The sequence below is a fragment of the Lagopus muta genome, chromosome 3 (genome assembly GCF_023343835.1).
Source record: "Lagopus muta isolate bLagMut1 chromosome 3, bLagMut1 primary, whole genome shotgun sequence".
In the NCBI taxonomy this organism is placed as follows: domain Eukaryota; kingdom Metazoa; phylum Chordata; class Aves; order Galliformes; family Phasianidae; genus Lagopus; species Lagopus muta.
The window spans coordinates 1-441026 of record NC_064435.1 but is presented as its reverse complement, the minus strand read 5'-3'; the positions used below and the strand labels follow the sequence as shown (position 1 = coordinate 441026).

The following is a 441026-nucleotide window of genomic DNA, read 5'->3' as shown; positions in this document are numbered from 1 at the left end:
AGCCCCCCCCCCAAGCTGCTCAGTGAGGGCTGCAGCGGCTCCCTGCAGGCAGCAGGCGTTGGAGCAGAACCTGCTGCTGTCGGGGCGGCTGTCGGACGCGCTGCAGGCGCTGCTGGACTGGCTGTACCGCATGGAGCCACAGCTGTGCGACGAGGCGCCCGTGGGGGGGGACAGGGAGCTGGTCAGCAACCTGATGGACAAACATAAGGTTTGGGGGGGGTGTGGGGGGTGCAGCCAAGGGCACCCTGACCCATAGCACCCATAGGGCGTCCTGAGCCAAGTACCCATAGGGCACCCTGACCCCAGCACCCATAGAGCACCCTGACCCCACCATCCTGACCCCAGCACCCATAGATCACCTGACCCCCAGCACCCATAGGGCACCCTGACCCCATCACCCACAGCAGCCTGACCCACAGCAGCCTGACCCACAGCACCCATAGATCACCCTGACCCCAGCAGCCATAGGGCATCCTGACCCATAGCACCCTTAGGGCACCCTGACCCCAGCACCCATAGGGCATCCTGACCCCAGCACCCATAGGGCATCCTGACCCCCAGCACCCATAGGGCACCCTAACTCGAGGCACCCATAGGGCACCCTGACCCCCAAGAACCCCCAGCACCCTGATCCCCAGCACCCATAGGTCACCTGACCCCCAGCACCCATAGGGCACCCTGACCCCAGCACCCATAGGGCACCCTGACCCATAGCACCCATAGGGCACCCTGACCCCAGCATCCATAGGGCACCCTGACCCCAGCACCCACAGCACCCTGACCCCAGCACCCATGGGGCACCCTGACCCCCAGCACCCATAGGGCACCCTGACCCCCATCACCCATAGGGCACCCTGACCCCAGCATCCTGACCCCAGCACCCACAGGTCACCCTGACCCCCAGCACCCATAGGGCACCCTGACCCCAGCACCCATAGGGCACCCTGACCCATAGCAACCCATAGGGCACCCTGACCCCCAGCCCCATAGGTCACCCTGACCCCCAGCACCCATAGGTCACCCTGACCCCAGCACCCACAGCACCCTGACCCCAGCACCCATGGGGCACCCTGACCCCCAGCACCCATAGGGCACCCTGACCCCAGCATCCATAGGGCACCCTGACCCCAGCACCCACAGCACCCTGACCCCAGCACCCATGGGGCACCCTGACCCCCAGCACCCATAGGGCACCCTGACCCCCATCACCCATAGGGCACCCTGACCCCAGCATCCTGACCCCAGCACCCACAGGTCACCCTGACCCCCAGCACCCATAGGGCACCCTGACCCCAGCACCCATAGGGCACCCTGACCCATAGCACCCATAGGGCACCCTGACCCCAGCATCCATAGGGCACCCTGACCCCAGCACCCACAGCACCCTGACCCCAGCACCCAATGGGGCACCCTGACCCCCAGCACCCATAGGGCACCCTGACCCCCATCACCCATAGAAGGCACCTGACCCCAGCATCCTGACACCCAGCACCCACTGGTCACCCTGACCCCCAGCACCCATAGGGCACCCTGACCCCAGCACCCATAGGGCACCCTGACCCATAGCACCCATAGGGCACCCTGACCCCCAGCACCCATAGGGCACCCTGACCCCAGCACCCATAGGGCACCCTGACCCATAGCACCCATAGGGCACCCTGACCCCCAGCACCCATAGGGCACCCTGACCCCAGCACCCATAGGGCACCCTGACCCATAGCACCCTTAGGGCACCCTGACCCCAGCACCCATAGGGCACCCTGACCCCAGCACCCATAGGGCTCCCTGACCCCAGCACCCACAGCACCCTGACCCAGCACCCATAGGGCACCCTGACCCCAGCACCCATAGGGCACCCCCAGCACCCCCAGCACCCCAGCACCCTGACCCCCATCACCCATAGGGCACCCTGCCCCCCAGCACCCATAGAGCACCCTGACCCCAGCACCCTGCCCCCCAGCACCCATAGGGCACCCTGACCCCCATCACCCATAGGGCACCCTGCCCCCCAGCACCCATAGATCACCCTGACCCAGCACCCACAGAGCACCCTGACCCCACCATCCTGACCCCAGCACCCATAGATCACCCTGACCCCCAGCACCCATAGGGCACCCTGACCCCATCACCCACAGCAGTGTGACCCACAGCAGCCTGACCCACAGCACCCATAGATCACCCTGACCCCAGCATCCATAGGGCACCCTGACCCCAGCATCCATAGGGCACCCTGACCCCCAGCACCCATAGGGCACCCTGACCCAGCACCTCTGACCCCAGCACCCATAGATCACTCTGACCCCAGTACCCATAGGGCACCCTAACTCGAGGCACCCATAGGGCACCCTGACTCCAGCACCCATAGGGCACCCTGACCCATAGCACCCATAAGGCACCCTGACCCCAGCATCCATAGGGCACCCTGACCCCCAGCACCCATAGGGCACCCTGACCCCCATCACTCACAGGTCACCCTGACCCCCAGCACCCCCAGCACCCATAGGGCACACTGACCCCCAGCACCCCCAGCACCCTGACCCAGCACCCATAGAGAATCCTGACCCCCAGCACCCCCAGCACCCTGACCCCAGCACCCATAGGGCACCCAGACCCCAGCATCCATAGGGCACCCTGACCCCAGCACCCATAGGGCACCCTCACCACCAGCACCCATAGGGCACCCTGACCCCAGTACCCCCAGCACCCTGACCCCAGCACCCATAGGGCTCCCTGGCCCCCAGCACCCATAGGGCACCCTGACCCCCAGCACCCATAGGGCACCCTGACCCCCAGCACCCATAGGGCACCCGATCCCCAGCACCCTGTCCCCCAGCACCCACAGCTCACCCTGACCCCAGGCACCCCCAGCACCCCCAGCACCCTGACCCCCAGCACCCATAGAGCACCCTGACCCCCATCACTCACAGGTCACCCTGACCCCCAGCACCCATAGATCACCCTGACCCCAGCACCCATAGGGCACCCTGACCCCCAGCACCCCCCAGCACCCTGACCCCCAGCATCCTGACCCCCAGCACCCCATAGGGCACCCTGACCCCAGCACCATGGGGCACCCTGACCCCAGCATCCATAGGGCACCCCGACCCCAGTACCCCCCAGCACCCTGACCCCAGCACCCATAGGGCACCCTGACCCCAGCACCCATAGGGCACCCTGACCCCCAGCACCCATAGGGCACCCTGTCCCACAGCACCCTGTCCCCCAGCACCCACAGCTCACCCTGACCCAGGCACCCCCAGCACCCCCAGCACCCTGACCCCCCCAGCACCCATAGAGCACCCTGACCCCCATCACTCACAGGTCACCCTGACCCCCAGCACCCATAGATCACCCTGACTCCAGCACCCATAGGGCACCCTGACCCCCAGGCACCCCCAGCACCCTGACCCCAGCATCCTGACCCCCAGCACCTATGGATCACCCTGACCCCCAGCACTCACAGGCCACCCTGACCCCCAGCACCCATAGGGCACCCTGACCCCCAGCACCCATAGGGCACCCTGATCCCCAGCACCCATAGGGCACCCTGACCCCAGCACCCCCAGCACCCTGCCCCCCAGCACCCACAGCACTCTGCCCCCCAGCACCCATAGATCACCCTGACCCCAGGCACCAAAAGGGCACCCTGACCCCATCAGCCCCAGCACCCTGACCCCAGCATCCTGACCCCCAGCACCCATAGGGCACCCTGACCCCAGCACCCATAGGGCACCCTGACCCCCAGCACCCATAGGGCACCCTGACCCCAGCACCCACAGGGCTCCCTGAACCCCAGCACCCATAGGGCACCCTGACCCCCATCACCCACAGCATCCTGACCCCCAGCACCCATTGGTCACCCTGACCCCCAGAACCCATAGATCACCCTGACCCCAGCACCCACAGCACCCTGACCCCATTACCCCCAGCACCCTGACCCCAGCACCCACTGGTCACCCTGCCCCCCATCACCCCCAGCACCCTGCCCCCCAGCACCCACAGCACTCTGCCCCCCAGCACCCATAGATCACCCTGACCCCAGCACCCACAGCACCCTGACCCCAGCACCCACAGCACCCTGACCCCATCAGCCCCAGCACCCTGACCCCATCACTCACAGGTCACCCTGACCCCCAGCACCCATAGGGCACCCTGACCCCATCACCCCCAGCACCCTGACCCCAGGCACCCAAAGGGCACCCTGACCCCCCATCAGCCCCAGCACCCTGACCCACAGCACCTATGGATCACCCTGCCCCCCCAGCACCCATCGGGCACCCTGATCCCAGGCACCCATAGGGCACCCTGACCCCATCACCCCCAGCACCCTGCCCCCCAGCACCCTGACCCCCAGCACCCATAGGGCACCCTGCCCCCCAGCACCCCCAGCACCCATAGATCACCCTGACCCCAGCACCCACAGCACCCTGACCCCCAGCACCCATAGATCTCCCTGACCCCCAGCACCCATAGGGCACCCTGCCCCCCAGCACCCATAGGGCACCCTGCCCCCCAGCACCCCCAGCACCCATAGGGCACCCTGACCCCAGCACCCATAGGACACCCTGACCCCCAGCACCCCCAGCACCCATAGGGCACCCTGACCCCCCCCCCCCCCCTGCAGGTGTTCCAGAAGGAGCTGGGGAAGCGCGCCAGCTGCATGAAGATGCTGAAGCGCTCCGTGCGCGAGCTGACGCGCGGCTGCAGCGGCGCTGGGGATGCGCAGTGGCTGCAGCAGCAGATGGAGGAGCTGAGCGCGCGCTGGGACGCCGTGTGCAGGATGTCGGTGTGCAAGCAGGGCAGGCTGGAGGCGGCGCTGCGGCAGGTGGGGAAGGAAATGGGGGGGGGGGTGCAGGAATGGGGCTGCAGGGATGGGGGCTGCAGTAATAGGGCTGCAGGGTTGGGGGATGCAGGAGTGGGGGATGCAGGAGTGGGGGATGCAGGAGTGGGGGATGCAGGAATGGGGCAGCAGGGTTGGAACTGCAGGGTTGGAGCTGCACGGATGAGGGCTGCAGGAGCAGGGGATGCAGGAATGGGGGATGCAGGGTTGGAGCTGCAGGGGCTGCAGGAGTGGGGGATGCAGGAATAGAGCTGCAGGGATGGGGGATGCAGGAATGGGGCTGCAGGGATGGGGGATGCAGGAATGGGGCTGCAGGGATGGGGGATGCAGGAATGGGGGATGCAGGAGTGGGGGATGCAGGGTTGGAGCTGCAGGAAGGGGGCTGCAGGAGTGGGGGATGCAGGAATGGGGCTGCAGGGTTGGAGCTGCAGGGTTGGAGCCGCGGGGTTGGAGCTGCAGGGATGGGGGCAGCAAGGATGGGGCTGCAGGGATGGGAGGTGGAGGAGTGGGAGATGCAGTAATAGGGCTGCAGGAATGGGGGCTGCAGGAGCAGGGGATGCAGGAACAGAGCTGCAGGAATGGGGGCTGCAGGGTTGGAGCTGCAAGGATGGGGCTGCAGGGATGGGGGCTGAAGGGTTGGAGCTTCAAGGATGGGGGCTGCAGGAGTGGGGGAAGCAGGAATAGAACTGCAGGGATGGGGCTGCAGGGATGGGAGATGGAGTGGGGGGCTGCAGGGATGGGGCTGCAGGGTTGGAGCTGCAGGGATGGGGCTGCAGGAGCGGGGGATGCAGGAATGGGGCTGCAGGGATGGAGCTGCAGGGTTGGAGCTGCAGGGATGGGGCTGCAGGGATGGGAGGTGAAGGAGTGGGGGATGCAGGCATAGAGCTGCAGGAATGGGGGCTGCAGGGATGAGGGCTGCAGGAGCGGGGGATGCAGGAAGGGGGGCTGCAGGGTTGGAGCTGCAGGAGTGGGGGAAGCAGGAATAGAGCTGCAGGGATGGGGCTGCAGGGATGGGAGATGGAGTGGGGGGCTGCAGGAAGGGGGCTGCAGCGTTGGAGCTGCAGGGATGGGACTGCAGGGATGGGAGGTGAAGGAGTGGGGGATGCAGGAATAGAGCTGCAGGAATGAGGGCTGCAGGAATGAGGGGTGCAGGGTTGGAGCTGCAGGGTTGGAGCTGCAGGGATGGGAGGTGGAGGAGTGGGGGATGCAGTAATAGGGCTGCAGGGTTGGAGCTGCAGGGATGGGGCTGCAGGGATGGGGCTGCAGGGATGGGGCTGCAGGGATGGGGCTGCAGGAATGGGGGCTGCAGGAATGAGGGCTGCAGGAGCAGGGGATGCAGGAATAGAGCTGCGGGAATGGGGGCTGCAGGGTTGGAGCTGCAGGAAGGGGGCTGCAGAGTTGGAGCTGCAGGGGCTGCAGGAGCGGGGGATGCAGGAATAGAGCTGCAGGGATGGGGGCTGCAGGGATGGGAGATGGAGTGGGGGGCTGCAGGGATGGAGCTGCAGGAAGGGGGCTGCAGGAGTGGAGCTGCAGGGATGGGGGCTGCAGGGATGGGGCTGCAGGGATGGGGCTGCAGGGATGGGGGATGCAGGAGTGGGGGATGCAGGAGTGGGGGATGCAGGAATGGGGCTGCAGGGATGAGGGATGCAGGGATGGGGCTGCAGGGACGACGGATGCAGGAATGGGGCTGCAGGGATGAGGGATGCAGGGATGGGGCTGCAGGAATGGGGGATGCAGGAATGGGGGATGCAGGAATGGGGGATGCAGGGATGAGGGATGCAGGAGTGGGGGATGCAGGGTTGGAGCTGCGGGATTGGAGCTGCAGGGATGGGGCTGCAGGAAGGGGGGCTGCAGGATTGGAGCTGCAGGGATGAGGGCTGCAGGAGTGGGGGATGCAGGGATGGGGCTGCAGGATTGGAGCTGCAAGGATGGGGGCTGCAGGGATGGGGCTGCAGGAATGGGGGATGCAGGGTTGGAGCTGCAGGGGCTGCAGGAGTGGGGGCTGCAGGGATGGAGCTGCAGTGATGGGGCTGCAGGAAGGGGGCTGCAGGAATGGGGGATGCAAGAATGGGGGCTGCAGGGTTGGGGCTGCAGGAATGGGGCTGCAGGGTTGGGGCTGCAGGGATGGGGCTGAAGGGATGGGAGGTGAAGGAGTGGGGGATGCAGTAATAGGGCTGCAGGAATGAGGGATGCAGGAGTGGGGCTGCAGGGTTGGAGCTGCAGGGATGGGGGCTGCAGGGATGGGAGATGGAGTGGGGGGCTGCAGGGATGGGGCTGCAGGGATGGGGCTGCAGGGATGGGGGCTGCAGGGATGGGGCTGCAGGGATGGGGCTGCAGGAAGGGGGCTGCAGGAAGGGGGCTGCAGGAGTGGGGGATGCAAGAATGGGGGCTGCAGGCTTGGATCTGCAGGGATGGGGGCTGCAGTTACGGGCAATGGGGCTGTGGGGCTTTGGGTTATGGAGCTGTGGGTTATGGGGTTGTGGGCCTATAGGGCTGTGGGTTATGGGGCTGTGGGACTATAGGGCTGTAAGTTATGGGGCTAAGGGCTTATAGGGCTGTGGGTTATGGGGTTGTAGGGCTATGGGTTATGGCGCTGCGGCTTATGGGGCTGTAGGGCTATGGGGCTGTGGGTTATGGGACTGTGGGCCTATAGGGCTGTGGGTTATGGGGTTAAGGGCTTATAGGGCTGTGGGTTATGGGGCCGTAGGTCTATGGGTTATGGGGTTATGGGGCTGTGGGTTATGGGGCTGTGGGCCTATAGGGGTGTAAGGGATGGGTCTAAGGGCCTATAGGACTGTGGGTTATGGGGATGCAGGGCTATGGGTTATGGGGTTATGGGGCTGTGGGTTATGGGGCTGTGGGGTTATGGGTTATGGGGTTATGGGGCTGTGGCTTATGGGGCTGTGAGGCTATAGGGCTGTGGGTTATGGGGCTGTGGGCCTATAGGGCTGTAAGTTATGGGTCTAAGGGCTTATAGGGCTGTGGGTTATAGGGTTGTAGGGCTATGGGTTATGGGGTTATGGAGCTGTGGCTTATGGGGCTGTGGGTTATGGGGCTGTAGGGCTATGGGTTATGGGGTTATGGGGCTGTGGGTTACGGGGCTGTGGGGCTGTAGGGCTGTGGGTTATGGGGTTGTAGGGCTATGGGTTATGGGGTTATGGCGCTATGGCTTATGGGGCTGTGAGGCTATAGGGCTGTGGGTTATGGGGCTGTGAGGCTGTAGGGCTGTGGGTTATGGGGTTGTAGGGCTATGGGTTATGGGGTTATGGCGCTGTGGCTTATGGGGCTGTGAGGCTATGGGGCTGTGGGACTATAGGGCTGTAAGTTATGGGTCTAAGGGCTTATAGGGCTGTGGGTTATGGGGTTGTAGGGCTATGGGATATGGGGTTATGGGGCTGTGGGTTATGGGACTGTGGGGCTATGGGACTGTGGGTTATGGGGCTGTGGGACTATAGGGCTGTAAGTTATGGGGCTAAGGGCTTATAGGGCTGTGGGTTATGGGGCTGTAGGTCTATGGGTTATGGGGTTATGGGGCTGTGACTTATGGGGCTGTGGGTTATGGGGCCATAGGGCTATGGGTTGTGGGCTTATGGCGCTGCGACTTATGGGGCTGTAGGGCTATGGGGCTGTGGGTTATGGGGCTGTGGGCCTATCGGGCTGTGGGTTATGGGGTTGTAGGGTTATGGGTTATGGGGTTATGGTGCTGTGGCTTATGGGGCTGTGAGGTTATGGGGCTGTGGGGCTGTAGGGCTGTGAGTTAGGGGGCTAAGGGCCTATAGGGCTGTGCGTTATGGGGTTGTAGGGCCTATAGGGCTGTGGGTTGTGGGGTTGTAGGGCTATGGGTTGTGGGGTTATGGGGCTGTGGCTTATGGGGCTGTGGGTTATGGGGCTGTGGGGCTGTAGGGCTGTAAGTTATGGGGCTAAGGGCTTATAGGGCTGTGGGTTATGGGGCCATAGGTCTACGGGTTATGGAGTTATGGGGCTGTGGGTTATGGGGCTGTGGGACTATAGGGCTGTAAGGGATGGGTCTAAGGGCTTATAGGGCTGTGGGTTATGGGGCCATAGGGCTATGGGTTATGGGGTTATGGGGCTGTGGGTTATGGGGCTGTGGGATTATGGGTTATGGGGTTATGGTGCTGCGGCTTATGGGGCTGTGAGGCTATGGGGCTGTGGGTTATGGGGCTGTGGGCCTATAGGGCTGTAAGTTATGGGTCTAAGGGCTTATAGGGCTGTGGGTTATGGGGTTGTAAGGCTATGGGTTATGGGGTTATGGAGCTGTGGCTTATGGGGCTGTGGGCCTATGGGGCTGTGGGTTATGGGGCTGTAGGGCTATGGGTCATGGGGTTATGGGGCTGTGGGTTACGGGGCTGTGGGGCTGTACGGCTGTGGGCTATGGGGTTGTAGGGCTATGGGTTATGGGGTTATGGGGCTGCGGCTTATGGAGCTGTGAGGTTATGGGGCCATAGGGCTATGGGTTGTGGGCTTATGGCGCTGTGACTTATGGGGCTGTAGGGCTATGGGGCTGTGGGTTATGGGGCTGTGGGCCTATAGGGCTGTGGGTTATGGGGCTGTGGGGCTGTAGGGCTGTGAGTTAGGGGGCTAAGGGCCTATAGGGCTGTGCGTTATGGGGTTGTAGGGCCTATAGGGCTGTGGGGTTGTGGGGTTGTAGGGCTATGGGTTGTGGGGTTATGGGGCTGTGGCTTATGGGGCTGTAGGGCTATGGGGCTGTGGGTTATGGGACTGTGGGACTATAGGGCTGTGGGTTATGGGGTTGTAGGGCTATGGGTTGTGGGGTTATGGGGCTGTGGCTTATGGGGCTGTGGGTTATGGGGCTGTAGGTTACGGGGCTGTGGGGCTGTAGGGCTGTGGGTTATGGGGCCATAGGGCTATGGGTTATGGGGCTGTGGGTTATGGGGCTGTGGGGTTATGGGTTATGGGGTTATGGTGCTGTGGCTTATGGGGCTGTGAGGTTATGGGGCTGTGGGACTCTAGAGCTGTGGGTTATGGGGCCGTAGGTCTATGGGTTATGGGGTTATGGGGCTGTGGGTTATGGGGCTGTGGCTTATGGGGCTGTGGGTTATGGGGCTGTGGGCCTATAGGGCTGTAATGGATGGGTCTAAGGGCTTATAGGGCTGTGGGTTATGGGGTTGTAGGGCTATGGGTTGTGGGGTTATGGGGCTGTGGCTTATGGGGCTGTAGGGCTATGGGGCTGAGGGCCTATATGGCTGTGGGTTATGGGGCCGTAGGTCTATGGGTTATGGGGTTATGGGGCTGTGACTTATGGGGCTGTGGGTCATGGGGCCATAGGGCTATGGGTTATGGGGCTGTGGGGCTGTGTGCTGTGGGGCTGTGGGTGGTGGATGGGTTGTGAGCGCTCCCTGCTCTGCGGCAGGCGGAGGAGTTCCACACTTTGGTGCAGTCCTTCCTGGGGCGCCTCTCAGAGTCGGAGAAGAGCCTGAAATACGGCGTCAGCATCGAGGAGGAGAGCGATGAGCAGCAGGGGCAGCAGCTGCAGGTCAGTGACAGCAGGAACTGCAAGGCAGTGAGAGCAGGAGATGGAGGGCAGGGACAGCAGGAGATGGAGGGCAGTGAGAGCAGGAGATGGAGGGCAGTGAGAGCAGGAGATGGAGGGCAGTGAGAGCAGGAGATGGAGGGCAGTGAGAGCAGGAGATGGAGGGCAGTGAGAGCAGGAGATGGAGGGCAGTGAGAGCAGGAGATGGAGGGCAGTGAGAGCAGGAGATGGAGGGCAGTGAGAGCAGGAGATGGAGGGCAGTGAGAGCATGAGATGGAGGGCAGTGAGAGCAGGAGATGGAGGGCAGTGACAGCATGAGATGGAGGGCAGTGAGAGCAGGAGATGGAGGGCAGTGAGAGCAGGAGATGGAGGGCAGTGAGAGCAGGAGATGGAGGGCAGTGAGAGCAGGAGATGGAGGGCAGTGAGAGCAGGAGATGGAGGGCAGTGAGAGCAGGAGATGGAGGGCAGTGAGAGCAGGAGATGGAGGGCAGTGAGAGCAGGAGATGGAGGGCAGTGAGAGCAGGAGATGGAGGGCAGTGAGAGCATGAGATGGAGGGCAGTGAGAGCAGGAGATGGAGGGCAGTGACAGCATGAGATGGAGGGCAGTGAGAGCAGGAGATGGAGGGCAGTGAGAGCAGGAGATGGAGGGCAGTGAGAGCAGGAGATGGAGGGCAGTGAGAGCAGGAGATGGAGGGCAGTGAGAGCATGAGATGGAGGGCAGTGAGAGCAGGAGATGGAGGGCAGTGACAGCAGGAGATGGAGGGCAGTGAGAGCAGGAGATGGAGGGCAGTGAGAGCAGGAGATGGAGGGCAGTGAGAGCAGGAGATGGAGGGCAGTGAGAGCAGGAGATGGAGGGCAGTGAGAGCAGGAGATGGAGGGCAGTGAGAGCATGAGATGGAGGGCAGTGAGAGCAGGAGATGGAGGGCAGTGACAGCAGGAGATGGAGGGCAGTGACAGCAGGAGATGGAGGGCAGTGACAGCATGAGATGGAGGGCAGTGAGAGCAGGAGATGGAGGGCAGTGAGAGCAGGAGATGGAGGGCAGTGAGAGCAGGAGATGGAGGGCAGTGACAGCATGAGATGGAGGGCAGTGAGAGCAGATGGAGGGCAGTGAGAGCAGGAGATGGAGGGCAGTGAGAGCAGGAGATGGAGGGCAGTGAGAGCAGGAGATGGAGGGCAGTGAGAGCAGGAGATGGAGGGCAGTGAGAGCAGGAGATGGAGGGCAGTGAGAGCATGAGATGGAGGGCAGTGAGAGCAGGAGATGGAGGGCAGTGAGAGCAGGAGATGGAGGGCAGTGAGAGCAGGAGATGGAGGGCAGTGACAGCAGGAGATGGAGGGCAGTGAGAGCAGGAGATGGGGGGCAGTGAGAGCAGGAGATGGAGGGCAGTGACAGCAGGAGATGGAGGGCAGTGAGAGCAGGAGATGGAGGGCAGTGAGAGCAGGAGATGCAGGGCAGTGACAGCATGAGATGGAGGGCAGTGAGAGCATGAGATGGAGGGCAGTGACAGCATGAGATGGAGGGCAGTGAGAGCATGAGATGGAGGGCAGTGAGAGCAGGAGATGGAGGGCAGTGAGAGCAGGAGATGGAGGGCAGTGAGAGCAGGAGATGGAGGGCAGTGAGAGCAGGAGATGGAGGGCAGTGAGAGCATGAGATGGAGGGCAGTGAGAGCAGGAGATGGAGGGCAGTGAGAGCAGGAGATGGAGGGCAGTGAGAGCAGGAGATGGAGGGCAGTGACAGCAGGAGATGGAGGGCAGTGAGAGCAGGAGATGGAGGGCAGTGAGAGCATGAGATGGAGGGCAGTGAGAGCAGGAGATGGAGGGCAGTGACAGCAGGAGATGGAGGGCAGTGAGAGCAGGAGATGGAGGGCAGTGAGAGCAGGAGATGCAGGGCAGTGACAGCATGAGATGGAGGGCAGTGAGAGCATGAGATGGAGGGCAGTGACAGCATGAGATGGAGGGCAGTGAGAGCATGAGATGGAGGGCAGTGAGAGCAGGAGATGGAGGGCAGTGAGAGCAGGAGATGGAGGGCAGTGAGAGCAGGAGATGGAGGGCAGTGAGAGCAGGAGATGGAGGGCAGTGAGAGCATGAGATGGAGGGCAGTGAGAGCAGGAGATGGAGGGCAGTGAGAGCAGGAGATGGAGGGCAGTGAGAGCAGGAGATGGAGGGCAGTGACAGCAGGAGATGGAGGGCAGTGAGAGCAGGAGATGCAGGGCAGTGAGAGCATGAGATGGAGGGCAGTGAGAGCAGGAGATGGAGGGCAGTGACAGCAGGAGATGGAGGGCAGTGAGAGCAGGAGATGGAGGGCAGTGACAGCAGGAGATGGAGGGCAGTGAGAGCAGGAGATGCAGGGCAGTGAGAGCATGAGATGGAGGGCAGTGAGAGCATGAGATGGAGGGCAGTGACAGCAGGAGATGGAGGGCAGTGAGAGCAGGAGATGGAGGGCAGTGACAGCAGGAGATGGAGGGCAGTGAGAGCAGGAGATGGAGGGCAGTGACAGCAGGAGATGGAGGGCAGTGAGAGCAGGAGATGGAGGGCAGTGAGAGCAGGAGATGGAGGGCAGTGACAGCAGGAGATGGAGGGCAGTGAGAGCAGGAGATGGAGGGCAGTGAGAGCAGGAGATGCAGGGCAGTGACAGCATGAGATGGAGGGCAGTGAGAGCATGAGATGGAGGGCAGTGACAGCATGAGATGGAGGGCAGTGAGAGCATGAGATGGAGGGCAGTGAGAGCAGGAGATGGAGGGCAGTGAGAGCAGGAGATGGAGGGCAGTGAGAGCAGGAGATGGAGGGCAGTGAGAGCAGGAGATGGAGGGCAGTGAGAGCATGAGATGGAGGGCAGTGAGAGCAGGAGATGGAGGGCAGTGAGAGCAGGAGATGGAGGGCAGTGAGAGCAGGAGATGGAGGGCAGTGACAGCAGGAGATGGAGGGCAGTGAGAGCAGGAGATGGAGGGCAGTGAGAGCATGAGATGGAGGGCAGTGAGAGCAGGAGATGGAGGGCAGTGACAGCAGGAGATGGAGGGCAGTGAGAGCAGGAGATGGAGGGCAGTGAGAGCAGGAGATGCAGGGCAGTGACAGCATGAGATGGAGGGCAGTGAGAGCATGAGATGGAGGGCAGTGACAGCATGAGATGGAGGGCAGTGAGAGCATGAGATGGAGGGCAGTGAGAGCAGGAGATGGAGGGCAGTGAGAGCAGGAGATGGAGGGCAGTGAGAGCAGGAGATGGAGGGCAGTGAGAGCAGGAGATGGAGGGCAGTGAGAGCATGAGATGGAGGGCAGTGAGAGCAGGAGATGGAGGGCAGTGAGAGCAGGAGATGGAGGGCAGTGAGAGCAGGAGATGGAGGGCAGTGAGAGCAGGAGATGGAGGGCAGTGACAGCAGGAGATGGAGGGCAGTGAGAGCAGGAGATGGAGGGCAGTGAGAGCATGAGATGGAGGGCAGTGAGAGCAGGAGATGGAGGGCAGTGAGAGCAGGAGATGGAGGGCAGTGAGAGCAGGAGATGGAGGGCAGTGACAGCAGGAGATGGAGGGCAGTGAGAGCAGGAGATGCAGGGCAGTGAGAGCATGAGATGGAGGGCAGTGAGAGCAGGAGATGGAGGGCAGTGACAGCAGGAGATGGAGGGCAGTGAGAGCAGGAGATGGAGGGCAGTGACAGCAGGAGATGGAGGGCAGTGAGAGCAGGAGATGCAGGGCAGTGAGAGCAGGAGATGGAGGGCAGTGAGAGCAGGAGATGGAGGGCAGTGAGAGCAGGAGATGGAGGGCAGTGACAGCAGGAGATGGAGGGCAGTGAGAGCAGGAGATGGAGGGCAGTGAGAGCAGGAGATGGAGGGCAGTGAGAGCATGAGATGGAGGGCAGTGAGAGCAGGAGATGGAGGGCAGTGAGAGCAGGAGATGGAGGGCAGTGAGAGCAGGAGATGGAGGGCAGTGACAGCAGGAGATGGAGGGCAGTGAGAGCAGGAGATGGAGGGCAGTGAGAGCATGAGATGGAGGGCAGTGAGAGCAGGAGATGGAGGGCAGTGACAGCAGGAGATGGAGGGCAGTGAGAGCAGGAGATGGAGGGCAGTGAGAGCAGGAGATGCAGGGCAGTGACAGCATGAGATGGAGGGCAGTGAGAGCATGAGATGGAGGGCAGTGACAGCATGAGATGGAGGGCAGTGAGAGCATGAGATGGAGGGCAGTGAGAGCAGGAGATGGAGGGCAGTGAGAGCAGGAGATGGAGGGCAGTGAGAGCAGGAGATGGAGGGCAGTGAGAGCAGGAGATGGAGGGCAGTGAGAGCATGAGATGGAGGGCAGTGAGAGCAGGAGATGGAGGGCAGTGAGAGCAGGAGATGGAGGGCAGTGAGAGCAGGAGATGGAGGGCAGTGACAGCAGGAGATGGAGGGCAGTGAGAGCAGGAGATGCAGGGCAGTGAGAGCATGAGATGGAGGGCAGTGAGAGCAGGAGATGGAGGGCAGTGACAGCAGGAGATGGAGGGCAGTGAGAGCAGGAGATGGAGGGCAGTGACAGCAGGAGATGGAGGGCAGTGAGAGCAGGAGATGCAGGGCAGTGAGAGCATGAGATGGAGGGCAGTGAGAGCATGAGATGGAGGGCAGTGACAGCAGGAGATGGAGGGCAGTGAGAGCAGGAGATGGAGGGCAGTGACAGCAGGAGATGGAGGGCAGTGAGAGCAGGAGATGGAGGGCAGTGACAGCAGGAGATGGAGGGCAGTGAGAGCAGGAGATGGAGGGCAGTGAGAGCAGGAGATGGAGGGCAGTGACAGCAGGAGATGGAGGGCAGTGAGAGCAGGAGATGGAGGGCAGTGAGAGCAGGAGATGCAGGGCAGTGACAGCATGAGATGGAGGGCAGTGAGAGCATGAGATGGAGGGCAGTGACAGCATGAGATGGAGGGCAGTGAGAGCATGAGATGGAGGGCAGTGAGAGCAGGAGATGGAGGGCAGTGAGAGCAGGAGATGGAGGGCAGTGAGAGCAGGAGATGGAGGGCAGTGAGAGCAGGAGATGGAGGGCAGTGAGAGCATGAGATGGAGGGCAGTGAGAGCAGGAGATGGAGGGCAGTGAGAGCAGGAGATGGAGGGCAGTGAGAGCAGGAGATGGAGGGCAGTGACAGCAGGAGATGGAGGGCAGTGAGAGCAGGAGATGGAGGGCAGTGAGAGCATGAGATGGAGGGCAGTGAGAGCAGGAGATGGAGGGCAGTGACAGCAGGAGATGGAGGGCAGTGAGAGCAGGAGATGGAGGGCAGTGAGAGCAGGAGATGCAGGGCAGTGACAGCATGAGATGGAGGGCAGTGAGAGCATGAGATGGAGGGCAGTGACAGCATGAGATGGAGGGCAGTGAGAGCATGAGATGGAGGGCAGTGAGAGCAGGAGATGGAGGGCAGTGAGAGCAGGAGATGGAGGGCAGTGAGAGCAGGAGATGGAGGGCAGTGAGAGCAGGAGATGGAGGGCAGTGAGAGCATGAGATGGAGGGCAGTGAGAGCAGGAGATGGAGGGCAGTGAGAGCAGGAGATGGAGGGCAGTGAGAGCAGGAGATGGAGGGCAGTGAGAGCAGGAGATGGAGGGCAGTGACAGCAGGAGATGGAGGGCAGTGAGAGCAGGAGATGGAGGGCAGTGAGAGCATGAGATGGAGGGCAGTGAGAGCAGGAGATGGAGGGCAGTGAGAGCAGGAGATGGAGGGCAGTGAGAGCAGGAGATGGAGGGCAGTGACAGCAGGAGATGGAGGGCAGTGAGAGCAGGAGATGCAGGGCAGTGAGAGCATGAGATGGAGGGCAGTGAGAGCAGGAGATGGAGGGCAGTGACAGCAGGAGATGGAGGGCAGTGAGAGCAGGAGATGGAGGGCAGTGACAGCAGGAGATGGAGGGCAGTGAGAGCAGGAGATGCAGGGCAGTGAGAGCATGAGATGGAGGGCAGTGAGAGCATGAGATGGAGGGCAGTGACAGCAGGAGATGGAGGGCAGTGAGAGCAGGAGATGGAGGGCAGTGACAGCAGGAGATGGAGGGCAGTGAGAGCAGGAGATGGAGGGCAGTGACAGCAGGAGATGGAGGGCAGTGAGAGCAGGAGATGGAGGGCAGTGAGAGCAGGAGATGGAGGGCAGTGACAGCAGGAGATGGAGGGCAGTGAGAGCAGGAGATGGAGGGCAGTGAGAGCAGGAGATGCAGGGCAGTGACAGCATGAGATGGAGGGCAGTGAGAGCATGAGATGGAGGGCAGTGACAGCATGAGATGGAGGGCAGTGAGAGCATGAGATGGAGGGCAGTGAGAGCAGGAGATGGAGGGCAGTGAGAGCAGGAGATGGAGGGCAGTGAGAGCAGGAGATGGAGGGCAGTGAGAGCAGGAGATGGAGGGCAGTGAGAGCATGAGATGGAGGGCAGTGAGAGCAGGAGATGGAGGGCAGTGAGAGCAGGAGATGGAGGGCAGTGAGAGCAGGAGATGGAGGGCAGTGAGAGCATGAGATGGAGGGCAGTGACAGCAGGAGATGGAGGGCAGTGAGAGCAGGAGATGGAGGGCAGTGAGAGCATGAGATGGAGGGCAGTGAGAGCAGGAGATGGAGGGCAGTGACAGCAGGAGATGGAGGGCAGTGAGAGCAGGAGATGGAGGGCAGTGAGAGCAGGAGATGCAGGGCAGTGAGAGCATGAGATGGAGGGCAGTGAGAGCATGAGATGGAGGGCAGTGACAGCATGAGATGGAGGGCAGTGAGAGCATGAGATGGAGGGCAGTGAGAGCAGGAGATGGAGGGCAGTGAGAGCAGGAGATGGAGGGCAGTGAGAGCAGGAGATGGAGGGCAGTGAGAGCAGGAGATGGAGGGCAGTGAGAGCATGAGATGGAGGGCAGTGAGAGCAGGAGATGGAGGGCAGTGAGAGCAGGAGATGGAGGGCAGTGAGAGCAGGAGATGGAGGGCAGTGACAGCAGGAGATGGAGGGCAGTGAGAGCAGGAGATGCAGGGCAGTGAGAGCATGAGATGGAGGGCAGTGAGAGCAGGAGATGGAGGGCAGTGACAGCAGGAGATGGAGGGCAGTGAGAGCAGGAGATGGAGGGCAGTGACAGCAGGAGATGGAGGGCAGTGAGAGCAGGAGATGCAGGGCAGTGAGAGCATGAGATGGAGGGCAGTGAGAGCATGAGATGGAGGGCAGTGACAGCAGGAGATGGAGGGCAGTGAGAGCAGGAGATGGAGGGCAGTGACAGCAGGAGATGGAGGGCAGTGAGAGCAGGAGATGGAGGGCAGTGACAGCAGGAGATGGAGGGCAGTGAGAGCAGGAGATGGAGGGCAGTGAGAGCAGGAGATGGAGGGCAGTGAGAGCAGGAGATGGAGGGCAGTGAGAGCAGGAGATGGAGGGCAGTGAGAGCATGAGATGCAGGGCAGTGAGAGCAGGAGATGGAGGGCAGGGACAGCATGAGATGGAGGGCAGTGAGAGCATGAGATGGAGGGCAGTGAGAGCAGGAGATGGAGGGCAGTGAGAGCATGAGATGCAGGGCAGTGAGAGCAGGAGATGGAGGGCAGGGACAGCATGAGATGCAGGGCAGTGAGAGCATGAGATGGAGGGCAGTGAGAGCATGAGATGCAGGGCAGTGAGAGCAGGAGATGGAGGGCAGTGAGAGCAGGAGATGGAGGGCATGGACAGCAGGAGATGCATTGCAGTGACAGCATGAGATGGAGGGCAGTGAGAGCATGAGATGGAGGGCAGTGAGAGCAGGAGATGGAGGGCAGTGACAGCATGAGATGGAGGGCAGTGAGAGCAGGAGATGGAGGGCAGTGAGAGCATGATATGCATTGCAGTTACAGCATGAGATGCAGGGCAGTGACTGCAGGAGCTGCAGCTCAGAGCCAGCTGCATTGCATTGCCACCTGCAGTGCAGCACCAATGCTTGCTGCAGCTGAGTTCCAGCATCAGATGCAGCTCGGTGCCAACTGCAGCTTCATTGCAGATCCAGCTGCAGCTCGATGCAAGCTCCAGCCCATGTTTAGCATCAGCTGCAGCCCGTTGTCAGCTGCAAGGTGCCAACTGCAGTTCCATGCCAGCTGCAGCTGCATGCTGCCACCCCCCACCTGCAGCGCATCCCCCTTGTGGCTGTGGGGTTGCAAGCTGCATGGGATGCCCCACTGCCCATCCCACTGCCGGCCCTATAGGCAGCGCATGGGGCTGCATTGCTGCACTGATGGGGGTCCCAGCAAAGCCAGGCGTGCGCCTCGGAGCTGCAGGGCTATGGGGATCAATATGGGGTCCTCTATGGGGATCTCTATGGGGTCCTCTATGGGGTCCTCTATGGGGTCCTTTATGGGGTCCTCTATGGGGTCCTCTATGGGGTCCTCTATGGGGACCTCTATGGGGTCCTCTATGGGGTCTTCTATGGGGTCCTTTATGGGGTCCTCTATGAGGTTCTTTATGGGGTCCTCTATGGGGTCCTCTATGGGGTCCTCTATGGGGACCTCTATGGGGTCCTCTATGGGGTCCTCTATGAGGTTCTTTATGGGGTCCTCTATGGGGTCCTCTATGGGGTCTTCTATGGGGTCCTCTATGAGGTTCTTTATGGGGTCCTCTATGGGGTCTTCTATGGGGTCCTCTATGGGGTCCTTTATGGGGTACTTTATGGGGTCCTCTATGGGGTCCTTTATGGGGTCCTTTATGGGGTCCTCTATGGGGTCCTCTATGGGGTCCTCTATGGGGTCTTCTATGGGGTCCTCTATGGGGTCTTCTATGGGGTCCTTTATGGGGTCCTCTATGGGGTCCTTTATGGGGTCCTCTATGGGGTCCTCTATGGGGTCCTCTATGGGGACCTCTATGGGGTCCTCTATGGGGTCCTCTATGAGGTTCTTTATGGGGTCCTCTATGGGGTCCTCTATGGGGTCTTCTATGGGGTCCTCTATGAGGTTCTTTATGGGGTCCTCTATGGGGTCTTCTATGGGGTCCTCTATGGGGTCCTTTATGGGGTACTTTATGGGGTCCTCTATGGGGTCCTTTATGGGGTCCTTTATGGGGTCCTCTATGGGGTCCTCTATGGGGTCCTCTATGGGGTCTTCTATGGGGTCCTCTATGGGGTCTTCTATGGGGTCCTTTATGGGGTCCTCTATGGGGTCCTTTATGGGGTCCTCTATGGGGTCCTTTATGGGGTCCTCTATGGGGTCCTCTATGGGGTCCTCTATGGGGTCCTTTATGGGGTCCTCTATGGGGTCCTTTATGGGGTCCTTTATGGGGTCCTCTATGGGGATCTCTATGGGGTCCTTTATGGGGTCCTCTATGGGGTCCTCTATGGGGTCCTCTATGGGGTCCTCTATGAGGTTCTTTATGGGGTCCTCTATGGGGTCCTCTATGGGGTCACCTATGGGGTCCTCTATGGGGTCCTCTATGAGGTTCTTTATAGGGTCCTCTATGGGGTCCTCTATGGGGTCCTTTATGGGGTCCTCTATGGGGTCCTTTATGGAATCCTTTATGGGGTCCTCTATGGGGATCTCTATGGGGTCCTTTATGGGGTCCTCTATGGGGTCCTCTATGGGGTCCTCTATGGGGTCCTCTATGAGGTTCTTTATGGGGTCCTCTATGGGGTCCTCTATGGGGATCTCTATGGGGTCCTTTATGGGGTCCTCTATGGGGTCCTCTATGGGGTCCTCTATGGGGTCCTCTATGGGGTCCTCTATGAGGTTCTTTATGGGGTCCTCTATGGGGTCCTCTATGGGGTCCTTTATGGGGTCCTCTATGGGGATCTCTATGGGGTCCTTTATGGGGTCCTCTATGGGGTCCTCTATGGGGTCCTCTATGGGGTCCTCTATGGGGATCTCTATGGGGTCCTTTATGGGGTCCTCTATGGGGTCCTCTATGGGGTCCTTTATGGGGTCCTCTATGGGGTCCTCTATGGGGTCCTCTATGAGGTTCTTTATGGGGTCCTCTATGGGGTCCTCTATGGGGATCTCTATGGGGTCCTCTATGGGGTCCTCTATGGGGATCTCTATGGGGTCCTCTATGGGGTCCTCTATGGGGTCCTCTATGAGGTTCTTTATGGGGTCCTCTATGGGGTCCTCTATGAGGTCCTCTATGGGGTCCTCTATGGGGTCCTCTATGGGGTCCTCTATGAGGTTCTTTATGGGGTCCTCTATGGGGTCCTCTATGGGGTCCTCTATGGGGATCTCTATGGGGTCCTTTATGGGTCCTCTATGGGGTCCTCTATGAGGTTCTTTATGGGGTCCTCTATGGGGTCCTCTATGGGGTCCTCTATGGGGATCTCTATGGGGTCCTTTATGGGGTCCTCTATGGGGTCCTCTGTGAGGTTCTTTATGGGGTCCTCTATGGGGTCCTTTATGGGGTCCTCTATGGGGTCCTCTATGGGGATCTCTATGGGGTACTCTATGAGGTTCTTTATGGGGTCCTCTATGGGGTCCTTTATGGGGTCCTTTATGGGGTCTTCTATGGGGTCCTCTATGGGGTCCTCTATGGGGTCCTTTATGGGGTCCTCTATGGGGTCCTTTATGGGGTCCTCTATGGGGTCCTCTATGGGGTCCTCTATGGGGTCTTCTATGGGGTCCTTTATGGGGTCCTCTATGGGGTCCTCTATGGGGTCCTCTATGGGGTCCTTTATGGGGTCCTTTATGGGGTCCTCTATGGGGTCCTCTATGGGGTCCTCTATGAGGTTCTTTATGGGGTCCTCTATGGGGTCCTCTATGGGGTCCTCTATGGGGATCTCTATGGGGTCCTTTATGGGGTCCTCTATGGGGTCTTCTATGGGGCCCTCTATGGGGTCCTCTATGGGGTTCTTTATGGGGTCCTCTATGGGGTCCTCTATGGGGTCCTCTATGGGGTCCTTTATGGGGTCCTCTATGGGGTCCTCTATGGGGTCCTCTATGAGGTTCTTTATGGGGTCCTCTATGGGGTCCTCTATGGGGTCCTTTATGGGGTCCTCTATGGGGTCCTCTATGGGGTCCTCTATGGGGTCCTTTATGGGGTCCTTTATGGGGTCCTCTATGGGGTCCTCTATGAGGTTCTTTATGGGGTCCTCTATGGGGTCCTCTATGGGGATCTCTATGGGGTCCTCTATGGGGATCTCTATGGGGTCCTTTATGGGGTCCTCTATGGGGTCCTTTATGGGGTCCTCTATGGGGTCCTCTATGGGGTCCTCTATGGGGATCTCTATGGGGTCCTTTATGGGGTCCTTTATGGGGTCCTCTATGGGGTCTTCTATGGGGTCCTCTATGGGGTCCTCTATGGGGATCTCTATGGGGTCCTTTATGGGGTCCTCTATGGGGTCCTCTATGGGGTCCTTTATGGGGTCCTCCATTGGGTCTTCTATGGGGTCCTCTATGGGGTCCTCTATGGGGTCCTTTATGGGGTCCTCTATGGGGTCTTCTTTGGGGTCCTCTATGGGGTCCTCTATGAGGTTCTTTATGGGGTCCTCTATGGGGTCCTTTATGGGGTCCTCTATGGGGTCCTCTATGGTGTCCTCTATGGGGATCTCTATGGGGTCCTTTATGGGGTCCTCTATGGGGTCCTCTATGGGGTCCTCTATGGGGTCCTTTATGGGGTCCTCTATGGGGTCTTCTATGGGGTCCTCTATGGGGTCCTCTATGGGGATCTCTATGGGGTCCTTTATGGGGTCCTTTATGGGGTCCTCTATGGGGTCCTTTATGGGGTCCTTTATGGGGTCCTCTATGGGGTCTTCTATGGGGTCCTCTATGGGGTCCTCTATGAGGTTCTTTATGGGGTCCTCTATGGGGTCCTTTATGGGGTCCTCTATGGGGTCCTCTATGGGGTCCTTTATGGGGTCCTCTATGGGGTCCTCTATGGGGATCTCTATGGGGTCCTCTATGGGGTCTTCTATGGGGTCCTCTATGGGGTCTTCTATGGGGTCCTCTATGGGGTCCTCTATGAGGTTCTTTATGGGGTCCTCTATGGGGTCCTCTATGGGGTCCTCTATGGGGATCTCTATGGGGTCCTTTATGGGGTCCTTTATGGGGTCCTCTATGGGGATCTCTATGGGGTCCTTTATGGGGTCCTCTATGAGGTTCTTTATGGGGTCCTCTATGGGGTCCTCTATGGGGTCCTCTATGGGGTCTTCTATGGGGTCCTCTATGGGGTCCTCTATGAGGTTCTTTATGGGGTCCTCTATGGGGTCCTCTATGGGGTCCTCTATGGGGATCTCTATGGGGTCCTTTATGGGGTCCTTTATGGGGTCCTCTATGGGGATCTCTATGGGGTCCTTTATGGGGTCCTCTATGGGGTCTTCTATGGGGTCCTCTATGGGGTCCTCTATGGGGATCTCTATGGGGTCCTTTATGGGGTCCTTTATGGGGTCCTCTATGGGGTCCTTTATGGGGTCCTTTATGGGGTCCTCTATGGGGTCTTCTATGGGGTCCTCTATGGGGTCCTCTATGAGGTTCTTTATGGGGTCCTCTATGGGGTCCTTTATGGGGTCCTCTATGGGGTCCTCTATGGGGTCCTTTATGGGGTCCTCTATGGGGTCCTCTATGGGGATCTCTATGGGGTCCTCTATGGGGTCTTCTATGGGGTCCTCTATGGGGTCTTCTATGGGGTCCTCTATGGGGTCCTCTATGAGGTTCTCTATGGGGTCCTTTATGGGGTCCTCTATGGGGTCCTCTATGGGGATCTCTATGGGGTCTTCTATGGGGTCCTCTATGGGGTCCTCTATGAGGTTCTTTATGGGGTCCTCTATGAGGTTCTTTATGGGGTCCTCTATGGGGTCCTCTATGGGGTCCTCTATGGGGTCCTCTATGAGGTTCTTTATGGGGTCCTCTATGGGGTCCTCTATGGGGTCCTCTATGAGGTTCTTTATGGGGTCCTCTATGGGGTCCTCTATGAGGTTCTTTATGGGGTCCTTTATGGGGTCCTCTATGGGGTCCTCTATGGGGTCCTTTATGGGGTCCTCTATGGGGTCTTCTATGGGGTCCTTTATGGGGTCCTCTATGAGGTTCTTTATGGGGTCCTCTATGGGGTCCTTTATGGGGTCCTCTATGAGGTTCTTTATGGGGTCCTCTATGGGGTCCTTTATGGGGTCCTCTATGGGGTCCTCTATGGGGTCCTTTATGGGGTCCTCTATGGGGTCCTCTATGGGGTCCTCTATGGGGATCTCTATGGGGTCCTTTATGGGGTCCTCTATGGGGTCCTCTATGAGGTTCTTTATGGGGTCCTCTATGGGGTCCTCTATGGGGTCCTCTATGGGGTCCTCTATGAGGTTCTCTATGGGGTCCTCTATGGGGTCCTCTATGGGGTCCTCTATGGGGTCCTTTATGGGGTCCTCTATGGGGTCCTCTATGAGGTTCTTTATGGGGTCCTCTATGGGGTCCTCTATGAGGTTCTTTATGGGGTCCTCTATGGGGTCCTCTATGGGGTCCTTTATGGGGTCCTCTATGGGGTCCTCTATGAGGTTCTTTATGGGGTCCTCTATGGGGTCCTCTATGGGGTCCTTTATGGGGTCCTTTATGGGGATCTCTATGGGGTCCTTTATGGGGTCCTCTATGGGGTCCTCTATGAGGTTCTTTATGGGGTCCTTTATGGGGTCCTCTATGGGGTCTTCTATGGGGTCCTTTATGGGGTCCTCTATGGGGTCTTCTATGGGGTCCTCTATGGGGTCCTCTATGGGGTCCTTTATGGGGTCCTCTATGGGGTCCTCTATGGGGTCCTTTATGGGGTCCTCTATGGGGTCCTCTATGAGGTTCTTTATGGGGTCCTCTATGGGGTCCTCTATGAGGTTCTTTATGGGGTCCTCTATGGGGTCCTTTATGGGGTCCTTTATGGGGTCCTCTATGGGGTCCTCTATGAGGTTCTTTATGGGGTCCTCTATGGGGTCCTCTATGGGGTCCTTTATGGGGTCCTTTATGGGGATCTCTATGGGGTCCTTTATGGGGTCCTCTATGGGGTCCTCTATGAGGTTCTTTATGGGGTCCTCTATGGGGTCCTCTATGGGGTCCTCTATGGGGTCCTCTATGGGGTCCTTTATGGGGTCCTCTATGGGGTCCTCTATGGGGATCTCTATGGGGTCCTTTATGGGGTCCTTTATGGGGTCCTTTATGGGGTCCTCTATGGGGTCTTCTATGGGGATCTCTATGGGGTCCTCTATGGGGTCCTCTATGGGGATCTCTATGGGGTCCTCTATGGGGTCCTCTATGGGGTCTTCTATGGGGTCCTCTATGAGGTCCTTTATGGGGTCCTCTATGGGGTCCTCTATGGGGTCCTCTATGAGGTTCTTTATGGGGTCCTTTATGGGGTCCTTTATGGGGTCTTCTATGGGGTCCTCTATGGGGATCTCTATGGGGTCCTCTATGGGGATCTCTATGGGGTCCTTTATGGGGTCCTTTATGGGGTCCTCTATGGGGTCTTCTATGGGGTCCTCTATGGGGTCCTCTATGAGGTTCTTTATGGGGTCCTCTATGGGGTCCTCTATGGGGTCCTTTATGGGGTTCTTTATGGGGTCCTCTATGGGGTCCTCTATGGGGATCTCTATGGGGTACTCTATGAGGTTCTTTATGGGGTCCTCTATGGGGTCCTTTATGGGGTCCTTTATGGGGTCTTCTATGGGGTCCTCTATGGGGTCCTCTATGGGGTCCTTTATGGGGTCCTCTATGGGGTCCTTTATGGGGTCCTCTATGGGGATCTCTATGGGGTCCTTTATGGGGTCCTCTATGGGGTCCTCTATGAGGTTCTTTATGGGGTCCTCTATGGGGTCCTCTATGGGGCCACCCCCCCCCAACCCCTCCATGCCCTCCCGCAGGAGCTGCTGCAGTCGCTGCAGTGCCAGCAGTTGGAGCTGGAATGCATCACCTCTCTGGGGGAGGAGATCCTGACCTCGTGCCACCCCGACTCCGTCATCACCATCAAATCCTGGCTCACCGTGGCCAAGAGCCGCTTCCAGGAGGTGGGTGCCCATCTCACAGCCCCCCCCCTGACCCCCCCACCTTCTCCCTTGCTCCCACTGCAGTGCATTGCAGCACCCAAACCCCCTCCGGACCCCATAAGGAAGGAGAAGCATTCGGGCCCCATCCTGGATCGGCCCTGGAGCCGTGCTGCTCACAACCCCCCCATCTCTGGGAGCTCACAGCCCCCATATGGGTCGGTTCTGCCCAGCCCTGAGCTGTGTGATGCCAGCAGGGAGCAGAGATCAGGGGCTGCGGCCCCCCCAACACGCTGGGACACCCAAAAACAGCCCTCAGTGCCGTCCATCCGGCTGTGCAGCACGTGGGGCAGAGCTGTGGGGCAGAGCTGTGGGGCAGAGCTGTGGGGCAGATCCTGCAGCACCCCTCCATCCCTGCACTCTGTGAGGCAGCGGCTCCCCATGCAGCCTTTGCTGCAACTGCAGCCCGGTTCTGTGCAGCAGCCCGGTTCTGTGCAGCAGCCTGGTTCTGTGCAGCAGCTCAGTTCCATGCAGCAGCCTGGTTCTGTGCAGCAGCCTGGTTCTGTGCAGCAGCCTGGTTCTGTGCAGCAGCCTGGTTCTGTGCATCAGCCTGGTTCCATGCAGCAGCCCGGTTCTGTGCAGCAGCCTGGTTCTGTGCAGCAGCCCGGTTCTGTGCATCAGCCCGGTTCCATGCAGCAGCCCGGTTCTGTGCAGCAGCCCGGTTCTGTGCAGCAGCCTGGTTCTGTGCAGCAGCCTGGTTCTGTGCAGCAGCCTGGTTCTGTGCAGCAGCCCGGTTCTGTGCAGCAGCCTGGTTCTGTGCAGCAGCCTGGTTCTATGCTGCAGCCTGGTTCTGTGCAGCAGCCTGGTTCTGTGCAGCAGCTCAGTTCCATGCAGCAGCCTGGTTCTGTGCAGCAGCCCGGTTCTGTGCAGCAGCCTGGTTCTGTGCAGCAGCCTGGTTCTGTGCAGCAGCCTGGTTCTGTGCAGCAGCCTGGTTCTGTGCAGCAGCTCAGTTCCATGCAGCAGCCTGGTTCCGTGCAGCAGCCTGGTTCTGTGCAGCAGCCTGGTTCTGTGCAGCAGCCCGGTTCTGTGCAGCAGCTTGGTTCTGTGCAGCAACCCAGTTCTGTGCAGCAGCCTGGTTCTGTGCAGCAGCCTGGTTCTGTGCAGCAGCCCGGTTCTGTGCAGCAGCTTGGTTCCATGCAGCAGCCTGGTTCTGTGCAGCAGCCCGGTTCTGTGCAGCAGCCTGGTTCTGTGCAGCAGCCTGGTTCTGTGCAGCAGCCTGGTTCTGTGCAGCAGCCTGGTTCTGTGCAGCAGCTCAGTTCCATGCAGCAGCCTGGTTCCGTGCAGCAGCCTGGTTCTGTGCAGCAGCCTGGTTCTGTGCAGCAGCCCGGTTCTGTGCAGCAGCTTGGTTCTGTGCAGCAACCCAGTTCTGTGCAGCAGCCTGGTTCTGTGCAGCAGCCTGGTTCTGTGCAGCAGCCCGGTTCTGTGCAGCAGCCCGGTTCTGTGCAGCAGCCTGGTTCTGTGCAGCAGCCTGGTTCTGTGCAGCAGCCTGGTTCTGTGCAGCAGCCTGGTTCTGTGCAGCAGCCTGGTTCTGTGCAGCAGCTTGGTTCCATGCAGCAGCCCGGTTCCGTGCAGCAGCCCGGTTCCGTGCAGCAGCCTGGTTCTGTGCAGCAGCCTGGTTCTGTGCAGCAGCCCGGTTCTGTGCAGCAGCCTGGTTCTGTGCAGCAGCCTGGTTCTGTGCAGCAGCCTGGTTCCGTGCAGCAGCCCGGTTCTGTGCAGCAGCCCAGTTCTGTGCAGCAGCCTGGTTCTGTGCAGCAGCCTGGTTCTGTGCAGCAGCCTGGTTCTGTGCAGCAGCCTGGTTCTGTGCAGCAGCTCAGTTCCATGCAGCAGCCTGGTTCCGTGCAGCAGCCTGGTTCTGTGCAGCAGCCTGGTTCTGTGCAGCAGCCCGGTTCTGTGCAGCAGCCTGGTTCTGTGCAGCAACCCAGTTCTGTGCAGCAGCCTGGTTCTGTGCAGCAGCCTGGTTCTGTGCAGCAGCCCGGTTCTGTGCAGCAGCCCGGTTCTGTGCAGCAGCCTGGTTCTGTGCAGCAGCCCGGTTCTGTGCAGCAGCCTGGTTCTGTGCAGCAGCTTGGTTCCATGCAGCAGCCCGGTTCCGTGCAGCAGCCCGGTTCCGTGCAGCAGCCTGGTTCTGTGCAGCAGCCTGGTTCTGTGCAGCAGCCCGGTTCTGTGCAGCAGCCTGGTTCTGTGCAGCAGCCTGGTTCTGTGCAGCAGCCTGGTTCCGTGCAGCAGCCCGGTTCTGTGCAGCAGCCCAGTTCTGTGCAGCAGCCTGGTTCTGTGCAGCAGCCTGGTTCTGTGCAGCAGCCCGGTTCTGTGCAGCAGCCTGGTTCCGTGCAGCAGCCCGGTTCTGTGCAGCAGCCTGGTTCTGTGCAGCAGCCCGGTTCTGTGCAGCAGCCTGGTTCTGTGCAGCAGCCCGGTTCCATGCAGCAGCCCGGTTCTGTGCAGCAGCCCGGTTCTGTGCACCAGCCTGGTTCCGTGCAGCAGCCTGGTTCTATGCTGCAGCCTGGTTCTGTGCAGCAGCCTGGTTCTGTGCAGCAGCCTGGTTCCATGCAGCAGCCCAGTTCTGCCCATCAGCCCAGTTCTGCCCATCAGCCCAGTTCTGCCCATCAGCCCAGTTCTGCCCATCAGCCCAGTTCCTACCCAATATCCCAGTTCTGCCCATCATCCCGGTTCTGCCCATCGCCCTGGTTCCCTCCATCAGCCCAGTTTGACCCATCAGCCCAGTTCTGCCCTCAGCCCAGTTCTGCCCATCATTTCAGTTCTGCCCATCAGCCCGGTTCCTGCCCAATATCCTGGTTCCCTCCATCAGCCCAGTTTGACCCATCAGCCCGGTTCTGTGCATCAGCCCAGTTCCTGCCCAATATCCCAGTTCTGCCCATCAGCCCAGTCTGACCCATCACCCCGGTTCGGTCCATCAGCCCAGTTCTGCCCTCACCCCAGTTCTGCCCATCAGCCCGGTTCCGTGCATCATCCCAGTTCTGCCCATCACCCTGGTTCTGCCCATCGCCCTGGTTTGCTCCATCATCCTGGTTCTGCCCATCAGCCCAGTTCCTGCCCAATATCCCAGTTCTGCCCTCAGCCCAGTTCTGCCCTCAGCCCAGTTCTGCCCTCAGCCCAGTTCTGCCCATCACCCCGGTTCTGCCCAATATCCCAGTTCTGCCCATCAGCCCAGTTCTGTGCATCAGCCCAGTTCTGCCCATCATTCCAATTCTGCCCTCAGCCCAGTTGTGCCCATCACCCCGGTTCTGTGCATCAGCCCAGTTCCTGCCCATCATCCCAGTTCTGCCCATCACCCCAGTTCCTGCCCAATATCCCAGTTCTGCCCATCACCCCAGTTCTGCCCATCACCCCAGTTCTGCCCATCAGCCCAGTTCCTGCCCAATATCCCAGTTCTGCCCATCAGCCCAGTTCTGCCCTCACCCCAGTTCTGCCCATCACCCTGGTTCTGCCCATCAGCCCGGTTCCTGCCCAATATCCCAGTTCTGCCCTCACCCCGGTTCTTCCCATCACCCCGGTTCTGCCCATCACCCCAGTTCTTCCCATCACCCCAGTTCTGCCCTCAGCCCAGTTCTGCCCTCAGCCCAGTTCTTCCCATCACCCCAGTTCTGCCCATCATCCCAGTTCTGCCCATCACCCCAGTTCTCCCCATCACCCCAGTTCTTCCCATCACCCCAGTTCTGCCCAATATCCCAGTTCTTCCCATCACCCCAGTTCTTCCCATCACCCCAGTTCTGCCCATCATCCCAGTTCTGCCCATCACCCCAGTTCTGCCCATCACCCCAGTTCTCCCCATCACCCCAGTTCTGCCCATCACCCCAGTTCTCCCCATCACCCCAGTTCTCCCCATCACCCCAGTTCTGCCCCTCAGCCCGGTCCGGTCCTGCAGGTGCAGAGCTGTTTGCAGCAGCAGGAGCAGCGGCTGCAGGCGCAGCGGAGCGGGCTGGAGGCAGAGCGGGAGGAGCTGCAGCGGCTGCAGCTGTGGGTGGCGGCGGCCGAGGAGGCGCTGAGCGAGCGGGACGGCGAACCGCTGCCTGAGTGCAGCCAGCTGCTGCGGGAGCTCAGCAGGCAGCATGCGGTGCGGGGGGGAATGGGGGGGGATGGGGGGGGAGCAGTGCTGTGCTGCAGGAGTGCATTGGGGTGGGGGGCATTTAGGGGGGGGCTGAGCAGCAGTGCTGTGCTGCAGGAGTGCATGGGGGTGTGATGGGGTGGGGGGTATTTGGGGTGGGTGGGGGTTTAGATGCAATGCTGTGCTGCAGGAGTGCATGGGGTGGTATTTGGGGGGGGTGAGCAGCAGTGCTGTGCTGCAGGAGTGCATGGGGGGGTATTTAGATGGGGCTGAGCAGCAATGCTGTGCTGCAGGAGTGCATTGGGGTGGGGGGCATTTAGGGGGGGCTGAGCAGCAGTGCTGTGCTGCAGGAGTGCATGGGGTGGGGGGCATTTAGGGGGGGCTGCGCAGCAGTGCTGTGCTGCAGGAGTGCATTGGGGTGTGATGGGGTGGGGGGTGTTTGGGGTGGGTGGGGGTTTAGATGCAATACTGTCCTGCAGGAGTGCATGGGGTGGTATTTGGGGGGGGCTGAGCAGCAGTGCTGTGCTGCAGGAGTGCATGGGGGGGTATTTGGGGGGGGTGAGCAGCAGTGCTGTGCTGCAGGAGTGCATTGGGGTGTCATGGGGTGGGGGGTGTTTGGGGGGGGGCTGAGCAGCAGTGCTGTGCTGCAGGAGTGCATGGGGGGTATGGGGAAGCTGAGCAGCGTCTGGGGGTTGTATGGGGGAACTGAGCAGTAATGCTGTGCTGCAGGAGTGCATGGTGTGCAGGGTATTTGGGGGGGGGCTGAGCAGCAGTGCTGTGCTGCAGGAATGCATGGGGGGGTATGGGGAAGCAGAGCAGCAATGCTGTGCTGCAGGAGTGCATGGGGTGCGATGGGGTGGGGGGTATTTGGGGTGGGTGGGGGTTTAGCTGCAGTGCTGTGCTGCAGGAGTGCATGGGGTGGGGGGCATTTAGGGGGGGCTGAGCAGCAGTGCTGTGCTGCAGGAGTTCATGGAGGAGCTGAACCGCAAGCAGGACGACGTGGACAAGGCGACCAAAGGCTGCAGGGAGAAACTGAGCGTGGAGCTGAGCGCAGGCAGCGCGCGGAGGGGGGCTGCAAGTGAGTCATGTGGGCGGCCCCATAGCGTGACCCCATAAACTGCACTGCATGCACTGTGTGCCATTATGTGACCCCATAAACTGCACTGCATGCACTGTGTGCCTATAATGTGACCCCATGCCCTCCTGTGTCCCTATAATGTGACCCCATACCCTCCTGTGTCCCTATAATGTGACCCCATACCCTCCTGTGTCCCTATAACGTGACCCCATACCCTCCTGTGTCCCTATAATGTGACCCCCTGCCCTCCTGTGTCCCTATAACGTGACCCCATGCCCTCCTGTGCCCCATAATGTGACCCCATGCCCTCCTGTGTCCCTATAACGTGACCCCATACCCTCCTGTGTCCCTATAACGTGACCCCATACCCTCCTGTGTCCCTATAATGTGACCCCATACCCTCCTGTGTTCCTATAGCGTGACCCCATGCCCTCCTGTGTCCCTATGATGTGACCCCATGCCCTCCTGTGTCCCTATAACGTGACCCCATACCCTCCTGTGTCCCTATAACGTGACCCCATACCCTCCTGTGTCCCTATAACGTGACCCCATACCCTCCTATGTCCCTATAACGTGACCCCATACCCACCTGTGTCCCTATAACGTGACACCATGCCCTCCTGTGTCCCTATAATGTGACCCCATGCCCTCCTGTGTCCCTATAATGTGACCCCATGCCCTCCTGTGTCCCTATGATGTGACCCCATACCCTCCTGTGTCCCTACAATGTGACCCCATGCCCTCCTGTGTCCCTATAATGTGACCCCATACCCTCCTGTGTCCCTATAACGTGACCCCATACCCTCCTGTGTCCCTACAGTGTGACCCCATGCCCTCCTGTGTCCCTATAATGTGACCCCCTGCCCTCCTGTGTCCCTACAGTGTGACCCCATACCCTCCTGTGTCCCTATAATGTGACCCCATGCCTTCCTGTGTCCCTATAACGTGACCCCATACCCTCCTATGTCCCTATAATGTGACCCCATGCCTTCTTGTGTCCCTATGATGTGACCCCATGCCCTCCTGTGTCCCTATAACGCGACCCCATACCCTCCTGTGTCCCTATAATGTGACCCCATACCCTCCTGTGTCCCTATAATGTGACCCCATACCCTCCTGTGTCCAGATAACGTGACCCCATGCCCTCCTGTGTCCCTATAACGTGACCCCATACCCTCCTGTGTCCCTATAACGTGACCCCATGCCCTCCTGTGTCCCCATAACGTGACCCCATGCCCTGCTGTCTCCCTATAACGTGACCCCATACCCTCCTGTGTCCCTATAACGTGACCCCATGCCCTCCTGTGTCCCTATAACGTGACCCCATACCCTCCTGTGTCCCTATAACGTGACCCCATGCCCTCCTGTGTCCCTATAATGTGACCCCCTGCCCTCCTGTGTCCCTATAATGTGACCCCATACCCTCCTGTGTCCCTATAATGTGACCCCATGCCCTCCTGTGTCCCTATAACATGACCCCATGCCCTCCTGTGTCCCTATAACGTGACCCCATACCCTCCTATGTCCCTATAACGTGACCCCATACCCTCCTGTGTCCCTATAACGTGACCCCATACCCTCCTGGGTCCCTATAACGTGACCCCATGCCCTCCTGTGTCCCTATAATGTGACCCCATGCCCTCCTGTGTCCCTATAATGTGACCCCATACCCTCCTGTGTCCCTATGATGTGACCCCATACCCTCCTGTGTCCCTATAATGTGACCCCATACCCTCCTGTGTCCCTATAATGTGACCCCATACCCTCCTGTGTCCCTATAACGTGACCCCATGCCCTCCTGTGTCCCTATAACGTGACCCCATGCCCTCTTGTGTCCCTATAACGTGACCCCATACCCTCCTATGTCCCTATAACGTGACCCCCTGCCCTCCTGTGTCCCTATAACGTGACCCCATGCCCTCCTGTGTCCCTATAACGTGACCCCATACCCTCCTGTGTCCCTATAATGTGACCCCATGCCCTCCTGTGTCCCTATAATGTGACCCCATGCCCTCCTGTGTCCCTATAACGTGACCCCATACCCTCCTGTGTCCCTATAACGTGACCCCATGCCCTCCTGTGTCCCTATAACGTGACCCCATGCCCTCCTGTGTCCCTATAATGTGACCCCATACCCTCCTGTGTCCCTATAATGTGACCTCATGCCCTCCTGTGTCCCTATAATGTGACCCCATGCCCTCCTGTGTCCCTACAACGTGACCCCATACCCTCCTGTGTCCCTATAATGTGACCCCATACCCTCCTGTGTCCCTATAACGTGACCCCATGCCCTCCTGTGTCCCTATAACGTGACCCCATGCCCTCCTGTGTCCCTATAACGTGACCCCATGCCCTCCTATGTCCCTATAACGTGACCCCATACCCTCCTGTGTCCCTATAATGTGACCCCATGCCCTCTTGTGTCCCCCAATGTGACCCCATGCCCTCCTGTGTCCCTACAACGTGACCCCATACCCTCCTGTGTCCCTATAACGTGACCCCATACCCTCCTGTGTCCCTACAACGTGACCCCCTGCCCTCCTGTGTCCCTATAATGTGACCCCATGCCCTCCTATGTCCCTATAACGTGACCCCATACCCTCCTGTGTCCCTATAACGTGACCCCATACCCTCCTGTGTCCCTATAACTTGACCCCATGCCCTCCTGTGTCCCTATAATGTGACCCCATACCCCCCTATGTCCCTATAATGTGACCCCATACCCTCCTGTGTCCCTATAATGTGACCCCATGCCTTCCTGTGTCCCTATAACGTGACCCCATGCCCTCCTGTGTCCCAATAATGTGACCCCATACCCTCCTATGTCCCTATAACGTGACCCCATACCCTCCTGTGTCCCTATAATGTGACCCCATACCCTCCTGTGTCCCTATAACGTGACCCCATGCCCTCCTATGTCCCTATAATGTGACCCCATGCCCTCCTGTGTCCCTATAATGTGACCCCATACCCTCCTGTGTCCCTATAACGTGACCCCATACCCTCCTATGTCCCTATAACGTGACCCCATACCCTCCTGTGTCCCTATAACGTGACCCCATACCCTCCTATGTCCCTATAACGTGACCCCCTGCCCTCCTGTGTCCCTATAACGTGACCCCATACCCTCCTGTTTCCCTACAATGTGACCCCATACCCTCCTATGTCCCTATAATGTGACCCCATACCCTCCTGTGTCCCTATAACGTGACCCCATACCCTCCTGTGTCCCTATAACGTGACCCCATACCCTCCTGTGTCCCTATAACGTGACCCCCTGCCCTCCTGTGTCCCTATAACGTGACCCCATACCCTCCTGTCTCCCTATAATGTGACCCCATACCCTCCTGTGTCCCTATAACGTGACCCCATACCCTCCTGTCTCCCTATAATGTGACCCCATGCCCTCCTGTGTCCCTATAACGTGACCCCCTGCCCTCCTGTGTCCCTATAACGTGACCCCATACCCTCCTGTGTCCCTATAACGTGACCCCATACCCTCCTGTGTCCCTATAACATGACCCCATACCCTCCTGTGTCCCTATAATGTGACCTCATGCCCTCCTGTGTCCCTATAACGTGACCCCATACCCTCCTGTGTCCCTATAATGTGACCCCATACCCTCCTGTGTCCCTATAACGTGACCCCATGCCCTCCTGTGTCCCTATAATGTGACCCCATGCCCTCCTGTGTCCCTATAACGTGACCCCATGCCCTCCTGTGTCCCTATAACGTGACCCCATGCCCTCCTGTGTCCCTATAACGTGACCCCATACCCTCCTATGTCCCTATAATGTGACCCCATACCCTCCTGTGTCCCTATAACGTGACCCCATGCCCTCCTGTGTCCCTATAACGTGACCCCATACCCTCCTATGTCCCTATAACGTGACCCCATGCCTTCCTGTGTCCCTATAATGTGACCCCATGCCCTCCTATGTCCCTATAACGTGACCCCATACCCTCCTATGTCCCTATAACGTGACCCCATGCCTTCCTGTGTCCCTATAATGTGACCCCATACCCTCTTTTGTTCCTATAATGTGACCCCATACCTTCCTGTGTCCCTATGTGACCCCATGCCCTCCTGTGTCCCTATAATGTGACCCCATACCCTCCTATGTCCCCATAACGTGACCCCATACCCTCCTGTGTCCCTCTAACATGACCCCATGCCCTCCTGTGTCCCTATAACGTGACCCCATACCCTCCTGTGTCCCTACAATGTGACCCCATACCCTCCTGTGTCCCTATAACGTGACCCCATACCCTCCTGTGTCCCTATAACATGACCCCATACCCTCCTGTGTCCCTATAATGTGACCTCATGCCCTCCTGTGTCCCTATAACGTGACCCCATACCCTCCTGTGTCCCTATAACGTGACCCCATACCCTCCTGTGTCCCTGTAACGTGACCCCATGCCCTCCTATGTCCCTATAACGTGACCCCATACCCTCCTATGTCCCTATAATGTGACCCCCTGCCCTCCTGTGTCCCTATGATGTGACCCCATACCCTCCTCTGTCCCTACAACGTGACCCCATACCCTCCTGTGTCCCTATAACGTGACCCCATACCCTCCTGTGTCCCTACAACGTGACCCCATGCCCTCCTGTGTCCCTATAACGTGACCCCATACCCTCCTGTGTCCCTATAACGTGACCCCATACCCTCCTGTGTCCCTATAATGTGACCCCATGCCCTCCTGTGTCCCTATAACGTGACCCCATACCCTCCTATGTCCCCATAACGTGACCCCATACCCTCCTATGTCCCTACAACGTGACCCCATACCCTCCTGTGTCCCTATAACATGACCCCATGCCCTCCTGTGTCCCTATAATGTGACCCCATACCCTCCTGTGTCCCTATAATGTGACCCCATGCCCTCCTGTGTCCCTATAATGTGACCCCATACCCTCCTGTGTCCCCATAAGGTGACCCCATACCCTCCTATGTCCCTATAATGTGACCCCATACCCTCCTGTGTCCCTATAATGTGACCCCATACCCTCCTGTGTCCCTATAACGTGACCCCATACCCTCCTATGTCCCTATAATGTGACCCCATACCCTCCTGTGTCCCTATAATGTGACCCCATACCCTCCTGTGTCCCTATAACGTGACCCCATGCCCTCCTATGTCCCCATAACGTGACCCCATACCCTCCTGTGTCCCTATAATGTGACCCCATACCCTCCTGTGTCCCTATAACGTGACCCCATACCCTCCTGTGTCCCTACAACGTGACCCCCTGCCCTCCTGTGTCCCCATAACGTGACCCCATGCCCTCCTATGTCCCCATAACGTGACCCCATACCCTCCTATGTCCCTACAACGTGACCCCATACCCTCCTGTGTCCCTATAACATGACCCCATGCCCTCCTGTGTCCCTATAATGTGACCCCATACCCTCCTGTGTCCCTATAATGTGACCCCATGCCCTCCTGTGTCCCTATAATGTGACCCCATACCCTCCTGTGTCCCCATAAGGTGACCCCATACCCTCCTATGTCCCTATAATGTGACCCCATACCCTCCTGTGTCCCTATAACGTGACCCCATACCCTCCTGTGTCCCTACAACGTGACCCCATGCCCTCCTGTGTCCCCATAACGTGACCCCCTGCCCTGTCCCCCCCCAGGACGCCGCAGCAGCCCCAAAGCCGCCCTGCAGCCCCCATTGCCGCTGGTTGCAGCAGAGCCGCCTCCTCTTGTGGTGTCGCAGCTCCTGCAGCGCTGGCAGCAGCTGTGGCTGTCGGCGTTGCAGCGGCAGTACAGGCTGGAGACGGCCATGCAGCGCCTGCAGGAGGTACGGCTGCAGCTGCAGTGTGCGATGCGGGCTGCTGCTGGGGGCTGGGGGCTGGGTGTTGGGTGCTGGGTGCTGGGTGTGCTGGGTGCTGGGGGCTGGGTGCTGGGGGCTGGGTGTTGGGGGCTGGGGGCTGGGTGCTGGGTGTTGGGTGTTGGTTGCTGGATGCTGGGTGTGCTGGGTGCTGGGTGTGCTGGGGGTTGGGGGCTGGATGCTGGGTGTGCTGGGTGCTGGGTGATGGGTAATGGGTGCTGGGTGTTGGGTGCTGGGTGTTGGGTGCTGGGGGCTGGGGGGGCTGGGGGCTGGGTGTGTTGGGTGCTGGGTGTTGGGTTCTGGTTGTGCTGGGTGTTGGGTGCTGGGTGTTGGGTGTTGGAGGCTGGGTGTTGGGTGTTGGGTGCTGGGTGTTGGGTGCTGGGTGTTGGGTGTTGGGTGCTGGGTGTTGGGTGCTGAGTGTTGGGTGCTGGGTGCTGGGTGCTTGGTGTGCTGGGGGCTGGTTGCTGGGTGTTGGGTTTTGGGTGCTGGGTGCTGGGTGTTGGGTGTTGGGTGCTGGGTGTTGGGTGCTGGGGGCTGGGGGCTGGGTGCTGGGTGCTGGGTGTTGGGGGCTGGGTGTTGGGTGTTGGTGCTGGGGGCTGGGTGTTGGGTGCTGGGTGCTTGGTGTGCTGGGTGTTGGGTGCTGGGTGTGCTGTGGGCTGGGTATTCTGGGTGCTTGGTGCTGGCTGGTGTGTGTTCTGGGTGCTGGGGGCTGGGTGTGCTGGGTGCTGGGTGCTGGGTGTTGGGTGCTGAGTGTACTGGGTGTTGCGTGCTGGGTGTGTTAGGTGCTGGGTGTTGGATGCTGGGTGTGCTGGTTGCTGGGGGCTGGGTGCTGGGGGCTGGGTGTTGGGGGCTGGGGGCTGGGTGCTGGGTGTTGGGTGTTGGGTGTGCTGCGTGCTGGGTGTGCTGGGGGTTGGGGGCTGGATGCTGGGTGTGCTGGGTGCTGGGTGATGGGTGATGGGTGTTGGGTGTTGGGTGCTGGGTGTTGGGTGCTGGGTGCTGGGTGCTGGGTGTTGGGTGCTGGGTGCTGGGTGCTTGGTGTGCTGGGTGCTGGTTGCTGGGTGTTGGGTTTTGGGTGCTGGGTGCTGGGTGCTGGGGGCTGGGTGTTGGGTGCTGAGTGTACTGGGTGTTGGGTGCTGGGTGTGTTAGGTGCTGGGTGTTGGATGCTGGGTGTGCTGGTTGCTGGGGGCTGGGTGCTGGGGGCTGGGTGTTGGGGGCTGGGGGCTGCGTGCTGGGTGTGCTGGGTGCTGGGGGCTGGGTGTTGGGTGCTGGGGGCTGGGGGCTGGGGGCTGGGGGCTGGGGGCTGGGTGTTGGGTGCTGAGTGTATTGGGTGTTGGGTGCTGGGTGTTGGGTGTGCTGGGGGTTGGGGGCTGGGGGCTGGATCCTGGATGTGCTGGGTGCTGGGTGTTGGATGCTGGGTGTGCTGGGTGCTGGGGGCTGGGTGCTGGGGGCTGGGGGCTGGGGGCTGGGGGCTGGGGGCTGGGGGCTGGTTGTGCTGGGTGCTGGGTGCTGAGTTTACTGGGTGCTGGTTGCTGGGGGCTGGGTGTGCTGGGGGTTGGGTGCTGGATGCTGGGTGCTGGGGTTGGGTGTGCTGGGGGCTGGGTGCGGGGTGCTGAGGGCTGGGGGCTGGGTGTGCTGAGGGTTGGGGGCTGGGTGCTGGTTGTGCTGGGTGCTGGGTGTGCTGGGGCCTGGGTGTGCTAGGTGCTGGGGCCTGGGTGTGCTGGGTGTTGGGTGCTGGGTGTGCTGGGTGCTGGAGACTGGGGGCTGGGGGCTGGGTGTTTTGGGTGCTGGGTGTTGGGTTCTGGGTGTGCTGGGTGTTGGGTGCTGGGTGTTGGGTGTTGGGGGCTGGATGCTGGGTGTGCTGGGTGCTGGGTGCTGGGGGCTGGATTCTGGGTGTGCTGGGTGCTGGGGACTGGATGTTGGGTGTGTTGGGTGCTGGGTGCGTTGGGTGTTGGGTGTGTTGGGTGCGGGTGTGCTGGGTGCTGGGTGTTGGGGGCTGGGTGCTGGGTGTTTTGGGTGCTGGGTGTTCTGGGTGCTGGGTGCTGGGTGCTGGGGGCTGGGGGCTGGGGGCTGGGGGCTGGGTGTTGGGTGCTGAGTGTATTGGGTGTTGGGTGCTGGGTGTTGGGTGTGCTGGGGGTTGGGGGCTGGGGGCTGGATCCTGGATGTGCTGGGTGCTGGGTGTTGGATGCTGGGTGTGCTGGGTGCTGGGGGCTGGGTGTTGGGTGCTGAGTGTACTGGGTGTTGCGTGCTGGGTGTGTTAGGTGCTGGGTGTTGGATGCTGGGTGTGCTGGTTGCTGGGGGCTGGGTGCTGGGGGCTGGGTGTTGGGGGCTGGGGGCTGCGTGCTGGGTGTGCTGGGTGCTGGGGGCTGGGTGTTGGGTGCTGGGGGCTGGGGGCTGGGGGCTGGGGGCTGGGGGCTGGGTGTTGGGTGCTGAGTGTATTGGGTGTTGGGTGCTGGGTGTTGGGTGTGCTGGGGGTTGGGGGCTGGGGGCTGGATCCTGGATGTGCTGGGTGCTGGGTGTTGGATGCTGGGTGTGCTGGGTGCTGGGGGCTGGGTGCTGGGGGCTGGGGGCTGGGGGCTGGGGGCTGGGGGCTGGGGGCTGGTTGTGCTGGGTGCTGGGTGCTGAGTTTACTGGGTGCTGGTTGCTGGGGGCTGGGTGTGCTGGGGGTTGGGTGCTGGATGCTGGGTGCTGGGGTTGGGTGTGCTGGGGGCTGGGTGCGGGGTGCTGAGGGCTGGGGGCTGGGTGTGCTGGGGGTTGGGGGCTGGGTGCTGGTTGTGCTGGGTGCTGGGTGTGCTGGGGGCCTGGGTGTGCTAGGTGCTGGGGCCTGGGTGTGCTGGGTGTTGGGTGCTGGGTGTGCTGGGTGCTGGAGACTGGGGGCTGGGGGCTGGGTGTTTTGGGTGCTGGGTGTTGGGTTCTGGGTGTGCTGGGTGTTGGGTGCTGGGTGTTGGGTGTTGGGGGCTGGATGCTGGGTGTGCTGGGTGCTGGGTGCTGGGGGCTGGATTCTGGGTGTGCTGGGTGCTGGGGACTGGATGTTGGGTGTGTTGGGTGCTGGGTGCGTTGGGTGTTGGGTGTGTTGGGTGCGGGTGTGCTGGGTGCTGGGTGTTGGGGGCTGGGTGCTGGGTGTTTTGGGTGCTGGGTGTTCTGGGTGCTGGGTGCTGGGTGCTGGGGGCTGGGTGTTCTGGGTGCTGGGTGCTGGGGGCTGGGTGTTGGGTTTTGGGTGTGTAGGGTGCTGGGTGTGCTGGGTGTTCTGGGTGCTGGGTGTTGGGTGCTGGGTGCTGTGTGCTGGGTGCTGGGGGCTGGGGGCTGGGGGCTGGGGGCTGGGTGTTGGGTGCTGAGTGTATTGGGTGTTGGGTGCTGGGTGTTGGGTGTGCTGGGGGTTGGGGGCTGGGGGCTGGATCCTGGATGTGCTGGGTGCTGGGTGTTGGATGCTGGGTGTGCTGGGTGCTGGGGGCTGGGTGTTGGGTGCTGAGTGTACTGGGTGTTGCGTGCTGGGTGTGTTAGGTGCTGGGTGTTGGATGCTGGGTGTGCTGGTTGCTGGGGGCTGGGTGCTGGGGGCTGGGTGTTGGGGGCTGGGGGCTGGGTGCTGGGTGTTGGGTGTTGGGTGTGCTGCGTGCTGGGTGTGCTGGGGGTTGGGGGCTGGATGCTGGGTGTGCTGGGTGCTGGGTGATGGGTGATGGGTGTTGGGTGTTGGGTGCTGGGTGTTGGGTGCTGGGTGCTGGGTGCTGGGTGTTGGGTGCTGGGTGCTGGGTGCTTGGTGTGCTGGGTGCTGGTTGCTGGGTGTTGGGTTTTGGGTGCTGGGTGCTGGGTGCTGGGGGCTGGGTGTTGGGTGCTGAGTGTACTGGGTGTTGGGTGCTGGGTGTGTTAGGTGCTGGGTGTTGGATGCTGGGTGTGCTGGTTGCTGGGGGCTGGGTGCTGGGGGCTGGGTGTTGGGGGCTGGGGGCTGCGTGCTGGGTGTGCTGGGTGCTGGGGGCTGGGTGTTGGGTGCTGGGGGCTGGGGGCTGGGGGCTGGGGGCTGGGGGCTGGGTGTTGGGTGCTGAGTGTATTGGGTGTTGGGTGCTGGGTGTTGGGTGTGCTGGGGGTTGGGGGCTGGGGGCTGGATCCTGGATGTGCTGGGTGCTGGGTGTTGGATGCTGGGTGTGCTGGGTGCTGGGGGCTGGGTGCTGGGGGCTGGGGGCTGGGGGCTGGGGGCTGGGGGCTGGGGGCTGGTTGTGCTGGGTGCTGGGTGCTGAGTTTACTGGGTGCTGGTTGCTGGGGGCTGGGTGTGCTGGGGGTTGGGTGCTGGATGCTGGGTGCTGGGGTTGGGTGTGCTGGGGGCTGGGTGCGGGGTGCTGAGGGCTGGGGGCTGGATGTGCTGAGTGCTGGGGGCTGGGTGTGCTGGGGGTTGGGGGCTGGGTGCTGGTTGTGCTGGGTGCTGGGTGTGCTGGGGCCTGGGTGTGCTAGGTGCTGGGGCCTGGGTGTGCTGGGTGTTGGGTGCTGGGTGTGCTGGGTGCTGGAGACTGGGGGCTGGGGGCTGGGTGTTTTGGGTGCTGGGTGTTGGGTTCTGGGTGTGCTGGGTGTTGGGTGCTGGGTGTTGGGTGTTGGGGGCTGGATGCTGGGTGTGCTGGGTGCTGGGTGCTGGGGGCTGGATTCTGGGTGTGCTGGGTGCTGGGGACTGGATGTTGGGTGTGTTGGGTGCTGGGTGCGTTGGGTGTTGGGTGTGTTGGGTGCGGGTGTGCTGGGTGCTGGGTGTTGGGGGCTGGGTGCTGGGTGTGTTGGGTGCTGGGTGTTCTGGGTGCTGGGTGCTGGGTGCTGGGGGCTGGGTGTTCTGGGTGCTGGGTGCTGGGGGCTGGGTGTTGGGTTTTGGGTGTGTAGGGTGCTGGGTGTGCTGGGTGTTCTGGGTGCTGGGTGTTGGGTGCTGGGTGCTGTGTGCTGGGTGCTGGGGGCTGGGGGCTGGGGGCTGGGGGCTGGGTGTTGGGTGCTGAGTGTATTGGGTGTTGGGTGCTGGGTGTTGGGTGTGCTGGGGGTTGGGGGCTGGGGGCTGGATCCTGGATGTGCTGGGTGCTGGGTGTTGGATGCTGGGTGTGCTGGGTGCTGGGGGCTGGGTGTTGGGTGCTGAGTGTACTGGGTGTTGCGTGCTGGGTGTGTTAGGTGCTGGGTGTTGGATGCTGGGTGTGCTGGTTGCTGGGGGCTGGGTGCTGGGGGCTGGGTGTTGGGGGCTGGGGGCTGGGTGCTGGGTGTTGGGTGTTGGGTGTGCTGCGTGCTGGGTGTGCTGGGGGTTGGGGGCTGGATGCTGGGTGTGCTGGGTGCTGGGTGCTGGGTGATGGGTGATGGGTGTTGGGTGTTGGGTGCTGGGTGTTGGGTGCTGGGTGCTGGGTGCTGGGTGTTGGGTGCTGGGTGCTGGGTGCTTGGTGTGCTGGGTGCTGGCTGCTGGGTGTTGGGTTTTGGGTGCTGGGTGCTGGGTGTTGGGTGCTGGGGGCTGGGTGTTGGGTGCTGAGTGTACTGGGTGTTGGGTGCTGGGTGTGTTAGGTGCTGGGTGTTGGATGCTGGGTGTGCTGGTTGCTGGGGGCTGGGTGCTGGGGGCTGGGTGCTGGATGCTGGGGGCTGGGTGCTTGGTGTGCTGGGTGCTGAGTGCTGGGTGTTGGGGGCTGGGGGCTGGGGGCTGGGGGCTGGTTGTGCTGGGTGCTGGGTGCTGAGTTTACTGGGTGCTGGTTGCTGGGGGCTGGGTGTGCTGGGGGCTGGTTGTTGGGTGTTGGGTGCTGGGTGCTGGGTGTGCTGTGTGCTGGGTGCTGGGTGCTGGCTGCTGTGTGCTGCATGCTGTGTGCTGGGTGTTGGGTGCTGGTTGCTGGGTGTGCTGGGTGCTGGGTGCTTGGTGCTGGGTGCTTGGTGCTGGGTGTGCTAGGTGCTGGGTGCTGGGTGTGCTAGGTGCTGGGTGCTGGGTGTTGGGTGTTGGGTGTTGGGTGCTGGGTGCTGGGTGTTGGGTGCTGGGTGTGCTGTGTGCTGGGTGTGCTGAGGACTGGGTGTTGGGTATTGGGTGTGTTGGGTGCTGGGTGTGTTGGGTGCAGTGCGTGTTGGGTGCTGGGTGCTGGGTGCTGGGTGCTGGGTTCTGGGTGCTGGGTTCTGGGTGCTGGGTGTGCTGGGTGCTGAGTGCTGTGTGCTGCGTGCTGGCTGCTGGGTGCTGCATGCTGGGTGCTGGGTGTGCTTTGCAGTGTGTGCTGCTGCTGGGTGCTGTTTGCTGCATGCTGTTTGCTGCATGCTGGGTGCTGTGTGCACTGTGCAGCGCAGTGCTGTGCTGGCTGTGCTGGGTGCAGTGCAGCTGGGGATGGCAGCGCTGCACCTCGTGTGCTTCAAAGTCTTTACGAGAGGAGATGGCAGCAGGACGAGGGGGGATGGTTTGAATGGAGGGAGGGCAGCTGGAGGTTGGATGTCAGGGGAAGTTCTGTGCTGTGAGAGCGGTGAGGGGCTGCAACAGCTGCCCAGAGAGGCTGTGATGCCCCGTCCATCCCTGGAGGTGTCAAGGCCAGGTTGGATGGGGCCCTGGGTGTGCTGTGCAGTGTGTGCTGGTGCTGGGTGCTGGGTGCTGGTTGCTGTGTGTGCTGCATGCTGGGTGCTGAGTGCTGCATGCTGGGTGCTGGGTGTGCTGTGAAGTGTGTGCTGGTGCTGGGTGCTACATGCTGTGTGCTGGTGTTGGGTGCTGGGTGCTGGGTGTGCTGAGTGCTGGGGGCTGGGGGCTGGGTGTTGGGTGCTGGGTGTTGGGTGCTGGGGCTGGGATGTGCTGGGGGCTGGGTGCTTGGTGCTGGGTGTTGGGGGCTGGGTGTGCTAGGTGCTGGGTGGTGGGTGTGCTGGGTGCTGGGTGCTGGATGCTGGGTGTGCTGGGTGCTGTGTGCTGGGTGTTGGGTGCTGTGTGCTGGGTGTGTTGGGTGCTGCATGCTGAGTGCAGTGCGTGTTGGGTGCTGAGTGCTGGGTGCTGTGTGCTGCGTAGCTGGGTGCTGTGTGTGGCTGAGTGCTGGGTGCTGTTTGCTGGTGCTGAGTGCTGTGTGCTGCGTGCTGGGTGCTGTGTGTGCTCTGTGCTGGGTGCTGCATGCTGGGTGCTGAGTGCTATGTGCAGTGCGTGCTGGGTGCTGGGTGCTGCGTGCTGGTATTGCTGTGCAGTGTGTGCTGGTGCTGGGTGCTGTTTGCTGCACGTTGGGTGCTGTGTGCTGGGTGCTGCATGCTGGGTGCTGGGTGCTGGGTATGCTGTGCAGTGTGTGCTGGTGCTGAGTGCTGGGTTCTGGGTGCTGTGCAGTGCATGCTGTGTGCTGCGTGCTGGGTGTTGTGTGCTGGGGGCTGTGTGTGCTGTGCTGTGTGCTGTGCTGTGTGCTGTGCTGTGTGCTGTGCTGTGTGCTGTGCAGTGTGTGGTTGGAAATCCATCATCCTTGGCCTCGCTCCCAACCCAAGCATTGCATGATGCTCTGCATGGCCGTTCTGTTAGGGGTGCTGCCAGGGGTCCCGCACCCAAACCCCCCCCCTCACCACCCTTTGGCCGAGGGCTCAGTGCACGAATGGCTCCTCTGTGTGCCCCCAGCTGGAGGAGTTCTCCCACTTTGACTTCGGGCAGTGGCGGCAGCGCTTCCTGCAGTGGATCGCGCAGATGAAATCCCGCGCCCTCGACGTCTTCCGCAGCATCGACCGCGATCAGGACGGCCGCATCAGCCTCAGGGAGTTCATGGACAGCCTGCTCAGCTCCAGTGAGAGCGGGACGGGGGGGGGAAACGGGGTGGGGGTCCCTCGGATGAGGGGATGGGGGGCGGAGGGGTGCGTTGGGTGCCATGTCCCCATTGGGTGCCACGTCCCCATTGGGTGCCATGTCCCCATTGGGTGCCACGTCCCCATTGGGTGTCCCGTTCCTACTGGGTGTCCTGTCCCCATTGTGTGACCCGTCCCCTTTGCGTTACCCGTCCATCCCACTTGATGCCCCATCCCTATTGGTTCCCATCCCCATTGCTGCCCGTCCCCATTGGTGCCCCATCCTCATTGGTTCCCCTCCCTTTTGGTCCCCATCCCCATTGGTGTCCCATCCATCCCCATTTGTGCCCCATCTCCACTGGGTGCCCCATCCCTATTGGTCCCCATCCCTATTGGTCCCCATCCCCATTGGTGCCCCATCCCCATTGCTGCCCCATCCCTATTGGTCCCCCTCCCCATTGATGTCCCATCCCCATTGGTGCCCCATCCCCATTGGTGCCCATCTCCATTGGTGTCCCATCCTCATTGGTGTCCCATCCCCATTGGTGTCCCATCCATCCCCATTTGTGCCCCATCCCCATTGATGTCCCATCCCCACTGATGTCCCATCCCCATTGGTGTCCCATCCCCATTGCTGCCCCATCCCCATTGGTTCCCCTCCCTATTGATGTCCCATCCCCATTGGTGTCCCATCCCTATTGGTCCCCATCCCCATTGGTGCCCCATCCCCATTGGTGTCCCATCCATCCCCATTGGTGCCCCATCTCCATTGATGTCCCATCCCCACTGATGTCCCATCCCCATTGGTGTCCCATCCCCATTGATGCCCCATCCCCATTGGTTCCCCTCCCTATTGATGTCCCATCCCCATTGGTGTCCCATCCCTATTGGTCCCCATCCCCATTGGTGCCCCATCCCCATTGGTGTCCCATCCATCCCCATTGGTGCCCCATCTCCATTGATGTCCCATCCCCACTGATGTCCCATCCCCATTGGTGTCCCATCCCCATTGATGCCCCATCCCCATTGGTTCCCCTCCCTATTGATGTCCCATCCCCATTGGTGTCCCATCCCCATTGATGCCCCATCCCCATTGATGTCCCATCCCTATTGGTCCCCATCCCCATTGGTATCCCATCCCCATTGGTCCCCATCCTCATTGGTGTCCCATCCATCCCCATTGGTGTCCCATCCCCATTGGTGCCCCGTCCCCATTGGTGCCCTACCCCCATTAGATGCTTCGTCCCCATTTGTGCCCCATCCCCATTTGTGCCCGATCCCCATTGGGTGCCCCATCCTTATTGGTCCCCATCCCCATTTGTGCCCCATCCCCATTGATGCCCCATCCCCATTTGTGCCCCATCCCCATTGGTTCCCCTCCCCATTTGTGCCCCATCCCCATTGGTGCCCCATCCCCATTGGTCCCCATCCCTATTGATGCCCCATCTCCATTGGTTCCCATCCCCATTTGTGCCCCATCTCCATTGGTGTCCCATCCATCCCCATTGATGTCCCATCCCCATTTGTGCCCCATCCCCATTGCTGCCCCATCCCCATTGGTTCCCCTCCCCATTGATGTCCCATCCCCATTGGTGCCCCATCCCCATTGGTGTCCCATCCCCATTGGTGCCCTTCTTCATTGGTGTCCCATCCATCCCCATTGGTCCCCATCCCTATTGGTCCCCATCCCCATTAATGCCCCATCCCCATTGGTGTCCCATCCCCATTGGTGCCCCATCCATCCCCATTACTGTCCCATCCATCTCCATTGGTCTCCCATCCCCATTTGTGCCCCATCCCCAATGGTTCCCCTCCCTATTGATGCCCCATCCCTATTGGTCCCCATCCCCATTGGTGTCCCATCCCACTTGATGCCCCATCCCCATTGCTGCCCCGTCCCCATTGGTGCCCCTTCCTCATTGGTGCCCCATCCATCCCCATTGGTGTCCCATCCATCCCTATTTGTGCCCCATCCCCATTGGGTGCCCCATCCCTATTGGTCCCCATCCCCATTGATGACCCATCCCCATTGATGTCCCATCCCCATTGGTTCCCCTCCCCGTTGATGCCCCTGTTCCCATTGGTGTCCCATCCCCATTGCTGCCCCATCCCTATTGGTCCCCATCCCCATTTGTGCCCCATCCCCATTGGTCCCCATTACCATTTGTGCCCCATCCCCATTGGTTCCCCTCCCCATTGGTGCCCCATCCATCCCCATTGGTTCCTCTCCCTATTGATGTCCCATCCCCATTGGTGTCCCATCCCCATTGGTTCCCCTCCCTATTGATGTCCCATCCCCATTGGTGTCCCATCCCACTTGGTGCCCCATTCCCATTGGTGTCCCATCCATCCCCATTATTGTCCCATCCCCATTTGTGCCCCATCCCCACTGGTTCCCATCCCCATTGCTGACCCATCCCTATTGGTCCCCATCCCCATTTGTGCCCCATCCCTACTGGTCCCCATCCCCATTGGTGCCCATCCATCCCCATTTGTGCCCCATCCCCATTGGTTCCCATCCCCATTTGTGCCCCATCTCTATTGGTGTCCCATCCATCCCCATTGGTGTCCCATCCCCATTGCTGCCCCATCCCCATTGGTTCCCCTCCCCATTGATGTCCCATCCCCATTGGTGCCCTATCCCCATTGGTGTCCCATCCCCATTGGTGCCCATCTCCATTGGTGCCCCATCCATCCCCATTGGTCCCCATCCCTATTGGTCCCCATCCCCATTAATGCCCCATCCCCATTGGTGCCCCATCCATCCCCATTACTGTCCCATCCATCCCCATTACTGTCCCATCCATCTCCATTGGTCTCCCATCCCCATTTGTGCCCCATCCCCAATGGTTCCCCTCCCTATTGATGCCCCATCCCTATTGGTCCCCATCCCCATTGGTGTCCCATCCCACTTGATGCCCCATCCCCATTGCTGCCCCGTCCCCATTGGTGCCCCATCCTCATTGGTGCCCCATCCATCCCCATTGGTGTCCCATCCATCCCTATTTGTGCCCCATCCCCATTGGGTGCCCCATCCCTATTGGTCCCCATCCCCATTGATGACCCATCCCCATTGATGTCCCATCCCCATTGGTTCCCCTCCCCATTGATGCCCCTGTTCCCATTGGTGTCCCATCCCCATTGCTGCCCCATCCCTGTTGGTCCCCATCCCCATTGGTGTCCCATCCCCATTGGTGTCCCATCCCTATTGGCCCCCGTCCCCATTTGTGCCCCATCCCCATTTGTGCCCCATCCCCATTGCTGCCCCATCCCCATTGGTTCCCATCCCCATTGGTTCCCATCCCCATTGGTGTCCCATCCCCATTTGTGCCCCATACACATTGGTTCCCCTCCCTATTGATGCCCCATCTCCATTGGTGTCCCATCCATCCCCATTGGTGTCCCATCCCCATTGCTGACCCATCCCTATTGGTCCCCATCCCCATTTGTGCCCCATCCCCATTTGTGCCCCATCCCCATTGGTTCCCCTCCCCATTGGTGCCTCATCCATCCCCATTGGAGCCCCCTCCCAATTGGTGTCCCATCCCCATTGGTCCCCATCCCCATTGGTGCCCCATCCTCATTTGTGCCCCATCCCATTGATTCCCACCCCATTGCTGCCCCCACCCCACGCAGGGTTCCCCACCAACACGCTGGAGATGACGGCGGTTGCGAACATCTTCGACACCAACGGCGACGGCTTCATCGATTACTGCGAGTTCGTCAGCGCGCTGCACCCCAACCGCGACCCACAGCGCCGTGGCGCCGATGCTGATCGCATCCAGGCTGAGGTATGGGGAGCAGCTGTGGGTGCAGCAGGGAGCAGCTGTGGGTGCAGCAGGGAGCAGCTGTGGGTGCAGCAGGGAGCAGCTGTGGGTGCAGCAGGGAGCAGCTGTGGGTGCAGGAAACAGCTGTGGGTGCAGCAAGGAGCAGCTGTGGGTGCAGCTGGGAGCAGCTGTGGGTGCAGCAGGGAGCAGCTGTGGGTGCAGCAGGGAGCAGCTGTGGGTGCAGCAAGGAGCAGCTGTGGGTGCAGCAGGGAGAGCTGTGGGTGCAGCAGGGAGCAGCTGTGGGTGCAGCAAGGAGCAGCTGTGGATGCAGCAGGGAGCAGCTGTGGGTGCAGCAGGGAGCAGCTGTGGGTGCAGCAGGGAGCAGCTGTGGGTGCAGCAGGGAGCAGCTGTGGGTGCAGCAGGGAGCAGCTGTGGGTGCAGCTGGGAGCAGCTGTGGGTGCAGCAGGGAGCAGCTGTGGGTGCAGCAAGGAGCAGCTGTGGGTGCAGAAAGGAGCAGCTGTGGGTGCAGCAGGGAGAGCTGTGGGTGCAGCAGGGAGCAGCTGTGGGTGCAGCAAGGAGCAGCTGTGGGTGCAACAGGGAGCAGCTGTGGGTGCAGGAAGGAGCAGCTGTGGGTGCAGTAGGGAGCAGCTGTGGGTGCAGCGAGGAGCAGCTGTGGGTGCAGCAGGGAGCAGCTGTAGGTGCAGCAGGGAGCAGCTGTGGGTGCAGCAAGGAGCAGCTGTGGGTGCAGCAGGGAGCAGCTGTGGGTGCAGCAAGGAGCAGCTGTGGGTGCAGCAGGGAGCAGCTGTGGGTGCAGCAAGGAGCAGCTGTGGGTGCAGCAGGGAGCAGCTGTGGGTGCAGCAAGGAGCAGCTGTGGGTGCAGCTGGGAGCAGCTGTGGGTGCAGCAGGGAACAGCTGTGGGTGCAGCAAGGAGCAGCTGTGGGTGCAGCTGGGAGCAGCTGTGGGTGCAGCAGGGAGCAGCTGTGGGTGCAGAGGGAGCAGCTGTGGGTGCAGCAGGGAGAATCTGTGGGTGCAGGAAGGAGCAGCTGTGGGTGCATCAAGGAGCAGCTGTGGGTGCAGCAAGGAGCAGCTGTGGGTGCAGCAAGGAGCAGCTGTGGGTGCAGAGGGAGCAGCTGTGGGTGCAGCAGGGAGCAGCTGTGGGTGCAGCAGGGAGCAGCTGTGGGTGCAGCTGGGAGCAGCTGTGGGTGCAGCTGGGAGCAGCTGTGGGTGCAGCAGGGAGCAGCTGTGGGTGCAGCAAGGAGCAGCTGTGGGTGCAGCAGGGAGCAGCTGTGGGTGCAGAAGGGAGCAGCTGTGGGTGCAGCAGGGAGCAGCTGTGGGTGCAGAAGGGAGCAGCTGTGGGTGCAGCAGGGAGCAGCTGTGGGTGCAGCTGGGAGCAGCTGTGGGTGCAGCTGGGAGCAGCTGTGGGTGCAGCAAGGAGCAGCTGTGGGTGCAGCAGGGAGCAGCTGTGGGTGCAGCAAGGAGCAGCTGTGGGTGCAGCAGGGAGCAGCTGTGGGTGCAGCAGGGAGCAGCTGTGGGTGCAGCAGGGAGCAGCTGTGGGTGCAGCTGGGAGCAGCTGTGGGTGCAGCTGGGAGCAGCTGTGGGTGCAGCAAGGAGCAGCTGTGGGTGCAGCAGGGAGCAGCTGTGGGTGCAGCTGGGAGCAGCTGTGGGTGCAACAAGGAGCAGCTGTGGGTGCAGGAAGCAGCAGCTGTGGGTGCAGCAGGGAGCAGCTGTGGGTGCAGGATGGAGCAGCTGTGGGTGCAGCAAGGAGCAGCTGTGGGTGCAGCAAGGAGCAGCTGTGGGTGCAGCAGGGAGCAGCTGTGGGTGCAGAAAGGAGCAGCTGTGGGTGCAGCAAGGAGCAGCTGTGGGTGCAGCAGGGAGCAGCTGTGGGTGCAGAAAGGAGCAGCTGTGGGTGCAGCAGGGAGCAGCTGTGGGTGCAGGAAGGAGCAGCTGTGGGTGCAGCAAGGAGCAGCTGTGGGTGCAGGAGGGAGCAGCTGTGGGTGCAGCAAGGAGCAGCTGTGGGTGCAGCAGGGAGCAGCTGTGGGTGCAGCAAGGAGCAGCTGTGGGTGCAGCAGGGAGCAGCTGTGGGTGCAGCTGTGGGTGCAGCTGTGGGTGCAGCAAGGAGCAGCTGTGGGTGCAGCTGGGAGCAGCTGTGGGTGCAGCAAGGAGCAGCTGTGGGTGCAGAAAGGAGCAGCTGTGGGTGCAGAAAGGAGCAGCTGTGGGTGCAGCAGGGAGCAGCTGTGGGTGCAGCAGGGAGCAGCTGTGGGTGCAGCAGGGAGCAGCTGTGGGTGCAGCAGGGAGAAGCTGTGGGTGCAGGAAGCAGCAGCTGTGGGTGCAGCAGGGAGCAGCTGTGGGTGCAGCAGGGAGCAGCTGTGGGTGCAGCAGGGAGAAGCTGTGGGTGCAGCAGGGAGCAGCTGTGGGTGCAGCAAGGAGCAGCTGTGGGTGCAGCAAGGAGCAGCTGTGGGTGCAGCAAGGAGCAGCTTTGGGTGCAGCAGGGAGCAGCTGTGGGTGCAGCAGGGAGCAGCTGTGGGTGCAGCAAGGAGCAGCTGTGGGTGCAGCAAGGAGCAGCTGTGGGTGCAGCAGGGAGCAGCTGTGGGTGCAGCTGGGAGCAGCTGTGGGTGCAGCAAGGAGCAGCTGTGGGTGCAGAGGGAGCAGCTGTGGGTGCAGCAAGGAGCAGCTGTGGGTGCAGCAAGGAGCAGCTGTGGGTGCAGCAGGGAGCAGCTGTGGGTGCAGCAGGGAGCAGCTGTGGGTGCAGCAGGGAGCAGCTGTGGGTGCAGCAAGGAGCAGCTGTGGGTGCAGCTGGGAGCAGCTGTGGTTGCAGAGGGAGCAGCTGTGGGTGCAGCAGGGAGCAGCTGTGGGTGCAGCTGGGAGCAGCTGTGGGTGCAGCAAGGAGAAGCTGTGGGTGCAGCAGGGAGCAGCTGTGGGTGCAGCAAGGAGCAGCTGTGGGTGCAGCAGGGAGAAGCTGTGGGTGCAGCAGGGAGCAGCTGTGGGTGCAGGAAGGAGCAGCTGTGGGTGCAGCTGGGAGCAGCTGTGGGTGCAGCAGGGAGCAGCTGTGGGTGCAGCAAGGAGCAGCTGTGGGTGCAGCAGGGAGCAGCTGTGGGTGCAGCAGGGAGCAGCTGTGGGTGCAGCAAGGAGCAGCTGTGGGTGCTGCAGGGCTGTGCTGTGGGTCTGACCCTGATGGGACCCCCAGGTGAACAGGCAGGTGGCCCAATGCAACTGTGCCAAGCGATTCCAGGTGGAGCAGATCAGCGCCAACCGATACCGCGTGAGTGCCAGCCTGGGTTGGGGGCCTCTGTGGGATGCATCGTGTGGGGCACCGGGCACCAAAACCCCATAATAGGCCCCAAAATCCTCATCATGGGCACCAAATCCTCATCATGGGCACCAAAATCCTCATCATGGGCACCAAAATCCCCATAATGGGCACCAAATCCTCATCATGGGCTCCAAAATCCCCATAATGGGCACCAAAACCCCCATAATGGGCACCAAATCCTCATCATGGGCACCAAAACCCCCATAATAGGCACCAAATCCTCATCATGGGCACCAAAACCCCATAATAGGCCCCATAATCCTCATCATGGGCACCCAAACCCCCATAATGGGCACCAAAATCCTCAAAATGGGCACCAAAACCCCCATAATGGGCACCAAAATCCTCATCATGGGCACCAAAATCCTCAATGATGGGCACCAAATCCTCATCATGGGCACCAAAACCCCCATAATGGGCACCAAAACCCCCATAATGGGCATCAAAATCCTCATCATGGGCACCAAAACCCCAATAATGGTCACCAAAACCCCCATAATGGGCACCAAAATCCTCATCATGGGCATCAAAACCCTCATCATGGGCACCAAAACCCCCATAATGGGCACCAAATCCTCATAATGGGCTCCAAAATCCTCATCATGGGCACCAAAACCCCATAATGGGCACCAAAATCCCCATAATGGGCACCAAAACCCCCATAATTGGCACCAAATCCTCATCATGGGCTCCAAAATCCCCATAATAGGCACCAAAACCCCCATAATGGGCACCAAAATCCTCATAATGGGCACCAAAATCCTCATCATGGGCATCAAAACCCCCATAATGGGCACCAAATCCTCATCATGGGCACCAAAATCCTCATCATGGGCTCCAAAATCCCCATAATAGGCACTAAAACCCCCATAATGGGCACCAAAACCCCCATAATGGGCACCAAAACCCCCATAATGGGCACCAAAATCCTCAACATGGGCACCAAAACCCCCATAATGGGCACCAAATCCTCATAATGGGCACCAAAATCCTCATCATGGGCATCAAAACCCCCATAATGGGCACCAAATCCTCATCATGGGCACCAAAATCCTCATCATGGGCTCCAAAATCCCCATAATGGGCACCAAATCCTCATCATGGGCACCAAAATCCTCATCATGGGCACTAAAACCCCCATAATGGGCACCAAATCCTCATCATGGGCACCAAAATCCCCATAATGGGCACCAAAACCCCCATAATGGGCACCAAAACCCCCATAATGGGCCCCAAAATCCCCATAATGGGCACCAAAATCCCCATAATGGACACCAAAATCCCCATCATGGGCCCCAAAATCCTCATCATGGGCATCAAAACCCCATAATGGGCACCAAAACCCCCATAATGGGCACCAAAATCCTCATCATGGGCACCAAAACCCCATTAATGGGCACCAAAATCCTCATCATGGGCACCAAAACCCCCATAATGGGCACCAAAACCCCAATAATGGGCACCAAAATCCTCATCATGGGCACCAAAATCCTCATCATGGGCATCAAAACCACCATAATGGGCACCAAATCCTCATCATGGGCACCAAATCCTCATCATGGGCACCAAAACCCCATAATGGGCACCAAAATCCTCATCATGGGCACCAACACCCCATCATGGGCACCAAAACCCCCATCATGGGCACCAAAACCCCCATAATGGGCACCAAATCCTCATCATGGGCACCAAAATCCTCATCATGGGCACCAAAACCCCCATAATGGGCACCAAATCCTCATCATGGGCACCAAAATCCTCATCATGGGCACCAAAACCCCATAATGGGCACCAAAACCCCCATAATGGGCACCAAAATCCTCATCATGGGCACCAAAACCCCCATAATGGGCACCAAATCCTCATCATGGGCACCAAAACCCCTTTAATGGGCACCAAAATCCTCATCATGGGCACCAAAATCCTCATCATGGGCATCAAAATCCCCATAATGGGCACCAAATCCTCATCATGGGCTCCAAAATCCCCATAATGGGCATCAAAACCCCCATAATGGGTTCCAAATACTCTTCATGGGCACCAAAACCCCCATAATGGGCACCAAAATCCTCATCATGGGCTCCAAAATCCTCATCATGGGCACCAAAACCCCCATAATGGGCACCAAAATCCCCATAATGGGCACCAAAACCCCAATAATGGGCACCAAATCCTCATCATGGGCACCAAATCCTCATCATGGGCACCAAAACCCCCATAATAGGCCCCAAAATCCACATCATGGGCACCAAAATCCTCATCATGGGCACCAAAATCCTCATAATGGGCACCAAAATCCCCATAATGGGCACCAAAACCCCAATAATGGGCACCCAAACCCCCATAATGGGCACCAGGCACCAAAACCCCAATAATGGGCACTGGACACGGGGCACTGGGAGACCAAAATCCCCACTAATGGACATTGGGAGACCCAAACCCTCAATGATGGGCACTGGGAGACCAAAATCCTCAATAATGGGCACCACTGGGCACCCTGACATCATTGTCCCCAATGCTGGGCACCCTGACACTGAAATCCCCAATGCTGGGCACCCCAACATTGCCATCCCCAGTGCCAGGCACTGCTGGGCACCCTGACATCTCCATCCCTGGTGTTGGGCACCCCAGCACTGCCACCCCCATTGCTAGGCTCTGATGGGCACCCAGGACATCACCATCCCCAAAACTGGACACCCTGACACTGAAATCCCCACTGCTGGGCATCCTCTCATCACCATCCCCAATATTGAACACCCTGACATCACCATCCCCAAAACTGGGCACCCTGACATCACCATCCCCAGTGCCAGGCACTGCTGGGCACCCTGACATCACCATCCCCAATATTGGACACCCTGACATCACCATCCCTGGTGTTGGGCACCCTGACACTGAAATCCCCACTACTGGGCACCCTGACATCACCATCCCCAAAACTGGGCACCCTGACACTGCCATCCATGATGCTGGGCACCCTGACGTCTCCATCCCTGGTGTTGGGCAGCCCGGCACTGCCACCCCCATTGCTAGGCTCTGATGGGCACCCAGGGCATCACCATCCCCAATGCTGGGCACCCTGACATCTCCATCCCCAAAACTGGGCACCCTGACATCACCATCCCCAGTGCCAGGCACTGCTGGGCACCCTGACATCACCATCCCCAATATTGGACACCCTGACATCACCATCCCTGATGCTGGGCACCCTGACATTGCCATCCCCAAAACTGGGCACCCTGACACTGCCATCCATGATGCTGGGCACCCTGACATCTCCATCCCTGGTGTTGGGCACCCCAGCACTGCCACCCCCATTGCTGGGCTCTGATGGGCACCCAGGACATCACCATCCCCAATATTGGACACCCCGACATCACCATCCCCAAAACTGGGCACCCTGACACTGAAATCCCCAATGCTGGGCACCCTGACGTCTCCATCCCTGGTGTTGGGCACCCCGGCACTGCCACCCCCATTGCTAGGCTCTGATGGGCACCCAGGACATCACCATCCCCAAAACTGGGCACCCTGACATCACCATCCCCAGTGCCAGGCACTGCTGGGCACCCTGACATCACCATCCCTGGTGTTGGGCACCCTGACACTGAAATCCCCACTGCTGGGCACCCTGACATCACCATCCCCAATATTGGACACCCCGACATCACCATCCCTGATGCTGGGCACCCTGACATTGCCATCCCCAAAACTGGGCACCCTGACACTGCCATCCATGATGCTGGGCACCCTGACGTCTCCATCCCTGGTTTTGGGCACCCCAGCACTGCCACCCCCCATTGCTAGGCTCTGATGGGCACCCAGGCATCACCATCCCTGATGCTGGGCACCCTGACATCACCATCCCCAATATTGGACACCCTGACATCACCATCCCTGATGCTGGGCACCCTGACATCACCATCCCCAAAACTGGACACCCTGACACTGAAATCTCCACTGCTGGACACCCTGACATCTCCATCCCTGGTGTTGGGCACCCCAGCACTGCCACCCCCATTGCTAGGCTCTGATGGGCACCCAGGACATCACCATCCCCAAAACTGGGCACCCTGACATCACCATCCCCAGTGCCAGGCACTGCTGGGCACCCTGACATCACCATCCCCAATATTGGACACCCTGACATCACCACCCCCACTGCTGGGCACCCTGACACTGAAATCTCCAATGCTGGGCACCCTGACATCTCCATCCCCACTACTGGGCACCCTGACATCGTCACCTCAATGCTGGGCACCCTGACACTGCCATCCCTGATGCTGGGCATCCTCTCATCACCATCCCCAATATTGGACACCCCGACATCACCATCCCCAGTGCCAGGCACTGCTGGGTTCCCTGACATCACCATCCTCAATGCTGGGCACCCCAACACTGCCATCCCTGATGCTGGGCACCCTGACATCTCCATCCCTGGTGTTGGGCACCCCGGCACTGCCACCCCCATTGCTAGGCTCTTAATGGCACCCAGGACATCACCATCCCCAAAACTGGGCACCCTGACACTGAAATCCCCACTGCTGGACACCCCAACATTGCCATCCCCAGTGCCAGGCACTGCTGGGCACCCCGACGTCTCCATCCCTGGCATTGGGCAGCCCGGCGCTGCCACCCCCCATTGCTAGGCTCTGATGGGCACCCAGGACATCACCATCCCCAATATTGGACACCCTGACATCACCATCCCCAAAACTGGGCACCCTGACTTGAAATCCCCACTGCTGGGCACCCTGACATCACCATCCATGATGCTGGGCACCCTGACATTGCCATCCCCAAAACTGGACACCCTGACATCTCCATCCCTGGTGTTGGGCACCCCGGCTCTGCCACCCCCATTGCTAAGCTCTGATGGGCACCCAGGACATCACCATCCCCAATATTGGACACCCTGACATCACCATCCCCAAAACTGGGCACCCTGACACTGAAATCCCCACTACTGGGCACCCTGACATTGCCATCCCCAAAACTGGACACCCTGACATCACCTTCCCCAAAACTGGACACCCTGACATCTCCATCCCTGGTGTTGGGCACCCCAGCACTGCCACCCCCATTGCTAAGCTCTGATGGGCACCCTGACATCACCATCCCCAAAACTGGGCACCCTGACATCACCATCCCCAAAACTGGGCACCCTGACACTGAAATCCCCAATGCTGGGCACCCTGACACTGAAATCCCTGATACTGGGTACCCTGATATCACCATCCCCAATGCTGGACATCCTGACATCTCCATCCCTGGTGTTGGGCACCCCAGCACTGCCACCCCCATTGCTAGGCTCTGATGGGCACCCAGGACATCACCATCCCCAATATTGGACACCCTGACATCACCATCCCCAAAACTGGACACCCTGACATCACCATCCCCAATGCTGGGCACCCTGACACTGAAATCCCCAATGCTGGGCACCCCAACATCGCCATCCATGATGCTGGGCACCCTGACATCACCATCCCCAATATTGGACACCCTGACATCACCATCCCCAAAACTGGGCACCCTGACACTGAAATCCCCATTGCTGGGCACCCTGACGTCTCCATCCCTGGTGTTGGGCACCCCGGCACTGCCACCCCCATTGCTAGGCTCTGATGGGCACCCAGACATCACCATCCCCAAAACTTTGCACCCTGACATCACCATCCCCAGTGCCAGGCACTGCTGGACACCCTGACGTCTCCATCCCTGGTGTTGGGCACCCCAGCACTGCCAACCCCATTGCTAGGCTCTGATGGGCACCCAGGACATCACCATCCCCAAAACTGGGCACCCTGACATTGCCATCCCTGGTGTTGGGCACCCTGACACTGAAATCCCCAGTGCTGGACACCCTGACATCTCCATCCCTGGTGTTGGGCACCCCGGCTCTGCCACCCCCATTGCTAGGCTCTGATGGGCACCCAGGACATCACCATCCCCAATGCTGGGCACCCTGACACTGAAATCCCCACTGCTGGGCACCCCGACATCACCATCCCCAGTGCCAGGCACTGCTGGACGCCCCGACGTCTCCATCCCTGGCATTGGGCACCCCGGCACTGCCACCCCCCATTGCTAGGCTCTGATGGGCACCCAGACATCACCATCCCCAATACTGGGCACCCTGACATCACCATCCCCAAAACTGGGCACCCTGACACTGAAATCCCCAATGCTGGGCACCCCAACACTGCCATCCCTGATGCTGGGCACCCTGACATCTCCATCCCTGGTGTTGGGCACCCTGACATCTCCATCCCTGGTGTTGGGCACCCCAGCACTGCAACCCCCATTGCTAGGCTCTGATGGGCACCCAGGACATCACCATCCCCAAAACTGGGCACCCTGACATCACCATCCCCAGTGCCAGGCACTGCTGGGCACCCTGACATCACCATCCCCAATATTGGACACCCTGACATCACCACCCCCACTGCTGGGCACCCTGACACTGAAATCTCCAATGCTGGGCACCCTGACATCTCCATCCCCACTACTGGGCACCCTGACATCGTCACCTCAATGCTGGGCACCCTGACACTGCCATCCCTGATGCTGGGCATCCTCTCATCACCATCCCCAATATTGGACACCCCGACATCACCATCCCCAGTGCCAGGCACTGCTGGGTTCCCTGACATCACCATCCTCAATGCTGGGCACCCCAACACTGCCATCCCTGATGCTGGGCACCCTGACATCTCCATCCCTGGTGTTGGGCACCCCGGCACTGCCACCCCCCATTGCTAGGCTCTTAATGGCACCCAGGACATCACCATCCCCAAAACTGGGCACCCTGACACTGAAATCCCCACTGCTGGACACCCCAACATTGCCATCCCCAGTGCCAGGCACTGCTGGGCACCCCGACGTCTCCATCCCTGGCATTGGGCAGCCCGGCGCTGCCACCCCCATTGCTAGGCTCTGATGGGCACCCAGGACATCACCATCCCCAATATTGGACACCCTGACATCACCATCCCCAAAACTGGGCACCCTGACTTGAAATCCCCACTGCTGGGCACCCTGACATCACCATCCATGATGCTGGGCACCCTGACATTGCCATCCCCAAAACTGGACACCCTGACATCTCCATCCCTGGTGTTGGGCACCCCGGCTCTGCCACCCCCATTGCTAAGCTCTGATGGGCACCCAGGACATCACCATCCCCAATATTGGACACCCTGACATCACCATCCCCAAAACTGGGCACCCTGACACTGAAATCCCCACTACTGGGCACCCTGACATTGCCATCCCCAAAACTGGACACCCTGACATCACCTTCCCCAAAACTGGACACCCTGACATCTCCATCCCTGGTGTTGGGCACCCCAGCACTGCCACCCCCATTGCTAAGCTCTGATGGGCACCCTGACATCACCATCCCCAAAACTGGGCACCCTGACATCACCATCCCCAAAACTGGGCACCCTGACATCACCATCCCCAAAACTGGGCACCCTGACACTGAAATCCCCAATGCTGGGCACCCTGACACTGAAATCCCTGATACTGGGTACCCTGATATCACCATCCCCAATGCTGGACATCCTGACATCTCCATCCCTGGTGTTGGGCACCCCAGCACTGCCACCCCCATTGCTAGGCTCTGATGGGCACCCAGGACATCACCATCCCCAATATTGGACACCCTGACATCACCATCCCCAAAACTGGACACCCTGACATCACCATCCCCAATGCTGGGCACCCTGACACTGAAATCCCCAATGCTGGGCACCCCAACATCGCCATCCATGATGCTGGGCACCCTGACATCACCATCCCCAATATTGGACACCCTGACATCACCATCCCCAAAACTGGGCACCCTGACACTGAAATCCCCATTGCTGGGCACCCTGACGTCTCCATCCCTGGTGTTGGGCACCCCGGCACTGCCACCCCCATTGCTAGGCTCTGATGGGCACCCAGACATCACCATCCCCAAAACTTTGCACCCTGACATCACCATCCCCAGTGCCAGGCACTGCTGGACACCCTGACGTCTCCATCCCTGGTGTTGGGCACCCCAGCACTGCCAACCCCATTGCTAGGCTCTGATGGGCACCCAGGACATCACCATCCCCAAAACTGGGCACCCTGACATTGCCATCCCTGGTGTTGGGCACCCTGACACTGAAATCCCCAGTGCTGGACACCCTGACATCTCCATCCCTAGTGTTGGGCACCCCGGCTCTGCCACCCCCATTGCTAGGCTCTGATGGGCACCCAGGACATCACCATCCCCAATGCTGGGCACCCTGACACTGAAATCCCCACTGCTGGGCACCCCGACATCACCATCCCCAGTGCCAGGCACTGCTGGACGCCCCGACGTCTCCATCCCTGGCATTGGGCACCCCGGCACTGCCACCCCCATTGCTAGGCTCTGATGGGCACCCAGACATCACCATCCCCAATACTGGGCACCCTGACATCACCATCCCCAAAACTGGGCACCCTGACACTGAAATCCCCAATGCTGGGCACCCCAACACTGCCATCCCTGATGCTGGGCACCCTGACATCTCCATCCCTGGTGTTGGGCACCCTGACATCTCCATCCCTGGTGTTGGGCACCCCAGCACTGCAACCCCCATTGCTAGGCTCTGATGGGCACCCAGGACATCACCATCCCCAAAACTGGGCACCCTGACATCACCATCCCCAGTGCCAGGCACTGCTGGGCACCCTGACATCACCATCCCCAATATTGGACACCCTGACATCACCACCCCCACTGCTGGGCACCCTGACACTGAAATCTCCAATGCTGGGCACCCTGACATCTCCATCCCCACTACTGGGCACCCTGACATCGTCACCTCAATGCTGGGCACCCTGACACTGCCATCCCTGATGCTGGGCATCCTCTCATCACCATCCCCAATATTGGACACCCCGACATCACCATCCCCAGTGCCAGGCACTGCTGGGTTCCCTGACATCACCATCCTCAATGCTGGGCACCCCAACACTGCCATCCCTGATGCTGGGCACCCTGACATCTCCATCCCTGGTGTTGGGCACCCCGGCACTGCCACCCCCATTGCTAGGCTCTTAATGGCACCCAGGACATCACCATCCCCAAAACTGGGCACCCTGACACTGAAATCCCCACTGCTGGACACCCCAACATTGCCATCCCCAGTGCCAGGCACTGCTGGGCACCCCGACGTCTCCATCCCTGGCATTGGGCAGCCCGGCGCTGCCACCCCCATTGCTAGGCTCTGATGGGCACCCTGACATCACCATCCCCAAAACTGGGCACCCTGACATCACCATCCCCAAAACTGGGCACCCTGACACTGAAATCCCCAATGCTGGGCACCCTGACACTGAAATCCCTGATACTGGGTACCCTGATATCACCATCCCCAATGCTGGACATCCTGACATCTCCATCCCTGGTGTTGGGCACCCCAGCACTGCCACCCCCCATTGCTAGGCTCTGATGGGCACCCAGGACATCACCATCCCCAAAACTGGACACCCTGACATCACCATCCCCAATGCTGGGCACCCTGACACTGAAATCCCCAATGCTGGGCACCCCAACATCGCCATCCATGATGCTGGGCACCCTGACATCACCATCCCCAATATTGGACACCCTGACATCACCATCCCCAAAACTGGGCACCCTGACACTGAAATCCCCATTGCTGGGCACCCTGACGTCTCCATCCCTGGTGTTGGGCACCCCAGCACTGCAACCCCCATTGCTAGGCTCTGATGGGCACCCAGGACATCACCATCCCCAGTGCTGGACACCCTGACACTGAAATCCCCAATGCTGGGCACCCTGACACTGAAATCCCTGATACTGGGTACCCTGATATCACCATCCCCAATGCTGGACATCCTGACATCACCATCCCCAGTATTGGACACCCTGACATCACCATCCCCAAAACTGGGCACCCTGACACTGAAATCCCCACTGCTGGGCACCCCGACATCACCATCCCCACTGCTGGACACCCCGACGTCTCCATCCCTGGCGCTGGGCAGCCCGGCTCTGCCATCCATCCATCCATCCATCCCCGATGCCGGGCACTTTTGGGCACGCAGACCCGTGTGCACCCCGAGGTGCCCGCGGCGCTGACGCGGCCGTCCCCGCAGTTCGGGGAATCGCAGCAGCTGCGGATGGTTCGCATCCTGCGCAGCACCCTGATGGTGCGCGTCGGAGGCGGTTGGATCGCGCTGGACGAATTCCTGGTGAAGAACGATCCGTGTCGAGGTGGGCGCCGCACGGGACCGCAGCTCCCCCCTCCCCTCTCCCCGGCTCTCCGCAGCCGGGACCCCCCGACCCTCTCCCCCCCTCCACCGCCTCTCCCCCGCAGTGAAGGGCCGGACCAACGTGAAGATCAACGAGAAGTATCTGAGCCCCGACGCCTTCGGGGCCGCCGCCAAATGTTCGGGGATCCAATCGGCCCCCTCCTCCAAAGCGCTGTCCCCCAGCCGCTCCAATTCCAGCCTCAGCCTCTACAGCAGCGCCTCGGCCCCCAGCAGCCCCCTGGCCAGGAAGGTACGGCCGGGATCGCCCCGCACCCCCCGCATCCCCAACCCGACGCCGACCTTCTCCGTCCCGCAGTCGGTACAGCGAAGGACGCGTTCCGGTGACCGCTGCCCGCGCTCCCGAGGATCGCTGCCGCCCGACGGCGCGGAGCTGCGCTTCTCCGCGGCCGAGGAGAGCCCCGACGCGGCCCCCCCGGGTGAGCGCCGCGGGACGGGGGGGGGAGGTTTGGGGGCCGCTCCGCCGGAGGGCTCCGCTCATCCCCGCCGCTCCTTGCAGAGCCGCCCGACGGGTCGCCCCCGGAGCGCCGCAGCCCGTGCCGCTGAGCCTCGCCGCCCACCTTCGGCCGCCCCCACTCAGGACCGTCCCCCCGGAAGCCGCCCGTCCCGGGGCCGGAGAACGGTGACGCCGCGGGACCCTCCGGCACCGCGCCGGTGCGACCCCCAAAGCGGGGGAGCCCCTCGGTGAGGGCCGCGCTGTTCGTCCGGATCCGCCCGCGCGTGTGCGACCCCACGACCACCCCCTCCGCGGCAGCGGAGCTCCCCCGGATCCCGGTGCCTCCATCCCGGTGCCGCCGCAGCGCCGCGCTCCGCTGGGACCCCCCGGAAGCGTTCGGCTTCGGCCGAGGGCGGTTCCGTCCATCCGCTGCCGGTGGGCGCTGGGTCCCATTTCGGGCTCGGAGCCCCGGTTCTGGTGCTATCCCCGACCCCTCGGCACTCAGCTGCCCACCCCCCCGGCCTGGGGGTCCCCGCATGTTCACCGCTCCCCGCTAACCGGACAGCAGTAGAGCTGAATGTAACCCCGGCGGGGCGCAGCCCCACAGCCACAATAAAGAGTAGAGGTCTTTTTCTATACGAATCCAAGGGCGTGCCGTGCCGTGCCGTCTGTCTGTCTGTCTGTCTGTCTGTGTTTGCTGCTGGGCTCGCCGCCAACCCGGTGCCACCGGCACAGACGCGGCGCCGGCCGCAGTTGGCACCGAGCGCCGCTGGGCGCTGAGCCGCGTCAACTCCTCAGGCAGGAACGCGGCGCTGCCATTCCTGCTGTGCCGGCTGGGGGCTGAGCGGGAGCTGCAGCCAACGCCCGCACTGCAGTGTCATCATCCCATTTCCACCCCATCCCACCCCATCCCATCCCACCCCAATCCCATTTCCACCCCATCCCACCCCATCCCACCCCAATCCCATTTCCATCCCCATCCCACCCCATCCCACCCCAATCCCATTTCCATCCCCATCCCATCCCATCCCATCCCATCCCAATCCCATTTCCATCCCCATCCCATCCCAATCCCATTTTCATCCCAATCCCATTTTCATCCCAATCCCATCCCATCCCATCCCATCCCCATCCCATCCCAATCCCATCCCATCCCAAACCCATTTCTATCCCCATCACCATCCCATCCCACCCCATCCCATCCCATCCCATTCCAATCCTAATCCCATTTCCATCCCATCTCATCCCCATCCCAATCCCATCCCAATCCCATTTTCATCCCAATCCCATTTCCATCCCATCCCATCCCATCCCATCCCATCCCATTCCAATCCTAATCCCATTTCCATCCCACCCCATCCCATCCCACCCCATCTCATCCCATCCCAATCCCATTTCCATCCCCATCCCATCCCATCCCAAACCCATCCCACCCCATCCCATTTCCATCCCATCTCATCCCCATCCCAATCCCATCCCAATCCCATTTTCATCCCAATCCCATCCCATCCCATCCCATCCCATTCCAATCCTAATCCCATTTCCATCCCACCCCATCCCATCCCATCCCACCCCAATCCCGTTTTCATCCCAATCCCATCCCAATCCCATTCCCATCCCACCCCACCCCAATCCCATTTCCACCCCATCCCACCCCATCCCAAACCAATTTCCATCCCCATCCCACCCCATCCCACCCCAATCCCATTTCCATCCCAATCCCATCCCACCCCATCCCATCCCATCCCACCCCATTCCATCCCATCCCATCCCATTCCAATCCCATCCCCATCCCATCCCATCCCATCCCATCCCAACCCCATTTCCATCCCCATCCCATCCCATCCCATCCCATCCCATCCCAACCCCATTTCCACCCCATCCCACCCCATCCCCTCCCCCGGTTCCATTCCCTGTCCCCACAGGACGCCCCGCAGTTCTGGCGCTGCCGTTGCAGTTGGGACGAGGACTCCGGGGGGGGGGGGGGCGGAGAGAGGGGTCGGGGGGCTGCAGGATCCGAGTCCTCCGGCCGTGCCCTAAGGTGGCACCGCTCATTTGGGGTCGGTGCCCCCGTGTGGCCCCGCGCCGCCTCCCGGTGTCGTGGAGCGACTCCCGGTCCCCCCGTGCAGCGCCGCGCGGCTGCTTTCCCTCCCCCCCCCCCCCCCCCCCCCCCCCCCGGCCCCTTCGGTCCCGACCCCATCGCATCTCCGTCGTTCCTTTAAGCCGCCTCTGCTCTCATCGCTCCGCTTCGGCCGGCACCGAGAAGCGCCGGTGCCGCAGCGGGAGGGGAGGGGGGGGGGGGGGTCCGGAGCTCCCCGCTCCCTTTGGGGCGCAGCGCCCACCACGCCCGGCGTGGGTTGCGGCCGTCGGTTCCCATTGCGCAGCGCATTCCTGCGCCCTGGAAACGGAACCCGCCCCGCACCGCCCGCACCGGGACGCAAAACACGGGGGTCCCCGCGCCTCTCCGTGCCCCCCAAGTCCGCGCTTGACCCCCACCGCTCTGCCCCCTTCCAACCCCCCCCTCCTCGGGCTGCCCGTGGGGCGGGGGCAGCGGCTCAGCGGGGCAGAGCAACCCTGTGTCCCATTGCACCGCTGTCGGGCCACGTCTGCCGTGCCGTGCCGTGCTGTGCCGTGCCGTGCCGTGCCGTGCCGTGCTGCACAGTGCCGTTTCGTTGCAGCGCTCTGCTGCACGGTGCAATGCCGTGCCGTGCCGTGCCGTGCCGTGCCGTGCTGCACAGTGTTGTTTCGTTGCAGAGCTCTGCTGCACGGTGCAGTGCCATGCCGTGCCGTGCCGTGCCGTGCTGTGCCGTTTCGTTGCAGCGCTCTGCTGCACGGTGCAGTGCCGTGCCGTGCCGTGCCGTGCCGTGCCATGCAGTGCCGTGCCGTGCCGTGCTGCACAGTGCCGTTTCGTTGCAGCGCTCTGCTGCACGGTGCCGTGCCATGCCGTGCCATGCCGTGCCGTGCCGTGCCTTGCTGTGCTGCGCAGCGAAGGGCCATGCCGTGCCGCGCCGTGCAGCACGGTGCAGTGCTGTGCTGTTCTGTGCTTGCACCATGCCTTGCTGCACAATGGCATGGCATGCAACGCTCTGCCATGCCGTGCTGTGCCGTGCTGTGCCGTGCTGTGCCATGCAATGCCATGCAATGCTATGCAATGCCATGCAGTGCCATACACTGTCATAAAATGCCATGCCATGCCATGCAGTGCCACGCCATGACATGCAATGCCATACAATGCCACACCACGCCATGCAGTGCCATACAATGCCATGCAGTGCCACGCAGTGCCATCCAATGCCATCCAATACCTTCCAATGCCATCCAATACCACGCCGTGCCATGCAGTGCCACGCAGTGCCATCCAATACCATCCAATGCCACTCATTGCCATCCAATACCATCCAATGCCATCCAATACCACGCCGTGCCATGCAGTGCCACGCAGTGCCATCCAATACTATCCAATGCCACTCATTGCCATCCAATGCCATGCAATGCCACTCATTGCCATCCAATGCCACTCAGTGCCATCCAATACCATCTAATACCATCCAATACCATCCAATGCCATCCAATGCCACTCATTGCCATCCAATGCCATTCATTGCCATGCAGTGCCGCGCAGTGCCATCCAATACCATCCAATGCCATCCAATGCCATCCAATGCTACACATTGCCATCCAATGCCATGCAGTGCCATCCAATGCCACGCAGTGCCATCCAATGCCATCCAATGCCATCCAATACCATCCAATGCCATCCAATGCCATCCAATACCATCCAATGCCATCCAATGCCATCCAATACCAGGCAGTGCCATCCAAAACCATCCAATGCCATCCAATGCCACCCAATGCCACGCAGTGCCATCCAATGCCATGCAATGCCACGCCATGCCATGCACTGCCATCCAATGCCATCCAATGCCACTCATTGCCATTCAATACCATCCAATACCATCCAATGCCATCCAATGCCACTCATTGCCATGCAGTGCCGCGCAGTGCCATCCAATACCATCCAATGCCATCCAATGCCATGCACTGCCACTCACTGCCATGCAGTGCCGCGCAATGCCGCTCAGTGCCAAGCCCAGCCGTGCCACATTGCGCCACTCGGTGCCACCCTCCGGGCTTCACCCCGCACCTGGATACGGGCATCCCTCCAGACAACACAGCTCCCACGCACCACAAACATTGCGTCCAAACGCAGCTCTTCCTCCCCCCATTCCCTCCTCCCCCCCCCCCTCCTCCCCCCCTTCCCTCCCCGCACGGCGACCCGCATCGCCCGGCGGCCCCCGAAGCGCCCGCAGCGCCGCCCAGAGGCGAAGCGGCGGCTCAGGGTGCGGATGCAGCCCGGCTGGGGGGGGGGGGTGGGGGGGGGGGTCCCCGGTGTTTGGGGCACCTCCGGGTGGGGAAACAGCCGGGGGCCGGGCTGGGGGCACAGCGCTGCGGATGGGGTCCCTTCTTAACGCTGCTCGGCCTCGGGGGGGGGGGGAAGGGAGAGAGGATTCGGCACAGAGTGGGAGATGCAGAGCTGGGGGGGGGGGAGAGGGGGGGCGTGCAGGGATGTGGGGCTGCGGAGCTTCGGGGGTGGGGGGAGAGCTGCAGGGATTTGGGGGGGGGAGGTTAATGGGGGGGGGGGGGGGGCACGGAACCCACCATCAGCTCCACCACAGGCAGCACAATCCAGAAATGAGGGTGGGATTGGGGTTGGGGTCAGGGGTTGGGGGTCAGGGTTGGTTTTGGGGTTGGGGGGTTAGGATTGGAATTAAGGTTGGGGTTGGGATTGGGGTTGGGATTGGGATTGGGATTGGGGTTGGGGATGGGGATGGGGTTGGTGGTCCAGGTTAGGGTTGGGGTTGGGGGTTAGGATTGGAATTCAGATTGGGGTTGGGATTGGGGTTGGTGGTCAGGGTTGGGGTTGGGGGTGAGGTTAGTGTTAGGGTTGGGGTCAGGGGCTGGGGGTCAGGGTTGGTTTTGGGGTTGGGGGTTAGGATTGGAGTTGAGATTGGGGTTGGGATTGGGGTTGGGGCTGGGGATGGGGATGGGGTTGCTGGTCAGGGTTAAGGTTGGGGTTGGGGGTTAGGATTGGAATTAAGGTTGGGGTTGGGGTTGGGATTGGGATTGGGGTTGGTGGTCTGGGTTAGGGTTGGGATTGGGGGTTAGGATTGGAGTTAAGATTGGGGTTGGGGTTGGGGTTGGGGTTGGGGTTGGGTTTGGGGTTGGGGATGGGGATGGGGTTGGTGGTCTGGGTTAGGGTTGGGGTTGGGGGTTAGGATTGGAATTAAGGTTGGGGTTGGGTTGGGGTTGGGGATGGGGATGGGGTTGGTGGTCTGGGTTGGGTCTGGGGTTGGGGGTTAGGATTGGAATTAAGGTTGGGGTTGGGTTGGGGTTGGGGATGGGGATGGGGTTGGTGGTCTGGGTTGGGTCTGGGGTTGGGGGTTAGGATTGGAATTAAGGTTGGGGTTGGGGTTGGGATTGGGGATGGGGATGGGGTTGGGGATGGGGTTGGTGGTCTGGGTTAGGGTTGGAGTTGGGGGTTAGGATTGGAATTAAGGTTGGGGTTGGGATTGGGGTTGGGGTTGGGATTGGGGTTGGTGTTGGGGTTGGGGATGGGGTTGGTGGTCAGGGTTGGTTTTGGGGTTGGGGGTTAGGATTGGAGTTGAGATTGGGGTTGGGGTTGGGATTGGGGTTGGTGGTCAGGGTTAGGGTTGGGGTTGGGGGTTAGGATTGGAGTTAAGATTGGGTTAAGGTTGGGGTTGGGATTGGGGTTGGGGATAGGGATGGGGTTGGTGGTCTGGGTTGGGTCTGGGGTTTGGGGGTTAGGATTAGAATTAAGGTTGGGGTTGGGATTGGGATTGGGATTGGGGTTGGGGTTGGGGTTGGGTTTGGGGTTGGGGATGGGGTTGGGGATGGGGTGGTGGTCCGGGTTGGGGTTGGGGTTAGGATTGGAATTCAGATTGGGGTTGGGATTGGGGTTGGGTTTGGGGTTGGTGGTCCAGGTTAGGGTTGGGGTTGGGGGGTTAGGATTGGAATTAAGGTTGGGGTTGGGGTTGGGATTGGGGTTGGGATTGGGTTTGGGGTTGGGGATGGGGTTGGTGGTCAGGGTTGGTTTTGGGGTTGGGGGTTAGGATTGGAATTGAGATTGGGGTTGGGGTTGGGATTGGGGTTGGGTTTGGGGTTGGGGATGGGGTTGGGGATGGGGTGGTGGTCTGGGTTGGGGTTGGGGTTAGGATTGGAATTCAGATTGGGGTTGGGGTTGGGTTTGGGGTTGGTGGTCAGGATTAGGGCTGGGGTTGGGGGTTAGGATTGGAATTAAGGTTGGGGTTGGGATTGGGGTTGGGGTTGGGGATGGGGTTGGTGGTCCAGGTTAGGGTTGGGGTTGGGGGGTTAGGATTGGAATTCAGATTGGGGTTGGGGTTGGTGGTCTGGGTTGGGGTTGGGGGTTAGGATTGGAGTTGAGGTTGGGGTTGGGGTTGGGATTGGGGTTGGTTTTGGGGTTGGGGATGGGGTTGGGGAAGGGGTGGTGGTCTGGGTTAGGGTTGGGGTTAGGATTGGAATTGAGATTGGGGTTGGGGTTGGGTTTGGGGTTGGTGGTCCAGGTTAGGGTTGGGGTTGGGGGTTAGGATTGGAATTAAGGTTGGGGTTGGGGTTGGGATTGGGGTTGGGATTGGGTTTGGGGTTGGGGATGGGGTTCGTGGTCAGGGTTGGTTTTGGGGTTGGGGGTTAGGATTGGAGTTGAGATTGGGGTTGGGGTTGGGATTGGGGTTGGTTTTGGGGTTGGGGATGGGGTTGGGGAAGGGGTGGTGGTCTGGGTTAGGGTTGGGGTTAGGATTGGAATTCAGATTGAGGTTGGGATTGAGGTTGGGTTTGGGGTTGGTGGTCAGGGTTGGTTTGGGGGTTAGGATTGGAGTTGAGATTGGGGTTGGGATTGGGGTTGGGGATGGGGTTGGTGGTCTGGGTTGGGGTTGGGCGTTAGGATTGGAATTCAGGTTGGCTTTGGGGTTGGGTTTGGGGTTGAGGATGAGGTTAGTGCTAGGGTTGGGGTCAGGGTTAGGTTTGGGTTTAGGGTTGGAGATGGGGTTGGGTTTGTGGTTAGGATTGGGGTTGGGGTTGGTGGTCAGGTTTAGGGTTGGGGTTGGGGTTTGGGGTTGGGATCAGGGTTGGGGTTGGGGCTGGGTTTGGGATCAGGGTTGGGGTTGGGGTTTGGGTTTGGGATCAGGGTTGGGGTTGGGGTTTGGGTTTGGGATCAGGGTTGGGGTTGGGGTTTGGGTTTGGGATCAGGGTTGGGGTTGGGGTTAGGATTGGTGTTGGGGTTGGGGATGGGGTTGGTGGTCAGATTTAGGGTTGGGGTTGGGGCTGGGTTTGGGATCAGGGTTGGGGTTGGGGTTAGGATTGGGGTTGGGGCTCAGTTGTGCTTAGGGGTCAGGGTTAAGTTGGGAGTTGAAGTTGGTTTTAGTGTTGGGTTGTCATTGGGGTCAGGTGTGGGTTGGGCTTAGGGTTGGATTTAGGGTTTTGCTGAGGTCTGGGGTTAGGGTTGGGATTAGGCTCAGGATTGGGGTTGGGATTCAGTTGGGGTCAGGGTGGAGGTTGGGGTTGGGATTAAGTTTACCATTGGGGGTCAGGGTTGGGGTCAGGGTTGGGGATTTAGGATTTAGGGTCGGGGTTGGGTTTGGGTTCAGGATTGAGGTTTGGTTTAGGGTCAGGGTCGGGGTCAGCTGTGGGTTTAGGGTCAGGATTAGGATCGGGGTCGGGGTGAAGTGAACTGTTGGGCGCTCAGGGTTGGGCTCACGTCGGGCTTTCAGGGCGCCCCCCCGACCCCCTGCCGGTCCTCCCGAAGGTCGCGGGGCCCCGATGTGTTTGGGGACGGGGGACGGGGGACCGAGGAGGGGGGGGGGTTTGGGGAGTGCCGCCCTCGTGCCGAAGGTGCGGGGTTGGGCCGGCTGCGTCATCGGCGGAGGCGGGGAAAGGTAAGGTATTAAACTCGCCCCGATCCCGGGCACGAAAACGCGGCGGAGGCTTCGGGACCGCGGGCACCTGCAGGGCGCATCCGAACCGCGAGCGCCGCGGGCAGGTATGCGGGGATGGAACGGCGAGAGGCGGCGGCGGGGCTGAGCGGGGGCCGCGGGAGCGAAGCCAGGAACGCCAGGAATGCGGCTCCGCCCGCACCGGGCTGAAGACGGAGGCGGCGGACGCGGGGCGGCGGCGCGGGGAGGGGGAAGCGGGGGGGTCCCGCGTGGGGACGGAGCGAACCCCGCACCGCGCAGCCGAACCGAAGGCGGTCGGCACCGCTGGGCAGCGAGACGGGGGGGCTCCGTGTGTCCTCCGGTCACTCGGCGGCCCCCCCCCCCCCGCCCCAATTCTCGCCCTCCTGGGACGCCTCGCATCGGCTTCGACTCCCGGAGCTCCGCGGCGCTCAGCCCCGCTCCCCAGCCGCAGCTCCGCCGTTCCGTCCCCGAAGCGGCGCTCCTCGCACTCGGACGATCCCGGTCGCTCTTCCCTCCCACCCGCCGCTCCGGGGTCCCGAGCGCCGCAGCGACCGCAGCGGGGAGGGTTGGGAGGGTTGGGAGGGCTGTGAACGGAGCCGGGGGTGCGGGGGGGGGGTGCGGGTGTGTAGCTCGTAGCACCGGGGTGGTGCTGCGTGTGGAGCAGAGCGAGGAGCAGCGTGTGGAGCAATGCCTGGAGCAACGCGGCGAGCAGCGAGAGGAGCAATGAGCGGAGAAGTGCATGGAGCAATGCGTGGAGCAAATCCCGGAGCAATGCACAGAGCGATGCGTGGGGCGATGCACAGAGCAATGGCCAAAGTAAAGCCCAGAGCAATGCATGGAGCAATGGCCAAAGTAATGCCCAAAGCAATGCACAGTGCAGTGCAAACTGTCGCCAGGTTGTGCTGTGCAGTGCTGTGCAGTGCAGTGCTGTGCTGTGCAGTGCAGTGCTGTGCAGTGCTGTGCTGTGCTGTGCTGTGCAGTGCTGTGCTGTGCTGTGCTGTGCAGTGCTGTGCAGTGCAGTGCTGTGCAGTGCAGTGCTGTGCAGTGCTGTGCTGTGCAGTGCTGTGCTGTGCAGTGCAGTGCAGTGCAGTGCTGTGCAGTGCTGTGCTGTGCAGTGCTGTGCAGTGCTGTGCAGTGCAGTGCTGTGCAGTGCAGTGCTGTGCTGTGCTGTGCTGTGCAGTGCTGTGCTGTGCTGTGCAGTGCTGTGCTGTGCAGTGCTGTGCAGTGCTGTGCTGTGCTGTGCAGTGCTGTGCTGTGCTGTGCAGTGCTGTGCTGTGCAGTGCTGTGCTGTGCTGTGCAGTGCTGTGCTGTGCAGTGCAGTGCTGTGCAGTGCAGTGCTGTGCAGTGCTGTGCTGTGCTGTGCTGTGCAGTGCAGTGCAGTGCAGTGCTGTGCAGTGCAGTGCTGTGCTGTGCAGTGCAGTGCTGTGCAGTGCTGTGCAGTGCAGTGCTGTGCAGTGCAGTGCAGTGCTGTGCTGTGCTGTGCTGTGCAGTGCTGTGCAGTGCTGTGCTGTGCAGTGCAGTGCTGTGCTGTGCAGTGCAGTGCTGTGCAGTGCTGTGCAGTGCTGTGCTGTGCAGTGCTGTGCTGTGCTGTGCAGTGCAGTGCTGTGCAGTGCTGTGCAGTGCAGTGCTGTGCAGTGCTGTGCAGTGCTGTGCTGTGCAGTGCTGTGCTGTGCTGTGCAGTGCTGTGCAGTGCTGTGCTGTGCAGTGCTGTGCAGTGCTGTGCTGTGCTGTGCAGTGCTGTGCTGTGCAGTGCTGTGCAGTGCAGTGCTGTGCAGTGCTGTGCTGTGCAGTGCTGTGCAGTGCAGTGCAGTGCTGTGCAGTGCTGTGCTGTGCAGTGCAGTGCTGTGCAGTGCTGTGCAGTGCAGTGCTGTGCTGTGCAGTGCTGTGCTGTGCAGTGCTGTGCTGTGCTGTGCAGTGCTGTGCTGTGCAGTGCTGTGCTGTGCTGTGCAGTGCTGTGCTGTGCTGTGCAGTGCAGTGCTGTGCTGTGCAGTGCTGTGCTGTGCTGTGCTGTGCAGTGCTGTGCTGTGCTGTGCTGTGCTGTGCTGTGCAGTGCTGTGCAGTGCTGTGCTGTGCTGTGCAGTGCTGTGCAGTGCTGTGCTGTGCTGTGCTGTGCTGTGCTGTGCTGTGCAGTGCTGTGCTGTGCTGTGCTGTGCTGTGCAGTGCAGTGCTGTGCTGTGCAGTGCAGTGCTGTGCAGTGCTGTGCAGTGCTGTGTTGTGCTGTGCTGTGCAGTGCAGTGCTGTGCTGTGCTGTGCTGTGCAGTGCTGTGCAGTGCAGTGCTGTGCTGTGCTGTGCTGTGCAGTGCAGTGCTGTGCTGTGCTGTGCAGTGCTGTGCAGTGCTGTGCTGTGCTGTGCAGTGCTGTGCAGTGCTGTGCTGTGCTGTGCAGTGCAGTGCTGTGCTGTGCTGTGCAGTGCTGTGCAGTGCTGTGCAGTGCTGTGCAGTGCAGTGCTGTGCTGGGCTGTGCTGTGCTGTGCAGTGCTGTGCAGTGCTGTGCTGTGCTGTGCTGTGCAGTGCTGTGCTGTGCTGTGCAGTGCTGTGCAGTGCTGTGCTGTGCAGTGCTGTGCTGTGCAGTGCTGTGCTGTGCTGGGCTGTGCTGTGCTGTGCAGTGCTGTGCAGTGCTGTGCTGTGCTCTGCTGTGCAGTGCTGTGCTCTGCAGTGCAGTGCTGTGCTGTGCTGTGCAGTGCTGTGCTGTGCAGTGCTGTGCTGTGCTGTGCTGTGCAGTGCTGTGCTGTGCAGTGCTGTGCAGTGCTGTGCAGTGCAGTGCTGTGCAGTGCTGTGCCGTGCAGTGCTGTGCAGTGCTGTGCTGTGCAGTGCTGTGCTGTGCAGTGCTGTGCAGTGCAGTGCTGTGCTGTGCAGTGCTGTGCTGTGCAGTGCTGTGCTGAGAGGTGCTGAGGAGCACCTGGAGCGCAGCCAGTAGCTGCCCTGCTCCCAGCTCACCTTACTCACAGTTTCCGTGCTGCTGATGCCGTGCAATGAAAAGGAGCAGCCCTCCCCCCCCCCCACCGCCACCTCCTCCTCGTGCCCCCTCCCTTCCCCACCCCACTGCCTCCTCCCTGTGCCTCACAGTGCAGCTGAGCTGCGAGCCTCCTTTCCCCCAGGTCCCGCAGAGGCTTTGTGTCAAACCTGAGCGCTGCCCCGCTCCGGGCTGAAGGTTTGGAGCTACGGAAGCAGAATCAGAGCCAGTTTCCGTACCCGGGGTCCTGCAGGATGGGCTCGGGCCGTGCGCCCCCCCCCCCCCCCCCCCCCGGTGCCCGCTTTGCTCAGGTTGCACGTGGGGCTCGCCGAGCTTGCGTGCCCACAGCTGCACCGCCCGCACCGCCGATGTTTGCTTTGCTGGCGCCGGGCAGGGCTGTGAGCCGAGGGTGGAACCCGCAGCCGGTCCTCACCTCGGTGCAGCCGCAGCGGCGCAGCGTTCGGTTCCTCGCATCGCCGTTCCGCTGCTGCGGGGCTGCTCCCAACCCGGGTGGCTCTGAGGAGCCGTCCTGAGTCCCCGCCGCTCCTCACAGCCCCCACGGAGCCGTGGGACGCAGAACCGTGCGACGCTCGGGTTGGAAGCACCCTTCAGGATCACGCTGGGTTGGAAAGGAGCCCCCCGGAGCTCAGCCTCAGCCCTGCGGGGTGCTGGGTGACCCCCGCCAGCTCAGGGCCTCATCCACAGCCCCAGGCACCTCCAGGGGTGGCTCCGGGGAAGGGATTCACCCCCCCGATCTGCTCCCATCTGTGGTCGGTTTGAAGCCGTTCCCTCCGGTTTGCACGGCGCAGCGCTCGGCTGCCTCCTGTTGCTTTGGCAGCCCCTGCGCAGCCAGCAGCTCTCCGAACACACCTGAGGCCAGCAGTTCCCACTCCTCCACAAGGGTCTGCAGCGTTCACTCGCTTCTCCATGCCTTCTTGGGGCTTTGCCCACCTCACCCCGGTGCCCTCGGGTGCAGCCCTGAGCTCCTTGCACAGCATCACATCCTTGCGCATCCCGCACAGAGCCGGCGCTGCAGCTCAGGGAGCAGCAGAGGTGTGCCTGCAAGCGGGCCCAGCTCCGTGCACCGGGGAGACACACAGCGAATCATAGCATCACAGAACAGTTGGGTTGGAAGGGACCTCAAGGATGATGAAGCTCCAACCCCTCACCACAGGCAGGACCACCAACCTCCATGTTTCACAGCAGCCCAGGCTGCCCAGGGCCCCATCCAACCTGGCCTTGAACACCTCCAGGGATGGACGGGGCATCACAGCCTCTCTGGGCAGCTGTTGCAGCCCCTCACCGCTCTCACAGCACAGAACTTCCCCTGACATCCAACCTCCAGCTGCCCTCCCTCCATTCAAACCATCCCCCCTCGTCCTGCTGCCATCTCCTCTCGTAAAGACTTTGAAGCACACGAGGTGCAGCGCTGCCATCCCCAGCTGCACTGCACCCAGCACAGCCAGCACAGCACTGCACTGCACGGTACAACAGCAGCCAGCATGCAGCAAACAGCACCCAGCAGCAGCACACACTGCACAGCATACCCAGCACCCAGCACCCAGCACCCAGCACCCAGCACGCAATGCACCCAGCATGCACTGCACAGCACCCAGCACCCAGCATGCAGCACCCAGCACCCAGCACCCAGCACTCAGCACCCAGCACACAGCACCCAGCACCCAACACCCAGCACCCAGCCCCCAGCACTCAGCACCCAGCACTCAGCACCCAGCACTCAGCACTCAGCACCCAGCACTCAGCACCCAGCACCCAGCACCCAGCACACAGCACACAGCACCCAGCACTCAGCACCCAGCACCCAGCACGCAATGCACCCAGCATGCACTGCACAGCACCCAGCACTCAGCACCCAGCACCCAGCACACAGCATCCAGCACCCAGCACTCAGCACCCAGCACACAGCACCCAGCACTCAGCACCCAGCACCCAGCACTCAGCACCCAGCACCCAGCACTCAGCACTCAGCACCCAGCACCCAGCACTCAGCACCCAGCACCCAGCACCCAGCACCCAGCATCCAGCACCCAGCACTCAGCACCCAGCACCCAGCATGCAGCACCCAGCACCCAGCACACAGCACCCAGCACCCAGCACTCAGCACCCAGCACCCAGCCCCCAGCACCCAGCATGCAGCACCCAGCACCCAGCACCCAGCACTCAGCACCCAGCACCCAACACCCAGCACCCAGCTCCCAGCACTCAGCACACCCAGCACCCAGCACCCAACACCCAGCACACAGCACCCAGCACTCAGCACCCAACACCCAGCACCCAGCATGCAGCACCCAGCACCCAGCACTCAGCACCCAGCACCCAGCACCCAACACCGAGCACTCAGCCCCCAGCACTCAGCACCCAGCACCCAACACCCAGCACCCAGCACTCAGCACCCAGCACCCAGCACTCAGCACCCAGCACCCAGCACCCAGCATGCAGCACCCAGCACTCAGCACACCCAGCACCCAGCACCCAACACCCAGCACCCAACCCCCAGCACTCAGCACACCCAGCACCCAACACCCAGCATGCAGCACCCAGCACCCAGCACACAGCACTCAGCATGCAGCACCCAGCACCCAGCACACAGCACCCAGCACCCAACACCCAGCACCCAGCACCCAGCACTCAGCACCCAGCACCCAGCACCCAGCACCCAGCATGCAGCACCCAGCACACAGCACCCAGCACCCAGCACCCAGCACCCAGCACTCAGCACCCAGCACCCAGCACCCAGCATGCAGCACCCAGCACACAGCACCCAGCACCCAGCACCCAGCACCCAGCACCCAGCACTCAGCACCCAGCATGCAGCACCCAGCACCCAGCAGCCCGTGGCTGCTCACCCCCACTGCCCATGAGACACATTTCTTCTTCCCCACGTGTAGCTTGCAAAGCATAGAAAGGCAGATTTCTCACTGATTTTCCCCGTTCTCTCCCCTCTCAGCAGGCTGTGTGAAGGGGACGCGGCACGAAGGGAGCAGGAGGATGGCGAGCGAGGCAGCGCTGAACGGGGCGGTGGTGAATGGGGCAGCAGTGAACGGGGCGGCGATGAATGGTCACAGTGAGCACAGGGACGAGCCGGGAGCAAAGTGCCGGGATGCTCTGCCGGGTAAGCAGAAGGCAGCAGCTGGCAGGGATGCAGCAGCGATGCACCCTGTTGGTGCAGTCAGCAGGGATGCAGCAGCGATGCATCCTGGCGGATCAACCTTGGAGGCAGCTGGCAGGGATGCGGCGGCAGTGCAGAGCAGCGGCACGGCTGGCAGCATCGCCGGGGTGTACGTGGAGGCTATGAAGAAGACGATGAGCTTTTATGATGCCACCAGAGAGCACCTGCTGAGCCTGGAGCCGGCGCTGCTTCTCCTCGAGGCTCAGGCGGCCACGGGTGGCATTGCTGATGTGGGGCAGAAGTCACACGTGTCCGTGGCAGAGGCCGTGCAGAGGGGGCTGGTGGGGCTGGAGCTGAAGGAGAGGCTGCTGGCTGCCGAGAGAGCAGCCGTTGGCTTCAAGGACCCCTACACGGAGGAGCAGATCCCTCTGTTCCAGGCGCTGCAGAAGGAGCTGCTCGGGAGGGAGCAGGGCCTGCGGCTGCTGGAGGCCCAGCTGGCAACCGGGGGCCTCATCGACTTGGCCACGGGCAGGCGGCTCCGGGCAGAGGATGCCTGCGAGAAGGGGCTTCTGGATGAGGAGACGGGGCAGCTCCTGTCTGACGGCAGCGAGGAGAGCAAAGGGTTCCTCGACCCCAACAGCATGGAGAGGGTCAGCTACGCGGAGCTCAGGGGGCGATGCGTGGTGGATCCGGCCTCGGGGCTCCTCCTGCTGCCCCTGCAGCTCACATTTGCGGGGCTGGGGGGGCGAGTGAGCGGCACGGAGCTGCGGGACGCCGGCATCATCAGCCCCGACACGCTCAGGGCTCTGCAGGAGGGCAAGGTGTCAGCCGGGGAGGTGGCAGAGGACGATGCGGTGCAGCGGTTCCTGCGCGGCACAAGGAGCGTGGCCGGCGTGGTTCTGCCCTCCGGGGAGCGGAGGAGCCTCTACCAGGCACTGCAGGAGCACCTCCTGCTGCCCGGCGCTGCGTTGGCGCTGCTGCAGGTGCAAGCCTCCACCGGCAGCCTGATCGACCCCATCCAGAACAGGAGCTTCTCCGTGGATGAGGCCGTCAGGAGCGGCCTGGTCGGCCCCGAGCTGCATGAGAAACTGTCTTCAGCAGAGAGGTCCATCAGCGGCTACAGGGACCCCCGCACCGGGGAGATGCTGTCCCTGTTCCAAGCCGTGAGCAAGGGCTTCGTCCCCAGGGACCACGGCCTCCACCTCCTGGAGGCTCAGATGGCCACCGGCGGTGTCATCGCTCCAGGCCGGCATCTCCGTGTCCCCGCCGAGACCGCGTGCCGCTGGGGGTACCTGGATGAGAGCACCCTGCAGCTCCTCGCCAATCCCACCGAGGAATCCAAAGGGTTTTTCCACCCCGGCTCCCAGGAGAAGCTGAGCTACGCAGAGCTGCTGGCGCAGTGCGTCACCGACCCCAGCACCGGGCTCCTGCTGCTGCCGCTCGGTGACGGAAGCCAAGGAACGCGTCTCTTCCTCGACCGCGGCGCCCAAACGGCTCTGGAGAACACAAAGGTGCCCGTCGCTGTAGGCAAGTTCAAAGGGAAGTCGGTGTCTCTCTGGAAGCTCCTTTTCTCTGACTACATCCAGAGCGAGCAAAGAGCCGCCCTCACCCGGCAGCACCTGGAGGGAGCGCTTTCCATGCGGGAGATGGCCGAGGCCGTCCGTGCCGCTGTGGAGGAAATGGCTTCTGCAGCCAACATCACCTTTGAAGGGCTGAGGGGACGCGTGACCGCCGACCAGCTCCTGAGCTCCGAGATCATCAACCGGGATCTGTTCAAGAAACTGAAGGAAGGGGAAACGTCAGCCAAGGAAGTAGTGGGCATGGACACGGTCAGGAAGTACCTGGAAGGGACGGGGAGCATCGCTGGGCTGCTGCTTCCCGAATCCCAGGAGAAGATCAGCATCTACCAGGCCAAGAGGAAGGGGCTCCTGAGGCCAGGGACGTCGCTGATCCTCCTGGAGGCTCAGGCTGCCACCGGCTTCGTCATTGACCCGGCGGCCAACAAACGTTACTCTGTGGACGAGGCTTTAAGGGCAAACGTCATCGGCCCCGACGTCTACGACAAGCTGCTGTCAGCAGAGAAATGTGTCACCGGGTACCGAGACCCCTGCTCAGGGGACAAGATCTCGCTCTTCCAAGCCATGCAGAAGGAGCTGATTGTCAGGGAGCACGGCATCCGCCTGCTGGAGGCCCAGATCGCCACCGGCGGCATCATCGACCCGGTGCACAGCCACCGCATCCCCGTGGAGGTGGCCTACAAGCGCGGCTACCTGGATAAGAAGATGACCGTCATCCTGTCTGACCCCAGTGACGACACCAAGGGCTTCTTCGACCCCAACACGGAGGAGAACCTCACCTACCTGCAGCTGAAGGAGAAGTGCGTGACGGAGCCGGGCAGCGGTCTCTGCCTGCTCCCCCTGAACAGCAAGAGGCGGCAGTTTGTGGATGCTGCCACGCGTGAGCTGTTCTGCAGCTCCTGGATGCCCGTCCGCTTCGGGCGTCTGCGCGGAGAGAGGGTCTCTGTGTGGGAGCTGCTGACCTCCGAGTATTTCAGCGAGGGGCGGCGCCGTGAGATCTTCAACCACTACCGGCTGAAGAAGCTCAGCCTGGAGCAGATCCGGGCCATGCTGGAGGAGGAGATGAAGAAGTGGGCCCCCATCAAGTTCCCGGCCCTGAGGGGCAGCGTCAGCGCGTACCACCTGATGGAGACGGGCATCATTGACAGGACCCTGCTGGAGGAGGTGCTGGAGGGGTCCGTCAGCCCCGAGGAAGTCCTGCGCATGGACTCGGTCAGAAAGTACCTCTACGGCTCCGGCAGCATCGGAGGCATCGTGCTCCAGCCCTCGAACCAGAGGATGAGCATCTACGAGGCCATGAAACAGAACATTGTGGTACCCGGAGTGGCCCTACCGCTCCTGGAGGCGCAGGCTGCCACGGGTTTCATCATCGACCCCCGTGAACAACCAGAAGCTCCGCGTGGACGAGGCCGTCAAGGAGGGCGTCATCGGGCCGGAGGTGCATGAGAAGCTGCAGCAAGCAGAAGGGGCAGTGTCGGGCTACAAAGACCCCTTCACGGGCAGGAAGATTCCCCTCTTCCAGGCCATGAAGAAGGGTCTGATTGCGGACAAGCAGGCCATGCAGCTGATGGAGGTACAGATGGCGACCGGAGGCATCATCGACCCCGCGTGTGGCCACCACGTCCCCATCGAGGCCGCCCAGAAGCGCGGGTGCCTGGATGAGGACACAAGCAGAGCCCTTTCCGAGCCCAGCGACAGCAACAGAGCCTTCTGCGTCCCAGACAGCAAGGAGAACGTGAGCTACGCCGAGCTCATCCAGCGTTGCCAGAAGGACGAGGAGTCTGGCTTCCACCTGCTGCCTCTGCTGCAGACGGCCGCTCCTGCCTACACGGATGAGCAAATCCAGCAGCTCTTCCAGGAAACCATGGTGAAGGAGAAAGGAGTCTCCCTGTGGGCGCTCATCCACTCCGGGTACTTCACCGAAGAGCAGCGGAGGAGCTTCGTGGAGAGGTTCCGTGCAAAGGAAATGTCGTTGCAGCAGCTGATGGCGCTGGTGCTTGGGCTGGTGGGGGAGATGGAAATGAAAGCCCGCACCCACATCGTGCTGGGGGGTCTGCAGGGCAGCGTCCCTGCCGTCCGGCTGCTGGAGGCCGGCATCCTCACGGAGAAGATGTTTGAAGAGCTGGCTCAGGGCATCCGAACTCCTGAGGAGGTGGCTGAAGTGAGCGACGTGAAGAGGTACCTGCAGGGCACGGGCAGCATCGCTGGGGTGATCCTAGAGGAATCCAAACAGAAAATGAGTTTTTACGACGCTGTGAAGAATAACCTCCTCCTGCCCGGGGTTGCCCTGAAGCTGCTGGAAGCTCAGGCTGCCACAGGGTACCTCACTGACCCCGCCACCGGCCACAGGCTCAGCGTGAGGGATGCTGTGCGGGCCGGCATCGTTGGCGAAGAGCTGACCGAGACGCTGCTCCGTGCGGAGCGGGCGGTGGTGGGCTACACAGACCCCTACACCGGGAGCCCCATCTCCCTGTGCCAGGCGGTCCGGAAGGAGCTCGTTCCCATGGCTGATGCTCTGCCTTTGCTGGAGGCCCAGCTGGCCGCCGGAGGAGTCATCGATCCCATCCACCACCATCACCTCCCGCTCCAGGCTGCGTACAGGTACGGCTTCTTCGACGAGGACTTGAAGCGAAGCCTCGCGCAGCTGAATGACAGCACCCAGGTCTTCTTTGACCCGAACGCGAAGGAAAACGTGACCTACCAGCAGCTGAAGGACCGGTGCGTTTATGAGGCTGAGACGGGTCTCTGGCTCCTTCCTCTGTCCAAAAATGCAATGTTCTGCGTGGACGAACAAACCGTGGAGGTGCTGAAATCCGTGACCGTCTGCGTCAACGTAGGGCGCTTCAAAGGGCAGACGGTGTCCGTCTGGGACCTCCTCAACTCTGAGTACATCACAGATGGCAAAAGGAGAGAGCTGGTGCAGAAATACAAAGATGAGAATGCCGAAGCACTGCGAGAAATCGTAACGACCGTCACCACCATTATCGCAGAGACCGAGGCACAAGGCAGGAAGTTTGCCTTCAAAGGTCTGCGGAAAAAGGTGTCCGCCGGTGATCTGTTCCGGTCCCAGCTGATAGACAAAAAAAACCCTCGACGAGCTCAACCAGGGCAAGAAAACGGTCCAAGAAGTCACCAAAATGGACTCTGTCCGCATATACCTGGAGGGCAGCAATTTCATAGCGGGGGTCCTCATCCAGCCAAGCAACGAGAAGATGAGCATCTACCAGGCCATGAGGAAGGGCATCCTGAGGCCGGGCACGGCGCTGGTGCTGCTGGAGGCGCAGGCCGCCACTGGCTTCATCATCGACCCAGAGAAAAACAAGAAATTCTCCGTGGAGGAGGCGCTGGAAGCCGGACTGGTTGGCGTGGAGGTTTATGAAAAGCTGCTCTCTGCAGAAAGAGCTGTGACGGGCTACGTTGACCCCTACACAAAAGCACCCATGTCCCTCTTCGAAGCCATGAACCAAGGGCTGATCGTGAAGAGCCACGGCGTCCGCCTGCTGGAGGCCCAGATCGCCACCGGCGGCATCATCGACCCCGTGCACAGCCACCGCATCCCCGTGGAGGTGGCCTACAAGCGTGGGTACTTCAATGAGGAGATGAACCGCGTCCTGTCCGACCCCAGTGACGACACCAAGGGCTTCTTCGACCCCAACACGCACGAGAACCTCACCTACATGCAGCTCCTGGAGAGGTGCGTTCAGGACGCAGAGACGGGGTTGTACATGCTGCAGGTTGTGCAGGAAGGGGGGAAATACTTCTACGTCGATGAGTTGACGAGACAGGTTCTGCAGTCAAAGCCCCTTCAAGTGAAAGTTGGAAGATTCAAGGACCAAACGGTGTCCGTCTGGGACATCCTCTACTCTCACTACATCTCGGAGCAGAAAAGGAAAGAACTGTTAAAGCAATACAAAGGCAAGACTCTTACTCTGGAAGACCTTACAGCTCTCATCCTCAAAGTAATTGAGGATACAGAGCAAAAAGGAGAAGCCCTCAAGGTTAAAGGACTGCGGGGCGAGGTGTCGGTGTCAGAGCTGTTCAACTCGGAGATAATTGACAAGGGGACTCTGGAGCAGCTGCAGGATGGGAGCCTGATGCTTGACAGCCTCACCAAGCGGGACGCAGTCAGAAGGTACCTGGATGGCACCGGGAGCATCGCCGGAGTGCTCCTGCCATCAAGGAAAGAGAGGATGAGCATCTACCAGGCAATGGAGAGGGGGCTCCTCTCCGAGCAGTGTGCGCTGGGGCTGCTGGAGGCGCAGGCTGCCACCGGCTTCATCATCGACCCAGTAAAGAACCAGAAGCTCTCGGTGGACGAGGCCGTCTCCTGCGGGCTGGTGGGCAGCGAGCTGCACGAGAAGCTGCTGTCTGCAGAGAGAGCCGTGACAGGATACACGGATCCCCAGGTAGGCGCTAAGATCTCCCTCTTCCAGGCCATGAGGAGTAAGGTAGCAGCCAAGGAGCACGGCATCCGTCTGCTGGAGGCCCAGATGGCCACTGGTGGCATCGTCGACCCCGTGCACAGCCACCGCTTGCCTGTGGAGGTGGCCTACCGGCGCGGCCACCTGGACGGGGAAACGTTCCTCCTGCTTTCTGATCCCGACCACGGCAGCAAAGGATTTATAGACCCAAACATCCGCGAGAAAAGCAGCTACAGTCAGCTCCTGAAACGGTGCTCCAGAGACACAGAGACGGGGCTGTGCCTGCTGCCGCTCCTGGAGAAAGAGGAGGACTATTTCTACATCGACGAGCGCACAAAGAAAGCACTGATGGCAACAAGGGTGGAGGTGTCTGTCGGGAAATACAAAGGCAGTGAATTGTCGCTGTGGGAACTGCTGTGCTCCGAGTACATCACAGAAGAGAAGAGAAAAGAACTCGTGCAAAAATATAAAGAGGAATCCCACCACATCGTGCAGAGAATCATCGACGTAATATTAAACATCATCAGGGAGAAAGAGCAACACAGAAGCGACGTTTGGTTCCAAGGCATCAGGCAACAAATCACAGCGTCAGAGCTTCTCAGCGCACAGATAATAACAGAGGAAACCATGCGAAAACTCAAGGAAGGAAAAGAGACGGCAGAAGAAATAGCAAAGAAGGAGGATGTGAGACGATACCTCGAGGGGACGGGCAGCATCGCCGGTGTGCTGGTGCCCTCCAAGGCCGACCCCGCCAAGACGGAGAAGATGAGCATCTACCAGGCCATGTGGAAGGGCATCCTGAGGCCGGGGACAGCACTCGTGCTGCTGGAGGCGCAGGCTGCCACCGGCTTCATCATCGACCCAGTAAAGAACCAGAAGCTCTCGGTGGACGAGGCCGTCTCCTGCGGGCTGGTGGGCAGCGAGCTGCAGAAGAAACTGGTCTGTGCGGAAAAGGCGGTCACAGGATACAGCCACCCGTGCACGGGACAGAAGATGTCCCTCTTCCAGGCCATGCAGAAGGAGCTGATCGTCAGGGAGCACGGCATCCGCCTGCTGGAGGCCCAGATCGCCACCGGCGGCATCATCGACCCCGTGCACAGCCACCGCATCCCCGTGGAGGTGGCCTACAGGCGCGGGTACTTCAATGAGGAGATGAACCGCGTCCTGTCCGACCCCAGCGACGACACCAAGGGCTTCTTCGACCCCAACACGCACGAGAACCTCACCTACATGCAGCTCCTGCGCCGCTGCGTGCCCGACCCGGACACGGGGCTGCTCATGCTGCAGCTGATGGACAAGGGCTCGGCGCTCTACCAGCTGAGCGAGGACGCCCGCACAGCCCTGCAGACCGCCCGCACCAGCGTCAGCGCGGGGCTCTTCCAGGGCCAGAGCGTCACCCTCTGGGAGCTCCTCTTCTCTCGCTACGTCCCCGACCGCCGGCGCCAGCAGCTCCTGCGCGACTACAAGGCGGGCACGCTGAGCATCTCCGACATGACCGCCCTTCTCACCGCCGCCGTCACCGGGGCCGCGGGACGGGGCCGTGCCTCCTCCGGGCAGGAAACAACGCAGCAGGAGGTCCTGCCTCCAGCCCACAACGGCGATGGCAGCAGCTCCCAGCAGGACGGCGATCACCACAAGGACACGAAAGCAGACGCAGAGCTGGAGCTGGAGCTGGAGCTGGAGCTGGAGCTGGAGCAGGCCCTGTCGTCGCGCAGCATCGAGGTGTCGGGCGGCGACTTCCACGGCAGGAAGGTCTCCCTGTGGGAGCTCCTCTTCTCCAAGTACGTCTCCGAGGCCAAGAGGCGCGAGCTGCTGGGCAAGGCCCGCGCCGGCAGCCTGACGCTGGACCAGCTGGCCGCGCTGCTGGCCCTCCTGGTCCAGGAGGCGGTGGAGCGCAGCAGCACGGTGACGTTCCGCGGCCTCAGGCGGCAGGTGACCGCCTCGGACCTGCTGGACTCGGGCATCATCGACAAGGACACGCTGGCCGACCTGGTCCAGGGCTCCAAGACGGTGGAGCAGGTGACGCAGATGGCCTCCGTCAAGCGCTACCTGGACGGCACGGGCTGCATCGCCGGCGTGCTGGTGCCCTGCAAGGCCGACCCCGCCAAGACGGAGAAGATGAGCATCTACCAGGCCATGTGGAAGGGCATCCTGAGGCAGGGCACGGCCCTGGTGCTGCTGGAGGCGCAGGCTGCCACCGGCTTCATCGTCGACCCAGTAAAGAACCAGAAGCTCTCGGTGGACGAGGCCGTCTCCTGCGGGCTGGTGGGCAGCGAGCTGCACGAGAAGCTGCTGTCGGCCGAGAGGGCCGTCACGGGCTACACCGACCCATACAGCGGCGCCCAGATCTCCCTCTTCCAGGCCATGCAGAAGGAGCTGATCGTCAGGGAGCACGGCATCCGCCTGCTGGAGGCCCAGATCGCCACCGGCGGCATCATCGACCCCGTGCACAGCCACCGCCTGCCCGTCCAAGCCGCCTTCCAGCGCGGCTACTTTGACCACGAGATGAGCCGCGTCCTGTCCGACCCCAGCGACGACACCAAGGGCTTCTTCGACCCCAACACGCACGAGAACCTCACCTACATGCAGCTCCTGCGCCGCTGCGTGCCCGACCCGGACACGGGGCTGCTCATGCTGCAGCTGATGGACAAGGGCTCGGCGCTCTACCAGCTGAGCGAGGACGCCCGCACAGCCCTGCAGACCGCCCGCACCAGCGTCAGCGCGGGGCTCTTCCAGGGCCAGAGCGTCACCCTCTGGGAGCTCCTCTTCTCTCGCTACGTCCCCGACCGCCGGCGCCAGCAGCTCCTGCGCGACTACAAGGCGGGCACGCTGAGCATCTCCGACATGACCGCCCTTCTCACCACCGCCGTCACCGGGGCCGCGGGACGGGGCCGTGCCGCCTCCGGGCAGGAAACAACGCAGCAGGAGGTCCTGCCTCCAGCCCACAAAAACGATGGCAGCAGCTCCCAGCAGGATGGCGAGCACCACAAGGACGCGAAAGCAGACGCGGAGCTGGAGCTGGAGCTGGAGCTGGAGCTGGAGCAGGCCCTGTCGTCGCGCAGCATCGAGGTGTCGGGCGGCGACTTCCAAGGCAGGAAGGTCTCCCTGTGGGAGCTCCTCTTCTCCAAGTACGTCTCCGAGGCCAAGAGGCGCGAGCTGCTGGGCAAGGCCCGCGCCGGCAGCCTGACGCTGGACCAGCTGGCCGCGCTGCTGGCCCTCCTGGTCCAGGAGGCAGTGGAGCGCAGCAGCACGGTGACGTTCCGCGGCCTCAGGCGGCAGGTGACCGCCTCGGACCTGCTGGACTCGGGCATCATCGACAAGGACACGCTGGCCGACCTGGTCCAGGGCTCCAAGACGGTGGAGCAGGTGACGCAGATGGCCTCTGTCAAGCGCTACCTGGACGGCACGGGCTGCATCGCCGGCGTGCTGGTGCCCTGCAAGGCCGACCCCGCCAAGACGGAGAAGATGAGCATCTACCAGGCCATGTGGAAGGGCATCCTGAGGCAGGGCACGGCCCTGGTGCTGCTGGAGGCGCAGGCTGCCACCGGCTTCATCGTCGACCCAGTAAAGAACCAGAAGCTCTCGGTGGACGAGGCCGTCTCCTGCGGGCTGGTGGGCAGCGAGCTGCACGAGAAGCTGCTGTCGGCCGAGAGGGCCGTCACGGGCTACACCGACCCCTACAGCGGCGCCCAGATCTCCCTCTTCCAGGCCATGCAGAAGGAGCTGATCGTCAGGGAGCACGGCATCCGCCTGCTGGAGGCCCAGATCGCCACCGGCGGCATCATCGACCCCGTGCACAGCCACCGCCTGCCCGTCCAAGCCGCCTTCCAGCGCGGCTACTTTGACCACGAGATGAGCCGCGTCCTGTCCGACCCCAGCGACGACACCAAGGGCTTCTTCGACCCCAACACGCACGAGAACCTCACCTACATGCAGCTCCTGCGCCGCTGCGTGCCCGACCCGGACACGGGGCTGCTCATGCTGCAGCTGATGGACAAGGGCTCGGCGCTCTACCAGCTGAGCGAGGACGCCCGCACAGCCCTGCAGACCGCCCGCACCAGCGTCAGCGCGGGGCTCTTCCAGGGCCAGAGCGTCACCCTCTGGGAGCTCCTCTTCTCTCGCTACGTCCCCGACCGCCGGCGCCAGCAGCTCCTGCGCGACTACAAGGCGGGCACGCTGAGCATCTCCGACATGACCGCCCTTCTCACTGCCGCCGTCACCGGGGCCGCGGGACGGGGCCGTGCCGCCTCCGGGCAGGAAACAACGCAGCAGGAGGTCCTGCCTCCAGCCCACAACGGCGATGGCAGCAGCTCCCAGCAGGACGGCGAGCACCACAAGGACACAGACATGGAGCTGGAGCTGGAGCTGGAGCTGGAGCTGGAGCAGGCCCTGTCGTCGCGCAGCATCGAGGTGTCGGGCGGCGACTTCCAAGGCAGGAAGGTCTCCCTGTGGGAGCTCCTCTTCTCCAAGTACGTCTCCGAGGCCAAGAGGCGCGAGCTGCTGGGCAAGGCCCGCGCCGGCAGCCTGACGCTGGACCAGCTGGCCGCGCTGCTGGCCCTCCTGGTCCAGGAGGCCGTGGAGCGCAGCAGCACGGTGACATTCCGCGGCCTCAGGCGGCAGGTGACCGCCTCGGACCTGCTGGACTCGGGCATCATCGACAAGGACACGCTGGCCGACCTGGTCCAGGGCTCCAAGACGGTGGAGCAGGTGACGCAGATGGCCTCCGTCAAGCGCTACCTGGACGGCACGGGCTGCATCGCCGGCGTGCTGGTGCCCTGCAAGGCCGACCCCGCCAAGACGGAGAAGATGAGCATCTACCAGGCCATGTGGAAGGGCATCCTGAGGCAGGGCACGGCCCTGGTGCTGCTGGAGGCGCAGGCTGCCACCGGCTTCATCGTCGACCCAGTAAAGAACCAGAAGCTCTCCGTGGACGAGGCCGTCTCCTGCGGGCTGGTGGGCAGCGAGCTGCACGAGAAGCTTCTGTCGGCCGAGAGAGCCGTCACGGGCTACACCGACCCCTACAGCGGCGCCCAGATCTCCCTCTTCCAGGCCATGCAGAAGGGGCTGATCGTCAGGGAGCACGGCATCCGCCTGCTGGAGGCCCAGATCGCCACCGGCGGCATCATCGACCCCGTGCACAGCCACCGCCTGCCCGTCCAAGCCGCCTTCCAGCGCGGCTACTTTGACCACGAGATGAGCCGCGTCCTGTCCGACCCCAGCGACGACACCAAGGGCTTCTTCGACCCCAACACGCACGAGAACCTCACCTACATGCAGCTCCTGCGCCGCTGCGTGCCCGACCCGGACACGGGGCTGCTCATGCTGCAGCTGATGGACAAGGGCTCGGCGCTCTACCAGCTGAGCGAGGACGCCCGCACAGCCCTGCAGACCGCCCGCACCAGCGTCAGCGTGGGGCTCTTCCAGGGCCAGAGCGTCACCCTCTGGGAGCTCCTCTTCTCTCGCTACGTCCCCGACCGCCGGCGCCAGGAGATCCTGCGCGACTACAAGGCGGGCACGCTGAGCATCTCCGACATGACCGCCCTTCTCACCGCCGCCGTCACCGGGGCCGCGGGACGGGGCCGTGCCGCCTCCGGGCAGGAAACAACGCAGCAGGAGGTCCTGCCTCCAGCCCACAACGGCGATGGCAGCAGCTCCCAGCAGGACGGCGAGCGCCACAAGGACACGGACATGGAGCTGGAGCTGGAGCTGGAGCTGGAGCTGGAGCTGGAGCTGGAGCTGGAGCAGGCCCTGTCGTCGCGCAGCATCGAGGTGTCGGGCGGCGACTTCCAAGGCAGGAAGGTCTCCCTGTGGGAGCTCCTCTTCTCCAAGTACGTCTCTGAGGCCAAGAGGCGCGAGCTGCTGGGCAAGGCCCGCGCCGGAAGCCTGACGCTGGACCAGCTGGCCGCGCTGCTGGCCCTCCTGGTCCAGGAGGCGGTGGAGCGCAGCAGCACGGTGATGTTCCGCGGCCTCAGGCGGCAGGTGACCGCCTCGGACCTGCTGGACTCAGGCATCATCGACAAGGACACGCTGGCCGACCTGGTCCAGGGCTCCAAGACGGTGGAGCAGGTGACGCAGATGGCCTCCGTCAAGCGCTACCTGGACGGCACGGGCTGCATCGCCGGCGTGCTGGTGCCCTGCAAGGCCGACCCCGCCAAGACGGAGAAGATGAGCATCTACCAGGCCATGTGGAAGGGCATCCTGAGGCAGGGCACGGCCCTGGTGCTGCTGGAGGCGCAGGCTGCCACCGGCTTCATCGTCGACCCAGTAAAGAACCAGAAGCTCTCCGTGGACGAGGCCGTCTCCTGCGGGCTGGTGGGCAGCGAGCTGCACGAGAAGCTTCTGTCGGCCGAGAGAGCCGTCACGGGCTACACCGACCCCTACAGCGGCGCCCAGATCTCCCTCTTCCAGGCCATGCAGAAGGGGCTGATCGTCAGGGAGCACGGCATCCGCCTGCTGGAGGCCCAGATCGCCACCGGCGGCATCATCGACCCCGTGCACAGCCACCGCCTGCCCGTCCAAGCCGCCTTCCAGCGCGGCTACTTTGACCACGAGATGAGCCGCGTCCTGTCCGACCCCAGCGACGACACCAAGGGCTTCTTCGACCCCAACACGCACGAGAACCTCACCTACATGCAGCTCCTGCGCCGCTGCGTGCCCGACCCGGACACGGGGCTGCTCATGCTGCAGCTGATGGACAAGGGCTCGGCGCTCTACCAGCTGAGCGAGGACGCCCGCACAGCCCTGCAGACCGCCCGCACCAGCGTCAGCGTGGGGCTCTTCCAGGGCCAGAGCGTCACCCTCTGGGAGCTCCTCTTCTCTCGCTACGTCCCCGACCGCCGGCGCCAGGAGATCCTGCGCGACTACAAGGCGGGCACGCTGAGCATCTCCGACATGACCGCCCTTCTCACCGCCGCCGTCACCGGGGCCGCGGGACGGGGCCGTGCCGCCTCCGGGCAGGAAACAACGCAGCAGGAGGTCCTGCCTCCAGCCCACAACGGCGATGGCAGCAGCTCCCAGCAGGACGGCGAGCGCCACAAGGACACGGACATGGAGCTGGAGCTGGAGCTGGAGCTGGAGCTGGAGCTGGAGCTGGAGCTGGAGCAGGCCCTGTCGTCGCGCAGCATCGAGGTGTCGGGCGGCGACTTCCAAGGCAGGAAGGTCTCCCTGTGGGAGCTCCTCTTCTCCAAGTACGTCTCTGAGGCCAAGAGGCGCGAGCTGCTGGGCAAGGCCCGCGCCGGAAGCCTGACGCTGGACCAGCTGGCCGCGCTGCTGGCCCTCCTGGTCCAGGAGGCGGTGGAGCGCAGCAGCACGGTGATGTTCCGCGGCCTCAGGCGGCAGGTGACCGCCTCGGACCTGCTGGACTCAGGCATCATCGACAAGGACACGCTGGCCGACCTGGTCCAGGGCTCCAAGACGGTGGAGCAGGTGACGCAGATGGCCTCCGTCAAGCGCTACCTGGACGGCACGGGCTGCATCGCCGGCGTGCTGGTGCCCTGCAAGGCCGACCCCGCCAAGACGGAGAAGATGAGCATCTACCAGGCCATGTGGAAGGGCATCCTGAGGCAGGGCACGGCCCTGGTGCTGCTGGAGGCGCAGGCTGCCACCGGCTTCATCGTCGACCCAGTAAAGAACCAGAAGCTCTCGGTGGACGAGGCCGTCTCCTGCGGGCTGGTGGGCAGCGAGCTGCACGAGAAGCTGCTGTCGGCCGAGAGGGCCGTCACGGGCTACACCGACCCCTACAGCGGCGCCCAGATCTCCCTCTTCCAGGCCATGCAGAAGGAGCTGATCGTCAGGGAGCACGGCGTGCGCCTGCTGGAGGCCCAGATCGCCACCGGCGGCATCATTGACCCCGTGCACAGCCACCGCATCCCCGTGGAGGTGGCCTACAAGCGCGGGTACTTCAATGAGGAGATGAACCGCGTCCTGTCCGACCCCAGCGACGACACCAAGGGCTTCTTCGACCCCAACACGCACGAGAACCTCACCTACATGCAGCTCCTGCGCCGCTGCGTGCCCGACCCGGACACGGGGCTGCTCATGCTGCAGCTGATGGACAAGGGCTCGGCGCTCTACCAGCTGAGCAAGGACGCCCGCACAGCCCTGCAGACCGCCCGCACCAGCGTCAGCGCGGGGCTCTTCCAGGGCCAGAGCGTCACCCTCTGGGAGCTGCTCTTCTCTCGCTACGTCCCCGACCGCCGGCGCCAGCAGCTCCTGCGCGACTACAAGGCGGGCACGCTGAGCATCTCCGACATGACCGCCCTTCTCACCGCCGCCGTCACCGGGGCCGCGGGACGGGGCCGTGCCGCCTCCGGGCAGGAAACAACGCAGCAGGAGGTCCTGCCTCCAGCCCACAACGGCGATGGCAGCAGCTCCCAGCAGGACGGCGAGCGCCACAAGGACACGGACACGGAGCTGGAGCTGGAGCTGGAGCTGGAGCTGGAGCAGGCCCTGTCGTCGCGCAGCATCGAGGTGTCGGGCGGCGACTTCCACGGCAGGAAGGTCTCCCTGTGGGAGCTCCTCTTCTCCAAGTACGTCTCCGAGGCCAAGAGGCGCGAGCTGCTGGGCAAGGCCCGCGCCGGCAGCCTGACGCTGGACCAGCTGGCCGCGCTGCTGGCCCTCCTGGTCCAGGAGGCGGTGGAGCGCAGCAGCACGGTGACGTTCCGCGGCCTCAGGCGGCAGGTGACCGCCTCGGACCTGCTGGACTCGGGCATCATCGACAAGGACACGCTGGCCGACCTGGTCCAGGGCTCCAAGACGGTGGAGCAGGTGACGCAGATGGCCTCCGTCAAGCGTTACCTGGACGGCACGGGCTGCATCGCCGGCGTGCTGGTGCCCTGCAAGGCCGACCCCGCCAAGACGGAGAAGATGAGCATCTACCAGGCCATGTGGAAGGGCATCCTGAGGCAGGGCACGGCCCTGGTGCTGCTGGAGGCGCAGGCTGCCACCGGCTTCATCGTCGACCCAGTAAAGAACCAGAAGCTCTCGGTGGACGAGGCCGTCTCCTGCGGGCTGGTGGGCAGCGAGCTGCACGAGAAGCTGCTGTCGGCCGAGAGGGCCGTCACGGGCTACACCGACCCCTACAGCGGCGCCCAGATCTCCCTCTTCCAGGCCATGCAGAAGGAGCTGATCGTCAGGGAGCACGGCATCCGCCTGCTGGAGGCCCAGATCGCCACCGGCGGCATCATCGACCCCGTGCACAGCCACCGCCTGCCCGTCCAAGCCGCCTTCCAGCGCGGCTACTTTGACCACGAGATGAGCCGCGTCCTGTCCGACCCCAGCGACGACACCAAGGGCTTCTTCGACCCCAACACGCACGAGAACCTCACCTACATGCAGCTCCTGCGCCGCTGCGTGCCCGACCCGGACACGGGGCTGCTCATGCTGCAGCTGATGGACAAGGGCTCGGCGCTCTACCAGCTGAGCGAGGACGCCCGCACAGCCCTGCAGACCGCCCGCACCAGCGTCAGCGCGGGGCTCTTCCAGGGCCAGAGCGTCACCCTCTGGGAGCTCCTCTTCTCTCGCTACGTCCCTGACCGCCGGCGCCAGCAGCTCCTGCGCGACTACAAGGCGGGCACGCTGAGCATCTCCGACATGACCGCCCTTCTCACCGCCGCCGTCACCGGGGCCGCGGGACGGGGCCGTGCCGCCTCCGGGCAGGAAACAACGCAGCAGGAGGTCCTGCCTCCAGCCCACAAAAACGATGGCAGCAGCTCCCAGCAGGATAGCGAGCGACACAAGGACACGAAACCAGACACAGAGCTTGAGCTGGAGCTGGAGCTGGAGCTGGAGCTGGAGCAGGCCCTGTCGTCGCGCAGCATCGAGGTGTCGGGCGGCGACTTCCACGGCAGGAAGGTCTCCCTGTGGGAGCTCCTCTTCTCCAAGTATGTCTCCGAGGCCAAGAGGCGCGAGCTGCTGGGCAAGGCCCGCGCCGGCAGCCTGACGCTGGACCAGCTGGCCGCGCTGCTGGCCCTCCTGGTCCAGGAGGCGGTGGAGCGCAGCAGCACGGTGACGTTCCGCGGCCTCAGGCGGCAGGTGACCGCCTCGGACCTGCTGGACTCGGGCATCATCGACAAGGACACGCTGGCCGACCTGGTCCAGGGCTCCAAGACGGTGGAGCAGGTGACGCAGATGGCCTCCGTCAAGCGCTACCTGGACGGCACGGGCTGCATCGCCGGCGTGCTGGTGCCCTGCAAGGCCGACCCCGCCAAGACGGAGAAGATGAGCATCTACCAGGCCATGTGGAAGGGCATCCTGAGGCAGGGCACGGCCCTGGTGCTGCTGGAGGCGCAGGCTGCCACCGGCTTCATCGTCGACCCAGTAAAGAACCAGAAGCTCTCGGTGGACGAGGCCGTCTCCTGCGGGCTGGTGGGCAGCGAGCTGCACGAGAAGCTGCTGTCGGCCGAGAGGGCCGTCACGGGCTACACCGACCCCTACAGCGGCGCCCAGATCTCCCTCTTCCAGGCCATGCAGAAGGAGCTGATCGTCAGGGAGCACGGCATCCGCCTGCTGGAGGCCCAGATCGCCACCGGCGGCATCATCGACCCCGTGCACAGCCACCGCATCCCCGTGGAGGTGGCCTACAGGCGCGGGTACTTCAATGAGGAGATGAACCGCGTCCTGTCCGACCCCAGCGACGACACCAAGGGCTTCTTCGACCCCAACACGCACGAGAACCTCACCTACATGCAGCTCCTGCGCCGCTGCGTGCCCGACCCGGACACGGGGCTGTATTTCCTTAAGATTTTTGCTAAGTAATTGTAATTATTGTCTTTTCTTTTTCTCTGTTATTTCCATGGTGAACAATTTTCGGTCTGTTCCGACTTGTTTTGCCTCTCACACTTTTGTCTCCCTTTCTTTTCTCTCTGACTTGCCTTGTTTTCTTATCCTCCTTCGAGCTCTTTCAGTATTTCCTTCTTCGCTTTCATTTTGTCACAGGACTCACGCATGAAATATGGTTTTGAAGTGACTCAGTGATGCATTACGTTATAGCGTCTAATCCTGTTTCTTTTATTACCTTCCTGGAATTCATGAATCAGCCCGGCTTATCTCCGCTCATTTATGTGCAATATATTGTATGCTTTCTTCTTATATGGACAAAATCTCCTACAGTATTCGCTGACGTGAGAACGGAATTTCTCTTTCCCTTCTCACGCGTGTTCTTTACGCACTGAACATGTTTGCACCGATCTCCACGGCACTGACACGGTTTTCGGCTCGCACATCCGAAGCTTGCATGCAGGCACAGCACCCTGCTTACATTGGCTGCTCCTGGAGGGGCTTGCTGAGCTTGCTCTCACTGCTCCAGCCTGTTTCCCTAGGGGTCCCTGGGCTGCTTGCTCTCAGCTGAGTGCTGGTTGGTCTCTCACTGCAATCACTTGGTACTTACTCTCATAGCATCCTCCTCCCCATGTGTGCTTCCCCTCCCTGCAGTTCTCTTGTTCTACAGAGAGCCCCCATAGAGTTTTTCCATGAGATCCTCACGGGTGATTGGAGATAGCAGAGGGTGCCGTGCCGGACTGCTGGCCGGGGCCGTGATGGGAGCAGCAAGCAGCAGGGAGCTGCAGGAGGGAGCCGTGGCCCCGCTGCTTCCTTCCCTCATTTCTCAGCTCTGCAATCCCCTGTGTTTCCCTCAGCTGTCCTCCTCTGGGTGCAGCCCATGTGCGCGCTACACATAGCAGATGGCCCTGGGACCGCCGTGCTGCACAGCGCTGGGCTGAATAACTGAGCTGAATAACTCCGCTCCTGTTTAATAAAAGGAAACTTACAAGCCTCAGATGCATTGCCTGTGGATGTTCGTAATTAAGACAGTCGTGTTCTGGAAAAGCGAGTTTTCGCTGCTGTCTTTAGAGCTGACAGGAGGTGAGATGTGGAGATGAGCCACGAACCTCAGCAGCAGGGAGGTGCGGGACTCCCATCCCTGGGGGCGTCGCAGCGGTGAGCAGATGTGGCACAAAGGAACAGCGCTGGGGATGGACGGCTTGGGGTGGGACTTGTTGATCTTGGAGCTCTTATTCAACCTTTATGACTCTGAACACATGATTGCATGAGCGGGCATGGTGGGGACGGGTTGGGACCCGACCATCTCCACTTGGACCGCTGCGATCCTGCTCAACCACGCTCAGCTGAGAGCACACAACTAATTAATGTGAATAATTACACGCGACAGCCGCACGCTTTCCTGCCACGCGACGCTTTGGGGCCAAAGAGCCCTAAAAAGCCCCATTTGGAGCAGGATGGGAGATGTGTGACCACACGTTGCCTTTTTGGCCATCGCACCGGGCTTCTGGCGCTGGGGGTTCCTGATGGCAGAGCTGCGTGTTTGCGGTACGGCGCGCGTCCCAAAACGTTGAGGTGTTGGCATGGAGTTGATCAGATCAATTGATGTCCGTGACAGGGGGAACAGGCCTCTGCTCTTCCCCCCCACCCCCCAGTCCCACAAAAATGGGAAGGGAGGAAGGGAGGAAAAGAGCAGCAGCAATCTATGGAGGAAAACTTATTTTACTATAATACAAGATAACACAATAGGTACAATTGAATTGAAATTGAGATGGATAAATCAGACGAGATGAGAGAGAGAGAGTTCACAGGACCGAGTCAAACCTGAACAGCTTGGAACGGCCAGGAAAGCGCCTGCAGCACCCACTGCAAGGCAGCCAGAGAGTGGCCACCTGGAAGGGCCAGATCCCGGGACTGCTGTCATGTACAGGGATGGGAACCTGGGATTGGAGCAGGGACACTTTAATGCCCCGTACACTGCATGGTGTTTGGATGTGGAACACTGAAACCCAAAAACACACAAAAAAACATGGAACCATGACATTCCACCCCTTATTCTACATCGTTACGTCATGCTTAAAATACAGATACAAAAAATCACAGAATCACAGAATCACAGAATCACCCGGGTTGGAAGGGACCCCAAGGATCATGCAGTTCCAACCCCCCTGCCTGGCAGGGCCACCAAACATCCACATTCAGATCTATGTGTCCCTATGTGTCCCTACCTGTCCCTATGTGTCCCTACATGTCTCTATATGTCCCAATGTGTCCCTGTATGTCCCTAAGTGTCCCCATGTGTCTCTATGTGTCCCTATGTGTCCCTATGTGTCACTGTATGTCCCTATCTGTCCCTACATGTCCCTATGTGTCCCTATATGTCTGTGTATGTCCCTATGTCTCCCTATCTGTCCCTATCTGTCCCTATATGTCTCTGTATGTCCCTATGTGTCCCTACATGTCCCTACGTGTCCCTATGTGTCCCTATGTCTCCCTATCTGTCCCTATGTGTCCCTATGTGTCTCTGTATGTCCCTATGTGTCCCTACATGTCCCTATCACAGAATCACAGAATCACCCGGGTTGGAAGGGACCCCAAGGATCATGGAGTTCCAACCCCCCTGCCTGGCAGGGCCACCAAACATCCACATTCAGATCAGGTTGCCCAGGACCCCGTCCAACCTGGCCTTAAACACATCCAAGGACGGGGCATCCACAACCTCCCTGGGCAGAGGTCATGGGGGCATTGGATGCTATAGGATCCCATAGGTGACCCCCACTGCCATGGGGTCCCCAAACCCCACTGTGGATGGGTGCTCTAGGATCCCATGGGTGCCTCCCACTGCCATGGGGTGCCCTGTATCCCATGGGGTCCCCTGTATCCCACTGGGATGGATGCTCTAGGATCCCATAGGGGGCACTGGGTGCCATGGGGTCCCCTGTATCCCACAGAGATGGATGCTCTAGGATCCCATAGGGGGCACTGGGTGCCATAGGGTGCTATGGGGTCCTGCCTGGGGATGGGTGCTCTAGGATCCCATAGGTGCCCCCCACCACCATGGGGTGCCCTGTATCCCAACAGGATGGATCCTATAGCATCCCATAGGTGCCATTGGGTGCCATGGGGTCCCATGACATTAGGGTTAGAACTTCCCCCTAACATCCAACCGAAATCTTCCCTCCTTCAACTTGGATCCATTTCCCCTCGTCCTGCTGTTGTCGGCCCTTCTGAAGAGTTTACTCCCCTCCTGGGTGTAGGTTCCCTTCAGGTATTGATAGGCTGCAATGAGGTCACCCCGCAGCCTTCTCTTCTCCATGCTGAACAAGCCCAACTCCCTCAGCCTGTCCTCATAGGGGAGCTGCTCCAGCCCCCTGATCCTCTTAGTCGCCCTCCTCTGGACCCTTTCCAAAATCTCAATGTCTTGAGACAAAAAAATGATCAAAATGCATCACACGCACACGGCTGTATGCATAGACATAGAATTACTGACTGCACTCTGATGCCCTCGGGTCATGAAGGGACAGAATCAATCCATACTTATGGAGTGACCGGGGGCTCTCAAGAATTGACTGTGTTGGAGGCTGAGATAAGCCTCACTGGTAAAGACTGGCAGAAACACCCTGTTGTGATGGGCCCAGGGGCTCCATGTGTTCTAGGTATTGATTATCTCAGAAGGGGGCATTTCAAGGATGCCAAGGGGTATCGAAGGGCCTTTGGAATAGCTGCTGTGGACACAGAGGACATTGAGCAGCTGTCTGTTGTTCCTGGCCTGTCAGAAGATCCGTCTGTTGTGGGGCACTTTAACACTTCAATGCCCTGTACACTACGTGATGTTTCGATGTGGGTCTGGCCTCTTCACCCAGGCAAACCCGAGGAAATGGCCAGAAGTTGTAGCAGAGGAGGTTTAGGTTGGATATGAGGAGAAACTTTGTCTCTCAAAGGGTGGTCAGGCGCTGCAATGGCTGCACAGGGAGGTGGTGGAGGCGCCGTCCCTGGTTGTGTTCAAGAGGCGCCTGGATGAGGAGCTGCGAGATGTGGTTTAGTGCTGGTGGTACTGATAGCAATGGTTGGGAATGGGAATACAAGCAAAGGGGGGTTGGACTGGATGATCTTGGAGGTCTTTTCCAACGTCAGCCATTTTACGAGCGCGTGATCCCACGATTCTGGGGCTGCTGTATCACGAGCACGGAGCAAAGCCAACTGACCGCCCAGCAGGCGCGGAGCTGGGGGTGTCTGCGCCTTCGCAACCCACGGCCCTTCAGCACATTTGAGGACCGCAGAACCACAGAATGGTTTGGGTTGGAAGGGACCTTTAAGATGTTCTGTTCTGAATCCCCTGCTGTGGGCAGGGACGCCTTCCTCTCGCCCAGGCTGCTCACAGCCCCATGCAGCCTGCTCTCAAGTGCTTCCAGGGCAGGGGGCATCCATAACCTCGCTGGGCAACCTGCTCCAGTGCTTCACCACCCTCACAGTAAAGAATTTCTTCCCAAGATCTAGTATAAAACTCCTCTTCTGTTCCAGTTTAAAGCCATTTCTCCTTGTCTGGAGCACAAGTCTTATGAGGAGCAGCTGAGGGAGCTGGGAATGTTCAGCATGGAGAAGAGGAGCTCAGGGCAGAGCTCACTGCACTGTACAACTTCCTGCAGGGAGGCTGTGGTGCAAAAGGGCCTGGCCTCTTCTCCCAGGCAAATAGCAGGAGCCGAGGAAACGGCCACAAGTTGTAGCAGAGGAGGTTTAGGTTGGATATGAGGAGAAACTTCTTCTCTCAGTGGTCAGGCCCTGCAATGGCTGCACAGGGAGGTGGTGGAGGCGCCTGGATGAGGAGCTGTGAGATGTGGGTTGGTGCTGGTGGTACTGATAGCAACGGGAGGGGGGTTGGACTGGATGAGCTTGCAGGTCGTTTCCAACCTTGTGATTCTGTCCTGTCACTACGTGCCCTTATAAAAGTCCCTCCCCAGTTTTCCTTCAGGTCCTGGAAGGGCTGTAAGCTCTTTCCATTGCCGCCTTTTCCCCAGGCTGCAGAGCCCCAGCTCTCCCAGCCCATCCCTATAAGGGAAGTTCTCCAGCCCTCCGATCATCTTTGTGACCCTCCTCTGCACCCCCTCCAACAGCTCCACTTGTGTTGGGACCCCCAGAACTGGACGCAGTGCTCCAGGTGGGATCACACAACAGCAGAACAGGGGGCCTGCAAAGCAAGCAGCTCGTTCAGCCGCTTGCAAAGCTGAAAGAGGAGCAGACGTGAGTCGGGTCCGCGTCCCGGAGCACCGTGCAGATTTCCCAGGGCGCCACCAGTAGCTCCTGGCACAGCAACAACTGCTCTGGGTGGAGAGCAGCAGCACAAGGGGTAATCGAGCACCACGAGCACGCGTGCCCTCTGCTGTGCCTGGAGCTGCAGAGCAAACTCTCATGCCAGGGCTCGATGGGAAGCCGTGAGATAAGAGAGTTCTCTGGAAAGGCTGCAGGAAACCCCGGGCTCTTTGCACGGCCGCGGATCTGAAGCACTGGCATCGCACGGCTGGCTGAAAGATGCTCAGAGTTCAGTTCCCACAGAGCTCCCAGTTGTGCAATCGCTCAGAATAAAAAGGATTTTTGTCTCTTCTGTTTGCCCATAGCTGCTGCTCGCGCCCATCCCTCAAGTACTGGGCTCGGCCGGTTCAGCGTGCGTTCCAAAGAGCTTTAGAATTGCAAAACATCCTGAGCTGTCAGCAGAGACCCACGGGGACAGAATGGCTTCGGCCGGAGGGGGTCCCAACCCCACTGCAGGGTCACACAATCGTTAAAGTCGGAGAAGACGTCCAAAATCCCCCACCCCCAACCCATCCCACCGTGATCGCGTCCCCAAGCGCCGCGTCTCCAACGCTCAGGGATGGGGGCTCCGCCTCCTGCCTGGATCCCTGTGCGAGGCGCAGCAGGAGCGATGCGGGCACCCGCAGCCGAGGGGACGTTCCCCAAACCTCTCACTGCAGCTTCACGCGTCCTCACGGGCCCTGGAGCTGCGCCGTACGAGCGGCTCCAGGCACATCGGCTACAGGGAATCCCGGTGCAAGAGCTCCACCGTGCGCCGCCTTCTGCAGTGCGCAGGGCATCAGGGCAGGCTGGAGCCGAGCTGATGGAAAGAAGCTGCGCTAGAAGGGACCTGAGGCTCCTAGCGGCCAATGGCTGACTGACCACGAGCCAGCAGCGTGCCCTGATTGCCAAAAAGACTGATGGGACCTGAGGTGCCTTGAACAGAGCGCGGCCAGCAGGGCGCGGAGGTTCTCCTCCTCTCTGCTCTGCCGTGATGGGTCACTGCCAGAACCCTGCGCTGGGCTCCCAGTTCAGGGCAGACTGGGAACTGCTGGAGAGAACCCAGCAGAGGGTGCTGAGATGGTGGGAGCCTGGAGCACCTCGGGATGGGAACGGGCTGAGAGCCCCGGGGCTGTGCACCTGGAGGAGGCTGAGAGGGATGCGATCAGCGCTGATCGATATCTGAAAGGTGGGGTCGGGAGAATGGAGCCAGGTTGGACTGCAGGATCTCCTGAGATCCCCTCCAACCCCTGCAGTTCTGGGGTTCTGCGTCTGCTCTGAGCCCACAGCCGTCCATCCTGGGCTGCGCGGTTGCACGGGGCGGCTGCAGGGGGAGCCGTGTCAGCACCTCCAGCAGGGGACCTTTCCCAAATCAAACATCGCCAAAGCATCCTTGAGAAAGGATCTCATCTCTCTGATGTGGTTGGCAGCTGCTCCAGCCAAGGACACCCACAGCTTCCGGCAGGTGAGGCCATGCCACCGGGCTGCGATGCCCGTGCGTCCCTTCCAGGCTGCCCTGGAAGCTGCAGGACCGGCCGCTGCATCACCCAGCGCTGTGGGGCTGCGCTGCACAGCATCCCGTGTGTCTGGGCTTTGTGCCCTGCACCCTCACTGTTTTTACTCCTTACCATACGTACAACCAAACGAGGCAGGATGCGGCTGCATGGCAGCACGGCGCTCCAGCGCCTCATGCACGGACCCCAGAGCGATGCTGGACAGTGATGCTGCGCTTCTCTGCCTTCTCCTCCAGCATTCCTCCTTCAGACGTGGTGTCATCTGCATTCTCGCCAACCTTCCAGCTCCTGGCACAGCAAAACGTGAAGTCACTCTGTTTTGGTTGTAAACCAAAACGGGAACCGCAGCCCAACCCCAAACTCTCTGGTGTGCAAAGTACACGAGGCGTGGTGTCGGCTTGCAGGGGCAATTCAGCTGCCTTCCAGAAGAGGACAGAATGGGTGAAACTATCAGTGCTGCTCAGCAAGGACACTGCTTGCTAACTTAGCTGCAGGTTTTGTCCTCGTGACGTCCCTTGCCAAAGCAAGAGCACCACGTGTCTGCCACTGAGAGGGACCACACCACGAACACAGCGTGGCTGCTGCTGAGATCATATAGAATCACTGAACCCCAGCATGGCCTGGGTTGAAAAGACTCACAGTGCTCACCTGGTTCCAAGCCCTGCTGTGTGCAGGTCGCCAACCTGCAGCCCAGGCTGCCCAGAGCCACATCCAGCCTGGCCTCCAATGCCTGCAGGGATGGGGCATCCACAGCCTCCTTGGGCAACCTGTGCCAGTGCCTCACCGCCCTCTGGCTGAAAAACTTCCTCCTCATATCCAACCCAAACCTCCCCTGTCTCACTTTAAAGCCATTCCCCCTTGTCCCATCATTATCCACACTCAAGATGAGCCACACCGCTGCCTCTGCACCAACCCCAAGGAGCAGTGGTGGACCGGAAAGCATCCTCCAAGATACTCACAGGACGTGGTGCAGATGGAGGAGCAGCTGCAGGGAGCGAGGAGCCAGCCCCATTGTGCCAGCATCCCAAGGTGAGGGGCTGGTGCTGCTTCCCAGGATGGGATGGGAGTTCTCCTTTAAGCCTCAAGGCTAACGTGGAGCACCAGGAGCAGCAGAGAGGGACAGGCACAGCACAGGCTGTAGAGCTCCAGCTCAGCCACTTCCAAACAGCCACTGGAGTGCCTTAAGGCTCTGGAGAAAGCAAACTGCCCAGGGGCTGAAAAAGAAAAGGCAATGTCACATCTCAGAAATTGGCTGAGGAGCAGAGAGCAGGATGAAAGGCTCAGTCCTCATCAGTAAAGAGCGACCTAATTCTCTGCTAACGAGGGAATAGGATGCAGGTGAGGCAGCGTCGTTTCCAAGGGATGCAGCTCCTAGGATCCACGGCTGATTCACTGCAGGCAGTGTGGGCACCTGGCTGCCCCAGGCAGCTCTGCACACCCTGCAGGAGATGCGTGCTGTCAGAGCAGTCATGCTTTGCTCTCTGATCCGCTCTCCACAGCTGTAGTGGGAGCCTGGGCTGTGCTGCAGTGAAGCAAACCACAGCCTCTGCTCTGATGAGTGCAAAGTGATGCATCTTTGAGGGAAGCCGCCAACTGCAGCACTCAGAGCTGGGTGTCCAGGATCCAAGCTGGTGGCCCAAATGAGCTGGGTGGCTCTGGGTGGTGGTCTGGAGTCACTGGGAGCACTGCAGTCAGTGCACGGAGAGCACAGGGCAGTGGCACAGCGCCTGCTGCCGCCCTTGGCCAGGCTCGTGCTCAGGGCTGGGGCTGCTCAGAGCAGGGCATGGAAAGGATCCTCCTGCTGGCGCAGGCACCTTTGCAGCCCTTGTACCCGACTCCTGCCAAGGACCCGGCCCTGAGCGAGGCTCTGTGTGCAGCACAGCCCGAATATTGAACCTTCAAACCTACACTGAGGTGCATCGGGAGCTGGTAAGGAAGAGCTTCTGGGGAGGGAGGAAAGGCAGCAGAACCGGGTCCTGCGCATCCATCCCCTACACAAAGGGACCTCCTGCCCAGGTGCGCTCAGCAGAGCCAACCTCTGTGGTGACTCAGAGGGAAAACGCTCTGTGTGCTGCTCATCCAGTCCGTCCGGCGAGCACCCACGCAGGCAAGCAGGAATGTGCACCCACAGCAGAGCCCAGGGAGGGCAGGGCAGGGGCTGGGAACGCCTCTGAGTGGGGCACCACCTCACACGCACCCACACGGGGATGGACACACATACAAACACACACACATGTGCAGCTGCACACAGAGCCTCACACAGGCACATCCATGCACATGCACCATCGGATGCACGCATGCATTTGAGTTGCACACCTCAGACGTGCGGTCAGAGGTTTACCTGTGTGCACCGCCAGCCTCTGAGCACAATGCACAGCTGTGCAGTTACGCGCCGCAGCAATCCAGCCCAAACCACACTGCTGCTAGAAGAAAGCACCAGGAGAGCTGCGTTCATCAGAGCTGCGGCTGTGGGCTGACGGCAAGCGGCTCAAACATGGGGCAGAGCCTCAGCTGCATCCAGCGGAGCCCCTCTGCATCCAGTGGAGCCCCTCACTCCCTGCTCCTGCATATCCTGTGCCAGCAAGCGACCCGGCGAGTGCCCTGAGCCCCCAGGCCAGTGCTGGCTGCCCTGCTCTCCTGGAGCACAGTGGTAACAGAGACGTTGCCCACAAGCGTCCTGCTTGGAGACCTTCAACTGCTGCCTGGATCTGGCCTGGGCGCAGCCATTCTGGGCAGCCCTGCTGGGGTTCCTGCCGACCTCCGCTGCTCTGTCATTCCGTCATGGGAGAGATGTCCATCCCAGAGCAACTTCAGCCCCAATGACCGCCTGTCAAAAGTGCCTGCGTGGTCCCAGCCCCACCGGGGGGCAGGCTGGACCTCTGTCCCCCACGGGAAGCAGGGAGGGCTGCGGGAGGCGGCTGCAGCTCCTGCCCCAGCTGAGCTCAGACCCATAGAGGCCTCCAGAACATCGGGATCACGCATCAAGAGATGGTGGGAGCAGAGCTCAGAAGCAGCGCTGCGCCCCCGGTGCCTTCCATGGCCATCACTCACTCCACCTCCTGCCAGGGATGCCCCCCACATGTCGCAGCATCGGTCTCTGCCCCCCAGCCGGCTCTCGGGGCAGCTGCAGCGCTGCCGAGCCACAGCGGCCGGCTGTATTTTGGCTGGGTTGGTGGCACGGGGCAGGGCTCGCCTGTCAGCCCCCGGGGCGGGGAAGCGGAGGATTTAAATGGGGAGCCGGCCTCGGCTGCTCGTCCTGCCAGAGAGGCGGTGGGAGGAGGAGGAAAGCAGCCCGGTGGGGAGCAACGGCTCCGGATCGGTGTCCAGCAGGTAGGACACGGCCCATCTGGGGAGGTGGGGGTACCGGGACCACTGGGCAGCCTGGCACAGCTCTGGCGTTGGGCGCATCGGGGACACCGCATAGCTCAGCACAGCTCCAGAGTTGCACGCTCTGTGCAGACCCCAGGGGTTTGCAAGGGTTACAGAGTCCTCTCCTCTGCTGCTGCCATTTGGAGGGCAGCTGATGCCATGGGATCGGGTGAGCAGGAGGGCTACGGGTACGGAACAGCCCTTGCTAAAAAGAGATGAAGTGATGAAGTGGCTCCGGGGGCCGATGGAGTGGATGCTCCACGCGATGCGCTTCGTGTCAGGACAGCAGGATTTGGGGGGAAGCAGCCAGAGCTGTGGGACCCTCCTGAACCCGCAGGACAGAGGGCTGTGCTGAGGTCTCAGCTGGGAGCCTGGCAGTGGGGCTGTGAGCACCAGGCTGGGGTGCAGCGATGCTCACGCTGCCCGGGGTGCAGGCAGGGCGAGGGGCCACGACTCACCCCAGCCAGGAAACTGCTTCCATCAGGGCCTGGAGCTGCTGTGACAGCCAAAAAGGACGGCGGCCGCTGCCCCGGGAGCTGCGTCTGCAACCCAGCCCCAGCATCAGGAGCGTTGATTAGAGACGGCTAATGATAGCCTGCCATTGGGCAACGTCCTCCCGTGTGGGGTGTTCACACGACATCCGTGTCCTACATAGGTGTCTCCTGCTCCGGGGTGTGACAGTGACTCTGCTTTGCAGCGCTGAGGTGGCACAACCGGCCCCGCACCTCCAGGGGGGTTCAGCTGCAGGGAAGCGGCTCCGTGGGGCTGGGGGTGGGGGTGGGCTGCAGCCCCTCAGCCACAAGGAGCCCGGAGCCAGGGCAGGTGATGCAGGGATGCAGTGTTCCAGCACTGTGATCAATCTCCACCAGCATCGATGCAATATGTAAATGGATTGAAAGCAATGACTCAGAGACTTTTGGACCAGTTAGGTAAACATCAGGGAATTAAGCTGTGTCCTTGATAATTAAACTTATCATTAACGTCAGTCACTGCAGCTTTATGGGAGATGGGTGTTCCCAGATAAATGTGAGTTTTGTTGTTGCCGTGCTTACGAGATCCACGGCCTTATCACCAAATGATGCTGGGGATGCTGAGAGCTTGCAGAGCTTTCATAAGAGCCTGCTTGGGAGAGATCCCTTCAGCAATGCTAAACAGACCCCAAATGTGTTCAGCTCATGAAATCCACTGAGCCCAAAACAGAGACTGCCATAGGAAGCAGGGAAACGTTACACGTCACCTCATTCCCCATCCTTCCCATTGTCCACTTCCAGCTGAGGATGGAAAGGAGAGTTGGGCTGCAGGAGCCCTCGCTCTGACCCTGCGCAGCTCCGACAGCGCAGCAGCTACCTGGGTTGGGGGCTGCATTTCTGCATGAAGGGAACTGCAAGACTGTGACCTGTCGTGCTTATTGCAAAGCACCCGTGTGAAGGGGAAAGCCCCCTGCAAACAGCCCCCACTGCAGCGTCCCGAGCAGCTTTCTGTTCTTAGCCCTCCCTGATTCTGCCTTATACACGCATACAATGCTGCAGCTGCCATTTCATCCCCGTAACAATCAGCTAAAAACAAAGGGCGACCGCTCAGACCCCCCTACAGCCCCAGGGGCCGGGAGATATTTCCTACAGCTGTTTCCCCAAACATCTGCAGAGCATCCCTGCCACACTGCAGGGAGAGCACACGGCCAGACCAGCCCTCCCACTGACCCTGCCTTCGTCCCCAGGCTCTGGAACAGGTTGGAATGGTTGCAGGGTGGCACAGGACACCAACCCTCCCTCTGACCATCTCCAGGTGCACCTCAAAGTCAGTTCTGGCCACAGAGCCGTGTGAGCATTGCCTGTGGCACCAGGTTAAGGAGGTGAGGAGAGCGTAACGGACTCGAGATGGGGCTCCGCCAGCCCTGGGGCCTCAGAGCCAGCAGAAACCCAGGCACACCTCACCCCCAGCAAACCTCGGCCTTATAGATGGTCTCCGCTGGTTCAGATTCTCTCTGCTGCATTGGAGCTCAACAGCCCCCCGTACCCATCTGCCCAATTCCCATGGACCAATCCCACGGCCTGTGTCACACCAGGGTGCCTTGAGACCACGGGGCAGCAGGATCTGTACAGCACTGAGCTGGGCCGTGGCCACAGCCCACACTCACAGCCCACCAGTGCAAAGCCAGGCAGTGTGACGAGGACGAGGGGACGAGGGCAGGTGAGGCACAGCGCCGGCCAGCAGCTCTCTGCAGCAGGACGGTGGCCAGTGGCAGCAACATTGGGAAGTCAGCGCTGCTTCTTGGCATGGCTTCTGACAAGAGAGGCTGTGATGCCCCGTCCATCCCTGGAGGTGTTCAGGTTGGATGGGGCCCTGGGCAGCCTGGGCTGCTGTGAAACGTGGAGGTTGGTGGCCCTGCTGCCAGCAGAGGAGACCATCTAACCAGCGGAGACCATCTATAAGGCCGAGGTTTGCTGGGGGTGAGGTGTGCCTGGGTTTCTGCTGGCTCTGAGGCCCCAGGGCTGGCAGAGCCCCATCTCAAGTCCGTTACGCTCTCCTCACCTCCTTAACCTGGTGCCACAGGCAATGCTCACACGGCTCTGTGGCCAGGGGGGTCGGAGCTTCGTGATCCTTGGGGTCCCTTCCAACCCAGGCCATGCTATGATTCTGTGATGACTTCTGCTGGTCGGGTGATCACTGATTAAACCTGCCAAGCCCAGGGCAGCACAGCAGCCAGAGAGAGGTGAGCAGGGGCTGTGCTCACTTTGTGCCCTGTGCCCAAAGCAGGCAGCAGCGGCGTCGCTCAGGAAACAGGAGAGGAAGCTCTCAGAAGCCAAAGATCCCGGGTGTCCAGGAGGCCTAGCAGCTCCTCGGAGGACTCTGAGAGAGGCCAGGTTGTCCTTGCTGCTTCCTGCTTTCAGGCTTAGGGCTGCCACACGGCTTCTCTTTGCTCACACCATGAGAGCAGCTGAGGAACCCGTGTCTCACCAGGTCTTTTCTTTCTCTCTTGCCAGACAAACGCGGTGCTCCACGGCAGCAGGACTGTTGCCCAGAGACAGAAAATGAGTGGAGCCCTTCAGAACAACAAGCCAAGCAACACGGCAATGAACCCGACCGCAAGCAGGCGCACAGAGATGCGCGGGGATGGGAGTAACTTCATAGCTGGCGTCTTCATCCAGGCGAAGAACAAGAAGCTGAGCATCTACGAAGCCATGATCAGGGGGCTCCTGACGCCGGGCACAGCCCTGGTGCTGCTGGAGGCACAGGCTGCGTCGGGGCTCCTCACCGACCCCGTGAGCAACGCAAAGCTGTCAGTGAAAGAGGCGCTGAGCGTGGGACTCATCGGCAGGGATTTCTATGAGAAGCTGCTGTCAGCAGAGGGAGCCGTGACCGGGTACACGGAGCCGTACACGGGACACAAGATCTCCCTCTTCCAGGCCATGCAGAAGGAGTTCATCGTGAAGGAACACGCCATCCGCCTGCTGGAGGCCCAGATCGCCACCGGCGGCATCATCGACCCGTCCAACGGCGACCGCCTGCCCGTGGAGGCGGCCCACCAGCGCGGCTACTTTGACCACGAGATGTGCCAGTTCCTCCTGAACCCAAAGAACCAAACCAGAAGTTGTTTCGACCCCAACACGCACGAGAACCTCACTTACACGCAGCTCCTGCGCCGCTGCGTGCCCGACCCCGACACGGGGCTGCTCATGCTGCACGTGATGGACAAAGGATCCGTGCTCTTCCAGCTCAACAAGGACGCCCGCAAAGCCCTGCAGGCTGCCCGCACCACCGTCAGCGTGGGGCTCTTCCAGGGCTCTTCCAGCGTCACCGTCTGGGAGCTCCTCTTCTCTCGCTACATCTCTGATCACCAGAGAGAGGAGCTGCTGAGGAAATACAAAGCAGGGACGGTGACCGTCCCGGAGATGATCATCATTCTCACCGCCATCATCACTGGGGTGGAAACGGGAAACGGAGACCTGGGCTCATCCGCAGCAACAGCCGACGGTGAGATAGGAGAGTCACAGCCGGCGCAGGACGCGCGCTCCCAGGAGCAGCAGTTGAGAAAGTCTTTAAAGTCTGCGACCATCCATGTCGCCGCCGGTGAGTTGCAGGGACAAAACGTCTCCTTGTTGGATCTGCTCTTTTCCACCTACATCCCTCAGGAGAAGCGGCAGGAGCTGCTGGAGCTGTACAGGGCAGGGATACTGAGCACGGAACAGGTGGCTGCTGCTGTCAGCACCATCATCAACGGAACAGAAGCTGCGAATATCAGACCCACGGCGAATGCTGGGAATCCACGAAAAGCAGAGGAAAATGGGGATGGCTGTTCAGCACGAGACAACGCCTTGAAGTCTACCACCATTGACGTCCCAGCCGGTGAGTTCTCCTTGTGGGACCTGCTCTTCTCCGACTGCATCCCCGAGGACAAAAGGCAGGAGCTCCTGGAGCTGTACCGTGGAAGGGTGCTAACCCTGGAGCAGGTGATAACTGTGGTCACCACTCTCATTAAGAAGAAAGAATCTACAGGCCGGAAATTCCAAATTGCAGTGAAGCACTCCAGCAAGGACGCTGTGCCAGCAGCCGGAGAGAAGGACGATGAGTCCTCCAAAGAGGAGCCGTGGGAAACGGCCTTGAAAACCACCGTTGTCGACATGGAGGTTGGAGAGTTTCGTGGCCGCAAGGTCTCTGTGTGGGACCTGCTCCACTCCAAGTACATCCCTGAGGAGAACAGGAAGGAGCTGCTTGAGCTGTACCAGGCAGGAGAGTTAACCCTTGAGCAGGTGAAAACCGTTGTCAGCACCATTGTGGCCAAGGCAGAAGCAGCAGAGGCGGAGCAGTCAGCACACGTGAGCGGTCCGAGGGCAGAGATGGCCGCCACCGAAGCAGAGCACAGCCTTCACCTGCAGGACAGCACCTGGGAGGAAGCCTTGAAGGCCACCACAGTTGAGATGGCAGTGGATGAGCTCCAGGGGAGACGAGTCTCCTTGTGGGACCTGCTGTCCTCTGACTGCCTTCCTGAGGACAAAAGGCAGGAGCTCCTGGAGCTGTACCGCGATGGGACGCTGCCCTTGGAGCAGTTGACAACTGTTGTCACCACTCTCATTAAGAAGAAAGAATCTACAGGCCGGAAATTCCAAATTACAGTGAAGCACTCCAGCAAGGACGCTGTGCCAGCAGCCGGAGAGAAGGACGATGAGTCCTCCAAAGAGGAGCCATGGGAAACGGCCTTGAAAACCACCGTTGTCGACATGGAGGTCGGAGAGTTTCGCGGCCGCAAGGTCTCTGTGTGGGACCTGCTCCACTCCAAGTACATCCCTGTGGAGAACAGGAAGGAGCTGCTCGAGCTGTACCAGGCAGGAGAGTTAACCCTGGAGCAGGTGAAAACCGTTGTCAGCACCATTGTGGCCAAGGCAGAAGCAGCAGAGGCGGAGCAGTCAGCACACGTGAGCGGTCCGAGGGCAGAGATGGCCGCCACCGAAGCAGAGCACAGGCTTCACCTGCAGGACAGCACCTGGGAGGAAGCCTTGAAGTCCACCACAGTTGAGATGGCAGTGGATGAGCTCCAGGGGAGACAAGTCTCCGTGTGGGACCTGCTGTCCTCTGACTGCCTCCCTGAGGACAAGAGGCAGGAGCTCCTGGAGCTGTACCGTGACGGGACTCTCACCACTGAGCAACTCATCAGAGCTATCAGCAGCGCCGTGACACACAGCAAAGAAAGACATCTCGCAGCCCTTCCCCAGCAGACAGTGGATCTCCTTCAGTCTGAAGGCTCTTATATTACCTTTGGGCAGTTCCAGGAGCAGAGGGTGTCGGTGTGGGAGCTCCTCTCCACCAAGCAGGTCTCCGAGTACAAACGAGAAGCGTGCCTCGACATTTACGGCACGGGAGGGCTGACTGTGAACAAGATCACCATCACCACCACCGTTGTCACAGGCACACAGGGAAAGAAGAGGCAGCACCAGGGCCTCTAGCAGCACCAGTGCCTCTAGCACCACCCGCCCCAGAGGAGGAGCGAGCTCTGCCTCATGGGGAAAACACCACCGGGGGGCTGATGAGCGCTGGCTCTCCACCTAGCACAGTTATGGGGCAGGAAGCAGTGGTGTGGAAGCGGTGGAATGATGCTGCTGCCTGGTTAAATTCCTTCCTGTCACAACTGCTGCTTCGCTGAGATTTTTTTTTCCCAGTGAAGCATTGCTGGGGGGTTCTGGGGAGGGCGTGGGGAGGCTTGTGCCTGTGGACCCACACAGGCACTGACAAAAGACAGGGAAATGTGTGCCTGGTACCCACAGCAGATGGGTCAGAGATCACCACCAGTGGGAGCGGGCAGAGACCCCGAAGCAGGAGCTGTGGGCAGCACAACTATGAGCCATAGAAGAGTGCAGAGGGACAGACCACCTCTGGCCAGGATGGCTGAGGTCTGGCTGAGGGGAGAGTGGTTTAGGTAGCACACGTGGCTCTTGTCCTGTCACAACACACCTTGCTAAAGATCCTATCCCCTTCTTTCTTAGAATCATAGAACCATTAACAGTGGAAAATATCTCCAAGATCCCCACGTCCAACCCCAACCCATCCCACCGACCACCTCCCTCAGTGCCACATCTCCAAGGGATGGTAACTCCTCCACTTCCCTGGGCAGCCTGTGCTGGTGCATCACCACTCTTTCAGAGAAGAAATGTTCCTTAACACCCAACCTGAACCTCACCTGAAGCAACGTGAGGCCGTCGTCTCTCATCTTATCGCTGTTCACTGAGAGCAAAGGCCAATCCCCACCTGACTCAGACCTCCTCTCACGGGGGTGTAGAGAACAGGCAGGTCTCCCCTGAGCCTGAGGATGCCGCCAGGCAGGGCTACAAGTGCCAGGGCATCGGGGACGGGAAGCACGCATGTGGGAGCATCCCACACTGCCCAGCGCTGCAACCAGCAGCCGTGTGTGTGTGCCACACAGACCCCAGAGCATGGGCACTGGCACCACATGCAGGCTGTGCGCGTGCCTTTCACCATCACAGGTGTCTGTGGCTGTGTGTCCACGTCCCTGTAGCAGGGCAGTGAGTGACACAGAGCTCTCACCATGTCTGTGTGGATGTGACATTGAGTGTCACCCTGCTGCTGCCTCCGATGGCACAGCGGGTTCGGCTGGGCCTCAGTGGGGCCAATCCCTCCTCTAGGCCTCAGTGGGGCCAATCCTTTCTCTGGGCCTCAGTGGGGCCAATCCTTTTTCTGGGCTTCAGTGGGGCCAATCCTTTCTCTGGGCTTCAGTGGAGTCAATCCCTCAGCTGGGCCTCAGTGGGGCCAGTCCTTCCTCTAGGCCTGAGTGGGGCCAATTCTTTCTCTGGGCTTCACTGGGGCCAGTTCCTCCTCTGGGCCTCAGTGGGGCCAATTCCTCTTCTAGGCCTCAGTGGGGCCAATCCCTCCTCTAGGCCTCAGTGGGGCCAATTCTTTCTCTGGGCTTCACTGGGGCCAATCCCTCCTCTGGGCCACAGTGGGGCCAATCTCTCAGCTGGGCCTCAGTGGGGCCAATCTCAGCTGGTCCTCAGTGGGGCCAATCTCTCCTCTGGGCCTCAGTGGGGCCAATCCCTCCTCTGGGCCTCAGTGGGGCCAATCCCTCCTTTAGGCCTCAGTGGGGCCAATTCTTTCTCTCGGCTTCAGTGGAGCCAATCCCTCAGCTGGGCCTCAGTGGGGCCAGCCTTTCAACTGGGTCTCACTGGGGCCAATCCTCAGCTGGGCCGCAGCCAGGCCACAGCCAGGCCCACAGTGGGGGCCTCAATGAGGCCTCAGCAGGGTAAGCCCTCAGCAGGGGCCTCACCCAGCCCCTTTTCCAGCCCCTCACCCAGCCCCCCAGCTGGGTCAGGGTGAGGTCAGCCCTTCAGTCAGCCCCTCAGTGGCACCCTCAGAAGGACCAGGCCCTCCACCAGACACTCATCCTAGTCCTCTGCCAGCCCCACAGCAGGGACCCAGCTGGCACTCAGCCCCACACAGCCAGGCCTCAGCTGGCTGGGCTGGAGCCAGACCCTCAGACCTGCAGCTGCCCAATGCCCCGTGCTGGGCCAGAGCTGCTCTCCGTGTCCTCCCAACTTGGCTGTGTCAGCCCCTCTGCAAAGCCAGGCTGTTCCAGGTATGGCTGCCATCAGCCTCACCCCAGGGCGTGCTGCTCCTCCCAGCAACAGCAGACACAGGCTGGGCCCGCAGTGCTCAGCAGCCGAACCCATGCAGGCTCCAGGATGGGCTGCCCTCATCCCAAAGGATGCCCCGTTCCCACGGATGACGGTCCCTGCAGTGTGGGTCCCTGCAGCCTCCAGTGTCCCAGCCCTGACTGGGGCACCCAGGCCTTGGCCCATGGGGTCTCACTGCCACCTGGTGGGTCCCCATGGTTCCCTGCTCAGGGCATCCCTGGTGAAGCCTGCACCGACACCAGGAACTGCAGGAGCTGCCAGCAAGTCCAGCTGGCAGGTTCAGCCATCCGGCAGGCACAGTGCCTATGACACGGCTGGCACCTGCAGGGAGCACAGAGAGGCAAAGCAGAACGCACTGGATGTCCCAGTTGAGGGATTGGCCCCACTGAGGCCCAGAGGAGGAATTGGCCCCACTGAGGCCCAGCTGAGAGATTGGCCCCACTGAGGCCCAGAGGAGGGATTGGCTCCACTGAGGCCCAGAGGAAGGACTGGCCCCACTGAGGCCCAGCTGAGAGATTGGCCCCACTGAGGCCTAGAGGAGGGATTGGCCCCACTGAGGCCCAGCTGAGAGATTGGCCCCACTGAGGCCTAGAGGAAGGACTGTCCCGACTGAGGCCCAGAGGAGGGATTGGCCCCACTGAGGCCTAGAGGAAGGACTGGCCCCACTGAGGCCCAGAGGAGGGACTGGCCCCACTGAGGCCCAGCTGAGGGATTGGCTCCACTGAAGCCCAGAGAAAGGACTGGCCCCACTGAGGCCCAGAGGAGGGATTGGCCCCACTGAGGCCTAGAGGAGGGATTGGCCCTACTGAGGCCCAGAGGAGGGATTGGCCCTACTGAGGCCCAGCTGAGGGATTGGCCACACTGAGGCCCAGAGGAGGGATTGGCCCTACTGAGGCCCAGAGGAGGGATTGGCCCCACTGAGGCCTAGAGGAGGGATTGGCCACACTGAGACCCAGAGAAAGGATTGGCCCCACTGAGGCCTAGAGGATGGATTGGCCCCACTGAAGCCCAGAGGAGGGATTGGCCCCATTGAGGCCCAGCTGAGAGATTGGCCCCACTGAGGCCCAGAGGAGGGATTGGCCCCACTGAGGCCTAAAGGAGGGATTGGCCCCACTGAGGCCTAAAGGAGGGATTGGCCCCACTGAGGCCCAGAGGAGGGATTGGCCCCACTGAGGCCTAAAGGAGGGATTGGCCCCACTGAGGCCTAGAGGATGAATTGGCCCCACTGAGGCCCAGAAAAAGGATTGGCCCCACTGAGGCCCAGAGGAGGGATTGGCCCTATTGAAGCCCAGCTGAAGGATTGGCCCCACCGAGGCCCAGCCGAACCCGCTGTGCCATCGGAGGCAGCAGCAGGGTGACACTCAATGTCACATCCACACAGACATGGTGAGAGCTCTGTGTCACTCACTGCCCTGTTCCAGAGCTCTGCAGCCATGTGAAGGTGCTGGGAGAAGCCCACAGGCAATCCCCGGGGCTGACTGGCTGAACGGCCCCATCCCACACACCTTCATGCGCCACATGGGGACGGCAGTGCAAGCCCTGCGTGCTGCATGCAGCCTGCAGCCCAGGGACACGACCCATGGGCATCCATCCCTGCTGGGGAGGCACAGAGAGGTGCTGGCAGATACCTAAGAGTTACAGCACCTCAGTCTGAGCACCAGGAGAGCCCCTGCACAAGCGAGAGCTCGCTAGCAAACAGACCAACGAATAGAGATGTGCAGCAGCGTGGGTGCTTCAGGTTGAGCCACGCTGCTCCAGAGGGAACGGAGCTGCTGTGAATTACCGGGAAGGGAGCAGAGAACAGAACAGCACCTCCTGAGGAGTTCATTGTCACATCTTGTTGTCCCACGTCATGAGAGATCAGACAAGGACAAGAATGACGAAGCATGGGGAAGGACGGAGTGCGCTCCACATGCTGGAAGAGGCAACCAGGAGGTGGAGGACACAGTCTGGAAGAGGTGACCAAGAGAGGGAGGATGCAGTGGCGTTGGGGTCGCGTGTTCAACACAAGGACCAGGGCTATGGCAGAAAACATTGGGTTGACGGAAGTATTTTCTGGGCAGTGGAGCTGAGGGCTCCTTGCAGCAGGATGAAGGCCAGAAGTTTGCATTGGTTCAAAAAGCTGTCAGACCAAGCCATGGAGGAAAAGCCACCGAGGATTCCTGCGGAGCTACAAGGCAGAGCTATGTGCCAGGAGCCACAACTTGAGCTGGAGAGCAGATACCGACCTGCTGCTTTCTGCTGCTGTGCTCTCATGCAGCTCACTGCACACACAGTGCCCTTGGCTGGCATTGGGGCTGGATGGACCTCACAGATCCTCCTGCTAATGGCACCAGTCTGTGCCACGGGTTCTGGCAGGGCCATGGGACCGGTAAGGTGCCGGCTGTCAGAGGATGGTGGCAGGAGCTCCAAAAGGAGCCGGTGCCATTCCCTGCCCCAGCCCATTCAGCGAGCCAGGAGGCTCCAGATGGCTTCTCTGGGTTCCGACTGCGCTCCCATAGGAAGTGCTGGATTTCCAAAAAAGAAGCTGAATGAAAACAGGACGTTGTGTAAGGAGAGATCTGCATACATTTGCATAGTTATGAGCTAGTTGCATAACGGAATGCATCTGAGTAGCATCTGAACGCTCTTTGGAGGCACTGGGGCAGTAGGTGAAGGAAAGGGTCGGGTGGAAAGGAGCTGCTGCCCAGTCCCTTCGGGAGCATCACACCACAGTGGAGCACTGTAGAGGTTCTCTGTTTGATGGGAGAAGATTGGGTTGGGGAGCTGAAGCCCCCAGCACACCATTGCTGTGCCCCTGGGTCAGGCCAAGCCACAGCCACCAGCAGGAAGCAGCAACACACCCACAGCACGGGCAGCTTTCCCCACTGCGATGGCATTCCCTGCCATGGGGGCCGTAGACCCCCTGAGCGTGCCTCCAGGCGTGGGACATGGAGCCCACCCACCCCACTGCCTCCACCAGAACGCATCAACCCCCCCCAACAGCCAACACGGGCAGCATGCCTGCTCCCTGCCCCCAGCCGTCTGCCAAAGGGGCTGGGCATCCCCTGCCTCTGCTTCACGAGTCGTTCCAGCCTCCCTCCCCCCCCCACATTCAGCCATTCGGTACCGATGTCCTCTGCCCTCAAAGCCCATCCATCAGTTGGAGCAGATCTCCTGCTGCTCTGCTGTCGCGTGCTGATAAACCACCCCTAGCAATCTTATCGCCTGCTCCACGCGCTGCCACCCCGTGCTGCTCCCACCTCCTCCCTGCATTCTCTCCTCTGCTCCTCTCCCACGTCAGCGTTGTTCAGCACATCTGGCTGTGGGTCGTGCTCTGCTCCGTGGCGCTGCCTGTCCTGGACACGCGTCCCATCAGAGTCAACACACCGCATCTCTAGGGCTGCGGTCTGCATTCATCCCGGGGCTGCTGGTTGCCTTCAATCCTTCTCCTCTGCAACCGTTTCCCAACCCAGGCTCCTAATGCGTGGCACAAACGTTTCTTTGGCGAGTGCAGGGCATGACTTTGTGTTTTGTACCGTTCCTTTTCCTCCCGTGACTCTCAGGTCAATGCCAGCCATCGCTCTGAGAGCTGCTCCAGCCCTCACCCGTTGGCCGAGCTCACCGACGCACACCTGAGCTTGTGCCAAAGCCTTTGATGAAGACAGGCATAGGTTTGGCTTTCAGGGTCCATATTCCCCTTTCAGCACAAAGCAAGGAGGACCTTGGCTGTGCTTACCCTGCTGCAGCCTTGAGGCTGATCCAGGAGACCAAAGTTATCGTCTGCCTTTGCTGCTTACCAGCTTTGCTGCTGGGGGCAGCTGCTCTGGTTTGGTTTTAACATCACAAAACCGGGGCTCAGCAATAACATTCCAGGGTGTCTCTGCTTTTGTCTCCTCCTCCAGAGGGGAAGGTGGGATCGCCTTTAAGCTCAGCCTGTTACTTTCTCCTCCTGAAAGAAGTCAGACGGGGGAAAAGGAGCAGAAGATATCGTTATGATGAAATCCCAGCTTCATTTTCCACATAACTGGTTCTGCTTCTTTTTCTAGTCAGAATTAGTGTTTGAAAGCTGTCGGGACGGGGAGCTCACAGCTCTGATGTGCACTTAACTCCTTCCTGTGGTCACAGGATGGGGCCACGTCCCCCACGTCCCCCTGGGCTGAGCATCCCAGCTGCAGCCGGTGCCCACCCTGCTCTCCCCGTGCCCGCTGCAGGGTAGGGGTGCTCAGGCTCCGCTGCACCCACCGGCATTCCCCAGGGCCAGAATGTCCACGCAGGGCAGGGGCAGAGCCTCAGCCTCAGGACAGGAGGTTGTGGGGCGGCTGTGAGTGCTGGGGAGCTGCAGGGGGGGGGGATGATCCTGGAGGGATGGAAAGGAACCGGCTGAGATTTGCGAAAGGAAACCACGGGCTGACGGGCAGGAAATTCCCTGGCAGCTGAACACAGAGGTTGGAAAATGGGAACGGTGGGGTCCTGGGGCAGCTCAGCCCTGTGCTGCTCGTGTGCTGCTGCACCGAATGCGTTGCGCTCCGCTGGGCATCGCTACCCGCAGCCCTGCTCCGCACAGCAGGAAGGAGGCAGCAAACGGAAGGGGGCTCTGAGCAGCCCTGGGGCTGGGAATCATAGAGTCACACAATTCAGGTTGGAAAAGACCTCAAAGATCACCGAGTCCAACCCCAGCCCAACCATCTCACCCCAACTCTTACAGCCCTCTGCTAAATCGCGGCCCTGAGCACCACATCCAATGGCTGTTAAACACAGCCAGGGATGGGGACCCAACCGCCTCCCTGGGCAGCCATTGCAGTGCTGAACAGCCCTTCCTGTACAGAAGTTCCTCCTGAGATCCAAGCTAAACCTCCCCTGGCACAACTTGAGGCCATTTCCCCTCGTCCCGTCACCAGTGAGAAGAGAGCAGCCCCGCTCTGCTGCAATCCCCTTCCAGGTACTGGAAGAGAGCAATAATGTCTCCCCTCAGCCTCCTTTTCCCCAGACTTTTCCCTGCAGCCCTCCCAGCTCCATGGGGCACAGCTCAGAGACTGCAGCCCTCCCAGCTCCATGGGACACAGCCCAGCCCTCCCAGCTCCATGGGGCACAGCTTAGAGACTGCAGCCCTCCCAGCTCCATGGGACACAGCTCAGAGCCTGCAGCCCTCCCAGCTCCATGGGGCACAGCTCAGCCCTCCCAGCTCCATGGGACACAGCCCAGCCCTCCCATCTCCATGGGGCACAGCCCAGCCCTCCCAGCTCCATGGGGCACAGCTCAGCCCTCCCAGCTCCATGGGGCACAGCTCAGAGCCTGCAGCCCTCCCAGCTCCATGGAAGGAACAGCCCCAGTTCCTTCAGTCTCTCCCCATAGGCCACATTCTCCAAGCCCTTCCCCAGCCTTTCTCTGGCCCTGCTGCAGCACCTCCATGTCCCTTCTGTACTGAGGTGCCCAAAACCAAAACGCAGCACTCGAGGTGAGGCCTCAGCAGAGCTGAGCACAGGACGGGACGATTTCCAGTCCTGCTCACCATTCCTGCTCCAAGCTGTTGGCCTTCTTGGCCGCCGGCGCACGCTGCTGGCTCCCATTCAGCCCACCGTCCATCAGCACACCGGGAAACTGCACCCAAGTCTCTGCTGGGGCTCTGAGCACCCTGAGCCCTTTCAGCTGCTGCGAGGAGGGAAGGAAGGAGATCGGTCGGACAGAATCCAAGCAAACTTTGTGCTACAAGCAGAGAACAAAAGGCAGCAGCCCTCTGTTCCAGCAGCACCCTCACAACTCAGCAGCTGCCGATGGCTCAGAGTGCTCCTCCAGACCCCTGGGGTTTGGCCCCAACCTCCCTTGTGCCCCATAGCGCTGCTTTCACTCCTCTGTGTCGCTGCCCCTCTGCTCTCCCCACGGCCACCTGCACGCCCCGCTCACACGCAGGGCCTCAGCCGCTCCAATATTAGCTCACCGCGAGCAGAACAGCGTGTGCTCCATGTGGCTCACAGCCACACTGCGTGTCCAGCTCTGCCTGTCTGCATGGAGCGCTGCCACTTGTGCTGCTCGGCTTTCCTCTTATGGAAGCACATGTGGCGAGCTGGGGATGTGCAGGAGCTGCCAGGAACGTGCCACAGCCCACAACGGCAGCACTGAGACCTTACAGAGCATGCTTCCTTCCTTCCTTCCCAGCTCCATGGGGCACAGCTCAGAGCCTGCAGCCATCCCAGCTCCACGGGGCACAGCCCAGCCCTCCCAGCTCCATGGGGCACAGCCCAGCCCTCCCATCTCCATGGGGCACAGCCCAGCCCTCCCAGCTCCATGGGACACAGCCCAGCCCTCCCAGCTCCATGGGGCACAGCTCAGCCCTCCCAGCTCCATGGGGCACAGCTCAGAGCCTGCAACCCTCCCAGCTCCATGGGGCACAGCTCAGAGCCTGCAGCCCTCCCAGCTCCCTGGGGCACAGCTCAGACTTCCCAGCACCACGGGGCACAGCTCAGAGCCTGCAGCCCTCCCAGCTCCATGGGGCACAGCTCAGAGCCTGCAGCCCTCCCAGCTCCATGGGGCACAGCCCAGCCCTCCCAGCTCCATGGGGCACAGCTCAGAGCCTGCAACCCTCCCAGCTCCATGGGACACAGCACAGAGCCTGCAGCCCTCCCAGCTCCATGGGACACAGCCCAGCCCTCCCAGCTCAGTGGGGCACAGCTCAGCTCTCCCAGCTCCATGGGGCACAGCTCAGCCCTCCCAGCTCCATGGGGCACAGCTCAGCTCTCCCAGCTCCATGGGGCACAGCCCAGCCCTCCCAGCTCCATGGGACACAGCCCAGCCCTCCCAGCTCCATGGGGCACAGCTCAGCCCTCCCAGCTCCATGGGGCACAGCTCAGAGCCTGCAGCCCTCCCAGCTCCCTGGGGCACAGCTCAGAGCCTGCAGCCCTCCCAGCTCCATGGGGCACAGCTCAGCCCTCCCAGCTCCATGGGGCACAGCTCAGAGCCTGCAGCCCTCCCAGCTCCATGGGACACAGCCCAGCCCTCCCAGCTCCATGGGGCACAGCACAGAGCCTGCAGCCCTCCCAGCTCCATGGGGCACAGCCCAACTCTCCCAGCTCCATGGGACACAGCCTGCAGCCCTCCCAGCTCCATGGGGCACAGCCCAGCCCTCCCAGCTCAGTGGGGCACAGCTCAGAGCCTGCAGCCCTCCCAGCTCCATGGGGCACAGCTCAGCCCTCCCAGCTCCATGGGGCACAGCTCAGCCCTCCCAGCTCCATGGGGCACAGCTCAGAGCCTGCAGCCCTCCCAGCTCCATGGGGCACAGCCCAGCCCTCCCAGCTCCACGGGGCACAGCTCAGCCCTCCCAGCTCCATGGGGCACAGCTCAGAGCCTGCAGCCCTCCCAGCTCCATGGGACACAGCTCAGAGCCTGCAGCCCTCCCAGCTCCAAGGGGCACAGCTCAGAGCCTGCAGCCCTCCCAGCTGCATGGGGCACAGCTCAGCCCTCCCAGCTCCATGGGGCACAGCTCAGAGCCTGCAGCCCTCCCAGCTCCATGGGACACAGCCCAGCCCTCCCAGCTCCATGGGACACAGCTCAGAGCCTGCAGCCCTCCCAGCTCCATGGGGCACAGTTCAGCCCTCCCAGCTCAGTGGGGCACAGCTCAGAGCCTGCAGCCCTCCCAGCTCCATGGGACACAGCCCAGCCCTCCCAGCTCCATGGGGCACAGCTCAGAGCCTGCAGCCCTCCCAGCTCCATGGGGCACAGCTCAGAGCCTGCAGCCCTCCCAGCTCCACGGGGCACAGCCCAGCCCTCCCAGCTCCATGGGGCAGAGCTCAGCCCTCCCAGCTCCATGGGGCACAGCTCAACCCTCCCAGCTCCATGGGGCACAGCTCAGAGCCTGCAGCCCTCCCATCTCAGTGGGGCACAGCCCAGCCCTCCCAGCTCCAGGGGGCACAGCTCAGAGCCTGCAGCCCTCCCAGCTCCATGGGGCACAGTCCAGCCCTCCCAGCTCCATGGGACACAGCCCAGCCCTCCCAGCTCCATGGGGCACAGCTCAGAGCCTGCAACCCTCCCAGCTCCATGGGGCACAGCTCAGCCCTCCCAGCTCCACGGGGCACAGCTCAGCCCTCCCAGCTCCATGGGGCACAGCTCAGAGCCTGCAGCCCTCCCAGCTCCATGGGGCACAGCTCAGAGCCTGCAGCCCTCCCAGCTCCACGGGGCACAGCCCAGCCCTCCCAGCTCCATGGGGCAGAGCTCAGCTCTCCCAGCTCCATGGGGCACAGTTCAGCCCTCCCAGCTCAGTGGGGCACAGCTCAGCTCTCCCAGCTCCATGGGGCACAGCTCAACCCTCCCAGCTCCATGGGGCACAGCTCAGAGCCTGCAGCCCTCCCATCTCAGTGGGGCACAGCCCAGCCCTCCCAGCTCCAGGGGGCACAGCTCAGAGCCTGCAGCCCTCCCAGCTCCATGGGACACAGCCCAGCCCTCCCAGCTCCATGGGGCACAGCTCAGAGCCTGCAACCCTCCCAGCTCCATGGGGCACAGCTCAGCCCTCCCAGCTCCACGGGGCACAGCTCAGCCCTCCCAGCTCCATGGGGCACAGCTCAGAGCCTGCAGCCCTCCCAGCTCCATGGGGCACAGCTCAACCCTCCCAGCTCCATGGCACACAGCTCAGAGCCTGCAGCCTTCCCAGCTCCATGGGGCACAGCCCAACTCTCCCAGCTCCATGGGACACAGCCTGCAGCCCTCCCAGCTCCATGGGGCACAGCTCAGCCCTTCCAGCTCCATGGGGCACAGCCCAGCCCTCCCAGCTCAGTGGGGCACAGCTCAGAGCCTGCAGCCCTCCCAGCTCAGTGGGGTACAGCCCAGCCTTCCCAGCTCCATGGGACACAGCTCAGAGCCTGCAGCCTTCCCAGCTCCATGGGGCACAGCTCAGCTCTCCCAGCTCAGTGGGGCACAGCTCAGAGCCTGCAGCCCTCCCAGCTCCATGGGGCACAGCTCAGCTCTCCCAGCTCCATGGGGCACAGCTCAGCCCTCCCAGCTCCATGGGACACAGCCCAGCCCTCCCATCTCCATGGGGCACAGCTCAGCCCTCCCAGCTCCATGGGGCACAGCCTAGCCCTCTCAGCTCCATGGGGCACAGCTCAGCCCTCCCAGCTCCATGGGGCACAGCTCAGAGCCTGCAGCCCTCCCAGCTCCATGGGGCACAGTTCAGCCCTCCCAGCTCCATGGGGCACATCTCTGCCCTCCCAGCTCAGTGGGGCACAGCCCAGCCCTCCCAGCTCCCTGAACCCCTCCCCAGATGCCTGCAGAGGATGCACCTCTGGAGGGTGAGCAGGAGATGCTCTCAGCAGTGCCTGCTGTCAGAAGGGGTTTTCAGGAAACTGCCCCGTTTTGCTCCCAGGAGGGCTGTGGTCCTGCAGCGTTAATGCACGCGGTGTGCCCTGCTGTCAGCACAGCTCTGGGTTGGCTGCAGGTCGAGCACACGTGGGCTGTGCATTTGTGCAGAGGAGGTAGAGCTCGGCACACAGATCCTTCATTTGCTGCCTCATGTTTGCCCGGCAGGAGCTGCTGAGTGCTGAAAGGAGGCAGCGCAGAGGATGTTTGTCCACTCCCACAGGCTGTCTGCCACCGGACTGACCCTTACTCTGTGACAAAGTGCGACTTGTGCAAAGCCACACGGCGTCACCGCGTCCCAACCCCATCCATCACATGGACATAAACGCAAGGAAAGCAAAGGGCCTCGAGCAGCCAGGAGGGAGGGAAGGAGGGAGGGGGGCAGGGGATCCGGCCCCAACCTCGGCGCTGCCCACGTTGGCATTGCTGGAGCCCTGGAACAGAAGAGGGGGGGGATCCAGCTTCATCCCTGCATTTGGCTGCTGATCCAGAGGCGGTGGAGCGCTCTGCAGAGCACCGCGTGTGAACCAAGCCTGAAAGGGGCTCACGGATCCCCTCAAACTGGGTCAGCTGAAATGCAGGTTGAGCCCAAATGGTCCCGAATCACAGAATGGCAGAGGGAACTGCAGGGGTCACCTGCTCCAGACCCCAGCTGAAGGGTGAGCACAGTTCTTGCACGTGGAACAGCACCAGGAGCTCCTGCCCCACTGCTCCATATGGGGACCGCTCTGTGAAGCTGCTTTCAGATCCCCACTCTCCTCCATCCAAACCACGGCTGAAAGCACAGCGGTGCGGTTCCAATCCAAGCCCTTGGGGCAGCGGCGTCTGAAATGTCTGACCAACCCGGACCTGAGACAGGCAGGACAAGCAGGAGATGAAAAGCAGGCAGCTGATGCTTGAATGTGGACAGGCAAGGCAAAAGGAGGCTCCACTGTGTGTTTGAGTGGTGAGGGGCTGCAACAGCTGCCCAGAGAGGCTGTGGATGCCCAGTCCATCCCTGGAGGTGTTCAAGGCCAGGTTGGATGGGGCCCTGGGCAGCCTGGGCTGCTGTGAAACATGGAGGTTGGTGGCCCTGCCTGTGGTGGGGGGTTGGAGCTTCGTGATCCTTGGGGTCCCTTCCAACCTGAGCCATTCTGTGATGCTATGATTCTATGATTTTTCCAGTGAGGAGAAAGGATGTCATAGAAAGAAGATCAAAAGATACAGGAGTGCAGGAGGGAATTAAGGATAAAGGGGTGAAGAAAAGGCGATGGATGTGGGTGTGCTGTGCAGCGATGGGCATTGATGGCCCTGGGCAGGATCACTGCAGCGGCCCGGCATCACAGTGCCACGCTGGGAACGCTGCACTCAAAAAGCTGGGGTTGGAATGCAGGACCTCAGAAATCCGGTGCTGCCAGAGGGGATTTGCATTCCTCAAAGGATCTCCAGGATTTGTGCAGGAGCCACCTGTGCACGGGAAGCACTGCGGCTCCGGGACGCAGCCAGCGTGAGTGCAAACCACAGCCGAGCTCAACCAAGGCCTCGTGTGGATGGAAAGTGTTTCCTCCCCAGAAAACAGCAGGCAGCAGAGCGCAGCCCCCCTGGGCAGACCCACAGATCCCATCTGCGTCCCATTTCTGATGGCTCACCCCAAGGGGAAGAGTGGGGGCCATGCAGCGACTGCCCCATTGCAGGCCTGCAGCTTCTGGCACAGCGCAGCTCGGCACCAAAGGCTGCATCTGCATCCCGTCGTTTAATGGCCTTCAATCAATTTCCCTCCCGCAGATTTGCCTAATGGCTTTGAAAATCATTTTCTACTTTGGCTGCCGTGAACACCCGACGGCGATGAATTCCACAGCGCTGTCCCTAAGAAACGCCATCAAGAATTACTGCCCTCGCTGCTGCAAAGCCCTTCTGTTCTGCCATCGTTCTGCCCAGCCGCTCAGCTGCTTTCCCAGCTTTCAGCTCTGCTTTGTGCCCAGGTTCTGCTGCCCTTCCTGTGCCCTTTTGCAGCTTCAGAGCTGAGTGTGCCCACACTTGGTGGCACCTCCAAGTGCTTCCAGCTCCGCTCGTCTCCCTCTTGCACGATTTGTGAGCGCTGCACAGCGGTGCCAGCTGCCATCTGCACCGCAGCCAACGAGAACTTTGCTCTCCTCCAAACCCACCTGGCAAACGTTTCACCCTGGCAATTTGTCATCGTTTCTGTTATGGATTCGTTAGATAATTCTGATCGTTTGCTGCCACATTTGGAGGCTGCTCCTCCAATGTTCCCTGCACGACGACTCCGTCTGTGACCTCCCTGCAGTCAATGCCACGCTTCGCTGCCTTCTTACAGCAATATCTCCCCAGTGACCCCGCTGAGACCCCCTCAGCTCTTCACACCCTCTGTTCAGGTTCTTCCCTTCCACGTTTTGGAGCACTGCTTTTTATCTTCAGCCCACGCCTGGCCTGTGCTGGGATTGAGCTCCCACCTGCTGAGGGCAGCTCCTGGAGGCAGGAAGTGCTTCCCAGCACAGGGTTTGCACTGAGGCTGGGAATGGGGAATGGTGGCAGCAAGAAGGCAGCATCCAAGGCCAGGTTGGACGGGGTTCTGGGCTGTGAAATGTGGAGGTTGGTGGCCCTGCCTGTGGCGGGGGGTTGGAGCTTCGTCATCCTTGGGGTCCATTGCAGCCCAACCGTTCTGTGATGCTATGTGTGACCCACAGATAAGAGCATCCACCGGAGCACCGCAGGGATGCGTGGGGACGGATGCTGCAGGAAGGGCTCTGGGGCACAGCGTGTGCTGCTATCTGTCCCCAGCCCTTCTATTCCCCGTGCTTATTGCCAGCCAAACCTTTACACTCTGATAAGAAGCAGCGACTTCCTTAGCTTCCTTACCCACAGGGCCCATCTGGTGCACGATGGGGTCACCCAGGAGCTCACAGGCGCATCGATGGGCAGCAGTGGTGTAACTCTGGGGGATGCCCTGGAGGGAGGGTGTTACACAGGCAGGATGGAGTGGCACGAACTGCCATCAGGTGCTCTGTGGCACGGTGCCCCTGCAGGCACCGTATCATAGAACCACAGAACCCCAGCATGGCTTGGGTTGCACAGGAGCACAGCACTCACCTGGTTCCAAGCCCTGCTGTGTGCAGGTCGCCAACCAGCAGCCCAGGCTGCACAGAGAGCCCACAGTGATTGAGATTGGTCGGGTGCCATAGAGGTTGATAGGGTGCCATAGGGACCCATAGGGTGTCATAGGGACCCACAGGGTGCCATAGGGATCCACAGGCTGCTATAAGGATCCACAGGGTGCCATAGGGACCCATAGGGTGCCATAGGGATCCATAGGGTGTCATAGGGATCCACAGGGTGCCATAGGGACCCATAGGGATCCACAGGGTGCCATAGGGACCCCTAGGGTGCCATGAGGATCCATAGGGTACCATGAGGATCCACAGGGTGCCATAGGGATCTACGGGGAGCCATAAGGATCCACAGGCTGCTATAAGGATCCACAGGGTGTCATAAGGACCCATAGGGTGCCATAGGGATCCATAGGGTGCCATAAGGACCCACAGGGATCCACAGGGTGCCATAGGGACCCATAGGGACCCATAGGGATCCATAGGGTGCCATAAGAACCCAAAGGGTGCCATAGGGACCCACAGGGTGCCATAGGGATCCATAGGGTGCCACAGGGATCCATAGGGTGCTATAAGGACCCATAGGGTGCCATAGGGATCCATAGAGTGCTATAAGGACCCATAGGGTGCCATAGGGACCCATAGGGTGCCATAGGGTGCTATAAGGACCCATAGGGTGCCATAGGGATCCATAGCGAGCCACAGTGATCCATAGGGTGCCACAGAGATTGATAGGGTGTCATAGGGACCCATAGGGTGCCATGAGGATCCATAGGGTACCATGAGGATCCATAGGGTGCCATAGGGACCCATAGGGTGCCATAGGGATCCATAGAGTGCTATAGGGATCCATAGGGTGCCATAGGGTGCTATAAGGACCCATAGGGTGCCACAGGGACCCATAGGGATCCACAGAGTGCCATAGGGACTCATAGGGTGCCATACGTTGCTATAAGGACCCATAGGGTGCCATAGGGATCCATAGGGTGCTATAAGGACCCATAGGGTGCCATAGGGATCCACAGGGTGCCATAGGGACCCACAGGCATCCACAGGGACCCATAGGGATCCATAGGGTGCCATAAGAACTCACAGGGTGCTATAAGGACCCATAGGGACCCATAGGGTGCCACAGGGATCCATAAGGATCCACAGGGTGCCATAATCATAGAATCCCAGCATGGCCTGGGTTGCACAGGAGCACAGCGCTCACCTGGTTCCAACCCCTGCTGTGTGCAGGTCGCCAACCAGCAGCCCAGGCTGCCCAGAGCCACATCCAGCCTGGCCTCCAATGCCTGCAGGGATGGGGCATCCACAGCCTCCTTGGGCAACCTGTGCCAGTGCCTCACCGCCCTCTGGCTCAAAAACTTCCTCCTCATATCCAACCCAAACCTCCCCTGGCTCACTTTAAAGCCATTCCCCTTGTCCTGTCACCACCCACCCTCACACACAGCCGTTCCCCTCCTGTTTATCCGCTCCCTCCAAGCACTGAAGGCCACCATGAGGTCTCCCTGGATCCTTCTCTTCTCCAAGCCAAACCAGCCCAGTTCCCTCAGCCTTTCCTCATAGCAGAGCTGTTCCAGCCCCTCGGTGCCCTCCTCTGGACCCTCTCCAAGAGCTCCACGTCCTTCCTGTGCTGGGGGCTCCAGGCCTGTGTCCCTGTGGTGCTCGGTGAACCCACAAAGGAGGCTCCTGGCACCTGGAGATGCCACCGAGGGCCACAGCCCCACCTGAGAACCACAGGACGGGGCTGGGCTGCGGCGAGGGAACGTCTCCCAAAACAGCAACCAGGCAGCGGGGTGGAGCGAGCAGGGTGGGACAAATAATGAACGTGCTGAAAGGAACCAGAACGGCCAGAAAGGAAAGGAAAAACAGCAAACGAGCCAGGAACTGACAGAGGAATGAGCACAGCTGGGGAGTTCCTTGCTTCATGCAGCTGAATGGTTCCTGCTGCAGAGAGCGAGGCCCGGAGGGGGGCTGAAGCTCTGTGCCGGCTCTGCCCCCCAGCACAGCGCTGATGGGGCAGGAAGGTCCTGAGCTCCACTCTGCGCCTGGTGTCAGCAGGGAGACCCCACTGAGAGGGGATGGGGTGGGGAGAGGTGGAGGTGGGGGCAAGGAGAGGGCTGGAAGGGATGGGGACGGCATGCGGCATTGCTGCGGCTTGTGTCACGCACTGGGTATGAAGTCTTGGCCACGGAGCTCTGCTTGGGGCTTCTGTTGGGTTTTTGTTGCTGTTCCTTTATTTTTTCTCCTTTAAATTTGGAAATGGATGGGGTGGAGACCCCATTCCTGTAGGTGTTGGAGGCCGCGGATGGAGCCCTGGGCAGCCTGAGCTGGTGGGGAGCAGCCAACCCACGGCAGGGGTTGGAGCTCAGTGCTCTTCGAGGCTCCTTCTGACCCAACCATTCTGCATTTCTGTGCTTCTGTAAGTCCCAGCCCTGCCGCAGGCTGCACGGACACGGGGTGGGATGGAGGTCGGACATCCTCGAAGGGCAAACCGAAGCATTTGGCTTCATCAGACCGTCGGCTGCAGCACACCGCAGGCACGCCGTTGGTACGGTCCCACCCCGCACCCCTATCTCCACATCGGAGACAGATGGATTTGATTCCAGCTTGAGTACTGGGAAAAAGTTCCCGTCCAAAAGAGCGGTGATGCCACTGCACAGCTGCCCGGGGAGGGAGGAGGGGTGGGGGGGGGAGTCCCCATCTCTGGGGGTGTTTCAGAACAGGGGAGATGCAGCCCTTGGGGATGCGGTCAGCGAGAACGGGGGGCTGAGCTGCGGTTGATCCGCTCCAACCTCAGCGATTCCGAGGTTCTGAGCCCCGGGGCGGGCGCTGCGCGGGGCGGCCCCTCCTCTCCCCGCGGGGCGGTCCGGGGGCGGTCCGTGTGCGGCCTCGCGTCGGAGGGGGGGTGGCAGAGCCCGATCCGTCCAGCCCGGAGCGGAGAGGTGCGGGGATGGCGGTGCCGGAGCCCGACGCTCGTTTGGCGCAGGAGAAAGAGGAGGAGAGCGAGGAGGAGAGCGAGATCCTGGAGGAGAGCCCGTGCGGGAGGTGGCAGAAGCGCCGCGAGCAGGTGGGGGCCGGGAGCAGCCCCCCGGGTGCGGGCGGTGCCGCGGGATCCGCCGGAGGGCGGTGCGGGAACGGCCCGCGGGGTGCGGGAAGGGGGGGGGGCGGGAGGCAGCGGGAGAGGTGCGGAGAGAGCGCGGTGGGGAGCGGGGCTCGGCGTGCCCCGGTGCGGTGAGCGCCGCGCGGTGGCTCCGGTGCGGGTCGTCCCGGTGCGGGCCGTCCCGGAGAGCGGCGCTCCGCGTCCCGTGGCGGCGGCAGCGCGGTGTGTTCGCGGGTGAATCGCAGAGGAGCACCGCTGTGGCCGCCGCCTCCGGTGCGGAGGATCCGGTCCGTCCTCTCCGGAGGGTCCGTCCTCTCCGGAGGGGCCGCCGCAGCCCGTCTTCCCCTCCGGGGCCCCGCACGGCGCTTACGCGGTGCCCGTCCGCGTCCCGCGGAGCTCGGGGTCGCCTTCGGACCTCTTTCCCCCAGCCGCGTCCCCCCGTACCCGTGCGATGTGCCCTGGAAGCGGAGCCCGAATTCCCCCCCCCGCCCCCATCGGGGCGCCCGGAGACGGCGCCGGAGCCGGGGTAAATCCTCGCCCCGGGCGGAGGTGGGACGGCGATGGCAGAAAAGGGCCCGTCCCACAGTAATCCCCTCTGTATGTCCTGCTAACAGCCCGGTGCGGCTCCCTGCGCTCTGCCCTGCCTTTGGGCGCCCCTCGTTCAGAGTCAGACATCAGAGAACCGTGCGGGTTGGACGAGATCCCCAAATCCACCCTCCAACCCATCACCGCTGTGCCCATCAACCACGTCCCTAAACGAAAGCATCGACTTATTAAGGTTGGAGAAGACTTCCAAGATCCCCAATCATGCCCATCCCACCGTAGTTTCCGTGTCCCCATAGTCCCCATGTGCCACATCTCCACGGTTGTGGAACACCTCCAGGGGACTCCATCACTTTCCTGTCCTGGCCCAATCTGTGCTGAGATGTGGGTCACCTTCCTGTGGCCCATCCCGTGTCCCCCCCCCCTTCCCTGCAGCACCTCCGTGCCCGTGGATCACAGTTCCATCCCTCTCCCCGCCTCCCCTGCTCACAGTGGACTCACAGTGCCTTTGCCTGACGCAACATCCAGCATCCCACATCTGCACCCCCAGCTCGTCCTCCCAGACCAGCATCCAGCCCACGGCTCTTTTGGGATGGGTTCTGGAGGTGCCCACCACCATCACCTGAATGCTGCACCCAAATGGGTGCTGAGCTCCGGCTCCGGTGCTGCGTCGCGGTGTCCCTCATCCCCCAGGGCTCACGGTGTGCAGTGGCTGCTGCAGATCCTGGCTCTCTGTGGGACAGCCTGAAGGGTGGGGAGAGCTGTTGGGAAAGCAGATTTTCAGCTGAGAACAACCCATGTTGTCCGTGTTCCTCCTTGCCCAAGGAGGCTGTGGATGCCCCATCCCTGCAGGCATTGGAGGCCAGGCTGGATGTGGGTTCTCTGGGCAGCCTGGGCTGCTGGTTGGCGACCTGCACACAGCAGGGGTTGGAACCAGGTGAGCGCTGTGCTCCTGTGCAACCCAGGCCATGCTGGGATGATTCTATGATTATGGCACCCTGTGGATCCCTATGGATCCCTATGGCACCCTATGGATCCCTATGGCACCTTATGGATCCCTATGGTACCCTATGGGTCCCTATAGCATCCTATGGATCCTTATGGCACCCTGTGGATTCCTGTGGCACCCTATGGATCCATATAGCACCCTATGGATCCTTATGGCACCCTGTGGATTCCTGTGGCACCCTATGGATCCTTATGGCACCCTATGGATTCCTGTGGCACCCTATGGATCCTTATGGCACCCTGTGGGTTCTTATGGCACCCTATGGATTCCTGTGGCACCCTATGGATCCATATAGCACCCTATGGATCCATATAGCACCCTTTGGATCCTTATGGCACCCTATGGATCCATATAGCACCCTATGGATCCTCATGGCACCCTATAGATTCCTGTGGCATCCTGTGGATCCATATAGCATCCTATGGGTCCTTATGGCACCCTATGGATCCTTATGGCACCCTATGGATTCCTGTGGCACCCTATGGATCCATATAGCACCCTGTGGATTCCTGTGGCACCCTATGGATCCTTATGGCACCCTGTGGATTCCTGTAGCACCCTATGGATCCATATAACACCCTATAGATTCCTGTGGCACCCTATGGATCCATATAGCACCCTATGGATCCATATAGCACCCTATAGATTCCTGTGGCACCCTCTGGATCCATTTAGCACCCTATGGATCCATATAGCACCCTGTAGATTCCTGTGGCACCCTATGGATGCATATAGCACCCTATGGATCCTCATGGCACCCTATAGATTCCTGTGGCATCCTGTGGATCCATATAGCATCCTATGGGTCCTTATGGCACCCTATGGGTCCTTATGGCACCCTATAGATTCCTGTGGCACCCTCTGGATCCTTATGGCACCCTATGGATCCTCATGGCACCCTATGTGTTCTCTGGGCAGCCTGCTCTGGCCGTTGGTGACCCTGCACACAGCAGGGGGCTGAAACTCAATTCTCAGCACGGTCCTTTTCAACCCAGGCCATTCCAGGATTCGGTGATTCCCTGTGGATGCTGACCCAGTGGTGACACGTAATGATGTATATTTTAATGCCACGAGGGCCCTTTCAGCAGCAGTGCCGTGGGCCAGAACCGATCCCAGTCTTTTGTCCCCACGTCCTCTGCTGCAGCACGTGGCAGAGCTGCAAACAACCACGGCACCGTTGGCAGCACTGCCAGCAGAGCTGCATGGCAGCATCGCAGAGACAGCAAACGTGGGGGGAAGTTGAGTGTGAGACGTGGCTGCGTATTGCTGGTGCTTCGGTCGTGCTCCAGGAAGAAAACACGCCGATGTTTGTGGCTGCTAATGCACACACAGCCCTTCTGTTTCACAAACATTCTGATTTCCTCGAGCGCAACACGCCTCGCCGCCGCAGGGATTCCCTCTCGCTGCCCTGATGATTGGCTCTCGTTATTTATGCTCTTTCCTTTGCTTTTGCAGGACAGCCGTGGCCCTGCATGCGTCCTGCATTGCTGTTCTGGGTGCGTGGTGCTGCATGCTGGGTGTGCAGCGCTGTGCTGGCTGTGCAGTGATGTGCTGGTGCTGTGCTGGGTGTGCACTGCTGTGCTGGGTGCACAGTGCTGTGCTGGTGCCATGCTGGATGCATGGTGCTTTGTTGGGTGCACAGAGCTGTGCTGTGCTGGATGCGTGGCACTGTGCTGTGCTGTTCTGATGCCATGCTGGGTGCACAGTGCTGTGCTGGTGCCATGCTGGATGCACGGTGCTTTGTTGGGTGCACAGAGTTGTGCTGTGCTGGATGCGTGGCACTGTGCTGTGCTGGTCTGTTCTGATGCTATGCTGGGTGCACAGAGCTGTGCTGTGCTGGATGTCTGCTGCTGTGTTGTGCTGTACTGGTGCTGTGCTGGTCTGTTCTGATGCCATGCTGAGTGCTCAGTGCTGTGCTGGGTGCACAGTGCTGTGCTGGTGCCATGCTGGGTGCATGGTGCTTTGTTGGGTGCACAGAGCTGTGCTGTGCTGGATGCGTGGCGCTGTGCTGTGCTGGTCTGTTCTGGTGCCATGCTGGGTGCACTGTGCTGTGCTGGGTGCACAGTGCTGTGCTGGTGCTGTGCTTGATGCACGGTGCTTTGTTGGGTGTTGCTGTGCTGGATGCGTGGCGCTGTGCTGTGCTGTGCTGGTCTGTTCTGATGCCATGCTGGGTACACAGTGCTGTGCTGGTGCCATGCTGGATGCACGGTGCTTTGTTGGGTGCACAGAGCTGTGCTGTGCTGGTGCTGTGCTGGGTGCACAGTGCTGCGCTGGGTGTGCTGTGCTGTGCTGTGCTGGTGCTGTGCTGGTCTGTTCTGATGCCATGCTGGGTGCACAGTGCTGTGCATGGTGCTGAGTGCTGTGTGTGCTTTGCTAGGTGCTGGATGCAGCGTGCTGGGTGGCTGTGCAGTGCTTTGCTGGGTGCTGGTCCTGGGCTGGTTCTGTGCTGGATGCATGGTGCTGTGCTGGGTGCATGGTGCTGTTCTGGATGCGTGGTGCTGTGCTGGTTCTGTGCTGGATGCATGGTGCTGTGCTGGGTGCATGGTGCTGTGCTGGATTCATGGTACCATGCTGGTGCTGTTCTGGATGCATGGTGCTGTGCTGTGCTGTGCTGGATGCACAGTGCTGTGCTGTGCTGGATGCATGGTGCTGTGCTGGATGCGTGGTGCTGTGCTGTACTGGATGCATGGTGCTGTGCTGTGCTGGATGCATGGTGCTGTGCTGGATGCGTGGTGCTGTGCTGCACTGTGCTGGATGCATGGTGCTGTGCTGTGCTGGATGCATGGTGCTGGATGCATGGTGCTGTGATGGATGCGTGGTGCTGTGCTGCACTGTGCTGGATGCATGGTGCTGCACTGTGCTGGATGCATGGTGCTGTGCTGTGCTGGATGCATGGTGCTGGATGCATGGTGCTGGATGCATGGTGCTGTGCTGTGCTGGATGCATGGTGCTGTGATGGATGCGTGGTGCTGTGCTGCACTGTGCTGGATGCATGGTGCTGGATGCATGGTGCTGGATGCATGGTGCTGGATGCATGGTGCTGTGCTGGATGCGTGGTGCTGTGCTGCACTGTGCTGGATGCATGGTGCTGCGCTGTGCTGGATGCATGGTGCTGTGCTGTGCTGGATGCATGGTGCTGGATGCATGGTGCTGTGCTGTGCTGGATGCATGGTGCTGTGATGGATGCGTGGTGCTGTGCTGCACTGTGCTGGATGCATGGTGCTGTGCTGTGCTGGATGCATGGTGCTGGATGCATGGTGCTGTGCTGGATGCACGATGCTATGCTGTGCTGTTCTGGATGCACGATGCTATGCTGGATGCATGGCGCTCTGCTGGATACATGGCGCTGTGCTGGCTGCATGGTGCTTTGCTGTGCTGGATGCATGGTGCTGGATGCATGGTGCTGTGCTGGATGCACGGTGCTGTGCTGTGCTGGATGCATGCTGCTGTGCTGTGCTGGATGCGTGGTGCTGTGCTGCACTGTGCTGGATGCATGGTGCTGTGCTGGATGCACGATGCTATGCTGTGCTGTTCTGGATGCACGATACTATGCTGTGCTGGATTCATGGTGCTGTGCTGGATGCATGGCGCTGTGCTGGATGCATGGTGCTGGATGCATGGTGCTTTGCTGTGCTGGATGCATGGTGCTGGATGCATGGTGCTGGATGCATGGTGCTGGATGCACAGTGCTGTGCTGTTCTGGATGCATGGTGCTGTGCTGTACTGTGCTGGATGCATGGTGCTGTGCTGGATGCACGGTGCTGTGCTGTGCTGGATGCATGGTGCTGTGCTGTACTGTGCTGGATGCATGGTGCTGTGATGGATGCACGGTGCCGTGCTGGTGCTGCTGTTGTGTCCAGCAGGGTAGGAAGCCCCAGGCACCCACGCAGGGCTCTGCTGCTGTGGCGCGGATTCCAAGCGAGGAGTGCAGTGCTGATGAACGCAGCACGCGGCTCCGCGGAGATGCAAGCAGGTCTGACTTTGTTGCGCTGCTCTGCAGCTGTGCGAGCAGCAGTGAGGAACGTCACGGCTTCCTCTGCGTTCTCCTGTTGCATTTCGTTACGGTGCACGTGAAGTTGGGGATGAGGAAGCGGAAGCATTTCAAGTGCTCTGCAACTGAGGTGGAGATGCAGCCGCGAACCCTTCCGTGCCTTCGCGTCAGCGCAGCTCAGGTGGTGCCCCCTCACCTCCTCCCCCTCGCTGCTCTCACAGCAGCGCATTTGCACTTCAGAAGAGTTTGTTTTCACCATCGCTTTGGTGACTGCGTTTGCTTTTTTCCACCCCTCCTGAGCAGTCGGAGCAGCGGGGCCGGCAAAGCAGCGCTTTGTTTCTCTGGAAGTTAAGGAGGGCTTTGGCAAACTGATGCTGTGTTGCTCAAAATGAGTGTTTTCATATCAGCGTGGCTCTGCTTTTGCAAACACGTGTCCAATGGGAGGGGGCTGCTGCCCCTGGGGTATTTGCTGCTGCAGCTCTGCCCCTCATCTCCTCCTTCGGACACTTTGGTGCACTGTTGGTGCCCATCAGGAAAGGGTTAACGACTGCGTGGGCCCTGAACTCTGAGCTTTGGTTCACCTCTATGCCCCACGGGCGGGGAAAAAAAAGCAAAAGAAAGAGCAGAAGGAAGAGGAGAAATGCAAAAGCAGGTTTTAGGGAGAGTGGAGTGAGAAATGTGCCAGGTGGGGAGGCTCAGCAGCGTTCCCAAAGTAAAACAGAAGGCAGGGAAACAACCCGACGTCTGCACGCACGGCGGGGCTGCAGCTTCCCCATTTTTGAACGTTCCTGGAGGCTGCGGTGAGGCTCAGCAGCACTGCGATGTGTGCTGCTGGAAAGCCTCCAGCTATTTAAGTTTTGCCACCGGAGCTATTTCTGACAGCCGTGCTGCTGCCAGCCCTGTCAGGAGGGAGGGCTCCGGGCTGCCGGGCTCTGCTTTGTTTTTGCACAGCCGAGGAGCCTGGAGGACTTTGCTCCTTCTCCACACACCGTCTGTTTTCCTTCCCTCCGTTTTGGGGGCGTTTGTTTGTTTGCAGTCTGTTGACCTGCGGGGGTCCTGGCAGCCCACTGAGCGCAGCCAGCAGTCGGTTCTGTGGCAGCGCAGCTCTCCGTGCTCACATGGAGGCGAGGGCATCGCAGGGGAGATTTGCAGAGGGGGTTTGTTTGCAGGACGGCGCAGCTCACCGACGGGTGACCTTTGCTGGAAGGAGGCAGCGCAGCCTCTCCTCAGTTTGGCAGCGAAGCAGACGTTGAGCCGCTCTCGCCATCCTCCTCACACCCTTCCCAGTCTGTGTGGGTGATGCACAGAGGTGCTTCTGCTTTTGTTTCGGCTCAGCTTTCCCTGGGATCCCTCCATCCTCCCCAGCCACAGCAATCCCGCTCCTTGTTCTCAGCGCTGGGCAGGCACTGATGTTGGCTGCCTGAGGTGGGTTTCCTTCCTCCTGCAGCAAGCACTGCTTGATTTCCATCCGTTTTCCCCACCAGAACGGCATCAGTTTGCAGTTTGTGGCTGCGTGCTGCGCTCCTCGCTGCCCATCTGCTCCTGTCCTCACCGCGTCCCACATGCGCACAGCTGCTCCCTCTGTGCTCCTCGGCCCACATGCCAAGGAGGGCTGCTAAAATTACTCTCCGTGTTCTGTCCCTTCCTGTTTTCGCCGAGCTCGTTTCTGCCCTTCCGCTTGTTTTTGCCTGCAGGTATTTTTGTGTGCAGTGGCCAAGCGTGCAGGAGCCTCTCGGGCTGCGCACCTCGCGTGCCCCTCATCTCCTTCCTTGTTTTGCTCCGCTGCAACCAGGGAACACACACAGGGAGCGTCGGTGTTGCGCTGCTGGGACGAAGGAGGTGCCCACAGCCATGTCACAAAATGGTGCAAACACCGTTGGTTTGCTTTTCCATTCCACACGTTGGCACTGGGCAATAAGGATGCGAGAGGCGGTGCTGGAGCGTTCCGCAGTGTGGGAATGCGGGGATCAGATGTGAGGTCGTGGTGCTTTCAGGGAAGAAGAAGGGTGGCATCGTGCAGGTTGAGCTACGGTCTGTGCTGCACTCACAGCAAGAGGGCAGACAGACTGCCTGTGCACTTTATGGGGCTCTGTGATCTGTAAGGACCCTGCCAACCCAACCAACCCATGGCCCTGTGATCTGTAAGGGCCCTGCCAACCCAACCACCTCCTGGCTCTGTGATCTGTAAGGACCCTGCCAACCCAACCACCCCCTGGCTCTGTGATCTACAAGGACCCTGCCAACCCAACCACCCCCTGACTCTGTGATCTGTAAGGACCCTGCCAACCCAACCATCCCATGGCCCTGTGATCTATAAGGACCCTGCCAACCCAACCACCCCATGGCCCTGTGATCTGTAAGGACCCAGCCAACCCAACCATCCCATGGCTCTGTGATCTGTAAGGACCCTGCCAACCCAACCATCCCATGGCCCTGTGATCTGTAAGGACCCTGCCAACCCAACCATCCCATGGCTCTGTGATCTGTAAGGACCCTGCCAACACAACCATCCCACGGCTCTGTGATCTGTAAGGACCCAGCCAACCCAACCACCCCCTGGCTCTGTGATCTACAAGGACCCTGCCAACCCAACCACCCCATGGCCCTGTGATCTACAAGGACCCTGCCAACCCAACGTTCCCATGACTCTGTGATCTGTAAGGACCCTGCCAACCCAACCACCCCCTGGCTCTGTCATCTACAAGGACCCTGCCAACCCAACCACCCCATGGCTCTGTGATCTACAAGGACCCAGCCAACCCAACCATCCCCCGGCTCTGTGATCTATAAGGACCCTGCCAACTCAACCACCCCCTGGCTCTGTGATCTACAAGGACCCTGCCAACCCAACCACCCCATGGCCCTGTGATCTACAAGGACCCTGCCAACCAAACCAACCCATGGCCCTGTGATCTGTAAGGACCCTGCCAACCCAACCATCCCCTGGCTCTGTGATCTACAAGGACCCTGCCAACCCAACCACCCCCTGGCTCTGTGATCTACAAGGACGCTGCCAACCCAACCATCCCATGGCTCTGTGATCTGTAAGGACCCTGCCAACCCAACCACCCCCTGGCCCTGTGATCTGTAAGGACCCTGCCAACCCAACCATCCCATGGCTCTGTGATCTGTAAGGACCCTGCCAACCCAACCACCCCCTGGCTCTGTCATCTACAAGGACCCTGCCAACCCAACCACCCCATGGCTCTGTGATCTACAAGGACCCAGCCAACCCAACCATCCCCCGGCTCTGTGATCTATAAGGACCCTGCCAACTCAACCACCCCCTGGCTCTGTGATCTACAAGGACCCTGCCAACCCAACCACCCCATGGCCCTGTGATCTACAAGGACCCTGCCAACCAAACCAACCCATGGCCCTGTGATCTGTAAGGACCCAGCCAACCCAACCACCCCCTGGCTCTGTGATCTACAAGGACCCTGCCAACCCAACCACCCCCTGGCTCTGTGATCTGTAAGGACCCTGCCAACCCAACCACTCATGGCTCTGTGATCTGTAAGGACCCTGCCAACCCAACCACTCATGGCTCTGTGATCTACAAGGACCCTGCCAACCCAACCACCCCATGGCTCTGTGATGAATCTATGATTCCTTTGCCCTTCAGGAGGAAGTCCTCTGCCCTGGTACCAACCAGCCATTGCCTTCAGCCCGCAGCATTGTGCCTGGCTCTTATCTGAGCAGTGGAAAAATAGACTTCTGTGCCCGCACAGCAGTGAAACAGAGGTCAGGGATCCCAGGTTTGCTGCAGCAGGTACAGGGCAAGAAGGAAGGGCAGGCTTCAGCATGGAGAGAAAGGCACCTGGCCCCCTCCGCTCCTGCAGTGGTAGAGTTGATGGTTGGACTGGGTGATCTCAGAGGCCTTTTCCAACCTGAATGATTCTGTGATTCTTCTTCTGCCTGTAGATCTGCCACCTCTCTCCTCTCTGAGGTCCACCTGTGCAGGACAGGCGTTGTTCACCCCAGCATTTCTCTCCCTTGCAGCACGGCGTTGAGCTGCAGCAGCATGGCTCTCCTCCATCCCGGCTCAGCTAAGTCCTACAGCTGGCAGCCTGTTCACCCTCTGCCCACCCGGCTCTGAGCTTGTGCTGAGCGCTTGTTTTTGTGAGAGCGGGATCAAATGCTTCACTAGGATCAAAATATTTTCCATCTCATGTGTTCCCTTCACCTGCTCATTGTGTAACACAATCGTGCAGAGAAAACAGGTTTATCTGGCAGCTCAGATCCCTCGTCCTGCTGCTGCTCAGCGCTGTGGGCTCAGGCTGTTGCTCTGCTGCAAACCGCAGGTAGCAGAGGGTGGATGTCAGCCATCAGCTGCTGTCACCTGCTGCCAGCTGAGGTCTCACGGCAGCTGAGCACATCGCAACCTGGGGCAGGGGGGGGGGTTGGGGGAGACCTCACTGCTGTCTCCCACCCCCTGAAATGAGGTTGGAGCCAGGAGGGGATCGGCCCCTGCTCCCAGATGATGAGAGCTGATGGCCTCGCATCGCACGAGGGAGGGTCAGCTCGGATGTAAGGAACAGTTTCTCCCTGGGAAGAGTGGTGATGCAGTGGCACAGGCTGCAGTGGGGCAGTCACCGACCCTGCAGGTGTTCTGGCACTGTGTGCATTTGGCACTGAGGGAGGTGGGCACAGTGGGTTGGATTGGACCTGGGGATCTTGGAGGTCTTCTCCAGCTGCGCTCCGCATGCAGCCAGTGCTCTCTGTCACCCACAGCCCTCAGTGAGCAGCACAGCTGTCCGTGTGGCTTCAGCCCTCTGAGCTCCTTTTCCTTTTTACTTGGATGGAAGCATCATTCCCGTGTTGCAGCATTTCCTCCCCACCGCAGGACACAGCTCTGCGTCCCTGCATGCGCTGCTCAGAGAGCGCAGGCACTGCACTGAGGTGTCCCTGTGCAGCTCTGCGCCATCCGTAGCTCCAACAAAGTCTCTAAAGACCCACGTGCAGATTTTGCTTTTGCCTGCACTGATGAGATCCCAGAGCAGAGCAGCAGGTTGGGATTTGCTCTGCTCTCCCAGGCACAGCATTCCCTGCTCAGCCCCAGAAATCCCAACAGGGAGCCACGTGGGCTTTGCCCGCTGTGAGCATCGCCACCTCTGTGCCCTGCACGTCCTCAGCTGGGCTTCTGCTCCACACCACGGGGTTGGGACCTGTGGCACAGCAGATGCCCGTGGCCACCAAATCACCGAGGCATCGGCACCACTGCTGGGTGAGTTTTGTTCTGCCCAGGGAGCCCAGGATGCTGACGTGACCCCCGTGCTGCTCAAGCTGAGCGCTGAGGCTTTGCCCTGCTCAGTTGCCTTGGAGACAAAGCAGCAAAGCCGTGCCAAATTTTGGAAGTGCTTTGGGTAAAGCTCCTGCAGGCAGGAGGCGGCCTCCCCCCCTACCCGGGTTGGTGCTGTTCTGAGTGCACACAGGAGGGCAGATCTGGATGGGAAAGGGATTTAGGGGAGCTGGTGAGGGCCAGCTGACCCTGTGTCCATGGGGCCAAGAAGGCCAACGGCATCCGGGGTTGTATCAGAACCAGGGAGCCTCAGTGCTCAGCACTGGTGAGAGTGCATGGGCAGAGAATAGCAATACAGCTGGAGAAGGGAGCAGACAACGCAACAAGGGGAGCAGGGGAAGGAGCTGGGGCTGCCCGGGCTGCACAAGAGGAGGCTGAGGGCAGACCCCATCTGCAAGGACGTGAAGGGAGGTTGCGGCGAAGAGGGTCGGTCTTTTTTGCGGGTGGTGATGGATGTGAGGAAGCGGCCTCAGGTGGCAGCGGGGAGGTTTGGGTTGGTTCAGCATCTCTGCAACACAGAGGGGCGGCCGGGAGCTGCTGTGAGCATCCCCAGCCCCCCCTGATAGAACCGCTGCTCCCCCACGGCCCCGGCGCTCCATCACCAAACCTTTTTCTGTCTGCAGTTTCAGCCTCCGTAATGTGAGAAGCACAAAAGGAGCCATTTATTGTAAGATGCAATCTGATCCGTCCTAAGCTCCACTCACCCGTCCCCATGGTCTCCCCACGCAGCCTCAACTCCTGCCAGGGCCTTTCTGGAAGCAACCCGAGCACAGAATTTCCCAGTCCGGTGCAGGAGGAGCTTTGCCTCACAGAACTGATGGGAGAGAGCCCTGAGAGGTGCAGGGTGAGATGGCAGCAGTGGCTGTGGCCGCTGCTTTTGCCCTTTGTGATCACAGACAGCATTTATTTAGTGGTGCAGCTCGGAGCTCCGTGCGTGGGGCTGCTGCTCAGGGTGAGTTCTGTGTCCTTCGGCGCACAGCGGCTGCTCGCTGGTGTCAGCTTGGGGTTTTTCTCAGGACCATGAGATGTTTTTCCATTGGTGACTTTTGAGGTGGGCAGAAGAGCAGCTTGGACACTGAAGGAAGCGTAGGGGCCATCCCTATGGCATCCCTATGCCATCCAGCACTCATGCAATTGTAGGTCATAGAATGGATTGGTTGGAAGGGACTTTAAAGATCACCCAGAGGGCGGTGAGGCACTGGCACAGGTTGCCCAAGGAGGCTGTGGATGCCCCCATCCCTGCAGGCAATGGAGGCCAGGCTGGATGTGGCTCTGGGCAGCCTGGGCTGCTGGTTGGCGACCTGCACACAGCAGGGGGTTGGAACCAGGTGAGCGTTGTGCTCCTGTGCAACCCAGGCCGTTCTATAATGAGATCACAGAGCTGTGTAATGGGATGTGTTGGAAAGGTCCTTAAGGATCACAGAACCATGGACTGGTTGGGCTGGAAGGGACCCTCAGCCCCTGTGTGCCCCCCTGCTCAGCTGCCCATCCACAGCCCTGAGCACCTCCAGGAATGGGGCATCCATGCTTCTCAGGGCAGCAGAGCTGAGGCCTCATCACCTCTGGGGAAACGATTTCCCCTTCATATCCGACCCAAATCTCTCCTCCTTCACCTTAAAGCCATCCCCTTGTCCTGTCCCCACAGCTGACTGCATGGAGCCCAGGCAGGCTGAGCCCATGCAGGCTGAGCCCGGGCCAGCTGGCTCCATTGCTGAGCTCTGTGCGAGGCACGCGGAGCCTGCAGGCGGGGGAGAACAAGTAATAGAAGCTCTTTGTGCCCAGGCAGCAGGAACTGGGCCACGGGTGCCCATCTGTTCCCTGCCAATGAGCCGGGGTGCCGCACACCCCCCCAGCGCCGTGCCCACGAGCCGCCCCGTGCCACAGCGTCCGAGCCCCGAGCAGCAGCAGAACAATCCTGCATTCATCCGCACGCCGGCAGCTCCGCGCCATGCCGGAAGAGGCGGGGGGTCAAATCCACCAGGAGGGGGATGCAGGGCTGATGGTGTGCAGGGATGCTCTGCTCCTGGGAGGGGGGGAGAATCCCCCTCAGGGAATTGTAGGTGCTTTGAGTTGGAAGGGAGCTGTAGGATCCGTGTGGTCTGACTGCCCTGCACTGAACACAGACATCTTCTGATGCAGCCCAGGGTACGGCTGGCTCTCTGGGCTGTGAGGGCACAGTGCTGCCTCGAGCCCAGCTGCCAACCACCAGCACCCCAAATCCTTTTCGGAAGGGCTGTGCTCTGCCCTTCCATCTCCCAGCTCACACTGATAGCAGGGTTGCTGTGACCCAGGTGCTGACCTCGCACTTGGATTTATTGAACCTCCCTGGGTTCCCGTGGGCTCAGTCCTCCAGCCCACCCCGTTCCCTCTGGATGCCATCCCTTCCTTCTGTTGGGTCGGCCGCACCCCACAGCTTGGTGTCACCCACACTCTTGCTCAGGGTGCACTCCATCCCACCGCTGATGTTGCTGATGATGATGCTGGATGCAGTTTGCAGCCTGGCAGAGTTGCTGTGCGTGGGGTCGCAGCTCAGGGGATGGGAGCTCATCAGATGTACCCCTGGTTGTGGTGTGGCCGCAGTCACCCTGAGATCATGGAATCACAGAAACCCTAGAATGGCCTGGGTTGCACAGGAGCACAGCGCTCACCTGGCTCCAAGCCCTGCTGTGTGCAGGTCGCCAACCAGCAGCCCAGGCTGCCCAGAGCCACATCCAGCCTGGCCTCCAATGCCTGCAGGGATGGGGCATCCACAGCCTCCTTGATGTTGACAAGGCCTTTGGTTGGTCTGGACCTTCCAGTCTGCCCTGTCCACTGTGTCTGCAGCCATCAGCTGAGAGCGTGGGACGTTCCCCGATGTCTGCTGGGATGCAGGGTCCGCATGGGGTGTGAATTGGAGCTGGGTGGCTCTCGCGGTGACATCCTGCTGTGCTGGGAGCTGCTCCCAGTGTCTGGCTTTGCTCTGTGCCCTCGTGTCCCAGGGACCTGAGCCCCCAGGAATGGGAGTCCTGAGGGCCGGGCAGGGCAGGCAGTGGGCTCCCGTGTCCCAGCCTGAGCATCGTGTGGATGGGGATCGTGGAACAGGAGATCTGTGCACATCCATGTAGTGCTGGGCGTGAGTCTATCCGTGGGGTGGGAGCTGCGGGCAGGGCGCACTTATGGACGGCCTCACAGATTCTTGTGCCTTGCAGGTGAACCAGGGCAACATGCCGGGCATCCAGAGCACCTTCCTCGCCATGGACACGGAGGAAGGCGTGGAGGTGGTGTGGAATGAGCTGCTCTTCACTGACAAGAAGGCCTTCAAAGCACACGAGGTAATCGCCCCTGGCGGTGAGGAATGTGCCCACGGCTCCCTGTGTCTTCTGTACACCAAAAGCAGCTTTTCCCCTGACCTGGAGCCGCTCCCCACCTTCCTGTGCTCTCTGTGGTGTCCTGCTGTGCCCCCCAGAGCTGCCATCTCAGCTGTCTTTTCTCTGCATACAGGAGAAGATCAAGACCATGTTTGAGCAGCTGGTGCTGGTGGACCACCCCAACATCGTGAAGCTCCATAAATACTGGCTGGATGTGAAGGACTCGAAGGCACGGGTAGGGGATGCGGGGGTCGGATGCCAGGCTTGGAGGGATGGCGGTGGGATCCCGGGGTCCTCTGCTCACCCTGCTCCCAGGATTCCTCTTCTTCAGGTTGGAAATGAGGAGAGATTTCTTCTCTGAAACCGACCAGGCATTGCCATGGGCTGCCCAGGAGGAGTCTCCATCCCTGGAGGTTTCCAGAAGCGTGGAGATGTGGCACTCGAGGGCATAGTTTAGTGGGCAGGGTGGGGAAGGGTTGGCAGTCAGACTCGATGATCTTGGAGGTCTTTTCCAACCTTAACGATTCTGTGATTCCCTCAGGACACGTAGCAGGACGCTCAGCCTCACATGAGCTGGGCAGCAACCGACACCTCTGTCCCTCCTCAGGTCATTTTCATCACAGAATACGTGTCTTCGGGGAGCCTGAAACAGTTCCTGAAGAAAACCAAGAAAAACCACAAGGCCATGAATGCCAGGGTAGGGACCCTAGGAGCGCATCCATGGGAGGGAGCAGCTCTGTGCCCGCTGGGAGGGGTCTCGGGTCTCTTAGAAAGCAGTGATGGGATGAGAGGCGGTGGCCTCCCATTGCTCTGGTTCAGGTTGGATATTAGGAACAGTTTCTTTCCAGAAGAGTCAGGCGTTGGTACAGCTGCCCAGGGAGGTGGGGGGGTCATCTTCCCCCAAAGGTGTTCAGGAGCCATGGAGATGCCCTCTTGGGGACATGGTCAAGGTGGGGATGGGTTGAGATTGGACTGCATGATCTTGGGGGACTCCAACCTCCATGACTCTATGATCCCCTGGTGGCTTCCTGCATCACCCAGCTGTGATGCTGGGATCTGTGCTGGACTCCATTGCCCTCCCCCAAGTCTGAGCTCACTACCACAGCTGTGCAGCTGTAGAATTGGGATTCACTGTTGGTACAAACCGTGTGCACGGACCCCATGAGCACGGCGAGCTTTTGCCCCCCTCTGCAATGCATGTGTCCACACTGCCATGGCTTTTGGTGCCCTGCAGAGCTGCGTCTGCCACTGAGGATCGCAGCACTGAGGTTCTCAGCTTTGATGGTGTCTGCTGAACCAGGACTGGAAAGGAGGCTGCGGCTGGGACAGTGCGTGGCTCATCCTCGAGCTGTGGTCCCTGCAGGGCAGCGGGGGGGCCGGGTTCCCAGCTGTGGGGCGATAGGGGGGTCCTGGATTGTCTCACACAGCTCTGCTCTCTGCCGTAGGCCTGGAAGCGCTGGTGCACGCAGATCCTGTCGGCTCTCAGGTAAGTTCTCTGCCTCGCCGTCCTGCCGCGGGCTGCGTAGGGCAGAGTGCTCAGGGCAGCTCTGTGCCCCCCAGCTTCCTCCACTCCTGTGAGCCCCCCATCATCCACGGCAACCTCACCAGTGACACCATCTTCATCCAGCACAACGGGCTCATCAAGATCGGCTCCGGTAGGATGCGACCCTGCAGCTCTGGGGCTGGGAATGGGGAGGGGTAAGAGCTGAGAGTCCCCTGATGGATTACTGAGCATCACACGTGTGCAGTGCCCCTGTAGCAGAGAAGGAACTGGGGATGCTGACCGTGAGCCAGCAGCGTGCCCAGGTGGCCAAGGAGGCCGATGGCATCCCGGCTTGTGCCAGGAACAGTGCAGCCAGCAGAGCAGGAGGTGCTCATCCCTCTGTACTCAGCTGTGGTGAGGCTGCACCTCGGTGCTGTGCTCAGTGTTGTTCAGGTCCCCACTGCAGCGTGTCTAAAACGCTGGGTCAGAAATTGGCACGTCTGCCCTGGGAAGTGCTGGGGTCACCATCCCTGCAGGCGTTACAGAGCCATGGAGATGTGGCACTTGGGGACGTGCTCAGTGGGCATGGTGGGGATGGGGTGGGGTTGGACTCGATGATCTTAGTGGTTCATCCAACCTTAATGATTCTACGGCTCTGAGGTGTGGTGTGACCTTGTCTCCTGTTTGTGTCCCCTGCTCTACACTTCTCACTTGTCTCCTTTGGCATCGGCGCTGACCGGCAGTGTGGCACCGGGTGTTTGCCAACGGTGAGTGTCCCTCTGCTCCCCCTCCAGCACATCCATCTCATCACCGGGTGGGTTTTGTCCCCATTAGGCACCGAGAAGCGGTCCTGGGGCTGCAGGCAGGAAGGGAACCGCCGCTGCGGTGGCATCTCCTGGGGGAGTGGGTCCACACTGCTGTGTGCACGGGCAGGGACAAGCTCCAAAGTCCCATCTGTGCTCACTGCAGTGCCGTGCCTCAGATTATTTCTCGTCCCCCTGCAGCCCTTCCAGACGACCTGCGGAGCCCCATCCGGATCGAGAGGGAGGAGCTGCGCAATTTGCATTTCTTTCCCCCTGAATACGGCCGTGAGTGGGGGCTCAGTTTGGAGGGGGGGGAAGGGGGCTGTGGTTCAGTGTTTGGCCACTGCGGGTTTGCAGTTTGGTGCCTTTAGAACTAAAGCTCTCAGCCAAAAGAAGATCTTGTGACTGTGGATGGTCGTGCCAACACCGTAGGTGAAATGAGGCGCTGATCAGTGCTGTGGGGAATAGCTGTGCCCACAGGGAGAATAGCTGTGCCCACACGGCAATGGGCTGAGGTTTGGATGTTGGTGGTTCAGAACAAGGTCTCAGCACGACCTCAGATCGCTGTTCTGGCTCAGAAGCGCTCAGCAGCGTGTCAAGCGTTGCAGTGAGTGGGAAAGAGGAGCAAGGAGCCTTTGTGCCTTGTGCACACACAGCGTGAGCCCCGTCTCGGGTCTTTTGGGTTAATTGGGAAGGTTTGTGTAGAGCTCTGGGCGGCGGGATAGGGAAGCAGGCACAGATAGAAGTGTGTGGGGAGAGGGGTCCGTAGGTGGGGACGTCGGCTGCTCCCGGTGAGGGGGGAGAAATCCCACCACAGCTGGGCTGATGGGCTCCTGGTTTGGTTCTGCAGAGAAGGCCGACGGGACAGCCGTGGACATCTTCTCCTTTGGGATGTGCGCACTGGAGGTACGGGGCTGGGCTGCTGCAGAGCCTGGGAACCTGCGGGACCCCCACTTGTGGGGCAGGGTTGTGCCTCGTGGGGCCCGCTGGCTGCCTGGGAGCTCCCCACACCTGGCTGTGGGTCCCTGATGGAGGTGGAGGCTCAGCTGGGCTCAGCAGAACATCCACCGCTGCTTTGGCTCAGCTGTGGCACCCCCAGGGAAGAGGAGCACATGGGACAGGGACATTCAGCGCTGCTGTGAGGGGGCTGTGGGGCTGTTGGTGTCACCTGTGCAGCAGTGGGGTAGAGAAATGGGCCCTGAGGACCTGAGCCAGGGCTTGGCTGCCTGCAGACACAGCTGTGCTCCTCCTTCCCCAGATGGCAGTGCTGGAGATCCAGACCAACGGTGACACGCGGGTCTCGGAGGAGGCCATCATGCGGGCACGGCATTCTCTGGATGACCCCAACATGAGGGTGAGTACGGGCAGCTGAGCTGTGGGATGGAGCCACCGGGACACAGCCGGACCCATATGGTTCAGGTGGCCCTGAGCAGCCTCCTGGGAGCATGGGCAGCAGTCTGGCAGGCTGAAGGGCACCAGGATCCTTCGTGCTCGGCTGGTCATGATGCAATCTTGTCCCTACGGATGGTCATGATGAGATCTTGTCCCCACGTTGTCCCACTGGGAACAGCAGTGAGGCTGGGTGCCAGATCCCAGTTGGTGCACATGCAGACACGTGTGCATGCTCTGTAGAGAAGGACCTGGGGGTTCCAGTGACCAGCAGGCTGACTGTGAGCCAGCAGTGTGCCCTGATTGCCAAAAAGATAACGGACCCTGGGGTGCATTGCACAGAGCATGGCCAGCAGGGCAGGGAGATTCTCCCCACTCTGCTCTGCTCTGGGAGGGCACTGCTGGAGCGCTGTGCCCAATGCGGGGCTCCCAGTTCAGGGCTGACTGGGAACTGCTGGGAGAGCCCAGCAAAGGGTGCAGAGATGGAAGGGGGTTGGAACATCTCCTGATGGGGAGCGTGAGAGCCCTGGGGCTGTGCACCTGGGGGAGAGGAGGCCAAGAGGGGATCTGATAAACGCTTATCAATATCTGATGGACAGGTCTTGGTGAGAAGACAGGGCAGGCTGAAGTATGAGCCCAGGACGGGGCTCAGACAGCAGCACGCATCTTTTGTTTCCCTCCATTTCATCCCCAAAACATTCCACCATGTGTGCGTGCCTATTCCCCCCGTTCTCTTGTGTGATTCCACAGTTCTCCCAGGTAGGTAGGGTAGGGTAGGATGAGAGGTGACGGCCTGACGTTGCACCAGGGGAGGTTCAGGTTGGGTATTAGGAACGATTTCTTCTCCAGCAGTTACCAAGCACTGGAACAGACGTGGAACGGGGCTTTGCTCCCAGTTCATGCTTTGTGTTTGACCCTCAGGAGTTCATTCTGTCGTGCCTGACCCTCAACCCCGACAAGCGGCCGACGGCCAACAGCCTCCTCTTCCACCGCGTGCTCTTTGAGGTCCATTCCCTGAAGCTGCTGGCAGCACACTGCTTCATCAACAACCAGTGTGAGTAACAGGAGGCTGCCCTGCCCCACTGAGCTCGTGCTCCTGGTCCCTGCAGAGCTGGGGGGATGGAGGAGCCTTGGAGGATGGCAGCGAGCAGCGAGCCCAGCCTGCAGCACCTCCCATCTGATGCCCCTCTCTGGCTCTGCCCTAGATTTGATGCCAGAGAATGTGGTGGAGGAGAAGATAAAGGAGCTGGACCTGAACATGGTGATGGCAGAGATCCGGCGTGAGGGTCGGCCTGGGGCACAGTGGAGGTGAGGGTTTGGAGCACAAGCAGTGAGCCCAGGACCTGCTGTCAGCCCTTCGTGCTGCTCTGCTGCCCTGCTCTCGCAGTGACATTCCCATCCTTCCCTCCCAGGTACTCTGAGGTCTCGTTCCTTGAGCTCGACAAGTTCTTAGAAGACGTCAGGTGGGTTTTGGGATGTCCCCAGATCCCATCGCATGGAGCGTCCCGCTGGCAGGACTGCGCTTAGTCGCTCGTTTGAGCCCCTCTGTGGCTCTTCAGATGGACAAACAGACCTTCAGCGTGCGGCAGGAGGACGGGGCTCACTTGGTTGTCTCCTCTCTCTGTGTCTGTACCAGGAATGGGATTTACCCTCTGATGAATTTCGCTGTCTCCAGACCCCACGCCCTCCCACGGGCACTCTCTCAACCCCCAGAGGACCCTCAGAAAGCCAAAACCCCCACGCCAGAGCCCTTTGATGTGGAGACCAGGAAGGTAAGGTCAGGCCAGGTGCAATCACAGTGGGTGTCGGAACAGGAAAGCAGGGGGGGTCTGCATCACTGGAGGTGTTGCAGAGCTGTGGAGATGTGGCACCTGGGGATGCAGGCAGTGGGCATTGGGGGATGGCATGATGGGGTTGGACGTGGGGATCTTGGGGTTCTTTTCCAACCTCAGTGATTTGAGGATTCTATGAGTGGGCACGATGGGGTTGTGTTGACAGTTGGTCTTGATGTTCTTAGGGGTCTTTTCCAACCTTAATGATCCTATGATTCTCTGGGCTGGCGTCCTGAACCCTTTCAGCTCTTCTTTTCAGTGATCCTGTGGTGGCAGCTTAGTTTCAAAGTCTTCTTTCACCATTTCCTGTGTTGTTAGTGTCCTGGAGTCAGTTCCAGATGCCAGGAACAAACACTGTGAGATCATCTCTGTCTCCCAGGTTGTTGGATTTCACTCAGCATCTTCAATTCAAGGGCTTTGTGTGTGTTTGTCCCAGGGTTGTTTGCAGGAAGGGTGGGCGCCGTGGCTCTGACTGCATTTTGGAATGCTGAATCCACTTCTGGTCTCAGGAGTTGTTTCCTGGATTAATCACTGCTGCATGACCTAAATTGGTATCCAGTGCTGGGTCCCATTCTGCCATGCAGTTGCTCAGATGGGAAGGGACATCAGGAGTCCAAGTGGGTCCTGAAATCCTCAAGGGATGGCGATCCAATGGCCTCCGTGGGCCCCCTGGTCCACTTCTGAACACTGTCACCAAGAAAAAGGATTTCCTTGGCTCCATCCAGAACGTCCCTGGTTAGCTCTGTCTCTTATCTCCTTTCTCTCTGCAAACAGCCCGGTTCCTCCGTCCTCTCAGCACCTCACAGCTGTAGGTGGGCTGCCATCGGGTTCCCCAAAGCCATCAGGCAGAGCAAGTCCTGCTCCCTCTGCCTCCCCTCCCAGTGCTGCAGCCCTGCACGGTTTTGCCATCTCTCCATCGAACTCACTTCATTTCATCGCCGTCTTCTACGGGAAGCCCCAGATTGGAGGCAGTGCTGACAAGTGCAGGGGGAGAGGAGGGTGGGCTGCTGTCAGCAGGACGCAGCCCCGGCACGGCACGGCTCAGCTGGCTTCCCTCTGCTGAGCTGCAGGGCTTTGGGATCAGGCATAGCTCTGTGTGCACTTCTGTTCCTTACAACATTCTTGTCCTTATTCCCTGTGCGGGGTGTTTCCCTGCGCTGATGCTATCGTGCCATTCGTTGTCAATCACCTGCGGCACTCCGTGCTGCCGTGGATGTTAGGAGTGCAACTCCATGCTTGCATTGAATTAAGGTCAAAAATGGCTACGCAGGCCCCAAACTGGTTCTCGTTCCTGCAAGATGCTGTGAAACGCCTCCTACAAAGCATCTCTTCTGGGCTCCATCGCGGCCGTAAATCAGCTCTCAGAGCACTTAACTTATGGTTTATTCATAGCGCTCCGGGCTTATTTTTAGAGAGCGCCGCGGTGCTCAGTTGGATCGAGTGGAGGAACGTCAGCGTGAACCCAAGCATTTCTGCTGTCTCCCCCTCTGCGTTTGCCATATGCTGCATTTTCATCCAGTGCCCCAATTCTGCAGGTGCGTGGTCTGGCTTAACCAGAAGCAGCTGGTGAAAAAAACACGCATTGATTTTAGCGGGGTGGAGAGGGGAGCGGCCATCTGAGTTTCATTGCATGAAATCTTGCATCTGGACAAACCTGCAAGGGCCAAAGGAAGGTGACCGCAGCGCTGACTGCTCTGGGAGGAGCAGAGGGAAGCCCAGCGAGCCCATGGACGGACCTGAGGGCACCCATGCAGCCCTGAGCGGCATTTCTGAGCACAGGAGCTCAGCTGAGGGTGGGCTTGGAAATAGCTCTGCCCTTCAGCCACCTTTTCAGTGCCACGCAGAGGGTGCTGGTGCTGCTGGTTACAGGCATTGCCTGGGGTGATGTTTGTGAGGGTGGGTGGTGACAGGACAAGGGGAATGGCTTTAAAGTGAGCCAGGGGAGGTTTGGGTTGGATATGAGGAGGGAGTTTTTGAGCCAGAGGGCGGTGAGGCAGTGGCACAGGTTGCCCAAGGAGGCTGTGGATGCCCCATCCCTGCAGGCATTGGAGGCCAGGCTGGATGTGGCTCTGGGCAGCCTGGGCTGCTGGTTGGCGACCTGCACACAGAAGGGGTTGGAACCAGGTGAGCGCTGTGCTCCTGTGCAACCCAGGCCATTCTAGGATGATTCTATGATTATGGGTCCCTATGGCACCCTGTGGATCCTTATGGCACATTGTGGATCCCTATGGCACCCTATCAATCTCTATGGCACCCTATGGACCACTGTGGCTCACTATGGATCCTTATGGCACCCTGCAGATCCTTATGGCACCCTATGGATCCCTATGGCACCCTATCAATCCCTGTGGCACCCTATCAATCTCTATGGCACCTTATGGATCACTGTGGCTCATTATGGATCCTTATGGCACCCTGTGGATCTTTATGGCACATTGTGGATCCCTGTGGCACCCTATCAATCTCTACGGCACCCTGTGGACCACTGTGGCTCACTATGGATCCTTATGGCACCCTGTGGATCCCTATGGCACCCTATCAATCCCTGTGGCACCCTATGGATCACTGTGGCTCACTATGGATCCTTATGGCACCCTGTGGATCCCTATGGCACCCTGTGGATCCCTATGGCACCCTATGGATCACTGTGGCTCACTATGGATCCTTATGGCACCCTGTGGGTTCTCTGGGCAGCCTGGGCTGCTGGTTGGTGACCTGCACACAGCAGGGCTTGGAACCAGATGAGCGCTGTGCTCCTGTGCCATCCAGGCCATTCTAGGGCTACGTGATTCTATGATTGCCTCCATATCCAAAAGGTGTTGCAGCACAATCAAGAACCCATGTTGATGAGCTATCACTCACTACAATTAATCTAAGTGGAAGTGAAGTTTCCAGCCTCTTTAGGCATGCTAAATGCACTGCAGGGAGATGTTTCCTCACTCCATTATGAACCTGTGTGGAGCAGAGTGCTTCCTAGATTGAACTTTGGAGATAGCATCGCTGTCCTGTGCAGGTGACTCAGGCTGGACCTTAGGAAGCATTTCACCTGCAAAGAGCAGTGATGCAGTGGCACAGCTGCAAAGGGAGGCTGGGGAGTCACCGTCCCAGAATGGTGGAGACGTGGCACATGGGGACATGGTCAGTGGGCATGGTGGGGTGGGATGGGATGGGGTGGGGTGGGATGGGATGAGATGGGATGGGATTGGATGGGGTGGGATGGGATGGGGTGGGGTGGGATGGGATGGGATGGGATGGGATGGGGTTGGACATGGGGATCTTGGAGGTCTTTTCCAACCTCATTGTTTCCATGATTCAGTGGCTCAGCTTGGGCTGGCAAGAGGCTCCTTCATGGCCTCTGCACGACTCCGATGTATCCTAAGAGCTTTGAACAATTGGTTGTGTGTTTTCACATGGGATCACAGTTGAGATTCGGTGTCCAATCTCCCTCCTCAAGCTGTGCCACCCAGAGCAGTTTGCCTAGGACCGTGGCTATAGCATGGACATCAACCCATTGGATGTTCCTGTGGCCCACACACTTGTTTGTGGGCTCAGCTCTTTGGTATGAGATCAGAGAGCAGCCAGGCTGGGGAAGGTGGCAGAGGGCACTCAGGGGTGCATGGTGCGAGGTTCCAGTGCTGCAAGTGGAGGAGCCTGATGGAGGCCTCCATCTGTACCGCTCTGTTTAGCAAGCAGAAGAGATGTGGAAAGCAGAAAAAGAGTTGAGAAAGAGAAGTGAGAGTGAGAGGAGATGAGAGAGGCAGCGCTGACGTGTGGGTCCTGCACGGCTCACAGCTCAGCCTTCACCTCCTCTGCTCTGGAACCAAATATTTGAGCTGCATCAAGAGCGCAAAGTCAGCTACAGGAGGTGAGGACCGATGGAAATGTCCATCTCAGAGGGAGCACGGCTGCTTTCTGCTGTGCTGGAGCAGGTCAGGAGTTCAGGGTGAGAACTCCCTGTGCTTCCCCAGAGCACTGCTTTCTTCAGCAGCCAAATGCCTTCGTTCCCTCTGACTGCTAAGATCTGTCTGAATGCAGCAGACTGTGAATAGAACTGCATTGGCTGAGTGGGATCGTGCTCAGCAATGGAACATCCACGCTGCCGCTGTTCTGCATCTGGACAACACAGAAAGACACCGATAAATCGCAGCAAGCTCAAAGGAGGGCAGCAAAGTGATGCTGGGCAGCCTCCTCTGATCTCACTGCCTTCTTTTGGGCAAGGGGGGGGTCTAGAGAGCTCCTGATGTCCCTTCCCACAGGATGATGATCGTGGGCATTGGGGAGGGAGAGCTGGGAGCAGGTGGCAGCGATGCACTCAGTTACCATCGGTGTTCTCAGTGATGTGTGCAGGATGCGGGGCAGTTCTGCACACAAACAAAGCATCTCTGGAGTTACTCAGTGTGAGGAAGGGGCGTCGTTGCCGTGCTGGAGCTTGAAGCTGAGTTATTAAGGGAAAGCTGTACTGGTCTGTTTAATTTCAGTGTGCTGCAGTGCAATGCAGCGTTCCCAAAAGGAACTCCACACCATTTCAGTAGTATTTAACTGATTTAAGAAGCTGTCATCCCTCAGGGACGTGAACTAAAGCACAGCACTAACCAAGAGTTAGTAACCAAGAGTTTGGGCAGAGCCTCAAGGGGAAAACCCACCCAGACAAATAAAGCAGAGGAATTCATCCTGATGTAATGCTGCCCCTGAAATGCACCTCCTGCAGGGCTCCCACCCAACCCTTCATCAGCTGATGGCAGTTTGTGACCGGCTGTTGGGCTCAGTGAGCCCTCGGCTGTTCTGGGCAGCACCTGGAGATGCGGGCAGAGGAGAAGGTCAGGCTGGTAGCTGTGTTTTAAGTGGGATTTTGAGAGTTGTGCTTGGAAAACAGGAGCAAAGCAGACCTGGGGGAGTTCAAGGGGCTGTGCCCAGGCTGACGCTCACTTTGGCCTCTTCCAGGTGGTGCAGATGCAATGCAACATGGAGCTGAATGAGGACAAGACTCAGTGGCATGTGAGTGCACAGCCCCCCCAGGATGCGACGAGCAGCATCTGTTCTCTGCAGCACGGCACAGCTTGGTCTCAGTTCGCTGCAGGACCCACAGGTTTTGTGGGTCCCACCAACTTTCTGTCTGAGGCAAAAGAAGCCCAGAGAAGAGCAAAGCTACAGCAGTCCATGACGTCTTTGGACACCTCTTAGCTCTGCTTCTTTCCAGTTTAACAGAGAGAGCATCTCTCTGAGTCACCCAAACTGTGCCCCAAAGACACCCCACATGTTGGCATTGACCAGCATCCCCCTGCTCACCCTGCCAGCAGCTTCCAGCATTGCTGCTGTCTCTTACAATGAATGTACAGAGCTCTCTCTTCTCTCTGCAGCTCACGCTCCTGCTGATCCTGGAGGACAAGCTGCACCGACAGCTGAGCTACGACTTGCTGCCCAGTAGGTCTCCTTGCTTCTTGTGCATGAACTGGAAGCCCTGGTCAGGTTTGGGGTTAGGGCTAGGCACAGACTGTGCCTGCACTCAGCTCTTCTCCCCTCCTTGTGCTGGGAGAGCAGACCAAGCTTCATATCCCTGTGGCACCGTTCTTGTTCCCTTTGGCATGCGGTGCCAACCTGCAGCTGAAGTGAACTTTGTGAGTCCCGTGGCCATCAGGAGCGTGCACTGAACCCAGAGATGTGTGACTGGGGCAATCCCAGTGAATGAGTGCATTCTTTGCCTTTTCCCAGCTCTGGGGCAGTCTCCACAGCACCTTCCAAGGAGCTGCTGCGCTCTTCTCTTGGGGGAACCCCATGGCCATGGAGCAGGGCTCTTCTCCTGGGGTCGGTCTGACGCAGCAGCTCCTTCCTAAGGTGTGCAGGAGCCCTCTGCAGGCTGCACAGCTGGAGTCCCTTACAGGAAGAGCAAAAACACAAAGCTTGGAAACTGACGCTTGGGATTTGCTGCACCGCCTGCTCCTCCTTGTTCCTACCTGCAGGAAGCGGCCCGCTTCCTTTTCATGCTGAGCCCAACTCAAAGACCTGCCAGTGACACACTGCCAAGGCATTGTGCTGTGTGATGTGGGGCTGGAGCTCAGTCCTGCCTCTCACCCACTCCCCTCTCTGCTCTGTTGGGCCCCAGCGTTCTCAGAACTGTGAGCAGCAGCACGCAGTGCGCGCCCCTAATGCGCAACGGGGAGCAGCTGGGCTGGAGAGGTGTGCATTGTTGGGAGGGGACGAGCTGGGATGCACCAACGTTCTCACTGTTCCTTCTCTCTGCAGCTGATAACTCCAAGGACCTCGCCACAGAGCTGGTGCATTACGGGTTCATCCACGAGGTAAGGCTGCTCGTGCGCCGTGCCACTGTCAGCGCGCGCGCTGTGTGCCGCACAGCCTGATGCCTCCTGCCTTATTCCCCATCTGGGCCACAGGGCCCAGGCTGCAGCTCTGTGCTGCACTCGTGCCCTTGCTCAGTGCTTCTCTGCTTGATTTTTCTGGGCTCCACACTTTGCTCCTGCTGTTCTGAAGGGTCAGCCATCGAGCAGTGACAGCTCACCACATTCGCTGCATCAACTCGCTGCCTTTCTGAATGTGAAAGCCTGAGCCGTGCCAGGGAGAAGCAGCCAGGAGCCAGCAGCCCACGCTGCTCTCAGGTCACTTTGCAAACTTCTCCCTGTCACAAGTGCCCTACAGCAGCACTGCCCCTTCCAGGCTCTCCCTTGGTGTCTGCAGACGGACTCGAGGAGGAACGCAGAGCTGCGCAGTCATTTGGGCAGCGTGGCCTCAGGGCAAAGGAGTGTGGGGAAAATGAAAAATGCGTTTATTTTTCTGTTCTGTACAAGTTGGGGATTCTGGGGCTGTAGGCAAAGCTTTGAAGCGTTTCTCATTCTGGATGTTGACATCAGACAAGGCAGGGGGGGAAAAATAAATGTGAGTAGGCCTGGAAAAAAGAAGTGTATTCAGGCTTCCTTCTTCACCTGAGCACAGCAACTGCACAGCTTGGAACTGAAACAGCAGAGTGCTTTCTCCTGTGCGCTGGAAAAAGTGTGGCAAACTAATCTGTTGGCTTGCTTTTTCTTCTATATTTAGGATGACTGTGAGAAACTGGCTAACTTCCTGGAAAATGCCTTCCACAAGCACCGGTCTCCTCCCTTGTGAGTCACCCCTGGGGCAGTGGGGTCCCTGCGCTGTGGGGACGGGCACGTACCCAGCAAGGAGCAGCCATGGGCTCTGGAACCAACTCCTCCAGCGGGGCCACTCCAGACTGAATCTTTGCAGTCCGTGAGAGTCTGTATGCCTTTGCTGTGGCGTGGAAAGACAACAGCAAGCGGAATAGCAACCAGCTGTAACACAAGGAATGGCCTCTGCACCAGCATGTGCCCCGGCCCCTGCTCCTGGAGAGGCAATCCAGGGTAGCTGTGGGGCCTGGGGGAGCGCTGACGGTGTTTGTGAAGATGTGGAGCTGCTGCAAGAGTCCCACAGACTGATAATTTTGCCTCTGGGAGTGATAAGCTTTTCTCACTGCGGGTCCTAAAGCTCTTTCTTTTTTCCTCTTTGCCAGCCGGTGATGGGTGCGGAAGGGAGGAAAGCCCCAGTGCAGTTTGCCATCTGCCACGTTCCATCCTCTATCTCCTTTTCCTGCTGTTTTGTTAAGGTTTCCCACGCACAGCTGAACCGCTGTGATGCCTTTCAGTTAGAAGCTCGCATCTTGCTGTAAGCTGACAGGTGGACTTTGTGAGCTGGACTTGGCGCTGCAGGAGAAGAAACTGCAGCAACCCAAACCCAGCTGGATCCCAACACAGGGAACAGCAGAAACGTCACTGGTGCTGAACAGAACCATTTTCACTGCTGTTTGTCTCACGGCCTTCAAAAATCTTATGGTATCCTAAGGGGAAAAACCCCTATGTCTCTTCCTTCCCTGCGTGTCCTGGGGTGTTTGGAACTTCCATCGCTTGTGCGTAGAAAGGCGCGATCGTAGCTGCTGCCCATCGGGTTCCATTGGTAAAAATCACCAATAGAAGTTATTCGTGTAGTGAAAGCTGTGCTGTGAGCAGCCCTGCTGCCGTGCTGCGCTGTGCCAAGTCTTCCATCGCCCGCCTCGTGCCGCGTGGTGCTGCACCGGCTGTGTGGCTGGGGCCGCCGTGCTGCGCCGCTGCGCCGAGCTGCCACTTGTGCTGTGTTCCCCAGTCGTGCTGCACTGTGCCGGCCTGACAGAACTGACAAGTCAATAAAGCCATTGCAAGCAGCTTATCTCACGCCAGGAGCTGGTCTGCTGAGCGAGCACCCGGTGGTCTCTTGGTCACTCTTAGAGTTAAGAAGAGTGAAGCAGCTTCCTCGAGTTCAACGCTGACCCAGCAAAGTCGGGTAAATTGGATAGAGAAGGCATTTGCAGGAAAAGCAGCATTCAGCTGCGTGATGCAGGAATTGCTTTGTCCTGAACAAGCTTGCACTTGCCTTTGCAAACTAAGAATTGCCTTCATACACCAGCTGCTGCTTCCCTGCTCAGCCGGTGAGCTCTTCTTTAGCACACTTCACCCTCATTCTCAATTCTGAATGTCATTACAGCTCAGCTTGAGCGATGGATCTCCCTCCTGCTGGCTGCAGTCAGCAGTTATGTCTGTTAACTGGCAGCCACAGGGTGTTTCATGCACACGTCAGGCAGCAGTCACAGTGCCACAGGAGATCTGAGGTTGGTGAGGGCCGCCCTGTGTGGTCCTCCAGCCCAGTGCTGGGTGGCCCAGTGCCATGTCAGGTCTGAGAACCCCCACGGGTGGAGACATCCAGCCTGCCTGGATAACCCACGGGTAACCAGTGTTCAGCCAACCTCAGTGAAAAAAAGATTTCCCCGTTTTTCAATTTGGGCCCATTGCTCAGCCTCTTGCCCCGGTGCTGGGACCACCAAGAACAGCCTAGCTCCAGCTTCTTGGGTTGGAACTGGATGATCTTTAAGGTTCTTTCCCATACGAACCACTCGATCGTTCTGTGGACTTTAAAGGCCCTCCCAACCCAACCTGTTCTGTGATTCCACGAGTCTTCACCCACTGATCAGGCATCTGTTCACGCTGATGTGCAGCCATCCCAGCTCTCAGACTCTCCCACCGTGCTCCCTCCAGGCCCTTTGCCATCTAGGCTGTCTGCGCTGGGCTCGCTCCATTTCATGGGCTCTGTGCTTTTGAGGGAACCTCATCAGAGCAGAGCAGAGGAGGGTTCTTCCCTCAGCCAGTTAATGAGGCTTTCCCAGGGCAGCCCAGGTGGCCGTGGGCCTCCTTTGCTGCAGGAGTATTGCAGGCCCACAGCTCAGCATCCAGAGACATGCATGGCCGCCTCTGCAGAGCTGTCACCAGCACAAGAATGGAAATGCTGCCCTCGTGTTTGCAAGTCAGACAACAGTCCTGCCACACAAGGGAGGGATGTGTCCCTGGCACCGATGGTCAGGTCTGTCAGCTCACAATGCCTGAAATTCCTGTCCGTGTATCATAGCTGTGCTATGGCACATAGAATCATATAATCACAAAGGTTGGAAAAGACATCCGTATCACGCAGCCCAACCTCCCGCCTATCACTGCCCCCAGAACCACGTCCCCAGTACATCGAACCGTTCCTTCAACACCTCCAGGGTCAGTGACTCCACCGCCCCCCAGTGCAGCTTCCTGAGCAGGAGTTTTTCCATATCCAACCCGAATCTGCCCTGCCTCAGCCTGAGGCCATTCCCTCTCATCCTGTCGCTGCTACGCGGGAGCAAAGGCCGAGCCCAGCTCACCACAGCCTCCCTCTCTGAGTGCTCCGGGTCACTGCAGAGCAATAGGGGTCCCCTGAGCCTCCTCTTCTCCACGCTGCACAAATCCCATTCCCCCAGGCTGCTCCCCATAGCATTTGTGCTCCAGACCCTCCCAGCTCCGCTGCCCTTCTCTGCACGCTGCAGGGCCTCGCTGTCTCGCCTGCAGTGGGGGCCCAACTGAGCACAGCGCTGAGGTGCAGCCTCACCACAGCTGAGTACAGAGGGATGAGCACCTCCCGCTCTGCTGGCTGCACTGTTGCTGGCACAAGCCGGGATGCCATCGGCCTCCTTGGCCACCCGGCTGCCATGTGCTCTGCATCCTGCACAGTATCTGCTAGAAGATCTGTTAGATCTACTAGAAGGTGTTCTGGAAGATCTACAGTCATTAGCAATTGCACAGCGTAGGGATCCGCTGAGCCTCAGTAATGAATGCCTGCCAGCGGTTACCTGCTCTCAAATTCAGGCTAGAAAGAAGGCCGATTGGTTTTGTGTTCTGATTCAGACGTTGCACCTTTTCTGCTAGCTGACAAAAAGATGCTTTGCAGTGCAGAACTTCCTGACCATCAGCACTGAGATGTCAAGTCGTCGCACGGCTTTCGGGAAGCTTTATTGGCTTGAACTTTCTGAATCGTTGATCAGAACCTTAAGGATCCCTAAAACTCCTGTGGCATTTCCACCCTCTGTGGCAGAAACAGCATTTCCACTGGTCTGACTTCGCCTGTGCATTTAAATCTGTGCATAAAAGATTGGGCCACCCGAGAGGAAGAGCAGAACGGCACAGGTCACAGTGCTGCAGCTGCCCCATGTCGCGCATCAGCACCCATCGCACGCCCACAACACCCAGCGGGAGCTCATCGCTCCGCCCAACGCGTAGGGGGCGCTCTGCGACGGGTGGGTGGCAGCGGAAGCGGAAGCAGAGCGAGGCTGGCGCCAACTCCGTCGTCCCGCCCGCTCTCACCCGCATTCTCGCGAGATGTTCTCCCGAGTCTTTCTACAGGACCTCTCGCGAGAGTTACTCCTCTGCGCGCTCCTGAAGGTTCTCGCGAGAGTTTCGTGCCGATCGCCGACGGGGTGGACAAGATGGCGGCCACAACGACCATCTCCTTGGTGAGTCTCAGCCCGCGCCGGCTCTGCTCCGTGCGACCCGGGCCGGATCGCTCGGGCGGCTCTCCTCGCCTCGGCCCTTCTCGGCTCGGCTTCCTTCGGGCCGTCCTGCGGCTCTCCGAGGCCCGGCTGCTGCTCGGGGCTCTCTGCTCGCCTCGCGCTGGATCGGGCCGGGGCTGCGGCCTGTCCTGGCGCTGCCGGCCGGGGCTGCGGCTTTGCAGGCCGACACGTCGCTCCCGGTGCTCGAGGTTCGTTGGGGAATTAAGTTCTCGCCGTTGTCATGAGAGGATTTTAGCGTATTTTAGGATGTTTTCCGCCCTGAGGCCTCGTAGGGTACGGCCCCGGGGTTGGGCTGTTGGCTTTAGCTCTGATGGAGGGGCTCCGTGCGCTGAGGCGTCGGTGTTTTTGTGTTTGCTGCCAGGTTATCTGCTCGCGAAGGGATCCCAACCCCGCCGATCACTGTAGGAGTCCGTCGTGTTTTTGGAAGGTTCAGTAGATTTCTTCTCAAGGAAAGACCGCTGATGCGGTGTGGAACCAGAAGTCTCGTTTCAGAGGCTTGTTTGTTTCCTATGTGAGTGAAATCTCAAATTTTGGAAGTTAAATGCTTTGTTCAGGTGCCGTTCAGCCTTTCTTGCACTGATTTGTTTTTGTTTTTTGCAAAATACATGATTGTAAATGGAATTGTGTGAAATGGAAACATGAAAGCTCTGCTGTGTCGCACGGCTGGGGGAACCCGTGGTGTGAAAACTGGATGCTGGGGAGCTACCCAAGGGGTGGCCGTGGTGCTGTGCTCCCCAGACACCATCTGATGCTCACAGCTTTGCCTGGACCACTGGTGTGACACAGCAGGATGCTTCACAATGTCTTTGTGCTTTCTGCTTCCTGACCCCGCCGTCGTTTTCTTTAAAACGTTGGATTTTTGTTGTGAACAGAACTGATTCTAAAGCTGTTAACCTTGAGCCCACACAAGGGTCTGCCTTTGTACTATGAAGGAGGTGTTTCTTAGAGCCCTCCTTGTTTGACTTCATGAATGTTGGCGCTCAGAATCAGGAGTAAATACAAATAACTCACAGTTTGATTCCTGTCTTGTTTAATGAGGTCTTCGTTAGGTTAGGCAATTAGCCAAATTAATTCTGGGGACGAGCATTTAAGCTTTAAGCATGTAAAGCTACATTTGATTCCCAAGATGATGAAGAATGAAAGGAATGTTGCATTGCTCAGGAAACATGAGAGTAAAGCGTTAGTTCTCCCTCAGAGCTGAGGCAGTGACTGTCCTTTGTCTCCCAGCATGTTGTTTCAGCCAATTGCTCTGCTGTCCCTCCATGTTTTGGTCCCTGGATGTTTTAAAACAGCAACATACACCTTTTCAATGGGAAAGTAACGTGGCAGCTTTAAAACAGCAAGCCTCCATCTGGTTCTGCTGCATGCAGTGCAGTGGTGGGGTGGCTGCAGTCAGGCTATCTATATATCTATCTATATATCTATCTGTGGCTATCAGAACCACAGCTCCATTCTGGAAATTACCTTACAGCACAGACAGAAAAGTAAAGGAATTGTTTCAGAGATTCTATGTAGATATGCATTACCTATTTACCTACAATAGTAAGATTTCACACTGTGAAATCAACTCCTGGGTCGCTTGCCTACTGATTTGGTGTTTGGATTGAATCTTCTTGGGAGCAGCCTGCAGTAAGCATGAGGAGTTGGATTATTTCTGTTTCATTGCCTTGTAACCCTGAGCATTCAAGCTGAAGTCAGTCAGCTTGCAGCATCAGTTCCCACTCAGAGGGCTGTAATCCTGTCGCAGACAAAGCACTGCGTGGAGCCCAAGCTGGCCTTAATGATCCTGGTGTTACTCTTGTAACACTGAGAGTTAACTTTGGCTCTGTGGCATTCAATTCAATGTAGGTTCCTCTAATGGCTGTCCATGGCAGCAGCAGCTGGGAGGCAGCTTTGATGTGTGGGTGAATGCCAGAAATTGGCAGCAGCAGTCCTGGGACTGAAGGACACCTGAGCTTGTGATGGGGATGGGAGATGAGGAACGGCGCCCGTGCTTTGGGTTTGTGACTTCTTCACAAACAGAGCGCTTGTGAATTGCAGCAGGCTGCCAAGGGGGGCGATGGAGGCCCGTTTCCACACAGCTCTCAGAGGTGTGGATGTGGCATGAAGGGATTCTTAATGGTCTGTGTGGTTTTTGTGTGAGTTTTGTTCCGATCTTATTGGGAACCGGCCGGATCCGACCATCCAGCGCAGTGTTAATTCACTGGGCTTGGAGGCACTGCGTGTCTGTACTGACCCACACTTGTTTCTAGTCCTTAAGATCCAGACTGAGTTCAACATCCCAGCTGTCAGTCGTGCTGTGTGATCAGTGGCACCTTTCCTTCCGAGTTTGGTGCCTCTGGCTGCTTCAGGTCTCCCCTCTGTGCTGGCAGGGAGGCTGCTCTGATGTGCCTGAGGTCAGGCCAGTGCTGCTGCACAAACTGCTTCTCTCAGTGCAGCCGCGGTGCTTTTCTGCTCAGGGCCAATTGAGATTTGGTGGCTGGCTGGAAAGGCTGGAGAGTGAAGGACAAAATAAGTTCAGTGAAGACAAACAAACGGAGCTCTGGGGTTTTGCAAGCACAGCTTTTGTTCCCAGCTTACTTTCTGAGTGGGGACTTTCAGAGCATGGGCTCTGCTGTTGTACTGGAAGCAGTTACTTGGGAAAACAGTAAAAAATGGAAAGGAGAGGATGTTCCTTTGTCAAAAGCAATGCATCTTTTAAGGAGATTGAATTGGGTCCTATAAATCCTGTGAAAGCTGCACGATGTCGGATCGCTTTCGTGTTCATCGCGTGCTTATCTGGTGCCACAGATTTACCAGGCATTCAGTTCACATTGTTGAATGCTTTTTATGTAAGCATCATGCTGTGTTAGCAGACAAATCTCTCTTCATCTGGCTTCTTCCATCCCTCCTTCCCCAGCTTGCTCTGTCACTGAGAAAATGGACCCTCATTTCCCACACCTGAACTTCACGTAGACGCAGGCTTTGTACTGAGCTGATCTTCTAACCTTCTGATGCCACATGCAGTCAGTTGGCACCAAAGCTCTGTCAGGGCGTTTCCTTACCCATAGTGTTACTGTTGTTTACCTGGGGCAGCTCTGCTGTTTCTTCTCCTCCATCTCCATTTACTTCTCAGCACTTCTTTTGGATCCCTTCATCCCTGCTGTTACTGTAGGCCGTGTGACTCTGCTTGCAGGACAGGCAGACAGGTGACGCAGTGTTTCACGTGGCATGCTGTCTGTATTGGCATCTCTTCCTTTCTTGCCACGGCCCACGTGTCACTCAGGCTGAGCAGTGTCTGAGAGCCCAACGCTGAGCCCTTCTCAGCTGTTCTTTAGGGCCTGGACAGCAGCAGGTGCACCTGCACTATGCAGACCTTTGCTGTGAGAGCAGTGCTGTGGGAATGTCCCTGCACGTTGCAGCTTGGACTGTTGGCTCTTGATGTCGTTTCATTGCAAATGCTGCCTTAGTGCAGTTACCTCTGGGTGCCCCAGCATGCTGCCGTGCAGCCAGCCCTGGGCCTTGTCCTCCCAGCTGCTGTGCTTCGTGGCTGGCACACTGATGCTCCATTGGGCAGTCGCAGCCAAGGGGCTGAGATCACAGAACCACACAATGACTGGGTTGGAAGGGACCTCGAGGACCACAAAGCTCCAACCCCCCACCACAGGCAGGGCCACCAACCTCCCCATTTCACAGCAGCCCAGGCTGCCCAGGGCCCCATCCAACCTGGCCTTGAACACCTCCAGGGATGGACGGGGCATCACAGCCTCTCTGGGCAGCTGTTGCAGCCCCTCACCGCTCTCACAGCACAGAACTTCCCCTGACATCCAACCTCCATCTGCCCTGATGGTGGTCAGGAGGGCAGTGGGTGCTGCATGTGAAGGTGACACCCAGAACAGTGTTGGTTTTAATGGCTCAGTTCTGGTGCAGCTGGGAGTCGTTTACAAAGCATGGTGAGAGCTGTGTCAGGGGATCGTGGCTCCTTTGTGTGTTTTGAGGACTGTGTTTGCAGAAGTTGGACTTGTGTTGAGTTTGGAGCTCCAGGAGAATGCTGCCACATAGCATCACTGAAGCATGCTGTAGACTTTCCTTCTTTGCTTCAATGAAACAGATGTTGCTCACACAAACCTGTGGTTACTGAAGTGCTTTGGGCACAGGATGTCTGGGGAGGTTTAAATGCCTTCCTGCTCTGTGTGTAGCACACCTGGCAGTGCTGATGGAAGGACCTTGGATGTGCTGCACACTTTGTGTTTTGCAGCATGTTCATTGCACTGCCTGCTGTGGCGCCAACAGGCTGTGCTCCCATCCTGGTAGCAGCAATTTGGGGTGAGGAGCAGTGGAAGGGCGCCACGCACACAAGGGCTTGCAGAGTTCAAGTTGCAGCTGTGAGCCACAAGCTGAGGCGGTGGTTTTTGAGCCGAGGTGGTGGTTTTTGTGCACGTTGAGGTCTTTTCTGGGAGTTAAATCTGTCGTGCACATGAAAGCACTGCCTTTGTCACAGCCTTGGGCTGGTGGCTCTTCAGCCTCACTGCTGTGGGGCTGTGCGGTGTGAGCACACCGTGATGAGCACAGCCCTCCAGCCGCTGATGTGAGCAGAGCGAGGATTAACCACTTCTATAACAAAGTACTTTTAGTGAAGCTTCTTGTTGGCGAATTACTCCTCAAGTATCACAGAATCACAGAATTGTGGGGGTTGGAAGAGAGCTGCAGAGATCATCGAGTCCAACCCCCTGCCAAAGCAGGTTCCCTACAGCAGGTCGCACAGGTCGGCATCCAGGCAGGTCTGGAACATCTGCAGAGCTGGAGACTCCACCACCTCCCTGCAGCCTGTTCCAGTGCTCTGTCACCTCACCGTAAAGAAGTTCTTGCGCATGTTTGTGCAGAACTTCCTATGCTGCAGTTTCCAGCCGTTTCCCCTCCTCCTGTCTCCACTCCCCACTGAAAAGAGTCCAGCCTCGCCATTCTGCCCCCCACACCTCAGATATTGACAGACCTGGATCAGCTCCCCTCTCAGCCTTCTTTTCTCCATGCTGAACAGACCCAGCTCACTCAGCCTTTCCCCATAGCAGAGATGCTCCAGGCCCCTCACCATCTTGGTGGCCCTCCGCTGGACTCTTCCCAACAGATCCCTGTCTGTTTTGTGCTGGGCAGCCCAGAACTGGACGCCGTGCTCCAGGTGAGGCCTCAGCAGGGCAGAGCAGAGGGGGAGGATCGCCTCCCTCGCCCTGCTGGCCACGCTCTGTGCAATGCAGCCCAGGATGCCATTGGCCCTCTTGGCCACAAGGGCACACTGCTGGCTCATGGCAACCTGTCGTCCACCAGGACACCCAGGTCCCTCTCCGCAGAGCTCCCCTCCAGCAGCTCATCCCCCAACCTGTACTGCTGCATGCAATTCTTCCTCCCCAGATGCAAGACTCTACACTTGCTTTTGTTAAAGCTCATCCAGTTTTTTTTTTGCCCAGCTCTCTCTGAATGGCAGCACGGCCTTCAGCCAATCCTCCCAACTTGGTATCATCACAAACTTGCTGAGGGTGGCCACCATCCCCTCATCAAGGTCACTGATGAAGATGTTGAACAAGACCGGACCCAGCACAGACCCCTGAGGAACACCGCTGCTTACAGGCCTCCAACCGGACTCTGCACCACCAACAACGACCCTCTGTGCTCTGCCACTCAGCCAGTTCTCAACCCACCTCACTGTCCACTCATCTATCCCATCAGTCCTTTTTCCACTCCTACCTTATTTCATCTCCTGTGTCGCTCACTTGCTATGGTTCCTCAAATAAACGAGCCTCTGTATTTGTTTTCTCTTGTGTGTGTTTGTACTTCAGGGAGGTTCTGAGCCCTGGAGTAGATTTCCAGGAGGTTCGCCTGAACTCTTGGAGTTCAAACCAGGCAAAGGCCTCGCGGCGCTCAGAAGCAGCGTCCGTAGCACCAGGTATACTCTGTGTTTCTCTCCCTGTGAAGGCAGCTCACGTTCTCCCTCCTGCTGGCAGTGTGACACACGTTCCTGTTGCTCTCTGCTGCTGGATGAGGCAGTTTGCAAAGGGTGCAGTGTGAAGCACAGCCTGCTTTTCCAGAGCTGCTGTCCCACTGCTGCCTGACAGCTCCACCTGCATCGTGCTGAGGCTTTTCCTGGTGCTGTTGTTACCCTCGCACGCTTGGGAAGCACATTGGCTTTCTTTCAGTGTTCCGTGGTCGCAATGAATCCTGGAGATGGCGAAGCCTTCCTGCCCTGCACAGATGGCCGTTGCCGTATGGCTTTGCTGATTGCTTCCTGTTCTCAGTTGTAGTGTGGGCCCTGCAGTGCTTCCTTCTGATCAGCCGTGTGCTCCTGAGGCTGCAGTGGTTCCAACTGCCGCTGTTCTTATTTGTGTGTCAGCTTTTCTTTTTGCTCTTTTTAATTCACCCCAGATCTCTGTGTGTTATTTTATGGTGTTGTGAACTGCAGTCCACGGGGTCCAGCGAAGCAACTGCAACTCCAGATTGTTGTGCTCCAGCGTTCGCGCAGAGGGTTTTTACATTAGGAGAGTTTATTTCATGTCTGCTTGATGTCTGTTATACCAGAGAATGCTCACAGCTCCCTTAGAATGAGCTCGAGGCTGAGACATGGTCAGGATCTGCTGTGCAACAGGCTATGGATGACCTAGGGCATCTCTGGATGTCACTGAGCTCACCCTGCAGCTCCGTTGGCTGTCCTGGTGTGCAGCTCGCTGCCCTGCTGGGAGGCAGCATGCAGGCAGCCTTCAGTGGTACTCTGAGACTGGTGGCTGAACTGGGAGGAACCTTTCAGTGGGTGAAGTGGCTGCTCTGTGGGTGAATGGCTTACGTTCATGCTTTGTGTCCTTATCTGAGGTTTGCTCCATGGTAATTTTTACGCTGGTAGCGCTTTGCTTGCGGAGGGAGGTCCATTCAGCCTGGTACCTCTCTGCTGCCGGGCAGGTGGGGATATTTGTCCATTCTGGAATTCTCAGTTGGGTTGGGAGGGGAGCTGAGTTCTGCTTTAAGGAATGATGCAGGCGGAGCTGACAGGAGCAGCAGAGCAGGGCAGGTGTGTGGCTTCAGGCCCAGGGTGCAGTCCTGGTGTGGGATGGATGGCTGCAGCTGTGATGCTGCAATGCTGTGGTCCATTCTCACTCCTTCCTCTGAGTCTGCAGGAGAGCAGCTTCTGCCATGGTGCGGTGTGTCTGTGTGAATGGAAGTCAGAGCAGCTCTGCACAAGGAGTGAGCAGGATTCTGTTGGGAAGATGAGCACCGTTTACCTCGTGGGAAGGAATCCCCAGTCCAGCAGGGTGCTCTGGTGGCTGTCAGCTAGGCTGGAATGGTCCCCATAGTGAGGCCTACAGCAGGGGTGGGTCTGGCTGCGAGGCTGCCTCAGGACCAGCCTGAAGTCGGAGCATCACTGAGGGCATTATCCACATGTGTTCTAAACACCAACAGGCACAGGGCACAGGCACCTCTAGAAGTCTGTCTTAGAAGGAATGCCACCCCTCTTTATGCCCAGGTTAAGAAACAAGAAGTTGGTTAATGAGCTGGCTAAGCACTGATTAGCAGTGCTTTCCCCCAGGTCTGCCGGTGGGAGGACGGGTGGCATCGCTGCCTCCGGAGAAGGGAGCTGCAGTCCTGGGGCAGCCCCAGCTGTTGGTGCAGAGCTCTGTGCTGGCTGTGAATGGAGCAGCGGGCCTTGGGGTGCAGCCAGCCCTCAGGGGAGGCACTTGGTGGCACTGGTGTTAAGGATTGCTGCGTCTGAGCTGCTCTGGGCGCAGGTGGAGTTGGTGGTTCTGTAGGTGAGCAGCATGCAGAGGAGGCCCTGAGCTGAGGGGCCTTTCTTCCACCTTTCTCAGCGGAGGGCTCGAGGATGGCTGTGTTGGCTCTGTACCTCAGGGTGTCTGCTGAGAACACAGATATGTGGCATTTGCCTTCTCTCTGCTGTTCACCTCTTAAACTTGGCAACCTCTTGTTTCCATGGCAATTTAAAAATCAAATCATTAGCCTGTATTGAGAATAACACGAAGGTACTGGAGCTGCATTAGTGTTGAGGTGGTGTCCATCGCTGCTATGGAAGGAATTTGGCTGGTTAAAGTGTTGGAGCATTCTCACAGTGCCTGTGGCTCCTTAGGGGGGTGAGTGTGTGCTGTGCCTGAGCCCCAGTGCTGGTGCTGGCTGTAACGCAGCCCTGCATCTCACAGGGAGCTGCAGCAGCAGCCTGCTTGCACTGCTCTGCTCGTGGAGGCATAAAGAGAACGCAGTGAAGTGCAGAGTTTGTGTGCAGATGCGGCGTGGATCTTTTGCTTTTGGCAGAGCGAGGCGTTGGGCGATCCCAAGGAGCAGCTCTTAGCTGGTCTATGTTTTGGGATCAGGGCCGTGAGGCCTCGATGCATCAGTGAGATCCTTCCTGTGGGGAGGACCCCGGTGTGTCAGAAGTGTTTGTGCCTGCAGGGGAAAACACTGTCAGTCAGTACTGGGTTTGAATGGATGGGACCAGGTGAGCAGAAGGAACGGTACTGCTGCTAAGCTGCTGGTTACTTCCATCCAAACTGTTGTTTGTTCCCATGGGACGGCTTTGTTGTGGTGCCAGGAGAGCTGCTCTTGTTTTACTGAGTGAACCTGAGCGGGTCTGTTTCTTTTTCTTTTCCTTTTCCCCAGTACTGCTCTTGTTGGAGACCGCTGACACGTTCTTTATTTGTAACTGCAGAACTGAGGTACGCATCAGTAGGCTTTAATGATGAGCACAGCAGTGATGTGATGGGGACTGCGAGGGCAGGGGACGTGTTAAGAACACGAGTTGGTAGGTGCTGAGCAGGGAGGTGTGAGCCGTGCGTGCCTTAGGGAGACTTCTTGTTACCTGACGTGGTAAAACAGTGGGTTGGCTGTTTCACAGGAAGGAAGCTTGGTATAAAACACGGCATGAAGGCAGTAGGATGCCTTAAACCCAAAGAAGGATTTCATACATCAGTGATACCATGAGAAATTAGTGCAGGAGCCCAGCAGCTCCTTTTATTCCTGTGTTGGGTGAAGGACTTTGCATGTGCAGCTGATGTGCATCGTAGCAGGGATGAGAACAGTGGTGGTGTGACTCGGGACCTACAGCAGTGTTTTAATGTGGAGAACAGAGGGAACACTGAAAAAGAGAAACTGAGGGTAACAGAGCGGTGTGAGGAGTGATGGAGAGATGGTGATGATGTTTGGTGGAGCGGGGGGTGGGATGGAGGTGGTAGAAGTGAAGGGGGTGGGATGGAGGTGGTAGAAGTGAAGGGGGTGGGATGGAGGTGGTAGAAGTGAAGGGGGTGGGATGGAGGTGGTAGAAGTGAAGGCTGGGAGCTATTTCTTTTTTCTTTGTTGCGAATATGATGGTTGGGGAGCTGTTCAGATTGAGCTGCCAACCTGTTTGTCACCTTGGGGTTGGATGGTGCTCCGTGGGAAGGGGCCTCAGCATTCCTGTCGCAAAGCAGGTTTCCATGACGCACCAGCAGGTTTGGGAAGGCCTTTTAGCCAGCGCTGGCACGTCGGCATTCTGGAAATACAAAATCTGCATGGTTTTGTCAGAACAGCTTTTCCACGAGTGCTTTTCTGTTTCCTTAGGGTACAGAGTCCATTAAGATGGAAAATGGTCAAAGCACAGCAGCCAAACTGGGGCTCCCCCCCCTCACACCCGAGCAGCAGGAGGCCCTCCAGAAGGTGAGTTTACCCCACGTCGCTCTGTGTCTCGCACTCCATCACTCTTCTTCTTCTTCGGTTGGTTTCACGTGTTTGGTTTAGTTTTATTTGCTTGACGGTTGCTGTTTTTTGCTGTGTTTTGAAACACGCCTTTATTGTTACAAGAGCAGAGCTCACCTGCCAGCAGCGCGCAGGGGGAATGCGTGTGCTCCCTGTGCATTCACACCTTCAGCGTTGCGCCCAAGGATTGCTTGGGTTAGCTTGCAGTTTAAAGATGATTCTTGGAGAGCACATCCTGGAATTACCATCGGGGTAGGAGCTGTAATTTGTTTCTTTATAAACCCAAATCGTAACGCCTTCAGATCACACTGCAATTCTGAGACGATGTGCAACCGCCACAGAGTTCCCGTGAGGAGCAGCCTTGCACCACGAGCAGTGGGATTCTGATATGCTCCAGCTCTCTCATTTCATCCACACAAGGAGCATCACACGATATCTGTTGTCCCCTTATCCTCCTTTCCACGTGAGGACACCCAGCAGCACGCAGCAATTTGCAGTCCCACCCGAGCCCTAATGTAGATGAAACTTCAGTCCGGCTCTGTTCCTGGACCCGCTTTGTGCAGCTGGTGGGGAGCTTTACTGCTGACCTGCGGCCCACTTTGCTGCTGAGAGGAAAAGGGGAGAAAGAGAAGCAAAGCAGGGGGTGTGGGAGCTGTGGGGTAGGCGCCTTCCGCATCCTGGTGAGGTGAGCCTGGCGTTGCTGTGGGTAGGCTTCATGTGAATGTTCCCGTTGTGCTGAAGCTGCCTGTGTGTGTGTTTGGCTCACAGTGTGAGACGGCCTCGTTTCCTCTGGCTTCTCCGTAGCTGACAGATGTACATCCTCCCCTTGTCCATTTCCAGGTTACCGAAGCACGCGTCTCAAAGCCACGGTTTAGAGCCTACTGTTCCCTGGCACCTCCCAAACACGTGCAGCCATGGACAGCAGGTGCCTGAGGGGTTTTGGCTGAAAGTGTGTGGCCCGTGGGCACAGGCACGTCTGTGGGCGTTAGGTTTCCTTTGACAAAAAGCCACCATTCTGACACCGCTGGTGTAACGCTTGGGCCTTGTCAGAGTTCTAGAAGACTGAAAAAAAAAAGAGGAATCAGCTTTGTGTCCATAGGCTAGGAGCTGGAATGCTGGAGCATTTCAGTGAGCGTGAGCAATGGGTCCCTCGAGTCGGAAGAGGACAGATGCAATGAGGCGAGGGAGGGGTAGCGCATAGCCGAGAGCCTGGGCACGGGCGTTAGGAGCCCCTTTCCCTTCCGTAGAACCTCTTTGTCCAGATGTTCTGAGTGGAAAGGATTTGAAGGAGGCAATCTGTGCTGCCCTCATCCCAGCAGGTAAGGTGCTGCGGTGGGATCTGAGGGGCAGAGGGAGGAAGAGGGGAAATACTGAGTGTGTAGTGCATGCTGCTTTCCTAACATTGCGCCTGCTGCAGATTGAGTCCATCCAACCCTCTGCTCAAGCATTATGCTGTATTTCAGGGCTTGCAACTCCGAGATGCAGACCGAGACGTTAGCGAGCTGCTGGCTGCTGCCTAACGTACCGTGCCGTAGTGCTTAGGGCTGGAGCACCAAAAAGCACCATTGGCAGCCAGTTGTGTGGTTCTGGGGAGCGATGGTGTGAAGTCGGACGTCGTTCCGTGTTCTGTGGTATCACCTGGTGATTACAGAGCCTGTATTTCCTCGTAGGCAAAGAAGTATGCGATGGAGCAGAGCATCAAGAGTGTGCTGGTGAAGCAAACCATCGCCCACCAGCAACAACAGCTAACCAACCTGCAGGTGAGAGGCCTTCCCAGATGCTCTTTCTGTCTTACTCTCCCCAACAAGGTGGAGTTCTTTTTACACTTAGAAGCAGAGCACAGCCCTGAGGCATGCCCGGAGCCAGGTACAAGCACTTCTATTTCCACAGTGAAATCGAAGTATACTGCCTTCAGCCCTCTAAAGAAATGCCCTTTGCTCACCTGTACAAATTGCCCCCCCACTTTCACGTAGCCAAAGAGAAAATCGTTAAGAGTTTCTCTCCTGTTAGTTGGCCAAACACTTCTCAAAACGCCAGAAGCTAAAGAATTAGCTGTGGGTTTCCCCCTCAGCTTACACGTGAGGTGGTGTCTGGGGTTACTGAGATCAGTATCCTTTCACCATCTTTCCCTCTGCAGGGGAGGGTGCCCTCTCTCCTCTGTTGTTGACGTGCTGCCCCACTTCCTTCCCCTTCAGCCGGGTGCCCTGCCGGCCTCGCTGGGAAGTCATTGGCTGCTCCTGAAATTTAGGCTGCGATGCTTTCGTCCTGGGAAAGGATTGCAATTGAACTGCCATTTACATCTCCCTTCCGCTGGAGATCTCAACACGTCTCACTGCTTTCTATTCAGTTGGGAAGCCCAAAATGATGGTTCTGGGGTCCAGATGTGTTAATGAAGTGTCACTGTGGATGTGCTTGCCACGTTAGGCAGCTCCGGCCTGTCAGGGCCGTGCGTGTTTCTGAGTGGCCGCTCTAGTTCGAGGGGCTTCTTTTTAAATGCTGGGGGTGAGTCAACGACAGTGGTTGCAGAGGTTACTATTGCCTTGAGTCCCCCCTGGGAGAAGACCCTGCTTCCTGAGGCAGTGGCAGCAGCACAACTCCACCCTGACCTGGTGGCCTGGAATCTGCAGGGTCCCAGCGCTGGACAGTCCTTGGGACCAGGCAGTGAGGGGCGAGGAAGGAGAGGCCTCTCTCACAGGTTCCCTGTGCCGCCGCTCTGCTTGAGTTTGTACAAACAGCCGTAGTATGCTCAGCTCCAACAGACTGAACTCTGTCTTTACTGTCTTTCAGATGGCAGCAGTGACAATGGGCTTTGGAGATCCTCTCTCACCTTTACAATCGGTCAATAGACATATTCACTTCTTCTTGGGCACTTAGTCAGGGACTAGAATGGGGAAGTATGTAGCGGTGATACAATGCTCTTAATTCAACCCAGCACAACCCTCCCACTTACCCACCTGTTATGGACAAGCACAGCAAGCAGAGGCAAAGTGTAAACTCCCCAGAGGAAGACCCTGTGGGCTGAGTGCAGTCTGCTGGGACACGGGCAGTCGGGGCCCTGGAGTCAGTTGGCAAAGACAGCTTTAGATTTCGAACAGTACTGAACACACCTGTGAAATTGTGGGAGCTGCATTTCTAGGGACGCTGCAGTTCTGAGGTCCTGACCTAAAACTAACTGCCAAGGTAACTCAAAAAATGGGCAATTTCTTAACGAAGCAAACTGACGGCAGCAGAAACCTGGCAGCCGCAGTGCTGGGGAAGGCTGGGGCACTGCAGGCTTGCAAAACGTGCTGTAGCCAAGGTGTGAGAGTGTCCTCACTGTACGAATGTCCAGACTAGGTGAATACGGTATGTTTCAAGTCAAAGCGTGGTGGAAGTGGCAGAAGAGCAGAGCTGCTCAGCTCACCTGTGTCTCTTTAGTGCTGCCGTCCTTGATGAGCCATCACCGAGGACTCGGTGGCTCTGATTACCTGGCATTATCCACCCCCTCCTTTTTCCTAGACGTGTTGGACAGTGGCCGCTGCAGAAAGTGTCCCATAAGCTCCATTCTGCATGCAAAAGTTCATTTGCAAGTATTTGCCATCGTGTTGGAACGTAACGTTTCTGTTTGGAGTCAAATGCATCTGGTGGCCTGTCCTGCAAAGCGTAAACCAAAAGTAAAACTGCCCGTTTCCCCTCCTGTAATGCTGTCGTGGGAGGTAGCGTGTCAGCAGGGCAGCCTAGATGAAACTGATGGATGTGTGGAATGGAACAGGAGCAGGTATCTCAATGTGGATTCTGCACAGGTGGTTTCTGAGCCCCTGTGCCCAAGAAACCTTTACCAGTTAACGTAGATGCTTACTTACAGCTTGAAGCCCACCGATTTTTGCTTAAATTGTATAGCTCATTAACAGATGGGCAGCAGACGAAAAGTACGTAGCGATGGCGTGGCAGGAAATGACTGATTTCTCATGAGGGGCAGAGTTGGCATTAGGAATCCTTTCCCTCAGACTGCAGGCACTTCTGGGTTCTGGGGCAGAACCTGGAGGCAGGAGCCTGAATCGCTGCCTTTGGGCAGTGCTCTGCCCAGCAGCTGCCCCTCAGGAATGTAGGAAATGCAGACTGGCTGCGTCCAACACGTCCTGTGGGTGAGATTCCTCATTTCCTATGTGAAGGAAATACAGCCTGAGCTTCCTATTGGGATATCTTAGTGCCTGTCACTAAAGCTTCCTGTCTACTTAATCCTCCAAGCGTTACAGCTCGAGGTTTCAATTTTGCATCAGCAAGATGAGCACAATTTCCTGGCGTTGTTGTGTTAAAACTGAGGCTGGTGGTGATGGTTTTGCATCGCCTCCTGCCCTTAAAGGCAGCATTCCGAGGTGATGTTTTGGCTTCTCCTTAAAATCACCTTCATAAACACTTCCCAACATTACACTGATACAAAGATTAACCGGTGCCCGTGTGAGGAGGATTGCGGGTACCTGAAGCTCCGTTTGGAGATGGAGCAAGAGGATCAGTGGCCAGCAAAAACAACTTGATGTAGTCAGTGAAAGCCAATGCATTTCTGCCCGTGAGTTTCAGACACACAGGTGTACATTACGTCCTTCCCCCAAATTGGTGCTGCTGAACCGTGTCAGTGACCCACGTGTGCCTGCAGCCATCATATCTGTCTAAAATTCTGCCTTTGTCAGTCCGGTTTGCCAATGTGTTCCAGATGGAACAGCCCTGACGTGGCCCCACCTGTTTCAGAATCCGTGCAGCAGTGCAAGATGTGCATCCTCTCCTAAAGGTTGCTGCCGTGGGAGGGGGCAGAGGCCACATTTCTTGCCACTGTTGCATCGAGAACTGAAAAGAAGGGAGCCCGATGATTTTCAACCCAGTCTTCAGAAGGTGGCGTTTGCCTCTGCCTGGTGCAGGGCTGCAGTGTCTTGTCTGAGAGCACCCTGCATTTGTCTCACAGTCTGTGTCAGTGTGGTGAGGCACTTTGTTCAGGCACGGGGTCGCAATGGTGGTGGCTCTGAACTGATGAATGGATGCAGCACACGCACTGAGGGTCTGCTGGGCACTGGCTTTCATGCACCAAAGCTGGGTAGGTGGTGGAGAACCTGGGAGACAACACGTCCGCTGTCGTGCTCGTGCCCTGGTCCTCCCAGCCACAGCACTGCAGAGCTGCTGACAAACGGCTGGTTTTTAATTGTGTGAAATACTTAAACCCAACCAAGAGGCAAGTTTAATATCGCTTCAGGAGCGGCCGTATGGGGTGAGAACCGTTCCTGTTTATAGCATCCCTGTTTTGTGCAGCGGTAGGAGTTGAACCTTCACCGCTTGTTTCCTCCTATGGTCAGGGAGAAGAATTCCTTCAGGTACAGTTCATGTCTACAGTCCCACGATTGTCAAAGATGGAACACTGCCCTTGTGCTCTGCCATGCGAGCCGTGGCGTCCCCAGACACGTCAGAGCTCATTGTGCTCATGCTTGTTACAGCATTCTGAAAGAGGGTCGCTCATCCAGGCCTCGATTGCAGACCCCTTCACCACCAGTGGTGGGGGTGACGTGGATGTCCAGCACTGCCCGCCTTTGAGCCAGGAATCGTGGTGCTGGGAAGGGAGAGGCATCGAGCTTAACGCTGCCTGCTCTGCTCCAGCCTGTGGGCCTTCCTGCCCCTCGTTTGTCCCATGTGTTCCACATAGAACAGCAGCACGGCCCTGTGCACACCTCCAACACACGAACTCAGTCCTGCTGGTTGTAGGGAGCTGCCTCTCCAGAGACTGCCCTTCTGCCTTGGTCCCAAGACGTGCTCGTAGGACGTGCTGGCCAAAGCTGTGACTTTAGTAGGCAGCGTCTTCCTAAAATAATGTTAATTGGTATTAGCCATTCTAGCATTGCAATGTGGGTGAAAAATAATTGAAGGATACTGCTTGATTGGATACCTGCTTTAAGAAATGTCTGGATTTGTCTTGTAAACAGGTTTTCAGGCATACTTAGGAGAAAGTAGCACAGAGACCTTCTCTGCACCGAAACTGATAAGGGCGGAGCCTTGGGGGGCTGCACCACTATCTGAGCCAGTAACGACAGGCAGTGATAAGTACTAGCACCACACACTTAACTAAGAAGTTTCGTTTAACTTTTTTATTTTCTTTTGTTGTTTGTTTTTTTTTCTTCTTCTTTTTTTCCTTTAGCTTTTGTTTTGTTTTCCTTTTGCAATGTGCGGTGGAAGTGGTGCCTAGTACTGGATCTCATACTGCCTGGGGTGGGTGGAGGGGGAGGAGGAGGTGTGTGATGCTCGAGGGGGTGGGGAGGAGGTTCCCAATTCCAGGTCCTTTGCTGTCTGGGAGGATGGGGGGGGAGGGAATGACCAGGTGGTGCCCAGTGCTGGATCTCTTGCTGCCCCATGAGGGAGGGAGCGGGAGGGATCGCAGTAGTGCCTAGAGCTGAGACCTTTGCTGCCAGGAGGGGGTAGGCTGTCCTAAAATGAAGTCATTTCCTCCTCCTGCAAGCGTTGCTGGAGATGTGATCACGCTGGGGAGGGTCAGACCTTGTCACTGGGGTTGGAGTTAAGGCTCCTGCGGTGGCAGACCCCAGCAAAGATTTGACTGCCCCGGGAGTGAGCTGTACCGCTTATCCGCTCCAGCAGTCTGTGCATTGAGCAGGAAAATACTTCTTTATCACTGCGTGTGCCAGGCTGTGCTGCAGCCCAGTGAGGAGCTACTTGCTGTTGGGTCAGAGCTCCTGGGAGGGAAGGAGGAAGGGGAGGAGGTCCTGACGTCCGTGGCCACCCCCCAATCTAACCAGACAGTTCTTCTTTCCAATACAGATGGCAGCCCAGAGGCAGCGCGCCTTGGCCATCATGTGTCGTGTTTATGTGGGCTCCATATACTATGAGCTGGGAGAAGACACCATTCGCCAGGCCTTTGCCCCGTTTGGACCTATAAAAAGCATTGATATGTCCTGGGACTCTGTTACCATGAAGCACAAGGTTGGTCAGCAGCCCTTGAGACGCGTGTGTTTCTTTTCTCCAAGGCCTCATGGAATTGATCAAGGAGCAGAAGGAGCCTTTATTCTCATGGGTGGCTGCTTTAGTGCTCTGGCTTAAGATAAATGTTCGTAGCTGCCTGCTCTACCTGGTTTGCTCAGGACTCTGTAGATGTGCACAAAAGCTGCTGAACGGCTGGCAGCCCTGTGTGCAGCGTCTGTTAGGTCTGTAGGTCTGAGAGGCTCTGAAAACAGAACGAGTGGCCTTGGATCTGCACCTCAGCATGCAGTTTTCAGTTCTGATTCCTTTTCCTTGAAGTCCTGTCAGGCCACAACAGTCAGAATCGGGTAGATGGGAAGCCTTGGCTGTGTCAGCTGGCACCGGTGTCGAGACAAGGTGCAGCTGGCAGGGCTGAACACGAGCATCCTTCTGTCCTAGGGGTTTGCCTTTGTGGAATACGAGGTGCCTGAAGCTGCACAGCTGGCCTTGGAGCAGATGAATTCTGTCATGCTGGGAGGAAGGAATATAAAGGTGAGTAGCAGGCGTGCTCTGAAAGCTCTCAGCTCTCTTTACTGTGATTAAAGACTTTCTTGCCTAGAAGTGCTTCTTATCAAGCTGTCCTGTGGAAGATAATCTGAGATCTGTTCCCTGACAGATCTTCATTTTCAATGCAGAGTGGCTGTTGGTCCCTCACCAGACCCCTGTAGCATGCTGATAAATCAGGAAATGTGTTCTTGTGAGCTGGCAGCGTTACACACGCGCACAGCATGAGAATTTCTCGAGGACAAACCCAACGATGATCCCTGATGCTTCATGCATCTTTGTGTGCAGTGCAGCTGTGGGTGAGAGGTGGTAGCATCAGACTCCTGTTCCTCAACAGAGTGAGGACCTTCGAGTACCACTCCACCCTTCAGCACAGACTGAAAAGAGCAGTAGTTGTAGCTGCGTACGTTCAGGCAATAACAGATGATCTCTAAAAGGTGCAACTTTGGAGATTGAAATTTTGGGGTGAAAGTCAGTATTTTGTTGTGACTTGTTTTCTATCTTGCATTTCTCGGATGCGTTTTTGCAGTGTGCTGCTTCCAAGGGCTTTTAGGGCTCGTAAAGCGTCGCGTTTTGCTTCTGGGGTTGTTTTTGCATCCTGGAAGTTGCTCTTCTGCAGGTCAGGGAATGAAACTGCTTAGCTTGAGGGAAACCGTGGTGGGATGGAGGGCGCTCAGTGCAGGCTGTTCACACTTGAGGAATCGTGGTGCAGGTTGTGTCCCAGAGCTGAGAGCCAGCTGCTGCCCTTTGCTGGCACTGTGAGGGGTTGTGTGGTTTGAAGTGGTTGTTGCAGTGCTTGCCTGCTGTGTCTCAGCAAGTCGTGCTGCTGCCCTTCAGACTGCATCACAGCCTGCTGTGTTCTCTGCAGGTGGGGAGGCCGAGCAACATAGGACAGGCACAGCCCATCATAGACCAACTGGCAGAAGAGGCACGGGCTTTCAACCGCATCTACGTGGCTTCAGTACATCAGGACCTGTCAGATGATGACATCAAGAGTGTGTTTGAGGCCTTCGGAAAGATCAAATCCTGCACGCTAGCCAGGGATCCCACAACAGGGAAACACAAAGGCTATGGTTTCATTGGTAAAATGGCTCTCTGATATTTGCTCTGGGGTAAAGGAAGTTGCTGGGATCATCCTCACCGATCTTAATTCAGTGCAAGAATTACTTGAAGCAGTGGGACAGAGATAAATTTGGAGCAGATAAGCACCTGTATTTACAAATGTAATGAGTAGTCTCATGTTTTTACTCAGTATTTACGTGGATTAAGTGGTCTTACTGCATCTACTGTTCTCAACACCTCTGCAATCAGAGGGCTGAATTGAGCAGGCTAAGCCATGAGGGACTTCTTCTTCTCAAGTCATTTTTGCTTGTTTCCTGTTTTTCACAAATACGAATCACATCTGTGCAGTGAGAGTGTTGAATTCGGAAGTTAAATATTCCTCCTTCTCATTGCAGAATATGAGAAGGCGCAGTCTTCTCAAGATGCTGTTTCCTCCATGAACCTCTTTGACCTTGGGGGTCAATATCTCCGAGTTGGTAAAGCTGTGACTCCTCCGATGCCTCTCCTGACACCTGCCACACCAGGGGGATTGCCTCCAGCAGCAGCTGTTGCTGCTGCAGCTGCGACAGCAAAGATCACAGCACAGGTAAGACAGAGGCTGGAGCCACCGAGGGAGGTGGGTGGTTATTGCCCCTCTACTAGAAAGAAGCACGCGTGCTCTTCCAGCCAGTTGTCCTCGCTAGTTTGAGTGGAGGCTTTTGGCCTTGGTCAGTCTGATTCCGAGACTCCACATGTAAAACTTGCCCAGGACACTTGTGAGCATCTGAGGAGAAGGATTTGGATGCGTCGGTGGATGAAAGATTCAACGTGAACCAGCAGTGTGCACTTGCAGCCCTGAGGGTCATCTGTACCCTGAGCTGCACCAAGAGGAGTGTGACCAGCAGGGCAAAGGAGGTGATTCTGCCCCCCTGCTCAGCTCTTGTGAGACTGCACCTGGAGCACCGCATCCAGTTCTGGGGCCTCCAACAAAGAAGGAAATGCAGCTGTTGGGAGGGGGGGGGCCCAGAGGAGGGCTGCAGAGATGACCAGAGGGCTGGAGCCCCTCCCCTATGAGGACGTGCTGGGGCTCTTCAGCCTGGAGAAGGCTGCGAGGAGACCTTTATAGCACCTTCCAGTACCTGAATGGGCCTACAGAAAAGCTGGGGAGGGACTTTTTGTAAGGGCACGTAGTGACAGGATGAGGAGAAACGTAGATTTAGACAGACATTAGGAAGAAATTCTTTAAATTGTGGAATCACAGAATCCTGAGAGTTGGAAAGGACCTCTGAAGGCCGTCTAGTCCAATTCCCCTGCAGTGAACAGGGACGCCACAGCTAGATCAGATTGCTAGGGCCTGATCCAGCCTCACCTTGGAAGTCCCTGGGGATGGGGCATCAACCACATCCCTAGGCAGCCTGTTCCAGCACCTCACCACCATCATGGTAAACCCTCCAGCTGTGGGAGGCATCACAATTGCAAGCACTCATCCTGCTGGGGGGGTCTTGAATCACCCAGGCATCTGCTGGAAAAGCAGAGCAGCAGGCAATCCAGGATGCTCCTGGGGTGCACTGAGAACAGCCTCTCCCAACCAGGGGGGTGCAGAGCTGGACCAGTTGCTCACCATTGTAAATGGTGACATCAGGATTGGAGGCTGCCTGGGCTGCAGTGACTGTGCTTTGGTTGAGTTCATGCTCCAGAGGTTAAAATTGGGAAGCTAAACTTTAGGAAAGCTCAATTCCAGGTCCTCAAAGAGTGAGTCAACACAACACCCTGGGAAACTCTTTGTGGGCAAGGATGGTGGGTAAGGGCAAGAGCTGGCAGGTCTGTAAGGAGGCTTTCTTCAGGGCGCAGGAGCTCTCTGTCCCCAGGTGTAACAAGTCAGGAAAGGGAGGCAGGAGACCAGCATGGCTGAACTGGGACCTGCTGGTCGAAATGAAGAGCAGTAAGAAAACGTACAGGCAGTGGAAACAAGGACAGGTGTGGTGGAAAGAATATGAGGAAGCTGCTAGGCTGTGTAAGGGTGGAAAGCCAAGGCCCAGCTTGAACTGAACTTGGCAAGGGATGCCAAAAAGAGCAAGAGAAACTTCTACAGGTGCCTCAGCCGGAACAAGGAAGTCCAGGAAGGCGTCCTCTCCTATTGGGTGACACAGGCAGGCTGGTGACAGCAGACCAGGAAAAGGATGAGATCCAGCTCTTAAAGATTCTATGATTCTTTGTCTGGGTAGGCCTGTCAGCAGTTAGCAAAGTGGTTATAGCAGAGCTAAAAGAATGTATTGGTGTGAATGGGCAGGCAGTTCTGAAAGCAGTCATAGTTGAGAGCAGTGCTGTTGGAAAGGACCCTTGATTGCATAGCAAAGTGGCAATTGGCCAGCCATGGCTTCCAGCTGTTCAGAAAGCAGGAAATGCAGTGGATTCAGCAGGATTGGATGTCAGTGCAGCAGTCTGGCGAGTCTCAAAACTGACTTTCTTCAAACTGAAGCTTCTGACTGACTGATAGGTACTGATGGAACATCACCTTTCAGAGCAAGCCCTGTGCCTGTGTCTGTATTCCTTGCCTTGGGGGCACGATCTCCACCTGTGTTGCTACAGCCCAAGAAAGCAGGGAAGCTGATCAGTAAACTCAGCAGGGCAAAAGAAATGGCAAACGTGAGGGAAATTCTAAGTCAGAAATGCAGCTTTACTCTGGAATTCACAGGCAAGCCAAGGAAGAAGAAAGCACCTCCATACTTAAAAGGCATTAGGAATAGAGAGGTTCTGAGCAGCAAAGATGGCTGTGACAGTCAGGTGGAAATAGCCCGCCCTGAAGCAAAAGTCAAGAAACCTCTGTGACCATTTAAGAAGAAATGAGGCAGTTAATTACCGAGATGGCAGCATTGTGACAGTCTTTGTGCAGCGCTCAATGCTCACTGAAGGGTTCCTGCTCTTCATTAGGAGCATCCAGCAGAGTGGCTCAGGGTGCAAACAGGGTTATTGCATCCTCCCTTGGTGCGAGGTTGCCTCGTGCTGGTGCGTGCAGGTCCTCTGCAATTAGTCTCATCAAGTCAGGGCTGTTACTGAGTGATGAAGGATTGTGGCACTTCTGTGTGAGGTAGTGTGTGTCACGGAGTTGACCAGATCAATCTGTGTCCGTGACAGGGGCAGCAGGCCTCTGGCCTCCCCCCCACCCCAGTCCCACAAAAATGGGAAGGAAGCTGACACGCCTGAAGGCCGTGCTGCCATTCAGTGAGACCTGGACAGGCTGGAGAGCTGGGCAAAAAAAGAACAGGATGAGGTTTAACAACAGCAAGTGTAGAGTCTTGCATCTGGGGAGGAAGAATTGCATGCAGCAGTACAGGATGGGGGATGAGCTGCTGGAGGGGAGCTCTGCGGAGAGGGACCTGGGTGTCCTGGTGGACGACAGGTTGCCATGAGCCAGCAGTGTGCCCTTGTGGCCAAGAGGGCCAATGGCATCCTGGGCTGCATTGCACAGAGCGTGGCCAGCAGGTCGAGGGAGGCGATCCTCCCCCTCTGCTCTGCCCTGCTGAGGCCTCACCTGGAGCACGGCGTCCAGTTCTGGGCTGCCCAGCACAAAACAGACAGGGATCTGTTGGGAAGAGTCCAGCGGAGGGCCAGCAAGATGGTGAGGGGCCTGGAGCATCTCTGCTATGGAGAAAGGCTGAGTGAGCTGGGTCTGTTCAGCATGGAGGAAAGAAGGCTGAGAGGGGAGCTGATCCAGGTCTGTCAATATCTGAGGTGTGGGGGGCAGAATGGCGAGGCCGGACTGTTTTCAGTGGGGAGTGGAGACAGGACGAGGGGAAACGACCGGAAACTGCAGCATAGGAAGTTGTGCAGCAATGTGTGCAAGAACTTCTGTACAGTGAGGTGACGGAGCACTGGAACAGGCTGCCCAGGGAGGTGGTGGAGTCTCCTGCTCTGCAGATGTTCCAGACCTGCCTGGATGCCGACCTGTGCGACCTGCTGTAGGGAACCTGCTTTGGCAGGGGGTTGGACTCAATGAGCTCTGGAGGTCCCTTCCAACCCCTACAGTTCTGTGATTCTGTGAAGGAAGGGAGGAAAAGAACAGCGGCAGCAATCTATGGAGGAAAACTTATTTTACTATAATACAAGATAACACAATAGATACAATTTAATTGAAATTGAGATGAATAAATCAGACGAGATGAGAGAGAGAGAATTCCCGGGACCGAGTCAAACCTGAACAGCTTGGAACGGCCAGGAAAGCGCCTGCAGCACCCACTGCAAGGCAGCCAGAGAGCAGCCACCTGGAAGGGCCAGATCCCGGGACTGCTGTCATGTACAGGGATGGGAACCTGGGATTGGGGCAGGGACACTTTAATGCCCCGTACACTGCATGGTGTTTGGATGTGGAACACTGAAACCCAAAAACAAGAAGCCATAGAACCATGACAGCGTGGAAAACTAATTCTGTGATTAACCTGCAGTCTGCTCCGACCCTAGTGGTAGGGAAAGGGTGAAAACCAGCTTTCAAGGAATAAAAAACGTTGGAAGAAACAGCTGCCTCTTACATCTGCATGTTTTAGGACAATATCCCTGCCCAATGGACACAACTTCCTTTGATACAAGTGCTGTTACACTTGATAAGGAGGAATGCTTGCTGCACGTTCTGTCAGCAGTTAGGAGCTGGGGGAGACCTGTGAGCATGAGAGCAGCTGGCACTTAAGCAGTGGGGCTGCTGCAATGAGTTCTGAGGTGCACAGTTGTGTGAGGAGGGGTGGAAATGAGGCTGCCTGCGAGCTGCTCACCCTTCGCTCTCCTGGTGAAGCTGCTTCAAAGCTCTCCTTAATTGATCTCCATTCACAGAAGCGTTCCTGGTCTTACTGTGCACGCTGGGAGAAGAATGCTAATTAAATTAGCTGGTAACACCACAGATGAGAAGCATAATTAACGTGGAGTATAATTGTAATGGAAAGGAGAAATTAAATACTACATTTAAGGGCTAAAACCGCAGAATGTTTGCACTGATCTGTCAGAACTTGCAGGATCTCCATGAGGAAGAAAGAGAAGGATCTAGATCAGTAAATCATGGCTATGATAGCCTGGAAAGCAACAAAAAGTACTGGGACGTGCCTGGTATATCCCAGAACTCCTACAGTCTTATGGAAGAGTTCTCATGTAATCAGGTGTTCAACTGAAATGTTTCAGTTCTGGCCATCTACAGTCAGATGCTTTCATGGAATGTAGAAGATAGAAAGAAATCCCACGGTGCTTCAGGAGAATGGAAACTGATAGAGAAAATAGGAGAAAATAGGGAGAAAATAGGGAAGGGATCTGGAGTAGCTGTAGAAAAATACTGAGAAGTGCAGCAGACCACAGTTCATGTGGAGGCAAAGAAGGCGAGAAGGTGTAAGAGCTGTGGACACAAGGAGGTGCTTAAGAAACTCTTGAATTATCAAGGCTGGAAGCTGGAAGCAAGTTTCCAATCATCGGTAGGGATGAAATTCAATCAGACTTCACCAGTAAAAGTGGTGGTGGCAGAAGTTAACGATGCGATTTCTCCCATTCAGAAACTTCAGTTGGGATGTTGGTCTGCAGTCGCTGCGATTGCACTCGGCAGGGGGGGGCTGGAGAGGTGAGATGCTTGGTTTGAGCCAACCTGGAGGCGTGCAGCTTTTGTACAGAACACCGTGCTTGCTCTTGCCCTGCCCTTGTGCTTGCAGCAGTGCTTCTGGCTGCTCCATTCCTTGAATCAGACAAGTTACCTGGTGGAAGGTTAACTCTTAACTTCTAACTTCAGCAGCACGTGGAGCAAGCAGACGTTATTCCTCCTCTGAAATTGCCTGCACCTTGCAGAGCTTGTACCAGAACCCTTGGTGTCCTGGCAGCTTCCCAGGGGGGATGGATGAAAGTGAGCTGCAGGAGAAACATTCTTTTCCGCAGCCTGATGTCTTCCAGTTCCTGTATATGGCCTAAGTTCTTGCTTCTCTAGCAGCCCTGCAGAGCTGTGGTGCTCAGTATCTATAGGGCTGGTATCAAGTGTGACAAGGGCTCGGCCTCAGCTGGATCCCCCCTTTGCAAGTCTTAACGATGCAGAATTAACTCTTGCTTTTTCTTGCAGGAGGCAGTGGCAGGAGCTGCAGTTCTTGGCACTTTGGCCACCCCTGGGCTCGTGTCCCCTGCACTGACCCTTGCACAGCCACTGGGGGCGTTGCCACAGGCTGTGATGGCAGCACAGGCACCGGGAGTCATTACAGGTGCGTTTGCTGCTCCTTGTGCTACTTGTTGCAACTGTTACAAACACTTCTCCATAGCTGGAGTCGAGATTAAAGAGAATATAAAGCTGAAATCCTCTTCCCTGCCTGACCTTGGTGAGAACTGTAATTTGTGCAGCATGGCAGGAGTTGATGTTGGTGTGTAACAGATACAGCAGGGGCACGAGCTTCGCAGCAGGAGAGCATGAGCCCTGAGTGAAACTGGGGGAGTGAGATGGCACCTTGTGCAGAGTCCTGCACTCAGTCTCGCTCCATTGCAAGTGTATGTGAATGTGTTGAGTGCTTATTAAGGCTTGTTGTTGGTGTGGAGCAGATAAAGCTATCCAGATGGCTTTATGGTCCTCCTTATCACCAGTTGATGTGTGTCTGAATGTTGCCAGACATCAGTTCTTAGTGCTACAACGTTTGTTCCCTTGCAGGTGTTACTCCTGCCCGCCCTCCCATTCCCGTCACCATTCCCCAGGTGGGAGTTGTGAATCCCATCCTGGCCAGTCCTCCGGCTCTGGGCCTGATGGAGGTCAAGAAGGAGAAGGAAGAGGAGGAGGTGTTCCAGGAATCGGAGAGGCCGGAGATGCTGAGTGAGCAGGAGCACATGAGCATATCTGGCAGCAGTGCCCGTCACATGGTGATGCAGAAGCTGCTTCGCAAACAGGAGGTGAGTGCAGCACGGCTGCCCTGAGCTGCTGTCAGCAAGTTGGGCAGCTGGGTTTGTGCTAGAATATCCAAAGCTGGCTCTGCAGCTTTGTATGTGATACTGGCTTCCTGCAGCACTCGTACAGGTTGCTCCTCTTAGCTCGTGTGGGACCACAAAGGCTGTGTACTCATCTTCTCTTTCTGCCTTTGGGAAGTTCTTTGGGTTTCTCTGGGAGTGCTGGCCGCTCACCAGGCCAGGAGAGGCTTGGCTAGGAGGCCTTTCTGATTAAACCCTGTTTGCCCAGCATCATTACAAGGCCATCGGAGTTTGTTTTGGCTTGTAATTAAGGAAGTGAGACTGGCACGCTGTGACAGAGGCAAAATCTGTTCCAGGTTACTGAGTCCACCTTTTCCCTACAGTGTTCTACTTAGAATGAAACCATGAGGTGTTTGTAGAATGAAATTCCACCAAAGGTACAATGGGAAAGAACAAGTTTGAATGGCAGAAAAGGCCTGCAGAGGAGAAAAACAGCGTGTAGATTGTTGGGTCTGGAACACAGGCTGTGCTGGATCTCATCAGGTTTCTTGCTTGAGCGTGAGCACCACCTGGTTCCTGTGCATGACTGAGGCATGCAGGTTCCCCAGGCTTTGACACTGAACAGACAGTGCTTCTTCTCTGTATGCAGAACAGGGATGATGCTCTGGCTTCACGAGGGAGAACAGATGAGTTTGCTCGTGTGTGATCTTTATTTCTCAAAGACCAAATAATTAGAGATGTCCCGAACCTTCTGATTTAACAGGTAGCTTTTCTCTGGCAGGTGCCTTTCCCAAGTAATTCATTTGGCATACTTGAAAAAGCATTTAGTAGGATCAGAGAAGAGTCTTCAAACTGCCCCATTCTCAGAGATGTTTTGCGTTCTTCAACCCAAACATGCCCTCCAGATTTTGCTGTGTTGAGCACGCTTGAAGAGGCAGTTGGGCAGACGTGCATAGAAGAACTGCAGCCAGTGTTTCTTACTTACACTGATCCCAAAACACTGTGGCCACCAGGCTGTGACATCAGGCAGAGCAGGCGGTGGGAGGAAGGCATGTGGTGGAGTCGGGTCTGATGCACAGAGCCGTGCAGAGGCTGTTAGAGGTGTTGCAGTCTCCATCCTTGTGGATGCTCAGAAGCCACGTGGGCTCGGCCCTTCCTGAGGGCTGGGTTTGACTGGAGACCTCTGGTTTTCCCTCTTAACATCCACAGGGAGGAATTTTGTAGGAGAGGGGCTTAACGGAGGGATACCACAGCATCACAGAACAGTAAGGGTTGGAAGGGAGCTGCAGAGCTCATGGAGTCCAACCCCCTGCCAAAGCAGTTCCTACAGCAGGTCGCACAGGTCGGCATCCAGGCAGGTCTGGAACATCTGCAGAGCAGGAGACTCCACCACCTCCCTGGGCAGCAGTGAACAGTGGGACCATAGAGACACGTTGGGGCCCATAGAGACACGTTGTGACCCACAGAGACACATTGAGACCCATAGAGACACATTGGGACCCATAGAGACACATTGGGACCCATAGAGACGCATTGAGACCCATAGAGACACACTGGGACCCATAGAGACACTTTGGGACCCATAGAGACACGTTGGGACCCATAGAGACACGTTGGGACCCATAGAGACACATTGAGAGCCATAGAGACACGTTGGGACCCATAGTGACACATTTTGACCCATAGAGACACGTTGGGACCCATAGAGACACACTGGGACCCATAGAGACACGTTGGGACCCATAGAGACATGTTGGGACCCATAGAGACACATTGAGAGCCATAGAGACACGTTGGGGCCCATAGAGACACGTTGGGGCCCATAGAGACACGTTGGGGCCCATAGAGACACGTTGGGGCCCATAGAGACACATTGGGACCCACAGACTCCCCCACCTCCCTGCAGCCTGTTCCAGCGCTCCTCCCCTCACTGCACAGCCGTTCCTTCGCACATTGCTGCACAACTTCCTATGCTGCAGTTTCCGGCCCTTTCCCCTCCTCCTGTCTCCACTCCCCACTGAAAAGAGTCCGGCCTCGCCATGCTGCCCCCCACACCTCAGATATTGACAGACCTGGATCAGCTCCCCTCTCAGCCTTCTTTGCTCCATGCTGAACAGACCCAGCTCACTCAGCCTTTCTCCATAGGAGGATATGTACCAAAAGAATGTTGTGGGCACACTGAAAGGTTCATTTGTTGCCATGCCTGTAATCAAAGGCTTGGTCAGCTGATGAGTACTGCGCACTGAACAGGGGCTGCAGGCGTCAGCATTGTTGTGTGCTCTGTTTGCTGGGAGTTGGGGTGATGGAGCTTGATGATCTTGAAGGTTTTTTCCAACCTACATGATTCTTTTCGTTATCTGAAGTTTTTGGGGATAGAAAACAGTTGGTTAAACTTCCTGTGTTATTCTCACACAAGAGAAAGTCGAAATGCGTGACAGTGGTGAAGAAGGTATCAAAGCAAAACAAGTAACTGGATAGCAACAGCATAAGAAAAATGGGATCTTCAGGCTACCCACCCTTCAGAGGTGGGGCATTGGCTGATGCTCGGCTTGCCGTGAGCCAGCAGTGTGCTGGGTGGCCAAGGAGGCCGATGGCATCCCAGCTTGTGCCAGGAACAGTGGGTGTGCTATGGGTGCTGATGCGCGACATGGGGCAGCTGCAGCACTGTGACCTGTGCCGTTCTGCTCTTCCTCTCGGGTGCCCCAATCTTTTATGCACAGATTTAAATGCACGGGCGAAGTCAGACCAGTGGAAATGCTGTTTCTGCCACAGAGGGTGGAGATGCCACAGGAGTTTTAGGGATCCTTAAGGTTCTGATCAACGATTCAGAAAGTTCAAGCCAATAAAGCTTCCCGAAAGCTGTGCGACGACTTGACATCTCAGTGCTGATGGTCAGGAAGTTCTGCACTGCAAAGCATCTTTTTGTCAGCTAGCAGAAAAGGTGCAACGTCTGAATCAGAACACAAAACCAATCGGCCTTCTTTCTAGCCTGAATTTGAGAGCAGGTAACCACTGGCAGGCATTCATTACTGAGGCTCAGCGGATCCCTACGCTGTGCAATTGCTAATGACTGTAGATCTTCCAGAACACCTTCTAGTAGATCTAACAGATCTTCTAGCAGATACTGTGCAGGATGCAGAGCACATGGCAGCCGGGTGGCCAAGGAGGCCGATGGCATCCCGGCTTGTGCCAGGAACATTGCAGCCAGCAGAGCGGGAGGTGCTCATCCCTCTGTATTCAGCTGTGGTGAGGCTGCACCTCAGCGCTGTGCTCAGTTGGGCCCCCACTGCAGGCGAGACACCGAGGCCCTGCAGCGTGCAGAGAAGGGCAGCGGAGCTGGGAGGGTCTGGAGCACAAATGCTATGGGGAGCAGCCTGGGGGAATGGGATTTGTGCAGCGTGGAGAAGAGGAGGCTCAGGGGACCCCTATTGCTCTGCAGTGACCCGGAGCACTCAGAGAGGGAGGCTGTGGTGAGCTGGGCTCGGCCTTTGCTCCCGCGTAGCAGCGACAGGATGAGAGGGAATGGCCTCGGTTCAATGTACTGGGGACGTGGTTCTGGGGGCAGTGATAGGCGGGAGGTTGGGCTGCGTGATACGGATGTCTTTTCCAACCTTTGTGATTCTAAAAAGCACCCAGGATGGCTCAGCCTTTCTTAGCGAGACCAGCTGCAACACAGCTGGCAGTGACTGAGATTTGTTCATGTCTCTGACACCTGGGGAGAAAAGGTAGACATTTTTCCTTAAGAATTCCTTAAGGATTTGGGATGTTATTGACACTGTTGCCTTCGTGGAATACACTTATGAGGATGTAACACTGGGAAATCTGATGTACTAATTAATTTGTTCCCTTCCTTCTCTCTCCAGTCCACTGTGATGGTGCTTCGCAACATGGTGGATCCAAAGGACATTGATGATGACCTGGAGGGAGAAGTGACGGAAGAATGTGGCAAATTTGGGGCTGTAAACAGGGTCATCATCTACCAGGAGAAGCAGGGAGAAGAGGAGGATGCTGAGATCATCGTCAAGATCTTCGTGGAGTTCTCCATGGCCTCAGAGACTCACAAAGCCATTCAGGCTCTGAACGGGCGCTGGTTTGCTGGCAGAAAGGTGGTGGCAGAGGTGTACGACCAGGAGAGGTTTGATAACAGCGACCTGTCGGCATGAACTCTGCAGGAAGGACTCGGCCCCTGTCCCCTCTGCCTGTCTGTTTTTTTAGCCATGTGTAAAGAATGCTCCCACGTGGGCACAGATCTCTGTGATGTACTCGTAGTTTGGATAAAAGCACCAAGAAAGTTCACTTGTGTTTTTGTGTGTGTTCAAGGGACGAGCGCCCATCGGGTGCAGCCGCATCAGCCTGCAGGAGTGGAGCCAGAGCCTGAAGAGGGGCCCTGCGTGCACTTTGTGCTTCGTGCTGGGGTCGCTGTAGAAGCACTCAGGATCCCGCCGTGCCTCAAGGGCTGGAGTTTGTGTTTGCTTCAGAAACGGGCCGCGGATAGCTGGGCTGGAGGAGGGGGGGGTCTCAGTGATACAGCAGTGCTGCTGAAATACCATGAGCCAGATGGAGGAGAGCCGGGGCCGTGCCAGGAGGGCGCCTTCCTGCTGAGGACTTGCATGATGAGCTTCAGCTCCCGGGAGCCCCAGCGTGGAGCAGAGCCCAGAAGTGAAGCAGCTGCATCTTCTCGGTGTGTTGGCATCCTGTCTGCCCTGATGCACGGTTACAGCTCGCTTTTGTTGGTGTGTCAGTCACCCACACTGATTCTTCTTCCTTCCTGTGCCCAAACCGGTGTCAGGTCAGACCACCAGCATCACAGCTGGGGTGAAGGGGGGAGTAACTCTTCATTTCCACCACGTGAGGAGCTTTTACTCAATATCCTTGTGGTCCTTGTGTAAAGAGCAGTGAGAAGGAGCACAGCAGCATGCAACAGTGCCTTGCCTGAAAGACAAGTTGGGTTTTTTCGAGGGCCCAAAGTTTTGGTAGTATTATCAAAACCTGAATGCATGTATTTCGGTATCTTTCTGTCTAATTAGGAATAGAATTAGCTTGTGTTAACGATTCTAAACACTGTAAGCATATAAGGGGGTATTGTGTTCTTTACTATGCAAAACTGCAAAGACAGCACAGAGCTGAAGGAAAAAATAATGTAGGAATTCTAATAACAGAAGAAGGACCCCAAAGGAATTTCAGGAGTTGAGCTGCACGCTGCTTCTAAACTTAGAGGCACTAAAAATTACCTTGTTTTAAATACTCCAACTCCAGTTGTAGGTTAGAAATCTGTATTTGAAGCCTCATTTACAGCTAATTTATGGACTTATTTCTGTTCTCCCATTGCCCCAGCTCTCAGTCTGGCTTCTGAGCATCTCTATGGGCCGAGCCTGGCGCTGCTCCCGCAGCTCTGTGCCCTTCTCGTGCCTGTTTGCTTGGCAGTAGTTAATTAGACCTGATAAATGCATTCCACATGAGACCTTTGCAGGGCCTGGTGCTGGCACTCCTCTCAGTGTGCTGGAAGAGCCTCATCCCACACCACCTGTGATCCCATCCACCTCGTTCACAGCTCACAGCTGCCTTTCATTTGGCAGCGCATCGCTGCTTCCTCGCTGCTTTTGTCTGTAATATGGAGCAAAGCTTGCCGTTTGCAGCTTGTTTCTGTGTTACCCTCATCCTCTCTAGTTTCCATTTTCTGGTGCTCGTTGCTGTGGGCTGGATGTAGGAGCGTGAAGTGGCACCGGGTGCTTCCTTACCTTGGTGGTGGTTCTAAAACAGCGGGGAGGGGAAAGAAAGGGTAGAAGTTTGATGCAAGGAACCAGCGTGTGTTAAAGGATGACTGAGAGCTAACAGTTCTAACACAGTCAGTCTTAATCTGACAAGGAAGAGCGTGTTCAAAGGGCAACAAAGCTGGTGAGGGGTCTGGAACACAGGCCATAGGAGGAGAGGCTGAAGGAGCTGGGAATGTTCAGCCTGGAGAAGAGGAGGCTCAGGGGAGACCTCATTGCTCTCTATAACTTCCTGAAGGGAGGTTGTAGTGAGCTGGGGGTCGGCCTCTGCTCTCGTGTCATCAGTGATAGGAGCACTGCTGGAGGGGAGCTCTGCGGAGAGGGACCTGGGTGTCCTGGTGGACGACAGGTTGCCATGAGCCAGTAGTGTGCCCTTGTGGCCAAGAGGGCCAATGGCATCCTGGGCTGCATTGCACAGAGCGTGGCCAGCAGGGCGAGGGAGGCGATCCTCCCCCTCTGCTCTGCCCTGCTGAGGCCTCACCTGGAGCACGGCGTCCAGTTCTGGGCTGCCCAGCACAAAACAGACAGGGAGCTCTTGGGAAGAGTCCAGCGGAGGGCCAGCAAGATGGTGAGGGGCCTGGAGCATCTCTGCTATGGAGAAAGGCTGAGTGAGCTGGGTCTGTTCAGTATGGAGAAAAGAAGGCTGAGAGGGGAGCTGATCCAGGTCTGTCAATATCTGAGGTGTGGGGGGCAGCATGGCGAGGATGGACTCTTTTCAGTGGGGAGTGGAGACAGGAGGAGGGGAAAGGGCCGGAAACTGCAGCATAGGAAGTTGTGCAGCAATGTGCGAAGGAACGGCTGTGCAGTGAGGGGAGGAGCGCTGGAACAGGCTGCAGGGAGGTGGGGGAGTCTGTGGGTCCCACTGTGTCTCTATGGGTCCCAAGGTGTCTCTATGGCTCCCAACATGTCTCTATGGGTCACAATGTATTTCTATGGGTCCCAACGTGTCTCTATGGGTCTCATCGTGTTTCTATGGGTCCCATCGTGTCTCTATGGGTCACAATGTATTTCTATGGGTCCCAGTGTGTCTCTATGGGTCCCAGTGTGTCTCTATGGGTCCCAATGCGTCTCTATGTGTCCCAGTGTGTCTCTGTGGGTCCCAATGTGTCTCTATGGGTCCCATGCGTCTCTATGGGTCCCAGTGTGTCTCTATGGGTCCCAACGTGTCTCTATGGGTCCCATCGTGTCTCTATGGGTCCCAACGTGTCTCTATGGGTCCCAGCGTGTCTCTATGGGTCCCACTGTTCACTGCTGCCCATGGAGGTGGTGGAGTCTCCTGCTCTGGAGATGTTCCAGACCTGCCTGGATGCTGACCTGTGCGACCTGCTGTAGGGAACCTGCTTTGGCAGGGGGTTGGACTCTATGAGCTCTGCAGCTCCCTTCCAACCCCTACAGTTCTGTGATGCTGTGTGACGGAGGATCAGCGACGCCGGAGTGGGAAAGGCAGAGAAACATCTCAAACTAGCAAGGGAAGTAGGGAAAAAAGATCCCACACTGAGGAAGGGTTTTTTCCCCTGCATCCTAAAAAGATGTGAGGTAGGCCAGATGTATTCATCTTTCATGCCGTAGCATTTGGAAGTAGGTGTGTGTGTGACAGGTCACCAGGGTGTTAGGGATGGTGTGAGGGGCACAGTCTGCTCCATGCTGCGTTCTGTGCGTAAACTGGCCTATTCCTCCCCTAAGGAACAGGAGATTGTGATTTGGGAAGCGGTGCCACAGGAAAGAATGAGGTTATGGGGGTAATGCCTCGCCAATCCCTCATTTATTTATGTTTCTGAGAGGTCTGTGTGAGATTTCCCTGTTCTGGGTGACTGGAAGTCTTACCAGTATCTTGTGGAGAGCATCCGGTGCTTCCCCCCCCCCAGGAGGAGCTGAAGGCAATGATAGAAGTTGTTTTTAAAAGTGGATTATCAGAACTTGAACTCCGGCATTGTTGCCATTCACTCAGGTTTCAAACTGTGAGTCTGCTATGTAGTGAAACACAGCAAGTATGATTTTCCTGAGGGATCTGAAAGCTCTGGAACTGTAACATGCAGCAGATATTTGCTCAGCAGTCAGATCCAGAAGGACATTGGTTACTCTTTTTCCCTCAAGAGACCCGAGGGTGAAGTGAATTCTGTGGCCAGTTTCTTACCCTTGAATTTCCCTTCCAAGTGCATAAAGGATGTGGACAAAACTGAGCAGTGCCAATGAATGGGGCAGCTTCAGTCACACCTGCTGTGGATACAAGCAATATAGTCTTCAAATAAGATTCCTCCTTTCTCTCACTGAGGTTCAAGGAGGCTACTGTAGCAACGAGAAGTAACTTGGATTTATTAAATCTGTATTAAGCTCTGATTGTCTTTCAGCCATATGGACCTTAATGGACTTTTCTGTGTTCCCTGTTGGCAGAACGCCGCTGCAAAACAGGAGTTGTCTCTAGGGCTTCCTCAGTGCATCCTTTGGCAGCATCGGCCATCAGGGCGAGCTGGTTGGGAGATGTGAGCACAAGGGGCATTTTGCAGAAGCAACTTGCAAGTCTTGCCCCGTGGCTCCACTCCACTGGACTCACCTTCCTTTGCTCACCCAAGCTGGGAACAGCCCTCTCGTAAGGATCTGAGGTCGTTGCTTGGAAGACACGGAAAGTTGAGATGGGTCCAAAGCGTTCTTGTGTTCCTGGGCTCCAGTTGAGGTGTGCCAGTACCGAGTGGCAATCATAGGTTGGGAGGTTGGGGGGCCAGGGCTCATCCTTACCCAGAGCAAAGCCCAGCTGCTCCAACAGGGATGGAACTGGGATGCATTGTGCTTTACTTGCTGATGGCCTCGAGCTGTGGAGATGCAGCTGCACCAAGCACTGACCAGCTCTGCCTGGTGGCATCTGGCGGAGGAGGCTCTGCGTTCTGCTGAAAGCATCCCCAAAACGTTTGGGGTGAGAAGGAAACCCTTTTAACCAGAGTGCTGGAGCTCTCAGCCTGGACCTGATCATTAGTTTTTCTGACCCCCTACAGGAAAGAAACAGCACTGGTGCAAAGCAGAGCCAAGAGCTCAGGGCTGGGCCTGCAGGTGTTGGCTCCAGCTCTTCAGCTCTGTGATAGAATCACAGAATCGCTGAGGTTGGAGAAGAACCCCAAGATCCCCACGTCCAACCCCATCCCACCATGCCCACCAACCGCGTCCCCAGGTGCCACATCTCCACAGCTCTGGAGCACCTCCAGGGATGGAGAGCCCCCACTGCCCTGTGCAGCTGCCACTGAATCACAAGAATCCCAAGGTTGGAAACGACCTATAAGATCATCCAGTCCAAACCGTCTCCTCATCACCATTGCCACTACTAGTACTAAACCATATCACGCAGCACATCATCCAGACGCCTCTTGAACACTGCCAGGGACGGTGACTCCACCACCTCCCTGGGCAGCCATTCCAGTGCCTGACTACTCTCTGAGAGAAGAAGTTCTTCCTTATGTCCAACCTGAACCTCCTCTGATATAACTTGCGGCCATTGCCCCGTGTTCCGCTCGTTGCCTGGCAGAAGAGGCCAAATCCCTCTTCACCACAACCTCCCTTCATGCAGTTGTACAGTGCAATGAGGTCTCCCCTGAGCCTCCTCTTCTCCACACTGAACATTCCCAGCTCCCTCAGCCGCTCCTCATAAGGTTTGTGCTCCAGACCCCTCACCAGTTTTGTTGCCCTTCTCTGCACACGCTCCAGGATCTCAACATCTTTCCTGTAGTGAGGGGCCCAAAACTGAACACAATACTTGAGATGCGGCCTCACCAGTGCTGAGTACAGGGGAACAATCACCTCCCTGCTCTGCTGGCCACACTATTTCTAATGCAGGCCAGGATGCCGTTGGCCCTCTTGGCCACCTGGGCACACTGTGGGCTCATGTTCAGCCGAGCACCAACCAACACCCCCAGGTCCTTCTCTTCTTCACACTCATCCAGCCACTCATCCCCAAGCCTGTAACTGCATGGGGTTGTTATGGCCAAAATGGAGGACCCGACACTTGGCCTTGTTGAACCTCATCCCACTGCATTGCCACTCACCGAGAAGAAATAGTTCCTGATGTCCAACCTGAAGGAGGTCTGAGCCTTTCCTGGCGCCTCATCAGCACTGCCTCAACAGAATGCAGCTTAAAGAAAAACCTATCAGAGAAGCCTGGGACAATCTTTGAGCCTGGAGGAGTGGTTCTTAAGTTCTGAATTGGCTTGTTTCAGCACAGCAGGGAAAAGGAAGTTTGTCAGATTCTGCACCTCTGCTCAGACCTCTGCCAGTGCAGGATTGCTACCAAGGCTTGAGGTGTCACCGCAACGGATAAAGGTGCTCCAATGAGCTCTGTCTGGTGTTTAATAACTCCAGGAGACTCGGCCAAGTTTGGTCTGTGTATTCCTTGGGTTCCAGCCTGTTCCTCTTTCTGTTCCTCCTGTTTGTCCCTATCCAACCCCAGCAATGAAACACGTTTTTCTGAGTCTCCTGGCTGAGATTTCAATGCAATCAAAAGCGGCAACCAATCCCTGAGTGACACCGTGCACGGATGCACCTTATTATAGCTCTGCATTCCACCCCATGTTTTATTTGGCTTCGGACCTCAGATTTCAGGTCTTCAATGTATGGAATGCTGTTCTCTGTCCGGTTCCTGTTGGTGGTCTGTGAAAGTGCAGAGTGGGAGAATCCTGAGGATTGCTGATCCCAGGAGCAGGAAGAGATCGAGGCTGAAGTTTCTTTAGTATTTCAGTGTATTTGGGAAGACTCCATCCACATAACCTTTATTCCAGGTAAACGGTTCAACTTCCCCTATGAAAACTCCAATTTGACGGTGGTTTCCTACACACCCTCTTTATGTGGGTCCTCAGTTTTCCTGCTGTGGCAGTGACAGGGCTGTGTGCTGCTAACACAGCAGTGGGTGAAGCTGTGGCACTGCTGCCCAGAGAAGAGTGGATGCCCATCCCTGGAGGCGCCCAAGGATGGGACACAGGGCCCTGGGCTGAGCTGGTGGGGACACCCAGCCCACAGCAGGAGGTTGGCAGCCCGTGATCTTTAAGGTCCCTTTTCAACTTCAATCAATCAGCCATTCTCCTGGAAACTGCTGATGCATACAGAGAACAGAGGGGGTGGTTCTTAGAACAAATATTCCCACCTGGAAGGGATCCCCGAGAATCACTGAATCCAACTCCTGGCCTCACACAGCACCATCTAAACCCAATGTCTAAGAGAAGTGTCCCAATGCTCCTCGACCCCCAGCAGCTCGGGGCTGTGCCCACCGCCCTGAGGTGCTGCTCCATGCCCACTGCCCTCCAGGGAAGAACCTTTTCCTGATGTCCAACCTGACCCTCACCTGGTTGTTGACAGCACAGCTTCCCTAAGGACAGAATCACAGAATGGCCCGGGTTGGAAGGGACCCCAAGGATCACGAAGCTTCAACCCCCACCACAGCAGGGCCACCAACCTCCACATTTTGCAGCAGCCCAGGCTGCCCAGGGCCCCATCCAACCTGGCCTTGAACACCTCCAGGGATGGACGGGGGATGGATGGATGGAGATCCACAGCCTCTCCGGGCAGCTGGGGAAATGGTTTGAAGTTGAGGGAGGGCAGACTGAGGTTGGATGTCAGGGGAAGTTCTTTGCTGTAAGAGCGATGAGGTGCTGGAACAGCTGCCCACGAGAGGCAGCAGGTTGGCCCTGCTGTGGTGGGGGTTGGAGCTTCGTGATCCTTGGGGTCCCTTCCAACCCGGGCCATTCTGCGATTCCCCGAGCATCCTCTGCCAGCGCACGTTACCGCTCTTTCCAACAAGGAATCGTTCCCGTCTCCATTCTGAACGTTCCCAGCACCACTCGAGGCCGTCGCCAGCAGCTCCCGGGGCACAGCGCGGCTTCCCGTCGCTCCGCCGCCTTTCGGTGCCGCACCGACCGCTCCGCTCCTCTCCGCTCCGCACTCCGTTTCCCGACGCCGCCCGCGGGGGGCGGGCCGAGCCGCGTCCCGTCGGCGGCGGTGCTCTCGTACGGCGGTGCCGCGGTGCCGCCCGGCCCTTCCCCGCTCGGCGCCGCCCCCTCCGCACGGCACATCCGGGCCCTCCCCCCCCAACCCCGGGCGGCCCTTCCCGGCGCGGCTCTCCCGGTTTCTCCCCCCTCCCCTCTCCCCTCCCCGGACCGATCCGGGCCGCGATGCTGCGCTGCGTCCCGCCGCTCTGGCGCTGCAACCGGCACGTGGAGGCGCTGGACCGGCGGCACTGCTCGCTGCAGGCCGTGCCCGAGGAGATCTACCGCTACAGCCGCTCGCTGGAGGAGCTGCTGCTGGACGCCAACCAGCTTCGCGAGCTGCCCAAGGTGAGGCCTCGGCCCGGCCCCGCCTCGGCCCCAGGACCGCGGCCCGGCGTTCCGCTCCCTTCCCCCGCCCGTCGGCGCGGCCTTCGCGACGCTCCCGGCGGAGCTCCGGGCCTGGATCGCCCCGCGGGCTGCGGCCCCGAAGCCGCCCGGAGCCGCGAGCGGGGCCGGCTGCGAGCTCGGGAGCTTCGGCGCTTCGGCGCCGGGCGGGGGCGGCGCGAACGGAAGGGTTCGTTTCGGTCCGCGGGTCGTAGCGGGCAGGGAGGAAGTTTGTTGTTATTTATTGCCGTGTGAGCCGCTCGGCTTCGGAGTGCAGAAAACGCACCGGGAGCCCGCAGTGCGTCCGGAGAAAAGCGGCGGGGCTGAGCGGGGCCGGCGTGGGGCGGAGCGGGGCTCGGGGAGACCTCGGTGCTCCCTGCGTGCGGGCCGTGAGCGGGGCTGGAGCGAGGGGGGGGGGGGCGGCCGCCGCTCCCGGGGATCAGCGATAGGACAGGAGGTGATGGGCCCACGTTGGGAGTTCAGGTCGGATATTAGGGGGTGTTTCTTCTTAGTAGGGGTGGTGGTGCGGCGGCACAGCTGCACGGGGAGGTGGGGGAATCTCCGTCCCTGGAGGTGTTTGAGAGCTGTGGAGATGTGGCGTGTGGGGACGCGGTCAGCAGGTGCGGTGGGGTGGGTTGGGGTTGGACCGGTGATTCCCTGCATGTGGCAGGGGGTTGGAGATTAATGATCCTTAAGGTCCCTGCCAACCCTGGCCATTCTGTGATCTCGGTGGGGTGGGTTGGGGTTGGGCTGGTGATCTCGGAGGTCTTCTCCAGCCTTTGTGATTCTGTGGTCCTTCCCTAATTCCGATCCACCCCAGCACTCTGCACAGATGTCGCTGAGGTAAATTGTTTGTTGTGTCGGCACAAACGGTGCAGATCCGATGGCGGAGGTCTGTAGGTGTCTGTGGGCAGGACCCGGGTGTCTCCCGTTCCCATGGTTTCCTTCATAGAATCACAGAGCCACAGAATCCTTGGGCTGGAAGGGACCCCCCTGCCATGGCCTGGCTGCCCCCCAGCAGCTCGCCCCATCCGTGGCCTTGGGCAGCTCCAGGGATGGCACCCGTGTTTCTGGGCAGCGGTGCTGGGGCCTCACCGCCTCTCGGGAAAGGATTTCCCTCTCACATCTCACTCCAATCTCCCCTATTAACTTAAAAGCCTTTCCTATTGCTGTCAGTCCATGTAAAAGGTCAGTCCTGCTCCTGCTCAGAATCTCCCTTCAAGTACTGGGCGGCTGCACTGATGTCTCCCTGGAGCTTTCTGTTCTCCAGGCCAAACGAGCCTGACTCCCTCAGCCTTTCTCCATGCAGAGGTGCTCCGGTCCTCTGAGCATCGTTGTGGATCTTTGCAGTGATGGTTTTTGTGACCTTTCCCCAGGGAGAGCTCTGAACACAGCCGTGCTCCTTTGTGCTGAAGTGGTGGTGAGCAGAGTGGGACGCAGCGAGTCGAGCTGGACTGTGAGCCTGTGCTCTCAGGAGGGAGAGAACCTCGGGACAGGAGTGGAAGGAATTCTGGAAGGAATTCTTCACGCACCCTTGGTGATTGTACCTTTCTTCAAGAGGTGGTTAAGTGTGCTGGAGAGAGGGAGTGTGTCACTGCAGAGTGTTTGGATAGGAGCTCCTAGGAGTAAATGTGAGCCAAATTGCCTCTTTATTGGAATTATCGAGGGGAAAACGTAACGATGTTGTTGTTCTAAAGTGTCTCGTTGGGCTTCTCTTGTTTCCCCATCCCTGGAAGCACCCAGGGCCGTGGCTGGAGCCCTGGAAAGCCTAACGTGGTGGGGAGCACCCAGGCCGTGGTTGGAAATGGGTGATCTTTAAGGTCCTTTTCAACCCAACTTTTTCATGGTTCTGTGAGCTTTAAGCTCCTTTCCAAGCCAACCGTTCGATTCATTCTCTGAACTACTGGCGTGTTCTTATTGCCATCAAGACTGAAAGAAAAAAGGATCTGGGGGGAAAAAAAAAGCCCAAAGCCTTGCTTTTAATTCAGTCCGCAGCGATGTGTTTCATTTTTGCTCCACTGAACCATGAGCGCATCCCTGTCTGTATGGATTCTGCTGCAGTGGTGGCTCTTCTCTGTGCCTCCCTGCTTGTTCTTGTTGGAGGCACCCTGAGCCAGTCCAGGTCAGGGATGGAGCGGTGGCTCTTCCCCTGCTGGCTCTCTCCCATCGTGTCTGTAGGGATGAGCTCCGGGCAGAGATGTTTCTCAGGCTGCTGGTGTTGCAGGCAGGTTGGGGCTGATGATGAGCGTCCTCTTGCAGAGGAGGCCCATTGCAACACATCTCAATGAACCTGCTGATCCTCGCCGCTCCTCGCCCTGTGAGCAGTCGCAGCCTTAGCTGGGTTCACGTAGAGCTGTTTGGACTTCTGCCTGAGCTGCAGACACTGTTTTTTTCCTCAGCTTTCAAGAGCATCTTTTGGATGATAAATGGGAATTTTATGCCGACACTTGGCTTGTTCTGCAGTCAGGAGGGTCCGATCCTGCCCACTTTACATCTGTCCTCCCCTCTGTGCCTCCTTTCTGCTCTCACTCTGACTGTACTGCTGGATGCAGTTGCTGAACTCCGGGTTTTACATCTGCTCTGCTCTGCAGCATCAGCACTGGTGCTGTAACCTGTCCTAGCATCGTGGCTGCCTTGGTGGCAATGGAACGTCCTCAGTTTTTAGACTTCTCTGGTGAGGAGTTATCAGAAAAGCAATAGAAAAGAGGGGGGGGAAAAAAAAAAGAGGCTGTTGTCCTATAAATGGTGCTTGTAGCCCTGCAGTCCCAAAAGTGGTGGGAGAGTCAGAAGAGGTGCAGGGAGCAGAAAGGAGCTTGGTGGGAGGTGTGCAGCAGCTTTTGCACGAGGCAAATCAAGGTTTGCTCGAAATTTACGTAGGCTTAGAAGGGAAATAGGCCTGTTCATGAACGAGTGTGTGTAAAGGCACTGCCTGTGGCTGAGGTGAGGCTCTGCTGCCTATCCTGGCAGAGACCTGGAAGAGAAGTGCTGTGCTGGACTTTGTGTGGTCGCGCTCTTCTTTACGAGTAGAGGTGAGGGTCAGAGGTGCGCAGCTGGGAAACGGGCTTTGCACCTCCCATGCTGCCCAAGGAGCTGCTGGGGCTGCCGTGTGAGGAGGAGGGAGCAGAAATGGTGTTTCCCACTGCAGCCACCCCAGCAGATCTCCTGCCGTGGAGCCGCCGATGGCGCGTGGCGCAGATGGAGCTGCTGCGCTCCGGCAGAGCAGGGATGTGCTGGTACAGAACCACCCTTGGGCTGGCACAGGGGGTCGTGATGTGAGCAGGGAGAGCTGCTCTCCTGGGTGCCAGGCGGTGTTCCTACACACACATCTCGTGCAGGAGGACGTTGCTGCGGGATACGGCTGCTGTGTGGGCACAAACAGATCCTCCAGCAGCGTTACGCAGGGCGGTCAATTACTGAAGTGTGTGTGCAGGGGAGGGACAGGAGGGTAATAAATGGGGATCACGTAGAAAAACATAAATGAGAGTATGCAGTCATTGTTAGCACGCCCAGCCAGAGCAGGTTTGTTTTCAAGGGTGCAAAGCAGGATTCTGGGGGAAGGCAGCGGTGGTGGATTTGAAGTGAAGGAATAGAGGGGTGGCATGGTTTTCTTCTGGACCAGCACTTCCCACGTCCCCTTCTGATGCTGTTTAGCCCTGGATCCACTTCCCACATCCCCTTCTGATGCTGTTTAGCCCTGGATCCGATGAGAGGATGTGTCAGCCTCTGGCATTGCTGAGTGACACGGCTGTGCTTCCTTGGACTCTTTCTTCCTTGGCTGGAGAGGTGAATGCATGTTTCTCTCCTCCCAGCAGTGCTCAACTGCCTGCCGTCTGCTGCTGCTCCTCTTTATTTGTCCCACGTGGAATGTTGTCTGTGCCGAGTCTGGGTTTCACACCGTGGTGGCTGAACTCTGCTTGCTTGAAGTGATGGATGAATTCAGTGCTGGGAGCATCTGCTGCCTTGCAGTGGGGATTTGCTGCCAGGTGATATGGGTGCTTAAATGGAAGGTGGTCTTATTTGAGAAGTTCCCCCTGCTCTTCGCTGGGTGCCTGAGATCCAGAGATCTGCCTTGCTGGCCTAGTCTGCAACGTGGAGTTTGGAGGTGCTGATCTCACCAGAAAGGACTGAATCGTAGCATTCCAGTTGGAAGGGACCCATAGGGAGCACCCGACATGAAGGTGGTGTGGCATTTGGACCGCGGAGGTGGTGGATGGAGCAGAGTGTGGTCGGTGGGGATCTGCTCTCAGAGCCTGGATGTGGACTCGGGGATCCTTTGTGGGTCTGTGCCAACGGGTGACATTCTGTGATTCATTCCTTTCTGGTGGGGTTGGCATCTCAGAACTGCTCAGCGTGGGCTGTGTGGGTCCGGTGCCTTCTGCTGAGGAGCGCTCGGGTTTGGGGCATGGGGAGGCACCTGGGAGGAGCGGAAATTGGGACCTGGAGGAGGAGGAGGAGGAGGAGGTGGAGCTGAGCAGGGACTGCAGATAATGAGCTGGGTGGTGGGCTGGGAGGAGGCCTGGTGTCGGCAGCAGCATGCAGCGGGACGTGGGGACCGGGGCCTGCAGGGACACCTGGACAGCAAGAGCTGTGAGTTGGGGATGGGAAAGAGGACGAACGTGGCTGATTGGAGCCCAGGGCTGATGGGATCCTGAGGGTTCTGAGCAGTGGTGGATGTGGAAAGGTGCGTCTGTTTGAGGGGATGCAGTGAGGGGATGCAGTTTCCCCACTTTGCTCCGTCTTTAGCAAAAACTCCCTGGTCAGCTGTGCGGTGTTTTGTGTCCTGCTGCGTTGCGAGCTGCTTCCATCTCACGCTGAAGAGCAGAAGAGGTGCATGCCTGGCTGGAGCAGCCTGGAGGAGGGCAGCCCTGCAGACCCCGTCCTGTTGCTGTTTGCATGATCTCAGCCTCGGCTGGCAGAGGGCTCCGGGCTCCTCCTGCTGGGCTGCAGTTGGCCCTGGGTGAGAGCATCGCTGCCCTTTGTCCGGAGCAGGACAAAACCCAGAGCCGTGTTTGTCACTTTCCCAAGACGAGGTGGAGCCTCTGAGCCTAATTAAGCTTTTAATTTTCTGGCATCTGCGGCTTGCAAGCAGGGTGGCGTCTTTTATTTACTTGCATGGCGGAGTGGAGCTGCTCCTTTTAATCTGACCATGCTAATAGCCTTTCCCTGAGAAAGCTGGGAGCCGTGAATCACCCTTCGGTGCTGGCCCTGCCCAGCGAGACCCAGCGTGCTCCGTGCCCAGCAAGGGCTGCAGCAGGCACCGCTGTGTCATGGTTGTGTCAGATCTGCACGCTGCTTGCCTCGGTTAGCAGAACCAGCCAGCAAACTGGTTTGGCTTGATTGTTACCTGTGCACAGGGCTGGCACTGCTCCGTGCCTCTCAGGGGCTGTATAGTTAATGTGTACACATGGATGTGGGTTTGGTGCTCTGAAAGCCGACTTTCTGGGTGTGCTGCTACCCAGATGATAAACAGGGCAGGTTGTGTCACCCTTGTTCTCCTCTGTGCTGTAACTGCCTGTCTTATAAATGACAGAACCCCAGCATGGCCTGGGTTGCACAGGAGCACAGCGCTCACCTGGTTCCAATCCCTTGCTGTGTGCAGGGTCGCCAGCCAGCAGCCCAGGCTGCCCAGAGCCACATCCAGCCTGGGTGGTGAGGAGAGGAGATGTGCTGGAGTGGCAATAGCTGAGAATCGGCTCATTGACGGGGAAAAAAGAGCTCGTGCAACTCCAGGTGTTGAGGAGCAAGGAGGTGATTTTACATAGACTTCAATGGACTACCAACAAGAGCTGACCATGCACTTCTGTGTGAGCTCCAAGGTGTGTGGTTGCCTTCATGTTGGTGTGCCCTGCGTGCTGCTAGGAAGAAACTCGGGTCTTGGAGGAGGAGGAGGTTCAAGTGAGTGCAGCAGTGAGGCAGGAAGGCGGGCTGGGAGACGAGGCTCAGTGAAGCAGGAGGTTTTGGTGCTGTGGCTGAGATGATGCTACCTCTCACGCGTGCTCCCCTTTGCTGGTTCTGCACTACAAAGTGAGGTCATCAGCAGCAGCACCCACTCGGTCTTTCCTCTGGGTTCAGCAATCTCGTAACTGCAAACCTCCAGATACGGCTCTGTGATGTGGTTGACGGTGTCTCCTGTCTGTGGCTGCGTGGGATGAGTTTGCACCTTGGAGTTTTTCCTGTTCCTCGGTGATACCACTGGCAAAGGTTTACCTTCCGTTGCTCCTGATCGTGGGCACTGCCTCTAAATGAATAAATACGGTATCACCGTGGCCCCACAGCTCATTTGGGAATTATCTGCTCACATCTCTGAGATCCCTCCTTATTCCCTTTGGCTGTTCTCTGATTATCTGCTGGCAATGATTGGGGTGGTGTTTAATTGATGATTAGGGGTTAACCTCCTTAGGTCTCACCCGACCTGCTGTGCGTGTTCCCCTGAATATTCCTGGATTTCCTGGGACTGCAGAACAATTTGAGGCTGGCAGGGACCTCGGGCTCCATCAGGCCCACCCCAGGGATACCCAGAGCAGGTGCCCAGCAGCTGTTGAACATCTCCAAGGAGGAGACCCTGCAGCCCCTGGGCAGCCCATGCTGCTGCTCAGCCACCCGCACAGCAGAATGCTTCCTGATGGGCAGAGGAGCATCTCATGCCACAGCTGGTGAGGTTGCCTCTTGTCCTGGTACTGAGCAATGCTGAGCAGAGCCTCCTCCATCCTCTGTGCCCTCCTGGCAGCATCTGTGGGCACTGATGGAATCCCCCAAGCTGCTGTTTCTCCAGGCTGAGCAGCCCCAGCATTGACCCTTGGAGGCACGTTTGCTCGTTCCTGGCCTCCACCCAGACCTTGCACTGCTGGCCACCATCACTGGGCCTGTCCAGGTGGTTCTCAGTCCTCCTCTCCATCTCCCCCAACATCATTCTGTGAGTGTGTGATCTTTGCATCCAGCCCAATGCTCAGCAGCTTCTCTCTGAAGGCATGTGGAGGACTGAGTGTCAGAGGCAGTACCGAATTGCAGGAAGGTGACCGTACCTGCTGCTCCCCTCATCCATTCCTTACAGGACGTTACCACACTGGTTAGGCATGAGGAACCCATGCTGTTTGCTCTGGGTGGTTTTTACCCTCTCTCATGTCCAGCATTTGCTCTTGGTCACCTTCCCAGGCTCTGAGTTGAAGCTGCCCAACCTGGAGTCACCTGATCCTCCTTTTGCCCTTCTTGAAGATCAGAGTGGCATCACTTCTCTCCAGCCTCCAAACGCAGGGTTTGATGGCCTTGGGTTTGATGGCTTTACTTCCGTATCTCCTCAACAAACACAGATGAGGAAGAGCAGTGAAGGAGCACGGTGTGGCCTCAGATGCTCTGTGCATGGTTCATGGCCTGCACAGCTCTCAGCTGTGCTGTTCTCCAAGGTTCCCAACTCCTCCTCCTCCTCCTCCCATTTCCAGTTCTGGGCATTTCGTGGTGTCTGAGCTGCTCCCTGGAGAGCCCCTTTGACACCTTCCTATTTGTGTCCTTCCTGTCCACAGAAGCTGTTGGTGCCTTTTGTCTGAGGATCTCCTGCTCCCTCCTTCCACAAAGGGACGTTTCACTCCTAGAACCTTTTCCAGCCCCCAAATGCACTCCTCTGGACCCCCAGGATTGTGATTTGCAGTGCTGTGGTTGCCCTGCTCAAAATCAGCTCATCCTCCCGGCCATGCCTGCCCTGTCTGCTTCCCAGCTCCAGGATTAGAGCTGATTTGTGGTTTCATTTGGTTCGGGGCTTTTGTTTCTGTTGTGCCTCTCAAAGTCACTTGCAGTGCTGGAGATGCGTGCTGTATGAATGCATGGGGCGAGATGATTTCGGCTGCAAGAAAATGCACTCCTACTTGAAACAGTTGGGACAGGTTATTGTCTGACTCTTGGCATTACTCCCCATTGCTAACATTTGTGACATTACAGATAAGGAAATTGCCTTTGTAATTGCTGGCTGGCTCTTCTATGGTCAAAAAATGGCTGAGGAGGAGGAGGTGGTGAATCGGGTCTCTTTTTGACCCTGGTGTGGAGGTTGGAGGGGATCACAAGGAGAGGTGCTATGCTGGGGAGGGGGGGGGGGAAGGGTAGGATGGGCGAGAAAGGATGGGGCTGGAGAGCGAGGGGGTTTGTCTGCTGTTGCTTCTTCATTTGAGATGCACTCTGAGGCGATGAATTACTGCAGTTCTGTTAAAACAAAAACACGACAGAGCCCCAAACCCAGCTCTTTGCAAGAGTAGAGTGTTAACTGTGATGATCTGATTCTGACTTGGGGATTTCCTCTCTGCAGCTCTGACTTAGTTTTTGTTGTTTCGTTTGGACCAGAGATCCCACTTTGCTCCTGCATCAGATTCTGGGGCATTGTTGCTGTCTGCAACCCAGCAGTTGCTGCGTTCCCCCCCCCCGGGGGGCTGCATTCCTCTGTCCTGGTTAAATGCCTATAGGAAGAGGCAGCTGGCTGAGCGCTTGGCGTGGAGACAGCTCGCTTTGTCTCAGCTGGAATGCGCTGCCGATGGTGAAGCGCTTTTATAGATTTCAAGTGCATTCCTCAGGGCCTGATCCGTGGGGTTAAATAGTCGGAAATCCGGCTGGGCTGCATTACGGAGAGCTGCGTTACTGCAGCCGTGGGTCTGCAGCCCGGTGCTCAGCTATTGCAGAGCAGTTTCTCCTTGGGATTGCGGAGCTGCTGCCTTTCAGGTGCTGCCATGTGCGCCGGTGGTCAGAAGAGGCCAAAGCTGCAGTGGTGAAGGAGTGAAGGATGGAACGCTGCTGTAGTTGGATTTGCTATTTGGCAAGATCCCTTGTTTGGGATGGCGAATGGATGTGTGACTGCTGCATGTGGTCTTGTGCTTACTCAGGTGTGTCTGAGTGTCCTGGCAGCGTGCACCGACCTGGTGTAGGGAACCTGCTTTGGCAGAGGGTTGGTCTCGATGATCTCTGGAGGTCCCTTCCAACCCCTACAATTCTGTGATTCGGAGGGGTCTGTGCGGACCGTCCTGGTGTGAGGTGTATGAGTGGTGGGAGCAGAGCCTCAGTCATTAAGGTTGGAAAGCAGCACTAAGACCACCAAGACCAGCTGTTGGCCCATCTGTGCCATGCCCACTGGCCGTGTCCCCAAGTGCCACATCTCCACGGTCTCAAACACCTCCAGGAATGGTGATTCCCCCGCTTCCTTGGGCAGCCCATGCCGCTGCATCACCCCTCTTTGGAGAGGAAATTCTTCCTCATGTCCAACCTGTCTCGTGGTGCAACGTGAGGCCATCACCTCTTAGCCTGTTGCTGTTACCTGGGAGCAGAGGCCGACCCCCAACCACCTACAACCTTTCAGCGAGTGGTGGAGAGCACTGAGGTCTCCCATAGGGACCTCACTGAGGTCTCTTGGCATCAGGGCTTCCCTTCAAACCTGGGTGCTGCCCTTCAGCTGGAGCTCCGTGCTGTTCTGATCTCTTGGTTACGCTGGTCCTGCTCAAGTCCATTAATCTCACTGCATTTCAGGTGGAATAATTCCTTTTTCTTGCACTTTGTATTCTGGCCAGGGTGGGGGGAAAGGTGTGTGCCGAGTTCTGCTCTGGTGATGAAACGCAGCAGGCCGTGCTGTGCTGCAGCTGGCTGCTCCTGCTCTGCTGCAGGGCTGTGTTTCTGTCTGTGTGTCCAGCTGAGGGCTGGAAGTCTGTCTGGTTCTGTGGCCTCACCTGTAATGAGCTGGCTTTGAGCGCAGTGACTTGGAAGGACCGAGCTCAGCCTTAAAGGTGATCAGCTCCCGAGTGCTTTGCTTTGTAGTTCTGCTCCCAGCTCGGCGTGGATCTCTCCCATGCAGCTGCCTTTGCCCAGAGGCAATCCTGCTGGCGCTGCCATCAAAGCGTGGCTCTTCCTTTCGTCGCAGGTGGAGGAGGAGGAGCCCCGCTCTGTTCACACTTCTCATGGTGGGTTTGACACATGCAGGGCAGTCCCTCTTTGCTCCGAGGAGCCGCTCACGCTGCTCACAGCTCTGCCCACAGCAGCCGAGCGCTGTGCCTTGGCTCTGGTTGGGGACAGGTGGTGAGCTGTGCTGCGTGCTGCTGTGACCCCGCTTCTTGGAGCATGGGAACCAGGTGCTGGGCATGTGAATCACTGGGAGAGTTGTAATTACCCTCCTGCTCCAGAGTCTGGTTTGGCCTTTAATTAAACGTGTGCTGTCCTGCTAAAGGCAGTGGGGCTGTTCCAGCAGGGCCTGACAGCTGGACTTGAAATTCTCCTAAGAGTTATGAGGTGTAGGGAGGACCTGTCCTTATCGCTGCGCTGTGAGGGCTGGAAGGTGAGCAGGAGCTGTGCCTGGAGCCCCTCCAGCTTGGGCTGGAAGTGCAGAAGCACGCTGGCATCACAGAATCACCAAGGTTGGAAAGGACCTAAAAGATCATCCAGTCCAACCGTTCACCCATTCCCAACAGCTCCCACTAAACCACGTCCCTCAACACAACATCCAGCCTTTCCTTCAACACCCCCAGGCTCGGTGCCTCCACCACCTCCCAACCTGATCCATCCTCACCTGATCCAACGCCTGCAGCTCTGGGCCTTTGTCCTCAGGGCAGCCCTGGGCTCAGGTTGTTTTTGAGGAAACGAGGAGGGGTCCAAGCCTGGCATGTGGCCCTGGGAGCTTAGAACGCACTGCTGGTTCTGACTGCCAGGGCAGGAATGTTCTGTGCAGTTCTGGCAAAGGCTGTGTTTACATGGTGAAGGCAGTTCCTGCTCTCCAGATGGATAAGTTGTTGCTCCCTTATCTGAGTAGCATCGCAGGCAGGGTCATTGTGGCTTCTGACCTGGCTTTGTTCTGTGGCGCTGCAGCCTTGGGAAGCACTCTTCTCTGTTGGGTGTTCTTCTGCCTATAGCAGAGCGCTGCCCAGATGGTGGTGGTGGTCAGTGCCTTGATATCTGGATGGAGATGATGTGGTGACACCCCTGAGGGACAGGATGACGTCCTGAGAGACCAAAGCAGAGGGAATGCTTCACTGCGTCTCCTTGGAACGGGCTGGGGGAGCTCCTTGGCCATTAACCCTGTGGGAGCGTTGGCTCTCCAGGTCTGCCCTCGGGAGTCTGTTGTTTCTGGGAAATGGCATAGTCGAGTGGTATTTCAAAGGGTTCATTCTGATCCTTTTATCCATTGTCCTTTCTCCTTTTTGCATTTTCCACTTCTTGATTCCTCTGAATGAGTGAGCAGAGGGAGGAGGCAGGGCCCTGCCAGGCGTTGCCCTGCATTAGAAGGCAGCCTTTGGAGGTGCGTCCCATCCTGTGCTCTGAAAGCTGCTGTTCCTGACCAGTACTCTGTTATAACCCTTCATTCGCATCCTGGGGCCTTGTCACAGCCTCAGTGGTCATGCTGGCACCTTCACAGGTATGAGTTGGCAGCCCGTGGCTGGGGTGGGTGCACTCTTCGCTGGATGGCAAACCAGCTGATGGCCGGGACCTGAGAGGTGGTGAACAGAGTGCTGTCCTGCTGACGAATGGCCACAAGCAGTGTTAGGCAGGGGTCAGTACTGGGGGTGGCCCTGTTTGGTATCTTTATTGGCCATCTGGATGAAGGCGTTGAGTGCACCCTTAATAAGTTGGTGTGGGACACTGAGCTGGGATGAAGCACTGATCTGCCTGGTAAAGGAAGGCCCTACAGAGAGAGCTGGATGCGCTGCATTGATTACTGGGCTGAAGAAAATGGGATGAAATCCAACAAAAACAAATGCTGGGTCCTGCTCTTTGGTCACAACAGCCCCATGCATTGCTACAGGCATGAGATGGAGTGGTGGAAAGGGTGTGCGGAAGAAAAGGATCTGGGGGTATTGGCTGATGCTCGGCTCACTGTGAGCCAGCAGTGTGCCGGGTGGCCAAGGAGGCCAATGGCATCCCAGCTTGTGCCAGGAATAGTGCAGCCAGCAGAGCGGGAGGTGCTCATCCCTCTGTACTCAGCTGTGGTGAGGCTGCACCTCAGTGCTGTGCTCAGTGTTGGGTCCCCACTGCAAGCGAGACACCAGGACCCTGCAGCGTGCAGAGAGGGTGGAGCGAGATGTGCCCAGGCAGCAGTGATAGAACAAGGGCTGATGGCCTGACTTTGTGCCCAGGGAGGTTCAGGTTGCATATTAGAAACAATTCCTTCTTGGAAAGAGTGGTGATGCAGTGGCACAGCTGCACAGGGAGGTGAGGGAGTCAGCGCCCCTGGAGGTGCTCCAGAACCGTGGAGATGTGGCACCTGGGGATGTGCTCAGTTGCCATGGCTTGGGGTTGAACTTTGTGGTCCTTTCCAACCCTAATGATCGTGTGATTCTGTGACGTGTGCCTGGTGAAATTGCAGAGCACCCATCCCTGTTGCTGTTCAGAGCCTCCTCTCACAGCATTGAGCAGCCCTCTGGGGCTGACCTCAAGAGATCCCTCCCAGCCTCAGCTGTTCTGTATTTCTGCTGGACCCTCTGCAGCAAAGCTGTATTTGGGGATCTGTGGCCCTTGCTTGCAGCCCTCACTGTGTGCTCATAGAGCTGTGGGGTCACAGCTCAGGGGATGGGAGCTCGTCAGATTTACCCTGGGTTGTGGTGTGGCCACAGTCGCCCTGAGATCATGGAATCACAGAATGGCCTAGGATGAAAAGCCCCACAACACTCATCTTTTTCCAACCCCTGCTGTGTGCAGGTCGCCAACCAGCAGCCCAGGCTGCCCAGAGCCACATCCAGCCTGGCCTCCAATGCCTGCAGGGATGGGGGCATCCACAGCCTCCTTGGGCAACCTGTGCCAGTGCTCCACCACTCCTCTGTGCTTTTGTTGAATCTCAGTAGATTCACACAGCGCTTAATTTGTCATGGTTTCTGCCCACTGTGCGAAACAAGGTCAGCAGTGATTAGAAAAAGGGATAATTGCTGCCCTCCAAAGAGACGTTTGCTTGGGCTTTCACTCTTAGTCCCAGTGACGATTTTAAAACTAATTTGTTCTCTTTCTGCTGTCACAAATGGGTCTGCTGTGCAGCTGTGCTCCCTGGATGTGATGGTTGGAGTTTGGAGTTCCCAGGTCTCCGTGCAGAGCTGGGCGTTGCATCGTGCTGCATTTAGTGTGTGCAGTTCTGTCAGCTCTCCATTCCGTCCCAGTGTCATGGGTTGCTTCACGCTGACTTCAGCCCTGGTAGTGATGAAAAAGGGTCTTCTGGGCAGTGTAGACATGAGGGGTCGTTTTTGTTCTGCTTCATTTTCTCTTCTTGCAGGTATAAAATCTCAATTCTTGCACAGCAGCACTGCGCTCTGCTTGTGGTCTGGTGACCTCTGCCTGGTTTGAATTCTGGTCGCATCAAAGTGTGTTGTTCAGGTCCAGCTTTGCTTACACTCAGGACATGGGATGCGTACTGTTGTTGTGCTGTTTGCTGAATGGAAATTTGTGCACAGATCTGATGATACTCCGTCAGTATTCAGGATCACAGAATGGCCCAGGTTGGAAGGGACCTCAAGGATGATGAAGCTCCAACCCCCCACCACAGCAGAGCCACCAACCTCCACGTTTCACAGCAGCCCAGGCTGCCCAGGGCCCCATCCAACCTGGCCTTGAACACCTCCAGGGATGGACGGGGCATCACAGCCTCTCTGGGCAGCTGTTGCAGCCCCTCACCGCTCTCACAGCACAGAACTTCCCCTGACATCCAACCTCCATCTGCCTTCCCTCAGCTTCAAACCATCCCCCTTGTCCTGCAGTACTGGGTCAGGAAGAAGTGATAGGTGTGAGAAGGGAATGCACAGAATGGGGTATTTTGCAATATTGCATGCTGCTCCACGAGGTGAAGTGTGAAGAACTGAAGGTGTCACGGTAGCGCAGTGCTTGAGTTGGCCTGCAGTTGGTTCACAAGCATTTTCAGTAGTGTAGATGTGCTGGTACGAGGCGATACATAATTCCCACGTATCTTGCAATATAGCATGATTTCATTCCAGTAAATTCTATTGTATTTTATCCAGAAGTCTGCACAGGTGATGTGAGATGCTCACAGTTGGTACCAGAGGCACAGCAGTTGGGGCTGCGGCCTTGGATGAGCTCTTCCCTTTGTTGCTCTCCAGCAGCACACTCTTCCCCAGCCCAACACAATGTCTTGCCTGGAATTTCCTTGCATTCTAAAATTAGGAGAAGGATTCAAGGAACAATGGCAAATCAAGCTCTGCATCTCCTGCTCTGCTTGGGGCTTTGTTGTCATGTAGACTTTCACCTACTTCCTTTCTTCTTAAACTGATTTTGCCTTAGATAAACTGAATTAAAGAGAGCTTGTGCTGCTTGACGTCAGAAGGGCTTTGCTTTTCTGCTGCAAAGCTTTTGGTCCACGGCAGAGAAGGGTCTGCAGTCAGATGATGGACCTCATCGTGGTCCCTTCTGTGGGGAGAGCTGCTCTCCTCGTGGTCTGTGCATCTTTTTCCTGATACCTGGGGAGGGATAGGAATCAGGAAAAGGTTCTGCAGTGGATGTGGAGCAGCTGCTAAGGGCAGCAGGCACAGCGCTGAGCTGCCGGAGCTCAGGAGGTGTTGGGATGCTGCTCTCAGACCCGGGGTTTGCAGAGCTGCTGCGTGGGGCTGTGGGCTGGACCTGGTGGTCCTTATGGGTCCCTTCCAACGAGGGGCTTTCTGTGATCGTGTTTGTTGCTTCACAATCACCAGTTTGTTCCTTGTGCTTCGTTGGCATCGTGGGTTATTACCTGTAAAGGTTTGGTTGTCTGAATCCCTCTGAACTGGTGGGGACGACCCAGAGCACTTTGCAGAAGGCAAACGCGTACAGGCAAAGACTTCAGCACTATTGCAGATGTGTGGAATGGGCTCTGGATGTACCTGGGGGTTATAGGTGAGCTTTTTAAGCTGTCTGACTTTCTGCAGTGCCTTATGACTGTCTGTTATCCCAGCACAACCCATTCACAATGCAGCAAACACCACAGCTTGGTTTCCATCCTGTCCCGTACCCCATATCCAGCAGTAGGAGCAGCTGCAGGACTGTAGGAGCTGCTTATTGTGATAGAGTGTGCTTGGTGGTAAAAATACTGAGAGCTGTTAATGTCTGGAAAGAGGGTTTCTGATTGGATCTTCCAATTTACCACCAAATAATTAATTTCCAAAGTCAGGGGCGTGAAGAAGTCGGGTACTGTTGGACTAGCAGACCTCTAAGGGTCACTCTGAGTCCATGAGTTTCTATGAGAAATGTTTGCTTTCCTCCTCCAGTTCTTGGTTCTTGGGTCCTGCAGACAGTTTACTCTCTTTGTTTCCAGTCCATATGGTACAAACGTTTCCCTGCAGGTTGGGAGCATCTTTGATGTCCTGGCAAGACGAACTGCCATAAGCATCTGCTGTACAGTGAGGATGGGAGTTTGGTTGGGATGTCCCTTAGTTTTTCTCCTTCGTTGGTTTCTCTGAGCCATGAACATCACAGGTCTGCTGGCAGCTGCTGTGCAGTGACCCCTGCACTGTGCACTGCTTGAATGCCTGGGTGCTCTGTTTCATGGCACATCTTACAATGGAAGGAGAAGGGCAGCGGTGTGATGGAGATGTTACATCAGTCATTAAGTTAACCTCACTAATTGCTGACTTTCGCCCTCGTCTCTGCAGGCTGTAATTGGGGCTCCCATCTGTGCAGCAGTGCACTTCGAAGCCTCACCAGGGCGCTGAGAGGAGATGATGGGAGCTTGGGTTTGCCCTGAGGTGAGAATTGCTCACAGAGAGTCGCTGACCCGCTTCTGTTCTCTTTCTACCCCAGCCTTTCTTTAGGCTTTTGAACCTCCGTAAACTGGGCCTGAGTGACAATGAGATCCAGAGACTTCCCCCCGAGGTGGCCAACTTCATGCAGCTGGTGGAACTGGACATCTCCCGCAATGGTAAGGCCGGCTCCGTGCCCCTCAGCACCACATCTCTGCACTTCTGCTCTGAAAGAGGCATTTCCCTTTCGCAGCGCTGCAGAGTGGTCCATCGTGGGGCTGGAGCTGTGAACATATCAACATTCACTTGTCTTGCTGTGTCTCAGGCTGTCACTGGTACCAGGTGTCCTGTTTGCTACACAATAGACTCTTTCCGGGCCTCTGTTTCTTTCACGTCTTTTGTTTCCCCTAGACATCCCAGAAATTCCAGAAAGCATCAAATTCTGCAAATCCTTGGAGATCGCAGACTTCAGTGGGAATCCCCTTTCCAGGTAGGAGGGTGCATTGCAGCCCCTTTGTGCAGCTGGGAATGAGAGCTGAAGTTCTCCATCCTTTTTCTGGTCTGCGTCTCGCAGTCGTCTTCCCTTTGCCAAGACCTTTGTTTGTCTGCTCCATGACACATGGGACATTCAGCATAGGGAAGAGCCAGTTCCTTCTTCTGCAGGGCCTGTGGCTTGGTTTCTGAGGCTTTGTTCATGTCAATGCCACTGCTGTGGGTGGCAGGGACTTCTGTCCTCCTAGCATAGGTTGGTTCCTCTCTTCCTCCTTCGCTGTGCTGCACAAAGCAGAGTGGGTGAGGACTGATAGGATTACAGAGGACTGGTAGGAAGGCTGCATGTTGTCATTCGTTATCTCTTGGACCTTTTTGCTCTTGGCTTTGTTTATAGCTTAGGATGAAATTGTTGGGTTGTTTTGGTATTACAGTGGCCAGAACTATGCCCAAGAACTTTGCCTTCTCTACAGTATTCTGGCTCTACTTGCCTCTTTTCTGGCTGTCTTGTGAAGTTCTGGCTTTTCTGCCTTGAGGAGCCAAGCTTCCAGGTACTGAATGCCATGGCGTGTTGTCTGCTGGAGCCCCTGGAGATAAGTGCCAGTCTGTCTCCCCATGCCCACTGCTCTTCATACTGCTGGGCAGCTGCTTCCCGTTTCACGTTTGAATAGATTTAACTCTGCTTCCCTCTGGTGGTGCCAAACACTGGCAGAAGGGCAGAAGCTTTTCAGTGGCTGGGGATCTCCAAGCACAGGTGTGACATGTAGAACCACAGGCACTTCAAACCCTGCAATGATTTGTCAGTTTCTGTGGCTCAGAGTTGTAAGACATGTGTCGTTTGCTCCAGGAACAGCCTACGAACAGGAAAGGATTTCTGCTCTTTAGGGTCTTTCCTTCCTCTATGATACCTCAAAACTGTTTTGGTAATACTGCCTGATTCTGGGGAGTGCAGCAGTATCCATTGCTGAGTGTTTGGGTTGGTAGCTCACCCTCCCTCCTTTCAAGTTTTGGTGAATGACCTGGCACAGTTTGGGGTTCGTGCTTAAATACTTCAGAGACGTGTTTGTCACTTGGACATGCAGCAACTTTGGTGCAAGGGAGTGATGGCATCTTGGAAACGGAGCACGGCCTGGGTCAGGGCTGGTTCCTGCTTCTCCCTTTCACACCTGCTATACCAGTTGGGGTGGGACTGGCTGCCGGGAACGTGAGCAGAGAGCTCAGCACTGGGTTTGTGCTCAGCACTGATGGTGTTTTGTTCTGTTGTCTGTTCACAGGCTTCCTGAGGGTTTCACGCAGCTGCGCAGCCTGGGCCACTTGGCCCTGAACGATGTTTCACTTCAGAGCCTCCCCAACGACATCGGGAAGTGAGTGTGGCTCTGCTCCTCAGCAAGGAGGGGAAGGTGGGAGCGGGGCACCGTGCTCACTTGTGCCCTGCAGCTACAGAGTGCTGCTCTCCTGGATGTACTGCACCTCTGGGTATTCTCCTTGTTGTGAAAGGCAGCCTGTGAGAAGGTTCCTTTCCTGGATCCCAGCTGCTTATACTACCTACAGTCAATGGCAGAGGCAAGGAGTAAATCCTGGCCTCCCAAGTCCTCCCTCTCCCTTTATGCTGGCCCGTTTGCCCCTTTCCAAACAGATGTGCTCTGTCCTGTGATGATGAAATGATCCATGCACTTGTGCAAGCCACTGGGGGCTGTCTCAAGGGAAGGGATATGAGTATCTTCTTGTGTTTCTGTCCTTTCAGTGAATCTGGCCTTCTCATTTCCCTTTTCTCTTGCAGTCTGGCAAACCTGGTGACTTTGGAGCTACGGGAGAACCTGCTAAAGACTCTACCAACGTGAGTGTCACATGGCTTCAGAGCTCTCCTGCCCCATCACTCCTCCTGATCCGTTGTGGACTTGTAGTAAAGAATCTGTCATTTTGCTTGGGAGAGCTGGAAGCTTTGATTAGGTCAGCTGCATCTTGCTGCAAGTCTCTAAATTGCCGTGAGGAGGAAGAGAAATGGCACAGGGCTCTAGAGCAGGGGAAGATGCTGTGTCAGGTCTGATTTTTGAGCAGACAGGGTTCTGTGAGGATCCTTATTCCTCCTCAGGTAGAACAAAAGATGATTGTTTTGGAAAAAGAGGAGAAAAGTGTTCTGATGTGGGTGTTGGAAGAGCTCTGCTTTGAAGCCCCATACAAAGTGTCTGCTGCATCTCAGTCAGCTCTGTCAGCTTGTATTCTGCCTGCCTGTCCATCCAGCTAACTTCTGACTCCTGTATGTCAGAAGGGATTCCACCTGACTTTTTTTGAATAGCAGTGAGTTTTGTGGCCACGCTCTGTCTTCAGTGGCTGTACTGTCACCCTTCCTTAGCATCCTTATTGTTCGTGGCAAGTATTCAGTCTGGCTGCCTGTGTTTTCTTCTACATTCTCCTATTTTGTTTTGAGAGGGCAAAAGAAGCTTCCAATGAGACAAGTACTGCAAGTATTTGGAGTTTTAGTCTGCTGCTTCTGTGACAGCTGTGCCTCCCCCTCTGCAGGACGCTGCTGTGACTCACGCATGCTCTTCCTGGTAGTTGTTTTCCTGTGAGATCTGCAGGCACAGGGTTTGTATGGCATCAGTTATATCTACCTGTAGAATCAGCTGAGGCCGTTTAGACAGTGCTTTCCAAAACAGAGCTGATTCTGCACTGAGCAGCTCCCAGCCGTCGTGCCTGGTGAGCACACAGTGGTAGAAGCTTAGTTCAAATTAACTCTGTCATCTCATCCTGTGATCCCAAAGTCCCAAAGACCTTCTGTGCACAGAAGCTGGCGCTGAAGCCCTGCTGCAGGAAGGTCGTGTCCTCGTAATATCTCCAGCTGAGGTGAGCCTGTGTGGAATAGAGCCAGAACAGTGAAGGCAAGAGCTGAAGCTGGATGAGTTCGGATCTGGAGGTGATGCCCAGTGCTGTCTTTGGATGAGTTCAGTGTTCCTGCAGGCAGAGGCCACCATGTGATAAACTGCATGAGAAGAGAGGTCCAGTAGCTGCATCCAGAGCTGGGCTTCCAAGCTGCAATGAAGAATGATCCCAGTGCCTTTTCACTATCTAGGGACACCAGGAAGCGTGCAGATTATGAGAATTCAGTCTGTGACAAAAACCCAAATGTTTGCTGGGAAATCTCGAGTGCCCCCATGTTCCTTTGGTTCCTGAGTTCCCTTGTAACACACTCTGAGTTTGGGGATTTTCCTCTGAGCATTAAATACGGTCTGCGTGCTCATTCTGCAGCACAGTTCCATCTTCTTTGCATGTTCCACCATTGACAGGATCATGTCCAAAGCCAGTGTCCTAAAGGCCAAGGCAATTTGTGTCAGATCTATTTGTCAAATATGAGATCTGCCCTTAGTCTGGCTACAAACTGTGCCCAGGAATGACTTTAAACAAGTCCAGCACCCTTCTGGTTTTTATTGCTCTTCCAACATGCAGCGACCTTAACTTGTCCAAGTGTGAATTCATGGGCTGGCCTTCGGTCCATGCTGTACAGCTATTGCTGCTCCTCATCTCTCCCACGTGGTGGGGACGTCCTGCCAGTCACTTGGAAGCGTGGTTTGTGTTGGTGTGCTCTCATGGAATGGTGAGGGGGGCTCTGTACTGATGCATCTCATAGGACCTCACATCAGCTTGAATCCTGTGGTTCACCCAGCCCTGTTTTGGAAACCAAACTGTGAAGGTGCTGAGGTAGAGTCAGGGCTGCTTCATACTTAGAGAGGTCGAAGAGCAAATGTACAGCTATAGCAGGCACTGGATGTGATGATCCTTATGGGTCCCTTCCAGCTTGGGTTGCTCTGTGATTCTGTAATGAGATGCTGTTATCCAGCAGAATCCTTCTGGCAGTGTAACTGATAAACCTTTGCTTGAGTTAATATCTCCAAATCCACTGCTGCAAAATGCAAGAACTTGCTCTTCCCATGTAGTGCCCTTATTTTAGTGCCTGTGTCCAGCAGGCCAGACTTCTTACTGCCTCCAGTACCTCAGTGTGGGAGCTGCTGAGATGCAGAGCTGTGCTGACAGACTAATGCAGTGGCTTCCTTATGAGGACAGTCCCTTATAGAGATAATAAAGAGGTCTGAAGTCTCTCACTGTGGAGCGTAGGCAGGGTTTAAATGGGATTTGTGCCTCGCTGTAAAGCAAGAGCCAGCAAGCCCTGTTTAAGGGAGTAGTTGTTGGAGCTGATGGGTAGGACTGAACTGAGAGCACCTGGGCCACGTCAGAAGAACTGAGTGCTGTTGTGGGGTTGCCTTCGATACCAGCAGTGTGTTTTGGGTGCAGTCTGTGCATTCTTTGGGCCGCTGCTGTTGACTGACTGTGGTTCCTTGCAGGCTTCTTGCAGCATCTTGCCTGGTGATCTCCCTGTCTGTGTGTCTCAGCCTCTGCTGAGGCAGCGTGGCGTCCCATTGCGCAGTTCAGGGCTGCCCAGTTTTGCATTCTTGCCTCTCCCTGCAGCTCTGCTTCCCTTGTCTCCTGGATACGTGTGGTCCTCTGCTGTTTCCCATGGTTTGTTGCTCTGTGATCCCCTCCTTGCGACAAAATGGGCAGCAGTGTTGAGGTGTGGCCCGTGGACTATTTTTGGACTCATTTACCTGGACCTGAGCAAGGCCTTTGACATGGTCCCCCACCACATCCTCATCTCCAAATTGGAGGGAAGTGGATTTGATGGGTGGATGACCCGATGGATAAGCAATTGGTTGAAAGGCCGCAGACAGAGGGTGGTGGTCAATGGCTCTATGTCCAGGTGGAGGCCGGTAACAAGTGGTGTCCCCCAAGGGTCTGTCTTGGGACCGGTGCTCTTGAACATCTTTATTAATGACATCGATGAGGGAATTGAGTGCACCCTCAGCAAGTTTGCTGACGACACCAAGCTGAGTGGTGCGGTTGATACGGTGGAAGGAAGGGATGCCATTCAGAGGGACCTCGACAGGCTGGAGGGCTGGGCTCGGGTGAACCTGATGAGGTTCAACATGGCAAAGTGCAAGGTTTTGCATTTGGGCCGGAAGAACCCCAGGCACCTGTAGAGGCTGGGAGGAGCGGTACTTGAGAGCAGCTCGGCAGAGAAGGACCTGGGGGTCCTGATGGACGAGAGACTGAATATGAGCCAGCAGTGCGCTCTGGCAGCTCAAAAGGCAAATGGGATCCTGGGCTCCATCAGGAGAGGGGTGGCCAGCAGGGACAGGAAGGTGATTGTCCCTCTCTACTCGGCTCTTGTGAGGCCCCATCTGGAGTACTGTGTCCAGGTGTGGAGCCCTCAGTACAAGAAAGACATTGAGATTTTGGAAAGGGTCCAGAGGAGGGCGACTAAGATGATCAGGGGGCTGGAGCACCTCCCCTATGAGGACAGGCTGAGGGAGTTGGGCTTGTTCAGCCTGGAGAAGAGAAGGCTGCGGGGTGACCTCATGGCAGCCTATCAATACCTGAAGGGAACCTACACCCAGGAGGGGAGTAAACTCTTCAAAAGGGCTGACAACAGCAGGACTAGGGGAAATGGTTTTAAGTTGAAGGAGGGAAGATTTAGGTTAGATGTTAGGGGGAAGTTCTTTACTAGGAGAGTGGTTAGGCCCTGGAACGGGCTGCCCAGGGAGGTTGTGGATGCCCCGTCCTTGGACGTGTTTAAGGCCAGGTTGGATGGGGTCCTGGGCAACCTGATCTGAATGTGTATGTTTGGTGGCCCTGCCAGGCAGGGGGGTTGGAACTACATGATCCTTGGGGTCCCTTCCAACCCGGGTGATTCTGTGTGATTCTGTGATTCTGTGACTATCGTGTTTTTGCTCAGGTGATGCTTTGTGGTGGGAGGAGGAGAGGGCAGATGGGTGACAGTGGAAACTGCCTACTTTGGAGCTGCCGATGCTGCTGAATGCAGTTCCCTGTGCAGACTTTCTGATGGCAGGAAGGTGTCAGTGTCCCTAAATTGGTTGGCCCAGACTACGGAAGGGGTGGGATCAGTGCTCCATCAGGTTTAGGAATTATTCAGAATGGTGTGATTTTTTTTGAGATGATGCTTAACCCTCTGTCCTTTCTTCCTTTCCCTCCTCTCATTTCTACTCCCCGTGTTTTGCAGTTCACTCTCATTCCTTGTCAAGTTAGAGCAGTTGGATCTTGGTGGCAATGACCTGGAAGTCCTGGTAGGTGAGGGGTGGTGGGAAGGAGCATGGGTGGGAGGGGGCAGCACCTGTACCTTTGTGCATGTGAGTGGGCTTCTGTCTGAAGTGCACAGAAACGGACCCTCAGGCTGTATGGAAGGCTCTGCCCAATCGTTGCTCCCAGCTTAATTTTCCTTTGCTACGTTGGCCCTTCCTCCTGTTCTCATGCACACCTCGTTCTGCTTTTTCCAAGTCCTCCTGCTCTGAGATGTTCTCTCTTGCTATGCAGCTGCCAAAGGATTTTCCTTTCCAAGGAGGTTCTGCCTGATGCTTCCTTTCACTTCTGTGCTGCACTGTCGTTCCTTTTCATTGCTGCTGGGCCAACTTTATCTTTCCCCTTGCTGTTTTAATTTCTCAGCCAGAAGGACCATCCCACATTACTCCTGGCAGCAGTGTCAGCCCAGCACACGGTGTGTGCCCTCAGACAGGGGTGTCTCCATGGAGTGCTGAAAGCCTAGGCATGCTGCGAGCCAGTGCTCAGTCCTGAAACCCAGCTCTCCTTTGACTTTGGGGACAACCCAGTGATATTTTTTCATTGTGCAGCTGCAGATTAAGTTGTTCTTGAATTCTGCCTTTAATGCCTGGAAGGCTTTTTGGCAGAAAGCCCCTCCAGATTGCTGTTTGCCTCTTGTCTTGCCCGCTGCTGGGAGGTCTTTGCTGGTGTGTCCCGTGTTTCTTGCTGGAGCTTTGCAGCCAGTATGGCAGCCCAGACATTCCCAAACAGATTGCTGCGTGCTGACGCAAAGAGTTTGCACGCCTTTGGATAAATGGTTTAGGAGATGTGAAAACAGCAAGAGTGCCAAGCTTTGCAGAGGCTTGGTGGGATTTGGAGGATCATCATAGAGCAACTTCTCCTCCTGGGAGGACTGACGCCATACTGTCACGCTGTGTTACAGCCGGATACCCTGGGAGCGCTGCCAAACCTGCGTGAGCTGTGGTTGGACCGCAACCAGCTCTCTGCTCTGCCTCCGGTGAGTACCTGTTCACTGCCTCACCGCTCCGCTCCCTCCCTGTGCTGCTGCTTTGAGCCGCAGGGTCTCCTTTCCCATCCTAGGAGCTGGGCAATCTCCGCCGTTTGGTCTGCCTGGATGTGTCGGAGAACAAGCTGGAGCAGCTGCCTAACGAGGTCAGTGGGCTGGTAGCACTGACGGACCTGCTGCTGTCACAGAACCTGCTGGAGTGCATTCCAGATGGGATCGGTGAGTATTGGGATGGGAAGTGGGGCAGGACTCCTCCTCTGGGGAGGCTTCAGGCACGGCTGTGCCCATCGGAGCCTTTGGGCCTGATGGATGCGGTCGCTGGGAGAGTGCAGAAGCAGTAGATGGTGCTGCTGAGCAGAACTGTGCAGGCTGTGTTCGGGTTCTTGATCTGTGTTGTAGAATCACATCCTAGAATGGTTTAGGTTGAAGTAACCTCAGAGCTCATCAGTTCCCACCCTGTGCTGTGGGCTGGTTGTCCCCCACCAGGTCAGGCTGCCCAGGGCCCCATGCATGGCTTTGAGAAGCTGCAGGAATGGGGCACCTGCACCTCTCTGGGCAGCAGTGCCAGGGTCTCATCACTTTTAGGTAAAGGATTTCTTCCTAACACTGGTCTAAACTTCCCTTTTTTTAGTTTAAAGCGATTTCTTCTCTTTCTATCACACTCTGCATGCGTAGAAAGTCAGTTTCCCTCCTGCTTATCAGGTCCCTTCAAGTTCTGGAAGGATGCATGGGTGAAATCTGTGGAAAAAGTCCGGTTGGGAGGAAGAGCCTATGTTCTTGGGTTAGGAAATCCCTCTTGGGAGGTATTTAGGGCAGATGATCATAGGACAGCGTAGCTCTCTGTGGCTTAGTTCACATTTGCTTGTTGCTCCGAGCAGGTCAGCTGAAGCAGCTCTCCATCCTCAAGGTGGACCAGAATCGGCTGACAGAGGTGACGGAGTCAATTGGGGACTGTGAAAACCTATCAGAACTCATCCTGACGGAGAACATGCTGACAGTAAGTATACCAGCAGCCATCCTGGGATAAATAGTGGGCATGGAACAGGCTGTGAACCTGAGGGAGAACCTGTCCTGAGGCTGTAGTGGGAATTGCTGGAATCTCGTCTTGTTAGGACAGAAGGCAGTTCTCTTCCTTACCAAGAAGGCTCTATACCCGTTCTACCGTCCTTTATTAGCCACTGAATTGTGTCCCTCTTAGGCCTTACCCAAATCCCTTGGGAAGCTAACCAAGCTGACAAACCTGAACGTGGATCGGAACCGTTTGACGTCCCTTCCGGCTGAGATCGGGGGCTGTGCCAACCTGAACGTCCTGTCTCTGCGAGACAACCGCCTGGCCCTGCTGCCAGCAGAGCTCGCCAACACCACCGAGCTGCACGTCCTGGACGTGGCAGGAAACAGGTCAGCAGGAGGGTGAAAGGCTGCAGGTGTCTGAAGTGTCCGTGGGCACCTGTGGGCAAACAGTTGTTTGCAGTGCAGGCTTGCAGTTGATGCAGCAGTGTGGTTGTGGCAGAGCCACGTGCAGCATGAATCGCTGCTTCTGTGCATACAGAAGTGGTGGACCTGCAGTCCCTCTGTCCTTATCTGGTGCAGGCTGGAGCTGAGTGGAAGTGTCATCATTACCAGTATGTTCAACCACCCTTCTTTCTCTTGCAGGCTCCAGAATTTGCCCTTTGCTTTGACAAATCTTAACCTGAAAGCCTTGTGGCTGGCAGAAAACCAATCCCAGCCCATGCTGAAATTCCAGACAGAGGATGATGAAAAGACGGGAGAAAAAGTTCTCACGTGCTACCTGCTTCCCCAGCAGCCCTCTCCTAGCCTAGGTAAGAGACTGTGGGGTAAAAACTGAAGGAGCTGGGGCTGTTTGGTCTGGGGGGAAAGGAGGCTGAGGGGAGACCTTATTGCTCTCTTCCAGTACCTGGAAGGGGATTGCAGCAGAGCGGGGCTGCTCTCTTCTCACTGGTGACGGGACGAGGGGAAATGGCCTCAAGTTGTGCCAGGGGAGGTTTAGCTTGGATCTCAGGAGGAACTTCTGTACAGGAAGGGCTGTTCAGCACTGCAATGGCTGCCCAGGGAGGCGGTTGGGTCCCCATCCCTGGCTGTGTTTAACAGCCATTGGATGTGGTGCTCAGGGCCGCGATTTAGCAGAGGGCTGTAAGAGTTGGGGTGGGATGGTTGGGTTGGACTCAATGACCTTTAAGGTCTTTCCAACCTGAGCAATTCTATGATTCTGTGCTGTGAACGCTTCCAGCAGTGCTGTGTACATCAGTCCAGAAAGCGATGTAGAGGAGAGACCACAAACCTCTCTGCCTGGTTGCACCGTTCTTGGTTATTGCAGTGGCTGCAGCACGCTTTGACTCCTATGGGCTGATGCCAACTTTCCAAGGCAGAGGCTGCTAAAAGCATGAGAGTGCTGCAGCCTTGTCTGCAGATCATCTGCTGTATCTACTGACTGGGTAGTGCATTATCTGTGAGGTTTGCTTCCTGTTGTAGTAGTGTAACTGTGTTAATGCTTCTGATCTGTGCCTTTGTCCTTCGTGTGGTGGTGAATGGAGTCAAATCCAGCTGGCGACCGGTCGTGAGCGGTGTTCCCCAAGGGTCGGTGCTGGGGCCTGTCCTCTTCAATATCTTTATTGATGACCTGGATGAGGGCATCGAGTGCAGCCTCAGTACATTCGCAGATGACACCAAATGGGCTGGAAGTGTGGATCTGCCTGGGGGTAGCGAGGCCCTACAGAGGGATCTGGACAGGCTGGAGAGCTGGGCTGGAGCCAATGGGATGAGGTTCAACAAGGCCAAATGCCGGGTCCTGCACTTGGGCTACAACAACCCCAGGCGACGCTGCAGGCTTGGGGCGGTGTGGCTGGAGGACGGCGTAGAGGAAATGGAGCTGGGGGTATGGATGGATGCTGGGCTGAACAGGAGCCAGCAGTGTGCCCAGGTGGCCAGGAAGGGCAATGGCAGCCTGGCTTGCATCAGAAACAGTGCTGCCAGCAGGAGCAGAGAGATGATGGTTCCCCTGTATTCAGCACTGGTGAGGCTGCACCTCGAGTGCTGTGTCCAGTTTTGGGCCCCTCACTGCAGGAAAGACATGGAGGGCCTGGAACGTGTTCAAAGGAGGGCAATGAAATGGTGAGGGGTCTGGAACACAGGGCTGGTGAGGAGAGGCTGAAGGAGCTGGGAATGTTCAGCCTGGAGAAGAGGAGCTCAGGGGAGACCTCATTGCTCTCTATAACTTCCTGAAGGGAGGTTGTAGTGAGCTGGGGGTCGGCCTCTGCTCTCGTGTCATCAGTGATAGGAGCAGAGGGAATGGCTTCAAGCTACGGCAGGGGAGATTCAGGCTGGACATGAGGAAGAATGAGGTGTCAGAAAGGTGGGCAGCACTGCAATGGATGCCCAGGGAGGTGGTGGAGGCACCGAGCCTGGGGGTGTTGAAGGAAAGGCTGGATGCTGTGCTGAGGGACATGGTTCAGTGGGAGCTGTTGGGAATGGGTGAATGGTTGGACTGGATGAGCTTTGAGGTCTTTTCCAACCTTGGTGATTCTATGATTTTATGATTCTATGATTCGTCTGACCTTTTCCTCTAGTCCTTAAGATGTGAGCCTGAACCCTTCACTAGGGTTCTGTAGATGCTGCCACCTGCAGAGGTGAGAAGATCTGGAGGTGCATCTGATGCATCAGGGCCCTCTGCTGTGGGCTGATAGAAGTGTCCTGATAGGCTGAGAGCTGTCTTTCATCCAAGCATGCAACCCTACGTGTTCAGAGAGTAGCTCCCACTCTGTTGCCTTTCTCCCCAGAAAACCTTCTGCAGAACAGCGTGGATGAGAGCTGGACGGATACGAACTTAAACAGAGTCAGTGTGATTCAGTTCCTGGATGACCCCAAAGGAGACGACGAGGATGAATCTGGAGCTGAGAGGCGGGTAAGGAGTTCCTGCAGGGTTGTAACCTTCCTCTGGAAGCGTGGGCACAGCGTTTTCGTTGCAGACAGACTCAAAAAGGATGGCAGATCATTTTCCTTTAGCTACAAACGCAAAGGGAAGGATAGAAGTTTCAGCTTACAGCAAATATTTATTGGTTTAAATCTCTTGCAGAATATTTTCTCTTTTTTTTTTCTTTATCTTGTGAAGAGAGATTATCTTAATCTGGATCCTTCTTATAAAACATATTTGCACCTGTCCTTCCAGCACAGAGATGATTTTTCTGCTGCTGCTTGGAATGTCATCCCCCATTTCTTTCCTCTTCCCAGCTGTACAGGAATGGCAGAGAAATCAGGTCCTGCAGTGTGACCTTTGGGTCACATCCAGCCGGGGCTCCACTGGTCTGATAGAACATGTGGTTTGAACTGATGCGCTTTTAGGGCTGCTCTCACTGTGAAATCCCATGCTCTGTGTTCTCCTTCGGTAGGGCTTACAGCGCAGAGCAACCCCTCATCCCAGTGAACTGAAGGTGATGAAGAAAGTGATCGAAGTTCGGCGCAGTGAGGTCTGTGCTGCAAAGCCTGGCACAGACCTGAATTCATCCAGCTCAGAAGTGAGTGCTGTTTGCTGAGAAATGGAGACTGCAGAGAACACGCAGCAACCTGGGGAATGGGGAGGCTGTGTTTGTAAGCTGGGCGGAAAAAAAACCTTTGAGAGGTGTGGGAACAGCACTTGGGCTACAACAACCCCAGGCGACGCTGCAGGCTTGGGGCGGTGTGGCTGGAGGACGGCATAGAGGAAATGGAGCTGGGGATATGGATGGATGCTGGGCTGAACAGGAGCCAGCAGTGTGCCCAGGTGGCCAGGAAGGGCAATGGCAGCCTGGCCTGCATCAGAAATGGCCAGCAGGAGCAGGGAGGTGAGCATCCATCCCCTGTATTCAGCACTGGTGAGGCCGCACCTCGAGTGCTGTGTCCAGTTTTGGGCCCCTCTCTGCAAGAAAGACATGGAGGGCCTGGAACGTGTTCAAAGGAGGGCAATGAAATGGTGAGGGGTCTGGAGCACAGGGCTGGTGAGGAGAGGCTGAAGGAGCTGGGAATGTTCAGCATGGAGAAGAGGAGCTCAGGGGGGACCTCATTGCTCTCTATAACTTCCTGAAGGGAGGCTGCAGTGAGCTGGGGGTCGGCCTCTGCTCTCGTGCCATCAGTGATAGGAGCAGAGGGAACGGCTTCAAGCTGCGGCAGGGGAAATTCAGGCTGGACATGAGGAAGAATGAGGTGTCAGAAAGGTGGGCAGCACTGCAATGGATGCCCAGGGAGGTGGGGGAGTCACCGAGCCTGGGGGTGTTGAAGGAAAGGCTGGATGCTGTGTTGAGGGCCGTGGTTCAGTGGGAGCTGTTGGGAATGGGGGAACGGTTGGACTGGATGAGCTTTGAGGTCTTTTCCAACCTTGGTGATTCTATGATTCTATGATTCTAACAGGCTGAGGACAGACTGCCTGCATTCTATGGGTTCGAACCCACCTTGGCTCAGCTGGGGCCACTGAGATGGGGCAGGAGGCATAGCCAGGACGCAGAGAAGGGCATAGGGGGAGAACTGTGTGCTACTTCTGTCATAATGCAGGGAGAGGAAGTCACTGATTTTCTGAATGAAGACTGGACCCGAGTGCTGGGGGATGGTGCATTGCTGCACAGGTGTGATGCTGACCGTAGATGCCAGCATCAGTGGTGACACAGGTGGAGCTGGGTGAAACGGCAGCCTGAAGAAAAAGCCAGCTCTGTTGGCAGTGGAACATATTCCATTTTGCAGCAGTCTCATTGCAATGCACCACTTCCTGCCTGGGCTTCCGTCTTGACTTTTACAATCTGTCACCTTCTCAGGAAAAGAGACTGAGTGCCACCTCCAACCGCAGCGAGGACTCCCATCTGTCCAACAGCACCGTCTCTGCTGACTGCAGGGCAGAGGAGCAGGGAGAGGAGAGGCAGAGGAGCCGGCCGAATGGGCAGGTGCTGGAGATGCAGGAGCTGGAGAAGGAGGCCAAGCCAAGAGCTGAAGAAGAGCATAAGGAAGCGGTTGTCCAGGAGGATGAAGATGTGGAAGTGGAATACAATGAGGTAGGAATCTGGGAAGTGCAGTGGGATCCAGTTAAGGACTGGAAGGATGGAGAGTTTCTGGGGAAATGGTGAATGGATGTACAGAGTGTGATTTGGGCATTGCTGAAGGCAAATAAAGGGCATGGCATGTGACTGCAGGTAGAGATTTGGGGGCCCTGGTGTAGCTGGGTTCATTGAGGACTAGGAAGGATACGTGGGAGCCAGACAGCAGCTGTGGGAATATCAGGGGTGCCGTTTTGGGTGCCCATGGAACTGATAGATGTGTCCAGGTGAAGGTGCTGATATTGGGTGGGGGGGGAGCAGCAGTTAGAGGGAAGCTAAGATGTATTCCTGCATCTTCTGTGGTGTGAAAGCAGTGCGACCTGCTGTAGGGAACCTGCTTTGGCAGGGGGGTTGGACACGATGATCTCTGGAGGTCCCTTCCAACCCCTACAATTCTGTGAAGTGCTGGCTCTGCTTGTGTTGGTGTTGGAGGGAGAGCAGATGTCTGGCTGTTATCTGAGGCTCACAGCCTTTCTGGGCCTTTGCCATTGCAGCCCACTGTACACTTTGCTGAGGACACATTGATAAGGAGTGAGGATGAAGATGAAGATGAAGAGCGGCCGTTCCCAGTGGAGAAACAGAGGCTCATCCGCAAGGATACGCCCCACTATAAGAAACACTTCAAGATAACTAAGCTGCCCAAACCAGAGGCAGTGGTAGCACTCCTGCAGGGGCTGAACACTGATGGAGTCCCCAAAGAAGAGGAGGAACTGGGCGGCTGCAACAACAACGTGGAGCCTGAGGATGAGGAGGAAGCGTGGGATGAGGATGACAGGAAGAACGGATCTTTGTCTGCTCAGCCATCAGTGAAGGTAAGGTCTTGTGGGAGGAAAGGACCAGAGGGTGCCAGAGCTCCCTTCTGCTCCAAGCTGCCAAGCGGGTTGATGTGGCCCCAGTGAAAACACTGCGGGCTCCAGCAATTCAGTAGAGATGCGCTGAGGGTGGGAGAGCTGAAGCTCATTCTGGGGCTTTTGCAGTCAGTTGTCTGAACTGTGCCACGCTGTTGTGTCTGACTTCTGGTGCTGTGAGCACGCGCTGCCCGTGACGTGTGATGTTGGCGATCTGTGCTGCAAGAACAGTTCTCTTATTGCTGACAGTTCCTCCGTTCCTTTCCGTGCCCTCACCTGCTCTTGTTGCACCTTGTTTGCAATAGGATGATGAGCTGTGTCTCTGGATGGACCTAACCTCAAGCTTGGGTTCAGGCTGCTTGCCGCTGCCTTTACGCCACAGTTCTTCCTGTGCTGTGAGAGCAGGTTGCAGCATCTTCTCCTTAGTGCTCCCCTGTGCCTGCCCCAGCACGGGTGAGGGCTGATGAAGTGTGTGTGGCACTTGGGGGAGCTTCTGCTGTGGAGTTCCCCATTTACGTGGGATGGCAGTGGGCCTTTCTGGTCACGCTGGGGGCCGATGAGTTGAGAGGTGCTTGGCTCTGCTCAGATGAACCCCCACCATGGTTGTTTGGTTAGGGACACAGATTCTTGCTGGAGGGAGCTGCTCGCAGTGACAGAGGGATTTACTTCTAGGGGACACTGTGTGAGATCAGAGCGCTTCTTGCTGGAACGGATGATGGTTTTATGAGGTGTGCTTGGGAGGCAGAGGTTGGGATGCAGGTGGATCTCCATCACATTGTATGGCACCAGCAGGTCGTATGGGTGAGGTGTAGGTAGGATATGCTGGAGTAAAACCTGTTTTTGCTGTTACTGCGCGTGCTCCAGGGTGTTGGGATCATTTCATCCCCATTCTGGAGTTCAGACTGCACAGGGAAGGCTCCTGTGCTCAGGTTTGGGTCTGTGCTTAGGAATGTTTCTCTCAGTGCATTCTGCCTCGCTGCCTGAGTGATGTTTGCTCCTTAGGGATGAGGTGTGCAGCTTCCTTTACTGCCTCTGAAGTTCTTCAGAGTCAGAACTCACTGTGGCTGCTGCTGTCAAGAGCGTGTGAAGCTGAGTGCCGGAGTGCCCTGCATCCACACCTGCCACGGTGGGGAAATGCTCTGACCCAAAGGCTCATTTCAAGCTGGGACTCAAAGCTAAGGAAGCACTGAGCTGTTGGCAAAACCTCCATAGGCATTGAGGCCACAGGTTTGGTACCTGTCAGAAAAAGTCGTCTCTGTTACAAGCTCAGCCTTCTGTTGGGAATCACAGTTCTCATTTTCTTGGGCTGGACTGAATGCCCGCTCCAGATATGAGCTCTCCTCCTGAGCTGATAGAGAAATAGTAACGTAGGGAAGCAGTGTCCCAGTGGAGTTTCGTGCAGTGAGGAAGGAGGTAGACCAGGGCATGCAGGATGCAAGGTCCTTAAACCAGGACAGCATTCTTTCAGGGGACATTCCTGCCTTTGGGATTTGGGAGCACGTTTCCCATGTTTGGGAGTGGGATCCCTGGGTGCGTTGTCCCACCAGAAGCGTTTCCCTTATGGGTGAGAGCAGCGCAGTTGGGTTTGGGACAGCCTGGTTCCGTGGGCCACCAGGTGGCACCACGAGCCATTTCTCTTGGGTCGCTCCATCCTTCTCCTCCACCCTGCAGCTCTGTATGGGGGGGGGTGAAGGCAGCTAACGGTGCTCAGCTTTGAACTCGGTGGCCACAGCCTCAGCGCCTCGGCACGGACAAAGTGAGGCCTTTAGGAGGCAGCCTGCAGCCGGCCGTGCTGACGTGCTGCACGCTGTGAGCAGGGGAGCTGCCCTGTCCCCATCCTCGCTGGGAGGTGGCCCTGAGGAGCGGTGTGAGCAGGGTCTGCTCGGCAGGCAGCCCTGGCAGAGCGGTGTGCGTCTGTGTGTTGCGTTGTGTTGGGTGGTGGTGGTCGTGGTGGCGGGTTTGGTTGATGCTCCACTAATCCGCATGCCTCTTTGCTGGTTCCTGTCCTAACAGGGGGTGTCGTTTGATCAAGCCAATAATCTGCTGATTGAACCTGCTCGCATTGAGGAGGAAGAGGTCTGTACCACTCCCACTGTTCTCTCTCTGCCGAAAATCATTCCGTCTGCTTGATTTGCTTCCCAGGCTCACCCCTTGTCATAGGGGAACTCTGATCTATTGGGGTCAAGTGGCTTCTGGACCTGACCGATCACCAACACCATGATTGTTTCTTCCTCTGCTTTCCTTCTCCCTGCTCCTTTCCCTCCCTTTCCATCCCCGAGGTGAGAATGGCTGCTGCAGATCCAGACTGAGATGGGAGAAATGTGAAAAAACAGAGGGGTCACAGGTGGAAGGCTCAGTTCCTATTTGCTGTGCACTGAGGGAGGTGGAAGAGATGGTATACGTGCATTCAGGAGTTGATGGTAGCCCAGGCAGAGCAGAGGGCTCCAGGATCTTCTGGGCGCAGTGCGATGACTCTTTGGGGTCTGGCATAGAATGGATCTCAAGGCATTGTGCCATTGCATGAAGGAGGTGGACTGGAGTTAGTTAATGATGCTTGCATCTTTGGCAGCCCCTACGGACACCCCCACCAGGTGTTCTCATGCAGTGCTTTGGGACATCAGAAAGGTGTGGGTGGCACTGGAGGTGCTCTAAAGCCTCTGTCATGTGTCGTGTTCTGCACCCTGGTTTAAATGCTGTTTTGCTGTCTTAGCTCATCCTCTGACCAGGATTATTTTCCTGATTTTTTTTTTTTTTTATTATTATTTTTTATTTTAACACAAGTTTTCATCAGGTTTGCTTAATCCCTTTTATCAGTGGTTCTCTGCAGGCAGTATTCGCAGAGAGCTGTTGGAGGCAGAATGCTGCTGCCCCTGGCAGGAGGCAGGAGGCAAGCAGTAGAAACTGCTTGCGTGGAGGATGCTTCCCTTGGAGACAGCACAGTGGCACCAGACCTGTGTCTTCAGTTCTAGAGCTGCTGGCCTGTCTGACCATGAATGTGCCTCTCTGCTCCTCCCTCAGGTGTGAGACGGGGGTTCTTCCCTGGTTTTGGAAGAAGGCTTTGGAAGGGAGATGTCAGATACTTCATTTCTGCTTCGAGTGAAACGGGAGCTGCCTCGACCTGGTGCACTGTTTGTGTGTGCTAAAGGCTTTTTTATCTCCTTAGCTGTAGGTCAACCAAAAACGCATTTACATTTCTTGCAGTCACAGGTAAAGAGGCAGCAGCTCAGTGCAGGCACTTCTTGGTCCTCCCTTTGGGAACTGCTCTCGTTCATCGTTGAGCACTGCTAGACCTCAAGGTCCACATGTGGAGGTTACTGCATGTGCAACAGCCAGGAGCCCTCAGCCTCGTACCAGCAGGCGTGCTGCCTGCCCTTCCTTCTGTCTGCTGCCTGTGCTCTGCGTGCATCTGATGGAACTGCCCAGGATTTCTTGGAGAGCTCTGGGGAGGGCAGCTGATCAGAGGCCCCATGTTGCTCTGCTGTCCACGTAGTGCCATTCCTTCTTGGTGCAGATCTGCTGTGCAGTGCCACGTAGGGTGTGAGGTGGTGCTGCAGCTCGCAAGGACAAAATACTGGAGATTCTCCATGTGGGGGGGGGCTGAAGGTGCCCCACAGCAAATTAGCCCAGGGAGGTGGTGGAGTCTCCTGCTCTGCAGATGTTCCAGACCTGCCTGGATGCCAACCTGTGCAACCTGCTGTAGGGAACCTGCATTGGCAGGGGGGTTGGACACGATGATCTCTGGAGGTCCCTTCCAACCCCTACAATTCTGTGATTAGCTTTGGGGAGCAGATGGTTGTAAGCTTGCAGCGCTGCGATCCCAATCCTTGTCTATTTTTATGCAACTCTTACAAGAAAATACTGAGTTTTGATTATGGCTTGATACTGAACCCTAATACTGAGTCAAGATCTGACCTCATCAGAGCAGAGCTGGAGACATGAACCTGACTTCAGTCAGCAGTGCACCGCCAGGGATAGGGAGCACTGCGCTGTGCATGCAGCTGGCACCTCAGAGCTCCTTTGACTGTTAGGGCCAACGAGACTCTGCTACAGAGGAAAACATAATTTTGTAGAAGCACAGGAGTGGCTGATGCTTGGGTTCCACTGCTGCCTCGATTCCCAGTGTTTTGGTTCAGTCTGCAGCACAGATGGCAAAGGCCTTTTCTGAATCGTAGAGAGGCTGCTGGAGGTGTGAAGTAGTGTGTCAAACTGCTCTTTGAAGGCATGAGCTTGCAACTGAATTTTGCTTGATTTCAGAGAACTTTCTAAGAAATAGTCTCAAAAGAGCTGCTGTGAGAATGGAAGATTGCAGTGCAAAGGGAGTCCGGAGTTCTGCTTGGTGCTGCACTGTCTGCAGGAATAGCAGTGTTCTCCCTTGTGTTTGTCTGCTCCCTCCCCAGCTTTTCTATACGCTCCTTCAGGTACTGGAAGGCTGCTAGAAAATCCCTCTGGAGCTTTCTTTTCTCCAGGCTGTAGAGCCCCAGCTCTGTCCCCATATGGGAGGTGCTTCAGCCCTATCATCACCTTTTGGCCCTTCTCTGGACCTACCCCAGCAGCTCCATGTCCTTCTTGTGTTGGAAGGGTCCTAGGAGAAAGTTGGGCTGATCGTAGAGGTTTAGAGGCCTTTGGTGGAAGGTGGAAAAGATCCTGTCAGCTTCCTCTGCTCTTATGTCACTCTGGAGCCAGGAGCAAGTCAGGTCATCTCCTTGGAGCAGCCTTACCCTATGGGAACTGCTCAGGACAGCCCTCCTCTCCTGATACTGCTGCAGTGCTGCCTTTGCTACTTGGAGCTCTGTGTTGTAGCCTCTTGTTTGCTTGTACCTGTCAGGACACCATCATGCTTTAAGTTCTGATGTAGAAAATTCAATTCTCCCACCACGTGAACTGCAACTGGAAAAATGGAAACTGTTTTTTCACTCACCAGGGACTTCACCTGATTGCCACGAGTTTTGAAATGTCGTATAGAATGGCTTGGTAACTACGTTAGCCAATTCCCATAGGACTCTGGATCACCGTAGACTTGTGGATGCTCAGGTTCCTCAGGTGGTCACAAAGCTGATCCTTGCTTACAGAGAGACGCTGCTTCCCCAATCTCTTCCTACCCAACCAAATGTTTGAGGGCTGCATGGGGAGCAGTTATCAGGGAAGGCAGAGGCTAAAATTTGTGTAGTATCTCAGCCTTCTCCTCCTTGTCTGCTGTTACCAGCCTGTCCATGTCACTCACTGGGGGAGTATTCCCTCCTGGACTTTCCTTTTCTGGTTCTCTAATAAAGAACAAAACACAGCAAAGCCAAAAAGCAGTAGAACCATCTGATTTTCCTTTCTGAAACAGCAAAACAGAATGTATTTAACTGATAAAAGTCTCACTGTTTAGGCCCAGCAAAGCAACAAATGTCAATGACCTCTGTAGAAATAAGTAGCACGTTTGCACGTCTTTAAACATTGGTTCATATTTGCAAGCTGAACAGCATTTTCTGACTGTGTCAGTATCAGAAAAAGACAACTTGTAGTGTAGCTTTAGACCTGGAGATGGATGGATGGATGGATGGAGAATGTAATCTCTGCATGTGATCCAGGAACCCAAATGAAGCAGAACTGTGATGGGTTGGCACTTCTGGAAAATAGACTTCATCCCCAAAACCCCTCTGCGTTCAATTCAGGAGCAATTAGCTAAATTTAAGGATGAGGCGTGCAGGGTTTCTTCCACTCAGGTCTCCTGCAATCACACCACAGTCGCAGGTTGAGGATGGCAGGGACCTCAGGGTCCTTCAGGCCCAAGGTGTGCTGTGGTAGGGATACCCAGGTGCTGGGCACCGCGTCCATGCAGCTCCCTCAGCTTCGCTCCCAAGCAGAGCTACTTCAGGCCCTTCATCTTCTTTGCAGCCCTCTGTTGGACTCTCCCAGCCGTTTCCAGGTCTTTATTATTCCTGGGAGCCCACGCTGATCCCAGCACTGCTGAATGGAAGGGCAGGATCACGTCCTGCTGTACCATCGGCCTCTTTGGCAGTGGGATCTCAGCGCTGCCTCACGTCATGACTGGGACCTACCAGGATCCCATGTCCTTTTCCAACCGGGTCCCCCAGGCACATCCTTCTATTCCTCCTTGTTGGATCCTATCATTTTCTTTCAGCCCATTTCTCAGCCTGTCCAGAGCCCCAGGATGGCAGCAGGACACTGATGTACCCCTGCTCCCCCAGGCTGTTGGCTGTAAACTTGCTGAGGGTGCACTCTGCCCCATCTTTCAGATCAGTAACCGTATGCTGTACCCTCTTTCATCAACTTTTTATTAAATGCCAGTCATTTTCTCCTGCTCAGGTTTTGCCTCTGAAAAGCTTCTCCAGATTTCTTACTCTGGTATGATTAGAAAGCTTCGTTTCCCTCTAAACTTGCGTTTGTTTATTCATTGTTTTAATTAAATTTTATCCTGTAAAGCGTATTTTCTGCTTCCTGACCCTTTGTCCTTTTGGTATTTTTGTGGCCATCAGTCACAACTCCAGCTTTCGGTCCATGAGCTTGATGAAACCAGGTTCTGCTTTAAGATCAGTTCTCCCTTCGATGTCTTTCTCACTGCCCTTTCCTACACCTGTTCTTCTCTAACTTTGTTGGCTGTGGATGATACGGCATTGTGATCCAACTTCAGTACACCATATTCCATAGTTCTTCTTCCATTTCCCATCCATGAACCAAAGCTCTCTGCAGCCACCTCACTTCTGTTCCTGCATTCAGCATTGGGTCCTCAGGGAGTTTTGATCTTTGTGCCGCTCCTGTACTTCACAGTGAGTGAAGCAATAGTTTTCATAGCATCACAGAATGGCCCAGGTTGGAAGGGACCTCAAGGATGATGAAGCTCCAACCCCCCACCACAGCAGGGCCACCAACCTCCCCATTTCACAGCAGCCCAGGCTGCCCAGGGCCCCATCCAACCTGGCCTTGAACACCTCCAGGGATGGACGGGGCATCACAGCCTCTCTGGGCAGCTGTTGCAGCCCCTCACCGCTCTCACAGCACAGAACTTCCCCTGACATCCAACCTCCATCTGCCCTCCCTCAGCTTCAAACCATTTCCTCTTGTCTTGCTACTGTCTGTCCTTTCAAAGAGTCGATTCCCCTTTTCCATCTGTCCCCACGTGCTGTCTGTCCTCAGCAGCATGTAATGGAAATGCAGCACAGTTCTTGGTGTGAGGCAACCGGTGGAACACATGGTGGACAAGTCTCAAAGATTTTCCAGTACCTCATCTTTTAATTTGCTATTAAGCAATGGGCTGAAGTGGATGCTTAAAGCAATGAGAGGCTATTGGACTGAAAGGAGTTTCAAGGTGAGATTTTGCAGGCAGAATGAGACCAAATGAATGACTGTACCACGAAAGGAGTCCCTACATGTAGGAACAAAAATGCCTTACTGCTAAAGAGAGGAAAAAAGAGAATGCATTTCAACATCTCTCAGTCTACCTGCATCCCCAGCACATTTGTGTGTTGGGCGTTTGTTCTATTTCTAGTTCCAGAAACGCTTCAACGCTTTGTGTGTTTGTCCAATAAGGATTTGGTTTGTCCAGGAGGTGGAACTTTTTCATTTCCAGAAGGACTCTGCCTTGCTCTGTACCATGGTGCAGCCAGCCCAGTTCCATCTGGGATCCGTATTTTACTGCTGACATTCCCATTGCTGCGGCAAACCCCGGTGCCTGTTGTGATGAATCATAACATCATAGAATCACCAAGGTTGGAAAAGACCTCAAAGCTCATCCAGTCCAACCGCTCACCCATTCCCAACAGCTCCCACTGAACCACGGCCCTCAGCACAGCATCCAGCCTTTCCTTCAACACCCCCAGGCTCGGTGCCTCCCCCACCTCCCTGGGCATCCATTGCAGTGCTGCCCACCTTTCTGACACCTCATTCTTCCTCATGTCCAGCCTGAATCTCCCCTGCCGCAGCTTGAAGCCGTTCCCTCTGCTCCCATCACTGATGGCACGAGAGCAGAGGCCGACCCCCAGCTCCCTGCAGCCTGCCTTCAGCAGCCATAGAGAGCAGTGAGCTCTGCCCTGAGCTCCTCTTCTCCAGGCTGAACATTCCCAGCTCCTTCAGCCTCTCCTCACCAGCCCTGTGCTCCAGACCTTTCACCATTTCATTGCCCTCCTTTGAACACGTTCCAGGGCCTCAATATCTTTCTTGCAGTGAGGGGCCCAAAACTGGACACAGCACTCGAGGTGCGGCCTCACCAGTGCTGAATACAGGGGAACCATCACCTCTCTGCTCCTGCTGGCAGCACTGTTTCTGATGCAAGCCAGGATGAAGTTCCTTAAATCCTTATTTCTGGAATTGGTTAACGAAAGAACTGTGCATACCTGTATGTGCCTGGAGGGCTTTTTATGCATGGTTCCAAAACCACCGTCGATGTGGATGTTTAATAAATAGCATCCTTTCTGTCCTTTCACTTACTATTGAGATTTGGATCACTGTCCTGGGGCCTCCCCCAGGGGTGTGCAGGAGCACAGCTGAGCACGTAGCACTGCAGGGCACCTCTGCTGTCCGTAACCAAACCATCTTAAAGGGCAAATGAGCACCGTCGCAGCCAGAAAACCCTCAGCTCAGCTTCTTTGCCAGGGCAGGACCTTTCCTCCACGTTCCTTTTTCCATTGTTCATTTTTAGCTTGGTTTTTCTCACCAGCTCACGCAGCGCTCTCTCACCTTCCATTTGCTCATCGTTATTTTCAGCCTGGCCACGCGTTCTCACGAGTCACAAGGACGTATTTAGCTCTTCTAATCTCTCCTGGTGAGTCAGAGCCTTTGGCTCCCAGCGGGTCGCTTTGTGAGGACCTCTGTTTTGTAGAGGTGTTTGTGGAAAAAGACACGGAGTTGAGTGATGTCTGTGTCAAGAGGCCTCTGATGGTGAGCGTGCAGGTCTTCCTCTGGGGATGACATATTGCAGTCTTTAGCAAGGCGTGATGAGCCCTTACTTGTATTTCCCCAGGTCCTTGTAATCTGTGATTTAAGATTTCAGGACTGTTAATCCTGTTCATCTCTGAGTAATCATTTCCTCTGAAGTCATTAATGGCGTGAAAAAGGATCCAAAATTCTGACCTCTCCCATCCCCTGCTTTATCTGAAGCATCCTGGCCTCCGCTCAAACGCAACAGTTAATATTATGTTCTGTTGGGGAGTTGGAATAAGGTCAAGCCTGTTAAGATCTGCTGATCCCCACCTACCTCATGGTTCTTTGCTGGTGGCCGGTGCTTGTGTGACAAGAAGCACCAAGTTTTACCAGCGTCTGCTTATTAAATTTGTGCTGCTCTGTCAGCCAAGTTCAGTGGCTGGTCAAGGAATGGAATAACGGTGGTGGTGGGTTTTTTGTCTGTTATGGAAGTAAGATATTCCAAGTGTTGAACTGCTTGACATGAGCATTATTTCTGTCTGCCTGGATAGAGGCATGCGTACTGGTTCTTCAGTTACTCTTCTGGAAATGGTGCTGGGATGGCTGTCAGGTCATTGCAGGCATCATCCCAAGGAAGTTTCAATCCAGCAGCACAACAGAAATGCTATTTCAGCATTCCAGAGTTTTGTAACAACTCTGTGAGCATATTGGAGGTCTTGGCCACTTGCTGGGACTCTTGGGCACACGTTGTTTAGCCCTTCTGGCTTTTTAGATGGATTTCTCATACTGGTGATGTTTAATGGGTTCTTTAGCTCCTGTTAGGGCGTGATTCTTTGTGATACGCATGCATCACTGTGTTTCTATCCAAATACAAATGGGAAGCATTCGTTGTACATTTGCCTTTTCTGTGTCACAGTCCCATTTAAAGCTTCAAGGCATGCAGCTCTAGCGATCAGACACATACCTGCCTCCAAATGTATGTACCATAAAAAGATGTCTGTGCATGCAGAAAACTGCTGCCTTCTCAAAATACCATCCTTAAACCCAACTGCTTTGGTTATGCCTGGAGAAACAACTTGATCTGAAGATCAAATCTGGAGAAACAACAGCTCTGAAGTGCAGCAGCTCCATGCTGTGCCAGTGGAAACCTGTGAAAGTCAAGTTTGGTGCCTCTCCTGCCTGCTGTGCCCCTGCTCAGAGCAAGCTGTCAAAACCCTTAATGGACTGTCCCAGATCTTTTTGGCAGTGTTCAGATTAGGCTGGACGTTAGGAAATACTGCTTTTCTGAAAGAGTGGCCAGGCACTGCAGTGGGCTGCCCAGGGAGGTGGTGGAGTCACCGACCCTGGAGGTGTTCAAGGGACGTTTGGATTTTGTGTAGAGGGATGAGGTTTAGTGAGAACTATTGGTGATGGGTGGATGGTTGGACTGGATGATCTGGAAGGTCTGTTCCAACCTTGGTGTTTCTGTGATTCTGTGATATCCCTGGCAGCTACTGGAAGAGTAAGCCTGCCCACGAGTGCAGCATTTGTCTCTTTGCAATAGTTGGTGTTTATTCACTGCGATTTGGAAAAGCTAGCAGGATCTGGAGACTCTGTTAAAAGATAGCTTTATAGGGTCTATGGAAAATAGGTGGGAATGGAGCCAGTCCTTACTTGAGTGTATTCCTCAGAGATACATAGGTAGAAACACAGATGGGACCAAGGGTGGCAGAGGAGCACATTGGGACACGTATCTGCTTCCTTGGCTTACACTGCAATGCAGACAGAGAGTCATTAAGGTTGGAAAGGACCTCCAAGATCCCCACGTCCAACCCCAAGCCATCGCACCGTGCCCACTGACCACGTCCCCGTGTGCCCCATCTCCACTGTTCTTGAACACCTCCAGGGACGGTGACTCCTCTGCTTCCCTGGTCAGCTGTGCCACTGCACCACCACTCTTTTTGAGAAGAAATGTTCCAAATGTCCAACCTGAATTCCTGACGTGAGGCCATCACTTCCAATCCTATCGCTGATGCCTGTGAGCCGATCCCCGTCTCACTCTAACCTCCTTTCAGAGAGCTGCAGAGGGCCGTGAAATCTGCCCTGAGCTTTGTCTGCTCCAGGCTGAACCACCATCCTCCCCCTGCTGATTCCCATAGCACTGTGCTCCAGAGCCTTCACAGCTCTGCTGCCCTTCTCTGGACATGCTCCAGGGCCTTCATGTCTTCCCTGCAGTGAGGAGCTCAAAACTGAACGCAGCAGTCGAGGAGCAGCCTCACTGGGGTTGAGTACAATCATGATAAATGGATTTTGCCTGGTCTCAAGTGGCAGTTGAGGGAAATACCAGCTTCAGGCTGAAGTGGCAGCTGTTGCCATTTTGCCTTTCCTCCAGTCCCAGTATCGTGTGTCCGTGGAGAAGCTCGCATACGTAGGATGAAACCCTGGATTTGCTGTCATTCAGTGACAATTTGCCATTTCTGCTGCTGTAAGGAATCAGAATCAGATGAGCAGCATGCTTCTATGTGGTGAATATTGCAGACCTGTTGTGAACTGTGAGATGAACCGTTGCTGGATGGCTGGTGATGGATCTGAGGTGGTAAGGGCAAAGATGGAAGAAGAGAAAAAGTAGAGAGAAGTCAGTGAGAGAGTGATACAGAGATGGGACTGTGCTGCCCCTTGCAGCATGGGCAGCTGCTGCTGTGCTTCCAGCCGATGGATGTCAAAGCTCTGAAGCAGCCCTGTGGCTGTAGGCTGCTGTGGGGAAGGTGCAGCTCAACTTGAGGAGCTGCAGACCAACATGAGGAGCTGCAGGCCAGCATGAGGCCTCCCCTCAGTCTCCTGTTCTCTGGGCAGAACAGTCCAAGGGACCTCAGCTGCTTCTCCCTCCTTTTGCCCTCCAGACCCTTCACCACCTTCGTAGCCCTGGACTGAAAACTAAAGGGCACACGCAGGCTACTGGAGCCAGCTCCTTTTTTGTCAGCTATGTACTCATTTCGTATTATTCTCATAGATTTCAAACAAACGTTCACCAGTTTGGCTTCACAGAATTGCAGGGGTAGGAAAGGACCTCAGGAGATCATGGAATCCAAGCCCCTGCCCAAGCAGTTCCCTACAGCAGGTCTCTCAGGTGGGCGTCCAGTTGGTATTGAATATCTCCATGGTGGAGACTCCTCCACCTCTCTGGGCAGCCTGTTCCAGTGCTCTGCCACCCCTGCCATGAAGATGATCTTCTACATGTTAGTATGGAGCTTCCTCTGTTCAGATTTTAGGCCGCTGTTCCTTGCCCTATGACTGAGAAGGGCCTGTTTGGGCCTTGCCCCTACACTGAGAAGGGCCTGTTTGCCTCCCAACTCCCATTAGAAATTTATGAGCACTAATAAATCCCCTCTCAGTCTTCTTTTCCCCAGGCTGAACAGCCCCAGGTTACTCGGCCTTTCCTCATACAGGAGATGCTCCAGGCCCTTTATCATCTCTGTGCCCCTCTGCTGGGCTCCTTCTAGGAAATCCCTGTCTTTTTGAGCTGGGGAGCCCAGGGCTGGATACAGGGTTCTAAATGTGGCCTCACCAGGGCAGAGCAGAGGGCTGGGATCACCTCCCTCCACCTGCTGGCCACGCTCTTCTTCTTACATCACTGTTTTTTATGTGAGGACTCATTTGCTCTGGGAGTTTGAAATCCCCTTTCTAAATACACCCATATCCCATTTGAGCCCCTGTGGTGTTCTGGCAGTGTCTTTAAACCTGATTACACCTGGTTCCTCCTTGGTGTTCTGGTTTTTCCGTTCACACTGTTAGACATGTGGCGCAGGGAGGCTCTTCACCCTCAGCCCAGTTGTTTTTGTTCTGGCACATTTCCCCATGTTTTTAGACTGGTTTCAGTGGCTTTGTGAAACCCCTCATTCTGTGGTTTATCTTTCAGTTAGTTTCAATGACCAACACACCGTGCAACTGGAAGTGACTTCAACCAGTGACGTTGTATATTCCCTGTTCATTGTCAAAACCACGACAGAAGTAGTGATTTGGACATAATCATTCGGTCACTGATTGAAACCATCAACTATCTTACTTGAAACATCTCCATCTGTCGTCCATGTGTGGGAATCCAGTTCTGCACGATTGCAAGAGGTTTTTGTATCATTAGAAGCCTTGAGAGTATTGTCAGAACCTGCTGAGGCTGGAGGAAAGAAGGTGGATGTTTGTAGTTACAACCTAATAAAGGTTTTCACGCAAGCAGGGTGTATCTAATCTGTAACTGGTTTTAAAACGTGCTGTCGGTGATGTAGAATGCTATCTGATGACCACCCCCTTTTTTGTCTCACCTGAACAAATCCACGTCTTTCAGTATTTGGGTTTAACTCAGCCTCCAGGTCTTGCACAACAGGCATAATGAGGAAATGGCAAAGAACCTCGTTCTAATTCTGCATTTCTTGGGGTTTGTGATCTTGGTAGCATGTGAAGACCCCGCAGGATGTTGCTTTTGTCCCTGTGGAAAGTGAAGAAGGGTTTGGAGGAAGAGCATTAAGGAAGGTGTTTCCTGCTTCTTTGCCTGCCATGTTATCTGGCCAATCCAGATGCACCTGATGGTGAAGCTGGACCCCTCTGCAGCAGCCTCTCTCCATTCTGGACTTTGTTTCCAGGGAGCTGACATCTGGAGGACAGCAACTTCAGTTCTCTCCAGAAGTCTCTGTATATTTCTGTCTCTTAACCTCACCAACTCCTTGGCCCTGACAGATCCCAGAGTCTCCTGTCTGTCCTATTCCTTTCGCTTTCCCACTGCATGCTCCCTACCTTCCTTCTCATGTCTGGGGCAAGAAGAACAGTTTGTGTTGGTGGCCTGGATGTAGGCAACGTCTGTTAAAGTTTGAGGAGATTTTTGCTGTTGGAGGGGGCTATAATTTGGTGTGTGGAGGTGGGAAATGGGAAGAAGAGACTTCTGGATGGCACAGCCGCAGCTCAGACTTGTACATGCAGAGGGGAGGAGAGGAAGGAGCCACTGGACAAAACAGGTGGCTTTTCCAGAGTCACACCTTGATTTCCATCTACACACTAAAGCCAAGTGTCCCTCCAGGGCGTTGTAGGTGTGCCATTCTTGAGCCTGCATGCCTCATTGGGATAGCCCTCAACCTCCCAGCAGCTGTGCAGAACGCACCCCAAAGGGAGCTGTGCGGTAGAGCTGGGCTGTGATAGAACACCAGCCCCGTTTCCTTACCCAGTCCTATCCCACTTTATGGTGGACATCTCATTCCAGTGTGTTCATTACAGGCAAACTGACTCTTGGTCTTGAGATACAGTTCAGGACTCGGCTGTGAAAAATGGTTTAACTATATTGTGACATCGGTCCCGTCGAGACACGGATACCAAGCTTGCATAAACACTCAAGCAGAAGCATGCAGATAAAGTCTGTGCTCTCGTGCATGTTCTCTAAGTCGTTATCCTTTGCCCTTCAAGATGTCTGTGGCATTCTCTCTCCCTGTGCTGACGTGTAACTCGTGTCCATTCTGCTTCCAGCTGACACTGACTATCGTGCGGCAGACGGGGGGGCTGGGCATCAGCATCGCAGGGGGCAAGGGCTCCACCCCCTATAAGGGTGATGACGAGGTAAGGCTCTGGGCTGTGTCGTTATGGGAGTGCCTGCTTCTCTGTAGCTGTGTGTTGGATGTCCACATGTAGGAGCTTTGTGATCGGGGTGGGATTTCGCAGAGCGGTTGGGAGCAGCCCGGTAGCATGCTGTAAAGGACCAACTAAAAGCACTTTCTGGCATTCTGGGGTCTGCTCGATATGTTTCACCCCTGGGCTGGAGTGCAGAGGCACAGCCTTCACGCTGCTGCCCACCAGCAGCCATGAGAACAGCAGTTTCTCTCCCACTTGTCTTTGTATACAGGACTCCAAAGGAGAAAAGCACAGCGTTGGCTTAAGCATTTATGATTGCATCAGCTGTCCTGTTCTCCCCATAGTGGAAAAGGATTCGTGCTTCCCTTTTCCCTTTTGTCACCCGTGGGGCAACCATGGGATGGAATGCCTTTTTCCTTTCATATCATTTCCTAATTGGAGTGATGTGAATGTCTTGTCCCTCCTTCCAGGGTATGGGGCTGGCAAGAGATTTCCCCTTTCCCATAAGGTGGATGAGGTGGAATGTTTTCCTTCCATGCTTTACAGGGTTGAAGAATGGACTCCATCTCCTTTAACACACTTTTTTTTTCCCCCCAGGGCATCTTTATTTCCCGTGTCTCAGAGGAGGGACCTGCAGCTCGTGCAGGAGTTCGTGTTGGGGACAAGCTTCTGGAGGTAAGGGCCTGGCTGCTGTGAGTTCATAAATAATTTTAATGAGTGGAGAGGTGTGGGCTGGTGCTTATATCCATTACGCTGGTCTGGAGGCCATATCGAGTATCAGGAGCTGCAAGGAGAAAACAAAATCCTCCTGACTCCAAGCGTAGGTTGTTTAATTAACATTACCCTGAATCTTTTGCTTCTTTGTAAGGACAGAAATCGCTCCTAGGTTCACTCTCCCCAAATGAAGTGTTTCACAAGTGAGGGTAGTGAGGCACTGAACAGGTTCCCCAGAGGTGTGGTGGATGCCCCATCCCTGCAGACTTTCAAGGCAAGCCTGGACCAGGCTGGACCAACCTGATCGAGCTGTGCTTGTTCATTGCAGGGCAGTTGGACCTGATGACCTTTAAATGTTCCTTCCAAATCTAAGGATTCTATAGTTCTATAAATCAGAGAGGGAAAAATGCACGTGAGTGAGACCACAAACCCAGCAGGCTGAGCAGCCAGCCTCTATGTGCTGTTCCTTTCTACTTTCTTATAAAGGGTAAAAGCGAACCTTGTAATATAAATCTTAACCTCCAGCCAGCCAAATGCCTATCTCCAGATTGTTTGAGGCATGATTAATTGTACAAGATTGGGCTCCAATTGAGGAAGGATTGATTGCGTTACGCAGGGAATAGATGTCACTACAATGTTGGATAGAGACCAGAAGAATAAGTGGTCTGTATTTGGAGCACTGTGCTGTTTGTGGGAGCTGATGTGGTGTCTTATGCCCTTCTACTGCTGCAGTGTATATCTGGGCAGGGGAGATCTGGCATTTATGTGACTCCATGTTCCTTCTTTTTCACCACTCAACCTGGCACGGACTGTAGTAGAAGTCTATTCTGATTTCTTCTATGTTCCAGGGCTTTAAATGCCACCTTGCATCTTTGTGCTGCATGCGCTGAGTTGCATTTTGCTGCAGAAAAAGGAGAGTCAGCTCTTGAGGATTTTGAGAGATGAATGAATGTTCCTTTTTTCAACAGTTAAATTTTTGGCACCAGGTGATTTCATGGAAGATAGATAACTTTCCAGTTAAAGATTTGGGAAAAGATCCTTTGTCACTTCTAGTTTACCTTCCATGGTGTCCATTCGTCTGTGCCTCCTGTAAAATCAGAGGTGCTCTCTCAACATTACCCTTATTCTTTCTAAAATATGGTTACATCTGCGAGTCACTTGCAGCAGTTCTGTTCTCATTGGCTTTGAGTGGGATGGAATATTTCTTCCACTCTAGAATAAGGATAGTGTTGCTCACTAATAAAGGCCGTGATGGGATAAAGGATCTTAAATGCCCTGAAGTAGGAGAGATTAGATTTGAATTAGATTTGGGACCATAGAATCGTAGAATATCCTGAGTTGAAGGGATCTGTAAGGATTGTTGAGTCCAATTCCTTCAAGTCCTGTATTCAAGGCACTGATGAGGAGTTCAAAGAGAATGGGCCCTAAGGCAGAGCCCTGCAGAACCCCACCAGCCTGGTGGAACCCCACTGACCACCCCTCTTTGGGCCCAACTCATCGGTCGGTTGTTCACTCACTGTATTAGGATTTAGGCAGCACATGCACGAGGGAAGCTTCCTTGAAGGGCAGCAGGTGACGTCTGTCCCAGGGGGGACAGAGTGACAGCACAGAGCTTTGTAGGGAATCACAGATTCGTAGGATGGTCATGAGTCTGGGGTGCATTAAAAAGAGCGTGGCCAGCAGGTCGAGGGAGGCGATCCTCCCCCTCTGCTCTGCCCTGCTGAGGCCTCACCTGGAGCACGGCATCCAGTTCTGGGCTGCCCAGCACAAAACAGACAGGGATCTGTTGGGAAGAGTCCAGCGGAGGGCCAGCAAGATGGTGAGGGGCCTGGAGCATCTCTGCTATGGAGAAAGGCTGAGTGAGCTGGGTCTGTTCAGCATGGAGGAAAGAAGGCTGAGAGGGGAGCTGATCCAGGTCTGTCAATATCTGAGGTGTGGGGGGCAGAATGGCGAGGCCGGACTCTTTTCAGTGGTGAGTGGAGACAGGATGAGGGGAAACGGCTGGAAACTGCAGCATAGGAAGTTGTGCAGCAGTGTGCGAAGGAACGGCTGTGCAGTGAGGGGAGGAGCGCTGGAACAGGCTGCAGGGAGGTGGGGGAGTCTGTGGGTCCCAGCGTGTCTCTATGGGTCCCAACGTGTCTCTATGGGTCCCAGTGTGTCTCTATGGGTCCCAACGTGTCTCTATGTGTCCCACTGTGTCTCTATGGGTCCCAATGTGTCTCTAAGGGTCCCACTGTGTCTCTATGGGTCCCAATGTGTCTCTATGGGTCCCAGTGTGTCTCTATGGGTCCCAATGTGTCTCTATGGGTCCCAACGTGTCTCTACGGGTCCCAGTGTGTCTCTATGGGTCCCAATGTGTCTCTATGGGTCCCAACGTGTCTCTATGGGTCCCAACATGTCTCTATGGGACCCAACGTGTGTCTATGGTCCCACTGTTCACTGGAACAGGCTGCCCAGGGAGGTGGTGGAGTCTCCTTCTCTGGAGATGTTCAAGACCTGCCTGGATGCCGACCTGTGCGACCTGCTGTAGGGAACCTGCTTTGGCAGGGGGTTGGACTCGATGATCTCTGGAGCTCCCTTCCAACCCCTACAATTCTGTGATTCTGTGAGTTGGAAGGGACCTTTAAAGGCCATCTGGTTCAACTCCGCTGCAGAAAACAGGGGCACCCACAGCTAGATCAGAGCGCTCAAAGCCTGCTGCAGTGTGATGATGAACTGTGCTTGTGCTGGGGAGCAGCAGCGAAGGCCGGAGCAGTCCATGCCGTGCGTGCTGGTGGAAGCCGTGCAGGAAGAAGGGCAGGGTTGTGCCTGGCTCTCTCCATCCCCAGGTGAACGGAGTGTCCCTGCACTGCGCGGAGCACCACGTGGCGGTGGAAGCGCTGCGTGGCTCGGGGAGCTCCGTGTCCATGACGGTCCTGAGGGAGCGGATGGTGGAACCGGAGAACGCCATCACCGTCACCCCGCTGCGCCCTGAGGACGACTACAGCCCTCGAGAGAGGAGGGGTGGCCTCCGCTTCCCTGAGCGACCCGAGGGGGCACCTCCCACGGAGAGATACTCCACCTGCTTGATGCGCAATGAGAAGGGTCTGGGCTTCAGCATCGCTGGTGGCAAAGGCTCCACGCCGTACCGGGCTGGTGACACGGTCAGTGACGGCTCTTTGGGAGGAAAGGGGCTCCAATCTCTGCATTTTGGCACTGCTTGAGTGGGCAGCACGGGGTCTTTTCGTCACTGAGGGCAAGAGGCAGCAAGGCATGGCCCGGGGGCTGTCCTGCAGTGCTGAGAGAGACAGAATCTGCTCTTAACTCAGGGAAAGGGAGAAGTTCAGAAGGAGGTGGGGCAGAGGCTTGCAATCCCTGCCAGTGACATTTAATCCTGCTGCTGTCCTCTTGACATGTGTTCTGGGCTCTTGGCCACATGAAGGCTTTCCTGCAGGTGGCTCCGGAAGCAGAACGGGGTTTGCTGGAGTGAGGAAGAAGGGAAAATGCCAGGAGGGGGGGGTTCTGCAGAGGGAGTGGGCTGAGACCCGCCTGGTGTCGGGGAGCAAAGCCTTGGGGAGGCACGGAGTCTCTGACCCTTCTGATTGCATTTCAGGGGATTTTCATCTCACGGATTGCAGAGGGAGGTGCAGCCCATCGGGACGGGATCCTGCACGTAGGAGACCGGGTCATCTCGGTGAGTGTGGGTGGCTGGGGAACAGCAGGAGGGAATGGGAAGGGGCTGACTCTGCCCTTGGGGCAGCAGACACAAGTACAGTTCCCTGCCCTGCCTCAGCTGTTCTCCTATCTTTAATACTAGATTTTGGAGCCCTTTTTTTAAGCTCCTCAAAGGCAAGGGATGTGAAGGGGCAGCGCTGCGCCCTGTGGAGAGCAGGGCAGCAGTTGTCAGCACTGCCTGAAGGAGAAGGAGGGCAACATGGAGCCGGGCAGGGCACATGGAGTGTTTCCCCTGCTTTCATTTCAACCTCTGGCCCCAACTCCCCTCCTGTTTGTGCTGTGATACAGATCTCACTGCTGCCTCTAACCTCAGTCTTTCTGCCTAATGCGTCACTGGCTCTCCTCCTGTGGGGAGAGCCTGCTGAGCCTCCTGACCTTCCTCCCGAGCTCGCATGCTGCCTCCAGGTGAAAGCTCCTGCCTCTTGGTGCTGGTGGTGGGTTTCTGATCCAGCTGTTGTGGTAAGAGCACGTGTTACCACAGAGCTGGCGTGGGTAAACACTGATACAGCCTCGTCAGTGCTGGCTTCTGTCTGCTCTATCCCTAGGCTGGGGGCTGCGTTGTATTTGCTCTGGCACAAAGCTGTAGTGGAGCTTTGACCTAGGTCTGGCAGTCATATCCTGCCAGGACACCTAAACTGCTATGACATCTCTCCTTGTCTTCTAGTGCTCCTCTATCCTCCCACAACCCACCTTGGTTGTTGTCAGTCAGAACTGTGGAGTCATGGAATGGTTTGGGTTGGAAGGGTCATGACGACCACCCAGTTCCAACCCCTGTGCTGTGGGCAGGGATACAAGCCATCCAGCCTGGCCTTGAACACATCTAACATTCTCTGGACAACCTGCTCCAGTGCCTCACCACCCACATAGTGAAGAATTTCCTATTGTCTAATCTAAATCTCCCTTTTTTAATTCCAAGCCATTAGCCCTCGTCCTGCTATTACCCTTCCTGGTGAAGATTCCCTCCCCATAGCCCAAATTATTTTCGTTTTGCTCTTCTTTCGATGCTCCACTGCCATGGAAGCATGACTGAGAGGCATGATTGCATGGTGTTTGTTGGCTCTGCCTGTGGCAAGAAGGAATCGTGATATTTTGGAATGGAGTCAGAAGTCAAACCCTGTTGCATCTTTATGGTCTATGGGCATTTTCATTCACATCAAACTGTTCATATAACATCTGCACCTTCCAGCAAGTGTCTGACTGCAGCAGCCCCAGCAGGCATTCCTCCTGGTGGCAGCTGCTCTTCTGCCTTTCCTTCCTGTGGGGTGCGCTGCTAAATGTGAGATCCACATGGTGGTGGTGTTACATCCTGAGACCTCTTATCTCTCTTTGGTGATATTTGTTCCTTGAGAGTTTCTGCTCATTCTAAGAAATGCATGAGCAGCCCTGTGAGTTTTACCCCATCTCTGGACAAATCTGCAGCAAGGTCAGGCCCATGGAGCTGCCGTGGATGCTGAGAATACCTGTTCACCTCAACACCATGTCTGTGTGACAGAATTCCCTATTTGCCACAACTTTTCTGAAGCAGTGATTGCCCTTTTTTTAGTTTTTTTGTTTGTTTGGTTTGGTTTTTGGAAGACTTTTCAGGACATGGTGATTAACCAGATGTGTCCTGCAGGCTGCTTGTGTTTCTCTATGGGGAGAGCAGGAGGGCTCTGGTTGGGAAGCAGTCTGTAGGTCCAGCAGGCAGAAGCCTCCCACCAAAGTCATGGTTTCCTGGTCATGCCTCTGTTTCACTTTGCTGAAAGTGAACTTTTTGTTTTCTTGAGGAAAGAAATACAACAGAGCTTCATGGTCTTCCCCTGTGCTCTGTACCATCCTGGATTTCTCTGCAGAGAAAGGCCAGGAAAACTCCCTTTGTTTTCTTCAGGAGCTTTTTGTAAAAGAACTGAAGAGCCCAGCCTAGAGCTGTCTTCAAAGTTAACGCTCCACAAAGCTCACCAGTGACTGATCACTAACTCTCCAGCCTTCTCCGTGTTCTGATGTCTCTTATGAGTCAGAACCTGACCCAGTTTTGTGATGGACATCTTGAGAGTCACCTGGGTGGTGGAAGACATGGGGCAGGGAGGTAACGGAGACTTTGACCATAGTTTGAGATCATAGAATCATCAGGGTTGGAAAAGACCACGAAGATCATCCAAGTCCAACCGTCAGATCTAGCAGGGAGGTTCAGGACTGGGAGCAGTGGCCAAGGGCAGCTAGTTTTTGGGGATAGGTCTGGGATTAAACAAAGAGCCCTTAGCTGGGGGGGGCTGAGGGCAGTAGTGGCATCAGGTGGTGCATGAGAGGCCTAATGAGCCATTGATGCTGAAAATTCTGCCAAGGGCTGTTAGATGGGAGGTGCTATGAGTGAGGGACATCTTGTGTCCTCATCCATTGGCACCTGGGGCAATACCACTGTATGCCTGTGGTCCAACAACTATAATCAGAAAAGAAAAAGGCCGTAGGATATCCCCAGTTGGGATGTAATCCATGAGGATCACAGAGAACCTCCCAAAAATCAGGCCGTGATGTTACCTGATGAGCAGTTTGTTTAATGATCCATCTGTGAGTGCCCCGATCTCGTCTCTTATCTGCTCTTCATTAGGTTTGTGCATCTGCATGTTGTTTCTCTTTCCTGCTTATTGCCTTGTCTTCTATGCTGACGAGCCACTACCTGGGTGCTTCCTTCCTGGAGCCCCTTCCTGTGTGTGATAACGTGCAGGCTGACATCTTCACCTCCTTGTTGGTCCTCAGTGGTTGGTGCCAAAGGTGTACTTTGGGGACAGATGTCTCAGCATAAGAGCAAAGGCTGCAGGGCTGAGAGTTTCCCATCTGCATCACAACTGGGAGCTGCCTCACCTGGCTGTTTGTGGGGCTGCCAGGAGATGGGCAGCATTGCTGGGAGAGTGACAAAATCCCTGCTGTGGTCTGAACCCCCATTGCATTGGCAGAGGAGCACAGCTGGCTTGGATGGGACGGACAGGTAGGCTGAGTAGTGGTCGTGTTGGTCTTAGAGACCAACAGAGCTCTTAGCCAGCTCTTCAGAGCCTCTTCAACCAACTTGGCCCAGAAACTGTTAGTAGTTATAATAATTCTGGGGGTTAGATAGTGAGGAATCAGGCTGCACAATCCAGCTGCCGTGACTGTTGTGTGATTGTTTGTTGAGCAGCTGCTGTGTTCACGTCTTTGTTGTTCATTTTGGAAAGCGTTTTCAGAATTTAAGAACCTTTTAATTTGTCAAATTATTGTTTCCGTGGCACATTTGGTCCCTTTGGTCCCCTTCTAGCTTAGCTCTCCTCTCAATTTAATGTCCCTTGTGTTCTCATGGTGAATAGTCACATTCTTCCTGGTCTCTTCTAGTCAGGCTGCTTTATACCTTCTTTCTGTAGGCAGGGCTGTTCCTCTGCTTGTCCTGCAAGCTTTTCTTCATACGTTTTGTTCATGTTGTTAACTTGTATTAGATGTTCTTACTTCTTTAGTGTGAAGATTGACAACAGTGCACAGTTTTATAGCTGAAGTCTTTCCATTGCTCTGCAAGTGACATTGCTGCTTCCCTCTGCATTGCAGGTGCCTCTTTGTCCAAAGCATTTCTATCTTTCACTGATACCGTTGCAAGGCTGGAGAGTGTATTGCAGTATGCTTTCTAGTCAAAAAGAATTCTGCTTTTCCTTTTGTCCGCCAGACATTTGCTATTGACTGATTGAATCTCATTCTGAGTGCTTCCAAATGATTTTGTACCTGTGCTACACTTTTTGTGACTTAAAACAGGGGCCATCCTCCCATCATTGTGACACCATGTTGCCCAGTGCGGGCAGACAGCAGCCCAGTAGCTCACAGCAGGTCCCACTGCACATCAGATTGTGCCCTTCAGCTCTTCATCGCCTCTGTCCAAGCTTGGAGAGTGATTGATATGGGCAAATGCCCGAGTACAGAGGCAGCTGATGGCATGGTGCATTGGTGTGCCGTGACATCACTTCTGGGAATCGCTGCTTTGCCTTCTTCCCTTGTTAAGGTCGCTGGACCCGTTCCTCTAATGCAACCATTTGGGCTTTTTTTCCTTTGACCCAGTAGGCAAGCTGGAGCACAAAGCCAAAAAGGAGTGGAAGGGATTCTCTTGGTCATGAATATGCAAACAGTCTTAGCAATAGCTAAAGTGGCAATAGCTAGCTTTGTGGCATCCAGGAGGTGGTGCATCACCATTGATCCTTGGCATTTTCTGGAGCATCGCTGGTGCTGCTAGAGCTTGGAAGTGTGCAGGGAAGGTGAGAGGGGTGGGTGAGCTGTCTGCAGAGAGGATTGTGCTCAGCCAGGAATGGGAAGTTGCCCGGGTCCATTTGCAAGGCAGGAAGGAGTGTTCTGAGCCACACCGCGCTTTGGGAAGCGGACTTTGAGAGGGGCAGGGCGTCAGCGTGGGTCTCAGGGTGTTTGTTTGTGCTCAGGTGACGGTCTGACGCTGAGTTTGCGGGTTGTTCTAGATCAATGGGGTAGACATGACAGAAGCCAGGCATGATCAGGCCGTAGCGCTGCTTACCGCATCCTCCCCCACCATCGTCCTGCTGGTAGAGAGAGAGGCTGCAGAGCAGCCCGGCGAGGGAGACGCGCCTGGCGCGCCGTGGGTGCGCATGCACTCCCCACCGCCACCCCCCAGCCATGGGGAGAGCCCACCAGAGGAGATGCCTTCGCTGCAGAGGAGCCAGCTCTCTAAAGGCCTGGAGGATCAGTATCCCATCGAGGTGAGCCACCGGAATAGGGGATGGTGTTGGGTAATAGGTGTGTGGTGTTGAGCGCCCTTGGTTCGAAAATGTGGTCGCGTGATGAGGGCTGGGTGGGTTGCTGGGCTATGGAGAAGCAACGGGGGGCCCTCTTGTCCTGTGGGACCTTGTCTTGTGCTCACTCACACAGAGCATCCCTGATTCATAAGGTGACGTTCTCCGCTCTCCTTGACTCTGCTTCTTGTTCCTTCCAGGAAATTCACCTCGTAAAAGCAGGTGGTCCTCTGGGGCTCAGCATCGTGGGAGGCAGCGACCATTCGAGCCACCCGTTTGGGATTCATGAACCAGGGGTTTTCATTTCAAAGGTAATCCCGGCACTGAACATTCCTGAGCTGTTTTCACTATTGGGGTTAAGACGAAGGATTTTGATGCAAGAGTCTGAAAAGTGTAATATGGGTTAAAAAAAATGAATGGGATGAGGAGGAGAAATGCGTGCATATGTAAAAGAGTTAATTTCTGTTAAATATATCTCTGCTGTTTTAGACGTCTGAATGATTTAATAATAACCTGCAGGGTTCGTTCCTGCTGCACTGTTTGGGGAGAGTAAGCTTTTGAAATTGCTGAGCTTCTGTTTTAGTGAATGCTGGAAAGATGCAGGCATTCCAGGAAATTGGCCATTACTCAAAAGGTGCCAGGGATGGATATGTAGCTGTAAGGAAAAACAGAAGATTCTCCTGCATCCAGGCCAGTGTCCTTCAACCTCCCACTCTCTGTGCCGTGGTACCACTGACAGATTTTATTCAGGATCAGTGCACAAACCTCTCGCTTACTGCAGCCCTTTTCATAGAATCACAAAATCACAAGGTTGGAAACGACCTGCAAGCTCATCCAGTCCAACCCCCCTCCCATTGCTATCAGTGCCACAAGCACTAAACCACATCTCGTAGCTCCTCATCCAGGCGCCTCTTGAACGCTGCCAGGGATGGCGCCTCCACCACCTCCCTGTGCAGCCATTGCAGCGCCTGACCACTGAGAGAAGAAGTTTCTCCTAATATCCAACCTAAACCTCCTCTGCTACAACTTCTGGCCGTTTCCTCAGCTCCTGCTATTTGCCTGGGAGAAGAGGCCAGACCCTTTTGCACCACAGCCTCCCTTCATGCAGTTGTACAGTGCAGTGAGCTCTGCCCTGAGCTCCTCTTCTCCAGGCTGAACATTCCCAGCTCCTTCAGCCTCTCCTCATCAGCCCTGTGCTCCAGACCCCTCACCATTTCATTGCCCTTCTCTGCACACGCTCCAGGCCCTCCATGTCTTTCTTGCAGTGAGGGGCCCAAAACTGAACACAGCACTTGAGGTGCGGCCTCACCAGTGCTGAGTACAGGGGATGCTCACCTCCCTGCTCTGCTGGCCACACTGTTTCTGATGCAGGCCAGGATGCTGTTGGCCCTCTTGGCCACTTGGGCACACTGTGGGCTCATGTTCAGCCCAGCACCAACCAACACCCCCAGCTCCCTTTCCTCTTCACAGTCATCCAACCACTCATCCCCAAGCCTGTAACTGCATGGGGTTGTTGTGGCCAAAGTGCAGAACCCGACACTTGGCCTTGTTAAACCTCATCCCATTCATCTCAGCCCAGCGATCCAGCTTATCAGATCCCTCTGCAGGGCCTCCCTGCCCTCAGGCAGATCGACACCACCTCCCAACTTGGTGTCATCTGCACACTTACTCAGGGTGCACTCAATCCCTTCATCTAAGTCGTCAATGAAGATATTAAACAGGATGGGCCCCAGCACCGACCCCTGAGGGACACCACTTGTAACAGGTCTCCAGCTGGACTTCACTCCATTGACCACCACCCGTTGAGCACGGCCCTCCAGCCAGTTCCTTATCCAACGGAGGGTAAAACTGTCCAAGCCACGGGCAGCCAGTTTCTGCAGAAGGATACTGTGTGAGACCGTGTCAAAGGCTTTGCTGAAGTCTAGGTAGACGACATCAACTGCCTTTCCCTCATCGACCAGTCTGGTCACCCAGTCGTAGAAGGAGATGAGGTTGGTCAAACACGACCTGCCTTTCATGAACCCATGCTGGCTGGGCCTGATCCCGTGGACAAGCTGTGTGATCTCTGCCAGGAGGATTTGTTCCATGACCTTCCCTGGCACTGATGTCAGGCTGACAGGCCTGTAGTTCCCCGGATCCTCCTTTCCATGAAAGCCAGCCACACTCATTAGATGAGAGATGTTGGGGAGATACCCCTGCCCAGTCCTCTCTGCATCCATGCATCCCTCTTCCCTTGGAGGTGCTGATCCTGTCTCCTGCATGCCTGCAAGTCCCAGAACATCTTTACCTATCAGTGAGGAGGCACACTCAGATCTGCTCTTAGCCCATGTCTCAGTGGTTTCTCTGAGTGTCCCATTCTTACGCTGCTGATTTGGTGATCAGGCGTCCTGTATTTGGGCTGTTCACCACCTTCGTATTCCTTCTTCAGCTTTCTGCCCAAAATCAAGAGTTGTGGCTTTTGTTCCTCCTTGCAAGGTGCTGCTTCATGCTCTTGTTTTTTTTAGTTGCCTGTCTCTGAACCTTCTCTGCCTCCACTGTGGCCTTCTTAAAATGTGGGATAAGAGGATCATTTGAGTTGTAAGGAACCTGTAAGGAACCATTTGATCTCAGAACCAGCTTAGAGGAGCTCGCTGAGGTCCTTGTCAGGTTCTGAGTGCCACAACAATGGAGATGCTGCATTCTCTCTGGGCATCTGTTCTACTATTCAGCTACCATTACAAAGAATGTTTTATTCCTGACACTTAGTTTCCTTTGTTCCATCTCTTTTCCCTTGCCTCTCTCCCTTTGGACAGTCACGAACCCCAGAACCATAGGGGTTGGAAGGGAAGCTCACCCAGTCCAACCACCCCCTCTTGAAGTTCCCCAGAGCAGCTTGCACAGGAAGGCATCCCAGATGGGTTTGCCAGTGTCTTTCTTACACCCCAGATGCAAGTGCTGGTTAGTGGGGAATAATCACTGCTCTCAGCTCACAGTTTACTCCCTTGTAGTCCAGCCCAGTGTGTACCCTCTGCTATTTGCAGTGATAACATATATACTGCTGACTTAGCTTAGCTCTCTGCAAGGACCTGTTGATGTCCTGTTTGTTTTCCCTGACACCGTGCAGTGCATTCTTCTCCTTTTGTAGCTTCTTCACCTGGTAGCTCAGCACCGTGTCAGAGGCCTTACTGAATTACAGACAGATGGAATACAGCCATCTTCCCGTGTCCACTGGCAGTGAAGCCATCACAGAAGGCCACCAGGTTGGTCAGGCAGGACCTGCCTTTGGTGAAGCCACACTCGTTGTCCCATATTACCTTTCTCCCTCAGAAAACTGACAGAGGAATTAGATTCATAGAATAATATGAGAAATAAGAACGCACTCAATGGCATTTTAGAGCAAATCTTACTTCGTTCGTTGTTTTTTATGGATGAAGTAGCTTGGTATTTGTTGTGATCTTTCTGGTGATAGCATCTCAGTACTGCACAGTTTCTCTTTTGCTCCCTGTCCTACAGAGGATGGGGGGAAGAAAGTGAGATGGAAAAGAACTTGCGAGTTTTTGAGATAGAAGCAGTTTAATGAAGGAAAAGCAATAGCTGTGCACACAAGCAAAAGGAAAAAAAATACTCTCTACTTCCCATCAGCAAGCAATCTGCTGGGAAGCCAGGCCTCAGCACACACACACTGATTGCTGCAGAAAGTCAGGACCTTGTAATTACGGTGCAGAACGTCCTCAACAGGCTGAAAATGGGGTGACAGTTTTCAAGCAGCAGCCATCAGAGCCATCAATGGAGTGTCAGTGAGTTGGAAGGGTGTCCAGGCAGATTGCATAAGGATTTGTACCAGACCTGACACTGCTCAGCTTCAGCAACGTTATGGAAGCAAATCCAAAATTGCAACCAAGAAACCATATGTGGAAATATTAGAATTGTAATTTATAATGAGTAGAAAACAGCCATGTTGATCACTTTTTCCTCTTCAAAGAAATACACTTCAGGGTAACCGAGGGTGATGTTTTGCATCTCGAAATGAACAGTGTAGACCGGTTCCCCTTCTGCAGTGTTTCTTCTAAATTCTTCTAGAAAGCAGTGGCTTTGAAACTTGTTGAAGCATCACAGTGAATGAACTGCAGTGTTCAGTCACTCAGATAATGAGCAGTCATCCAGGCGACGAGCAGTTCTCCAAGCAATGCTTGGACATGTAATAAGGGACGATGAGGGTGGAATTTTCCTGTTTGTGGAGGCTCACTGAATGTCATCAACCCATCAGTGCACTGAGCTGCTTCTTCACAGATGAATTAATTGCCTCTCGGGGAGCTTCAGTTGCAGACAGGAGGTCAGAATGGCCTCAGAGGATGTTGGAGGATTGCCTTCAGACGCTGTAAAAATTGGCCCTTGAGCTCCCTGCCGCCGAAGCTGTAACACTCGCTCACTTGCTGTTGATCACAGGAGCGGCCGCAGGCTTTGTCAGCCCCTCTCCAAGGGCAGATTTCCTTCTCTGGTTGTAACACAAACTGTTTTCTGCAGGTCATTCCCCGTGGGCTGGCGTCTCGCAGTGGGCTGCGGGTAGGGGACAGGATCCTGGAGGTGAACAGCATTGACCTGCGCCATGCCACGCACCAGGAGGCCGTGAACGCTCTGCTCTCCAACACCCAGGAGCTGAGCGTGTTAGTAAGGCGAGATCCACCACCGCCTGGCATGCAGGTGGGTTCTGAGCAGGGATTGCACTTCCTTCTTCACAGATAGCTCAGCTCTGAAGGTGGTTTCTTACCTAGCTGGGGGTCTGAGTTTGTATGGGCAGCTGAACTTCTATCTGAACTTTCTGGATGCTGAGGAAGGCCGTGAAGATGGTCGGAGAGCTGGAGCACCTCTCCTGTGAAGAGAGGCTGAGAGTTGGGGTTGTTCAGTCTGGGGAGGAGAAGGCTCTGGGAAGACCTCATTGCAGACATCCTCAACCTAAAAGGGGCCTACAGGAAAACGGGGAGGGACTCTATTGTGGATGATAGTGATAAGACATGGGGTGATGACTTTAAAGCAAAAGAGGGGAGACTTGGCTGAGGCCACAGGCTGCCCAGAGAAGCTGTGGGTGGGTGCCCCATTCCTGGAGCCGTTCAAGACCAGGTTGGATGGGATTCTGGGCAGCCTGACGTAGGAGAAGGTGTCCCTGCCCACAGCAAGGGGAATTGGATGATCTTTAAGGTCTGTTCCAACCCAAACTATTCTGCAGTTGTCTTGTGGTGGAATCACAGAATCACAGGGGGTTGGAAGGGATCTCAAGAGATCATCAAGTCCAACCCCCTGCTAAAATAGGTCACAGAATCTGCTGTCCTGTGAGTTCATATCCAATTGAGGACTGTAGGGAGCCTCTTGCTGTACCAGTGATGATATTGTGATCAGAACTGATTGTTCTCGTGTTTCATGAATAGAGGTAGAAAGTAAACAAAAATACAAAGCCATATAAAGGAGAGAATCAACTGCCAAATATGTGAAACGTCCAAGTCAGGTCACTTCCAGGATTTTTAGAATATACCCATCCCCTAAAAGCTTTTCCTACACAATTCCAGTCTGATCTAAAGCCAGAAACAAGGAGATCTTTCTGTATTTTCAGGAAATATGCATTGAAAAGGCTCCAGGAGAAAAGCTGGGCATCAGCATCCGGGGTGGAGCAAAAGGTCATGCTGGAAATCCGTTTGATCCTACTGACGAAGGCATCTTCATTTCTAAGGTACCAGCCCACAAATTCTGCCCCTTGGTGATGTGCATGCCCTGCTAGGAGGCAAGATGATCCCTGAGAGAATTTGTTGTGTTTGGTGCTCTCTCCATTTTTCACTGGCTACGCTGATTCTCTTTTAGTTTTCTCCATCCACTGAAGCACGTGAACGTGTTTCATTTCATGTTTCCTCCTTTACAACAGCTGTAACATTCTTTCATTTCCTTTGTTTGCCTTGTTTTGTTTTTGCTATGCGAGTTTTGGTCCTTTTTCCATTACACAAACCTATGCTTTCTCCTTCTTCCCCTCAGTTCCTGTTGCTACCCCACTTGCTTACCTGCCCAGTCAGAGGTGCATTTGCCTTTGTCACTGAACACAGTATGAGTTCCTTGCTGTGCCTGCTGTGCCGTGCACTGTGTTCCCTTTCCTTTGTATGCATACTGATTTGTCATGTCACTTTTCCCCAGGCAGGAGCACACACTTTCCAACGCAGTGCTGTGTATAAGCTAATGCTTTTCTGACCCTTATCAAAAAGTATTGCAACTTCTTTGCTATCAATCAAGAGAGCATGGTGGTGAACAGTGCAGTTTCACATCTCTTGCTTGCTTTGAATGTTCGTATTGATATCACTGTTTCCTTCTCTAGCTGCTGTGCTAAGAGCAGAAACACTGTCCTTGCTCTAAAGAGTCTTAATCCTTGTTGCATGGTGGACTCTTCATATCCACCAGTTAATCACTTATAATAACGAGCCCAGGGAGGCGGTGGAGTCACCGACGCTGGGGGTGTTCAGGAACTGTGGAGATGTGGCACTCAGGAGCTTGTTTTAGTGGGCATGGTGGGGTGGGTTGGGGTTTGGACGTGGTGGTCGTAGTGATCCTTTCCAGCTTGAGTGATTCTATGCTTCTGTACTGGCACACTGCAAAGGAAAGGCAAGATCTTTAGGGATCCTTGGCGGTCTGAGGGCTGGTTGTGGTTGTAATTGGAGATTTGCTACGAATTAAACAAGGATTTAACAGCCAGCATAACTAGTTACCACCTTTTCTAGCACTTAGTGTGGCTTATAGTTGCACAGCATCATTAGAAGTCTCAGTAACACGGGCTCTCTGTCATCTGGGTGGACCCTGTGTAGATCAGGACTTATTCCTATCAGTCGTGCGATACAGTCATCACCTAGACTCAGATTTTAGGTAAAACCACACGAGAGGCACAACTCAGGACTCAGGAAGACTGTGCTGATGCATCCCAGGCCACGGGGAATCCAGCAACAGTTCTGTTCTGAGTCCCACTGAGGGCTTAATGCTGCTAGATTCTATAGGCCGTGCTCCCAGTGCTGTTACATTTCCCTATTCCAGGACATGGATGTCAGCACTGGTGAGACTGTACCTCGAGTGCTGCGTTCAGTTTTGGGCCTCTCAGTACAAGAAGGACATCGAGGCCCTGGAGTGTGGCCAGAGAAGGGCAATGGAGCTGTGAGGGGTCTGGAGCACAGTGCTATGGGGACCGATGGAATGGGACGGTTCAGTCTGGAAGAGAGAAGACTTGGGGAGACCTCACTGTTCTCTCCAGCTCCTGAAAGGAGGTTGGAGCGAGGTGCAGGTTGGCTTTTGCTCCCAGGAAACAGCAGTGGGATGAGAGGCGATGGCCTCACGTTGCACCAGGTGGGGTTGAGGTTGGATATTAGGACCAATTTCTTCTCTGAAGGAGTGGTGATGCAGTGGCACATCTGCACAGGGCAGTGGGGCAGTCACCATCCCCAGAGGTGTTCAAGAACCGTGGAGATGTGGCCCTGAGGGACGTGGCTTAATGGGCATCGTGGGGTGGGTTGGGGTCAGACGTGGTGATCTTCGAGGTCTGTTTCATCATGAATGATTCTGTGATCTCCTGACAGCCAGCCTGCAGGAATTGACGCTGCTGAGGGGTTTAACCCACCTGTCAGTGCTGTCGGTGGCTGCTCTCCATACCCCCATATGGACCCAGCCCTTGGGTCCTGAGAGCATCTCTGCCCCTTGGCACCCTGACAGTGGGGGTCCCCACAGCCTGGGCAGAGAGGGGGTGAGGGGAGGAGGCAGGGCTGTGTGTTAGCAGCCACTCAGGTGCTGTGGATGCTGACTTTATCACTGGTTGTGCTAACCGTGCTGCCAGGGGAAAGGAGCAGAGGGCACTGAGCACAGCTGCCTTGACTGTGTCATTTCAGCTTCACTCTCAGCTCCCCAACCCAGTGTGCTTTTCCTGCTTGGCTTATTCTGCCTCTCTATCTCTGCTAGCTGAGAGACGGAGCGTCGTTTTTCTTCTCTTTCCTCTTTTTTGGCTGCCTGATTACAGCATTCTTTCTTCTCAGTCTCCCTTAATTGTTTTCGTTGAGTCTCTTCATTATCATACATTTTTTTAACCTGTAACCTGGCTCTTCTTTGTTAAAACCTTACTGCTGAAGTGTTACGAGTTGAATACAATCAGAAGCCTTAAACATATCCACAGTTTGAAGTTCATGGTCTGTTACAATGGGAATAGCATAGTCTCCCCTGGTGAGATAAGAGTAATGCAGATGACTGTTAGCATTATGGGCATACTTTTCCATGTGCTCCTCTTCCTCCCATTATTTTGATGTGTTTTACTGCCATGCTTGTGCATTTGCTCTCCCTGGGAAAGAAAATGGGAGAGTTTGGTCGTCTTCCATTTAGCTTCATGGGAGATGTTCAAAACCTGCCTGGATGCCAACCTGTGCGACCTGCTGTAGGGAACCTGCTTTGGCAGGGGGGTTGGACTCCATGAGCTCTGAAGGTCCCTTCCAACCCCTACAATTCTGTGATTCATGTGACACCTTCTATACTTGCACGTCCCATTCACACATTTTCCTGTTTTCCTCCCTGTAGGAAATTGCATGCATGCCTATTTTCCCTCCCGAAAACCTACAAAAAGATCACGTGCAGCATTCCCATCTCTTTTTCCAAGTACTTTGATAAAAGAATGAACCAAATAGATACTCTACCTTTGCTGGTTGTTTTTTCTTCCCCCCCTCCTCCCCCCATCGCCGAGTTCTCTGCATTGTCTTTGTCTTAGAATAGAATCATTAAGGCTGGAAAGGACCTCAAAGATCTTCTCATGCTCTCTGTGCCTCCCTGCTGCTCTGACAACCAGCCCTGCACGCCCTTGCATTTCCCCCACCCCTCTGGTGCCCCTCTGCTCTCCTCATCCTCTTGGCATAAATCTGCAGGCTGTGCAGAAGATCCCCTGCATTTCCGCGCTCTTTTTGCAAAGCCTTTATGTAGCGCAGCTCGTAATTCATGTTGGTTCTTTGGTTTGAGTCTGGGCAGTTGAATTAAAGCCATTATTTGACTCGTGTTCCCAGCGACATCTGCTTGTACAGCCAGTGCACCAAGACCTTCATTTGAGCTTGGCCGTGCGTGCATCCCGTTTTGTTACAAGGTTTTGGTTTCCCATTAGAAGTAAGGGCCATTTAGGGTTCTGTTCCTTTCCCCAACTGTTTCTGTTCCTTTCAATTGAATCCTGCACAGTCCCTGACAGCGTCTTCTCCTAAATCCACCATTCAGTTTCTTTTTCACTTTCCCAGCTTGCATATTTCTCCTATACCAAACATCATACTTTGTTTTCCTCCTTTCCACATTGTGCCCACAGCAAATCCTGCAGTCTCTTTTCCTTGTCCTAAAGAGGAAAATGTTAATAACCTTCCCTTAACTTCCTTTGTTCTGGTGACAAAGCAGGCGCTTTCATTTTCTCCTCAAACACACATTGATATTTGCACTTTTTAAGACAAACTCTGGCATTTTCTATGCCTTACCAGTATGTGATGTGAAGTTGCTTCCCCTGATGGCGTTGGATACGTGAGGCAGGGAAAAGTTCTTGTCATTTGCTGGGAAAAAAAGCAGCAGTTCCGCGTGGTACCTCTCAGAGAAAGAGGAGGGAAAGTTCATAATCTCAGGTTGGATGTTAGGAGCAATTTCTTCTCAGGAAGAGCAGTCTGGGTGGACAGGGTGAGAGCAGTGGATGTAGTCTACCTTGATTTCAGCAAGGCATTTGATACTGTCCCCCACGACATCCTTATAACAAAGCTGAGGAAGTGTGGGATGGATGAGTGGACAGTGAGGTGGGTTGAGAACTGGCTGAGTGGCAGAGCACAGAGGGTCGTTGGTGGTGGTGCAGAGTCCGGTTGGAGGCCTGTAAGCAGCGGTGTTCCTCAGGGGTCTGTGCTGGGTCCGGTCTTGTTCAACATCTTCATCAGTGACCTTCATGAGGGGATAATGGCCACCCTCAGCAAGTTTGTGATGATACGAAGTTGGGAGGATTGGCTGAAGGCCGTGCTGCCATTCAGTGAGAGCTGGACAGGCTGAGAGCTGGGCAGGAAGAAACCAGATGGGGTTTAACAACAGCAAGTGTAGAGTCTTGCATCTGGGGAGGAATAATGGCATGCAGCAGTACAGGATGGGGGATGAGGTGCTGGAGGGGAGCTCTGCGGAGAGGGACCTGGGTGTCCTGGTGGACGACAGGTTGCCATGAGCCAGCAGTGTGCCCTTGTGGCCAAGAGGGCCAATGGCATCCTGGGCTGCATTGCACAGAGCGTGGCCAGCAGGGCGAGGGAGGCGATCCTCCCCCTCTGCTCTGCCCTGCTGAGGCCTCACCTGGAGCACGGCGTCCAGTTCTGGGCTGCCCAGCACAAAACAGACAGGGATCTCTTGGGAAGAGTCCAGCGGAGGGCCAGCAAGATGGTGAGGGGCCTGGAGCATCTCTGCTATGGAGAAAGGCTGAGTGAGCTGGGTCTGTTGAGCATGGAGAAAAGAAGGCTGAGAGGGGAGCTGATCCAGGTCTGTCAATATCTGAGGTGTGGGGGGCAGCATGGCGAGGCCGGACTCTTTTCAGTGGGGAGTGGAGACAGGACGAGGGGAAACGGCCGGAAACTGCAGCATAGGAAGTTCTGCACAAACATGCGCAAGAACTTCTTTACAGTGAGGTGACGGAGCACTGGAACAGGCTGCCCAGGGAGGTGGTGGAGTCTCCTGCTCTGGAGATGTTCCAGACCTGCCTGGATGCCTACCTGTGCGACCTGCTGTAGGGAACCTGCTTTGGCAGGTGGGTTGGACTCGATGATCTCTGGAGGTCCCTTCCAACCCCTACAATTCTGTGATTCTGTGATTCTGTGATTCAAGCATCAGAACGGGCTGCAGTAGGAAGTGATGGAGTTGCTGGCCCTGAAGGTTTTCAAGAGCCGTGGCAGTGAGGGCCGTGGTCAGTGGGAATGGTGGGGATGTGTTGTGACTCAGCTTGGTGATCTCAGAGGTCTTTTCCAGCCTTCATGATTCTCTGATTTGTTATGCCTTTGTCTTCCACAAAGAAGTGAAAAGTCTTTATGACTCATTTATCTTTATCCAGAAAATTTAGCCCCATGCTTGCGTTTTTCCACCTCTCTCCCAAGAACAGCAGCAAAAAATGGAATTTCCTTGCTCTGAGGGTAAATCATAGATGCATGAGGTTTCTTTCTCACCTGCTTCATCGGCAAACAAATAATTTATTCCCTTGGAACAAGATATTTCAAATACAGATTCTTTTCGTCTCTCGCAATGGGCTTCTTCTGCACTTCTCCTCTATTGAAACAAACCAGTTCTTCCCTTTTTTGCTCTCTGTCAATGTGTCTGTGTACTTTCAATCTCTTTCCCTGACGTGTAGCCTCAGCCTTTTTTCCGTGTCTCTTTTGTACTCCTTCTCCCTGATGTGGTCCTCGTGCTCCCCGACCTTCTCTTTGCTCCTTGAGTAAAGCCACCATTGCACCATGGATTACAGGTGAGCTCCTCTGGGGCCGCAGCGCGGGACGGCCGTCTCAAGGTGGGGATGCGAATCCTGGAGGTGAACCATCAGAGTTTGCTGGGGATGACGCACACAGAAGCAGTGCAGATACTCCGAAGTGTGGGCGATGCTCTGCTGGTGCTGGTGTGTGATGGCTTCGATCCCAAGGCTGCAGCTGCCATTGAGGTGAGAAGGGAGGCGCGAGGAGCCCCGCGGAGACCAAGGAAATAATGAGCCCATCTATTTCTGCACAGAAGTTTGCTGCATTTTCCAGCCTTTTGCTGTAGATTTTTTTGTCGGTTCGTTGGTTGGGTTTTTTTGAGGTGTCCGATTCCAAAGTTTTCTCTCTTGCTTTATGAACTAGAAGTGATCGCCAGTTCATAAAACAGAAGCTTCGCAAGGCTGATATCTTCTGCTGATTGCAGAGCTGTTTTCACCATATCACTGTGCTGCATAGAAATGTGGGTTTCAAACAGATTTTCTGCAGTGTTCTTTTAGTCATTTTTTCTTGTATTGACGTTATATTTAAAGTAAATTTTCTTTCTATCCGTTGGTGTTCACCTTTCACCCAGGGAAACACCCACAGCAGCCCCATGCCTTCTGAGTTTTCTTTTACTGAGGCTTAGAAAGCCTTTATTTATCCTTTGCTAGAACATATACTCAGTCCTTGGTAATCTTATGCCCTTTCTGTACCTGTTTTAATTGAAACTCCTCTTCCCTAGCCCTCAGTTTCTTTATGTAATTGACAGTTGCAACAAGGTTTTGAGTTGTGAAGCAGTTCTGTCTTGTCCAGGAGCATCTTGGTGCTCTATATCTGGTAGCCCAGGGTGTGGAATCTTGTATGGTGTACTATGGGCTTCTGCCATGTGTTATTGTGTTCTTGCTTTGTAGATGTCTCCAGGAATTATTGCAAACCCTTTTGCTGCTGGTATTGGACGCAAGAATAGCCTGGAAAGTATCTCATCTATTGACCGGGATCTCAGCCCTGAGGAACTGGAGGTGCTGCAGAAGGTGGGTGTTCTGGCTTTGGCTGGGAGAGTGGTGTGGAATGGAATACTTGTTAAATCTCAAGTATTTCCCTTGGTGTGTGGGACCTGCAGCATAACAAGTAGCAGACTTCATGTTTGTGGGATCAGCAGCTCCCAGCACATGGACCAGCACGAGGCTGAGACGTGGTCTGGCTTCTTCCCGAGGTTGCCATCCTCCATGCAGGGAGAAGAGCACGGGGTGAAGTGGCTCTAACTTTGGTCTCTCCTAGGAGATGGAAATGGTGAGAGAAGCGACTCAGTGGGAGAGAGAAGAAATGGAGAAAGTGGTGAGAGATGTTTCGTGTGGTGGAGTTTGTTCTTGACAGCAGTTCTGCCCAGGCTGCAGGCCCTGAGGAAAATGGCACAAATGGCCTCTACTCGACTGTGATCGCTGTGGGGGCTGTGGGCCTCATCTCTCCATAGTGCACCTCTCAGTTACTGTAGTTGCTTTTTGGCTTTGGCCTACCTTCCTGTGTGCCTCTTTGGTGGTACTTAGCTGTTATTTGTGCAGTTTGTTACCGCTGGGGCTTTCTGGCCAAGGTTTTCTTAAAGCTGCAACTTTGAGGAAAATGGCCCATTGGCTTGGGAGCCCCGCGTTTCATCACTTCTCTCCATGATCTGACAGCTTTCATGAGCGGAGATGAGAACACACAGCTCAAAGGTTGAGGAATCAGCCCCGTTCATCAGTCAGGAGTTTGTGCTCCTCAGTTTCCATGGCTGTTGTTCTGGCTGGGCACGAGAACTTTGTCCCTGAGGGGGTTGGATTTTCCAGTTCTCTCTGTTAAAACTGCAGTTTATTCAGTCAGATCCTGTTGGAAAATGAGGGAAAAATTGAATTCTTTAGCATTGTGCATTGTCAATCTGCTCTCCTGGCAAATAAGTTTGTGTACATTTTGCATTTCTTCAGGTTTCCAGATCTATTTATCTTGCTGGGTTCTCTCTGTTGTTCAGTCCCTGAGCTGAACGAGTTTTCAGGAGCCACCATTGCACTCTGCATACGTCTTCCAAGTTTGGTTCTTTGATCGTTCAGATTCTAAGAGCAATATCAGTGACTCCAAATCTCCATGGGCCGATCCTTGGCACGTTTCTCTGTCTCAGCTCTGCTGCCAGTTGTTTTTTGTAACCTTACCGCAGAGCTTTGGCTCAGATGTTGCAGGGATGGACTTCCGGCGTTGCCCAGCTCCATCAGCACTGCCTGGAGCTCCTGTTACTTTTCACTTTATGACCTCCAGTTTTGCAGATGATACTTATCCAAAGCATACACACCCAGCACCAACATACACTTCAGCTTAAATATCCCTGAATATCCCTTTGGGTCCTGCAGTTTTCTGGAGCGCTGGCGTCTTCTCATGTGGCTCATCACTGTCTGGAGATTGGGAGTGTGATATTGGGCACTGGTGGTAATGCACAGGATGGCTGGGTGCTGATAGAACTCTCTGCTCTGTCTGTTCCTCAGCTGCGTCCCATCCATCAGCCTTGTGCCCTCAGGACCCTCTGGGGGCTGCTGATGGAGAGAAGCAGTCAGAAGGGCTGAAATGTGCCATAGAGCAAAGCAATTCTGCTCCTTTTGTCCACAGCCCCCACTCTGCTGCAGAGGCACTGGGCAAAAAAGTCACAGAATATAAATGAACAGATGTAATTCCTCTTGAAATCAAGCAGTGGGTGTTATTTCTTTCCTTCTGCAGCTCTGTAGCTGCAGTGAGTTTGGTTACTGGCCACTTTCATGACACTGTGCTCACCCACCGGCTTTAAGCCCTCTGTACAATTGCCATCTCTGTAGCTTTGTGGCTGTGATGCTACTAACAAGCATGTGATTTTTTAGGACTTTTTCCTCGAAGACCACCAGCTCGTGCTCTGTTGATTTGTTTCTCTGTGCCCTTGCAGCTTCCCCACTCTGTGCTCTGCCAGGATCCCTCTTGTAGCTATAAGCAGCCTGTTCCCATCCCTCAGCGACGCTGCATAGGGTTCAGCTCCACTTCCTCTCCCTAGCAGTTGCCCTGCTGAGGATCTCAGAGCCACCTGCCCTCTTCCCTCCCCTGGTGACCCCCTGTCTTTACTTGTATGGGATGGCTGTTGCCATCACTTTGCTGGCAGTGCCCAGCAGAATGCCAGCTTCTCCTTCCCTGGGCCGAGCTCACGTGCTGATTTCTGCTCACCTCATCCTGACACCAGCCCCCTCCATACCCTTCTGTTCTCCCTCTGGAATGATTGCCCAGCATGCAGCTGACCTCTTTCCCTCTCTCTTTGCCTGCACTGCTTGGATGCTGGTCTGGCTCTGTCCTGTGGCATGGAAGGAGTGGATGCGTAGGGAGCGGGAGGCGGCCACGCGGCAGCTTGAGGAGGCGGCAGAGGTGAGGAGCGTGGTGGGAGGGATGGAGAGATGGAGAGAAGAGGCAGAGCTCAGCCTAAGGGCTGGAGGAGCCCCCGAAAAGTAGAAGCACTCACTGCCCTCTGCATGTGTTCTCCTCACCCCCCTGTACCCTGCAAAAAGCACAGCTTCAGCGTATGAGGAGATAGCAGAAATTGGGAACTCTTTAACGTGGTTGAGGAAGAGCTAGCGAAAAACAATGACTAAAATGTGAAAGCAAATTAAAATAGGAAGTGATGTCAGGCACAATTATGCAAACAGTGTGAGTTAATACTGAAAATAGATACCACAGAGGAATTGCAGATTGACTTTGTTAAGTGTAGAATCATGGAACATGCCGAGTTGGAAGGCACCCATAAGGGTCATTGAGTCCAACTCCTGTATCGCCAGCTCCAGACTGTAAAATCTTTCTGGATTTGGTGAAAACTGGTTATATATATTTAGTATTCTTTTCTCTTTCTGTAAGAGAGTGGATGTGTGCACTGCACAGGAGAAATGGTGAGGACCAGCATCCCAGTGTGGCTGTTCCCTGCAGTATTGCTGTCACTTTTCCCTGTGGCTGCGTTTGGAGCAGTCCCAGGTTCACATCCCAGCAGTGGGAGCTTCCTGCAGCGTTTGGAGACAAAGCCTTGGCTGTGACGAGGGGTGGTTTCCTTTGAATTGCTCTCTGCGATTGATGTAGCTGAATTCTGGCCTGATCTCTTCCTGGTGTTTCTGTTTTGTTTTTTGCTTCCCCCCTTTCCCCTCTCCAGAATGTCACGAGTGAACCTTTGCGAATGGACTATCGGACCCTGGCTGCTTTGCCCAGCAGTGGCTCACAGAGAGTCAATCGCACTGTAAGTGATGGGTGCTGAGTGCACATCCCTGCTCCCTTTCCTGCCCTCTCCTCTGCCTTTATGTGATGGTAGCGGTGCTCTGCAGAACTGCAGTGAGCTTCAGGTGTCTGAAACAGGAGGAGCTGCAGCGGAAAGATTTAGAAGGAGAAAATGGTGAGAGCAGAAAGCCAAGTTGCTTCCCATTGTGGAAAGGGAAGTGGCTTCTGTGGTTGCTTTGGTGCAGGAGATGATGTGAACAAGGCAGAAAGAAAGCCCAGCAGGAGGGAAGAATACATGTGAATGGAGTGTGGGGGCTTTGGTGGGGAAATAAGCAAGTACTGAAAGCTGCAGAAGCAGGAGGGGAAGATGATGCCAGGCACAGAAGACACCAATGCTGTGTGCAGAGAAAGCAAGGTTAGGATCCATCTAGGACTGCAAAAGGGGAAGCAGAAGTGATTGCATATCCCACCTAGCAGAGATAACAGTGATGCCTTTGGCACTACTGCTGCCCCTCTGCCCTCCTGTGTTGCCATCTCTGATACATGGTGGAAACTCAGCAAAGAGAAAATCCAGATTCCACAAATGTCACAGATTACAGAGCTGTCCGTCTTTCCTGGGTTGTTTAAAATGTCACATCTCCATCTCTGTTTTCTTTGTCCCCCCTGCATCACGCCTGTTCTGCTGAGTTGCTGCCTGCTCCCTTAGAGCTTCGCATCCTCAGGCTTGTCCCCAATCCCTTTCCTGCTGTTACAGGAAGGATCAACCTGATGTTGAGACAGAATATCTCTTTGTTCTCCCATTGTTTCAGATCATCTCTTCTACCCATCTCTGTTTCATTCCATTGAGACAGCTCTTCTCTCATATTTGTGTATCATCTCATGACTGTCACCAGTTCTGTCTTATTTTCTTCCTCCCCATCCTCTCAAGCTTTGCCTTTTCTTTCCTGGCTGTCAGTTGTTTCATCAGAAGAACATCTGAAGTATTTCCAGCATCTCTTCATTTAACTGAGTAGCTGGAAGCGAGGGGAGAGCCAACCCCATGCAAGCAGCTGTTCCTTTGTGAGCAGCCCAAGAGCTGAGCAGCATTTGGGAGCCTATGGCTGAGCCTGGGAGCGCCTGGCTCTGGAATGTGCGGCAGAGCACTGGAATGCTGCGTGTGGGGCAGCATCTATAAATGTCCCATCTCAAGGGAAGGGCCAATTAGTGCACATTTATCTTCTCCCAACTGTCTTTTGCTCAGCCCTACCATTGCTCTGCTTGAAAAAATCCCACCTGCTTTGATTGTGAGATACAAGCTCCCAATGACAGCAAAGTTCTGGCTGCAGCCAGCCCATGTGGTGACAGCCTGAAAGATTCAAGCAGTCCGACCAGCAGAAAAGCATGCAGCTCATAGGGCTGGAGCACCTTTGCAGAGAAGAGAGGCTGAGCATTGGGATTCTCTTATAGCAGCCTTTCAGTACCCAAAAGGGCCTACAAGAAGCTGGAGAGGGATTTTGTACGTGGGTGTGCAGTGATAGGGCAAGGGAGAATAAAAGAAGGCAGGTTTAGATTGGATATAAGGACAAATATCTTCACAGTGGAAGTGATGAGGCCCTGGCACAGACTGACCAGAGAAGTGTGAGTGGCCCACGTCTGGGGGTGCCCTGGGCAGGCTGGTCTGGTGCACGAGGGTTGGAAGTAGATGATCTTCAAGGACCCCTCCAACCCAAACCATTCTTGACTCAATCAGCAAGTGATCTTTAAGGACCCCTCCAACCCAAACCATTCTTGACTCAATCAGCAGGTGATCTTTAAGGACCCCTCCAACCCAAACCATTCTTGACTCAATCAGCAGGTGATCTTTAAGGACCCCTCCAACCCAAACCGTTCTTGTCTCAATCAGCAGGTGATCTTTAAGGACCCCTCCAACCCAAACCATTCTTATCTCAATCAGCAGGTGATCTTTAAGGACCCTTCCAACCCAAACCATTCTTGACTCAATCAGCAGGTGATCTTTCAGGACCCCTCCAACCCAAACCATTCTTGACTCAATCAGCAGGTGATCTTTAAGGACCCCTCCAACCCAAACCGTTCTTGACTCAATCAGCAGGTGATCTTTAAGGACCCCTCCAACCCAAACCATTCTTGACCCAATCAGCAGGTGATCTTTAAGGACCCCTCCAACCCAAACCATTCTTGTCTCAATCAGCAGGTGATCTTTAAGGACCCCTCCAACCCAAACCATTCTTGTCTCAATCAGCAGGTGATCTTTAAGGACCCCTCCAACCCAAACCATTCTTGACTCAATCAGCAGGTGATCTTTAAGGACCCCTCCAACCCAAACCATTCTTGACTCAATCAGCAGGTGATCTTTAAGGACCCCTCCAACCCAAACCATTCTTGTCTCAATCAGCAGGTGATCTTTAAGGACCCCTCCAATCCAAACCATTCTTGACTCAATCAGCAGGTGATCTTCAAGGACCCCTCCAACCCAAACCATTCTTGACTCAATCAGCAGGTGATCTTTAAGGACCCCTCCAACCCAAACCGTTCTTGACTCAATCAGTAGATGATCTTTAAGGACCCCTCCAACCCAAACCATTCTTGACTCAATCAGCAGGTGATCTTCAAGGACCCCTCCAACCCAAACCATTCTTGTCTCAATCAGCAGGTGATCTTTAAGGACCCCTCCAACCCAAACCGTTCTTGACTCAATCAGCAGGTGATCTTTAAGGACCCCTCCAACCCAAACCATTCTTATCTCAATCAGCAGGTGATCTTTAAGGACCCCTCCAACCCAAACCATTCTTGACGCAATCAGCAGGTGATCTTCAAGGACCCCTCCAACCCAAACCATTCTTGTCTCAATCAGCAGGTGATCTTTAAGGACCCCTCCAACCCAAACCGTTCTTGACTCAATCAGCAGGTGATCTTTAAGGACCCCTCCAACCCAAACCATTCTTATCTCAATCAGCAGGTGATCTTTAAGGACCCCTCCAACCCAAACCATTCTTGACTCAATCAGCAGGTGATCTTTAAGGACCCTTCCAACCCAAACCATTCTTGACTCAATCAGCAGGTGATCTTTAAGGACCCCTCCAACCCAAACCATTCTTGACTCAATCAGCAGGTGATCTTCAAGGACCCCTCCAACCCAAACCATTCTTGTCTCAATCAGCAGGTGATCTTTAAGGACCCCTCCAACCCAAACCATTCTTGTCTCAATCAGCAGGTGATCTTTAAGGACCCCTCCAACCCAAACCATTCTTGTCTCAATCAGCAGGTGATCTTTAAGGACCCCTCCAACCCAAACCATTCTTGACTCAATCAGCAGGTGATCTTTAAGGACCCCTCCAACCCAAACCGTTCTTATCTCAATCAGCAGGTGATCTTTAAGGACCCCTCCAACCCAAACCATTCTTGTCTCAATCAGCAGGTGATCTTTAAGGACCCTTCCAACCCAAACCATTCTTGACTCAATCAGCAGGTGATCTTTAAGGACCCCTCCAACCCAAACCATTCTTATCTCAATCAGCAGGTGATCTTTAAGGACCCTTCCAACCCAAACCATTCTTGACTCAATCAGCAGGTTGTCTCTCTGCAAACAGCATGCCTGAATTAAGATAACTGATGCTATTGCCCCATTCCTACAGTATTACCCTGTTTCTGTCTGTGCTTTGGCAGCTCTCACACCAAGCCCTTTCTCCTCTGAGCTGTCTTGCATATCTTCTGCTGCTGTGTAATGCCTTTCAAGGCCGTGCAGAGCCACTCTCCGCACTGCTGAGCAGAAGGATGTACGATAAAGGTCAATCTCTGTCATGACTCTGCTGTAGGTTGCAGTGGAATTTCTCCTGGGGATGCCCCAAGAGCAGTGTCCAGAGAAGGGACAGATGTTTGTCTGTCTTTGGGTTGATCTGTACTGCTGTGCTGGTTGTTCTATAAGTAGGAGTCCTGAAGGCTTTTGCCGTGCAAAACCATGTTTGTGCAGTTTGTGCAGCTGAAGAGCTTTTGTGGAAAGCTGCATGAAAGGGCTCCTCTCAGTGATGCCCTCTGCAGTGGCAGCTTCTCAGCACTGCAGTGTTTGCAGTACTGCATTCAGAAGTCAGGATAATGCCATCACAGTAGCAAAGGTGCTGTGTTATAGTCTATCATTTTTCTGGATATTACAGGCTTGGAAACCGTACCCATGAATGACTGTGCCAAGCCACAGCAAAACACTTAAAGTCTCATTTTGCTTTCTGGACCATAGAAAAGAAGACGACTTTACATCCGTCAGTAACGGGTCACCACTGTTGGTTAATTAATCTGTGCTTTCCAGTCTGAAGCTTTCAATTCCTGGCCCAATGGTTCTCTCTCTGTAGCTGATCACAGAATCACCAAGGTTGGAACAGACCTTCAGGATCATCCAGTCCAACCATCCCCCCATCACCAATAGTTCTCACTAAACCATGTCCCTCAACACAAAATCCAAACGTCCCTTGAACACCTCCAGGTTGGTGACTCCACCACTCCTTGGGACTCCCATTGCAGTGCCTGGCCACTCTTTCAGAAAAGCAGTATTTCCTAACATCCAGCCTGAATCTCCCCTGGCGCAGCTTGAAGCCATTCCCTCTAGTTCTCTCACTGTTACACAAGTTCATTTTCAGATTAGATTTGTGTTAGCATCTGAGGCAAAGCGATGGGTCAAAACTGCAAATGCATTTCCTTCTGTATTTGCTCAGAGTGAAATATTCCTGTTCTCTGTGCTGGAGTGTAGAGTGACAGAGCAAGGCTGAGAAAAGCACACTGCATTGCCAGAATTGTTGACTCCCCAAAATAGAAATTGTTGCTCGTCTGATAAAAATAATCCATGCCGAGCTGATGGAGCAGGGCATCCTGCACCGGGACACATGCAGCAGTGATGGAGATGAATGCGAGGAGTGGGTGAAGCTCAGCTCCAGTCATGTCCATCATCAGAACAGGACTTTGAGCTCCACCAGCCCTTGTGCAGCCTTGGGGAGATGCCCATCTCCACAGTGCCCTAAAAGCAGCATTTATTTTTTTACCGTCTGCGTGAGCAAAGTGAGCTTTGGTGCTGTGGGATCACTTGGAATGAGTGATAATCTCTGCTGTCTGCTTGGCAAGGAAAGGCAGTGTCAGGGTGACGTGGCTGCTGGGTGGCAAACCCACCTCATGCTGGAGGACTGCTGTCATTCTTTTAATGAGTGCATCCACAAATGGGCAACATTCCTGAAAGCACTTTTAGCCTAATGTAAGTTTGTATTAGGATACTTTATGGTACTCTGGGAAAAGGATGTTGGATTTTGGTGGGGAGGAGGGGGGTTTTTTTGATAGGAGCCTTTTGCATTGGGAAGGGATAGCAAAATTTATGGAGGTAGCACAGACTTCAGTGTCTGTAGAAATAGGATCTGAGCAGCAGCTCTGCCATCCGCTGCGTTGGGTTGGGGTGGGGGTGAAGGCTGGGGGAGGGCAGCAGGAATTCCTGAGCCTCTCAGCTGCCATTGTAAGCCAGCAGCCCACCCGGCCACCAGAGCTATTTTGGTGAGCGCTGCCGTGACACAGGAACTGGGGAATGTGCTCTGAGCTGAAAGGGTCTTTCTGCTGCGCCGCCGGCAGCTGGGAGGAGGAGGCTGCAGCATTGTTCTCCCATTATCCCCACTTCACTGCTGAAGGCTTCAGTGGGGTAACAAACACTCTTTTATGGTACTAAAGGAGAAAAGGTCAGTGCTTCGTCTGGGATGGGTTCCGTGCAGAACGAGCGTGTGAAGGGATCTGTGCTGTTACCCCCTGCTTAGCCGTTACTGCTGTGTGAGTGCATAGCGATGAAATGGGCCCGTAGAACAGCGAGCGTGTGCGTGCAGATGGGATGGATCTGCATGGAGAACAGTGATGTGGCGTGACTGTGTGGGAGCTCAGTGGAGCAAGAGGAGAGATTTATGTTACTGTGTGTGCTGGGGGTACGTGGAAGTAAGCTGGGGTGAGACAGATGGTGTTTGGCAGTGTGTGTGGTGGTGGAGCTGAGAATGCTGCGGGAGGGGGAAGGCCATGTGCTGCTCTTGGAGTTGCTTTTGTTGGAGAGCAGCAGAGTTGCTGAAATGCAAACAGGAGTGTAAATGAGAGCTGGAAAAATGCAGGGAGTGTGCGTGAGCCTGCTGATAACTCAGTGTGTGTATCGCGTGTGACAGCAAGGTCCTCTCTTACAAGTAGCACTAGGGCTCACAGGACTGGCGATGGAGTAGAAGGTGGAATGGTGCTGTGGGCATTACTACTGGAGTTCCTCTCTCCCCTGTCCTCCAGCTCTGTGTTTTCTCTTCCTCTCCTTTTCCCTGCTCTCTTCATGTCTTTCTGACACTTCTGTTTCCTCACAGCCCGTTCATTGTGATAGGGCCACCTCCGGCACGGGGACTGACCGCACTATGCTGTCCTTGCCGGTGGCACAGGATGGCCAGGACTGCTCCCCAGCAGCAGCAGCAGCAACAGCAGCAGCATCCCTGACCACCAGATGTGAGCCTGGCCCTCCCCAGGACCCCGTGTCGCCCTGCCGGCACACGTGCGGGGCAGAAAAGCCCCCTGTAGACGAACGGGATCCCAACCATTGCTCCCCTCCCCGGGAGCCGGAGGCACCAGAGCAAGAGTGCATGATCGACTCCCAGCCCATCCTCTTCAGCGAGAACCCCTTCGTGGTGGCCAACCGGAGGGGGAAGGCGGCGGGCAAGGCCTGCCTGGGGGGCCCCCCGCTGGGCTATGGCAGGGAGGGAGTGCTGAAGACCAACCTTTACTCCAAGGCAAGCGCTCTTACGGCGTGCAGCATGCGGTCACACAGGAGCCACGCAGCTCCTACTAAACCACGGGGCGTGCAAAGGCAGCACGAGGCCTGGGCTGCTCCCAACCTAACGCACGTGATGTGTGTGTGCTGTCTGACTGTGGTCGTCCTCCAGCACTAACATACCGGCTGTGCATGCGCCCTCCGCCAGGAGGCCGAGACGTGGGGCTGGGGAGGACCTCCTGTCGTCATGGGCAGCCTGCAGGAGCAGCAGTGTTGCTGTGTTCCAGTGTTCTGTGGGAGCAGAGAGCTGCGGGGAGATGGTGTCATGTGTGTCTGTGGGCTTCAGCAAGCTCGCACGTTTTAGACCTCTGCAAGCAAAGAGTGTAGCTGAGGTAGCTAACTTGCAGCACAAGGGCGTGCTGTTCCTTGAAGGACTGCTTGCAGTGTATCAGACTAGATTTCAGGAGAGAACATCCATTTTGCTGTGGGAAATCTGCTTGCATTTAAGTTCCTGTCACCCACAACGTTGCCAGGAGGACTCAGCCCAAAGGTGTTGCGGGTGAGCACTGCTCTCCTCTTCATCTTGGCCTTTTTGGGGATCTGGACAGCAAGAGAAGCCGAAGAACCGCATGCAGACAGCACCCCTCCTGCCACAGATACAGCGATAGGAGGAAACAAGGCTGATCAACCAGCTGTAGTTGTCTTAGGTGGTCGTAGCCCAGTTCTGTGGTGGCAGTTTGTCTTTTCCACATGTGTAGGCATTTGAAAATAGAGCAAGGCATCTGACAGAACGTCTGCAACCTCTCAGTGTATTAAAAGTCAAAGTTTGTGCTTTGAATTGATACGTATCTAGATTTATAGTTAGTGGACCAGAAAAGGTGGATTCATCCACATCCAGCGATCATCAGTCAGGAGGTGGCTGTCACAGTTAGCTTAAGCTAATCTGATTCCACAGCGCTGTCGTAAAAAGACTGCTCCCCATCATCTGTTCTCCTGTGCGCTGGCAGCAGAGCTGTGTCAGGTGGGCCGGGGAGCTGAAGGGTTTTCTTTGTAGGATGAGTTCTTTGCAGAGCAGCACCCTCCTCGGTGGGTGGATGAACAGCACTTGGAGGCTTTGGGCAGAGGATGACGGAGCCAAACGGAGCGGGAGCACTGCAGTGGTGCCATGGAAGTGATGGGTTTGAGACTGCCGTGTGCTGTCACTGTGGTGAGAGGAAGGATCAGATATTTTCTCCAGTGTAAGCTTTAGGTTCCATCCCCTGGCTTGGTATATGGAAATATATACCGTTGCCCACAGCTGACCCGAGTTTCATTAACAGGATTCACTACTGCATGAGTAACAATAATAATTGCAAAACCCAGAGATTTGCTTCAAGAACTGTTGAAATCTCAAAGGACCCATTTCCACTTTTAGGCATCTAAAATGGTTTTTAGTAGCGTTCCTTAACCAGCACGACAGCTACTGGGACTCTGCCCTTGTGATGCTGCTGTGGGGGCTCCTGCAGAAGGGGTGAGAGCTTTGTCCTTCCTGTGCTCTGCCCTGCTCTGCAGCTGCAGGCCAGCTGTGAAAGAGTCTCCTTTTGGTTACGAGTGGCTTTTGTTGCTTCAAGACATGAAGTTTCTCTCGATTTTTGGGAGAGGATTCCCAGAAATCCTTGCAAGGCAGAAGTCTTAACTCGGTGTTGTTGGCTGTGCAGGATGCTCAGATGCGATCTGAGCTCTGATGTTTCATACAGTTCTCTTGCTGTTCCCAGTGCTTTTTGCAATATGACGCCTGCCGTTAGGCCAACGCTAACTCTGCTTTCTTGTGGTGAAGTGGTCCATAGTTGCCCTCAGGCTGGATATCAGTGTGGAAGTTGCTGCTGCACAGTAATTCTCGAGCTTTGTCTCCTCTCTTGCAGGTTCCTGAGTCGGGGACAGGAAATTCGAGGCGAGAAACCCCTTATTCTCCCAGTAACCAGCAGGTGAGGCTGCATGTAAGGCAGGCAATGGGGAGAAGGCAAGTGTGCTTCCAGGGCAGAACTGGGCAGCAAGGCAGAGGGAGCTGAGGATAATTCCTTTATTTGAGAGCCATTCCTGTATTTGAGAGTGATACCTTTGTGGTGGAGGAATCCCTTCTAGGATGCAACTGGAGAACAAGGGAAGGAGCTCTTCTCTTTCAAAATGTTTCTGAGACCCAGAATTTAATTAGCTGGTCATAAACCCAGTGGAGAGCTACTGCTCTAAGGGTTAATTTAATTATCAGAGTGATTAACGAGCAGGGGAGTACCTAAGGTGACTACGAAGCGGCCGTTGCCTGTTTTGAGAATGGCTTCACCAGTGCCTCATGCAGACTGCATTGAATTTTGCACGTCAGAAGAAGTGGGGAAGTGAAGGTTTGCAGAAACCTCAGCTCTGTGAACCACTGCTGCTCGGCCTCCTGCTCTGACCCCTGTTCTGTTGCTGGCTGTGCCAGCAGCTCATATGGGCTCTTCAGAAGAGAACCAAAGGAGCTGTGCACACACTTACAGGCTCACCTCCCCCGAGGGACTGATTTTCTGGAAGACTTAAGCCGCCTTTCTCTCTGAATCTTTGATTTTTATCTTTCAATTTTCTTGTAACTTTTGGGTTATTTTCGTCAGCGTTCCCTATTCTCACTGGCTCTTCTTATTACATGTGCAAACTGTGATCCTTTATTTAAAATCTCGTGAAGTTTTAGATGTCAGTGTTCGTTCTATGGCAGCAGGTTTCACAAACCAGGTGAGCCATTTGAAATGAAATACTCTGAAGTGGACGTTGACATTTTCCCTTCGCGGTCATTATGGGATTGCATTGTGAGCTGTAATGAAGTGAAATTTGTGCTGTGTGCTCTGTCCTCAGTTATTTGCATCCATTGGGAGTGTGGCTGCTCTGCAGCTGTTGGGACCGAACAGCACTGGCAGTGACCTGGTTTTTGGTTGAGCCATTCCAGCAATCTGAGCTTGACAAAAGTGAGCTGCCTTTTTTGCTCAGTTAATTTGGAACCAGCTGGTTGAGGTGAATTGCATCATCTTGGGGTGAGGTGACCGTTAACACTGCCAGTAGTAAGAGTCAAGAACAAGAGTCAAAAGCATATGGCTGGGAGCAGTGGATAGAACGCTGGAGCTGTCGTGGGCAGTAGTTCAGTCCATCTTCTATTGCTTCCTTATGCTGTCTTGCATCTCCTTCAGTTCCTAGATCCTTAAAATCAAGTGAGCTCCAGGGGCACAGGAAGACTGAGGGAAGGTACTGTTCATTATGGTAATGCAGTGTCGGTGCATTCTCTTCCAGCTCCATCCGATTGCTTTTCTGGCAGCAGATATACGTTCAGAGGTGTATTTTGGGCTCTTTGCCTGTAAGTTTTCCTTTGACCACAAATGCCAGCTTTCTTTGAGTTTAGGATCCTTCCATCTAGAGGTATTCTTGGGGTGAGGATGGTACTCCTCGTTCTGCAATGGACAGAGATCTAGATATTCACTTACTTCACCCTTAAGCTCAGCTTTTGGATGAAAAAAGTGCACAGGTCAGGGGTCTGGTCACCAAATTCCAAACACCTCCAGGGAGGGAGAATCCACATCTTTCCAGCCAGCAGCTCCAATGTGTGGCGACCCTCACTGTGAGATTGCTGGTTTATTACAAAAGCAAGTGTAGAGTCTTGCATCTGGGGAGGAAGAATTGCATGCAGCAGTACAGGTTGGGGGATGAGGTGCTGGAGGGGAGCTCTGCGGAGAGGGACCTGGGTGTCCTGGTGGACGACAGGTTGCCATGAGCCAGCAGTGTGCCCTTGTGGCCAAAAAGGCCAATGGCTTACTGGGGTGCATTGCACAGAGCGTGGCCAGCAGGGCGAGGGAGGCGATCCTCCCCCTCTGCTCTGCCCTGCTGAGGCCTCACCTGGAGCACGGCGTCCAGTTCTGGGCTGCCCAGCACAAAACAGACAGGGATCTGTTGGGAAGAGTCCAGCGGAGGGCCAGCAAGATGGTGAGGGGCCTGGAGCATCTCTGCTATGGAGAAAGGCTGAGTGAGCTGGGTCTGTTGAGCATGGAGAAAAGAAGGCTGAGAGGGGAGCTGATCCAGGTCTGTCAATATCTGAGGTGTGGGGGGCAGCATGGCGAGGCCGGACTCTTTTCAGTGGGGAGTGGAGACAGGACGAGGGGAAACGGCCGGAAACTGCAGCATAGGAAGTTGTGCAGCAATGTGCGAAGGAACGGCTGTGCAGTGAGGGGAGGAGCGCTGGAACAGGCTGCAGGGAGGTGGTGGAGTCTATGGGTCCCAATGTGTCTCTATGGGTCCCAACGTGTCTCTATGGGTCCCAATGTGTCTCTATGGGTCCCAATGTGTCTCTATGGTCCCAACGTGTCTCTATGGGTCCCAACGTGTCTCTATGGGTCCCAGTGTGTCTCTATGGGTCCCAATGTGTCTCTATGGGTCCCAGTGTGTCTCTATGGGTCCCAACGTGTCTCTATGGGTCCCAATGTGTCTCTATGGGTCCCAACATGTCTCTATGGATCCCAATGTGTCTCTATGGCTCCCAACGTGTCTCTATGGGTCCCAATGTGTCTCTATGGGTCCCAACATGTCTCTATGGATCCCAATGTGTCTCTATGGCTCCCAACGTGTCTCTATGGGTCCCAATGTGTCTCTATGGGTCCCAACGTGTCTCTATGGGTCCCAACGTGTCTCTATGGGTCCCAACGTCTCTCTATGGGTCCCAATGTGTCTCTATGGGTCCCAACGTGTCTCTATGGGTCCCAATGTGTCTCTATGGGTCCCAACGTGTCTCTATGGGTCCCAGTGTGTCTCTATGGGTCCCAATGTGTCTCTATGGGTCCCAACGTGTCTCTATGGTCCCACTGTTCACTGGAACAGGCTGCCAGGGAGGTGGTGGAGTCTCCTGCTCTGCAGATGTTCCAGACCTGCCTGGATGCCGACCTGTGCGACCTGCTGTAGGGAACCTGCTTTGGCAGGGGGTTGGACTCCATGAGCTCTGCAGCTCCCTTCCAACCCCTACAATTCTGTGATTCTGTGATTATTATAATAATTGGTTGATTATTATTTTAAATTTAAGCAGGTATTTGGGTGGAGTGTTCCTGGTTCCAGCTTGTTGTAGTCAAGTGCTTTTTGTAGAAGTGTGTTGGCATTGGAGGCACAGTGACACGTCCTTGCCACCAGCCGCCCTGCAGCTAATGCCATCTGCATTCTTTACTCTGGATGGGCTTGCTCAATGATAAATCATTTGGCATCAGAGGACCCTGGTGGTTCATTGTTATTTGATTCCTTTGGCAATAGTGATCATCTGGCTTTTCCTAGCAGTGACTGTTTGATAGTGGAACCTTTCCAAGTAAAACCATTCACTCCTTCCTCCTTGAGTTCTGAGAAGAATAAAACAGATTTAATTTGTGTTCTGCAGAGTTCAGAGCATCCCAGGAGGGTTTCTGCAGGTGCAGGCCTTTCCCTTCCCAGTTTTAATAGGGATCTCTCTGTTACACAGCACTGGCTGTACTTTATATTCTGTCACTCCAAGCTTTTTGTGTCATCGGTTCCCTGTACCTTGAGTGAACCATTTTAATAATCTCTCCAGCTTCTCTCTTGCTTTTCTGTGTTCAGAGCTGAGTATGCCTTAAGAGATGCTGCTGATTTTTTACAACGTTTCTGACCTTCTCTTGAGTTTGTCATTCGTTTTAGTCTCTTAAGGTCCTTAGAAAACTTTTCCTCGCTGCTTTGATTTCTGAGATCCAATCTTTGTGTTGTTTTAACGGCCTTTTTTTCCTTATTTCTTCTGTGGCTGTTAGGACTCAGTAACTTGGGCACTTGTTTCCTAAGGTGCCATGTGTCGCAGTGCTGAGCCATTAGCCTTGCTAGTGACACTCTCCACCCATCTTCTATTCTATCCACGAGTTTTCTGGTGCACACACACGTGTGATTTAATGCCTCTGAGTCAGAGCCTTGTGCAACAGTCTCCTGCATATCAGGTGAGATGATATCAGGTGGAATTAGTTCTTGAACAGTGAATGTTATGCAGAATGTAAGAGGTCACCCAGATGTTACCAAAGCACATAAGACAATCGCTGTGCTGTCCTGCACGTGCCACGAGATTGCACTCAAGATGATTGCTCCACTGTTTGCAGCAGGTTTGCACATGCAGTGGGTCTTCTTCCATGGCTGACAGCAGAGGTGGGCAGTGAGCCTTCCTTTGGGGCAGGGAGCAGTGGGGCACTGATAGCACCGGGCGAGGGCGTTCTGTGTGCTGGGGGAGCTCTCAGCCTCACCGGGGCACGCGGGTCTCTCCGTTTTCTCTCCATTCTCTCCCCTGGTGTTTCCCCCCTGCAGATGCCCGCAGCTGCTCGGCCAGGCAGGGAGACACGCTTTGTAAGTTCCCTCTGGTGTGCAGTGTGTGCTGCTGCTCCGTGCTGCTCCATGCTGCTCCGTGCTGCTCCCACCTGGCCCTGCTGTTTTCGCTTCCTTTAGCTCCATGCTACCCGGCTCGTGGGCTTGGGGTGCCCCTCAGCTTGCTGCAGAGCAGTGCCCGGGCAGCTGCTGCTCTCAGGGCTGTTCCCTGCTCCTTCTGCTGAGATGGCCAAGAAGCTGCAGTGCTGATGACTTTGCTCGAGCGCAGGGGATGCAAAGAGGGGCCACCATCGGCTGAGCTGGAGGAGAAGTGGAGAGGTGGGGGGGTCAATGTGTGAAGTGCAGAGAACTGTGAGTGTCTTCTTGCAGAGGAACTCAGAGAAGCTGCTCTTTGAGCTGCTCCCCACGTGGAGAATGCATTGCAGGGGGTGATGTGGGACTTGAAAGCTTTGTGCTGTATGGGAAGAAGGGCAGGGGGAAAGAGTTGGGTAAGTCTGTTTTTGAATGGAGCAGGGTTAGCTGAAGGGTTCCGTTATGGACTCCGCATTGACTCTTCTATTTCTGCTTTCAGGCTTCCATTAACTTCATTGCATCGCAGGATGACAGCAGATCAGTAAGTACCTCTGCTCTGAGACCTTCCAGTAGTGTCCTCTGTGTATCCTCCAGCATGTAAAGCTTGCCTCTTCCTCCTGCATGTGCTTACTTCCAGCCTGCTTACTTCTCACTGTTGGTTCTTTTCTCAGTGTCCCTCCAAGTTTGCACAAATGCATTGTCTTCAATATTCCTACACTGAAAACTCAATGTTTATAGCTTTTATTCCTGCTTACATTAGCAGTTTGCTCTCGTGGTTTTTCTGGCCAATTGTGCTTCTGGTCCCTTTAAGTATTTGGAGTTTCGTTCACTTCCACACAATACCCAGCACTGATGACATCTTGGTCCCCTGTCTCCCCTCTCTGCTCCTATCTGTCTGCATTCCTAATTGCAGGCCTCGCTGGTGTTCTGTTCATTGCACCACAACTTCTGCCAGTGCCCATTCCCAGCTGTATCTCCCATTCATGATGCTTACACTCCCCAAGCTCTGACATATCTGTGCCGTTCCCCTCTGACTGCTGCAGCTGCCATTCCTATGGCAAGGCTCTCCCTCATCACTCAGACATCACTTAACTCATTGGCATTGCTTTGCCTGAACCTCTTTGCTTCTCCAGATGCTTGCACCAGAGACGTGGCTTTGTGCTTGGTGTTTGCTGCAGTAGCTCTCCTTCCCGAGGACTCACCTCGCTGCCCTGACCGCTCAACTCTTTTCTCTCCCTCTCTCTCTTCCTCTGCATTTTCCCCCCTCGTGTGGCACTGACACAAGCAGACCAAGCCAGGCGTCATTCAGCCTCTTTCTCGAGCGCGACAAAATGCTGCCTCGCATAACCCGGACGAGGGGGACAGCCCCAATCCCTTCCAGCAGCCCGAGCCGTGCTCCGCTGTCCACAGCTCTGTAAGTGGCCACACTTCCTTCTCACTCAGCTTGTCCTAGGCTGCTCCGCTGCCACTTAGAGTTACGCTGAGGCGTGAAACCTTGTCTGTCAGCGCCTTGCGTCTTGGGGCAAAAGCCAATGGCATCTGTAGTAAGTTTGGTGATGTGCAAAATGTGATGTGCAAAATGATGGGTTTTCCTTCAGAGATTCTCATTCTCAGGGCTTTATGTTGATGGGAGAGAAGGGTTTATGTATTTTGGTCTTCGCCTGGGTAAGAGTTGCTGCTGCGTACTTGCAGAATAGTCTTTTTATTGAAGCGTGTATGGATTTGTACCAAATCAGAAGCACAACAGCCACTGGAGAAGAAGGAAAAGACAAGAAAAAAGGAGTGACGCCGGTAGATCTCTTCCAATGAGGAAGGTTCTGTTAGTCAGAAATACTGGATAAGGCCAGAGCTTATCTCTCATTTCCCAGTGGACTGGATTTGTCTTTCTCAGTCCGAAGGAGCACTCAGTTAACTGTATGTCACTGTATTCCAGCTCCAAAAGCCCATTGATTGATGGGTGCGTGCTCATTGAGTTGGGTGGAAATCCTTTAGGACCGTGACATCAGTTTGGCCCCATGGCCAAGAGATCAGTCACGAAATGCTGGTGAAGTCGATGAGGATTGGTGCCACCAGAATTACCGTTCCTCCACCTGCCAAGAAGTAAAATGGGGCTATGGTACTTGTGCTGCTCTATAAAGCACATAGACAGTGCAGTGCTCACCCTTCTGCACAAGGCTGTAGCAGCCATCTCTTCCATATTCCAATGCTCAGGCTCTGCAGGATGAGCATTTCGAAGCGTTTCCCCCACGTTCTGTTTTTTTGTAACAACTGTGATTTTTTTTTATGTTCTGTTTTTGTCGCTGTAGCCAAAGCCACCATCACCACCCTCTCCTGATGAGATTCCCATCAACGTCAAGCAAGCATACAAGACTTTTGCAGCAGTGCCCTTGTCACACCCTCTGCTCGAGACACAGGTAACTGCTGCTGGTTGGGGGCAACGTCACCCAAACAGTGGAACACAGAGAAGAAGGAGCATCGCAAGTGAGGGTAGGAAGGAGACAGCAACTGGTTTATCGCAGACAGACCTGCTTTCAACATCTTCATCAGTGACCTTGATGAGGGGATAGCGGCCACCCTCAGCAAGTTTGTGATGATATGAAGTTGGGAGGATTGGCTGAAGGCCGTGCTGCCATTCAGCGAGAGCTGGACAGGCTGAGAGCTGGGCAAAAGAAAACCGGATGAGGTTTAACAAAAGCAAGTGTAGAGTCTTGCATCTGGGGAGGAATAATGGCATGCAGCAGTACAGGATGGGGGATGAGGTGCTGGAGGGGAGCTCTGCGGAGAGGGACCTGGGTGTCCTGGTGGACGACAGGTTGCCATGAGCCAGCAGTGTGCCCTTGTGGCCAAGAGGGCCAATGGCATCCTGGGCTGCATTGCACAGAGCGTGGCCAGCAGGGCGAGGGAGGCGATCCTCCCCCTCTGCTCTGCCCTGCTGAGGCCTCACCTGGAGCACGGCGTCCAGTTCTGGGCTGCCCAGCACAAAACAGACAGGGATCTGTTGGGAAGAGTCCAGCGGAGGGCCAGCAAGATGGTGAGGGGCCTGGAGCATCTCTGCTATGGAGAAAGGCTGAGTGAGCTGGGTCTGTTCAGCATGGAGAAAAGAAGGCTGAGAGGGGAGCTGATCCAGGTCTGTCAATATCTGAGGTGTGGGGGGCAGAATGGCGAGGCCGGACTCTTTTCAGTGGGGAGTGGAGACAGGACGAGGGGAAACGGCCGGAAACTGCAGCATAGGAAGTTGTGCAGCAATGTGCGAAGGAACGGCTGTGCAGTGAGGGGAGGAGCGCTGGAACAGGCTGCAGGGAGGTGAGGGAGTCTATGGGTCCCAACGTGTCTCTATGGGTCCCAACGTGTCTCTATGGGTCCCAACGTGTCTCTATGGGTCTCAGTGTGTCTCTGTGGGTCCCAATGTGTCTCTATGGCTCTCAGTGTGTCTCTGTGGGTCCCAATGTGTCTCTATGGGTCCCAACGTGTCTCTATGGGTCCCACTGTTCACTGGAACAGGCTGCCCAGGGAGGTGGTGGAGTCTCCTGCTCTGCAGATGTTCAAGACCTGCCTGGATGCCGACCTGTGCGACCTGCTGTAGGGAACCTGCTTTGGCAGGGGGTTGGACTCCATGAGCTCTGCAGCTCCCTTCCAACCCCTACAATTCTGTGATTCTGTGCTTTGAGGGAGGGATGTTTAGTTGTCTTGTTGGAATTTGGTGTCTGCTCGCACTGCAGGTGGTCACCCTTGCCCATGAAGCACTGAAAGCTTACTGGCTTTCATAGCTCTCTTCTCCCAGGGCATTAGGGTGATAAGTCTTAACCTTGCTGTTCTGATACAAAGAAGCCCACTGAGCTTCCAAGACATAGGGCTGGGCTAAATCTGCTCCAAGAACATTCTGGTTGGAGGTAAGGCTGAAGTTGAAGGTAGTCTATTTTCTCTCCTCCTGCGATTCATTTTCACTTATATAACTAAAAAACAGTCTTCTCTGTAATAATTCTTGGCAGTTCTCATGATACTCTTACAATTTCTAATTTCTGGTTCACAAATCGATTTTGTGGATCAATTTTTTTTACTCCCTATCGTTCTGTTCTTCTGATATGATGTTATTTACTCTGTTAAATAGGGATTTATTGTCTTGACAGCGAAGCTTCCACTTCTTAGAATTAAATTTGAAGTAGATTTACCATTCCACCAAGTGATGTCCCTGACTGTTGCTGTTGATGTGACATCGGTGACCCTTGGTTGTGGAGGAGGAGTGATGGCAGACCATCCTTTTAATGCCTGCTTGTTTCTCAGTGTCCTTGGGAACGGCTTGCTCAGACCAGCTCAGAGAATCGTAGAATCACAGAATCCCAGCATGGCCTGGGTTGCACAGGAGCACAGCGCTCACCTGGTTCCAACCCCTGCTGTGTGCAGGTCGCCAACCAGCAGCCCAGGCTGCCCAGAGAACCCACATTGATTAAGATCCATAGGGTGCCATAGAGATTGATGGGGTGCCATAGGGACCCATAGTGTGCCATAGGGATCCATAGGGTGCCATAAGAACCCACAGGGTGCCATAGGGATCCATAGGGTGCTATAAGGACCCATAGGGTGCCATAGGGACCCATAGAGTGCCATAGGGATCCATAGGGTGCCATAGGGACCCACAGAGTGCCATAGGGATCCATAGGGTGCTATAAGGACCCATAGGGTGCCATAGGGACCCATAGGGTGCCATAGGGTGCCATAGGGTACTATAAGGACCCTTAGGGTGCCATAGGGATCCACAGGGTGCCATAAGGATCCATAGGGTGCCATAAGAACCCACAGGGTGCCATAGGGATCCATAGGGTGCTATAAGGACCCATAGGGTGCCATAGGGATCCACAGGATGCCATAAGGATCCATAGGGTGCCATAAGAACCCACAGGGTGCCATAGGGATCCATAGGGTGCCATAGGTATCCATAGGGTGCCATAGGGACCCATAGAGTGCCATAGGGATCCATAGGGTGCCATAAGAACCCACAGGGTGCCATAGGGATCCATAGGGTGCTATAAGGACCCATAGGGTGCCATAGGGATCCATAGAGTGCCATAGGGATCCATAGGGTGCCATAGGGATCCATAGGGTGCTATAAGGACCCATAGGGTGCCATAGGGACCCATAGGGTGCCATAGGTATCCATAGGGTGCCATAGGGATCCATAGGGTGCCATAAGAACCCACAGGGTGCCATAGGGATCCATAGGGTGCCATAGGGGCCCACAGGTTGCCGTAAGAACCCATGGGGTGCCATAGGGATCCATAGGGTGCCATAGGGATCCATAGGGTGCTATAGGGACCCATGAGGAGCCATAATCATAGAATCCCAGCATGGCCTGGGTTGCACAGGAGCACAACGCTCACCTGGTTCCAAGCCCTGCTGTGTGCAGGTCGCCAACCAGCAGCCCAGGCTGCCCAGAGCCACATCCAGCCTGGCCTCCAATGCCTGCAGGGATGGGGCATCCATAGCCTCCTTGGGCAACCTGTGCCAGTGCCTCACCACCCTCTGGCTCAAAAACTTCCTGCTAAGGAAGAAACCCAAACCAGCCCCAGAGTTGAGGTCTGGTGGCTGGAGCAGGAGCTGGGCCAGCACCTCAGAGAGGATACAGGCTTTTGGGACTGTGGATATGGAGAAAGCATCCCAGTGCAGGCACAGGGGAAGGCTGGGGAAGGGGGAAGGGAGTGCTGTGGAGCACGGGGCTGAGGCTGGGGCTTGGCTTGGGCTCTCTGTGAGCAGTGCCTCTGTGGGTTTTCACAGGTGCCGACGCAGAGCCTGCACAGCCCTGAGCAGCGATCCTTCCGTGAGAGGCAGAAATACTTTGAAGTGGAGGTGAAGCAGCAGCAGGTGGACAAACCTCCCAAACGCGTCTCCTTGGTGGGAGAGGATGACCTGAAGAAGATGAAGGAAGAGGAAGGTACGCTTCGTTCTGTGAAGGGAGATTTGGCCTCTGAAGTGAAGCATCAGACTGCACACACTGGGAATGTAACACCTACAAAAGCTTGTAGGAGGTTATTTATAATTACAGGGTCGTTAAGATTGGAAAAGACCTTTAGGGTCACCAAGTCCAACCCCAACCCATCCCCACCATGCCCGTTAATCACGTCCCCAAGTGCCACATCTGCATGCTTTTGGAGCTCCTCCATTTCCCCACCTCCCTGGTCGGCTGTGTCAATGCCTGGTCGCTCTCTTATAAATAGAGAGAGAAAAGAGAATAAATTTTTCCTAATATCAAACCTGAACTTCTCCTGGCACAACTTGAGGCCACCTCTCATAACGGGGAATTGGAGCTTGATGATCTGTAGGGTCCCTTTCAACTGAAGTCCTGATGTGATTCTGTATTTTTTGATTGCTTGATGCATGTGAATATCAAGGATTTTACTGGCTGCTGCTCTGTGTGGACAAGTGGTGGTGCTGTAGGGTCAGGGTTTCCTGGAGTTCATAAAACACCTCAGAACAATTTTACAGAGCTACTGCAAATGTGTTTCTTTGTAAGATGCCAGAGTTGATTAGCAGGAGGTTATGACCTGGTGCAATCCTGCAGGGATGAAAACGGGATCGCCTGTGACATCTTTATGCAGGATCGTGTGACAGAAGAGCTTTCATTGCCTGGTGTGCTGCTGTGATTTTGTGCAGTACTTTCACAGGAGGGAAAATGACTGCTGTAGTCCTTGGTGTAATTTCTTCCTGTTTGGACAGTGCTTTAAATGTCAATCAGGAACAACAGTGATTGGATTGAAGGGGTTCTAGTGAAGTTTGGTCCCCCCCCATAAGAAAATACAGGTGGGATTAAATTCCTGGCTTTGGGAGCTGTGACTCGCTGCTGCTCACGAGAGTTATAGAAGAATTCCTTTTGCAAATTGACTCTTTCGTTCTGTACCTTGCTGTTCTTCCTGCCTTCCCTCCCATATGTCTGTTCAGAGGCTGTTTGTGGATTGGTGTGAAGCATCAGAAGCATTCTTAGTTTCAGGAACGTGAATACAAACTGAGACAAGAGTAAGCTCATAACAGATATCCTGACAGGTAGAAAGGAAGGTAAGAAAAAGAAATTGCAGCTGTCCTTTGGAGTTTCTTTGATGTGATGTGGCTGAAAGAATCACACATCCAGCCTGTAAAAATGTACTGGGTGCATCAGATTCTTTATGTACAAAGAACAGCATGGGAAGGAGAACTGCAGAGTTTCAGGTTTGAATTTGAGCTTGTTTTGAGAATTGCTGAGTGTGGGAGATGAGGAGAAACGTCGCCTCTCATCAGGAGCACTGGAATGTAAAAAGAAAATGCACCTAAGGGAGAGAGATCCCTTGTTGAGTAAGGGTGGGACTGACAGAATGGAGTGGAACTTAGAATCATAGAATCATAGAATCACCAAGGTTGGAAAAGACCTCAAAGCTCCCCCAGTCCAACCGCTCACCCATCACCAACAGCTCCCACTGAACCACGGCCCTCAACACAGCATCCAGCCTTTCCTTCAACACCCCCAGGCTCGGTGCCTCCCCCACCTCCCTGGGCATCCATTGCAGTGCTGCCCACCTTTCTGACACCTCATTCTTCCTCATGTCCAGCCTGAATCTCCCCTGCCGCAGCTTGAAGCCGTTCCCTCTGCTCCTATCACTGATGGCACGAGAGCAGAGGCCGACCCCCAGCTCCCTGCAGCCTGCCTTCAGCAGCCATAGAGAGCAGTGAGCTCTGCCCTGAGCTCCTCTTCTCCAGGCTGAACATTCCCAGCTCCTTCAGCCTCTCCTCATCAGCCCTGTGCTCCAGACCCCTCACCATTTCATTGCCCTCCTTTGAACACGTTCCAGGGCCTCAATATCTTTCTTGCAGTGAGGGGCCCAAAACTGGACACAGCCCTCGAGGTGCGGCCTCACCAGTGCTGAGCACAGGGGATGGATGCTCACCTCTCTGCTCCTGCTGGCAGCACTGTTTCTGATGCAGGCCAGGCTGCCATTGCCCTTCCTGGCCACCTGGGCACACTGCTGGCTCCTGTTCAGCCCAGCATCCATCCATACCCCCAGCTCCATTTCCTCTACGCCGTCCTCCAGCCACACCGCCCCAAGCCTGCAGCGTCGCCTGGGGTTGTTGTAGCCCAAGTGCAGGACCCGGCATTTGGCCTTGTTGAACCTCATCCCATTGGCTCCAGCCCAGCTCTCCAGCCTGTCCAGATCCCTCTGTAGGGCCTCGCTACCCCCAGGCAGATCCACACTTCCAGCCCATTTGGTGTCATCTGCGAATTTACTGAGGGTGCACTCGATGCCCTCATCGAGGCCATCAATAAAGATATTGAAGTGGACAGGCCCAGCACCGACCCCTGGGGAGGGTCTTCTACACCTGAAGCATTGGAGGAGTGGAGGAGAAACAAATGCTTGTCGAGAAGAGGGTAGACTTAAAGCAACACAAAGTTGCAGTGATGTTGAGTGCAAGGTCCTGCCCAGAGTCTGCATCCCTGTGGGATTTAGTGGAGTTCAATGTGGTGTAAGATGAGTCCGTCTTGTTTTGGCAGCTCGAAAACTGCAGCAGAAACGTAGCCTTCTGTTGGAGGAAGAAGTGGAAGAGGATGAGATGATAAAACAAGTGCCTGAGATGAGCATGCAGTCCACTGTCATCATTGAAGGAGTTGAGTACAAGATTGAGAGGCTGAATGGAAGGAGCAGCCAGGCTCCAGCAACTCGGTAAGACAGCAGCATCTCAGTGCCACCCCTGTGTGTCAGAGTGTCTCAGCGTCAGTGATTGTTGGGGAAGAAAGCTGAACATTACTTTCTCTTGGATGTAAAAGCATGCCATTTGCAGTCCTGTTTCCAAGTGTTCTTTTCAGAAGAACACCTCCTTCAGCTCCATGCTCGGGTGCATAAAGCCATTGAGTTTTGGGGACAGCCAGCTCAGGAACAGCCTAGCTTTGCTCTTGTAGTATTTTTTTCCTGAATTTGTTCACCAGAATGCTCTGGTGTTTTTCTCATTCTTGAGCACAGAGCTGGGGAATGAGAAAACATTTCTCATAAAACTTCAAATAAAAGTAAGGCTGCACTAGAATAAAACTGCAGCATCCACCTTTGGACTTAGCTGATTCTCCTCAGCCTTTGGTACTGTTTTTGTCAGGCTGAGACACTGAAAACATTCATGCTGTTGTTTTCAGTCTCGTTTCTCTCAATGATTTCTGGCCAGTTTCTATGGATGATGTGCTTACACAATGAATGCACAGAGACCTCCCACCTTCTGTGCTGACCTTGGCCCATCAGTGAGCAGCTCTGAGGAAGGGCAGCAAATGAGTGCAGACCAACTGTTAGGCTCGATGGGAAGCCCTGCTTATCCCCTCTTTTCATACTGAAATGTGGGAATTTATGGAACAGCAAGGCTGATTCCATCAGGTTACTTTGCTCAGCCTACGGCGAATGTAGCAATGGAAAGCTCTGAGGATGAGTCCAGCTTTCAGCTCCCAGTTCTTATCTGTGCAGGGACAGCTGCAGATAGAAGACTTCCAGTTACTTATTATTTATGCTTGGACAAAGGAGATGCAGTAGAATAGGCTGAATTTGTGCATTTTGGAATATTTTTTCATGCTGAGACTGGAATTTAAGCAAAGTAAACCTGAGTAGTAAAAAGGAAAGCTCAAATTCATGAGCTTTCTGACTGCCAGCTAAGGCACAGTGGCTGGGGACACCTTCATCTGTGGAAAGCAGGGTTGTTTGGCTTGATGTCAGCTGATGCGATGTGCAGTGGTTTGGTCATTGAGCACACGACTTCAGTTTGTCAAGCAGTTGCATGTAGAATGTCTGTGTAGAGAATCACTACTCTGAGGTGAGTCAGGATTTGTCCCTACCCCAAACATGCATTCATTTACAGCTCAGGAGGATCAGCCTTTGTTAATGTTCATGCATATCCAACATCAGCAGAGGAAAAGGCTGGGAGCAGCCAGGCTGTAAAGCATGTAAAAGGAGCTGGAGAGCATAAAGCATTATGAGATCAACAAGGAAATGCTTGCAGTAATGGAGAAAAAAAGATGTTGAGCAAAAACATTCTAGGTTGTGTCTTTGAACTGGTCTGTGTTGTGTTCTGGGGTGTGCATCTATTCTGAACCAGCCTGTGGCACTGCTGGCTGATGTGCTCGTCTGGTTTAGGACCTCAGAGGTGAATGAGAACAACAGCTCACAGAGGAATTCACTGGAAGAAGGAATGAAGCCTGAACAGAGAACGAACTCCATGTCTGGGTAAGGGGGTGAGCAATGTGCTTTGCCTTGAAACTGCCAGCTGATGGAACAAGGGACTCCTACTTTTTTAGCAAATACGGAGTGTAAAAGGAAAAATCTTGTGGAGAAGATGAAACTGTAATTGGGGAAAAAAAAAAAACCTTAGCAGAAACTTAGCTCTGTGTTTGTGTTATTCTTCTATCCTTCAAAATGGTGTCCTTGCATTTGGGGGTGGTGCAGAACAGCGTCTGAGGGTGTTGGTCATCACCTTACCATCACCTTGAGAAGAGCAGGCAGTATTGAAGCGGATGAGGGCTGCCTGTTTCTCACTGCTTCTCTCTCTGCCCAGGTTGAGTCCATTCAGTCTTGCAGCAGGGGATGCGTTGGCCCCCGTGCGCACAGCCAAAGCGGAGCGGCGGCACCAGGAGAGGTTGCGAATGCAGAGTCCTGAGCTCCTGAGCAGCCAAGAGAAGGAACTTTCTCCAGCAGAACGTCGTGCTCTGGAGGCAGAGAAGCGAGCGATGTGGAGGGCAGCACGGTGAGACAGAAGGAGCTTCATCGTTTTCTTTTCTAGGCCAGTTCAGGGAAGAACCCGGGGTGTTCAGATGGGGAACAGAAAAACTTCCCTTATGCCATATGTTTGCAGAGGTTGTAGTTGCACATTTCTTCCGTTCAAACAGTGCAGAGCATCCGCTGCTTGGCTGAACTCATCTGCTTCTGACCAGCCTTGTGAGTGAGAAGTCCCGTATTCCAACTGTGTCTGCACAGACCTGAAGATAGTGGAGTTTTAGTTAAAAAACCCAACAATTCTTATGTCTGTGTGTGTGACAGCGAATGCATCTCTTGCCTTGCAGCACACCATTCCCCATCCCTTTTGTAACACGAGAAAGATCACATCTCTCTGATGTGACCACATCTCTCTGACGTATCCAAAATGAAAAACAGCAAGAACGTTTCATAGAGTCAGTGTTGCTAAGCTGCTAGGTTTGCTGAAGTCAAAAAATGAGCAAGATGAGGGAATTTTTATCCACACAGGTTGTATCGTGAGCTACGACAGAGTCAGCATCTGCCTTGAAAGAAAGAGAGCTTCAGAGCTTTAGATTGGAAGTCGGTCCAGGCCCTTGCTGTGTAATGTAATTCCTTTAAAGAATTAGTCAAGCTGCTGCTATAACTGATTACAGCTTTCCTGTCTGCTACAAGAGCATTCCGGGACTCAAAATAAATCTGAAATGCTCTTACTGGGGAGCTTGAATGGGAGGCTTTAGAAGAGCAGCAAAGCTAATGACTCGCCTTTGCCAGACTGCTCAGTTGGGTGCTGGAGGGATTGGTGTGAGGTGATACAACCTAAAACCTTCATGTTTGAGGTGAGGTGTGGATCCTAATGGTGCCACATCCCTCTGGAGAGGCTGTGGGGATGAAGAAGTCTTTGGGTGGAGTTCACAGTGATGACGGCTCACCTGGAGCTTTGCAGAGGGCTCAGCTTTCCATTCTCACTTCATCATAGGACAGATCTGCTTGTGGCTTTGATTATGCTTATTTAGAGCTGCGCTGAGCTAACGTCTGCAGTTACTGAGGCTCTTCCCCTTTAGAAGAACACGTTCTTGGCATGCTCCAGCTCCATTGCTGTGGATGATCCCTTTACCTGGTCTTTCTCAGCTGTTGTTTTTTTTATGAAGCACTACCTTAATTCCAGTGCAGTGTCAGAAGGCTGATCAGCTCACTGAAAAGCTTGCCAGTTAGAATCACTCTTCATTTGGAAGAGTAATTTCTGTTATCTCATAGCATCCTTGTTGCACCTTTGAAGCTGGCGCTGCTTGGAGTGGTTTTAGGTGACCTCCAGAGGTCCTTTCCAACCTGGGGGAATTTGCACTCAGCAATCTCTCCTTTGCCTGCACCCCAGAAATGGGGTTGCCTACATACAGTGACCACAGTGTGCTGTGACAGAATTGTTTCCTATATGGGCTGTTGGCTCAGACACGGTGAGATTCTGTCTGCTTCTCTGACTTGCTGAATGTTCTGCAGTCTATGGCATCACGCTCCTGCTCCAGTTGATGTTATTCCTGTGGTTTCTGTGTCACAGCTTTTCAGGAGGCATCATTTGCAAATGAAAGTCCTGTCTTTTCACATTAATCCAGGAATAACCCTTTGCCAAAAACAGTACGTGTGTAAGGAAGAGTGTTTGACAGCAATACTTGCCGTAATAGAGGCACTGGCCTTTGATTACAAGACCAGAAGCTGGATGGGTGTCACAGAACCAATTAAAGAGTCCTAAATCATGGAATCCTTAGAGTTGAAAGGGACCTTTAAAGGCCATCTGGTCCAACTCCCCTGCAGTGAACAGGAACGTCCACAGTTACATCAGGATGCCCAGGGCCTGATCCAGCCTCTCCTTGAAAGTCCCCAGCGATGGGGCATCCACCACATCTCTGGGCAGCGAATGTGTGCTTACAGACTATTGGGAAAGGTTGGGCTGGGACTGATCCCAGATTCTGGCTCTGGCACGTGGTTCCTTATGAACTTGGTCAGATCTCTGAGTCTCTGCACTGCGAGAGGACTGTAATAGCGAGTCTGTCTCACAGGAAGGCTGGGGGTGTTAAATACATGAAATACTGCACATGAACAGGATGCTGTTTAAGTACCACGGACACATTTGGAGAAGGCATACTCTGTAGAGTTGCTACTCACGTTTGGTGTCTTAAAAAAAACAAGCTAAAAAACGACCACGCCGACCTCCACTGTTGCATTTGGTCCAACAGAAGAGAAGTTGGCTGCTGTGCTTCCCCACCTGAAGTTCAACATCATTCTGCTTTGAGAAGTGGTGGGGATTGATCTGCCGTCCCTTTCCAAGCAGAACACCAGGATGTTCTCTCCCTCATGCCTACCATTCCTGTGTGTCTTTCCCTGATGGAGCAGGGTCTGTCAGGTTTGATCTTTCGTAAGCCTGAATATTAGCATGCCCAATGCAGCTTCTGTCAGATTCAGTGTTCAGTTTACGAGTTCTGCAGAGCAGCTTCTCAGCTTCATTTTGCTTCTGATAGCAAGGTGTATTTTTCCTCTCCAAGAAGCGTCTGGCTGTTCCTTGGGTGGTGTTAAGGCCTGACTTATTGACAGTGGCAGGGATCATCAGCACAGTGAGCTCCTCCAGTCCAAGGACAGACTGTCCCTACCGCCACAGCTCTCACTGATGTGAGCCATCTCCTATCACTGATGTGAGCCATCTCCTATCACTGCTGCAGAGTGGTGACGTGGTGGCAGCCAAGGCTCGCGTCTTGTTTCCCCATGCAGCCCCACACGTGCTGTGCGGGGAGGATTGCCTCACTAACGTGTATTTTCTATAAGTGCATGATTTGATTACTTTCTTTCTAATCTTCTATCTTCTGCTTCTTTCCAGTTCTCTGGTCTGTGTGCTGTCACTTGTGACCCCATCAACTCACACCACCTTGGGCTTTCCCTTTTCTCCCTGTGTTCATCAGTGCCCTGCCAGGACATGCGGTGCCCCCCCACCACCACACACCCACTCCCTTTCCTCTGCTGGGGAGACACACGGGGACCCATCCTCCATAGGTGATCTCAGCACACACAGATGCTGACGTTTGTGCCCCAGGAAGGCTGTGACTGAGGGGGTAAAGGCACACATTGAGAAGGAGCAGCAGCCTGTTGAGGCCAACATGCGTCCTGCTGGTTTTTCCAATGCACTCCTTTGTGGATGCACTCAGCTCTGAGATTGCGTGTGTGCTGGGGCCTGTGCCAAACAGACCCTTCACAATGTGCTTGCTCATTTTGCATTGGTGTGGCTTCACTTTGCCTAGCATACGTGAGCTCCACAGTATTAGAAGGATATAAAAATAAGAGAATGTGCCCAAAGGAAGACAACCAACAAAGTTGGTTAAAGGACCAGAGAGGGAAATATTGGAGTGCATCCAGAGGAGGGGCACAAAGATGATCAAAGGGCTGGAGCACAGCCCTGTGAGGAAAGGTTGAGGGAGCTGGGCTTGTTTATTTTGGAGAAGAGAAGGCTCCAGAGAGACCTCATTGCAGCCTTTCAGTATTTGAAGGGAGCTCAGAAGCAGAAGGGGGATCAACTTTTTACACCATCTGATAGTGACAAGATAAGGGGAAATGGCTTTAAGCTAAAAGATGGGAAATTCAGTTCAGATGTTAGGAAGAAATCTTTTACTCAGAGGGTGGTGAGGTACTGGAACAGGATGCTCAGAGAAGTTGTGGATGCCCCATCTTGGGAGGCATTCAAGGCCAGGTTGGATGTGGCCTTGTACAGCTTGATGTAGTGATTGGCAACTGTCCCCAAGGCAGGGGGTTGGAATGAGATGATCTTTAAGGTCCCCTCCAACCTGAGCCATTCTGTGACTCTGTGATATGTATGAGGAGCAGCCACAGTTTGTTCAGCTGAGAGAAGACAGAGGGGAGGCTTCATGGCAGCCTGCAGCTCATTCGTGGCAGCCCACAGCCAACTTATGATCTCTGCTGTTTGGTGACAGCAACAGGGCCCAAAGAAACAGCACAGAGCTGTGTCAGTAGGGTCAGGCTGGGGGTGAGGGAAAGGTTCTGCACCAGAATGTGGGCTTGGAACAGGCTCCCCAGGGTGGTGGTCGTGGTTCCAAACCCGTCAGTAGTGCTGAAGAAGCATTTGGACAATGCTCTTAGAGTTGTGGTTTAACACTCACCTTGCCCTTTGTGGAGTCGGGAGCTGGACTCAGTGCTTGCCATGGGTTCCTTCCAACTCAGTTATCCTGTTTTACAATGGTCAAACAAAAGTAAATGCTGACAGATGGTCAGAGATGTATGAGCATGCAGCGTACATGGAGGTGATGAAGTGTGCATGCACACACGTGTGCTCATGCCCTGTACTCCATCAGTCTGCTTTACACACACATGCACACACACACAAACCTCTTTGCAGCCACTGCTGAGCCTTTTGCACTGATCTGCTGATGTTTCCAGTCCTCCCAGCACGTGAGGAGGGCGTTCTCTAGACATGTAGTCTCTGAAGCAAACACTTCTGGGCACATCATCCAGGTTGCCCTCTTCTGCAGCAGTTGGTGCTGGGAAGGACGAGGTGTAGGAGCCTGTTGTAACCATGGCTGCTCCTTTTTCAGACATACATTTCTCCTTGCCAGGGTATGTTCCTGTATCTGTTTCTTTCTCTCCCTGTATTTGTCCACTGTAATGTTCATTACCATCATCTCCTCTTCCTTCTCCTTTCCCTCTTCCTCTCTTCCTCCTCCTCCTCCTCCTCCTCCTCCTCAGATCCTCAACTCTTGAAGACAGTATTAAACAGTACGAGCAGGATCTGGCCAGGAAGCTGTACCAGTCCCGGCAATGGGCTCCTGCTCCCGGGGCCAGGCCAGCTCAGATGCCTAGTCCAGTGCAGAGTCACGCCTCGAGAACCCCTGGGTCAGGAAACCAATCCAGGTGTGCACAGCCCCATCCCTGCCAGCTGCATGCTCCGTCCTGTCTGTGTCCCCCATCCTAACACCGTGCTCCCAGCTGCGTCCTTGTAGGGCTAGGGAGGATTCAGTGGTGCTGGAGTTCATTTCCCTAAGGTACCACAGATTACTGGCAGTCAGTGGGGATGATGGGTGGACGCTGGGTCTGTCTGGTTGGGTGGGAGCCGGCGTTTGTGAGGGCTGAACCCCCTTTTTCAGAGGTGATTTATAATGTCCCAGTGGCAGCAGAGGGATAAAGCGTGGCACACTTGAGAACACAGGAGAGTAAAGCCCTGAAAGCTCACCTAGACATTGAGCCCTGGCAGTTCCCCTTCACGTTCCTCAATTTGGATTGCTCTCTGTCACACACGGCGCCTCTGGGAAGGCCTCCAGCATCTCAGTGGGTTGATGCTGAGCTCCAGGCTCTGTTCAGCACACGTGACAACGTGTGCATTTCAGGGCAGTAACGTCTGATGACAGCAAACTGAGCTGTTCTCTCCTGCTCTGAAAGTCTGTCTGCTGCGGGGAACCGAGGGTTCGTCTGGCCTTTCTGCACTCAGCTTGTTGACTGTGGTTCAGCTGCTGGGCACAGAAGACGGCATTCATCTCTGATAGAGAAAGCAATGTCTGATGTCTTTTTCTCCTTCCGTTCCTCCTCCTTTCTGAGACAGGATGAAATCCCTTGAACAGGATGCTCTTAAAGCCCAAATGGTCATTGCCAAGTCCAAGGAGGGAAAGAAGCGCAGCACTCTGGAGCAGGTGACAGAGTCACCTTCACCCGTTCCTACCCCGTCACCAACACCACTGGAAGGTACTGTACAGCAGCTTCTGAGGAAGAGTTAATGCTTCTGCAGGTTAATTGGCTTGAAAGAAGATGGGCAGGATGCAGTTTATTCATTCAGCTGAGGCTGGAAGGACCTGCTTGAGCACATGACATCTCTGAGCACAGGAGATGTTTCTAACAAACAGAAAACTGGAGATACCAAAACATCGAAATGATGGTTGTGGGAAACAAGAGCAGAGTTGAAAAGAGAAAAAAAGAAAAAAAAAAGAGGCATTTGTTTTAAGAGTGTCTGTTGTGAGCCTGGTCCTTTATCACACTTAAATAACTGCTGAATGGAAGGGACAGGCATGTGTGTGTGTTGCATGTAATACAGACGTTCAGTGAACAGTGTTTTTGTGTCATCTTTTGCAGATTGCAGTCCCAGGAACGTCACTTCACCAGGAAGGCTGGTATGAGACATTCTGCTTGCTTTTGTTCTCTTTGTAAGCTTGGGATTTCTCCGTTACTCACCTTGGGTGTGGATCGTGCATCTGGGCTACGAGGTCCCTATTTAAATACTCAGCCTGAGGCAGAGTTGTGGCACTGTGGCTGGATGCCTTTGCTAGAGACATCCCCTTTGTACAAATAGGCAGCAATGCCTGTTTTCCCCTTCTCTGTTTTATTCTCTTCTCAGTAACACGAAACCAAACACTTGAGCTGAAATCAGCATCTCACTTTTTCTAAGTGCTGTATAAATACAGCAGGACGTCGTTGCAGAGAACTGTCAAAATTGGTACAACAGAATGTGGGACCTGGTTCTGCCCAAAGTCACACACCAGCTCTGAATTAAGTGTCAGCTGTGCTGGAGCTGTCAGGAATCTTGCTGCTGATTTTTTTCCATACAGAGAGGGCTCTTACCTAAGCTAGTGCAGATTTGCAGCTCACTGGAGCACGTCGTGTTTTCTGTGCAGCTTGGAGCACCTACCCTGAGAGCAGGGCAGACAAAAGGCAGAGTCCCAGTGTCCCTGAGATGCCTTCTTTCCCAGAGGCTGGATCCAGACACCGTTGACACTAACTGTGAATGATGCTTTGCTGCTAACTCTCCATAGATCACTCAGGGTGCTGTTGTGTGTCCATCCACTCCTCTCTCCTCACTCTCTCTTTTCTCTCTCTTCTCATTTACTGTCCCTTCTAGTCCATGTCTGAAAAGAAGTTTGACTACCGGGAATTTGCTGCTATTCCTTCCTCCAAACCTGTTTACGAAATCCAGGTATTCACTGCATGCTGAATTTCTGCCTGCTGTCGGATGGGTCAGGGCTTGATTTAGTGGAAGTGCTGCATATGATGTGACGACCCTCAGAGGCTGAATGGCGTGAGGAAGAGCTCTTCAGGGTGCCCCCATGTATGGGGCAATGACAGCTGGCCATGCTGCACTGAGGAGCCACTGGAGGCGTCAGTCAGGTGTTAAGAAGTTGGTCCAGATGGTTTTAAAAGCCATGGCAAAGCCTTTGCAAATACAAAGCAATCACATTTTCACCTTAACTGATCCTGAAATGTTTTCAAGCGAAAGATGAGAACTGAAAGGGAAGGAGAAAAGGTTGCCAACTAATTGCAAATGGGAGCTGGTGTTAAGTTCAGGGTGGAATTATCCAGCAGCCTGCCCCAGAAGCAGCTGTGCTGACAGCTTTCTAAGTTTTAGCTCTGCTGTAGATAATCATGAAGTAATAAGTTCATATGGCATTATTAAAATGAATAGTGAGCTCTTCTGAAACGTTTGCTAAGCTTAGGGTAAGTATTAAGTACAAATTTGGATTAATAGATGAACAAATGCAGAGCGCTTTGACTTCTCTGTCCTTGAAGCACTGTGTGCAGATAGGCTAAATTTTCTGTAAGAGCAAAATAAATAGGGCTTGGGACATTGATACCAGTCCCCAAGTTTATCATCCTGTGTGGATGAGCAAGGAACTCCTGGATGAACAGAATCCTGTCCACCTGGGAAGACTATAGGAATGTTGTCAGGGCCTCTGTGGATGCAGTGAGAAAGGCAAAGACCTTCTGGGAATTAAACCTTGCAAAGGAGGTAAAGGACAACAAAATAAGAGGTTTTTTAAAGTATGTCAACAGTAAAAGGAAGACCAGGGAAGATGTGGGTCCCCTACTGAATGAAGTGGGTGCCTTGGTAACAGGGGATGCTGAGAAGGCAGAGATTCTGAATGCCTGCTTTGCTTCGGTGCATAATGCTTAGTCTAGCCCTTGGGAATCCCAAACCCTGCAGGTAAGAGAGAGTGTCTGGGGAAAGGAAGGCTTTCCGTTGGTTGAGGTGGGTCTGGTTAGGGAGCATGTAGCCAAAATCAGGGCTCACATCCATGGGCCCCAACAGGATGCACCCACATGTGCTGAGAGCGATGCAGCGATGATTGTGAACTGCTCTCTGGTTGGATACCTGTGTTCCCCAAGGTTCAGTGCTGGGTCTAGTCTTGTTCAGCATCATCATTGATGACCTGGATGAAGGGATAGAGTCCACCCTCAGCGTGTTTGGTGATGATACAAAGCTGGGAGGAGTGGCTGACAGGCCTGAAGGCTGTGCTACCATTCAACCAGACCTCGACAGACTGGAGAGTTGAGCAGGGATGAACCTGATGAGGTTTAACAGGATCAAATGTTGAGTCTTGCACCTGGGAAGGAATAACCGCAGGTATCAGTAGAGGTTGGGACTTGAGCTGCTGGAGGGGAGCTCTGCAGAGAAGGACCTGGGGGTCCTGGTGGACGACAGGTCGGCCATGAGCCAGCAGTGTGCCCTGCTGGCCAAGAAGGTCAATGGGATCCTGGGGTGCATTAAAAAGAGCGTGGCCAGCAGGTTGAGGGAGATGTTCCTCCCCCTCTGCTCTGCCCTGGTGAGGCCACATTTAGAACCTGTATCCAGCCCTGGACTCTGCAGTTCCAAAAAGACAAGGATCTCCTAGATGGAGCCCAGCAGAGGGGCACAGAGATGATAAAGGGCCTGGAGCATCTCTTGCATGAGGAAAGGCCGAGTAACCTGGGGCTGTTCAGCCTGGGGAAAAGAAGACTGAGAGAGGAGCTGATAAATGCTTATCAATTTCTACAGGGAGGTAGGAGGCAGGTGGATGAGGCCAGGCCCTTCTCAGTGGTGTGTAGCAATAGGACAAGGAGTGAGAGCCTAATAGCTGGACACAGGCAGTTCTGTGCTAACACACAGAACTTTTTTGCAGTAAGGGTGACGGAGCGCTGGAACAGGCTGCCCAGAGAAGTTGGGTCTCCACCAGAGAGATATTCAATGCCAACTGGATGCCCACCTGTGCGACCTGTTGTACGGAACTGCTTGGGCAGGGGGATTGGATTCATGGATTCAGTGATCTCTTGAGATCCTTTCCTACCCCTTTGATTCTGTGATTGAGTGCTGACTTTCAGGCCATCTCAAGTTTTGGCCCATGACCAAAGTCATGGTTCTCACATGGTGGCGTTGCTCTGATCTGCTGAACTACAGGCGCCTGTGGTTGGTCGCTAGAGTCGTTCCTCCTTCCATGAAGGCTGCAAGGTTAACCTTGCAAGAGGGGGTCAAGGACAACAGAAAGGGCTTCATCAGATACACTGCAGATAAAACTAACACTAGAGGCAGCGTAGGCCCACTGATGCTTGAGGCGGGTGCCCTGGTGGCAGAAGTTGTGGGGTGTTCAGGAGCCGTGGAGATGTGGACGTGGTTATTGGGCATGGTGGGGATGGGTTGGGTTGGGCTTGGTGATCTATTAGGCTTCTTCCAACCTTAATGCTTCTGTGCTTCCTTATGTAATTAAATGAAGAAAAAAATCCCACTGATTTTGCCTAAGAAGCCAGGCCTGAGAGCAGCGCAGGTGCAGAGCTGGGTCCAGGATGCTCAAGGAAGCATCACTGTCCTGTGTTGTCGGTCCCCTCCCATGTTTCTGCTCCTTTTTAACAGCCTTCCTGCTTTTTGCCTTTCCTGTCACTCACTGTCCCCTCCTCTCTCCCCAGACAAAGTAATAAGAGAGCTGTGATGGGCAGACACAGCTCTCACCTCACAGTTCAGACAACGGGCTGCTTGATGGCAGCAGAAAACTTGAATGTGAGGGCCATGCCCTGGCTGCTGCACCACCAGAGCCTTTGAGGCAAAAGGTGTTCTTGCAGTTTGTCACAGGCTTGAGAGGGAAATTACCTGGCATTGGTGTTACAGAGGTAAATGCTCATGTCTTCTTCTTTCCAGTCTCCTGACGCAGCTGATGACCTCAGATACGTTGAGGACAGAAATAACTCAGGTAAGCCAGTGGCAAAAGGAGACTTTCCTGTACCACTTAGATCCCATCCGTTCCTAGAGTGTTCTTCTTGACCTGCTTGTGGAGTCAACCCTGAGGTCCTCACCTTCTTGCTACTTGAAGCATCATCCTTTATTTTTTTTGTCCATTCTAGAATGAAACCCTTGAGATTCGCCACATTCAGTTTTGGGTAGGATATTTGCATTGTGGTTATTAATGGCTGATTTGCTGAGAACTGTTTGTTACGAGCATGCCTAACCTCGTGTTGTGCTCTTGAGTGAAGAGGGGTGGTAGAATGCGGGTGGGAAGTCCTGGCCTTTGGCAGCTGCTCTAAAGGGACAGCATCCATATTAGGGGTGCTTTGTGCCCCTTCTGCTGGAACAGTCGCTGCCAGCAGCAGGCAGTGCAGGAGGTCATCCTGGTTTGGCACTGGAGGGCGTTTGGATGGAGCTTGGTGAGTGACTCCCCAGGTCTAAGCTTGTGGAGCTGTGTGCACCATCACCTAAACGAGCACTAATTGAAGCTTTGACTTCTGTGTCTCTTCATACTGTGCTAGCTGCAGTATGTCTTTGTGTTCCCGACCTTAAAGGACAGCTCAGACCATGTCCTGCTTCATTCCAGGTGCTGTAGTGGAGCACAGCAGGGCATGCCTTCTCCTTAACAGTGCTTTTCTTTCATTCAGCAGTTGATGCTGGCTTTCTTCTGCCTCCTCTGCAGCTATTTATTTTATTTTACACAGCTCAGCTGTCAGTTTTATCTTGGCAAATCACTCTTAGTAAAGGCTCCGCTCCAGATGGCTGATCCGTACACAGGACATTGGCAGTGGGGATTCTACTGCAGAGATGCCCAAATGAAATGGACTGAGAACAGCTTCTGTTTGCTGTAGTGCAAACCTCTGAAATGAAAAATCCTGGGTTTTTCATTTGAGGTGGTCCATTCTCAATTCAATCGTTCTCCCATCTTTTCTGATATCTTACAATCAAAAGTGGAATTGCATTGCTGAGAAGTGTGCTCATATCTTCGGAAAGCTCCTTCCAGTGCCTGCAGAATCAATTCAGAGCTACGCACCATCTATATTGAACCCGTGCTTCAAACAAAAGCATAAAAGCAGATGCACGACATCAGCACAAGGCTTGGGATGATCTGGTAATGAGCTGCTTGGAGTGCTAAGGAAAAGCATAGAAGAATCATAGAATCGTAGAATCACTAAGGTTGGAAAAGACCTCAAAGCTCCCCCAGTCCAACCGCTCACCCATCACCAACAGCTCCCACTGAACCACGGCCCTCAGCACAGCATCTGGCCTTTCCTTCAACACCCCCAGGCTCGGTGCCTCCCCCACCTCCCTGGGCATCCATTGCAGTGCTGCCCACCTTTCTGACACCTCATTCTTCCTCATGTCCAGCCTGAATCTCCCCTGCCGCAGCTTGAAGCCGTTCCCTCTGCTCCCATCACTGATGGCACGAGAGCAGAGGCCGACCCCCAGCTCCCTGCAGCCTGCCTTCAGCAGCCATAGAGAGCAGTGAGCTCTGCCCTGAGCTCCTCTTCTCCAGGCTGAACATTCCCAGCTCCTTCAGCCTCTCCTCACCAGCCCTGTGCTCCAGACCCCTCACCATTTCGTTGCCCTCCTTTGAACACGTTCCAGGCCCTCCATGTCTTTCTTGCAGAGAGGGGCCCAAAACTGGACACAGCACTCGAGGTGCGGCCTCACCAGTGCTGAATACAGGGGAACCATCACCTCTCTGCTCCTGCTGGCAGCACTGTTTCTGATGCAGGCCAGGCTGCCATTGGCCTTCCTGGCCACCTGGGCACACTGCTGGCTCCTGTTCAGCCCAGCATCCATCCATACCCCCAGCTCCATTTCCTCTACGCCGTCCTCCAGCCACACCGCCCCAAGCCTGCAGCGTCGCCTGGGGTTGCTGTAGCCCAAGTGCAGGACCCAGCATTTGGCCTTGTTGAACCTCATCCCATTGGCTCCAGCCCAGCTCTCCAGCCTGTCCAGATCCCTCTGTAGGGCCTCGCTACCCCCAGGCAGATCCACACTTCCAGCCCATTTGGTGCCATCTGCAAATTTACTGAGGCTGCACTCGATGCCCTCATCCAGGCCATCAATAAAGATATTGAAGAGGACAGGCCCCAGCACCGACCCTTGGGAAGAAAGGAGCATAAAGCGATTCTTTCCAGAATGCTGCTCCAAACTACAACCTTTTTGGTTTTGTATTTTATAAACCAGAGGCTTTAGTTTCAGAGTTGTTCACTTTCTTGAATCCGTATACACACCTGCAGTTACTTCCACCTTCCACGTTGTTTCCCAGCCATCTCTATAACATCCTGATGCCCTTTTTGGAGTGGAGTTCCATTTGACTGCCCCAGTGTGGAGTAATCTGTAGTGTCTCTCATTGCAGTCATCATCACTTCTGCTATTTCTCTTTAGTTTCCAAACACAGAGCCAGCTACAGACAACTGCTTTGTTTTGTGACGGCAGGTCACTTCTTCCTGCCATTTTCCTCTGCTTTAACTACTTACTTACACACTAAAGGATGTGTCTTTTGTCCTATAGCAGTTTATTTTCATTAAGAGCTTTGAGAACAGTTCAAAAGTCTTTTGAAGGATGCAGTATGCTGTGGTGAGACCGTATTTATTTCCATGTTTGATGGCTCCTTTGGCAAATTCCACTGGGTCTAAGAGCAGCGACCTCCCTCCAAGCACTTGGAGTCCTCCACCCCATTTGAACTCCCTACGTGTCTGCCAGTGCCTTTGTTTTATTCCAGTTTGTTTTGCTTGAAAGTGAGCTCCCTGGTTGTCAGTCCCAGCATCCTTCCAAGACGTCGCATTGGTTACCTGTGTTCTCTTGATTCTGCATCCTTTTCAAACCATAGGTTGATGCTGCATAGTAGTTCAGGAAGGGTTCTGGGTCACAACAAGCTCCTACCTGCTTCCTGTAAGAAAGAGGGCATTGCTGTGAGCATGGCTGTAGAGCAGAGGGTGAGCCATTAAGTACAGATCAGCAGCTTTGACTGCACCTCTGATCTGACAGATTGCTGTATTTGAGGTTCTCTGCTGAATTCAGAGACTTCAGAGAAGCTTCTCAGGAAGTCAAATGAAAACTTCTGTGGCTTCATGAAGCTTTTTTCTTTATACAAAAGTGCTTTGTGGAAGTCATTCAAGCCACATTATCACAAAGGGTGGATTTTCTGGGGCACGTAAAAGTACAACGTAGCTCAGGTGCCAATCTCAGACCACGTTAACCGAGGGTCAGCCCTGCCACAGTGGCTCTGTGGTGAGGCCCTTGGGTGGAAGACCCAAGATGCAGCCTACAGAAAGGACTTCACTCATCCAGCTTCAGCATTAAGCAAAACCAAGAGGCTCACCTCTCTCAGTCCCATATGATGCTCATAGTGCTCTTCAGTGCCCAATGCTCTGTTGGAGCTACTGCAGCGCTTCGAGCACAAGCGCTCACCTCAGTGCCTTCTTGGCATTGATTATTCCTGCAGTTTGGCACTTCCATACCATTTTCAGTGTGTCCTTGGTGTTGGGGAAGATGTCTGCTGAGGAGTGCCACTTCCTTCCCAATAACTAATAGCACTTCAGGTACATATCACCTAAAAGTTCCGGGCATGGCATTGCTGTGATTTACGTCTCAGCATGCAGGGCACCCTCGTGTCATCGTTAACCATCTCAATGCTTAAATCGAGCACCTCCTCCTAAATCTGTTCCTTCTCTTATTATCTACGCAGTTCCTCAGGAGCAAGACGGACAGCCAGAGGAGGAGGAAATGCTATTAACACGTGATTCATCAACGCCAACCGCATCTGCACTTGAAGAGATGGCTCTGTACAGCAGCAAACGCAAACTGCGGCACAGCCGGCGCAGCCTGGAGGCCGCCGTCCCGACGTAGGCAATCCAAAGCTCCTGGGCTTTGGGATGGCCCGACACGGGGCTCCTGAACTTCCCGTGCTCCAGGAGCGGCACCAGACTGCCCATAGCGCTGCCTCCTGGGCTCCGGGTTGGAACTGAGCACCCCAGGAGCGTTGCGGTCAACCGACTTCCTTAAGGCTGTGAACCGCCCTATTTTCTCACCCGGTAGAGCACTGGGGCACATCCTGACCCCACGTGGGATGGCACGGGACTGATGGATGGTAACCAAGAGGAAGCGTGGGTAGGACAGTGGGCAGCTGCAGTTTGTTAGCCTGTAAATATTGGGGGGGGAGGGTGGGGACGGTAGGACAGGGAGAACATAGAGTGTGAGTGTGTTGGGCTCCAGCTGTTATTTCCTCGACTTGGGTCTTTTGTTTAATGGTTAATATGAGAGCTTCTACTCTGGTCTGAATGAGAAGGAAGTTCCAGCCTTCACTCCTATTTAATTTCCAGTCTTTTGCCAAGAAGCATCTTCTTCCACCCTCCCACGCTGTCACCTCACTTTCTTTTGGGAGCGTGTGGAAGCTTGGAGGCAAAAAAGGAAAAAGAAAAACAAAAAAGGAATTTTAGTGAAGTGCCTCCCTCTAACACTGACACCTGTGTGCTCAAAAGAAGACTGAATGAGCCGGAGCCTGTGCCAGCTCCAGGAAGCATCAGCTCCATTCCATTGCCTCTGTGAGCGCAGCACCTGTCCCATGTAGGGAGCTGCTCCTACCTGCAGTGCTGTACTGTTTTGGGAGACAGGAATCTACCCCAGACACACACTGTGTGCACGTAGCATGTACCACTGTGCACGGTGCTGGGTGTCAGACAGGCTTCTGTCTGCTGTCCACATCACAGCTGAACGGGTGCGCTGGGGCAGAAATGAGAAAGGAGTTGAAAAGCTGTAGAAGGAGCAATAGCAATGTGAGTGCATGGCAGCAATAGCAAGCAGAATAGCGAGGGGTTAGGAATACGGCGGCAGAGGTAGGAGGTGTAAACAGCAAATAAGGTAGGGGTTAGGATTCAGGGAACGGGGAAGGGTAGGAAGTGGCATTGCTGGGTCAGGTTAGGACTAACGGGGTCTTACAGGTAGGGTACTGGTGGGTGAGTCCCACTGGCTGTGAGATGATAGGCGATGTTGTGAGGGTGCCTGCGGGGTCTGAAGGAGTGACTGCATGCCAGGCAGGGAGCACAGAGGGTGGGATGGATCTGGGAAGAACCTGCAGTAAGCGCACGGTGCTGCTGTGTGCCTGCGTGTCGACTTCAGGCCGTTGTCTGCATAGGACAGGGCAAACACGTGCTTGTCCAAGCAAGAGGGAAAAAGAAAAATGAAAAAGGGACTTGGGTGTGATTCCTGGTTGCTGCACATGGAAGAGTGGCCGTGAACAGTTTGCATCCAGTGTGCTCTACAGACATGGAGGAGGCTGATGCTGCTCACGGCTCTGAAATCAGTCTCTGCTGTTCTACTGCCCACTACTGAAATAAAACATCCCCGTTCCTTTTTATTTTTTTCTTTTAATGGATTTTGTTTGGTTTGTTTTCGTTGGGTTTTCTTTTGTTAAAGCCTCCAATACAGAGAAAGGCGTCAGAGTTCAGCAGTCATTGATCTGTCCATCCAGATCCATTGGTGCTCTCTGCTGAACTCCAGCAGTAAGGCCAGGGCTGAACCTTACCTGGGACGTGGCTTGGGAGCAGCAGGCACGTCTGCTTATGCATTTGCTGAGTGACTGGATGCATTTTTTTTATGGTCGAGCATCTCCCTTCATGCCAAACTCATTTGTACTGACTCCACGTGGTTTAATTTGGTAGGGCTCTGAAGGGGGAACTCGGAATAACAAGCTGCAGCTACGGCTGCTTCCATCATCAGCAATTGGAGCTTTTCCTTTTTTAAAGTCTAATTTTAGCGTATGCTTTTTAACAAGAGCAGTTTTGGAAGCGATCTCGGATTTGTTTTGGTGACTAACGTGATTCTTTCTTCTTTCCCTTTTTGGTACCCGCTGCCAGGCTCTGGGTTCTCTCCCCTTCTCTCCTGAGAGACTCTGAGGGAAAATTAATTAGCGCATCAAGACTGTAACTAGTGACATTTGTACAACCAAAGAAATCTATTTTGTGGTTCAAGGATAATAAAGTTTACTTTACATTTTAGAACCTTGAGTTATTCCTTCTGCCCGGTGTGAAGTCTGCAATGCCTAAACTTTGGTTCTCGTTGTTAACGAAGCCGTAATCCAGCAAACATATCAGACATTTCCCTGCTTCTGTGGGCTGAAAGGAGATGAAGTTTAGGGCAGGAGATGCTGGCCTATTGGGAACCAGTAGGGAAGCAGACATCTGTGAAATGCCTGCAAGGTGTGGTGTGGCGTATTGGGGTGAGTTCATCTAAAACGTGATGTGGTCAATGGCCCAGTTGGTGTGGCTCAATACCAGTGCATGGGTAGCGATCAGGAAGAGTTGGAAGCCACTGCGCAGCTAAAAAGCTACAAAGCAGTTGCTATCAATGAAACTTGATGAAACAAACAACACGACGGGATGCTGCAGTCAATGGCTTTAAACTTCAGAGGGAACTGGAGGTCAGGATGGGGAGGAGAGGTGCTTGAGGACCTGGGGGTGTTGGTTGATGCTGGGCTGAACAGGAGCCAGCAGAGTTCCCAGGTAGCCAAGAGGGCCAACAGCATCCTGGCCTGCATTAGGAATGGCCAGCAGGAGCAGGGAGGTGAGCATCCATCCCCTGTGCTCAGCACTGGTGAGGCCGCACTTCGAGGGCTGTGTCCAGTTTTGGGCCCCTCACTGCAAGAAAGATATTGAGGCCCTGGAACGTGTTCAAAGGAGGGCAATGAAATGGTGAGGGGTCTGGAACACAGGGCTGGTGAGGAGAGGCTGAAGGAGCTGGGAATGTTCAGCCTGGAGAAGAGGAGCTCAGGGCAGAGCTCACTGCTCTCTATGGCTGCTGAAGGCAGGCTGCAGGGAGCTGGGGGTCGGCCTCTGCTCTCGTGCCATCAGTGATGGGAGCAGAGGGAACGGCTTCAAGCTGCGGCAGGGGAGATTCAGGCTGGACATGAGGAAGAATGAGGTGTCAGAAAGGTGGGCAGCACTGCAATGGATGCCCAGGGAGGTGGGGGAGGCACCGAGCCTGGGGGTGTTGAAGGAAAGGCTGGATGCTGTGCTGAGGGACGTGGTTCAGTGGGAGCTGTTGGGAATGGGTGAGCGGTTGGACTGGGGGAGCTCTGAGCTCTTTTCCAACCTTGGTGATTCTATGATTCTATGGGGTGTTCAAGGAACATTTGGATTTGGTGTTGAGGGACGTGGTTTAGTGAGAACTAAATGATGGTGATGGGTGGATGGTTGGACTGGGTGATCTGGAAGGTCTGTTCCAGCCTCAGCGATTCTGTGATTCTGTGAATAATGTAACAATGAAGGCTGCAGGGAAACCTCAATGTGGCCTTCCAGTACTTGGAAGGGAGGGGGAACGGCTGTTTATGAGGGTGGATCGTGATAGGACGAGGGGGGAGTGGTTTTAATCTGAGATGGGGGGTTTAGGTTGGATATTAGGAGGAAGTTTTTCACTTCATGCACCACCCACCCTCACACACAGCCGTTCCCCTCCTGTTTATCCGCTCCCTCCAAGCACTGAAGGCCACCATGAGGTCTCCCCAGATCCTTCTCTTCTCCAAGCCAAACCAGCCCAGTTCCCTCAGCCTTTCCTCACAGCAGAGCTGCTCCAGCCCTCTGCTCATCTCAGTGGCCCCTGGCCATCTCCATGATGCTCCTCCGGACTCATTTGAGTGCAGAGCACAAGAGGCAGCACGTTTTCTTATCACTTTACAATCTGTGCATCTTCCCTGCATGCCACAGCACTGCTTCGTGCAAATAAAATACACATTAGGAATTAATTTTTGCTCCGAAGCTGAGTGCTGCTAAAAGGAGCCATGAGCTCTGGGCAGGGGATGTTGCTCAGCCTTTTTCTGACCATTCCCAGCCAGCACCAGCGGCTGCTTTCTCTTCATCGCATCACGCTCAATATTCCTCCCCGCTGAAGCCGAACACCACGCCGTGCTGATTGCCCGTCGGGTCTCGTGTTAAAGGCAGCCGATCCGGCAGCAGGAAGCTTCACTCCTCGTGCCGCGTCCCGTGTCTTTCCCCGAGAGAAAAGCGTGGTGGCAGCAGCTGAACGCCGGTCAGAACAGCCGGAGCCCCGGGCCGGTCCTCGCGTCAGCCCTGCTCGTCATCGTAACGTCGGGTCTCATCGCAGCCAGACTTCAGACGTTCTTTACAGCGAGTGATTACCGTGGGGAACCGCGAGGCAGTGAAGAGACTCCTGCAGGACCTGTCAGCAAAGAGAAGCAGTAAAGAAGGGAATCGATCCTTCGGTGCCGGGCGGCGTGCGCTGCATGCAGCACCGGGCTGCTGAGCGCCCGCCGGCTGTCGCTACTCCTCGATATGAGCTGGGCCGAAAGCAGGAAAATCCAGGCGAATCAAGGGCAGATCGACGGAGGGGAGGAAGTTGTGTTTAACCCGGGTAAGTGAATCCATACAAATAAAGTGTCTGGAACGGATCAAACCCAGGAGTGGCAGAAAGGATTCGTCGCTAAGCAGCGCTCAGCTTTCTCTTCCACTGCAGCAGAACAGGGGATCTGAAATGCCAGGGCAATGCCAGGGATGGAGGAAGATGTTCCAGGCTGCAACAGCTGCCCAGAGAGGCTGCGGATGCCTCATCCATCCCTGCAGGTGTTCAAAGCCAGGCTGGATGCAGCCCTGGGCAGCCTGGCTGGTATTAAATGTGGAGATCGGTGGCCCTGCGTGTGGCAGGGGGTTGGAGCTTCATCATCCTTGGGGTCCCTTCCAACCCTGGCCTTTCTGTGCAGAATCACAGCATCACCCATGTTGGAAAAGACCTACAAGATCACCCAGTCCAATCACCCACCCACCACCAATCGTTCTCAATACACCATGTCCCATTGAACAGCAATGCCTTCTCAGTTACTGCCTGTCCACCCCTGCAGGCATTGGAGGCCAGGCTGGATGTGGCTCTGGGCAACCTGGGCTGCTGGTTGGCGACCTGCACACAGCAGGGCTTGGAACCAGGTGAGCGTTGTGGGGCTTTTCAACCCAGGCCATGCTGGGGTTCTGTGATTCCATGATTTTCTTGCAGTCCATTGTGATTTCCAAAGCAGGAGGATGAATGCTGAGGCGCAGACACGCCGGAGGCAGGCGCTGATTTCCTGTGGTGTATTTTGGCAGGGTTGGTCTATGTGTAATGCCAACAAAAGCCACGAATTGGATGGGAGCAACGCAGCCCTGGATGCACGCTGCCACCTCGTGCTCCTGTCCCTTCTGGGCAGTCATGCCACCAAACTGCTTTGCAGGGTCATCGTAGGAACGGCTCAGGAAACAATTCCAAAGGTGAAGGCATTTAAAAGGAACTGCCGAGGCTGAAGGTGCAGTGTGAGGGAGATGGGTGTGAATGTGAGGAAGAAATGAGCCAGTTAAAACCAGGATGCGATGCAGGACACAGGAACACAGAGCATCTTTATTGCGCAGCGCCCAAGGAAAGGCAGTGGCATTTTTTGTGAGCTGCTGGACCAAAAACGTGCTGTATGCAGTTAGATGTGCAGGAAAATACAGCCTATTCATTTTGTAGTCATATCTTTATTTTTATTGGCACAGGCGGTGAGATGGAAACGTGGATCTCAACCAAGGAGACCAAAACACCAGAGCTAACAGGAGAAAAAAACACTATACTGAGTCAGCAGGCAAATCTCATCCAAGTCCTGCCTTAAGAATGGAAAAGAGCTGATTATTGAGCCCTGCTGTACCTGAATCGATTTCTTTTGAGCCCCAGACCACTTTAATCACAAGGTGCACACAGCAGTTCCATTGCAGTGCACCCCTCAGTCAGCCACCTCCATCATCAACTGCACACAGCAGTGCTGAGCAGCCAGCTGGAAATGCAGCTCCAGACAACATTCAGGATGGGGAGCAAAGGGCAAATGAAAGCAGAGCCCTTCTTCTCAGCTGGGTTTGTTGTTGCTGCCATAGAATCTTAGAATGGCCTGGGTTGAAAACGATCCCAATGCTCACGGAGTTCCAACCCCCTGCTGTGTGCAGGGTCACCAACCACCAGACCAGGCTGCCCATAGAGCTCATAGGGTGCCACAGGGATCCATAGGGTGCCATAGGGATCCACAGACCGTGCTAAGGATGCATAGGTTCCCTTAAGGCAACCTGTGGATCCATAGGTCACCTCTGAGTGCCACCTCAGGGATCCATTGAATGCCATAAGGATCCATAGGAATGCCATAGAAACCCATAGAATCACAGAATCCCAGCATGGCCTGGGTTGCACAGGAGCACAGCGCTCACCTGGTTCCAACTCCTGCTGTGTGCAGGTCGCCAACCAGCAGCCCAGGCTGCCCAGAGAACCCACAGGGTGCCACAGGGATCCAGAGTCTGCCATGAGGATCCACAGAGTGCCATAGAGATCCATAGGGTGCCATAGGGATCCACAGGTTGCCATAAGAACCCATAGGCTGCCATAGGGATCCATAGGCTGCCATAGGGATCCATAGGGTGCCACAGGGATCCATAGGGTGCCACAGGGATCCGTAGGGTGTCCTAAGAATCCACAGGGCAAAATTGGGATCCATAGGGTACCATAGGGATTTATAGGGATGCCCTGAGGGTGCATGGGGTGCCATAGGAACCCATAGAATCACAGAACCCCAGCATGGCCTGGGTTGCACAGGAGCACAGCGCTCACCTGGTTCCAACTCCTGCTGTGTGCAGGTCGCCAACCAGCAGCCCAGGCTGCCCAGAGAACCCACAGGGTGCCATAAGGATCCATAGTGAGCCACAGGGATCCATAGGGTGCCATAGGGATTGATAGGGTGCCATAGGGATCCACAGGGTGCCATAAGGATCCATAGTAAGCCACAGTGATCCATAGGGTGCCGTAGGGATAGATAGGGTGCCATAGGGATCCCCAGGGTGCCATAGGGACCCACAATCATAGAATCCCAGAATCCCAGCATGGCCTGGGTTGCACAGGAGCACAGCGCTCACCTCGTTCCAACCCCTGCTGTGTGCAGGTCGCCAACCAGCAGCCCAGGCTGCCCAGAGCCACATCCAGCCTGGCCTCCAATGCCTGCAGGGATGGGGCATCCACAGCCTCCTTGGGCAACCTGTGCCAGTGCCTCACCGCCCTCTGGCTCAAAAACTTCCTCCTCATATCCAACCCAAACCTCCCCTGGCTCACTTTAAAGCCATTCCCCTTGTCCTGTCACCACCCACCCTCACACACAGCCATTCCCCTCCTGTTTATCCGCTCCCTCCAAGCACTGAAGGCCACCATGAGGTCTCCCTGGATCCTTCTCTTCTCCAAGCCAAACCAGCCCAGTTCCCTCAGCCTTTCTCACAGCAGAGCTGCTCCAGCCTCTGCTCATGTCCAGCTCCTCGCCCACCAGGACCCCCAGTCCTTCTCCACAGGGCTGCTCTCCCCCAGGAGTTCTTCCCCCAGTCTGTATCAACACCTGGGATCACCCCAACCCGATGCAGCACCCTGCACTCGGCCCTGTTGGACCTCACTGGGTTCACCTGGGCCCACTTCCCACCCTGTGCAGGTCCCTCTGGATGCTCCTCTCATTCTTCTGCAGCACTGAAGTCCCACAGCTGTGGCAGCTGCAGCCACCTGAACTGAGGGTTGCTCCTCCGTGACTCCTTGTTTGATCCCCCGGTGGCATCGTGTCATTAACTGGGATTATCAGCAAACTGGGACAGCAAACGTTTCCCTCCTGTTGGCTCTTTGTTCAAAGGCAGTTATAGCATAGCAGAGCCCAGCTGGAGACGTCAGTGACAGTCATTATCCAGAGGTATTACAGAAGGAAGCGGTGTGACATGATCTACATCCTAATTAGAAAAGCAAACCAAATGCACAAGTGGACGCATAAGCTGAGGTTTCCCTTAAAATAACCACTATTATCTTGGAAATAATAAGGAAAAATAAACACAATCATCTTGCAGAATAAGAAACACTCCGCTTGAAAAAACGTATTATTTCAAAGCTGATTATTACTAATTACTAAACACGCAGGCAATGTCTTCACAATGCAGTGTGACAATGAAGGATCCTTGCAGGCCCTCAGAATTGAGATCTCTCTGCTAGGAATCCTGCTGCTGTAATCAACCATTCTGGGTATTTTTCAGGGACAGGTGGGACAGCAGCTCAGGAAGGGCCAAACTCAATGAAGGCTGAAGGAGCCCTGGGGTGATGCTCCCAGGAACAAGGTTTGAAGTGCAGGGAGTTGGATGTGATGGGCGCCTTCCAGCTGGGGATGGTCTGTGATCCAGTGCGATTTCAGCATCACACAGGGACGAGCCCCAACCTCGTTAATAAAAGTTGCTTGTCTTACATCATCTTTGGTTCAATGCATCAATCCTGAGCCTCCAGACAAGGAGTGCTGCTCCCCAGCCGCATTTCATGGCAGTATTTAGGATAGCTGGTTTGGCTCCCCAGCTTCCTCTGCGATCGGAGCAGCTCAGCTGCAGTTTATCTTTGTTACTGAAGGTCTGCATTGCATCCCAGGCTGCGCTGACATTGCAGTGCCAAAATCCATCCCATGCCATCAGGTGGCTTGCTCTGCTGCAGAGCCCCCCGTGTGGTCACCAATGTTTGGTTAAATCAATTCTGCCCTAAACGTGGCTGACAAACAAGCTGTATTACCCTCATTTGGACCTCAGCAAGTTTTCCTGATAGATTATTCCACCTTCCTGAAAGATGGATCATCCCAAAGGTTTAAATAATCAAATCACCCTCTACATTCTGTTGCAGAATCAAAGCCATGATGGAATGCCTCGTCCAAGAACGCTGGCCTTCAGATAGCTTCTTCCCTCCCTGTTGTCCATGCATATGGCATTTTCTAGCACCCTGCAGCAGGAGGTGCAGAAATTGAAGGCAGAGTGGCCAAATAAAACAAAATAAAGCTATACAGCAGTAGCCTGTTTGCAAGTACATTAAAGCCAGGCTTGGGCCTAGGGGAGGTTGCCCAAGGAGGCTGTGGATGCCCCAACCCTGCAGGCATTGGAGGCCAGGCTGGATGTGGCGCTGGGCAGCCTGGGCTGCTGGTTGGCGACCTGCACACAGCAGGGGTTGGAACCAGGTGAGCGCTGTGCTCCTGTGCAACCCAGGCCATGCTGGGGTTCTGTGGTTCTATGGGTTCCTATGGCACCCCATGCACCCTCAGGGCATCCCTATAAATCCCTATGGTACCCTATGGATCCCAATTGTGCCCTGTGGATTCTTAGGACACCCTACGGATCCCTGTGGCACCCTATGGATCCCTATGGCAGCCTATGGGTTCTTATGGCAACCTGTGGATCCCTATGGCACCCTATGGATCTCTATGGCACTCTGTGGATCCTCATGGCAGCCTCTGGATCCCTGTGGCACCCTATGGATCCTTATGGCAGTGCTATGGGTCCCTATGGCATCCTATGGATCCCTATGACACCCAAAGGTGACCTATGGATCTGCAGGGTGTCTTAAGGGAACCAATGCATCCTTAGCACCCTATGGATCCCTATGGCACCCTACGGATCCCTATGGCACCCTATGGATCCCTATGGCACTGCTATGGATCCCTACATCACCCCGCAGATCCCTGTGGCACCCTCTGGATCCCTATGGCACCCTATGGATCCCTATGGCAGCCTATGGGTTCTTATGGCAACCTGTGGATCCCTATGGCACCCTATGGATCTCTATGGCACTCTGTGGATCCTCATGGCAGCCTCTGGATCCCTGTGGCACCCTATGGATCCTTATGGCAGTGCTATGGGTCCCTATGGCACCCTACAGATCCCTATGGCACCCAAAGGTGACCTATGGATCTGCAGGGTGTCTTAAGGGAACCAATGCATCCTTAGCACCCTATGGATCCCTATGGCACCCTATGGTTCCTTGGGGCACCCTATGGATCCCTATGGCACTGCTATGGATCCCTACATCACCCCGCAGATCCCTGTGGCACCCTGTGGATCCCTATGGCACTCTATGGATCCCTATGGCAGCCTATGGGTTCTTATGGCAACCTGTGGTTCCCTATGGCACCCTATGGATCTCTATGGCACTCTGTGGATCCTCATGGCAGCCTCTGGATCCCTGTGGCACCCTGTGGGTTCTCTGGGCAGCCTGGGCTGCTGGTTGGCGACCTGCACACAGCAGGGCTTGGAACCAGGTGAGCGCTGTGCTCCTGTGCAACCCAGGCCATGCTGGGGTTCTGTGATTCTATGGGTTCCTATGGCACCCCATGCACCCTCAGGGCATCCCTATAAATCCCTATGGTACCCTATGGATCCCAATTGTGCCCTGTGGATTCTTAGGACACCCAACGGATCCCTGTGGCACCCTATGGATCCTTATGGCAGTGCTATGGGTCCCTATGGCACCCTACGGATCCCTATGGCACCCTATGGATCCCTATGGCACTGCTATGGATCCCTACATCACCCCGCAGATCCCTGTGGCACCCTCTGGATCCCTATGGCACCCTATGGATCCCTATGGCAGCCTATGGGTTCTTATGGCAACCTGTGGATCCCTATGGCACCCTATGGATCTCTATGGCACTCTGTGGATCCTCATGGCAGCCTCTGGATCCCTGTGGCACCCTATGGATCCTTATGGCAGTGCTATGGGTCCCTATGGCACCCTATGGATCCCTATGGCACCCAAAGGTGACCTATGGATCTGCAGGGTGTCTTAAGGGAACCAATGCATCCTTAGCACCCTATGGATCCCTATGGCACCCTATGGATCCCTATGGCAGCCTATGGGTTCTTATGGCAACCTGTGGATCCCTATGGCACCCTATGGATCTCTATGGCACTCTATGGATCCTCATGGCAGCCTCTGGATCCCTGTGGCACCCTATGGATCCCTATGGCAGCCTATGGGTTCTTATGGCAACCTGTGGATCCCTATGGCACCCTATGGATCTCTATGGCACTCTGTGGATCCTCATGGCAGCCTCTGGATCCCTGTGGCACCCTATGGATCCTTATGGCAGTGCTATGGGTCCCTATGGCACCCTATGGATCCCTATGACACCCAAAGGTGACCTATGGATCTGCAGGGTGTCTTAAGGGAACCAATGCATCCTTAGCACCCTATGGATCCCTATGGCACCCTATGGATCCTTGGGGCACCCTATGGATCCCTATGGCACTGCTATGGGTCCCTACATCACCCCACAGATCCCTGTGGCACCCTGTGGATCCCTATGGCACCCTATGGATCCCTATGGCAGCCTATGGGTTCTTATGGCAACCTGTGGATCCCTATGGCACCCTATGGATCTTTATGGCACTCTGTGGATCCTCATGGCACCCTCTGGATCCCTGTGGCACCCTGTGGGTTGGCAACCTGCACACAGCAGGGGGTTGGAACCAGGTCAGCGCTGTGGGCCTTTGCAACCCGGGCCATGCTGGGGTTCTGTGACGATTCGATGATTCTATGATCTCAAGCTCAAGTGTGGCATTCCCTGCTCAGCCATGCAGAAGACCTCAGAAGCAGAGAAAACAGCCACACCTTCCATGTGACACCGTAAAGCAAAGCCCATAACAACAATCGTGGTTTTACGCGTAGAAAAAGTAAAAATGTGGAGAAGCGAAGGTAAAAATCATAAGGCAGCAATTAAGACATGTGAAGGCATAAAGCAAAGAGAAAGAGTCACACACATCCTTCATTCTCGAAGCATGCTGTATTACAACTGGAGTGCCAATGAACACCGAGCTGGAGATAACTTCACTCAGGGAAAGAAAACTTTCCCCTACAGTTTCAGTTGTCTCTGCCACTGATGATAAGCTCAGATGACACAAAGCTTGCACACAGCCCTGCTGTCCTTTGGCACAGCCTGCCTACAGCAGGGCAGCACAGACAGCTCAGCTCAAAGGGGAAAACCAGATGGCCAAAGTATGACCCGAGAAAGAAAGTGGTTGGGTCAGGGTCGGTGCTTTGGAAAGCCAAAGGAGCACAGAACCACGGAGTCATAGAATGGTCTGGGTTGGAAAGGACCACGATGATCACTGAGTTCCAACCCTCTGCTGTGTGCAGGGTCAACAACCAGCAGACCAGGCTGCCCAGAGAACACATAGGGTGCCATAAGGACCCACAGGGTGCCACAGGGATTCATAGGGTGCCATAGGGATCCATAGGGTGCCACAGGGATCCTTAGGGTGCCATAAAGATCCACAGGGTTCCATAAGGATCCACATGGTGCCATAGGGATCCATAGTGTGCCATAAGGATCCATAGGGTGCCATTGGGATCCACAGGGTGCCATAGGGATCCATAGGATGCCATAAAGATCTATAGGGTGCCATAGGGATCCACATGGTGCCATAGGAATCCATAGGGTGCCATAAAGATCTATAGGGTGCCATTGGGATCCACATGGTGCCATAGGGATCCACAGTGTGCCATAAGGATCCTAGGGTGCCACAAGGATCCACATGGTGCCATATGGATCCTTAGGGTGCCATAAAGATCCACAGGGTTCCATAAGAATCCACATGGTGCCATAGGGATCCATAGTGTGCCATAAGGATCCATAGGGTGCCATTGGGATCCACATGGTGCCATAGGGATCCATAGGGTACCATAAAGATCTATAGGGTGCCATTGGGATCCACATGGTGCCATAGGGATCCATAGTGTGCCATAAGGATCCACAGGGTGCCACAAGGATCCACATGGTGCCATATGGATCCTTAGGGTGCCATAAAGATCCACAGGGTTCCATAAGGATCCACATGGTGCTATAGGGTTCCATAGTGTGCCCTAAGGATCCTTAGGGTGCCACAGGGATCCACAAGGTGCCATATGGATCCTTAGGGTGCCATAAAGATCCACAGGGTTCCATAAGGATCCACATGGTGCCATAGGGATCCATAGTGTGCCATAAGGATCCTTAGGGTGCGATAGGGATCCACAGGGTGCCATAGGGATCGATAGGGTGCCATAAGGATCCACAGGGCGCCACAGGGATCCACATGGTGCCATAGGGATCCATAGGATGCCATAAAGATCCACAGGGTTCCATAAGGATCCACATGGTGCCATAGGGATCCATAGTGTGCCATAAGGATCCTTAGGGCGCCATAGGGATCCACAGGGTGCCATAGGGATCCATAGGGTGCCATAAAGATCTGTAGGGTGCCATTGGGATCCACATGGTGCCATAGGGATCCATAGTGTGCCATAAGGATCCACAGGGCGCCACAGGGATCCACATGGTGCCATAGGGATCCATAGGATGCCATAAAGATCTATAGTGTGCCATTGGGATCCACATGGTGCCATAGGGATCCATAGGATGCCATAAAGATCTATAGGGTGCCATAGGGATCCACATGGTGCCATAGGAATCCATAGGGTGCCATAAAGATCTATAGGGTGCCATTGGGATCCACATGGTGCCATAGGGATCCATAGGGTACCATAAAGATCTATAGGGTGCCATTGGGATCCACATGGTGCCATAGGGATCCATAGTGTGCCATAAGGATCCACAGGGTGCCACAGGGATCCACATGGTGCCATAGGGATCCATAGGATGCCATAAAGATACATAGGGTGCCATAGGGATCCATAGGGTGCCATAAAGATCTATAGGGCGCCATTGGGATCCACATGGTGCGATTGGAATCCATAGGGTGCCATAAAGATCTATAGGGTGCCATAGGGATCCATAGGGTGCCATAAAGATCTATAGGGTGCCATAGGGATCCATAGGAATCCATAAATATCCATAGGGTGCCATAGGGATCCATAGGGTGCCTTCTCAAGCATTTTCTATCACTGCAGTCAGCACCGCACAGCTCTGCCCTCTTTGTGAGCCATGATGGGCTGCAGGTTGGACACAGCTGAATTTGAGTGGCTCTGCATGGCATTGCGTGTTTCCAAAGAGATCTTTTAAACAAAACAATTCTGTGATTCCCTTCTTAAGTGACACCCTCTGATGACAGCAACGACCAACAGCTTCTCCTGCTCTCATCTATTCAGTCCTTTCTCAGGGAACGGTGGATGGTTGGTCTGGATGATCTTGCAGGTCTTTCCCAACCTTGGTGATTCTATGACTCTGTGAGCCTATGATCACAGTTATTTGTGCTTTTGAACAGTTGCATTCAGCAATCAGGCTGTAAGGATCTTACAGAAAGCAGCAAAGCACTTCCTTAGCAACGTGTTCACCACAAGAACTGATCAAGCACTCTGTGCACTGGCAAAGGCCTTCAGGGTATGCACACAGGAGACACACAGGATACACACCTACCTTGTGAGGTTCCAAACTGCCACAGACGGACTGAGAGCATCCCAGCAGCGCAGCAAGGCTTCCTATGAGTGCAGTTTTGCTCCTGCTTTGCTTCAAAACACGTTCATTTGATCTTGCCTTCAGCAAAACAACCAGCTGCACATTAAAAGCAAGAACAGAACATAAAAGCCCTACCAAAGGAAAATATTTTAGGCCACACACGATTCTACCCAAGAGAAGAGGAAAAGAAGAAGACAGAGCAGAGGGATCAGCACCACAACGATGTGCTGCAGGAACGCAGCCATTCTAAGAGCAGAAATCACTGAAAGATTAAGAAATTACAGATTTAAAATTGTTTCACCTCCACAGATCGCCATCCAGCTGCATTCCCCAAAGGTGCCGATCTGCAACCGAGCACTTGAAGTGAGGGGGTTGGAAATGGAATATTCCTGCTCCAGTTCCTTCCTGCAACATAGGGATAATCACCTCATCACATCCCAATTGAGTACTGAGGAGCTAATTGGTGTTTGTGAAGCATTCCAGCAGCGCAGTGATGAGCAGCGTGGCTCCACGGAGGTTAATGGCTCCATTGGTGCAATCTGAGTGGCAGGTGGTGAATAAAGCCCTGGGCCACGCAGGGAGGGACAATTAAAAGCAGCATTTATTCACTGGTGACAACTGCAGTTGCACTCTCCTGTCTCGTAGCACCGAGTTAAATAAGTTCCTACAGAAGAATATCCCACAGGTATGTAACGTGTCTGTTCCATCGTGCCTATTTCCAGGCTCTCAGGGCACTGCTGCCTGTCTCCTCCATCACAGAATCATAGAATCACAGAATGGCCTGGGTTGAAAAGGACCAGAATGATCCTCTGCTATGTGCAGGGTCGCCAACCACCAGACCAGGCTGCTCAGAGAACCCATAGGGTGCCATAAGGGTGCCATAAGGATCCAGAAGGTGCCCAAAGAATCCACAGGGTGTGACTGGGATCCAAAGGCTTATATCAGCATCCATAGCAATGCCATAGGGATCCATAGGGTGCCCCGAGGATCCGTAGGGTGCCCCAAGGATCCATAGGGTGCCCCAAGGATCCATAGGCTGCACTAAGGATGCATAGGTTCCCTTAAGACACCTTGCAGATCCATGGGTCACCTTTGGGTGCCATAAGGATCCATAGACTGCCATGGAGATCCATAAGGTGTCCTAAGGGTCTATAGGGTGTCCTAAGAATCTACAGAGTGTGACTGGGATCCACTAGGTGCCATAAGAATCTATAGGGATGCCCTGAGAATGCATGGGGTGCCATAGGGATCCATGGAATCATGAAATCATAAAATCCCAGCATGGCCTGGGTTGCACAGGAGCACAGCCATGCTCGTCCCTCCCACCACCTTCTCCTGTACGCACTTCTCAACGAAGGATTTTAATTCTACCCAGCAAGGATCTCTCAGCTTAAGGCCAACCTCACAGTCATCTGCACAAAGCACTTCAGCTTTCAGTGCACCCCAGGATTTCCTGGCGTAGACACAACAAACCGCCATGGCAATTTCACAAGAGCTACAGCGAAGATGCCACACCGCAGCCCTCTTCCAATCTTCCTGTCTGTATTTTCTGCTGTCTCTCAGCGCTTCCATTCTGAGTTTCTCTCGGTTGTCGGCTCAGTGCCTGGGCTGCTGATATTTGAAGACAGCAATAGGAAACCTGTTATTCCTGACACAATGTTGTGTGCACGCAACTCCAGGCTCCCACCTGTGGCCATCTGTTCAGCCCCTGCTAACAGCCCCACGTCAGAACACCTGAGCAAACGGGAGCCCACTCTGCTTGGTGGTTTTATACGAATCATAGCCGTCATTCTACAAGATACCGTCTTTGTCTGCTGTGGTTTAGGAATTTCATTTCACCTGGAGTCACCAGACAATAAACTGCTTCAATTCATTTATTCAGTTCGCTCACTGAACTTAGAATCATAGAATCATCGAATCACCAAGGTTGGAAAAGACCTCAAAGCTCATCCAGTCCAACCGCTCACCCATTCCCAACAGCTCCCACTGAACCACGGCCCTCAGCACAGCATCCAGCCTTTCCTTCAACACCCCCAGGCTCGGCGCCTCCCCCACCTCCCTGGGCATCCATTGCAGTGCTGCCCACCTTTCTGACACCTCATTCTTCCTCATGTCCAGCCTGAATCTCCCCTGCCGCAGCTTGAAGCCGTTCCCTCTGCTCCCATCACTGATGGCACGAGAGCAGAGGCCGACCCCCAGCTCCCTGCAGCCTGCCTTCAGCAGCCATAGAGAGCAGTGAGCTCTGCCCTGAGCTCCTCTTCTCCAGGCTGAACATTCCCAGCTCCTTCAGCCTCTCCTCACCAGCCCTGTGCTCCAGACCCCTCACCATTTCATTGCCCTCCTTTGAACACATTCCAGGCCCTCAATGTCTTTCCTGCAGTGAGGGGCCCAAAATTGGACACAGCACTCGAGGTGCGGCCTCACCAGAGCTGAGTACAGGGGAACCATCACCTCTCTGCTCCTGAATTTCTGGAGATAACAGCTTGATCTCCCACACTACACACGTTTGAGTTCACCGTATAAACCAATGTAACAAGCAAACTATCCAAGGTGAGCAGCAAATAGACTGCATGCTACCAGCAAGTGATGGAGCAGAGTTGTCAGCACGCACCTCTGCCTGCCGTGCAAGGGATCTCTGACAGAATTAACTGCTGCAGAGTCAAAATGAACCATGCATACAGAACCACAGAACCCCAGCATGGCCTGGGTTGCACAGGAGCACAACGCTCACCTGGTTCCAAGCCCTGCTGTGTGCAGGTCGACAACCAGCAGCCCAGGCTGCCCAGAGCCACATCCAGCCTGGCCTCCAATGCCTGCAGGGATGGGGCATCCACAGCCTCCTTGGGCAACCTGTGCCAGTGCCTCACCGCCCTCTGGCTCAAAAACTTCCTTCCTCCTCATATTGAACCTAAACTTCCCCTGTCTCACTTTAAAACCATTTCCCCTTGTCCTATCGCTTGGACTCGATGATCTTGAAGGTCTTTTCCAACCTGAGCAATTCTATGACGCTGTGAGGCAGGCAGTTCAGGTGTGAGGTGGAAATGACTCACAGCAATGCCCAGAGCTGTGTCTGCCTCATCCTCTGGGCTGCCCTGTGCCAGGGTTGGGCTCCGCACAGCCTCAGCTGCGTTCAACCGTGTTCTGGGCTGCATTGAAAAAGGGGCGGCCAGCAGGGACAGGGAGGTGAACATCCCCCTCCGTTGGCTCTTGTGATGCCCCATCTGCAGTGCTGCATCCAGGCCTGGAGCCCCCAGGAAGGACTGGAGGTCTTGGAGCGGGTCTAGAGGAAGCATTGAGATGAGCAGAGGGCTGGAGCAGCTCTCCTATGAGGAAAGGCTGAGGGAACTGGGCTGGTTTGGCTTGGAGAAGAGAAGGCTGCGGGGAGACCTCATGGTGGCCTTCAGTGCTTGGAGGGAGCGGATAAACAGGAGGGGAACGGCTGTGTGTGAGGGTGGGTGGTGACAGGACAAGGGGAATGGCTTTAAAGTGAGCCAGGGGAGGTTTGGGTTGGATGTGAGGAGGAAGTTTTTGAGCCAGAGGGCGGTGAGGCACTGGCACAGGTTGCCCAAGGAGGCTGTGGATGCCCCATCCCTGCAGGCATTGGAGGCCAGGCTGGATGTGGCTCTGGGCAGCCTGGGCTGCTGGTTGGCGACCTGCACACAGCAGGGCTTGGAACCAGGCAAGCATTGCAGGCCTTTGCAACCCGGGCCATGCTGGGATTCTATGATTTAATGGGTGTCTATTTGTCCCTACAGGTCCCTGTATGGGATCTGTGGATCTCTATGGGGATCTATGTGTCCCTATGGATTGCTATGGGGAACCTCTGTGTCCCTATGTGGTATCTATGGGTCCCTATGGGGATCTATGTGTCCCTATGGGTCCCTATGGGGCACCTATATGTCCCTATGTGGCATCTATAGGTCTCTGTGGGGATCTATGTGTCCCTGTGTGGAATCTATGGGTCCCGATGGGTCTCTATGGGTCTCTACGTGTCCCTATGTGGGATCTATGTGTCCCTATGGGTCACTATGGGTCTCTATGGGGGACCTATATGTCCCTATGTGGGATCTATGTGTCCCTATGGGGATCTATGTGTCCCTATGGGGATCTATGTGTCCCTATGGGGATCTATGAGTCTCTATGGGAATCTATGTGTCCCTATGGGTCCCTATGGGGGACCTGTATGTCCCTATGTGGCATCTATGGGTCTCTATGGGGATCTATGTGTCCCTATGGGTCACTATGGGTCTCTATGGGGGACCTATATGTCCCTATGTGGGATCTATGTGTCCCTATGGGGATCTATGTGTCCCTATGGGGATCTATGAGTCTCTATGGGAATCTATGTGTCCCTATGGGTCCCTATGGGGGACCTGTATGTCCCTATGTGGCATCTATGGGTCTCTATGGGGATCTATGTGTCCCTGTGTGGAATCTATGGGTCCCTATTGGTCTCTATGGGTCTCTATGTGTCCCTATGTGGGATCTATGTATCCCTATGTGGGATCTATGGGTCTCTATGGGAATCTGTGTCCCTATGGGGATCTATGGGTCTCTATGGGGGACCTATATGTCCCTATGTGGGATCCATGTGTCCCTATGTGGGATCTATGTGTCGCTGTGTGGGATCCATGTGTCCCTATGGGGATCTACGGGTCTCTATGGGAATCTGTGTCCCTATGTGGAATCTATGGGTCCCTGTGGGTCTCTATGGGTCTCTATGGGGGACCTATATGTCCCTATGGGGATCTATGTGTCCCTGTGTGGGATCCATGTGTCCCTATGGGGATCTATGTGTCCCTATGTGAGATCCATGTGTCCCTGTGTGGGATCCATGTGTCCCTATGTGGGATCCATGTGTCCCTATGTGGGATCTATGTGTCCCTATGTGGGATCTATGTGTCCCTGTGTGGGATCCATGTGTCCCTATGGGGATCTACGGGTCTCTATGGGAATCTGTGTCCCTATGTGGAATCTATGGGTCCCTGTGGGTCTCTATGGGGGACCTATATGTCCCTATGGGGATCTATGTGTCCCTGTGTGGGATCCATGTGTCCCTATGTGGGATCCATGTGTCCCTATGTGAAATCTATGTGTCCCTATGGGGATCTATGTGTCCCTATGCGTCTCTTGGTGACCCTGAACACGGCAGGGGGTTGGAAGCAGATGACCATTGCGGTCCCCCCCAACCCAGGCCGCTCTATGATCCCCACCCCCTCCGCCCTGCTGGAAGCGCCCGCCCGGCTCCGCCCCCTTCCCCCCCCATAACTCCTCACTCCCTAAAATGGCGGCCGCGCCCCCCGCCCCGCCCCGCCCGAACCGGGCCGCCCGCCCTGAGTCAGCGCCGAGCCGCCTCGCCCTCCCCGCAGCCCGGGCACCGCCCGGCACACGGCGGCCGCGGAGTTTGCCAAGTGGAATAAGATAGAACATGAAAGGCGAAATAACAGGAGCTGCCACGCCCGGGGCTGCGGGGAATCTCGCTTAACCCTTTTTCTGCCCTGCTCCGAGCCGGCTGGGGGGCGGGGTGTCCCGGCTTCGCGTTATCTTTGAGGGCATCGCCGTGTAGGCAGGGGCGCGTTTGTAAGGAGCTGAGGAGCCTTTGGGGGGATACGTGAGCCCCCATCGGCAACACTGCGTTCAGGGCTGGAGCCCAGCACAAGAAGGACAGGGAGCTGTGGGAGAGGGTCCAGAGGAGCCGCAAAGGTGATCAGGGGCTGCAGCACCTCCAGTGCAAAGACAGGCTGAGGGAGCTGGGCTCGTTCAGCATGGAGAGAAGCTGCGGGGTGACCTCAGTGCAGCCTGCAGTGCCTAAAGGGAGCCTGCAGACAGGAGGGGAGGCAGCTCTGTGCAAGGGGAGATGGCAGCAGGACGAGGGGAATGGTTTGAATGGAGGGAGGGCAGATGGAGGTTGGATGTCAGGGGAAGTTCTGTGCTGTGAGAGCGGTGAGGGGCTGCAACAGCTGCCCAGAGAGGCTGTGATGCCCCGTCCATCCCTGGAGGTGTTCAAGGCCAGGTTGGATGGGGCCCTGGGCAGCCTGGGCTGCTGTGAAATGGAGAGGTTGGTGGCCCTGCTGTGGTGGGGGGTTGCAGCTTCATCATCCTTGAGGTCCCTTCCAACCCAACTGTTCTGTGATTCCATGATACGGGGCTGTGGGTGAGGCTGCTCTGCTGAGGGAGGCCTAAGAGCCAGCCCTGCTTTGTGGTGCTGCTCCTGCATCAGCCCTGCTGCTCTGCATGTTTATAAGGAATGTTTATAAGGCACTGGGGATATGGGATGTGGGGCTGTGGTAAGGCACTGGGGATATGGGGCTGTGGGTGAGGCACTGGGGATATGGGATATGGGGCTGTGGGTGATGCATTGGGGATATGGGATATGGGGCTGTGGGTGATGCACTGGGGATATGGGATATGGGGCTGTGGGTGAAGCATTGGGGATATGGGATGTGGGGCTGTGGGTAAGGCACTGGGGATATGGGATGTGGGGCTGTGGGTGAAGCATTGGGGATATGGGATGTGGGGCTGTGGGTGAAGCATTGGGGATATGGGATGTGGGGCTGTGGGTGATGCACTGGGGATATGGGATGTGGGGCTGTGGGTGATGCATTGGGGATATGGGATATGGGGCTGTGGCTGTGGCTGCGGTAAGGCCTGAGATGCACAGCGCTCTGCTGAGGGAGGCCTAGGATCCGGCCCTGCTTTGTGGAGTTGCTCCTGCATCGGCGCGGCCGCACCGCACACCAAAGGCCTTCCAGCCCGGACCTGGAGCGCGGCGAGGCCCTGCTGAGCCCACGCCCGCCGTCCCAGCGCGGTGCCGGCCTGCGCCGTGCCCGGGCCCGGCCCTGATTCCCCGCAATGGTTCCCGGGCCCGCTCCCGGTGCCAGGCCTGAGCTGGTCAGACAGGCTCGGGGCAGACGGAAGGGAGAGGCCGCCCGCGGCTCAGGAATGCGCAGCCCTTATCTCTGGCTCCCCTGCAATCCCGGGGAGGGAACAACTCTCCGGAGTTTGCCTTTCTCTCGCTCTTACTCACCCTCTGCCCTGGGTGGAGCTTGATCCTGCGGGCTCGGAGGTGCCCGTGAATCAGGCTGCAGGCACGTCCAGGGCGGCGGAGCCAGCTGAGAGCTAGACCCGCCACCTGCCCGGCACACCTGGGAAGGTAGGAGAAGTTCGGAGCTCCTGGGGTACCCGAAGCGGTGGGCAGGGGCTGGGGAGGCCGTTTCTGCTCCTCTGCTCTGGGCTGGGCGCTCAGAGTTTGCGGCAGGGCTTTTGTACGGGTGGGAGGTGGGGCTGGGTGGGCTTAGGGGCAACGTGTTGTGAGTATGTGGGGGGACGAGGAGAGTCTGAGGAGATCGTAGAATCATTGACAGGCCTGGGTTGAAAAGGAACACCATGATCATTGAGTTCCGACCCTCTGCTGTGTGTAGGGCCGCCAACCACCAGACCGGGCTGCCCGGAGAACCCATAGGGTGCCATAGGAATCCATAGGGAGCCATAACCGTAGAATGGTCTGGGTTGAAAAGGACCGTAATGATCGTTGAGTTCCGACCCAGATCAGGCTGCCCAGAGCCACATCCAGCCTGGCTTTGAATGCCTCCAAATGGGAGAGGCAGTTTGGGCTAAAGTGCCTCAGCACAGACGGTGTTGTGGTCGTGAGGAAAGGGACCCACCAGCCTCTTGCTGAGGCGACCTGTCCCATCTTCTTGGACAAAAACCCAAAGAGAGAGTATTTCCAAACGTAGTTCTGTCCTTGGGAAGAGATCTCACAGCTTAACTCGGCTTCCCACGGAGTCTGAACTGGCTTTTTGCTGGGGTGGGAAATCCTCATAGAATCCTACAATGGCCTGGGTTGGAAAGGAGCACAACGCCCATCTAGTTTCAAGCCCCTGCTGCGTGCAGGGCACCAACCACCGGTCCGTGCCCACACATAGGCACGTGTGCTCCAGACACTGGGTCAGTGCGTGGTGGTAGGGCTGGAAGAGCCCTGCAGGAGGCAAAGAGCCAGGGAACAGAATCACAGCATGGCCCGGGTTGGAAGGGGCCTCAAGGATCACAAAGCTCCAACCCCCCACCACAGCAGGGCCACCAACCTCCCCATTTCACAGCAGCCCAGGCTGCCCAGGGCCCCATCCAACCTGGCCTTGAACACCTCCAAGGATGGACGGGGCATCACAGCCTCTCTGGGCAGCTGTTGCAGCCCCTCACCGCTCTCACAGCACAGAACTTCCCCTGACATCCAACCTCCAGCTGCCCTCCCTCCATTCAAACCATCCCCCTTGTCCCGCTGTTATCTCCCCTTGCACAGAGCTGCCTCCCCTCCTGTCTGCAGGCTCCCTTTAGGTACTGAAATGCTGCAAGGAGGAACATCTCATGAAGCTCCCTGTCCCCCTGCCTGCTTTGTGCTCACGCTGTGTGCGTGGCTGCACAGCTGTCTGCCAGCACAGCCTGCAAGCAGCAGCGCAGACATTCATGCACGTACATGCAGAGGCACAGGCAGATGTGTGTGGACACATTCACATGCACGTAGAGCTCATTTTTTCCACAGATGTGAGCCTGTCTGACTGAACTCTGGTTTTGTGTGTGTGTGCAGAGAGGAAGGAGAAGCAAGGTTTTGTGTTCTCAGCACTCTCAATTGACTACGGTCAATGGAGTTCAATTATGGCCTTTGTCTGGCCCCAGGACCCAGGTTCTCTGTCATCCACAGCGGTTAGAGGCGCTTGGAGAGGGGAAGAAGCGCCTATAAAAACCTTCAGCTGAAAGCAGTCAATTTGTGAAAGCTGCAATCAGCTCAGCCGTGATAGAGGACAAGCATGCAAACAGCCTCCATGCACAGCGGGGACAAATTCAGTGCAAAGCTCTGGTGATCAGCATCATTTTGCATCAGGCTTCAGCAGCTGAGCTTCCGTTGGGTGAGAGTAAAGAGGCAAGCAGACAAGAAACAAGGTAGCATCCCTCCGTGCCATTAGAACTGGCCTGGGTGTGCAGCCTGGGGAGACAATGTTGCTTATTTTCATTTTAACCTGGCCTCCATTTGTCCGAGGAGCTGCAGAGTTGTGTTGGAACGATTGAGGGAGGTGTGTCTGCTGTCATCTGGCAGTGCCAATAGCAAATAGGCTGAAGAAGAAGAAAAAAAAGTCATGTTCCTGGTGTGGTTGTGGGGAAAACTGCACGTCAAGAGGCAAAAGTGAAAATGTCCCAGCACAGTATGCTGTAATGGGCACAGAGTGGGGTTGGGGCTCAGCAGGCAGGCATTTATTTGCCCTGTAATGGGCACAGAGTGGGGTTGGGGCTCAGGAGGCAGGCACTTATCTGCCCTGTAATGGGCACAGAGTGGGGTTGGGGCTCAGGAGGCAGGCACTTATCTGCCCTGTAATGGGCACAGAGTGGGGTTGGGGCTCAGGAGGCAGGCATTGATCTGCCCTGTAATGGGCACAGAGTGGGGTTGGGGCTCAGCAGGCAGGCATTGATCTGCCCTGTAATGGGCACAGAGTGGGGTTGGGGCTCAGCAGGCAGGCATTGATCTGCCCTGTAATGGGCACAGAGTGGGGTTGGGGCTCAGGAGGCAGGCACTTATCTGCCCTGTAATGGGCACAGAGTGGGGTCGGGGGCTCAGCAGGCAGGCATTTATCTGCCCTGTAATGGACCCAGAGTGGGGTCGGGGCTCAGCAGGCAGGCATTTATCTGCCCTGTAATGGGCACAGAGTGGGGTTGGGGCTCAGCAGGCAGGCATTTATCTGCCCTGTAATGGACCCAGAGTGGGGTCGGGGCTCAGCAGGCAGGCATTGATCTGCCCTGTAATGGGCACAGAGTGGGGTTGGGGCTCAGGAGGCAGGCACTTATCTGCCCTGTAATGGGCACAGAGTGGGGTTGGGGCTCAGGAGGCAGGCATTTATTTGCCCTGTAATGGGCACAGAGTGGGGTTGGGGCTCAGGAGGCAGGCACTTATCTGCCCTGTAATGGGCACAGAGTGGGGTTGGGGCTCAGCAGGCAGACTGAGCCCTGCCTCATGGCTCAGACAATTGTTCTGAACCACTGGAACTCACAAACCTGGCAGGACTGGACTTCTTGCACTTTCACGAATGAGGGGAACGCTTTGGAGCTGCTTTTCAGGCCCCGTTTGGTAAACCTTGATGGAGAAGAGTTGTTTTCTAAAGTGTCAGTCAGGGTGTGGGGGATCCTAAAGGCCCAGGGCTGCATGCAGTTATCCTCCAAATTGCACCACACCTTATTGGGCCTTTTCTTGGAGTTGCACACGTTCTCAGGAGTAGCAATGCAAGGAAAAGCATTGAGCACTGGGCCCAGGTGAACCTCATGAGGTTCAACAAACCCAAATGCCAGATCTTGCACCCGGGTCGAGGCGGCGCCCATTACTGACACAAGCTCAGGGATGAAAGGATTGAGCGCAGCCCTGCCAAAAAAGGCCTGGGGGTGATGGTGGGTGGGAAGGCAGCGCTGTGCCCTCGCAGCTCAGAAAGCTGACCTGGGCTGCATCAAAGCTGGGCTGCATCAAAGCGGCACAGCCAGCAGCAGATGGAGGGAAGGGATCCTGCCCCGCTGCTCTGTGCTGCAGGGCCTCACCTGGAGCACCGGGTTCAGATGGAGGAGTCCTCAGCACAGGAGAGACGTGGAGCTGTGGGAGCACTTCCAGAGGAAGGCCACAGAAATGGTCCCAGGAATGGAGCAGCTCTCCTACGAGGGCAGGCTGAGAGCTGGGGCTGTGCTGATGGAGAAGGGAAGGGAAGGCTGCGATTTGAGCTGAGAGCGGCCTGTCAGCATCTAAAGGGGAGCAGCAGGAAAGGAGGGGACAGGCTCTTGAGTGGGGCCTGTGGTGATGGGCAAGGGAGACGGCTTCAAGCTCGAGGAGGGGGATTTAGGTTAGATATAAGGAAAAAGTCTTTTGCTGAGGGCTGCGAGGCACTGAGCAGGTTGCCCAGTGATGTGGTGGGTGCCCCATACCTGGGGATTTTCAAGGTAAGGCTGGACCCGGCTCTGAGCAGCCCAGCGTAGCTGTGGTGTCCCTGTGCATTGCAGGGCACTTGGACCAGATGGACTTTAAAGGTCCCTTCCAGCTCTAAGCACTCTGTGATTCCATGACTGACCAAAAGAGAGTGAGTTTGGCATAAGCACTGCTTTCTCATCAGGTAACCCCTCTGTGGAGGACCCTTTTAATGCAGACTCTCAGTTTTCAGTCCTTCTCAGCACGCAGCAGTAGCTCTGAATATTGTTTTGCCCCAGTGACTGCCTGTGCCACTGCACACTCTTTATTCTTGCATAAGAGTTAAGACTGACAAGCTGAAATACTTTCTCAATAACCACTTCACAGGGAAAATTACAACATGTCACTTTTATCCTCCTTTGCCCTTCCACTGCCCCATAGGAGGATCCTCTGGACCTTCTGCTATGAGGAAAGGCTGAGGGAACTGGGCTGGTTTGGCTTGGAGAAGAGAAGGATCTGGGGAGACCTCATGGTGGCCTTCAGTGCTTGGAGGGAGCGGATAAACAGGAGGGGAACGGCTGTGTGTGAGGGTGGGTGGTGACAGGACAAGGGGAATGGCTTTAGTGAGCCAGGGGAGGTTTGGGTTGGATGTGAGGAGGAAGGTTTTGAGCCAGAGGGCGGTGAGGCACTGGCACAGGTTGCCCAAGGAGGCTGTGGATGCCCCATCCCTGCAGGCATTGGAGGCCAGGCTGGATGTGGCTCTGGGCAGCCTGGGCTGCTGGTTGGCGACCTGCACACAGCAGGGGTTGGAACCAGGTGAGCGCTGTGCTCCTGTGCAACCCAGGCCGTGCTGGGGTTCTGTGGTTCTGAATGCATGGTTCATTTTGACTCTGCAGCAGTTAATTCTGTCAGGGATCCCTTGCGCGGCAGGCAGAGGTGCGTGCTGACAGCTCTGCTCCATCACTTGCTGGTAGCACGCAGTCTGTTTGCTGCTCACCTCGGATAGTTTGCTTGTTACATTGGTTCATATGGTGAACTCAAACGTGTGTAGTGTGGGAGATCAAGCTGTTATCTCCAGAAATTCAGGAGCAGAGAGGTGATGGTTCCCCTGTGCTCAGCGCTGGTGAGGCCGCAACTCGAGTGCTGTGTCCAATTTTGGGCCCCTCACTGCAAGAAAGACATGGAGGGCCTGGAACGTGTTCAAAGGAGGGCAATGAAATGGTGAGGGGTCTGGAACACAGGGCTGATGAGGAGAGGCTGAAGGAGCTGGGAATGTTCAGCCTGGAGAAGAGGAGCTCAGGGCAGAGCTCACTGCTCTCTATGGCTGCTGAAGGCAGGCTGCAGGGAGCTGGGGGTCGGCCTCTGCTCTCGTGCCATCAGTGATGGGAGCAGAGGGAACGGCTTCAAGCTGCGGCAGGGGAGATTCAGGCTGGACATGAGGAAGAATGAGGTGTCAGAAAGGTGGGCAGCACCGCAATGGATGCCCAGGGAGGTGGGGGAGGCACCGAGCCTGGGGGTGTTGAAGGAAAGGCTGGATGCTGTGCTGAGGGCCGTGGTTCAGTGGGAGCTGTTGGGAATGGGTGAACGGTTGGACTGGATGAGCTTTGAGGTCTTTTCCAACCTTGGTGATTCTATGATTCTATGATTCTAAGTTCAGTGAGCGAACTGAATAAATGAATTGAAGCAGTTTATTGTCTGGTGACTCCAGGTGAAATGAAATTCCTAAACCACAGCAGACAAAAACGGTATCTTGTAGAATGATGGCTATGATTCGTATAAAACCACCAAGCGGAGTGGGCTCCCGTTTGCTCAGGTGTTCTGACGTGGGGCTGTTAGCAGGGGCTGAACAGATGGCCACAGGTGGGAGCCTGGAGTTGCGTGCACACAACACTGTGACAGGAATAACAGGTTTCCTATTGCTGTCTTCAAATATCAGCAGCCCAGGCACTGAGCCGACAACCGAGAGAAACTCAGAATGGAAGCGCTGAGAGACAGCAGAAAATACAGACAGGAAGATTGGAAGAGGGCTGCGGTGTGGCATCTTCGCTGTAGCTCTTGTGAAATTTCCATGGCGGTTTGTTGTGTCTACGCCAGGAAATCCTGGGGTGCACTGAAAGCTGAAGTGCTTTGTGCAGATGACTGTGAGGTTGGCCTTAAGCTGAGAGATCCTTGCTGGGTAGAATTAAAATCCTTCGTTGAGAAGTGCGTACAGGAGAAGGTGGTGGGAGGGATGAGCATGGCTGTCACTGTTAATGGTCTGCTGCAGCAGGGTTAGGAAGCACCAGCCATGCATCCATTGCACAGTGCAGAGCTAAAGAACCAAACACACCATAACTGTGTTCCAGGAGACGGATCCGTTCCCACTCTTCTTTCTAACGCAGCGTTTCCTTGAGAGCAAGCCAGCCTTTTCCATGTGCTGTTAGCATGCCAGCGCAAGCAGTTTGAGCATAGGCATCGCTGTGCTCTCCTAGAAGCTGCTCTCACAGGATATTAGCAGCCGGTTCTGCTGTCTTCGATTTTATCAAGCCAAAGGCACGTTTAGAAATCATTTGTTTCTAAGCTTTGGAGGCTCAGGACATTTTGGGAACCCGCCCATCATACATAGGCAAAAGTGATGCCGTTTAGCAGGAGCCAGCTGTGGCCCACTCACTCCTTTGGGATCACAGCTGAGAAATCTCTCCTTCCTGCTGTTCTCCAGGATGCATCCTTGGTTGCACTCAGAATCGTTCTGCTTCATGCCATCCTTGGTGGCACTCAGAATCGTTCTGCTTCACATCATCCTTGATGGCACTCAGAATCGTTCTGCTTCACATCATCCTTGATGGCACTCAGAATCGTTCTGCTTCACACCATCCTTGGTGGCACTCAGAATCGTTCTGCTTCACACCATCCTTGGTGGCACTCAGAATCGTTCTGCTTCACGCCATCCTTGATGGCACTCAGAATCATTCTGCTTCACACCATCCTTGATGGCACTCAGAATCGTTCTGCTTCACACCATCCTTGATGGCACTCAGAATCGTTCTGCTTCACGCCATCCTTGGTGGCACTCAGAATCGTTCTGCTTCACACCATCCTTGATGGCACTCAGAATCGTTCTGCTTCACGCCATCCTTGATGGCACTCAGAATCGTTCTGCTTCACGCTATCCTTGGTGGCACTCAGAATCGTTCTGCTTCACACCATCCTTGATGGCACTCAGAATCGTTCTGCTTCACACCATCCTTGGTGGCACTCAGAATCGTTCTGCTTCACGCCATCCTTGATGGCACTCAGAATCATTCTGCTTCACGCCATCCTTGGTGGCACTCAGAATCGTTCTGCTTCACACCATCCTTGATGGCACTCAGAATCGTTCTGCTTCACACCATCCTTGATGGCACTCAGAATCGTTCTGCTTCACACCATCCTTGATGGCACTCAGAATCGTTCTGCTTCACACCATCCTTGATGGCACTCAGAATCATTCTGCTTCACGCCATCCTTGGTGGCACTCAGAATCGTTCTGCTTCACGCCGTCCTTGGTGGCACTCAGAATCATTCTGCTTCACACCATCCTTGATGGCACTCAGAATCGTTCTGCTTCACACCATCCTTGGTGGCACTCAGAATCATTCTGCTTCACGCCATCCTTGATGGCACTCAGAATCGTTCTGCTTCACACCATCCTTGATGGCACTCAGAATCGTTCTGCTTCACGCCATCCTTGGTGGCACTCAGAATCGTTCTGCTTCACGCCATCCTTGGTGGCACTCAGAATCGTTCTGCTTCACACCATCCTTGGTGGCACTCAGAATCGTTCTGCTTCACACCATCCTTGGTGGCACTCAGAATCATTCTGCTTCACGCCATCCTTAGTGGCACTCAGAATCGTTCTGCTTCACGCCATCCTTGGTGGCACTCAATCATTCTGCTTCACGCCATCCTTGGTGGCACTCAGAATCGTTCTGCTTCACACCATCCTTGTTGGCACTCAGAATCGTTCTGCTTCACGCCATCCTTGGTGGCACTCAGAATCATTCTGCTTCACACCATCCTTGGTGGCACTCAGAATCGTTCTGCTTCACGTCATCCTTGGTGGCACTCAGAATCGTTCTGCTTCACGCCATCCTTGGTGGCACTCAGAATCGTTCTGCTTCACGTCCTCCTTGATGGCACTCAGAATCGTTCTGCTTCATACCATCCTTGGTGGCACTCAGAATCGTTCTGCTTCACACCATCCTTGATGGCACTCAGAATCGTTCTGCTTCACACCATCCTTGGTGGCACTCAGAATCGTTCTGCTTCACGCCATCCTTTTTGGCACTCAGAATCGTTCTGCTTCACACCATCCTTGGTGGCACTCAGAATCGTTCTGCTTCACGCCATCCTTGGTGGCACTCAGAATCGTTCTGCTTCACGCCATCCTTGATGGCACTCAGAATCGTTCTGCTTCACACCATCCTTGGTGGCACTCAGAATCGTTCTGCTTCACACCATCCTTGGTGGCACTCAGAATCGTTCTGCTTCACGCCATCCTTGGTGGCACTCAGAATCATTCTGCTTCACGCCATCCTTGATGGCACTCAGAATCGTTCTGCTTCACACCATCCTTGGTGGCACTCAGAATCGTTCTGCTTCACGCCATCCTTGGTGGCACTCAGAATCGTTCTGCTTCACACCATCCTTTTTGGCACTCAGAATCGTTCTGCTTCACACCATCCTTGGCACTCAGAATCGTTCTGCTTCACGCCATCCTTGATGGCACTCAGAATCATTCTGCTTCACACCATCCTTGATGGCACTCAGAATCATTCTGCTTCACGCCATCCTTGATGGCACTCAGAATCGTTCTGCTTCACGCCATCCTTGGTGGCACTCAGAATCGTTCTGCTTCACACCATCCTTGGTGGCACTCAGAATCATTCTGCTTCACGTCATCCTTGATGGCACTCAGAATCGTTCTGCTTCACGCCATCCTTGGCACTCAGAATCGTTCTGCTTCACGCCATCCTTGATGGCACTCAGAATCGTTCTGCTTCACGCCATCCTTAGTGGCACTCAGAATCGTTCTGCTTCACGCCATCCTTAGTGGCACTCAGAATCGTTCTGCTTCACTCCGTCCTTGGTGGCACTCAGAATCATTCTGCTTCATGCCATCCTTGATGGCACTCAGAATCATTCTGCTTCACACCATCCTTGGTGGCACTCAGAATCGTTCTGCTTCACGCCATCCTTGATGGCACTCAGAATCATTCTGCTTCACTCCGTCCTTGGTGGCACTCAGAATCGTTCTGCTTCACACCATCCTTGGTGGCACTCAGAATCGTTCTGCTTCACACCATCCTTGGTGGCACTCAGAATCATTCTGCTTCACACCATCCTTGGTGGCACTCAGAATCGTTCTGCTTCACACCATCCTTGATGGCACTCAGAATCGTTCTGCTTCACGCCATCCTTGATGGCACTCAGAATCATTCTGCTTCACTCCGTCCTTGGTGGCACTCAGAATCGTTCTGCTTCACACCATCCTTGGTGGCACTCAGAATCGTTCTGCTTCACACCATCCTTGGTGGCACTCAGAATCGTTCTGCTTCACACCATCCTTGGTGGCACTCAGAATCGTTCTGCTTCACACCATCCTTGATGGCACTCAGAATCATTCTGCTTCACACCATCCTTGGTGGCACTCAGAATCATTCTGCTTCACACCATCCTTGATGGCACTCAGAATCGTTCTGCTTCACGCCATCCTTGGTGGCACTCAGAATCGTTCTGCTTCACACCATCCTTGGTGGCACTCAGAATCGTTCTGCTTCACGCCATCCTTGATGGCACTCAGAATCGTTCTGCTTCACACCATCCTTGGTGGCACTCAGAATCGTTCTGCTTCACACCATCCTTGATGGCACTCAGAATCGTTCTGCTTCACGCCATCCTTGATGGCACTCAGAATCGTTCTGCTTCACGCCATCCTTGATGGCACTCAGAATCGTTCTGCTTCACGCCGTTGCAGTTTGGCAGCCCTCTGCACACCCATAGCATGCAGCGGTTGCATGGCCGTGCTGGGAGTCTGGCAGCCAAAAGTGAATCGTTTTGAGTCGCCCCCTGCTCTTGATGGTACCCAGGCAACAAAACCAAGGTGTGTAAGCCCAGGAAGGTGTGCAATTACTTGCACATAGGCGTGGGGTCTCAGGCAGAGATCACCTACCAACCAGTGTGGAACAGCCGCTGCTTGTCAGGCAGCCCCGTCTGCTTGTGCATGGAGTGCTGTGGGAGCCTCTGCTTTTGGGAGTGTCTGGAAGCAGAGAAGCAGGTCCAGCCAGGGAAGGCATCACCTGAGAGAGGCAGAGTGGGAACTCGCTGTGCAGGCAGAACACGTCACAACAAGCGCTGCAGTCAGCGCTGCAAAGGCAGATAAAGCTGCCCGAGGTGCTGAGGCATCGCCAGGGCTGGCATTAAGCAGCAGCAGATGGAAGGGAAACATCGAGCCAGTTTCCTTTTGCTTAGGTGGAGAAATAGAGTCCGTCTCAATTCAGTTTTGATTCAAGCCTGACGTTTCATTCGGAAGAATGAAGGAAGATGCAGGTCTTTCTTTGGTGGTTGTTTAAATGTAGGGCTTCGTGATCCTCTCTTCGTGATCCTCCAGGTGATCCTCCAGGCACCTCTTCTGAGCCCAGAGTTTCACACTGCTCTTCTGGAAATGAAGTGAAACTCCATTGAGGTGTATCCAGTGAGGCTGTGGGTGTCCCTCCTTGGAAGCACTGGAGGCCAGGCTGGACGGGGCTGTGATCCCTGCCTACAGCAGGGGTGGAACTGCATGCACTTAAAGGTCCCTTCCAACCCAAAGCATCCCGTGTCTCTGTGTCTGAGGATGAAACGAAGCACAAGTTAACATGCTCTATAGTTTAGAGTATAGTTTCTGCAGTTAGTTTTAGTCTAGAGGTAAAACTTTTGTCTGTTTTCTGTTATTTCCCCCTCCTCTGCCTTAGATGAAGCCTGTCCTTACGGCTGAACGTTTGCAGAGATGCGTGCAGCTGTGCCCACATCACCTCCTGCTGTTCTCACTATGAAGTGGGCAGCCTTCTCTGGTCTGATGGCTTCAGTGGCTCGCAAAGCAGAGTGCTTGTGGTGATATCGAATTGACAAAGGTGCTCCCAATTACACCGATGTGAACAGAGCCAGGCCTTGGGCTGAGCCAGAGGGAGGTTTCATAGGAGACTCAAAACAGCCCCTGGTAACTGAATGAAGAGCTGCACGCTGCTTTCTCTCCTCCTGTTTCTGCCCTGCCAATGTAGAGACAAGGGGAATGGTTTTAAAGTGAGACAGGGGAGGTTTGGGTTGGATGTGAGGAGGAAGTTTTTGAGCCAGAGGGCGGTGAGGCACTGGCACAGGTTGCCCAAGGAGGCTGTGGATGCCCCATCCCTGCAGGCATTGGAGGCCAGGCTGGATGTGGCTCTGTGCAGCCTGGGCTGCTGGTTGGCGACCTGCACACAGCAGGGGTTGGAACCAGGTGAGCACTGTGCTCCTGTGCCACCCAGGCCATGCTGGGATTCTATGATTCTATGGGTCCTTATGGCACCCCATGCATCCCCAGGGCATCCCTATAGATCCTTATGGCACCCAATGGATCCCAATCACACCCTATGGATTCTTAGGACAGTCTATGAATCCTTATGGCACCCAAAGGTGACCTATGGATCCGCAGGGCCTTAAGGAAACCTACGCATCTTTAGCACAGCCTATGGATCCCTATGGCACCCATGGATTCTTATGGCACTGCAATGGGTCCTTATGGCACTGCTGTGGGTCCCTATGGCACCCTATGGATCCCTGTGGCTCACTATGGATCCTTATGGCACCCTGTGGGCTCTCTGGGCAGCCTGAGCTGCTGGTTGGCGACCTGCACACAGCAGGGCTTGGAACCAGGTGAGCGTTGTGCTCCTGTGCAACCCAGGCCATGGTGGGATTCTGTGTGTTGTGGATGAGGAGGGCAGTGATCACCTACAGGAGCAGCCACTGCAGTGTCTTTGGGAAAGCCTGAGCAGATGGGTGGGGAGATCTTGGCTACTGGGATGAGATCCTGCCTCTCATCAGCCCCTTTTATCTGCTTTCATCTCCCACTTGTCAGGTTTTCAGCGAGCTCCTTCCTGCTTTCCTTCATCCGCTGCCCCTGAGCATGGGAGGAGTTGTTCATAAGCAGCTACAAAGTCTGCCTTCTCCTTCAGCTTCTTCCTGCACTGATCTGTGCTCTATTACAGTGCTGAGCAGCAACTTCTGAGGAGCAGCGTGCTGAATGCTTCTTTATGTTGCCCTCTCCTCTCCCTGTGTTCATTATTGCCTCTCCTCATGGGCTGGGAGGAGGAATTTCTTGGGGAAGAGCTCCGATTTGCAGTTTGGGTTCATTCATTACCTGCTGTGGAAAGGTTCTAATTAATGACTGGTGCTTTTGGAAAGCTAGTCTAGAATCTATGGAACAAATAAATCCACAGCTGTGTCCTCTTGTTCCACGCGCCCTTGATGGTGGGGCACAATATTCCCAAGGAGACTTCATCTGTTGCTTGCAAGTTTCTTTTCTCTGGGCGTTGTGATGGTTGTTATGTTATGAAACTCCATCCAAATGTTGCTTTCCTGATCTCCCTGTAGAAGCTGGCTGCAGTACAGAGCTCATGAGCCACTGAGTTGCACAGCAGGTGATGCATCATGCCAAATTCGCACATCTCCCTGTTCCTTTGCACCCCTTGGATATCTCTCCCTTTCATCTGTTTGCTGTGTTTAATGTGGTTTAGATTACGAGGGCTTCTTAAGCAAGGACCAATATGATGAGAGCTGATACTTCGTCTGTCTCCCATCCAAAACCTTTTACTGTAACTGAAAATTGAACCAAAGCAGCACGGGCGTTTGCCTGTTGGGATTCAGGGAAATCATTGCTTGTTGCTGGGGCAGTTCAGCAATGGGAGAACTGAAAGGAAATTAAAAAGAAATTAGTAATGCTGTCCTATCCGTTAGCAGGATGCTCCGTGCTCTGTCGCAGCCCAAAGTCGGATGGAATGTTATGAAAGGAGCAGAGTTACTCTGTGCTGGCGTGGGCTCACCTCGAGTGCCATAGAATGAGGAGGACATGAAATTCTTAGCATCCAGATGAATGCTGCAGAGGTGGTGAGGGTGTGGGGAGGGATGTATGAGGGGCAGCTGAGGTCCTTGGTTTGTTCAGCCCAGGAGGAGGCTGAAGGGAGGCCCGTCGCATCCATGGCTTCCTCTGAGGCCAGCAGGAGTGTTAGGAAGAGGCTGTGCACCACGGGCATGGGGCAGCGCCCAGGCAGTGGGGATGCCCTGAGGTGCTGCAGCTCAGAGAGCATTGGGGCAGCACTCAGATGTTGGGTTCGGGGCTTTGGTGCTCCTGTGTGGGGCCGTGTGCTGGCTCAGTGATCCTTGTGGGTGTGATTCTGTGATATAAAGCTATTATTCACTCTCACCTTAGAGCTCCAACCCCACAACTTCCAGTAATGATGCAGGAGAAGAGAATAATTCAGAGGGGCTTGAGTAGAGGGTTAATCACAGAATTGTAGGGGTTGGAAGGGAGCTGCAGAGCTCATGGAGTCCAACCCCCTGCCAAAGCAGGTTCCCTACAGCAGGTCGCACAGGTCGGCATCCAGGCAGGTCTGGAACATCTGCAGAGCAGGAGACTCCACCACCTCCCTGGGCAGCCTGCTCCAATGAACAGTGGGACCATAGAGACACGTTGGGACCCATAGAAACACATTGGGACCCACAGAGACACGTTGGGACCCATAGAGACACATTGAGACCCACAGAGACACATTGGGACCCACAGAGACACACTGGGACCCATAGAGACACATTGGGACCCACAGAGACACACTGGGACCCATAGAGACACGTTGGGACCCATAGGGACACGTTGGGACCCATAGAGACACGTTGGGACCCATAGAGACGCATTGGGACCCATAGGGACACGTTGGGACCCATAGAGACACATTGGGACCCATAGAGACACGTTGGGATCCATAGAGACACGTTGGGACCCATAGGGACACGTTGGGACCCATAGAGACACACTGGAACCCATAGAGACACGTTGGGACCTATAGGGACACATTGGGACCCATAGAGACACACTGGGACCCATAGAGACACGTTGGGACCCATAGGGACACGTTGGGACCCATAGAGACACGTTGGGACCCATAGAGACACGTTGGGACCCATAGGGACACGTTGGGACCCATAGGGACACGTTGGGACCCATAGAGACACACTGGGACCCATAGAGACACGTTGGGACCCATAGGGACACGTTGGGACCCATAGAGACGCATTGGGACCCATAGAGACACGTTGGGACCCATAGGGACACGTTGGGACCCATAGAGACACATTGTGACCCATAGAGACACGTTGGGACCCATAGAAATACACTGTGACCCATAGAGACATGTTGTGACCCACAGAGACACGTTGGGATCCATAGAGACACATTGGGACCCATAGAGACACGTTGGGACCCATAGACTCCCCCCCCTCCCTGTTCCAGCGCTCCTCCCCTCACTGCACAGCCGTTCCTTCGCACATTGCTGCACAACTTCCTATGCTGCAGTTTCCGGCCGTTTCCCCTCCTCCTGTCTCCACTCCCCACTGAAAAGAGTCCGGCCTCGCCATGCTGCCCCCCACACCTCAGATATTGACAGACCTGGATCAGGGTTGCTGGAAACATGCAAGAAGCAGCTGGATAAAGGGGGTGGTGTCCATCCAGAAGTGTGACGGCTGAGTTGATGCGTGCAATCGGTGTGGCACAGTGAGGTTCTGTAGGCACTGATTTTCCTAGCCAAAGCAAAAGAAGAATGGCCATCGGGTTCCCCAGCAAAAGAGGCTGTTGTTTGTAGCTGAACTGTAAAACTTCTGCCTCTGGCTGCTGTGGATGCTGAAATTATGGGTGGATTCAGGGAAACGTTGTGAGTTTCTGATAGCAAAATCCTTTGAAGTCATTAAAGCACGCCTGGCTGAGGATGCTGGTGTGCCTTAGGAGCTCAAATGGATTTAGGGAAGCTGGCTATAAGCATTATAATTGCTTGTCCTATCTGTGTGCTTTCCAGATTCTACAGGACTCTTTGATCCTTTTGGAAATGCGATTCTGGACTACCAGAATATTTGATCTGATCCCAAACAGAGGATTTGTGTTCTGTTCTCCCGTTTCAGAAGCATAGAGTAGAGGGAGGGTTCAGGCCCTGAGGGTGAATGTTGGACACTGAACGCGTGGGGACTCTTTGTTTAGACAGGACAGAAAGTAAAGAGCTTCAGTGCTGAAGAGTGCCGAGTTTGGTGTTGTGTATGGAACGAGATTGGGCAAACCTATAATCTTTATGGAGGATTATGACCTAAATCGACATCGTTCGTGTGAGGAAGAGTCATCGTAGCAATTTAATGAGAGAAAATGGCTTGACGTGTGTTCTTTCAAATACAGCTCCAGATTAATGGCCACCCACAAAAGCACTGTATAGTGAGGTGTGTCATCGCACGGTGGCTGTTGCAGGGCTGCCTTGTGTGTAAAACCCGCGGTGAGTGCAGGGCGCTGCAGTTCACTTCCATTGCAGAGGTAATTGCCTGTGGCTCGTGGCGAGGGAAGAGCAGGGCAGGAATTGCTGTGAGATTTCTACAAGCAGAGCTGACTTCACGCTGGTGGTGTGATGCGTCCGTGCTCTGCCAGCTGTGAGCTACATGAGCGTGCTGCGGTCGTTCCAGTGTCTAAAAGCAGATTGCTTTCAGAAGGCTGTTGATTAGATCTGCCACTAAGTTTAATGAAAATGATCACAGCCTGCTGTGTGCAGGGTGACCAACCAGCAGATCAGGCTGCCCAGAGAACCCCTAGAGTGCCATAGGGATCCACAGTGAGCCATAAGGATCCACAGGGTGCCATAGGGATCCACAGTGAGCCATAATGATCCACAGGATGCCTTAGGGATCCACAGGGTGCCATAAGGATCCACAGGGTGCCATAAGGATCCATAGTGTGCCATAGGGATCCACAGGGTGCCATAGCGATCCACAGGGTATCATAAGGATCCACAAGGTGCCATAAGGGATCCACAGGGTATCATAAGGATCCACAGGGTGCCATAAGGGATCCACAGGGTATCATAAGGATCCACAGGGTGCCATAAGGATCCATAGGGTGCCATAAGGATCCACAGGATGCCATAGGGATCCACAGGGTGCCACAGGGATCCATAGGGTGCCACAGGGATCCACAGGGTGCCATAAGGATCCACAGGGTGCCATAGGGATCCATAGGGTGCCACAGGGATCCACAGGGTGCCATAAGGATCCATAATGTGCCATAGGGATCCACAGTGAGCCATAGGGATCCACTGGGTGCCATAGGGATCCACGGGGTGCCATACGGATCCACAGGGTGCCATAAAGATCCACAGGGTGCCATAGGGACCCACAGGGTGCTATAGGGATCCACAGGGTGCCATAAGGATTCATAGTATGCCATAGGGATCCATAGAGTGCCATGGGGATCCACAGGGTGCCATAGGGATCCACAGTGTGCCATAGGGATTCATAGGGTATCATAAGGATCCATAGGGTGCCATAGGGATCCACAGGGTGCCATAGGGATCCACAGGGTATCATAAGGATCCACAGGGTGCCATAAGGATCCATAGGGTGCCATAAGGATCCACAGGATGCCATAGGGATCCACAGGGTGCCATAGGGATCCATAGGGTGCCACAGGGATCCACAGGGTGCCATAAGGATCCACAGTGTGCCATGGGGATCTACAGGGTGCCATAAGGATCCACAGGGTGCCATAGGGATCCACAGTGAGCCATAATGATCCACAGGATGCCTTAGGGATCCACAGGGTGCCATGAGGATCCACAGGGTGCCATAAGGATCCATAGTGTGCCATAGGGATCCACAGGGTGCCATAGGGATCCACAGGGTATCATAAGGATCCACAAGGTGCCATAAGGGATCCACAGGGTATCATAAGGATCCACAGGGTGCCATAAGGATCCATAGGGTGCCATAAGGATCCACAGGATGCCATAGGGATCCACAGGGTGCCACAGGGATCCATAGGGTGCCACAGGGATCCACAGGGTGCCATAAGGATCCACAGGATGCCATAGGGATCCACAGTGTGCCATGGGGATCCACAGGGTGCCATAAGGATCCACTGGGTGCCATAGGGGATCCATAGGGTGCCATAGGGATCCACAGGGTGCCATAAGGATCCACAGGGTGCCATAGGGATCCATAGGGTGCCACAGGGATCCACAGGGTGCCATAAGGATCCACAGGGTGCCATAGGGATTCATAGGGTATCATAAGGATCCACAGGGTGCTATAGGGATCCACAGGGTGCCATAAGGATCCACAGGGTGCCATAGGGATCCATAGGGTGCCACAGGGATCCACAGGGTGCCATAAGGATCCATGGGGTGCCATAAGAATCCACGGGGTGCCATAGCGATCCACAGGGTGCCATAAGAATTTACAGGGTGCCATAGGGATCCACAGGGTGCCATAAGGTAAATGCAGGTAACTCCAGAACAAAACCTCACCAGCCTGGCTGGAAAGCCAGAATAATGCAAATGAAGGCACGTGCTTCTGGTGCAGGGTTATTCACACAATTACATGTCCTTATTGATTATAAACAGTTTGGGCTGGTGATAGTGTGAGTGCATTTATTATAAGGCCAGACTTTCCCAAGTAATGTAAATTGCTGCTTTCTGAAGTATGACCAGAAATCCTGTGTTACGTTAATAGGTTTTCTGTTGGGCTGCTGTCCATCATTAAATAAAGGCATTAATGCTCATTGATAGCAGACGTCCCAGCAGGGGGGTCTGTGCCTGGCGCTGCTCAGGAGGATGCTGAAATGTTCAGGTAGTCATTAAGCAGTCCTGGTAAATTGCAGTGGTATCATAAAGCTGTAGGAAATGGTAAATATCGGTAAATGCGGCATCGCAGTCTGATGGAATGTAAGTTAAGGTGGAGAACAATGTGCCAAAATGCAGAATGGAAGTTGGAATTGAACACCAGGCCATTTTGCTGTGACGTGCAGCATCAGATAAAGGTGCTGTTAGGGCACTGCTCCTTGTTCTGGTACAGAGATGCAGAGACAAATGGCATTTTGAGAGGAAGTCCAAGGAATTCGTCACAAAAAGACACAAATATTGTCCAGAGATAACGAACAACAGAAAACGTGTTGGATTTAGCATGGACAGAGCTCAGAAGTGATGCATGCTGCACCTGAAAGATGTGGCACTGGGTCATCGTCCTACTCTGTTAATGAAGGCATTGAGACAATTAAAAGGGGAAGGTGAAGATTAATTTGACTTTGCGGTGAGGTTCAATGTCACAGAGGAAAGGTGAAGATGGCTGAAGCAGGTTGCTGAGAAGATGGGGTATTTTTCACACAACACCCATTTAATGCATGTAGTGCCTGAGAGGTGCCCATGAGTGCTGGGCTGTGCAGGAGGACGGGTTGCTGTGCTCTATTTTGCCTTCCGTATCTGCCCTTCACAGAATCACAGAATCACAAGGTTGAAAACGAGCTGCAAGATCATCCAGTCCAACCCCCCTCCCATTGCTATCAGTACCACAAGCACCAAACCATCTCTCGTAGCTCCTCATCCAGGCGCCTCTTGAACGCTGCCAGGGACGGCGCCTCCACCACCTCCCTGTGCAGCCATTGCAGGGCCTGACCACCCTTTGAGAGAAGAAGTTTCTCCCCATATCCAACCTAAACCTCCTCTGCTACAACTTCTGGCCGTTTCCTCGGCTCCTGCTATTTGCCTGGGAGAAGAGGCCAGGCCCTTTTGTACCACAACCTCCCTTCATGCAGTTGTACAGTGCAGTGAGCTCTGCCCTGAGCTCCTCTTCTCCAGGCTGAACATTCCCAGCTCCTTCAGCCGCTCCTCATCAGCCCTGTGCTCCAGACCCCTCACCATTTCATTGCCCTTCTCTGCACACGCTCCAGGCCCTCCATGTCTTTCTTGCAGTGAGGGGCCCAAAACTGAACACAGCACTCGAGATGCGGCCTCACCAGTGCTGAGTACAGGGGATGCTCACCTCCCTGCTCCTGCTGGCCACACTATTTCTAATGCAGGCCAGGATGCCATTGGCCCTCTTGGCCACCTGGGCACCTTTCTGTACTCTGCCCACTGCTCCACGGCCTCCAGCAGTCAGCACTGCAGAGAGTGGGGCTGTGTGCTGCCTGCTGGCTGTGCCTGCTGCTTCTCCCCCTGCAGATTGGAGTGGATGTGATGCTGGTATTGAGGCCGTGTCCAAAGCACTGGCTTTTCCTCATGGCACAGCTGTAGAGCTGCACGTAAGGCTTTCCATCTTCCTTGCACCGCCACAGATAGAATGCTAGGGAAATGCTGCAGCATTCGGGGCAGATATCTGGTGGATGGCAATGGTGCTAACCAGTGGTCTGCAGGACTGTGTGAGATGCTGTAGTATTCCCCTTGGTGTGCTCTTTGCTAAAAGGAAGCTGCGGTACTGCCGTGCAGAATGGAAAGGCATGCTTTAAATTATTAAGAAGTTTATAGAGAGCGTCGGGGAGGTTTGTGTTGAACAGATCCCAGAACGTCAGCAATGTGTCCTCTCTATTTAACGTTTTCATCAGTAAAAGAAGAACACTGATAATAAAGCTGTTGGATACTTCATCTTTGGGAAAGCCAACAGAAATGGGAGGCGCCCACACGGAGCACCTTGGGTCATTTGGAAAAGTGACACATCAGGACATGAGGCTTATATGTGTACTAATTAAGAATCCACTTCATAGATAAAGGAGTCTGCGTCTCATAGCATCATAGAATCACCAAGGTTGGAAAAGACCTCAAAGCTCATCCAGTCCAACCATTCACCCATCACCAACAGCTCCCACTGAACCACGGCCCTCAGCACAGCATCCAGCCTTTCCTTCAACACCCCCAGGCTCGGTGCCTCCCCCACCTCCCTGGGCATCCATTGCAGTGCTGCCCACCTTTCTGACACCTCATTCTTCCTCATGTCCAGCCTGAATCTCCCCTGCCGCAGCTTGAAGCCGTTCCCTCTGCTCCCATCACTGATGGCACGAGAGCAGAGGCCAACCCCCAGCTCCCTGCAGCCTGCCTTCAGCAGCCATAGAGAGCAGTGAGCTCTGCCCTGAGCTCCTCTTCTCCAGGCTGAACATTCCCAGCTCCTTCAGCCTCTCCTCATCAGCCCTGTGCTCCAGACCCCTCAAAACCGAACAGGTATCAGAGTAAGCAGTGAGCTGAAGTTCAGCAGATGGATGGCTCTCACTGCAGTCCATTTTATTGACTTACGCAGCTGCCCTGTGTATCTGAAGCATGGAGCTGTGGCACAAAGCCCTATGAGAGACTCAGCTTTTCTCAGCCAGCGGCTGGAAGGCAGGAAAAGTGCCTGTGGGCGCCTCAGGTGGCATCAAGCCTGTGTGCACGTACCTGGATTGCTCCCCTTCTTGTAGTTTGTTTGCACTTATTTATGTTCAGTTTGTCAAACATGAAGGGCTCAGAAGGAGTTGGGATGTTCCTCTTACTGCCTGATATCTCTGCTTGGGTACTGCTAAAGCAACAGGGACTGCAGAGCAGGCTAATGAGGACTATTAACCAGCACGCTTAATGGCCTGAAAGAAATTCTTAGGTCCCACTCTGCTGCATTCTGCTCGTACAGTCGAGTTTCAAACAGTTGCCAGGTCATATTGGCAGGATAAAATGGGGCCTTTGCTTTCTTGTGCAATGCAGGGGCAGCATTCCTGTTTGCTTCACCTTTCCAGTCCCCTTCTGCTATTTCAGTGTAGGTTTTATCGCTTTGCTGCTGCGGATCTTCCTTCAGAACGTGGCGCAGGGCTGGATGGACCCATAGATTAAACACAGGGACACATGGATCCCCACAGAGACCCATAGATGCCACATAGGGACATATAGGTCCCCCATAGGGACCCATAGGGACACATAGATCCCTATAGGGACACATAGATCCCCATAGAGACACATAGATCCCCCATAGGGACACATAGAGACCCATGGGGATCCATAGGGACCCATAGATTCCACACAGGGACACATAGATCCCCACAGAGACCCATAGATGCCACATAGGGACATATAGGTTCCCCATAGGGACCCATAGGGACACATAGATCCCCATAGGGACACATAGATCCCACATAGGGACACATAGATCCCACACAGGGACACATAGAGACCCATAGGGATCCATAGGGACCCATAGATCCCACACAGGGACACATAGATCCCCACAGAAACCCATAGATACCACATAGGGACATATAGGTCCCCCATAGGGACCCATAGGGAAACATAGATTCCCATAGAGACCCATAGATCCCCATAGGGACACATAGATCCCACATAGGGACACATAGATCCCCACAGAGACCCATAGATACCACATAGGGACACAGAGGTTCCCCATAGCAATCCATAGGGACACATAGATCCCCATAGGGACACATAGATCCCACATAGGGACACATAGAGACCCATAGGGATCCATAGGGACCCATAGATCCCACACAGGGACACATAGATCCCCACAGAAACCCATAGATACCACATAGGGACATAAAGGTCCCCCATAGGGACCCATAGGGAAACATAGATCCCCATAAGGACACATAGATCCCACACAGGGACACGTAGGGATCCATAGAGACCCATAGGGACCCATAGATTCCACACAGTGACACATAGATCCCCACAGAGACCCATAGATGCCACATAGGGACATATAGGTCTCCCATAGCGACCCATAGGGACACATAGATTCCCATAGAGACCCATAGATCCCCATAGGGACACATAGATCCCACATAGGGACACATAGATCCCCACAGAGACCCATAGATACCACATAGGGACACAGAGGTTCCTCATAGCAATCCATAGGGACACATAGATCCCCATAGGGACACATAGATCCCACATAGGGACACATAGAGACCCATAGGGATCCATAGGGACCCATAGATCCCACACAGGGACACATAGATCCCCACAGAGACCCATAGATGCCACATAGGGACATATAGGTCCCCCATAGCGACCCATAGGGACACATAGATCCCCATAGGGACACATAGATCCCACATAGGGACACGTAGAGACCCATAGGGATCCATAGGGACCCATAGATCCCACACAGGGACACATAGATCCCCACAGAAACCCATAGATACCACATAGGGACATATAGGTCCCCCATAGGGACCCATAGGGAAACATAGATCCCCATAGGGACACATAGATCCCACACAGGGACACGTAGGGATCCATAGAGACCCATAGGGACCCATAGATTCCACACAGTGACACATAGATCCCCACAGAGACCCATAGATGCCACATAGGGACATATAGGTCTCCCATAGCGACCCATAGGGACACATAGATTCCCATAGAGACCCATAGATACCACATAGGGACACAGAGGTTCCCCATAGCAATCCATAGGGACACATAGATCCCCATAGGGACACATAGATCCCACATAGGGACACATAGAGACCCATAGGGATCCATAGGGACCCATAGATCCCACACAGGGACACATAGATCCCCACAGAGACCCATAGATGCCACATAGGGACATATAGGTCCCCCATAGGGACCCATAGGGAAACATAGATCCCCATAGGGACACATAGATCCCACACAGGGACACGTAGGGATCCATAGAGACCCATAGGGACCCATAGATTCCACACAGTGACACATAGATCCCCACAGAGACCCATAGATGCCACATAGGGACATATAGGTCTCCCATAGCGACCCATAGGGACACATAGATTCCCATAGAGACCCATAGATACCACATAGGGACACAGAGGTTCCCCATAGCAATCCATAGGGACACATAGATCCCCATAGGGACACATAGATCCCACATAGGGACACATAGAGACCCATAGGGATCCATAGGGACCCATAGATCCCACACAGGGACACATAGATCCCCACAGAGACCCATAGATGCCACATAGGGACATATAGGTTCCCCATAGGGACCCATAGGGACACATAGATCCCACATAGGGACACATAGATCCCACACAGGGACACATAGATCCCCACAGAAACCCATAGATACCACATAGGGACATATAGGTCCCCCATAGGGACCCATAGGGAAACATAGATCCCCATAGGGACACATAGATCCCCACAGAGACCCATAGATACCACATAGGGACACAGAGGTTCCCCATAGCAATCCATAGGGACACATAGATCCCCATAGAGATCCATAGATCCCATATAGGGACAAACTGACACCCATTGAATCCCAGAATCCCAGCATGGCCTGGGTGGCACAGGAGCACAGCGCTCACCTGGTTCCAACCCCTGCTGTGTGCAGGTCGCCAACCAGCAGCCCAGGCTGCTCAGAGCCACATCCAGCCTGGCCTCCAATGCCTGCAGGGATGGGGCATCCACAGCCTCCTTGGGCAACCTGTGCCAGTGCCTCACCGCCCTCTGGCTCAAAAACTTCCTCCTCACATCCAACCCAAACCTCCCCTGGCTCACTTTAAAGCCATTCCCCTTGTCCTGTCACCACCCACCCTCACACACAGCCGTTCCCCTCCTGTTTATCCGCTCCCTCCAAGCACTGAAGGCCACCATGAGGTCTCCCTGGATCCTTCTCTTCTCCAAGCCAAACCAGCCCAGTTCCCTCAGCCTTTCCTCATAGCAGAGCTGCTCCAGCCCTCTGCTCATCTCAGTGCCCTCCTCTGGACCCTCTCCAAGAGCTCCAGTCCTTCCTGTACACACATTTCATGTATTATTTTTAGTTTGTGACTTAATTTCTTCGTCAGTTGCAGCAGTTCAGGTTCTCAAAAACATGGTGCCTGTGTTGTTGGGCTGTTTGGTTGCTTGGTTGTTTGTTTTTTGGGAGGGGGCTGAGCGAAGCTGTAGGAAGAGATTTGCAGGCGATGTTTAAGCAATAAGGCACCCCCTCATGGAGTTCCTCTTTTCTTATCAATGCTCCCGTAAGCTTCTAGGATTAATCTTCCAGCCATCATGCACCAATGCCAATAAATGATGTCTGTCATCATCTTTGTCACTCTGGGTTCAGGAAATCTGAGAAGGGATTCAGTGCATTCTCATCCAAAGAACAAAGGCAGGAAAGCAAACATTTGCATCTGAATTGAATGAGAGCCTTTGTCGGTGGGTTTAAGCAAGGTCCCACGTGGGCCTCCCATCTCTCAGGGCCCCCTCCCTGCTTTTACTTCTGCCCAACATCTCCTTCATTTCGGTTCTTTCCTGAGCTCCTACCTGACAGCTGCCACAGGTTTCATAGGGAATGAGGAGCCGCTTGTCATCGAATCACAGAATCCTTAGGGCTGGAAGGGACCTTGGAAGGTGCCCAACTGCCCTGCAATGCACAGGGGGACAGAGAGGAGAAGGGGCCAACAGCCCCCTGTCTGTTTCTGCTGCTCAGTTTGTTGCAGGGAGCAGTGAGGTCGCCTCTCAGCCTTCTTTTCTGCAGCCCAGCTGTGCTCAGCCCCTCCTCACAGCACGTGGCTTCCAATCCCATCTCCAGGTTTGTTACCCTCCTCTGCACGCTTCCAAGTGCCTTCGTATCCTTTCTTATAAAGAGGCAATACTAAAAAAATAAATAGAAGTATCTTGGGAACCTCACTGTGAAAAACCAGTATTAGAATGTTACCGTTTTCGCCTAATCTGCAGGGAATTAGTCATCAAATGCTGGCTTATTCTACTTATAACAGGAGACTCAGCCTAGGAGCAGCTTGATTAACAACACCAGATTTGAAGCGGTATCGCAGAGCTCTGCAGGTTTCATACAGCTGTTCCCCAGTGGAGATAAAACCCAGCGATGCACGAACTGAAAGCAGTAAGAGCTGAGATGAAGTCTGCGAGGTGGGCAGAGCTGGGGGTACCTGCAGAGCTGCACGGAATCCAAAAGCTGTGCTTCTGCATCACAGTGCATTCCCATTCGTGGCAGTTTCTGCTCAGACGTCCCAAGCCACTTTTGTGGGATGGTTGCTCAGCTCATGTTTACCGTGGTAGCATGTGAAGCAAGATAATATCTGAAGCTGCAGCTGGCTTCTCTGCTGCTGGCATTGACGGGGAAGTGCTTTGAAAGCCTGTTGCTCATCCTGTGCATCTTTCGCCATGCAAAGCCTGGGATGAGCTCCTGGTGGAACTGCAGCACGTGGGAAGCTGGGGGATGTTTATTGGGGTGAGATGCATTCCTGGGGCTTTCTTCACAGAAGCTACTGGTGCTGTTTAGCCCTTGCAAATGGTTCAGTGCAGACAGATGGTATTGGTTGTGCGTGGAGACAAAGCAGCATTCTTCGTGCAAGCCATTGTGTTGCTGCTGATTGGGAAATTAATGAGTGGCAGCCAATTCTGCAGCATGCAGAAAGCACCCGAAGCAGATCGCATCACCTTACACAGCACTTGCCTTCTTTTCTAACCATAGAAGTGCTAACAGCTGCTAACTAGAAAGCGCTCCAAGCTAACTGCTAACTAGAAGCCACTGGTCTGCTGGTTGGCAACCCTGTGCATAGCAAGGGTTGGAATCAGATGAGCATTATGTCCCTGTCAACCCAGGCCATTCTAGGACTCTATGATTCCACTCCAGTAGCTTTAAAGAAGGCTGTTGTATAGAATATCATTGCATTATCACTGCAGAAGCAAATCCCTGCCTGCAGAGCATCCTTTCGGCCTGGGCAGTCGGCTGCCAATGCGTTTGACACAGGGGATAAAATAATGTTCATGGCATCACAGAACCCCAGCATGGCCTGGGTGGCACAGGAGCACAGCGCTCACCTGGTTCCAACCCCTGCTGTGTGCAGGTCGCCAACCAGCAGCCCAGGCTGCCCAGAGAACCCACAGGGTGCCATAGAGATTGATAGGGTGCCATAGGGACCCATAGGGTGCCATAAGAACCCACAGGGTGCCATAGGGACCCATAGGGTGCCATAGGGATCCACAGGGTGCCATAAGGATCCACAGGGTGCCATAGGGATCCACAGGGTGCCATAAGGATCCACAGGGTGCCATAGGGACTCACAGGGTGCTATAGGGATCCACAGGATGCCATAAGGATCCACAGGGTGCCATAGGGATCCATAGAGTGCCATAGGGATCCACAGGTTGCCATAAGGATCCACAGGGTGCCATAGGGACCCATACTCATAGAATCCGAGAATCCCACCATGGCCTGGGTTGCACAGGAGCACAGCGCTCACCTGGTTCCAACCCCTGCTGTGTGCAGGTCGCCAACCAGCAGCCCAGGCTGCCCAGAGCCACATCCAGCCTGGCCTCCAATGCCTGCAGGGATGGGGCATCCACAGCCTCCTTGGGCAACCTGTGCCAGTGCCTCACCGCCCTCTGGCTCAAAAACTTCCTCCTCATATTGAACCTAAACTTCCCCTGTCTCAGTTTAAAACCATTCCTCTTGTCCTATCGACGGCCTCAAGAGCAACTGGTTGTGTATATAAGGAAGGATGACCACAGTCTCTGGGCCCAATGGAAACTGGAAAGGGTTGAAGTTTCTGTATATGAGCAGAACAAGCTCGAGTAAATGAGCATAATAATAATAATACTCTGATTGAGGACTACAGGCTTTACCCATGGGAACAGGCTGCCCAAGGAGGCTGTGGATGCCCCATCCCTGCAGGCATTGGAGGCCAGGCTGGATGTGGCTCTGGGCAGCCTGGGCTGCTGGTTGGCGACCTGCACACAGCAGGGCTTGGAACCAGGTGAGCGCTGTGCTCCTGTGCCACCCAGGCCATGCTGGGGTTCTGTGATACACTCTCAGTCTGTATCAGCCCGTTTTCCATTCAGCACAACCACGAGGTGCAGACGCTTGTTCCATTTCTCATATACCAGCAGTTGAAATGCCTGTGCAATAGGACCCCATCTTACTGAATGCCTTCCAGGTAGCTCCCAAGAACTGCCCTGCCGTCTCCAGAATCCCATTATTTTGTTCCTAAGAGCTGCAGGATATTTAAGAACACTCCTACTTAGGGTTTGTGTCACCTGCTTCCAAACAGCCATTCTGCTGTGGGACTGATTTGCAAGGAGGGGATTGGGGAAGCATCCTGAAAGTGTGTTGACTTTGGGATTTCCTCACCCTTCCATTCTGGGTAATCTGAGGACTTTGGAGGGAAAAGAGCTCATTTTTACAGCATTCAGCCTCTCCTTGGGAGCAGCACAACGCTCAGACACGGCTGCTCCTAGTTCATGGTACCCACTTGTTGGGGACTGTCCTTCTGTCCTTGCAGCTCCGAGCATTGAGGTTTATAGAATCATAGAATTATAGAATCACCAAGGTTGGAAAAGACCTCAAAGCTCCCCCAGTCCAACCGTTCACCCATTCCCAACAGCTCCCACTGAACCACGGCCCTCAGCACAGCATCCAGCCTTTCCTTCAACACCCCCAGGCTCGGTGCCTCCCCCACCTCCCTGGGCATCCATTGCAGTGCTGCCCACCTTTCTGACACCTCATTCTTCCTCATGTCCAGCCTGAATCTCCCCTGCCGCAGCTTGAAGCCATTCCCTCTGCTCCCATCACTGATGGCACCAGGGCAGAGGCCGACCCCCAGCTCCCTGCAGCCTGCCTTCAGCAGCCATAGAGAGCAGTGAGCTCTGCCCTGAGCTCCTCTTCTCCAGGCTGAACATTCCCAGCTCCTTCAGCCTCTCCTCACCAGCCCTGTGCTCCAGACCCCTCACCATTTCGTTGCCCTCCTTTGAACACGTTCCAGGCCCTCAATATCTTTCCTGCATTGAGGGCCCAAAACTGGACACAGCCCTCGAGGTGCGGCCTCACCAGTGCTGAGCACAGGGGAACCATCACCTCTCTGCTCCTGCGTGCAACACTGTTTCTGATGCAAAAAAAGCATTTATAGCAGCGGATCCATAACTTCTGTTGTGTTTGTTGTTTGTTTTTTTTTTTCTCCACAGTTCTCAGATTTGTGCCTCTGCTTTTGAAGATACCAGCAGCACCTGAAGGACGTGCGGAGCTGAATGGCAGAGCCTTAGCAGGCACAGGCACAGCAATGGCACGCTCGGCAGACAGCGGCTGCTCCGCACGCAGGGTCTGATGGTGCTTCCTCAGCACTGCCTTCCGAGAAGGAGCTGCCTGGAAGAGGACGCGGCATCTCCCTCCCCACTTCTCACCCCGTAGCCCAGCAGGGTGACGGTGCAGATTTTCCAGCCCGGTTACTCGGCCGCAGGACCGGAGTTTAGTGCGATCCAGTTCGGGTGTTTGCTGCAGCCCTCTGGCTCTGTTTTCACAGGTAAAGGTGACGTGGGGGAACCGCCTCCCTTCCTCCCCGGCCCCACCTCAGCCCCACAGCTCCCATCCCTGAGGTCAGCACCGATCTGCCTGCCCTGCTGCCTTGGGAGGGGGGGGGGGGGGTGATGCCGTGTGCTGAGCAGCAGGACGGCCGATGGCCGCTCGACGTCCCAGACTGTGCTGACAAACCTGCTCGCTGCCTGCCCTGCGGCCGCACCGCACCCTGGGCCCAGCCCACAGAGCCCAGCAGGCACCCCATGGCTTTCCCAGCCTAAGCTGACACTCCTTAAAGTGCACGCAGAGAAATGACAGCTTCCAACACGTATGTGCGGAGCCAACGCCCTCCTGCAAGGCTGTTTTTGCTGCGGCAGCACAACTGGGTGCAGATGTCTGTCCCTGTTTGTCTCATCGGCCTCCTTCCAAACCCTCCTGGGCTGCTGTCCTACCTCAGCTGTGATCTCCGTATTCAATCCCACAGGAATTCCTCCAGCTCTGTGTTTGGCTTAAGCCAAAGACTTAAAGAAGAACATGAATACGATTTTGCATTTTCAGAAATGCACTTCTTCAGTTGTTCACTTCTTGCTGGTTCGTATTGGCAACCAGAAAGCCTGAGGTGACTTCAGCGGCTTCCTCCATTGCAAACACAGCCCTGCTCAGCCTTCCTTGATTTCCTGCCCTGCCTTTCCAGCCACACATGGTTAGAGGGTGGGAAAGGGTTCTGACAAAGCATTGCCTGTCCCTCCTGCTCACAGCTGCCTCCTCAGGCACTTCTTGTTGCCCACCAGAGATACAGGGGCCCCGTGAATCTTAGTGCTGAGCAGTATAGACACTTGGAGAAAGCAGGCAGTTTCCCTCACAGAACGGCCTGGGTTGCACAGGAGCACAGCGCTCACCTGGTTCCAAGCCCTGCTGTGTGCAGGTCGCCAACCAGCAGCCCAGGCTGCCCAGAGCCACATCCAGCTTGGCCTCCGATGCCTGCAGGGATGGGGCATCCACAACAGAATCACAGAATGGCCCAGGTTGGAAGGGACCTCAAGGATCCCTGTAGATGGGGCCTCACAAAAGCTGTCTAGAGGGGAACAAACACCTGACAATCACCTTCCTGTCCCTCTGGCCACCCCTTTTTCAATGCAGCACAGAACACGGTTGGCCTTCCGGACCGCAGGCTGGCTCACGTCCAGCTTCCCATCCACCGGGACCCCCAGTCCTTCCCTGCAGGGTGGCTCTCAGGAAGAGGAGCATGTCCTTTTCATGGAGCATGACTCTTTTCAGTGGGGAGTGGAGACAGGACGAGGGGAAACGGCCGGAAACTGCAGCATAGGAAGTTGTGCAGCAATGTGCGAAGGAACGGCTGTGCAGTGAGGGGAGGAGCGCTGGAACAGGCTGCAGGGAGGTGGGGGAGTCTGTGGGTCCCAACGTGTCTCTATGGGTCCCAACGTGTCTCTATGGGTCCCAATGTGTCTCTATGGGTCCCAACGTGTCTCTATGGGTCCCATTGTGTCTCTGTGGGCCCCAATGTGTCTGTATGGGTCCCAACGTGTCTCTACGGGTCCCAATGGGTCCCAACGTGTCTCTATGGGTCTCAGTGTGTCTCTATGGGTCCCAACATGTATCTATGGGTCCCAACGTGTCTCTATGGGTCCCAATGGGTCCCAACGTGTCTCTGTGGGTCCCAGTGTGTCTCTATGGCTCTCAATGTGTCTCTATGGGTCCCAACATGTCTCTATGGGTCCCAATGTGTCTCTATGGGTCCCAATGCGTCTCTATGTGTCCCAATGCGTCTCTATGTGTCCCAGTGTGTCTCTATGGGTCCCAGTGTGTCTCTGTGGGTCCCAATGTGTCTCTGTGGGTACCAACGTGTCTCTATGGGTCCCAATGTGTCTCTATGGGTCCCAACATGTCTCTATGGTCCCACTGTTCACTGGAACAGGCTGCCCAGGGAGGTGGTGGAGTCTCCTGCTCTGCAGATGTTCCAGACCTGCCTGGATGCCGACCTGTGCGACCTGCTGTAGGGAACCTGCTTTGGCAGGGGGTTGGACTCCATGAGCTCTGCAGCTCCCTTCCAACCCCTACAATTCTGTGATTCTGTCCCTTTGTCCAGCTGTCAGCACTCTCTCCCCTCCCCAGATATTCAGCTGACATCCTCTCACCCAGGCAGCAGTGCCGTCTCCTGCTGCCATTACCCCCTCCTTACCCCCCTCCCCCCCCCAGTGCCACTTCAGCCACTGCAGCACCAGCATCGATCCCACGCTTACAGCCAAACCGTGTGCCATCGTCCTCCTTCATCCTCACCTGGATATTTGTTTCCCTGCCTCATGTACCCATTTCCCCCTGCACGGGTGTCCAGCAGTGCTTATCAGCTTGAGCTTCACGCAGCGGCTGCTGTGATGCACACATGGCTCACCGGTGAGCTGACCTCCTTATGGAAGTGCCAACTTACACACCCACCGTTTATGAGAGGCAGAATTGCTAATAGCAGCGGCTCGTGATTTGCATGGGGATGAATCCAACTGTTTTTTCACTCTGCAGTTTAGTCATTAGTGGGAATTGAGTTTGGAAAAGACCTGTCTGAAACGATTTTATTCATTAATTAGTTCTTGACTCAGAGACACTTGGCCTTTGTCAGCAATCGGGAACTGTAAATCCTGGTGAAATGTTGGTTGCATTGGGATGAGACTCAGAGGTGTAGGTAGATCCATACCTGCGTTCAGTGCAGCTGGGTGCTGCGTTGAAGTGCAAACAGTCCTTCATCCTAGGATGCAGCGATGCTGGAAGTGCCAAACAGCCAAAGCCAGACGAGAAGCAGTGCCTCCCATCAGACTGATGGTCAGAGGCTGAGATGAGCGCTGTGGTCCTTTTCAATCCAGGCTGTTCTGTGGTTCTATGATATCAATTTGGTATTTCCTTACCAAGTGTGGCGAGCAGGGATGCATAAGGAAGAGTGGCAATGCTTCCCCAGAGATTCTTGTGGTCCGCAGTGATACCTTTAATGGCTTCAGAGGATTTTCTTTCCATCTGTGGAGGTGCCCACTTGCTTTCTGAACGCTAGCAATGTATCAGTAGCTAAAGCATCCTTTGGGAAGGCATTCTGCACAGGAAGAGCTTGAGAAAGCTTTCCTGCTGTCCAGTCTGAAACCCACTGCCTGCTCGTTTCATTTGAAAGCCTTTCAGTTCTTGTAAGGAGAAAACAGCCACCTGTCCTGCTCACATTGTATGGACCTCTTCTCTGGGCTAAAGATTTGTACTTGGCGTTCATAATTGGCCAGCAGGTCGAGGGAGGCGATCCTCCCCCTCTGCTCTGCCCTGCTGAGGCCTCACCTGGAGCACGGCGTCCAGTTCTGGGCTGCCCAGCACAAAACAGACAGGGAGCTCTTGGGAAGAGTCCAGCGGAGGGCCAGCAAGATGGTGAGGGGCCTGGAGCATCTCTGCTATGGAGAAAGGCTGAGTGAGCTGGGTCTGTTCAGCATGGAGAAAAGAAGGCTGAGAGGGGAGCTGATCCAGGTCTGTCAATATCTGAGGTGTGGGGGGCAGCATGGCGAGGATGGACTCTTTTCAGTGGGGAGTGGAGACAGGATGAGGGGAAACAGCCGGAAACTGCAGCATAGGAAGTTGTGCAGCAATGTGCGAAGGAACGGCTGTGCAGTGAGGGGAGGAGCGCTGGAACAGGCTGCAGGGAGGTGGGGGAGTCTGTGGGTCCCAGCGTGTCTCTATGGGTCCCAACGTGTCTCTATGGGTCCCAATGTGTCTCTATGGGTCCCAACGTGTCTCTATGGGTCCCAATGTGTCTCTATGGGTCCCAACGTGTCTCTATGGGTCCCAGTGTGTCTCTATGGGTCCCAATGTGTCTCTATGGGTCCCAAAGTGTCTCTATGGGTCCCCATGTGTCTCTATGGGTCCCAACGTGTGTCTGTGGGTCCCAAAGTGTCTCTATGGGTCCCAGTGTGTCTCTATGGGTCCCAACGTACCTCTATGGTCCCAATGTGTCTGTATGGGTCCCAATGTGTCTCTATGGGTCCCAGTGTGTCTCTATGTGTCCCAACGTGTCTCTATGGGTCACAATGTGTCTCTATGGGTCCCAACATGTCTCTATGGGTCCCAACGTGTCTCAATGGGTCCCATTGTGTCTCAATGGGTCCCAATGCGTCTCTATGTGTCCCAATGTGTCTCTATGGGTCCCAATGTGTCTCTATGGGTCCCAGTGTGTCTCTATGTCCCAACGTGTCTCTATGGGTCCCATTGTGTCTCTATGGGTCCCATTGTGTCTCTATGGGTCCCAACGTGTCTCTATGGGTCACAATGTGTCTCTATGGGTCCCAATGTGTCTCTATGGGTCCCAACGTGTCTCTATGGGTCCCATTGTGTCTCTATGGGTCCCAATGCGTCTCTATGTGTCCCAGTGTGTCTCTGTGGATCACAACGTGTCTCTATGGGTCCCAATGTGGCTCTATGGGTCCCAATGTGTCTCTATGGGTCCCCATGTGTCTCTATAGGTCCCTACGTGTCTCTATGGGTCCCGACGTGTCTCTATGTGTCCCAATGTGTCTCTATGGGTCCCAATGTGTCTCTATGGTCCCAGTGTGTCTCTATGGGTCCCAATGTGTCTCTATGGGTCCCAATGTGTCTCTATGCTCCCAACGTGTCTCTATGGGTCCCAATGTGTCTCTATGCTCCCACCGTGTCTCTATGGGTCCCAATGTGTCTCTATGGGTCCCACCGTGTCTCTATGGGTCCCAACGTGTCTCTATGGTCCCACTGTTCACTGGAACAGGCTGCCCAGGGAGGTGGTGGAGTCTCCTGCTCTGCAGATGTTCCAGACCTGCCTGGATGCCGACCTGTGCGACCTGCTGTAGGGAACCTGCTTTGGCAGGGGGTTGGACTCCATGAGCTCTGCAGCTCCCTTCCAACCCCTACAATTCTGTCATTCTGTGATAACAGCCTTCTTAGATGTGAGGATGACCCTTTCACATTTGCAGCGTGTCCAGGTTTAAGTTCCCTCTAAACCCGTATTCTTTAATAAATAAACTTTCAGATTAGCTGACATTTCTCCTTTTAATATCCATTTTTTTGCCTTCTTGCTTTATGACAGCACTGAAATATCCATTGCCATAACACAGAATTCAGGTTGCTCGATCACTTTATCAGCATTCTCTTCTCCTTGCCATTTTTACTGTCAAGTCAATATCGTGAGGCTCCTCTGTTTTCTCTGCCTCCTTTGTCTTCGCAGTTTCTGTTCAGCTCAAGCCAGCATTGCCAGGCATTTCACCTGCACGACTCTCCCCCCTTTATGGATTATTCTGGATAGGTTGGACAGCGTGGCCTCCAGCACAGCCCAGGACTCCTGCGGAGCTGCGGAGCTCGCGGGGTCCTGCGTGACGTCCCAGCAGAATGGGGTGACTGAGGATTTTGTGTCACCAAAGTGGGGAATGTCAAAGGAGAGATGAAAAGGGAGGATGGTGCTGTATGAAGTGTTTGTGATTTCATTGCTTTGATGCTGTGGGCTGGTTTGGGAAGTCTGTGAATCCAGGAAAGGCCTTCAGTCCAAGAAAGCATTGAACCCGGAGAGCATTTCCTTGAAATGAGGGCTTGAGACACTTTAGCACGGCCAAGAGCAGGTGAGGAGACCTGAGCACAGCAAAAGGGAGGTATGCAGTGCTCCCCATTTTACAGCACGGTCCTGAAGCCTCTTTCTCTTCCTCCCTCAACCACGGCAATCATTTCTGTATTGAATGCTACCGAAAACAGGAGCTCCTTCCACCCTCTGTGCTCAGCATCCCTATGAAGGCAGCTTGACACAAGCAGTCAAGGACTGCCAAGCTCTTCTAACAACGAGGAAGGCTCTGTGGATGTCAGTGATGGAAGCATTATAGTGCAGGGTAGGAAGCCAGAGAGCTTTGGAGCTCTCTTCAGATCAGCGGGATCCCGTGACGTTGAGTTGCTTTTCTGCCACGATCCACTTTTCTTTCAAAATCTGCTTAAAATCAGGTTTGTTTCGAGTCTGGAGCGATAGCTTCCCTGCAGGCCTCACTGTGAAACACCACAGAATCACAGAATCACAAGGTTGGAAACGAGCTGCAAGCTCATCCAGTCCAACCCCCCTCCCATTGCTATCAGTGCCACCAGCACTAAACCACATCTCACAGCTCCTCATCCAGGCGCCTCTTGAACGCTGCCAGGGACGGCGCCTCCACCACCTCCCTGTGCAGCCATTGCAGTGCCTGACCACCCTTTGAGAGAAGAAGTTTCTCCTCATGTCCAACCTAAACCTCCTCTGCTACAACTTCTGGCCATTTCCTCGGCTCCTACTATTTGCCTGGGAGAAGAGGCCAGGCCCTTTTGCACCACAACCTCCCTTCATGCAGTTGTACAGTGCAGTGAGCTCTCCCCTGAGCTCCTCTTCTCCAGGCTGAACATTCCCAGCTCCTTCAGCCTCTCCTCACCAGCCCTGTGCTCCAGACCCCTCACCATTTCATTGCCCTCCTTTGAACACGTTCCAGGCCCTCCATGTCTTTCTTGCAGTGAGGGGCCCAAAACTGGACACAGCACTCGAGGTGCGGCCTCACCAGAGCTGAGTACAGGGGATGGATGCTCACCTCCCTGCTCCTGCTGGCAACACCATTTCTAATGCAGGCCAGGATGCTGTTGGCCCTCTTGGCCACTTGGGCACACTGTGGGCTCCTGTTCAGCCCAGCACCAACCAACACCCCCAGCTCCATTTCCTCTTCAACCAAATCAATCAGCCCGGGTTTTCCCAGCCTTAACTCCAGGAGGCTGAAGAAGAATCCTGCCCTTGCCTTTATTTCTTCATGGCTCTCATGAGGACTCGTGAGCACACAGCAGTGTGGTGCCCTTAAATTTGCCTGCATTCCACTTATGGCCGTGCTTCTCTTCCCACACTGAGGTGATGTTAAAACAGTTTCTAAGGATTCGGTGGGGGCATTTGTAGACCTGCACGTGTGTTTGCACTGCCTACTCTATTATGCACAGTCATTTTTTAATTATTAATTATTATTATTTTGCATTTGGAAATGAGCTTCAGTGGCGTTCAGATAATAACCAAAAAAAAAATAATTAGAAGATTAAAATTAAAGACAAATGTTAGCTTAGCTTTGAGCAATCTCTGGCCCGGATGCCCACGCATCGTTTTTGTTCATCACTGCGATGCCCTCATTGATCTGTTTCTGATTTTGCCTCCAAATATATCCATATCCATCTGTATCCATAATCCCAGATATGGATACAGATTGGAAGAAGAACTCCTTGAGGGTAGTCCTGCTGAGAAGGACTGAGAGGTCCTGGCAGATGAAAAAGTGAGCCAGCCTTGTGTGCCTTGCATCCTGGAAGGTCGATAACATCCCAGGCTGCATCAGAAGAATGGCCAGCAGAGCAAAGGAGGTGATGGTGCCTCTCTGCTCTGCCATCCTGAGGCCCCAGATGGAGGATTGCATCCAGGTCTGAGGTCCCCAAGGCAGGAAAGATAAGGAGGTTTTGGAGAGGGTCCAGAGGAGGGCCACGAAGGTGGTCAGAGGGCTGCAGCACCTCTACTGTGAAGACAGTCTGAAGGCAATGGGCTTGTACCTGGTGTAGGGAACTGCTTTGGTGGGGGGGTTGGACTCGATGGTCTCTGGAGGTCCCTTCCAACCCCTGTGATTCTGTGAGTCTGTGATTCAGTGATTCTGTGATTGCACAGCCTGGAGAAGAGAAGGCTGCGGGGTGACCTCACTATGGCCTTTCAGTATGTTGAGGGAGATCATAAACAAGAGCTTTATACAAGGGTAGATAGTGATAGGACAAGAGAGAATGGTTTTAAACTGAAGGAAGGAAGATTTAGGGTAGGTGTAGGGGAATTTTTTCACTGAGAAGGTGTTGAGGTGCTGGAACAGATTGCCCAGAAGCTATGGATGCCCCATCCATCCCTGGAGGTGTTCAAGGCCGGGTTGATGGGGCTGGATGGGGTTGGATGGGGTTGATGGGGTTGGATGGGGCTGCATGGGGTTGGATGGGGCTGCATGGGGTTGGATGGGGTTGTTTGGGGTTGGATGGGGCTGGATGGGGTTGATGAGGTTGATGGGGTTGGATGGGGTTGATGGGGCTGGGTGGGGTTGATGGGGCTAGATGGGGTTGGATGGGTTTGGATGGGGCTGATGGGGCTGGATGGGGTTGGATGGAGCTGCATGGGGCTGCATGGGGTTGGATGGGGTTGTTTGGGGTTGGATGGGGCTGGATGGGGTTGATGGGGTTGAATGGGGTTGGATGAGGTTAGATGGAGTTGGATGGGGCTGGGTGGGGTTGATGGGGTTGGATGGGGTTGGATGGGGTTGGTTGGGGTTGGATGGGGCTGGATGGGGTTGATGGGGTTGGATAGGGTTGGATGAGGTTAGATGGAGTTGGATGGGGCTGGGTGGGGTTGGATGGGGTTGGATGGGGTTGTTTGGGGTTGGATGGGGCTGAATGGGGTTGATGGGGTTGGATGGGGTTGGATGAGGTTAGATGGAGTTGGATGGGGCTGGATGGGGTTGGATGGGGCTGCATGGGGCTGCATGGGGTTGGATGGGGTTGTTTGGGGTTGGATGGGGCTGGATGGGGTTGGATGGGGTTGGATGGGGCTGGATGGGGTTGGATGGGGCTGGATGGGATTGATGGGATTGGATGGGGTTGATGGGGTTGGATGGGGTTGGATGGGGCTGGATGGGGTTGATGGGGTTGGACGGGGTTGGATGGGGTTGGATGGGGCTGGGTGGGGTTGGATGGGGCTGGATGGGGTTGGACGGGGTTGGATGGGGTTGATGGGGTTGAGTGGGGTTGGATGGGGTCCTGGGCACCCTGTGCTACTATTTGATCTAGTGGTTGGCAATCCTGCCTGTGGCAGCAAGGCTGGAACCTGATGACCCCTGAGCTCCCTTCCGATTCCCCAACATTCTCTTCTCTTCTGATTTTGCCATCGTGGCCTCTGAGCTTTCACCATTTACGAGGACGGTTGTGTCACTGAAGTGGGCCTGCTGCCGTGGCTCCGGCCGTTCTCACTGTTGGCTCTTCTCTTCTTACAGCTCTCCCTTCCCCCATGGCTCGCCGATCTCAAAGCTCCTCGCAGGGGGACAACCCGCTTGACCCTAACTACCTTCCCCCCCACTACAAGGAGTATTACCGCCTGGCTCTGGATATACTCACCGAAGAGGGCAAAGAAAGTTACGAACGCTTTCTGGCAGAGGAGGCAGCCCCCGATTTCCTTTGCAACTCGGAGGTGGATCACATCCTACAGAACCTTCAGAAGCCCCAGTATGCCAATCAGGAAGGTAACACAGACGCGGCGGGGGACAACGACGTGGATGGATCCTCCGGGACGTACTGGCCCATGAACTCAGACCTCGCCGTTCCGGAGCTCGACCTGGGCTGGCCCATGGTCTTTGGGTTCAGGGGAACAGAAGTAACAACCCTGGTGCAACCGCCGCCCCCCGACAACCCCAGCATCAAGGAAGAGGCTCGCAGGATGATTCGAGCTGCTCAGCAGGTGAGACGTCAGGGAGTCTGAGAGCAGAGAGAGACCGTGAGCGTGTGAGAGGACGCGTCGTATCCTCTGCTGGGCTCCTTAATGTTCTCTGGGACCTGACAGAGAAGGAGGTTGGTTCTGAAGCTGTTTATTTCATCAAAGCTGGCCTCTGTTCTCTGGGCTCGAGAAGAACTGTGTAAGGCCACAGTGAAGTACACCAAGAGTTCAGAGAATCACAGAGCAGCCGAGGTTAGAAAGGGGCCTCTGGGGGTCGTCCAGTCCAGCCTCTCTGCTCAGAGTCAATTAGAGAAGGTTACTGAGGGCTTTTCCTCCAGTGTCTCCAGGAGTGGAGGCTGCTGTCTTTCTGGGCACCCTGTTGCTAATCTTTCATCACCCTTAAAGTAAGAAGTTTCTCTTCTGTCCAAGTGCAACGTCCCGCGTTTCAATGTGTGCCCATTGTGGCTTTTCAGTGGGTAACGCTGAGATGAGTTTCGCTGCATCTTCATTACTCCTTCCCACCAGGGATTATCGTTATATGCTGATAAGAGCTGGGGAGGACAGGGAAATCCTACAGAGCTTTGAACCACGGGATCATTTCAGGTAGTTGTGGAGAAATGAGGGGTTTCCCTCCGGATTAAGCAGCCCCGGATCCCCCAGCTGACACTCGTATGCCTTGTTTTCTGGAGCTACTGTCAAAGCTGCAATTAAAAGCTACTTCAGAAGGTACTGGCGACATCTAGAGGTGGCTCTGCAGTGGCTGGCTCAACATTGGCCAGGAATGTATTTAAAAATGACAAAGGAGGGTCGGGCACAGAGAGTGGTGGTGAATGGAGTCAAATCCAGCTGGCGACCAGTTGTGAGTGGTGTTCCCCAGGGCTCGGTGCTGGGCCTGTGCTCTTCAATATCTTTATTGATGGCCTGGATGAGGGCATCGAGTGCAGCCTCAGTGCATTCGCAGATGGCACCAAATGGGCTGGAAGTGTGGATCTGCCTGGGGGTGGCGAGGCCCTACAGAGGGATCTGGACAGGCTGGAGAGCTGGGCTGGAGCCAATGGGATGAGGTTCAACAAGGCCAAATGCCGGGTCCTGCACTTGGGCTACAACAACCCCAGGCGACGCTGCAGGCTTGGGGCGGTGTGGCTGGAGGACGGCGTAGAGGAAATGGAGCTGGGGATATGGATGGATGCTGGGCTGAACAGGAGCCAGCAGTGTGCCCAGGTGGCCAGGAAGGGCAATGGCAGCCTGGCCTGCATCAGAAATGGCCAGCAGGAGCAGGGAGGTGAGCATCCATCCCCTGTGCTCAGCTCTGGTGAGGCCGCACCTCGAGGGCTGTGTCCAGTTTTGGGCCCCTCACTGCAAGAAAGATATTGAGGCCCTGGAACGTGTTCAAAGGAGGGCAATGAAATGGTGAGGGGTCTGGAGCACAGGGCTGGTGAGGAGAGGCTGAAGGAGCTGGGAATGTTCAGCCTGGAGAAGAGGAGCTCAGGGCAGAGCTCACTGCTCTCTATGGCTGCTGAAGGCAGGCTGCAGGGAGCTGGGGGTCGGCCTCTGCTCTCGTGCCATCAGTGATGGGAGCAGAGGGAACGGCTTCAAGCTGCGGCAGGGGAGATTCAGGCTGGACATGAGGAAGAATGAGGTGTCAGAAAGGTGGGCAGCACTGCAATGGATGCCCAGGGAGGTGGGGGAGGCACCGAGCCTGGGGGTGTTGAAGGAAAGGCTGGATGCTGTGCTGAGGGCCGTGGTTCAGTGGGAGCTGTTGGTGATGGGTGAACGGTTGGACTGGATGAGCTTTGAGGTCTTTTCCAACCTTGGTGATTCTATGATTCTATGAAATGTGCTGGAGGGAGTGAGGGCGTAGAGGCCAGGCAGGTCAGTGATACCTGCCAGTGTGGTTCTGTGACCAAAAAATGCCTGCTGTGAGCACTGGGCTAATGAGGAATAAGGGAACGATCAGCGACAGTGAGGATCCTCGCTCACTTTGCAGCTCATGTCCACGATGCGCGCGTCAGATAGGAAACCTATTTCCAGTTCTGGAGCCCACTGAATAGGAAGTTGAAATGGAGTCAGTTTAACAGTGCAGCTTTGGAATGCTGTGTGCTGGGGAACATGAGCAGGGCGGCCGCAGGCAGGCACAGATCTCTGAAGACTTCCCTGTGTTCTTTTCCTAGGTGGTAGCCATAGTCATGGACATTTTCACTGACGTGGATCTGCTGTTTGAAGTGCTGGATGCTGCTGCTCGCAGAGTCCCCGTGTACATCTTGCTGGATGAAATGAACTCTCAGCTTTTCCTTGATACAGCTGCTAAATGCAGAGTCAATCTGAACTATGTGGAGGTGAGCAAACCAAAGACCAACCCGACCCGCAATTCCCATCCTGAGAGAGGTACCTATGGGGTACTTTGGGTTGTTCTTACAGTAAGAACCTGAGAAAGGGGAAACTGGGGCCAGAGAATAGAGAAATACATGCATGAAGCCAGTAGACCTGGCACAGTGTAGGCCTGAAGGCAAAGGGCACGCTGATATAAAGGGTCGCTTATCCACTGCGCATGCAGACAGAACGGCTTGTGCTGGAGTGGAAGATTGGTGGCAGGAGGGACGTTAAGAGAATAAGGGGAAAAAAGAGGGGGAGGGGAAGTAACAGCCTTGTCTGGTTTGCAGTTCCTAAGGGTGAGAACAGTTTCTGGCCCAACCTACTACTGCCGCACGGGGATGTCTTTCAAAGGACACGTGAAGGAGAAATTCCTCCTGGTGGACTGCATGGTGGTGCTGAGCGGCAACTACAGGTGAGAAGCCCTGTGCTGTTAATCATAGAATGACAGAACTGTAGGGGGTGGAAGGGAGCTGCAGAGCTCATGGAGTCCAACCCCCTGCCAAAGCAGGTTCCCTACAGCAGGTCGCACAGGTCGGCATCCAGGCAGGTCTGGAACATCTGCAGAGCAGGAGACTCCACCACCTCCCTGGGCAGCCTGCTGCAGTGAACAGTGGGACCCATAGAGACACGTTGGGACCCATAGAGACACACTGGGACCCATAGAGACACACTGGGACCCATAGAGACACAATCGGACCCATAGAGACACATTGGAACCCATAGGGACACACTGGGACCCATAGAGACACATTGGGACCCATAGAGACACGTTGGGACCCATAGAGACACATTGAGACCCATAGAGACACACTGGGACCCATAGAGACACATTGGGACCCATAGAGACACGTTGGGACCCATAGAGACACAATGGGACCCACAGAGACATGTTGGGACCCATAGAGACACACTGGGGCACATAGAGACGCATTGGGACCCATAGAGACACGTTGGGACCCATAGAGACCTGTTGGGACCCATAGAGACACGTTGGGACCCATAGAGACACGTTGGGACTCATAGAGACACACTGGGACCCATAGAGACGCATTGGGACCCATAGAGACACATGGGGACCCATAGAGACACGTTGGGACCCATAGAGACACACTGGGACCCATAGAGACGCATTGGGACCCATAGAGACATGTTGGGACCCATAGAGACACATTGAGAGCCATGGAGACACATTGGGACCCATAGTGACACATTGGGACCCATAGAGACACGTTGGGACCCACAGAGACACACTGGGACCCATAGAGACACATTGGGACCCATAGAGACATGTTGGGACCCATAGAGACACGTTGGGACCCATAGAGACACATTGGGACCCATAGAGACACGTTGGGACCCATAGAGACGCATTGGGACCCATAGTGACACATTTTGACCCATAGAGACACGTTGGGACCCATAGAGACACATTGGGACACATAGAGACCCATTGGGACCCATAGAGACACATTGGGACCCATAGAGACACATTGAGACCCATAGAGACACATTGTGACCCATAGAGACACGTTGGGACCCATAGAGACACATTGGGACCCATAGAGACACGTTGGGACCCATAGAGACACGTTGGGACCCATAGAGACACACTGGGACCCATAGAGACACATTGGGACCCACAGAGACACGTTGGGACCCATAGAGACACATTGAGACCCATAGAGACACACTGGGACCCATAGAGACACATTGGGACCCATAGAGACACGTTGGGACCCATAGAGACACGATGGGACCCGTAGAGACACATTGAGACCCATAGAGACATATTGGGACCCATAGAGAAACGTTGGGAGCCATAGAGACACATTGGGACCCATAGAGACACGTTGGGACCCATAGAGACACATTGGGACCCATAGAGACACATTGAGACCCATAGAGACACGTTGGGACCCATAGAGACACGTTGGGACCCATAGAGACACATTGGGACCCACAGACTCCCCCACCTCCCTGCAGCCTGTTCCAGCGCTCCTCCCCTCACTGCACAGCCGTTCCTTCGCACATTGCTGCACAACTTCCTATGCTGCAGTTTCCGGCCGTTTCCCCTCGTCCTGTCTCCACTCCCCACTGAAAACAGTCCATCCTCGCCATGCTGCCCCCCACACCGGTGTCACCGAATAATAGTCTGTTTGTTTGCTGGCTAATGCAGTTTCAGCTGCTCCGAGCGAGGAAGTGTTCAACCTAACTCAAAAGAAGTGTCACCAAATCTAACCAAACAACCCGGTCCAAACCAGAACAGTTAAAAGAGACCCAGGAGCACGTGTTTATGTTTAAGTGCAAGTTAGATGTATGGAATTACCCATTTCCCATGTTTTCTTTATTAATGACTATACTGTGCTCATGGGATCATAGAATCCTAGAATCATAGAATCCTAGAGTGGCCTGGGTTGAAAAGGACCATAATGATAATTCTGTTCCAACCCCCTGCTGTGTGGATGCCATAGGGACCCATAGGGTGCCATAGGGATCCATAGGGTGCTATAAGGACCCATAGGGTGCCATAGGGATCCACAGGGTGCCATAGGGATCCATAGGGTGCTATAAAGACACATAGGATGCCATAGGGACCCATAGGGTGCTATAAGGACCCATAGGGTGCCATAGGGATCCACAGGGCGCCGTAATCATAGAATCATCCCAGCATGGCCTGGGTTGCACAGGAGCACAGCGCTCACCTGGTTCCAAGCCCTGCTGTGTGCAGGTCACCAACCAGCAGCCCAGGCTGCCCAGAGAACCCGCATTGATTGAGATTGGTCGGGTGCCATAGGGACCCATAGGGTGCCATAGGGATCCATAGGGTGCTATAATGACACATAGGATGCCATAGGGACCCATAGGGTGCCATAGGGATCCATAGGGTGCTATAAGGACCCATAGGGTGCCATAAGGATCCACAGGGTGCCGTAATCATAGAATCATCCTAGAATGGCCTGGGTTGCACAGGAGCACAGCGCTCACCTGGTTCCAACCCCTGCTGTGTGCAGGTCACCAACCAGCAGCCCAGGCTGCCCAGAGAACCCGCATTGATTGAGATTGGTCGGGTGCCATAGGGATCCATAGGGTGCCATAGGGACCCATAGGGTGCCATAGGGATCCATAGGGTGCCATAAGAACCCACAGGGTGCCATAGGGATCCATAGGGTGCTATAAGGACCCATAGGGACCCATAGGGATCCACAGGGTGCCGTAATCATAGAATCATCCTAGCATGGCCTGGGTTGCACAGGAGCACAACTCTCACCTGGTTCCATCCCCTGCTGTGTGCAGGTCGCCAACCAGCAGCCCAGGCTGCCCAGAGCCACATCCAGCCTGGCCTCCAATGCCTGCAGGGATGGGGGCATCCACAGCCTCCTTGGGCAACCTGTGCCAGTGCTGAAAGTCAGGATGAATTTCTTCAGACGAGCAAATGGTGGAACACTGAGTTTAGTGCAGCCGAGTTTCTCGATGCTGACGCTGTCTTTGCTTCTCTTTGCAGTTTCATGTGGTCTTTTGAGAAGATTCACAGGAGCATTGCACACATCTTCCAGGGCGAGCTGGTGGCCAGCTTCGACGAAGAGTTCCGAATTCTGTTCGCGCAGTCAGAACCTCTCGTTCCTCCAGCCAACGTCTTGGCAAAGGCAGAGAACCCCTTTGCCATGACTCCCTTCGGCAATAACGTGCCGTTCTTCCCTAAAAAAGCACCCCTCATGTTCCAGAGGGACGACAACCTTTTTCCCTCCTTCATGGACAGAGTTGATCCAGACCGCTACTTCCTGTCCAACTTCCGGCGCGATGATTTGTTGCGCCATACCGTGGAGGGGTCAGCCATGCGAATGTACAAAAAGGTGGAGATGGAGAATGCTCAGATGGATCCCGTCAGGGGTTTTCTCCGTTCCAAGCAGCTGGAGTTGGATGCTTTTAAGAGACACAGCTTTGCAGAAGGAACGTTTGAAAACTTTGCTTCTTCTAAGCAATACGCCAGGCAGATGTTCGTGAACAACATGGACGAATTTAAAATCCAGTCCAGCCATTTTCAGAAGGATCAGTTCTACCAGTACCAGTTTGAACACCCCCACCTTCCTGGCAGACCCCAGGGATTCTTTGACAGAATACGAGGCGGGAGGCCAGGATTCAATGAGTTGGAAGAGGGAGGGCCTCTTCCCTATGGAGAGGGACCCAGATACCCCGAACTCGAATCCGGTTTCCCACAGGAGGGTTTCCCCTTAAGGCTGGATTACGTGCCTTCGAATTCTTCCCGGGAAGTGAGACATGGCTCTGATCAGCTGAACCCTGCAGGCAACGGCCCGATGGGAATGATGCTGAGACGGCAGAATATAGGACAGAAGTTTATTTGCCAGACTTCTCCTACGCAGAAGCAAAGCCTGGAACAGCGGCTGTTCTTGCAAGACAAAGACGAGGACCAAGATCAGGACAAGAACACTCAGGAAAATAGAACAGGTTTACGCAACTGGAGGATTTCTTCGTACCTCAGCGCGTATCAGTCGGAACCGGAAGAAGGCCTCCCGATGCCCATGGAATCGGAAGCCTATAATGATGTTCTTGGGGATCCCCTTGCAAAGCACCCCACTGACCTCATGCCAGCATTCAAATCCCCCGTGTCTTTTAATAGCAAGTCACTGGGGGTTGAAAGCGCCAAAGAATTTGCGGATCCTGAAAGAGGAGGCGAAGAAACACCTCTGATGAAACAAGACGCCTTTAGGTCCAGAATCAATCCCTTGATCCAGAGGAGCTCCAGACTCAGGTCCTCTCTGATTTTCAACGCTGCCAAGTTAGATCAGCCTAACGCAACGGTAGAGAAGGTTCAGATGATCCACAAGGAACAAGTGTCCAATGAACTGACAAAGGACAACGAAACCGTAAAGACGGCCACCTCGTCCAAAGTGGCGGAGCTTCTAGAGAAGTACAAAGCTGTGGGCAAAGACGCCGAGCGAGCTACAGTCACTCACACCAAAGCCGTTTCTAGTTTTCTCCAGGAGGAATCACAGAACACGGAGAAGAAATGTACCAAATCCGTGCAATACAAGATTCTGGAGAGCAGAGTATTGGAGTCCAAAGACTCCTGCAGTGCTTACAAGATGCACGGAGAGACTGACAGAGCGTTTGGAATGGCTTCGTCGGCCCCCCAGCTCATCGATGCTTTGAGTAAAGATCCCTTAGCACACCTGGGCGCTAAAGTGGACAAACTGTCGTCTCGGTTTTACCCTATAGAGAATAAACCCGCTCTTCCAGAGAAGGAGAGCCTTATATTTGTAGGAGATACTCAGAAATTGGCTCTTCCAGAAAAGAAGGAACGAGTGACGTTCAAGGAAGACGCTGAAAAATTGGTCGGTGCAGAACTGAAGAAACCACAGGGGAGGATGGGCACCACATCGGTCATCGAAAACCTGTCTAAAGGTCCAGGATCCGACAGCTCCCTCAATAAATCCGAGGAAGAGTGTTCAAAGCAGGAGCAAAACACAATGGAGTTTTTAAGGAAAGGATCCCTGCGGTTGAAGCAGTTTCTGAACCCGAAAGGTGAAAAGAAACTGGAGGAGGAACCCAGTTGCGAGGTGGGAAAGTCTGACAAACAGCCCGTGGGTCTCAAAAGATCTTCCATAGGCGACTGCCAGGAAATGGTGGTGGAGGAAGAAAAACCCCATAAATTCGCAACGCCGCTTCCTCCCAAAAGCAGCCAAGCGACGCAGGGCAGATTTCCTTCATCCACAGCCAACATTCTGTACAGCAGCAACCTCCGTGATGACACCAAGGTGATTTTGGAGCAAATCTCTGCTAACAGCCAGAAGAACAGAGCTGAACTGGCCAAGCAGCTGCCATCCACCAGCAATCCCGACATTTCTAAGTCAACCATGAGCTTGGAAAGGAAAGCCGAGAAGGAGAAAAGCTGCAACATCCACAGGTCGGAGAGCTTTGGGAGCCAGAAGCGAAACGTTCAGCGGCAGCCATCGGAGGACAGAGACACGCTGCTGAAGAAAATGGAGAACATGCGGAAGGAAAAGAGGGTGTACAGCAGGTTTGAGGTCTTCTGCAAAAAGGATGAGCATACAAGTCAGAGCGAGGAGGAGTACGACGCGGACGCCAAGGACAAGAAGATGGGGAAGTTCATGCCCAAAATCCTGGGCACCTTCAAGACCAAGAAGTGATCATAGGAGCGCTGTTGAGTTCCGTATCGTCACTGACTGGCAAAGCCGACGAGGGAGAAACACGTTTATGACGGCTGCGAAGCTCTTGGAGGTTGGCAATGTGTTCAGCATTACTCCTATGGCACAGATGGCCCCGTAGAGTCGCGTGGTAACAGGGAACCTTGTGACAGTATATTTAAAATAAAATGATTAAATTGCCAAGGCGCTTACCATAATGATGTCTCTTTATCTAACAATGAATCTAGCAAAGAAACAGAAACCAAACAAACAAAAAACCAATGCTTGAGTTGAGTCAATGAAAGCAAAGCACATGTGTTGTTTCTCAGGTGCAGGTTTTGTTGCTTTGCATTGATGGCCGAGCTGATTTGGGAGCTCCCTTCTTGAAGAATGATAGACACAAATACACGAGTATTTTCCCTTAGGTGTGACTGTGGTCTGGTCTGCCCAGTTTTCCTGCTTCCTGCTTTATCAGCCTGTTGGTTAAGTGTTATTATTGCTTTGTTTTCTTGTGTGCAATGGAAGTATTGCATTGCAGACCGAGCTGAGAATAGCAGCTGCACGGCCATAAAAGAGGAAAGTGACGATTAATTAATGGAGAAAGAGATGATTTCAGAATCATCATCGCGCTTTTCATCTGAGTGGAGAATTTCAGCCATTACAGTTAAGCAGTGATTTATGTAATCCTGATCCATGAGTGGAGAATTGCTGTGAAATTACACTAAGTTCGTTGAACAAAGGGGGGGGAGGGCTGTTAGCATCTTTGGTCCAAGATCAGAAGTGCTTTACTCACAGCTTCCTTGCAGGGCCTTGGTATCAGGCTGAGCACGCGGTATTGAGCACAGCCCGGATCAGTCAGCGATTGCAATTACAGACCAACAGGTTTGTGCTGACGTGTGCTGTTGTGATGGACAGAAGGGCCAGGAAGCAATCGGACACACGGCTTGAGTTTCCTCTTCCCTCAGCTTGGGCTGTTCCCTAGGATTGCCAAACTGGGATCTGACTTCGTTTTCCTTCATTTTCCCTGGCTAAGGAGATGGGAGAGAAGAACGATTACTGTGTCCAGTTTTGGGCCCCTCACTGCAAGGAAGATATTGAGGGCCTGGAACGTGTTCAAAGGAGGGCAATGAAATGGTGAGGGGTCTGGAGCACAGGGCTGGTGAGGAGAGGCTGAAGGAGCTGGGAATGTTCAGCCTGGAGAAGAGGAGCTCAGGGCAGAGCTCACTGCTCTCTATGGCTGCTGAAGGCAGGCTGCAGGGAGCTGGGGGTCGGCCTCTGCTCTCGTGCCATCAGTGATGGGAGCAGAGGGAACGGCTTCAAGCTGCGGCAGGGGAGATTCAGGCTGGACATGAGGAAGAATGAGGTGTCAGAAAGGTGGGCAGCACTGCAATGGATGCCCAGGGAGGTGGGGGAGGCACCGAGCCTGGGGGTGTTGAAGGAAAGGCTGGATGCTGTGCTGAGGGCCGTGGTTCAGTGGGAGCTGTTGGTGATGGGTGAATGGTTGGACTGGATGAGCTTTGAGGTCTTTTCCAACCTTGGTGATTCTATGATGCTATGATGCTATGAACAATCACGCACGGCTTCTGGATTTCTTGTTTCCGTCGGTGTTCAACTTCTGAGCTGCAAGCTCAGCAAACCTATCGAGGCGCACAGCTGATGGACGGAGGCTGCTCCAGATCCTGCAGGTAACTTTGAGACTGCAGGAGTTCTCTTTTGGATACCAGCTCCCACGGCAGCAGGCTCTACGTGCTCTGCATGGCTGTAACTGTGCCTATTTTCTTATTGGAAAACTGAGGAATGAAGGCATGAAAGAAAATCACCCCGTCTCCATATTGCCACTGATGGTGGTAAAAAATCACACCAAACAACTGTAAGAATCAAGGGAGCTTATCGTTTCAATATAAGAAATTCAACCTAGGAGTAAATTTGAGAGGAAAAATAGGGAAGAACCAGTCAAAATTGGGGGAAAAAAAGGCTGAAGTGGCGTTCTTATTAATATTCCATATTATACAAATGTATTCTATTTCAGAAACAAACCGTAATCAGTGACATAGGTGCAAATTCATAAATCAGGGCTGTACACACACATCATTTTAGTGCTGAATCAGATCCGCAGGCTGAGAAGCCCCAAAATGAGCTGCGGTGATAAAGAATCATAGAATCATAGAATCACCAAGGTTGGAAAAGACCTCCAAGCTCCCCCAGTCCAACCGTTCACCCATCACCAACAGCTCCCACTGAACCACGGCCCTCAGCACAGCATCCAGCCTTTCCTTCAACACCCCCAGGCTCGGTGCCTCCCCCACCTCCCTGGGCATCCATTGCAGTGCTGCCCACCTTTCTGACACCTCATTCTTCCTCATGTCCAGCCTGAATCTCCCCTGCCGCAGCTTGAAGCCGTTCCCTCTGCTCCCATCACTGATGGCACGAGAGCAGAGGCCGACCCCCAGCTCCCTGCAGCCTGCCTTCAGCAGCCATAGAGAGCAGTGAGCTCTGCCCTGAGCTCCTCTTCTCCAGGCTGAACATTCCCAGCTCCTTCAGCCTCTCCTCACCAGCCCTGTGCTCCAGACCCCTCACCATTTCATTGCCCTCCTTTCAACACGTTCCAGGCCTCCATGTCTTTCTTGCAGTGCGGGGCCCAAAACTGGACACAGCCCTCGAGGTGCGGCCTCACCAGAGCTGAATACAGGGGATGGATGCTCACCTCCCTGCTCCTGCTGGCAGCACCGTTTCTGATGCAGGCCAGGCTGCCATTGCCCTTCCTGGCCACCTGGGCACACTGCTGGCTCCTGTTCAGCCCAGCATCCATCCATACCCCCAGCTCCATTTCCTCTACGCCGTCCTCCAGCCACACCGCCCCAAGCCTGCAGCGTCGCCTGGGGTTGTTGTAGCCCAAGTGCAGGACCCGGCATTTGGCCTTGTTGAACCTCATCCCATTGACACCCAAGACACCTCTGTCAGATGGATCAGGTAGAGCTGAGCCATGCTCTGTATTTTATATCCTGCTGTATGTGTATGTATGCACATATGGTGTGTGATACACCAGCCCTGTGTGGGTAATACAAATATTTCTTACTTCCCCAGCCCTTCACAAACCTGCTCCACTGCCGTTCTATAAGAGATGCTGGGAATGCGATTATTTCTGTAGGGCAGATTAGACCAACGTTGTGGAATCCTGCTGTGGTTGTTTGGGTTGGAGGATTCGATCCTGCTCAGCACGGTGTGTTCTGTGTCCAAATGTGTTCCTGATCAGAACCAGAATGGCTCATCTCTTGTGCTGAGCTGGGAGCAGCTGCTGTGGGCTCTGTGCAAATATGGCTGAATGAATCCTAGTCATAGAAGGGTCTTGTTTGGAAGGAACCTCACAGATCAATCAGTTCCAACCAATGGCCCTGGGCTGGGTGCATCGTGGTCCTTTTCAACACAGGCCATTATAGGATTCTGTGATACTATGGATCCCTATGGCACCCTATGGATCCCAATGGCACCCTATGGATCCCTATGGCACCCTGTGGATCCTATGGCACCCTATGGATCCTTATGGCATCCTATGGATCCTTATGGCACTCTATGGATCCTTGTGGTACCCTATGGATCTCTATGGCATCCTATGGATCCTTATGGCATCCTAAGGATCCTTATGGCACCCTATGGATCCTTATGGAACCCTATGGATCCCTATGACATCCTACAGATCCCTATGGCACCCTATGGATCCCTATGGCACCCTATGGATGCCTATGGCACCCTATGGATCCTTATGGCACCCTATGGATCCCTATGGCTTCCTATGGATCCCTATGGCACCCTATGGATCCCTATGGCATCCTATGGATCCTTATGACATCCTATGGATCCCTATGGCACCCTATGGATCCCTATGGCACCCTGTGGATGCCAATGGCACCCTATGGATCCCTATGGCACCCTGTGGATCCTATGGCACCCTATGGATCCTTATGGCATCCTATGGATCCCTATGCCACCCTATGGATCCCTATGGCACCCTATGGATCCTTATGGCACACTATGGATCCCTATGGCACCCTATGGATCCCTATGGCTTCCTATGGATCCCTATGGCACCCTATGGATCCCTATGGCATCCTATGGATCCCCATGGCACCCTATGGATCCCTATGGCACCCTATGGATCCTTATGGCACCCTAGGGATCCCTATGGCATCCTATGGAACCCCATGGCACCCTATGGATCCCCATGGCACCCTATGGATCCCTATGGCACCCTATGGATGCTTATGGCATCCTATGGATCCCTATGGCTTCCTATGGATCCCTATGGCACCCTATGGGATCCTTATGGCATCCTATGGATCCCTGTGGCACCCTATGGATCCTTATGGCATCCTATGGATCCCTATGGCACCCTATGGATCCTTATGGCACCCTATGGGTCCTCATGGCATCCTATGGGTTCTTATGGCATCCTATGGATCCTTATGGCACCCTATGGATCCTTATGGCACCCTATGGGTCCTCATGGCACACTATGGATCCCTAAGGCACCCTATGGATCCTTATGGCACCCTATGGATCCTTATGGCATCCTATGGATCCTTATGGCATCCTATGGATTCCTATGGCACCCTATGGATCCTTATGGCACCCTATGGGTCCTCATGGCACCCTACAGATCCCTATGGCACCCTATGGATCCCTATGGCACTCTATGGATCCTTATGGCATCCTATGGATCCTTATGGCTTCCTATGGATCCCTATGGCTTCGTATGGATCCCTATGGCACCCCATGGCATCCTTATGGCATCCTGTCGATACCTATGGCTTCCTATGGATCCTTATGACATCCTATGGATCCCTATGGCACCATAGGGAAGTTGCCATCATCTTACATATTGAACAGGACACCCCTTGTGTATTTCCCCCTTCTACAGACTGCAAACAGCCACTAAATACACATTTGTTTGTAGTGCAACACGGAAGATTTATTGTTGCAGCGCTTATATTGTGAATAGGTGGCAGGTAGAGCATGAAGCGTTCTAGCAGAGCCCACTCATACTTCAAAGGCTTTTCTACCTGATTGTGTTGAAAGCAATCATCACTGGTTTTGCTTATTCGGTCTCATTCGCTTGCCCTGAAAGAGCCATCTATCAATTAGCGTGATATAAAACGAAGGGCTTGAAGATGAAGATGAAGAGTTCAGCCTCCTTGATGTTCAGGAAGCAGATGGCTAATTGTTCTGCTTGAAAAGGGCCTGGATTGAGGCAGTGCCTCTGACCAAAGGAAAGTGGATGCGTCTGAAGGCAGCCAAGTGTGGAACAATGCAGCCTTCTGTGGTGTTTTTTGCAGCGGTGAAAATAAGGAACACGGGCAGAACTCTCATGCTATGGGAGCAAATAGTTGGGAAGATGAGAAAGCAAAAAGATTCATTTCTTTTCCTTGCTGGTGTGTCCCAGGGAAAGCTGTATGGTTGTGAATTCCTGTTCAGCTGGGACAAACGCCTTCTATACTGAGCTCCCATTCGCTGTTCCAGCTTCGTTATGGGGCTGACGAGGCCTGGGTTGAACTCTTCCATATCGGCTCCTCGTGTTGTTGGGAGGAATTTGATATCGGAAGACTCTGCAGTGCAGATTTGCATATGGTTCCATAGGCCTGAGAATAACTGCCCATGGACGCCTTGGGGTCGCCGGCGGCTCCCACGTTCGCGGTGATAGGGAACATCTTTTTACTGCACTTCTGAAGGGGGCGAACGTCTTTGCTGTGGAGTTGAGTATTTGGGGGGTGCTGCGTGAGAAATAAAAGCCGAGGCAGTTAGGAATCTTAGACTTGAGGGGTGAGGTACGGGAATGGCTTGCATTGATATTGCATTGATATTGATAGTGATAGAAAGACATTGAGATTGTGGAAAGGGTCCAGAGGAGGGCGACTAAGATGATGAGGGGGCTGTATAGGGGGCAATAAGGGGGGATGGGGGGCACTGGGGTCGTTATAGGGGGCAATGAGGGGGCTGGGGGGGCATTAGGGTGGTTATAGGGGGTGGTGAGGGGGGAATGGGGTGGGTATGGGGGAGTGGGGGGCAATGGGGGGGCAATGGGGTCATTATAGGTGGCAGTGAGGGGGAAGGAGGGCAATGGGGTCGTTATAGGGGGAAGTGAGGGGAATGGGGGGCAATGAGGGGGGCTGGGGGGCAATGGGGTCGTTATAGGGGGCAGTGAGGGGGGAATGGGGTGGGTATGGGGGGGGTGGGGGGATTTGGAAAGGGTCCAGAGGAGGGCGACTAAGATGATGAGGGGGCTGTATAGGGGGCAATAAGGGGGGATGGGGGGCACTGGGGTCGTTATAGGGGGCAATGAGGGGGCTGGGGGGGCATTAGGGTGGTTATAGGGGGTGGTGAGGGGGGAATGGGGTCGGTATGGGGGAGTGGGGGGCAATGGGGGGGCAATGGGGTCATTATAGGTGGCAGTGAGGGGGAAGGAGGGCAATGGGGTCGTTATAGGGGGAAGTGAGGGGAATGGGGGGCAATGAGGGGGGCTGGGGGGCAATGGGGTCGTTATAGGGGGCAGTGAGGGGGGAATGGGGTCGGTATGGGGGGGTGGGGGGATTTGGAAAGGGATCAGAGGAGGGCGACTAAGATGATGAGGGGGCTGTATAGGGGGCAATAAGGGGGGATGGGGGGCACTGGGGTCGTTATAGGGGGCAATGAGGGGGCTGGGGGGGCATTAGGGTGGTTATAGGGGGTGGTGAGGGGGGAATGGGGTGGGTATGGGGGGGGTGGGGGGCAATGGGGGGGCAATGGGGTCATTATAGGTGGCAGTGAGGGGGAAGGAGGGCAATGGGGTCGTTATAGGGGGAAGTGAGGGGAATGGGGGGCAATGAGGGGGGCTGGGGGGCACTGGGGTCGTTATAGGGGGCAGTGAGGGGGGAATGGGGTGGGTATGGGGGGTTGGGGGGCAATGGGGGGGCAATGGGGTCGTTATAGGGGGCAATGAGGGGGGATGGGGTCGTTATAGGTGGCAGTGAGGGGGGATGGGGTCGTTATAGGGGGCAGTGAGGGGAATGGGGGGCAATGAGGGGGGCTGGGGGGCAATGGGGTCGTTATAGGGGGCGGTGAGGGGGGATGGGGTCGTTATAGGTGGCAGTGAGGGGGGATGGGGTCGTTATAGGTGGCAGTGAGGGGAATGGGGGGCAATGAGGGGGGCTGGGGGGCAATGGGGTCGTTATAGGGGGCAGTGAGGGGGGAATGGGGTGGGTATGGGGGGGTGGGGGGATTTGAAAAGGGTCCAGAGGAGGGCGACTAAGATGATCAGGGGGCTGTATAGGGGGCAATAAGGGGGGATGGGGGGCACTGGGGTCGTTATAGGGGGCAATGAGGGGGCTGGGGGGGCATTAGGGTGGTTATAGGGGGTGGTGAGGGGGGAATGGGGTGGGTATGGGGGGGTGGGGGGCAATGGGGGGGCAATGGGGTCGTTATAGGTGGCAGTGAGGGGGAAGGAGGGCAATGGGGTCGTTATAGGGGGAAGTGAGGGGAATGGGGGGCAATGAGGGGGGCTGGGGGGCACTGGGGTCGTTATAGGGGGCAGTGAGGGGGGAATGGGGTGGGTATGGGGGGTTGGGGGGCAATGGGGGGGCAATGGGGTCGTTATAGGGGGCAATGAGGGGGGATGGGGTCGTTATAGGTGGCAGTGAGGGGGGATGGGGTCGTTATAGGGGGCAGTGAGGGGGGATGGGGTCGTTATAGGGGGCAGTGAGGGGAATGGGGGGCAATGAGGGGGGCTGGGGGGCAATGGGGTCGTTATAGGGGGCAGTGAGGGGGGAATGGGGTCGGTATGGGGGATGGGGGGATTTGGAAAGGGTCCAGAGGAGGGCGACTAAGATGATGAGGGGGCTGGAGCAGCTCCCCTATGAGGACAGGCTGAGGGAGTTGGGCTTTGTTCAGCCTGGAGAAGAGAAGGCTGCGGGGTGACCTCATTGCAGCCTATCAATACCTGAAGGGAACCTACAGCCAGGAGGGGAGTCAACTCTTCAGAAGGGCTGACAACAGCAGGACGAGGGGAAATGGATCCAAGTTGAAGGAGGGAAGATTTCGGTTGGATGTTAGGGGGAAGTTCTAACCCTAATGTCATGGGACCCCATGGCACCCAATGGCACCTATGGGATGCTATAGGATCCATCCTGTTGGGATACAGGGCACCCCATGGTGGTGGGGGGCACCTATGGGATCCTAGAGCACCCATCCCCAGGCAGGACCCCATAGCACCCTATGGCACCCAGTGCCCCCTATGGGATCCTAGAGCATCCATCTCTGTGGGATACAGGGGACCCCATGGCACCCAGTGCCCCCTATGGGATCCTAGAGCATCCATCTCTGTGGGATACAGGGGACCCCATGGCACCCAGTGACCCCTATGGGATCCTAGAGCATCCATCTCTGTGGGATACAGGGGACCCCATGGCACCCAGTGACCCCTATGGGATCCTAGAGCATCCATCTCTGTGGGATACTGGGGACCCCATGGCACCCAGTGCCCCCTATGGGATCCTAGAGCATCCATCCCAGTGGGATACAGGGGACCCCATGGGATACAGGGCACCCCATGGCAGTGGGAGGCACCCATGGGATCCTAGAGCACCCATCCACAGTGGGGATTGGGGACCCCATGGCAGTGGGGGTCACCCATGGGATCCTATAGCATCCAATGCCCCCATGAGCTCTGCCCAGGGAGGTTGTGGATGCCCCGTCCTTGGACGTGTTTAAGGCCAGGTTGGACGGGGTCCTGGGCAACCTGATCTGAATGTGGATGTTTGGTGGCCCTGCCAGGCAGGGGGGTTGGAACTGCATGATCCTTGGGGTCCCTTCCAACCCGGGTGATTCTGTGATTCTGTGATAGGGACATGTAGGGACACATAGGGACATACAGAGACACATAGGGACACATAGGGACACATAGGGAGACATAGGGACACATAGGGACACGTAGGGACATGTAGGGACACATAGGGATACACAGAGACACATAGGGACAGATAGGGAGACATAGGGACATACAGAGACATATAGGGACACATAGGGACATGTAGGGACAGATAGGGACACATAGAGACACATGGGGACACTTAGGGACATACAGAGACACATAGGGACACATAGAGACACGTAGGGACATGTAGGGACACATAGGGACAGTTAGGGACAGATAGAGACACATAGGGACACATAGGGACAGGTAGGGACACATAGGGACACATAGATCTGAATGTGGATGTTTGGTGGCCCTGCCAGGGAGGGGGGTTGGAACTCCATGATCCTTGGGGTCCCTTCCAACCCGGGTGATTCTGTGATTCTGTGATTCTGTGATAGGGACATGTAGGGACACATGGGGACATACAGAGACACATAGGGACACATAAGGACAGATAGGGAGACATAGGGACACATAGGGACACATAGGGACATGTAGGGAGACATAGGGACATACAGAGACACATAGGGACACATAGGGACATGTAGGGACAGATAGGGACATACAGAGACACATAGGGACACATAGGGACAGATAGGGAGACATAGGGACACATAGGGACACGTAGGGACATGTAGGGACACATAGGGACATACAGAGACACATAGGGACACATAGGGACACATAGGGAGACAGGGACATACAGAGACACATAGGGACACATAGGGACAGATAGGGAGACATAGGGACATACAGAGACACATAGGGACACATAGGGACAGATAGGGAGACATAGGGACATACAGAGACATATAGGGACACATAGGGACATGTAGGGACAGATAGGGACACATAGAGACACATGGGGACACTTAGTGACATACAGGGATGATGGATGTGAGGATGGCTCCAAGGACAACATAGCTGGGAGCCCACAGGAGCGCTTTTTAACAAACCAATTTCCATCCTCATCGGGCCTGTCTTAGCTGGCATCTTCATTGCTGATGTGAATAAGGGAGTAAATAACATGCTAATGACTTTCCCGGATGATGATGAAATGGGTTTGTACCTGCTGGTGAGGACATGGAAAAACAACAGGAAGGGAAGCAGCGAGGTCAGAAACACATGCAGAAAAAGATACAGTGAGATTTGCCTTGGGAAAAACACAAGCAAATGCATCTGATGGCAACACAGCTTGAAAGAGGTGGTTTGCAGGGCTAGCAGTTGCAGACAAGGGATGATGTGTGCAACCAGATCAAGGTGTGACAGCAGATGTCACGTCAGATGTAGGCTTGCAGAATAATTGCAACCTACTGTAGGGAATCTACATTAGCAGCGGGCTGGATTCAATGATCTCCAGAGGTCCCTTCCAAGCCTTACGTTTCTGTGATTCTATGATTCTATGATTCTATGAAATACAAATAAGGAGCGCAGAATTTGCATCACCTGAGTTGTGGAAGGCATCGTGAAGGTTAACTAGCAAACATTAAGGACAGTGTGGTGAAAATGGCATGGGGAAGAAAGGCTTTAAAATAGGAAAGTCAAGTGTGAGCTAATGGCACTGGAGCAAAAAGGCCTGTTTGGGTAGTAACTATTTCCAAAGGTAGTGAATGCTGTGTGTCATGGTTTTATGGTTGCCCGCATTCTCCACCAAAGAGGAGGAAAGAGGTCCAGAGTGGCTCCGAGGTCCAAGAGAAGCACCTCTGAGTCCAGGGCAGGGGCCCTCAGTAAGACCACGGTCACCAACACCTACAAGGGCAAGAAGTCCTGCAAGAGCAAGAGGTGAGCAAGATATTGTTACCTTTGTGGATCCATCTCTGAAAATGAATGAAATTCGAAGTCTGAGGAAAGACTTCTCACGCCACCCAAATGAGCCTATTGCTACTTGGTTGAGTGCTGTGTCCAGTTTTGGGCCCCTCACTGCAAGAAAGATATTGAGGGCCTGGAACGTGTTCAAAGGAGGGCAATGAAATGGTGAGGGGTCTGGAGCACAGGGCTGGTGAGGAGAGGCTGAAGGAGCTGGGAATGTTCAGCCTGGAGAAGAGGAGCTCAGGGCAGAGCTCACTGCTCTCTATGGCTGCTGAAGGCAGGCTGCAGGGAGCTGGGGGTCGGCCTCTGCTCTCGTGCCATCAGTGATGGGAGCAGAGGGAACGGCTTCAAGCTGCGGCAGGGGAGATTCAGGCTGGACATGAGGAAGAATGAGGTGTCAGAAAGGTGGGCAGCACTGCAATGGATGCCCAGGGAGGTGGGGGAGGCACCGAGCCTGGGGGTGTTGAAGGAAAGGCTGGATGCTGTGCTGAGGGACGTGGTTCAGTGGGAGCTGTTGGTGATGGGTGAGCGGTTGGACTGGATGAGCTTTGAGGTCTTTTCCAACCTTGGTGATTCTATGATTCTATGATTCTATGATTCTATGGTTACTTCGATGCTGGGACAATAGGGCCAACAGTGTGTGGCTAGATAGTAGAGAAGCTCGCCAACTGGGTGGCACTGCTAGGGACTCAGCCATTGACAGAGGTATTAGTACATGCCAGAACCAGGCCTTCACCCTCTGCAAGAGGATGTTGTTAGCTGTAAGAGAAAGATACCCGTTCAAAGACGATCTGATGCCCGAGAAGAAGAAATGGGCTGATTTGGAAGAAGGCATCCGTTATTTGAGAGAATGTGCTGTGGTGGAAACACTCCATAGCCCCGATTTCATTCCTGATGAGCCAGACCAAGAGCACGATCCTGAGAGAGCCAGGTGTACACCAAATATGTGGCGTACATTCACAAAGACTGCACCAGAAAGGTACGCCAGTACATTTGCAGCTGTGTATGGCAGAGGGGAAAGAAGACCCCTTATAAATGAGTTGGTTAATAAGCTTCAAGACTTTGAGTTACATTTAAGCCCTCTATGAGCTTGTGTTTCAGCCATTGAAAAAGTAGCTGAAAAGCTGGACAGAATGGAGAACAAACAAGAAGATATAATAGATAAACTATCAATTATGCCTGATGCCGATGAATACATGGTGGTAACAGATACATCCAATGAGGAGCAGAATTCCCAAAACAGCCTACTTGAGGGGCTAGCCAACTTGATTTCCTCCCAGTCAGTGTCATCCAACGTCTCAGCTATCAAAAGAAGACGTCCTCCTGCTTCCCCTTTCCCAGAGGCGCGGATCCGCAGATCCCTCCGCCCTGCTGGTCACGGATCTGGGCCGGACCAGCCCATAAACCGTTGACACTGTGCATAAGTGCACAAAACAGACCATCGTTCCCCAAAATCCCCTCCTGGTTTCTGGCAATCAAGTGGCTGGGTGAGTGTCTGAGCTGGAGGCTGCAGATGGACACCAATGCCACAATAAAGGTTAATCGTGTGCCAGTGACTCAGACTCAAATGGCTGAGGACAGGAGGTGCTGGAGCCGGGCTGGGCGCTGAAAATGAGCGCAGAGCAAGTTGGAATGTCAGAACTTCTCAGCTCCTGCTGAGGCTGAAAGAGAAAGATGGAAAAGTCACAGAATGACAGAATGGTAGGGGTTGGAAGGGAGCTGCAGAGCTCATGGAGTCCAACCCCCTGCCAAAGCAGGTTCCCTACAGCAGGTCGCACAGGTCGGCATCCAGGCAGGTCTTGAACATCTGCAGAGCAGGAGACTCCACCACCTCCCTGGGCAGCCTGCTGCAGTGAACAGTGGGACCATAGAGACACGTTGGGACCCATAGAGACACACTGGAACCCATAGAGACACATTGGGACCCATAGAGACACATTGGGACCCATAGGGACACGTTGGGACCCATAGAGACACATTGAGACCCATAGAGACACGTTGGGACCCATAGAGACACATTGGGACCCATAGAGACATGTTGGGACCCATAGAGACACTTTGGGACCCATAGAGACACAATGGGACCCATAGAGACACAATGGGACCCATAGAGACACACTGGGACCCATAGAGACACGATGGGACCCGTAGAGACATGTTGAGACCCATAGAGACATATTGGGACCCATAGAGAAATGTTGGGAGCCATAGAGACACATTGGGACCCATAGAGATACGTTGGGAGCCATAGAGACACACTGGGACCCATAGAGACACGTTGGGGCCCATAGAGACACAATGGGACCCATAGAGACACAATGAGACGCATAGAGACACGTTGGGACCCATAGAGACACATTGGGACCCATAGAGACACAATGAGACGCATAGAGACACGTTGGGACCCATAGAGACACATTGGGACCCATAGAGACACGTTGGGACCCATAAAGACACGTTGGGACCCATGGAGACACGATGGGACCCATAGAGACACATTGGGACCCATAGAGACACGTTGGGACCCACAGAGACATGTTGGGACCCACAGACTCCCCCACCTCCCTGCAGCCTGTTCCAGCGCTCCTCCCCTCACTGCACAGCCGTTCCTTCGCACATTGCTGCACAACTTCCTATGCTGCAGTTTCCGGCCGTTTCCCCTCGTCCTGTCTCCACTCCCCACTGAAAAGAGTCCGGCCTCGCCATTCTGCCCCCCACACCTCAGATATTGACAGACCTGGATCAGCTCCCCTCTCAGCCTTCTTTTCTCCATGCTGAACAGACCCAGCTCACTCAGCCTTTCTCCATAGCAGAGATGCTCCAGGCCCCTCACCATCTTGCTGGCCCTCCGCTGGACTCTTCCCAACAGATCCCTGTCTGTTTTGTGCTGGGCAGCCCAGAACTGGACGCCGTGCTCCAGGTGAGGCCTCAGCAGGGCAGAGCAGAGGGGGAGGATCGCCTCCCTCGCCCTGCTGGCCACGCTCTGTGCAATGCAGCCCAGGATGCCATTGGCCCTCTTGGCCACAAGGGCACACTGCTGGCTCATGGCAACCTGTCGTCCACCAGGACACCCAGCTCCCTCTCCGCAGAGCTCCCCTCCAGCACCTCATCCCCCATCCTGTACTGCATGCAATTCTTCCTCCCAAACACACCATCAGTCACAATGCTGATGGGCATCCAGTGCCACTGCAGTGGTCAGTGTGAGCCTTGTGGGGAACAGACACAAAGCACATGCGTGCAGCACGATCTTCTCCCCGTCAGGCACTTACAGCTACAGGCAGTGAGCCACAACAACCCACAGATCCTTCAAATGACGATGTTCGTATCTTTCACTGAGAAGCTGGTGAGGCTCAGAGAAGCTGTGGATTCCCCATCCCTGGAGGAGCCTCAGGCTGGGCTGCATGGGGCCGTGGGCAGCCTCACGTACTGCCTGACTCAGCCACTGTGCCAGGGGCTTGGAAACGATGGCCCTTCCAACTCAAGCCATGCTGTGACTCCACAGTTCTCACGAATGCCTGGACTTCAATACTCCAGGGAGAAGTTTGTGCTCATAAAACCACCCGTCAGCATCGGGTATGTGGGAGGTGTAAGGTGAAAGCCACTCCTCTGCCCCCGGTGATTCCTTCACACGGGGTTTTAAACTACAGCACCAGACAAAGCACTGGGAACGCAGGTATTGCAGCGCTGAGGATCAGAGCTTGAAAGCTCCTGTCTGAATCCACTGCGTCCTACAGGTTGTGATGGGTGATTTCAGTGCAGCACTGCACTACAGATGTTCACATGTCCTCTGCAAGCCCAGCTGCGTTACTCAACTCAGCTGCTGGCACATTTGACTGACACTACAGGCAATGAAATTGCATTCCATCTGATGGGCGCTCATTAATTAATAACTCATCGACATCACTTGCCTCTCATCCAAGTTTCTTTACCGAGTTACAACTCATGATCTTTGGTCACTGAGCTTTTTATCTGCATAGGACTGCTACTTACACAGGAAAGGTTCTGTACGCTTGCAGGAAGCTGAGTATTTGCATTTGCCCACATAATTTGTCTCCTCTGCTTCCCATTGCCTGCAGTTCTTCCCTGCTGAGGAGGTGGTGCAGAATGGTTCCTGATGACAGCCCCAGAATTTGCATTACCTGCTGGAGGAAAAACATGAGATAAAGTAGGAAAATCAGGAGGACAAAGAATGCATTGAGGTAGGGACAGAATATAAAAACAGAGTCAGCCTTGGCCGCCTCCCTTCCTCTTACAGGACAAAAATATTCAGAATGAATCACAGAACCATAGAAAGGCCTGGGTTGGAAAGGACCACAGTGATCACTGAGTTCCAACACCCTGCTGTGTGCAGGGTCACCAACCAGCAGACCAGGCTGCCCAGAGAACACATAGGGTGCCATAGGGATACATAGGGTGTCATAGGGATCCATAGGGTGTCATAGGGATGCATAGGGTGCCATAGGGATGCATAGGGTGCCATAGGGACCCATAGGGATGCATAGGGCGTCATAGGGACCCATAGGGTGCCATAGGGATGCATAGGGTGCCACAGGGATCCATAGAGTGTCATAGAGACCCATAGGGTGCCACAGGGATCCATAGGGTGCCATAAGGACCCATAGGGTGCCATAGGGATGCATAGGGTGCCATAGGGACCCATAGGGATGCATAGGGCGTCATAGGGACCCATAGGGTGCCATAGGGATGCATAGGGCGTCATAGGGACCCATAGGGTGCCATAGGGATGCATAGGGTGCCATAGGGACCCATAGGGTGCCATAGGGATGCATAGGGTGCCATAGGGACCCATAGGGATGCATAGGGCGTCATAGGGACCCATAGGGTGCCATAGGGATGCATAGGGTGCCATAGGGACCCATAGGGTGCCATAGGGATGCATAGGGTGCCACAGGGATCCATAGGGTGTCATAGGGACCCATAGGGTGCCACAGGGATCCATAGGGTGCCATAGGGACCCACAGCAGTGCCATAAGAATCCATAGGGTGCCATAAGGACCCGCAGCAGTGCCATAAGAATCCATGGGTGCCATAGGGATCCATAGGCTGTGCTAAGGATGCATAGGTTTCCTTAAGGCCCTGCAGATCCATAGGTCACCTTTGGGTGCCATAAGGATCCATAGACTGTCCTAAGAATCCATAGGGTGCGATTGGGATCCATTGGGTGCCATAAGGATCCATAGGGATGCCCTGGGGATGCATGGGGTGCCATAAGGACCCATTGAATCATAGAATCCCAGCATGGCCTGGGTTGCACAGGAGCACAGCGCTCACCTGGTTCCAAGCCCTGCTGTGTGCAGGTCGCCAACCAGCAGCCCAGGCTGCCCAGAGAACCCACACTGATTGAGATTGGTCGGGTGCCATAAAGATTGATAGGGAGCCATAGGATCTACAGGGAGCCATAAGGATCCACAGGCTGCTATAAGGATCCACAGGGTGTCATAAGGACCCATAGGGTGCCATAGGGACCCATAGGGTGCTATAAGGACCCATACGGTGCCATAGGGACCCATACGGTGCCATAAGGATCCATAGTGTGCCATAGGGATCCATAGGGACCCATTGGGATCCATAGGGTGCCATAGGTACCCATAGGGTGCTATAAGGACCCACAGGGACCCACAGGGTGCCATAGGGATCCATAAGGATCCACAGGGTGCCATAATCAGAGAATCCCACCATGGCCTGGGTTGCACAGGAGCACAGCGCTCACCTTGTTGCAACCCCTGCTGTGTGCAGGTCGCCAACCAGCAGCCCAGGCTGCCCAGAGAACCCACAGTGATTGAGATTGATCGGTTGCCATAGAGATTGATAGGGTGCCATAGGGATCCATAGGGTGCTATAAGGACCCATAGGGACCCATAGGGTGCCACAGAGATCCATAGGGTGCCATAGGGATCCCCAGGGTGCCATAGGGACCCACAATCATAGAATCCCAGAACCCCAGCATGGCCTGGGTTGCACAGGAGCACAGCGCTCACCTGGTTCCAAGCCCTGCTGTGTGCAGGTCGCCAACCAGCAGCCCAGGCTGCCCAGAGCCACATCCAGCCTGGCCTCCAATGCCTGCAGGGATGGGGCATCCACAGCCTCCTTGGGCAACCTGTGCCACTGCCTCACCGCCCTCTGGCTCAAAAACTTCCTCCTCATATCCAACCCAAACCTTCCCTGGCTCACTTTAAAGCCATTCCCCTTGTCCTGTCACCACCCACCCTCACACACAGCCGTTCCCCTCCTGTTTATCCGCTCCCTCCAAGCACTGAAGGCCACCATGAGTTCTCCCTGGATCCTTCTCTTCTCCAAGCCAAACCAGCCCAGTTCCCTCAGCCTTTCTCTCAGGAGAGCATTCACTGTACGACAGCAGTACCTACTTTGAACAGCACAGTGTGTGATGGGGTTGTAGATCACAGCGATCTTTGATCTCTGACACGAAGATGTGCAGAAGTCTTTGCTCTGGTTGGATGCCTCTGCCTGGACACTGGCTGTACTTCCAGCATCCCTTTGTGGATGTTTTGGCAGAGGTGGTGCTGGCATTCCGTGGCTTTTCCCGGTGGTTAAAGTCGCAGGATTGGAAGATGGAAAGAATGGTCTGGGTTGAGATTGACTGGATTCAGCGTCTCCTTTCTGCGTTTGCTCCTTTGGGTGGCGATTTCCTTTCTTTTCAAGGATCATCTACAGAAAGAAGAGAAGCTGGTTAGACTTAAAACAGCTAAGAAGCAAAGCAGGGGGATAAAACACAAACCAACGTTTGTTTGAGACAAACACGCAAATACATCATGTCCCAGGATATGAAATAATTACAGTTTGAAAACTAATTTGGCATCGGAAAGAAGATAAACATAATATTCTCAGCAGAAAGAAAGAATGGGCTGAAGCATTAAGAGAAAGGTTGGACTCAGTAGATGATTTTAGTACATCTTGAGGGGGGATATCAGTACATGAAGTCGGCATTAAGCATTTCAAAGGCAGAATCGATGCGCCAAGCAGAAGGGAACTGTGCTGCTTCTTCCCATCTCCCTCTGGAATCGTGTTCAGCCCATCCATGAACGCTCAGACATTCACTCCAGCTCCTTCACAGCCTTCTCTCAGCTCCCTCTGCATGTTGGCTGTTACCACAGTTTGCTTTGGGGCGGAAGGGACCTGTTAGGCCTGTTAGCCTGACCTCGGTGCCAGGGAAGGTGATGGAGCAGATTGTCTGGAGGGAGATCATGCAGGGGGATCAGGCCTAGCAGCATGGGTTTGTGAGAATCCTTCTTAGTTGTTTTTTTTTTGGCTCAAAGCTTGCTTCCTGAGCTTTTTCTTGTGATAAGACTGAGTGACTTGTCAAGGAGGCAACTGATGGGTGCTAACCGTGTGACAATCGATATCGCTTTGGGAACATTTGAAAGCCCCTTCCCCCAGAGCTGCTTGCTCTGAGCAGAAGAGAGCGCTCAGCAGTGTTCACTGGCGGAAGGTCTGACCTGTGGCCAAACCGCTCCAGCTAAGTATGGAAGGCTGGGGGATGATAGCATTGTATCCTGCAAAGGCAAGATGCAAGTTGGTGCCTCCCTGCTTCCTCTTATCTGCTGGCAAGGCCAGAAAGATAAGAACAAAGGAGGTTCCTGCTGAGATCCCAGAGCCTGAAGCTGCCACCCCAAGGAGAACTGAGGCAACCACCTTGGGTTTGAGCTGTCACTCAAAGGAGAGCTGATTCGACCACTTTGGATTTGAGCTGTCACTCCAAAAAGAGCTGACTCAACCACTTTGAAGCATTGAAAAAGGGCCATCATCACCATGGTCATGGTCGTCGTCCTTCTCGTCGTCGTCCTTCGTCATCAATAGAACAACAATGCCCGACGACCCACCACTACTGAGGACCAAAGACTGAACTACGAACCTCGCTGGATCCATGGTGGTGACTCTGTCCCTCTTGCTTCCTATAAAGACTCCTTGCTTCTTCTTTTCTATCTTTTCTATCGCCCTCCTTCCCTTCCCCCATTACCCTCATTCATAATAGTGTCCATTCTCCCCTTCCCCATTTCCCTGATTAAGATTTGTAATAAACTGGTTGGACCAACATTTGAACCGTTGCTTCTTAATCTCACGCCGGGTATATAGATAATAAAAGAACCTCCTCTCCCTCCTAGAAATTGGAGCGAGACAGGGTTCGTGAAGGGCAGGTCCTGCTTGACCAACCTGATCTCCTTCTATGATCCGGTGACCCATCTGGTGGATGAGGGAAAGGCTGTTGATGTGCTCTGCCTAGACTTCAGCAAAGCCTTTGGCACTGTCTGCCACAGCTGCAGAAGCTGGCAGCCAGAGGCTTGGATGGCTGCACTGTGGGCTGGGTGAGGAGCTGCCTGGAGGGCCGGGCACAGAGAGTGGTGGTGAATGGAGTCAAATCCAGCTGGCGACCGGTCGTGAGCGGTGTTCCGCAGGGCTCGGTGCTGGGCCTGTGCTCTTCAATATCTTTATTGATGGCCTGGATGAGGGCATCGAGTGCACCCTCAGTACATTCGCAGATGGCACCAAATGGGCTGGAAGTGTGGATCTGCCTGGGGGTAGCGAGGCCCTACAGAGCGATCTGGACAGGCTGGAGAGCTGGGCTGGAGCCAATGGGATTACATCATTTTCTGGTTTTTCAAGTTCTGTTTTTCTCCACATTAGAGCATCCAGATACGCTGGATTCTTCCCAAGAGATCCCTGTCTGCTTTGTGCTGGGCAGCCCAGAACTGGACGCCGTGCTCCAGGTGAGGCCTCAGCAGGGCAGAGCAGAGGGGGAGGATCGCCTCCCTCGCCCTGCTGGCCACGCTCTGTGCAATGCAGCCCAGGATGCCATTGGCCCTCTTGGCCACAAGGGCACACTGCTGGCTCATGGCAACCTGTCGTCCACCAGGACACCCAGCTCCCTCTCCGCAGAGCTCCCCTCCAGCACCTCATCCCCCATCCTGTACTGCTGCATGCCGTTATTCCATTTGGGAAGAGTCCAGCAGAGGGCCAGCAAGATGGTGAGGGGCCTGGAGCATCTCTGCTATGGAGAAAGGCTGAGTGAGCTGGGTCTGTTCAGCATGGAGAAAAGAAGGCTGAGAGGGGAGCTGATCCAGGTCTGTCAATATCTGAGGTGTGGGGGGCAGCATGGCGAGGCCGGACTCTTTTCAGTGGGGAGTGGAGACAGGACGAGGGGAAACGGCCGGAAACTGCAGCATAGGAAGTTGTGCAGCAATGTGCGAAGGAACGGCTGTGCAGTGAGGGGAGGAGCGCTGGAACAGGCTGCAGGGAGGTGGGGGAGTCTATGGGTCCCAACGTGTCTCTATGGGCCCCAACGTGTCTCTATGGGTCTCAATGTGTCTCTATGGGTCCCAATGTGTCTCTATGGGCCCCAAGGTGTCTCTATGGGTCCTAACGTGTCTCTATGGGTCCCAACGTGTCTCTATGGGTCCCAATGTGTCTCTATGGGTCCGAATGTGTCTCTATGGTCCCAACATGTCTCTATGGGTCCCAACGTGTCTGTATGAGTCCCAGTGTGTCTCTATGGGTCCCATTGTGTCTCTATGGGTCCCAATGCGTCTCTATGGGTCCCAACGTGTCTCTGTGGGTCCCAACGTGTCCCTATGGGTCCCAATGTGTCTCTATGTGTCCCAACGTGTCTCTATGGGTCCCAACGTGTCTCTGTGGGTCCCAACGTGTCTCTATGGGTCCCAACGTGTCTCTATGGGTCCCAATGTGTCTCTATGGGTCCCAACGTGTCTCTATGGGTCCCATTGTGTCTCTATGGGTCCCAACGTGTCTCTATGGGTCCCAGTGTGTCTCTATGGGTCCCAGTGTGTCTCTATGGGTCCCATTGTGTCTCTATGGGTCCCAACGTGTCTCTATGCGTCCCAACGTGTCTCTATGGGTCCCAACGTGTCTCTATGGTCCCACTGTTCACTGCTGCCCATGGAGGTGGTGGAGTCTCCTGCTCTGCAGATGTTCCAGACCTGCCTGGATGCCGACCTGTGCGACCTGCTGTAGGGAACCTGCTTTGGCAGGGGGTTGGACTCCATGAGCTCTGCAGCTCCCTTCCAACCCCTACCATTCTGTCATTCTGTGAACACAAGGCTTCCCTAGGGATGAGGAGGAGATGGTCGGAGAGCATCCAGCCAAAATGGACACGCACACATCCATGGGCCCCCGTGGGATGCCCTCATGTGTGCTGAGGGAGCTGGAGGAGGCGACTGCTGGGCCGCTGTCTGTCCTCTCTGAAAGGTGTTGGTGAATGGGAGAGGTGCCTGAAGCCGGAGGAAAGGCCGTGTCACTCCTGGCATGGAGGACCTGGGAAACTACAGGCAGGTCGGCCTCACCTCTGTCCCTGGAAAGGTGACAGATGGAACAGTTTGCTCTGGATGCCGTTCCAAGCAACTGGAGGAGAAGAAGGTTATCGGGTGCAGTTAATGTGGGTTTACCAAGGGGAAACCGTGCTCGAGGAGCCCTCAGTGATATCACTGCTGGCTGGGTGGATGGAGGGAGAGCAATGGGTGCCACTTGACTTCAGCAAGGTGTTTGACACCATCATCTCCCACAACGTGCTGGTTATGGAACTTAAGAAGCGCAGGACAGATGCGTGGATGGTGAGGTGGACTGAGAACCGGCCGACTGGCAGAGCTCAGGGGGTGGTGATCAGCTGAACAGTCCTGGTTGGATGCCTGTAACCAGCAGTGTTAAGTTCTGTGCTATGAGAGCAGTGAGGGGCTGGAACTGCTGCCCAGAGAGGCTGTGATGCCCCGTCCATCCCTGGAGGTGTTCAAGGCCAGGTTGGATGGGGCCCTGGGCAGCCTGGGCTGCTGTGAAATGGGGAGGTTGGTGGTGGGAGGTTGGAGCTTCATCACCCTTGGGGTCCCTTCCAACCCAACCCAACCCAACCCAACCCATTGGTGGTGGGAGGTTGGAGCTTCATCACCCTTGGGGTCCCTTCCAACCCAACCCAACCCAACCCAACCCGTTGGTGGTGGGAGGTTGGAGCTTCATCACCCTTGGGGTCCCTTCCAACCCAACCGTTCTGTGACACCACGCTGTCACCGTAAGGATGTAAGGAAAGCCCAAGGGAAGGCAAATAGAAGAAAATGGCAGAATTCAGTCAGTCCGAGAATGACAGATACTTGGGGGATTAAAGCTTCAGCAAACAGGGCAATAGAATGTACCTGATATAATTTGTTTCGATATTCTGCCACAGACAGCTGAGTGTCGTCAGCTAAAGGAAGAATCACATCGTAACCCAGAGAGGGCTCCATGGCAGGGCAGTGAAACCTGGGAAGACGACAGCATGGCGTAAGGCACTGAGACTAAACCAGCTCCACAGATTAACACTATGCTGAATTAACCGTTGTTAAATCATCTAGCGTGACCTCTAGAGTAAACAGGCTTACAGAGGGTCAGGGATTAACTTCTTTTTTTCTTTCCACAATCAGCATAAGGGCACCTCATGCCTAAAGCAGCTCTGTAACATCTGAGCAGGATGCAGGGATTGGCACGCTGGCATTGCTCACCTTTTCACATAGGGATGCTGCAGGGCCTCCTCCGCCGTCAGTCGTTTGTCAGGGTTAAACACCAAAAGCTTCTTCAGAAGATCCAAGGCAGGCAAAGGAGTGGAGGATGGTAAAATCTCCTCAAACGTTACCCGTTGCCTGCAAGTGAGGAAGCAATGAAGATGTTCAACATCTTCAGCAGTGACCTTGATGAGGGGATGGCGGCCACCCTCAGCAAGTTTGTGATGATACGAAGTACAAAACAGCACAAAACAGACAGGGATCTCTTGGGAAGAGTCCCAATGTGTCTCTATGGGTCCCAATGTGTCTCTATGGGTCCCAATGCGTCTCTATGGGTCCCAATGCGTCTCTATGGGTCCCAGTGTGTCTCTATGGGTCCCAATGTGTCTCTATGGGTCCCAATGTGCCTCTATGGGTCCCAATGCGTCTCTATGGGTCCCAATGCGTCTCTATGGGTCCCAGTGTGTCTCTATGGGTCCCAATGCGTCTCTATGGGTCCCAGTGTGTCTCTATGGGTCTCAACGTGTCTCTATGGGTCCCAACGTGTCCCTATTGGTCTCAACGCATCTCTATGGGTCCCAGTGTGTCTCTATGGGTCCCAACATGTCTCTATGGGTCCCAATGTGTCTCTATGGGTCCCAATGTGCCTCTATGGGTCCCAATGCGTCTCTATGGGTCCCAATGCGTCTCTATGGGTCCCAGTGTGTCTCTATGGGTCCCAATGTGTCTCTATGGGTCCCAATGTGCCTCTATGGGTCCCAATGCGTCTCTATGGGTCCCAATGCGTCTCTATGGGTCCCAGTGTGTCTCTATGGGTCCCAACTTGTCTCTATGGGTCCCAGTGTGTCTCTATGGGTCCCAACATGTCTCTATGGGTCCCAACGTGTCTCTATGGGTCCCAATGTGTCTCTATGGGTCCCAGTGTGTCTCTATGGGTCCCAACGTGTCTCTATGGGTCCCAATGTGTCTCTGTGGGTCTCAACGCGTCTCTATGGGTCCCAGTGTGTCTCTATGGGTCCCAACATGTCTCTATGGGTCCCAATGTGTCTCTATGGGTCCCAATGTGTCTCTATGGGTCCCAAAGTGTCTCTATGGGTCCCAACGTGTCTCTATGGGTCCCAATGCGTCTCTATGGGTCCCAGTGTGTCTCTATGGGTCCCAATGTGTCTCTATGGGTCCCAACGTGTCTCTATGGGTCCCAATGCGTTTCTATGGGTCCCAATGCGTCTCTATGGGTCCCAACGCGTCTCTATGGGTCAAAATGTGTCTCTATGGGTCCCAACGTGTCTCTATGGGTCGCAATGTGTCTCTATGGGTCCCAACGTGTCTCTATGGGTCCCAACGTGTCTCTATGGGTCCCAGTGTGTCTCTATGGGTCCCAACGTGTCTCTATGGGTCCCAATGTGTCTCTATGGGTCCCAATGTGTCTCTATGGGTCCCAAAGTGTCTCTATGGGTCCCAACGTGTCTCTATGGGTCCCAATGCGTCTCTATGGGTCCCAGTGTGTCTCTATGGGTCCCAATGTGTCTCTATGGGTCCCAACGTGTCTCTATGGGTCCCAATGCGTTTCTATGGGTCCCAATGCGTCTCTATGGGTCCCAACGCGTCTCTATGGGTCAAAATGTGTCTCTATGGGTCCCAACGTGTCTCTATGGGTCGCAATGTGTCTCTATGTGTCCCAATGTGTCTCTATGGGTCCCAACATGTCTCTATGGGTCCCAATGTGTCTCTATGGGTCCCAGTGTGTCTCTATGGGTCCCAGTGTGTCTCTATGGGTCCCAATGTGTCTCTATGGGTCCCAACGTGTCTCTATGGGTCCCAATGCGTTTCTATGGGTCCCAATGCGTCTCTATGGGTCCCAACGCGTCTCTATGGGTCAAAATGTGTCCCTATGGGTCCCAACGTGTCTCTATGGGTCGCAATGTCTCTCTATGGGTCCCAACGTGTCTCTATGGGTCCCAGCGTGTCTCTATGAGTCCCAATGTGTCTCTATGGGTCCCAATGTTTCTCTATGGGTCCCAACGTGTCTCTATGGGTCCCAACGTGTGTCTATGGGTCCCAACGGGTCTCTATGGTTCCCAATGTGTCTCTATGGGTCCCAACCTGTCTCTATGGGTCCCAACGTGTCTCTATGGTCCCACTGTTCACTGGAACAGGCTGCCCATGGAGGTGGTGGAGTCTCCTGCTCTGCAGATGTTCCAGACCTGCCTGGATGCCGACCTGTGCGACCTGCTGTAGGGAACCTGCTTTGGCAGGGGGTTGGACTCCATGAGCTCTGCAGCTCCCTTCCAACCCCTACAGTTCTGTCATTCTGTGATAAGCTCACATCATCTATTTCACAGTCCTCAGCATCCTGAGAGTTGGAAGGGACCTGAGGGCACTGTTCCTTCACTGCGCCTTCGTTGTGCCTTCTTTGGTACAGAGGGGGCCGTTACAGCTGCAGTCAGGACTCTGGTTCGGCCACAGCACCCATCTGCATGCCCTCAGATCCAAAGATCCTCTCACTCCCCCGAGGCACAGCACAGTGCAATAAGTTCTCTCCCTCCGTGGCACAGACGAGGCAACTCTTCTTTTGTTGTTTCATCCCTTCAGCAGGAAGTGGTGCCAGCTTGGGTGCGAAGTCCCACACAGCTGGAGGTGAAATTCACTGCAGGTATTTGCCCAAATTCCCTCACACACCTCACGCCCGGTGACTGGAGCATCTGTGGGCACATCCCTCTGTGGCGTTCATAAATGGATGTTTAACCATTCGGAAAGCCAGAAGGATACTCAGGGAGGCCAGCTGAAGAAGTCATCATAAATAGGCATTGTTCACATGAGCAGCGAGAGACCTGATGGAGTTTGAGGAGGTTCAGGTTGGACATAAGGAAGAACTTCTTCTCTCAGTGCTCAGGCGCTGCAATGGCTGCCCAGGGAGGTGGTGGAGTCGCCGTCCCTGGCAGCGTTCAAGAGGCATCAGGATGAGGAGCTGCATGATGTGGTTTAGTGCTGGTGATGGCGATGGTGATGGGGAGACAGTTGGACTGGATGATCTTATAGGTCGTTCCAACCTTGGGATTCTATGATTCTATGAGTGGATCAAGGTCTGAGCCCTCACCCAACCCTCTAAACATCAGTGAGCATCCAGAGAATCCACACAGCTCATAGCTAGGAGGACAGCACTGCTAATTCCATGATGAGGAGGGATGCCCAGACCATGGCAGATACGGGTATGGAGTCATTAGAAACTGGTGCGTAGCTTGCTATGGCCTTAGGCTTGTGCAGAAGTGTTGCATTTCCTAATATTTACTAATTAGGTGTGGAATAATTGACTTAAGCAGAATTATGATGTGGTCTGTGTGAATAACAGGAGAATTCAACAGAACCACGAGACACACAATGAAAAAACCTGAACATCACACTGAGAGTCATTAAACAGGAACATTGGGTGCTATAAGGACCTATAGGGTGCCATAGGGAACCATAGGGACCCATAGGGATCCATAGGGTGCTATAAAGACCCATAGGATGCCACAGAGACCCATAGGGACCCAAAGGGTGCCATAGGGATCCAAAGGGTGCTATAAAGACCCATAGGATGCCACAGGGACCCATAGGGACCCATAGGGTGCCATAGGGATCCATAGGGTGCCATAGGCTGCCATAGGGATCCACAGGGTGCTATAAGGACCCGTAGGATGCCATAGGGAACCATAGGGATCCATAGGGTGCCATAGGAATCCATAGGGTGCTATAAAGACAAATAGGATGCCACAGGGACCCATAGGATGCCATAGGGATCCATAGGATGCCATAGGGATCCATAGGGATCCATAGGGTGCTATAAGGACCCATAGGGTGCCACAGGGACCCATAGGGATCCATAGGATGCCATAGGGAACCATAGGGACCCATAGGCTGCCATAGGGATCCACAGGGTGCTATAAGGACCCATAGGATGCCACAGGGACCCATAGGATGCCATAGGGATCCATAGGATGCCATAGGGACCCATAGGGATCCATTGGGTGCTATAAGGACCTATAGGGTGCCACAGGGACCCATAGGGATCCATAGGATGCCATAGGGAACCATAGGGACCCATAGGCTGCCATAGGGATCCACAGGGTGCTATAAGAACCCATAGGATGCCATAGGGATCCATAGGATGCCATAGGGACCCATAGGGATCCATAGGGTGCTATAAAGACACATAGGATGCCACAGGGACCCATAGGGACCCATAGGGTGCCATAGGGATCCATAGGGTGCTATAAGGTCCCATAGGATGCCACAGGGACCCATAGGGACCCATAGGGTGCCATAGGGAACCATAGGGTGCCATAGGGATCCATAGGGACCCATTGGGTGCTATAAGGACCCGTAGGATGCCATAGGGACCCATAGGGATCCATAGGGTGCCATAGGGATCCATAGGATGCCATAGGGATCCATAGGGATCCATAGGGTGCTATAAAGACCCATAGGATGCCACAGGGACCCGTAGGGACCCATAGGGTGCCATAGGGATCCAAAGGGTGCTATAAAGACCCATAGGATGCCACAGGGACCCATAGGGATCCATAGGATGCCATAGGGTGCCATAGGGATCCATTGGGTGCTATAAAGACCCATAGGATGCCACAGGGACCCATAGGGACCCATAGGGTGCCATAGGGATCCATAGGGTGCCATAGGGATCCATTGGGTGCTATAAGGACCCGTAGGATGCCATAGGGAACCATAGGGACCCATAGGGTGCCATAGGAATCCATAGGGTGCTATAAAGACAAATAGGATGCCACAGGGACCCATAGGATGCCATAGGGATCCATAGGATGCCATAGGGATCCATAGGGACCCATTAGGTGCTATAAGGACCCATAGGATGCCATAGGGAAACATAGGGACCCATAGGGTGCCATAGGGAATCCATAGGGTGCTATAAAGACAAATAGGATGCCACAGGGACCCATAGGATGCCATAGGGATCCATAGGGTGCTATAAGGACCCATAGGGTGCCACAGGGACCCATAGGGATCCATAGGATGCCATAGGGAACCATAGGGACCCATAGGCTGCCATAGGGATCCACAGGGTGCTATAAGGACCCATAGGATGCCACAGGGACCCATAGGATGCCATAGGGATCCATAGGATGCCATAGGGACCCATAGGGATCCATTGGGTGCTATAAGGACCTATAGGGTGCCACAGGGACCCATAGGGATCCATAGGATGCCATAGGGAACCATAGGGACCCATAGGCTGCCATAGGGATCCACAGGGTGCTATAAGAACCCATAGGATGCCATAGGGATCCATAGGATGCCATAGGGACCCATAGGGATCCATTGGGTGCTATAAGGACCTATAGGGTGCCATAGGGAACCATAGGGACCCATAGGGATCCATAGGGTGCTATAAAGACACATAGGATGCCACAGGGACCCATAGGGACCCATAGGGTGCCATAGGGATCCATAGGGTGCTATAAGGACCCATAGGGTGCCACAGGGATCCATAGGGTGCCATAGGGATCCATAGGGGGCCATAGGGATCCATAGGGACCCATTGGGTGCTATAAGGACCCATAGGATGCCATAGGGAACCATAGGGACCCATAGGGTGCCATAGGAATCCATAGGGTGCTATAAAGACAAATAGGATGCCACAGGGACCCATAGGGATCCATAGGATGCCATAGGGAACCATAGGGACCCATAGGGTGCCATAGGGATCCACAGGGTGCTATAAGGACCCATAGGATGCCACAGGGACCCATAGGATGCCATAGGGATCCATAGGATGCCATAGGGACCCATAGGGATCCATTGGGTGCTATAAGGACCTATAGGGTGCCATAGGGAACCATAGGGACCCATAGGGATCCATAGGGTGCTATAAAGACACATAGGATGCCACAGGGACCCATAGGGACCCATAGGGTGCCATAGGGATCCACAGGGTGCTATAAGGACCCATAGGATGCCATAGGGACCCATAGGGCCCCATAGGGTGCCATAGGGATCCATAGGGATCCATTGGGTGCTATAAGGACCTATAGGGTGCCATAGGGAACCATAGATGCCATAGGGATCCATAGGGATCCACTGGGTGCTATAAGGACCTATAGGGTGCCATAGGGAACCATAGGGACCCATAGGGTGCCATAGGGATCCATAGGGTGCTATAAAGACACATAGGATGCCATAGAAACCCATAGGGACCCATAGGGTGCCATAGGGATCCATAGGGATCCATTGGGTGCTATAAGGACCTATAGGGTGCCATAGGGAACCATAGATGCCATAGGGATCCATAGGGACCCATTGGGTGCTGTAAGGACCTATAGGGTGCCATAGGGAACCATAGGGACCCATAGGGATCCATAGGGTGCTATAAAGACACATAGGATGCCATAGGGAACCATAGGGACCCATAGGGTGCCATAGGGATCCATAGGGTTCTATAAGGTCCCATAGGGTGCCACAGGGACCCATAGGGATCCATAGGGTGCCATAGGGATCCATAGGGTGCCATAGGGATCCATAGGGATCCATTAGGTGCTATAAGGACCCATAGGGTGCCACAGGGACCCATAGGGATCCATAGGATGCCATAGGGAACCATAGGGACCCATAGGCTGCCATAGGGATCCACAGGGTGCTATAAGGAACCATAGGATGCCACGGGGACCCATAGGATGCCATAGGGATCCATAGGATGCCATAGGGACCCATAGGGATCCATTGGGTGCTATAAGGACCTATAGGGTGCCATAGGGAACCATAGGGACCCATAGGGATCCATAGGGTGCTATAAAGACACATAGGATGCCACAGGAACCCATAGGGACCCAAAGGGTGCCATAGGGATCCATAGGGTGCCATAGGGATCCATAGGGTGCCACAGGGATCCATAGGGTGCCATAGGGATCCATAGGGTGCCATAGGGATCCATAGGGACCCATTGGGTGCTATAAGGACCTATAGGGTGCCATAGGGAACCATAGGGACCCATAGGGATCCATAGGGTGCTATAAAGACACATAGGATGCCACAGGGACCCATAGGGACCCATAGGGTGCCATAGGGATCCATAGGGTGCTATAAGGACCCATAGGGTGCCACAGGGACCCATAGGGATCCATAGGGTGCCATAGGGATCCATACGGTGCCATAGGGATCCATAGGGACCCATTGGGTGCTATAAGGACCTATAGGGTGCCATAGGGAACCATAGGGACCCATAGGGATCCATAGGGTGCTATAAAGACACATAGGATGCCACAGGGACCCATAGGGACCCATAGGGTGCCATAGGGATCCATAGGGTGCTATAAGGACCCATAGGGTGCCACAGGGACCCATAGGGATCCATAGGGTGCCATAGGGATCCATAGGGTGCCATAGGGATCCATAGGGACCCATTGGGTGCTATAAGGACCCGTAGAATGCCATAGGGAAACATAGGGACCCATAGGGTGCCATAGGAATCCATAGGGTGCTATAAAGACAAATAGGATGCCACAGGGACCCATAGGATGCCATAGGGATCCATAGGATGCCATAGGGATCCATAGGGATCCATAGGGTGCTATAAGGACCCATAGGGTGCCACAGGGACCCATAGGGATCCATAGGATGCCATAGGGAACCATAGGGACCCATAGGCTGCCATAGGGATCCACAGGGTGCTATAAGGACCCATAGGATGCCACAGGGACCAATAGGATGCCATAGGGATCCATAGGATGCCATAGGGACCCATAGGGATCCATTGGGTGCTATAAGGACCCATAGGGTGCCATAGGGAACCATAGGGACCCATAGGGACCCATAGGGTGCCATAGGGATCCATAGGGTGCTATAAGGACCCATAGGGTGCCACAGGGATCCATAGGGTGCCATAGGGATCCATAGGGTGCCATAGGGATCCATAGGGACCCATTGGGTGCTATAAGGACCCGTAGGATGCCATAGGGAAACATAGGGACCCATAGGGTGCCATAGGAATCCATAGGGTGCTATAAAGACAAATAGGATGCCACAGGGACCCATAGGATGCCATAGGGATCCATAGGATGCCATAGGGATCCATAGGGATCCATAGGGTGCTATAAGGACCCATAGGGTTCCACAGGGAACCATAGGGACCCATAGGGATCCATAGGGTGCTATAAAGACACATAGGATGCCACAGGGACCCATAGGGACCCATAGGGTGCCATAGGGATCCATAGGGTGCTATAAGGACCCATAGGGTGCCACAGGGACCCATAGGGATCCATAGGGTGCCATAGGGATCCATAGGGTGCCATAGGGATCCATAGGGACCCATTGGGTGCTATAAGGACCCGTAGGATGCCATAGGGAACCATAGGGACCCATAGGGTGCCATAGGGACCCATAGGGTGCTATAAGGACCCATAGGGACCCATAGGGTGCCATAATCACAGAACCCCAGCATGGCCTGGGTTGCACAGGAGCACAGCGCTCACCTGGTTCCAACCCCTGCTGTGTGCAGGTCGCCAACCAGCAGCCCAGGCTGCCCAGAGCCACATCCAGCCTGGCCTCCAATGCCTGCAGGGATGGGGCATCCACAGCCTCCTTGGGCAACCTGTTCCAGCACTGGCAGATGAACCCTAGGATAACTTTTTGTACACACTAAACAGCAGCTGTTGACATCTGAGACACATTTAACATGCAGAGCTTACCGGGAACTCATGCGGTCAATAATTGAGGCCCTGTAGTCTGATTGCATAGCCATCATATCTGCAATAACAAAATTACAGTCGACCATCAGCAGAGCTTTGTAGTCTATGCAGGAAAGCAAATACATGGCATTAAAATGGCACAGAGGAAATCAGCCTGATAAATGTCATAGAAAATTATTCTAACAGAGATGGGATGGAAATGGAGTGGGGACAGAATATTTACTTCTGCATTTTCTAATACTGCTCACAGTTTCTATCTGCATTCTCATGGGTTTCATAAACATGTGCTCCTATCCTCCATAGCTGGAAGCACCAGGACGTGTGAGGCAAAACGACCTGCTCCAAAGCACTGCTTTGCACACAGAAGGACAGATCCAGCTGTTTGCTCCTGCACTGCTGGGTTCTTTTTGTCTGATGACCATGAGCTGCTTCCTGGACGGATCTGTCAGACCCTTTTAGTCAACACTTGCAATGCAATCGTCTTTTTATTTCTCAGAATCTTCCTTCTTAGTTCCCTACAAATCTTATGGAAAAGTTGCTGCTCACAGTTCAGTTTTCCTTGTTTGGAAAGTTACATCCCTGTGGCACCCTATAGGTCCCTATGGGTCCCTATGGGTCCCTATGGGTCTTTATAGCACCCTATGGATCCCTAAGGCAACCTATGGGTCCTTATAGCACCCTATGGATCCCTATGGCACCCTATGGATCCCTATGGGTCCCTGTAGCATCCTATGTGTCTTTACAGCACCCTATGGATCCCTATGGCACCCTATGGGTCCTTATAGCATCCTATGGATCCCTATGGCACCCTATGGGTCCCTGTGGCATCCTATGGGTCCTTATAGCACCCTATGGATCTCTATGGGTCCCTAGGGGTCCCTGTGGGTCCCTATGGGTCCCTGTGGCATCCTATGTGTCTTTACAGCACCCTATGGATCCCTATGGCACCCTGTGGGTCCCTATGGGTCTTTATAGCACCCTATGGATCCCTAAGGCACCCTATGGGTCCCTATGGGTCCCTGTGGCATCCTATGGGTCCTTATAGCACCCTATGGATCTCTATGGGTCCCTATGGCACCCTATGGGATCCTATGGGTCTTTATAGCACCCTATGGATCCCTATGGCACCCTATGGGTCCCTATGTGTCTTTACAGTACCCTATTGATCCCTATGGCACCCTATGGGTCCCTATGACACCCTATGGCACCCTATGGATCCCTATGGCACCCCATGGGTTCTTATGGCAACCTGCGGGTCCCTATGGCACACTATGAATCCCTATGACACCCTATGGCACCCTATGGATCCTTATGGCACCCCATGGGTTCTTATGGCAACCTGCGGGTCCCTATGGCACACTATGAATCCCTATGACACCCTATGGCACCCTATGGATCCTTATGGCACCCCATGGGTTCTTATGGCAACCTGCGGTTCCCTATGGCACACTATGAATCCCTATGACACCCTATGGCACCCTATGGATCCTTATGGCACCCCATGGGTTCTTATGGCAACCTGCGGGTCCCTATGGCACACTATGAATCCCTATGACACCCTATGGCACCCTATGGATCCTTATGGCACCCTATGGATCCCTATGGCACCCTATGGGTCCCTATGGGTCCTTATAGCACCCTATGGATCCCTATGGCACCCTATGGGTCCCTATGGGTCCTTATAGCACCCTATGGATCCCTATGGCACCCTATGGGTCCTTATGGGTCCCTGTGGCATCCTATGTGTCTTTACAGCACCCTATAGATCCCTATGGGTTCCTATGTGTCTTTACAGCACCCTATGGATCCCTATGGCACCCTATTGGTCCCTATGGGTCCTTATAGCACCCTATGGATCCCTATGGCACCCTATGGGTCCCTATGGGTCCTTATAGCATCCTATGGATCCCTATGGCACCCTATGGGTCCCTATGGGTCCTTATAGCACCCTATGGATCCCTATGGCACCCTATGGGTCCTTATAGCACCCTATGGATCCCTATGGCACCCTATGGGTCCCTATGGGTCCTTATAGCACGCTACGGATCCCTATGGCACCCTATGGGTCCCTATGGGTCCTTATAGCATCCTATGGATCCCTATGGCACCCTATGGGTCCTTATAGCACCCTATGGATCCCTATGGCACCCTATGGGTCCCTATGGGTCCTTATAGCACCCATTGGATCCCTATGGCACCCTATGGGTCCTTATAGCACCCTATGGATCCCTATGGCGCCCTATGGGTCCCTATGGGTCCCTATGGGTTCCTATGTGTCTTTACAGCACCCTATGGGTCCCTATGGGTCCTTATAGCATCCTATGGATCCCTATGGCACCCTATGGATCCTTATGGCACCCTATGGATCCCTATGGCACCCTATGGCACCCTATGGATCCTTATGGCACCCTATGGATCCCTATGGCACCCTATGGCACCCTATGGATCCTTATAGCACCCTATGGATCCCTATGGCACCCTATGTGTTCTCTGGGCAGCCTGGTCTGCTGCTTGGTGACCCTGCACACAGCAGGGGTTGGAACTGGATGATCTTTGAGGTCCTTTCCATCTCAGGCCATTCTATGATTCATTCTATTATTTACACAATCACAGAATCACAAGGTTGGAAACGACCTGCAAGCTCATCCAGTCCAACCCACCTCCCATTGCTATCAGTACCACAAGCTACTAAACCTCATCTCGTTACATTTCCAGACCAAATTACAATTTACCATCACTACACCAGTCCAACTGAGGTATGGTACCCTGTTTTAAACCTTTGCCGCCTTATAAAACTTAAAGATGTTCTGAAGGCCTTGTTCTTCCTTCTCATCTAACCAAGGACAGGTCTGTTTTATTATAAAATTAGCCTATCTCAATTAAGTTTTCCTTCCTTGGGAAGATGTTAGAAGAAGATCTAACGGATATCTTCTTTCTGAACCGGACAGGCTGCTTTCTTTCACTCTTTTTATCTCTTCTTTAAGTAACTTAGAATCATAGAATCATAGAATCACCAAGGTTGGAAAAGACCTCCAAGCTCCCCCAGTCCAACCGTTCACCCATTCCCAACAGCTCCCACTGAACTACGGCCCTCAGCACAGCATCCAGCCTTTCCTTCAACACCCCCAGGCTCGGTGCCTCCCCCACCTCCCTGGGCATCCATTGCAGTGCTGCCCACCTTTCTGACACCTCATTCTTCCTCATGTCCAGCCTGAATCTCCCCTGCCGCAGCTTGAAGCCGTTCCCTCTGCTCCCATCACTGATGGCACGAGAGCAGAGGCCGACCCCCAGCTCCCTGCAGCCTGCCTTCAGCAGCCATAGAGAGCAGTGAGCTCTGCCCTGAGCTCCTCTTCTCACACTGAACATTCCCAGCTCCTTCAGCCTCTCCTCACCAGCCCTGTGCTCCAGACCCCTCACCATTTCATTGCCCTCCTTTGAACACGTTCCAGGGCCTCAATATCTTTCCTGCAGTGAGGGGCGCAAAACTGGACACAGCCCTCGAGGTGCGGCCTCACCAGTGCTGAGCACAGGGGATGGATGCTCACCTCCCTGCTCCTGCTGGCCATTTCTGATGCAGGCCAGGCTGCCATTGCCCTTCCTGGCCACCTGGGCACACTGCTGGCTCCTGTTCAGCCCAGCATCCATCCATACCCCCAGCTCCATTTCCTCTACGCCGTCCTCCAGCCACACCGCCCCAAGCCTGCAGCGTCGCCTGGGGTTGTTGTAGCCCAAGTGCAGGACCCGGCATTTGGCCTTGTTGAACCTCATCCCATTGGCTCCAGCCCAGCTCTCCAGCCTGTCCAGATCCCTCTGTAGGGCCTCGCTACCCCCAGGCAGATCCACACTTCCAGCCCATTTGGTGCCATCTGCGAATGCACCGAGGCTGCACTCGATGCCCTCATCCAGGCCATCAATAAAGATATTGAAGAGCACAGGCCCAGCACCGAGCCCTGCGGAACACCACTCACAACTGGTTGCCAGCTGGATTTGACTCCATTCACCACCACTCTCTGTGCCCGGCCCTCCAGCCAGCTCCTCACCCAGCCCACAGTGCAGCCATCCAAGCCTCTGGCTGCCAGCTTCTGCAGGAGAAGAACTTCCTCCATAGGGCAAAGTCTTACCTTCTGAGGATGGGGCAGGAATGACCCTCAAGATCTGCTCTATTTGATTGATGGTTGATGTTCCAGGAAAAAGAGGTTTTCCAAGCAGCAGCTCGCCCAGAATGCAGCCAATGCTCCACATGTCCACCCCTTTAGTGTAGCTACAAAGGAGAACAGAACAGAGTTTGGTCTGTCTTTTTAGTACCTGGCATTCACATAATCTATTTGGCCTTATTGTGCAAGAAAATTAAGTTCTTTTATTCCATATAGAACCAGAGAAGGAAATATATTAAAGGTGGGTTTCAGAACAAGGCAACATCTATTGGTCACGTTACCAACAGTGAAGATACAAAGCTGCTGCTTAGAAACAACTGATGGGTGTCATATGATTTTTCAGGGCGTAATGCAGCTAGAAAATTGTTACCTTTATTGATGGCAAACAGTGGATGAACCACAGGAAGGTTTGCATTGGAGCAGACCTTAAAGATGAACCAGTTCCAACCCCACTGCAAGGTGCAGGGACCTCCCAGATTGCTCACAGCCTCATCCAGGTGCCTTGAGCAGCTCCAGGGATGGGACGTCCTCACCTTGTCTGGGCAAACTGATCCAGTGCCTCCCCACTTTTACATCCTACCTTTCACCCCCCTTCTCCTATCAGCCTTGTAAAAAGTCCCTTCCCAGCTTTCCTACAGCCCTCCTTTAAATACTAAGAAGGTATAAAGTCTCCCTGGGGTCTTTTCGCTTTCCAGCTCTCAGCCTGCCTTCGTAGGAGAGGTGCTGCAGGCTCTGAGCATCCTTAGGGCCTCCTCTGGACTCACTCCAACAGATCAAAACGACAGTGTGCACAACATCCAGATTTCAAACCTGGGGTATAAAACCCACGTGTATTTTCTATTGGGAAGCATCAGCTAGTACTGAAAATCTCCCTTAGGCAAAAGGAGAATAAGCCAAAGCTTTCAGCTCCATCAGCAAAGAAAAGCAATGTGCTTGAAAAGATGGTCAGAGGGCTGCAGCACCTCCAGTGCAAAGACAGGCTGAGGGAGCTGGGCTCATTCAGCATGGAGGGAAGCTGCAGGGTGACCTCAGTGCAGCCTGCAGTGCCTAAAGGGAGCCTGCAGACAGGAGGGGAGGCAGCTCTGTGCAAGGGGAGATGGCAGCAGGATGAGGGGGATGGTTTGAATGGAGGGAGGGCAGCTGGAGGTTGGATGTCAGGGGAAGTTCTGTGCTGTGAGAGCGGTGAGGGGCTGCAACAGCTGCCCAGAGAGGCTGTGATGCCCCGTCCATCCCTGGAGGTGTTCAGGTTGGATGGGGCCCTGAGCAGCCTGGGCTGCTGTGAAATGGGGAGGTTGGTGGCCCTGCTGTGGTTGGGGTTGGAGCTTTGTGATCCTTGAGGTCCCTTCCAACCTGGGCCATGCTGTGATGCTGTGAAAAGTAGCAAATTGAGGAAAAAATCTGCCTCCCTGAGTCCTTAAAGCCAAATTCCGAATAAGAGCACAGAGGAGCTCAACAAAATTTTGCAATGAATCAGATTTAAGGAGAGGAAAAAAAAACCAGATCTGTGGGAGAAACGATGATAAACAGATGAGTTGATATTGTAGGTAAGTGGTCAATCTAAGAAGCCAGGAATGAAACAGAGCACAGAGAGTGGTGGGGAATGGAGTCAAATCCAGCTGGCGACCGGTCGTGAGCGGTGTTCCGCAGGGCTCGGTGCTGGGCCTGTGCTCTTCAATATCTTTATTGATGGCCTGGATGAGGGCATCGAGTGCAGCCTCAGTAAATTCGCAGATGGCACCAAATGGGCTGGAAGTGTGGATCTGCCTGGGGGTAGCGAGGCCCTACAGAGGGATCTGGACAGGCTGGAGAGCTGGGCTGGAGCCAATGGGATGAGGTTCAACAAGGCCAAATGCCGGGTCCTGCACTTGGGCTACAACAACCCCAGGCGACGCTGCAGGCTTGGGGCGGTGTGGCTGGAGGACGGCGGTGAGGAAATGGAGCTGGGGGTATGGATGGATGCTGGGCTGAACAGGAGCCAGCAGTGTGCCCAGGTGGCCAGGAAGGGCAATGGCAGCCTGGCCTGCATCAGAAACAGCGCTGCCAGCAGGAGCAGGGAGGTGAGCATCCATCCCCTGTGCTCAGCTCTGGTGAGGCCGCACCTCGAGTGCTGTGTCCAGTTTTGGGCCCCTCACTGCAAGAAAGATATTGAGGGCCTGGAACGTGTTCAAAGGAGGGCAATGAAATGGTGAGGGGTCTGGAGCACAGGGCTGGTGAGGAGAGGCTGAAGGAGCTGGGAATGTTCAGCCTGGAGAAGAGGAGCTCAGGGCAGAGCTCACTGCTCTCTATGGCTGCTGAAGGCAGGCTGCAGGGAGCTGGGGGTCGGCCTCTGCTCTCGTGCCATCAGTGATGGGAGCAGAGGGAACGGCTTCAAGCTGCGGCAGGGGAGATTCAGGCTGGACATGAGGAAGAATGAGGTGTCAGAAAGGTGGGCAGCACTGCAATGGATGCCCAGGGAGGTGGGGGAGGCACCGAGCCTGGGGGTGTTGAAGGAAAGGCTGGATGCTGTGCTGAGGGCCGTGGTTCAGTGGGAGCTGTTGGTGATGGGTGAACGGTTGGACTGGGGGAGCTTTGAGGTCTTTTCCAACCTTGGTGATTCTATGATTCTATGATTCTATGAAACATCCGTGTAATGAGAGAAGTTTAAATGCATCTCAAGAAAACGGAGCGCTGAGCTCCCAATGCACCCAGAGACATCCAAAATGAAAGCATTTAAGACTTCTCCATCACAAGTTTTCCCCAGCAGTGAAGGAATTGCACAGTGCCACCCCTTTGCTCATAGCAGGCCGTTACCTCCGGGAGGAAAGCAGGATCTCAGGGGCTCGGTACCAGCGCGTGGCCACGTATTCTGTTAAGGCAGGGCTGCTTTGCTCTTCATCCATCTGACACAAAGAACGGGCCAGCCCAAAATCACAGAGCTTCACAAAGCAGTCTGCATCCAGCAAGATATTCGAAGGCTGAATTGAAGGAAGGAAAACCAATAAGCTTTTTATGCTTTGAATGGCAGAAGGTCATCAACATCCTTCTACCAGTCGTGTTCTTCTCATATTCATTCTCATTATCTTCCCATAATGGGATGAGGTTCAACAAGGCCAAATGCCGGGTCCTGCACTTGGGCTACAACAACCCCAGGCGACGCTGCAGGCTTGGGGCGGTGTGGCTGGAGGACGGCGTAGAGGAAATGGGGCTGGGGGTATGGATGGATGCTGGGCTGAACAGGAGCCAGCAGTGTGCCCAGGTGGCCAGGAAGGGCAATGGCAGCCTGGCCTGCATCAGAAATGGCCAGCAGGAGCAGAGAGGTGATGGTTCCCCTGTATTCAGCACTGGTGAGGCCGCACCTCGAGGGCTGTGTCCAGTTTTGGGCCCCTCACTGCAAGAAAGACATGGAGGGCCTGGAACGTGTTCAAAGGAGGGCAATGAAATGGTGAGGGGTCTGGAGCACAGGGCTGGTGAGGAGAGGCTGAAGGAGCTGGGAATGTTCAGTGTGAGAAGAGGAGCTCAGGGCAGAGCTCACTGCTCTCTATGGCTGCTGAAGGCAGGCTGCAGGGAGCTGGGGGTCAGCCTCTGCTCTCGTGCCATCAGTGATGGGAGCAGAGGGAACGGCTTCAAGCTGCGGCAGGGGAGATTCAGGCTGGACATGAGGAAGAATGAGGTGTCAGAAAGGTGGGCAGCACTGCAATGGATGCCCAGGGAGGTGGGGGAGGCACCGAGCCTGGGGGTGTTGAAGGAAAGGCTGGATGCTGTGCTGAGGGCCGTGGTTCAGTGGGAGCTGTTGGTGATGGGTGAGCGGTTGGACTGGATGAGCTTTGAGGTCTTTTCCAACCTTGGTGATTCTATGATTCTATGATTCTATACATTTCCAGTTAGTGTTAGAAAGGCTGAGAGAAAGATAAGCACTAGGAACTGAAACATACCTTCTGATCCCTGTGAATAACATTTCCTGAATGGATGAATTTAGTGGCTTTCAGGAGTTGATAGAGAATGTAACACTTGTGGATGTCTTTCAGCACATTCCCCTTCTTAATCACAGCATGTAAATCTGTCTCTGTAATACAAAGCAGGACAAGAATTGCTCCAAACCAGGCCAGGATGGACATCTTACAGACTGCAGCCTCTCAATTGAAAACAGAAAACAGCATCACAGACTACGGAAGGGACCCATAAGGATCATCAGGAGCAACTCCTGGCTCCACAGCTGGGGTTGGAACCAGGTGAGGGCTGTGCTCCTGTGCCACCCAGGCCATGCTGGGGTTCTGTGATTCTATGGGTTCTTATGGCACCCCATGCATCCCCAGGGCATCCCTATGGATCCTTATGGCACCCAATGGATCCCTATGGCACCCTACGGATTCTTAGGACACCCTATGGATCCTTATGGCACCCAAACGTGACCTATGGATCCACAGGGCCTTAAGAAAACTATGCATCCTTAGCACAGCCTATGGATCCCTATGGCACACTATGGATCCTTATGGCACTGCTGTGGGCCCTTATGGCACCCTATGGATCCTTATGGCAATGCAATGGGTCCTTATGGCACCCTATGGATCCTTATGGCACTGCTGTGGGTCCTTATGGCACCCTATGGATTCTTATGGCACTGCTGTGGGTCCCTATGGCACCCTATGGATCCTTATGGCACCCTGTGGGTTCTCTGGGCAGCCTGGGCTGCTGGTTGGCGACCTGCACACAGCAGGGGTTGGAACCAGGTGAGCGCTGTGCTCCTGTGCAACCCAGGCCATGCTGGGATTCTATGATGCTATGGGTCCCTATGGCACCCCATGCATCCCCAGGGCATCCCTATGGATCCTTATGGCACCTAATGGATCCCAATCACACCCTATGGATACTTAGGACACCCTATGGATCCTTATAGCACCCAAACGTGACCTATGGATCCGCAGGGCCTTAAGGAAACCTATGCATCCTTAGCACAGCCTATGGATCCCTATGGCACCCATGGATTCTTATGGCACTGCAATGGGTCCTTATGGCACCCTATGGATCCTTATGGCACTGCTGTGGGTCCCTATGGCACCCTATGGATCCTTATGGCACTGCTGTGGGTCCCTATGGCACCCAATGGATCCCTGTGGCTCACTATGGATCCTTATGGCACTGCTGTGGGTCCCTATGGCACCCTATGGATCCCTGTGGCTCACTATGGATCCTTATGGCACCCTGTGGGTTCTCTGGGCAGCCTGGGCTGCTGGTTGGCGACCTGCACACAGCAGGGGTTGGAACCAGGTGAGCGCTGTGCTCCTGTGCAACCCAGGCCATGCTGGGATTCTATGATGCTATGGGTCCCTATGGCACCCCATGCATCCCCAGGGCATCCCTATGGATCCTTATGGCACCTAATGGATCCCAATCACACCCTATGGATACTTAGGACACCCTATGGATCCTTATAGCACCCAAACGTGACCTATGGATCCGCAGGGCCTTAAGGAAACCTATGCATCCTTAGCACAGCCTATGGATCCCTATGGCACCCATGGATTCTTATGGCACTGCAATGGGTCCTTATGGCACCCTATGGATCCTTATGGCACTGCTGTGGGTCCCTATGGCACCCTATGGATCCTTATGGCACTGCTGTGGGTCCCTATGGCACCCAATGGATCCCTGTGGCTCACTATGGATCCTTATGGCACTGCTGTGGGTCCCTATGGCACCCTATGGATCCCTGTGGCTCACTATGGATCCTTATGGCACCCTGTGGGTTCTCTGGGCAGCCTGGGCTGCTGGTTGGCGACCTGCACACAGCAGGGCTTGGAACCAGGTGAGCGCTGTGCTCCTGTGCAACCCAGGCCATGCTGGGGTTCTGTGATTCTATGGGTCCCTATGGCACCCCATGCATCCCCAGGGCATCCCTATGGATCCTTATGGCACCCAATGGATCTCAATTGCACCCTACAGATTCTTAGGACACCCTATGAATCCTTATGGCACCCAAAGGTGACCTATGGATCCACAGGGCCTTAAGAAAACTATGCATCCTTAGCACAGCCTATGGATCCCTATGGCACACTATGGATCCTTATGGCTCTGCTGTGGGTACTTATGGCACCCTATGGATCCCTATGGCACACTATGGATCCTTATGGCACTGCTGTGGGTCCTTATGGCACCCTATGGATCCTTATGGCACTGCTGTGGGTCCCTATGGCACCCTATGGATCGTTATGGCACTGCTGTGGGTCCCTATGGCACCCTATGGATCCTTATGGCACTGCCGTGGGCCCTTATGGCACCCTATGGATCCTTATGGCACTGCTGTGGGTCCCTATGGCACCCTGTCAATCCCTATGGCACCCTATGGATCCCTGTGGCTCACTATGGATCCTTATGGCACCCTGTGGGTTCTCTGGGCAGCCTGGGCTGCTGGTTGGCGACCTGCACACAGCAGGGCTTGGAACCAGGTGAGCGCTGTGCTCCTGTGCAACCCAGGCCATGCTGGGATTCTATGATTCTATGGGTCCTTATGGCACCCCATGCATCCCCAGGGCATCCCTATGGATCCTTATGGCACCCAATGGATCCCAATCACACCCTATGGATACTTAGGACACCCTATGGATCCTTATAGCACCCAAACGTGACCTATGGATCCGCAGGACCTTAAGGAAACTATGCATCCTTAGCACAGCCTATGGATCCCTATGGCACCCATGGATTCTTATGGCACTGCTGTGGGTCCCTATGGCACTCTTTTGATCCCTATGGCACACTATGGATCCTTATGGCACCCTGTGGGTTCTCTGGGCAGCCTGGGCTGCTGGTTGGCGACCTGCACACAGCAGGGGTTGGAACCAGGTGAGCGCTGTGCTCCTGTGCAACCCAGGCCATGCTGGGATTCCATGATTCTATGGGTCCCTATGGCACCCCATGCATCCCCAGGGCATCCCTATGGATCCTTATGGCACCCAATGGATCCCAATCGCACCCTATGGATTCTTAGGACAGTCTATGGATCCTTATGGCACCCAAAGGTGACCTATGGATTCACAGGGCCTTAAGGAAACCTATGAATCCTTAGCACAGCCTACGGATCCCTATGGCACACATGGATTCTTATGGCACTGCTGTGGGTCCCTATGGCACCCTATGGATCCCTGTGGCACCCTATGGGTCCCTATGGCACCCTAGAGGTCCTTATGGCACTGCTGTGGGTCCTTATGGCACCCTATGGATCCTTATGGCACTGCTGTGGGTCCCTATGGCACCCTATGGATCCCTGTGGCACCCTATGGATCCTTATGGCACCCTGTGGGTTCTCTGGGCAGCCTGGGCTGCTGGTTGGCGACCTGCACACAGCAGGGCTTGGAACCAGGTGAGCGCTGTGCTCCTGTGCAACCCAGGCCATGCTGGGGTTCTATGATGCTATGGGTCCTTATGGCACCCCATGCATCCCCAGGGCATCCTTATGGATCCTTATGGCACCCAGTGGATCCCAATCGCACCCTATGGATTCTTAGGACACCCTATGGATCCTTATGGCACCCAAAGGTGACCTATGGATCCGCAAGGCCTTAAGGAAACTATGCATCCTTAGCACAGCCTATGGATCCCTATGGCACACTATGGATCCTTATGGCACTGCTGTGGGCCCTTATGGCACCCTATGGATCCTTATGGCACTGCTGTGGGTCCCTATGGCACCCATGGATTCTTATGGCACTGCAATGGGTCCTTATGGCACCCTATGGATCCTTATGGCACTGCTGTGCGTCCCTATGGCACCCTATGGATCCCTGTGGCTCACTATGGATCCTTATGGCACCCTGTGGGTTCTCTGGGCAGCCTGGGCTGCTGGTTGGCGACCTGCACACAGCAGGGCTTGGAACCAGGTGAGCGCTGTGCTCCTGTGCAACCCAGGCCATGCTGGGATTCTATGATTCTATGGGTCCTTATGGCACCCCTTGCATCCCCAGGGCATCCCTATGGATCCTTATGGCACCCAATGGATCCCAATTGCACCCTACGGATTCTTAGGACACCCTATGGATCCTTATAGCACCCAAAGGTGACCTATGGATCCGCAAGGCCTTAAGGAAACTATGCATCCTTAGCACAGCCTATGGATCCCTATGGCACCCATGGATTCTTATGGCACTGCTGTGGGTCCTTATGGCACCCTATGGATTCTTATGGCACTGCTGTGGGTCCCTATGGCACCCTATGGATCCCTGTGGCTCACTATGGATCCTTATGGCACCCTGTGGGTTCTCTGGGCAGCCTGGGCTGCTGGTTGGCAGCCTGGCCCACAGCAGAGAGTTGACACTAAATGACCATCGTGGTCCTTTTCAAGCCAGGCCATTCTATAACCTATGATTCTATAACTTCAACACATAGAACTACATACAGTCTCTTCTATATGCAATTCTGCCATCCCTTCTATCTCTGTAAGCCTTCTGATTTGATGCTCACTGCCTTCCTTCCCTTCCAACCCAACAATTCTCTCATCATTATTATTCCCTCCAAAGCATGGCTGCTGTTCCCATCTAATCACAACAGGCAAGGAAGAAAGAGAACTTGCAAGACAGGCTATGTTTAAATAGCCAACAAGGCTCAGTCACCCATAGACTCAAAAATGAGGTAGATGTCCTTGTTGTTCTGAGCTCGGATAACATCGAGCAGCTTGATGATATTGGGATGCTCTCCAAATTCCTGCAGAGGGAAGAGAGACCCAGCAGTCAAAGTCGAGTGAATCACACAAGAAAATTGTCATTATTTCCTTTTGTATTATTCTCCAGAGCAAACAGTCGTGCGCAGTTTCCTTCATTGAGCTTCTATTGAAATATAAAATGTATGGTAGGGGTTGGAAGGGAGCTGCAGAGCTCATGGAGTCCAACCCCCTGCCAAAGCAGGTTCCCTACAGCAGGTCGCACAGGTCGGCATCCAGGCAGGTCTGGAACATCTGCAGAGCAGGAGACTCCACCACCTCCCTGGGCAGCAGTGAACAGTGGGACCATAGAGACACGTTGGGACTCATAGAGACACGTTGGGATGCATAGAGACAGGTTGGGACCCATAGAGATACATTGGGACCCATAGAGACACGTTGGGACCTATAGAGACACATTGGGACCCATAGAGATACATTGGGACCCATAGAGACACGTTGAGAGCCATGGAGACACAATGGGACCCATAGAGATGCATTGGGACACATAGAGACACATTGGGACCCATAGTGACACGTTGGGACCCATAGAGACCCATTGGGACCCATAGAGACACATTGGGACCTATAGAGACACGTTGGGACCCATAGAGAAACGTTGGGACACATAGAGACACACTGGGACCCATAGAGACACGTTGGGAGCCATAGAGACACACTGGGACCCATAGAGACACGTTGGGACCCATAGAGACACATTGGGACCCATAGAGACACATTGGGACCCATAGAGACACATTGGGACCCATAGAGACATGTTGGGACCCATAGAGACACAATGGGACCCATAGAGACACGTTGGGACCCATAGAGACACGTTGGGACCCATTGGGACCCATAGAGACACGTTGGGACCCATAGAGACACGTTGGGACCCATTGGGACCCATAGAGACACACTGGGACCCATAGAGACACGTTGGGACCCATAGAGACACAATGGGACCCATAGAGACACATTGGGACCCATAGAGACACGTTGGGACACATAGAGACATGTTGGGACCCATAGAGACACGTTGGGACCCATAGAGACACATTGGGACCCATAGAGACACAATGGGACCCATAGAGACACATTGAGACCCATAGAGACACAATGGGACCCATAGAGACACATTGAGACCCATAGAGACACGTTGGGACCCATAGAGACACATTGGGACCCATAGAGACACACTGGGACCCATAGAGACGGATTGGGACCCATAGAGACACATTGAGACCCATAGACACACATTGGGACCCATAGAGACACATTGGGACCCATAGAGACATATCGGGACCCATAGAGACACAATGGGACACATAGAGACACGTTGGGACAATAGAGACACATTGGGACCCATAGAGACACACTGGGACCCATAGAGACACACTGGGACCCATAGAGACACGTTGGGACCATAGAGACACAATGGGACCCATAGAGACACGTTGAGACCCATAGAGACATATTGGGACCCATAGAGAAATGTTGGGAGCCATAGAGACAGACTGGGACCCATAGAGACACAATGGGACCCATAGAAACACAATGGGACCCATAGAGACACTTTGGGACCCATAGAAACACGTTGGGAGCCATAGAGACACACTGGGACCCATAGAGACACGTTGGGACCCATAGAGACACATTGGGAGCCATAGAGACATGTTGGGACCCATAGAGACACCCTGGGACCCATAGAGACACGTTGGGACCCATAGAGACACGTTGGGACTCATACAGACACAATGGGACCCATAGAGACACAATGGGACCCATAGAGACACATTGGGACCCATAGAGACACATTGGGACCCATAGAGACACGTTGGGACCCATAGAGACATGTTGGGACCCATAGAGACGCACTGGGACCCATAGAGACGCATTGGGACCCATAGAGACACGTTGGGACCCACAGAGACACGTTGGGACTCTTCCCAAGAGCTCCCTGTCTGTTTTGTGCTGGGCAGCCCAGAACTGGACGCCGTGCTCCAGGTGAGGCCTCAGCAGGGCAGAGCAGAGGGGGAGGATCGCCTCCCTCGCCCTGCTGGCCACGCTCTGTGCAATGCAGCCCAGGATGCCATTGGCCCTCTTGGCCACAAGGGCACACTGCTGGCTCATGGCAACCTGTCGTCCACCAGGACACCCAGCTCCCTCTCCGCAGAGCTCCCCTCCAGCACCTCATCCCCCATCCTGTACTGCTGCATGCCATTCTTCCTCCCCAGATGCAAGACTCTACACTTGCTGTTGTTAAACCCCATCTGGTTTCTTACTGCCCAGCTCTCATCCTGTCCAGCTCTCTCTGAATGGCAGCACGGCCTTCAGCCAATCCTCCCAACTTGGTATCATCACAAACTTGCTGAGGGTGGCCATTATCCCCTCATCAAGGTCACTGATGAAGATGTTGAACAAGACCGGATGTGTGAACATCAGAGAGAACTGAAAAGCAAAGAGTATTGGGAAAATGGACCTTACCTGTAGGAACATAATCTCACGAAACGTTCTCTAGAAAGGAACAAAAAATCATTATCAATTAGCAGCAGGACAGAAGAGAGCATGGATTTCCTGTGGGAAAGGAAACCCCATTCTCATTTCTAAGGGAGAGGAAAGCTTCATATAATAGGCAGGCTTGGGAAAAACAGTTGCTGTGTTAGGTGAGGATACGGGTGCCCTATAGATTGAGATACTATAGGACATCATATCCTCCATCCAGGTAAGGTCAGCTTGGATCTCAGGAGGAATTCCTCTACAGAAGGGCTGTTCAGCACTGCAATGGCTGCCAGGGAGGCGGTTGGGTCACCATCCCTGGCTGTGTATCACAGCCATTGGATGTGGTGCTCAGGGCCACATCAATGTTATAAATGGTCTCTTACCTGAGCATCTGTTCTGTTCCTGAAAGCATCAAAAATCTTTTTGACTGCAACTATTTCTCCTGTCCTGCGATTAATTGCTTTCCATACAATGCCGTAAGCCTGCAGGGGGAAAGGACAGGTGAGTGGAACACTGCAGCATCCCAGCAGAATTCAGACCTATATGGTGACAAGACAAGGGGGAATGGCTTTAAAGTGAGCCAGGGGAGGTTTGGGTTGGATATGAGGAGGAAGTTTTTGAGCCAGAGGGCGGTGAGGCACTGGCACAGGTTGCCCAAGGAGGCTGTGGATGCCCCATCCCTGCAGGCATTGGAGGCCAGGCTGGATGTGGCTCTGGGCAGCCTGGGCTGCTGGTTGGCGACCTGCACACAGCAGGGGTTGGAACCAGGTGAGCGCTGTGCTCCTGTGCAACCCAGGCCATGCTGGGATTCTATGATTATGGCACCCTGTGGATCCTTATGGATCCCTATGGCACCCTATGGGTCCCTATGGTTCCTTATGGCACTCTGTGGGTCCCTATGGGTCCCTGTGGCACCCTATGGGTCCTTATAGCACCCTATGGGTCCCTATGGCACCCTGTGGATCCCTATGGCACCCTGTCGGTTCTTATGGCACTCTGTGGATCCCTATGACACCCTGTGGATCCTTATAGCAGCCTGTGGATCCTTATGGATCCCCGTAGATCCCTATCGCACTCTATGGGTCCTTATGGCACCCTATGGGTCCCTATGGCACCCTATGGGTCCCTATGTAACCCTGTGGGTCCCTGTGGGTCCCTATGGGTCCCTATGGCACCCTGTGTATTCTTAGGACAGTCCATGAATCCTTATGGCACCCAAAGGTGACCTATGGATCCGCAGGGCCTTAAGGAAACCTATGCATCCTTAGCACAGCCTATGGATCCCTATGGCACCCTATGGATTCTTATGGCACTGCTATGGGTCCTTATGGCACCCTATGGATCCCTATGGCACTGCTGTGGGTCCCTATGGCACCCCATGGATCCCTGTGGCACCCTATGGGTCCTTATGGCACCCTATGGGTCCTTATGGCACCCTATGGATCCTTATGGCACTGCTGTGGGTCCCTATGGCACCCCATGGATCCCTGTGGCACCCTATTGGTCCTTATGGCACCCTATTGATCCTTATGGCACTGCTGTGGGTCCTTATGGCACTGCTGTGGGTCCCTATGGCACCCCATGGATCCCTGTGGCACCCTATGCATCCCTATGGCACCCTATGGGTCCTTATGGCACCCTATGGGTCCCTATGGCACCCTATGTGTTCTCTGGGCAGCCTGGGCTGCTGCTTGGTGACCCTGCACACAGCAGGGTGTTGGAACTCAGTGATCATCGTGGTCCTTTCCAACCCAGGCCTTTCTACGGTTCTGTGATTCCATCTTCCAGGTTCATAAACATTCTTGCCAAGTCCCCCTGAACGCCTTTATCTCTTCTCTAAGTATGAAAACCACTCAGCAAACACAGGAACTGTTTGACTTTGTGCAGACGTTTAAACATGAACACGAAAGCAATGACACCACGGCGCAGCCACAAAGCACTCCTTAGAATGCGGAAAGATTCAAATCTAGGACCAGAAATAAGAAAGTTGGATCTGTCCCACACGGCAGACCGAGTAACGAGCATCTGCAAGGACCACATTAATTAACAGCCATCCAGAACAGACCAAATTCAGGTTAAAGGCCCAGCGCCGTAGCGTCACAGAATGGCCTGGGTTGAAAAGGCCCACGATGCTCATCTGGTTCCAACCCCCTGCTGTGTGCAGGGTCATCAAACAGCCCAGAGAGTCCAAAGGGTGCCATAGGGGTCATAGAGAGCCATAGGGATCCATAGGGTGCCACAGGGACCCACAGCAATGCCATAGGGACCCATAGCAGTGCTATAGGGATCCATAGGGTGCCATAGGGACCCACAGCAGTGCCATACAGATCCCTAGGGTGCCACAGGGACCCATAGCAGTGCTATAGGGATACATAGGGTGCCACAGGGACCCATAGCAGTGCTATAGGGATGCATAGGTTGCCATAGGGACCCATAGCAATGCCATAGGGATCCATAGGGTGCCATAGGGACCCATAGCAGTGCTATAGGGATCCATAGGGTGCCATAGGGACCCATAGCAGTGCTATAGGGATCCATAGGGTGCCATAGCGATCCCGAGGGTGCCACAGGGACCCACAGCAATGCCATAGGGATGCATAGGGTGCCATAGGGTGCCACAGCAATGCCATAGGGATGCATAGGTTGCCATAGGGACCCATAGCAGTGCTACAGGCTCCCATAGGGTGCCATAGGGATCCACAGCAGTGCCATGGAGGCCCACAGCAGTGCTATACGGATCCCTAGGGTGCCACAGGGACCCACAGCAATGCCATAGGGATCCATAGGGTGCCATAGGGATCCACAGCAGTGCCATAGAGACCCACAGCAATGCCATAGGGATGCATAGGGTGCCACAGGATCCCACAGCAATGCCATAGGGATGCATAGGGTGCCATAGGGACCCATAGCAGTGCCATACAGATCCCTAGGGTGCCACAGGGACCCATAGCAGTGCTATAGGTTCCCATAGGGTGCCATAGGGACCAACAGCAGTACCATAGAGGCCCACAGTAGTGCCACAGGGATCCACAGCAGTGCCATAGAGGCCCACAGCAGTGCTATAGGATTCCCTAGGGTGCCACAGGGACCCATAGCAGTGCTATAGGGATGCATAGGGTGCCATAGGGACCCACAGCAGTGCTATAGGGATCCATAGGGTGCCATAGGGACCCACAGCAGTGCTATAGGGATCCCTAGGGTGCCACAGGGACCCATAGCAGTGCCACAGGGATCCACAGCAGTGCCATAGAGGCCCACAGCAGTGCTATACGGATCCCTAGGGTGCCACAGGGACCCACAGCAATGCCATAGGGATCCATAGGGTGCCACAGGGACCCATAGCAGTGCCATAGGGATCCATAGCAGTGCCATAGGGACCCATAGCAGTGCCATAGGGATCCATAGGGTGCCACAGGGACCCACAGCAAGGCGATAGGGATGCATAGGGTGCCATAGGGTGCCACAGCAATGCCATAGGGATGCACAGGTTGCCATAGGGACCGATAGCAGTGCTACAGGTCCCCATAGGGTGCCATAGGGATCCACAGCAGTGCCATAGGGATCCATAGGGTGCCATAGGGACCCACAGCAATGCCATAGGGATCCACAGCATTGCCATAGGGACCCACAGCAGTGCCACAGGAACCCACAGCAATGCCATAGGGATGCATAGGGTGCCATAGGGACCCACAGCAGCACCAGTTATCGAGCTGTAACCTCTGATTTTCTCCCTTCCGCTCGGTTTAAGCAGAGGGACGGAACCACGACCGGAGGCAAAGACCCGAAGCGGCTCCCCGCCCCCCCCATCCGCTCACCCCCTTTCCCAGCCGCTTCTTCATTTCGTACTTCCCCGCCACGGCCGCGTCCAGCTCCGCTTCACTCATTGCGGCGCCTCTCCGTCGCCGGGGAAACGGACGCGCCGCGCATGCGCACAGGGCGACACGGGATCGGCGGGAGCGCTCTGACGTCATCAAAGCGCGCGGTGCTGCAGTGCGCTTTGCTTTATTCTTTCCCTCTTTCCTTCTTTCCCCCCTCTTCCCTCCTTTCTGTTTCCTTTCTCTTCCCCCCTTTCTTCTCTTCTCTTCCCCCCCTTCCTTCCTTCCCTCCTTCCTTGTTGTTGTTTCTGCAGTAGATACTAAAAAGGGGGAATTGATCTGAAGAAGTAGAGCGCAACGTACTTGTATTTTGTAACTTGTCCTTGGGAATAGCTGATGTGAAAAAGTAGAAGTACCACCTATGTCAGTAACATGGAAATACAGCTGCTGAACTGTGTGATTAATTCTCGCTTGCAAAACTGCAATAGTCTTTAAATGTTCCAAATAGTGTAGGTATAGAATTATGGAACAGAAAGCATATCGTAGGGCCGTTCTGTTTGGATAGAATCACAGAATCACAGAATTGTAGGGGTTGGAAGGGAGCTGCAGAGCTCATGGAGTCCAACCCCCCTGCCAAAGCAGGTTCCCTACAGCAGGTCGCACAGGTCGGCATCCAGGCAGGTCTGGAACTTCTCCAGAGCAGGAGACTCCACCACCTCCCTAGGCAGCCTGTTCCAGTGCTCCGTCACCTCACTGTAAAGAAGTTCTTGTGCACATTGCTGCACAACTTCCTATGCTGCAGTTTCCGGCCGTTTCCCCTCGTCCTGTCTCCACTCCCCACTGAAAACAGTCCGGCCTCGCCATGCTGCCCCCCACACCTCAGATATTGACAGACCTGGATCAGCTCCCCTCTCAGCCTTCTTTTCTCCATGCTGAACAGACCCAGCTCACTCAGCCTTTCTCCATAGCAGAGATGCTCCAGGCCCCTCACCATCTTGCTGGCCCTCCGCTGGACTCTTCCCAAGAGCTCCCTGTCTGTTTTGTGCTGGGCAGCCCAGAACTGGACGCCGTGCTCCAGGTGAGGCCTCAGCAGGGCAGAGCAGAGGGGGAGGATCGCCTCCCTCGCCCTGCTGGCCACGCTCTGTGCAATGCAGCCCAGGATGCCATTGGCCCTCTTGGCCACAAGGGCACACTGCTGGCTCATGGCAACCTGTCGTCCACCAGGACACCCAGCTCCCTCTCCGCAGAGCTCCCCTCCAGCACCTCATCCCCCATCCTGTACCGCTGCATGCCATTCTTCCTCCCCAGATGCAAGACTCTACACTTGCTGTTGTCAAACCCCATCTGGTTTCTTCCTGCCCAGCTCTCAGCCTGTCCAGCTCTCTCTGAATGGCAGCACGGCCTTCAGCCAATCCTCCCAACTTGGTATCATCACAAACTTGCTGAGGGTGGCCATTATCCCCTCATCAAGGTCACTGATGAAGATGTTGAACAAGACCGGATGTGTGAACATCAGAGAGAACTGAAAAGCAAAGAGTATTGGGAAAATGGACCTTACCTGTAGGAACATAATCTCACGAAACGTTCTCTAGAAAGGAACAAAAAATCATTATCAATTAGCAGCAGGACAGAAGAGAGCATGGATTTCCTGTGGGAAAGGAAACCCCATTCTCATTTCTAAGGGAGAGGAAAGCTTCATATCATAGGCAGGCTTGGGGAAAAACAGTTGCTGTGTTAGGTGAGGATACGGGTGCTCTCCAGATTGAGATACTATAGGACATCATATCCTCCATCCAGGTAAGGTCAGCTTGGATCTCAGGAGGAATTCCTCTACAGAAGGGCTGTTCAGCACTGCCATGGCTGCCAGGGAGGCGGTTGGGTCACCATCCCTGGCTGTGTATCACAGCCATTGGATGTGGTGCTCAGGGCCACATCAATGTTATAAATGCTCTCTTACCTGAGCATCTGTTCTGTTCCTGAAAGCATCAAAAATCTTTTTGACTGCAACTATTTCTCCTGTCCTGCGATTAATTGCTTTCCATACAATGCCGTAAGCCTGCAGGGGGAAAGGACAGGTGAGTGGAACACTGCAGCATCCCAGCAGAATTCAGACCTATATGGTGACAAGACAAGGGGGAATGGCTTTAAAGTGAGCCAGGGGAGGTTTGGGTTGGATATGAGGAGGAAGATTTTGAGCCAGAGGGTGGTGAGGCACTGGCACAGGTTGCCCAAGGAGGCTGTGGATGCCCCATCCCTGCAGGCATTGGAGGCCAGGCTGGATGTGGCTCTGGGCAGCCTGGGCTGCTGGTTGGCGACCTGCACACAGCAGGGCTTGGAACCAGGTGAGCGCTGTGCTCCTGTGCAACCCAGGCCATTCTGTGATGATTCTATGATTATGGGTCCCTATGGCACCCTGTGGATCCTTATGGCACATTGTGGATCCCTATGGCACCCTATCAATCTCTATGGATCCCTATGGACCACTGTGGCTCACTATGGATCCTTATGGCACCCTGCAGATCCTTATGGCACCCTATGGGTCCCTATGGCACCCTATCAATCCCTGTGGCACCCTATCAATCTCTATGGCACCTTATGGATCACTGTGGCTCACTATGGATCCTTATGGCACCCTGTGGATCCCTATGGCACCCTATCAATCCCTAATGGCACCCTATGGATCACTGTGGCTCACTATGGATCCTTATGGCACCCTGTGGATCCCTATGGCACCCTATCAATCCCTATGGCACCCTATGGATCACTGTGGCTCACTATGGATCCTTATGGCACCCTGTGGATCCCTATGGCACCCTATCAATCCCTATGGCACCCTATGGATCACTGTGGCTCACTATGGATCCTTATGGCACCCTGTGGATCCCTATGGCACCCTATTAATCTGTATGGCACCCTATGGATCACTGTGGCTCACTATGGATCCTTATGGCACCCTGGGGATCCCTATGGCACCCTATCAATCTGTATGGCACCCCATGGATCACTGTGGCTCACTATGGATCCTTATGGCACCCTGTGGATCCCTATGGCACCCTATCAATCTCTATGGATCCCTATGGACCACTGTGGCTCACTATGGATCCTTATGGCACCCTGCAGATCCTTATGGCACCCTATGGATCCCTATGGCACCCTATCAATCCCTGTGGCACCCTATCAATCTCTATGGCACCTTATGGATCACTGTGGCTCACTATGGATCCTTATGGCACCCTGTGGATCCCTATGGCACCTTATTAATCTGTATGGCACCTTATGGATCACTGTGGCTCACTATGGATCCTTATGGCACCCTGTGGATCCCTATGGCACCCTATCAATCCCTATGGCACCCTATGGATCACTGTGGCTCACTATGGATCCTTATGGCACCCTGTGGATCCCTATGGCACCCTATGGGTCCCTATGGCACCCTGTGGATCGTTATGGATCCCTATGGCACCCCATGGGTCCCTATGGGTCCTTATAGCACCCTGTGGGTCCCTATGGGTCCCTATGGCACCCTATGGGTCCCTATGGTACCCTGTGGATCCCTATGGCACCCTGTCGGTTCTTATGGCACCCTGTGGATCCCTATGACACCCTGTGGATCCTTATAGCAGCCTGTGGATCCTTATGGCTCCCCGTAGATCCCTATGGGACTCTATGGGTCCTTATGGCACCCTATGTGTCCCTACGGCACCCTATGGGTCCCTATGGGTCCTTATGGCACCCTATGGGTCCCTATGGGTCCCTATAGCACCCTATGGGTCCTTATAGCACCTTGTGGATCCCTATGACACCCTGTGGATCCTTATAGCAGCCTGTGGATCCTTATGGCTCCCCGTAGATCCCTATGGCACTCTATGGGTCCTTATGGCACCCTATGTGTCCCTATGGCACCCTATGGGTCCCTATGGGTCCCTATAGCACCCTATGGGTCCCTATGGCACCCTATGGGTCCCTATGCGTCCTTACGGCACCCTGTGGGTCCCTATGGGTTCTTATAGCACCCTATGGGTCCCTACGGCACCCTATGGGTCCCTATGGGTCCTTATGGCACCCTGTGGGTCCCTATGGGTCCCTATGGCACCCTATGAATTCTTAGGGCAGTCCATGAATCCTTATGGCACCCAAAGGTGACCTATGGATCCGCAGGGCCTTAAGGAAACCTATGAATCCTTAGCACAGCCTATGGATCCCTATGGCAACCTATGGATTCTTATGGCAATGCTATGGGTCCTTATGGCACCGTATGGGTCCGTATGGCACTGCTGTGGGTCCCTATGGCACCCCATGGATCCCTGTGTCACCCTATGGGTCCTTATGGCACCCTATGGGTCCTTATGGCACTGCTGTGGGTCCTTATGGCACTGCTGTGGGTCCCTATGGCACCCCATGGGTCCCTGTGGCACCCTATTGATCCTTATGGCACCCTATTGATCCTTATGGCACTGCTGTGGGTCCTTATGGCACTGCTGTGGGTCCCGTCCCTATGGCACCCCATGGATCCCTGTGGCACCCTATGCATCCCTATGGCACCCTATGGGTCCTTATGGCACTGCTGTGGGTCCCTATGGCACCCTATGGGTCCCTATGGCACCCTATGGATCCTTATGGCACCCTATGGGTCCTTATGGCACCCTATGGATCCCTATGGCACCCTATGGGTCCCTATGGCACCCTATGGATCCTTATGGCACCCTATGGGTCCCTATGGCACCCTATGTGTTCTCTGGGCAGCCTGGGCTGCTGTTTGGTGACCCTGCACACAGCAGGCTGTTGGAACTCAGTGATCACCGTGGTCCTTTCCAACCCAGGCCCTTCTACGGTTCTGTGATTCCATCTTCCAGGTTCATAAACATTCTTGCCAAGTCCCCCTGAACGCCGTTATCTCTTCTCTAAGTATGAAAACCACTCAGCAAACACAGGAACTGTTTGACTTCGTGCAGACGTTTAAACATGAACACGAAAGCAATGACACCACGGCGCAGCCACAAAGCACTCCTTAGAATGCGGAAAGATTCCAATCTACGACCAGAAATAAGAAAGTTGGATCTGTCCCACACGGCAGACCGAGTAACGAGCATCTGCAAGGAGCACATTAATTAACAGCCATCCAGAACGGACCAAATTCAGGTTAAAGGCCCAGCGCCGTAGCGTCACAGAATGGCCTGGGTTGAAAAGGCCCACGATGCTCATCTGGTTCCAACCCCCTGCTGTGTGCAGGGTCATCAAACAGCAGACCAAGGTGCCCAGAGAGTCCAAAGGGTGCCATAAGGGTCATAGAGAGCCATAAGGATCCATAGGGTGCCATAAGGATCCATAGGGTGCCATAGGGGTCATAGAGAGCCATAGGGATCCATAGGGTGCCATAGGGATCCATAGAGTGCCATAAGGATCCATAGGTTGCCATACGGATCCATAGGGTGCCATACGGATCCATAGGGTGCCATAAGGACCGAGAGGAGTGCCATAGGGTCCATAAAGTGCCATAGCGATCCATAGCAGTGCTATAGGTTCCCATAGGGTGCCATAGGGACCCATAGCAGTGCCATACAGATCCCAAGGGTGCCACAGGAACCCATAGCAGTGCTATAGGTTCCCATAGGGTGCCACAGGGATCCACAGCAATGCCATAGGGATCCCTAGGGTGCCACAGGGACCCATAGCAATGCCATAGGGATCCATAGGTTGCCATAGGAACCCATAGCAGTGCTATAGGTTCCCATAGGGTGCCACAGGGACCCACAGCAATGCCATAGGGATCCCTAGGGTGCCACAGGGACCCACAGCAGTGCCATAGAGATCCATAGGGTGCCATAGGGACCCATAGCAGTGCTATAGGTTCCCTAGGGTGCCACAGGAACCCACAGCAGTGCCATAGGGATCCATAGGGTGCCGTAGGGACCCATAGCAGTGCCATAGGGATCCCTAGGGAGCCATAGGGACCCATAGCAGTGCTATAGGGATCCCTAGAGTGCCACAGGGACCCACAGCAATGCCATAGGGATGCATAGGGTGCCATAGGGATCCATAGCAGTGCTATAGGGATCCATAGGGTGCTATAGGGACCCATAGCAGTGCTATAGGGATCCATAGGGTGCCATAGGGACCCACAGCAGTGCTATACGGATCCATAGGGTGCCATAGGGACCTACAGCAGTGCCATAAGAATCCATAGAGTGCCATAGAGACCCACAGCAGTGCTATACGGATCCCTACAGTGCCACAGGGACCCACAGCAATGCCATAGGGATCCATAGGGTGCCATAGGGACCCATAGCAGTGCTATAGGGATCCATAGGGACCCACAGCAGTGCTATACGGATCCATAGGGTGCCATAGGGACCCATAGCAGTGCCATAGGGATCCACAGCAGTGCCATAAGAATCCATAGAGTGCCATAGAGACCCACAGCAGTGCTATACGGATCCCTACAGTGCCACAGGGACCCACAGCAATGCCATAGGGATGCATAGGGTGCCATAGGGACCCATAGCAGTGCCATACAGATCCCTAGGGTGCCACAGGGACAGATAGCAGTGCTATAGGTTCCCCTAGGGTGCCATAGGGACCAACAGCAGTACCATAGAGGCCCACAGTAGTGCCATAGGGACCCACAGCAGTGCCATAGAAGCCCACAGCAGTGCTATACGGATCCCTGGGGTGCCACAGGGACCCACAGCAATGCCATAGGGATCCATAGGGTGCCATAGGGACCCATAGCAGTGCCATAGGGATCCACAGCAGTGCCATAGAGGCCCACAGCAGTGCTATATGGATCCCTAGGGTGCCACAGGGATCCACAACAATGCCATAGGGATCCATAGGGTGCCATAGGGACCCATAGCAGTGCTATAGGGATCCATAGGGTGCCATAGGGACCCATAGCAGTGCTATAGGGATCCATAGGGTGCCATAGGGACCCACAGCACAGCTGTACGGATCCATAGGGTGCCATAGGGACCCACAGCAGTGCTGTACGGATCCACAGCAGTGCCATAGGGATCCATAGGTTGCCATAGGGACCCATAGCAGTGCTATAGGGATCCATAGGGTGCCATAGGGACCCATAGCAGTGCTATAGGGATCCCTAGGGTGCCACAGGGACCCACAGCAGTGCTATAGGGATCCCTAGGGTGCCACAGGGACCCATAGCAGTGCTATAGGTTCCCATAGGGTGCCATAGGGACCAACAGCAGTGCTATAGGGATCCATAGGCTGCATAGGGACCCACAGCATTGCCATAGGGATCCATAGGCTGCATAGGGACCCACAGCAATGCCATAGGGATCCACAGCGTTGCCATAGGGACCCACAGCAGTGCCACAGGAACCCACAGCAATGCCATAGGGATGCATAGGGTGCCATAGGGACCCACAGCAGCACCAGTTATCGAGCTGTAACCTCTGATTTTCTCCCTTCCGCTCGGTTTAAGCAGAGGGACGGAACCACGACCGGAGGCAAAGACCCGAAGCGGCTCCCCGCCCCCCCCCATCCGCTCACCCCCTTTCCCAGCCGCTTCTTCATTTCGTACTTCCCCGCCACGGCCGCGTCCAGCTCCGCTTCACTCATTGCGGCGCCTCTCCGTCGCCGGGGGAACGGACGCGCCGCGCATGCGCACAGGGCGACACGGGATCGGCGGGAGCGCTCTGACGTCATCAAAGCGCGCGGTGCTGCAGTGCGCTTTGCTTTATTCTTTCCCTCTTTCCTTCTTTCCCCCCTCTTCCCTCCTTTCTGTTTCCTTTCTCTTCCCCCCTTTCTTCTCTTCTCTTCCCCCCCTTCCTTCCTTCCCTCCTTCCTTGTTGTTTCTGCATTAGATACTAAAAAGGGGGAATTGATCTGAAGAAGCAGAGCGCAACGTACTTGTATTTCGTAACTTGTCCTTGGGAATAGCTGATGTGAAAAAGTAGAAGTACCATCTATGTCAGTAACATGGAAATACAGTTGCTGAACTGTGTGATTAATTCTCGCTTGCAAAACTGCAATAGTCTTTACATGTTCCAAATAGTGTAGGTATAGAATTATGGAACAGAAAGCATATCGTAGGGCCGTTCTGTTTGGATAGAATCACAGAATGACAGCATTGTAGGGGTTGGAAGGGAGCTGCAGAGCTCATGGAGTCCAACCCCCTGCCAAAGCAGGTTCCCTACAGCAGGTCGCACAGGTCGGCATCCAGGCAGGTCTGGAACATCTGCAGAGCAGGAGACTCCACCACCTCCCTGGGCAGCCTGTTCCAGCGCTCCGTCACCTCACTGTAAAGAAGTTCTTGCGCACATTGCTGCACAACTTCCTATGCTGCAGTTTCCGGCCGTTTCCCCTCGTCCTGTCTCCACTCCCCACTGAAAAGAGTCCGGCCTCGCCATTCTGCCCCCCACACCTCAGATATTGACAGACCTGGATCAGCTCCCCTCTCAGCCTTCTTTTCTCCATGCTGAACAGACCCAGCTCACTCAGCCTTTCTCCATAGCAGAGATGCTCCAGGCCCCTCACCATCTTGCTGGCCCTCCGCTGGACTCTTCCCAAGAGCTCCCTGTCTGTTTTGTGCTGGGCAGCCCAGAACTGGACGCCGTGCTCCAGGTGAGGCCTCAGCAGGGCAGAGCAGAGGGGGAGGATCGCCTCCCTCGCCCTGCTGGCCACGCTCTGTGCAATGCAGCCCAGGATGCCATTGGCCCTCTTGGCCACAAGGGCACACTGCTGGCTCATGGCAACCTGTCGTCCACCAGGACACCCAGCTCCCTCTCCGCAGAGCTCCCCTCCAGCAGCTCATCCCCTATCCTGTACCGCTGCATGCAATTCTTCCTCCCCAGATGCAAGACTCCACACTTGCTGTTGTTAAACCTCATCTGGTTTCTTCCTGCCCAGCTCTCAGCCTGTCCAGCTCTCGCTGAATGGCAGCACGGCCTTCAGCCAATCCTCCCAACTTGGTATCATCACAAACTTGCTGAGGGTGGCCATTATCCCCTCACCAAGGTCATTGATGAAGATGTTGAACAAGGACCCAGCACCAACCCCTGGGGGACATCACTGCTTACAGGCCTCCAACCGGACTCTGCACCACCAACAACGACCCTCTGTGCTCTGCCACTCAGCCAGTTCTCAACCCACCTCACTGTCCACTCATCCATCCCACACTTCCTCAGCTTTGTTATAAGGACGTCATGGGGGACAGCATCAAATGCCTTGCTGAAATCAAGGTAGACTACATCCACTGCTCTCCCCCCATCCACCCAGCCAGAGACAACATCATAGAAGGCCACCAGGTTGGTCAAGCACGACCTCCCCCTTGTGAACCCGTGCTGACTACTCCTGATCACCTCCTCTTCTTCCAGTTGTCTGGAGATGACATCCAGTACAAGCTGTTCCATCCATTGAAGGATCAGCAAGTTTGCTGCTGACACGGAGCTGAGTGGTGTGGCTGACAGAGTGGAAGGAAGGGACGCCATTCAGAGGGACCTTGGCAGACCTGAAAGGTGGGATCAGATGAGGTTCAACACAGCAAAGTGCAAGGTTAGGGTTTAGGGTTAGGGTTAGGGTTAGGGTTTAGGGTTAGGGTTAGGGTTAGGGTTTAGGGTTAGGGTTAGGGTTAGGGTTAGGGTTAGGGTTAGGGTTAGGGTTAGGGTAGGGTTAGGGTTAGGGTTAGGGTTAGGGTAAGGGTTAGGGTTAGGGTTAGGGTTAGGGTTAGGGTTAGGGTTAGGGTTAGGGTTAGGGTTAGGGGTTAGGGGTTAGGGTTAGGGTTAGGGTTAGGGTTAGGGTTAGGGTTAGGGTTAGGGTTAGGGTTAGGGTTAGGGTTAGGGTTAGGGTTAGGGTTAGGGTTAGGGTTAGGTTAGGGTTAGGGTTAGGGTTAGGGGTTAGGGTTAGGGTTAGGGGTTAGGGTTAGGGTTAGGGTTAGGGTTAGGGTTAGGGTTAGGGGTTAGGGGTTAGGGTTAGGGTTAGGGTTAGGGTTAGGGTAAGGGTTAGGTTAGGGTTAGGGTTAGGGTTAGGGTTAGGGTTAGGGTTAGGGTTAGGGTTAGGGTTAGGTTAGGGTTAGGGTTAGGGTTAGGGGTTAGGGTTAGGGTTAGGGGTTAGGGTTAGGGTTAGGGTTAGGGTTAGGGTTAGGGTTAGGGGTTAGGGGTTAGGGTTAGGGTTAGGGTTAGGGTTAGGGTTAGGGTTTAGGGTTAGGGTTAGGGTTAGGGTTAGGGTTAGGGTTTAGGGTTAGGGTTAGGGTTAGGGTTAGGGCTAGGGTTAGGGTAGGGTTAGGGTTAGGGTTAGGGTTAGGGTTAGGGTTAGGGTTAGGGTTAGGGTTAGGGTTAGGGTTAGGGTTAGGGTAGGGTTAGGGTTAGGGTAGGGTTAGGGTTAGGGTTAGGGTTAGGGTTTAGGGTTTAGGGTTAGGGTTAGGGTTAGGGTTAGGGTTAGGGTTAGGGTAGGGTTAGGGTTAGGGTTAGGGTTAGGGTTAGGGTTAGGGTAGGGTTAGGGTTAGGGTAGGGTTAGGGTTAGGGTTAGGGGTAGGGTAGGGTTAGGGTAGGGTTAGGGTTAGGGTTTAGGGTTAGGGTTAGGGTTAGGGTTAGGGTTAGGGTTAGGGTTAGGGTTAGGGTTAGGGTTAGGGTTAGGGTTAGGGTTAGGGTAGGGTTAGGGTTAGGGTAGGGTTAGGGTTAGGGTTAGGGTTAGGGTTAGGGTTAGGGTTAGGGTTAGGGTTAGGGTTAGGGTTAGGGTTAGGGTTAGGGTTAGGGTTAGGGTTAGGGTTAGGAATACCAAGCGTTTATACAGACTGGAAAGAGCAGTGCTTGAGAGCAGCCCTGCGGAGAAGGACCTGGGGGTCCTGGTGGGTGAAAAGCTTAACGTGAGGCAGCAGTGTGCATTGCAGCTCAGAAAGCAAATGGGATCCTGGGCTCCATCAGTGGCCAGCAGGGACAGGAGGTGATCGTCCCCCTCTGCTCTGCTCCTGTGAGGCCCCGTCTGCAGCACTGCGTCCAGGGCTGGAGCCCAGCACAAGATGGACAGGGAGCTGTGGGAGAGGAGGCAGGGAGGGAGCTGGAGGTTGGATGTCAGGGGAAGTTCTGTGCTGTGAGAGCGGTGAGGGGCTGCAACAGCTGCCCAGAGAGGCTGTGATGCCCCGTCCATCCCTGGAGGTGTTCAAGGCCAGGTTGGATGGGGCCCTGGGCAGCCTGGGCTGCTGTGAAATGGGGAGGTTGGTGGCCCTGCTGTGGTTGGGGTTGGAGCTCCTTGATCCTTGGGGTCCCTTCCAACCTGGGCCTTTCTGTGTCTCTGTGATGTCATTGTTGATGAGATAAATAAAACCCAGAGGTTTCAGCTTGAAAGGCGAATGACACAACAGGCTGCTGTTGTCAGTAAATACAGTGTGAGCTGTGTCAGTGGCTCCTTTCATCCACACACACAACACTCAGCTGCCCTCATCGCTTTGCAGCCTTCAGTGACCCAACTGCCTGCAACAGCCACTGGTGTCCAGCGAGATCTGGTGACGCAGCATCAGCGGTGAGGCTCAGACAAGTGTTTCTCTAGGCTCATATCCGCCTCCAAAAGGGCCGTGAGAGCTGCAGGTTGCCTCCAGCCGCTGCAGCCTGCGCCGTGCCACGTCCTGGGTGCACCACTGCTCCCGAAGCAGCTGCTGCTGCTGCTCCCTCAGCTCAGCTTGGATTTCCTTGAGGACCTTGGAGCATCGGATGAGCGCGAGCAATTCCTGGCGCAGGCGCCGGTTCTCAGCTTTCACTTGCTCGATGTGCTGGATTAAGGAGCGCATTGCTGCTTCTTCTGCTCTCCTGCTGAGCAGCAGGATCTTCTGACGGGAGTCCTCCTCGCGACCCGCTTTGGCCTGCAGAAACCGGCTCTTGATTTGGCGCATCTCTTCCGAATGATGGATCTTCGTCACCAGCAGTTCCTTCTCCAGCTCTTCCATCTTCCTCGTCTGTTCCAACTGCAGCTCTTTGAAAGGCTGCAGGTCTTCAACCTCACTGTTCAGAAGGGCGTACTTCGCCTCCACCTCCGTCAGGCGGCTCCTGGCCTCCTCTTCTCGTTCTGCGTACCGTGAGACGAGCTTCTCTTTCTGCTGCCGGACCTGAGACAGATGGGTTGCATTCTGCTCGTTTAACGTTATTATCAGGTTCTGACACTTCTGCCCGTGTTTCGACAGGTAGGAGAGATAAATGTTGCTCTCTTGCCGATTCCGTTTGGCTTCCTCTTCCAGGAATCTGTTCTCCCATAGGAAGCGCTGCACTCTGCCCATGTACGTCTTCATGTGCTCAGAAAGAATCTCAGACTCCTTCTGCAGGTACGAATTCCTCTCTCTGACCACTGTTTCCATGGCACTTTTGGATGTATCTCCATTTCTGCTCCTTCGCAGTTCTTCCTTATTTCCTGCCCTTACTTCCTTGTTTTTCCCAGCACCAACGCTGTCTCGTTGACTCTGTTTCGCCTTGGATGCCATATTCCACACTGGGACATCAGTCTTTGGCAAACTGCAATGGAATGAAAGATGATACGTTTTTATTAAGCTCTTGTATCGCGCACACGAACGTGACTTTTTCCCCCAGTCGTGCCATTTTGTGTCCTTTTGATTTCAGCTGGTGTGTCCAGCCACGCTTCCCAGCTTTGCATCATCAGATAAGTTGCTGATGGTGGAATCTGTCCCTTCGTCCAGCTTGTGGACGTTGAACAAGACCTGATCCAGCACCAAGAATTGCAGAAAGGTTGGGTTGGGTTGGGTTGGAAGGGACCCCAAGGGTGATGAAGCTCCAACCTCCCACCACCAACGGGTTGGGTTGGGTTGGGTTGGGTTGGAAGGGACCCCAAGGGTGATGAAGCTCCAACCTCCCACCACCAACGGGTTGGGTTGGGTTGGGTTGGGTTGGAAGGGACCCCAAGGGTGATGAAGCTCCAACCTCCCACCACCAACCTCCCCATTTCACAGCAGCCCAGGCTGCCCAGGGCCCCATCCAACCTGGCCTTGAACACCTCCAGGGATGGACGGGGCATCACAGCCTCTCTGGGCAGCAGTTCCAGCCCCTCACTGCTCTCATAGCACAGAACTTAACACTGCTGGTTACAGGCATCCAACCAGGACTGTTCAGCTGATCACCACCCCCTGAGCTCTGCCACTCAGCCGGTTCTCAGTCCACCTCACCATCCACGCATCTGTCCTGCGCTTCTTAAGTTCCATAACCAGCACGTTGTGGGAGATGATGGTGTCAAACACCTTGCTGAAGTCAAGTGACACCCATTGCTCTCCCTCCATCCACCCAGCCAGCAGTGATATCACTGAGGGCTCCTCGAGCACGGTTTCCCCTTGGTAAACCCACATTAACTGCACCCGATAACCTTCTTCTCCTCCAGTTGCTTGGAACAGCATCCAGAGCAAACTGTTCCATCTGTCACCTTTCCAGGGACAGAGGTGAGGCTGACCTGCCTGTAGTTTCCCAGGTCCTCCATGCCAGGAGTGACACGGCCTTTCCTCCGGCTTCAGGCACCTCTCCCATTCACCAACACCTTTCAGAGAGGACAGACAGCGGCCCAGCAGTCGCCTCCTCCAGCTCCCTCAGCACACATGAGGGCATCCCACGGGGGCCCATGGATGTGTGCGTGTCCATTATGGCTGGATGCTCTCCGACCATCTCCTCCTCATCCCTAGGGAAGCCTTGTGTTCACAGAATGACAGAATTGTAGGGGTTGGAAGGGAGCTGCAGAGATCATGGAGTCCAACCCCCTGCCAAAGCAGGTTCCCTACAGCAGGTCGCACAGGTCGGCATCCAGGCAGGTCTGGAACATCTGCAGAGCAGGAGACTCCACCACCTCCATGGGCAGCAGTGAACAGTGGGACCCATAGAGACACGTTGGGACCCATAGAGACACATTGGGACCCATAGAGAGACGTTGGGACCCATAGAGACACGTTGGGACCCATAGAGACACATTGGGACCCATAGAGACACAATGGGACCCATAGAGACACGTTGGGACCCATAGAGACAAGTTGGGACCCATAGAGACACACTGGGACCCATAGGGACACGTTGGGACCCATAGAGACATGTTGGGACCCATAGAGACACATTGGGACCCATAGAGACACGTTGGGACCCATAGAGAAACATTGGGACCCATAGAGACACGTTGGGACCCATAGAGACATGTAGGGACCCATAGAGACACACTGGGACCCATAGAGACACAATGGGACCCATAGAGACACGTTGGGACCCATAGAGACACGTTGGGACCCATAGAGACACATTGGGACCCATAGAGACACGTTGGGACCCATAGAGACACAATGGGACCCATAGAGACACGTTGGGACCCATAGAGACACAATGGGACCCATAGAGACACACTGGGACCCATAGAGACACAATGGGACCCATAGAGACACATTGGGACCCATAGAGACACGTTGGGACCCATAGAGACACGTTGGGACCCATAGACACATTGGGACCCATAGAGACACGTTGGGACCCATAGAGACACACTGGGACCAATTGGGACCCATAGAGACACATTGGGACCCATTGGGACCCACAGAGACACATTGGGACCCATAGAGACACGTTGGGACCCATAGAGACACGTTGGGACCCATAGAGACACACTGGGACCCATAGAGACACATTGGGACCCATAGAGACTCTTCCCAAATGGAATAATGGCATGCAGCAGTACAGGATGGGGGATGAGGTGCTGGAGGGGAGCTCTGCGGAGAGGGAGCTGGGTGTCCTGGTGGACGACAGGTTGCCATGAGCCAGCAGTGTGCCCTTGTGGCCAAGAGGGCCAATGGCATCCTGGGCTGCATTGCACAGAGCGTGGCCAGCAGGGCGAGGGAGGCGATCCTCCCCCTCTGCTCTGCCCTGCTGAGGCCTCACCTGGAGCACGGCGTCCAGTTCTGGGCTGCCCAGCACAAAACAGACAGGGAGCTCTTGGGAAGAGTCCAGCGGAGGGCCAGCAAGATGGTGAGCAGAGGCCGACCCCCAGCTCCCTGCAGCCTGCCTTCAGCAGCCATAGAGAGCAGTGAGCTCTGCCCTGAGCTCCTCTTCTCCAGGCTGAACATTCCCAGCTCCTTCAGCCTCTCCTCACCAGCCCTGTGCTCCAGACCCCTCACCATTTCGTTGCCCTTCTTTGAACACGTTCCAGGCCCTCCATGTCTTTCCTGCAGTGAGGGGCCCAAAACTGGACACAGCACTCGAGGTGCGGCCTCACCAGTGCTGAATACAGGGGAACCATCACCTCTCTGCTCCTGCTGGCCATTTCTGATGCAGGCCAGGCTGCCATTGCCCTTCCTGGCCACCTGGGCACACTGCTGGCTCCTGTTCAGCCCAGCATCCATCCATACCCCCAGCTCCATTTCCTCTACGCCGTCCTCCAGCCACACCGCCCCAAGCCTGCAGCGTCGCCTGGGGTTGTTGTAGCCCAAGTGCAGGACCCGGCATTTGGCCTTGTTGAACCTCATCCCATTGGCTCCAGCCCAGCTCTCCAGCCTGTCCAGATCCCTCTGTAGGGCCTCGCCACCCCCAGGCAGATCCACACTTCCAGCCCATTTGGTGCCATCTGCGAATGCACCGAGGCTGCACTCGATGCCCTCATCCAGGCCATCAATACAGATATTGAAGAGCACAGGCCCAGCACCGAGCCCTGCGGAACACCGCTCACGACCGGTCGCCAGCTGGATTTGACTCCATTCACCACCACTCTCTGTGCCCGGCCCTCCAGCCAGCTCCTCACCCAGCCCACAGTGCAGCCATCCAAGCCTCTGGCTGCCAGCTTCTGCAGCTGTGGCAGACAGTGCCAAAGGCTTTGCTGAAGTCTAGGCAGAGCACATCAACAGCCTTTCCCTCATCCACCAGATGGCTCACCGGATCATAGAAGGAGATCAGGTTGGTCAAACAGGACCTGCCCTTCATGAACCCATGCTGCTAGGCCTGATCCCCCGGTTTTATGGGAGAGAAAACCACAGAGCCCCACAAACGTCAGAGAAATGCCTGAATCCGCACTGAAAATGGCTGAAGTTGGTACTGCACAAAACATCTCAGTAACAGATCCCAAACACCAACCTTTCCTGCTGCTGTGATCTTCACAGCCTCTCCATGCAGAGCCTTCTGGCTGTTCCTGGCTCGCTGGGCAGCGTTTGCTCAGAGCTCTGAGCTGTTTGTTGTGTGTCCATGGTGATGAAATGCTGTGCTGTCACAAGAGCTGCTGCCCACGGAGGTTCTCAGAGCCATTTCTGTTCATTGCTGCATGGTGAGGCCTGATTCTGACGCTCCTCCTTACCTACAGGGCTCAATTTAAGCAGAAACACGAGGGCAGTTTGGCTTATAAAAATGGCTGCTTACACAAACGGCTTCTGCTACCTATTAGGATTTGCTGTAGGAAAAGTTGTGTCTTCAGCCACGTTCCTGCTTAAGAATCAGGTGCCAGCTTTCATTCACCACGGCCTGCAGCACAGCACAGGGCTGCCATAGGGACACATGGGGACTCCATAGGGACACTGGGGACTCCATAGGGACACATGAGGATGCCATAGGGACACATGGGGACTCCATAGGGACACTCTGGACGCCATAGGGACACATGGGGACTCCATAGGGACACATGGGGATGCCATAGGGACACATGGGGACTCCATAAAAACACATGAGGATGCCATAGGGACACATGGGAACTCCATAGGGACACTGGGGACTCATAGGGACACTGGGGACGCCATAGGGACACTTGGGGACTCCATAGGGACACATGGGGACGCCATAGGGACACATGGGGACAAATAGGGACACGTGGGGACGCCATAGGGACACATGGGGACTCCATAGGGACACATGGGGATGCCATAGGGACATATGGGGACTCCATAGGGACACATGGGGACACCATAGGGACACTGGGGACGCCATAGGGACACATGGGGACTCCATAGGGACACAGGAGGATGCCATAGGGACACATGGGGATGCCATAGGGACACTGGGGACTCCATAGGGACACATGGGGACTGCATAGGGACACATGGGGACTCCATAGGGACACATGGGGATGCCATAGTGACACATGGGGACTCCATAGGGACACATGGGGATGCCATAGGGACACATGGGGACTCCATAGGGACACATGGGGACTCATAGGGACACATGAGGATGCCATAGGGACACATGGGGACTCCATAGGGACACTGGGGACCCCATAGGGACACATGGGGACACCATAGGGACACATGGGGACGCCATAGGGACACATGGGGACGCCATTGGGACACATGAGGATGCCATAGGGACACATGGGGACTCATAGGGACACATGGGGACGCCATAGGGACACATGGGGACTCCATAGGGACACATGGGGACGCCATAGGGACATATGGGGACTCCATAGGGACACATGGGGACTCATAGGGACACATGGGGACGCCATAGGGACACATGGGGACTCCACAGGGACACATGGGGACTCATAGGGACACATGAGGATGCCATAGGGACACATGGGGACTCATAGGGACACATGGGGACTTCATAGGGACACTGGGGATGCCATAGGGACACTGGGGACGCCATAGGGACACATGGGGACTCCATAGGGACACTGGGGATGCCATAGGGACACACGGGGATGCCATAGGGACACATGGGGATGCATAGGGACACATGGGGACACCATAGGGACACTGGGGATGCCATAGGGACACATGGGGACTCCATAGGGACACATGAGATGCCATAGGGACACATGGGGATGCCATAGGGACACATGGGGACGGCATAGGGACACATGGGGACTCCATAGGGACACATTGGGATGCCATAGGGACACATGGGGACGCCATAGGGACACTGGGGAATCCATAGCGACGCATTGGGATGCCATAGGGACACATGGGGACGCCATAGGGATACATGGGGACGCCATAGGGACACATGGGGACTCCATAGGGACGCTGGGGATGCCATAGGGACACATGGGGATGCCATAGGGACACATGGGGACGCCATAGGGACACATGGGGATGCCATAGGGACACATGGGGATGTCATAGGGACACATGGGGACGCCATAGGGACACATGGGGATGCCATAGGGACACTGGGGACGCCATAGGGACACATGGGGATGCCATAGGGACACTGGGGACTGCATGGGGACACATGGGGACTCCATAGGGACACATGGGGATGTCATAGGGACACATTGGGATGCCATAGGGACACATGGGGATGTCATAGGGACACATGAGGATGCCATAGGGACACATGGGGACGCCATAGGGACACATGGGGACTGCATAGGGACACATGAGGATGCCATAGGGACACATGGGGACGCCATAGGGGACACATGGGGACTGCATAGGGACACATGGGGATGCCATAGGGACACATGGGGATGCATAGGGACACATGGGGACTCCATAGGGACACATGGGGACTGCATAGGGACACATGGGGATGCATAGGGACACATGGGGATGCATAGGGACACATGGGGACTGCATAGGGACACTGGGGACGCCATAGGGACACATGAGATGCCATAGGGACACTGGGGGACGCCATAGGGACACATGCGGACTCCAGGAATTGGGAACTGGAGGCTGAAAAAAGTGCTCGCGCGCCCTCTGGTGGCAGAAAGGGGAACTGCAACGGACTGGGCTTCACCGCTGGGATGTTCGGTGAATGGGATGGAGGGGAGGGGGCAAAGAAATGGATCCGCAGGGTGCCATAAGGATCCAAAGTGATCCATAGGGTGCCATAAGGATCCATAGGGTGCCATAAGGATCCACAGTGATCCATAGGGTGCCATAAGGATCCACAGTGAGCCACAGTGATCCATAGGGTGCCATAAGGATCCACAGTGAGCCACAGTGATCCATAGGGTGCCATAGGGATCCATAGTGAGCCACAGTGATCCATAGGGTGCCATAAGGATCCACAGTGATCCATAGGGTGCCATAAGGATCCATAATGAGCCAGAGTGATCCATAAGGGTGCCATAAGGATCCACAGTGAGCCACAGTGATCCATAGGGTGCCATAAGGATCCACAGTGAGCCACAGTGATCCATAGGGGTGCCATAAGGATCCACAGTGAGCCAGAGTGATCCCTAGGGTGCCATAGAGATTGATAGGGTGCCATAGGGATCCTCAGGGTGCCATAAGGATCCACAGTGAGCCACAGTAATCCATAGGGTGCCATAAGGATCCATAGTGAGCCAGAGTGATCCATAGGGTGCCATAGGGACTGATAGGGTGCCATAAGGATCCACAGTGATCCATAGGGTGCCATAAGGATCCACAGTGAGCCACAGTGATCCATAGGGTGCAATAGGGATCCATAGTGAGCCACAGTGATCCATAGGGTGCCATAAGGATCCACAGTGATCCATAGGGTGCCATAAGGATCCACAGTGAGCCACAGTGAACCATGGGGTGCCATGAGGATCCACAGTGAGCCACAGTGATCCATAGGGTGCCATAAGGATCCATTGTGAGCCACAGTGATCCATAGGGTGCCATAAGGATCCACAATGAGCCATCGGGTGCCATAAGGATCCACAGTGAGCCATAGGGTGCCATAAGAATCCATAGGGTGCCATAAGGATCCACAGTGAGCCACAGTGATCATAGGGTGCCATAAGGATCCACAGCGAGCCACAGTGATCCATAGGGTGCCATAAGGATCCATAATGAGCCACAGTGATCCATAGGGTGCCATAAGGATCCACAGTGAGGCACAGAGATCCATAGGGTGCCATAAGGATCCATAGTGAGCCACAGTGATCCATAGGGTGCCATAAGGATCCATAATGAGCCAGAGTGATCCATAGGGTGCCATAAGGATCCACAGTGAGCCACAGTGATCCATAGGGTGCCATAAGGATCCACAGTGAGCCACAGTGATCCATAGGGTGCCATAAGGATCCACAGTGAGCCAGAGTGATCCCTAGGGTGCCATAGAGATTGATAGGGTGCCATAGGGATCCTCAGGGTGCCATAAGGATCCACAGTGAGCCACAGTAATCCATAGGGTGCCATAAGGATCCATAGTGAGCCAGAGTGATCCATAGGGTGCCATAGGGACTGATAGGGTGCCATAAGGATCCACAGTGATCCATAGGGTGCCATAGGGATCCATAGTGAGCCACAGTGATCCATAGGTTGCCATAAGGATCCACAGTGATCCATAGGGTGCCATAAGGATCCACAGTGAGCCACAGTGAACCATGGGGTGCCATGAGGATCCACAGTGAGCCACAGTGATCCATAGGGTGCCATAAGGATCCACAATGAGCCATTGGGTGCCATAAGGATCCACAGTGAGCCCTAGGGTGCCATATGAATCCATAGGGTGCCATAAGGATCCACAGTGAGCCACAGTGATCCATAGGGTGCCACTGAGATCCACAGTGAGCCACAGTGATCCATAGGGTGCCATAAGGATCCACAGCGAGCCACAGTGATCCATAGGGTGCCATAAGGATCCATAATGAGCCACAGTGATCCATAGGGTGCCATAAGGATCCACAGTGAGGCACAGAGATCCATAGGGTGCCATAAGGATCCATAGTGAGCCACAGTGATCCATAGGGTGCCACAGGGATTGATGGGGAGCCATAGGGATCCCTAGGGTGCTATAAGGGATCCATAGCGAGCCACAGTGATCCATAGGGTGCCATAGGGATCCGCAGGGTGCCATAGGGATCCACAGTGAGCTACATTGATCCATAGGGTGCCATAGAGATTGATAGGGTGCCATAGGGATCTGGCCATAGGGATCCACAGTGAGCCATTCCCCTCCTGTTTATCTGCTCCCTCCAAGCACTGAACGTTACTTAAGAAAACCCAGACACGCACGCATTTAAAAATAAATAAATTTTTATATGTAGACATAATTTTTATTTTATTTTATTTTATTTTATTTTATTTTATTTTATTTTATTTTTTATTTTATTTTATTTTATTTTATTTTATTTTATTTTATTTTATTTTATTTTATTTTATTTTATCTTATCTTATCTTATTTTATTTTATTTTTTATTTTATTTTATTTTATTTTATTTTATTTTATTTTATTTTATTTTATTTTATTTTTATTTTATTTTATTTTATTTTATTTTATTTTATTTTATTTTATTTTATTTTATTTTATTTTATTTGTTCTGATTTTGGATGCTGATCGCACAGCGCAGGGCGGCCTCTCCAGGAATTGGGAACTGGAGGCTGAAAAAGGTGCTCGCGCGCCCTCTGGTGGCAGAAAGCGGAACTGCAACGGACGGGGAGGTTCAGTGAATTGAATGGGGAGGGGGGGAAATGGGGGATGGGACGGAGATGAGGAATGGGACAGAAATGGGGGTGGGACAGAAATGGGGGTGGGACAGAAATGGGGGGTGGGACAGAAATGGGGGTGGGACGGAGATGAAGAATGGGACAGAAATGGGGGTGGGACAGAAATGGGGGTGGGGACAGAAATGGGGGTGGGACAGAAATGGGGGTGGGACAGAAATGGGGGGTGGGACAGAAATGGGGGAGGGGACAGAAATGGGGGTGGGACAGAAATGGGGGTGGGACAGAAATGGGGGTGGGACAGGAGTGAGGAATGGGGCAGAGGTGAGGCAAACTGCGGATGCTCCTCATTGAAGATGCCGACCTTGCAGCCCCGCTGCTGCAGTGTTTGAGCGCCCCCTTGCGGCCACGCGGTGCCACACGGGGCTGTGGGCCACAGCGCCTCCAGGCTGGGGGCGTCCCCACACCTCAGCCCGGATCCACATCACTGCCCACCCAAATCCCACCCAGATCCCCCCCCACATCC

At 55.3% G+C, this 441026-nt stretch overlaps 11 protein-coding genes across 76 annotated transcripts in view; 7 read left to right on the top strand and 4 right to left on the bottom strand.

Moving 5' to 3' along the window:
- The window catches only part of LOC125690800 (microtubule-actin cross-linking factor 1, isoforms 6/7-like), a 63214-nt gene extending 842 nt beyond the window's left edge, over positions 1-62372 (top strand). Inside the window, exons 2-15 of the mRNA XM_048939520.1 lie at positions 3-208; positions 4625-4825; positions 10233-10355; positions 25044-25187; positions 29101-29289; positions 30244-30358; positions 36008-36174; positions 43742-43904; positions 47539-47693; positions 50854-50928; positions 61129-61246; positions 61350-61534; positions 61601-61721; positions 61802-62372. Coding sequence (XP_048795477.1) covers positions 3-208; positions 4625-4825; positions 10233-10355; positions 25044-25187; positions 29101-29289; positions 30244-30358; positions 36008-36174; positions 43742-43904; positions 47539-47693; positions 50854-50928; positions 61129-61246; positions 61350-61534; positions 61601-61721; positions 61802-61848 — 2009 coding nt within the window. The 3' untranslated portion in view covers positions 61849-62372. The remainder of the gene's footprint in view (positions 1-2; positions 209-4624; positions 4826-10232; positions 10356-25043; positions 25188-29100; positions 29290-30243; positions 30359-36007; positions 36175-43741; positions 43905-47538; positions 47694-50853; positions 50929-61128; positions 61247-61349; positions 61535-61600; positions 61722-61801) is intronic.
- Positions 50947-55613, bottom strand: LOC125691174 (ribosome-binding protein 1-like). Of its 6 annotated transcripts, none has more exons than XM_048940208.1 (2): positions 51699-55613; positions 50947-51554 (listed from the first exon to the last, which is right to left on the bottom strand). In XM_048940208.1, the coding sequence occupies exon 1, from the start codon at positions 55592-55594 to the stop codon at positions 54647-54649; it is 948 nt and encodes a 315-aa protein (XP_048796165.1). In that variant the 5' UTR covers positions 55595-55613; the 3' UTR covers positions 50947-51554; positions 51699-54646. The 6 variants fall into 6 exon arrangements, with proteins under 6 accessions (XP_048796165.1, XP_048796167.1, XP_048796166.1 ...); XM_048940210.1 differs by having other exon boundaries at positions 51845-55613; XM_048940209.1 differs by having other exon boundaries at positions 51866-55613.
- A 7368-nt stretch (positions 62373-69740) lies between the features above and the next one.
- EPPK1 (epiplakin 1) lies at positions 69741-108693 on the top strand. Its single transcript, XM_048939519.1, is given in 8 exon segments — positions 69741-69812; positions 75647-78759; positions 78761-80461; positions 80463-87517; positions 87569-88876; positions 88928-92557; positions 104710-104941; positions 105736-108693. Coding segments are annotated over 7 exon segments (19956 nt in total). The 5' UTR covers positions 69741-69812; positions 75647-75687.
- Positions 108694-126212: 17519 nt separating this feature from the next.
- Positions 126213-154670, top strand: NRBP2 (nuclear receptor binding protein 2). Of its 4 annotated transcripts, none has more exons than XM_048940185.1 (18): positions 126213-126393; positions 140460-140582; positions 140752-140853; positions 141226-141315; positions 142064-142104; positions 142179-142273; positions 142845-142868; positions 143106-143189; positions 143755-143810; positions 144163-144258; positions 145215-145347; positions 145499-145601; positions 145706-145756; positions 145930-146065; positions 151067-151120; positions 151483-151546; positions 152366-152421; positions 153173-154646. In XM_048940185.1, exons 1-18 carry the CDS (start codon positions 126277-126279, stop codon positions 153239-153241), a joined length of 1494 nt encoding a protein of 497 aa, XP_048796142.1. In that variant the 5' UTR covers positions 126213-126276; the 3' UTR covers positions 153242-154646. The 4 variants fall into 4 exon arrangements, 3 of the variants coding, with proteins under 3 accessions (XP_048796142.1, XP_048796141.1, XP_048796140.1); XM_048940184.1 differs by lacking the exon at positions 126213-126393 and adding an exon at positions 136961-138223 and having other exon boundaries at positions 140752-140847; positions 153173-154670; XM_048940183.1 differs by lacking the exon at positions 126213-126393 and adding an exon at positions 137710-138223 and having other exon boundaries at positions 153173-154665.
- LOC125691175 (uncharacterized) lies at positions 126789-129984 on the top strand. Its single transcript, XM_048940213.1, has 2 exons — positions 126789-126952; positions 127041-129984. Exon 2 carries the CDS (start codon positions 127609-127611, stop codon positions 128551-128553), a length of 945 nt encoding a protein of 314 aa, XP_048796170.1. The 5' UTR covers positions 126789-126952; positions 127041-127608; the 3' UTR covers positions 128554-129984.
- A 2175-nt stretch (positions 154671-156845) lies between the features above and the next one.
- PUF60 (poly(U) binding splicing factor 60) lies at positions 156846-186449 on the top strand. Of its 7 annotated transcripts, XM_048940188.1 has the most exons (12): positions 156885-156968; positions 157387-157536; positions 166587-166682; positions 168392-168481; positions 169509-169559; positions 173511-173672; positions 174108-174200; positions 175081-175294; positions 175670-175860; positions 181330-181465; positions 181903-182138; positions 186017-186449. In XM_048940188.1, exons 3-12 carry the CDS (start codon positions 166605-166607, stop codon positions 186314-186316), a joined length of 1551 nt encoding a protein of 516 aa, XP_048796145.1. In that variant the 5' UTR covers positions 156885-156968; positions 157387-157536; positions 166587-166604; the 3' UTR covers positions 186317-186449. The 7 variants fall into 7 exon arrangements, with proteins under 7 accessions (XP_048796144.1, XP_048796146.1, XP_048796145.1 ...); XM_048940187.1 differs by lacking the exon at positions 157387-157536 and having other exon boundaries at positions 156846-156968; XM_048940193.1 differs by lacking the exons at positions 156885-156968; positions 157387-157536 and adding an exon at positions 157027-157213.
- Positions 186450-193984: 7535 nt separating this feature from the next.
- On the top strand, positions 193985-303680 carry SCRIB (scribble planar cell polarity protein). Of its 45 annotated transcripts, XM_048940174.1 has the most exons (45): positions 193985-194229; positions 209986-210103; positions 210336-210414; positions 211688-211777; positions 212194-212250; positions 216484-216547; positions 217462-217536; positions 217620-217764; positions 218424-218542; positions 218744-218943; positions 219199-219365; positions 221340-221464; positions 221949-222074; positions 223341-223574; positions 224111-224428; positions 226478-226540; positions 238811-238900; positions 239510-239587; positions 242455-242769; positions 243219-243299; positions 247795-248052; positions 248286-248396; positions 252589-252765; positions 253670-253786; positions 259562-259750; positions 260456-260575; positions 260823-260879; positions 262887-262943; positions 263713-263796; positions 270122-270538; positions 272421-272483; positions 276844-276882; positions 277433-277474; positions 278219-278347; positions 279240-279347; positions 282703-282859; positions 285443-285611; positions 287055-287144; positions 287473-287661; positions 292389-292553; positions 293239-293378; positions 293763-293800; positions 294526-294600; positions 297568-297619; positions 301352-303680. In XM_048940174.1, exons 1-45 carry the CDS (start codon positions 194068-194070, stop codon positions 301510-301512), a joined length of 5910 nt encoding a protein of 1969 aa, XP_048796131.1. In that variant the 5' UTR covers positions 193985-194067; the 3' UTR covers positions 301513-303680. The 45 variants fall into 45 exon arrangements, 1 of the variants encoding a protein (XP_048796131.1); XR_007375974.1 differs by lacking the exons at positions 270122-270538; positions 272421-272483; positions 276844-276882; ... (11 more) ...; positions 297568-297619; positions 301352-303680 and adding exons at positions 265609-265710; positions 265864-266016; positions 266476-266577; ... (2 more) ...; positions 267139-267240; positions 267292-268470 and having other exon boundaries at positions 263713-265506; XR_007375975.1 differs by lacking the exons at positions 270122-270538; positions 272421-272483; positions 276844-276882; ... (11 more) ...; positions 297568-297619; positions 301352-303680 and adding exons at positions 265609-265710; positions 265864-266016; positions 266119-266169; ... (2 more) ...; positions 267139-267240; positions 267292-268470 and having other exon boundaries at positions 263713-265506.
- Positions 255898-354979, bottom strand: LOC125691181 (uncharacterized). 2 transcript variants are annotated; one of them, XM_048940221.1, is made up of 2 exons: positions 354435-354979; positions 255898-258405 (listed from the first exon to the last, which is right to left on the bottom strand). In XM_048940221.1, the coding sequence occupies exons 1-2, from the start codon at positions 354648-354650 to the stop codon at positions 257734-257736; spliced, it is 888 nt and encodes a 295-aa protein (XP_048796178.1). In that variant the 5' UTR covers positions 354651-354979; the 3' UTR covers positions 255898-257733. The 2 variants fall into 2 exon arrangements, with proteins under 2 accessions (XP_048796178.1, XP_048796179.1); XM_048940222.1 differs by lacking the exon at positions 255898-258405 and adding an exon at positions 279363-279877.
- Positions 322916-370608, top strand: FAM83H (family with sequence similarity 83 member H). Its single transcript, XM_048940175.1, has 6 exons — positions 322916-323027; positions 350783-351117; positions 360161-360621; positions 362769-362933; positions 363258-363382; positions 366473-370608. Exons 3-6 carry the CDS (start codon positions 360175-360177, stop codon positions 369135-369137), a joined length of 3402 nt encoding a protein of 1133 aa, XP_048796132.1. The 5' UTR covers positions 322916-323027; positions 350783-351117; positions 360161-360174; the 3' UTR covers positions 369138-370608.
- A 2924-nt stretch (positions 370609-373532) lies between these two features.
- MAPK15 (mitogen-activated protein kinase 15) lies at positions 373533-426941 on the bottom strand. 7 transcript variants are annotated; one of them, XM_048940176.1, is made up of 16 exons: positions 426745-426941; positions 421193-421291; positions 420794-420823; positions 415804-415902; positions 415406-415435; positions 412833-412923; positions 408165-408295; positions 407044-407207; positions 404221-404360; positions 400100-400157; positions 391401-391538; positions 391056-391161; positions 386271-386571; positions 383875-384026; positions 373742-374899; positions 373533-373602 (listed from the first exon to the last, which is right to left on the bottom strand). In XM_048940176.1, the coding sequence occupies exons 1-15, from the start codon at positions 426898-426900 to the stop codon at positions 374654-374656; spliced, it is 1941 nt and encodes a 646-aa protein (XP_048796133.1). In that variant the 5' UTR covers positions 426901-426941; the 3' UTR covers positions 373533-373602; positions 373742-374653. The 7 variants fall into 7 exon arrangements, with proteins under 7 accessions (XP_048796133.1, XP_048796134.1, XP_048796139.1 ...); XM_048940177.1 differs by having other exon boundaries at positions 383875-384023; XM_048940182.1 differs by having other exon boundaries at positions 426776-426941.
- A 2857-nt stretch (positions 426942-429798) lies between these two features.
- Positions 429799-435442, bottom strand: CCDC166 (coiled-coil domain containing 166). The gene is made up of 2 exons (XM_048940214.1): positions 435276-435442; positions 429799-431690 (listed from the first exon to the last, which is right to left on the bottom strand). The coding sequence occupies exon 2, from the start codon at positions 431657-431659 to the stop codon at positions 430718-430720; it is 942 nt and encodes a 313-aa protein (XP_048796171.1). The 5' UTR covers positions 431660-431690; positions 435276-435442; the 3' UTR covers positions 429799-430717.
- Between the last annotated feature and the right edge of the window lie 5584 nt (positions 435443-441026).

What these genes read in the sequence shown, in the direction of transcription:
- LOC125691174 (XM_048940208.1), bottom strand. Translation starts at nt 55,594, where the DNA reads ATGCCAGGGATGGAGACGTCGGGGTGCCCAGCAGTGCCTGGCACTGGG.
- LOC125691175 (XM_048940213.1), top strand. Translation starts at nt 127,609, where the DNA reads ATGGGTGCTGAGCTCCGGCTCCGGTGCTGCGTCGCGGTGTCCCTCATC.
- NRBP2 (XM_048940183.1), top strand. Translation starts at nt 137,984, where the DNA reads ATGGTCTCCCCACGCAGCCTCAACTCCTGCCAGGGCCTTTCTGGAAGC. An exon ending in TGAAGGACTCGAAGGCACGG is followed by an intron (nt 140,854 to 141,225) that starts GTAGGGGATGCG and finishes GTCCCTCCTCAG; the next exon opens with GTCATTTTCATCACAGAATA. An exon ending in CAGATCCTGTCGGCTCTCAG is followed by an intron (nt 142,105 to 142,178) that starts GTAAGTTCTCTG and finishes TGTGCCCCCCAG; the next exon opens with CTTCCTCCACTCCTGTGAGC.
- PUF60 (XM_048940187.1), top strand. Translation starts at nt 156,942, where the DNA reads ATGGCGGCCACAACGACCATCTCCTTG. An exon ending in TGGGAGGAAGGAATATAAAG is followed by an intron (nt 174,201 to 175,080) that starts GTGAGTAGCAGG and finishes TGTTCTCTGCAG; the next exon opens with GTGGGGAGGCCGAGCAACAT. An exon ending in CAAAGGCTATGGTTTCATTG is followed by an intron (nt 175,295 to 175,669) that starts GTAAAATGGCTC and finishes TTCTCATTGCAG; the next exon opens with AATATGAGAAGGCGCAGTCT.
- SCRIB (XM_048940174.1), top strand. Translation starts at nt 194,068, where the DNA reads ATGCTGCGCTGCGTCCCGCCGCTCTGGCGCTGCAACCGGCACGTGGAG. An exon ending in CTGCTAAAGACTCTACCAAC is followed by an intron (nt 212,251 to 216,483) that starts GTGAGTGTCACA and finishes CGTGTTTTGCAG; the next exon opens with TTCACTCTCATTCCTTGTCA. An exon ending in TGAGGACAGAAATAACTCAG is followed by an intron (nt 297,620 to 301,351) that starts GTAAGCCAGTGG and finishes TTATCTACGCAG; the next exon opens with TTCCTCAGGAGCAAGACGGA.
- LOC125691181 (XM_048940221.1), bottom strand. Translation starts at nt 354,650, where the DNA reads ATGCTGCCCCCCACACCTCAGATATTGACAGACCTGGATCAGCTCCCC. An exon ending in AACTGGACGCCGTGCTCCAG is followed by an intron (nt 258,406 to 354,434) that starts GTGAGGCCTCAG and finishes GCCGTGCTCCAG; the next exon opens with GTGAGGCCTCAGCAGGGCAG.
- FAM83H (XM_048940175.1), top strand. Translation starts at nt 360,175, where the DNA reads ATGGCTCGCCGATCTCAAAGCTCCTCGCAGGGGGACAACCCGCTTGAC. An exon ending in TGATTCGAGCTGCTCAGCAG is followed by an intron (nt 360,622 to 362,768) that starts GTGAGACGTCAG and finishes TTCTTTTCCTAG; the next exon opens with GTGGTAGCCATAGTCATGGA. An exon ending in TCAATCTGAACTATGTGGAG is followed by an intron (nt 362,934 to 363,257) that starts GTGAGCAAACCA and finishes TCTGGTTTGCAG; the next exon opens with TTCCTAAGGGTGAGAACAGT.
- MAPK15 (XM_048940176.1), bottom strand. Translation starts at nt 426,900, where the DNA reads ATGACGTCAGAGCGCTCCCGCCGATCCCGTGTCGCCCTGTGCGCATGC. An exon ending in GGAACAGAACAGATGCTCAG is followed by an intron (nt 420,824 to 421,192) that starts GTAAGAGAGCAT and finishes GTTCCTTTCTAG; the next exon opens with AGAACGTTTCGTGAGATTAT. An exon ending in GGAACAGAACAGATGCTCAG is followed by an intron (nt 415,436 to 415,803) that starts GTAAGAGACCAT and finishes GTTCCTTTCTAG; the next exon opens with AGAACGTTTCGTGAGATTAT.
- CCDC166 (XM_048940214.1), bottom strand. Translation starts at nt 431,659, where the DNA reads ATGGCATCCAAGGCGAAACAGAGTCAACGAGACAGCGTTGGTGCTGGG.